The sequence below is a fragment of the Anabrus simplex genome, chromosome 2 (assembly GCF_040414725.1).
Source record: "Anabrus simplex isolate iqAnaSimp1 chromosome 2, ASM4041472v1, whole genome shotgun sequence".
NCBI classification, from domain to species: Eukaryota; Metazoa; Arthropoda; class Insecta; order Orthoptera; family Tettigoniidae; genus Anabrus; species Anabrus simplex.
The window spans coordinates 1088883154-1089371955 of NC_090266.1; the positions used below are offsets into that span (position 1 = coordinate 1088883154).

At 39.3% G+C, this 488802-nt stretch overlaps 2 protein-coding genes across 5 annotated transcripts in view; both read left to right on the forward strand.

The window, feature by feature from the left end:
• LOC136863303 (cationic amino acid transporter 2) overlaps positions 1-51974 on the forward strand; it is a 282617-nt gene extending 230643 nt beyond the window's left edge. For both annotated transcript variants that reach the window (XM_067139685.2, XM_068225906.1), the window contains 8 exons: positions 185-343; positions 4937-5061; positions 14520-14617; positions 18754-18996; positions 36428-36594; positions 38609-38775; positions 38889-38997; positions 51203-51974. In XM_067139685.2, the coding sequence (XP_066995786.1) occupies positions 185-343; positions 4937-5061; positions 14520-14617; positions 18754-18996; positions 36428-36594; positions 38609-38775; positions 38889-38997; positions 51203-51309 (1175 nt within the window). In that variant the 3' untranslated portion in view covers positions 51310-51974. The remainder of the gene's footprint in view (positions 1-184; positions 344-4936; positions 5062-14519; positions 14618-18753; positions 18997-36427; positions 36595-38608; positions 38776-38888; positions 38998-51202) is intronic.
• Positions 51975-101794: 49820 nt separating this feature from the next.
• Mvl (Malvolio) lies at positions 101795-401794 on the forward strand. 3 transcript variants are annotated; one of them, XM_067142051.2, is made up of 14 exons: positions 101795-102079; positions 262189-262373; positions 290934-291056; positions 297294-297520; positions 303285-303423; positions 317445-317600; positions 329464-329622; positions 341402-341449; positions 349315-349473; positions 360468-360691; positions 360826-361033; positions 378943-379013; positions 379898-379995; positions 401543-401794. In XM_067142051.2, the coding sequence occupies exons 2-13, from the start codon at positions 262191-262193 to the stop codon at positions 379944-379946; spliced, it is 1746 nt and encodes a 581-aa protein (XP_066998152.2). In that variant the 5' UTR covers positions 101795-102079; positions 262189-262190; the 3' UTR covers positions 379947-379995; positions 401543-401794. The 3 variants fall into 3 exon arrangements, with proteins under 3 accessions (XP_066998152.2, XP_066998155.1, XP_066998156.1); XM_067142054.2 differs by lacking the exon at positions 379898-379995 and having other exon boundaries at positions 401548-401794; XM_067142055.2 differs by lacking the exon at positions 379898-379995 and having other exon boundaries at positions 101799-102079.
• The last annotated feature ends 87008 nt before the right edge of the window (positions 401795-488802 follow it).

A 488802-nucleotide genomic window follows, 5' to 3' on the forward strand; every position in this document is an offset into this window, starting at 1 on the left:
TATTTGTCAGATCATGAGCTAACTGGGGCTTTGGAGTTAAACTTGCCCTACATCTGTTGATGACCTTGCTATAATTAAAGCCATATCAGTTTTTGTGAGGTACTAACACTGCTTGTGATAAAGATTAACATTATAATAAAGACTAGTCAATCCCATATGATCCTATTTGTTTCTGTCTTTATAGCTGATGTTTCCAACTGGCAGTTGAGTAAGGAAGATATTCCGTCTGATATTGAGAATGCTGGCGAAGGTGGATTTTTGCCATTTGGATTCACAGGTGTCATGGCTGGGGCAGCCAAATGTTTCTATGGTTTTGTGGGTTTTGACTGCGTGGCTACAACAGGTAGGCTATTCTTGCATAATCCTTCATTTTATAAATGGTTAGTTTTGTACAAAGGAAATGAAGATCGACTGAATCAAATGTTCTCCTATTTCTATAAACAAATAACTAGGGCTTACGTAGGAAAGAAAGGATGAAAATTAAATCATCCAGGCATTTTATGAATTATTCATAAAATTAATAGATCAAAAGACCTTATCACTGTAATATTGGTCAAAATGTAAGAAAGAAATAGTACCTATCCCTCATTTAACTAGGTTTAGTTTACCCCATTGATCACATAACTTTTAAACATATTGTTGTACCGTACCAGAGATTTCTCTTATATCCCTGAAAGTTTGTATCATCATCACAGATATTTATAAGCTATAAATTTCATTTTTATTCTGTATTGAAGTGCAATTATAAGAAATAAATTGTTAAGAGGGTCCTTCTTTTCAATACAATATATCAAGTAAATGATATTACATTAGTCTTGGGACTAGTTTCAACCACTTAGTGGCCATCTTCAGCCAAATAAGAATTAAACGGATTATGTGATAACTAAAACATATGTATACCAGACAAGGACAATGTTGCAGGAATAATTACAACATTAAAATATAACTTAATAACAAAAATTATGGTTATGATCTTGTCATAATATGATGTCTTTAAGTTGACTTAGGACCTCAGACAAAGAAGTAAATCTTGAAATGATAGCCATAATTAGGAATGAATAAACATACAGAAAAGAAATTTAAAAGGAGAAAAATTATTTATGAGTCTCACCTCTATTGTGAAATGTAGCGTACCTATATCTAATGTCTGATGCAAAACAAGCACTGACTTGCTGGAGGAAGCATGCAATTACATTCCTACTTACATTCCTGCTACCTACAACAAGCCACTCTCTTGGAATGACTCGGTTGGCAAAAAGGGGTCTGGTGTCTAAGGAAGTGTTCCTTTCACCCAGCATGGATTTAAAGTTATAACAGTTTGTAACAGTCAGGGTTTGTGTTCCTTGAAAAAGTTCATGCTGCTGATACTATGCAAATAAAACAATAAGTTTGCAGGGATAGAGCTTTATCCAGAACAAGTGTTTTTGAGTGGCAAAGGATTTGCAGTGAGAAATCCTTCATGATGAAAATCAGAGAGAGAAAATCAAGGTAGGCATCAACACGATTGATGCCATGTTGCAAGGAGATTGACTAATGATACTAAAGATTATGGACATAATGAATATCTAGTATAGGTCATCTAAAGATATAATCCACAATGTTTTGGACTACAGACAAACTGCAGCAAAATGGATTCCAAGTCTGCTTAATGAGGAGTAGACCTACATGCTTCATTCTGTAGAATTTTATATTCACTGTGTAATGGACATTAAAGCGTTTGCATATTCAGTAGCGGCGAATGGGAATTAGAAGTGGGGGGGACAAAAAAATATGTACAGACAACAGACAAAATCATAACTTAATCTACAAAGTCACGATGCATAACACACTGTATATTCATGAATAATGGCACAGAACTCGTGAACCCTTCACCTGTAATCCAAGAGGAACACTACAAAAATTCACTATATACCACCATTACAGACAACCAAATACAACATTCGCTTAGCTCTGTGTTTATGCTGGGCAACCTAAATATTTTGCTACGACTATCGGAAAACATACTGTACACATGCCTTCAATGAATTGCTCAAAAAAAATTTTTGCTAGGGGCTTTACGTCGCACCGACACAGATAGGTCTTATGGCGACGATGGGATAGGAAAGGCCTAGGAGTTGGAAGGAAGCAGCCGTGGCCTTAATTAAGGTACAGCCCCAGCATTTGCCTGGTGTGAAAATAGGAAACCACGGAAAACCATCTTCAGGGCTGCCGATAGTGGGATTCGAACCTACTATCTCCCGGATGCAAGCTCACAGCCCCGCGCCTCTACGCGCACGGCCAACTCGCCCGGTGCTCAAAAAAAAAAAACTTTAAACATGCCAAAATCCAAAAATAAAATGTATTCTTTTATGTTACAATTGATTTCATAAACTGGCTCTATTTTTATTAGCAAGATGATGTGCAAGTGGCTATACTGTTAACTTGTTGATATTTTAATTGTAGTCTCCAGTGTGTGGCACTGAACACTTAAAGTGTCAAGTATTAAAACTAACAGGCCCTACCTAAGCTAGCTGGCCTGTCACCGTAAACTGTTGTCGGGGGAGGGGCGACAGCCAACAGCCATGCCTCCCACCCAGGACAAGGAAGCTTCAAGTGCATGTGTCATCCAAGCGACTTTCGCACCGGCAAGGAAACCCAGCTCGTTGGAGAAGCTGAACTACGGTAGTGCGAGCGGATCATTGAGACAGCTGTACTTGGCTTAGATATTAGCAGTTTTTCAAACTTTATAAAAAGCATTCTAAGAAATAATAAGAAAATGTAAATACAAAGTTATTTACCCAAGCAGTGCTGGGGTAGATGGGGTTCAGTGCATGCCACTGCTTGATAGTGATTATGAATGCATTCATAGATGTTAGAAAACACTGAGCAACAAAGCTCGGTGGGAATGAGCGAATATTAATAGCATCGACAATCCGATTGGGATTGTTACTGTGGTCCACATCCTTATGGAGTGTGTGGACCTGGCCGATCTGTGCCATAGTCTTAAGCTCCCGAGTACCATCTCCCTCATCCTACAAGATGATGAGCTGTCAGCAGATATAAATGTATTATTTCCTATTAGTCTTTATATTATTGTTTACTATGTTTCATTCTATTGACTCTGTTTTTGTTTGTGTTTGTATATTTTAATGTGCATTTTTAAATGTTAATTTGCATGATACATGTTAGACTCATTGAGAGAATGGTCAGTGTTGAAGCCTTCGGTTCAGAGGGTTCCGGGTTCGATTCCCGGCATGTGATTAATTCTTCTGACCTGAGGACTGGGTGTTTGTGTCCATCCCAACACTTTCTCTTCATGTTCAGGCAACATACTACACTATCAACCACCACAGAAACACACAATAATGATTACATCCCTGCATATAGGGTTGGCATCAGGGAGGGCATCCGGCCATAAAACTGGGCCAAATATACATTCGCGACACAGTTTGCACCCACGAACCCACAGATGTGGGAAACATGGTAGAAAACGAAGAAGAAGAAGTAGAAGAAGAAGAAGAATTTTCATGGTATATATGTTATTGCATTTTAAGGCAATATCTTATTCTACCATAATCTATATTTTCTATCATTTCATCGGAAAATAAGGCATTGCGAATTAGATCCACTGATTATTTTAAACTTGCAATCACTTTTCATAATCATTTGTTTTAAATTTTAGTCAGTGGATATATATTAAAATTTTAATTATCACATGTTGTCCACCTCGTACCATTAGGGGCCGATGACCTAGATGTTAGGACTCTTTAAACAAGCATAATCATAATCATCGTCAATCTGACAGACTATGATTTCTCTTTTAAGTGACCTAGAGTCTAGATCATAGGCCCCAGACAATTGATGAGCTACTTTGAGGTTGTATGCCTTGTTGAACATCTGATGATTTCATTGTGGACTAAGGCTTCACTGGAGCCTCTTAAGAAGTATGAAATCATTATGTAAAACGACAACATTGGTGGTATATCTCACCCCTTGTGGCACACACAACCCATTAAGAACATGGCCTGCAAAGGTTATTGCTACCCAGCTGAATGGTCTGATTATACTGTAGTGTCACATGGTCAGCGTGTCAACATCTTAATGCATATTATTTAACTTCTATGACCAAGTAGGTTCCTCATACCACACAGTTACTTTGTTGGTCTTGTTAGTCTGACTGAGCCCTGTTCTGGCCATTGTTTCAAGATTAAAATCCTTGGATGAGCCATGAGTAGAATATAGGGCCTTCACATAAGATGCAGGCATGTTTCTTCTACACCAGGAGACTGGCACAACATATGTGTAGTATTAACTTTGCTGAACACTACCACCAAAGAATGGGAGTCCATGAGATGTTTAAATGATGTCTGGGATCCCAAGGGTATGTTTTTGCTGGAGACCTTTCGCTAATGTAAAAGCAGGCGAAGCTCCTTTGGAAGGATGCTCCACAAAGCTTTCTTGGGCCAGTTTAACAGAATACTTCTTGAGTATGGCTTTGGAGGAAGTATTCCAGGAAAGACTGGCTTATTGTTAGAAAAGTGGGAAAATGACTTGGTGCATTGAAGTATGAGAATTAATGGCTGGTTGTGACATTGCCACAGTTGTATTGGAAATGAGGATATTTGGGGAAGAGGTATGGTAGCGGGCCATTATGATAATGCTAAGCTTCTATCTACAGGATGGATGATGGAAATTGGCTTAGTTTTTAGTCATTTTCAGGCTTTGGACTCTAAAAGTGAAGAGATTACAATGTGGAGAAAGAAAAGAAACTGCAGACTTGACGAATCCAATAAGAGATGTTTGAAGAAAATGTGTAGAGAATTGTTTGCAAAGAATATGGGAGATAGGGTGCTCAGAGGATTTTGCACTACAGTGAATGAATATTTAAAAAATATACATGTGTGATTGTCATACTGAATATAAATCTGATTTTTTTTCTGGTATGATTTCATTGTAGGAGAGGAAGCAAAAAATCCCCAGCGCTCAATTCCACTTGCTATTGTTGCATCATTAATAATTATATTCCTTTCATACTTTGGAATTTCGACAGTGTTAACCATGATGTGGCCATATTACTTACAGGTGAGCATACTTCTTGTTAACACATGCTTAAAAATCTTTGTTTTGGAAAACAACTTTCAATACATAAAACATTATCTTTTGTGTTATAATGCAAGCCATTTTCAATCAATCACTACTGATCTCCATTTAAGGCAGTCGACTTATAATTTATTATTGTGAGGTTCTTCAGTCTGTGTAAACTAATTTAATATAACATACATTTAGAAAATATCTTAAAAAAGAAATGATTTAATAGCATATTATACCAGAAAAAAGATTCCAGGTAATGAAGAACCTTACAGTTATAAAATAAATAAAATTTGTTTTGAAAAGAGGGCATAAATTAATTTCATGACCTTGCATAATTTGTTGTACATGTGATAGTATACCTAAAAGTAACATGAAGGCCAACTGCTTCATTGTTTTGTGAAAAGATATGTCATTACTAACTCAAGTAAGCCTGGAATGTGTCATATGGAAGCAATGAGTTAGCAGCAGTTCAACATTCCTGAACAATTCTAGATGCTTAAGCAAGTAGAGGGGTATGTGCTAAATTATAGCATGTGCATATGTTTCACCAGTAAACAGGGCTGCCCAAATGTAATTCTTGACTTCCCATACAGTTATTCTACTATATTTGTCGGGATTCTGCTTTTGACTTAGGAATCTTTCAGTTAAAATAGGACATTGATTATTTTAGCAAAATCCATAAACCTACTACGCTGGCATAGCAGGTGAAGAGGTGATACTCTCATGTGGTGCGTCCCAGGTGCACGATCGGGGGGAGGGGTCCTAATCGGCTTGCCGGCAGACTTGAGGGAAATAAAATACCTCTCGTGGAGCAAACACACAACCCCCTGTGGGTGGGGTCGCAGATGAAGAATACACCCACGGTATCTCCTGTCTGTCGTAAAAGGCAACTAAAAGGGGCGACCAAGGGATGATCAAATTAGAACCATGAATCTACTTGTAATTAGTACCATCACGCGGGAAACACCATGGGTCGCTTGTACTTGTGCGTAGTACCACTATGTTAGGTACCAAGTAGGTTTGTGATTAGTAGCAAGAGAGTGCGTTGCCGGCTTCTACAGTACCTCTGATTAGTACCACTTTAGGAACGACACCATGGGTGAGCAACACCATGGTTCTGGGCTGCCTATGATTAGTACCCACTATATGAGGAACACCACGGGATAGTACGGGTCCCAGTGGTTAGTACATGTATGTGATGAACACCATATGTTTGCCTTGTCTGTAAATGGCACCGCAATGTGTGAAACACCATAGGTCTGTATTCCTTCTGTGAATTTCATTACCTGTGAGTAGTGCCATACTGTGCGGAATGCCGCAAATCTACGCTACTTTTGATTAGTACTGCAACATGACAAATACCATGGTTCTACTTTCCTAGTGATAAGTACCATTATGAGGGGCTGATGACTTAGATTTTGGACCCCTTTAAACTAAAAGCATCATCAATTCAGTATTATGCTACAGATGCAGTCCTTTGGTCAGTAATACTATTGGTTCACGTCAGTTTCTGTGCATGTGAGGCTTTGCGGGTTAGATCCACTGATTGTTTTAAATTTATATCCATCCATTCATTCTTTGTCCTCAAGTTTTGAATTCTGATCAATGGAGGATTTTGGATTTTTAATTTGTCATTCCACTTCGTCTCATTTCGTACCATTAGGGGCCAATGATCTAGATGTTAGGCCCCTTTCAACAACAAACATCATCATCATTTTAGCAAAATTTCAAGGTAGGTAGGTTTCAATAAGAGTTCATTGTTAGTTCCATTGTTAGAACTTAATATACTTTTTTTTTTTTTTAAATGCTATTTGTTTGGGGCATCGACCTATAGAGATCTTTTGCCCCTACTTGCACTATGTGATATGAACCTGCATGTAATTGGAATGGAGGAAGTGTAGAGTGTTGAATGTGAGGAAAGGAATGTTAAGGACGACAAAAACACCCAGTCCCCAGGCAAGGGATATTAATCATTTACAATTTAAAACCTCTGACCCAGCCGGGAATCGAACCTGGGACCGCCAGGTGACAGGCGGACACCGTGCCCCCTACACTGCGGGGTCGGACAATTAATATACTAGTATCATTCTATTATTTTTCAACTAGGCCAAATACCAGGTGATGAAATATCAAATTGTTCTAAAGTAAATGGGAATATCCATGGCAGGCTCATGGTTTACAACACTCCCAACCCTTAGTAGAAACATACTTTAGCAATTGATAAGCATTTCAGCCTTTGAGAGTCATTTTGGCTGTTTATTTGCTATGGATAAGGTGAAAATTACTCTGAGTTAGCACAAAGTATTTGAGTGAAACCATCGCCCACTTAGAGAATAAACTATAGTACCTGATGGAAAATTTCCTTTATTGCCAAAATTCAACTTTGAGGGATGGGCAGTATTTTCAAAAAGAGGAAGTTATGCATAAAGAAGGCACAACATTTTCAGCATTGTCTGTAATAAAAATAAGGTTCAGGCTAAAATTGACTTATTTCTTTAAATTCCTAGGTGGAACATAGGGCCTTGACGAAATTTCTCCAACTTGTTCTATCTGCTGCCAATGCTTTTGCCTCCCTCCATGTCTTGTTGACTCCAGCAATCTCCCTGTCTATGGTTCTCTTTCAGTTAACCTCGGTCTGCCTTGCCTGTGACTACCTTGTGGATTCCAGCTCAATGCCTGCCTTGTGATACTTTCTTGTGCTCTTCTCAGGGTGTGTCCAATCCATCTCCATTTTCTTCTCATTATCTGTTGCTGTATGGGACTTTGACTTGTGGCCTCCCAAAGGTCTTTGTTTGAGATAGTCTTTGGCCATCATATTCTCACAATGTACCTCAAACAATGATTTATAAAAGTCTGTAACCTAGTGGTAATGTCTTTGGTCACTGTCCAGGTCTCACTTCCATACAGTAACACATATTTAACACTTGAGTTTAATATCCTTAGCTTCATTTTTGTGCAAATGTGAGGGGATTTCCATATTGGATGTAACATTGCAAAAACTCCTTTGGCTTTATTTATACAACTCACTAAATCTCCAAAAGCACCTCCATCCTGGCTTACCATGCTTCCTAAGTAAACCATTCCTTCAAGAGTCAAGCTAGAATTGTTACAATGATTTATGCACCCTTCCTTAGTCTTTTTTAAAATGTATTTTTAAGCCTACTTTTTAGCTTCTTTTGAGTCCTGCAGTTTGATTTCCACGCCCCAAAAACAATCAGCAAGAAGACGGAGATCATCTGCATAATCCAGTTCTACACAATAAATATACCTTTGATATTTAAAATCAGCCTTGTCAACATTTAGTTATTTAATTGATTATTTGATATTACCCCATTAATAATTAAATAATTAAATAATTAAATAAGTATTGACAAGGCTGGTTTTAAATACCAAAGGTGTATTTATTGGAGAGGCAGTGTACTATTGTTGCAGGTCGAACTTTGGTTCTTATTCATACAGTAGTTATCCTGGGTGATACAGGGGCCTATTCCATTACACTGCTGTTGCTTTCTTTGTGAGTAAGACACCCACTCCACTTGAATGCTGATCATTTGCTTCTCTTCCGAAGACACCACCCCTTTTGTCCTCACCTCTCCATAGTCTGTCCATATTGTTTCCCTCAACCAAAGTATCTCCAGTTTATACCTTTTCATTTCTGCCATTACTTCTCTGTCTGCTAGTTTCAAACATAGTTTTCACATTCTAGAATCTAATTCTTGTCCTGTATTTCATTGCAAAAGTTGTCTCCATAAAATCCAGCTGGCATAAATTTAATCTGGTTTCTGTAACGAGTTTGCTGTAGGTGTGCAAGTTATTAGCCTGCAGCACCCAATTGCAGTGAAGGGGCTGCCTCTTGTCTGCACTAGACTGCAGAATTTTTCTGTAGGGGTTATCTCCTTTAGCCTTTAAAGATCCATCTTTACCACAAGACAGTGTTTTCTTTTTTGTTTATCCCAAGAAGAAGGGCTGCCTCCTCCACCAGCTTTGCCATACCAAAGGACTCCTTCTCCACCATTGCTGCCGTCGAGGTCTTCACCAGAGCCCCACTATCCATCACTTTTCAGGGTTCCTGTAGGGCCTTCACAGCTACCATAGCTGTCATGGGGCATACGCAGTCCCTGCTGTACATTACCTCTACAGGAAATCCCCTACTTCATGTCATTGCCCACCTCCCACTATGTGGAAGAGGGGTTGGCCTTCTGGGAGGCATAGGCTAAAATTAATTTCATCAAATAAAATATTTTGGTGGCATTATTAAATTCCTCCTTTACAAAAAATGAAAAAGCTTAACTAAGTTTGTATACTACAGGATGACACCTCAAACTGTATTAGTCATACTTGCATGCACAGGGTGTCTTAGCCAATTGGTATCTAATGTTTCACCAAGGCAGCTGTGGTTCAAATCCCAGCCAATAAATGTAGGATTTTTGAAATGGAAAATCAAATCCCAGTGGTTTGGATTCCATATAAAACTTGGGGTCAAGTGGCTATGATCGTGATGTCAACAATCAACATAAAACTACAAGCTTGCTTGCTTATACCTGCAGTACATGCAGAATGGCAGCAAACGAGTGTACTCCAGCTGACGAACACCGAGCATGCATCTATAGCAAAAACAGTAATCTGCCCAGTTGCCCAGTTGTACTTCCTCTTAAAACAATTATCACCACCATCATCTGCTATGAATTAATCAAACAGAAATAACAAAATTAATAAAACCATATCATAGCGAGTGCTGGAAATACTTGTCACTCTGCAGAGAATTTGGCTGCTGATATTTTCCAAATTTTACTGGCATATTTCAGTTCTTCCAAAGTGAATGGGTTACACTTGAAACATTCAAACTAATCCATCAATAAAAGACTCAGGGTATTAAATATGGGAAATAAGCTACACTTATTATTCTGTCTCTGAAATGAAAATACAGTGGAACCTCGATATCTTGAATCACCTTGGGAGCTAAATTTTATTTCGAGTTATTGAAATTTTGAGATATAGTTGAATCATATGTATCTACAGGCTTATACTGAATACAATATTTTTTACAGTATTTAAAAATATACTAACAAACACGTATTTTACAGCATCTTTTTAATTATGGCCCTTATTAAGGTAACTTTTTAGAAGATAGCATACAGTACATACAGTAGTGAAACAAGAAACATACCTCTGTTAACACCTTTTCTGTTTTTTCCTGTTAACCTTCTATTCTTCCACATAATTTTCAATGGCATTGCCATGAGAAACACTGTCATTTATATTCGATTGACTCTGTATGTCGGTTCGAAACCACGCAGCCAAGATTCGTAAATGGAGCTTGTCATCCATGACTTCCGGGGTTGCTTTCATATGTGACTGGTAATGAATTCACAGCTGAAAAAAAAGGCTTCGCTGATTTTCCAATCACTAGAAGTTTGTTTTGTGGTTACGGTCATATTAGCTCCCAGCATCACTGTAACCCGTTCTTTACTTGTTAACTGTTCCTCACAAACTACAAATGCTGTATTGCACAGTCAGTGTTGTACAAAATTCGAGTTAGAGTTTTTTTTTTCTTCGAGGGAGGAAACTTTTGCTTCAAGATATCGAGAAATTAGTGTAACTGAATTTAGAGCAATAGAGAAATAAATACACGTGAAGAATAGGACAAACGACCGGGAAATTGAAGTTACTTCGAGATAGTGAAAATTTGAGTAATGGAGGTTCGAGATATCGAAGTTTGATTGTATTGTCATTCCATGCCATTTCTCCACTGACAGTATTATGTTCAGATGTGTCGGTGGACAGATGGCGTGTAAATATATTAGTAGATAAATAAATTTGAGTGGAGCTTTTAAAAGTAGGAAAGATCAAAATATGAAAATAAAGTTGGAATTCAAACGGGCAAATTGGAGCAAATATCCATTTATAGGAAGAGTAATTAGGGATTGGAATAATTTACCAAGGGAGATCTTTGATAAATTTCCAACTTCTTTGATATCATTTAAGAAAAGAATAGGTAAACAACTGATAGGGAATTTGCCACTTGGTGACGGCACTAAATGAAGATCAGTGGCCGGGCTGAGTGGCTCAGACGGTTGAGGCGCTGGCCTTCTAACCATAAGTTGGCAAGTTTGATCCTGGCTCAGTCAGGTGGTATTTGAAGGTACACAAATAAGTCAGCCTCATGTTGGTAGATTTACTGGCATGTAAAAGAACTCCTGCAGGACTAAATTCTGGTACTTTTGCATCTCCAAAAACTGTAAAAGTAGATAGTGGGATGTAAAGCAAATAACATTATTGTTGAAGATCAGTGTGATTTATTTTATATTTTATATTTTATATTTTTTATTTTATATTTTTTATTTTTTATTTTTTATGTTATGTTATTTTTCTTCTTGTCTGTTTCACCCTATTTGGGGTACGATAGATCAATCAATGGTTAGTGAGTCGTGTTTTCCTGTCCTCCCAGTACTTTTTCATTCTTTCAGATCTTGCCTTCCTCTCTTCTTCAGAAATTCTGTATAGTTGCTTGGGCTTCACCCTGTCCTGAAACTTCATTTTATCTTTGGTTATTTTCTTTGCAGATCCATCTACAAGCATCTCTTCTGTAATTTGGAATTCTCGTAGGTCCTTCTCAGTTTCCTTAAACCAGTTCGGATTGGTTTTCTTATTACGGAAATAGTCGAAGATTCTTTTAGTTATCCTTTTTGGATCCCTTCTTAGGATGTGGCCATAGAAGTCAATTCTCCTTTTCCTTATTGTGTCGGAAATCCTTTCTGATTTCCTATGCAGAGTTTCATTGCGGATGTGTGAAAGTTCGTTATTATGAAATTTGGAGCCTAGAATTTTTCGTAGTATTTTCCTTTCCTTTATCTCTAACTTTTCCATTGGACCATGCACAGTTATAGACAGTTTCTGCAGCATACAGGGCTTCAGGCTTGACTACTGTATTATAATGCCTGATCTTGGAATTCCAGGAGAGGGATTTTTTGTTATAGGTGTCTTTCGTAAGCTGGAAGGCTGTTTCTATTTTGGTTTGCCGAGATTCTATTGCTTTCTTCTCAAGACCATTCCAACTGATCCATTCACCAAGGTATTTGAAATCTGTAACGATCTCTATTTTTTGTTCCCCCACTTTCAAATATTTTGGAGGGTTCTTAATGTTGGTTATTATTTTGGTCTTTCCAAAGGCGATTTTGAGACCTATCTTCTCTGCTTGCTTCAGCAGTTTGAAGGACTGCTCCTTGGCTTTCTCCCACGTCTCAGCTAGTAAGGCCATGTCGTCTGCGAAAGCTAAACATTTGATCTTGATACCCTTGTTTACCGATCCCAATCGAATTCCACCACTAGTTGTCTTATCCCATTCTCTGACTACCTTCTCCAAGGCACAATTGAACAGTATGGGGGACAGTCTGTCACCCTGTCAGACACCAGTTTTGATCTCAAAAGGAGCCGACAATTCTCCCATGAATTTGACTTTGGAAAATGTATTGGTGAGAGTTTCCCTGATTAGGTTTGTTGTTTTGTTGTCTAGACCGAATTCTTTCATTACAGAAAGGAGACTTTCCCGGTCTAGTGAGTCATACGCCTTTTGGAAGTCAATAAAGGTGATGACACATGTTTTTGCCCTAGATTTCTGGTATGCGATGAGATTTTTAAGGTTCAGGTTTTGTTCCGGACAGGGTCTCCTCTTTCTGAATCCCGCTTGATATTCACCCAACTGATGATCTAACTGTGGTTCTGTCCTATTAAGTAAGGCCTTTGAGAATATCTTATATGAAATATCCAAAAGTGATATGCCTCTATAGTTGTTGGGGTTCATTTTATCCCCCTTCTTGTGGATCGGGTGGATGAGGGCCATCTTCCATTCTTCTGGAATTCTTTCTTTGACCCAGATTTCTTCAAAAACTTTTTGTAGGGATTCTATTGCTTCCTTGTTGGCATTCTTCCAAAGTTCGGCTGTGATCTGGTTTTCTCCCGATGCTTTGTTGTTTTTAAGGCTCGAAATGATCTTTTCTAGTTCCTCAAAGATTGGCGGCTGTGAGTCAGGATTGGTATTTGTTGGGACATTAAATGTCATTTGTTCTACTGGCTTTTCACAATTGAGATTTTCAAAATAGTCAGTTAGTATCCTGCAGTTATCAGTGTTGTTATGTGCTATATTTCCATTCTTGTCCCGTAACTGTATAGTCGGTGGCTTGTACTTCGTTGTTCTCTGTTTAAAGATTTTGTAGAAACTTCTTGTCTTGTTTTTGGTGAAGTCGTCATCTATTTGAACAAGCATCTGGTTTTCGTAAGCCTTTTTAATTGTTTTGAATTTTTTATTGACCATCTTTCTGATATTCAAGATATTTTGTCTATTGCTTTCCGTTCGTTGAGACTGCCATTTGTGCTATGCTTCCTTCCTTTGTTTCATTAGATCGTCACATTCTTCCGAACACCAAGCATGTTTTTTGACTTTTGTTATAGGGGCAAATTTTTCGGCTTTTGATAATAAGTTCTGTTTTATTTGATCCCAATTTTGTTTGTGTATATCCTTTGTTGCAAGATGGTATTCTTTTGAATTTAAAATTTTCTCTGGGTCATATTGTTTGCTTGTGTGTTTAAGGACCTTGTCTCTCCTTCTGGGGATGATTTTGATCTTTATCTTCGACATGTAATGGTCCGAGTCTAAATTAGCTCCACTGAGGACTTTGACATTTTGTATTTCCCTATTGAACTTCCGTCTAATAGCCACATGGTCCAGTTGAAATTCACCCAAGTTAGGATTTGGTGAGATCCACGTTTTTTGTTTTCTAGGAAGCTTTTTAAAAGCTGTGGATTTCAGTATCATACCATGGGCTTGGCACAACTCTAAAAGTCTGACACCATTTTCATTGGTCCTGTTATGTGCTGGGTATTTCCCGACTACATGTCGATACTTTTTTCTCTCCTTCCCTATCTGGGCGTTGAATTCTCCCATTAGTATGATGTGTTTTTCAGGTATCCTTTGGATGACATCGTCCAACTGATCCCAAAAGAGTTCCACTTTCTCCTTGTTCTTTCTGTTGTCCTCATTTACAGGGGCATGGGCATTCATAATAGTGTATATTCTATTGGTAGATTTGAAAACCAAAGTTGATAGTCTTTCAGATTGGGACTCAAACTGGACTATGGAATCCAGGACATTCTAGTTTGTTTTGTTTTTTTGTTTTGTTTTTGTTTTTGTTTTTGTTTTCACAGTTTTAAAGTAAATATTGTGTTCACATAATTTTGCAGAAATAAATGGAGCTTACTAATTGAGATAAGTTACAGTTTAAAATTTACCTCACTTCAGGAACATTATCTTTCCTAGGTAATAAAATGTGCAAGAATAAGATATTTTTAGCAACAGTAATGAAAGTCTCCAGAAGCAATGAAATTGTTGTAATTCATTGAGAATTGTTATTAATATTAGACATAAAAGATAACTATTTGTTTTCTGTTTCCAGGATGACAAGGCTCCATTACCTTATGTATTCACAATGGTAGGCTGGCCTGTCATTATGTGGATTGTTAGAGTTGGCGCCATATTTGCCTTATGTACAAGGTATTGAGACTATTATATCTTCTATGAAATGTTGAAAATCACAATTATGTAGCTGACCTCTTCAAAAAAATGTAAACTCAAATCATAGTACTGTACAGAGTGGAAGGTAACTGATGCACCAAATTAACACAAGTAACAGATCTTTGAAGAGGATCACAATGCCACAAGTTTCAGGTCTGTAGCTTGTACTGTTATACTATACTATCGCAATGAAATCAGTGATGTAAAGGGTTAATGGCTCAAAACATTAGACAATGTAGTGTACAAATGCTAAGAATAAGTGTCAGAACAAATACTTATTGGTACTTATTGGTTATTTGTCCTGTATCTCGATGCATTTGGTAGTAAAAATTTGAAAGTTATGGTGGCAAAGAACATGTGGCAATGCAGCTACGATGAAGCGAATGGTGCACAAGGTTGGCAGCCTCACTGGGAGAGGAGGAGCAACATATAACAGTGTTTACAACTCAGACATGGTTAGTGTGTAGCTGGTGAACACATTCCACTTAGCCATTGCAGAGATCACATCGGGGGAATATTTGGATATGATTTTAATTTATGGAAGAGTAGGACAGAATGCTTGTGCAGCTGCAGAGATGTACGCTAAAAGATTTCCATAAAGAATGGCTCCATATCGGCATACAATGATTATAGCAGCTGTAGAGGGAATAGGTGATATTGGAAAGGTCATGCCCTGGCATGAAGCTGTTGGGCCTAGAGGTGATCTTTGTGCCAAGGACTGCACTTTTGAACTTACTGCAGAGAACTCATTGGACCATTCTATGAACATTACAGGAAGACCGGCAACATCCGTACCATCTGCAGCATGTTCAGCATCTCTCACAGAGAGATTATGTACCATGCATGGCCTTCTGTGAACGGGTCCATCGGTAACCCGAAGACTTTGTGAATCATATTTTGTTTGGACAAGGCCTCGTTTATACGGAATGGCATCTTGAATTTTCATAACACTCGCGTGTGGTTGGAGAATAATCCCTACGCTAGGTGACGTTTCCACCACCATGTTCAGTTCTCCATTAATGTTTGGACAGGGATGTTGGGTGGTGGTGGCTGTGGCGGCGGCACCACCACCACCAGTTCTAACATGATGGAGCACTCCCACACATTACTAGTGCAGTGCGCCGCCACCAGGACACCACCTATCCCCAGAGATGGAGTGGGCATTTGGGCCTATCAGCTGGCCAGAGAGAAGACTTGATCTAGACCTCTTAGATTACTTCTTTTGGGGTACATTAAATCTAAGCGAGAACTTTGCAAGAGCTCTAGGAATGTCTTGCAAGCTGTACAGGACATCATTCAAAACCACAAGGTATTCACCTCTGAAGGTGCCAAGCATGTATTACTACCAATGGAAGACATTTTGAACACCTGCTTTAACAATATGCATAGTTTCCCATGACTGATCCCATCAAGTGTGTTGCTTTCTATATGGTATACAAACTGCCTGCCATTGTGTTCTCATTTATTCTATTAAAAAGATAAACTACTCTTAGAGTTTTACGTGACCTTTACTTTTCTGATTATAAGCCATGGGACATCCATTTTTATGTGGAATCGGACACATAGGACTTGATATAGATGTTGATTCCCGTAGGGAAGCTGAAATATTTGTCCCGAATGAGTAAATTTATAATCATCATCATCATCATCATCATCATTAATGTGCCACTCAAGTCACCGGGGTGTGGTTCAAATTTATAATAATATAATAAATAATAATAATGATAATAATGTCCAATAACGGACCAACTACTGTATATCGGTATCTCATAGGACTTGATGATATAGATGTTGATTCCCATAGGGAATCTGAAATATTTGTCCTGAATGAGCAAATTTATAATATCAATATAAATGGTCCGTTATTGGACATTACAAATTTTCCAGCTAGCTCATTCTTGGTTGCCAGCGTTTCGCCCTCGTGTGCTAGGGTGGGCTCGTCAGTTGGTACCTAGCACACCTACCAATACGCTGGCTAGTGCATACCGTGGAGGCCACTGCGTAGGCTAACTGGAGCCACCGGCAGTGCCAATGCACTAAGAGACTTTGTCTCATCACTAAAAATTTGATGCCTGCTTGGCCATCAGATGATATAGATGTTGATTCCCATAGGGAATCTGAAATATTTGTCCTGAATGAGCAAATTTATAATACCAATATAAATGGTCCGTTATTGGACATTATAAATTTTCCAGCTAGCTCATTCTTGGTTGCCAGCGTTTCGCCCTCATGTGCTAGGGTGGGCTCGTCAGTTGGTACCTAGCACACGAGGGCGAAACGCTGGCAACCAAGAATGAGCTAGCTGGAAAATTTATAATGTCCAATAACGGACCATTTATATTGGTATTATAAATTTGCTCATTCAGGACAAATATTTCAGATTCCCTATGGGAATCAACATCTATATCATCTGATGGCCAAGCAGGCATCAAATTTTTAGTGATGAGACAAAGTCTCTTAGTGCATTGGCACTACCGGTGGCTCCAGTTAGCCTACGCAGTGGCCTCCACGGTATGCACTAGCCAGCGTATTGGTAGGTGTGCTAGGTACCAACTGACGAGCCCACCCTAGCACACGAGGGCGAAACGCTGGCAACCAAGAATGAGCTAGCTGGAAAATTTATAATGTCCAATAACGGACCATTTATATTGGTATTATTCTCATAGGACTTGACGTTTCCCTTTGTAAATCACACGTACATTGGCTGGGAATCAAACCCAGTCTGCCATGGTGAGAAGCGAGCAGCAGTGCCACTGGGACTGTTTCTATTATACACCACTTTATTCCATTTTTCCTGTGAGGTGAGGGATTGTAGTTGACTGGCAGAGTTTTACAGCCAGATGCCTTTCTTAATGCAAGTCATTAGAGGAGAATTGCTGCGTGTTAATGTGGTGGTGGTGGTGGTGGTGGTGATGGTGGTGAGTGTCATATCCTGTTGTGCGCTGACTACAAGTGTTGAAGATGACAGAAATATCCGGTCCCCAAGCCATAGGAATGCATATGTTAATGTAATAATCACTGGCCTGGATGTGAATCGAACCTGGGGCCTCAAGGATGCTATCCATTCAGCTATGCAGCTGGACAGTTGTGTTCTTAAAAACATTTAAGCTCTTCAGGCTTTTTCAATCGTGAAATTACCAGCGTTTTGCCCCAGTGTAGCAGTGGGTTTCATAAGTTGAATTGCTACACCTTTCCAAGACGCTGGCGACTAGTGCACCACTGAGACGCCACTACAAGCCTTCTATGTAGGACAATGCAGTGACAGTGCACTAAGGGAAGCATGTGCCTCCACTTATATAAATGCCTGCCTTTGTCCTTTAATGGGCTGGCCAACTCTAACAGCATGACATATTTGTCAGCAGCACCTATTCCAGTGAGTTTGCTGCAATCAGATAGTGAGTGGTTTGAATCACACTACTGGCCATCTTGAACATAGTGTTCTGCAGTTTTTCAGTTTTGCCTTCAGGATACAAATAAGGGGCAGGAATCAATCAGTGGAATAGGGCAAATTATGCACAGTCTCATATTGTTGATTAGTTAACAAATTTTCGTTAAGTTTGTTAAGTGTAAAACATGAAGTTACGCTCTGTACTGTCACAAAACTTGGTCAATGCACTAGTGCTAGTCATTCCACTGAAAAAAAAATACACATGTTCTTGATGGCAGCAAATGCTCAACCTGGAAGATAAAATAGCACGTTGCAGCTGGTTTAAACACTTGAATGCATACCCTGGTAGTCTCATCAGTTGCTACCACCACCAGCTGGTGCGTTGCAATTCTTGCAGTTCATAAAACATTACTTTCCTCAAAAACAGTGCAAGGTACTTGCGACATTGTGATCCGCTCCCCAAGATCTATTGCTTGTTATTTTGGTGCATCAGTTACCTTCCACCCTGTGTATAACTTACTAGCTGGTACAGTCACAGTTTACTAATTGGATCTCTTACTTTTGAAGTTAGTTTACTCAGTTTTTTTTTTTTTTGCTTATGAAATAAAAGAAAATTTCTATGTGTAGTTTTAAGTTGATCATTTTCCACAAACATGCATCTGATGTGGCAATACTGTCATAAAAGCAAATGTGTACTTCATGATGAGTTATTGGTGAATTGTTGCAGCATGCTGGGGGCTATGTTTCCTCTACCTCGAGTTTTATATGCCATGTCAACTGATGGCCTTCTCTTCCGTTTCTTGGCTCGAGTAAATCCCCGGACTCATACTCCTGTTACTGCGACTCTTATATCAGGCTTTTTTGCTGGCATTATGGCTACCATTTTTGATTTGAATCAGCTTATTGATATGATGTCTATTGGAACTCTGCTGGCCTACACAATTGTGGCAGTTTGTGTCCTTATCCTAAGGTAAGTGTTTACAAGTTATTTGTACCATCATATTCACAAACATATTACTCAAAACTGTTTGTGTGTTTTATTCAGTAGTAAAATAGGCAGTGTTTTGGTTGTATATAAAGGGTGATACTGAGTTGTACATTCCATTAATCCATTTCTGAGAATTAACAATACTTTGTCATTAAAACTGTATTTATTTGCATATTTAACATACGTTAACTGTCAAAGAATATCTGTAATCAAACTGTTTGAAGACATAGTATGAATTTTGTATCAAACAGGATGGCCATGTGTGATGTGTGAATTAAATTGTATTTATTTTACTTCATATTATATATATTACACCCATCTAATCATAGTGTGCCAAAGTAAAGACTAGTCTCCACGAACCTACTACGCTGGTGTAGCAGGGGGAGAGGTGATACTCCCATGTGGCGCATCCCAGGTGGCGGATATGGGGGTCCTAACCGGTTTGCCGGCGGACTTGAGGGAAATAAAATACCTCTCGCAGACCAAACACACAATCCCCTGTGGGTGGGGGATACAGACAAAGAATACACCCATGGTATTCCCTGCCTGTTGTAAGAGGCAACTAAAAGGGGTGACCAAGGGATGATTATATTAGAACCATGAAACTCCTTGTGATTAGTACCACCACGCGGGGAACACCATGGGTTGCTTTTACTTGGGTGTAGTATCACTGTGTTGGGTACCAAATAGGTTTGTGATTAGTACCAAATGAGAGCGCAACGGCTTTTACAGTACCTGTGATTAGTATTACTATATGAGCGACGCCACGGGATGACGGAACCCATGGTTCTGGCTTGCCTATGCTTAGTATCCACTATATGAGGAACACCATGGGATAGTCCGAGTCCCTGTGGTTAGTCAACTTAGGTGATTTGCGTTGCCTGTCAGTGGTGCCGCAATGTGCGAAACACCGTAGGTCTGTAATACATGTGCGAATTTCATTGCCTGTGAGTAGTACCATAATGTGTGGAATACCGCGAGTCTGTGCTACTCTTGATTAGTACCGCAACATGACAAATACCATGGTTCTACTTTTCTAGCGATAAGAACCATTATGAGGGGCTGATGACTTGGATTTTGGACTCCTTTCGAGTACAAGCATCATTGATTCAGTATAGTTTTATAGAAGCAGTCCCTTGGTCAGTAATACTATTGTTTTACGCCAGCTTCTATGCATGTGGGGCACTGTGGGTCAGTTTCACTGATCGTTTTAAATTCATTCATTCTTTGTCGTCACATTTTGCATTGTGGTCAGTGGAGGATTTTGGGTTTTTAATTTGTCATTTCATTTCGTCTCATTTCATACCATTAGGGGCCGATAACCTAGATGTCAGGCCCCTTTTAACATCAATCAATCAATCAATCAATCAATCAATCAATCAATCAATCAATCAATCAAAGACGAGTCTACGGTAGGAGGCAAGAGGTCAACTCGGAGAGTGAGGGTATCTTGGTTGGGTGACTGGCTACTCTTTCCAAGTCAAGTGCCAAAGCATGGGTTCGCACAGCAGAAACTAGTCCTACATAAACATACTCTGTGAACAGTAAAACACACACAAAACCAATAATAATAATAATTTCGTGTGGCTATTTCTAGCCGAGTGCAGCCCTTGTAAGGCAGACCCTCCGATGAGGGTGGGCGGCACCTGCCATTTGTAGGTGACTGCGTGTTATTGTGGTGGAGGATAGTGTTATGTGTGGTGTGTGAGTTGCAGGGATGTTGGGGACAGCACACACCCAGCTCCCGGGCCACTGGAATTAACCAATTAAGGTTAAAATCCCCGACCCGGCCGGGAATCAAACCCGGGACCCTCTGAACCGAAGGCCAGTACGCTGACCATTCAGCCAACGAGTCGGACACAAAACCAATGAAAACTAAGTTCTTAAAGTATTTATAACGTTGTAGAATTTGGATGCCAAATTTAATATGCATTCATGTTACAATTTCAATATAGGAAATATCAAGCATGGTGTAAAGGATCAATATACTTTACTACTACTGCTGCTGCTGCTACTACTACTACTACTACTACTTAAATGATGATAAAGGAATGTAGGTGGACATTAATCAATATCAAGGGTAACTTTAAACACAGGCCGAGATTGATTTCTTTCTTCGACAATGATATGTCGATACAAACTTGTATTGTCAGTGGACTTAAACACAATCATCTTAGGAATTCCATAGCTCATATATAAACCGTAATCATCTTAGATATTTTTCTTTTTTGCTATTTGCTTTACGTCGCACTGACACAGATATGTCTTACGGCGACAATGTGATTGGAAAGGCCTAGGAATTGGAAGGAAGCGGTTGTGGCCTTAATTAAGGTACAGCCCCGGCATTTGCCTGGTGTGAAAATAGGAAACCACAGAAAACCATCTTCAGGGCTGCAGACAGTGGCGCTCGAACCCACTATCTCCCGATTACTGGATACTGGCCGTACTTAAGCGACTGCAGCTATCGAGCTCGGTCTTAGGATTTCAAATAAACCATTACTTACAATCAAGTATATTCATAAATTTGCATTAAGTATTATGATTGTCCAAAATAATTGTGGAGTTCACTTCCATTGCTTGTTAGTGTAGTTTCTGATTCTGATACCTTACTTCCCTTTGGCGAACCCAAGTCCTCTCTAGAAAAGGAAATAAAACTCTTACTCATTGTAAATAAATAAAACTGAACTACTCTTTAAATTGGCTTGAGGCTACTGGGAAATAAAAGGAAATAAAACAACAATGTGAAGGCTCCTGTAACAATGACAATAAATACACGCAATACAATTAAATAATTCAATGCTGTATCTGCAGCTGGAGTACTAAAATACGAAGCGTGTTTTATAAGTAAGGTCCGTTTTGTTGTAGATACTAGTAGTTTGCGCGCATATCGCAACAAGTGTGTGCGTCGTGTACCGGCATGCCTCGGGAACAACTGTGCTCAGTTTCAGCTCTGTAGCTAACCTGTACGGTTCTGTTCTGTGCTTTCAAAATGTTTAAGACTATCAACTCACCCGCCACGTGAGGTTCGGTCAGTGATACAGTTTTTGTCAGCAAGGAACCTGTCTGCTGCAGAAATTCATTGACAGATTTGCGAAGTGTGCGATGATACTGTTATGAGTGAAAGCAAAGTGCGTAAGTGGGTACGAAAATTCAAAGATGGCCATGACAACGTCCATGATGAGGACTGCTCTGGTCACCCTTCTTTGATTACAGACAATTTGGTGGCTTCAGTTGAAACGAAGATTCATGAGAACAGGCGCTTCACAATAACAGGTCTCTCAAACGAATTTCCTGACATGTCAAGATCAGTGCTTTACAACATTGTTTCTGAACACCTAAAGTTCATGAAACTGTACTCCCGTTGGGTCCTGAAACTCCTAACAGAGGACCACGAAAACCAAAGATTTGAGTGTGCGATGAAGTTCTTTACTCGTTATGATGAAGGAGGTGACTGTTTCTTGAGTCAGATCGTAACTGGAGACAAAACATGGGTTTCGCATATCATGCCCGAATTGAAGCAATAGAGCTGGGAATGAAGACACACACACTCGCCTGTAAAGGTGAAGGCCGAACAAGACTCTGTCCCAGCGCAAAATCATGGCGTCGGTGTTTTGGGATAGGCATGGTGTTTTGTTGGTCGACTTCATGCAACGAGGAACCACTATCAATGCAGAGGCATACTGCCAAACCCTGAGAAAGCTACACAGAGCGATTCAAAACAAAAAACACGGCATGCTGACAAAGGGAATTGTCCTTCTCCATGACAATAAAAAGACCTCGCACTGCAGGTCAGACCCGTGATTTATTGGACAGTTTTGGCTGGGAAGTTTTAGACCACCCATCCTACAGTCCTGATCTTGCGCCAAGCAATTACCATCTATTCCTCCACCTCAAATATCACCTCAGTGGCAACCATTACAATGATGACGATAATGTGAAAACGGCAGTGAACTCTTGGTTATCGGAGCAAGCGGCAAGTTTCTATGAAGAAGGTATTTTAAAATTGGTTACAAGGTATGATAAGTGTTTGAACAAACTTGGCAACTATGTCAAAAAATAGTGAAGTATGTACTTTCTGAAAATAAATTTACTTTTCTGAAATAACCTTTCGTTGTGTACTTACTTTCAAATGGACCTTACTTAAAAAACACGCCTCGTAGCATACATAGAAGACATACACAAGTAACATGGTGAAATAATAAATATCCATGAGGTAACATCTTGAAGGAAACATGGTGTACAGGATGTAGGAAAGCTAAAATAGGACATTAATACAATCATCATGCACTATCTACTCACAATACTATTTTATTTCTGAAGAATTTCCTCTTCACATGGTATTAAATATGTTATCGATGACCTTGCCTCTAATATTTCACATCCTGTGATTGGATTTAAATGTAGGATGATCCCCAAACTTCAATTCACAGATTAAATGTGTAAAATATGAGTTGCCTCAGAGTGAAAAATATGTTCTAACTCATACAAATCTTGCTAGCTAAGAAATCATATTCCTCAAATCATAAACAAAAATGTCATTCAAGAAGACCGAACATTTTTGCAGGGTATGGCACCAATAATGTAATATTCACTCCTGCATCATATCATAAACAGGAGCTGCCTGGCCGAGGCGGTAAAGGCATGCTCGGTTCACCCGGAAGGACGTGGGTTCGAATCTCCGTCAGGAAGTCATAAAATTTAAGAAACGAGATTTCCACTTCTGGAGGTGCATGTGGCCCTGAGGTTCACTCAGCCTACACCAAAAATGAGTACCAGGTTAATTCCTGGGGGCATGCATCCCTTCACATTTACTACAATTCTGAAAGACATCGGTCCTCTCCCTTTGTGTTTAAGGGCTAGAAGACAGCAGGAATTGTGAGCGCCACCATTAATTCATTATGGGTACCTCCAATGTACCCATAAAAAGAGTGCAGATATGCAGAACACTTACTTTAAACCAGGAGATGGACACACAGACAGGAAGCACGGTACTGTATTGGCTGGGAAGTGGGTGCCTTGGGTCAAGTGTCGCAGTAGCTCAGATGGCTAGCGCATGGTAGTATGTGTGATTGTTGATGGTGCTTGAGGGTTAGATGGTTCAAGTCCCATGCAAGTAATTTTTTTAAGCCAGTTGACTGGGATGTGGCTACGTTGTATACTAAATACCGGTATTTTTCACAGACTGATTTGTTTATTTGGCCCTGAAAAGGGCCGTTGGTATGGAGCTGGATTGATAGAGGCTAGGAAACATGTGACAGAATTTCAGTTATCCACGTCGTTTAACGCAGCACCTGCTCGAACTGACAACCTCCGTGGTCGATACAGACCTGCGCGCGATGTAAGTACTGTCTCGTCTGTTACAACATCTCTGGTGAAACGGATCGGCATGTCTCGGTGATGAGCTGTCTACGGTGACAAGGACTGGCCTGTACGTACACCAGTTGTTTTACATGGCCCCGTAGAAAAAAAAAATGGGCATAAGATCGGGCGATCTGGCAGGCCAGGGGACAGGTCCTCCCCTTCCTATTCATTTATCAGGATAGGTCACATGGAGATGGTTCTGGATGACCACCACTGCATGCGCTGGAGCTCAGTCATGTTGAAACCACATCCTGCAGTGGTCAAGGAGTGGCACATATTCCAAAAGTGGTGGTAGTTCATCTTGGAGAAACTGCAGATAGCATTGGCTGGTCAGATGGCCCTCAAAGAAATGGGGACTGATGAGGTGATCATCCACGATTCCTCACCATACATTCACGCCCCACTGTACCTGAAAGGCTGTTGCATTAAATGGGGATTATCCACACTCCAGTAATGGATATTATGGCAATTAATGGTTCCACTGTTGTGGAATCTTGCTTCATCCGTAAACAAGAGAGCCGCTAGTAAAGCAGGATCAGTGTCCACATGCTGTCAGATCCATTGACAGAATGCCACCCCGGAATCCAAATCATGACCATGAAACTCCTGGCATAAGTGCAAATGGTACGGGTAAAACCGGTGGTTATGTGCGTACACCAGTTATTTTACATGGCCCCATTAAAAAAAAAAAAAACCAGGGACATAAGATCGGGCAATCTGGCAGGTCAGGTGACAGGTCCTCCCCTTCCTATAAATTTATCAGAATACGTCGCATGGAGATGGTTTCGGACGACCACCACTGCATGCTGTGGAGCTCCGTCATGTTGAAACCACATCCTGCAGTGGTCAAAGAGTGGCACATGTTCCAAAAACGGTGGTAGTTCATTTTGGAGAAACCACAGATAGCGTTTGTCTCCTGTGCAATGGCCCGTGTGCTAGTATGAGGATTAGGTACGTCGGAGAGTCGAACATGATCTCTTCATTGTCAGCAGATGTCACGGGATGATATTCAACAGGCCATGTCCTTCCCAGGGATGCAGTATCCTGCAGGTGTCTTTCCACACTCCGATATGTCATGCCCGTCGGTTGTCGTCTATCCGGATAACGTTCTTGGTACAGGCGTTGTGCCTGGTATGCGTTTCGTCTAGCTTCTCCTTAGGTAAGTTATATATCCACATACTCATCACTGGAATACATCTCGAGGCAGTAAATAAACTTTGTGTTGTGAATTGCTTCGAAGGAGGGGAGTTCGCACAGCTACATACTTACCTGCCATCGCATGTTCTAACATATCCACAAAGACACACACAAAATGCTGTCAGTTGGTACAATTATTTGTTCACATCTATTTACAAATTAAACACACACATAACCTTAATCACTGCTGTCGCACACAAAACACTCACATCACAAACCACCATTTTGACAATTGCCTATTACTGCACATGGAGATTGCAACCTTAAAACACAGTTGAAACGGATGACTGCTTAAAAGCATGTTATAACATGTGGTTACAAGTATAACCTGTTAACTCATAACTCGACTAAACAATAACTCATCGTTACCATCAAGACCACCTCTCTATATACGTGCCTGGCTAGGCTTCCAGAAAGATACATTACCAAAATACCTTCTTGAAAATTCTAGAGAGTGCCTAACAACATGATTATAATGTACAGTATATTCTACCATGATCTAGTGCCATTCTGGAAATTACAGTTGTTTCACAATTTTGTAGTGGATTACAAATTATATATATATGTATGTAGGAATAAATTATATACAGGTTCTTACATTAATTGAACTGATATAAATGTCTATATACAGTACCGTTGCATGACATAACCTCACAAACAACGCAATCATATCGTATGTACATATGATGTAATAATGATACAAATATTAACTGGATGAAACACTTCATAGCCATACAAGTAGTAGTAGTAGTAGTAGTAGTAGTAGTAGTAGTAGTAGTAGTAGTAGTTCGAGCTCAACACTTGCATTCTTTTACCCATGGGTGAGAGAATGTTGTTTTCAAGTTATATCCGTTTATCACACTTGCGTCAGTTCTTATCATTCCAATAGAGCACACTTTGCCCTACCTGTGATCTATGAAGCTTGGAACATGTACAACGTATCTAGCTGGCCACAGACCATCTCCTCATCCTTGTCCAACCCAGCACCATACCCAATGCGATGATACATACGGTCTTTTACAGGGTCAAATAAACCAAATCATTCCTTGGAAGCTATCAAGTATGCAACCTTACCACATCCCAGGCAACTGGCTGTTAAAAATTCTTATGTGGGATTCGAACCTCCTACCTCGAGCACTGTCCACTATCACATATCTCCCCGCCCGCTTACCATCGACGCTTGACCAGCGGCGCCCAATTCCCAGCCTATACAGTACCGTGCTCCTGGTGTGTGCGTCCACCTCCTGTTTTAAAGTATGTGTTCTGCATGTCTGTACTCATTTCACGGGTTCATTCAGGGTACTCATAATGAATTAATAGTAGTGCTCACGATTCCTGCGGTCTTCTAGCCCGTAAACACATCTCATTATATTATCCCGGTTTAGGGAGAGGGGCCGATGTCTTTCAGAATGATAGTAAATGAGAAGGGATGTATGAAACTGGATCACAAGGTGCTGGTGGACTACCCAGTACAGGGTGAACCCAAACTCCACCAACAAACTTTCGGGAGTTGTTCAGGGATACCTTCCAAATATATTAGTAAAAGGGGCCCGTGGTCTCCGGTGACTCATTGCAGAGTAATTTCATTTCGTTTGGTTTGTTGCCCCAATTAGCTTTGTATCTGTATTACAGTGAAGAGTACCTGTAAGGGAACAGCTCTGAATTTGCTGTACTGTACGGTACACTGACAGAACAGGTTGAACATAGTGTGTTAAAAAGTGTGTTTTGTCTGAGGGGTTATTGCATTACTCTGTTTTTTGTGTTGTACATTTTCGTTATTGCATATTGCCGGCCTTTTCAATGTTGTGGAGGTATTTTCTCTGAAACAAGGATGATTGTGGTAACAAACCAAATAAATTAAGTTATTACTCTGTAATGAGTCGTGACAAGAATAATAGGTACTAAAAACAGTTAAAATAGGCAGGCATATAGGCCCTTAAATTAGCCAAAATAGGCATGTAAATAGGCACTAACATTCAAAATAGGCAACAAGATAGGCATGAAAAAATGCCTATAATTTAATAAAATGACAATTACTATAAAAGGAATTTACAACAAGCAACGTTTCAATGTTTTCCGGTAACAGTCTGGTTCTCCTGTTGGCCAGAATGTTTAGCACTGAGAGAAATTTCCCAACATCACAGGAAGTGATTGAAGAAAACTTCAATGAAGCCACTTCATCTGGTTTTAGTTCAACTGCTTCATATACCTCACATCATAGCACCCTGGCTATTTTTACCGTCACTTTCCATCATGGAACTTTTTGCTGACAGCGGCTACCTTCCCAGTGGTTCAATCAAAACTTCTGACTTCTTCCATAACCCTAAATGACTCCACCGGTGGGAAAACCAATTGTCTCCATCTCGATGATTGCTCCCAGCAGCTTGTTGAATTTTGAAGATGCTTCAGTTTATGCAGGGGGATATTAGCTCCCACCATTGCAGTGCACAGGTCTATAGAAAATTGTTGTTGGTCGCTGTCACAGTGGACTGGTAGAAAAGCTGTGATGACAACACTTTCTGTATTCGTGTCACATGCATCGCAGTATTTCTATATTGATCTATATGTTATCTTTTCATATTTGATCTGAAAAATAAAATTTTCCTAAATTTGAATGTTCTTATATTTCTTCAGCTGGGCTAATGGGCAATAATGCTTAGTATAAACATAATGGCGTATGGCCTCCGGAGAGGTCTGGTCAATCAATCACTACTGATCTGCAATTAGGGCAGTCGCCCAGGTGGCAGATTCCCTATCTGTTGTTTTCCTAGCCTTTTCTTAAATGATTGCAATTATCTGCAGGAAGCCAATAGTAGCAGTAGGCCTATAAATCAGAATTATAAAGCAAATAATAAGACATTCAAAGGTGGGCAATATTGCCCATCGATGAATGATACACTTTCCAGCCTCATTGATCAAAAGAATAAACTTTACAGTAAAATAAAAAGACAACAACTTAGAGTAAAAATGGGCTGTGATTATGCATCACAGCAATTGATAAATGACTACAAACTATTATGTAATCAGGTAACAAAGCTTAAAAGACAGTTGGAAAATGCATATTTCATAAATAGATTAAGTAATGCCAAAAACAATCCTTGGAAAATTGTCAATGAAATCTTAACATCAAATTTTAACAAAAACAGGAATTTCCAACTCAAAGTTCAAGATAATATTGTGACTTGTCCAGTAGAAATATCAAAATTATTTAATGACCACTTTATTAATATAGGAAAAAGTTAGCTACCAATACTCCTACCCACAAATCGCCTAATATTGGAAATGGGCCAAGTAATTCACTGTTTTTGAAACCTACTAATGACCTTGAAGTTGTGGAAATAATAAGAAAATTAAAAAATAGCAGCTGTAGTGATGTGCACGGTGTTAGTAATAACCTACTTAAGAGTCTAGCTGTGCATTTAATTCCATGCATTACAAAGTTAATCAACAAATCGTTAAGTGAAGGTATTGTTCCACGTGAGTTAAAAATTGCCAAGGTCATTCCTGTGTATAAAGGGTCTGATAAATTCGATCTTAATAACTACAGACCTATATCAGTCCTTCCCATTGTGTCAAAAATCCTAGAGATAGTGGTCAAAGATAGGCTATTAAAATACCTACAATGTAATGACTATTTTTATCCATACCAGTACGGATTTTTGCCTAACTCTAGTACCTACAATGCTGTGGAAGACATTATTATTAAGTTACAGGAGTCCTTAGACTCATGTATGGTAGCATCAGGCCTTTTTATAGATCTTCAGAAAGCATTTGACACAGTTGACCATAACATTTTATTACTGAAGTTGGAAGCAGCAGGGGTTAGAGGTTTAGCACTTAACTGGTTTACAGATTATCTCAGAGACAGGGTACAGTTCGTTAGTTGTATGGGAGCAGAAAGCAAGTTGCAGACTATAACAACTGGTGTGCCTCAAGGTTCTGTTCTAGCACCAATATTATTTCTTGTATTTGTCAATGATATTGGTAACTTGCCGCTGTTTGGCAAATTGTCATTATTTGCTGATGACACAAATATTTTCTACACAGGGAATTGTACATATAATCTTGAAGAAAAGATGCAACATGACATATCTTTAATCCAGACCTGGCTTACTACCAACCGCCTAAGAATTAATCATATTAAAACTAACTATATCATATTTCACAAACCATTATGTACATTTCCTCTGGACATCAACTTGAGTTTCTATGACCAAGTGGTACCTCGTGTTCAATCAACCAAATTTCTAGGACTTAGCATAGATGAGTCGCTAACTTGGGAGATTCACATCACAATGCTGTGTGATAGAATAACTCCTGCTATTGGTGTACTCAGCCGATTAAAATACAAAGTTTCTCGTGGACTGTTGAAGAGTATTTATCATGCACTAATTGAAAGCCACCTGAATTATATGATTCATATCTGGGCATGTTGCAGTAAAGAACAATTGGAAAAGATCAGTATCTTACAGAAAAGAGCACTGAAAATACTCTTCAACTTACCCACCTTAACACCAACCATACAGGTCTACCAGTATTGTAATGTGCTGTCACTAGATGGTCTTCGTAAAAAAGCTTCAGCTATTATGTTGTATAAATTGAAAAATGGACAAACTCATTCAAACACACTTTGCAACTTGAATTCTGACATACATTCATACAGTACAAGAGGATCTACTAAAATTCACTGTAAATCATCGAAGTCTACTAAGTATGGCACTAATTCTTTATGGCATTTTTCTGTAAAGTTTTCCAATAGCCTTCCTGAGCATATTCGAGAAGCCGCTAACTTACCCATCTTTAAAACCAAGCTTGTTAATTTTCTAAAAGTAAAAATGCCAAGCCTATAGAGTACTGATTTAGTATACTATATCACTGCTGTTCATATTTGGTTTCTATCACTAGGATACCTTAATATTATTTTTATTATTCTTCATTGTACAGTATATTATACTTTTCTCCTAGAAGCTGATGTTCTAAAATCTCATCTTTGTTGCCAAATGTAATTAATATTATAATTATTCATTGTACAGTATATTACATTTTTGTCCTAGAAGCTGATGTTCTCAAATCTCATCTTTGTTGCCAAATGTAATTATTTGTACTGCACCATTATGAGCCTTGGCTCAGGTGCCTCTTTTGAAAAAAAAAAAAAAAAAAAAAAATTGGAAATTTATTGAACATCTCCCTTGGTAAGTTATTCCAATCCCTAACTCCCCTTCCTATAAACGAATATTTGCCCCACTTTGTCCTCTTGAACTCCAACTTTATCTTCATATTGTGATCTTTCCTACTTTTAAAGACACCATCCAAATTTATTCGTCTATTGATGTCCTCCCACGCCATCTCTCCACTGACAGCTCAGAACATACCACTTATTGCAGGTTATAAATTTCATTTTCCTTGTCCGTATTGAAGATCTACTTGTATTGTATTGAAAAGGTGGCAATTGACAAAACTGAAGGAATTGTATCACATACCACTTAGTCGAGCAGCTCGTCTCCTTTCTCCCAAGTCTTCCCAGCCCAAACTTTGCAACATTTTTGTAACGCTACTCTTTTGTCGGAAATCGCCCATAACAAATCAAGCTGCTTTTCTTTGGATTTTTTCCAGTTCCTGAATCAAGTAATCCTGGTAAGGGTCCCATACACTGGAACCATACTCAAGTTGAGGTCTCACCAGAGACAAATATGCTCTCTCCTTTACATCCTTACTACAACCCCTAAATACTCTCATAACCATGTGCAGAGATCTGTACCCTTTATTTACAATCATATTTATGCGATTACTCCAATGAAGATCTTTCCTTATATTTATACCTAGGTATTTACAACGATCCCCAAAGGGAACTTTCACCCCATCAATGCAGTAATTAAAACTGAGAGGACTTTTCCTATTTGTGAAACTCACAACCTGACTTTTATCCCCATTTATCATCATACCATTGCCTACTGTCCATCTTACAACATTATCGAGGTAATTTTGCAGTTGCTCACAATCTTGTAACTTATTTATTACTCTGTACAGAATAACATCATCTTAAAAAAGCCTTATCTCTGATTCCACTTCTTTACGCATATCATTGATATATATAAGAAAACATAAAGGTCCAATAATACTGCCTTGAGGAATTCCCCTCTTAATTTTTTCAGGGACAGATAAAGCTTCACCTACTCTAATTCTGAGTTCTATTTTCTAGAAAAAAAGCCACCCATTCAGTCACTCTTTTGTCAAGTCCAATTGCACTCATTTTTGCCAGCAGTCTCCCATGATCTACCCTATCAAATGCCTTAGATAAGTCATTCGCAATACAGTCCAATTGACCTCCTGAATCCAGAATATTTGCTATATCTTGCTGGAATCCTACAAGTTGGGCTTCCGTGGAATAACCTTTCCTAAACCCAAACTGCCTTCTGTCAAACCATTTATTAATTTTTCAAACATGTCTTATATAATCAGAAAGAATGCTTTCCCAAAGCTTACATACAATGCATGTCAAACTTACTGGCCTGTAATTTTCAGCTTTATGCCTATCACCCTTTCCTTTATATACAGGGGCTACTATAGCAACTCTCTATTCATTTGGTAAAGTTCCTTCATGCAAACAAAAATCAAACAAGTACTTCAGATATGAAACTATATCCCAACCCATTGTCTTTAGTATATCCCGCAAAACCTTATCAATTCCAGCTGCTTTTCTAGTTTTCAACTTTTGTATCTTACTGTAAATGTCATTGTTGTCATAGGTAAATTTTAATACTTCTTTAGTATTAGTCTCCTCTATCTGGACATTATTCTTGTAAACAACAATCTTTACATACTGCTGACTGAATACTTCTGCCTTTTGAAGATCCTCGCATACACACTCCCCTCGTTCATTAATTATTCCTGGAATGTCCTTCTTGGAACCTGTTTCTGCCTTAAAGTACCTATACATACTCTTCCATTTTTCACTAAAATTAGTGTGGCCACCAATTATGCTTGCCATCATGTTATCCTTAGCTGACTTCTTTGCTAGATTCAATTTTGTAGTAAGTTCCTTCAATTTCTCCTTGCTTCCACAGCCATTTCTAACTCTATTTCTTTCCAACCTGCACCTCCTTAGTCTCTTTACTTCCCTGTTATAATATAGTGGATCTTTACCATTCCTTACCACCTTTAAAGGTACAAACCTATTTTCACATTCCTCAACAATTTCTTTAAACCCATCCCAGAGTCTGTTTACATATTTTATTTACCTTTTTCCACCAATCATAGTTGCTTATTAAAAACTCCCTCATACCTGTTTTATCATCCCTATGGTACTGCCTAACAGTCCTAATTTTAATCTCTTCCTTTCTTTCACATTTATTTTTAATTACCTCAAAAACAGCTTCGTGATCACTAATACCATCTATTACTTCGGTTTCTCTATAGAGCTCATCTGGTTTTACCAGCACCACATGAAGAATATTCTTCCCCTCTAGTTGGTTCCATCACTTTCTGAATCAGGTGCCCTTCCCATATTAACTTATTTACCTTTTGTTGCGGGTCTTTTTCTCGTAGACGGGCTATTAGGCAACCTGCATGTCTGTGAAAATGAGGGCCCTACCTAGGGTGATTTCTAATGCTGAAAACGCCACACACATCTAGCCCCAGAGCCATTGGAATTAACCAATTAAGGTTGAAATCCCCGATCCAGCCAAGAATCGAACCTGGGACCCTGTGAACCGAAGGCCAGTACGCTGACCATTCAGCCAACGAGTCACAGTATAAACAAGCATTTGTTTCATAGAAAAACTATTAGAGGTGGTGTTTCTAGAAGTACAAAACTTTAAAGTAGGAACAAGAGAATTTGTAATTTACATGGAAATATGTCCTCAAAAATGTTCAGTTCTAATCTGGCAGTTTCCTGTCGAGTTCACTGGGTGAAAAAATAATCAAAATGACGTGAAACGATACTTGAGTAGCATAGAGGAGAGATCCTTACTATATGCTTGCCAGAAACTCGCCAAGCTGCCCCTAGCAGAATTCTTACTTTATAGAATTAAAACGGAGGCACTATAAATCTCAGATTTGTGAACATTTTATTTGTTGCTATTTGCCGACTTTGGCCAGCTGGGTCAGCTGTCATGAAGACTATTTTCTGTTGCCTGCATTAGATCCTGCATCATGTGCGCCCACAAGGCTGCCATCCTCGTTGAAATTTAGAAAACCGCGTGATTTGAAATTGTTGTGGCATGGGACAATAAACTTACTTTTTGTAACAATGTAGCAAGACTCTAGATGGGATGCTAGAGCTTACGCACCCCAGACTCTCTTTACTTGCCCCCCCCCCGCCCCTCCCTCAGCACAAGGGTTACTAACCGGACCTCACCAATCCAGGCCAATGGTCTTTTCGCTGGCCTGGTCTTGTAAAGATTGTAGCCTTGTTAAACACGCTATGATGTCGTCCAAGCCATGCCAACTAGCCTCTGTGAAATCGTCCTTGCTGCACCACATTCGATCTTCAACCTATGTTTCGCGAAGACTCAGCGGAAGCATAATAGAGTTCACTAGAGCCTACACATAGCGCTGGTGAAAGTTACTTACAATTTTAAAAAAATTACATTTCAGTTGTAGTTCACTTCTGTGACGTAGTAGTTAGCATGATTAGCTGCCACCCATGGAGGCCCTAAGCGCACAGCCAACTCGCCCGGTGATTTTTCTTTGGGCATTGCCACAGACAGACATACTTCTTCATAATAAATCACAACATGTTCTGAAGATAAAGTGTTCGCGTACAACAGTTCACATCGAGGAGGAGGTATAAGGGTTCGACGTTGATTGATTCTGGCATATTTCTTAGAAGGTTGGAGGGGTTGAAGGCTTCGAGGTCAAATTGTTCCTGTTTCTCCCGACAGAAATTTCCCAAGAACTATTTCTGGTGACTTCCAAGAATTCCCCTTTTTGTTCGTGGGGTAAACAGGTCTTGAGAAATGAGAAGATAATACTGTCGAGTGTATCAGTTACAATACTGTACAATGCACTGAAAGAACTTTGGCTTCTTTAAAATAGATTCAAAAGGCATGAAACAGGCAATTATACTCCAAATAGGCACAAACCCCTGAAACAGGCATTTATAGGCACAATAAAACCAATTAAATCTAGCTTAAAGGACCCTAAAACAGATTGATATCTCAAAAGCCTCTGTTTCTGAACAAAGGAATAAAATAGGCACATAGGCAAATTCGCATCTCTAGTAATAAGCCACTAGAGACCACAGGTCCTGTATACCAATATACTCAGAAGGTATCTCTGAACAGCCTCGGAAAGTTTGTTGGTGTAGTTAGGGTTAACCCTGTATGCGAGTACGGTTCTAATTCGATGAGAGAAAATTTTTTTACAAACAAATAATTACCTGTGTAAGATTATATATTTCTTTGGAACATGAATAAAGCATCTATCAGTGCAGAATTAGGCTACCCAGAAAAAAATTGGAAGAGGAAAATCTATTGAAAATGTTATCGAAGATACCTTTCTAAGTATCTTCTCTCATCCCAGTCTAAGCCTCGTTGTTCAGTAGAATCACTACTAATAATGTGTGCAGAATTATTTTAAGGAGGGTCATTATTAAAATTGTTCACAATTTACTTTATCGGTATTCTAAATGTTTGGTATTATAATAATAATTATTATTATTATTGTTATTATTTAACACATCTCCTGCAGTTGAAATGTAATTTCTATGTATGTTGAGGAGTGCTAATCCATTCAAAAGAGCATTTTAAGTAGAATTGCGCAAATATTTTCATGGAAAAATGCCACGGGTCGTTGTTAGATCCGCCCTGTCAGTATTTGTTATAAATTCATTAGTTTACACTGTTATTACTCATACACGTTTTGAGAATTGCCATTCTATTCATCAGCAAATTTGAAATCATAAACCAAAATTCCTCATATTCTAAGATCCATTAACCTATCTTACACTAAAAACATAAAATTTTTAACACACACATACTGCTTGTCTAAATTGTATTAAATAGCTGTTAAGTTCATGTTTGGCTGGAGAGTAAGAAAGCATTCATTGCCCCAGTACAGTGTAATAAGAACATGTACCAGGCACTAATTTCAAAGGCATGGCAGGATTGTTTGATCCGCTCTGTTTACGTTTGGATAAGAACCTTCATAGGATGAGTTTGTCCAGTATAGCTCTGCATCATGGGGCAACTAATTCTGCACTGCAGAACAATCAACATAATATGTTCCACAACAATTAAGTTTGTAATGTGTCTGCTGTATTTTATTACATGGTCTGTATTATTGTACCTTCTTAATAAGTAGCATGACATTGATGCCCTGCCCCCCCCCCCCCTCTCGGTCTCTCTCACTCACACACACAAAAAATAGACAAGGAGGGATACATGCTTTGAGAACCATCACCCCAGTTAGATCACTGGCACTTTCTCAGAATGCTGAATGACAACTACTTGTCCCACATTGGTGATGTACGATATACTGTACGTGCCACAGCCCCGAACTCGGAAAGTATACTCTTGAAGAAAGGGAGGGTGGACTGTACCTTATGTCGATAGGTGTTGTTACTCTGGTGGTGAGGAATTGGAGGAGAGAAAACTATTATGGATTTTTAAGACAATATTAAAATATGTTTATTTTAATATTAAAAACCTGGTTAAACATTCTGGGGAGGGATCCAAGTCAGTAATCCCCACCTTGTGTATGCTTCTGATTTCAAAACTGTAAATTTCAATTTTGCTATTTTTGCACATTTTCACTTTGAAGTATGCATTACAAGTAAATGTTGCAGTAATTAATCTTTCCTCATATTCCTTGACTTGTAAAAATGTGACCGAGTTTATAAAGTATGATGTTTTAGGTATGAAGATAATACTTCTCTTCCTCAAGCTGTTCTGCAAGATCGTAAAGAGGTTGATCCAGTAAGGTTGCTCATTCGGTACATTAAACAACTTTTCAACTTATCTATGATGAAGACGCCAAGCACTACATCAGCACTGATTGCAAAGTGTGGTATAACGGTTTTCAGTAAGTATTTCTGAAAATATAATGCACAAAGAAAACTATTTTGTTCATGAATTATTTGGCTGTATTTGGTGGTATCATTAGGAAAGGTGCCCCAGGACTTCATATACAGTAGGAAAAATCCAAGTTTTGGTAGGCATGGAGAAAATGCCAGATAAATTTTGATTTGTAAAAGACAGATTCAGAAGAGTCAGTCAGTCTAGCCACAACAGTGGATCTAGATCATTTAATAGGGCATATTGAGGAACAATCTTTTCACCAGAATGTAAGGTATGATTATAAATAAACTTTTGTCAATCGTATTGAATATCAGAGTTAGTTCCATGGATTGAAGCATGTAGCAGTTAGCTTGCATTCAGGAGATAGTGGGTTTAAACCCTGCTGTCACCAACTCTGAAGATGGTTTTCTGTGGCTTTCCATTCTCACGCCAGGCAAATGGTGGTTTTGTACCTCTGTTAACACCAAGGTCAGTTCCTTCTGAATCCTATCCTGTCCTATCCTATCATCATCTTAAGACCTCTCTGAGTCAGTGTGACAGAAAAAAAAAAAAAAAAAAAAAAGAATTCAATACGAGTATATGAATTCCAAAAATTGCAGATAATATCAAGCTGTTAAATTAGTGTGCATTTCAGGTAAAATAATTAGTTGATTATGATATTTAGTCACTCAAATAAAAGGAGTGTATGTTCCTCACATGTAATATTTTATCAGACTTATTATCAAAATATAATTCACCTTCCATGTGGATACCCAGAATAAACATTGTGTTTATAGGTTCCATTTTTTCAGAGTGTACCTGCAAGGAACTTACACAATATGGTACCCTGTGCTCATTCATTTTTTTTTTTTTTTTTAGCCAATGTACAACAAAGGAAGGTCATAGAATTATTTACTAGTTCAAAAGTAGGACATACGCTGAGTTGGCAAATCAATCTTGAAAGATATATTATGCATATGTTGGAAAAAATGTATTGTTATAATGAGAAGAGCGGTTTTGAAGACTAATTTTTGTGATTTTGGAGCAGGAATTCTACATGTACATGATAGAAAATTAGGGAAGAATATTCAGCCAAAGAGCAGACCCTCTCATAGACGTGCTAATCTCTATTCCGGAATGTCAAGAAGATTGTTGGCTGATGTAAATGTTATTTGATTTCACAGTTCCTCATTAGTAGTTAAATGTAGTAATAGTTATTTCAAAAACCAAACCTGTGGCAGAACAGCCCATGAAGAGCCCTGGTCTGCCAAGACAACTGCTGTTCAGTCAAATGACCTGCAGATATTGAAGTGTCACATAGTCGGCATGACAACCTCCTCAGTTTGTCTCATGAGGCAGAGTGGAACCCATTTCAGCTTCTAGTCCAGATTTAAAATTCCTGGATTGGATGGGAATTGAGCCTTGGGCCTCCAGGAAAAAGGCAGGCATGCAATTCCTACACCATGACATGGGCTTTGGTGGTTAGACATGTGAGAAATAAAAACAGGACTAGCAAAGCAACTCCGTATGAACATGAAATCAACACGGAGAATTACTGCCTGCGTTGTATGCAATCTCTGGGTGGAAAATTTAATTCTTCCGAAGAAGTTATTCTTTTTAGCCTTTATATCATTTCCATAATCATTTCAAGGCTTTTGGGCTGCCTTTGACCAGAAATGTGAAATACTGGCAGTACAACAGTTTCCACCAGCATTGGGACCTTTCAGATCTGTTAACACTTTTATTGCTCTTTCAAAACTGAGTGAACCTTATTCCTGCATGCTAATTTGTGATAGGAGGGATATACCTGGGACTCCCTAAAAATCAACATGTTTTGCTAACCACTAAAATAGTGAGTCAGTATTCCCCAGTCATAATTCCCACTAATAATACAAATTGCTTTAAATTTCATGATGAGGGACATTTTGTTGTAAAACAAATGGATTGGACTTTTTAAAATTAGATATGTAAAAGTACTACAGTATATAATGTAGGCCTATATGTTTCCTTAAATAAATTCATCCCTTTTTTTGTTTCAGGTATATTATCAATTCTTTTCTCTGCTATATTTATCTTTGGCACAAATCTTGTAGTTTCTGGAGTTGTCTGGATGGTGGTACTTGCTGTGATATTGTGTGTGTTCTTGCTAGTGACTCTACTGGCAATAGCAAGGCAACCACATTCAAATATGAAACTCTCATTCAAGGTATAGATCCAAGTTCATTAACAGCCTTCAGATTGATTTTGGAGATATAGTTCTTACAAAAATGTCACAGTATATTTTATGTTTTTTATAATACTAAGTCACATTTCTTCCAGGTTCCACTGGTTCCTTTTATACCTGCTCTTAGTGTTCTAATAAATATTTACTTGATGATGATGCTGGATTATAACACCTGGATCCGTTTCTCAGTTTGGATGTTGCTTGGTAAGTTGAAAATGTATTACTGTAGTATCAAATATTCTCCCTTTGTACATTTAATGAAACTACTGTGGAGTAACACACAGAATATTTTCAATTCTATCCACATGCAAAATGGAAGTAAGAATATAAAACTGGCTAAGTCAGCAAGCAGTATGAAGTTAATGATGTTATGACTAATAAGAATGAAATAACAGCACTTCAGAGAGGAGGAGGCTGACATTGTAGCACAAATAATGGTGATGCTCAATACCGCAATCAAAGAAAACTGGACAAAAATAAATGAAATGGTTTTTAAAGAGACATGTACTACAGTTGCAATAGCGAAGCCAGGACTATGGATCAATAACAATGCGCTGGCTTTGGAAGTATGGTATCAAAGATGCAGTACACAAGAAGAAACTGTTATCATGAATTTCTCAATTACAAAAAAACTGACTCATTTGAAATACCTACAGACAGTCCATAGGAAGACAAAGAAGGCCATGAATGATCACAGCAAAAGCTGTTCAGTATGGAAGCCTTCATGAAAAACTCAATACACATGAAGATCAGCACATCTACAATAAGACCTATCTGTGTCAGTGCGACATAAAGTAAATTGTACCGGGCAAGCTCAAAGCTGCTTTGAGCTTGCTTCCGGTAGATAGTGGGTTCGAACCCAACTGTCGGCAGCACTGAAAATGGTTTTCCGTGGTTTCCCATTTTCACACCAGGCAAATGCTGGAGCTGTACCTTAGTTAAGGCCACGGCCGCTTCCTTCCAACTGCTAGGCCTTTTCTCTCCCATAGTCACCATAAGACCTATCCGTGTCAGTGCGACGTAAAGCCAATTGTAATAATAAAATTTAAAAATTTTAAAATTCTAAAACAAAAACCAACTCATCAAATCAAGCTCTCATGAGATAGAAGATGTCTAATATTTTTACAACATCAATGATGAAACAATTACTAATTAATAGAAACAAAGCAAGAGAAAACTTGTGAAGCTACTTCAAGAATGTCTTGACTGAGGAATTCCCTCACCTGCCAATTTCAAACATCAATGCCATCACAGAACATACTAAACAAAGAAATGCCACTGAAGTCAGGACTGTTCTGAAGCAAACAAAGCCAAGAAAAGACAGTGGCCCCAGAAACCTTACAGCAGAACTTTGGTGCTTTCAAAAATGGGATTCCATAGGCTGGTTGAATTGCTCATAAACTAAATTAAGAGGAATGAACTTCGATTGACAGCAAACATTTTTTTAAAATTTGCTTTACGTCGCATCACTATAGAAGACAACGGGATAGGCATGGGAGGAAGTGACCATGGCCATAATTAAGGTACAGCCACAGCATTTATCTGGTGTGAAAATGGGAAACCACAGACAACCATCTTCAGGGCTGCCAACAGTGGGGTTTGAACCCACTATCTCCTGAATGCAAGCTGATGACTTTGTGACCCAAACCATGCAACTGCTCACTCGGCAACTGCAAACAGAGCATCACTGTACCCATCTTGAAGTGGAAGGGAGAATCCTGTCAAGCTAATAAACCCTCAATGCAACTTCTGAGCCATATTATGAAGGTTCTCAAAAAACTATTCTCAACAAACAGATATGCATAATAATCAAAATTAGCAAAAACCTAACATTATTTTTGTGAAGAATTTCTGAATTGGAGGTGAAATCTGTGTGCACATATCCTAACTGAGAAACACAATTAGAAGGATAAGCTGCACTGTCGTGTTTCCATGGAACTTGCATACCACATGATCTCATTTGGCTAGCACTGACAACACTGTTCAAGAATATCTTGTCAGTTGTATGCATCTGCTTCATACAGTACCCAGAAGCTATGTCCATACCACTGCAGGGGCATCTGAAGTCTGATAACTTTTGCATGGCAGTGAGAGTCCACTAGGTCACAGCCATATAACCAATTCTGCTTATCATAGAAAAACTCATATCGACCAATACACTGGACCCTTCTTCACACTGATACTAGCTGCTAAAAACAAGCATGATATTAAACACCCAACCTAAGTATGGAATAATGTAGGCTGCAACTCAACTAAAGGAAAATTTAATATATGATGTCTGACCCACAAGAAATTTGAAGAAAAATGTGGAATCCATGGTATTTTAAAAACCTCTTTTCAGTTTTCCTCATTACCATAGGTGTTGAAAATCATAATAGAGTTGGCTGTGTGCTTTGAGGCACGTAGCTGTTAGCTTGCATTCAGTAGATGTTGGGTTCGGACCCTGCTGGCAGCAGTGCTGAAGATGGTTTTCTGTGGTTTCCTACTTTTACACTAGGCAAATGGTCTCTCCCTTCCTTGTCTTAGCCTTGACCTATGTCGTCATTGCCATAAGACCAGTCTGTGTTAGTGCAGTTTAAAACAAACTGGAAAAAAAATTTGAAAACTATTAATGAAAGGTCCTTCTTACTGGACAAATCAGTCTCTCTTATATTTTCTTCCTCATTACAGTTTAGCTAGTAACTTCTTATGTGGCCAGCAGGTAAAATTCATGCACTGCATGGTCATAAGAGGTACTGTAGGTACTAAAGGAAACTTTCTGTAAGAATATTCAAATATTTAAATCTGCTATCACCTAGCAATTAAATCTGTTCCATGGTAGACTAGGAAAGCTCAACTATTCTATAGTCTTATTCCCAGCGCTAACAGATATTCTGAATGTGGTCCGACAACTGTTTTTTCACATAAAAAGAAAAGACTACACTACAAACACCATGGCACTACCAAGCAACCACTATTCATCCCAAAGACCTGCAGATTATGAGGTAATGGGTGGTCAGCATGATGAATCTTTTGGCTGTTGTTGGCCTTCTGCTGTAGACTGGGGCTGCTATCTTACTGTCAGATGGCTTCTCAGTTGTTCCTACATAGGCTGAGTGGACCTCAAACCAGCCCTCAGGTCCAGGTAAAAATCACTTACGTGGCTGAGAATCAAGCCCGAGGCCACCCGATGAGAGGCAGGCACACTACTCCAACACTGCGGGGCCAGCTATTTTACATATACTCCAGGAAAATGCTTGCATAGAACCTTTTTTTGAAGTCCAGGACAACTATCCCAGTCCTAGTTTATTACAGCTGCACATCATCGTTGGTTTGAAATTACCTCCTATGTGCACATTCATCGCTTTTTGCATTCTTGTTATCATTGGATTAAATATTTCGAGCTGGACCATTCTGTAGTTCCTTCTATGTGAAGAAATTACATTTTAGTGACTTTTAGGACAAAATGATCTCTTATGTGATACGTCAGACTCTGTCTGGTCAGCATACTGGTCTTCGGTTCAGAGGGTCCGGGTTCGATTCCCAGCCCAGTTGGGGATTTTAATCGCTTCTGCTTAATTCTTCTGTCTCGGGGACTGGGTGTTTGTGTCAATCCCAATGCTCTCCTCTTCATATTCACACAACACACTACACTACCAACCACCACAGAAACACGCAATACTGATTAAATCCCCCCATATAGGGTTGGCATCAGGAAGGGCATCCAGCCATAAAACAGGGCCAAATCCACATGTGCGACGCCATTTGCACCCGCAACCCCACAGGTGTGGGAAAAGCGGTAGGAAAAGATGATCTCTTACGTGATGTATCAAAAATGCAGACACAAAATTACTCCTACGCGAATAATCATTGGTTAGCCCCCGCAGTCTAGGGTAGTGTGCCTTCATTGTACCTGGAGGCCCCTGCGTTCTATTCCCGGCCAGGTCAGGGATTTTTACCAGAATGTAATGGCTGGTTTGAGGTCCACTAAGCTTACATGAGAACAATTGTGAGACTATCTGATGGTGAAGTAATGGCCCTAGCCCAGGAAGTCAAGAAAGACTGAGAGAATTTGTGACGGTGACCACACGTCGCCTCATAATCTGCAGACATTCAGGCTGAGTAACTGAGTAGTAATTGTTTGGTAGGCCAAGGCCCATTCGGACTCTTGTGTCATGGGGCTCAGATGGTGAAAAGGGGAACTTATCATTATTAGAATAATATTATCCAAACTTTTCATGACTTATCACATGCAATTATTAAATACACTGGCAGAAAAAATATCCAAACACTTGTGCTAGATTAACGAATATTGGTAGGCATGTTTATACATCTGAAAGATGACGTTGGTTCAGATTTCCCGCAAATTGCATTAATATAGGGTTAGTAGTGGCCTCGTATCATTGCAAATCAGGTTTGCTTTAAATTCGGGCTGTACTGTGTGAAAGTGTTGGTTACCTGTGAGATTGGACAGATTGACTGTGAGTAGGTCAAGAATGCCTTCACAATGACTAAAAGGCCAGCATCAACAGCTCACTGCAGTTGAATGAGGCCACATAATACGGCTACGTGAAGGTGGATTTTCCTTCCGCACTGTTGCAGAATGACTTGGCAGGAATGTTTCCACTGTGGATGTGTGCTAGCAGCAGTGGTCAAGAGAAGGTATGCTCACAAGAAGACCAGGCTCTGGACGACCCCGTGGTACCACAGAGAGGGAGGACTGCTGTATTCAGCTTATGGCTCTGGCACAGTGGACTGCGTCTGCAGCAGCAATTCGAGCGGCAGTTGGCACCACAGAGACAGAATGAACTTTTCAAAATTGGTTACTTGAAGGACAGCTCTGAGCCAGACTCCCTGCAGCGTGCATTCCACTATAATAATTTTGTGTGGCTATTTCTAGCCGAGTGCAGCCCTTGTAAGGCAGACCCTCCGATGAGGGTGAGCGGCATCTGCCATGTTTTTAGGTAACTGCATGTTATTGTGGTAAAGGATAGTGTTGTGTGTGGTGTGTGAGTTGCAGGGATGTTGGGGACAGCACAGATACCCAGCCCCCGAGCCAATGGAGTTAACCAATGAAGGTTAAAATCCCCGACCCGGCCGGGAATCGAACCTGGGACCCTCTGAAACGAAGGCCAGTACGCTGACCATTTAGCCAACGAGTCGGACGTGCATTCCACTTACCCCAAACCACCGCCGTCTGCGACGTCAGTGGTGTCAAGTGAGAGCTCATTGGAGGATGGAGAGGAGGTCTGTTGTGTTTTCCGATGAAAGCTGGTTCTGCCTTGGTGCCAGTGATGGCCGTGTATTGGTTAGGAGGAGGCCAGGTGAGCACCTGCTTTCCACCTGTCTGCGGCGTTGACACTCTGGACCTACACTGGGAGTTCTGGTTTGGGGAGCATTTTCCGATGACAGCAGGAGCACACTCGTGGTTATCCCATGCACCTTGACTGCAGATGTATACGTCCATCTGGTGATTCAACCTGTTGTGCTGCCATTCATGAACAGCATTCCCAGGGGCGTTTTCCAACAGGATAATGCATGCCCCCATGCCACTGTTGTAACCCAGCATGCACTAGAATGTCGACGTGTTGCCTTGGCCTGCTCGATCCCCTGATCTATCCCCAATCGAGCACGTATTGGACATAATTTGACAATACCATCCCTGTATTGACTGACCAAGTGCAACAGGCATGGAACTCCATCCCACTAGCTGACATCTGGCACCTGTATGACACAATGCATGCACGTTTTCATGCCTGCATTCAACAGTTGGGCGATTATACCGGTTAGTAATGGACTGGCATGGCACATTTGCACTGGCTTTTCTTGCGCAGATATTAACCTGTAGTCTTGTACCTTTATTCAATTAAATATGTTACCTCGAAAAATATATTGCCAAAATTTCCGTGTCCTGCATTCTTCATTTCATAATGTCTGGATTTTTTCTTTCTGCCAGTGTATTAACAAAAACTTCTGTGTGTCTTACTGTACCAAAAATAAAAAATTGATTTACATTAGGAATTGATTTCTTCATCTCCTGAAAATCTTGCTTTTTGGTCATAGGAGAAGTTGTCAAACCAGCAATAAGCTACAACAGATCTGAAATTTCGTACTCATACTGTTTCATCCCATGCATGTACAGGGGGCTTACAGTCAAAGATGTCGAAAATCTCTTGTAACAATCAATTGCACTAACTTCTGCATTGAAAATATTAACAAATTCACATAATCTGCATTCTACACAAAGTAATTTTGATAATGTATAAGGGATAATTAATCTTTCAGAATTGTAAGTTCTAGAGATATTTGTAGCTCTCAAGCTAGTTGATCAAATGATGAAAAGAATCAAATGAGCATCAATACTTTTCCATTAATTGAATGTATAAAGCAGGAGTCGTGTGCAGATTCATCTGAATATAGCAGACTATCAGTATTTTGTGAAATAAACTAAACTTATAATAATAATAATATAATGTTATTTGTTTTACGTCCCACTAACTACTTTTTAAGGTCTTCAGAGACGCCGAGGTGCCGGAATTTAGTCCCGCAGGAGTTCTTTTACGTGCCAGTAAATCTACCGACACGGGGCTGTCGTATTTGAGCACCTTCAAATACCACCGGACTGAGCCAGGATCGAACCTGCCAAGTTGGGGTTAGAAGGCCAGCGCCTTAACCGTCTGAGCCACTCAGGCCGGCAACTAAACTTATGTGAACTCTGTAGTTCTGTGCAGAAAAATGGGAACATTCATAGGAACACAGGATAAAGACAATAACAGTTTGGCATCAAAAGAGAGAGCTATAGAAAAGGAGACGAGGATAAGCTCCACATCTTCATAGCGTGCCGTCTTTAAATAGATCAGCTCTGCCATCATAAATGATTGTAAAATTCACTGTAGTTTGGTTTCTTTTGATGGGTTTTTAAATATTTGATTGGTAAACTCTGCCATGGGTTCAATGAGGTAAAATCTTGAGACATGAGCTACTTCCCAATAATGCGAGATGCTCCATGGTGAAATTTTTGGCTGCCTGCCCACAGTATATTATGTAAGGTGTACCAACATAGAATTTCTCTGATTCAATAATGTCTGTCTGTTAGGTCATCAGCCCAGAGGCTGGTTGGATCCTCAAATAGCACCACCAAAGGCTATGCGATTATAAGGAAACCCCAAAAACCAATGGCAGCACTAAAATGAGGCGTACTAGGCAAGATGAGGAGTGAGGTAGTTTACCATTGCTTTCCTCACTGGGTCCGAACGTACTATTGTAGCACGACTGACCCTATGAGCAACACCTTTCGTAACACTCTGATGCACTAGTCGTGCTCTGAATGTCATTACTCAGCACTACCCATAACCCAGCAGCTTCCATAATGTCACAGCCATGGATGTTGACTGGGATTTCGGTGGAAGCTACACTTTACTCTGGCCTGTGCCAAGAGATGGATGCAAAAGTACTGTATCCATCAAGAAATGACAGCAGGCACTGATTCAATAATAATAATAATAATAATAATAATAATAATAATAATATAGAATATGATCCAGTGCAGTTCTTTTGAGTGGATGCCCATGGGTGATCTGAATATGAGAGGTTATAGCCCTGCTTAGGATGAAATCTAATGTTAAAGATGACACAAACACCCAGTCCCTGAGCCAAAGGAAGGAACCAACGAAGGAAAATTCATGACCCAGCCAAGAATCAAATCTGCAACCTCTTGGACCAAACACCAGCATGTTAACTAGTTAGTCACGGAGCTGGACTCTGCTCCTATGTCAAATTGTATGTGGATTGGCACTTTTCAGTTCTCTCCTTATCATTCGCAAATGCTCTCTATCCATGGGTACAATAAAGATAATTACTAAGGGGTGGATTTTAATGATCTAAGAACTTCAAAATATGCAAGCAAATATGATGCAAAATTCTTCAGAATATGACCAAAAAAGGAAAAAAATATGACCTCATATTATAATTGATTAATTTAGGCCTATAAATGAACCTTTGTCAGTTTTGTTCGTTAACATTCGATTTCTGTTAATCACAAAGTTCTTTTTTATCTTCAGATATGGCAGCACACTTATCCTGAAAAATAAAGAAATAATTAGCTACGGATGATCTGGTAAAGTATTTAACTAGTTCTGAATTGACAAATTTCTATAAAAATGACTATGAAAATAACAATACCTGGTCTTAGCATTCCTTTCCAGCAGTGAAATTGCACTGGATGATCATGTGCGATTTTAAATTGTTGAACTCAAACTCTTTTTGGTAGTCAGACAGAATATTTCTGTACCTGGAGAAACTCTGCTTGACGTTACATGATGTTATGGGGGCAAATTTGAACAAGGTTATGTCCTCTGGAGGAAACTGCTGCTGAAATTCCCTAAATGTTGTATGGCATCCACAAAGAATGTCAATTATCTTACAAAGCATAAAATAACCTTCATTTGAGAACCGTACTCTTTGCAGTTTTTCAGAAATTAATTTTTCAGCTACTTTACCCTTCCCTTTCTTTAAATTACACTTAATGTTCTTCACAATATCAAACGTCACACTTAGTGGAAGCCCCACAGTTTCAAGACAAGTGATTGCTCTTGGTATCACACCAAAATTTAATGATATGAATGCCAAATTTCCGACCAAGCTGGCACAAATAAACAAATTTTGCACAATCTTGACAGATTATGAATCACAAGGATCCAATTCCTGAACAACAGTCTTGAAAGAATCATAATTGCTGCAGTAATACTGAACAGTATCAAGCCAAGATCCCCAACGAGTAAAGACAGGCTGAGGTGGAAGAGGCAGAGTAGGAGCAGTTTCTTTCAACTTTTCAACTCAAAGGGGAGCCTTCAGGAATATTTTCTTGCCAATTGCAATCAACTTATCTACAACAGGGTAGTTGATCCGAACCTCTTCGGCCGCTCTATGCAAAGCATTGGTACGGTACATTACGTGGACCATTTTTGGATCAAGTAGCTTTAGTCCTTCGGCTGCCTTCTTCATGTATGGGGCGGCATCAGTTACAAGAAGTAGTATGTTGTTTCTTTTTACCCCATCTGGCCACAGTAACTTCATAGCATCATCAAACAGCACTACAATGGAGGAATGATTTACTTTCTCTAAAACCGCACATGTCAGGAGAAACACATTACCGGGGTTATCATCTTTCAGAATGCTAATAATTATGTTAACTACGTACCTCCCATTTATGTCAATTGTTTCGTCCAATGAAACCCATATCTTGTGGTTGAGACCTTCAGATCTTCTCCTCTTTAAAACCTCTTCATAGAGACTTGAGATATAAAATTTTCTCAAAGTTGATTCATTGGGAATAGGTTGACTGATATACTTGTCTAAGAAGGGCCTGAAGCTGGTGCTATTCAGTTTTTTCAAGGGAATATTTGAAGAAACCATCATCCTGCAGAGATCCTTACAGAATTCCGATCTGTTGTCTGGTGGAGCAGTAGCTGAACATGAGGCCCTTTCAAAAACAAATGATGCCTATTCTCTGCCGCAGAAGATTTTATTAACACTTCTGATGTTTAGTTGTAGCGCAGTGTTGTTGCACATTAAAATGTTTCTGAGCACATGCCTTCACTTCACCATAATATAAAATAATACCATCACTACTAAAATTCTGCTCTCCGAATTCCTTAACTAATTGCCTTAATTTCACTCTCTGAACACTTTGGTTTAGGCATGTTGAAACTACACTGAAGATGTGGTCTCAAAACAAGCCAGACAGTCCTCTATTTTCTAGGAAATAGAAATAACAGTTCATTAGCTACACATGCACCCCAGGATGCCCTTCTCCTGAATATTGTCAATCACTTTGTGCTCCTCATTAGGAAATTCTAAGAAGATTCCTTATTCATAATTCCAATTACCTGCTACTTGCCCATTCCTGCATACAGAGTAATATTCAGTCCACAAATAGACTACCTATTACAGCAAGATTCCCTCGTTGAATAGCTTGCCACAAAAATTCACTCAATATGAAAATCCTTAGAATATTACAGGAAATATGACTTTATTGTGCATCAAGCAGAAATATGACCAGTATCTTAAATTTGTCCAATATATGACTTTTCAGGCAAAAATGACATGTCATTAGTCTGCCTCCTAGTAATTACATGCCACTAGTAATGCTGTAATGACAAACTTTCTGAAACTTGCATCCTTGCTAAATTCAAGAAATTTGTACATTAAGAGGTTGGAATTTTAAAACTTGTATCACTGTAGTGAGCATACAACACATGGAACAGTGAGGAATGTGTTCCCCTATATTCAGGTACAGGGATGCACTTTCACCCTGTTGAAGGCTGGTACTCTAAAATTAGTTAAGCTGGTTTATCTCAGAAATACTCAAGAGTTTTCAGAAATGGGGAAATTTTTTAATATACATTTTTGGCAGTCTCCTTTGATGTTGGAGACATCAATAAATCCTTTACAGATGACATAACGGCACTGAACCAGAACATGAGTTTGATAGAATTGTATTAGAAACTTATATTTACCTAGACTCTTCCTTTCTGCATACAATATGGGGACAGGAAGACATAGAAGAATGGAAGGAGAAAATGAATGACATTGATCAATTCAAAGTTAAATGTATCATTCTATCATGGCAGCCATCTTAACACCTTTGTTTTCACAGAGACACTCTTGGAGTTCCAAGAGCCATACTTGAGTTAAAATGAGTTCTCATTAGAACATTGGTGTTAGAAGGAACATCAAAGTAGTAAATACATGTAAACACATTGCACATTGGTGTGAGATCTAAACACAGAAATTAATTGCTGATCTGACTTTGTTTAAAAAGCATCCTACGAAAAAAAAAAATCCTTTTTTTAAAGGAACGAGGTATTGTCTTAAGATTTAACTGTAGATTGATCAAACATTTTAAGCACACCTATGAAATTTCATTCACGGTCCTCAGTCTAAGAAGTGGGAAGGTCAATTTATGATGAAATATAGACTGGTGGGATCTACTCTTATTAATTTTGTGGACTTTATGTATGTAGTTCTGGTGTCTACACCACCTCATTGGGATAATTACAGGACTGTGCCAGAGTTTACCAACTTCCCTTTTTGTCTATTTCTTCTCAGCCTCCACAAGCTAGTTTTTGTTTTCCAGCTTCATTAGGAGGTCAAGTAGTTCCCCATGGTATGTTCTAGCATAGTTAAGTTGACCGGGCGAGTTGGCCGTGCGCGTAGAGGCGCGCGGCTGTGAGCTTGCATCCGGGAGATAGTAGGTTCGAATCCCACTATCGGCAGCCCTGAAGATGTTTTTCCGTGGTTTCCCATTTTCACACCAGGCAAATGCTGGGGCTGTACCTTAATTAAGGCCACGGCCGCTTCCTTCCAACTCCTAGGCCTTTCCTATCCCATCGTCGCCATAAGACCTATCTGTGTCGGTGCGACGTAAAGCCCCTAGCAAAAAAAAAAAAGTTAAGTTGAGAAAGAGATAGTCTATAACTTAAAGTTATCTTATAGTCCAACTAAGACTTAAACTACAACACACAATTATTTTTCATTACTTACTTGATGCCTGACCTTGCTTGGGTGGGGTAGTTTGGAACTGATAAAAATAAAACTTGGAAGCATGTCAATGAAAAAATCTGCACAGAATGGTTGGCAACTGGAAGTCGGTCTAACTTCCATGTAGAAAATAGATACCCTACTTCATTTAGAATTGTTGATCGACTGGATTCTAGTTTCACCAGATATAATGAGATGGGATCAAAGATAATATTCGGTCAATGGTGACCTTGATGATATACACACGAACGTGCTTTGGATGTGGTGATGGAAGGAAGATGGGAGTTAACTGAACTCAAAATGTTAAGATATAATTTGTATAATTTTTTTCTGACCTGGTTTATAACAAAACTTTCCATAAGTATATAATTTTGTACCACAGCAAATCATTTTGAATACTTTATTCAGAATTTTATATAATTCCAGGCCTAATAATATGCTTTAGCCTTTCCTAACCACTCTGAATACATTCTGCTATGCTAACATCTCATCTGAACACTGTGTATGACCTAGAAAAAAATAAAGTATGCCAGGCTGTGTAGCTCAAACGGTAGAGTGCTGGCCTTCTGAGTTCAAGATACTGGCTCACTTTGGTGGTATTTGGAGGTGCTCACTATACCAGCCCCAAGTTCCTACATTTACTAGCACATAAAAGAACTGTGGAACAAAATTTCAGCACCTCTGAGTCCCCCAAAATCATAAAAGTTGCTGGTGGGACATAAAATGAATATAATTATTTATTTAAAAACAAACTGTTTTCTGTGTTTAGTATTATGATTTTCTTTTCCCATTTTATTGTTCATTATATTGAACTTCATTTCTATTTCTATCTGCTGCAATTTTCTTATTAGACTTAGCTAAATTCTAATTGAAATTTATTCTGCCACAGGTCTTGTCATATACTTTATGTATGGCATCCAGAATAGTGAAGAGAAAAAACGGAAGATCGACTTAATGAGTACAAAGGAGGCAGAGTCTTCTGATACACACTTTTGAAGAAACAAGGCTCCTTATATACTGTATTTTAATAGGCTGTGACAAACAGAGAGGCAGTTAGTGGCTGGTGAGCCTTATGGCTTCCTGTTACATTACAATTATTTCATCAAATTTGACAGATATATTTTAATACGGGTCTTTTGAATAGAGTAGGGACTTGTAAATATTGTTAGAGTTGTATAGTAGTTTTAGAGTGTGAATATGAAAGGTAATGTGATGGCACTGTGAACTAGCCACTGGCCTCTAACCTGAGTCTCCTGTATTTTAATCCTGATGACTTTAGGTAAGAAATTTTATGTGTAACATTGTGTCACTGTAAAAAGTGGTCACGGAAAATTTTATGTGTAACATTGTGTCACTGAAGTGGTCTCACAATACTGATCAGTAATAAGATATTTAAGGGATGCAGTGATCTCATGAGAGTTGTGGGCGAGAACAAATATTGTGTATGAATGTAATTGAATTTTATAATTTTATCTTGTAGAGTTTTTCTCATGTCATCTTGTGAATGAGTACTGTACACAGAATGTTAAATGGATAGAAAGGAATATATAAATTATCATGAGGATGGTTCGCTATTCATATTTATAAATCTGTAACAATAGAGTTAATGAAGATTTTTAGAATGTACAGAACATACAATGTAAATAAATGATTGTCCTTTACTTAACAGCCTACATTTGTTCTGTAACATCCTGTATGTGCAGTATAATCTAGACTTAATCACTAATTATCCCAAAACTTTAGCTTGTCTCTGTTCTACATAGTTTCAGAAACATCTTTTGCAGGCAATTAATATTACAACTATATCTGGAAAATAATGCATTCCTTCACGCAAGCAGGAAGTTAATGCAGTACCAGTACTAGTAATTTCAATTGAGGGGTTATTATTTCTGTTTCATTACATTTGACAAATATTTTGATAAGTGGTCTTAGTATGTGTTGCTCAATATTATTGATTGATTGATTGATTGATTGATTGATTGATTGATTGATTGATTGATTGATTGATTGATTGATTGATTGATTGATTGATTGATTGATTGATTGATTGATTGATTGATTGATTGATCATATGGCATTTAGTGCCAGGAGTGTCCAAAGAAATATTCGGCTCACCTGGTGCAGGTCTTTTATGCTAGTGGCTTTACATCACACCGACATAGACAGGTCTTATTGCGACGATGGGACAGGAAAGGGCTAGGAGTGGGAAGGAAGCGGCCGTGGCCTTAATTAAGGTACAGCCCCAGCATTTGCCTGGTGTGGAAATGGGAAACTATGGAAAATCATCTTCAGGGCTGGCGACAGAGGGGTTCGAACCCACTATCTCCCGAATACTGGATACTGGCCGCACTTAAACGACTGCAACCATCGAGCTCTGTGCAGATCTTTTTATATGACTCCCACAGTGACCTGCGCGTCTGGATGTGAGATGATGATGATGATGATGATGATGATGATGATGATGATGATGATGATGATGATGATGATGATGTAGGGAGAGGGTGAAACCCAGTGTCAGCATGGCTTATTCCTGTCAAATAACACCAAGGGGTTTGCTGAAAGCTTTATGTCCCCATCCGATGGAAGAATCACCATCAATAGTCATATGCCCTCACTCCATATGAACACTGTGAGAATGTTTGGAATTGAATCTAGGCTTTTGGCATGCAATCTAGTGATTAGAAATTGCATATCACCACCTCTCCTACCCTGCTGGCCAACATTCTGATGGTGAAAATTTTTTGACCAACTGGATTCGAACTGGCTAACCACAGTGGCAGACAGACTCGTTGCCTTAACTATCATGGCCACCAGGCCAGCTCCTGAATAGATATGGGAAACCTTAGAAAATTCCACAGTCTTTGAAAGACTGTTTAGTCTGATATCTGAACAAGATTTCTTTTCCACTTCAGCAGCAGAGCATGGCATTGCATGCTCAGCTCTGAAAGTGCAGCAATACTTGAATACTTTAATGAAGAAAACATGCTTTAATTGTTTTCTGGTAGGTACACAAAAATGTAACATTGTGGATCAGAAATAAGTGATGGGAAATCTCCATTCAATCTTTTCACTAGCACTGAAGAATAAATGAAGACCTTAATGTAACTTGAAGTCACTACTGCAACTATTTTAGACATGACAATATAGTTCGTATATTAATTAAGACTTCAGAATTAATAGAATAGATTTATTTATCAACAGGTTATTTTCCCAATTAAGGATGATTCAATAAAACATAATATACAACAAATACACCTTAAGTAAATAACACTAATTTCCTAAAGTAGTAACCCAGTTCAAACTAAATCTAGAGACCTTTTTATTAGTGCTACATTCTTGAGTGAAAGGTCCAGTGGTTGTTGGTATGATGCCCTCATTTTCTCTCACAAGATATGTAGGCTAAGTGAGATTATCTCTCATATGTTCTGCCAGTCTGAGGCAGGTAAAAGAGAAAGACACTCACAAAGATGAAAATTAAAAAGATATGAATATTCTTTACAAGAACATGTATTGTAGTGAGGTTATTTCAGCATGTGAAGGAAATGGTAATTATTAGTGGTTATTACAATTCCAGACCTTTATGTATACTACTACTACTACTACTACTACTACTACTACTACTACTACTACTATGCAGCAGATTTGCCAAATGTCGTACCACCACCACATTACATTGAATTTTGTTTCTCCTTTTATCTGCTGTAATTTTCTTATTAAATTTTGCTAAATTCTAATTGAAATGTATTCTGGAAGGAGAACCATTTCCAGCATGCATCCATGCAATGGGTTGAAAAGTATGCTAAGAACTTAACTATTTTCACAAATTTAATTTGCCTCTCAACAACTGTATGAAGAGAATATATTCCAACATCATTGAGTACACAACTGCTGGTTTTTGTGTCTACTTAGAACATAAAATTTTCTGTGATGACATCAAGGAGTATGCAAAATATCAGTGGCCAGGGCTGAAATAAGAACAATTGAAGCATGAGATTAAATAATTCAAACCCATTTTTGAAATTATTTATTTATTTATTTTTGTTAGGAAGGAAGCCATTATTTTTCAGTGTAGACTCAGTTAATATAACTTTTAAGTTATTCAGTCTGTTGAATTATAAAATATAACTTCTAGAAATCTATATCATACCAGTAAAAAGTAAGGAAGCACACTTATATGTATATGATGTTTCACTCTACAAGCACATCACCAGGTTCAGTCAAATAACTTTTAACCATAACCATAACAGTGAAGTTAAAACCCACTATCTACTGAGATTCACATTAACAACTGACATTGTAAATGAATATAAGTTCTTGAGCATTATTACGTATTCATCTACCATCATCAAGGTTAGCACCACTCCTTTCAAACAGGTTAAAACACTAAATAAAATACTATTCAGAGTAACAGTTTTGAGTGCAGTTCAGACTGATAGCATTTGAATGTATATCTACTGTATCTCTTTAGTTGAGTTTCTTGAAACGAGGTCGCGGGTGAGGTGAAATGAATTTATATTTGAGCCATTCAATTACTGTTTATCATTGAACGAGTGCTTTGCTCTCTGAAGTAGACTTGTGAACACTTTTCATACATTTACGTTCAACAGAGGTCAATCGCATTTTCTTCTCCTTTTTCTGTTTGTGTTGTACAGGTGAACGGGTGTTTCACAATCCATCATTCGGAAATGGTTTTCTATCACTTCCTCTTACTCTATGCCTACTGCTGTGACCGCACAAGCAAATAAGAAATCCTGACAGGTGATCCCCGATGAACTCCCACCAACTCCAGCCGTGACAGCTATTCAACACATCTGCTTATGGTAACATTACCTCCCACTACATCAGCCAGCAATTACAAAATCCTGACTGACGATCTCTCATGCCCTCCCACCTCCTTCTCCAATCGCCATGATGTCTGCTAGGTTCAGTAGCCCATAACTCTCACAAAATACACCATCTCTCGTCCGCCTCCTTGGCTTGAACAGATTAGAATCTGTAGTCATTGCATTGTGCACATTGCAAGAGTTTTGAATTTCAAACCCAGGAGACTAATATTTTATTTTTGCAAACACAATAGAAAAGTGAAACCTTGGCTATTGTACAAGATGGTCTAGATAGCTAGTGCAAAGGCACATGGGTAAGATAACTACCACACTATAAAGCAGCATATGGCTTAACGACAAACACCACAACATAGCTGCCTCCACTCTGATGTCAAAATTGTAGCTCTGTAGATAAACACAGAGTTATAAAAAAGTGGCCTTTGGTACACTTACAGGACTAACTCTCGGAAGCTAGTGCAGGATTTAAGCACAAAATGGTTGCTAAACACCTTCGCTTATGGTAAAATAAACTAACAGCACAATGTCACCAGCAAGAGAAATATATATATATATATATATATATATTGTACCAAGAACCATTAATGGCCTGGAACATTATTTTGTAATGTCAATTAGATGCAACAACATGGCCTAATGTGCGAGGAACTGCAACAGCATGGCTCAGGCAGGCAAACAGAGAGTTACCTACATCAGAGCTTCCACGCTGGAGACTGACGTAATGATCACGTGAACAACGCATGATTGCTCTAGAACATACAAGAAGTATTTTTACTAACTTTTTATCCCATGGAGATATCAAATAATGAGACACCCAACTTGTAGCCCATGATTTAAACATCAACATGTGTCAATTTCATTAAAATCAGCCCATGGAGTTAAAAGTTATTCCACTGTAAAAAATGCTGTTTTTTCAGAAGGGGAGGAAAGTTAACACAGCTGCACGATATAAAAGAGCAGGCATTTGTCCTGGTCAGACAGTTCTCAACTCACAGCAATCACGTAAGCATGCTGTTCAACGTGAATATACACATCGAAAGTCGAACTTCGTTATCGCATAGCGGTACTCTGCTTCAATTATCGTCGGACTTGTAGTCCAGTGAACAGTGCCGGACTTAGAAATGTTCAATTATTACTATGATGACTTGGTAATCTCACCATTTTTAAAGTGTTTAATAGTGCTGGTGATAGTAACTTACTTGACATTTAATGGACTTTAACTTGAGTGAACTTGACTATTTAAAACTTACAATTTTCTTCAAGACAGAATAACTTAAAACATTTACAACTGATAAACGTGTGCAAGATAAGGACACTTTCTTGTGGAATAATATTTTGTTTACTAAAGCAGACTCTCATAATAGTGCTTTAAAATACATGTCTAATGACAATACGTGTAAACATTCACGATATATAACATTTTTTCATTTAAATAGACTGTGATCTATGTGTGAAAACACTTGTAACTATTCTCAAACTGTGCTTTTATAAACAAGGATTTCCAGAACAATAATCATTTAACAATTTACTGCCAGACATTGTATCTGTGCACCTAACACGATACTGTGATTCATAAATCTGAACTAGGTTAGATAGGACACTTGATAATCATTACTAGTCAGTTGAACTTTTTCGTGTGTTTAAATCCAACAAAAACTCATTAAAACCTGATGATTGCCCATTATAATCATGTCAACCTGTCAACGTGGGACTGAAGACGTGGTTTCAACACGGGATTGGAGACATGGTTTCAGCAAGGGACATGGGATGTGCTCTCAATGAGGGAGTTGAACATGGTACCATGGGTGATGACATCACGACACCAGCTGCCAAACATGCTGTTCGCTGAATCGCATATCTTCACAATCCAGTCCTGAATTCCAGATTACAGGTGATATGAGTGTTTTTCAGACTTTGTTTTTTTTTTTCTTTCTAAAATTCCACAAGACTAACTTTTCATTGGTGGAATATTAGAATCGATGATTCTGGATAACAGTTCAACAAACAATTTATTGACTCTTACTGGGAATCATAATATTCTAACAATATTATCACAATACTTAAACTTCAATTCATAAAGTAACTTCCTTCACATTATCCATGGTAAATGTAATGTCTGGGTGTAAGCTGTTCAAGTGATTTAAAAAATCTGAATAATTCATGTTCATCATGAGGCCAGATAACAGAAGTGTCATCGACATGTCTCAGCCCAGCCAGATAGAAGGCTTGAGTGTGGAAGACTTAAGTGAGCGCTCTTCAAACTGTTGTATATAAAAATTAATGATGACTGGTGCCAATTGTGATCCCAAGCCAACACCATCTATTTTTTCATATATTGTACCATGAAAAACTAAATACGTGGTGGTGAGGACAAGATAAAGCCGATCAGCAGTGTCGCCAGGAAAGATCTTATCCAACAGGGAACGTATGTCCTTGTTTGGAATTCTAGTGAACACAGACACAACATCAAAACTGACTAAAATATCACCTATGTATCAAATAACATGTCCTGACTGACTGACTATAAGACCGAACTTTGTAAGACGAATCATTTTGCGATATTTTGTAAAGTGTTCAAAGGGACTGTAGAAGAGACTTTCACAATTTCAAGTGTTAAATATTTAGAAAAGAATCCAGGAAAAATTTCCATATTTTCAAGTGAAGGAAACTTAATTTAAATTAAATAACTTTCTCTTTCCTCATAATTAAAATGAGTTCAAGAAAGAACCTTAAGAACATTTAAAGGAAGAGATTGTACTTTAAAAAAATGAAATTTATTTTGGAATGACAGACATTCATTTCAATTAATTTGATATTAACTTCAAGACAAAAGTGAATCAGTTTATTAAAAATATTTTTTTTTAGCGAGTATATAATAGGGAAAATGCAAGTCATAATAAATAAAATTAATAAATTTGTCTTTAAAAAATAAACTATTACTTCAATCAGCGTATACCTCTCTCTGTACCTGCTCCATAAGGACCATTCACTCCTTTGTTGAATCTCATGCCCTTATTCCTTAATCCATATCTTTTCCCGGTACAATATCGGCCCAGGATCGGGCGGAGGAGAGGCCTATAGCGAACACGGATGAAACCTACGTACATATGTCCCATGTAACCAGCAAAGGCTGGTCTGATAATTCAATATCCGGTATATCAGCACCCATACCTAAAGGAAAAAAGACTTACAGTTGTACAAGCTACCGAGCTCGATAGCTGCAGTCTCTTAAGTGTGGCCAGAATCCAGTATTCGGGAGATAGTGGGTTCAAATCCCATTGTCGGCAGCCCTGAAGATGGTTTCTGTGGTTTCCCATTTTCACACCAGGCAAATGCTGGAGCTGTACCTTAATTAAGGCCATGGCTGCTTCCTTCCCACTCCTACCCCTTTCCTACCCCTTTCCTACCCCATCATCGCCATCAGACCTATCTGTGTCGGTGCGACGTAAAGCAACTTGTAAAAAAAAAGTTGTACATGCTGGCAGGGAAATGGGTTTCATCGAGAACTGTCTGCTAATCTGGAAGTCTGGCAGAAAGAGTGGCAACTACCATAATGACATGAATAGTGACAATATTTTTTAAGTGGGTGAAAGATATGCTTATTCCTAATCTTCCACCTCGCAGTGTTCTCGTGATTGACAATGCATCATATCACAACAGGGACATAGATCTTGCTCCAACCCCCAGCTCACGGAAAGTGACGATCTCCTGACTAGTCAATAGGAACATTCCACACCACGAGACGATGTAAAAACACTATCAAATTGCACAAGCTGGCACACAAAAACTACCTCTTAGATGAACTTGTGGAACAGTATGGACATTTGGTCCTTCGACTTCCCCCATATCATCCTGAATTAAACAGTACTGAAATAATGTGTGCAGAAGTGAAGAACTGAGTAGCTTCTCACAACATCACCTTCATTATTGACGGCATAGAGGAACTCGCTAGACAGAAATTTTGGCAGATATTGAGGAACACACAAAGAAGGTGGAGAAAGACTTCATGAGGGATGAGGAACCTCTTGAGGACATTATAGAGTCCTTTGTGATCGAGCTGGGAGCTGACAACACGTTATCCGGTGAGGACAACAGAAGTGATGACGGAGGACTCGGTGGAATTGAAGAGTTGTAGAGGACATTATAAAACAAGTATGTGCTCATTTTGTGAATATAGTATGATTATTTTTTTATTTATTATTTCAAGTGTTATTTACATTATCTCTGTATACATACGTTGTTGCCTTTTACTCAGCATATTTAGACCCTTTATGGTGTTTCTTTTTATGAATTATACTTTGTTTCTGTACCTGAAAATCATTATATCGTTACATTTACATATACATGTATAATATCGTAAGTCACATTTCTTATTTTACAAGAGAGCAACAAAATCTTGGCATTAAGGAGCTATGGACAAATGATCATATAGTCTAACCCTGCTTTCTTGCCTTGTAGTAAATATTATTATTATTATTATTATTATTATTATTATTATTATTATTATTATTATTATTATTATTATTATTATTATTATTATTATTACATTTCACCTTCTCTGTCTGTTGTTCTTTTCTTAGTGCCCAGTATTTCTTCATTGTTTCTGATCTTTGTATCCTCTCGTCTTCCCAGATAACAGATTTGGCTTTTAATGTAGATTTGTCTTGGAACCTTATATTTTCGTCTTTAGTTATTACTTTAGCTGTTCGATCGAATTGTGAATTTTCTGTAATTTTTAATTCTACTACTGTAGGTCTTTTTCAGTTTCTTTAAACCAGTTGGGTTTGTTTTGACATTACAGAAGAAGTCAAAGATTTGTTTGGTTAATCTATTATAGAGTTCATTCTGAGAAGACAACCGTATAAAATTATCTTCCTTTTTTGCATAGTATCTGAGAGTTATTAAATTTTCTTGTAGTGTGTTTCATTCTTGATGTATATTATTATTATTATTATTATTATTATTATTATTATTATTATTATTATTACTATCAACTTATTTTACAAGACGTGGCTCAGTTTATGAAGCCTGCCATTAACATATTCTACACTGTACATCTACAGCATCGTAAAGTTAATTTTACATCTAATTATAATTTAAAACAATGGCTACACAACAAATTGATACAGTACACGAAAAGGATTATGACAGCTAATAGGTTAAATTATCTTCAAACTCCTTAAATCCATCTATCATCTGTAACACTTCTAAATGAATTCATTTTGGCTAGGTATGTCTGTAATTTACAGCTGGAAAGGAATTCCACTAACTGAAAATCTGTGGAGTATTACATGTCAGTTATAACAAATATTTCAGGTTAACTGTACGTTGCTACAACACTAAGCGAGAAGGGGAAGCTGGCGTTCTTGCTCCTACAGTTCTGCTTTCTCACTCGCACACTTCCCCTCACCGGCTGTCTTCCTAGCTGGCCCGATCTCTACTCCTCTCATCTTACTTCATTAATATTCGTGATGGTGTTTTAAATGATTTGAGAGGGATACTGCAGAACGGGTAGTAAAAGGAATCACAATTCAAATTGGAGGAAATCAAAACTTTAAGCAGTGGCGACACGTGATGTTTTGAAAAGTATTACCACACTCCTTCTGAGAGTATATTGTCACTCACACTGCAGCATTTTTACGAGCAGTACAGATACCATTTCATAAAAGTGAAGGACTTGATAATTGATATTACTTTTGTATAATATAACATCATTTGAAAATGATGAAATGGCACATAATATATTGAACACTTGTATCAACATCATAGAAACTAGCAGTCTCGATCGCGCACTAATTGAAAATAGTCCACATCATGAAAAACGTATGGCAGGCTACTCATGCACTTATAAACATAAAGTTTAAAATTAATTTCTAATGGAGCTTCAAGGCTTACCTCAGTATTTCCTATTTGTACTTCAGGTCGATACAACGGCATTTTGCGGCATTAAAAATATCTTATCACAGCGTCGTAGAAATTAGGCCTCTTCATTAAGTCGCTCAGAAATTTCTTCTCAATCGCAGTCAAAGGAAGTGCAGAGAGCCTGTCCTGTACTTGTGAATTTCTTTGGAAGATGTGTATCCTTTCTAAGGCCGAGAAGCTTTCACCAGAAGCTCTAGTTGCCGGGATGGTGAGAACAAGCTCAATCAATTTCGTTGCTTCTGGATATGCTTTTTTAATACCACTGGTGTGCAAATATTGGTAGAGGTCATATACATTATTTTTCACAAGGTCCGGCTTCGTGTATTGGACAGACAGTTCAGTTTTAAGTTTCATGTAGTCAAAATTTCGTCCATGGGTCTTCACTACCGGCTGATAGGCACTGTTTGGGAACTCCTTTATGAAATTGTTAAACTAGTCAGTATCAATTAACTGAAAGAACTCTTGTTAATATCAGAAAATCTATCTGATAGCTGCATGGATATGATGTCAATTATTTCCAAATAGAATCAGAGATACGATGTTTACTAGTTCCTATAAAATAAATTCTCTGGCGCTTTTAAGGGTAATCTTGCCTCCCTTCATTGTCTTGAAACTTTGATCACATAGTTTCAAAATGATTTCAGGTTGTCTGCAAAAAAGCTTTAAATTGCTGGATCTCTTTGGAGCAGAAGGCAATATCACATACTGTATTTTCTTCTGAAGGATCTGATACAGAACATCAGACTGAGGAAGCACTTCAGCAAATAAATTTAACAGGAAATAGAAATCAGTCTTACAGGGTAACATGGTAACCCTTAGCTTGAATTCTCGTTCCACCGTCCCATTCGTCTGCGTTATCTTTCATTTCTCTGAAGAATCCAAGGAGATCTTTATAGACAGAGGATACATCTTCAACGAGCCTACCAGCATATATCCATCAGGTAGGCGCTACTGTTGGTAATCGTCTCTGTATTACTTTGTCAAGAGCAGCGGCCCTTTTAGGGGATGATGATAAAAACCGTGCTAACCCAGACAAGGTCTGAAAAAATACTTTGCATTCCATGATGTGGTAAACAGATTCCTGTAATACCAAGTTGAGTCTATGACCATAGCAACGAACAAATGAGGTGCACAGTTCCAAAATCTGTCTTATCAATTTTTTTATGAAAATTGAGTTCTTAGCTTATATCTATAACTCATATGATTTAGCATCTTTTTCAACAAGAAAAGTGTTCCTAAACCCACTTTGTCCCCATGAAAATGTAATAAAAATTCAGGTGACGTTTCCAAAAATCTCCTTATCCTAAGATGTTGTTACCAAAATCTGCCTTATCCAAACATGGGCACCGTAACTGGAATGTATCTCAAATAATACTCTATGAAGTAAGCATTAGTATGATGTTTGTGAAGTTACAGGTTCACAGTGTGTTGTTTGAAGTTGTTGGCAATACTATTCCCAATAATTTCGTGCCAGTTTAATGATACTGAGTTTAATCACTGATATTCATATCCTTTTATACTCTATATAATATGATTAAAATATTTTTATGACTTCAAAGAGCATAAATAATAAAAGAAGGTTGACTATAATATCAATTAATGACAAAAATCATTATAAAGTTTTAGCTACGTTTGGAAACCCCGCCCTTATCACAATGACAGTTCCAAAACCCTCCTTATCCAACCTTAATTTGTAAATACCTTCTTCATATGTCGCTAATTATATGTAGCTCTTCAATTATATCATAACTTGTAAGTACATTGATATAATAAACATGAATAAATACTTTTATTCTGCTGAATGAAAATGAAAAAACCTACAACCTGTTTTCCAGTCATTGACCGGGTCAGGGATGTAATGAATGAAACATATATAGGCCGTTATTACAATGGGGTCGCCACTCCCAAGGTGATTTATTAATGAGTGATAAATGCTATGAAATGACAATGGAGAGTGTTGCTGGAATGATAGATGACAGGGAAAACCGGAGTACCCGGAGAAAAACCTGTCCCGCCTCCGCTTTGTCCAGCACAAATCTCACATGGAGTCACCGAGATTTGAACCACAGTATCCAGCGGTGAGGGGCCAACGCGCTGCCGTCTGAGCCACAGAGGCTCCTATTCTGCTGAATATGAGTAAGAAATGCTTTTTTGTCTCCTGAAAAATTTGCTAAAATGGATGAGGCGGATTTTGGAACTATGCGCCTCAAATATACAGAGGTCTCATCATATTTATCCCTGACTAACTTCTCCAACCCACTGTGCTGTCTTGCCATTAGTGATGGGACATTCGATTCATTTTACTGAATCGATTCATTTGATTCCGTTCACGTTACTGAATCGATACAGTGATCCGATTCACGGCACATTAGTCACCGCTCCTACTGCATCTGTGTAGTATGTGCTGGTAAGACAGCAGCAACAGCATTCAGTGCTCGCAGCTGCCATCTGGTCTTCATACTATGAACTACTTTCTTAGAAAAAAATGCTAGTCACTCTAATACATCGAAGGTTTCCGGTGACGCAGGGTGGGAAAGGTTAGGATTAGGAAGGTAGCAGCCATGGCCTGAATTAAGGTACAGTTCCAGCATTTCCTGGTGTGAAAATGGGGAAACTACGGAAAATCATCTTAACGGCTGCCGACGGTGGGATTCGAACCCACCATCCCCCGAATGCAAGCGCATAGCTACGCGATACTAACCGCACGACAACTCGCTCAGTCATTTTTGAAAATATGTATTTTTCTATCAGCTGAGGATTGAAGTCTTGTGCAACAATGTGACATATGAACAGAAAGAATACTGAGCCGTTCTTCCCAATATAAAACAGGTACTTTTGAGTGGTCATGAGCATGACGCATAGTCATAGGGCAGGCTAGAGTCGAGTTTAATTGTCAAATGTCAACTAAGTTATAATACTAAGATTCATTAAACTAATAAATAGTATAACCTAATAGCCTACCTACTTACTAGCTATTTCAGAATTATGTTTTGACTACCTTTTTAACACTGCAAATAAATCCATCTATTATTTAAACCTCCCTGTAAGAAGAGGACAGTTCGTACCCCACTATCGGCAGCCCTGAAAATGGTTTTCCATGATTTCCCATTTTCACACCAGGCAAATGCTGGGGCTGTACCTTAATTAAGGCCACGGCCGCTTCCTTCCCACTCCTAGCCATTCCCTGTTCCATCGTCGCCAGAAGACCTATCTGTGTTAGTGCAACGTAAAGCAACTAGCAAAAAACAAAAAAAAGAAGAGGACAGTGAGCTCGAGAGTCCATTATAGCATACGATCCTTTCAGTATACCATGGCTTACTGTATGTCTCGCTGCAGTGGAAGCTCGGCTCTCCGCCAGTGTCCAGTGAGCCGATAAGGAGCCGTGTGTATCTTGTCTCACTGAGCCGTACTTGTTCAATCTTCTTTCGGTGTGCCATGACTCACTGTATGTCTCGCTGCAGCGAAAGCTCGGCTCTCTGCCAGTGACCAGTGAGCCGATAAGGAGCCGTGTATATCTTGTGTCTCACCGAGCCGCGCTCGTTCACAATTCTTTCGATGTGCCGTGATTCAATGTCTCGCTGCAGCTGAAGCTCGGCTCCCCGTCAACGACCAGTGAGTGCGCCACTCAGCACTGTCTGGTGGAAGTAAGCTGAATCGTGTGCCGTGAGCTCGCTGTTCCTGTGAATCGATTCACTCGGACATGTGAATGAATCGATACACTCCTTCGAATCATGCATTCAGTAGCCAACACTAATTCGAAAGCTTGCATGAAGATTTGGTGGCTGTTCGAGATTGTAAATATCGCCGTATTTCCTTCGTTCTGAAGAATAATTGGCACTTCAGATGATGAAAAACAAGTCTGGGCATTATATCCATAACATATTGAAGACAACAGCCAGCACGCTACCCTTACACCGCTGGGTCGGCTGGTTACTTTTAGGTCTCGTTATTTTAGAATTTGATTTAAGGCATCCTGCATTCGACTCCCGGCACTGACAGGGTTAAGAAAGGCATGGGATGGGGAAGATACAGCCTTGTTTGTGGTTGCAGTAGAGTTGGCCTTGAGTCTCCCGTGATCGAAATATCTACGACGTCACCTTCACATGGCGTGGAACCAAAGTCGTTCCTTTTCTTAAGAAGACAAATTAAATGAAGATGCTACTTCCTCACAAACGAAGAACGATATTATCATTTTACGAACAGTTTAAATAATGCAGCCGGTTTATGTTAAAAGCTATGGTTGTACATGGTAACAATCAAAACCATCAATATACACTGAAGATCCGTCACCGCACGCGGTAGGACCGGCTTTCTTTTCATATCCACCGGGCGAGTTGGCCGCGCGCTTAGGGGCGCACAGCTGTATGCTTGCATCCGGGAGATAGTGGGTTCGAACCCCACTGTCGGCAGCCCTAAAGATGGTTTTCCATGGTTTCCCATTTTCACACCAGGCAAATGCTGGGGCTGTACCTTAATGAAGGCCACGGCTGCTTCCTTCCCACTCCTAGCCCTTTCCTTTCGGAACATCGCCATAAGACCTACAGTGCGACGTAAAGCAAATTCTAAATGAAAAATAAAGAAATCTTTTCACAACCCCTTCCAAGGAAAAGTTGTATCCGCGCTACTGGCCTGGACTTATACCTCGACAACTGAAATTATTTTGTGGGTACGCCACTGCATCCACTCACCATTTAAGGTAGAATGGTTGGATACTCAAAATACATCACCATAAATTATGCTGTGCTTGCAACACTTTTCAAATTCAAAGCTGTGTAGCATAAAAACCAAATGGTATAGGTGAAAAGTTATTTCACACAGAGTTTAATAGTGGCATAGAATACAACCTAACATAATATAGAAGAACATATTTTACACCAATTTTTTTCTGGGCACCAAAGACAGGTGTGTTGCAAGTAACCCCATGCAAGTAACCCCAAATGGAGTTAATTGCAACAGTCATTTCAATTTCATACAATGTGTGAGTTTGTCAACAACTGGGGTTACTTGCAACACTTATTACATTTTTCTAGCATTGTGAAGAATTCCAGTCCAAAAAATTTGAGAAATTATTTAAGAGTATTTTATTTAATATTTGTAATAGAAAATATTTACAAAAGTTAACATTGGAAATCTCAAAACCCTCAAATTCTACGGTACGGCAACTTGAAAATATTCATTGAAAGAGTGATGTCCCCTGTTGATTGTTGGAGACTTCAAACATTTTACAATGTTTTCCAGTTTCACGTCCATGACATCATCAACCAGGAGAAAAATAAAAAATGTTGTCAACCTTTTTACTTCTTCTCAAAAATGAACAAGTTATGTTCTCCTTGTCTTTAATATCTTTCACCTGAGCCACAAACCACTTGAATTCCTTCATGTTTCCTCTGACTTCATAATCTAATTGTACAAGAACAAATTTCCCTGCCATAATGTCATTGAAGACAAGTGGTTCTATACAGGGTGCGAAATCAGAAAGAAATGGTGGGTGGGAGAAGGAACATAGGGCTTAAATTTTGGTGTTTATTTCTGGTAGTATCCGGCGGGGGAGGTGGTATAAAATTCCCCTGTGAATAAAATACCCCCTTCCTAATGACAATGTAAATTGTAGATCTTTCTGTTTGAATTTTGTCGTGATAACAAGAATAATAAACATTAGAAAGTTATTCCAACCAGCTGAGAAATTTATGATAGACTGTCCCTTTCTTACGAAGGTCCAGACAAGGCGGGATTTGTCCCGACTTATTGCTTTATTAGCGGAAACTTCGTCTACCAGGGCTAAGCACCGACAAAACAAATTTGTCGGTTTGTACACACCTTAAGTGAATATTGTTCTAGTGATACCTATCGGAAACACGCCCTCTCCAAGAAGTACAGGAGTGGTGTAAGCTCGAGCTACTTACAGCATTGACAAGAAAGAAGAGCTTCAAGAAATTTACATTTTTGCCCGCGTTTCAGATGGACTTACCAGAATGAAACATGAACAATAGGCTGCATGTGCGGATTGCCACTGCTGCGATGTTTTCTTGTTCAAGCTCTGGCAGTCATTTGATTTATTGCTGATGTTTCTATGAAAATTTGCAAAGTAAAAATCATTAATTTCAGTAATAAACTATACATGTTCTACATTTTCCTCATTATTTTATAATGAAAAAATCCCCCCGGGCAATTTTAGTGGGGGGGAACCTTTGAGATAAAATCGTTGGTGGGGGGAAATCCCTCCCTTCCCCCCCGCAATTTCGCACCCTGGTTCTACATCTGGTCCGGGGGTTGGTTCATCTTCATCACTGGTAGAAGTTTCAGATTCTGGGGAAACATGGAACTGAGAAAGCCTTCTTTTTGAGGCAGTTTTAGGAGTCGATGTTTCAACGTTCGCTGTCGGCAATAATTGTGTCAAATCATCTGGTGTGACAGTTTCACCGGGTTCAACATGAATTCTTCGTTTGCGTCCCTGAACAGGGGAAGACTGTCCAAATATGGCCTCCTTCAATAAACTGGCAAAAGTGTCAGACATGAGTCAGAAGCATTGTTTTTACCATCTTCTGAGTCATCAGGGATTTTAGTTGGTTGGTTGGTTGGTTGGTTGGTGGGTTGGTGGGTTGGTTGGTTGGTTGGTTGTGTTTTATTTTACCTGGCAGGATTAAGGCCTTCAGGCCTTCTCTTCCATCTAACCAGGCACTGAAATATACATATATTACATTGTATAACTTTACAGTAATAGATTTAATACTAATTAAATTAATAGTAATATGAGAATGGTAAGTGATAAGGTAAATGAAGATGAAATAAATTAGGTATAATAAAGGGATAAATTCTTAAAACTAATATCCTATGTGTAAAGAGAGGTAGTACATAAATTTAATAAACATTGAAAACAGATTGGGTAAGAATTTTAGACTAATCTTCTACCAGAACATCCGTGACAATAGAATGGTAGTAAGTAGCAGCATCAAGTTTAAAGATGAACCTTACTGATGCACAAAATGTCTCCACAGAGCTTCCTTGAAAGTGCGAATAGCGCTTAACCCTCCGATACTTTTGGGAAGGAGGTTCCACTCCCGGCAGGCAATTACCATGAATGATTTATAGTAGATGGCCGATCTATGGGTAGGTAAAGCAAGGATGGAATTATTAGTAGATCTGGTGCGACAAAAAAGGCCTGCGAGAGTAAAATGAAGGAGAGTGAGTTAGAGGGTGGGCAGGGGAATAGGGGGGTAGAATAGTTATCTGTATAAGGGAAGGAGATAGTAGGTTAAAATTTTAATGGTTTAGTGTATGTAGGGACTGAGTATTTAGTTAGGGGAGTTGGGTAAGAGGACAGGATGGCATGGTCTGCTTGTTTTATGATATGTCAGTAATTGTTATTCATTGTAATTTTATTAGGCTAGGATGGTAACTATTTGTGAAGACTGAAATATGGTAAATAATTTGTGAAGGCTGAGACGTGTTAAGGGTGAAGTGATATATTTATTGTGATATTTGGAGTTGACGCTGATTGGTAAGTCTTACGATATGTCAGTAATTGTTATTCACTGTAAATTTATTAGGTTATGATGGTAATTATTTGTGAAGGCCGAAATGTGGCAATGGTGAAGTGGTATATTTATTGTTGATGTATATAAGAGAGAGGATAGCATGATAGTGTGGTATGAGATTGAGAGGTGGTATATGAAGCGATGTGTTGGTATTGAAGGGTAGCTGTATTAGCTTTTGGTTGGGTAGGAGGTTTATTTAATGCTATCTAAGTGAGTGTTAAGAGGGACAAGAGTTTTGGATGGTAGAGATTGGAATGTGGTGTTGGTGAAGAGATGGTATATGAGTGTTTGGTATTTTAAGGTGAAGATGGCCTGGTATCTAGATACGATTAAGGTAAGATGTGTCATATTGCTGAAATGAGGTGTTGGAGAAGTGGTGGTATAAAATGGTCGCAGTTATTGAGGACTATGGTTGAAATATGGTGAGAAGCGGTGTTAAGCGGTGTTATTTTGTAAATCTGAGATGTTGTAAATTTAGATTTAGTGGTGTATTGTGGAAGGTATATGAGGTGGATCTGGAATGGAAACGGTGGATAAGAGGTGGTATCGGAATCCGGGAGTTGGTATGTAGATGGTTTATTTATTGCTGAATTAGTTTAGATTTATCGAAAAAAAAAAAAAAATGTGGTGTGGGAGAAGTGTTGGTATAGGCGAAGATGGTTTGGTAATGAGATGGTTTAATTTATTGCTGAAACTTTTGGAGTTGGAGAGATGATTGTATTAAGTGCGGGTTGGTAAATGTAGTGTATGATGGATTGAAGGGCAATTGCGGAATGTTGGTTGTTATGGTTTGGACAGAGAGTAAGTTAGAGGACAATGAAGATGACGTATGTGCTGAATCCACAAGGACACGGAATGAGTGGTGGTTGCGATAGCAAATGTAATGCTGAGCATGGCTTGGGTTTTAAAATGAGATCAAGCATGGCTAAATAATGGTCAAGTTGCAACATGAGAGGTAGTAATGCATTGAAATAAAAGTGGTAGTTAAGGTAAGTGTGGAGGGAGACCAGTGTTGAAATTTGTTTGTAAGTTATTATGATTTTCTGCTGGGTTAGGATTGTGTTATTTATTGTTGTGAACGTGGAGGACTTTTGTTTGTGTTATGGCTGGTTAGAATGTAAGTGCTGACTGTCGATGTTTTGGTATTGATCGGGAGTAGGTCAGGGAAAAGGAATGTGACGAAAGTTGCGGTAGGCATAAGGACAAGTGATGAGTTTGCTGGATCCTCGAGCCGAGGACTGCTACAGAATTGTTATCATTTTTGTTATTATTTATTCCTATTATCTCTATTTTCATTATTTTATTTTTATGTATTATATTATTATTATCATTATTTTATCATTATTTTTATTATTATTATTTTTTTTATTATAATTATTAATATTGTGTCTTATTGCTTTGTGAACATGTAATGGGGCGGAAAGCCTGTTTGTTCATAAATAAATAAATAGTGCTTAAATAGTAGATCTGGTGTTCAGATAATAAGATAATAAGATAGTTATTTGAAATATGGAGTAAGGTAAAATGGCTGTGAAGAATGAAGGATTTTATGAAGAAGGCATAGGGTATGAACAGTGCGACGGATTTCTAGTCGGGGCCAAGATAGGTGATATGAAGGAGTTACATGGTCATAGTACCGTAGGTTACAAACGTATCTCACACATGCATTTTGACCACGTTGTAATCTGCTCAATAACTTGCACCCAGCATCTCTATAAATCATGTCACAATAGTCGAAATGAGGGAAAACCAGAGCTTCTACCAACATTTTTTTTAGTTTTTCAGGAAATAAGTATTTGTACCCGCGCAGCATATGCAATGCAGAGAATGTTTTCTGAGTGATGTTCGTAATATGCGTTTTCCATGAGATGTCATCATCGAAAGTAGCGCCTAGGACTTTTACCGGTGACGTGAATGGTATGTTAGTATTACACAACCTTATAAATGGAATCTCTAGTCGATTGACCTTCGCGAGTAGTTTCGGGTATCCAAGCATGATGGCTTGCGTTTTTGCTGGGTTTAACGTAAGACCACATCTCAAAGACCAAGAAGAGAACGATGTCAGATCCTGATTGATTTTCTCTATGGCCGAAAATATTCGATCTGGAGATGTATGGAGGAACATTTGTACATCATCAGCGTAAATATGGTATTTGCAATGCGTTAGGGTTTGGGAGACATCATTAATGTAAAAGAAGGGGTCCTAACACCGACCCTTGGGGAACACCGCACTGCACGGATCGCCAAGTTGATTTGTTTAACCTATCTGTAACACACTGCCGACGGCCATGCAGGTAGGAATGCACCCAAAGGAGGGCACTGTCCGAGAAATGGAGGGAATACAAATTCGAGAGCAAAATGTCAATGTCAACAGAGTCAAAAGCTTTGCTCAAGTCTAGTACTATTAAAACTGTCACTTCTTTGTTGTCCATTGCTTCTCGTATGTCTTCTGTGACTTTCAGCAGTGCCGTTGTAGTACTGTGTGCTTGACGAAAACCAGATTGTAGTGGATCAAGTAAGTTGTAAGTCGTCATGTAGTCTGTTATTTGCCTATGAGCGTAGAACTCTAGCGCTTTGGATAAAGCAGAAATTATGCAGATTGCTCTATAGTCAGATGGTTCAGAAGGTGAAGCTACTTTTTTTAGAGGACGTATAATGCCCGCTTTCCATGCTTCGGGAAATGTGCTGTCTACAAGGGAAGAGTTAATTATGTTAACTGGTGCAGGTAATATCACTTCCAGAATAATTTTTATCATCTCTATTCCTATATTGTCATTTCCTTTCGCCGTTGATGTTATCAGATTTATAGCAAACCTGACTTGTGAGTGGGTTGCTGGACGGAAGTAAAAGTTTTCTCTATCTGTTTGCGACTTTGCATAATTCCCGTCAAGAGCTTCCTGTTTCAGGGCTACATTTAATGTGCAGTTGGATGAAAAATGATCGTTAAATTTTTCCAAGGATATATTTATTTCGTCATCGTCTCGTCCTTTGGTAATTCCAAAGTTCTTCATGGATTTCCACAGCACAGCTGTTGAAACATTTGGTTGAATTAAGCTATGAGCCTGTCGTAATTTTGCGTTTCTAATCTGTTGGGTCGTCGCATTTCTCAGTCTCTTATAGTTAAGTAGATTGTCGGGAGTGCAATGTTTTCTGACTCGTCTATAAGCAGCATCACGGTCAGCCATTAGTGCTCTAATCTCATCTGAGAGCCAGGGAGCTGGCTTCCGCGAAACTCGAGCCGTCTTTTCAGGGGCATGTCTATCGTACAGCTCAGTCATATGTTGACTGAAACATGCCACTTTGTCATTTATGTTTTTAAGATTAAATATGTCATGCCATGGCACTGCAACTGCGTCTTGTAAAAGTTTATTCTTATCAATTCGTCGTAGATCTCGATATGAAATTATTTTCGGTTTGAACTTGGGACTTTTAATAGAATAAGCCAGAAATAGAGCATCATGTCGCGATATACCTGGGACACTAATTTGACCGTAGTGAAGAACTAATTCAGGTTGGTTTGTAGCAATGAAATCAATTAAGGTGTGTGATGTGTGGCACTGAGAGGGAGAAACGTTAAGTTGCAAGCTTTAAAAGAAGTTAAAAGTTGGGTAGTCTGAGAAGAGTTAGGCTCAAGAAGGTTTATGTTGAAATCGCCCATAATAATTATATTTGAATAATCAGTGACTAAATCTTGTATTTGAGTTTCTAGATCGCATAAAAAGCCCGCATTTGGTGGCTTATATATTACACCCAGAAAACATTTTACTTCACTCAATTATTTCCAGGAACATGAACTCAGGTTTTCGCTCGTACGGACCTGGAGACCTACAGATTATTTTAGGACGTAGCGGTACCCCCGGAGGGCTTATTTAATCTGTCTGATCTAAGCAATGTATAACCCGCCAGCTGCAGGCTTTCTATTGCGTGGTGTAGTTTTAACCAAGATTCGAAAATTCATATTGCTTGGAAACTGGGAGGCATAAATAGAGCTTTAATTTCGTCCATTCGCGTCTCAGCAAGGAGGCTTTGAGCGTTTATATGGCATACCTTTAAAGCATTTCTGTAAGGAGAAAGCTTGTGGTTAATAATGTCCCTTGTCGACTGGGAATGGCAAGAGAGCTCAGACGACAATAGGTGTGCGTTGCCTGCACAGCTGTTTCTCGGGACATTGAGGGAGGATGGTGTAAGTGAAAGTTTGCGAGGAATGTTTGTAAGAAGAGGGGAGCCTGTTCGCTTGTCTCAAGGTCGTTATCAGAGGGGCTAAGCGCAGTTGACTCTAGTTTTTCCACTTTTAATTTATATTTTATGTAACTGACGATGTTCTCAGTTGCCGTATATTGGAGATGATTATGACAATAATGGGAATGTAACTAACAATTTACAGCGATCAGTACGATAATGGCAAAAGAGCAATAATGCACGTGGAAATAAATACGATAAAAATAAGGCACTGTACCCAGTCTACTGCTACTAACACCAATCTATCACTACGGCAAGTAGAAGTAAACTATATTACTAATTACGTTCTAATAGAAAGTTAACGTAAAATTATTATATACTACAAGGATAACTCTAAACTTATACTACAATAGAAAGTTACAAAAATGTTGTGACTCTTTCTCCCGCATACCACTTTAGTTCATTTAACTGTTCCATAGTGCACACTTTATACTTATTTGACCCAATTTTTACGTTAATTACTCCATCAATGCTCCATACCTGGCGTACTCCAAACCTCGAAATTGCCCCCTTAAGGACTGCTAGCCTTGTTGCAGTCAGATCTTCTCTTATTGTGACCGCCGTTCCCTTGAGTCCTCTTTTCTTGTGGAAGATTTCACTCCGCTTCCGGTAGGAAACTAATTTCACTATTAAAGGTCGTGGCTTCGCGCCCAGTCGTCTTCCAACGCGAAGGCTCCTGTCAATGTCCCGAAGGTCAAGGTCGACACCAAGATCCCTAGCGATGCTAATTGCTATGACATCAGAATCTTCCCCTTCCTTTTCCGGAATGCCGAAAATACGGATACATTGCCGCCGCTGATATTGCTCCAGTTCATCTTGCTTGTTTTTAAATTCACTTTTGATTTGTCCTTTGCCTGAAGCTGGTCTTGTAATAGTTTGACACTTTCCTTGTACTCCGCTCTTAGTTCCTGGAGCTGTGGCATTCGGGGCTGTAACTGTTCGGCAACGGCCTGCCTGACGAGCTCTTGTATGCTGGCGCCATGAGGCGGGCTGGCTTGGGGAAGCTTCTTGGGAGCCATTATGAAAACTTGCTAGTAGAACACTGACTGTTTACTTTAGTTAACTGCACACGCTTAACTTCAGCACGAATCTAATAACGTCTTTATCACTTCAAGCACGTTTAACTTCAGCACGAATCTTATAAGGGATTTCTCACTTCCAGCACTATATCACCTGCGATTTACAATTTTTGCGAGAGAAAGTTTGCGTGCGACTAGCAGCTAGCGGCCATGTTGTTCTAATGGATTTTCGTAAACACTTGATCAGGACTAAATGGATAAATGCCTGTTACTCGAACTTTGTACCTCATCAATTGCCATTTTCAGTGTTTCACGTGAAAATTAGCATATTGACGACTGCCTACTTTTCTAACGTACGTTCGCGGCATGGTAGCTGATTGCCAGCAGATCTGCAAATGAATGCAAATGATTAGTGTAAGGTACTGTACTAATTTGATAAATACAGAGCCGAATGCAAAGCTCCTAAATTAAGGACATCTATGTTGCAAGTTACCCCATTACGGCACTGCCAACCAATAAAAAATATTTCAGTATGAAGTTTCAAGAAATATTTAATTTCTTTAATGCCATTTTGTCAACAACTAAATGGTATAGAAGGACACTACCCAGAAAAAATATGATTAGCAACCGTTTGAGTACGATAGATGACGATATTCAGGTTGGTTTTATCTCTAAAACTAAAGAACAACTTACCAGTAGTAGAAAGGCACAGCAGAACAGCGTAAGACATCCATTAAGAGCACCAACCAGAGCCATCTACAGTTAAAACCGGAAAGTACGCTTGGCAACTCTGTATCTATCTGTCAAGCGGCGGCCGAGAGAAAGGGGTGGGGGCGTGTCCGATTTTGAATGACTTCACCCATATTCACTACATTTAGACCAACACGATGATTGTGATAAATGCACACTCTTCGTAAAATGGTACCTACTAAGAAATACACACACCAGTAAATGCATTCACTGATGTTAGAAATACACGTTTAACATGAATAAAAACAAAACACTTTAAGAACAGTACTCACAAGCTCGATTATTGTGGAGCGTCGATAGCTTCCTCCGCTTAGTGTTTTTATCCTCACTGCTGACATTACTCGTGTTCTTCATCTGCTTTCAGCACTTATTTAACACGACATTGGAAAATGTAGACAATAAACAATCTATCGCACCATTATTGTCACGCCCACAATGGCGGCGTTCAGACCAGAACTGTTGATTATCATCTCTTCCTAAAGCAGGTCAGGACAGAGAGAACAGAAATCATTCTTTATAATTTTCACAACCCAGATGGTCTTCGTATACCACTGTTCTGCAGACGCACACAATACAATGTGATGGCACCACTAACCCACCTCTCTGAAGTACTTCAAAACATGGATCACCTGTTTCATTACTCTGCAGGAGACCTGAACAAGTGTCACAGCTTATCCTTATGGATATTATCCTTATTGTATACCCAGAAATGTACAGCATATTACCCCTGACATCTCAAAAACCCACAAAAGAAATTCACATGAAAAATGTGAGTCTAACTTGTTTATTATTTCCATATTGAGCCCAATAACATCTGTCTTGATGGAATCAGCCATTTCTAATTGGCTACAGCCAAACCTCACTTTTCCATACCTTCACCACCACCACCTCAACCCTAGAACACCCTTAATCCTAATTTTTACCTCACTTTCTAGGACTTGAAGTGCAGTAACATTGTAGTTACAACCAATTAGCTATAAGTACTGACTAAACCTTCTTTCTAAGTTATCACTTTGAAAGTTTCTTGACAGTAATAATTTGCTTTCACAATTACAAACGAAACTTTTTGAGTAGGGCCTAACTCTTTCTCCTTTTAGTACGAATAATAATAACAATGTTATTTGCTTTACGTCCCAATAACTACCTTTACGGTTTTTGGAGACGCCAAAGTGCCGGAATTTAGCCCCTCAGGAGTTATTTTTCGTGCCAGTAAATCTGCCGACACGATGATCTTTTCTTTTAGTACTTTAGTATTTTCGATGATAAATATTTTGGAAAATTTGGGAAAATAATTCGACATGCATCAGGGAGAAATTCATTAGGTTTAGGCGATAGTATAGTTACGTTGACTTTACTGTCACAAATTTTATCCCCTGTTGAAAAACTTTCGTGTGTGACATGTTTTATGCATACGACTGAATCCTTCCCAGGTTCCCAATTATCGTGTTTAAAATTACAAATCCATTTTTGTTTTAATTCCTCGTCTGAAGGAAAACTAAACGAGGTAACAAAACACTTTTTAATGCTATAGTTGTTACGATACATAAGAACACAACATTTTTTCGGCATCTGCAAATACACGAAACATTGTATTAATAAGCCAAATTCAGTCCGCACCATTACAAATAATAACGTTATTGATTTAACGTCGCACTAACTACTTTTACGGCTTTTGGGAGACGCCGAGATGCCGAACTTTTCCCGGAGGAGTTCTTTAACGTGCCAGTAAATCTACCGACACGAGGCTGATTTATTTGAGCACCTTCAAATACCATCGGACTGAGCTGGGCTTAGAAAGCCAGCTCTATAGTCCAAGCTATTCAGCCCTGGTTAACCTTCACATTATTTCGATAATAGGATCTGCATATGTTTATTCTATCACTTATCTTGTTATATGTAGGTACTCGAACATATTAGTGAAAAATGAAATGAAACACGAGACGAACTTCACTAGACATCAACATACACGGATAGATCGCGCGCTTTCACATTGGCCTCCAATGGACATTGCCAAACTTACATGACTCCGGCTTGTAACTGTAGACGGCTATGGCACCAACACAAGTTGTAGCAGACCAATAGCAATGTTTTCAACACTTCTGATTGAAGTGTAAACACACAGGCTTGCCAATGTGAAAAAACGAAAATGGCGCGCAAATGTTGCAAGTAAACCCGTTTGACGGTACAGTACTAAAGAAAGGCAAGGGACGGGATCTAGTGTTTTAAGTAGAATCCGAATCAATAGAACGTGACTTCCCATTTCAAAAATGTTTCATGCATCGACTGCGATTCAAGCCTCGGCCGTCTTGATGAGAAGATAGAACCATTGGAACTGAGCTATCACGCCCGCTAATTAAAAATAGTTACCTGCACTTTTGATGGGGCCATTTGAGGTTCCAATCAGTCCCCGGGTATTTGACAAAATATATAGGCCTACCTATAGAACTAAGGCACGCATCCGCGATCTGTCTTGCTATTATTAGAATAAAGAAACTTATTCATAGTTTACCTAGGATGCACATAGTTTTGGCTTCTTAGTGACAAGAAGAGTTACTTACATGGCACAAAATGAGGAACTAACGTACAGCTCACAATCCTGTCAGTCTTCCCAACGCTGCAACTTAAACACAGCACATCTCTCAACCACGGTACAACCCGAGGATCCCTAGGACATTGTTACTTGCTGGAACCGATGTGCAAAAGCTGACACGATGTTGTAAGCTTGCAACTGTTTCTGGCCGCGGCCCCCGTTATCTCGGTGGTCACGTTCCGGCCCGCCACTGAGTAATCCCTTGCGGATGCCGGAAAAGTGCGAACACGGAAATTTGCGAACACATCATTAAAGCGGAAATTTGCGCACACTAGGGATTATTACTACCTGACTAGGGTTTCCCAGGTCTTGGTAAGTATTTCGTTGCCGGAAATCTGCGAACACGATCCTGAGAATCCCATCTGGATCAGCTTTCCGATTTTAACATTGTGTTTGCAACCTCCCACACCATGTCACAAACATCTACAAGGTAGTTTTGTAACTATGCGAACAATATTGGGGATTTCCGCTGCGGCTGATTCCACCGCCGGTTCGGGGCGCATACCCATACTTTTGTTCATTTTACTTTCAACCTCCATAGCGTTAACAATATTGAGTATAGAAATTGTTACCACGATCAGGGATAGGCCCTCCGCTCATTATAATGGTTACGCGTACCGTAAGTACAGAGAAACAAAAGCAGGTGTTGTTACGTGGCTATGTTTACGCCAAAAGTCATGTCACTGTAAGGGATTGATGTGGTCGAAGAATGAACAAGTACTTTTTGTATCCGAACATTTGTGTGGACCACCTGATGACACCGCTCAAGAAGTGAAGAAGCAAGTGTGTAACGCCAAGAAGAGGGCTCGAGGAGAAACTACACAGTTATGCGAGATATACACCGATGAAACGGGAAACGTACATAATAAAGGTTACTGACGAAACGTCATTATTTATATTATAATAACTTTCATGTTATATTAATATAAAGTACACGTGCCATATGGTAAAATAAAGCAAGAATGAGTTTTGTATTACAAATCATATTATAGGTCAATAAATAACAATGTGTAATGTATATTTACGAAAATTAATATATTTACGGCTAATATAGTGTACTATTATTTGGCATAGCCTGTACATCCGGAAACAATAAATTGTTGGAGCTCTTCTACTCTCTTGATATAAATTGTTTTTTGTTGTTGTTGTGATTTTTAGCTTTAGATGGTACTTAAAAGCAAATTTTGACCGAACACAAATTATAGAGCGTAATAATTTCTACAAAATTGGTTATTATGATTTTAAAAAATGCATTGTAAGGTTAGAAATAAGAAAAATAAGAATGAGAGAATATATTTTGATGTTTTAATACATACTCTAATAATATAAATAAGATTTTATAATTAATCAATATGGTCGTTTCAGGTTATGACTTTGTGACAAAAATGCCCCACGCAGAATCGTTGAAGAGGACCTTGTGAAATCAGCGAAGTAACGAGCGTGGAAATCAACAAGAGCCAAAAGAACGTGGTGACATTATTCTCAATGAAGAAATCTTAAAAATGACCGATGGTAGCAGTTTTCTTCTTGTAGATGACGAGCTAGAAGAAAGAATCCTAGTTTTCAGTGGAGACAAAGGAAAGGAAAGTTTAAAAACATCTACACATTTTTTTATGGATGGTACATTTAGGTGCTGCAGCAAACTGTTTGCAGAAGTCTAGACTGTTCACGCAAACCTAGGAGGCCGGCCGGACGAAACAAATGCGTTCCCTGTGATATTTGCCCTGCTCCCTATTAAGAAGGAAGAAACCTACATTAGCCTGTTCCTTCTTATTAAAGTAGTAGTTCCACAGTGGTGTCCCAGTAAAATCAATGTCGATTTTGAGGCAGCTGCAATATCGGCTCTACATCAAGTTTTTCCCTCAACTCAAGTGAGTGGGTGTCACTTGCATATGAAGAAATGTAATAATAATAATAATAATAATAATGTTATTTGTTTTACGTCACAGTAACTACTCTTTTACGGTTTTCGGAGACGCCGAGGTGCCGGAATTTAGTCCCGCAGGAGATCTTTTACGTGCCAGCAAATCTACCGACACTAGGCAGACGTATTTCAGCACCTTCAAATACCACCGGACTGAGCCAGGATCGAACCTGCCAAGTTGGGGTCAGAAGGCCAGCGCCTTAACCATCTGAGCCACTCAGCCCGGCAAGAAGAAATGCTTATGGAGAAAAATTCAAAGTCTGGGTCTACAACAGGAATACCGTCAGAATGAAGAATTAAGGCTTCACGTCACCATGTGAGCGGCACTGGCATTTTTGAAACCGGAGGACGGATGGCTCTAGATTCGTGCGGAAGCTCCCGACAACCAGAAACTCTTCGAGTTTTTCGACTACTTTGTGGATACATGGCTACAAAATGAAGAATTCCCCATCGAAATGTGGAGTTGCTGCGGTAAGAGACATAGAACCACGAATGCTGTAGAAGGATGGCACAACTATCGTTGGAAGCCCCCAACCCAGAGTTTTTTTTTTTTTTTTTTTTTTTTTTTTTGCTAGTTGCTTTATGTTGCACCGACACAGATAGGTCTTATGGCGACGATGGGACAGGGAAGAGCTAGGAGTGGGAAGGAAGAGGCCGTGGCCTTAATTAAGGTACAGCCCCAGCATTTGCCTGGTGTGAAAATGGGAAACTACGGAAAACCATTTTCAGGGCTGCCGACAGTGGGGTTCGAACCTACTATCTCCCGAATACTGGATACTGGCCGCACTTAATCGACTGCAGCTATCGAGTCAACATGATGGTGGAATGTTTGAAGAAGGAAGCGGAACACACAAATTGCATGCATATGAGGTTAGAAATACACCTTGAAGGGAAGAAGAGAAAGAGAAAATACTTGAAAGTGGACGACAAGATTGAGAAAACCATAAGAGTATATGAAGAGACAAGAGACATTAGGTCCTGCTTAAAAGCCATTTTTCATATTCAGAAATTGGAATAAATTACGTAACCCACATGTAAATATATAAAGTAAATATATACGTGTGTAAAAATGACGAAGCCTATAAAAGCCGATTTTAAACAACGAATGTATGCAAAAATGACGAAGCCAATGAAGGCTGATTTTAAGCACGCCAAAATGGTAAGATGATAATTATCATTTTGACAGTCCAAAGCCTGTGTATGGTGTGATGGAAATCAGTTTCAATAAGTTGTATGGATTAAAGACTTTTTTTTTTTTTTGCAATTTGCTTTACGTCGCACCGACACAGATAGGTCTTATGGCGACGATGGGACAGGAACGGCCTGGGAATGGGAAGGAAGCGGTCGTGGCCTTAATTAAGTTACAACCCCAGCATTTGCCTGGTGTGAAAATGGGAAACCACAAAAAACCATCTTCAGAGCTGCCGACAGTGGGATTCGAACCCACTATCTCCCGGATGCGAGCTCACAGCTGCGCGCCCTAACCACACGGCCAACTCGCCCGGTAAAGTTTTTTTTTTTTTTTTTTTTTTTTTTTTACAGGATCGCTTCCATTACATGTTTGTTTCCTTTTTTGAAGATAGTGTTCGCAAATTTCCGACAACGAAATATAAGACTTGGAAAATCCTGGTCACATAGTAATAATCCCCAGTGTTCGCAAATTTCTACTTTAATGATGTGTTCGCAAATTTCCGTGTTCGCACTTTTCCGGACACCATCCCTTGCTAATTGCCCTTTTCCTCATGTCTTGACATTTGTCAACATACGGTTACATTCCCATTACTGAGGCCTCTACAGGGAAATATCCCCGCGCATCACACTCCAAAGTGTTTTCCTTTCATTCAAGCAGTACAAATATGGAGAACTAGCAATTACTCGCGGCTTCGCAATTTGATCAAAATAATCGTTCCTCGGCATTGTACTAAGACATTATCTGAAAATTCCTAAAGTATAAAAACTCACCCAAAAATTGACTTTCATTTACCCCAGAAATTCTTTTTAAACCATGTTTGTGGTATTACCTTTCGGGCTAAGACGACCATGCGACATAGAACTGTACATTTGAGAAACAGTCTTCCCTCAAGACGAAAAAATAAATACATGTTTCTTTATTTTTAAAGGGGATTCCAAATACCTAATCCCACATCTCTAACATATTCAGTTTTTGCGATATACATAAGTATCCCCATAAAAAGAATTCAATCCCTTGATCAGTCCATCCCCCCCCCCCTCAGCCCAATTAAAGTGTATTTCCAGAAAACAAAAATAGGTGTTCTTTTATTTTTAAAGGAGATTCCAAATACCAATTTTCACGTCTGTAACATCTTAAGTTTTCAAGGCATAAGTATCCTCATAAAAAATAATTGAACTATGTTTCACTTCCTTTCACCCCCTGCTAAGTGCCTTCTCCGAAAACAAAAAGGTAGGCTACAGGTTCCTGTAGTTTTGAAGGACTTTCCAAATACCAAGTTTCTTGTCTCTAATATGTTCAGTTTTTTACCATATAATGTAGATATACCAGTACTCATTTTAAAAATTTACCCGATTTTCAAATATTTTTCAGCCCCTTATCTGGATTTTCCGGAAAAAATAAAGTGTTTCATTATTTTTAAAGGAGATTCCAAATACCAGTTTTCATGCCTGTACGTCTGTAACACCTTCAGTTTTTGAGATATAAGTATACTCATAAACATATTTCGACTCGTAGTTTTTTTTTTTTGCTAGGGGCTTTACGTCGCACCGACACAGATAGGTCTTATGGCGACGATGGGATAGGAAAGACCTAGGAATTGGAAGGAAGCGGCCGTGGCCTTAATTGAGGTACAGCCCCAGCATTTGCCTGGTGTGAAAATGGGAAACCATGGAAAAACATTTTCAGGGCTGCCGATAGTGGGATTCGAACCTACTATCTCCCGGATGCAAGCTCACAGCCGCGCGCCTCTACGCGCACGGCCAACTCGCCCGGTTCGACTCGTAGTTAAAAATAAATGTGAAAGAAAGGAAGGTAGGTATTCAAATTAGGACTATTAGGCAGTACCATATGGCTGATAAAACAGACATGAGGGAGTTTAAAAAAAGTAATTATGATCGCTGGAAAATGGTAAATAAAAATGTAAACAGACTCTGGGATGGGTTTAAAGCAATTGTTGAGGAATATGAAAATAGGTTTGTACCTTTAAAGGTGGTAAGGAATGGTAAAGATCCACTATATTATAACAGGGAAGTAAAGAGACTAAGAAGGAGGTGCAGACTGGAAAGAAATAGTAAGGAATGGTTATAAAAGTAAGGAGAAATTGAAGGAACTTACTAGGAAATTGTATCTAGCAAAGAAGTCTGCTAAGGATAACATGATGGCAAGCATAGTTGGTGGTCATACAAATTTTAGTGAAAAATGGAAGAGTATGTATAGGTACTTTAAGGTAGAAACAGGTTCAAAGAAGGACATTCCAGTAATCATTAATGAACGAGGGGAGTGTGTATGCGAGGATCTTCAAAAGGCAGAAGTATTCAGTCAGCAGTATGTAAAGTTTGTTGGTTACAAGGATAATGTCCAGATAGGGGATGTGAGTAATACTAAAGAAGTATTAAAATTTACCTATGATAACAATGACATTTACAGTAAGATACAAAAGTTGAAAACTAGAAAAGCAGCTGGAATTGATAAGATTTCTGGGGATATACTAAAGGCAATGGGTTGGGATATAGTACCATATCTGAAATACTTATTTGATTATTGTTTGGTTGAAGGAGCTATACCAACTGAATGGAGAGTTGCTATAGTATCCCTGTGTATAAAGGAAAGGGTGATAGATATAAAGCTGAAAATTACAGGCCAGTCAGTTTGACATGCATTGCGTGTAAGCTTTGGGAAAGCATTCTTTCTGATTATATTAGACATGTTTGAGAAATTAATAACTGGTTTGACAGAAGGCAGTTTAGGTTTAGGAAAGGTTATTCCACTGAAGCTCAGCTTGTAGGATTTCAGCAAGACATAGCAGATATCCTGGATTCAGAAGGCCAAATGGACTGTATTGCGATCGACCTACCTAAGGCATTTGATAGGGTAGATTATGGAAGACTACTGGCAAAAATGAGTGCTATTCGACTAGAAAAAAGAGTGACTGAATTGGTGGCTATATTTCTAGAAAATAGAACTCAGGGAATTAGAGTAGGCGAAGCTTTATCTGACCCTGTAATAATTAAGAGGGGAATTCCTCAAGGCAGTATTATTGGACCTTTATGTTTTCTTATATTATAAATGATATGTGTAAAGAAGTGGAATCAGAGATAAGGCTGTTTGCACATGATGTTATTTTGTACAGAGTAATCTATATCTATATAAATAAAATTGTTCGTGTCTGTTTGTTTGTCTGTTTGTTCCACCATCACGTCGAAACGGCTGGATAGATCTCAACCAAACTTCATATTTAGAGCATACTCCTCCCGGGGAAGGTTTCGATATGCATATCATTTTAAAATCTTTGAATACACGGGGGGTTTATAGGAAAACCAGAATGGTTTTTCCACCATCACGTCGAAACGGCTGGATAGATCTCAACCAAACTTCATATTTAGAGTATACTCATCCCGGGGAAGGTTTCGATATGCATATCATTTTAAAATCTTTGAATAGACGGGGGTTTATAGGAAAACCAGAATGGTTTTTCCACCATCACGTCGAAACGGCTCGATAGATCTCAACTAAACTTCATATTTAGAGTATACTCCTCCCGGGGAAGGTTTCGATATGCATATCATTTTAAAATCTTTGAATACACGGGGGGTTTATAGGAAAACCAGAATGGTTTTTCCACCATCACGTCGAAACGGCTGGATAGATCTCAACCAAGCTTCATATTTAGAGTATACTCCTCCCGGGGAAGGTTTCGATATGCATGTCATTTTAGAAACTTTGAATACACGGGGTGTTTATAGGAAAACCAGAATGGTTTTTCCACCATCACGTCGAAACGGCTGGATAGATCTCAACCAAATTTCATATTTAGAGTATACTCATCCCGGGGAAGGTTTCGATATGCATGTCATTTTAAAATCTTTGAATAGACGGGGGTTTATAGGAAAACCAGAAAGGTTTTTCCACCATCACGTCGAAACGGCTCGATAGATCTCAACTAAACTTCATATTTAGAGTATACTCCTCCCGGGGAAGGTTTCAATATGCATATCATTTTAAAATCTTTGAATAGACGGGGGGTTTATAGGAAAACCAGAATGGTTTTCCTCCATTTTCTCTTATACTATTGATTTTCTGTAAGCTTCGTTTACCGTACGTGAAACGTCTCTTCATTATAAACAACTTTCGTTACGTTCATAATTTACCTTACTCTTTACATGACGGAGAAATTTACAATTTTCTGCTGGTACCATGCTCTGCATTGAATGACCGACAGACCGACAACGAACCTACAGGTTACCATGGCAACGTCTCTGACTGCATGCCAGCAGGGAAGTAACGTATTGCCATTTTCCTCATCATGCTTTTAAATTAATGGTTGTTCCTTGGGTAGATGGCAAGAGAGGCGTCAATCGGCCCATCTGCGGGATATTGGTGGAATATCGTTGGAGGTTATAACCGCCCCCGAATAGATTAAGTAATAACACCATTAGTCATCTTCTTATTTGTTTACCTAAGAATCACTGGAACTAAATTTCTCCTCTGTTACCGCTTTATTATATCCATAACTCACACTAGCATAATTTATTGAGGGGCATTTGATTTTCCAATACATTCACTTGGCATTTACATATTTGTCATTATCCGGCTGTCCTCAGTTATAATCCATTTTCTATTAATTTTCAACTTTCTTAACTGTATTATTTTCTTACTTAATTACGCCGTATGTACGTGAGTGCTAGAAACTACTGGATGCATTTCCACCAAGATTCGTATTTAGAATACACCTGTCCTTGATAGGTTTTAGGGCAAATATTGTTTCTAAATCCCTGAACTGACTGGGGGTTTATACGAAACCGAAACAGTGATTTTGCACTTCCACAAAATATACACAACCAAACTTAATGGAAATCTACCTACCTTGGTAGAAATTTATTTCTAAACCTTTTTTCTCATGTGCATCATTTCGATACGAGGATTAATAAGGGAGATATCATTAACGGACCGTTTTTTTGTACAAGTCCCATCGGACTTAACTCACGAGCGGGTGCGTGTAAAGCGTATTCCTTACAACTTGAAAACTACTGAAGACATTCGAACCAAAATTCATATTTAGCATCCACCTGTCCAAAGGTAGGTTTTAAACGTAAATAACATTTCATGTTCCGGAATGGACTGGCGGTTTATAGGGAACCGAAATGGTGATTTTACTCTTCCACAATATATACAGAACAAGACCAACCTGACTGGAAATCGACCAAACGTGATGGAATTCCACCTCTAAACCTTTTTTTCATGTGCATTTTTTTCGTCAGGAGGATTAATAAGGGAGATATCATTAATGGTCCGTTTTGCAGGTTAAGTCCAGCGGTCATAGCCAAAAAGGTGTTTTTTGGGCCGATGACCTTCGATGTTAGGCCCCTTAAAACAACAAGCAACAAGCAAAAGGTGTTTTACATGGAGCAGATTCCTTATCTATATAAATCAAATCGTAACGACTGTGTGCCTCTACACTGACTATTTTGGCGAAATTTTCGTACAGCTTTCCGTTTAAGGGGTAATAATGACCATCTGCATAATTTTTGGTTTAGTTTCCTGAAAGTCCTAATTTTTACCCGCCTTGCCCAAAATCCAGATTTCGGCATAATCTGCCAGAAGAAAAAGAAGATAATTGAAATTTGACAAAATTATACGTTTTAACCTGTAACGAACGGAAAACATCCAAGATCATTACATTTTTCACTTTTTATCCCCGAAGAATATCGAAATATGCAGGCAATTTTAATGATGGTGCAGACCTTCGGAAATTCCTATCACATAACAGATTGCACAATCTCCGTTCAATTTGGAATGATCTACAACCTTGGTCTTATGACTTTTTGCCGTATCTGTATCCCTTTTACGTTTGATTTTTCTCTATTAATGGATGTTAAGTCAATTTTGAATTTTTACATGCATAATTCATACCTTCGATTACTTATATGAAATACAGAATCATCAAACTCTTCACGAAAATTGGCCCACCCAGTAGCCATGTATGAGCCAAATGCTATGTATGTAGCTGTCACATAATTATCCGAAAAGTAATGTAATGTGAGATAATCTTACAAGAACGTTACCCTGTTCCACGTTTCTAACTCAATCTGACCCAAGAATAGATGACATATCATAGGACCAGCCATTTAGGCCACTAAATCCGGCGTGTCTTATGGTATAATCCTTTGTCGATATGACGTACGTTTAGTAGCAGTTAATCTGTAAATGAAGGTCTTCAATATTGTAAACACGCATATACTTTCGTATGTCGATCTATACATATTCACTGATGTCGATTTGTAGTGATCGAGAAAGGGTGGGTCTGCTATTGTAATCAGTACTCCCCACACCGACTTTGACTGGCAGTATGAAAGGGTTCCTTCTCCAACTCCTGTGTAACTGCCATTAGTAAGGAAGGTCTACAATTGTAATGAATAGTTCACTTCTCGATTTGACTTGCAGAAGGCAAGTGAGCATGCAGTTTTGTTTAAAACTCCCCTACCCGATTGTGTTTGGCAGTAGGCAAGGGTGCCCGCAATTAGAAACAAATGTCCTCATCTAAAATGTGACTGGCATTAGGCATAGTGGCCTGCTATTTTGATGGAAACTCACCAACTTGGTGTGACTGGCAGTAAGCTGGCTGGAGGTAGGAAAATGGGCCTGGCATTATAATGATAACTGCACAACTCAATTTCGAGTGATAGTAGGGTAATTGCCTGCCATTATAATAAAAACTGTAATCTGTCTGGAAGTAGGAAAGGGGGCTGCCATTTTAACGAAAACTCCCCAAATCGATTTTGTCCGCATAGTAGGCAATGGGGCCTGCAATTATAATGTAAACTTCCCAACTCGATTGTGAATGGCGGTAGGCAAGTGAGCCTGCCGTTATATCACAAATCCATAACAAACACTTTACATTGGAAACAACGTACGGGGACCTCCCCATGCTCTTTCTCGGATAACGCTAAGAGACATGCAATTTTAAAACAATCTTATTTACTGCATGCACACTATTTACTTCGATATTCGAATACAATGTAGAATACCGTAGCGAAGCACGGGTACATTCGCTAGTAATAAATAAGTTACAAGATTGCGAGCGGCTGCAGGGTGACCTCGATAGTGTTGTGAGATGGACGGTGGGCAATGGTATGATGATAAACGGGGTTAAAAGTCAGGTTGTGAGTTTCACAAATAGGAAAAGTCCTCTCAGTTTTAATTACTGTGTTGATGGGGTGAAAGTCCCTTTTGGGGATCATTGTAAGTACTTAGGTGTTAATATAAGAAAATACCTTCATTGGGGTAATCACATAAATATGATTGTTAATAAGGGTACAGATCTCTGCACTGTCCGACTCGTTGGCTGAACGGTCAGCGTACTGGCCTTCGGTTCAGAGGGTCCCGGGTTCGATTCCCGGCCGGGTCGGGGATTTTAACCTTAATTGGTTAATTTCAATGGCACGGGGGCTGGGTGTATGTGTTGTCTTCATCATCATTTCATCCCCATCATGACGAGCAGGTCACCTACGGGTGTCAAATAGAAAGACCTGCACCTGGCGAGCCGAACCCGTCCTGGGATATCCCGGCACTAAAAGCCATACGACATTTCATTTTTCATCTCTGCACATGGTTATGAGGGTATTCAGGGGTTACAAAAATGTTGCAAAGTTTGGGCTGGGAAGACTTGGGAGAAAGGACACGAGCTGCTCGATTAAGTGGTATGTTCCGAGCTGTCAGTGGAGAGATGGCGTGGGAGGACATCAGTAGACGAATAAGTTTGAGTGGTGTCTTTAAAAGTAGGAAAGATCACAATATGCAGATATAGTTGGAATTCAAGAGGACAAATTCGGGCAAATATTCGTTTATAGGAAGGGGAGTTAGGGATTGGAATAATTTACCAACGGAAATGTTGAATAATTTTCCAATTTATTTGCGATAACTTAAGAAAATGCTAGTAAAACAAGAGAGGGAATCTGCCACCTGGGCGACTGCCCTAAATACAGATCAGCTGTGATTGATTGATTGATTGATTGATTGATTGATTGATTGATTGATTGATTGATTGTGAACCCCACACCCCTTACGTCGATTTTCCAAAAACAAACAAATGCGTGTTTCTTCATTTTAAAGTAGATTCCAAATATTAATTTTCACGTCTGTAACATCTTCAGTTCATGAGATATAAGTATATACTCATAAAAGTAATTCAAATCCTTTTTCACCCCCCTTCCTACCCGTTAAGTTGATTCACCCAAAGTGCGTGTTCCTTTATTTTTAAAGGAGATTCCAAATACCAATTTTCACGTCTTTAACAATTTTGTTTTTGATATATAAATAACATCACGCAAAGAATTCAACTAATTTTTAAATTCATTCAAAAAGTGGATTTTCCGAAGACAAAAGAACACATGTTCCTTTACTTTAAAAGAATATTCCAAACACAAATGTTCATGCCTCTAACATCTTGAGTTATTGAGATGTAAGTATCCTCAGAAATAGAATTTAACTGGTTTTTCACCCTAGCCCGTTAAGTTGATTCCTCCCTCCAAAAATGGTGTTTTTTTTAAGGTGATTCCAAAAATAAAAATTTTCACGTGTGTAACCTGAAGTTTTTGAGATATAAGATTCTCCATAAAAAGAATTTAAAATTTTCAATTCCCTTCACCTTCCCCACTTATGTGAATTTTCCGAAAACCAAAAAAACTTGTTTATTTATAAAGGAGCCTCCAAATGCCTATTATCACGACTGTAACATCATCAGTTTTGAGATATACGTATGTTATCCTCATAAAAATGATTTAAACTCCTTTTTCACCGCCCCCGCCCCCAAGGTGATTCCTCCCAAAATGCGTGTTTATTTTTAAAAGAGATTCCAAATACTAATTTTCACGTCAGTAACATCTTCAGTTTTTGAAATATAAATATCCTCATACAAAGTATTCAACTAATGTTTCAATTAACTCACCCCCCATAAGTGGATTTTACAAAGACGAAAGATTGCGTGTTTCTTTACTTTGAATGAAGAATCCAAATACAAATTTTGATGTCTGTAAAATCTTCAGGTTTTGGGATGTAATTATCCTCGTGAAAAGAGTTCAACTCCTTTTTCACTCCACTGCCGCCCGTTGAGTTGGTTTCCTCCCCCCCCCCCCCGCCCCAAAATGCGTGTTCCTTTATATTTAAAGGAGATTCCAAATGCCAATTTCGGCGTCTGTAACCTTCAATTCTGAGATATAATTTTCTCCAGAAATATAATTCATTTTTTTTTACTTCCTTTCACACTCCCCACTCAAGTATATTTTAAAAACCAAACAGTAACAATTTCTTTAAAAGAGCTTCCAGATACGAATTACCACGACTGTAACATCCTGAGTTTTTGAGATACACTATATGCATCATCATAAAAGGAATTCATCTCCGTTTTCATACACCCTTCCCACCAAGTTGATTCCCCCACCAAATGCGTGTTTTTTTTACTTTTAAAGGAGATTCCAAATACCAGTTTTCAAGTTTGTAACATCTTTAGCTTTTTTAGTATATATAGATATTCTCATACAAATAATTCAACTATTTTCTCACATCTTTAACCCCCCCACTGTTAAGGGGTTTTCCTGAAAACCAAATAGGCTAATACGTTTTTCCTTATTTTTAAAGGAGATTCCAAATACTTTTCACTTCTGCAACATGTTAAGTTTTTGAGATATACTGTAGATACGCTAAATTTAAAACTCACCCCTTTTTCAGTTTCCCTTATTGGATTTTCCGAAAAAATATGTTTCTTTATTTTGACAGGATATTCCAAATACCAGTTTTCAAATCTGCAATATGTTACGTGTCTGAGATAATTTGCAGATATAGTCTTTTTAATAATTCACCCTGTTTCTCAATCCCGTTCACTCCCTATTCATCGGATTATCCAAAAAAAGCAAAAACACGTGTTTATTTATTTTCAAAGGAGATTCCAAATTTGAGTTTTCATGTCTATAACATCTTCAGTTTTTGAGATATAAGTCTCCTCATAAAAGGTGTTCAAACAAATTTTCCCCCTCTTTCAACCCCCTTAATGGGATTTTACGAAAACAAAAATATACGTGTTTCTTTATTTTTAAAGGAGATTCCAAATACCAATTTTTACGTCTGTAAACTTTTAAGTTTTTGAGATATAGATATCCTCATTTTAAAAATTCACCCCCCCCCCTTTTCACCCCCTTGGCGACGGAATGTCCAAAAATCCTCCCTTAGCGATCACCTACATGTTAATATCAATGTATCCCCAAAATTTCATTTCTTTATATCCAGTAGTTTTGGCTCGGCGATGATGAATCAGTCAGTCAGTGAGGACAAGTTATTTTATATACGGAATTATTCACCTAACATGTTACACGGAGATAACTTCTAAACAATTAAAGATATTGGCATTCGGTTTTCATATTTAGAAATGGTAATCAGGGACTTATAATTGTTTTCTTTTTTCGCTATTTGCTTTACGTCGCACTGACACAGATAGGTCTTATGGCGACGATGGGATTTGCCTGGTGTGAAAATGGGAAACCACGGAAAACCATATTCAAGGCTGCCGAGAGTGGGACTCGAACCCACTATCTCCCGATTACTGGATACTGGCCGCACTTAAGCGACTGCAGCTATCGAGCTCGGTTCTTGTAAAATAACTTGCTACTTAGTCTCATGGGGTGATTAATAACCGAGATATTGATATTAACTCCATATTTTTAAATGGAACGTCATAAATTTATACAGCTGGCCTAAAAGTTCAACTGCGTATAAGTTCAAATACGTAAGTATTTTCAAAATCGGACAAGTACTTTTTGAGATATAAGTAAGAACAGCATGCACGGTTTCACATGCCGCATCAGACGGCGTGCAGTCGGGCAAGGACACACTGACGCGCAAGCAGTTTCCTGGGAGTGAGTTTAGCCTCAAAACGGATACCAGGCATGTATTGAAAACATAATGTGACGCACCGAAGCTAGGAAAACAACAGATGGGGAATCTGCCATCTGGGCGACTGCCTTTATTATTTTATTTTATTTTATTTATTTTATTTTATTTTATTTTATTTTATTTTATTTTATTTTATTTTATTTTATTTTATTTTATTATATTATATTTTATTATATTATATTATATTATATTATATTATTTTATTTTATTTTATTTTCGAACCTACTATCTCCCGGATGCAAGCTCATAGCCGCGCGCCTCTACGCGCACGGCCAACTCGCAATAACACAGGTTATTAGACACATTCTATCACACATACAACACACACGCACACACGCACACACACACACACACACACACACACACAAGCACATGGGGCTTCACGACCACGATGTCCAAGCCCCGGAAATCAAATAACAAGAACTATTCTCTGTACCCCTTCGAGTGTCTAATCACGTACGCTTGGAGAGGAACCCGAATAACATGCATTACTGTTCTGGAGTAGACTTAGTATTTGAAAGTGTGGATTTTGTCATGCAATCGCAGTGTGAATGACACACGTCCTGCAAACAAATGGACATAGTAAGATAAGGTAGTGTAGCTGCTATAAGAGGGCGTAGGAGGGGAAGGTCTTCTCCGCCCTGTTCTCCTGGGAAACGTACCACTTTACATACGACAGGCTATGTGGTTCCAGCACGACGGGTCTTCTGCCCACTATTCGCTTGTGGCCCGACAAGTCTTAAACGAGATATTCCCCGGTCGAAGGATCGGACGTGGAGGCCCCATCAGCTGGCCAGCACGGTCACCCGATTTGACACCGCTGGACTTTTTCCTCAGGGGTACGTGCACGGACATAGTCTACGCGTAAGCTCCAACAACACCACAGGATAACAAGTGACATATCATCGCAACATGTGCTGCAATGTCGAGGGAAACTCGTCGGTCTGTGACATCATCCCTCGCGATACGACTGCAAACGTGCATTGCCGTTGATGGTGAACACTTCGAGCACATAATTAAATAGACACAATGTGTATGCGGATCACTGAGACGCAGTCCGGCTCCATTGCTAAATGGTTAGGGTGCTGGCCTTTGGTCACAGGGGTCCCGGGTTCGATTCCCGGCAGCGTCGGGAATTTTAACCATAATTGGTTAATTTCGCTGGCACGGGGTCTGGATGTATGTGTCGTCTTCATCATCATCATCATTTCATCCTCATCACCACGCGCAAGTCACCTACGGGAGTCAAATCAAATCAAAAGACCTGCACCTGGCGAGCCGAACTTGTCTTCGGACATTCCCGGCTCTGAAAGCCATACGCCATTTCATTTTTTACTTAGACGCAAGTATTCAAACATCACCCACCTCGTATCTTTATTGTTGTGATAATTCAGCCTCCAGCCAATCAACGATTGGTCACGAATGGCTTTGCCACATAAAATACTGAACTCATTGCCAACACGGTCTCTACATACAAAATGCCAAAATGCCCGCCTCATAACAATTACACTGACGAGACGTTTTTATGTTCTCATTCCTACGCCCTTAGGATCATTTCCAATGAAGTCTACCTGGGATATTATTCATTTGCTTTCCTAGAAGGAGATCTTCCGGTGTTTTGTGTTATGCTTGTTTCTCAACTCATACAGTAGTATGTGCTGTACACTAAAACCAGTGACAATTATAGCTTTCGTTATGTTCCTTTCAAGGCAAAGTGCTTACTTTATTCCTTTTAAACACATCAACCCTCCGTTTCCTGTCATGACTTCGCTTGTCATACACACTTTACAAAGCCATCACATGTGTACGAGGTGCTTACATGCCTGGTATCCATTCTGTGCCTGAACTCACTCCCAGGAAACTGCTTGCGCGTCAATATCTGCTTGCTCGACTTCACGCCGTCTGATGCGGCATGCAAAACCGCGCATGCTGTTCTTATTTATATCTCAAAAAGTACTTGTCCGATTTTTAAAATACATATTTAAACTTGCACGCAAGTAAACTTTTAGTCCAGTTGTATGAATTTGTGCCGTTCCATTTAAAAATATGGAGTTAGTATCAATATCTCGGTTATTAAACATCACATGAGACTAAGTGGCACGTTATTTTACAAGACCATGAGTACCATTTACGAATATGAAAACAGAATGCCGATATCTTTAATCGTTTAGAAGTTATTTGCGTGTAACATGTTAGGTGAATAACCCTGTATATAAACTAGCAATTACCCGCAGCTTCGCTCGCTTGGATTTCGTAATTTGATCAAAGTAATCGTTTCTCGGCATTCTACTAAGACATTATCTGAAAATTCCTAGAGTAAAAAACTCACCCAAAAACTGAGTTTCATTTACCCCAGAAATTCTTCGTAAACCATGTTTGTGGTATTACCTTTTTGTGGCTAAGACGCCCATGCGACATAGAACTGTATATGTGAGAAACAGTCTTTTCTCAAGTCGAAAAAATAAATGCATGTTTCTTTATTTTTAATGGAAACTCCAAATATCTATTCCCACATCTGTAACATCTCCAGTTTTTGAGAGATACATAAGTATCCCCATAAAAAGAATTCAACCTCTTGATCAGTCCTTCCCCCACCCCACCCCATCTAAGTGTATTTTCCTAAAACAAAAGTTAATGTTTATTTTTAAAAGGGATTCGAAATATCAATTTTCACGTCTGTAACATCTTCAATTTTTAAGATATAAGTATCCTCATAAAAAAGAATTCAACTATACTTCACTCCTTTTCACCCCCCGTTAATTGCCTTCTCCGAAAACAAAAAGGTATATGCTCCTGTATTTTTAAAGGACTTTCCAAATACCAATTTTCTTGTCTCTAACATGTTAAGTTTTTCACAAATAGATATACCGGTACTCATTTAAAAAATTCACCCGCTCTTCCAATTCTTTTCAGCCCCTAATTGGATTTTTCGAACACAAAAATACGTGTTTCATAATTTTTAAGGAGATTCCAAATACCAGTTTTCATATCTGTACGTCTGTAACACCTTCAGTTTGTGAGATAAATGTTTACTCATAAAAATAATTCAACTTCCTCTTCACTTCTTTCCACCCCTCTCCCGTCTTAAGTGGACTTTCCGAAAACAAAAATTCGTGTTTATTTTGAAACGAAATTCAAAATACCAACTTTCACGTCTGTAACAGCTTCAGTTTTTTAAATAAAGTATACTTATAAACATATTTCAACTCATATACCTATTTTCAACCCCACACCCCTTCCGTCGATTTTCCGAAAGAAAATGCTCGTTTCTTTATTTTTAAAGGAGATTCCAAATACTGATTTTCACGTCTGTATAATCTTAATTTTTGAGTTATAAGTATCCTCATAAAAGTAATTCAAGTCCTATTTCACCCCTGCCTGTTAGGTTGATTTCCCCTCCTCCAAAAATTCGTGTTTCTTTATTTTTAAAGGAGATTCCAAATACAAATTTTCACGTCTTTAACATCTTTAGTTTCTGAGATATAAGTATCCTCATACAATGAATTCAACTCACTTTTCAATTCATTTACCCCCTTAAGTGGATTTTCCGAAGACAAAAGAACACGGGTTTCTTTTCTTTGAATGAAAATTCCAAATACAAATGTTCATGTCTGTAACATCTTCGGTTTTTGAGATATAAGTATCCTCATACAAATAATTAAACTCCTTTTTCACCCCACCCGCACCCGTTTAGTTGGTTTCCCCCCACCCCAAAACTGCGTGTTGCTTTTTTTTTTAAGGAGATTCCAAATGCCAATTTCCACATATGTAACCTCCATTTTGAGATATATGTTTCTCCATAAAAGGAATTCAATTTTTTAACTTCCTTTCACACTCGCCACTCATGTGAATTTTCAAAAAAACAAACAGTACGTGTTTCTTTAAAAGAGCTTCCAAATACCAATTATCACGACTGTAACATCTTCAGTTTTTGAGATATATGTATCCTCATAAAAGGAATACATCTCCGTTTTCATCCCCCTTCCTACCAAGTTCATTCCCCCACAAATGCGTGTTATTTTTAAAGGAGATTCCAAACACCAGTTTTCACGTTTTTAACATCTTTAGATTCTTTGGTATATACATTCTCATACAAATAGTTCAACTAATTTTTCAATTCTTTCACCCCCCTTTAAGGTTTTTTTCCCGAAAACCAAAGAATACGCGTTTCCTTATTTTTAAAGGAGATTTCAAATACCAATTTTCACGTCTGCAACATATTAAGTTTTTGGGATATACTGCAGATACTCTAATTTTAAGAATTCACCCCGTTTTTCAGTTCCCCTTAAGTGGATTTCCGAAAAAAATATGTTTTTATTTTTACAGGAAATTCCGAATACCAGTTTTCAAATCTGTAATATGTTACGTGTCTGACGTGAGATAATTTGCAGATATAGTTTCCTTAAAAATTCACCCCGTTTGCCACTCCTGTTCACCCCCTATTCATCGGATTATCCAAAAACACAAAAATACGTGTTTATTTATTTTCAAAGGAGATTCCAAATTTCAATTTTGATGTCTGTAACATCTTCAGTTTTTGAGATATAAGTCTCCTCGTAAAAGTTGTTTAACCCATTTTCCTCATTTTTCATCCCCCACAATGGGACTTTTCGAAAACAAAAAAAAAAAAACAAAAAAAATACGTGTTTCTTTATTTTTAAAGGAGATTCCAAATACCAATTTTTACGTCTGTAAACGTTTAATTTTTTGAAATATAGATATCCTCATTTTAATAATTCACCCCCATTTTCGCCCCTTTAGCGACGGAATATCCAAAAATCCTCCCTTAGCGGACACCTACATGTTAATATGAATGTATCCCCAAAATTTCGTTTATTTATGTCCAGTAGTTTTGGCTCGGCGATGATGAATCAGTCAGTCAGTCACGACAAGCTATCTTATGTATATAGATTATGTATGGCCCTATTGAGCCTTGCTAGTAGATTCTTTGTCGCTACGTTAATTTAAAATTTCGGCGTAAGTTTTTAAGTTGTTCGTACCGTACGTAAAACAACGGCTGATCCTCGCTCTAGTTCAGGGAACAGTGGGGGAGGGGGACCTGGCACACCCCCGTTGGGTACGCCAGTGGTTTAGCTCGCACAGATCATTGATATAGAACAGTAAAAGAATTGGTCCTAGCACTGTTCCTTGGGGGTACTGCGATTAAGCACTTTTACTTAGGGTATCCTTGATTCTTACCTTTTGTATTCTGTTAGAAAGAAAACTGAAAGTGAGGATGATTGTTCTAGACTAGGTTCCCTGTATAAGTGTACACTTATTATAATATATATTAATCAGTAATTATAGTAATGTGTATCATCTATTTTGTGCTCATATAAATTATGTTACATTGTTTATTTATAGTAAATACATAAAACGTGATTTTGTAATGAGTTGTATGTGTATAATACAACCACAATTTCACTTTTTGAATAAGTATTTTCCATATTTTACATTGGGTGGGAGTGCGGGCACTGAAGCCTTTGCCTAGGGCGTTTGGATAGGTGAAATGTCGTATGGCATTTAGTGCCGGGATATCCCAGGACGGGTTCGGCACGCCAGGTGCAGGTCTTTCTATTTGACTCCCGTAGGCGACCTGCGCGTCGTGATGAGGATTAAGACAACACACACACACCCAGCCCCCGTGCCACTGGAATTAACCAATTAAGGTTAAAATCCACGACCCGGCCTGGAATCGAACCCGGGACCCTCTGAACCGAAGGCCAGTACGCTGACCGTTCAGCCAACGAGTCGGACGTTTGGATCAGTTGTGCTACTGAAGTGAGTGTGTATAGTCCGCGCACCTTTTAGCCATATTACTTTGTACGGGTTGAGGAGTAAGGTGGGAGCTCTCTCGGTTCCGGTTATACTGCCAACTGCATGGAAATATAATCTGAACTGAATCAATAATATGATCGATCGAAATGAATTTTCTAAACATTTTACGCCAACAACTGTGTCACACGTACATTAATTAACGCTATATAACATTTCTCGATGCGAATCTTGTTCCTATGCTAGTTAGGCTTTGCTGTGTAAAGAACAATAGTACTAGTACGTAGAGTGTACGCCAGATGTCGCACAGCGATGCGTAAGTGATTCATAGTTTGTGTTTCAAAGGTTGCCAATACGAATCACGAAGATAACCGAGGTCGACCGCTTCAGCACTAGGATGTGCATGTATCACTAAAAGGTGTGCGTACTATACTTTGTTGTGTTTCCGGGAAGACAGTGATATGTTGTAGTAGATATAAAGTGTATTTAAGAAAATCGTCTATAATCATTAACGTTATACCGAGTGACTTGGCCGTGTGGTTAGGGGTGCGCAGCTGTGAGGTTGCATTCGGGAGATAGTGGGTTTCGAACCCCCGCTGTTGGCAGCCCTTGAGATGGTTCCGTGGTTTCCCATTTTCACACCAGGCTGTACCTTAATTAAGGCCATGGTCGCTTCCTTCCAATTCCTAGCCCTTTTCTATCCCATCGTCGCTATAGGACCTATCTGTGTCCGTGCGACGTAAAGCTAATTGTAAAAAAAATTACGTTATTGCTAGTACTTCATTTTCTGAAGTATCAAGCTATATCATTATAATCCTCAGAGAATCATTTCAAAGCTTTTTACATTACTGTTACTTTGGATCATACCTACTGTACATACCGGGAGATAGCGGGTTCGAACCCCACTGTCGGCAGCAATGAAGATGTATTTCCGTCGGATCCCATGCAATGAAATGAAATGGCGTATGGCTTTTAGTGCCGGGAGTGTCCGAGGACAAGTTCGGCTCGCCAGATGCAGGTCTTTCGATTTGACACCCGTAGGCGACCTGCGTGTCGTGATGAGGATGAAATGATGATTAAGACGACACATACACCCAGTCCCCGTGCCAGCGAAATTAACCAATTATGGTTAAAATTCCCGACCCTGCCGGGAATCGAACCCGGGATTCCTGTGACCAAAGGCCAGCACGCTAACCATTTACCCATGGAGCTGGAGCGTGGGTTCCCATTTTCACACCAGACAAATGCTGGGACTGTAATTAAGGCCACGGCCACTTCCTTTCCACTCCTAGCTCTTTCCTATCTCATTGTCGCCATAAGACCTCTCTGTGTCGGTGCGACGTAAAGCAAATCATAAAAATAGTAAATAGAGAAACGGAGATGGAGAAATTTCAAACTAGCCGCCGTTCCATTTTATTTTCGCTTGTTTTACCTACAGTGACTCTATATGTACAGTGTGGCCAACGAGTGCTTCATTCTGATTGGCTCCGCCATGTTTTAGCCAAATGTCCCGTCAGCTGATTTAAACGTATGTATTCGGCACAGTGTATGATCACTCTTTATACAATTTCAGCGAAGTACAGGCTACCTGTTTTAACCTTAATACACCGAAAATATGTTCTTATTAAACACGGAAGATTATTTAGTATTATTAGTTAAGAAATGTTTGTGAATTTACGTATTTCTGAGGTCTGAGTTTTGTAGAAAATTACGCCAGGCTGTTATGCTTATGGTTGCAGAAACAGATCAGGAAAGGTTTTTAAAATGAAATTAGGCAATTGCTTGTTTTCAGCACGTTAAAAGACGGCCCCAACAGCGAGTAGAGTTGTTTCATGCATTATAATGGTAACAATAATAACAAAATGGATCAGTAATTTTATAGAGGCCAGGACAGTAAATGTCAGATTTCTCCGTTAATATTCGCCGTATCGAAAACTTGTACATAAGGAAAGTTGTTTAGAATATAATTTTCGACATTTTACATTTTGTGCGATTTTACCGTATAAGGAAAATAACAGAGATTTTCACGATTATATTATTTTTCACAAATTTTCAAGTATCCCCATAAATAACTTATGTTTTATCTGAAACCTGTGGGCTACTTAACAAAACTTACAGGAAAGTTTACTCCCGATCATTCACTGTAAGTCTCATTCATTTTCACCGTATGAGGTATTATGATTGATCTATTCTCGAATTCAAACTCTTATGGCTATTCATCTATTAAAAGACCTGGTTTATAAGTGCCGCCTAGCATCAAGTTGAGTTATCCCATTGACTTGGAGGTTGAACGGTCAGCGTACTGCCCTTCGGTTCAGAGTGTCCCGGGTTCGATTCCCGGCCGGGTGTGGTATATTAATAGCTCGGGCTTGGGTATTGTTGGGAAATCAGAAGAATGCACATGCCCGGTGAGGCACGGGACGAAGGGGTTTTCACCAGCAGAGCCAGTGACGCAATGGTTACCATAGCAACTCCGCTACTACCCAGGCGACTTTGTATTATCTTCTAGTGGCAGCTCCTCGCTCTTGTCAGTTGTGATCCAGCGAAATGCAAAGTGTGAGTCAATATTTTCGTGCAGCAGATAAGAGTCGATCTGTCTGGGTAGAACAAGAAGTTCGTGCTTGCAGGCTACATTCCTCATTCTTGCATTCTTCTCATCTCTACGCAGTACTGGGTGTTTGCGTTTGTCCCAACACTCTCCTCTCCACACTCAGACAAAATACCACACTACAAATCACCACAGAAACACGCAATAGTGATTACATCCCTCCATATACGATTTGCGTCGGGAATAGAATCCGGTCGTTAAACAGGACCAAATCCACATGTGCGACGCAGTTCCCATCCACAACCCTACATTTGTGGGAAGAGCGGTAGAAAAAGAAGAAGATATTAGCAATGCATTAGTAAAACCGATAGTAGCAAATAAAATGTTTAAAATACAGGACATATCTACCAGTACTAACCGAATCGGGGCACAGAATTAGTCGCATAGCACGGAAATAGAACAGTGAGTGGCCGATAATTGAGTCCTGAATACAAGTACACCGGGACCAGGAAAACTGCTTGTTTTCACCGAGCAGCAAGGAGTATTTTGTCAAACTATAGGCCTGTTGTATAGATACTAATATTTCATTCCTCATTACGGGGATCAAACCGTAGCCATCATTAAAGGAGCACTATACACAACCCGGGGACCGTGGCAGTTGCTTGTTTTCGCCACTAAAGAGTAGCAGGTTTTCGCTATTATTTCTATTAGTGCCACGAGTAAAATGGTACAGTATATTATGTTAACTTATATTACGCTAACATAAATATGGAGGTAGGTAATACGATTTTGTCTACCCATCGGTTAACTAGTCATATTATTTTCTATCTTCTGCGTGTGTTCAGATTATGTACATATCGATAAGTCGTATTTAAAAAGAACATTTCTATGTATAGTTTTATGATACTGCGTTGTATACTCTGATATGTAAAATCATGTAACCTGATATATGTTAATGTTATATTTTTTTAAATTTAAATGACCGGGCGAGTTGGCCGTACGGTTAGGGGCGCGCAGATGCGAGCTTAAATCCGGGAGATGGTGGGTTTGAACCCCCTGTCGGCAGCCTTGAAAATGGTTTTCCATCTTCACACCAGGAAAATGCTGGGACTGTACCTGAATTAAGGCCACGCCGCTTCCTTCCCATTTCTAGACCTTTCCTGTCCCATCGTGGCCATAAGGTCTATCTGTGTCGGAGCGACGTAAAGCAAAGAGAAAAAAGATTAAATATAGGCTAACTTTACAGTCATTACATACATTATTCGAGACAATGATTATACTATTTTATGCCACATGTATTATAATATAAATGTTATGATTGGCCTAGCTACCAACACAGAATTTCTAACCACTTCAATAATTGTGACTTGTAGGCCTATACCACGTATAACTCAATTTTGAAGTCTTACGTCAGGTAGTCAGACTCTGAATATAACAAATACTGATAGGCCTATATACATACAGCATAAGCAAAATAAATAACATCTTAAAACATTGACCTAGTCTATTCTTTATTGAAATAATAATAATATCACTCTCCTTCATGTATCAGCTGATTGAGTACTTGGCTAAAACATGGCGGCTGAACTGGCCTTGGCCACACTGTACATATAGAGTCACTGTAGTTTTACCCGCTGCAGCCTGATCCCTGATGGCATTTTTACGAACTATTTCGTTAAGCACCCGAGATTGTTGTGTGTGGCAGATTGATGGAAGCGGATAGAATTTGCCTTTTCTTTGGTTTTGAGTAAAGCGGATGGGACATAATATCCCTCCCATAATTTTCCTTTTGTTGATATCACCCGTTAAGGCTATATTTTGCCAATATTACCAACGCGGGATGAGCGCTGTGGTTAGGATGGGGTAGATATAGATATTGAGAGCTTTGTTTGGTGGTAGACAGTCTTTCTGGTAACTACCGGTACTATTATTTTTATTATTATTCATTTCCCACTAATTGTAGGTACAATTTAGGGGTGGTGAATGGAGAAAGGGCATAGCCCCATATACACGAAAGTGCCTATTTGATGGATGTTCTTATTCTGTAATGCCAAGTTGGAGGAAATCAAAGTGGTATATATACAATATGCAACATCGTGGGCTCTCCAAATCGTTTTCGGACGTGACTTGTGGCACTGACACGCCTCTCGTGTTTTGACATCTTATTATCAGCTGAAGTGGGTAATCGTGAAAAAGATGGATTGTCTCCATCTTCAGTATTTGTTGTGTGACTGCTTCAAGTACATCCGTGAGAGGTCTGTATGTGCGGTACTTACAAAGTTTGAGTGCCGCGGGGCGTTACGTAGCGATGGGTGGTGTATAATAAGGACAAGTGAGCAACTGTGAGCAACAGTACGCTGCGTGCTTGCGTAGTTCACTTGAGCGAAGGTGAACAGCTGACCGGGCTAACGTGATCATTTAATTCGTTACGAGGAAGCGTTGCAGTTAATTATTCAGTGTCAGTGGGCAGAAGAGTAGAAAAAATAAACAGTTAAGTATAATGCTGCCTTAGCTTTGGTAAAAAGCTGGTTGGGATTTTTGTATGTTTTGTTTTAATAAAATTGTGGCAACTGGCAATTTATTTTAGTTTACTCTGGGAAACGTGTATAAACCGAAGAACGTTGTGGTTGTTTACATGCGTTTGTACTGTATGTCAGACGAAGTGTTGTTTCCTAACCTATAGAATCCTGTATGGATATTTCTCTGTACCAAATACTCTATTGTCATAATGTTTTGCTGTTTTTTATGGCATAGTGTTGAGCAGAAACGTTGAAACCTTTTTATTACACTCAGCATTTTGCCTTCAGGTCATTCAAAACCCTGTTTAGTCCAAGTTTTTCAATGTCACTATATTCTGAAGGAGATGAAATTACCATTTGGCTCACCTGCATGTCACACAGAACATAGACTTTTCCTGCAGACTGACAGCTCCCAGACTTAGCCTTCTTCTCACCTCAGTGATTGCTATTTGGATCATAACTCAAGCACGCAAGATTTCTTAGTATCCAATCACACCCATGGCAGTTCCTGCCTTGTAAATCAATCATATTTATGGCTTGTTATAAGTAGGTTATTATTTCTGAATTAAAGGTAACTTATAGAATTAGTAAACCATAAAAAGTTAACCCATAGAAAATGGGGTGAATTGGAATAATATGTTGTACTGTTAACATTTTTGTAGCTTTATTTGCATTTATTGATGAATGAATCTAAAATTCTCTTTGCGAGTGATATAGCCCTCTATTTCTTGCTCTTTTTTATTCTTGCTTTCATTAGTCATTTTAGATTGATAGTTGGTAGATTTAAATGATATAAATCAAAGAAACTGCTCGTGAATCAAATTATATTTAAATAAAGCACTTTTAAGCCTTCTGAAAGCCTATAGATACTATCTTTCTGCACAAGTTAAATCAGATTTAATACTGTGTAGCCACATTAGCAGATATGCTACTAAGACCCTACTTCATTTTAACGGATTCCTCCTATCTCGTTAATTTATAAACCATGGGCAACTGCAGAGTGGCCTGCTAAGTGGTCATGCGAGTAGAGATGCTTGTTACTGTGGAATAGGAGAAGGGGGTGGTGGTCCTCCTTGTGCTGGGTTGAGTCCCTGAGTCATTATAGTAAAAATGTTATGAAGATCAGTACCATGCTTAGCAGACATTTTTCTGAAACTGTCCCAATATTTGTAGCAAACTTTGGCCTTTCCATTTGTCAGTCACAAGTAGGCAAATAAACTGTCATTTTATGGGGGTGGTATAAATATCCTGAAACAACGTGCTGTTGGAATGATATAAAAATCAGCATTTCCAAGACTTGAGTGATGCCGGTTGAGAATAAGGATGGCTGTTTGGTACGAAATAGAAATTAAACTGAGAATACACTGGTTACAAATTCATTATGAAAATCCACAGCCTGTTTCCATTCATTCGACCGGGTCAGGAATGGAATGAATGAAGTCCCCATCTAGCGGTGAGAATAGGAAACGTCCCGGCTGCTGAAGCCTGTCGCACTCCTCTGGGGCAATGATAAATGACTGACAGATGAAATGAAATGTCAATGGAGAGTGTTGCTGGAATGAAAGATGACAGGGTAAACCAGAGTACCCTGAGAAAAACCTGTCCCACCTCCGCTTTGTCCAGCACAAATCTCACATGGAGTGACTGGGATTTGAACCACGAAACCCAATGGTGAGAGGTCGACGCGTTGCCACGGAGGCTATACAAATTCATTATAATAGTTACAAATTTTTCCCTGCATTTATGATTGTATGAATGGAAGGTAAGAAATTACTATGTGGATATCGGAGGCCTGAGGGAGCTCGGCAGTTTTCAGTTTGTAATCTATTTCATTTCTCATGGAATCAACTGAGTGTGCTTTCTGCGATAAAGGGATAAGCGAGTTCTTAAATCAGAGTTATATGAAGTGGTTTCTGACAAGAATTCTTACATATGTTATTGACATGGAAAATTGGGAATAGCAAAATTGTGAAGAAACTGAGGGTTATTCGAAATTCAGGGAAGTATATGCAGGCAGGTGACCATGTTCTATGCATTCTTAATGTTGTTCCCTTTGGTATGTCTTTCTGTGAATGCCGGAGTGTCAATGCCCATCCCACTCTCCCACTTTCCTCTTGATGATAATTCTGTTTCTTGATGTTTGGAATCTTCGTATTTAAAGTACTTGGGTTGATAGCATAGTGAAAGAAATCTATTCAAGGCTTAGAAAATCTAACTTAATGTGAAAAGTTAACAGATGGATTGGCATTATTCTTTCAATCAATCAGTCACTACTGATCTGCATTTAGGGCAGTCGCCCAGGTGGCAGATCCCCTATCTGTTGTTTTCCTAGCATTTTCTTAAATGATCGCAAAGGAATTGGAAAATTATTGAACATTTTCCTTGGTAAGTTATTCCAATCCCTAACTCCCCTTCCTATAAACGAATATTTGAATTCCAACTTTATCTTCATATTGTGATCTTTCCTACTTTTAAAGACACCATTCAAACTTATTCGTCTACTGGTGTCCTCCCATGCCATCTCTCCACTGACAGCTCGGAACGTACCACTTATATCACAAATATTATTATAATATTTATGGATCCACCTGTTCAATACAATACAATCCAGTATTTCATGTGGTTAAAGTGTATACATAATACATAAAAGTCATAGGTATATGTTTCACCCCCTTTTTTTTTATGGGCATCATCAGCTTATATCAATCTTAAAAATTAATGGATATGGGATCTTTCTAATCTTATAAACTATAAAGTGAAAAATGTTGGACAATAATCTCATAAAATGTTATACTATAACATCTAAAATAGGGATATTGCACAGAAAGTATGTTAAAAATATTGTGAATTAACAGTTTTTGAAGATTATAACGTAGTAAATCGTGGATATTTGAGCGTTAAAAACCAAAATGGATCCTCTCCTTATACATCATTAGGACTATGACGGCCTTGAGTGTGAAAGCACAATCATCCAAGGGGGATGTTTGCTCCGTTCCCATAGCATGAGTTCAAGATAGTAAAATCAATGTCAGTTATTTAAATAGAAGTGTGAACGTATCAAATGTGTTAAAATATGTACGGTTGATTTATCAGAAAGTCGTAGAAAAGATGGGACTTCTTGTGGAGACGTTGCTAATGATAAAATGTTGTGTCAAAGCTAGCTGATGTCAGTGTTTAGTTATGTTAGTATGGTAATCAATTGGATCCAAAAGATGGTCAGGTGGGTGTTATTAACCCTGTTGAAACATTTGTTTGAAGAAATGATCGTGTTTTACTCGTACAGTGCGTGTTAAGTACGTCAGGCTGTTCCAGCAACGATGATTGTGCTTTTACACTCAAGGCCGTCACAGTCCTAATGATGTATAAGAAGAGGATCTATTTTGGTTTTAAACACTCAAATATCCACGATTAACCACGTTATAATCTTCAAAAACTGTGAATTCACAGTATTTTTAACATACTTTCTGTGCAATATCCCTATTTTAGATGTTATAGTATAACATTTTATGAGATCATTGTCAAACATTTTACTTCATAGTTTATAAGATTAGAAAGATCCCATATCCAGTAATTTTTAAGATTGATATAAGCTGATGATGCCCGTAAAAAAAAAAATTAAACATGTACCGATGACTTTTATGTATAAATTTTAACCACATGAAATAGTGGATTGTATTGTATTGAACAAGTGGATCTATAAATATTATAATAGTATTTGTGATATACGTCATCTTCAATACGGAACCAAAATGAGAATAGTTACTTGTAACATACCACTTAATCGAGCAGCTCGTCTCCTTTCTCCCAAGTCTTCCCAGCCCAAACTTCGCAACATTTTTGTAACGCTACTCTTTTGTCAGAAATCACCCACAACAAATTGAGCTGCTTTTCTTTGGATTTTTTCCAGTTCTTATATCAAGTAATCCTGGTGAGGGTCCCATACACTGGAACCATACTCTAGTTGGGGTCTTACCAGAGACTTATATGCCCTGTCCTTCACATCCTTACTACAACTCCTAAATACCCTCATAATCATGTGCAGAGATCTGTACCCTTTATTAACAATCATATTTATGTGATTACCCCAATGAAGGTCTTTTCTTATATTAACACCTAGGTACTTACAATGATCCCCAAAAGGAACTTTCACCCCATCAATGCAGTAATTAAAACTGAGAGGACTTTTCCTATTTGTGAAACTCACAACCTGACTTTTAACCCCGTTTATCATCATACCATTGCCCACCGTCCAACTCACAACACTATCGAGGTCACCCTGCAGCCGCTCACAATCTTGTTACTTCAGAGACCAAATTATCCTTTAATTGCTATGTTGCTAAATTTTCCTTGCGGCATAGGAATGTAAGGTGCGTGTACTCAAGATATTGTTCATAAACGGGAGGTAACAGACTTGAGAATTGTTTGAGAATGACTGCTAGTGAAAATGCTTAATGGCCAGTTGCAGGAGGGTGTTCGTAAAATTAAGTTAGGAATGAAGACAGATGAACCTGCTTCTATTGTGGGGTCATGTGAAATTTAGAGGGAAAGAGTAATACAGGAAGATTTAAAAAATGATGGAGACTCCACAGTGTTTTCAAACTGTGGAAGTACACAAGGCTACAGTGTTAGTTGGGATTTGATTCTTATTGAGGTAGGAACGATTTAAAAAAATGAAAAAGAACATTGAAGTAAGGAACTTCGTAAATTAATAAGGATTGAAAGAAAGACTTCAACAGTGGCATTTGAAACTAAATTTTCAAAACTGATCTTAAAACCAGTTAACAAGAAGGCTTGCTACAAGTTGTTAGATAAATTTGTGCTTTAATAATTATAACTATTTGGTATGATAGTTACAAAGCTCTTAGGGAAACTCATACAAAATTAATGAAACTGATGAGCTTTTTTTTTTTTCATTCGCTGAGGACTCGGGTAACTTGACTCTTACTTCATCTAGGCTGATTTTACTCTCACCCAGGTATCAGAAGTGGCATCACAGTTTAAGGTGGCAATGGATCCTAAGTATTTAAAATCCGTGGTCTTCTGATTGTACCACTGGTTTGGAAGGCACATTCTAGTTATTTATTCTTCTGGATTTTGGGTGCAATCCATTCTCAGCCAGTCTATCCATCCAAGTTTGTGCCAGGAGTTGGAGTTTGAGGCATGTTTCTTGGGCAAGTACTACATCATCTGCACAGAGAAGGGTCCAGGGGTGCGATGTCTGTATATCAGCCTTTGCTGTATCCATGCAGAGGATGAATAATAATGGCGATGGATCAGAGCCCTGATGTACACCTGCAGCGATATCGAAAGGCGGAGAGAATCTGGGTGGACTCCCAACCACACTTTTGATATTGCAATATAGAACTTGTACCCGGCTCACATAGACTTCTGGAACACCATGAAAGTGAGGAGTGCGCCAAATAAGGTCATGTAGGAGTCTTGTCAAATGCTTATTCCAGGTCTAGAAATGCTTATGTGTACACTCTTCTTCCTCTCTCAGATTTTTTTCCATCGATAGGTGGGTGGCTGGATTTCACCAATGGTGCTGCAGCCCTTAATGAATCCACATTGGCTGGGTGTTACGTTGATAATGTTTCCGAGCCTGCTGTCCATCACTCGCTCGAATATATTCAGTATTTGACAGAGGAGTTGAAAGGGCAGTAAGTTGAGCAGTCAATCGCATCTCCTTTACCCCTCCAAACTGAAACGGAAAGGGGGCCGGGCTGAGTGGCTCAGACGGTTAAGGTGCTGGCCTTCTAACCCCAACTTGGCAGGTTCGAACCTGGCTCAGTCCGATGGTATTTGAAGGTGCTCAAATACGACAGCCTCGTGTCGGTAGATTTACTGGGACGTAAAAGAACTCCTGCGAGACTAAATTCCGGCACCTCGGCGTCTCTGAAGACTGTAAAAGTAGTTAGTGGGACGTAAAGCAAATAACATTATTATTATTAATTGAAACGGTCATGTTAGTTGTTCTCTGTAGTGATCTGGTTGAAGAGTGCAGCAAGGAATTCTAAAGCAGGCTTTCAAAGTATTTTCCATATTTCTGCTGGTATGTCATCTGGGCTAGGCACTTTCCAATCCTTCATCTTCTTGACGGCAGTCATTACTTTCTGAACTGTAATTAAGGGCCAGGTCCAAAGGTGGGAGCAGGACTTGAAATTGGTTGATGTGTGAAATTCTTTGTTGCTGATATTAGCGAAGTTGGAGGTTAGCTGATTTGTTTTGGAGTAGGCCTAGTTTGTTACTGGCTCCTTTGATGATGTGCATTTCATGTCCAAATTTGTGGGTTGAATGATTATTAGATTTAGCAAGGCATATAAGTTATTTTGTCCTGATGTGTGTCAAGCGGGTTATTCAGATCTTTGTAATAACAGTCTTTTGCAACAGCCACTGCTCTTTTCGCTGCTAATTTTTAGTAATCTATATTGGTGAAGGTCAACATGAAGATGTATGTTTCACCAAGTCTTTATGGCTGTCTTTTTCTCCTTAATTACTCATTTGATTTCATCATCCCACCACCAAATCTTTCTGTCACTTTATATTTGTGCAGGTATTGCTTTTCCCAGAGTTACTGTTGCTTCTTGATGTATTGGTTTCACAGCATTTTTCTACATATCTTATACTGATTGGTCAGACTTCACAAAGTACTTGGTTAAGAATGTCATCAGTGCATTTTGTTGAACATTCATTCTCCACCATCTGATTTGCTCTGGCCCCATTTTAAGTGTTTTAGTTTATTTGACATTTTTCAGAATATCAAGGACAAACTAGCAGTATTTTACGGGACAATGCAGTTATATGGAATCACTTTGGATGCTGTCATCTGCTTCAAATCTTGTTGTCAAACCATCCAATAATCGATCTGTGTAACATGGCTTCCATTGGTATAGGTAGCTAAATGTGTTAGCCATTTCTTGAAAGTATGTGTTGGTCACAACCAGACCATGAGCCCCTGCACAATCAAGTATCCAACAAACATCATCGTTTTGCATGCCAAGTCCATATCCACCGTGGAAACTCGTATATCCTTCCCACTGAGACCCAGCATGTCCATTTAAGTCTCCTCCAAGGATAATGGACTCATCTGGGTGAATCGCTCGAAGATGGGTGTCGAGACTGTTCCAGAATTCATCCTCGTCCTCTGTATGACCAGTATTGCAGATATTATTATATATTTTCTTGTACTAGGTTTCCATAAAAAGATTGTTTGCTATCTTCTTTCTAAATTTTGTTATAGTGGAAGCCATTTGTCTTCAGTTTCAATTTAGTTATCTATAACTATGAGGTTCTTCAGTCTGTTAAAAATTAATTCAGGATATATATTTTTTAGAAAATACCTGGAAAAGAAAACATTAAATACCAGATCATACATGAAAATATAATGGTCTGTTTATAGGTGTAATCTGTTATTTAATGTTTTCTTTTTCATATATTTTCAATTTTAAAAATCCTGAATAAGTTTTTGAGAGGCTGAAGAACCTAACAGTTACAGATCTTTCTAATTTGTTAAACGTTGTCACTGGGAGGATGTTTGAAATTTCCATGGCTTATGGTCTTTGCTTGAATCAGTTTTTTATGCTCTAATCCCAACAGCCAATGTTGGCAATTCGTTGGGTTTTATGAATAGACTGTGTTCACAAGATATATATTGGATAAGGCAAGGAAGTCCTTTTTGTATATGTGGGAAGAGAGAATTGTGCATAATCCCTCCGGATTGACACTTTGATTGCAGAATTTAGAGTACTGGCATTTTCTCTCTGAATCTTTCATTACATCGTGGGTGGGCTTAAAATACTAGAAAATAGTGAAAGTGATGAAAGGAGGTGCAGTGTATGACACTGTTTCAATTAAGGGAATGAATTGTTATGGTTTCTGCTATATAATTTCCTTGGTTATAGTGGGTTGTAAATTCAATAAGTCTAGTTTTAGAGTCCAGTGTCACTTAATGCAAATACATCGATGTGTTCTTATCTCTTTCTTGATATTTTTGTGCTTTTCAGTTAGAGATGCAATGATGAACCCAGATGTTAATATTATTCATACTCATGGGGCAAAATTCAGCATATTCTACAGCATTTGTGAGAACATCTATTCTTGTGTGTGTAACATTGCACTTAGTTATGAGAAATGTAGTAGGAAGCTAGATATCTTTGAGTATGAAATGAGACATATTGCACAGGTGTTAGCACAAATATTTTCATTGTCAGTGTCTTATATTTCATGAATTGAACTACAGAGCATGCTGGAATCATCCTTTCATCACCCTCTGTGGGTGGGGGATGCAGATGAAGAATACACCTACGTTATCTCCTGTCTGTCGTAAGAGGTGACTAAAGGGGGCGACCAAGGGATGATGGAATTGGAACCATGAGATTGCTTGTGATTAATAACCATTAAGTGGGAAACACCATGGGTCAATGTTACTTGTGATTAGTACCATTATATGAGGAACACCACGGGTTTGTGCATTGCCCGTGATTAGTACCACTATGTATGGGTCTGCGTTGCTTGTGAATAGTGCCCTTATGTGAGGAAGACCATGGGTCTATGTTACCTGTGGGTGGTACCATAATGTGTGATACACCGCAGGTCTACATTGCCTATTATTAATACTATTATGTGAGCAACGCCATGAGTATACGTGGCCTGTGATTAGTTCCACTACATGAGGAACACCACAGGAATATTGGCACCCGTGATAATTCCCACTAAGTGAGGAACACTGTGGGTCTGCGTTGCTTGTGAGTAGTGCCTGTATGTGAGGGACACCATGGATCTGTGTTACCTGTGTTTGGTGCCATTATGTGTGCCATACCATGAGTCTACATTACCTGTGATTGGTAGTATTTTTAGCAGTATTTATTGCTGAACATAACAGGCTTCCGCCCAATACATGTTCTTATTCACATCATGTTATAAATTGAAATTAATTAAAATAAAATAAGTAAAATAAATTAAATTAAATTCTATATCTATATGAGCCTTGAACAACTCCTTCTAGGAGGTCCAGTGGCCGTGGCATTTCGGCAAACATCATATGAGCTAACAATGGCAATTGGCAAATTAAAATGGCATGATAGAATAAAATAGTTAACGTAAGGTTAAGGCATATAATAATAAAAAGCAAGATGTCGCAACCATGTGAACCTACTTCTACCTCCTACGATGTCAGCATGTCTAATGGAATTATTACTACATGCTGACATTGTATTAGCCTCTAAAGTACTGAGTGCCAATCTCTTTCTGTCCTATTTATGCTGGTTACTTCGCTATTTATGTCATATACTAACTCGTATTTCTCTGAGACATTGTTTTCTCACTGCGCATAAAAACATATTCAAGCCACTGTCATTCCTCCACTGGTTTGCTATCCATACAGTAATTTTTTGTTCATCTCCTTGTCTACACATTTTTTGCTGCTTCGCATTTAAGAATTTTGCCCTTAATTTCTCTGTTCCTATACAATCACAAAGAAAATGCAAGTCATCATGTTCAGCCTCACATAGTATACACTGAGAGCTCTTCCAGCTCCTATTCCACCCCTTATTTCTATGCAACCCCATCAGCCACCATAGTAACCCACCCTTTAATCGTCCGTCCCCAATTCTTATACTTAATTTGGAGAACTGGTATACCTTGTAGAATAGGCTAAGCGAAGGCCTTTCCCTACATTCTTCCAAACATTTCTGGATCTGTATGTCCTTAATTCTCATTGTTAGGGCCCGCTGCATTCTGCTATTGCTCCCCTTCCATCCCTCTCGTCAAATATATACCATACCCAGTTCCTCAACATAACTTTTGATTTTTGCTAGCCAACCCTCATCATACATTCCTTCCAGTTCATATCTATATATTTCCTGCAATAGAATGCTGCCGCTTCCTTGTCTTAGTCTAGTCCAATAGTTTAAAACCCTTTTGACACAGTCCAACTCTATAAACTCTCCACATAAGATTAGCACCCCCACATTAGCTGTACATTGCGGTAGCCTCACAACAGCCTTGCTGAACTTGCATATTATTTGATTCAGGCTATCCCTTTTCTTTTCTAATCCCCACAGTTCAACCCCATATAGAGCTCTGCTTAGGACCAGAGATTTTAGTATTAGCCTAAGTATTTTATAGCTTGGTCCTGGGTATTTGGCGACTAGAATTTTTATTGTTGCAAGGGCTGCAAACCCCCTCATCTTGCATCTCTTTATGTGGTCATCCCAACCTCCTTTTCTATTCAGTATCATTCCTAAATATTCTGATCTGTCTACTTCCTCTATTCTTGCCCCTTGTATCCACCATTCCCCTACTTTTTTTACCCTCCTTCTTCTACATACAATCATGACCTTTGTTTTATTATAGTTAATTTTCAGCGACCACTTATTTGCATGATCTACTAATTTATCCAGACTTTTCTTCAGTCTACCCCTGGTCAGCATCGTTAACAGAATATCATCAGCGAAGATCAGTCCTGGGATCTCTATATTACCCACTGCCGGTACAGCCCACCTAGCCTCTCCATGCTCATCCAATATATCATTTATAAATAATATGGGCAATAATTTACACCCTTGTTGAGGCCCAGCTTGCACTCTATCGGTTTGCTTATTAAATTGTTCTCTAGTTTGACGCTACTATATACTCTTTGATACAGCGCCTCTACCCCACGTAGCATTTTCCTAGAGACTCCCAGCCTCGCTAGTTTTTCTATTAACGCCTTTCTGCTCACCGTGTCGAACGCTTTCTCAAAATCTACTGCTGCTAGAATTAAGCTTCCTTTTTCCCACAATGTATTTCTCCACTAGCATTTTCACAATCATGATATCTTTTTTTTTTGCTAGTCTGATAGGTCTTAGGTCTTATGGCGACGATGGGACAGGAAAGGGCTAGGAGTGGGAAGGAAGCGGCCATGGCCTTAATTAAGGTACAGCCCCAGCATTTGCCTGGTGTGAAAATGGGAAACCACGGAAAACCATTTTCAGGGCTGCCGACAGTGGGGTTCGAACCTACAATCTCCCGAATACTGGATACTGGCCGCACTTAAGCGACTGCAGCTATCGAGCTCAGTATGATGATATCTATCGTTTGCCTCCCCCTCCTGAAACCTCCCTGGTAGTTAGAGATTATGCCGTTGTTTTCAGCCCAGTCTTTTAGTCTATTGGCTAAGACACCTGTGTAAACTTTGCTCAGTGAGTCTAACAGGGTTATACCTCGGTAGTTATTGGGTAAATTTCTATTTCCTTTTTTGTATATTGGGCATATTACCCCATATTCCCATTCCTTCGGTACCTTTTGCTCCGTTGAAAATCCTGTTGAATAGATTTACAATTCCTTCTACCATCTGACCGTATTTACTTAGTTTCCAGCAACAATTACTAATACCACTCCCCCCCCCCCCCCGCTGATTTTATCTTCAGATTCCCAATCACCTCCTTAACTTCTTCTATCGTGATATCCCTATCTAGTTCGTGGATGCTTACTTCCACATTAGACCACACGGCCTGCTTTCTTTCCTTATACTCCCAATCGTCCCTTCCTCCTAATAGCTCGCTAAAATATGTCACCCATTTTACATAGTGAATATTCATTTTCTTTGGACCATTCCCTCCTTTATCATATTTATTCTCTCCCAAATTTTTTCAGTCAGATTCATACTGCATTCCTTATTTATTAGCTCTGATTGGTCCTTCAACCACTTCTTCTTCTCCGCAATTTTCCTTCTATACTCTTTCCTCAATCTACAAAATGCTTCACGATCTTCGTTCCTTCCTTTTGCTCTGTACTCTTTTAATGCTCCTAACGCTGCTCTTCTACAAACCTCACATTCTCTATCATACCCGCCATCCCCTTCTGCTTTTTTTCTTCTGCTGTGTTCAGCTGCCCTTGTCACTCTCCTTATAGGGTATTCTAACAGCTCGAGTGCTCTGTCCATGTTATTTTCCATCAGCGCCCTTTCCCAGCCAATTCTAATTAACTGTATCTCCTTATCCATAAATGCATCTAGCTCTCCTTTCGAATTCTCTGTCCATATATATTTAATGTAACCACTCTCTCCCTCTATCATACTATTCCTCTCTACCTCTTTGGTTTCCTCTCTCCTTACCAAACTCACCCATACCGGGGCGTGGTTCGATTCGCTCCAATCCTCCACCATTATGCTTTTGATGTTATCTAGCAGGTCCTCTGAACTCATTACTAAATCTATAACGCTTCCCCCCCCCCCCCTGTTCAGTAGTATATGTCATTTATCCTTCTCTGTCCCCCTCCCAATAGCCGTTCAAAATGCAGAAATTCCCGACTTCGCACAATTCTAATACTTTTCTACCGTAGTTATGAATTACCTTATCGTTACTATTTCTTCCTGATCCTACTATCGATTCTTCTTCCTTACTATACCTCGGGCTTCCCTCGCCTATTCTGGCATTCCAGTCTCCAAATAACAATATTCCGTCCTCATACCTCCCTCTAATGATGTTAATTTCTAATAATTCCTCGAATAAGTTATCATTTGCATATGGAGATTCCTTGGGGTGACAGTAGGCAAAAGCCAAACATACATGTTTCTCTCTCCCTGCCTCTCTCCCCATGTTAAATCTTATCCATATCACACCTTCAATGCCACTCTCAATATACTCTATACGTTCGTTCAATTCTTCTTTAACTAGCACGGCTATTCCTCCTGGCACACGGCCCATTTTGCTCAATCTCTTCCTTGACTTGTGCCTCAACGTAAATCCTCCCCAAGTTATCTCCCTGCCTATTTCTAGCCATGTTTCCAAAAGCGCTACAATATCAAAGCTTTCTATTAAATTTTTCACTTTTATATTGCCTATTTTACTCAATACACCTTCAGTATTAACAAAGCCTATCTTCCAGCCTAGTTACGGCTTTTTTTCCTTACCCTCCGAACCACCCTCTTTATTCTTACTCCTCGTCACTCACTCGTTCTCAGCTTCTACCTCCCTTCCATCATTCTTGGACACTTTATCGTCGTCCTTCCTCTCTTTATCTTCTAAACCTTTATTCCTTTCCCCCCACAGATCTTTCAAGCTCCTGCTCCTCCCCTTAGTCATAAGGTCTCTCTCTTTCTTGTCATCCCCCCCCCCCCCCCAGGTCAGCAATCAATGAAACCTCTTTTCCTTTCGGAACACTATCTGATAACACTTCCTGAACCTGCACATTTGATCTTCCACTCACACTACCTTGCACTGCACTGTTCTCTTGTCTCGTCGCTTCAGCCATCGTTACCACATTTCCTCCCTCCTCTTGGGCGTCTTCCTGTCTGTCTTTTGGCCGCTTCGTTCGTTCCTCTTCCCGTTCCATCTCTTCTTCCATACCTTTTAGCTTTGCTACGGACCAAACACGCCACCAGATACCGTTCGTTACCACCAGCCTTTGGTCCTTAATAAATCCTTTAAGGCCTTGATGTCTAGCTCGGCCTAAATGCTTTCGTAAGATTTTCCTATTCTCAACTCCTTCTCTTCCCAAGTCTCTGCTTATCCATATCTTTTCACCTTGTAAATTCGTAGCGTTTTTTTATCACTATATCCGCCATTAAGGTTGATATCAGCTTCACATTCACTGGTTTCCTGCCTTTCACTTTTCCTACTCTTTCTACGTCGTCCATATCTACTTCACTGAAGTTAGTTTTCAGCTTATTTTGGACGAGGTCCACCACTTTATATATAAGCTTCACTTTATCTTCATTTCGCTTTTCCTGTAATTCATAGATATATATACACTTCTTCGTCTTTTCTTGATTAAGAAGCCCGAGCTCATTCTTCAGGAACGCCACTTCCTTCTCCAGATTTTTCACCTGCTCTTTTAGCACTCCCGTTGCTCTCTTGTCCTCCTCTATTCTTTTTTCCGTAACTCCCCACTGCTCCTTGATCCATATCTTCATATCTTTAGAACCCTTGGCTTGTTCCTTTCTCAATTCCTTCACCAATGCATCTCCAGTATATGTTTTTACGGCATCTCCTATCAGCTCTCTGATTCTATCCCAGTCTTCCCAGCTCATGCCAGGGCCTGGATTCATCTCCACTCCCCCTATAATTAATAGCATAGTTACCACCATTGCTGCCAGTATAGTTTCGCCAATCTTCCTCAGTTCTGCCTTGTCCGCCTCATTTCGCTTCGTCTTCTGCCTGCTCTGCCAGCCGCCGATCGCCGCACGATATTGCTCAATACCAATCATGTTATACCGCACTCGCCTCACTACATGTCCGCACTGTTCGGTTGCTCAAGTAGTACTGTGACCTGTGATTGGTACCAACATGCAAGTAACACCATGAGTCTACGTAGGTGGTTTGAAAAGTTCTCGGAATGTACTAGAATGAAGTATCTTACCTCGGTGGAACTGATTTTATTTTTCAACATAATCTCCCTGTAGACTAAGGCATTTGGTCCAGCGATGTTCCAATGCCTTGATCCCATCTCGAAAATGAGATTCCTCCAGGCCTGCAAAATACCTCTCCAATTCAGCTGTCAGTTCTTCCCTTGTAGAAAATCTCCGTCCACCGAGGAAAATTTTCAGCTTTGGGAATAGATGAATATCTGATGGTGCCAAATCAGGTGAATAAGGTGGATGTGGCAACAATTCGTACCCCAGTTCATGAAGTTTTGCCATGGCAATAACACTTGTGTGCGGCGGAGCGTTGTCCTGATGAAAGATGACATTTTTCCTTGCCAAACCAGGCCTTGTTTTGCGTATCTTTTCCTGTAGTTGGTCTAGGAGGTTTGCACAGTATTGCCCCGTAATTGTTTGGCCAGTAGGAAGATAATCTATCAGCAGAATGCCTTTTGCATGAACTTTCCGCCCGAACGCACTGCCTTTGCTTTCTTTGGTGGTGGTGAATCAGCAAGTTTCCACTGCTTTGACTGCTGTATTGTCTCTGGGGTAAAGTAGTGGACCCAAGTTTCATCTGTAGTCACAAACCGGCGCAACAATTCTTGTTGGTTGCACTGAAAACGGGCCAGACTTTGTTCGGACATTTCCAATCTGGTGCGTTTATTGTCCAGTGTCAAGAGCCGCGGCACCCATCTTGCGGATAATTTTTTCATACCAAATTCTTCGGTTAAAATATAATATACCCGTTCAAAAGACATCCCTACAGCTTCAGCAATCTCCCGCACTTTCAATCGACGATCCTCCATGACCATTTTATGCACTTTTGCGATAAATTCTGGGGTCGTAACACTTTTTGGCCGTCCACTACGCGAATCATCATCCAAGCTCTCCCGACCAAACTTAAACTCGCTGGTCCAGTTGGCAACAGTGAAGGAGCAGAGTCTCCCAGTGTATTCTGAAAGTCGGCATGAATTTCCTTTGCTTTCATACCTTTCTTTACAAAGTATTTATTCACTGCTCGAATCTCAGTTTTTTCCATTGTCACAAATCGCTACGCGGGAACAACAACAAAGAGTCGTCACTACCACACTCCTTCAGCTAGAGCACTGACGCGCCACGTGTTCACTCACAAAGGATGTGTGATTATTGCGCGGGAACCTCGTTGCTCTAGCACTGACATCTAGCGGTGATTCCGAGAACTTTTCAAACCGTCGTCGTACATTACCTGTGATTAGTGCCACTATAGGAGGGACACCGTGGTTCTGCTTTACCAGTGATTAGTACATTATGAGGGGCTGGTGACTTGGATTTTGGACAACAAGCATAATCTCAGAATATGAGGCATTGTAAATTGGATCCACTGATTGTTTTGGATTCATGGCCATTCTTCCATCATTCGCTTTAGATATTAGTCAGTGGATACATTTTGGAGTTTTCATTTCGCTGCACCTCGTACCGTTAGAGGCCAATGACTTAGCTGTTAGGCCCCTTTGAACAACAATCATAATCACTATCGTTGTCCTTTCATATGTCTAATTTTAATGTGAGAGTGTCAGATGATTTTTATTGTGCGTGTCAGCATTTTGTTTGTCTTTGTTCAAGTTTTTGTTCTGATAATTAATTCTGATAACACTCAATAACTTTAAATTTAACGATGAAAAGTTTCCGCTTGAGGGCGTTGCTGCAGCGGACATGCAAGGTAGCGCGAATCCGATTGGGTATAGAAGCACGGACTTCTAGGCAAGGGGATTAGTGTGGCAGTTGTGTCGTGCCTAGGTGCGTGCGTTAAATGTGGCCACGTGAACTATGGCGACGTTATTACCAAATGTATCCAAACAGGACCTAAGTGCTGTTATTCTGTTCTTGGCCAAATGACAAACACCGATGGACATCCATCGGAGAGTGAATACTGTGTATGGGGCAGCATGTCTGTCGAAAACAACCTTTATGGAATGGTGCACAAAATTCAGTGCGGGTCGCGTTTCGACACAGCACGCTGGTCGATCTGGGAGGCCAGCCTCATCCATTATGAAAGACGACGACAAGAACAACAAGCGGGTGGTGGATGCGGCCTGTCGTCCCGATCTCTCCCCATGCGATTATCACGCCTTCGGTCCCCTCAAAAAGGCCTTGCAGTGTTGACGCCTCCTGTCGTACGAAGATGTGCAGCAGGCGGTTACGGACTTCACGCAGCGGGACACGGTGTTCTACCACACGGAGATCTTCAACCTGGTGCGTCGATGGGATGAGTGCCTCAATGCTCACGGCGATTTTGCCTGACTGACATCGCGATTCAAGACTGTACGGCCGTCGGACAGAAACTTTTTGATTGCCCCTTATGTAATCCAAACAGGCAGATATATTCCACTTCAGTTCAGTAGCGGCACGCTCTAAAGAGCAGAGGGGCACGTCCCCCTCCAGCTAAGTAACTGTTAATGCATAGTTTTATAAGTACTGGCAATGTGAATGATGATACATTCAGTTTTGATATTAGGCGCCGCATGCAACTAGTGCGTCAATGTTTTCATCAGATACGTACTTTGCTTTCTCCGGCGGGCTCTTCGCTGACCGGTCATACTGGCCCTGTGCCCTTTCATTCGCGCACGCGTAGAACTATTTTTTAACATGCACTGAATGGGAGATTGGGTCATTGCAGAAGCCAGCCCGCTACGATTCCGAAAATACGCGAAGGCTTATCGCGCCGAGCAGAACATTCAGTTTCAAATTCGTGTTCCAAGTCTGTCATCTGCTCTCTGTAGTAATGAAATGGCGTATGGCTTTTACTGCCGGGAGTGTCCGAGGACATGCTCCCTGATAAACGTGCTGTACTGGCTAATGAAATTAGTCAGTATCCTATCTCGTAATAGTGGTGTCATTAAAAGTAAAAATTTCGTGTGTTGTGTGCGGATATATAGAATTCCTATGAAGAGTCGCATAAGGTACATCACACAGGTATGATTAACTTTTAGGCTATGTACAATGAATTCTTTGAGTAATATTTTAAGTAGGCCTTTTTCTCGACTGTCCCTAACGAAAGAGATGGAGATAAAGACACTCGGTCGACCAACACCTCATTTACAACTAGAATAAATCGGACAGTATAAAGGGCGCGAATATCAACGTAGATTCCAGTCAGGGATGTATACAGAATACGAGTGGTTGTGTTGCTGTGATTCAAGGAATGCGTTTTTCTGTTTTCCGTGCGTGTTATTCGAACATGACCTGACGTGGACTAAGACTGGAGTAACATATCTCAAACACTTGAAAGAAAAATTAAAAAGCACGAAAGTTGCTCCCGACATATCAGTTCATGCATGGAATTAGCTGTGCTACGGAAAGTTAATATAGTGACTCAACTGGATTCTGCTTATCGCCAATCCGTTAACAAACACAATGATCAGGTTAGAAAAATTGGCACATATTACCCAGAATTATTCAGTGCATGAAATTCTGCGGCGTATTTGAAGTGGCACTCCGTGGCCATGACAAGACAGAAAAATCTGTAAGTCCTGGAGTTTTCAAAGGTATAACTAATTTTACAGCTGAAATAGACGTTGCCATTAAAGAACACCTGGCCAAAGCTTCTGTATTTAAAGGTAGGCTACGTCAATGACCATTCAGAACGAGCTTCTCGACTGTAGGATGAATGTGCGTAGGGGACAATTTTTTCAGAAATTGGGGAATCCTAATTCGTTGCAATAGAAGCAGATGAAACAACGGATGTTTCAAACAAATGCCAATTGGTACTTGTTTTTCGATATGCACTAGATGGTCACATCCATTAAAGGTTTTTATGGGTTCATGAATCCAACTGACAGGACAGCGGATGGATGGAGTCAATGTCTGTTAGAGCAAATTAATCCCATATTAACGTAAACTTATTTGTGAGAGTTATGACGGAGCCTGCGTAATGAGCAGGACAAGGGGGGAGGGGAGTGCGGTCGAAATTGAAAGTACACTACCCTAATGCACATTTCATTCTTTGCTATGGACACCAACTAAATTTGACAATGCAGAAGGCTTGTTCGTACAATCCCCAAGTCAAATTATTTCTCTGTAACCTGTCCGCAATCCGAACATGTTTTTTCCAACTCGTCTCACAGAAGTGACCTCTTGAATGAAATAATGAAGACTAGACTCCCTCGGACAATCACTACTCGCTGAAACGACAACATTCGTGCGGTGAATGTAGTTTAGGAGAATAGAAAGAAACTGATTGAGTGCTTTCGTAGAATAGAAGAAGAAGAAGAAGATAAAACGTCTATTAGCGTGAATGAAGGCACTGGACTGCGCCGCCTATTGAGGATACCATATTAATGTTCTGGTTGTCTGTTTTTCAGAAATTAATGCCGCAGGTTGACATACTGTACAATCAGCTACAAAATCGCGAAACAGATTCAGTCCAAATAAAAAATGGCTATTTCTGACTTCGCAAAGTGTGTAACACAACACCGTGTAGAAATAGATACAATTGCATGTGATCTCATGGACTGCAATAATTCCGATAAAAGTCGTAGAGAAAGTGACACAAGGACCATTGCAGCGAAAGAGGTGACGTTGTAATGAACCAGGTGCGTGATAGGTACCAGGTACTGGGTATATACTGTAGAAGCTGCAATACTACTGTACTCCAATTTATTCGACAAATTCTTTATAAACTTTCCTGAAAATGTAAGTTCTAATGTTACATTATCCATTGTTGCAGAAAGAAAGGCTAAAGACGGAATTAGAAGTGATTTATAAACGAACAGATTTCAGGCAAGTCAAAGGAGCTGTACCACTCCTGGGTTTTATGTTAGAAAATTATCTCAAATCAACGTTCAAAGAAACGCTAAAGCTTCTCAGGATAATTGTGACAACACCCATGTCCACAGCCGAAGCAGAGCGCTGTTTTTAGACATTGGCTCGTATTAAGACATTTCTACCCAACACAATGACTGAAGAACGACTGTCTGCTCTGGCTCTCATTTACGATATGCGTGACTTTGACGATAGTCATTTCTAAGTTTGTGGGTTTACGGCATAGAAGAATGGAATTCGTGTTTAAATAAAGGAATAATACTGCTGTCGTCGAACAAGGTCCTATCTTATTCCTCATTTGTATGGCTTGGGCGAGTTGACTGTACTTCATTCGTCCTGTAGACTCGGTAGTAGGCCTATCATTCGGTACAGTAATTTAAATGGACTTAACTATTACGCGGCCATCCAACGGTAGTTCGATAATGTTTATAGCGCTGTGAACTTATTTCAGATAGAGTTCAGTGACAGTAGGTACCTACATTTAAATAGTTCAAGATACATTAGTGACAGTAGTTACTGTACATTTAAACAGTTCAAGATACTTGGGTGAGGTAAGAGTCTGGATCGCAGACTTCTTCGAATGGACACCAACATTTCATTCTACATTTTCTCTTGAAATGAAGATGTCAGTGAAATAGGTGAGTAATGATCAAGTATTTAACATTGTGTGATGTGTATCCGGTTATGCATTTGTTTATTGTGTGTATTTAGTAAGAACGTAAATTTGTGGAAACGGTAGTGCCCCTCCGCCAGTCCCCCTCAGCACCCGCTGCTGCTTCAATTAACTTTGAACATCTGGCAGGCAGTACAGATTTTGTCTTGCATAGGCGCAGGAATATTTAGTTCATTGCAGACAAGATAGTAATATAGCCTACACAGCTTAAAATTGCAGCATTATGAAGGGGTGGAATCGAGCATGCAGGAATGAGGTTGGGCGGTGATGCTGTAGTAACACTTCAGAACAGAACAGGGTGTGACTGCCGTGAGCTGCAGTATAGTGCTGAATTCTTAGAACCATAAGTCTCTGGAAACACTAGGTATTTTTCTGTTGAAATGTGGCCCATACTTGCTGCACCACGAGGGTCAGTTGTTCCACAGGTCAGGGTGGTTGAGAAGAGTCTTTCAGTCACCTACTCTTTGTATTCCACACATGTTCAGTAAGACTTTGGTGCAGGGACCCGGCATGCCATTGCCAAGTCAAGATGTTATGAAGATCTTCCCTGGAGATCATTCAGTGTGTGAGAATGGGTATTGTCCTCCTGAAACATCCTATCCGTTGTCCTTGACTTCAAATGAATCGTTTGTTGTAGAAACAGCACTTCTCCACTTTTTGACACTATATGAGTTATTAATACTGCCATGATTAATGCACGAAGGGCTACCATTTTGTGGAGAAAAAACACTTCTACCGTATATCTCTGCCTGTCAGTCGCTAATGAAAGTTTCCGTTTTGTGCAGAAAGAACACTTATCCTGGAGAAGTGTTGTTTTTACTTCAAACCAGCCCGCTTTACAAAGTAGTTGTCAGTTCTTTCACTTGAGTCAGTAGGATGAGGTGTGAACAGAGATGCAAAAGTCGCGTTTCATATAAATCAATTTATGGAGTTTCAGTATGAGGCAGATCATGTCTTAGGAAAATACTGTATTGATGGACTGTGCGTTCATACTTTCAAGTTGCTTATTTCTTCAACCCGTCTCCCTGTGTTACCGACTAGACTTGCTTATCCACAAGGCTGCGTTCCATTAAATGAAAAGAAATTAGCAGACATAAAGAAGTTGGAATCTTACATACCAGAAGAAACCATGAGTTTTATAATGAACTGTTTGCATGGACAACATCAGCGCAATAGAAGTGAGAAGCATTGTTCAAAGATAACAGACTTATATGTTACTTGTATTATATTGTGTTGTTTTGTTTTATATATTTTTTGAAATTTGGAAAGGGACATAAAAGGAGTATTCTTCTGTTTATTTTTCTATACAATGTGGTCTAATCACAATATGTGCAGATAAGTAAGTCTTACAAATAACTATTAAATAATGGGTTTAAACACTGTATTTCCTCAGCACAAATAAAGTTCCTTTTGAAATTGAAATGACGTTAAAATCAATGTTACACTTCCTGATATTCTCATTAATGGTGTTTGTTGCAGAAACAGCACGTCTCCACCATTTTCAACAAAGTCTGTAAAGGAACGTATTGGACTTATTTATACAAACAACCTATCTATCATAGTCATTTCAACAGTAGAATAAGCATAATAAATATCGGAAGGATAGAAATGACATTACACACTACAGACAGTTTTTCCATTTTTCTGAACAATTTGGTACGTTGGAGAAGTGTCGTTTCTGAAACAAACGACTCAAATGTCAATTGATTACTTTTCATTCCTGTAATTCTATTAATACTACACTAGCAACGGGATATGTTTCAACTGGAACATAAATTTTCTGTTGAACACGTATACTAGAAGGATGTGAATGCAGTTAACACAATTCCATTCCAGTTTGTAGTTATGCTACTAGAGAAGAATGAAGAGTCACGCTCTTGATGTGCAAAGTTAATTGCCTCTTGATTAGCTTCTTGAGTTTGGCAATTTGGACAGGATTCTATTGCCCAGCGGACTGCTAGGAATGCTGAAGCATAGCGATACTCAGGATCAAACAATGAGTTATGATTAACATGTTTATTTTAAAAATTCTCTTTCCGAATGTAGATTTAGGGTTATCAACGAGAGTTCCTCTATACTCCGCCGTCCTGGCGTATCCGATATTTCATACTGAATATACAACCTAAGACTGGTATATGTGATCGTTTTAGAGGTAATTATCATACCAGTACCCACAAATGATCATTTTACCTAGCCTATGCCCTTCGTGATCTCATTCATACCCGTAGCAATAAATGTCATATTCAATTATCTTAAGCTACGCAGTTAAAAAAAATAGGGAACATGTTTTTGTAACGACTAGTATGTGAACGTTCATTTGGTAGATGGAGTTCCAATGGTCGTACAGCATACCTTGAGACCTTAGCCAGTAGCGGCGATTGGGAATTAAAAGTGGGGGGGGGGGGTCAAAAATGTACAGACAACAAAAAGTACATGGGTTAGTGGGATATAGCGGCGGGGGGGGGGGGGGAGGAAGACGGCGTGATGTATGCATATAAACTGAAAAAAAACCCTCCGATGTGGGAATTATTTATGCTCCCTGAGCTAATTTCCACAGAGAGGTAAACGTTTTACCAACTTAAGTGTGGCAATAATTTGAGATTCTGATTCAATAATAGACTATACAATAAAAATTTCACCAAAGAACAATATATACATCTATTACAATTAAATAGAAGTACGGCGTGATTATGCAATTAAAATCATTTAGTATTTGACTAGACCTATACACTAAGAAACTAATAGACAGTAAAGAGACTGCTAGACGGACGAATGGGCGCGGCAAGTCGATGAATCATACCTCAGTGTCCTTGATCTTGGCAAAAAATTAAACCCCTGGTACCCTTTTACACAGCATATGCAAAGTCCCCACTACTTGCTGTGGCACTATGCAAATCAGTTAGCCGCGACGAGCGACATTTTGTGCGTATTTCCGATAATAATGAACGAAAATAAAGATATAGCTGATAAGAAAACAGGGCTTGTACAAAGTGCTTCTATAAAAAAATACTCCTAAATTCCTAGTTTCAGACGGCTAAAATGGAATAATTTTTTCTCCCCAAAGTGGGGGGCAACTGCCCCTCCTCGCCCCCCCCCCGCCTTTGTCGCCGCTACTGACCTTAGCTACCGGTACTCAGGGTATGTCAAATCGAAGTTATACTCCATCTGTAGGCGTAGCCATGCATTAAATTGTCAGATGACCCCTCAAAACAAAGTGAACAGCGGTGCGTCCGTGTGTCGTTGTGAGGTACACAGACTATTGCGGTCATTTGAGCACGTTGTACGTCAACCAGCGCATCCCATGCGACATCTTAACGAGGTTCAAGTCGCAAGGGCCGTCACTTTGATCCAGGAAGGATAGACTTTTCGTCGTGTTGCTGTGGATCTCATTGTCTCTGTCAGTTATTCACCGCTTGTGGAATCGCTGCAGTGAGACAGGGCAGTTCACAAGGAGGGTTGGATAAGGTCGTGGATGCATGAAAACTCCACAGGATGACCGATATCTGACCATCTGTGCGTTGCGTCGTCGTTCACCAACTGCCAGAGAACTGCAACAAGACCTCAGGAGGGTCACTGGAGTCACGTTGTCTGACCAGACAGTAAGGAACAGGTTAAGAGAAGTGTCCTTACGACCCAGACGTCCTGTTCGAGTGCCCCGTTCAACGCAGCAATATCGCGCAGCTCGCCTTCTGTTTTCCCGTACCCACGCCAACTGGCAGCTTCGCCAATGAAGACCTGTGTAGTTCACAGACGAGTCCATACTTCCCCTGACACACCGTGATGGCCGTCAACGCGCATGGAGACGCCGTGGTGGGCTGTAACATGCCGAATGTTGTCCAGGAAGGCGACCGATTCGGAAAAGGTTCTGTGATGGTGTGTGGGGTGGCATCAGTATTGATGGCCGTACGGATCTTGTCGTCGTCCATGATAATCTTATCGCTGGGGAGTACATCGAGCAGATACTGCTACAGCATGTGTTGGTTGCTCCATACGGTGTTGGCCCTGAATTCATACGCACGCACGACATTGCCAGGGCTCATGTAGCGCGCATCACCAGAGCTTTCTTGCGAGAACTGGACATGCAAGAGATGAAATAATCTCGACCACTTTTCTTAAGCTGACACTTTACACGTTCCATGACACTTTCTTTACACAGGTCTAAGTCATTCGTTCTCTTAATATCATTTTGCAGACATACGGGAATTCCTTTTGAATATCTGTGCTATTTGGAGTCCAAGGAGAGAGATAAAACGTACATAGGAAAGTAGCCGTGAAGTGAATTGTTCTGTGCAAGGCTCTTTCCAAACCTTTCATTACTGTAGTCTTGTGTTCTAATTAGTGTACATTCTGAGAATTCTAGTTGCCCGGGAATGCTACCAGTGACTGCTTGCTTAAAAGTTACCGAGGGATATTCCAGCATATCTTGCATAATTCTATTCATAACTCAGATCGTCTCCGATAAGGTCGAGGTGAGGTGGTTCATTTAAACTTGACAATCGTGAATAATAAAAATGACAAGTGAGTGGGAGGAAAATAGGAATCGATGAATGAAAATAAATTAGGTGTCAGGTTCTGCTGAAGTGAATATTGCAGTATATGAGTGTTTCAGATGTGTTCTAGCAAAGATACTGTGAGTTGGCCAATGTTACAAGAAAATGTGCGAGAAATCGCTAAAAACCTGAAAGTTGAGGTTAATTGAATAAAGAATTTGTGTCACGCTGAGTCGTTATTCCCTTTTCGAGGATATTGCAGTAAAGAAAAATTTGCTAAATTTGTACACCCAACTAAATGATTACTTCCCCAAGTTGTAATGAAATAAAGGACCTGTAAAATCTCTTGTAATATATTTCAGGCAAATATTTAGTTCGAAATTATGTAGAATAATAAAAATAATGATGTTTGCTTATATTTAAGGTGAATATTCTTTGCCATTAAAATGCTCGATTAATTTTTACAACCTTGTTTTAGCGGACCCCACTCCCAACGTACATTATTTCCACGGAACCTACGATATCCACAGAAGAGAGGTACGATTTTATTATTTTCGTCATAGGTCTATAGTGTTCAGCTGTGGAAGAATCACGTTGCGTCCCTTGCTTGTTACTTTCGAAATTTTAATTATCAATCGTTTGTATTCGACGTAAAGGTATAGTTCCATGCCTTACGACACACAATTAATAGACACGAAGAGGTGGTTGCATTTTTTAATATATGGCGCGGCAACACAAAATTGCCTCGTTCCATTTCTATTGGCAGTAGGAATAAAACCAGCTATAACTTGTTGGTTCACAATGTGTCCAATGACTTGTTTAAAAGTGACTACCTCCTGCTGATATAGATACCAGCAAGTAAGAGAACTCTTATGTTTGTTGATAATAGACATGGCAGCTCTTCCGATATTGATGATATTTACATACAGCTGTTCAAAGTCGGTGACAAATTTTAAGGCACATATTTAATCTTAAATCTCATGTTTAGACTTTGGAAAGGAGAAACCTTGCCTCAGAGCTAGCCATTATCATTCCTATCTTTAAGAGCGTGGTAGATTACCATAGTACAGTTAACTCGATTTTGGAAATAATATATTTGCATGTTGTTTGTATTATGCTGTGTGGGATAGGTTTTTGACTGCACTTGGTTTGGAGTAGCTGGGAAGGTAGTGGCCGTGGCCTTCATTAAGTACTGTCCCAGCTTTTACCTGGTATGAAAATAGGAAACCACTGAGCACCATCATAATTTATTACATGCCTGACGGCCCGCTGTAATTCTCCGTCCGTCCTTTGTCCTCTTCCACATACACGAGACACTACCTGTTGCGGCTTTTGTGTTGGTACTCGCCTGCCGCATTTCATTTGTTACAATTGGCAATGTGCTGCTGCGTTTTGTTTTATGCCGACAGTCTCACACTGGACATGGCGACCGGCAGCAGTACACGGGTTTTGGTGTACCTCTGAATTTGTTGTACATATGCAGTGCTTTATTCATGTGTAATAAATATATGAATCACCTTCTGAGTGATGTGTTTGTGTCTGCTCGTTTGGGGCAGTCTGGTCCTCCATCTGACTTGTTTCAAAATTGTATTTGTGCGCCTATGGAACTGATCTTTGTTATGTGCGGCCGATATGTTGTTTCGTCGTTCGTAACATAAAATTTTGGTCCCTCCGGGCCGCGATGAGAATCATCGTGAACTTTGAACATTGTGCTAGTCGTGCTAGTCACCATAAAATTGTTATCGTCATGAATTGCTACCTGCAACCGCCATTTGAACATAGCAACGAGCTTGGCGCAAGAAGCATCGTGAACGGTGATTGTATAAAAGCACCAGGATGCCGTGCTTAAGACTAATTACTACGAATGTTTGAATTCGTCATATTGAGATTTCAGCGAAATCTACATTGTTTGGAACTGTTTTGATATCGCACGTTAACATTCTAAGGGATGTTACCACGTGCTAACGCATTTGTTCTTGTGAGCTGTCTACGCCAGCTTGTATCTGATACCCTCATGTTCGAGATGTTAAATGCTGCTTGGAATTTGGACTCCAGCGAACATTACATCGCAGACGTCATCCTTTGGACTTTCCAGTCACTTTGTGCATGTGGTTCCAATCAAGGAGTGGTTCCAGTGGTAGTGATGATCAATGATACAGCACCGCTATGTACTGTAAGTCTGTTCCATTTGTCTTTATTGTTCCTATCTTGACTAGGGTGGACATCCTGCCTAATATCCTAACCCTACTGCTAGCACTTTCCGTGTATAGAATTAACAGATTTGTCTTGATTTCTCATGGGCATTATAAGATTTCGTGCTAATAATTTGTTTGGCCGCTTTGTGTATTTTGCATATTTTAGAACGTACGTGGTTTATTATACGTTACTTCGTGCTTTTGTGCATCTACCTGCATTGTTGGTTACATTCAGAGACTGTCACTCATTCTAACAATGCAAAATGCAGTGCACTGAATACAGAGCTTATTGTTTGTATAGTCACCATAGTTGTAAGATGGATTTCTATTATTATCTTGTCAATAATTGATTACCCGAACTACTATTCATCATGGTGTTTGAATCCGAAGCAAAGGCTGTTCAAAAACGTGGTCCACTTAAAAGGTCATTAACTCACCTTGAAAATTACTTGAAGCAAGATAACATTAACCAATACGAACTGATTTCCAAACAGAATAGGTTGCCAGAAATTTGGAAGGAATTCAGTGCAGTTAGGGAGTATTTAGAATGTGAATTAGACTCGTAATCTAGCGAAACTCACTTCAGAGAGCATGATGAATTTGAAAACAGGTATGATACAATAGTTGGTATGATTCAAGAATTGCTTTGTTCATTTGAAAGTCCCAGGAGTCCTAGTAACACATCCATTGTCTCTGATAACTGTACTCGAGCCAGCTGTAGCTTGAAGCTCCCTCCCATTGAATTGCCTTTTTTTAAAGGAGATTTGACAAAATACGGGAGTTTCAGGAACACCTTTCAAAGCTTAGTTATTAACAATACCCACACTGACAATGTGCAAAGACTACACTACCTATTGTCGTCTCTTCAAGGCGAACCTAGGGATTTGTTGGATAACCTAGCCATTTGCGCGGAGAACTTCACTGTTGCTTGGAATTTAATTGATGAAGGGTACAATAATAAACGCTTGATTGTTTCACAGCACGTAAAACATTTGCTCAATCTGCATAATTGTACTAGTGGATCTTCCGTTGAATATCGCAAATTGACAAACCAAGTAAAATCCAACCTTAGTGCTATTGACAATTTGGGGGGGGGGGTTCAAGTTCCACTTCATGAAATTTTGCTACAGGAATTGATTCTAAATAAGATCAAGCCCAACCGTAGAAGTGAATGGCAAGACAAATTTGCTCCACTGATATTCCCACACTAAATAATTTAATTGATTTCTTGGAAAGAAAATGTCAAACATTAGATCTAACAGAATGCAAGAAACCTGTTATTGAGCAAAAACGAGACTTAAAATCCAACCTAAAAGTACTTCACGTATCCAACAATAGCACTTCCTTGAATTGTAGGTTTTGCAGACTTGATAATCACAGCATTTCTGATTGTAGAAAGTTCAAACAAGCAAACATTGATCATCGTCGCAAGTTTGTGAGGGAAAATAAACTTTATCTTTGTTTTTCCGCTTCTCATGTTTCTAAGCAGTGTAAGCAAAACAAGTGCCCCCACTGTAATGGGCCCCACAACTTAGTGGTTCACAAGGAACAAACAAGTCCCAATAATAACAACAATAATATGAATGCTACAAGTTCTGCAATTGTTTCACCCACTGCTATGAAGGTTGTTTCATGACTAGGTTCTAATGGTTTGCTGAGCACAGCGTGTGTAGGAGTGAAAGCTAGCTCAGGAGAGAATGTACTAGTTAATGCTTTGTTAGACTCTGCGAGTTAATTATCCTTTGTGACTTATGAACTTGTCAAGAAGCTTGATATCCGTACAAGGGCTTATCGTCTACCTATTGTTGGTATAGGCAATGCGAATATGTCTCCTGTAAGCTCCACATGTAACCTTGTTTTGTTCTCTAATGTCTCGGATTATACATTGAAGTTGAACTATGCAATCGTGAACACAATCACAAGTCCACTTCCTTCACAGGAAATTGATTGTTCCAATTGGGTTATTCCTCATGATATTATTTTGAGTGATAGGACATTTAATCAGCCCTCTACTATTGATATTTTGCTAGGTGCTGATGTCTACTACAAAATTGTGTCGTCTAATATTTTTTGCATAAGAAGGGTTATCCCGTCTTATTAGATACCGAATTTTGTTGGGTGCGTCAGGCACTTTCGCTGAGTCGTGCGTTAAGAATAATGCCAAGGCTCGTCGTGTCAATCTTGTAAAACTTGATTCCATTGACACTAAACTCCAAAGGTTCTTGGAGCTTGAAGAACTTCATCAACCAGTTCTTACTCCTGAAGAAAGGGCTTGTGAAGAACACTTTGTGAATAGTGTTCAAAGAGATGATTCCTATTCGTGCTGAAGTGCCACCTGTAGTTTGTAACGGACTCGTCACTTCACCGGCATCCACTGCGATGAAATTCGCCATGCAAATAACCTTTTTTCTAGTACTAATATGGACTCACCCTCATCTTGATATACACCGTATTTTCTCTGCAACCGGGACTTGCATACTTCAGTGAATATTTATTTGGACATCACATTCTTTGCACGAACTCCGCTCTATCCATCTCTACGATCTGCTATCTACTGAGTACCTTCTTGCCTGCTGACGTCATACGACACCATTTGGTTTGTTGCGCATGCTCCCGTAATATCTGGAATCTTCCAGACGTATTTCTCCTCATTATTTCCCCTCTACTCTACCGTATAAAAATCTGGCCTTTCTCTGGATATTTTGAGATGGATTTTAGCCTGTGTGGAGGGAGGAACACCAAACGTCGTCTCCGTCCTTAGGGACATGTGCCCAGGAGTCTCCATTTTAGGGCAGTACTACGTATTTCATGATGAGGTATGACAAACTGTTCATTTATTTTCTGTAAAACTTCATGTTGCACCAGGAATAATTTTCCTTTCAAATTCTGATATGGAACAAAGCATTTCCAGGCCAAGATTCCACTCACTTTTAAACTATTTAAAGTTTCCATCGAAGAACTTAGTTACAACTCTCTTTCGAGCTGTGCGTTTGCTGTATTTGGAACTCCGCGAGTCATACACACGCTCATACGTAAACAGTGCTTCGCCATTCGTGGTTGTAGTTGGTTAACTTTGAAAGTGACTGTCTTGGAACAGCTTTATTTGAACAATATTGTGATTTCGGCTTGCATAATAATTTTACTTGGTGTTTATTCGTGTGGTAACTAATGGTAACTGATGCAGTTCTGATTTATATATTTGGACTTTACTTCGAAAATTTCTTGCTGTTGTATTCTGATCTTGTAATTGTGTATATATTTTTCCTTATATTTCTTGCTACTCTTGGTTTCTCATCAGATAGGCGTATTTTTCCTTGCTGGTTCCTTTCCATTCCTGCTTTGTTCTTCCTCATTTGCTCTTTCCCTTTGATATTTTATTTTTTATAAAGATTCGAATTTTTGTATAACTGGTTGGGAAATTAACACATTTGTATATTCTTCTTTTTGTGAAAATTTGTAAGAGGTTCAGTTTGTTTATTTCAATATATCTGTCTACAAAAGTTTATTATGCTTTCTTATCTATTCTTCACCCGTCATGTCCCTAATTTCACTTGACACTCTCGTTTTTTTTTCTCTAATGTTCTTACGCACGATTTCCACTGCGCTATGTGCTAGTTCCTCTTGAATGCTATTATCTTTATAGTAGGACATCTTTATTACCACGGCCTCTATTCTTAAATTGGCATAACTGGGTGGCGTGAATACTATAACCTACCGTTTTGGAAATTACTTGGTGTTGTCGATATACTGGGATCTTGCCTTAGCACAATTGTTGTTATTATTATTATTATTATTATTATTATTATTATTATTATTATTATTGTATGTATGTATAACCCTAATGGGTTACAAGTTGAGTCTAAGCATAATGCTGTTAGAAGGCTCAAACAGATGGAAAATAAATTTGCTAAGCTTCCAGGCTTGAAAAGGAAGTATGCGGATTTCATGCGTGAATACAGTGAAATGGGTCACATGGAAAATGCACCTCCAGAGACCTCTACCTCTTTAAGCTTTTACATGCCCCATCATTGTGTGCTCAAGGATTCTAGCACTACTACCAAGCTGAGAGTTGTTTTTGACGGAAGTTATGAATCATCAAATGGGATAGCATTGAATTCTATGTTAATGGTTGGTCTTACTATTCAGCCTGACTTGCTATCCATTGTTTTAATGTTCGGAACCTATTTTGTTGCTCTTACAGCTGACATTGCTAAGATGTACAGATGTGTGCTAATTCATCCTGACCGCAGAAATCTTCAGAAAATTGTTTGGCGTGAATCTACTGATGAAGAAATCAAGGACTACCGTCTTACTACTGTCACATACGGTACAAGTTCGGCCCCTTTTCTTGCTACGAGATGTCCAGTCCAACTTGCTGATGAGCACAAGGAATCTCACCCCACTGCATCAGAGACCATTCGCTCTTGTTTTTATGTTGACGACCTGCTGACAGGTAGTAGTTCAGTTGAAGAAGCTAAGGAGCTTCAATCAGAAATCTCTTCTGTGCTTGTTAGTGCATCTTTTCATCTTAGAAAGTGGACGTGAAATTGTCCAGAAGCTCTTGCCAATGTCCCTGTAGAGGATAGAGAAATGTTGTCACCTTGTAACCTAACTAAGGAGGAAGCTATTAAAACATTAGGTATTCTGTGGCATCCTAAATGTGATGAGTTTCAGCTTCAAATAAATTTGAAGAAAGCGCCTAAGGAAGTCACTAAGAGAAGCATTCTCACTATCATTGCTTCCATATTTGATCCCCTTGGATTGTTAGGATGTGCCGTGGTTAAGTGCAAACTTATCCTGCTGTATCTTTGGCAGTTGAAAATTGATTGGGATGTTGCTTTAGAAACTTCATATGAAATTATTGAAATCTGGAATGCTATCTACACTGAGCTCCCCTTGCTTAATGAACTCAGAGTGCAAAGAAATGTAATGCCCTTCGCTAAGAATAAGGTTATTGAAATCCGTGGCTTTTCTGACGCGTCAGAAGCTGCCTATGGTGCTTGTGTGTATATTAGGACAGTATCTGATAATGATGAGGTATCAGTGATCCTGTTGACTTCTAAATCGAGAGTTGCTCCAGTGAAACAGCAATCTATTGCCCGTTTAGAGCTTTGTGCTGCTCTATTGCATTTTCGCCTTATGAACTGGTGCAACAGCTGTATCACGATTTTTGGCAGAGGTAGTCAAAGGAATACATACAATCACTTCAACAAAAACGTATATGGTCTTCCGTAGGGAAGTGGACTCCAACTGTGGGAGATTTGGTGCTTCTAAGGCAGGATAACCTTCCTCCTCTGGTTTGGAAGACGGGTATAATCCAGGAGCTCCATCCTGGTTGTGACAATATTACTCGTGTGGTCAGTGTAAAGACTAAAACTGGTCTTTTGCGCCGTGCCATAGTGAAATTGTGTCCATTGCCCAATGATGTTGTATATTTGTATGTGTTGTATCTGAGTTTTTAAAAATTAATTTGTCTGTGATGTGCGTAAACACTTGACTTTGATTTTGAGTGTTGAGATCCCTCAAATGGGAGAGTATGTTGTGGCTTTTGCGTTGGTACTCGCCTGCCGCATTTTATTTGTTACAGTTGGCAATGTGCTGCTGCGTTTCGTTTTATACAGACACACACACTGAACATGGCGACCGGCAACAGTACACGGGTTTTGGTGTACCTCTGAATTTGTTGTACATATGCAGTGTTTTATTCATGTGTAATAAATGTTTGAATCACTTTCTGAGTGATGTGTTTGTGTCTGCTCGTTTGGGGCAGTCTGGTCCTCCGTCTGACTTGTTTTAAAATTGTATTCGTGCGCCTATGGAACTGATCTTTGTTATGTGCGGCCGATATGCTGTTTCGTCGTTCGCAACACTACCCGAAGTATATATTCCAATTTTGATTAAATTGGTGTCGCAAAAAATACTGTCAGAATCGATGAACAGGGATGCCCATTTTGTCGGCAATCGACAATGCTGTATAGCAAAAATTTAGAGCTTAGAACTGGAAAAGATCCAGAGGATATTGGCAGGGTTGCGTGTCCCAGGGGCGCGATAGATGGACAGAAGGCGAAAATAGTTCTCCAGGCGAAACAGCGATTCATCCGTGAACAAGACAGTTCTCCACTGTTCCTGTGTCCAATCACAGTGGACAAGACGCCATATTTGACGAACCATTCTGTGAGAGGGAATGCATTAAGTGGGTCGCCGAGCGTACAGGTAACCTCTTGAAGCGAGCCATGCAGTCTGTCAGGAGATGTAACGCATGGGTTGTTGCAAGGTCTCTAGCCAGTGCAGGTGCTATGCTGGTTAGGCGTCGTCTTTTAGTTTGCTTTACGTCGCACAGACACAGATAGGTGTTAGGGCGACGATGGCATTGCAAAGGATAGAAGCGGGAGTGAAGCGGACTTAGCCTTGATTAGGGTGCAGCCCCAGCATTTGCCCGGTGTGAAAATGGGAAATCACGGAAAACCATCTTCAGGGCTGCCGACAGTGGGGTATAAACTCACTGTCTCCCGAATGCAAGCTGACAGACCTAGGGCTGGGCTGCGCGACACTCTCGACTCCACTGATGCACTAATGCCATCTAACAACTATTCTCGGAACTGCTTGGAATTATAGTTCCACGTTTCTCCCTTGGTAACTTGTGATACGATGAATACAAGATGTTTATTAACCAGCAAACATTAAACATTGTTTCGGGATATTATCATCGTTAGTGTTAATGTTGTAGGTCTATTTTAGCAACGATGATGATGATGACGATAATAGTAGTGGTAATAATAATCGGACAGTATACGTTTACATAAACGCCAATATTAACTTCAATGAGTCCGGCCCCGCATGTAGGGGGCAACGCGTCCGCCTGTCGCCTGGCGGCCCCGAATTCGATTCCTGGCCGTGTCAGGGGTTTTTAATTTTAAATAATTAATACCCCTGGCCTGGGGACTTTGGTGCTTAGAGTATGATTTTATAACAAATGTTTTACCAATCATTGTGCGTCATAATAGCCGCCTCCGCAGTCTAAGGAGGCCCCAGGATCGATTTCGGCCACGTCAGGGATTTTTACCTGTATCTCAGGTTTCGTGATGACGGTGAAGTTGAGACCGGGTCTAAAAAGCCAAGAAGAACGGTCGAGAGAATTCGTCATGCTGAACACACGTAACCTCGTAATCTACTGTCCTTCGAGCTGGGCAGAGGTCACTAGGTAGGCCAAGCCCTACCAGGGCTGTCGCGAAAAGGGGGTTTTGTGTATAATAATAATAATAATATATTCTGACAGAATAATCAACAATCGCCAACGTGATCTTGAAGTACAACTTTCATTTATAATGGAATATTACAACAAATGTTTCACCTATTGTTGTTTATCATATTAATAATGTATTATGACAGAATCGTAAGTAATCGCCAATATGAAATTCTTCTTCTTCTTCTTTATCTGTTTATCCTCCAGGGTCGGTTTTTCCCTCGGACTCAGCGAGGGATCCCACCTCTACCGCCTCAGGGGCAGTGTCCTGGAGCTTCAGACTCTTGAGTCGGGGAATACAACTGAGGAGGATGACCAGTACCTCGCCCAGGCGCCCTCACATGCTATGCTGAACAGGGGCCTTGCGGGGGAATGGGGGGATTGGAAGGGATATACAAGGAAGAGGGAAGGAAGCGGCCGTGGCCTTATGTTAGGTACCATCCCGGTATTTGCCTTGAGGAGAAGTGCGAAAACATGGAAAACCACTTCCAGGATGCTGAGGTGGGAATCGAACCCCTCTCTACTCAGTTGACCTACCGAGGCTGAGTGAACCCCGTTCCAGCCCTCGCACCACTTTTCAAATTTCGTGGCAGAGCCGGGAATCGAAACCGGGTCTCCGGGGGGTGACAGCTAATCCCACTAACAACTACACCACAGAGGCGGACATGAAATTCAATTACATAACAAAACACCGGCGAGCGTATTACGTATGGCAACAATTTCGTATCACTTAGTGCTTATAATAATAATACAAGACTTAACGTGGTCCTTGATGACCCCAGCGAATCATAATGAAAACCTACAACCTGTTTTCCAGTCAGTGACCGGGTCAGGAATGGAATGAATGAAGCCCCCATCTTGCGGCGAGGATAGGAATTGTGCCGGCTGCCGAGGCCTGTCGCACTCCTCTGGGGCAATGATGAATGACTGACAAATGAAATGATATTGGAGAGTCTTGCTGGAATGAAAGATGACCGGAAAAACCGGAGTACCCGGAGAAAAACCTGTGCCGCCTCCGCTTTGTCCAGCACAAATCTCATGTGGAGTAACCGGGATTTCAACCACGGAATCCAGCGGTGAGAGGCCGACGCGCTGCCGCCTGAGCCACGGAGTCATGTAATGGTTTAATCTATGTTCGAATTATATTCGTGGATTTACCCATATTAGATTTGTTTTCGTCGTTCATGTGCAATTCATAATGATTTACCATCGATATCTGTTTATCAATTTCCTGAGCACGACAGATAAAGACGTGAAATTAAAAGCCCGTGGTCTGCTATGCCGATACTTTCTAACTTGACACGTTTAATTTTATTTCAACTACACCATTACGCTCGCCGTCTTCGTTAACGATACCGTACTTCATTCTACAATACTTTTAAAACTCCCAATGGGCAAATGACCAGCAACATGTATGATATTTCAGCTTATTTTCCGCGCCTCGACATTGTAGCGGCTTCGCAATGAGAGTCACGTTAGCTTGGAGTCAAGAGGCTTCATGCGAACCGAGCCCGGTGTTCGGAGTCGATGGAGTCTACGCTCTCGATTTCAGTCTTCAGTCGTACCCATCCCTAACGTGACCCAAGTCTCGTAGCCACTCGCTCGGTGGTTGGACGTCTTCGGGCACTTAAGGCAAGATAACAATCCTGACGCTGTGTTATAGCACGTGGTTGACCTTGCCCATATTGCCATTGCACGTTTCTTTCCTTCAGGAATCTCCAAAACTATGAAATGATTTACGGGCGACTCTGACCGGTCTCTAATCTGCCGATGATCCGCCCACGCATGCCAATATACGTGTGTTTGCTATGCCATCCTGCTTCCCTAGGGGTCGAATGTGTGACAAACGTGCATAGCTCACAGTTAAAACCGCTGTACCCGAGGCCTCGGCCCACATCGACTGTCTCAGGCACACTACTCGGTATTGTACTGGCCGTGCTATGTACTGTATGGCACATGTTTTCGTGTTGTCCAGCCACAGTTTAATCCTCACATTATCACCATGACACTTTTATCGTGAATCTTGAGGATCCCTTAAGTTAATGGACACGAGTTTAGAAGTGAGAGAAACAAAGATTTTTATTTCCAACCGTCGATTAAGAAGTGAAAATCTTACCGCTCATGACATTAGATTTCAAATTCAGGTACATTAGTTGGTGTGCCTGTGGTTTAGTTGTCTTTCAACTATCGATAGACATGGTTGATGCGTTAATTGTATTTCTTTTAATCATCTTAAGAATTACGATCTTCGCCTGTTAAGAGGATGGGTACATTATTAACCTTTGAAGTCTGGATCTCAATACAGATGTCACATAGTCCTATACCTGTAAGTAATAACAAATTAGGATATTTTAAGAGGGTTAGAGAAACCCGATAATCTGTATGATATTAATCAATGAAGGAATGTTCAATAATGCGTAACACTAGGAAGCAAAATATTTTTACCAAGCTAACCGCTGACGATTATGGATGCCATTGTTCATGATGATTGCCGATAATGTAAGTGCCTTTATTAATCATTTTGGAATATTTTCAATGACTCGAGCTTCATCAATATCAGAATCGAGTGTAGGCTACACTTCGGATAGTGTTCCTTGTTAGATGGTTCTTCGATGGTCAAGGACAGTCGGTTTAATGAAGGGATGATCCAATGCCGACCACTGTTAATGCCATAGCAGCTCACCAATGATACTTACTGAGTGTGACCTAGTGTTATCATTCAGCAAACTGACGTTTATTCACAGCAACTTTTGACGTTTTCTAGTCCTATCCTGTTGTTTGGTGAGCGTTGTGGACATACAAACGGATCAAGCTGCGCATCCCAGTGTTTGACAATTTTATCGCCAGCCTTGCTATTTTATAATGGATATTGGTTAAGTGCGACGAATATTGGATGCAGCATAATGGCTATGAGAGGAAACAACTGTATAGGTATATATGTTCTGATATGTCGCAAAAGTGGAGTGAAATGAGAATTTATATGTAGGTCTTCTTAACTTATTAAACTAGCTACTTTCAGCCATTGTATTTCAGTATATGTCGTAGCTTACCGGCTGACCTTAGCTTATCGCTCGTGTAGTTGCAACCTTGAGCCGTGCAATTTATGTGAATGTTCACTATCAAACCAGTAACAGAAATACGATACTACGATTCTCGAGTGTCATTCCAGCACACACTCGTATTTTCTAATAGTTCTTTAGCAGTAATGACATGGACGTCACAAGAGAGCACTCCTTCAGCCAGGCATCCTATGGCACGGGGCGCTTCAGGGTTGCTAATGCTATACACCGCAAAAACATTTGCAATTTCAAGGATGCATTGCAATAACTCTCTCTATAAAATAACATATCCTGACTGGCTCATTCATCATCGCCGAGCCAAAACTACAGGATATAAAGAAATGAAATTTTGAGGATACATTTATATTACAATGTAGGTGCTCGCTAAGGGAGGATATTTGGATAGTTTGTCGCTAAGGGGGTGGATTTTTAAAATGAGTGTATCTATATCTCAAAACTTTAAAAGTTTACATATGCAAAAATTAGTATTTAGAATATCCTTAAAAAATATAGAAACACGTATTTTTTGCTTTCGGAAATTCCTACCAGGAGGGGTGAAAAAGGGGTTGAATGCCTTTAATGGGGATACTTATATATCAGAAACTGAAGATATTACAGGTTGTGAAAATTGGTACTTGGAGTCTCCTTTAAAAATAAAGAAACACGTATTTTTTTGTTTTTTGAAAATCCAATTAATGGGGGTTAAACAGGAGTGAGAAATGGGGCGAATTTTTAGAAAGACTATATCTGCAGTATATCTCAGAAACGTAAAATCTTACAGACGTAAAGACTGGTATTTGAAATCTCCTATAAAAGTAGAAGAAACATAGGTGATTTGATTTCGGAAACTCCACTTAATGGGAACTAAAAAGGGGATGAAATTTCAAAACGAGCATGTCTACAGTATATCTCAAAAACTTAATATGTTACAGAAGAGAAAAATGGTATTTTTGATCTGTATTAAAAATAAAGAAACAAGCATTTTTTGTTTTCGGAAAAAACACTTGGGTGGGGGTAAGGGGTAAAAATGACTGAAAATGGGCTTGAATTTTTTTATTAGTATACTGATATCTCAAAAACTGAAGATGTTACAAACGTGAAAATTGGTATTTGGAATCCCCTTTAAAAATAAAGAAATACGTATTTTTTTCGGAAATTCACTTACAAGGGGGGAAATTGAAAATTAGTAGAATTACTTGTATGAAGATCTCAAAAACGAAATATGTTGCAGACGTGAAAATTAGTATTAGGAATCTGCTTTAAAAGTAAAGAAACACGCATTTTTTTGATTTCGGAAAATGCAGTGAAAGGGGGAGGGTGTTAAAGAATTGAAAAATTAATGGAATTAATTGTATGAGGATACTTACATTTAATAAAAACTAAAGTTGTTACAGACGTGAAAACTGGTATTTGGATCTCCTTCAAAAACAAAGAAAAATGCGTTTTTGGGGAAAATCATCGTGGGGGGGCGGGGGTGATAAGGAGTTGAATTCCTTTTTTGAGGACACATATCTCAAAAACTGAAGAAGTTACAGTCGTGATAATTGTTATTTAGAAGACCCTTTACTAATACAGAAACGCATTTTTCCGGAATATTAAGTTAATGGGGGGGGGGGGAGGTGTGAAAGGAAGTGAAAAAATGAATTATTTTTATGGAGATACTTGTATCTCAAAACTGAAGGTAATAGACGTTAACATTGTTTTTTGGAATCTCCTTTAACCATAAAGAAAAGCGCCTTTTTGGGGGGGGGGGGGGTTGTAATCAACAACGGTGGTGGGGTGAAGAAAGAGTTGAGACCAATTAATTTTACTGTTCATAATGTACTTGATTCTGATCATAAACCGATCATTTTTAATCTTTCCTGGGTTCGTTTTCAAGAGCCATCTTTTCCTATGGAGAACTTATACGTCAGATTACAATAGATTCTCCTGGCATATACACTGACAGTGACAATGCAACACCAAGGAGGAGTGGTTCGAAAGGGATGAAAGTTGGGGAAAAAACAGAGACGGCACGGATGAATAATTGATGTTTATTTCAAACCGATATGCAGGTTACACAATGCGCACGGCATCGACTCAGTAGGATGTAGGACCACCGCGAGCGGCGATGCACGCAGAAACACGTCGAGGTACAGAGTCAATAAGAGTGCGGATGGTGTCCTGAGGGATGGTTCTCCATTCTCTGTCAACCATTTGCCACAGTTGGTCGTCCGTACGAGGCTGGGGCAGAGTTTGCAAACGGCGTCCAATGAGATCCCACACGTGTTCGATTGGTGAGAGATCCGGAGAGTACGCTGGCCACGGAAGCATCTGTACACCTCGTAGAGCCTGTTGGGAGATGCGAGCAGTGTGTGGGCGGGCATTATCCTGCTGAAACAGAGCATTGGGCAGCCCCTGAAGGTACGGGAGTGCCACCGGCCGCAGCACATGCTGCACGTAGCGGTGGGCATTTAACGTGCCTTGAATACGCACTAGAGGTGACGTGGAATCATACGCAATAGCGCCCCAAACCATGATGCCGCGTTGTCTAGCGGTAGGGCGCTCCACAGTTACTGCCGGATTTGACCTTTCTCCACGCCGACGCCACACTCGTCTGCGGTGACTATCACTGACAGAAAAGAAGCGTGACTCATCGGAGAACACGACGTTCCGCCATTCCCTCATCCAAGTCGCTCTAGCCCGGCACCATGCCAGGCGTGCACGTCTATGCTGTGGAGTCAATGGTAGTCTTCTGAGCGGACGCCGGGAGTGCAGGCCTCCTTCAACCAATCGACGGGAAATTGTTCTGGTCGATATTGGAACAGCCAGGGTGTCTTGCACATGCTGAAGAATGGCGGTTGACGTGGCGTGCGGGGCCGCCACCGCTTGGCGGCGGATGCGCCGATCCTCGCGTGCTGACGTCACTCGGGCTGCGCCTGGACCCCTCGCACGTGCCACATGTCCCTGCGCCAACCATCTTCGCCACAGGCGCTGCACCGTGGACACATCCCTATGGGTATCGGCTGCGATTTGACGAAGCGACCAACCTGCCCTTCTCAGCCCGATCACCATACCCCTCGTAAAGTCGTCTGTCTGCTGGAAATGCCTCCGTTGACGGCGGCCTGGCATTCTTAGCTATACACGTGTCCTGTGGCACACGACAACACATTCTACAATGACTGTCGGCTGAGAAATCACGGTACGAAGTGGGCCATTCGCCAACGCCGTGTCCCATTTATCGTTCGCTACGTGCGCAGCACAGCGGCGCATTTCACATCATGAGCATACCTCAGTGACGTCAGTCTACCCTGCAATTGGCATAAAGTTCTGACCACTCCTTCTTGGTGTTGCATTTGCTCTGTCAGTCAGTGTGAATAAACATTTAGACACATTTGAAATAAACGGTAGTAATGATATTGGCCGTGCAATTGTTCACCTCTGTAATAAGGTCGATAATGCACGGAAGTATATCATTCGTATCGCCAGAAATCCCGCGTACTTTCCTACGCGCGATAATGGTGCTGGTCACATTGTCAGCAATGACAGTGGCAGCAGATGTAATTTACCGCCAAGTAGCGGTCTTGCATCTTGCTGCGGGGTCCAGAACATCAATAATAATAATAATAATAATAATAATAATGTATTCGGGAGATAGTAGGTTCGAACCCCACTGTCGGCTGCCCTGAAAATGGTTTTCCGTGGTTTCCCATTTTCACACCAAGCAAATGCTGGGGCTGTACCTTAATTAAGGCCACGGCCGCTTCCTTCCCACTCCTAGCTCTTTCCTGTCCCATCGTCGCCATAAGACCTATCTGTGTCGGTGCGACGTAAAACAACTGGCAAAAAAAATAGTAATAATGTTCTGCACCGTCGACAAAATGTGCGGACCGCGCTGGAAACGGATCTTAGTCGCGTAATGATACGAATGCAGTCCGGCTGCGAGTTCAGTACCGCCAAGGCATCCAAGATGACACCACGCCGGATCTCCTGAAGGATTTGATTCATATTAAAAATGCTTATAGGAAAAGATAGCAAAGATTTAGGGACCCAACTGACTGGGCGGATTACCTGGACCTAGCCCGGGAAGTACGAAATCGATTGTTGGAAATAAATATTGAAAAATAGGAGGAACATTCCCATAATCTCTCAGAAAACTAGTCAGATCGTGAATTTTGGCGGATTCTCTTAGAAAACGAGTCAGATCACGAATTTCGGCGGATTATATATAAAACGTTAAGCATTCAATTATAAATTTCAGTATAATACCGTAACGAAACATGGGTATCTTGCTAGTCAAAAATATTATCATGGATACACAACCTGGAAATGTAAACATTTATCAAAGTGAAATGTTTTTCTTCGAATCTGTAATGCAGATAAACAGTAATAATGTAGTTAAAATTTTGTTATTTAGTGAATGTTGTCCCTTCTTCTCTCTGCCTTGGTGCCGTGTATGACCACCTCTGGCATTGTTCAGTTCTCTGACAGGCTGTGGCATGCTTGCGATCAGTACATTGAAGTCATCTGTACGGAGAAGGTCCCCATTCCATCTCGGAAACTCAAATGAGGTCTGGAAGGGTCTGTGGGGGTAGAGGATGTACAAAAACTGCCGTTTTCAACCTGTCTTATACATGCTCAATGCAGTTCAAATCCGGTGAATTAGCACCCAATTCATATGGTTGATACCCATCGCTCTCATGAAGTTCATCGCTGATGTACCTCGATGAGATTGAGCATTGTCGTGGACGAAAATGTTAACCACGATAGTCATTCCTAAAGGGTTGTGCAAGTGGCCGAAGAATTTCATAGGTATACCCCTGGACAGTTAACGTAACGTCCCTCGAATTTATATTAAGGCGTACTACGGCTATGCATATTTCCAGCCTAACACATCACATAACTACCTGTTGAACTTCCTGCACCTGTTGAACATGCTGGTACTTTACATCGCGTCCTTCACGTCTCCATACCCTTGTAGTTCATCTGGCCTAAGTGTTTTTCGTGTTTCTTCTCCAAACATGACACCATTAAGATGTTCAATGGCCCATCTTATCCTCTTACCACGATCGCGATTCTCTAGTGGAACACGTCGAATCGGTCGAAATGGCCTAAATTTAATACTGTGCAGCCGTTGGCCTCAAGCGATCGTCTCGTAAATTTTTGAGCAGTGGGAGTTGGTCTCCTTTGCCCTGTTACACGGGTATACGATTTTGACATGGCGTTGTGACACTCGGTCGACCTTCTATCAGTTTGTTAGTCACACCATTAATCTCACGGTAAATTGTCCACGTTTTTACACTGCAATTTGGGTAACCCCTACGATGCGTGATACTGCTGCTTGTGTATGTCTACTCTGAATCAATGCCACAATTCTGGCTCGGTCGAACTGGGAAATGCACATTACCCATAAAACGTAAACACTACATGTTCGTACTGCACTGTATACACTATTGTACTACCAGTCTGCTCCTGAAATGGCGTAGTTCATCCAAGGCTCACACAGATCGTAGGCAGCGACATCTGCTGTATTGTAAACAAGCTGTTGAATTACTTGTGTATACAGTACTCTCCATGGGCGCCCATATGACAGTTTGTATGGGGGGCCTAGACCTGGGGGTACGTGGTATTTTTAATATTTTGGAAGATAAATGGCGACTTGTATTTTGCGGTAGAATAATCCACGGTACACCCTGCCAGGTTGTGGGAGACGGTACTACCACTTCTACGTAATACTGACTTCATTCATGAAAGGAAAACACCTGACCACATTAAATTTTTGGCTTTCCCTGAGAGCTGGGGGGGGGGGGCGGTCACATCTTGCCCCCGTGTATGGCCGCCCTTGGTACTCTCCACTATTTACAACAGAACTAAACACGCCCTACAACATAACGTACCTAATCCCACAATATTCTACACTTTTCGTTAGGTGTATAGATTATAATCCCAGAGCGAGTCCAAGCCAGCCCGATTGGATAATCGCACAACGGCTGCTACAAGCTCGCACCTACTTCTTTGTTTTATTGCTGCTGCTTCTTTGTTGTCCGCCGTTCGGAAGATAGACTTCAGATCGTATCCTACCACGTCATATTCCGATTACTCCCGTGCGAATTCACGAAGGAAACTGGGATTGTTTAATGAAGTTTAATCGACGTAAGTCCAACTTAAAACAAGGTGAAATCCAGGCGCTAAAAGATCTAAGGGACAATTCTGATATAATCGTTCTCCCCGCTGACAAGGGTAGGGCGACTGTGGTGATGGATAAGGATGATTATGACAACAAGATCTTGTCTTTGTTAGCTGATCCCGTATACAGGATTAACAGTCGTGATCCCACAACTCGCTACTCAAATGCGACCCTCAAATTGGTCAAGCAATCTTCTATTCCAGAAGATACAGTGAAGAGTCTCCTTCCAGGGGATGCTATTCCTCCGAGACTATATGGGCTTCCCAAAATACAGTACATAAGCAAGGTGTTCCTCTTAGGCCTATTGTGAGTACGATTGGTTCCCCGACATATGCCCTTTCTAAATATGTAAGTAGTCTACTTCAACCATACCTGGGTAACACCCCTTCCCATATTAAGGATTCCACACATTTCATTGAGAAGTTAAAAACGATATCACTTCAGCCAGGCGATATCTTGGTGAGTCTCAACGTGGTGTCTCTGTTTACGAAAGTACCTGTTGATGGTGTTATGTCTCTCATTAATGATATTTTCACTGAAGAGATCGCAAGGCTTTTCTACCACTGCATGACCTCCTCCTCCTTTCTATGGAATGGGAAATATTATGAACAGACAGATGGTGTGGCCATGGGAAGTCCTCTCTCTCCTCTTGTGGCTAATTTCTTCATGGAAAACTTCGAAGAGAAAGCTTTGTCATCGGCACCTTGGAAACCGAAGATCTGGTGGCGTTATGTGGATGATACGTTCATCGTATGGACGGAAGGTAAAGACAGTCTTAGTCACTTTCTGGATCACCTTAATCGCCAGCACCCTTCCATTTGTTTCACCATGGAAATGGAATCTGACGGCAAAATTCCCTTTTTAGATGTTCTCGTCACCAAGAAAGATGGATCTTCAGGACACAGCGTTTATCGTAAGCCTACACACACCAATAGATATCTCCACGCAGATTCTCACCATCACCCTGCCCAGAAACATGGTATCCTTACAACTCTGACTACCAGGGCCAGGAGGAATATGTGAAGTGTCAGCTCTACAAGAGGAAATTAACACCTTGAGAACTACCTTTGAGAGCAACGGTTACAGCAGAGCTTTGATCTCAACGGTTCTGGAATCGACACATAATCGGACGTCTGTTAAGGAAAAGGATTTAAAAGAAACTGCTTTCATACCTTACATACATAACACGACGGTTCGTATTGCTAAAATCTTACGTAGGTGCTATGTACGAACTGTTTTTGGAACATCAATTAAGATTAGGCAACTCCTGCGACCAACTAAGGATAGTTTGCCTAAATTGCAACAACCTGGTATCTACAGAGTTCCCTGTACTTGTGACAAGGTTTATATTGGGCAGACTTCAAGAACGGTATGTTCTAGCATCAAAGAACATACCAGATGTATCAGACTCAACCAACCTGATCAATCAGCTATTGCTGATCATGCCTTAACACCTGGTTATGATGTTTTGTTCCAAGAAGTGGATGTTCTTGCCCGTATAAAGCAATATCGCCCAATAATTATCAGGGAGGAGATTGAAATACGTAAACACCCAGATAATTTCAACCGCGATACAGGCTACAACCTCGGTGAATCATGGCTACCTATTATCAGAACCATTAGAGAAAAATGCTTTACTGTTGCCATTCGTTGTCTCTATCTGGGGTTTAAATGGCTTCCCGTTTACATCTTAGGGCACCATTTCAAGTTCCTTGTTGCTTTCTCCTAGCAACCTGTTATGCGTCGTTTCATTTCTCTCTTGTCTCCTGATGTCTCCTTTCGAAACGCGTTGAGTGTGTTTTATAATTACAGTACATGGCATAAGCCCAAAAATATACCTCATGAATATCTGCTATAATTTGCTGGAATCCTACAAGTTGAGCTTCAGTGCGACAACCTTTCCTAAAACCGAATTGCCTTCTATCGAACCAGTTAATTTCGCAAACATGTCTAATGTAATCAGAAAGAATGCCTTCCCAAAGCTTACATGCAACGCATGTCAAACTTACTGGCCTGTAATTTTTCAGCTTTATGTCTATCACCCTTTTCTTTATATACAGGGGCTACTGTAACAACTCTCCATTCATTTGGTATAGCTCCTTCAACCAAACAATAATCAAATAAATACTTCAGATATGGTAGTATATCCCAACCCATTGTCTTTAGTATATCCGCAGAAATCTTATCAATTCCAGCAGCTTTTCTAGTTTTCAACTTCTGAATGTTATTGTAAATATCATATGCAAATTTTAATACTTCTTTAGCATTAGTCACCTCTATCTGGACATTTTCCTTGTAACCAACAATCTTTACATACTGCTGACTGAATACTTCTACCTTTTGAAGATCCTCACATGCACACTCTCCTTGTTCATTAATGATTCCTGGAATGTCCTTCTTGGAACCTATGACTGCCAATTATGTTGCCATCATGTTATCCTTAGCTGCCTTCTTTGCTAGATTCAATTTCCTAGTAAGTTCCTTCAATTTGTCCTTACTTCCACAGCCATTTCTAACTCTCTTTCTTTCCAGTCTGCACCTCCTTCTTAGTATCTTTATTTCCTTATTATAATAAGGTGGGCCTTTACCATTCCTTACCACCTTTAAATTTACAAAACTGTTTTCACATTCCTCAACAATTTCTTTAAACCCATCCCAGAGTCTGTTTACATTCTTATTTACCGTTTTGCACCGATCATAATTACTTTTTAAAAACTGACTCGTGCCTACTTTATCAGCCATATGGTACTGCCTAATAGTCCTACTTTTAAAACCTTCCTTTCTATCACGTTTATTTTTAACCACAACAAAAACAGCTTCATGATCACTAATACCATCTATAACTTCGGTTTCTTTATAGAGCTCATCTGGTTTTATCAGTACCACGTCCAGGATACTTCTCCTTCTAGTTGGTTCCATCACTTTCTGAATCAGCTGTCCTTCCCATATTAGCTTATTTGCCATTTGTTGGTCATGCTTCCTGTCGTTCGCATTTCTTTCCCAATTGACGTTTGGTAAATTAAGATCTCCCGCTACAATCCCATTCCTTTCCATGTCGTTTCCCACATAGCTGATTATCTTATCAAATAATTCTGAATCCGTGTCAGCACTACCCTTTCCCGGTCTGTACACTCCAAAGACATCAAGTTGCCTATTATCTTTAGAAACGAGCCGTACACCTAGAATGCCATATTTCTCATCTTTAAGTTTTTCGTAGCTTACAAATTGTTTTTTTCACCAGAAGGAATACTCCCCCTAATACCATTCCTATCCTATCTCTACGATACACACTCCAGTTCCGTGAGAAAATGTCTGCATCCATTATATCATTTCTCAGCCGCGATTCAAGTCCTATTACAATATCTGGTAAAGATATACTTGAGGCGCGTGGCTATGAGCTTGCATCCGGGTGATAGTGGGTTCGAATCCCACTGTCGGCAGCCCTGATGATGATTTTCCGTGGTTTCCCATTTTTACACCAGGCAAATACTGGGGCTGTACCTTAATTAAGGCCACGGCCTCTTCCTTCCAACTCCTAGGCCTCCTATCCCATCGTCGCCAAAAGACCTATCTGTGTCGGTGCGACGTAAAGCCCCTAGCAAAAAAATATATATTAAGTTACTTAATTCTATTCCTTTCTTTACAATACTTCTACAGTTCAACACTAACATTTTTATGTCATCCCTACTTGACTTCCAGATCTCTGTACCCTCATCACCGCTCCCTAGATAACACCGTTTCCCTGGATGTACCTCCCTATTACCCTTGTAAACAAATTTCCTAACTTATACGTACCACTGCGATTTAATTGAAGGCCATCTGAGCGCAGATCCCTATCTCCTACCCACCTATTAGGATCTAGAAATTTCACGCCCAGTTTCCCACATACCCACTCCATAGTCTCGATTAAATCCCCAATCACCCTCCAGTCAGTATCCCTGCTACACAGTATTCCACTGATAACAATCTCCGCTTTCATAAACTTCACGCGTGCTGCATTTACCAGATCCCACACATCCCCAACTATGTTGGTACTTATATTAGCTTGCCTTACGTTGTTGGTACCAACGTGAAAAACTACCATCTTCTCCTTCGTCTCCTCCTTTTCTTCTACTTTTCTCAGCATCTGTCTCAACCTAATTCCTGGATAACACTCTACCCTGGTTCCCTTTCCTCCACACACTTTCCCCACGTGTCTAACGATGGAATCCCCCATGACCAGAGCCTCAACCCTACCCACCTCCTTTGATCCCCTCCCCCCCCCCCCCCTGGTCAGCCCTATCTTTCCTGATAGCTGCAGAATCTACTTCCTCCTCCCTTTTCTCCCTCCCATGACCCTGTCCCACCTGATTTTCCTATCCTCTACTGTACATTTTCCTTTCCGACCTTTTCCCTTCCTCCTACTCCACACATCTCAGCAGCAGTTCCCCGTTCCTCATCTTCCCTCTGTTGCTCTACCTGGAGTGGCTCGTACCGATTTCTCACATACTCCTGTTCTGAGTTCTGATCCTGAATAGAGCCCTTAGCCTGCAATCTCCTTCCTCGTAGAATATTAGACCACCTGTCTTCTACAGTTCCCCCCTTTCCTTCCCCTCCCTCTTGTACACCTACTGTAACCTGTACATTGTTTGAGGAAGTTCTATTTTCCTTCCTATCTTGTGCGAGAATCCTAATTATCTAGATAGACACAATTTTTACAGAAACTACTAAAAATCCGGCAAAAATCGCACCGAAAATTTCCACGCTTCTCTATATCCATGAAGAAATAACTACTGAAACAACCATTCGTCAAAGTTAACAGTTATTGTCACCAAATCTAGCCAATCAGGAGGCCCGGAAGAGAAAAATCGGGAATTAGCACACGCGTCAAAATTACACATAACCACCTCCTCCATTGAGCTTTGGAGCAGGAAATCTGTTTGTGCCGAAGAGAATAAAAGAAGAAAGTTCGATCGATACTGCGACGGTGGACCTGACTGGTGCGTTTCTTGATTTTCCTCACTAGGCCAAGTGGGAGAAGCACCAGTCTTGCCTCGCTCGCCAAGGTGTACACATGTACCTAGTTAGCGTTTGGGAGTCATAGTGGGCCGTGCGCCTTGTGTGTCCAGTTCATTTCCGTAGTGACTTTATTTCGTTTGTGCTACTAAATACTGTCATTAATCAGTGCTGGTTAATAGATTTAGTTTCGAACAATGAATGACCCGCCTTTTAGGCAGGTCATTTACTCTGCTCTTCATACCAGCCATGATGTGCCGCAGTTGCTGGTAACATCAACTGATTTAACAAACCCTGTGGCCAACCACTCGCACCAACGACCAGCGAGACGCATTCTACACATAAAACATTTGACCCCATTGTGAACTTGGAATCGTCGATATTACAACGAAACTTTAATACTCAAGACTTCACATCAATGTCAACCACCACCAGCCGGAGGCGGTTGAGTCGCACACCATCAGTCCCCATCAATGGAGACCACAGTTTCCCCGAACAATGCAACGCAACTATTATCAACACATTCAGGTAACGATTTAATATCTGAATTCAATATTTCAACCGAAACGTTTCCGTCGAGATTACTATGATAACAATAGTGACAATGTTGGTAACACGATGATGGAATCTAGTAATGTTCTCGACACGATCAATCGTTCGGACTTGGCAACGAACAATTCTAACGCAGTAACCCCACCCGTAGATCCTTCGAGAACCTCAAAAGAGTCACCCCCCACGCAGTAATGATAACCGATATAATAGATCAGGCAATGGACCTTTTTACGTATATATGGAAGGAGTGGGCCGCACAATTGGTAATTTACATCCTATGGTACTCGGGAAAATAACATTTTATCAGGCTGTAGTACGCAAACCGGACATTGTAAGTATAAACTCTGTAGGGAAAAATAGACTACGCATCGAAACAGTATCAGGCGCAGTAATGAATCATTTAGTTGAGTCTATGTATTTCAAGCAAAATAATCTAGAGGCTTACATACCATACCACTCATAGGCAAGGTCTCATAACAATGTTGGTTTTCCGTGGTTTCCCATTTTCACACCAGGCAAATGCTTGGGCTGTACCTTAATTAAGGCCACGGCTGCTTCCTTCCCACTCCTAGCCCTTCCCTGTCCCATCGTCGCTATAAGACCTGTCTGTGTCTGTGCGACATAAAGCAACTTGCATAAAAATGTTGACATGTCTCTCAGCGAAGAGGAACTCGTACGTGAGATTTACAGTGAATTCCCGATAACACGCGTAAAGCGATTTACTAAACAAACCCCATCTAAGGAAACTAGGCCAATTCCAGACTACCTAGTTACATTTCGCTTGCAGCGCGTGCCTGAAGCTGTTTACATCCCCGAAACGCCCTGTGCTGTTCTCCCGTATGTGCTACCTGTTGTCCAATGCCACCATTGTTTACGTTATAACCATTCTAGTTTCCAATGCCGCAGTGTTCAGCGCTGTAGCCACTGTACAGGACCTCACGATGTTATTGCATGTTCGACATCAGTCAACCCGTGCTGTATTTACTGTCAAGGTGCACATCTCTCTACAGACAAAGATGTCCAGAGTATAAGAAATGGGCTGAAGTGAAACGACTGATGGCAATGAACATCATCACCCAGCAAGCTGCTCTTAACGTGTATAATAATAAGCCGTATGCAACAATTGCTTCCAGCCCTCCTTGCAACTGGTAAAACCTGGAGGATACTCCTCCTCTCCCAACTGTAACCCCTCAAATACGAAATGAAAGGGCAGTCACCCCAACTCAGGAAACAAATGTTTCAGATCTTAGAATCCTATTTCAAATACCGGTCAACGCTTCTAGCTTACATAGACCCTTCCTACTCCAACCTACCCTCCCACTCGTCCTGTCAGTCAGCCTTCTGCAGGTGTTCGCCAGCCGAACTATCCCTCTGTTCCTTAACGTTCTTATCCCTGAACATTTACCTGTAACTCCCATACAATATAATCCGTACCCGCCGCAACCACATCGCATAAACCCACCCATAGAACGATTATCTCAACAATTAATCGAACAAATCTTTAACATCATTATGTTTATCATCACCCAATTGCAGTCCCATACGTCACAGACCTTACATCCGTATTCAATACGTCGAATGATTACCAGCATTTTTACCAACTCCAATGCATTGTAAGGTATTGCAGTGGAATGCCCGATTTGTTAATGCGAATCGGAAATCTTTACAACACGAACTATACGCTCACTGAAATTTGGTTAAGCCCCGGATCAAATGTGTATTTCAGAGGCTACATTACAATACGTTCCGATCGTGACGATGGGTATGCAGGAGTTTCTTTGCTCATTAAGAGTTCACTACCTCAAGCTAATATTAACATTACCGAGCTCGATAGCTGCAGTCGCTTAAGTGCGGCCAGTATCCAGCATTCGGGAGATAGTAGGTTCGAACCCCACTGTCGGCAGCCCTGAAAATGGTTTTCCGTGGTTTCCCATTTTCACACCAGGAAAATGCTGGGGCTGTACCTTAATTAAGGCCACGGCCGCTTCCTTCCCACTCCTGGCCCTTTTCTGTCCCATCGTCGCCGTAAGACCTATCTGTGTCGGTGCGACGTAAAACAACTAGAAAAAAATATTAACATTGATCATTCTAATATAGACACTTTTCAAGCAACCGCATGTCTCGCCTCTCTTCAAAATTTATAGCTCACAGTAATATCCATCTACTGTCCTCCAAGAATGACGATTAATAGGAATGAATGGAATTTACTTTTCCAACAACTGGAACCCCCTTACTTGTTCTGCGGTGATTTTATTGCTCACCATACTCCGCGGGGTTGTGCTTTCATTGACGCTTGTGGGAACGCCATAATGGCCATTATTGAAGATGATGATTATTTCCTTTTAAATGATGGCTCGCCAACCTTAGTACCCACCCCAGAACATAGACCTTTCGCTGTAGAGTACTTTTTGTTCAGCGTCCAATGGAAAGTTCTACCATATACGTTGGGATCTAATCATTATGCAATAGAAATTACGATGATGTCCGCCTCTGTGGTGTAGAGGTTAGCGTGATTAGCTGCCACCCCCGGAGGTCCGGGTTCGATTCCCGGCTCTGCCAAGAAATTTGAAAAGTGATACGAGGGCTGGAACGGGGTCCACTTAGCCTCGGGAGGACAACTGAGTTGAGGTGGGTTCGATTTCCACCTCAGCCATCCTGGAAGTGGTTTTCCGTGGTTACCCACTTCTCCTCCAGGCAAATGCCGGGATGGTACCTAATCTAAGGCCACGGCCGCTTCCTTCCAATCTTTCCATCCCTCCACAAGGCCCCCGTTCAGCATAGCAGGTGAGGCCGCCAGGGCAAGGTACTGGTCATTCTCCCCTGTTGTATCCCCCGACCCAATGTCTTAAGCTCCAGGACACTGCCCTTGAGGCGGTGGAGGTGGCATCCCTCGCTGAGTCCTACGGAAAAAACCGACCCTGGATGGTAAACAGACGAAGAAGAAGAATTACGATGATCAAAACAGGTCTACCGCTGACGTACTGTCCCACTTCAAAATGGGTAATTAAAGAAGCTGACTGGGTAAAATACCGTAATTCCATTGAGGGGAAAACTTCATACTCGGACAATGTTTGGTGACCCACTACTTCAGTACATCGCATTCATCCTCATCATTAACACAGCTGCAGCTTCAGCCATCTCTCAACGAAGGACAACTATTCACTCAAAGGGACCTCCAGCACCGTGGTGGACTCCGGAGCTCTAGAATGATTGCAAAAAGAAGACGAACACTCCGTATCTATAAACAGTCGTCAACCTGGGATCATTATCTGGCATATCGAAAAATGGACGCCGAAGTTAAACTATTTCTTAAACGACAAAATCAGAATAGTTGGCGACAATATTGTGAGAAAATAACGATACTCCTCTGTCCAATGTCTGGTGCATGATTAACAAACTAAAAAGGTAACCTACTCACCACAAGTCTTTTCAGAACTGGACTGACGAATTTGCAGACATTATCGCCCCTTCCACCGCAATACCTGCAGAGCCCTTGTTATCTAATCCTGATTCTTCTACCCCCTCTCAGCATATTCTGCTAAAACTTCTACACTTCAAGAATTCCTTACAGCAGTAAAGTCTTCATCAAACACTACACCAGGGTATGATCAGATACGTTACTCCATGATCTCTCAATTACCACTAGAAGCCATGCAGATATTTCTACTACTATTCTCGGATTTTTGGACAAGAAGTGTATTTCCTAAGGACTGGCTCACACAGATAATAGTTCCAGTTCTTAATCCGGGTAAAGACCCGAACGATGCGTCGTCCTACCGCCCGATAACGTTATGGTCCTGTGTAGCGAAAACGTTCGAACGGCTTCTGAAGCTCCGTATAGAATGGTGGGTGGAGCACTTTAATATCTTGCCAGCTTCTACGTCCGACAAGAAGACAACACACTATGGACCACGGATTGTAACACGAGGCTTACCCCAAGGCGCCATTTTAAGTCCACTCCTGTATGCTTTGTATGTTGCAGACCTGGACCACATCTTCATTCCAAATATTAAGATTCTCCAATACGCTGATGACGTTTGCATCTATTCTTCATCTCCCAGCTTTGCGATCGCACGTTTATGGGTGGAGAATACAACAAGGACACTCTTCAACTGGACTTTACAGACCGGCCTCACACTTTCGCCCAACAAATCCTCAGTGGTCATATTCACAAGAAAACGACAAACACATGTAAAATATTATATTCATCTTGGCCCCTACACTTTCCCCTGTGTGTACATCAGTCAAACTTTTGGGATTATATTTCGACAGCAGATTAACGTGGAATCGCCTTGTTATGTATATAGCAACTAAAGTTGATCGAGCGTTAAATGTTCTACGGGCTCTCACTCGCACCTGGTGGGGAGCCGATCCTACCACTCTATTATTACTCTACCGATCACTAATACGTCCTGTCATTGATTACGGCGATATGGTCTTCGGAAATGCACCAAAATATGTATTACGAAAACTCGATTTATTACAATATCGGGCCATTCGCGTATGCCCTGGCACCATGAATTCTACACCAACTAATGCTCTTTTGGTAGAAGGTACGGAAATGGGACTTTAACATCGTCGACAAATGCATTCCGACATATTCTTGCTAAGTCGAGCTTCCGTTACAACTCACCCTCTTCCATCCAGAGCTCAGCAACTGGATAGGCTTCTTCGCACCAAACGGATTGCTGAACACTGTAATCCTTTGCTAATTAGAAGTCATCGAGATCTTCAACATCTGTTTCCAATTATACTGAAGACCAACTCTGTACCTGCCTTTGATCATGCATATAAATTATCCCTTTCTCCATTAAAAGTCTTTACTTTGCCGGACTTCATTATTTCAAGCCCTTCCATAAACAATGTGGTAGATGAATTCCTACATCAAGTTTGGCCCGATTTCATTCAAATTTATACAGATCGATCCAAGACATCTACTGGAACAGGATACGCCTATTTATGCCCACTTACTTCAGCTACCGAACAACGTTCTCTACCTGAACCAGCAACCATCAACACACCAGAAATGATCGTCATACGTTCAGCTGTACAGTATGGAATGAACCAGATGTTTTCTAAAATCCTGATTCTTTCCGATTCTCGTATCACACTTCAGCGACTATAACATCCACGGCGGTCTACAAAACCCCCACGTATATTTATGACGTCCTACATATGGCAACATGTGCAAGAAACGCTGGCATCACGATACACTTCTTCTGGATAAAAGGGCACATAGGAATACAACACAATGAACGAGCCGATCATCTTGCAAAAATGATTATTACTGAAGGTCTGTTTAATGGACTCCAGCTTCCTTATACGGACTTCTTTCCGTCACTGCGTCAACGATCTGTCATAAAGTGGTCGGCCGAGTGGACAGACTCACAGGTTCAAAGAGGACGACATTATGCAATCATCCAACCAGAAGTTCCCACAAGACCCTGGTTTCAATATTTGCGTCTGAAGAGGCGCCACCTTACATCCATAATCCGCATGGGTTTGGGACACGGCTGTTACCCCAGCCACTTAGATAGAATCCGTGTGTTGAACTCTCCCATGTGTGATTGTGATCCGTCGTGTGTTGCAGATCTGAACTGCATTATATTGGCTTGTAAACATCAAGTTGCTCAAAACCGCCTACATAAAAGGCTCCACGAACTTCGAATCACCATCCCTACCAGTGTTACAGTGCTATTATCCCCTTTTAAGCGTGAAGTGCATTTAGTTCTAGTTCAGTATCTTCGTGAAACTAATTTGACCATATGAACGTTTCTCGGACCATCAGAAAGTGTTGAATGTTTATTTAATATGTTTCTAAGTGTTTTCTCTTTCAGTCATGACTGTTTTGTTTGTTTCTCATATGCTTCTCTTCTGTACCCCATTCGTTGTCTTTTTCATGTATATGTGTATGATCGCTGCATGGTCGGAAGACCGAAGCCAAGAATAGAAATAAAAAAAGAAGGTCATATAGTAGGAGAATATCGACTGGGACATGAAAATGAAAGAGGAAGTTAGCTAGTAGAATTCTAAACAGATTATAATTTAGTCCTTGCTAACATTTGGTTCTAAAACCACAAACAAGGGCTGTACACGTGAACAAGACCTTTGAACACTGGACGATATGAAGTAGACTTCATTATGGATAGGCAGATATTCAGAGACCAGATGCTGGATTGCATGGTGATCGTAGAAACAGAGTGAACTCGGCCACAGTTTGGTGGTTATTAAATTTTGCCTGGAAATGAAGAAAGGAAGGAATGAATACAGAGAGATGGGATGTAGACAAGTTGAAGGAAACAAGAGTGAAGGAAGGTTTCAAGAAACATGCTGCCCAAGGACAAAGAAACACAATAGAAGAATGAGATCTGCAGGGCTGCTGAAGAAAAATTGGGAAGAAAGGCAATATGAAATGTAAATGGATAAGTCACGATATACTAGACCTCGTCGATGAACGGCGGAAGTACAAGAACGCAAAAAATGAGGAGGGCAGAAAAGAATACAGGCGACTAAATTATGAAGTAGATACGAAGTTATAAGAAAGGTAGATACTGCATGAAGAAGAATCGAGGGATCATTTGGAGAAAGGAAAACTAGGTGCAAAAATATTAAGAGCTCAGATTGGAAATAATTTCTAGGGAAAGAAGGCAAAGACAGGAATATGACAGGAACATATTCAACGATTGTATGAAGGGAAAGATAAGTTCTGCTAAAACAACGGACTGTTAATGCTGATGAAGTAGGAGACCCAATTTTGAAATGTGAATTCGACAGAGCATTGAGATTCCTAAATAAGAACAAGGGACCTGGAATTGATGATATGCCCTCAGAACTACTGATTGTCTGAGGAGAAACCGGCATGGCGAGGTTATTATTTTCAGTGTGCACGATTTATGCTACGGGAGAAGTGCCATCCGATGTTTAGAAAATGGTATACCTATTTCCAAGAAAGCAGATGCGGACAAGTATGTATATCTACCACACGTGTAGTTTAGAGAAGAATGGAGAAACAAGTTGAAGCTGAGTTGAGAAGATCCAGAAGAAATAAAGGAATGTGTGAAGCAATATTGACTTTACGTCTGATCTTAGGGGATCGAATTAAGGAGGACAATCCCACGTATATGGCATTCATAGATCTAGAAAAGGCATTCGATAACGTTGAATGAACAAATGTTTGTTCGAGACAAATACCATGAAAGGAGAATTATCTACAATCCGTACAAAAATCAGTCTGCAGTGGTAACAGTCGAGGGCTATGAAAAAGAAGCAAAAATACAGAAAATAGTGCAGTAGTGCTCCAGTTTGACACCTCAGCTTTTCACTGTTTTTGTAGAACAGGCGGTAAATGAATCAAATGAGAATTTGGAAAGGATTCAAAGTCCAACGAGAAGAAATCAAAACTCCGAAATATGCTGATAATATTATTTTATCTGTGTCTGCAGAATAACTGGAGAAATATTGATTGTTATGGTCGCAGTCTTGGAGAAGGCGTAAGTAATTAAAACAAATACACCCAAAACAAAAGTAATAGTTAATCAAAGTCAAACGATGCAGAAAATACTTCATTGAGTCATAAATGAAGTATATGATTTTTATTACTTGGGTATCAGAATAACTAACGTGGGAGAAATAAGGAGGATAAAAAATGCAGACTAGCGCAAGCAAGGAAGGTCTTTCTTAAGAAAGGAATTTACTCTCAACCGGTGTTGACGGAGAAATTGGAAAGACGGGCTGAGTGACTCAGACGGTTGAGGCACTGGCCTTCTGTCCCCAACCTGGCTGGTTCGATCCTGGCTCAGTCCGGTGCTATTTGAAGGTGCTCAAATACATCAGCCTCGTGTCGGTAGATTTACTGGCACGGAAAAGAACTCCTGCGGGACAAGTTCCCGGCACCCCTGTGAGTGGGGGACGCAGAGGAAGAATACACCCACGGTATCCCCTGCCTGTCGTAAGGGGCGACCGAGGGATGTTCGAATTAGAACCATGAGACTACTTGTAATTAGTACCACCACGTGGGAAACACCATGGGTCGCTTTTAATTGCGCGTAGTACCACTACGTTAAGTACACAACAATTACAATTTGTTTGACGTCGCACCGACGCAGTTAGGTCTTATGGCAACGATGGGATAGGAAAGGGCTCGGAGTGGGAAGGAAGCGACCGTGGCCTTAATTAAGGTACAGCCCCAGCATTTGCCTGGTGTGAAAATGGGAAACAACGGAAAACCATATTCAGGGCTCCCGACAGTGGGGTTCGAACCCACTATCTCCCGGATGCAATGTTGAGTACAAAATAGGTTTGTGTTTAGTAGCAACAGAGTGCGTTGCCGGCTTTTACATAACCTGTGATTAGTACCACATTAGGGTACGTCCAAGATGCACGCTGGTTTTCTGAGTCAGACAGTCAGCGCCGAGTCGGCGCAAGTATATCCTTTGTTGTTAAGCGGGACTGGCCATAATGCACCTGCGCGCAGGAGGCCTGCGCACTGGTAGTCTGACTCAGATGTTTACCGGAATGATTAGTTCATTCTGGTTTCAGACAACCTGCCGCGCAGGCTGTTGATTTTCGTGTTGAGTATGTTTGATATTTTGGTAACGATTGCTATCGAGAATTTGATTTCAAAAGTTCAATTAATTCTCCGATATGGGTTAAGCGAATTAAAGATCAATTCAATAGGAATATCGTCGATGGCTGTTGGAGAAAGATTTCTATAGAAATGAAGACTGATGATATTCGAAAAATCTGTTTTCGTCGGCAAGTAACTGTGGAAAAAGGTGTTTGTACTCCCAGTAAATAGATCTTAATTCATTAACTGGATGTATATTACTTCTCATTCGTTTTAACTTGGTTGTAACATTAGTGACTTAGCAGCAATAGAGCTGCAACCTGTTCTCTTGTTAGTTCCATGCTACACTGATCAGTTGTATTTAATATCTTTTCTTTTGTGGAAGCTCTGTCTGCGCTGACAACCAGCTTTCATAATGGCCACATCCCACCTGCCGCTCGGAGTCAGAGAGTCAGCGCCGACTGTCTGACTCAGAAAACCAGCGTGCATCTTGGACGTACCCTTAGGAGCGACACCATGGTTGCGGCTTGCCTATGATTAGTACCCACTATATAACTGAAGTAAAGTTTCAGTATGTGCAAAGTCTTACAGAATATAAACGATAGTTTAAATGTTCTCGAATCAGGAGTCTGTAAAAATACGTGCTTTAGTAGCATATTAGTCACTGGTATGGAGAAACTAGTCAGGAAATGACTTCTCTCTTCAGGAAAGAACGTTGACATCATGCAGTGGTGTTGGTAAATATGACGTTCTGTTAGACATGATAGACTTGTCTTTCTCTACCCTGTACTGATTGTCATTCCTTGACTATGAAGATTTGAAGTGATTTTCAAATGTAACTTTTGTTTTTATAACATAGGTATACCTGTCGTACCTTATGGTAATCGCAAACAATAAAAAGATCAGATATGTGGGGATATTTTTCCGAAAGTAGTTTTTCCGAATCCCCCCACCCCCCGCATTTACTCATACTCAATGAAAATTCCGAGACGCTTCTTTGACTTATATTTTTCGTTATCACCGAAAGAGTTGGCTTCACAATTAGGCTCATGTAGCTGCATTCACGAGATACTGGCTTCAAAACATACCGTCGGTAGTTTTAAATAAATGTTTTCTGTCGTTTCCCATTTTGACATTAGGCAAATGTCATATCAGTGGGACGAACTTGTTTGCAATTGCGTTTACCAAAAAGTACGACAGGTAGATCTATATTATGAAAACGAATTACGAAATACTTGTTTTAACATTCTCTGTCTACTTATATTCTGTAACTTAATGGTCCATATGTTTGTTTCAAAAACTTGTCATTAAGTAATGTTTTTTCTCTCCTAATATGAACATTTTCGTAGACAAAATTGTCTTGATATTAAACAACGAGCAAAAAAATAAAAATGGATACAATCCTATTTACAATACTGCCACCCCGTGGTGGAGGGATAGCATGTCTGCCTCTTATGCAGAGGTCCTGGTTCCAGTGCCCGGTTCGTCGTTCTAGACTGAGCGCTAGAACAGAGTTCAGTCAGACTCCTGAATTCAAGTGAGATGCTGTGATTATGAGAGACGGCACTACTACTGAAGAGTCAAGCAATATGGCTGAGGACGTCATCTTGTTGACCATGTGACACAGCAGTGTATGCTGACTGTCTTGCTGGGTAGTATTCGTCTTGGCAGGCTCGGCTTTGTGGCTGTACTTGCCACAAGGTATAGTCTCCGTTTATTTTCAGTACTGAATAGTAACACCTGTACATCTACACTTACTGACTCAAAAAATGACCGGCTGAAAATATAGGGTCCAAGTCCCCGGATACAGTTATTACCAAAAGGAAGGTGCACATTTTCGTACACATTTCTCGGCGCGTGTTATGTGAAGCAAATTCGTGGAAAACCTGTGCGGAACTCTTTGCGCAAGAGTTTGACTGGAAGTGTTTTGGTAAACCTCCAGCGAAGTCTGCAATTCAAAAGATAGTGGCAAAATGGCGTGAAACGGGCTCTGTAGCGAATAATGACCGTAACTATCCGAAAAGAGTTCGAACACCAGAAAACATTAAGCGAGTGAAGGAAATCCTGGAATGAAGTCCGACGAAATCTCAACGCCATTTATCTGTGCAAGTGGGAACTAAGAGATCTTCGTGTCGAAAACTTATAATAAAACGACCTGCATCTGTATACTTACAAATTTACTATTCCGCATGCGTTAAAGCGTCCAGGTTGTTGAGTTCAGCCGGTGGTTGTTGAGTGAAGTGGAGTCAGGACTTTTGGATCCTCAGTTTTCATTTCTTCAGGTGAGGCCATTTCCAGCATCTTCTGTGATGTGCATTAACAAGGGTCAATGCAGCGTCAGTCCTATTGTAAACATTATCCGGGCCACTCTTATTTTGCCCACCCGGCATATTAAAGATCGAAAAAAAACCAATAATTTGTTCGTTGGACAATCGCTCGGGACCATGTATTGTCAAAAATAAACTTCCTCCCATACACGATTCCTCTCTGCTTTTGTGTTTGGAACTTTAGTAACAACGAATATCGTGCAAATTCTACTCTTCGGACTATACCGGGTGAGTCAGCCGCGCCTGACGTTTCATGCTTAGGCATCCCACCGAACGTCACTGATGTTATGGTCTATTCTCCTTTGCCGTCTACCAAGCAACAATCACCTTTAATCACTTACTACACCATTACCTTTGCTAAAACATGTACCGTATGCGACAGGCATTTACACAATGCATCAAACTGTCATACGGTTATGTAAAATGTACGTGCCAGTTACGAGCTTTCAGTAGGGTATGAAATGAACGCTAAAAGCGATGGTTTACTGATAGAAAACGTGTGTGCATTTGTGAAGCGGAAGTAGTAGTCCATCTAGTAGGCTTTCTGGAAACCTACTCACTGGAGTCCCAGTGGTGTCATGGGTTAAGTGCGGTGCTGTGGTTTGGTAGGTGGGTTGAATCCCACTTGAGCCTGTAAATTTTATTCGCATTTTGTACTTCGATAATCATCCACAGAGCCAATGTATCCTAATGCCCTCACGTCGTGGGTTATTTAATTGATTTATTCCTGCTTTCTTAATCTGTTACCCTCCAGGGTTGGTTTTTCCCTCGAACTCGGCGAGGAATCCCAGCTCTACCGCCTCAAGGGCAGTGTCTTGGAGTGTGAAACTTCGGGTCGGGTATGAAACTGGGGAGGATGACCAGTACCTCGCACAGGTGGCCTCACCTGCTATGCTGTCGGGGGTTGGAAAGATTGGAAGGGATAGACAAGGAAGAGGGAAGGAAGCGCCCGTGGCTTTAAGTTAGGTACCATCCCGGCATTTGCCTGGAGAAAGTGTGGGAAACCTTTTTGCTATTGACTTAACGTCGCATCGACACAGATAGGTCTTATGGCGACGATGGGACAGGAAAGGGCTAAGACTGGGAAGGAAGCGGCCGTGGCCTTAATTAAGGTACAGCCCCAGCATTTGCCTGGTGTGAAAATGGGAAACCACGGAAAACCATCTTCAGCCCTGCTGACAGTGGGGCTCGAACCCAGTATCGTCCGAATACTGGATACTGGCCGCACTTAAGAGACTGCAGCTATTGGGTTCGGTGAAATGTGGGAAACCACAGAAAACCACTTCGAGGATGGGTGAGGAGGAAATCGAACCGCCCTCTACTCAGTGGACCTCCCGAGGCTGAGTGGACCCCGTTCCAGCCCTCGTACCACATTTCAAATTTCGTGGCAGAGCCGGGAATCGACCCGGGCCTCCTGAGGTGGCAGCTAATCACACTAACCACTATAACACAGAGGCGCACACTAATTAATAAATTTATTTATTTATTTATTTATATATTTATTTATTTATATATTTATTTATTTATTTATTTATTTATTTATTTTGGCACTGTTCTAGGGCATTAGGGCTGCTTATGCGGATGTTTTATAAGCAGGGCTGGACGAGGATAGAATGGTTGGGGGTTTGAATCCGCTTGACTCAGCAACAGCCTGTTAGCGCAGTAAGTGTTCGAATAGATGGCCTTCTGCAGTAATGCACGTTTCAGGACACCGTTGAACTGTCATTCGGGCTCTTTGTAGCATTGTAGGTGCTACGGGTTCACAGGCTTCCGTAATAAGGTTTCGAAGGCTTTCAAGATTTTTCGGCTGCTGAGCGAACACTACATCCTTCAAATAGCCCCGTAGGAAGAAGTCCAGTGGCGTTAAATCAGGCGATCCAGCAGGCCAGGTGACAGGTCCTCCCCTTCATATCCATCGACCGGTATGTGTAACATGTAGGTAATTGCGAACATATACTGACATGTGAGGGGGAGCTCCGTCGTGTTGATACTACATGATTACACGCTCACCCAGGGGCACATCCTCTAGCAGCAATCTTAGTTGTTCTTGAAGAAACTGTAGGTACCAGGCTCCTGTCAAATGATCCTCGAAGAAATATGGTCCAATTAGACGATCACCCAGTATACCACACCAGACATTTACTCTCCATCGTGCCTCAATGATGCCTGCCTTACCCAATGGGGATTTTCAATGCTCCGGTAGTGTATATTATGACGATTCACAGAGCCATTATTATGAAATCGTGCCTCGTTCGAAAATAAAATGTGATAAAAACGCTGGATCATTTGCCACTGGGGTCAGTATCCACGCACAGAAATCAACACGAGTTTCGAAATCTCGTCCGTGGAGTTCTTGATGTAGTTGCAGGTGATACGGACGAAAAGCCTGGAATGCAATATCCTTACAACAGACGACTGGCTGATGTTGGCCTGCTGTACTGCTGCCCGGGTGTTCGTGTGAGGATTCTCCCGGAAAATGTCCAAAACCATCTCAGCAGTTTCATCGAACGTAACTGGTGCCTCTCTAACAGGACCTGTTCGGGAAAGTGACAAAGTTATACGCAAACGTCGCACCACCCTCCTAAACGTATTTGCGTTTGGTTGTTTGTATGGAAATCTTTCCCGGTACATGCGTTGTGTTTCCGGTGCGTTCTGTCTTGCTTCACCGTACATAAGGAGCATGTCAACATACTCATCTGTTGAAGACATACCGATGAAATGACCAGGACAGCTAGGCTACACGAAGTGTCAGGCCGCTACACCTTCAACATGCATGCATGCTGTTGGTCGAATGTGGCACGAATGGCCTCTTATTTGATCCTCAGAGTTTAAAATGTGAATAAAATTATTTATCACTCGTAGGATTCGAACCTATCTACCAACGCAACATGAGTGAACACGTCTGTGGTTAGTCCACTACACCACGGTGACTTTTGCCTCCAGATTATCAGAAAGTTTACTTGGTGTAAAACTACGTCCCGCTTCAAAACTCACACACGTTTTCTATCAGTCTGCCATCGCTTTTAGCGATAATTTCATAACCAATCGTGTGCTTATAATTGGCACGTACATGTTACATAACCGCATGGCAGTTTGATGTATTGTGTAAATACCTGTCGCATACATGTTTTTGCAAAAGTCGTGCAGTGATGACGCAGTAAGTGCTTTAAAGGCGACTGTAGCTTGGAATACGGCAAAAGAAAATCGACCGTTACCCCACTGCGCGTTCGTTGGTATGTTTAAAAGCAGAAACGTCAGGCGCAGCGGACTCACCAAATAAGGACGCAGCATCAACAGAAACAGAATTCGAGAAACTGGTGGTAATGGTCGACCGTCGAATAATTTCTTTAGCCAACGACGTGACGTCATGATTTAGTCTGTTATCTTGATCTTTCTTTCTTTCTTTCTTTCTTTCTTTCTTTCTTAATCTGCTTACTAGTGATGTAAGGAAGGCACTGGCACCGTGCTTTGACACCGGTGCCAGAGACGGCACGGTAGGCACGGTGCTGCGATTTAAGAATGAACCAGTGTCATTGGCACTGCCATAAGAATAAATCTGTGAAACGTTTACAAGAATAAAAAGGTCTGTGACGTGAATATTGACCTTATTTATAGCGTTAGTAAGAACGAGAACACACATCAATCAGGTCTGCTTTTCCATGAGTACAACGAACAGTATGGCGGGCACTGGCGGCTGGCACTGTTGCCGAAAGAAGCACTATTGTGTGTGGCCACGTGACTGCCTCGTACAGGCCAGTGCTTCTCAGATCCGTGCCGGTGTCGGTGGCCGTGCGCCAGGACAGATCGCTTCTACAGTACCTACTGGTCACCCCGTCCTACCAAGTGCTGGCGGAGCGCGCCACGCTATGCTTAATTCTCTTGCGTTATATTATTGATTGTCTTGAATTCCGTGTCAATGGCAGATAGGCGAAAATCTAGATCTTTGTGGAGCTATTTTACTGCAAATGATACAAACCAGTACATAGCAGTGTGAGATATTTGTAAATCTTCTATATCGTTCAAATCGACGATAACATGTTTAAAACGGCATATGCTTCGTCGTACCTGGAAGAAACCCCTTAATAGCTAGGCAGGCAGATCCGTTAAAATGGTGGTTAGGAAGAAAGCTTCAGTACCCCAACCTTTACTATTTAGCCGTCCGGAAGTTGTGTGTTGTACCAACATCCGCGCCTGCCGAAGGCGTGTTTTCGAAAGCTGATGAAATTTTCACTATCAGCCTGTCAACGAATGAAATGAAAAAAATACTGTTCTTGAATGTGAATGGAAAATTTGAGGGTTATTTTTGTAGTATTTTGCATGTAAATATTAATATAAATTACGGTATATGTATGTGTAGTTCCTTTTTTGTCAATACATGAAGCACAAACGTTTTTATACGAGTCCTGTGAATAAGTAGTCATCGTGGCACTGACAGTGGCGCGGCACCGGTGTTTTGGCACGGTGACGCGCTTGGCACTGGCACTGTGCACATCGGTGTCAGCAGAGGCACTGGAATTTGCATCACTTCAGTGCTTACCCCCCAGTATTGGTTTTTCCCTCAGACTCAGCGAGGGATCCCACCTCTACCGCCTCTAGGGCAGTGTCCTGGAGCGTGAGACATTGGGTCGGGGGATAAAACTGGGGAGGATGATCAGTACCTCGCCCAGGCGGCTTCACGTGCTATGCTAAACAGGGGCTTTGGTGGGGGATGGGAAGATTGGAAGGGATAGACAAGGAAGAGGTAAGGAGGCGGCCGTGGGCTTAATTAAGGTACAGCCCCAGAATTTGCCTGGTGTGAAAACGGGAAACCTCCGAAAACCACCTTCAGGGCTGCCGACAGTGGGATTCGAACCCACTATCTCCCGGATGCAAGCTCACAGCTGCGCGACTCTAACCGCACGGCCAACTCGCCCGGTAAGATTATTTTAGACGTAGGTACTATTTTGTTTTTCAGTTTAATGCATTAGAGTATAAACTGCTTCATTGTGTTCTATGTAATCTGTTCCTTCAATGATAGATGTAATATTTTCTGAAAACTGTGAGCTCAGACCAGCCTCCTTGACAATTTCATTGAATGGGCAATTGGGCTGTGAGCTTTTAGCTGATGTCTTCGAAGTATGAGGAAGGTATGCTTAGCACTTCTCAGACATCAGACTACTATTTATTTCTCATAGTTAATAGTTACTGGACCGAGCGGGTTGGCCGTGCGGTTAGGATTGCGCAGCTGTGAGCTTGCATTCGGGAGATAGTTGTGTCGAACCCCACTGTCGGCAGCCTGAAAGGTTTTTCCGTAGTTTTCCATTTTCACGCCAGACCATGACCGCTTCCTCCTAACCCTTTCCTATCCCATCGTCGCCATAAGACCTATCTGTGTCGGTGCGACGTGAAGCAAAATTGTAAAAAGTAAACAATAATAATAGTTACTCTACAGAGAAATGAAGTGTCCCCGATTTTCTAAAGCGCTAGAACCAGATTATTGAGCAGTTTATGCCATATTCGATTGTCTTCCACAAGTGTTTCTGAAAATAAGGAGAATACTTTGCTAGAGATAGATTCAGTCTGTACTGCTCACCATCTTTACCACCACCAACCAGGGTAGCTGCTACTGAGGTACAGAAACGCGAGAATCGAGCTGCTGGCTCTCCCTTATCGCAAGACGTTGCACACGATTGCTCTTCAATGTGCGATGGTACCCTCGAAACTGAAAGAATATTGACTTTCTCCCGGTAAACTAAATTCGAAATAGCCACAGACAAACACCTTGGATCTCCAGAGTTTTGCATGTACCCAGGTCTGATCTCGCCACTAACCTCCTGGGTCATAACAAATTGTAGGTATGGTCATTCAGTAGACGATTGGCTATATACTATATTGCATTGTGCATGGAACCTGGCAAAACTCGAGCTAAATGTTTCTACTGTATTCATAAGTCTCAATTTTTAAGGAGGGCAAAAGGATTATGTAATGGCATTCTAAATATAATTAAAGGAGTCTTACTAATAAAGAATAACTACCGTACAGCCAATTTATTGCAGTAGAGAAACATAATTTTCTTCTTCTTCTTCTTGCGCTTTTCCCACTCTGGTAGGGTCGCGGGTGCGAACTGTCTCGCACATATGGATCTGGTCCGGTTTTATGGCCAGATGTCCTTCCTCACGCTATGTGGAGGGATGTATTCGTTATTTCGCGTTTCTGTGGTGGTTGATAGTGTGTTGTATTGTGTGAGTATGAAGAGGAATGTGCTGGGACAAACTCAAAATCTCTGTCCCCGAGCCGTAGGAATTCATTCGCAGTTAAAATCTCCGGTCCGTCCGGAGACAACCAGGAGCCCGCTGAACCTAAGGCCAGTTTGCTGACCATTCAGCCCTGGAGCCGGACAGTAGAGGAGCGTAATCATTTTTGTTTCCAGATTTTAACAGTAATTAAAATAACGTGTGCTAATGAGTGAACGATGATTTGATGAGAGTTTTTATAACAGTTCATACGATAACTCGGTGCTTTTTCCACCTGAAATAAATTATACTGGTTTCACAACCTCTGTAAAATTACCAACCGAGCGAGTGGGCCGTGAGGTTAGGGTTGCGCAGCTGTGAGCTTGCATTCAGGAGATTGAGTTGGAATCATACGGTCGGCAGCCGTGAAGATGGTTTTCTGTGGTTTCCCATTTTCACACCACATACATACAGTACATACATTTTCATTATAGTATGTTGTAGCTTTCATTCGGCACGTTTCTGTATGCTTGGAGCCATGTTCTTACTTATTACCTACAGCAGTTCTGGCCAAACAGCGCTCTTGCTTTGCGCGATGAGCGCATTATTGTCTCGAGGCCGAGGAATGAGGAGGAGAGAAATGTTACCTGTCTGGCTGAGCGGCAGCAGCATAATCCCCTTGCCAGTCTCTGTGTGTCTGTCAGGTAGTCTGTTTTCAAAGAGGTTTCAAGACTTCGAAGTGCTCTAGGCTGACTTCGATATACACTATTTATTAGCCCTTTTCGCTTTTGGCTAAGAATGTTCTCCAGCTTGAGCTGGAGTGCACCACCCTACTCTAAGGCTGATTTCTGCAATTCAAAAATGTGTATGATTTTTATAAAATACCTTCGACGGCACAAGGCAAGCAGCTGAAGTTTTTCACTGTTCAGTTCCTATTTTGTATGCGGTTTCTGTTCTTCTCTTTTGAAATTGACGAAATTCCGGTGACGTGCGGGTTTACTGGACCTAAACCTGCTCAACTCCGTGCGGCTTACTGTATCGCGAACTCTTGTTTCAAACATAGAAACTCATTGTCCACTCCAAACCAAACACATGTCCCATCTGAGGCCACAGTGTTCCTTGTTTTATTGAAAAGAGTGTAAACATATGCCTGTATGCGAATTGTATTGTATTAAAATGCATAATATTATTTTTTCTATCAAATAATATTTGTTTACGAAGTCTGTGAACGTGAATTTAGCTTCATCAGTCCGATTTCACCATAAACACTTCCTCCGTCTACCCCTGCCTACGCGACTAGCAGCTTACATCAGTCTTTCTCGCACACTTTCACTGTATTTCGCATTAGAGGGGGATAATAGAAGCGCAAATCGTGGCCATCGCTGCCAGAATTAAGTTTTAATGGAAATAAATCGTGAACCATATATATATATATATATATATATTGTAAATGCTGTATAATTTCTTGATATGGGTGCGGTGGGGCAACAACATGCTCCCAGAGTCCGTCCGGCTTTGAGTCCAGGTGACTTCGGGTGAGATTTTCAATAGGACCATCGCATTGTAGATGGAAGGGCATATAGTCTAACCCTTCAACTAAATCAAAATTGAACCTGGGTGCCGCACTTACTCGTGAGAAGCAACAGGCAGATTTATAATTTCAAACGGATCGATTATTTAATCTATAGCGAGGTTCATGGCGCATTAAGTGTAGCATCAAGACTGTTCTCAGAGCGTTATCCTAATTGGCTACATCCACATTATCTCTACGAGTGGATGCGTGCTGCACTAGATATTCGTAAAGTGCTGTGATGATTTTTGTTTTAAGGGAAGTACACTCATGATCATCTAGAGATACCTGGCTAGTGACGTCTAGCACCTACTTGAGCCTTGATGATGTGGCGATACGGCGTGGCATGGACACCACAAGACAATGGAAGCCTTGGGGAGCCATACTAACCCATGCTCGCTGCACAGCGTCTTATAGTCCACGAAGATTGGTTGGAGGAGAATCCAGGACACGCAAATTTCTCTCGACAACATCACAGATGTGCTGAATGCAATGGATATCGGGGCCCAGGCAATTTTCACATCCGTGGAGTGCTCATCGAATCCGCCAGCCACAAATTTGGAGTGATATGTTGTAAGTACAGGTCGCCTGCAGAGTGCTGACGGCAAAGCAATGGGTGAACAGGATCTTCCTGCAGGTTCCTGTAACGTTCGCAGATGAGGGATGTTGTCAGATCTACCAAGGGTCCCATTCAATCGCACGTGAACAGGCCCCCTACTAGGATGCCACCACCACCACTTGCCTGAACAGTACCCTGCAGTCAAGAGGAGTTCATTGCGTACCCGCCCATCGGCGTGTACCAAGTGGTAGATCAACTTATCTGTCCAGACGACCTCCTTCCTTGCTTCGAGCGTCCAATGGTGGTGCCGAGCTAGCAGATGGCGATCCCTGTCATTAACGAGTCGTACGCCATGACAGTTGGTCCAGGCGGCGATGGTTTTGTCCGAGTCCGCGTATTCACGGTACACTCTTGATAGGGTAGCCGTTGGAGAGCCAAGCGCCTACACTACTTCAGAGGTGGAGTGCTCATACATCCGGCGTCGTCAAGCCTCGATCAAATGCGCTGAGGTCTTGTGTCAGCTGTTACTAATACAGCCCGTACAAGGTCTGACGTCTTCGATGTTACATGCTACGCCTTCCTATACATTTTCCGGGTCAAGTATAGCGTCATTTACCCACTACGGCAGGTATTTTTAATTCAGTTGCTTGAGAGTGTACAGCGAGAAAAATATCACTGTCGCAATTTTTAAGTGCAGAAATGAAATCCATTGTTCACGATGATCCACATTGAGAGTTCACCGGAAAATGCAATTTTACCCACGTTGATATAATTTGGCCATTGAGTCATAATGTATCAGCGATATTTATTTCATCATCCGAGGCCTCTATAGTTGATTGCGGGAAAATTACTTCCATGTTCTTCACGATATATTTGTGTTGCAGAAATCGATCATGTAAATGGCTTAACACGTAATCAATGATGGGGAAGAACAAGAGAATCGAATACTCGATAAATTTAACGACCATCCAGTAGTGGCGGTTGAGCGGATTGTATCGCTAATAAGAATGCTACTACCTTCTGTATTGTGTATCCAGCAAGATGTAACCTTCATCCATTTCACAGCACTTGAGTGCAACATCTTTGACCAGAGGCCACACGAAGTTCTGTGAGTGGTGGTTGGAACAGCACAACTGCTCTCCATATTTCAGTAAAAATATGCTGTCGAAGAAAGGCGGTGCATTTTCGAGGGGGATAATATTTAAAACCACGGCTCTGTCTAGTCATGCGAAGCGGTGTTGACAGGACGGCTGCGATCGCCGCGACATCTTGCGGTTAACTTTTTATCTTCAGCTGTGTAATGGCGGTAAGGGGTGTGTCTTTGAGCAGCTGTTTTCTAGCCGCGTACTTACAAAACTCACCGTGATAAAGACGTGTAATCACATATTTCCTTGCTTTACACAACAAAATTGGTCTAAATAACTTAATGTACGGTAATAAAATTTTATAAAAATCGTGTTCGGAACACTTAATTGAACAAAATATATTGTTTATACCTTCTTTTTAATTAGGCCTAGTGCACATATATAGAATATATAGGATATAACTAATGGTACTTTCTTTGTACCAATAGAGTATTTAATAACATTAATTGAAATCGGTTCACTGTACCGAAAAACGTCAATGTAGGCTATATGTACAGACCGGTATTTAATAACTTTAATTAAAATAAGAACACTGTCGGTACAGAAACACGTCCATGTAAGCTAGATGTACAGTACTTAATAACATAATTCATTGAAATAAATGGCGTGTGGCCTCCGGATAGGCCTGATGCAGGTCTTTTGATTTTACGCCTGATAGGCGACCTGCGCATCTGTGAGAATGAAGCCATACCTATCATGAATTCTAATGCTCAAGGCGGCACACACACCCAGACCCCGAACCATCGGAATTAATCAATGAAAGTTAAAATCCCCAACCCGGCCGGGAATAGAACTCGGGATCCTTTGGACCAAAAGCCACCACGCTAACCATTTAACCATTGGGCGGACATTCATTGAAAACAGCACAGAAACACGTCAATTTAAACTAATGTACGATGTTTAATAACATTCATTGAAATGACACTCTGCAGGAATATACCCCTATGGGTGGGGGCGGTAGAATTGACACACACGGTATCTCCTGCCTGTCGTAGGAGGCCACTAAAAGCGGCGCCAGTGGCTCTTAACTTGGGAGCATGTGTTGGCGACTACGGGGCCCCTGAGCTGAATCATGGCATTGCTTCCACTCTCTTGTGCCAGGCTCCTCACTTTCATCTGTCGCATTTTTTATTTTTTACAAGTTGCTTTACGTCGCACAGTCACTGATAGATCTTATGGCGACGATGAGATAGGAAAGGGCTAGGAGTGGGAAGGAAGCGACCGTCGCCTTAATTAAGGTACAGCCCCAGCATTTTCCTCGTGTGAAAATGGGAAACAACGGAAAACCATCTTTAGGGCTGCCAGCAGTGGTGTTCGTACCGCAACTTGAGAAATACCATGGTTCTACTTTACTAGCGATAAGTACCATTATGATGGCCCGTTGACCTGAATTTTGAACCCCTTCAGACAACAAGCATCATCGATTCAGGATTGTGCTTAGGAAGCAGCCCCTTGGTCAGTAATACTATTGTTTTAATATACACAGTTCAAAAAATTAGGGGGACATGTTTTGCAACGTCCGGTATGTGAACGTTAATTTGGTAGATGTGGTTCCAGTAGTCGTACAGCATACCTTAAGACCTTAGCTACCGGTACTCAGGGTATGTCAAATTGAAGTTATACTCCATCTTTAGGCGTAGCCATGCATTAAACTGTCAGATGACCCCTCAAAACAAAGTGAACAGCGGCGCGTCCGTGTGTCGTTGTGAGGTACAGACTACTGCGGTCATTTAAGTACGTTGTACGTAAACCAACACATCCCATGAGACATCTTAACGAGGTTCAAGTCCCAAGGGCCGTCACATTGATCCAGGAAGGATGGACTTTTCGTCGTGTTGCTGTGGATCTCTATGTCTCGCCATCAGTTATTCAACGCTTGTGGAATCGCTACAGTGAGACAGGGGAGTTCACAAGGAGGGTTGGACAAGGTCGTGGACGCATGATCATCTCACAGGATGACCGATATCTGACCATTTATTCGTTGCGGCATCGTTCAGCAACTGCCAGAGAACTGCAACAAGACCTCAGGAGGGTCACTGGAGTCACGGGGTCTGACCAGACAGTAAGGAAAAGGTGAAAAGGAGTGTCCTTACGACCCAGACGTCCTGTTCGAGTGCCGCGTTTAACGCAGCAACATCGCGCAACTCGCCTTCAGTTTGTCCGTACCCACGTCAACTGGCAACTTCGCCAATGGAGACCTGTGTTGTTCACAGACGAGTACATATTTCCCCTGACACACCGTGATGGACGTCAACGTGTATGGAGACGCCGTGGTGAGCAGTACATGCCGAATGTTGTTCAGAAAGGCGACCGATTCGGACAAGGTTCTGTGATGGTGTGGGGTGGCATCGGTATTGATGGCCGTACGGATCTTATCGTCGTCCGTGGTAATCTTACCGCTGGGTGATACATCGAGCAGACACTGCTACAGCATGCGTTGGTTGCTGCATACGGTGTTTGCCCTGAATTCGTACTCATGCACGACATTGCCAGGGCTCATGTAGCGCGCATCATTAGAGCTGTCTTGCGAGACCTGGACATTCAAGAAATGGAATGGCCAGCAGTGAGTCCCGACCTTAATTCCATCGAACATATGTGGGATAGGCTGACATAATTGTTCGTAGGCGTCCTGTTTCACCACAGACTCCCCCAAGACTTCGAACAGGCTCTCATTGAAGAATGGGACCTGATACCGCAACGTGACCACCGTCGACTTATACGGAGCACACCACATAGGTGCCAAGCTGTGATAAATGCTCGTGGAGGACATACATAATACTGAAGCTCTCTAACTGTTATAAAAATCCACTGGAGGACTGTTATCACTTTGTTTTCGCCCATATTTTGACATTTCCGTTTGCGTTCTGAAAAGGAACGCGAATCCGTCGATGTTCTTTTGTATACTTCAACGGTAAAGAATAAAGGTTTAGTTGGTGATATACCTGGGTGTGAGGTATTGTTTTGTGGATTATGGCATACGCGCAAAATCATGTTCCCCTAATTTTTTGAACTGTGTAGTTTCCGGGAAGGTGAGGCATTGCGGGTCATATCCACTAATTGTTTTAAATTCATATTCGTCCACTCATTCTTCATCATCACGTTTTGAATTCTGGTCAGGGAATTAATTTTGGACTTATAAATTGTCATTGCATTTCGTCTCATTTCGTACAATTAGGGGCCGATGACCTAGATGTTAGGCCCCTTTAAACAACAACCATCATCATCGATTATATTTTGTACAGTTATATGTTCTCCTTTGTGTATATATAAAAGAGCTAAACCATTCACTCTTTCCTGTGCAGTCAAATTTCGCAAATCACTTTTGAAATACTTCGGGGATTAAAAAGAGCGTTCTTGTGTGGCAGTGGTTACTGGTAAGACGGCAAACAGGTTAAGTACTTTTCCCCCGCGGTTTTTCATTTTAACACCAGACAAATGCTGAGGCTGTACCTTAATGAAGGCCACGGTCGCTTCCTTACCACTCCTAGCCTTTCCCTATCCTGTCGTCGCCAAATATCGTTGCGACGTAAAGCAAATTGAAAAAGTTTCAATACTCGATGTCTTGTTAGAAAAATATCACATTCGTAATTATTAAGTACGAAAATGAAGCCCATTAGTTCAGGATGATTGTTTTTAGAAGAAGAATTTCTTTTCCACTGTTGAGTTCACAGGAAAATACAATTTTACCCACTTTGATATTATTTGGCCATTGAGTCATAATGGCATCAATAACAATATTTATTTCGTCATCCGATGCCTTCACAATTGATTGGGGGAGAATTATTTTCATGTTCTTCAGGAAATGTGTGTTGCAGAAGTCGATCAGGTAACTGACTCAACATATAATGGATGAAGGGGAAGAACATTGATATCCTGTGATACTACTCTGGGCCATTAGTCTCGTAGTTAGCTCGATGTATTTGTTGACCAACTTTCCGAGGAATCTCCAGCATATCAGCTCCAGTTTGGTTTGCAATTTCTTCCTTTCTTCCGATTGCAAAAAAATTCAATTGAACTTTGATATCATGCCTATCAGTTGTTTTTCAAGATCTTTACACATATGAACACAATTCTTCATATACAGTGGCGGTCAAAATAATAGAGCTACCTCTATTGACGAGATGAAGAACTAGGATATCTATTAGTTCGCAAAATCTCCACGAGTGCCGTGTTGTCAGTCCCTTTTAGACAATATCAGGGAAGACGTCTCTGCTGTCTGTAGTCGTGCGAAAGGAAGCGTTTGAGCTAGACGTTCGAAAAGAAGCATAAAGGTAAGAATCTTATGGGTCAAAATAATAGAGCCGTTTTACAGAAGTCCCGTTCAAATTAATTTTTTGCAGTTGTTTTGGGGGCTAGCGATATTATTTGTCAACAAACCTCCACTCAATATTATTTTGTATATAAACTGACGTTTGGTTTTGTTTACATTCTTCTAGATGGGCAGAGCAGAGCATACAAGTGATGATGGTCGTATAGTAATGTTCCGGATGTTCAAAAGTGGGATATCCATGAATCAAATAGCCAAAGATTTACACGTTTCGCGAAAACGAGTCCAGAACGCCATTAGACTGGCAAAACAAACAAAGCCGCAGGTGGGGAACAGGGGGCGACCTCGTGTAACTACTCCTCGCGTAGACAGACTCATCACTAGGGAAGTAAAGAAACCCATTTTTGTCACCACCACGACTGAAAGCCATTTTGTTTAGCGACAAAAATGATGTTCAACCATCAACTTCAACGATTCAAAGACGACTGAGATCCGCAAAATTGAATGGGCGCATTGCGAGACAGGAGCCACATGTTTCAAAAGCTAATGTTCGGAAAAGGTTGGCCTTCGCCCGGAGAAATGAACACAAACCCAATATTTGATGGAGGAACATCCTTTGGTCCGATGAATCCAAGTATAATAGGTTTGCCTCAGACGGAAAAGTCTATATGCGCCGCCCACCAAACCAGGAATTTAATTCCAAGTACACTTTAAAAACTGTGAAATACGGTGGCGGAAGTGTTACGGTATGGGGGTGTTTTTCATGGTATGGCCTTGGTCCAATACACCTTATCAACGGCATAATGAACGCAGAAATGTACAACGACATCTTAGAAAATGTGATGCTGCCTTATGCTGAAGAGGAAATGCCGCTGAAATGTAAATTTCAGCACGATAACGATCCAAAGCATACTGCAAGGATCATAAGGCAGTTTTTTCAATATCACCATATCGAAGTATTAGAGTGGCCACCTCAATCCCCTGACGCATCATCCATCGAGAACTTATGGGAGATCGTAGACAATAGAATTGACCGCTCAAAAGCTACGTCTTTAGATAAACTTTGGGAAGAAATCCAAAGAGCCTTGCATGCGATCAGCAGCGACGAATGCAGGCGTTTAGTCGACTCTATGGGTAAGAGGTGCAGGGAAATCTTAAAAAATAAGGGTTACACCACGAAGTACTAATGCACTCCTATGCAAAAACGACTGTTCCTGTAAATTCCATAAGATTTAGATCAAGTACAAAATATTTGTGTCAATTGGCTCTTTTTTTTGACCCTGTGGTCTGGTATTATTTTGAATATTATTGATTAGTTTCAGTTGTGTTATCTATATAACTGACTGTGGTACAATGTGACTCTGTTGTAATGGTTCCTGTACAACGTAAAATTTTGTTTCCATCATAGTACAAACATGTCTAGTAATAAATTTGCACTTTATTCTAAACCTTTGCCAGGTGGCTCTAATATTTTGACCACCACTGTATATCTGCTTTTACTGAAGAGTTGTGGAAAGTCCAAGGGACAAAGTGAAAATGTGATTAACAATTACCATTTATACTATAAATTCAGAATGTTGAAAAGCACGCTACATGTACAAGAAAGCGCTAAATTAAATGAATAAATGAATGCAATAAATGCCCGAGGGCACTTCTCCGTTATTTTAGCGGCACTGCGATTAAAGTGTCCACTCGTACAGCTGATTCCATCAAAACCTATACCTCTTAAATTGTTCGAATTTAGAGCAAGATTATGCAGATTTTCGATAAGAACATTGGCCAACGAAAAAGCACGAGCATCATATACGTTACCAAATTTAAAGAAATCTTCCCGAAAGGGTGTTTCTGAATGTGTACATAACGAATGCAGAGATAAAATTGTTCAGTACTTGAACCATCTGAAGTTTCACCTGCTAGAACCATAAAATATGTACACTCTTTAATTTTGACAATATTGTTAGTAATAATTTGTCCATATACTTCAATACTTTTATTTTGTATCCGTGGACTGGTATAAGTTGCATTAGCAACATCACAATGAGCAAGATGTTCTTCAGCTCACTGTCATCGGCGTCAGTTCAAAAACCCAACAATGCTGTAAAATTGCCGTTATGCGAAACTTAATTTTCTTGCAAAGAAATGCGACCGGATTCTCTATAACCTCTCAGTGCTAAACCTTCTCTTCCACAAAAAGAGTACACATTTGATTGAAGTTTTTTCTTTTCAGTTTTGCTCTATTTGAGTTTTCCTGTCTCTGTCTATTTGGCCAATAACACAACTAGATTTGTTTGCGAAAAAAGAGAGGAAATTTTGAGCAAGAAGACAAGCTTTTTGTGATATTACTTCTATTCGTGGTTTCTAAACTCTTCTTTGGCATTCTTCCATTTCTTTAATGGATTTTTAACCAGAGAACCAAGCTGAATATAACTGCCTTTCCCTGCTCCAAAATCAGATGAAAATAATATACAGTACTTGCAAAAGGCTCGTGGATTTGCATTTGAATAGGCCAATCATTGAAATTCGTATAGCCATTTCCATTGCAAATTTAAATTCCTCTTTCCTGCTGGGAACTTAAAGTCGTTAGCTGGGGACTATATCTCCTTCAAGTATTTAAAATTATGTCTTTGTTCGTCAGAAGAACACAGATAAATAGAGACTTGTATCATAGTGAGAAGAACATTCAGAAATAGAAGTACAGGTCCTATCGGGTCGAGATAACACATCACTAGAAGAGCCTTCGCCTGTAGCGTCGTTATTTAGATGTTTCTTCGGTAAAATGTAACAGCCCGATTTCTTCATTGTTCTGTGAAAAAAATAACCACGTCACTGCAATCACATGCACTCACTCATCATAACGGCAACAATTATTCTTTTCCGCAGAAACAGATATCGCTGGTTTACATCATAAGGCATACTGTCTCCTGTTTCTCTTCGTCTGAAGTTCTGAACTTGTCATATCACAAATATTTTACCTGTTCGTGCCATCCATTGCTCACAAAGCCCTATGCTGTTGGTCATTCAACTTCCGGTTTAACTTTACCCTTTCTCCACCGTGTCCTCCCATTAGTTCCGAATCCCATGAGTTCCGATTCCCACCAGTTCCGAATTCTTCCGCGAATTGGCTATCTGCCAATTACACTACTTGAGCGAGTCCCGTCAGTTCCGAACACTACCTGAGCGAGTTTCAGCTTTGTTTTCTACAGCAAAGTTGTATTAATTTGTTTATAACTGAAACAAATACGGTCCATTGTTAGCACCAGCCGAGAGTGCGTGCCCTCTTTAATGAATTGGCTCTTCTGACAGAGGGGCGCGAACGCCCTGGACCGGTAGCTCCCATAAGCAGCTTTCCCCTTGTCGGTATCTGTATCAGCATGTGGCTTTGTCAAAATAATCAGTTTTGAGTTATATTTACGAAGTTGTTAAAATAGTATCAGCATGTCGCTTCGTCTTTGAACTGTTTTTTTAAAATCTTATTTAAAAGTCACTTAGAAATCAACACGTAACTTCGTCAAATTGATCTTTTAACTGAATTTTTATCTTATTTACAAGTCACTTAGTAATCAGCACGTAGCTTCGTCAAATTGATCTTTTAACTGAATTATTCTTCTCTTTATACTCTAATCAATATGTACAGCAAAAGAAACATTTCTTAAAAATACCGCTAAATCACCGGTCTCTTCAAACTGTTGAGTTGCTCTTTGGATTCTGTCATCCATTGCAACATATTTTCTTTTCCACTTTGTGGCTTGCAAATTCAACTCTGCCCGCATAATTTCTTCGTCTGAAATTTGAGACTCCTTCAAACACAACACCAAGTCTCTTACACGGGGATGTGGTTTTCCGCATTTCAAATTCAGCTTATGGTTCCTACCCAGTACAGAGTTATTCGTTCTATGCCTCTTCCCATGGCAATTCCACATTTCAATCGGAATATGCACGTTTTTAAGCCATTTCTCGACAAAGTAATCAAAACATTCGATTAACTTTTCATTGTCCGGGAGCGTGCTATGAATGTGTAGCCAACCGTATTCTACTTTTTCTGGTTTGAGGAATACAAGTGCAGCACACTGCTTGATGGTGTTTCTGATTTCCTGGCTAGTGTTATACATACTCGAAAGCGAAGAGGCGAACATAAGTGGCTTTGCTCTTGTTTGGAAGCAGTGCGTAAACAGCAGGCGTTACATTTATCTCCTCCTTGTTGCTTCCCAAGTCTTCATGTACACTTTGCTACTGACACTCTTAAATATCCCGTCCGTTAAGAAGTGTCTTTGTTTTCTTTTAATATTTCTTTGCCTCTAGGGCTCGCAAATATCAATAATCTGTCGCCTTCACAGACGTCAGCCAATAATAAGTTTGTGCCATCGGTTATAGCCTACATAGAATTTCTTCAGCTAAATTTACTTCATCTCGATGCATTGGTTCTTTCATCACTCCTTGTGCTTTACTCCGCTGTCTGTACAATTAACTCTTTAAACTTAGGAACTGAGGCATTCGAGTCACTAACTCGTATCCTGTCTGATGCAAGTGTCCGTTTTCTTCGTCGTATATCTGAAAAAAATACATGACGTTAGAATGGTTCACTTTACCGCTTGTAATTATGTAATTCATGATTACAATATTGTTAAATTACAATAATTGTTAAATAAGTAAGAATATCACATGAATCATATTAGATCCCTAAATATGATGATATTATTCCTAAGCCTATTAGATGAAGATAAATATTATATTACTTAATCATTCATGTTTTCATCTTAGCCTTATATTTAATATAATAACTTAAAGTGGCTCAAAAGTCCAACAACACTGCGTTCATTTTCTGTATTTGATTAATAAAATATCTTATAAAAAATAAATAAAGTGAAGCAATAAGAAAGTAATACGAATCATCCTTACCTGTGAGATTGAAGTGTTATTCTCCTCGCGAGCTCTTTTCCTGCCCATGGAAGTTTCTTTGAACACTTCAACGCTGGCCATATCAGGAACAACATCATGGTCCACTTCTTTAATCATTTCCCAATTTTTAAAATCACTTTTCCGGCACATGGTTTTGCAGCACAAATCCACACCTCGCTTGATTTGTTATAGCGTTCCTTATAAAAACAGTAACCATTAAATATCAAAATTTGGTTTCCTTTAATGCTAGTTTTGAACTCCATGTTTATCTGCTCCACTCAAAGAGACAAACACAAATTACTTGAAAATAGCCCTTAGGTACCTGGTGGTAAGGCCATTAACTCTTCAAAGTCGCGTCGTACTGTCATTAGCCGGTCAAAACTCAGAACTGACAGCTGGGTTTTCCACAGACATTCGGAACTAGTGGGACTCATTAGCTTATTTACTCAGGCGTGAATACGCGGTAGGAACTCATGGGACGTTTTTCCTAACCAATTTGTTTTCGGAACTCACGGGAATGGAACTCGTGAGACGGAACCTTCTCCACAGGTCCACACTTCCTCTCACCTCTTTGGCGGTAAGGGGAAAGGTAAAATCGATTCACGTAAAATAACACACACGTCTTATAATAACGTTTTCATCTTTTGTCAATCGATCGTTCAATCAATCAATCAGTCAATCAGTCAATCAATCAATCAATCAATCAATCAATCAATCAATCAATCGTCCAGGTGGCAGATTCCCTATCTGTTCTTTACCTAGTTTTTTTCTTAGCCGGGCTGAGTGGCTCAGACGGTTGAAACGCTGGCCTTCTGACCCGAACTTGGCAGGTTCGATCCTGGCTCAGTCCGTAGGTATTTGGAGGTGCTCAAATACGTCAGCCTCGTGTCGGTAGATTTACTGGCACGTAAAATAACTCCTGCGGGACTACATTCCGGCACCTCGGCGACTCTGAAAACCGTAAAAGTAATTACTGGGACGTAAAGCAAGTAACATTATTATTATTATTATTATTATTATTATTATTATTATTCGTCTTTTCTTAAATAATTGCAAAGAATGTGGAAATTTATAGAACGTCTCCCTTGGTAAATTATTTCAATCCCTAACTCCTTTGTCTTCTTAAGTTCTAACTTTATCCTCATATTATGATCTTTCCTACTTTTAAAAACACCAGTCCAACTTATTCGTCTACTAATATCATTCTACTATCTCTCCACTAACAACTCGGAACATACCACTTGATTGAGCAGCTCGTCTCCTTTCTCCCAAGTCTCCCCAGCCCACACTTTGTAACTTTTTTTGTGACGCTACTCTTACGCCGGAAATCACCCAGAACATATCGAGCTGCTTTTATTCGCATTTTTTCCAGTTCTCGAATCGAGTAATCCTGGTGAGGGTCCCATACACTGGAACCGTATTCTAGTTGGGGTCTTACCAGAGACTTGCATGTATGCCCTCTCCTGTTTTTTTTTGCTATTGGCTTTACGTCGCACCGACACAGATAGGTCTTATGGCGACGATGGGATAGGAAAAACCTAGGAGTTGGAAGGAAGCGGCCGTGGCCTTAATTAAGGTACAGCCCCAGCATTTGCCTGGTGTGAAAATGGGGGAAAAACGGAAAACCATCTTCAGAGCTGCCGACAGTGGGATTCGAACCCACTGTCTACCGAATGCAAGCTCATAGCCGCCCGCCGCTAACCGCACGGCCAACTCGCCCGGTACCCTCTCGTTTACATCTCTACTACAACTCGTAAATACCCTCATAAGCATGTGCGGAGATCTGTACCCATTATTTACAATCCGGTTTATGTGATTCCCCCAATGAAGGTCATTCCTTATATTAACACCTTACAATGATCCCCATAAGGAATTTTAAGCCCAATCAACGCAGTAATTAAAACTGAGAGGACGTTTCCTATTAGTGAAGCTTACAACCTGACCTTTAACCCCGTTTATCAACATACCATTGCCTGCTGTCCATCTCACAACATTGTCGAGGTCTTTTTGCTGTTGCTCACAATCGTGTAATTTATTACTCTATACAGTACAACATCGTCCGCAAAAATCCTTCTCTGATACCAGTTCTTTACTCCTATCACTTCTTCTTTACGATGAAGCCTGCTAGGGACCACGTGTTAATTTCCATTCATCCTTCCTTGCTTTTCTCTTCCTTTCTTTCCAGTATTCCTTCATCATTGCAGTACCCTTCATCATTTCACTACTCTTCATTCCTCTCTCCTCAGACCACTTTGGACCGGGTTTCCTTTTCATTCTTTCTTGAAATCCTTCCATTCTTATTACTTTCTTTTTAAAAATCCCTCTGTAGTTGCCTCTTCTCTTTATTTCTAAACCCTTTTTGACCTCTTGTTTCCAGCTCGTTGTTTGTGTCGAATGCTCTCGGCCATTATTCTTGTCTTTCTAGACCGGTATGTTTTCTATGTTCTGGTATATTTCCTTGTTATTTCTTATTTTTCATTATTCTATTGTTTTCATTGGTCCTAAGGTTTTGCTCATGATTATCCATTCTAGTTCTTCCAATTTATCTAAACTATGAAATGAAATAGCGTATGACTTTTAGTGAAGGGAGTGTCCGAAGACAAGTTCGGCTCGCCAGATGCAGGTCTTTTGATTTGACTCCCGTGATGGGGATGCAATGATAATGAAGACATCACATACACCCAGCCCCCGTGCCAGCGAAATTAACCAATTATGATTAAAATTCCCGACCCTGCTGGGCATCGAACCCGGGACCACTGTGACCAAAGGCCGGCACGCTAACCATTTAGCCATGGAGCCGGACTATCTAAATAGTTCAACTAGACATTCACGTGCGTAAAGATACTCTAATTTCACCACTGTACTGTAATGCCTTATGTTAAGATTTTTGGATAAGCATTACTTGTTGTAAATGTTCTTTATGATGTCATACGCTTTTTGCATCTTGTGTAACCTTTCTTCTACAGCATATTTTTCTAAACCATTTTCTTGAATATTTCTCCCAGGTATTTGAATTTCTTTACGTTCTGTATTCGACCAATATGTGTTGTCAAACATTTTGGAGCGTTTTTTATGTTTGTGATAAGTTTGTTTTTCTGCAGAGGTTCTCAAACCTATTTTGTTGGCTGTTTCTTCCAAAAGATTGATTTGTGTTGTTCCATCTGTCAGGCTCTCTGAATGTTTAGCAAGATCGTCTGCAATAATAGGCCTATAAGACAGTTAATTTCAACACTTTCGTTTTTTCTCCCCAAAGTTACTGGCGAAATTTTGTGTTCTTTTAATTTCCCATTCCAAATTCTTACAATTTTCTTTAGAATACAATTGAAGAAAGTTGGCGTAAGCCATCCCCTTGCCGTACACCTGTGTATATCTTGCTAGGTTTTGATATTTCGCCCATATATTTTACTTTTGAAACTTGCATCTGTGTTTCCCGTATTAGGTTTTCTAATTTAGATTTCACTCCAAATTCCTGTATTGTTTTATCTAAGGTTCCTCTATTAACAGAATCAAAGGCCTTTTTAATATTCACAAATGTTACTATTTCCTTGGAGTTCAGTATTCTATGACGAATATTGATTTTAAATGAAATATTTGTTCTAACCACGGTCTACCTTTACGAAATCCACCCTGATATTCACCTAATTGCTTGTCAAGTGTTGTTTCTACTCTGCTCAGCAAGATTTTGAGAATATCTTGTAAGCGATTTGCATTCTTCCGGAATCTTCTCATTTCTCCAAATATCTTCAAAGATTAACTGTAGCTCTTAAGTGATTTTCGGTTGAGACCGTTTCAGAAGTTCAGCTATTGTAGAGTCCTCTACACTAGCTTTATTGTTTTTTAGTCTGTTAATTATTTCTTTAAATTCTTCAACAGTGAGTGGCATATCTTTTATATTTTCATTTATTTCTGGTATTTCCAACTTATGGTTTGGTTCAGGGCAGTTTAAAAGTTGATCAAAATGTTTTACTAGCATTTTACAGTTGTCAGTATTGTTTAGGTCAATTCTACCATTGTCATTTTTAAAACATATGCTGGGGGCTTGCTAACCCTTTAATTTACTCTTAAAAATTTGATGGAAGTTTCGGGTGTTATTTTTAACAAAATTGTCTTGCAATTCAATAAGTTGTGCTTTTTCGAAAGATCTTTGAACTCCCTTTATTATTCTTGCGGTGTCTTTCCTTTGTTGTTTGAATTGTTCATAGTCATCCATCCTTATAGAGGATTTCCGCGTTTTCCATTGATTCGTACACTCTCTCAGAGCGCCCGGTTAAAATTTGTGGTGTGTGGTAGGTTTAGAAGGGATTTTAATTTAACTTTTTTTTGTGGTTCTGATATAATAACCGCAATGAACCAGAATATTTTGAGAACTACGGTACAATTTGTATGGCACCAACAGGCGTACGTAGCCTAAGTTCATGGAAATTTTAATTACTAATGCGTGTTTTATGAAAGGTAAACAGTACAATATGTCAAGACATAAATAACAGTAATTGCCTAACGCGTTCTTATTCCTACGCAAGCACCGTCTTTAAAATCAGAAGAAACTGGATCAGTTGAAGGCAATTGCAACTCATATTCTATCTCTTTCCATTCGTCATTGTTTTGGTAGCTTCTTCAAACAGTAGCCATGTGCCTTAAAGGAAAGTCGCGTTGCTAATCAAGCGATGCCACTCCTTTACATCTATGTTAACATCAAGTGACAGTAACTTGAAACACGTTATATTCCACAGCATTGAACCCCCAGACGGTTTTTTCCCCGTGCCGCCACTGCTTATAAGCTTAACCTGAATATTTAAGAAGTCGATCAACAGAACAAATACACGCGTCATTAAATACGTCTTTATTTATAACATACCATATTAATTTGTCTGATAACCTTTTGAAGATGACGCTATCTGTAGTTTGTTGACCGGGCGCGTTGTTAAGCTGTGAGCTTGCATCCGGGAGATCGTGGGTTCGAACCCCACTGTCGGCAGCCCTGAATATGGTTTTCCGTGGTTTTCCATTTTCACACTAGGCAAATGCTGGGGCTGTACCTTAAGGCCACGGCCGCTTCCTTCCCACTCCTAGTCCGTTCCTATCCTATCGTTGCCATAAGACCTATCTGTGTCGGTGCGACGTAAAGCCACTAGCAAGAAAAAAAAACACAAAAAACCCACACTCTTCGGTTTTTTCATAAATATAAGAAAACATGATTAGGTAAAATATCTTGCTAGTTTAGGCAACTGTATCCACAATTCTCGTAGTCTTCCAGCAATAATTCCAACTTTTGTAAACAGGGATCATTTTGGGGTACAGGAGAGGTTCTGTTACTGATATCGTCCGGTACTACGCAATTATCTAAAAAAATCTGAAAGACCAAACGTAACTATCCCAAAAAACTATGAGTGATGAAAGCTGATCTCATTCTGTAACTAAATAATTTCTGCACGTGATCAAGTTTAAAGTCTTACCTCGTAAACACTTCATTCGGTAGGCAGCCACAGTTCACATGCACTTACACGCTAAAGTATCTTTTTATTCTAATTCGCACAAAACTGGGCGGTCGCGTTTACAGAAACACATATTTCTATTTTATCGGTATATTAAAAAAAAAAGTTCAAGTCACTGTCTTGAAAATGCTTCATACCGCTGATCCGTTCGCTCATATCAGTCTGTGCATGCATGAGCCGGGCTGAGTGGCTCAGACGGTTAAGGCGCTGGCCTTCTGACCCCAACTTGGCAGGTTCGATCCTGGCTCAGTCCGGTGGTATTTGAAGGTGCTCAAATACGTCAGCCTCGTGTCGGTAGATTTACTGGCACGTAAAATAACTCATGCGGGACTAAATTCCGGCACCTCGGCGTCTCTGAAAACCGTAAAAGGGTAGTTAGTGGGACGTAAAACAAATAACATTATTATTATTATTATTATTATTATTATTATAATAATAATTATTATTATTATTATTATTATTATTATTAATAGTCTGTGCATGCAACGGAACGATCCATTTTCTACGAAGATAAGGATCCTTCGGTATTCGAAAAAGACATATCCTTCTAATTTTACTGACAAATGGTATAGTTCGTTGAGCAAGTCGGCCCTGCGCATCTATCTGCCAAATTTATGAACTTTTCATATTACCATAAACACCATAACAATGTAAATATCGATACAAATATATAAGCGAGGAGTGTGTCTTACATAGTCATACGGCACTTCGGTCAGCAGAATGGACCAGCTGCGGCGTTGCCACATTTAGCACAACCCAGCCATGACAATAAATATCCGTGTGAAAACTCAGTGAACACCACTGGACTGCAGATAATTTTCACGTTCGGTGAGCAGGCGTCAGTTATTATTGTCGTAAGCGGACGGAATTGTAAATTAATGTGTTGTACGTCAGTACTTAATCTCCGACAGATTACAAATTTGATGTGGTTCAACATTTATACTTTCTGAAAGATATTCCATTGAACACACTATTTTAGCTATGGTACTAACATGACAAAGTGACGAAATATTGGTAGTGACACGTAAGCCACTATCTAGGCAACGGATACTCGATACTCTGATTAAAAGGCGATGGTAATTCTGTAGTCAATTTCGAGGGCCTACTTGGTCATCTGATCCCGATCTAAAACCCCTGGATTCCTGTAGGATCACGCAAGAGCACTTGTTATCAAGATGGCGTGATAGAGTACATTTTCGAACTTATTGCACGACTTCTTGTCCCGGAGGTAACAGTGGACTGTGAAACATTATGTAATTTCGATATGATCCGCGGAGCTGAATTCTGTATAGCTCCAAATGGAAATTATTCTTGAACAGCTACTGCAATGATTAATACAAGCATCTTCTGTCCAACCATATCATCGTATTAATGTAGGCTAGTTACTATGAAGGAAGACAAACTCTTCCTAGAAATGTATTTCTGCTTGCTTCCTTGTATTTGTTCTCTAACCTACTGTTGTGTAAATGAGTCATGCCTATATCGAAAGTTAGCACAGTTGAATAATATTTGTGTTACAGAGATGCATACTTTTTAGTCTTTTGCGAGAACGAGTTAAGTCTTTTTAATGTTTCTGACAAGTTACATTATGTAAGAAATAAGGTAGTAATGCTCTTGGATTTTACGTCCCATTAATTACATGTATGGATTTTGGAAACTCCGAGATGATAGAATTTTATGACACGGGAGTTCCTTTACGTGCCTATAAATCTACCGACGCGAGACTGGCGTATTTGAGGTCCTGTAAATACCACCAGACTGAGTCAGGATCCAACCAACCAAATGAAAGTTAGAAAACCAGCGCTTTGTAGCCTGAGTTGCGTAGCCCGACCAAGACATAAGAATGCAGTCATTACTCTAGTTAAGTTTGGATCCTACTGCTTCGTCATTTCTGTCTGTGTGCACACAATACTACATAGAACAGAATACTCCCGTCTTCTAGTTCCGTATCGCCAGGAACTGGGGAGAGATTAATTAATTATTGCAATCTACTGTAAATTATTTGATACATGCATAATTTTGTTACAATTAATTTATTTATTACTACCTTAAATATTACTATTACGCCTACTCACTAATTACACCTGATCTCTAAACTGTAGTTTCCAAGATTTTTTATTTTTTTATTTTTGTCCTAGACGTTAACATTATATAGTCGTGTTAGTGTTAGTACAAGTATTTAATTGTCCTACTAGTCTGAACAATGTTATCCTTAGCTTACAATAGGCTATACATTATGAATGAATGACTAAATGGATGATTTGCTTGATTGGGTTATATTAGTACAATGAATGAATGAATGAATGAATGATTTGAATGCTCTCCGCCTACATCTGCGGAACTCCAGCAGATTTGGTGAGAACATTCCATGTGGATGAATGAATGATTACTGAATTAATGTGTGATTATGAATGACCTCTATTCATACATGCATGAAAAGAGGTCTCTCTCCCAGTCACGGATAACCACCAACTGAAGAGAGAGCTTTTATAATACTACTTGCGGTACTGGTAATGATATTACTGATATCAATATTGGAAGTTTTATGTAAGACTAAGTATAGTTTTTGTAATTAAAGTAGTAATGTCATCTAGCAGAGATGAACGGGAATAGAGACAACAACAGCAATGGTCAGTTAGTGTAGGGTTATTGTTGATAAATTTTAAGGGCTTAGAACATTGTAGGCATCACATTTTGTTTTCTTCCAGTTTGCAATATTAGGTATTTGATCCCTAAGTGTTCAATCCGCCCCCAGTCCCTTTTGTGATATTCACCCCTCTCCCCTCATTCTTCGAGTGATAATTTTTATAGTTTTTCTTCTCATGTCGATTGTCATATTCATTATCGTCGTAAACAGTAGGGGCAGGTGACAACTTTAAAAGCAGTCCCGACAACATCCACCAAAGTCGCCAAATTGGTCGTTACCGTGGCGACTGAAGGATAGTTTAAAACTCTGCGGTGCTCGCCGTTGATGGACTTAGTAATAAAAATCTAAACTCGTCAATATCTCTATCAATATCGCTATTGTTATAGCTCATACGTTAAAATATTTCTGATGTAAATAATTGGAAATTATATTTTTTATCATTTTCTGTAATTATAATTCAGGGGCTTGCGGACTGGACGCCGAGGTGCCGGAATTTTGTCATGCACGAGTTCCTGACGTATTTGAACGCCTTCAAATACCTCCGGAACGAGCCGGGATCGAACCCGCCAGACTGTATCGCTTGAGCCCCACACACTCTTCGGTTTACCTTTATAAGAGTTGCGGTAAAATGAAATACCGTGTGGCCCCTGGAAAGGCCTGGTGCAGGTCGCCTTTAAGCGACCTGCGCGTCGTGATGAGAATGAAATGATGATGAAGACGGCACATACACCCAGTCCCAGTGCCAGGGGAATTAGCCAGTTATGGTTAAAAATTCCCGACCCTGCCGGGAATCGAACCCGTGACTCCTGTGACCATTTAGCCATGGAGCCGGACAGAGTTGCGGTAATTGGGATGGTGTGCTCATTTCGAAATCCTGGTGCCGCCCTATTGTGAACTGTGACGAATGGATTTATATGGTTCAATTCCTAGTGACTATTCATTTTCTTGAGCACGTTGCCCTACTGTGCTGTATGGCATACGTGTGTAATAGTGATCCGAATTAATGGACCGAAATGAAGGTCGTTTTGGGTTTTAAAATGGTGAGGCTATAACAAGGAATATGACAGATAAGAACAAGGTAAATCAGAGGATTATATAGGATGTAACTTAATTTCACAGACAAAAAGGGTCAGCGATGCTCTTTGTATTATGTAAAGAACGATGGTGCAATCTGAAATGAAATGGCGTATGGCTTTCAGTGCCGGGAGTGTCAGAGGTCAAGTTCGGCTCGCCAGATGCAGGTCTTTCGACTTGACTCCCGTAGGCGACCTGCGCGTCGTGATGGGAGATGAAATGATGATGAAGACGACACATATACCCAACCCCCGTGCCAGCGAAATTAACCAATTAAGGTTAAAATTCCCGTCCCTGCCGGGAATCGAACCCGGGACCCCTGTGAACAAAGTTCAGCACGCTAACCATTTAGCCATGGAGCCGGACGGTGCAATCTGATTGACCGGGACAAATTTTCATTTCGAGAAAATTGGGTTACTTTGTTTCTTCAATTGCGCGATTCAAATTCACGAACTCTCTGTATTTTCCGTGCCAGAATGCAAGCTGCTGCCCGCTGGTATGCTTCAGCAGAGATAGGAGAAGGGAGGGAAGTGTGGTGCATGATAGACGGAGACAGAAATAATGCACAGTCCGAATACACAAGTTTCTGGTTCGTTTAGCGCAGTCGCTTCCCGACCCCAGTAGGCAGTATTTTTTTGTTTTTCTTTTTTCCCCGCACACAGTGGTTACTGAGTTTGCGGCAGAAATTGTTGAGAATGGTTCCGTTTCGGTACACCAACGATGAAATTGCTGACATGCACCTAGCCTATGGGGCAGCAAATGCCAGCGGGAGAGAAGCCGCACGGATTTATGGCGTCTGGAACTCTAATCACCGCCAACCTTATCATTCAACCTTGGTGTCCATTGAGAGGCGACTGCGTACCTCAGATCCTCGACACTGGCAGAGCGTTTCAATAGGTGTTTGATTACCACAACGCCTAAACTTTGCAAGGTGGGTCTTAAACAGTTGCGGGAATATTCCACACTTCTTTTCACGGATGAAGCTGCATGTACGAGAGAATGCGTGACAAATTCCAAAAATCGGCATTGTAGGGGGGAAGGAAAACCCTCATGTGACATTATTGAGCACATTTCAGCAGAAGATGGCTTTGAGTGGTTTGCCACTTTCACACCAACATACGTGCCGACCCTTCCTATTTACCCGGAAACTTTCCGTTTTTTAACTCGTCTTCCGATTTTCCGATTATTTTTAATCTCCAGTACGGTCAATGCTCTTCCCCTAGGATAAATTATTGTGTGCTTATGTAATTTACGTAACCTCATTTTCAAGCATATTTATTTGATGCTTCCTTTGGCGAGTATATCGTCCGCCGCCTTCTTGTATCGTGTTTCCCACTCACTACAGCATCGTGTGTGTTTTACAGCTGGGAATTCGGGACGGCAATCGTCCTACAAGCGAGAGATGCTAGCGCGCGTTAGCGACTCCGTTAATCGGGACCAAGGATTCAGTTCCTTATTGTGTGGTTCGCACGCTGTTAAATTTTCTGTGGGTAGTTTCATTGGAGTTTTAGGCCATGTGTGGTTGTCCTTTTTTTCGGTTCTGTGCTCTTCCCCCTGTCGAATAATAATATGAGTCATTTGTCTGTTTTTGTATGTGGTAGTTTCGCGTATTTCAGTGTATTCGTTCTTATTTCATAATTTTAATGAGTTAAATGTATTTCAGAGAGTTGTGTCGGTGATAGTTTCTGGTATTTTCTCTTCTCATTATGGCCACAAAACATAACAGACGTTATCTACATGTGTTCAGAGATACCTATAAAATTGAATTTTGAATTTTCATATTACAAATAAAGGAAACTATTATGCACTTTGTTCCGTGTTTGCTACATTTTCTTGTTAACATTTTTATATTTTCTTAGTACAAGATTTTTAATTTAATGGTCAATTCGCCTTGTAACTGTAGATATCGATGCCTTTTATGTTGTTCATTTTTCATCGATACCGTGGCGCAATATACGCGATGGAATCCAAAAATTAAAATATCTTCCTATTTTTTATGCCTAAATGTTGGCAAGTATACACCAGGCAAATGCTGGGGCTGTACCTTAATTAAGGCCATGGCTACTACCTTTCCATTCCTAGCCTTTGCCCATCCTTGCTTCGCCGAATCCCTTGGATTGTGTTAGTGCGACGCTAAACCGCTAGCATAAAAACTAAAAATCATCGTTTTAGTGTCTCGGCCGACATCGTTGGTGGCTATTTATTGGGGCGCATGACCTCCCTCCTCGTCTGAACGGTGAGGAATACTATCGTTTCTTGGTAGAATTACTGCTTGGTTTATTAGAAGTTCCTCTGGGTGTTCGACAGCGAATGTGGCTGTGTCATGATGGAACTCCACCGCATTTCACTCGCCGTCTCACGCAGCGCTTAAATTATCATTATCCAGGGAGATGGGTAGCCAGTGGTAAGCTAGTTAAATGGCCTTCGCGCTCGGCCGATTTAACTCCAATTATTTTTTTCTTGTGGGGTTACGTGAGGACTTTAGTGTATTCGAACCTCGTAGAAAGAGAAGATAAACTTGTACCGTGATCCATGCTGCTTTTCAGGTCGTTCGTGCCACACCACACATTCTGAACAGTCCAAAGGTCACTACTACGCCGTTGTGAACTGTGCATCGAAGTGGAAGTGGGGGGGGGGGGGGGGTAATTGAACATTTCCCGCAATCAAACCATTGAGTCTATTGTTTCTTTCGTTCAAGATTTGATTCCATTTACAATGTGAGTAAAGAAACGCACAATCGGGGGGTGACAGCGTTGCACCTTCGTGCACGTTAAATAATAAAGAAAGTTATTCTGACCAACAGATGGGAGGAGCAACGATCGGTGCATTTCTTGACTGACAAATATGTGCCTATAAGAGACAAGGACAACCCTGCGCGAATCGAACGAAGAAACTTGTGCATTCGCGCGGAGTATTATCTCTGTCTCCGTCAAATATCCACCCTTCTCATCCCTTCCTTTCACTGAAGCACGGCTGCGGGCAGCGGCTTAAGCTCTGGCACAGCAAATACAGTGTGTTCGTCAATTCGAATCGTGTGCCCGGAAGTAATAGGGTAACATCATTTTTTTCGAAACGAAAAATTTTCTCCGCCAATCCGATTGCGATATCGTTCTGTACATAACATAAAGAGCACCCCTAATTTGCCTGTCGGTACATCCTGTAGTATGTATATTATTTACTTTAGTAAGTGTACAAAATTTCCTTTTTCATGTGTGTCAGTGTCATATTCGTGTTAAATTCTGCAATATGGTGTCTCTTGTGATCAAATAACTTGCATAATACTTCGGTTAATTTTCATATTACGAGATTTATTTTTCTCTTGTTTATATAAATTATAATTATGTCTGTATGCTTGAAACTTTTGCCCCATAATTTGTTTTCATCTCTGATTAGATATACAAAAGTTGAAAATAGGCATCACGGGAAAATGCTAAACAGAATTTCTGAAAATACTCCTTGAGGTTGCTTTAGAAGAAATAATAATGATAATCCATCAACCAGTACGAGGTCTACCGCGAGGAATGTTGGCGCTTCTCATATGACGGTGTGGAGGGTATGGAAGAACCAACAATTCTTGCACCCTTAACGATATCAATCTCTGCAAGAACTAACACCGCTTAATTATCACTACGCTTAACCTTAAACATTGAAGCTATTTGTTAGCTGTTTGAAACCTATATAATTAGGCTAGATTTATTATAATTCTATGTTTATTTCAAGAATGCACTTTATTCCATTAAAAAAAACTTGTCCGTTTTTTTTCTTTTATTGAACAGTATGGACAGTCGCCTCAAAATTTGCTGTGATATGATGAGTCAATTTTAAAATTTCGCGGCTTGCCTTCCAGTTGTCTAGTTCACACTACACTTAGTGTGGCACCTCAAGAATTCTGCTACTAATATTCGTTAATTTCAAAATTTCATGGCTTGTCCTCTAATTGGCTAGTTCACACTAAACTTTCGGTTTGGTGCCTCAAGAATTCCGCTGCAGTAATTCACTTACTTAAAAAATTGAGAAGGCACTGTGCTATCACACTGCTAGAGGAGAAATGAACTTATTGCTAATTGCAACCACTTGTGGCTATATCTAACACTTCTAAAGTATTATTAAGGCACTAATTCCTTTTTTTAATGCTATTTGTTCGGGGCGTCGACCCATGTGGATCTTTTGTCCCTACTGGCACCATATTGTATGAACCTGTGTGTAATTGGAATGGCGGTAGTGTGGGATGTTGTGTGTGAGGAAAGGAAGATTAAGAACGTCACAAACACCCAGTCCTCAGGCCAGGGATATTAATAATTACAATTAAAAACCCCTGACCCGCCCTGGAATCGAACCCGGGGCCGCCGGGTGACAGGCGGACGCGTTGCCCCCTACACCGTGGGGCCTGACCACTAATTTCTTTAGTTTCGAAATGAAAAATATTGCTTAGCCATATTCAAAGGTTCATTCACCTGCTAAAATAAGATATTTAATCATTTCGCGGTCGTGACTTTTAGTCTGAAAACGTTGGCTAGTTAACATGTGTGTCACTTGTGAGTGTTCGTGAAGATGGGAAGGAGACTTTCTGCGACCGTGTTTGTGGTAGTGGAGGCATACAGTAATTAACAGTTAATTGTTCTATAATGGGCCTGCTTTGGCGTAATGGTAAGTGATTTTAAGAGTAGCCCCTAAAAGTTATGCCCAACTACAGCACTGCGTAAATGAACAGACAGTCATCTATCTATAGATTTTTATACATTAGTTTTAGGGGAGTAATGCCTCTGCTCTATGGTCTTCAAATCTTTATAGTATTTTATTCATGCGAGTGTTTAATATTTAGAATAGAATATGTGCTTAACTTAACCGATTCGATTTATTTGACGAGCTCTGGTTGCATGCGGCCTTTTGACATCCAATATAATCTACAGTACACTAAAGGGATGTAGAAACGTATTATGCGGGTAGACGATGCACTTTTACCTTATTTATTCTACCGGAAGCAGTCAGCTTTCCGAATACTTTTTCAGCTCTGTTCGTAGGTCTATAAGATTGCAATGAATAATATATATTTTTTAGAAGTATTCACAAGTCATTGTTGGGAGAGCTCAGATTCCATAGACAACAATGGGGCCACTTAGGACTTCAGTGGACTGATGTACACCTTCTAGCAGGCGGTAGATTTTGGGAGAAGGCAAGGGAAGTGAGCGCTGCCTATAATATTATAAAGTATTTTATTGAAAGGCATCCTGATGAAGTCCCCGGGGACATTGTAGAAGCAATTTGGTGTACAAACAGGTGTCAATAAACTAGACGACCGTGATCTGTTGGAAGTGTTTTTTCTTTATCGTACGGTAGAAATAGCTCTCTAATGTGTTATGAGGGAGGATAAGAAGCAAGGAAGGTCAGTTCCTTAAGCTCTTTCCCATTTGCCATGACAATAGCTGTTCAACCATTAACCAAACTCAACAGCGCACGTAAAGCTACTCGTCCACGATGAAACTAAATTGGCATGCAATTTCGATTTGGGCAAGAAAAGTTGAGTGGCTTCGTGTAAACAGTCATGCAATTCGAAAAGTTGCACGCGCCACTCGAATTCTGCGCAACTTCCAAGTTGCGTGCAAAGTCAAAAGTGGCATCGTGTACACAGCGGAAGAGAGGAAGTTGCGCCATCTGAAAGTGGCGTGAAAATTTTAGATCATTTTTGTGGCGCAACTTTCTCACGTGGCCGTCTGCTGTGACATTATACTTATGTTTCAGAGGTTCACACTCGGGAATAAATTAATGTAAGTACGTACCTGTATATCCTTTATTGTAAATGAAATATAACATGCCTCAAAATAGATACCCATCTTAGTAATAATTGCATAATTTCCGTAAGTTCATTTACAGGTTACAATGTCTCAGAACACGAAATGAACGAGGGAGATGACGAGAAAGCTGATATATTTAGTTGAAACACAAGAATGTTTATGGAAGGTTGAGGCAACGGACCGCAACGGACTACAGAAATAAATAAAAACGGCAGAGAGCGTTCATCACGCTGTAAATAGCATCACAAACTTCAGATATTACACGTGAAATAGAGCATGTCGGTATCACTGATTGATAACTGTCACCTGTAACAAAACAAAATGTAGGAAATTACAATAAGCTAAAAGAAATAAGTCCTTATGTGTACTATATAAAATCCATATTTTAAAAAAATCGGCTTACATGTTGCGAAATATCTCAATGTCAACAAAAGGCGTTACGTTGGCGATATTCATTTTCGCATTAGCGTGTATTTCTTTTGTATCAACCGCACTGGTCTTCTCAGCAGATATTCAAAATCAGCCGCTGACTTTCGCAGGATATTCTTGCAGAAGACTTGGTTTCCCATGTACAATTCCTGTAGCAGGTTATTAACAACACCACAATGTTCACGACCTAAAATCCGTTCCCTCATCCAATATTTCCGTTTCGCTCTTTCTCGTCTTTATTTTCGTCGCCATAATAAAATCAGCGATAAGCAAGCCGCCGATAACACCTCGCCAGAAGACATGCTTGATACTATCAATACTCATATCCGCTAGAACAGCTGACTAGGAAAGTTGCATGCGAGAAAACTTGCGCCACTTAAATAGCGTGGTGTAAACACTCGGTGCAACATTTCCTTGGGCGCGCAAATTTTCGTGTTGCGCAACAAGAAAAAAAGGCAAACTTGCGTGCTGTGTGTAAACAGTGCCTGCCATTTTTCTTGCGCAAAACAAAAGTGGCATGCAAGTTTTGTTGCATCGTGGACGAGTACCTTAAGGAATAGAAGCAACATTAGGAGGCCATTTTGGGAGAATGCTACTCGTACTAAGTTGTTACCATGCGTATTTGAAGGGGTTATCATACTTAATAATTATTATTACATACAGTACATACATCTATCTTTATAAGGCACATGCCTTTCAGCCTCAGTCTGCAAGCCTGTGTGAAGTAACTGCTGTACACGCTTCAACAATCCTCTACTTCCACTTAACTCTGTAGCCCCCTTTACTTCCACACCTCTTCCATTAAGTAATTTAAACCCCAGTCCAACCACCTTCTCCCCTGCTTCTCTTACCCTCCATGACCGATTCCTTTCTTAACCTAGGTAACTTATACTTCTCCATTCACCCCACTTGACCGCCTGGTGGCCATGATCGTTAAGGCGTCAAGTCATAACAGTCTGACGCCGCGGTTAAGTGTTTCAAGTCCCGTTGATGGAAATAGTTTTACCATCAGAATCTTAGCTGCCAGGGTAGGAGAAATGGTGATATACAATTTCTAAACATTAAATTGCGTGTCAAAAGCCTGGGTGTAATTCCAAACCTCTCTGCAGTGTTCATATAGAGTGAGGACATATGGCGTCGTTGATGATGTTTCGTTCGTCGGATGGAGACATTAAGCCTTGAGCAGACCCCTTGGTGGTGGTCTACAGGAGTAGGCTATGTGCCGATGTCGGGTTTCACCCTCTTCGTACAACATCGCACACCCAGACGCTCAGACCCGCACCAGACCTATCCGGAGGCCACACGACATCACTCACCTCACTTGACCGCATCACTGAAGACGATTACATTTTCATTCCGACTAACGTCCTGCCATTGTTCCCACCTGTTTTTATAAGCAGTCTTAACGGTAATTTAACAACTGTTATTTCCAAGTCTTCCAACGTATAAATAAGATATCCTGAGTTCACCCAGCAGTCCCTCCCGTACAGCAAAGTCGGCCAGAAAACAGAGCGATGTGAAGATAATATTTTGTCCGTCTACTTACGTATTTTCTTTTACGTAATAGGCTACTGTTGATCACAACTGCGATCTCATTCCATTAGCGTTGCTAGACCTAGATTAGATTTCGCATGGTATAGGGCTTACTACTCTCCTGGGAGAATAAGAACACACACCCTAAGTACTTGAAATGATTCACCTGTTCCAGTTTTGTACTTTTACCTGGCATTCAGTCATGATACGTTTCTTTCCAACTGACATCTCCGTATTAATTTTAATATTATACACGCTGCATCTCTTTTTCAAGCTCCAAGCTAATTATTTAAAAAATCAAACCTATGGTACAACAGGCCCGAAGGACCTTGGCCTACCAAGTGCCCGCTGCTCAGCCCGAAGGCCTGCAGATATGTGGTTGGCACGACGAATCCTCTCGGTTGTTATTCTTGGTTTTCTAGAACGGAACCGCTATCTCATCGTCAGATAACTCCTCGATTGTAATCATGTAGGCAGAGTGGACCTCGAACCAGCCCTCAGATCCAGATAAAAGTTCCTGACTTGGCCGGAAATCGAACCCGGGGCTTCCGGGTAAGTGACATGCATGCTGCCCCTACACCACGGGGCTAGCAAGGTAATTATTACAGTAATGTAATTTAATTTCAACCGTCCTGAGAATTTAGACAGCCAGAATTGTAAGTGTTGGATCTGAATATTAAAACCTGTCGTCATATTTAGGCTTCCCCAACTTTCAAACCCATCATCCTGAAAGAAGGGAATCATTCCACCTCTATTGTCGTTATGCCGTTTGTCGACACCTCATTCGCACAAGCGTATAAAAAACTTGGCGTGACTAGCTGTTCTGTCCTAGAGAAAGATTATTAATGGTTGGTTGGCTTCCTCCTGGTTCTCTGAGCTATGCTGTAACTTGCCTGTTCTTTTGTATGTCAGTGGCACTGACTCACATGGATGTGTTACGCAACAATGTCCTTCAGGCTGTATGTACTTAAAGAAAATAATGTTACCTCAGGGAAGAACCTCTTTGTTGATGCAATTTATGCGCCTCACGCTGTACTTTTCCTCATAGCCAATACATGCCATAACATTACAGTCATTACACTGGAAAACATTGACCAACAGCTAGAGTAGTTATTGTAACTTACTCGTCTCACTGAATGGGTTGATAGGTTTCGAACCTCGTAGAATGGTCACGGCCTCACCGTCTCTTTTCAATGCACTGTAGAATTATTAAAATTAAAAACAATCTATATTTGTATACATTAAAAATGTTTTAATTCAGAGCTGGTTTTCGGCATCTTAGTTCCATCATCAGTGAATCATAAAAATTAAAATATTAAAATCCACATAATTTTGTCGTCTTGATTTTAAAATGTAGAGGACAGTTGTTCTGTAATGAAAAATAGAAAAACGAATATGAATGCTAACATAACAGAACATTAAAACATAATGAATATATTTAGAGTGTGCATTATAATGACAGGAATGACCCAGCATGCCTTAACAGCGCTAGCGAGTGAGTAGCATGAGACGTTGCTTCACCTCAAGATTGTAAACATTACCTTGTCCGCGGCGGTTTCTTTTTTGAAATTGTATTCAGGTCCTTTTTCTGTGCTAAGTATATTTCGATATTCTCATGAATGTTTCATTCTAAACCATAATTGCATTTGTAGATTAATTCCATATCTTTGTCCATGCCATGAAAGTTGTGATTATCGCTGTGAGTATATTCTCCAAAAGCATAATGTGTTCTTGGTAATGCTGAGCGAATTTTTGGTCAATCCGTCCTATGTAAAACATCTTACAATCTTTGCAAGTTAACCTGTATACTCCTGAGTTGTTGTAGGGATAATTTTTTTTTAACAATATTGGAGTTGTACATTTTTGTGAAACTTTGTTCTGAGTCCTTTAAGCTAGTTTTCGATGAACTTTCTCCAAAATATTTGCAATTTTAGAGATTTCTTTTCCAAAATGTGTGAACTTGACATATTATTAGTTAGTTACATCTTTTTTGTTTTCTTGGACTCTATCATTTTTTCGTAGGATTTTATCAACCATTTCTGGACTGTATCCGTTTGCTTTTGCGATTTATCTTATTATTCCGACTTTTTTGTTTTCTTTTCTTCTTTCATAGGAATTTTCATCAATCTATGAATGCAGTTGTCGTATGCCACAAATTTGTGAGTAGTTGGGTGATCAGATTTGTTAGTGACTGTGGTAATTGATTGTTTTGGCTTCCTAAAAATCTCCAAATCCATTTTATTTTTATTTTTTATTAATGTAAGATCGAAAATAGGCTAATTATCCTTTTCGTTTTCCATTGCAAATTTAATGTTATTATCCAGTAAATTTATACAGTCTTGGTGTAATGAGGCTACTGTTTAAAAACACTACTGTATCGTCAACATAACGGATCGACAATCTTATTTCATCCTGATAGTTGCTTAATTGAGATATTTCAAGGTTATTAAGACAAATATCTGCTAAGAAACCTAGTAAAGGTTCTCCCATTGGTAAACCTGATTTTTGTTCGTAATATATACCATTAAATGTAAAATAGTTATTTTGTAGTGTAATATTTACTAAGTTAATAGTTTAATCTATATATATAAAATAACTTGTCCTGACTGACTGACTGATTCATCATCGTCGAGCCAAAACTACTGAACATAAAGAAATGAAATTTTGGAGATATATTCATATTAATATGTAGGTGCTCGCTAAGAGAGGATTTTTGGATATTCCGTCGCTAAGGGGGTGAAAAGGGTGGTGAAATTTTAAAATGAGTGTATCTATATCTCAAAACTTTTAAAGTTTACAGATGTAGAAATTGGTATTTAGAATCTTCATTAAAAATAAAAAACAAAAAAATACGTGTTTTCAGGAAATCCCAATAGGTGGGGGTGAAAAATTGGTTGAATTCCTATAATGAGGATACTTATATCTCAGAAACTGAAGATATTACATACCTGCAAATTGGTGTTTGGGATCTCCTTTAAAAATAAAGAAACATGTATTTTTTGTTTTCGGAAAATCCCAATAAGAAGGGTGGAAAAGGGTGAAAAAGGGGTTGAATGCCTTTAATGAAGCTACTTGTATTTCAGAACCTGAAGATATTACGGACCTGAAAAATGGTATTTGGGATCTACTTTAAAAATAAAGAAAGAGGTATTTTTTCGTTTTTGGTAAATCCAAATAATGGGGGGTAAAAGGGGGGTGAATTTTTAAAATGAGTGTCTACATCTTAAAACTTTAAAAGTTTACAGATGTAAAAATTGGTATTTAGAATCTCCTTTAAAACTAAAAACATATGTCTCAGAAACTGAAGATATTACAGAACTGAAAATTTGTATATGGGATCTCCTTTAACAATAAAGAAACACGTATTTTTTTGTTTTTGGAAAATCCACTTAATGGCGGTTAAACAGGAGTGACAATTTAGGGTGAATTTTTTGAAAGAATATATCTACAGAATATCTGAGAAACGTAAAATGTTACAGACGTAAAAAGTGGGTATTTGGAATCTCCTGTAAGTGTAAAGAAACAGGTGATTTGTTGTTGGAAACTCCACTTAAGGGAAACTAAAAAAGGGGTGAAATTTTAAAATGAGAATTTCTACAGTATATCTCAAAAAATTAACATGTTACAGAAGTGAAAAATGGTATTTTTATCTCTATTAAAAATAAAGAAACGTGTATTTTTAGTTTTCGGAAATACCACTTGGGTGGAGGGGGGTGGAGTAAAAGCGACTGAAAATGGTGTTGAATTCTTTTAATAAGGCTACTGATATATCAAAAATGAAGATGTTATAGACGTGAAATTTGATATTTGGAATCTGCTTTAAAAGTAAAGAAACACGTATTCTCGGAAATTGCAATGAAAGCGGGGGGGGGGGGGTGAAAGAATTGAAAACTTAATTGACTTAATTGTATGAGAATACACACATCTAATAAAAACTAAAGTTGTTACAGACGCAAAAATTGGTATTTGGATCTCCTTTAAAAACAAAGAAAAACGCGTTTTGGGGGAAACCATGTTGGGGAGCGGGAGTGAAAAGGAATTGAATTCCTTTCATGAGGACACATAAATAAAAAGCTGAAGAAGTTAGAGTCGTGATAATTGGTATTTAGAAGATCCTTTACTATTAAAGAAACAAGTATTTTTTGCCGGAAAATTCGCTTGGGGGGGGGGAGGGAGGAGTATGAAAGGAAGTGAAAAAAGTGAATTATTTTCATGGGGATGATTATATCTCAAAACTGAAGGTAATAGACGTGAACATTGGTGTTTGGAATCTCCTTTAAACATAAAGAAACACGCCTTCTTTTAATTTTTTTTTGGGGGGGGTGTTAAATAAACTTAACGGCGGTGGGTTGTAAAAGGAGGTGAGACCAATTGATTTTACTGTTCATAATGTACTTATAAGGAGCCTCCGTTGCTCAGGCGGCAGCGCGCCGGCCTCTCACAGCTGGGTTCGGTGGTTCAAAACCCGGTCACTCCATGTGACATTCGTGCTGGACAAAACGGAGGCGGGACAGGTTTTTCTCCGGATACTCCGGTTTTCCCTCTCATCATTCATTCCAGCAACACTGACCAATATTTCATTTCATTTGTCATTAATCGATCATTGCCCCTGAGGAGTGCTTCGGCAGCCGACACAATTCCTATTGTCACCGCTAGATGGGGCTTTATTCATTCCATTCCTGACCCTGTCGAATGACTGGAAACAGGCTGTGGATTTTCGGTGTACTTATTTTGATCATAAGCCGATCATTTTTAATCTTTCCTGGGTTCGTTTTCAACAGCCATCTTTTCCTTGGGAGAACGTTTTTAGATTACAGTAGACTCTCCTGGCATATAAATAAAAATTTAAACACATTTCAAATGAACGATAGGAATGAGATTGACCGTCAAATTGTTCACCTCTATAATAAGGTCAATAATGATCGGAAGTATGTCATTCGTATCGCCAGAAATCCCGCACGCTTCCCTAGGCGCGACAATGGTGCTGGCCACATTGTTAACATTGACAGTGGAAGCAGATGTAATTTACCGCCAAGTAGCGGTCTTGCATCTTGATGTGGGGTCTAGAACATACACTGACTGACAGAGCAAATGCAACACCAAGAAGGAGTGGTTCGAAAGGGATGAAAGTTGGGGAAAAAACAGAGACGGCACGGACGAATAATTGATGTTTATTTCAAACCGATATGCAGGTTACACAATGCGCATGGCATCGACTCAGTAGGATGTAGGACCACCGCGAGCGGCGATGCACGCAGAAACACGTCGAGGTACAGAGTCAATAAGAGTGCGGATGGTGTCCTGAGGGATGGTTCTCCATTCTCTGTCAACCATTTGCCACAGTTGGTCGTCCGTACGAGGCTGGGGCAGAGTTTGCAAACGGCGTCCAATGAGATCCCACACGTGTTCGATTGGTGAGAGATCCGGAGAGTACGCTGGCCACGGAAGCATCTGTACACCTCGTAGAGCCTGTTGGGAGATGCGAGCAGTGTGTAGGCGGGCATTATCCTGCTGAAACAGAGCATTGGGCAGCCCCTGAAGATACGGGAGTGCCACCGGCCGCAGCACATGCTGCACGTAGCGGTGGGCATTTAACGTGCCTTGAATACGCACTAGAGGTGACGTGGAATCATACGCAATAGCGCCCCAAACTATGATGCCGCGTTGTCTAGCGGTAGGGCGCTCCACAGTTACTGCCGGATTTGACCTTTCTCCACGCCGACGCCACACTCGTCTGCGGTGACTATCACTGACAGAACAGAAGCGTGACTCATCGGAGAACACGAGAACACGACGTTCCGCCATTCCCTCATCCAAGTCGCTCTAGCCCGGCACCATGCCAGGCGTGCACGTCTATGCTGTGGAGTCAATGGTAGTCTTCTGAGCGGACGCCGGGAGTGCAGGCCTCCTTCAACCAATCGACGGGAAATTGTTCTGGTCGATATTGGAACAGCCAGGGTGTCTTGCACATGCTGAAGAATGGCGGTTGACGGGGCGTGCGGGGCTGCCACCGCTTGGCGGCGGATGCGCCGATCCTCGCGTGCTGACGTCACTCGGGCTGCGCCTGGACCCCTCGCACGTGCCACATGTCCCTGCGCCAACCATCTTCGCCACAGGCGCTGCACCGTGGATACATCCCTGTGGGTATCGGCTGCGATTTGACGAAGCGACCAACCTGCCCTTCTCAGCCCGATCACCATACCCCTCGTAAAGTCGTCTGTCTGCTGGAAATGCCTCCGTTGACGGCGGCCTGGCATTCTTAGCTATACACGTGTCCTGTGGCACACGACAACACGTTCTAAAATGACTGTCGGCTGAGAAATCACGGTACGAAGTGGGCCATTCGCCAACGCCGTGTCCCATTTATCGTTCGCTACGTGCGCAGCACAGCGGCGCATTTCGCATCATGAGCATACCTCAGTGACGTCAGTCTACCCTGCAATTGGCATAAAGTTCTGACCACTCCTTCTTGGTGTTGCATTTGCTCTGTCAGTCAGTGTATTATTATTATTATTATTATTATTATTATTATTATTATTATTATTATTATTATTATTATTATTATTATTATTTTCTGGACCATCGTCAAATTGTGCGGACCGCGCTGGAAATGGGTGCTGGCCTCGTAATGACTATGAATACAGTCCGGCCGCGGGTTCAGTACCGCTAAGGCACCCAAGACGACACCATGCCGGATCTCCTTCAGGATTTGATCCATACTAAAAATGCTTATAGGAAAAGATGGCAAAGATTTAGGGACCCAACTGACCGCGTGGAATACCTGGACCTAGCCCGGGAAGTACGAAATAGATTGCTGGGAATAAAGATTGAAAAATGAGAGGAATTTTGCCGTAATCTCTCAGAAAACGAGTCAGATCGCGAATTTCGGTGGATTATATATAAAACGTTAAGCATTCAATTATAAATTTCAGTATAATACCGTAGTGAAGCACGGGTATCTTGCTAGTTAATTTATATGTCTCTTAATTTACAGTTTTTGCTCAAGTTTTCTCTAATAGATTTATTGTTACTGTCATTGGGATGTTGGAATACATGTTTGTCACATCATAGGATACAATTATAGTTTCATTATTCATTTTCGTCCCTTATAGCTTATCATTAGCTTCTAATGAGTTTGACATTGAGTTATTACTTACTATTTTAAGGTGTTTTTGCAAGTGTTTGAGTGAAAATTTATATGGCTGCAATATGGGGTAATTAGGAAGGTATCTGAGGAAAAAAGAAGAAACCGTAAGAGACCTAGTCACGAATGCAAGTGAAAAATCAAAAACAAATTAGATAAACGTAATAAGGAAGACAAAACACAACAAAACTCAATATCTAAACTTAAACCTGAAGTTAAAGACAACAATTTAATTGTGAATGCAACCAGGGGAAACACTACAGCCATATTGAATAAAAGACGACTACATCCAAAAAGCAAACGAATTTATGAAAGCAAGTTATATAGAAGATACTAAAAAGGATCGAATCAAAAACTTATACAAAATATAAGAGTCTGAAGAAATTACAATTTATAACGAATGAAAAAGAAAACACAATTCCGATGAATCCTATATGTCCCACACTAAACGCTCTTCCCAAAATTCATAAAGAGAATTGTCCTCTCCGACCAATTGTAAACTGTCAGAGGTGGTGCAAAACTTTTATGAATATCTTGATTTATTTCAGCTTAAGTTTGATCACTTATTTGAGTAAGGGAACCTCCATTATTGATGCTTATATGGAGGTTAGTTTGTTATGGTTATGCCTGGTGATTTTAATATGTAGCTAGTCAAGTTGGCAGCAGTGCTGACTCATTAAAAATGGAATAGTGCGGCGATATTTGTTTTTTAGTGTACCGCCTTACGTGCCGAGTACTATACAGAATTTAAAGGGCAGAATGTTCTCCATGGGGAAGAACTTTGTTGTTGATGCAATTTATGTGCCTCTCGCTGTATTTTTCGTTATAGCCAGAATGCGCTTTGACTGAACATACTGTTCTGAAAAAGGAAAAATGCCAATAGCGCACTCAGTGCTAATGTTACGAATATGGAAGCCTTCCCTCTCCTCGAAAGACCTGAAATGGCTTTGCTTGTCCAGAGAAAACGTTTTCAGGACGAAATACTGGTGCTACGACTTAAGACCGGTAGCAGTTAAATAATGCAATGAGTGTCCATTCATCAGTGTTGCAAACATCGTTTTTATCTACATGAATATCACTAATGTTGTACATAAACTACAGTATATGTGATCATTACTATATTTAACATTTGTCATTGGGACAGTATTCTTCTCCCGGTCTAGAAAGCTAGTAATAACGACAGAGAGGATTAGTCGTGCTGACCACAAGATATCTCGTAATCTGCAGGCCTTCGGGCTGAGCAGCGGTCGCTTGGTAGGCCATGGCCCATCGGGGCTGTTGTGCCATGGTTTTTATAGCATTTTTGTAAGTTTCAAGTCGAGATGAATCCAATAGGAGATGAGGTGCACAACGTCGTTGATTGCCGTTCTTGTTAGTGTTACGTTATGACGAGTTTTTCCTTCACAAGTCCAAAAGGCAGTATTTTCTTTCATCCGTATGGCAGTAGCGCGGTTCCGTAAACTGCAGGTTTCGTTTGGTTCGTAGAGTTAAACCTAGGTTTCAGCTTTATGAAGGTATACAGCAGAGTAGTTTTCCGGCCTTATTGTGCCCAATACATCTGGCAAAATAAAATTCTTTCTCATTTTTCCCGGGCTGTTGCATTGCCAAGGAAAAACTGTAGAAAAATCGAAGTTTAGGCCAACAGTTGTGAAGAGGCCTAGAAAGGTTCTGAAAATGGCATTTATATTTATCAGAGTGCTTTATAAACCACCCCTACCGAGTGAATTGGCCGTGCGGTTAGGACGCACAGTGGTCTTGCATTCGGGAGGTAGTGCGTTAGAAGCCCACCGTCGTTAGCCCTGAAGATGGTTTTCCGGGTTTCCCACTTTCACACTAGGCGAATGCTGGGGTTGTACCTTAATTTAGGTTATGGCCGCAATCTTCCCATCCCTCCGTCACCAGATGTGTTAGTGCGACGTTAAAAAAGAAGCAAAAATATATAAACCAGCCTTGAGAACGTTTAATCTTAGTTAGTTGTATCTGCACAACAGTTTTACATGGATGGACTAACATATTTTTTCTGTCAGATACGTGGAATGTGAAGCACGACCATTTTCTGGATAGAAGCCAATGTATCAAACATTCCAAATGACCCAAGCTACTGTGCTCTGAGAAACCTCGTAGTACGCACTCCACAAAGCCAACCTAACATTCTTCTTCTGAATGCGAAATAAGTTGAAGTTCAATGCTTTGGAGATCTTCGCAATAGTTCAGTGCCGCCTTGCCCATAGAAGAAAAAATACCTTAGCCACTCTTTGCAATGTTCTCTTTTGTATTCGCTAGCTTTGGAGATCTTTTCAGGCAGTCGATTGGCATTTAACAGTGCTTTACTGTGAGACATACACATCAATTTATTTACCGACACATAAAGTGACACTCCTTTCAGGGAGATGATCGGTAAAAACATACCATTAAGGTATTTCCGTAGCATCTGATTTGTGGACCGTGCCCGCTGACAGCATGTCATCTAACGGAGATGAGTGGCAGCCAGTGTTGCCAGATAGAAATTACAAATGTCCCTACTCAGCCGCTGAAAAGTCCCTACGTTATCCCTACTATGTTATATTTTCCCCTACTTTGAATTTTAGTACCGGTCATTTTGTTAATGGGCATAAAGTACTGTTTGTAAACTCTAAAATATCACATTATCCTAATTTAAAATAACCTGACCCAAATATGTTAACGTGATTAAGATTAATACACATCATGAGCCGTTTAAAAAACGGGGGAGATGATTAGCTCAGTGGCTTACCAGCTGGCTTCCCTCCCCGAGGTTCAGAATCCAGTCAATCCTGGGCTGAGTTTTTCTCCTTATCAATTCTTTTTTTCTTTTCTTCTTTGTCGTTAAGGCCTACTGAGGACCACGGGGCTCGTATCTACTCTTCGGTAAAGTTGTTGCTTTCTTCTTCTTCTTCTTCTTCTTCTTCTTCTTCTTCTTCTTCTTCTTCTTCTTCTACCAATACTCCTTCATTTGCTGACTATGAGCCAGCTTTCTCTCCTCTGTCCACTTAGTTCCTTATCAATTAGTGGTTTAAAATTACACAAATAATTACCGTAGCATAGACCTACATAAAATTAAATTCATCTCCATATACGAGAATCAGACGGTTGTGAATATAGAATTTCTACCTTCTTTACATAACCAACAATTTGATAGACACTGTGTTGCTCTCTAAACAGTTCTTAGTGCTTCGCACAAATTATTTGCGATCTGCATCTATTGTAATCATACCCAGCAAACATATATTTACATCACTATGACATAATATGACGAACATGCACAAATTCTTGCTCTCTAATATTTATTTCGTCTACCGTACAGGTAAAAATTTAAACCTACTCAGAATAATCTCGACTATACTCGTTAATTTAGTCCGTTGCATTTCCAAACCAGCGAAATTTTTTGAATTTGGAAGAAGTGTCTTCAGTTAATTTACTCATAATTTTCAGTTTCTTTCATTTTTCTAATGCCTAACGGTGTGCTTGCGTTTCAACTGTTCAATTTTTGCTGGCATTTAATATTTTGTCACAGCACATGCGTGCACTTAGCTTTAAATTTATCTTCGTGAGGAGACAGCCAACCCCAAAATTAATTTTCCTCCAACCGTGTATTTGAAAATGCTTGTCTTTTCCATACGTTTCAGTCTTTAAATGTTGTCCTCTATTCTCACGTACCTTTTAAGCTTTACTGTCCTTGAGATGTTATAAACGGTATTAATCTAAATTAACATACAAAGAAATGCACTCTTTCAACTCATTGAAGTAAACTGCAAACACACACCTACAGTACCAGCTGAGGATACTAGCAGTCAACAGCCGACCAGTGAAGTGCCCAGTGAGCACCGCAGATCGAAATCGGGGGATTCACACCCAGCAAGTATGACATACCTCACCACATACTATCTAATACGTATCCTACATATAGAAAATAATTTTCCGGAAGTTCTTAAAAAATTCGTCAATGCTGGAACGTTACTACATTTTCCCATTAAAACATATTTTAATGCGGAAAGTATCTACGATTTCAACATTTTGTTGCTGAAAATTCCCTACACAAAATTCATTAGTAAAAATACTTACGCGTAGGGTAAAACCCCTACATCTGGCAACACTTGATAGGCAGCAGTGAAGATATGACATTAGTCTGTGTAATATTTCTGATTAGTTTAATGGGTTACGACGGTGTTGTGTTGAAAAGGTGTCTGGTTGCCCCGAGACTTGAATTAAGGTACTATTTCCGTATTTTTCTGGAGAGTGTGGAATACCTCTGGAGAAAAAAGAACACTCACTATAGTGTAACGTGTTAGCGGGATAAATAAATGAATAAATGAGTACAGAACCTGGTAGCGTCCTATTTCTAAGATTTATTAACTATGCACTACAATTACAGATTTACACACACACACACACACACACACACACACACACACACACACACACGCATGATTGCCGAGCTTACAACTTACACAAGTACACGGTTACACACACTTACACGGTTCGCGCTCTCTCTTAGTTTCTCATGTTCCATCTACAATGACACACACACAGTTATCGATTATTCACACTACACTCACTCACACTCGTTAACGCTGTCACGGTCCACAGCCTACACGTCAGTCTCGCAGATCGGGATAGTATCTGCTGTTCACTCAATCCGTCGAACTCCGTTCACAGTCTGCACACGTCGGCACCCAGTGTTCCCTTCGCGCTGCTTCAGAACACCCAAAGTTCTTCTCCAGCAGCCGGATCCAAGACACACACACACACACACACACACACACACGACGTCAGGGAAACAGGAACGAGTCCTCGGCTCCAACAGGCAGATACTCCATCAGGCTGACATTCCCAGCTCAGGCTACCAGCGAACTCAATCTCACTCACTCACTCACTCACTAACTCACTCCCAGTCTAACTCTCACTGACTCCGGCAGGTCGTTCCTCTCTTATATACCTGCGCTGGCCCTTCTAGAATAGTCCGGATGCTCGATGGATCCAGGAACCTTGCAAAATGGAAAACTCCAGATTAATCGTGGAGTCATTTCCATACTCCTCTGTTACGGGACCGGGGGCGAAAGCGAGTGGGGCTGGTCTAGCACTTAAGTGCTGCTCGTAATTGGCGCGGTTGAAGTACGGGGGTGAGCCGAATACGGTGACGAGCCGGGCCCATAGCAAGTTGGCATGGCGGACGCTATAACCATTACATTGTCCCCTCCTTAAGGCTGCTCGTCCCGAGCTACTCCACGATACGCTGCAATACGGTTTGTTCGGTTGGCCACCACTTTCCCATGGGGGATCCCCTGGGTCCGGTCGACGGTGTCCTCGTTCCCGTTGATAACGATCAGCAAGTCCTCGCAGCCGGAACTTCGGTGGTTTTCCTTTCGTCCACAGTCGCGTCTACTTTCAGGGTTTGTGCGCCTTCGTAGTCCTCTGGTGTGATGCCCGGGACTGGTTTGCTCGTCCCAGATATAGCCCTGCTGGATTTCGTCTTCTCCCGGGGTGCGGAATTTGATGTTCGTACCGGCACGCAGCTTCGTGTCGGAACAAGTGTCCTAGTCAGGTGGCATCCTCGTTCGTTGGTCATCGGTTCGTCTTCCATTGGTGGTCCGTCTCCTAGTACGGGTCCCTCCAGCCGTGCCGTTGCAATTCGCTGCCTCCGTCTCATGGACCATCGTCAGAGCCTCTTCGTAGTTCTGTTTCCTGACGATCGTCCTCCCTGGACGGATCTCAGCACCACGTAGTTTATCACAGGCGTCAGCCGCCTCGAGTTTGGTGTCACCTCGGGATAACTCTTCCATAATCACGTCTCCTGGTCGCTCGATCTCGGTGTCGAATTCCCGCGGCGTTATATCGGCGTGCTGAGTCCACTCCTGTAGCTGGACTCGGTAGGTGGCTCTCGGTTGCTGGACACCGCAGCGCACGTTGAGTTCTCCCACAACCTCCTCGTAGGTCGAATTTGGCTGGGGGCTGCGTTGTACTGTCATCGTCTGTACATGTAGTCCGGTGATCGGATATTCGGCACTCATCTTGGACGTTGATCCGGTCTCGAACTGTGTCCGGCATGTTCTCTTGGAAGTAATCCCGTCGTTCCGTGGAGTTTCCAACTTCACGATGGTGGAGCCGCCATCGCTGCTAGCAGGATTCGTTCGCGTCTCCACAGCCATCGTTTTCGCACGCATGGCACTCACTTCCACCGCTGGGCCTCGAACTCCGGACTCCACACACGCGAGCATCTCTTCGGACTGCTTCTCGTCCAGTTCGTTGTCGTCTTGCACATCGTCATTGTCGACCTCTTTTTCGAGAGAGCGCACTTCATTTTCAGACTGCTCACTCTTCCGTTCATTTAAATCTGTTTTCAGTTGGTCCGTGTTAGAACTCCGTTCAGACCTCAGTTCATTAACGAGTTTGCCATAGGTAGATAAGATTTTATTTTCAAGTTCACTGAACTTACTTAGAAAAATCTGGAGCTGTTCGGAATTCATTTCACTCGTAGAAATTTCTGCCGGCTACAAAATACGCTACCAGATACTCGATTCTGACACCAGATTTAACGTAAGAGGTTATACACTAGTTTATCACACTTGTCCATCCCACTTCTGACGCCAGTTGTAACGTGTTAGCGGTGTAAATAAATGAATAAATGAGTACAGAACCTGGTAGCGTCCTATTTCTAAGATTTATTAACTAAGCACTACAATTAGATTTACACACACACACACGATTGCCGAGCTTACAACTTACACAAGTACACGGTTACGCACACTTACACGGAGTCGCTAGCGAGCTTCAGCCGAAGCAAGTCACTCCGCGCTCTTACCTCTCGCTTGTGTTTACAGTGCAGCATAACGCGTATTGTGCGTTCGTTCTTCAGTGTGTTTGTGTAATTAACTTCGTGTGCTTTCACGCTACGCACTTACAATTCTCTCAACATGGCTAATGGAATAAACCCTGATACGGGGACTATATTAAAAGAAAGTTTATTAACATATTATTCGTCGTCAACGGACATGGATTCAACACAACCAATTCAACGCAGTCAACAAGTCAACACAAACCAGCCTTTAGTGAATGTTTCCTCAAATCTACAGCAACAAGCAACTTCACAGCAGCGGTATTTACAAAGACGGGAACATCATCATGTAAGTCCAGAACTTCTTAATCAACGTTCTATGTCTTCAACCCCATCACGACCCATTTTACAACCAAGTAAACTTGCAGAACTTAAACGTGCTCACAAAGCATTTGCTTCTCACGATCCCCCGTTACAACAGGACGATGGTTTTCAGACTCCCAGTAAAAAGTTAACTGTATCAGCTGCAAGATTAAACAATTAGTACGCGGTAGATCTCACAGCCGTTCATAATAAGTATGCTCCTCTTGAACGCATGGATGATAACACTGCAGGCGACTATGTTGCCCCATTTAACACCTAAAGTTAACGTGCCACCAATCTTTCTCCACGAAGCAAATAATTAGACTTAAATACTGTAACCAGCAGTGATTACACTACACAGCAGCGCGGCAAACTTCTCAAAATAAATTCTACCACTATCAGCGATTATCGTTCTGTCACCAAATTTCTAGAAGAATCCGAATTTCAATTTCATACCTTCCAGGACCCGACAACCAAAAAATTTGAAGTCATCACTCGTAATATCCCATACTCTGTTACTGACTCCGAACTTCACTCAGAGTTACAAGAGCTTAACTTACCGGTACGTAAAGTTACTCGGCTTCTTTTCAAAGATAAGCAGCCCATGCCCATCTGCGCCGTTGAATTGGACAACACGGAAGATGCAAAAAGAATGTTTGACTTGACACACATTCAGCGAGCCATTATTTCGGTCGAACTTCGTCGCAAACCACAAGTCATCTCACAGTGTACCCGATGTCAAAGGTTCGGTCACATTAAACACTTCTGCAAGTTCAGTCTACGCTGTGTCAAATGCCCTAATAGTCATCACTATTCAGCATGCAATAAACCACGACAAGTACCTCCAACGTGTGTCAACTGCGGCCAAGATCATGCTGCAAATTACAAAGGCTGCCCATATTATCTCAATATGAAGAACAAGATCAGGCGTGCAAATACTTCTCCTTCAACACCGATGTTCACCAGCACCCAGCCCATCAGTATCGCCCCCATACCAACAGCTAATAATGCTACGAACTTTCCTCCGCTACCATCTTGACCTTCGCTATTTCGAACCCTTAACCCATCAGCATGGCAACGCCTTCTTTCTCAACCATCTCCGCAAACCCCAATATATTCAGCTCAGAATCCACCGCAAAATTCTTCTCAACCTGCATCGTCTTCCAGCCTTGTCCAACAGATTATAGCCTTTCTTAAGCCTTTCATCCCCCAAATCAAATCATTTCTCATGAAATTACTATCAGAACTGCTTAATAATGGTTGTTAGTGCCAATCCTCTGTTTTCTTATCTCACATTTTTTAACTGGAATGCTAACGGTTTGAAGGTCAAACGTGCCTCCTTCTTGGAGTTCATGTCTTGCCATAATAAAGATGTAGCATGCATTTCTGAAACTCACCTCGTTGAACATAAACGTTTTACAGCACCTGGTTTCATCGTCTACCGATGTGATCGCCCACCTCCTGTTGCCCCTGGTGGAGTGGCGGTCATCATAAAGAAAAGACTTAAACATTATCCGATGTTCCAACCACAGTTAACCACTATCGAAGCTTGTGCTGTTAAAATTGAATTAAGCAATGGAACCCCTTTGGCAGTCATCGCAGCCTATAAATCCCCATCAGCTTCTACTCCACGTAGAAGTTATTGTTTCAAGACCATTTACCAACCATACTAATGGGAGATCTTAACAGCAAGAACGAGATTTGGGGCTGTCGTGTAACAACTCCTAATGGTAGACAGCTATTAGCAGCAAATGAACTTCATGCCATCCAAGTCGCTGCTCCAGACGAACCGACTCATTACCCATCTAACCTCAATCACCAGCCGGATATTCTCGACATAACCCTAATCAAAAACGTCGCCTTCCCGCTTTATGAGACCAGTGGCTGAAATGGATTCGAATCCTTTTCTGCTGAAACTTTCGTTCAACAACCACGCACATTTACTCATGGTTATATAAATTGGGACATTTATCACCAACAGCTTGACTCCTGTCTTCAACCAAATATGCCCCTCAAAACTAGAGAAGATTTTGACAATGCCATTCGCCACTTCACCACCATTATATCGACTTCACTCCAAGCAGCTACTGTATCCCAAAGGAGGCAGCAACAGCCACCTCTTCACTCAATGGCATTCGACAACTCATCAGCTACTACGTCTTACGGAACACATTGCGCAAAGTTTCGAGTTCAAACATCACACTCTTGCAGCATTCTTAGATTTTACAAATATTTAGTATAACAAGCATTACAAAGAAAAAAAGTTAACTTGAACAGAAAAACTAGAACATCCCTTTGTGTTTGTGAACAATTGCTTTTTTTCTTTTTTTCTTATGTGTGTATGTATCTTTTCCAGCACTTTATTACAAACTTTCCTGACTTATTCTAGTTACAGGAGGGCCTACAGGATGTTGACTTCAAATCTCGTCCTTAGTGGTTATTTTTGCCTTGTATTATAATGTACTGTCCGCCTCTGTGGTGTAGTGGTTAGCGTGATTAGCTGCCACCCCCGGAGGCCCGAGTTCGATTCCCGGCTCTGCCAGGAAATTTGAAAAGTGGTACGAGGGCTGGAACGGGGTCCACTCAGCCTCGGGAGGTCAACTGAGTAGAGGTGGGTTCGATTCCCACCTCAGCCATCCTGGAAGTGGTTTTCCGTGGTTTCCCACTTCTCCTCCAGGCGAATGCCGGGATGGTACCTAACTTAAGGCCACGGCCGCTTCCTTCCCTCTTCCTTGCCTATCCCTTCCAATCTTCCTATCCCTCCACAAGGCCCCTGTTCAGCATAGCAGGTGAGGCCGCCTGGGCGAGGTACTGGTCATACTCCCCGGTTGTATCCCCGACCAAGAGCCTGAAGCTCCAGGACACTGCCCTTGAGGCGGTAGAAGTGGGATCCCTCGCTAAGTCCGAGGGAAAAACCGAACCTGGAGGGTAGACAGATGATGATGATGATGATGATGATGATGATGATGATGATTATTATGTACTAAGATTTTTGTTTTTTGTTTTTTGGTTGTTTTTATTTTATCTCTTGTCAACAGTAATCTGATATAGCATGTATTTATGCTGAACGATTAAATACTACATTAAAACACTTACACACACAGAATCGTTGATTATTCACACTGCAGTCACTCAGTCACACTCGTTAGCGCTGTCACGGTCCACAGCCTACACGCCAGTCTCGCAGGTCGGGATAGTATCTGCTGTTCGCTCAATCCGTCGAACTCCGTTCGCATTCTGCACACGTCGGCACCCAGTGTTCCCTTCGCGCTGCTCCAGAACACCCGAAGTTCTTCTCCAGCAGCCGGATCCAAGACACACACACACACACACACGACGTCAAGGAAACAGGAACGAGTTCTCGGCTCCAACAGGCAGATACTCCATCAGGCTGACATCCCCAGCCCAGGCTACCAGCGAATTCATTCTCGATCTCACTCACTCATTAACTCACTCCCAGTCTAACTCGCACTGACTCCAGGACCCATTTGAAATTTAAAGCCCCCTCCCCCCGCCGGGAGGAGGAGTTTGGTTAGATTTGCTGGTACCGGTGCAATTTAATGCTCCTCACCCAACTGTTATGTGAAAATTATTATTTAGTGGAAAATGTATAATTGAAAGATTGTTTTAGTGGCTGATTTGTAGTTCTTAGTGAAGTTAATAGTTAATAAATAATAAATTGCTGACGTTGGTCACCATCCAGTGGGTGACCACGCCCAATGTTGCTTAACTGTGGTTTAGTGAATTTAAGTTATTAGTTGAAGAGAGTTATTAAGTGAAGTTAAATGGGACTCGTTCGATTATTCACTAAGTGTATGGCTGATACAAATTTAGTGTTTCAGATATGTGGTAGTATTGGAATGGTCACCCATCCAAGTACTGACCACGCCCGAAATTTACCTTTTTTGGGTAATGGGACTTTATCTGATCTCTTAGCAGAGGCTAACATTTTAGTAAACTAATGCGATTACTGTTTAATGAAAGCGTGCATATGTTGATTTTTGAAAATAACAGCATTATTTATCGGTCTTAGCGTGGCACCGAGCCTCGTTCCGAGACCAGTGCCTCATCCTTAAGATTGCGGTGCTTTCAGAGGTGTTGAGTTTAGGAAATGAGGACTTGAATTAATTTCTTGGTAGGTCTTGGTTTTGGGGAGATCTTGGTTGGGAGTTTTCAGGGTTATCAGCTACTCAGTCCACCGAGGGGGCCCCTGAATTGGGTATGCTGGGCTGGTTAGGAAATTGAGGAGTACTAATACGAGGGCGTTGTTTACTTGGCTTGGCGGGGGTGGTATGGGGGCGGAGAGTAGTGGTGATGGGTTGGCGGCGTGGGTGGTAGGATTAGAGGGTGGTTTACGTTGAAGTTTGGCTTTGTGCTTGGCGATAATTGCCTTCTTGAAGTATGGGCAACCAGGAAACGAGGCCGCGTGACTGCCTTGATAGTTCGCGCACCGCGCCTGGTCCCGAGGTACCGTACATTAGGTGTGGCGGTGTGAACCACCACACCTATTGCATCGGGTCTTATTCCTGCATCTAGCAGCATGGTGGTCCAGTTTAAGAAAATTATAACACAGTATGGTGAGAGATGGATCTGGAGGCGGTGGTTGGGGTTTAGGTGTGCGTGGAGTGTGTGGTGAGCTACTGGTCGTTGATTTTGATGTCGTAGGTTTCTAGCTGGGAGTAGTTTTCTTGTTAGCTGCTTGACGAGGAGTTGTTGTTTGGGAAGGAGTTGTTACGGTCTAGTCTAACTCTCACTGACTCCAGGCAGGTCGTTCCTCTCTTATATACCTGCGCTGGCCCTTCTAGAATAGTCCGGATGCTCGATGGATCCAGGAACCTCGCGAAATGGAAGACTCCAGATTAATCGTGGAGTCATTTCCATACTCCTCTGCTACGGGACTGCGGGCGGAAGTGAGTGGGGCTGGCCTAGCACTTAAGTGCTGCTCCTGATTAGCGCGGTTGAAGTAAGGGGGTGGGTTGAATACGGTGACGAGCCGGGCCCATAGCAGGTTGGCATGGCGGACGCTAGAACCATTGAAATAATATCATAATTAAATATATCATCCTTATAATTATTGTTATTATTCCATGTAACAAAATTAGAAACAGTTTTTATGCAGATCTGTCGGTAATGGTTCGTTTTACCAGAAAATTAATCTGGAAAACGAAATATTTGAATTATTTATCCCATAAATTTTATTATAGCCTATGTATGTACTTTATCGAATGTTAACCATTGGGGCATACGTGCAAAATCTACTTACGAGATTCTCCGCCCTTCACACCGTTACAGCCCAGTCCCCTCCCTCTACTTAGGAATATAGTAATAATTTGTAGCCTGGTTCATTCTCTAGTATGTCAACTTACTCATCAATCACTTCTGTAGATTTTTTGTGATTCTTCCGCAAACAAACATAAAATGAAACCAAAGGTGGAATTGATCACTAAGGCTCGTCGGAAGTAAAAACGAAGTAGGCTGTTGGTCGAAAATTCGAAATGTACAGACAGAAGGATAATTTGGGAAGCAGGATATTTAAATGTGACAGCACCGTGTTGTTGACTTCCGACACTTTAAGTAACTCTTGTGGGACAAAATTACAATGCACTGACGTCTCTGAAAATCTGCATCAATTGGGGGGACTTTAACCAAATGACATAGACCTTAAACTTCCTGTTTCACTCGAAAATTGCGTTTGAGAAGTAGTTTTACTCCTGCTTAAACATATCTCTGTAAGACCACCCGGATTAAGTTTCACCCGGGCCTTGGTCGGATCCATTTATCGTGTAAAGTTGGCACAATTACTGTGAACGAATGTTCAAGCAATGAAACGTGTTATTGAGTGCAATTAATGAAATATATCATTGAGTGCAATTAATTACTGGATAGACAATAGGGGGAAGGTGACGAACAGTAAAAAAACAAACAAACAAAAAAGACAGGTTTTCTAGATGAGGAACGAGTACGAGTGGAGGTCCTCAATACCAATTAGTGTAGTATAGCTCCCCATATCAACCACTGGTAGATCCCAAGGTCGGTAGTTCAAACCCTGCGGAGGTAAAAGGGCTTTTTAAGGGCAGAAGAAAGGGCGGCACTCCATGTTGTATGATGTTGGCATGTAAAACATCTCTAGTGACTCATCTGGTGTTTATCCGACGAAATTAATTGAAATTCAGCGATGGAGCGCCCAAATGAAATCCATTCCTCTGCCATCTGGTACTGGGAAATGGAACGTCGAAATAAAATGCAGGCAGCCTAGATGGCGTCAAATCAAAATGTCTGTACGTTAATAATAATAATAATAATAATAATAATAATAATAATAATAATAATAATTGAGATATCACTAATATGGTGAGCTAGAGATTTATAAACGAGGCTGCTGGGTTTGCAGAATTGTATGGCTCTGAGTAGCGAATTTCTCCGTCTGTCCGGTTTGAGTTTGGCTTATCAGTAACTATAAATTCGAGGAATTTATGTGTGGGGTCACATCACAACACGTGCCTGAGTTTAGAGTTCGTTTCGTCTCATAAGCATTGCTGTCTATTAGGTCAGCATTTAAGTCGCTCATTAATACTGATTCATATTGCATACTCATCTCTGCGTAAACAACAGTTTTCAGGACAACTTCCCAAACTATGTAGATGCTACTGGCACAGATGAACAGTTTTATCAACCCTTGCGTTTGTGAATATTAACGGGAGAAGTGTAAGTCCCTTATCGAAATAGATCATGGTATTCTTGTACTTAAGGCTTCTTATTGCCCTTGATCATATATCAGTTGGTAATCCACAAAGTTCCTTGCCATAGCCAAGATAAAATTCTAGCTTTAGAATGGTAAGGTGAACTTGGATCACGTTTAGTCCTACATTTGATTTCTCTGTTTTTTTCGCATACGTAGGTTTTGTGTTTTTTCAGGACGTTAGTATGTAGCGTAAAATGGCGCCATTTTAAAAATTAAAAATAATGGTAAAAAATGTTGTTTTATATGATTTATTTTGATCTGACAAGGAAAGCATGTAACCTTATAATTTAGTCTCTGCTGGAAAGTTCCATTCGCTCTGGTGCTGAGTTATATTGTATTAACGGCCGATGCCCAGTCACAGCGATATACTGTAGTTGTGCTGTTTACTTGCCTCTCTGAATCATCAAACGAGGAACGAGGAAAAATGGTCGCGGTACGTTTGAGCAACAGCGGCTTGTTATACTCAATCATGGTCTGTGAAGATCTTAGCAGGGTTATTGCCTGATTACTCAGTTTTCGTGGGTAGTAGGGATAGTGACACAAGAAGCTGAGTTCGTGAAGGTAGAATAAAGTATTTACTGCATAGATGTAAACTGAAAATCTAAATGAAGAACAAAGGTTCCTGGTGTCCTGAAAAGTGAAAAATCCAACTAAAGGCGCTCAGAATTTCAGCAGAGTTATTGGAAGAAATGAAATAGCAGGTTCATCGTAAGACTTTTCGAAGAACATTTAGAAGTGAAGGGTAGAGGATAACAGTTCCAGTGAAGAAACTCTATATGACCGAGCTCGATAGCTGCAGTCGCTTAAGTGCGGCCAGTATCCAGTATTCAGGAGATAGTAGGTTCGAATCCCACTGTCGGCAGCCCTGAAAATGGTTTTCCGTGGTTTCCCATTTTCACACCAGGCAAATGCTGGGGCTGTACCTTAATTAAGGCCACAGCCGTTTCCTTCCCACTCCTAGCCCTTCCTTGCCCCGTCGTCGCCAAAAGACCTATCTGTGCCGGTGCGACGTAAAGCAAAAAAAAAAAAAAAAAAAACTCTATATGAGTGAGGTGAACGGAAGGAAGTCTAGTATTTGCAAAGGATGGCATTAAGGGAGATAACGAATGGTGGAGAGATATAATCTTCGAAGATGAGAGCAAATCTCATCTAATGGCTCTCGTATGACGCAAAGTAAATGATAATAATGTTATTTGCTTTACGACCCACTAACTACTTTTACGGTTTTCGGAGTCGCCGAGGTGCCGGAATTTAGTCCCGCAGGACTTCTTTTACGTGTCTGTAAAACTACCGAAACGAGGCTGACGTATTTGAGCACCTTCAAATACCTCCGGACTGAGCCAAGATCGAACCTGCCAAGTTGGGGTCAACCTGCCTGTCGTAAGAGGCGACTAAAAGAGGCTACCAAGGGATGATCAAATTAGAACCATGACACTACTTGTGATTAGTACCATCACGCGGGGAGCACCATGGGTCGCGTACTACCACTATGTTGGGTACCAAATAGGTTTGTGATTAGTAACAAACGAGAGTGCGACGGCTTTTACAGTACCTGTGATTAGTACCCACTATATAAGGAACACCACGGGATAGTACGAGTCCCTGTGGTTAGTACCTTTATGTGATGAACACCATAGGTTTGCGTTTGCCTGTAAATGGCGCCGCAATGTGCGAAACAGCGTAGGTCTGTAATACATGTGCGAATTTCATTACCTGTGAGTAGTGCCATAATGTGTGGAATACCGCGAGTCTACGTTACTCTTGATTAGTACCGCAACATGACAAAATACCATGGTTCTACTTTCCTAGCGGTAAGTATCATTGTGAGGGGCCGCTGACTTGGATTTTGGACCCCTTTCGACTACAAGTATCATCGATTCAATATTGTGCTATAGAAGCAGTCCCTTGGTCAGTAATACTATTGTTCTACACCAGCTTATGTGCATGTGAGGCACTGTGGATCGGTTCCACTCATGGGCGCCCGCAGGATCTTTTCCAGGGGGGAGGCACATTAACAATTTTCTTGCATATAAAAACCACTACAACGTCAGCAACATTAAATTGTTTACAGAAATTTCCGGTTATAACAGATGTTAGATGACTGTCAGTAAGTTCAGTTTCTGAAATAATCTGGTATGATATTAAACAATTGAACAAAAAACTTTTTAGAATTCCAGGGGGAGGGAGTGGCAAGCGCCCCCCTTGCCCCTCCCCCCTGCGGCCGCCCATGGTTCCAATGATCGTTTTAAATTCATTCTTCGTCCTCACGTTTTGAATTGTGCTCAGTGGATGTTTTCGGGCTTTTAATTTGTCATTCCATTTCGTCTCATTTCGTACCATTAGGGGCCGATGGCCTAGATGCCAGGTCCCTTTAAACAACGAGCATCATCATCATCATCATCATCATCATCATCATCAGTTGGGATCAAAAAGCCAGCGCCTCAGCCGTCTGAGCCACTCAACCCGACACAAAGTAAATGAACAGCTAGAGAGAGGAAATTTCGAACAGGCTGTGGAACATAGTGATGGTGGTGTCATAGTGTGAGGATATGAATAATTACTTTCGTTCAAAATATTATCGACAAGCGGCCGCACCTGAACATGTTTAAGACGAGGTGGCTCCAGGTCATTTGCATACTTGGGATGAGACAGACCTTGATTTTCTACGAGCACAACTATCCAAAATACAGGGTCAATTTCGTGAGAGAATGGCTTTTGCACTCTTGCCCAAAGGTTGTAGAAACCGAACCCTAGTCCGCAGATTCAATTCAGTTGACAACTTACTAGACGAGGTTAATAGTAGAATTAGAAAAGTGTCCATCTCCACTAAAGAATGTTTGTAGAGGAGATTGCCGGAAGAATGGGCTCTAACTTTGAATATACAAACAAAATTATCGGGAATATGCTCAAGCTTTTAAATCAAGTATTGGAAGGGGTTAGAAAGGTAACACCACAAGGTATTAAAATGAACTAGTTTTCCTCCGAAATTAAGTATTTATTGGGGACAGAATATTAAAACTATTTCCATTTTCTGTGATATACTTATGGTGATGAATCTTTGTTAATTTACTTTTGTCATATTTTGTGCATAAATGTGATTTATTACATCAGAATGCATATTTTATTTGCTTTGTTTTCAAAGTTTACTCTGCTAATACTGAAGTGAATCCTTGTATCTGTGATTTGATGAAAAAATGATAATATGTGTTACAGAATGTGATTGAAATTCGGATGATGACATTGTTAGGCCCCATAAACCAACAAGAAATATTGCAGTTTACTTAAAACTTGACTAATTGTAAGAGATTGGTGATGAAACGTATCTTAAAACACGGTTGTGTGAACACTACTGTAACTGCATATAGTTTTCCTTATACCTTTTTTCATGATCATCATAGTTTCGGTTGGTTTGTACGGAAAGTTCTGAGATTTTTCTTTGGTCATAGTGAAACAATGAAACAGGATGTACCCTAATGCATTTCAGAAACTCTTATTCATCAAAGTACCCTCCAGTTTTTCAACAACACTAGTTCACCTTTCTACCAGTTTCACATTTCAGTCCGCGTAGAACTGGGATGGTCTTAGAGGCGAAAACATCGTGCAACTGACATTTTACGGGATTGAAATACATTTTCCTTTCAACGAATTCTGCAGAAATGTAAACGGTGGGAAGTCGGATTATATAGAACGTGAAAAATGTGGCGTGTGCTGTAAGGTATTGCAGTTAATCTATTGATGGATATGAGACCTCGAAGTTTCTTGATGTAACAGAATGCCTTTCTGATCGCTAGTTTTATTCTGTAAAATATTAGGGTATTTTCTCCAGCCAGTTGCATTACATATCATAACCGATCGTGATTAAAACTATGTCTTAGCTATTGACTTTCCCCTCAGTTCATATCCCGCTGTCTGCAGAGTAGAATTTCCATCTGGAAAATCAAATTTCCGACCGAAACCAAACATGAACAAGTTGGATCTAGGGACTCCTGCAATAACTGGATAAGCTGAAGATCATTATCCTGCAGAGAATCGACATTGCTTCAAATTATTTATTAGATCCATCAGTTGATTCAGCCTGTCGCTAGTTGACTGCTGAAGGGAGCAGACGTGTTTGTGCAGCGATGGGTATTTTCGTATCAGCTTGTCGAGTAGCAATCAGGACATGGGCAAGCAGGCAGGGGCTGCAGAGTGCGTGCTGGAATGCGGACCTTCAGCAGGCAGTTACACCTTGTTATATTCGTTGGCACTCATTACCACATTACTTGTTGTATGAGGTTTGGAGTTACCACATTACTTGTTATATGAGGTTTGGAGTTAAACCCGGGCCCTGTTCAACCAGCTTCAGAAGAGGTAGTGAATGTGAACGTGAAATGTATGGGGTGTAAGAGGAACTTAAAATCTGGTGCTGTGATACGCGTGGAATGTGATTTCATTTCAAATGTGGTAAGGTACAGGCCCTGGACAGTGATAACGATAAGGAAAGGATGGCATGTAGCAAGTGTTTCATGAACGGGAATGTGACTAGCGACAAAGCAAGAATTGACGAACTACAACAAGAATTAAATGAAGTAAATCTCATGATTGCAGAGCTACAAAAGAAGTTACAGGAAGTGTACCGGTATATGAGAAATGTAGGCACTCATTCATCGGTGGAGAATATGAAACCTGTAAATTGTGTGGTGATAGGCGATTCTATCGTGCGGTATATAGGACAGGAAAATAGAGGACGAATGAGGAAGTAGTAATTCTCCACGGCCACGAACCTACTACGCTGGTGATACTCCCACGTGGCGCGTCCCAGGTGGCGGGTAGGGGGGTCCTAACCGGCTTGCCGGCGGACTTGAGTGAAATAAAGTACCTCTCGCGGACCAAACACACAACCCCCTGTGGGTGGGGGACGCAGACGAAGAATACACCCACGGTATCCCCTGCCTGTCGTAAGGGGCGACCAAGGGATGATCAAATTAGAACCATGAGACTACTTGTAATTAGTACCAACACGCAGGGAACACCATGGGTCGCTTTTACTTGCGCGTAGTACCACTATGTTAGGTAGAAAATAGGTTTGTGATTAGTAGCGACAGTGTGTGGCTCAGGATGCATTTTACAGTACCTGTGATTCGTACCCCTGTATGAACGACACCATGGTTCTGCCTTGCCTATGCTTAGTACTCACTATGTGAGGAACACCACAGGATAGTGCGGGTCCATGTTGTTAGTCCACGTAAGTGAGGAACGCCGTAGGTTTGCGTTATCTGTAAATAGCGCCGCAGTGTGTGAAACACCATCGGTCTGTGTTACATGTGCGCGTTACATTACCTGTGAATAGTACCATAATGTGTGGAATACCGCGAGTCTACGCTACTTTTGATTAGTACCGCAACATGACACATAGCATGGTTCTAGGAAGCTTAAACGTAAGACCAGGAGAGCGTTCAACAGAAGAAATAATAACGGTGCGTGCAAAGCGGAGTATAGACGTTTGGTGAAGCTTTTGCTAACATAAAAGAAAATGGCTAAAGAGAAACATCTTGACAATATCCTAAATGAAAATCGGAATTCCTGGAACTCTTAAAAAAAGATATACGTAGATTGAAGGCAGAGAACAAGTCAGTTCCTTCTCTTTGTATAGGAGCCGATTTATTGGCGACAACAGATATTAAGCGGAAGCATTAAAGAAGCACTACGGAAAGGTTTTTAATCCGGCGGCACAGTTATTCAGGGACAATTTTACGAAAACTAATAATAATTTCCAAATTAAAGCTTCATTATTGTGTAAAGGTCTTTCTAAACTCAGGAGAAATAAATCTCTTGGGTCAGCTTCTATTTCGGGAGAGGCACTCAAACTCGGGGGTGAAGCGATCCCACCATATTTAATAAGAATATTTAATATATCACTGAACAATACGAAGGTTCCAGAAGATTGGAAATCGGCCATTGTATTTCCTATTCACAAAGGGGTGACGAGAGCGACTTGAGTAACCACAGACCCGTAAGTTTGACGTTAATCGTATGCAAACAAATGGAGCAATTAATAGTAGATTATTTGAAGTTAAAATGGGACTCTTCTGGAATGATATTTCAGGGGTAGCATGGTTTTAGGGAAGGCTTCTCCTGCGAAAGTCAGCTTTGTTCCGTATGCCAAGAAATATCGGATAAGCTCGCCGCAATAGTAATTGATTTTGCGGTGTCGTCGCGATTGCGAAGAGTCTTGATTGCGGACAGTCGCGATTGCGGACACATATTTGGGAGATAAGCTTTCGTGAAATAAAGTATCTACGTATATTGTACTTTTATTACTTTTTCTTTGCTATTTTGCTTTACGTCGCACCGACACAGATAGGTCTTGTGGCGACGATGGGACAGGAAAGACCTAGGAATGGGAAGGAAGCGGCCGTGGCCTTAATTAAGGTACAGCCCCAGCATTTGCCTGGTGTGAAAATGTGAAACCACGGAAAACCATTTTCAGGCCTGTCGACAGTGGGATCCGAACCCACTATCTCCCGGATGCGAGCTCACAGCTGCGCGCCCCTAACCGCACGGCCAACTCGCCCGGTGCTTTTATTACTTGTGCAAGTACGTAAAGGTTCATAGTTAGCGCTACCCGGGACTGCGTGCCCCCTTTTTTTTTAGAGCACCTCGCTTATTTTCGAGGTAGGCCTGCCGTGTAGCTCCGCACATGAAGTAAACGGCAGGGGTTTGGAAGACCCACGGACGCCATGAACCCGCACGGTTAACCGTACTCGGCCTTAAAAATAATTAAGACCTAATCCCATAATTAGCTGCTATTTTTTGCTTTGTCAGAATAACTGTTTGCACTTTTTAAGAAGTTTGTCGTTTTTACTATTAATTATTTACATATTAATTTAGGCATATAATTATTTCTCATGTATATGATCGTCATAAATTACATACATCCTGTTAATAATACACTCTTATTTGCAACATACGTTTTTTTGAACGAACGTCACTTACGCTCACTCCATTCTGAGGACAAATGACATTACGTCCAAAAACCTTTCCAAGTGCCATCCTCATTGTACTTCCTCGTGCTTCGAGCAATTCTTTCGTCCAGTTTAAAGTACTTTCTTTTCCTTTTAGTTCCTTCCAAATTTAAATCCATCCGCATAATTGAATGATCTGAATTCTCTGCTTCCAGCTTTAGACATGTGATGAGATCTCTTATTCTTGGGTGAGGCCTTCCAATTTTACTATTGATTTTGTAATTCCACCCTTCGATGGTATTGTTTGTTCTGTTTCTGACGTTAAAACAGTTCCACATCTCCAGCGGGATAGACTCATTCAGCAGCCATTGCTCAACAAAATAGTCCAAGAATTCTGTTAATTTCACATCCGGCGGAGCTTGACTGTGAATTAGAATCCATCCACTCTTTACATCTTTAGGCTTCAGGAAAGCAAGTGCAGCACATTTCCTTACATTTCGTCTGATTTCTTCGTTTTCCTTGTAAAGAGTCGTCATTCCTATTTCCTGAACCTTCCTCCACAGACACAGCGTGAAATGGAAATAACATCCGTGAATCTCAGATTGAGGAAATGTTTCTCTTAGAGCAAAAATAGCACCAGTCTCAAAGTCTACTGTGAATTTCTCTGGTTTCCATTCTGGGGCAACTTGCACAATGTTTTCGAGCATCCGAATATAAGTTCCCTTTTTCTTGTCAGGAAGAAGTGCAAACACAGTAGGAGTGATGTTAGTTTCATTTTCACTACTTCCCAGGTCCAAGTGTATCCTGTATAGTTGGGCGAACTGGCTGCTTACACTCTTAAATGTACCGTCAACGAAAAACAACGTTTTTTTCTCGCAACATTTCCTTAGCTAAAGAACTGGCGAAAATTATCATTCTGCTATCTGTGCAGTCATCTGAAAGGAGAAAGCTCTTTCCGTCAAACATTTTCAACAATTCTTCACTGAGGATGATTTCTGACGCTAACTTCGGTTCTTTCCGGACTCCGTGATACTTATTCCTTCCTTAGTACATTGAATGTTTTAATATTTGCAAACTGAGGAATGTGTGTAACAAGTTCATATCCTTCATTAGGCAAATTTTGAAATTCTTCAGAATAAATCTGAGGTATAAAAGAACTAGGCTCTTCACTAGCCCGTTTCTTTGTACGAAATATTGCTTGTTTTACATCCAGTTGAGCGTCATCAGGTATGCAGTCATGATTTACAATTTTCACGACTTCATTACCTAAAATAAGTAAGCAAACAAATAATAATTAGTAATTAAATATTAATAACAATAAGAATAAAAAATATTTAATAATAAAAACAATTACTTTGGTTGCTAATAAATACAAGCAAATTAAGTTAAAAACTTTTCTACACGCTTCATGACACGAGCAGAGACTTCAAGTTTGTCAATCTGGAAGAAAATATTTTTCTTTTTTTTGCTAGTTGCTTTACGTCGCACCGACACCGACAGGTCTTAAGGCGACGATTGGACAGGAAAGGGCTAGGAGTGGGAAGGAAGCGGCCGTGGTCTTCATTAAGGTACAGCCTTCCCCCCCCATTTTCACACCAGGCAAATGCTGGGGCAGTACTTTAATGAAAGCCACGGCCGCTTCCTTCCCACTCCTAGCCTTTCCTGTCCCATCGTCGCCTTAAGACCTGTCTGTGTCGGTGCGACGTAAATCAACTTGCAAAAAAATGGCAAACCACAGAAAACCATCTTCAGAGCTGCCGACAGTGGGGTTCGAACCCACTATCTCCCGGATGCAAGGTCACAGCTGCGCGCCCCTAACAGCACGGCCAACTCGCCCGGTAAAAATTACATTGGATCACAAATAGTAAATATAATGTATTTTAATATAATTTAATACAAATAAAGTTTAAATGAATCAGAGTTGAAACTTAATCGAGAGGTATATATATTAAAATAATTAAAATCTGTTAAGAGTAAGTTCTGTTACATACCTTTAGTAAATAATTTTCCTTTGCACTTCTTCGTTTTCTCCTTCGAACAAATCCATGTGGTAACACCATTTTTACTAATTCTCAACTGTCTGTAACTATAACCATGCAATAGGGCACATGGCTTACCTTTCTCCGTCTCAATGAATTCCATATTAGCACAACGATTAATGAGCAGAAACAAGCAAACGAACTAAAAACTCAACACAGTGGTAAAGCTAACACAGTGGTAGAACTAACGTTCTGTATGACAAATAGAGCAGAACTGGATTGGTATTTTGTGTCCGCAATCGCGACTGATAATGAGGTGTCCGCAATCGACACTGTCCGCAATCAACACAGCTCCGATTTTGCTAAGGCCTTCGATCTTATGCCACACGACATCCTCCTTGACAAGTTAGCGCGTATGGGCATTGACATCAGAGTTGTGAAATGGATGCGAGAACTCCTCCGTGGAAGAACTCAGAGGGTGCGCGTGGGGGAAACTCTACCTTCTCCAATAAGTGTTACGTCTGGTGTGGCTCAGGGTAGCGTTATTGGGCCAATTCTTTTCAAACTTTTCATGAATGATATGCCTGATTCGATAAAAACGGAAGTGCGCCTCTTTACCGATGATTGCGTCATATATCGGGAGATAAAGACAGAGAAGGACGAACTGTTGCTTCAGCAGGATTTAGATACGATTGAAAAATGGGCGCGTGAAAATCGAATGAAAATCCACAGCGGAAAAAGCAAGAAATTGTGTTTCAGTAAAAAGAAAATGATAGGAAAGAGGGATTGCGAAATTGGAGGAGAAAGTGTTGTTGAAGTTGATGGTTGTAAGTACTTAAGTGTTACTATTATAAAAGACTTAAACTGGTCAGAGCAGCTGGAAAATGTAGTTAAGAAATCCGGGAGATCGTTACATTTTATTATGCGGAATCTCAAGAAAGCTAATTCTGGGGCCAAATGTAAAGCTTATAAATGCTTGGTAAGAGCAATTCTCGAATATGGATCTGCGTGCTGGGATCCGTACAGGATGGGTTTAATAAAATCCCTAGAAAAAGTTTAAAGAAGAGCGATGCGTTTCCTAACCGGGAATAGGAGGAATACCATTTATTGGGAAAGTCTTGAATTTAGAAGAACTAGAGCTCGCCTGTGTGGTCTTCATAAGAGCAATACGAGAAGGGCTGCCTGGAGTAGTATTAGGAATAGGTTGGAACCTCCCTCATACTTATCGAGAAATGGTCATAGGCATAAAATTAGGGCCAGAAACCAGCATATGGACGTGGGCAAGTTTTCCTTTGTTAACAGGTCCATAAGGGATAAATTACCTGCAGCAGTCTTTGATAGATTCCCTTCCGGTATCAAGTCATTTAAGAAGACGACCATTAGTACTAGTGTAAAGTGAAAAGTAAAAGTTGTAAATTACGGACACTGAATTTGTGATTTTGTGCTTTGTTTAGATTGTGAAACTAGGAGCTTGAGGTATTCTCTTTCCAGTGAATTGTTTGTTGTACTCACGTTGTTGTTATCGTGGCGTAATTACCAATATTTTTAACTTTACTTTATTATCACTTGTAATATTATGCTAGTAGTAAGTTCAACCTATGCCTTTGCTGGCGAGATGTAGTGTTTACAGTGCACTATGTCTTCTGGTCTGGGCTATATCAAATTTGTTACTTTCATTGACCTGTCACAGTCTCATCCTTGGCTTTGACAATATGAAAGTGACTGAGGTATGAGTGATGCTAGTAATACCATTCCGTATGCAGCCAGTCCCTGTTATGAATGGTGTGAAAATATCGCTCATAGGGTCAGTTGGTGCATACATTTCAGTGGCTTGGCAGACTGATATGTAAGAGCAACTGCTGGCTCGGTGAGGAAAGCAACGGGAAACTACCTCACTCCTCGTTTCCCTAGTACGCCTCTTCAGTGACGCCTAGGCTATTTATGACAGCTGTTGGCGAAGCTGCAGAGGATCAAACCAGCCTTCGGGCTGATTACCCACCATACATACATACAAGTTCAACCTATAGTATTGTAAGCTGTAGTGTTATGCACTGGAAAATACTTAAGTTTTGTATGAATTTGTATGTGATAATGATGGATTTAGAATTTTAAAATTAAACTAGTAATATTTTCTTTCCATGGATTTGCTTGTTGTTTGTTTGTTTGCTATTGTTGGGTAATTATACTAACTTTACATTATTATTACATTACTGTAAGTGAGCATTGCCACCGGGATATTTCCCATTTGCAGTGTATTTATTATTAATAATAATAATAATAATAATAATAATAATGGTTTTATGTCACTCTAACTACTACTCCTGCTGCTGCTACTACTACTACTACTACGACTGTTTTCGGAGACACCGAGATGCCGGAATTTTGTCCTGCAAGAGTTTACGTGGCGGTAAATCAACCGACACGGCGCTGGCGTATTTGAATATCTTCAAGTACCACCGGACTGAACCAGGGTCGAACCTGCAAACTTGGTCTCAGAAAGCCTCTCAGCCCGGCCGAGGCATTATGCCGGAAGCCAAATTCAAAGGCACTTCAAAAATAAGGTAACAAGAACTCGCACGAAGAAACTTCCATTTTACAGGCAGATATAAGGATACATAATAGTAGGACATTGGGACGCATTACTATTCGATATGGTCACCATTCTTGACCAAGCACTTATTCCAACTGGCAAGTGTAGGCTACACCAAGGCATCTATGTCGACATGGAAGAAATGTGTGTCCAATCACTGAAACCACGCCATAATGGCATGCTGAACGGCCGTATCGTCGTTGAATCGCTTACCACCCACGTGCTTCATCAACGATCCGAAGAGATAGAAATCACTGGATGCCGGGACAGGGCTGTAGGGAGGATGGTCGAGATGGTTGATTTCCTCACCAGGGGAGCGACTGTGAATACTGCCAGTTACTGTGAAACACTGGAGCGTTTGCGGGTAACAGTTCGCAGAAAACGACCTAAACTTCTCTCATCAGGCTTCTTGCTGTGCGACAACGCCATGCCACACGCAGCCAACGGCAAGCGTGAATTGTTACGGCGCTTCTGGTGGAAGGTACTGCTGGGACAAGAATGGGGACGACGATTAATAGTAATGCGTATCAGTACCGTTTCACTGCGTATCCTTACATCTTCCTGTAAAATGAAGTTTCTCCACCCGAACTCCTGTTACCGATACCGAATTTTTTGAAGCTACCTGGTAAGTAGCTGCAAATTGGAAAGTACGTAATTTCAGCGCCATGTAAACTTTTTTCAATGAGCTATACAGATTTCACCCAGAGAACCAGTCGTGATGTAAACATAAGCACGTGCTTGGGTTAACGTTTATTGGTTAGTGCTGCCGCGGGACACCTACGCGGAGACATGAAACTAGTTCGTTAGCCACATCATGGCTAATGCGATCCTAGATGTAAAATGTCCGAAATATGATTCCTCAAATAATTTAAGTCAGAGAAATATACAAAAATTTATTTGTATTCAATGTTATTTAATATAAACAAGCATTTCAAATTGAAGAGCACAAGGGACGCATTCGCTCATGCTTGACCCGCCATTTTGTTAAGCTGTGAGCTTGGGAAGCAAGCAATACAGTGCGTGAGTGAGTGAGTGAGACATTACTTATTCTTGTGCAATGTGGATCACAGAGTTGAGTTCGTTAAACATCGCAAAGGGAAACCTTTGAAAAGTGGCGAGAAGGCAATTGCATTGAATGTGTTTTGTAAGAAATACCCGACTTTAGCTTTAAAGGATTTTCGAAGCTGACATCCGAGTTCACTTGTGTTTTCGGAGTGGAGCATTAATACCGCGTGCAGCGAACGACTGCACCAAGGATTGGTAAGAACACCTGGGAAATCGAAGAAGCGCTTACTTTGAAGGCGTTCGTCCTTTATCATATTCTGATTAGGTAAAGTACCGGTACTGTACATTTTATTGTTTTAATATTGCCTCTTCTAAGTTCCTCGCTAGAATTTTACTTGATTAGAATATTAAATGTGTGAAGTTTTATTCATATGCGCTGTTATGATTGATTTATTACGTATTTACTTTTCGGCCCTAAATTCAAATCTACCTTTCTTTTCTGATATGTTAAATATCGTTATGCCATTTATCATTCATTGTTTATTTTTCGTGGACAGTGAGTGTAATTTATGCCGTATTCTAATCCGCACCACAATTGCCTGTCAACTACTGTACATGTTGACGTCAGTGGTATCCGGCAACAGTCTATGTAAAGCTAATCCTGATGTAATCGCCGCAATCAAGCGAAGTAACGACAGTTTCAAGACTGCCCACGTGGTTCCTGCTATGTGTCCGGGAGAAGCCGAGTTATTCTCCAATCAGCGTTTAGACCGCGGATGGATACATACGGATACACATTTTTCGTTGTTTACATCAGGTTCGGTTCTCTTTTATTGAACGAATACAATAGTAGAAAAGTTCCGAGTACTCATTGTTCAAACCGTGGACATTATTACCAGATGATTGCACATATTAATGGCGAAACAGGAGCATTTCCCCCCCACTCTAACCACAAAAGCATGTCCTGCAGCATACAAGAAAAGGAAATGGAGGATCGAGCTTTTATACCCCGTGAATTTTGTTTGGCGATTTATCTAATCACCAGTTAGGACCTCCAGGTTGTACGTTTTCGGATTGTAATGAAAGAAAAACGCTCGCGAACACTTAAATTTCAGTGAAATGGCCCAGTGTTTCGAGACAATTAGTCTATTTTCAGATTTGTGTACACTTTCGCATTTCCAGCTCACTTACTTATCATTCAGTGAGTTGGAACTGATCAGAATGTTACCGATGAGGTTAAATTCTTTGTCAGTACTTGATGGTGAAAATTACGAAAATGTGGATATGATAGTGACAATGTAGTCAACGTCTGGTGCTCCTAGCCACAAAACCTTAAATTCTATGTGGATGTGACGCGTAATTTTAAAATTCCACAAATCGCAAAAACAAAGGTGCCGTGAATCAGGACGTGAACGTTCGCTGAATTTCATTCATTGTGTTGCAAACGTAAAGGTAGAAACAAAATTAATTTTCGTTAGGGAGAATAAATGGTGATTCCAGTAATTTGTTAAAAACTATGTTATTTTGTTTGTGAAAACGTTAAGTGTTTATATCCAGAGTAAATAATAAAATGGCTGTTTGGAGGACATGCGGTATAGGTGGTCATTCGATACCGAAATGAAATTTTCAACTTCTTACTTTTTGTATCTGCGGGGGCGAGAGGGTCTTTCGTTCTCAGTTATATTACACCTCTCCCTTCATATAACTGCTTTTAAGTTTTAAAACTTCATTGTACACTTCTTTACACAAAAGCTGAGACGACTCTTGTACGGAAGAATTAGCCTCAAACATTGTACACCTCGTCCCGCGTTGTGGTCTTTGGTGATGATTGATGAAAGATGTCTTATCTTACCCTTTAATATAAATTTATTTCGTACTTGCGTGTTATATTTTGTTAGGGAAGTGTCAAGCAGCGTTTTGGGCACATTGTAGTGAATGCTATCCTTTAAACTCGTTGTAAAATCGTAAAAGTACACCCTTTTATTGGTAATGTTTCAATGTATTAACTAGCCAAAGGATCTCTATGTTGATCCTGCTTGTACGGTAGGCCTATTCTTGGAGACATTTTCAGCTGGTCACTTTTGTGTCCGAAAGTGTTCAGTGCGGTAAATATAGGCCGGTGGTCAAACCAATTATCGACCATAGTAAACCAGGGACATTTTTGCTAGTGGCTTTACGTCGCACCGACACAGATATGTCTTATGGCGACGATAGGATAGGAAAAGCCTAGGAGTTGGAAGGAAGCAGCCGTGGCCTTAATTAAGGTACATCCCCAGTATTTGCCTAGTGTGAAAATGGGAAGCCACGGAAAACCATCTTCAGGGCTGTCGACAGTGGGATTCGAGCCCACTATCTCCAGGATGCAAGCTCACAGCCGCGCGCCTCTAACCGCGCGGCCAACTCGCCCGGTAAACCAGGGACTGACTAAAGCTTAGGCCTACTTAACTCCTCATTGGAAGATAATGGATTTTCCAAGAAAACAGGAACGTTATTAGGAACAGTACTCAGAATATCAATTCAGTCCAGGAATTTAAGCCTCAAATTTTGCAAAGTATTCGTGTCAGAGTTTTAATCGCCCACTTGCCACAAGAAAAAATAAAATGCTAATAAAGTGCAGAGATAAATTGAAACGTAAGTCCATAAAATCTCATCTGAGCTTGATGTCCTTTATATTTTTGAATCAGACAATTATTTCATCTGATTGTTTTGTTAGATTCAGAAATACTTTTTTAAACCTACTACCTACTGCCTGGATACCAGTTCTCATACTTCACACTACCGAATTAATACTTGGTGAAATATGCTTTGGTGACTGAGCAAAATGAATGAATGAGTGAATGAATGAATGAATGAATGAATGGACAACAGCCAAATAAATATCGAAAGAACAGGTTATATGGTAGCCGAATGGCATTGTCACTGGCTTCTCACGAACTTGCGAAGATGGCCACAGTTTGAATTCCGGACAAAACACATGTGGTATTTTGGAAATGAAAAGTTACGTTCGTGTGGTTCGAATTCTTCGTAAAACTGCAGATTCCGTAGCTGTGATTATGATATCAGTTGTCATTTAACACTTCAACATTTCCTTCCAAAAAGAAAGACTGAAAGAAAGCAGATGTACAAGCTGTCGTAAATTTTGTCAGATAAAATTAAACCTAGACTCCGTTTTTTCATCTCTGAACATTTTCTGATTTTATCTGACTCTTTGGTCTTAAGAATATAATATATATATTTTTTTTGAGTACTCGAAATCTGGAGTCTGCTGTAAGAGAGCACTCTTTCTGCACGTGTCTCTGCGCTCTCCTGGAATGACTGTTGGCCTGGGGACTCACATGCTTCCTAGAGTCACTGCAGTGAAATAACCTTGGGATGAGAACGAGCGTAACCAAATGGTCTGCCTCCATTGCCAATAAATCTACAAGGATCCCTGGGCGGAAACGTTCCGTGGTTATATCGTATGTTACGGTGAATTCAGGTAGCCCTCCTGAGAGAAATAGGCCTATTCCCGAATATATTTTTCTACACATAATACCAAGGGCCTATACGGCGCCTGTCATATGAACATCCACAAACGTAGGCTGCATTCCTGCAATCTGGAGGATAAGTATCTACTTGCGTACCTGCTACTAACGGATTTTAGCTGTGGTATTATTATGCGGAAGATGTAGTAACGTTTTTATTGCATTGTCAATAAGGTTACTGGAAATATAAGTTACTGAAATTTAGCGCGGTGGTATACCTGTTTTCGGATGTTTCTTTTATTTAGCGCCATTTGGTTTGAAATTGTATTACAATAGTCCAATATTGGACTGTCTGTATGTCTATATATGGAAATTACAACCAAGAAATTTTCAAATGAATTTAGTCATCATCATAATCATCATCTGTTTACCCTCCAGGGTCGGCTTTTTCCCTCGGACACAGCGAGGGATCCCACCTCTACCGCCTCAAGGGCAGTGTCCTGGAGCTTGACTCTCTTGGTCGGCGATACAACTGGGGAGAATGACCAGTACCTCGCCCAGGCGGCCTCACCTGCTATGCTGGACAGGGGCCTTGTGGAGGGATGGGAAGATTGGAAGGGATAGGCAAGGAAGCGGCCGTGGCCTTATGTTAGGTACCATCCTGGCATTCGCCTGGAGGAGAAGTGGGAAACCACGGAAAACCACTTCCAGGATGGCTGAGGTGCGAATCGAACCCACCTCTACTCAGTTGACCTCCCGAGGCTGAGTGGACCCCGTTCCAGCCTTCATACCACTTTTCAAATTTTCGTGGCAGAGCCGGGAATCGAACCCAGGCCTCCGGGGATGGCAGCTAATCACGCTAACCACTACACCACAGAGGCGGACTCAAATGAATTTAGTACGTAACTAAATACATAATTTGTTGTAGAAAATATAAAGACTGATAAAGTTTCATGGACGTAAAAGGTAAGATTAAAGTTACGTATCGCCGACTGAGTGACTCAGACGGTTGAGGCGCTGGCCTTCTGACCTCAACTTGGCAGGTTCGACCCTGGCTCAGTCCGGTGGTATTTGAAGGTGCTCAAATACGTCAACCTTGTGTCGGTAGATTTACTGACACGTAAAAGAACCCCTACGGGACTAAATTCCGGTACCTAGACGTCTCCGAAAACCGTTAAAGAGTAGTTAGTGGAACGTAAAGCAAGTAACATTATTAAAATCTTTTAAAATAATTCCTACGACACGATATAATTTCGGTTTTTCTCTAATAGTTATTAAGAGGATGCGCGTGACGGCGAAAGTAAAGAGTATCTTCGTAATCAATTACAACAATTTTGTTAAAATGTTAAATAAATTGGGGAATATGATTGAAATTCTTTCCCACAGCTTTCTCTATTCGAGATTAATCAGCAGGAACCATTTTTCACCATATACCACAATGCATTTCCAAAACCAGTCACAGGGGACTTTTGAGAAGTCAAAATTTGATATTGTCTCGTCGCTGAGCCTGTGTCGCGGTTAGTTAATCTCAACAAAGTACTCGTCGACTTTTGTAAGCTGTCATGATTAGCAACTTTAGGCTTAGGAACATCTCTCGTCGACAATGCATTGGTGCTGACAAGTTACTGTTCTTTGAACACAGCGTTCAGAACATTAGTTTCTACAACAGAAGCTTGTCCTGTTCCAGTTTGACGCTGGTCATATACTTACCACCATTTCACCTTCTGTCTCACACATTCCTTCTACTGCTAACCTCGCGATCGAACCTTTTTCTCAAACAAGTGTAAGAAACACCAGAATTGCAAGTTCGTCATCGCACCATTTCGGTAACATTATGAAGTACATATATAAGCACGTCTAGACGTTTCTTCTTATTCTTTCTTGCCTTGAGGTCGCTACCAGATGTGGATTAAGTCCACTTTTACGGCCGGATGCCTTTCCTGGCAGCCATGCTGCGTTGAGGTATGTATTCGGTACTGTGTGTTTCTGTGGTGATTTGCGGGGGTTTGTAAATGAGGATTTGTAAATAAGACGATCACATACAACCAGCCCGCGAGGTAAAGGAATTAAAATCCCAGTCCCGGCCGGGAATCGAACTCTGGGTCCTTTGGACCGAAGGCCACTACGTTGACCGTTGAGCCGAAGAACTACACATACATATGTCTCGAAGTAATATTCAAGGGTAGTACAGACCACAAATACAAACAAATTAATATACTTCCCAATCAAATCGGCGGAATATCTCAAGAAAATATGTACGGACCTTAAACTTATTCATACCTAACGTCCAATATCTCCATGTAAATAGTGAATAAAAGTGTGAGAGAGAGTGTTTGTGTGTTTTAATATCTTCTGCTGTGTTTACTGTAATATCGTCAAGAGACATATGTTTATTGTAACTAGAAATAATATGCATGCCTAATGTTAATGAATGTTTTTCTTTACAACAATTTTTCCTTCCGTCTAAAGACTTACGTATTTTAAATTTATAGTAATCGTATGCATAGCCTTGTGGTAGTTGTATAATGATGTAACTCTGCAACAGATGAATGTTGGATCTGTCAGTTTTGTCGTTTTCCTTCTCGTGATGTGGTAATGAATTTCTACTCACTGAGGTAATATTGTACTGCTTGCACCTTGGAATCACTATCTGAAGGGTTATTGATAAAACTTTGCTTTTAAGGACCTTTAGTGCTTGAATGTATTTGACAAGAGGCATTTTCTAGTGCTTTGAAGATTATGTAACGTGGATTACCATGATCTAGGTTAGAACTACTCTCTTGACCCATACCCTATATCAGCGCGCTGGAAGAGAGTGAAGTGGAGTGGAAACCTTTACTTTTGAAGTGTTGGTTCTGTTCGTCATTATGGTCTACGCTGCGATTCCTTGGTACTTCAAAGCTCAGTAGGAGTGGATTTATACTGGATGCTCATCAGTGCGTTGCCCCATAGTTTTGAACCGTCGAGAGATAAAGCCGTTCCTCAAGGGGATGGACCGATGCAGATTATGAAGTAATGATTGCGTCAGCCACCGTATTTACATTTTTAAAGCGCTACTATCTGGTTACTTGCTCGTCAGTTTTGATGAAACAGCGAAGAAAGAGAATTGATCGTTCATTGTTCACTAATCGTGTCACCGAAGCGCAAGACTAGAAATGTTAAAACATACCGTACAGCCGTTAGTGGTATTTGATTACAAATATTTCCTATAAACCGAATATCTTGAGAATCCTTTATATTATGAATTAATGAACCAGCACATATAAACAAAAGGGCCTACTATTCTTTTGTATAAATATTTTATATTCGCATACACGTTGTGAAAAGTTGCGGATTTCCTACTTTCAGAAATGCCACTGCTCAATACGATAATTTTGGGTACCTTATTGTCTTAGGTGAGTGACATTACTTTACCCTTCGAAGCTCAAAATTTGAGAAAAGTGAAGAAAAGTCTCTTTTGCATTCCTTAATACGCTTCAAATAAGATACAAAAGAAATCGTGTTAAATTCCAACAATCCGAAGTACCCAATTTTCATATGGTACTTTCCTATGCATTCAGTCCACCACTGGAAGGGAACACAGCGTGTAATGTTTACAGCTGAAAAAAAAACCAGTTCTCAATGAGAACATAAAGCATGGAACCTCTCTAGCACTGTAGGTACTTAGAAGTACCAGTTATATTTCAAGGAACAAAAGAAAATAGGCACTTTCTAGCATGGGTTAAAGTTTCAATATAAATACCCACCACGTTTCACACATCATTATCAAAGACAATTATGATTTTGCGGCTATTGGTAGCACGTGAGAAATCAGCGTCGTTCTCTAGTCCCGTATTACTGACTCAGGACATGTAAAGGTTTCCAGTGCCTTCATTAGGTACTGCAGAGTACCGTCGAGACTCAACGTTACTATTACATCATTCTTTGATTGTATATACATTATATACCGGGTGGTCAACCAGCCCTTTGCGATCCCGTTTTATGCATCCCTTCACATTTACTACAGTTCTGAAAGACATCGGTCCCTCTTCCTAAACCGGGGTAATATAACGAGATGTGTGCTTACGGGCTAGAAGACAGCAGGAATCGTGAGTGCCACTATTAATTCATTATGGGTACCTCGAACGAACCCGAAAAACGAGTACAGACAGTACAGTAGGACAAGTGTCGCAGTAGCTCACATGGCAAGCGGGCGGGGAGTTGTGTGACAGTGGACAGTGCTCGAGGTAGGAGGTTCTAATCAAACAGGAGTTTTTTTAACAGCCAGTTGCCTGGGGTGTGGTAAGGTTGCATACTTGATACCTTCCAAGGACTGATTTGTTTAAATGACCCTGTAAAAGACCGTTATGAATCGTTGCATTCAGTATGGTGCTCGGTTCCTATGGCGCCCACTTCCCAGCCTATACAGTACCGTGCTCCCGGTCTGTGCGTCCACCTCCTGTTTTAAAGTACGTGTTCTGCGTATCTGTACTCGTTTTACGGGTTAATTCGAGGTACCCATTATGAATTAATAGTGGCGCTCGCGATTCCTGCTGTCTTCTATCCCGTAAACACACATCTCGTTATATAACCCCGGTTTAGGGAGAGAGACCTATGTCTTTCAGAATTTTAGTAAATGTGAAGGGATGTATACAACTGGATCGCAAGGGGCTGGTGGACCACCTGGTATATACGTATATATATCTAAATTAGAGATGGTACTTCATGGTACACTACGAAACAAACAGAACAGACTCGCAATAATGCTGGGTGGGACCAGATGCAGCATGGTTAGTACGAAGGATCTCCACGCCATTCATTTTGATTTAAATGACGAGGTTCTCTGCCTTTTCGAATCAAATAGTTCTTTTCTTGTCTCAACGAGGCTCAGTGAACCTCGTTCCAGATCGAGGATATGGCACACACACACACACACACACACACACACACACACACACACACACTCTCTCTCTCTCTCTCTCTCTCTCTCTCTCTCTCTCTCTCTCTGTGTGTGTGTGTGTAGAGTGTAAGAGCAATATTTCAAGGCAGTGTACATTTGCGAATACCAAAATATGACCTGTACCGAATAATACTAGGGTGCATTGAGTTCAATCAAGGCCACGATGGCATTCTGTGTGTGTGTGTGTGTGTGTGTGTGTGTGTTTGTTTTTCCACCCTGGACCTCCAGCCTGTCTGCCATCATTGGAAGACTGTAAAATATGAGAAAGTATGGAAGGGAAGACATTTTCTTAAGCATATCTTATATTATCTCTTTTTCCGTTCTGGTAATGTGATTTGGAAGTGTATGGTAATAAATGGTTGCTTAATGCGTGACACGTGTGTGGTAGGGGGAAGTCATTCGTTTTACGGCTAAAGCAAATTATCCTGGAACAAAAGTAAAATCTCAAATTGGGTGTATGAAGTGAAAATGTTTTGTTACACCTTTAATCTGGCAAGCATGATGGAAGTGCATTGTTACAGTTGAAATTGATGAGATAATTATGAAAGTACAAGCACTGCAACCTATTTGTGAAGAACTGCTTTTAATGAATGGCAATGCCTCTTACCCACTAATTTAAAAAATTCCACCGAGCTCGATAGCTACAGTCGTTTAATTGCGGTCGGTATCCAGTATTCGGGATATAGTGGGTTCGAACCCAACTGTCGGCAGCCCTGAAGATGGTTTTCCGTGGTTTCCCATTTTCACATCAGACAGATGCTGGACATGTGCCTTAATTTGGGCCACGGTCGATTCCTTCTCACCCCTGCCCTTTCCTGTCCCATCGTCACCATAATACCTACCTGTGTCGGTGCGACTTAAAGCAACTTGAAAAAACCCACTCATTGCTTCGGTTGTCCCCTTTACTTCAAGCATATTTTAAAAGTGTTAACTTAGCTGTATATATCTAAATTAGAACTAACTTGTAAATACTCGCTTGATTTGTACAGCCGTTCAGCAGCTGATGGGTGATGTTGCCGCGTGGCCTCTCAGGTGCTCCAGGAAAGTGTGCTTGTACCTTCTCTCCTAAACATCTACAATGATCAGTCTTCCCCAAAGGAATTGAAAGTTTTGTGTATATCTACGACCTTGTTGTCAGCACTGAAGGCCGGATATCTTCGAGACCGTCGAACAGGAGCTTGCTTGTCACAGATGTATTAGAGGAAGAACCAGCTGAAACCGAACTTAATAAAATCGCAGATCTGTACTTTCTGTCTCAAGAGCAGATGGGCTTCAAGAATTTGGAAGTTCACTCAGGAATGAATTCTGCAAAGTATTCTAACATACTTGGGATGTACTTTAGATCGTGTTTTGACTTGTAAGTCGAATTTCTTGAATAACAACTTGAACATTCCGCTAGATGGTGAGCAGAATCATGCGCTAAAGAAGATACTGTTTCTGCTCTTCCACTATACTATTGTATGTTAGGTATTCAGCCCGAAGGTTGCTTTGATCCTCTACAGCTCCACCAACAGCTGTCATAGATAGCCTAGATGTCACTGAAGAAGAATACTAGGGAAATAAGGTGTGATGTAGTTTCCCGTTGGTTTCCTCACTGAGCCAGAAGTCGCTATTACATATCAGTCTGCCAAGCCCACTGAAATGCATGCACCAACCGACCCTATGAGCGATATTTTCACACCATTCATAACAGGGACTGGCTGCTTAACTATAGTATTCTGCAAATTAATACTCATGCCCAGTATGGTATAAATCCTGCAATGCAAAACAGTGCTTGTGATGCTGAAGTGCATTGTCGTAGTGTCTCTACAGTACATGGCATACCTTCAGAGAAATTCCATTGCCTTGCCAGTATGTGCCTCCTGTTATCCGTTGCCAAATAACTGCCCCGAAAGAAATGATCAAGACAGTAAGGCTAACATTTCACGTTCGCCTTCCCTTGATATTAGCCAGTATCTCGGTGATCCAGACCAAGAAATATATATACAAAACTAGTGTGATAGAAGTTTGTACCTTAGAAATGGTTAATGTCATATTACGAACTACCCCCTGGCAGCATGGAAGATTAAGTTGGAAGGCCACTTAATATGTTGCACTGTGGTGTCAGGAGGTGCAGGACTAACCTGCAGGTGTGTTCTGCACTCCTCAACCTGCGGGAATCGTGTTGTTTGATCGAGGGACACTCGGTCAATCTACTGCGATACAGCTCTTCCCATCCAGAGGCACTGTGGAATATTTGGCCAAAATGATATGAATTGTTGCCAGAGTGTAGTGTACCAATTTAATCCTGTTACCATTATTGGTCATATTACGTACCGCATGCTTCTTTATTTGACATTACTTCATTACCTAGTTTCTGGCACGATAAATCAATGAAGTTAACAAATAGATTACATAAATAAAGATTATCCGATAAATACCCACATTAAGTTCACGAAGCTGTCAACTAAAATAACTTAATCTCCCAGATGAAACAACCACGTATGTGGAAACTTTATAAATTGTGCGTTGTAACGTATATAACGTATATATTCTAGCTGTAATTATTTAGGTCTTGGCATTGGAATAGGCTCCCCAGGACAATGTAAAATACTGTCGGATATCCTAGAGTGGGTGTCAACGGCCGTAGCCGTGTTGAAACACCGGATTCCGTGAGATCTCCGTAGTTAAGCAACATTGGGCGTGATCAGGAGTTGGATGGGTTGCCACGCGCTGTTGGTGGGGTGGGGGAGGGTAAGGTGAATGGAGGAGCGGAAAGTAACTGGCCACCCTACCGCACGTAAACTCCGGCTCAGGAACACCTCTGCGGAGGTTCGGACCTGCCTTCGGGCAGGATAACCCTTACCTATCTATCCTAGAGTGGGTATAAAAATAACAGGGAAAACCTCATTATTATTTATTTTTTACTGTTCGTTTGAAGTCGCACCTGCTCAGACAGGTCTTACGGTGGGACAGGACAGGGCTAGGACTAGGAAGGAAAACCACCGAAAACCATCTTCAGGGCTACAGACACTTGGGTTCGAGTCCACTGTCTCCCGAATGCAAGCTAACGGTTACATGCCTCGAACCGCATAGCCAAATCTCTTGTACAGTACAGTGAACGATTCAATCATGAATTTATTCGTAAAGTTTTTCGATTTCGAACTGTAGAAAAATTCTAACAAGCGTCTTCAGAAACCGTTAAAAGTAGTTAGAGGGACGCAAAATACAATAACATTATTTTTTTATTTGAAATAAAGTATTACTGGCTACGGCTCTTGACTAGTAGTTGAATAATGGAATCCTTGATATTAAGGAGTTCATTATAGAAACAGGTTCTGAAAACAATTTGTTTATGAAGGCTGTAGTACTAGACCTACTGATTATCTTGTTCATTGTAATTCATGCGCCGCTACGTGCAATGTGCATGCAGGCTTCGGTGTTTAGCAGTTTAAGAAAATGAACTATTTTTACTTATGCATATACAGTTTTCTCGATAGTTCGAGTTAAAAGATCCGAGGCTACCTCGAAATGTAGACAACTCGAACTAGGAAAGTGAGGTAGAATTTCGAAATACAAATGCGATAAATAGTTTAGTTTCTTTCTTTTGAATTAAACTCATTTTTCTGGCTGCGACGTTTTCCATAGTCCAGTGAGGTCTCGGTTTGCTGCTTCCCATTCCGTAATATCACGCTCTCGCCTCGCCAGTTGTAAGACGGAAGTGAGCGAATAATAGCTGCTTGAATTGGCTTATGACTGATCTTTTTTTACAATTTAATTTACGTCGCACTGACACAGGTACGTCTTATGGTGACGATAGGATTAGAAAATGCTAGGCGTGGGAAGGAAGCGGCCGTGGCCTTAATTAAGGTACAGCCCCAGCATTTATCTGGTGTGAAAATGAGTAACCACGGAAAACCATCATCAGGGCTGCAGACATTGGGGTTCGAACCGACTACTTCCCGAATGTAAGCTGATAGCCACTTGCTTGGTGATATTATTATTAGTCTATTATTATTATTATTATTATTATTATTATTATTATTATTATTAGTAGTAGTAGTAGTAGTAGTAGTAGTAGTAGTAGTAGTAGTAGTAGTAGTAGTAGTAGTAGTAGTATCATTTTATATACAGCATGTGCTTAAATATATCAGATACTAGTTTTGTACCTTTATCTTGTTATCCTATGATTGCATTCTATTGAATGAAAATATTTGGAAGAGAATATAAAAATATAAATTCTTCCTCTTTCTCCCCATGCTCCTTCGCTGAGCTTTTCAGAATCGGTGACCTTCAACTGTTTCCAGTTTTACGTAGGCCTAATACCGCTCGTTACCAGCCCACCGTAGTTTAGTATACAGAACAATTGAATGGCATGTTGATAACGAAATATCCTTTGTTAGCAATCAACTGTAGTTTATATTTCATGCCTCCAGTTCCACGAAACGTCATATAATAGACAGACTACTGCAGAGCGAAATGTATATATGTATGTACGTATGTATGTCTGAATGAATGCTCTTCTCCCCAGTCACGGATGACCACCAACCGGTGAGTTTTTTACTGACATATCTTCATAATTATATTTCTGTGTCTATTTACTATGTTTGAAATATATACTTTTTCCTATAAGTACTCTCTGTGCTGTACTTTCGTATGATCTAATTTGCTTGTTGATATCCAACACATGGTCGGAGCTATTTTAAGCCTTACCGTAAAGTTTGTGATCTCTAAGTACGGCCCCCCTGCGCGCACCCAAGTATGGCCCCGGAGCAGTATTTGGGTACTGTACTGAACTCGGGTAGGCTGCGGAAGAAATGCTATTTATGTCGTTGTCTTATCTTTCCAGATGTCGAAACGAAAATTTTGGGATAAAGAAACAATACTGAAAGCTACTAAGCGTGTCAAAGGATATAAGATGTCAGTGAAGCAGATTGTAAGGAATTTGAAAGTAACTCGCACAAATTTGGGGAACTATTTAAGGAAAATAAAGCACTCTAATGACCTGAAACACGAGGAAGTGGGTAACGTCCCACTAGGCCGGCAAATAATTTTGCCGACTGAATTTGAACAGAAACGTTAAAGCGGCTACCATGACAAGTCACCAATGGATTCTGGACTGAATGAGAGAACATCTTTACTCATGCAGTCTTCTTAAAGGAAAGGTCTGAGAGAGAAATATGACTACAGACTGTAGGGATATTGATACTGTATGCTTCTAGCATGTGACAGGTGGCTGTGGCCATAGATTCTCATGATCCTTCTGCTAGTATGAGGGTCGTTCAGAAAGTTGTTACTGCTTCACAATGACTGTAGGTCATCGGAGTATCCTCCAGCATTAGGTGGCCTTCCCATGGATCTTGTCCCCCGTAAGTCCAACCGCTCGTCCGCGTCGTGGGGACGGATGATGGTAGGTCTATGAAGTAGGGGATAGCCTATAAAAGCGAAGTACAGTGGGGACCTAGTTTGCTCCAGGGCCGGTACGGTAGCTGTGAAGGCCTTACAGGAACCCTGAAACGTAACAGCTAACGGGGCTTTGGTGAAGTTCTTAACGGTAACTGAGGCGGAGAAGGAGACCTTTGGTTCGGCAACATGGGCGGAGGGGCAACTCTCCCTCCTGGCGTTAAACGAAAAACGAAGAGGGAAACCACTGCCTTGTGGTGAAGAAGGACCTTCAAAGACTAAGGGAGACAACCCCAATAGAAAACAGTATGCCTGGAGGCTTCAGGTGGGCGCCCCACCACTTGGCTAGGGTGCTGTGGGCTAATAACTCGCACGACCTTAAATTAAGTCATTACAGAAACATCTGCAAAGAGAAATCGGACTGATCCAAAGATGACGACTTTTGACTTGAAAAGGGTAACGCAAATTGAATAATGAAATGTGAGAACTCTGCGGGAAAGTGGAAAACTACGACAGGCAGTGGCATATATGAAGAGTTATGGCCTGACAGTTGTAGGATTAAGTGAGGTGAGATGGAGCGAGTTTGGGAAATTGACCACCCATGATGGAGCTACATTTATATATTCTGGAAGACCTGAGGGCGAAGGAGTGCGTTGTGAAGGTGCGGGTATATTGATGGACAGAGGGGCTAAGAGGAGCCTTAAGGAATGGTATCCAGTGTCGGCAAGGATAATTTGGCACGTTTCAAGACCAATCCCATGGTGTAGGGGTAGCGTGCCTACCTCTTACTCGGAGGCCCCGGGTTCGATTCCTGGCCAGGTCAGGGATTTTTCCTGGATCTGAGGGCTGATTCGAGGTCCACTCAGCCTACGTGATTAGAACTGAGGAGCTATCTGACGATGAGATAGCGGCCCCGATCTAGAACGCCAAGAATAACGACTGAGAGGATTCGTCGTGCTGACTACACGCCACCTCGTAATCTGCAGGCCATCGGGCTGAGCAGTGGTCGCTTGGTAGGCCAAGGCCCTTCAAGGGCTGTAGTGCCATGGTGTTAGTTTAGGTTAGTTCAAGACCAATATCAGAAATGTTGTGATGATAGTGTGCTATTCACCCACTGAGGTAGCAAAGGAAGAAGACAAACTGGCATTTTATACGCATTTAAAGAGCACGATTAAGAAACGAAAGAGGAAGGATGTAATATTATAGTTGGAGGAGATTTGAATGCATAATGAATGACTTGAGCACATCATAGGAAGGTATGGTCTAGGAGAACGAAGTGAGAATGGACAGCTCTTTGTGGACTTCTGTGCCAGCCACTATCTGGTTATTGGTGGTACGGTATTTCCACATGCGGATTGCCATAAAGTGACCTGGGTATCACCGGATCATAGGAAAACGAATCGGATACCATGTAGCGATTGGACGAAGGTGGAGGCGTTCACTGTTCGATGTGAGGAATAAGAGAGTTGCAGACATCGGTGGTGATCATCATCTTGTGGCTATCTTTAGAATGAAGATCCAGGCACAGGAAAGGGCAGAACAGGCAAGGAAGCGGTATGATGTTGTAAAGCTAAAGGATGACAGAAAGTTGAAAGAAGTCTTCAGGATAGAACTAAAGAATCGATTTCAAGCACTCACTGAGGTGGAGGATGAAACTGTTGAGGGAAACATGAGTGAAGATTAAATCTGTCTTTACGAAAGTAAGTGAAAATATCCTGGGTTTTAAGGATAGGAGGAAACAAGACTGGATGACCGAACAGACTTCGGAAATCATTAGAGAGATGAGAGAGATAAAGGAGGCAATGAGAGCAGGTAAGACACGAGCAAGAAAGGCATAACTGCAATCAAAATATGCTACAAATGATAGGGAAGTAAAGAGAAGTATGCGGAGGCATCAAAGGAACTGGACAGATGACCTGTCTCAACAGGCAGAAAAGGCAGCCAAGAAGGGAAATCTCAGAGAACTATGTACCATCACTAGAACTCTGGGAAGGAAGCAGATGCAGAAAAACCGTCCATTCAGGAACAAAGGTGGAAGCCTCTTAACTAACCCTGAGGATCAACTGAAGCAATGGCAGGAGCATTTTTCTGCAGTTCTAAACCGCTCTTTGGGAGATTAAGAAGAAGGGACATTTCATCCCTAGAACCATTCGTGAGGCGCTAGAAATTACTAAACACCCGAATAATTTTAACAAAGTTGACAGCTATATAGTCCTACTGAGTAGATCATGGCTACCCGTTATAGTTAACTCGTGTATATCTTTCTCCTTTATTCTGGAGGCCCTGGAATGAACTACATTTGTAACACGGTCTCTCTATCTTGAGTCTGGTTGCTGCGGATTGACAGTTGCCGATAAAATTGTTATTTCTCTGAAGTCAGTCCTGGTCGCAGGTTCGAAACGCGTCAGCGTGTTATAAGCATTACACGACCTAATATCCCCAAAATTAAGTATTATTATCAGTGTCTTGTTTGCTTTTGCGACGGATATTTTCAATGACTGTGTGACCAAAACAAGCGTTGAGAATAGAAAATAAGTATCTGTGGATCTTTAGGGGTTGATGGTCGGCTTATTTTGTTTTGAGATGGTGCGTAAAAGTGTATATTCCGCCGAGAATAATAATAAAAAATCTTACTTGTTATACTGTTCTGGTAATCCGGTAAAAAAAGGTATAAAGCAAACTTGTTTGAAAAGTGTAATTCACAGTTATCTTCTGACTTCACAAAGATTAAGTACCTCTTCTCTTCTTCTTACGTCACCATAGTAGATATAAAGAGAGAGAAATATTTCATCACTTCAGGGAACAGGAGAAGTACGCAGGTATAATCGACGTTAAACCATAAGCGTTTTGAGCAACAGTCAATAGCTACTCGAATAATGGGCTATGTTGTCACGCGAATGAATCGCAGCGCTTCAGATTGTCTTCAAATCATAAAGGTGGTAATGAAGTAGGGTGTGGTCAACTGTTTTGAAATTTGGCAAAAACCTGAATTTAACTTCCTTCAAGGGCGATATCAATACGACCGAGCTCGATAGCTGCAGTCGCTTAAGTGCGGCCAGTATCCAGTATTCGGGAGTTAGTGGGTTCGAGCCCCACTGTCGGCAGCCCTGAAAATGGTTTTCCGTGGTTTCCCATTTTCACACCAGGCAAATGCTGGGGCTGTACCTTAATTAAGGCCACGGCCGCTTCCTTCCCACTCCTAGCCCTTCCCTGTCCCATCGTCGCCATAAGACCTGTCTATGTCGGTGCGACGTAAAAGCAACTAGATATCAATACGAAAATAGTATTAAAACTAATTATTTACTCATGGGCATTGTGTTAATAAACTGTTGTGTTAGTACTTCTGTAAACTTTGCTGTACGCAATGCTATATTATACTTTACTGCTTCATTTTTACCTGATCTTTAAAAAACTGAGATCTGCTAGCATGAAGTGCATTTTATGTTCGAATGCACGAATTACAAGTAACAGCAAGCAATGTAAATTATTATATGTTGTAAGACCCGTTTTAAAAACTTTTACATCCGGGAGATAGTAGGTTCGAATCCCACTATCGACAGCCCTGAAAATGGTTTTCCGTGGTTTCCCATTTTCACACCAGGCAAATGCTGGGGCTGTACCTTAATTAAGGCCATGACCGCTTCCTTCCAACTCCTAGGCCTTTCCTATCCCATCGTCGCCATAAGACCTATCTGTGTAGGTGCGACGTAAAGCCCCTAGCAGAAAGAGAAAAAACTTTTACAGTGCACGTCATGCCAGCAGATCTGTTTGTATATGCCAATTACATTCTACATCAAGTAATGCCAATTACTATGCATTGTGAAAACCGACATATATTACATATTTAATCTACTGGGACTGCCAGACTATAACCCATACTGTTCATGGAACTCTTTACTTAACCGAAGAGCGGGCAAGAAATACTTGAAATCGTTTTCATTCATATTAGGGCCTTGCAGAAACCGGTTTACCGAGCGAGTGGATGCGCTGTCTGGGTCACGTAGCTGCCAAGCATTCCTTAGGGAGATAGTGGGTTCGAACCCCACTGTTGACAGCCCTGAAGATGGTTTTTCGTGGTTTCCCATTTCCACAACAGGCAAATCCTGGGACTCTAACTTAATCAGGGCCAAGGACGCTTCCTTCCTACTCCTAGCCATGTCTACTCCTAGACCTATCTGTGTCGTTGCGACGTCTAGCAAATTGTAAAAAAAAAAAAAAAAAAAAAAAAAAAAAACAACGGTCTCAGTTCGACTTCGACCGGCCAGCGAACATTTCATAGTTGACTGATCTTCCCCTGCGGATACCATTGCTTGACAAGTAACACAGAATAGCTAACAGAATACACGCAAATGCGGTTTAATGTCGCTTAACTAACACGGACCAAAACGTACAGAAGTGTTTTTTTTTCTGTTGCTTAAAAAAATAGCTGGGCTGTTTCACTATAAGAGAGGCATTCCTAAAACTTCTGGACATTCCTTTTTTGCATTCTCTCGTTACCTAGTACTGGTCCTTAAGCGGCGATATGGATAGTGCCCATAGGCAATTCATTCATGACTAATAACTAGGGCTCGGATCGATATGCTCGATAAAATCTCCAGATACGCTCGAAAACCATGTTATATGCTCGATAGATATGCTCGAAAAACACCGTTAAAAACTATAGAAAGGAAAGTGAAACGAAGAAACCAATAACATATCTTTATATATGAGCTTTATTTTCTAATTGTATGTATGATACACTGCGATATACTCGCATTCAAGTTTCAAGTATATATATGAGAAGTTTTCTTATAAAAGTTACAGTTTAAAAGTTCATTTACAAGATGTTCAGAAATAGGCGAGTCAATGAAGTAATATCTGCATTGCTCTGGACAACAAGAATTTTTTCTATGTTTTCAGCTTTGAATGATTTTCTTAAATCCGTCAATAGAAGTTTCAATGATGAGAACGATCTTTCGACGTCAATTGACACGAGAGGTAGACTCGCCCCGCAGCATCCTCTCCAAGTCCAACGCTGCACTCCAACCGGGATTTCGAGCCAGCACGAACTCCGATTTTTGTTTCACGGTTTTTCTAGTCTCTCCAGGCCACGAGTCGGCTTCTTGGATAACTCCTTGTATTGTAGCGACCACTTCAACCAACTCTATCCCTCGCGATTCCAACTTCAGGATGGCCTCAGGAATGACACTCATGTAGGCTTTTATAAAAGTCAAGGATAGCATCAAGCCCTTCATTTTAAAAGCAGCCTTAGCTTTCGTGATGTACTTGCTGTCCGCCTCTTCAAACGTATTGACCACCTGGAAACAATATAAATGAAAAACTCTAGCCGAGGAGAATAACTGAGAAAATTAAAAAATTAGGCGCCGTATGATGGAGTAAAGATAAGATATGAAAAGAATGATAGAGAAAACCTCGAAAATGAGAAGATTTTAAACATTTCAACTAGTCTTACCTCTTCAATTGCCCTATGATGTTCAGCGTAATACAAGGCAGCCAATATCCAAGTTCCCCATCGCGTCAATATGGGCTCGGGCGGTAAAGGAAGCTCTGGATGCATCGTCTTGAAGGCACGGACGCGAGAAGGAGCCTTGACGAAAATTTTCTTCACTGAGGAAATGACGCTGTTCACGCTGGGCGATTTTTCGCGCAGCTCCTCAGCAAGACAAGTAACATCTTCGGGTAGAGAAGCTTGAAGCTCTTCCCACCCTTAATCATGCAGGGAGCAGCGTCAGTCACTAATGCGAGTACTTTGTTTACCTCCTCATCTGAAAAGGTTGGCCACAACAAGCCTGAAACAGGAATGCATAAAACGAAGGGTGAACTGTTCAGTTAATGGGATTCTGACATGTCGTACGACTGTAAGAGATATTTAACTATCAGAATTATCAGTCTTCACTGAGCATACGTATAATGCATTGAAATTATAGCCAGACTGTAGGGCCTACTTATTCTTCTTTGGCAAAACGCTCAAAAAATAAATTAACAAAAATATACTTACGCAGAGCTGCTTGCGCTGTTCGCACAATGGTACCATGGTTTGTCACATCTAGCTCCCTGCACAGAATTAGGTGAACCTTCCCCGGTTCACTGGGACTGAGTTTTCCAACAATAACGTCTGTGGTCTCGTCGATAGATAACCAAATTGGGTGGCTCCCGATGTCGTCCCTGATTGCGTGTAGAAACTGGTGAAGAAAGTACCTGAATGAATATTCTCCGTGGAATGAAGGTATTATCGAGAGATTACCTTCATTACGACAGAGCCAGATCCATGTTAAAATTACTGCTAAATTGTTTAAACGAGAATGCGGAATACGGCAATCGTGCATGAATTCATACTCTGAAGAAACGTAATTTTTACGTAGGGTCGACTTATGAGACAACTCTCTTCCTGCAAAGTCCTTGAAGAGAGCTCTCAGCATGTTCGACCTTGTAGAGGGGTATGTTGGCACTTAAAAACGCCCTACAAACTCTGGAAGAGAACTCGTCCGAGTGCTGTTGCTGATTGAACAAAGGTTGTATCAGCACTTGTTTCTTCGATTTCCTTTTTTCAAATTCTTCAACTTTTGCTGAGTGCCCACTTGTGGCTTTATGTTGAGAAAATTGAAAACCCTTCGAAATCTTGATCTGAAAATAAATAGGTAGGTACGCATAAGTGAAAAAAAATACATCGAATGAACAAAAATGGACTATGAAATTATTTTCAAATATTGCAGTAGAAATACGAGCACCCTCTCAACGATCCCATGAAAAACCAGCAAATCTAAGCGTCAATTTCCGTCTCGGAAATGAAAAATCTGAGGATCTAACGGGTCTACACTCCGAATTCCTAGACTTCTCTCTACTTACCTAGTAGGTAGGCATCGTATGCTGCACATACGGCTTACTTGAAATTTCAACCGTTTGACCAGTAATATCTTTAAGAACGTAGATGTGAAAATGTCAATAAGAACTTACCTCTTTTTCGCACATTTTGCAGAAAAGAATTTTCCCGTCAGTAGAAAACGAGTCAGGGTCTTCTTTTGCACATCGTCGGAGTAAACACTTTGTTGATCCGGGTTTTTTTTTTTTTTTTTTTTGTAAGCTGCTTTACGTCGCATCGACACAGATAGGTCTTACGGTGACGATGGGATAGGAAAGGGCTAGGAGTGGGAAGGAAGCGTCCGTGAGCTTAATTAAGGTACAGCCCCATTTGCCTGGTGTGAAAATGGGAAACCACGGAAAACCATCTTCAGGGCTGCCGACAGTGGGGTTCGAACCCACTATCTCCCGAATACTGGATACTGGCCGCATTTAAGCGACTGCAGCTATCGAGCTCGGTGATCCGTGTTTTAGCTTGTATTGTGTGTTATTACAAAGGGCAAGGAATAACGTTATGCTTACCCAGGATGAAGACTAACATTTTATGCTGTACCACCATTAGCAGTATACTGACGTAGGCCCTTTTGACCTCTTGCCAAACAGGCATTAATGATGTGAGCACGGATTTACTGCAATATATCGTCCCCCTGCTACGACTAGAAGAAATAACACTTTTAAGACGAGCATACCAGAATAAAGTATAGTCGCTTTCTCCCACTGTGTTTATCCGAATGAAAGCTGGAAAATGGTAAGACGCTTCTGCAGCTTTGTTTTGAGAGTTTCACTTGAGACAGTTGCTCATTGCCTAGACTACTCCTGTAGCGGTATTTAAATGTGCGTATGGACCATTTTCCTTGCAGAAATACATATTGTGTTATGATGTATGCGCGCTGCTGTGAGCTTGCATCCGGGAGATAGTAGGTTCGAATCCCACTATCGGCAGCCCTGAAAATGGTTTTTCGTGGTTTCCCATTTTCACACCAGGCAAATGCTGGGGCTATACCTTAATTAAGGCCACGGCCGCTTCCTTCCCACTCCTAGCCCTTTCCTGTCCCATCGTCGCCATAAGACCTATCTGTGTCGGTGCGACGTAAAGCCCCTAGCAAAAAGTTACGATGTATTGCTAAACATATTGTGTTTTGTATAAATCTCACTCTTACCAGGAAACAAAGCACTTATTTTAGAAAACCGAGCTATTCTGTACGACCATTTTTCCCTGTGATACAACGAGTTAACTGCGTGGTACTGGTGGTGAAGCTATAAGCTTACGTTTGGGAGATGGATTCAAACTTCACCATCAGCAACCTTGAAGATAGTTTTCGATGATCTCCTATTTTTACGCCAGGCAAATGCTGGGAAAGTACAGTGATTAAGGCCACGGCTGCTTCCTTCCCAGTCGTAGCCGTCGTAACTGAAATCCTGTCTGTGTTAGTGCGAGCCGGGCTGAGTAGCTCAGGAGGCAGAACGCTGATCTTCTGAGCTCGTACATTCATATTCATTATAGACTGTTACACCTATCAGCGTTCAGTTTACAAGCCACTGATAATTAAGTGCCTCCACAATCCTTTATTTGTAACTAGCTCTGTGGCCTCTCTTAGTTCCACACCTCTCATTGTTAATTAATTAGAAACTAAGTCAAATAGATTAGATACAATATCGGATGAGGCGGAATTCGGAAATCAAGGCAAGTTGCAGCAAATCACCCAAACAACTTGTAACACAGAAGAGAACCCAGAAAAATAACTAGATAAAGTAAATGCACCAGAAAACGCAACATGTCACAAATGTAACATTCAAACTTACGTTAGTCCCAGCATATGAATTAGACCAAAATAAATCGTAGAAGTAGCCCAAGGAGTAGGATTAAAGAGGCGTGAATACACTATGACCATGCGACACAAAGAAATACGTCGGTTGAGAAATAAATGTTCGAAATGAATAAACCTGTATAGAATGACATAAAACTTATTGGAATGTTAGCAAGGTTTAAGATTATTAGGTAATTGAAATAAATAAATAAATAAATAAATAAATAAATAAATAAATAAAAAATAAATAAATAAATGCATTATAATTAAATTAAAATATAAATAGTAGAAATGTTAATTAGGCAACGTGTCAAAGTTGAAAACAAATGTCCAGCTGAATTTCCAGAATGAAATTAATAATTAATTAAATTCCAATAAGTGTTACGCTTCCAAAAATTTCAACCTTAATTCAAGAAAGAATCAATAATTCAGCATTAAACCCAAAAATACAATTCAAATTTAGAGCAGAAATCAGCATCCATGTGATATCAAGGCAAAGCCCACACAGTGATACCCATAAAAACAAAACAAAACACAGCCTCAAACAGTGGGGTGGTCTCCAAACAAAATACTGACACAGAACAATAAGTAAGGTTAAAAATATAGTTAAAGAAAAATATGAACCAAAGAAATTAGCTGCTTAGATTTTAACGTCCACTGTATTATCTAATATTTGATACTTAATGTCTTATTCAAGGTCTTCACTACTTGTAATAACGAGTCGTGTCTATCAGAACACTCAGGAGATTAATGATAAATGAATGTAATATGGACTTCAAAATAAGGAAAAAATACTCATAACAAAATTTAAAGGAAACTTACTACCAAATCAGAAGATTAAAAAGAAGAGTTACCAAATGGAAGATGCAAGCCAAATGACGAATACGCAAAAACTTAATCAGTGACAACACACGAATAAGAAACCCATGACCCGCCACACGTCAAGTAAAGACGTTACAGAGCAGAGCAACAAATAAAAAAAGGGAGAACATGATGAAAATCAGGGATAAACTTTTAAAACCGAATATTATCATTACAGGTAAAATAATGCTATTAAAATATTAACCCCACTTTTGTGGACCTACTGAAATATCCTTTTAAGAACACGTACTAAGCTTCATACATTCCAGTACAGCTCAAAAGTGAAGAAAAATAATGAAATTATAAAATAGAGAAAACGGAAGTATTACCATGAGCCATCACAGAGTGGCAAAATGAAATGACAAAGAAGAGAAATGGTAACCTCATCGCACGACGAAACTAGGATCTGAAATGCATGGTAGACTGATAAATTAGTTTTTTCCGATAATGTTGATTTCAGATTAACAGTACTCGAACACAATGGTTCGTTAAAGTACTCCAAATAGATAACTTGGGATTCAAATAGTCCTACAAATTAAATAGTTAATTTCACAATTAATATCAATTACGGTATTTTAAAACATCAAATTTCCGGAAGGTACCTACAATAAGTCGGAAGTATATGTAATTCATTGGAACATCTATAGAATATTTAAGTAACATCTTGGAAGTTCCGAAACAGGATTTATCTATTGGAAAATGTAATTAAATCAAACCGGCTTGTAATTTCAATATGTCGCCGACTAGGCTTGCAACAGACGCCATTACGATGGTTTTCAATTAAAATTTAAAACGCACTGGAAATTCATTTATCGTCGCCATAAGACCTATCTGTGTCGGTGCGACGTAAAGCCCCTAGCAAAAACAAAAAAAAAAAAAAAAAAAAAAAATTCATTTTTGATGTCTTGATGAACCATTCAGAATCACCGAGCAATATGAGGAAAGTGGAATTCTAAGTTCAAATTTACTTGCACGTCTGCAGCTTGTGTATGGAGACGCAGTTTCGTACATACTGTGCAATCATGTAGGTTACAAAGGATCAAGAAGTCACCGTAATAGAGAGAAATAATTATATTAACATATCCTTGCTGGCATTACGAAGTAGATGTGTAGATCACTAGACCTGTAAATCTGGTTGATTTTAACCAGGATCTACACCAGAGGTGCTCACGCTGGGCATTTCGTCCCACGGGCACATAGCACTGTAATCGGGCGGACAGGCAGGCGGTGAGCATATTATGCTATTCAGACACAGTGACGTTGGGGTTACATCACAGGCTGTGAAGGTAGGGCGAAGTTCTCCCGGTCACTCACGATCCAGTTGAGGCAAAACATAATTAAAGAAAGAGGGCAGAAAGTTACGTCATTTTCAATTTACCTAGTAAGAAATAATCCATTGTTGGATGCGCTAGCGAGTGTTTCGCTGTTCCAAGAGCTCTGTGTTATCTTAGTGATAAAGTAGTTAATAGTTGTAGAAATTTAGCAAATTTTGTGTGTGACACATTTAGTTCCACAAATATTGGTGTTTAGTGTTTGTTTGTAGTAACTGGGATTATTGGTATTTATTTACAATTTTCACACCGAGTAGTTCCGTAGGCGTTCGCTAGATTGCAAGCTGTAATTTAGGACTGCGTGAAAGAAGAAATCTCTTTTTAATATTATTATTAAAATATCAGTAGGTTTGTAGATAAAATGCTTATAAAGACGGGATATTAAAGAGTCATAATTTCGGCAGCGGTTATATTAGTGCAGGCAATTGACAGGGTATTTAAAATAGCAGTTCAACTGTTCCACCTATGATTAATATATTTGCACATTATGCGGCCAGAAATGTGAACAGTATCATTTTACGGTTTGCAAGAGTCGAACAAGGTCTCTATGCTCTTATAGCACAGAAAATTAACAGAATGTATTAAATGCCCTTTCGGGCGTACCTTTTCATTAATAATAAAATAACTGTTCCACCTATCATGAAGATAATAACTTCTTTAAATAACGCCATACTGTTGTAAATTTTGTTTTAAGAAAGGATTTCAACAGAATATACAGTATTTCACTGACGAAATAGTTAACAGTCGTTGTATTGTTATCGATTATTGTCGCTCTTCATATTCAAATATTGCATTGTTTGCTACAGTCGTGAACAAAGGGTGTTGTGTATCAAGAAAATATAAATAAAAATCAGCTGATTCTTGTATTCCGATCATTTGTAGTTCTGAGTAGGCAGTTAAAGTATCCGTAATTTATATTTCACACCCTCGATCTTTCAGTATTTATGAGGGGTTAGCTAATAATAATCAAGTTCCTATATCCCAATAATTGCAATTCAGGTCCCTGTCGTAGTTTTGACAGCAGTATTTTTGAGAAGTTATTGTAGACCCCCTCATATTTTTCAGCATTTAAGGACACTTTTATTCTCCGTCCCGCGGGTAGGAAAATAATAGTAATCCACCATCTGTAATAATCATATAACCACATTTCAGTTGAGAATTGTAGTGTAGATACGGTATATTAGACAGTATCTTGCCTGTTATATTCGTGTGTATCTTTGTGTACGGTAACCCTTTCGATACTTAGCATTTTTTGTTTTTGTTTTTGCTAGTGGCTTTACGTCGCACCGACACAGATAGGTCTTATGGCGACGATGGGATAGGAAAGGCCTAGGAGTTGGAAGGAAGTGGCCGTGGCCTTAATTAAAGTACAGTCCCAGCATTTACCTGGTGTGAAAATGGGAAACCACGAAAACCATCTTCAGGACCGTCGACAGTGGGATTCGAACCCACTATCTCCCGGATGCAAGCTCACAACCGCGCACCCCTGACCGCACGGCCAACTCGCCCGGTACTTTAGCATTTAACCAAACGGCAAGTTTCATTTCTATTACAGCATAGTAAGATAAAGTAGTACTAATATTAATCTGTCTACGCGTTTAACTTTCTTGGTAATCCCTGAGTAGTTCTTGCGAATTTCTAAATTTAGGCCTAATTGGAATTTTCATTTCTATTTGTGCTTAGTAATAACCTGTTGTAATCAGGATACGTCCGAACGTCGTTTAAAAATCATTGTAGTGTATTGTACTAACTTATTAGAAATTAGAATGCATATTCTAGTATTTTGAGTACCGGTAGTCTTGCGAATTTCAAACTTTAATTGTAATTTCCATTTCTGTTTGTGCTTAGCAAGCCGTTATTCTTGGCTTTCTAGACCGGGGCCGCTATCTCACCGTCAGGTAGCTCCTCAATTCTAATCACGTAGGCTGAGTGGACCTCGAACCAGCCCTCAGGTCCAGGTAAAAATCCCTGACTTGACCGGGAATCGAACCCGGGGCCTCCGGGTAAGAGGCAGGCACGCTACCCCTACACCACGAGGCCGGCACAGTAATAGAATAGACACTAATTTCTAATAAGATACTATAATACACTACCATAATTAGGATACGTCTGAACGTAGTCTTTAAAGTAGGAAAGATCACAATATGAAGATAAAATTGGAATTCAAGGGAACAAATTGGGGTAAATATTCATTTACAGGAAGGGGAGTTAGGGATTGGAATAACTTAACAAGGGAGATGTTCAGTAAATTTTAGTCATTTAAGGAAAGGCTAGGAAAACAAGAGATAGGGAATGTGCCACCTTGGCAACTGCCCTAAATGCAGATCAGTAGTGATTGAATTATTTATGTTCATCGCAGTTTATGTATTTTGACCAGATACCTAAATATATTTTTGCACTGTACGTAATGAATTACAGTTTTCAATCTTATATTTTAAGAGGTGCTGTAGAAATATTTCTAATATAATACGTAGTTAAGGTGAATAAGTTGCGGCTTGTGGTTGCTTGGGTTTAAATTATCTGATAACCTCACCAACAATCCAGTTATGCTTACAGGGAATGATATCAGTTGGATTATTTATTTGAAGGCATACTCTACATCTGTTTTTGGTAGATACATTTACATTTTTGTTGTTGTCGTTGTAGTAGTCTTATTTAGGTTAGTAAAAATCTATGCCCTCACTCATGATGAAACTCCAATGCCATTTAGAAGCTAGCTATTATCATCAGACACCTGATATATAAGTTTTCAATACTATTATCAGAAAGCCAGTGAACAGGGTAAGTAAACACTACGACACTGTGCAAAATCAAGCAGTATACTTGTTGAATTATGTAAATATATTACGTTTCGCTGAATGAATAACAGGAATTTTACTTTCTTAATGGAAATGCTGTCTATCCCATGCAAGGAGTTGTAAACCATAGCTTGTATACTTAAACCTTGTATCTTTGTAAATTGTAACACATAAATTATAATGTGTTAGTTTTCTTTGAATGTATAAACATGAAAAAAGTCCCTGACTATTTATATCGAATGATAAATCGAACCAAAATATGTTGAAAAGGTCGGTTTTCTTGTGATAATAGTCTCTTTTATTTTTAATACTGGACCCGAATCAACATTTCGCTGAGTAGTGGAGGGGAGCTTCGTAGTCACAATCGAACAACACTGCTTCACTTCCCTGCCAAGTGTGTTTGCTCCCTCACTTTACTGTTACGTATGCATGCTACGTAAGCTGCCCTCATTTACATCAGGCCAATTTGGCTGCACTAGGCTAGCCTCAACGGGCGCCCAACTGAGCATCTCTGATCTACACGCTTGGGTAGTTGAAGCATGGTTTTAGCATCCACGCTACCAAAGTGGAACATCATGCAGCGAGCGTCTATACAACTAGGCTTCGCACACAACACTGCCCAGTGTAGCTAGTCAGATTCCATTATTATTGACTCGAGACGTGCACATATGTATCCCTTGGTGTGCAGGAGAAAAAGCGCATCTTTTAAATATTATTAGGGATTCTGATATCTCAATACGTGGTTATTAAAATGCTCACACTCATAAATATATGAGAGAACATAGTTCAGGTAACAATATAGTATTGACACAAATTTCCAAGCTCTGAGGAGAGTAAAGTCCAAAATATTTAAATACGTTCTCAATTCATGTTACAGTTCCTCCCCTGCTTTAACGTAGAACACAGGTGTGCAGTAATGTACTTAGAAGGTAACTCCATATCACAAAAAACATAATTACAAGTTGCGAGTCCAAATCATCATTATTATAATTCATAGTAATTAGAAAGATCTATTTTTATATATGTTAATTTAAAAATGGAAGAGTCTTACTTGGAGAATCCAGTCATCATAACCACAAAAGTTCAAGTTGACCAAGCAATGATGGCAGCATCTAAGTAGTCAGCCTTCCTGAAGCATAGTAGGACATCATTCAAATGAGTAAGGTGTTCTTCAAAGGTTTCATAATATACAGCAAGACAAATGTTCTCATTTAAAATATACCTAGATGACTGAGTTCATTTTCTGAATGGGAGAGCATGACAGATGACTGGCATTTTCATCAACTTCTCACCAAGGTCTTTTACTGCAGACTTCGTAAGAATGGTACTGTAATCTGTATTTATATCTAAAAACTCCACTGCTGAAATAAGGCTAAACAATTACTACTGCAGTTACTAGTAACTTACTGTTACTACCAGTGAGATGTCTTTGTAATTTACCTGACTACTACATGTTAGTGGTATATTGCACTAGGCAGTTCTAAAAGTGATGCATAAGGTACCACATAATTAGGATATCTTTACTGGGTGAGTTGGCCATGCGGTTAGGGGCACACAGCTGTGAGCTAGCCCACTGTCAACAGCCCTGAAGATGGTTTTCCGTGGTTTCCCATTTTCACTACCCTCAATTAAGGCCATGGCTGCTTCCTTCTCACTCCTGGGCCTTTCCTATCTCATCGTCGCCATAAGACCTATCTGTGTTGGTGCGACGTAAAGCAAGTTGTAAAAAAAAAATTCTTAGTATTAATCATAACATTTAGTGAAAATGGCTTAAGCCATCCAAACATACAAATTCGATGCTCTGTTGTTGAAGTGGATCGATGTGCAATTTAGATTGTGAGAACGCCTCTTGTTATTACTGGTATTTAACATAGGCCGGAGTATATATTGAATGAATGTCAGATACAGAACAATCATTCATTAGCTTGAATCATTGTATTTATACTGTGTAGGAGTTCCCACGTCTTTTGGTCCTTCTGGGTGGGCTCTGTCATCTCTGCACTCTTACGTCGTGTTGACGTTGAGTCCAGTGTATATTAAAAACAAGAATCATTACCAGAGGATTTATAATCGTCGCGTCACAAAAACAATATTTTATCATAATAAATGTGTATTTAATACTGTACTTTGACACATAACAAGTATTTTTATTAAATCTTCACACTGCTTTTTAATGTGCTCTTTATTTTTTCATAACACATCATCCATTTATGTATCATTTTTTTAAAGTAACTTTTTAGAATGTCTTCTGTCAATTTAACTATCAGCCAGCTGATAAATGGTTAAATAGAACTGAAACTTGTTCTGGTAAAATAAATGTCTTTCCATTATGTATCAGTAATGTAATGTTGTTTTTAAAAGTGTATAGAAAGGTGGAACAAAATAATTTTTCTGTACTTGCAATGTTCCAATTTGTTGAAGTTAGTGATAGGACGTTTCCACTTATGTGAATAACAATAAGTCGCACATGAAAGAATGTGCAATGTGTGTCTTGTTCACTGGGGCAGTGGTACCATGTTGGTTTATAAGAAAATTGAATTGTACCTACAGTATTTTTGTTGCATATCTAGTTGTTTGTAGGCGGCCACATTTAGTGATGCAATTATTTCCCCACTTGGATATGCAGCAGTGGTGAAATGGAGTGTGAAAGTGTACACATTTTTGTGTGTGGCTCCATCAGGAGTTGGTAGCCTGAAGGTCAAGAAAACAAGAGCTGCATATAACTCATACCTTGTGTTGATCACACTGGAGAGAGTAACATACAAACCACTTCTGACACATCACCCTCACCATGTCTGCAGTGTTCAGAATGTTGATGCCACATTTGAAAATGTGCACGCTTCAACACTCCTTTTCACCATTGCTACATTTCCGATAGTGGAAATAATTACATTGCTGAATGTGACTGCTAACAACCAGCTATATATGTGACAGAAATGTGTATAGGTCCATTGAAATGAACCAACTTAGTATTGCTGTCTCAATACTTATTAAAGCATGGGATGTATAATGTATGTTCTTTCATGTGTCCCTTATTGTTATTCACTTATAAATTTACTCATTCAGAACAAATATTTCAGGTTCCCTACTGGAATCAACATCTTTATCTTTATTCACTTAGGTGAAAATAGCTTATTGCTATCTCCAGCTAGTTAGAAGATATTTCAGTCGTAAGAACACAATAATCGACTAAAGTGAAATGGAGCATTAAGTACAAAATCTTCATGGAGTGTGAATTCAACATCATGTTGTCTTCATCACCCTAAACGAGTTTCATACTTCCATTCCTTGAAACCTTTTATTTTTAATATATTCATTGGCATGCTTTTTCATTCCTCACACTGAAGGGGTGAGATAGGCCACTCAGAGGGCAACACCCTCTCGCTGAATTATCTGTGTTTCATGCCTAGTGGTAGTAGTAGTAAACATAATTAAAATAAATTGTTTTTGAATAACGAGTCATAACAATTAACCCCCCTTTAATGAAATTCTGCAAATGCTACTAGTCTGAGTAAACTCAGTTGGATAGATAGTTTCAAAATTAAACATTTTGGGTTTCATTCACAAACTTGATGAAATTTAAAGATATCTTAGTGTTACAGTAACAAAAATATTTTCTGTCTATTCATTTACAATTGCTGTAATTTCATAAGACAACAAAGAATGGAAGTGTGAAAAAAATATGCTGTTGTTGAGATTTCTTTATAAAATCCTTTTTTGTCTCTCATCAGCGATAGCACATTTGAAGGTTATAAAGCAATCTCCAAGGGTGATAGGATGATAGGTGGAACATTACTTACTAGAATAGGCCTAAGTGTGATGCAGGTACAGTGTAGCGTAAATTTAATATTCTATGATGTCTTTGGTAAACAAGTATAGTGAGTTTTAGGATGGTCCATTATTATTGCTTATTGTATTTTCCTAATCAAAAACATGTTTAAATATTAGACTATATTAAAAGTTTGTTAGTTTATGTATTTATTTATTTATTTATTTATTTATTTATTTATTTATTTATTTATTTATTTATTTATTCATTTATTTATTTATTTATTACAGGAATGGGTGAAGAAACAACGTTGGAAACAAATGACGATTCTCCAAAAGTTGAACTACCACATTCGTCTGATTTTAGCCCAGTAGTTTCTCCCATCTCATTTCCTACAGAAACTACCATGCTATCACCTACAGCAAAGCAAACATATTTTGCAGAAGAAAAGGTTACCATTCCTGGTATTGGATCGGTAAGAATTCATAGTTGTTTAGAGCTTAAGATTACATGAGTGGGTTTATATATTCTGTGGGATAGTCATGAATCCTAACCCCATGGGTGAAGTGAAGTTCTTTTCTGTTAATATTTTATGTAGGAAATTTAAAACTTCAGTATATTCTGATGGAATATTTTAAAATTAAATTTTCAGGAATCAGGCAGAGGAGTAAATTAATAGGTATGGGATGACTGTTTTCAGGAAGTTTTTAGCATTATTTTCAAAAGTCTCAAAATATCTAAATATTCTCCACAGAAAGATATTGCATTCGTCATACATGAAGGTAAGATCTCAACCCAGGATTATACAGTTATTAGAAGACAAATGTTCTTATCTAAAATACACTTAGACGACTCAGGTTATTTTCTGAATGAGAGAGCATGATAGATGATTGGCATTGTCACAAACTTCTCACCAAGTTGACTTTATTTTGAATCCTGGCCAAAGAACATGGATTAGAAAAGTGAAAAGTTGCATCTCTGTGGTTCAGGTTCCTCATAAAACAGGAGTTTCATGGTTGCGATTTCAATATCAACATCCATGTAAAACTACAAGCTTGCTTGCTGTTTTTATTTCTAAATTACTCTTTTTCGATGTCCTTAGAACGAGAGAATTTATTGTGAGAAGAAATGATGACTCTTGTGCCTGACTTCCTTACATGAGTCAATTTTTTTGGACTTGCTGTATCCACAGACTGGAGTAAAGATATTGAATGCAATTGAATATGGTTTGGTTATTCAGAAAATAGAACTGAGGGTTTATGAAGAAGAAATCCATCTTCTTGTATTTTAAAACATTTTGTCACATAATTAGCTTTGGAATCAAAGATGTAAATTAAAGCTTCCTTGAAGTTTTCTAATTTGATCAGAATGTTAAAATGTCCACTGAGAAAAACAGCCTAACTTCAGTAGAGGTCAAGTCTTCAAAATACTTTCGTTGGCATACTATACTGTATAAAGTGATAAAGTAGCTAATACTTTTTGAAAAAAAAAAAAAAAAAAAAAAGAGAGAGATATGGGTGTGTGTTTTTTAAAAGAAGAAATTCAAAAGCCACTCTACTGGTTCCACCTATCGCAAAGGTAAAATTTAAATAATACATTATCCTCGTTAATTTTGTTTAAAGAAAGAAATTCAAGAGAATGTATGGTAGTTCACCGGCCTTGTGGCGTAGGGGTAGTGTGCCTGCCTCTTACCTTGAGTCCCCGGGTTTGATTCCTGGCCAGATCAGGGATTTTTACCTGGACCTAAGGGCTGGTTCGACGTCCACTCAACCTATGTGATTAGAATTGAGGAGCTGTCTGACGGTGAGATAGCGGCCCCGGGCTAGAAAGCCGAGAATAACGGCCAAGAGTATTCGTTGTGCTGAGCACACGACACCTCGTAATCTGCAGGCCTTCGGGCTGAGCAACAGTCGCTTGGTAGGCCAAGGCCCTTCAAGGGCTGTATTGCCATGGGGTTTGGTTTGGTTTGGTATGGTATTTCTCTGACAAAATAGTTAACAGTCCTTTTATTATCGATTATTCCTGCACTTCGTATTCAAATAACATGTTGTTGGCATACGGTCAAGAACAGTGGTTTGAGAAAAAAGAAAAATAATCAGCTGATTCCTGTATTCCAATAACTTATTTATAGTTCTAGTCTCCTGCGTACTTTATACTTTGCGCTCTTGATCTTTCAGCATTTAAGGGCGGTTCTAATTTCTGTCAGCTTGTAGGAATAAAAAGGAAAAAAGTTTCTAATAAGTATTTAGTTTTAACAACATTTCTGTTATTTCAGTTAACCTATTGTAATTAGGATACATCTAAATGCAGTTTAGAATTGTTGTAGTATAGTTAATTTATTAGAATTTATTGTTCTTGCTTTATTATTGCATAATCTTTGTGTAGTAGGGTAAAAAATCTTTCTAGGAATTTAGCTTTTACTAGAATTCTATTGTTTCAGTTAACCTGTTGTAATTAGGTTAGGCTTAAGTGCAGTTTAGAATTGTAGTGCAGCTATTTTTGTTAGATAGAATCTTGCTTGTCCTTTTCTATTTGAGTAGTAGTAGTAGTAGTAGTAAAATAATAATTGTCTACATATATATGTAGTTAGAGTAACCACACATTTCTATATTTAACCTGTTTTTCCTATTATTTTATAATTAGGATACTTCTAAGTAGAATAATTTTACTGTTGTTATTTTATCAGTTAGTACCTTGCTTGTATTGTCATGAAATTTTTGTGTGGTATGCATATTTCCTTATTCTGACATCATCAATAATGTCCCACTCCAGTCGCCCTGGTGTGGTTAACAAGCCTCCTCCACTCCTTTCTGTCTTTTCACTTTTCCTGCTCCATTACTTCCGCCACATCCAATCCATCTTCTCTAATGTCCTTCCAATTTTTTTTTCTTTTTTTGCTAGTTGTTTTACGTTGCACCGACACAGATAGGTCTTATGGCAATGATGAAATTCATAACCCTTGGGGATAGAAAGGCCTAGGAGTTGAAAGGAAGCGGCCATGGCCTTAATTAAGGTACAGCCCCAGCATTTGCCTGGTGTGAAAATGGGAAACCACGGAAAACCATCTTCAGGGCTACCGTCAGTGGTATTCGAACCCACTATCTCCCGGATGCAAGCTCACAGCCGCGTGCCCCTGACCGCATGGCCAACTCGCCCGGTCCTTCCAAATCTGATCCATCCACCTTCTTCTCGGTCTTCCAACTGGTCTCTTTCCCTCTTCTCTTTCCAATTCCCTTCTTGCTACCTGTTCCTTTCCCATCCTTTTTACATGTCCAAACCATCTCACTCTTGCTTTCTGTATGTTCTGTACTAATGGTGCTATATTTAGCTCTTCTCTGATTTTTATATTTTGAATTCTATCTCTTGTATTTTTAACCGATGTTCTTAAAAATTTCATTTCTACTGCTTGGATTTTATCTTTTCTCTTATTAGTTACCAGCGTTTCTAGTCCGTATGTTACAAGTGGTATGAAATACTGTTTATATAATGTTAATTTTGTTATCTTGGGTACTTTATCATCCCATAAAATCCCTGTGACTTGATGATAAAATGTTGTACATCCAGGAGATAGTGGGTTCGAATCCCGCTGTCGGCAGCCGTGAAGATGGTTTTCCGTAGTTTCCCATTTTTACACCAGGTAAATGCTGGGGCTGTACCTTAATTAAGGCCACGGCCGCTTCCTTCCCACTCCTAGGCCTTTCCTAGTCCATCGTCGCCATAAGACCTATCTGTGTCGGTGTGACGTAAAGCACATAGCAAAAAAAAAAAAAAATAAGTTGTATCATTACTTAGTCTGTTATTAATTTCAGGGCTGATTTCATTACTTCCATTAATAATGCTACGCAGATATGTAAACTGTTCTACATTCTCTAACCGTTCTCCGTCTATGTTCATTTGGCTTTTCTTTTTCTCTTTTCTACAGTGCATGACTACATTTTTCTTTTTACTAATTACCATTCCAAACTCCTTCAAATTTTCATTCTAAACGTCCAGTGTTCTTTGTACTTCCTTTTCTCCCTTTCCCCAAATCACGACATCATCTGCAAATACCTCTGACATAAGTACTTTTATTCATAGATTATGCTATTTTATTTCTGTTGATATTTCCATATTATTTCACATTTCTTTGAAGAGATAAAAAAATGGCTGAGGGAGGCAGGTGTAGGGACTGTTAGTGTTTGTGGGAATTATTATTATTATTATTATTATTATTATTATTATTATTATTATTATTATTATTATTATTAACATCACACTAACGGAAAGAGTAGGAATTAAGTACGATGATGATGAGGGAAGAGATAGAGTTCAGGGGAGATAATTAGGCTTGTAATGGAGGACAGGAATGAAGCCAGGTCTCCCTCAATCAATGTCCAGGATTTGATAGGTAAGTAAGAGGAAGGGGAAGGAAGGGGGCAAGTTCCAGAAGACAGGTGGCTAATGTTTTAAGGGGCTGGAAAATAAGGGCTAAGGGTTTTTCTCAGGGAGTGAGTTCAGGAGAGGTATCAGTAGGGAATCTGTATGAATCACTACAGGTAGAACAGCAGAGGGAAGATGGAGATTAGGGTAGTGTTACACAGGAGGGTTGGGGCAAGAGGGAAGGGAATGGTAGGAAAGGGAAACATAGAGTAGAGGATAAGAAGAAGTAGGAGCAGGGTAGTGAGAAGAAGGGAAGGGAGGAGGAAGTAGGTTCAGCAGGCATCACAGGATTTAAGGGAGACTAAGAGAGGAGGGGATCTAATGAGTTGGGTGGGTTTGAGGCTTAGGTCATGGGTGACTCAATGTTAGGCATGTGGGGAAAGTGTGTGGAGGAAAGGGAATCAGTGTAGGGTATTATCTAGGAATTAGGTTAAGGAAGATGTTGAGGAAAATAGAAGGGAAGAGGAGGGTAAGGAGAGGTGGTAATATTTCACATTGGTACCAACAACATAAGGCAAGCAGGAATAGGTACTACTATAGTATCTATGTTAGTGTGATCTGGTTAAGGCAACATGGGAGAAGTTTAATAATGATGTTGTTTGCTTTACGTCCCACTAACTACTTTTACGGTCTTCGGAGATGCCGAGGTGCCGGAATTTAGTCCCGCAGGGGTTCTTTGACATGCCAGTAAATCTACCGACACAAGGCTGACGTATTTGAAGCACCTTCAAATACCACCGGTCTGAGCCAGGATCGAACCTGCAAAGTTGGGGTCAGAAGGCCAGCGCCTCAACCGTCTGTGCCACTCAGCCCGGCAGGGAGAAGATTAAGGAAGCAGAGATTGTTGTCAGTGGGATACTGTGTTGGAGGGATACTGACTGGAGGGTGATAGAGGATTTAAATGGGAATATGAAGTGGGTATATGGGAAATTGGGAGTGAGATTTGTAGATCCTAATGGGTGGGTAGGAGATAGGAATCTACTTGCAGATGGCTTCACTTGAACCACAATGGTACATATAATTTAGGTGCTTTGTTTAGAAGGGTTTTTGGGAGGTACATTCGGGGTAATGTGGTGGACTAGGGCTTGGTGATGACCATAGAGGAAGCAGGAAGTCAAGTAAGGATGGCATAAAATGGTTAGTGTTAAACTGTAGAAGTATTGTAAGGAAAGGAATATATATATGTTTACCAGATATTGTAATAGGAATTGAATCATGGCTGATTCGGATAGTTTCCCACGGAACTGGAGTGTTAACTGTAGAGACAGGTTAAGAAAGATAAGCGGGGGGGAGGGTATTTATACTGATGAAAGAAGAATTCGTAACCTATGAAAAAGTTAAGAATGAGAAATATGAAATTCTATATGTAAGACTTGAAATTTTTGGGTGTACAGAATGGGCAAGGCTGACACTGATGTGGAATTATTTGATAAGATAATCAGCTATGTGAGGAACGACACAGAAAGGAACATTATTGTTGTGGGTGATGTCATTTTACCAAATGTTAATTGGAAAGGGAATGTGAATGACAGAAAGCATGACCAACAAATGATGAATAAATTAATCTGGGAAGGACAGCTGAATCAGGAAATAATGGAAACAACTGGATGAGAAACTATCTAGATGTACTTATATTAAATGTGATAGAAGGGAAGTCTGTAAAAGTAGGACTATTAGGCTATACTATATATCAAATAAAAGAGGCATGGAAGAATTAAAAAAAAAAATTTGGTCAGAGGAAATTGGTAAATGAAAATGTAAACAGCCTATGGGATGGGTTAAAAGCAATTACTGAGGACTATGAAAACAGGTATGTACCTTTTAAGGTTTGGTAGGGATCCTGTATGTTACAACAGGGAAATGGAGAGATTAAAAAGTAGGTGCAAGTTAGAAAGAAATTGTTAGGAATGGTGGTGGGGGTAAGAAGAGATTGAATGAACTTACTAGGAACTGGAATTTAGCAGAAAAGTGAACGGTATGCACTAGCCAGCGTCTTGGTGGGTGTGCTAGGTACCAATTGATGAGCCCAACCTAGCACACGGGGGCGAAATGCTGGCAACCAGGAATGAGTTAGCTGGAAAATTTATAATGTCCAATAACCGACCATTTATATTTGTATTATAAACGGTATTGTCACTGCTGCTGGTTCAGCAGTAATACCGTCGCTATATGTGAACAATTTTGTTCTGCATTATAGCTTGCATAATATGGCAGTCGCAGAGCGACAATTATAGCAAGCTATTAGGAGAGTGGAACAGTGGACTTTAGAACATGGCTTTCGGTTTTCAACCACCAAGACAACCACTGTACACTTTTGCCGGCACAGCACACTCTTTACTCACATCCTGAGCGTTATTTAGGAAATGTCGCTCTTCCCATAGTTGACACTTACCAATTTCTTGGGCTCCTTTTCGATAGCAAATGTGCAGCAGTTAAAAGTGAAATGCACCAAGAAGTTGAATATCTTGGAAGTTTCTTAGCATCACTAATTGGGGGGCTGACCGCACGGTGCTCCTACGATTTTTATAAGGCGCATATTTTATCCAGGTTAGACTATGGCAGTGCAGCATATGGATGAGCAAGGCAAAGCGTCCTTGCAAAACTGAATAGCATCCATCACAGCGGGGTTAGTTTGGCAATGGGAGCTTTTCGTACAAGCCCCATTGCTTGCCTGCTCGCTGAATCTGGTGTGCCGCCTCTACACCTGAGGCGCCAGCAAATGCTTCTGTCCTATGCTGCAAATTTGCGACAGATGCCACTTCACCCAAGCTATCCTTGCGTATTCCACAATGGAAACCGTTCGCTGTACGCTGCTTATCCTCGAGCAACGCAACAGGTTGAGATATGCTTGGATAGTAGTCACAGATTGTTTGATGTACTTTCAGTTTCCTGCCTTGTCAGACAACCAAGTGGGGTACCTCCGTGGATAATACGACGTCCTGAAATAATCTGGATCTGCACACGGACCCCACGAAGGTGGGCTGTGCGTTCATTGTCGACAATGATTTTGCTTTTCCACAAACCTGTAGTGTGTACTAGTGATGGGACATTCGATTCATTTTACTGAATCGATTCATTTGATTCCGTCCACGTTACTGAATCGATACAGTGATCCGATTCACGACTCATTGGTCACCGCTCCTACTGCATCTGTGTAGTATGTGCTGGTAAGACAGCAGCAACAGCATTCAGTGCTCGCAGCTGCCATCTGGTCTTCATACTATGAACCCCTTTCTTAGAAAAAATGCTAGTTACTCTAATACATCGAAGGTTTCCGGCGACGCAGGGTGGGAAAGGTTAGGAAGGTAGCAGCCATGGCCTGAATTAACGTACAGTCCTAGCATTTCCTGGTGTGAAAATGGAGAAACTACGGAAAAAACCATCTTAACGGCTGCCGATGGTGGGATTCGAACCCACCATCCACCGAATGCAAGCGCATAGCCACGCGATATTAACCGCACGACAACTCGCTCAGTCTTTTTTTAAAAGTATTTTTCTATCAGTTGAGGATTTTTTCAATCGTCATATTTTGTATAGGCTACACGAGATGTACAGTAGCCCGCTGGTTTTCTGATTCAACATACTGTTATTGCGTCTGTCGACATATGATCGAAGTCTTGTGCAACGATGTGACATATGAACTGAGAGAATACTGAGCCGTTCTTCCCAATATACAACAGGCACTTTTGAGTGTTCATGACTCATGAGCATGACTCATAGTCATAGGGCAGGCTAGAGTCGAACTTAACTGTCAAATGTCAACTAAGTTATAATACTAAGATTCATTAAACTAATAAATAGTATAACCTAATAGCCTACCTACTTACTACCTACATCAGAATTATGTTGTGACTATCTTTTTAACACTGCAAATAAATCCATCTATTATTTAAACCTCCCTGTAAGAAGAGGACAGTGAATGCAAATAGGTATTATTTTCAAATGAGCTGAGCTCGAGAGTCCATTATAGCATACGATTCTTTCAGTCTAGCATGGCTCACTGTATGTCTCGCTGCAGCGGAAGCTCGGCTCTCCGCGTGTCCAGTGAGCCGATAAGGAGCCGTGTGTATCATGTGTCTCACTGAGCCGCGCTCATTCACGATTCTTTCAATGTGCCATGATTCACTGTATGCCTCGCTGCAGCGGAAGCTCGGCTCTCCGCGTGTCCAGTGAGCCGATAAGGAGCCGTGTGTATCATGTGTCTCACTGAGCCGCGCTCGTTCACGATTCTTTCGATGTGCCATGATACACTGTCTCGCTGCAGCGGAAGCTCGGCTCCCCGTCAACGTCCAGTGAGTGCGCCACTCAGCACTGTCCGCTGGGAGTAAGCTGAATTGTGTGCCGTGAGCTCGCCTTTCCTGTGAATCGATTCACTCGGACACTTGAATGAATCGATACACTGCTTCGAATCATGCATTCAGTAGCCAACACTAGTGTGTACACAGCAGAGCGCTATGCTATCTATGTCTGTGAAGCTCTGCGGTACGCACTGTCCAATGGGCGCCGACAGTTTCCTCTGTGTACTGACTCCTTGAGCTCGCTACAGTCTATTGATACCCGTTTCCCTCAGCACCCTCTGGTGCAGCGGATCCAGGACCTGCTGGCCGGGTGTTCGGATGCTGGTACCAGAATCGTGTTTGTGTGGCTCCCAAGCCACATGTGTGTAGAGGGAAACAAGTTAGAAGATAAGGCTGCCAAGGAGGCAGTTACACTGCCCACATTGCCTTACACAGTTCCAGCAAGTAATATTCTCTCTCAGCTGAGACATTTGGTTATGTCCCATTGGGCCACTCCACTTCCAAATAAGCTGAGAGCGATAAAAGGTACAATGAAGCTATGGAGGACTTCCCTTCGGGCTTCTCGGAGGGAAGCAGCGGTATTATGTCATCTTCGGATCTGCCACGGTATAGTAATGCACTCCTATTCACTAAAAAGAGAACCATCTCCGGTGTGTACTTGCGGCAATCATCTTACCGTGGTACACATCCTTACGGAGTGCGTAGATCTGGTCGTTCTTCCCCGTAGGCTAAAACACCCAAGTACCATCTCCCTCATCCTGCGAGATGACGAGCAGTCAGCAGACCTCGCCATCTGTTTTATGTGGGATAGTGATCTTTTTTATCATGTGAATTAATGTGCTTTGTGCTAGTGTATTTGTGTCAATTGCGCTTTTATCACATTGACTATATTTTAGTTCGTGTTTGCATATTTTGAAGGCCTTCCATTCTTCATTAACGCTGGTTACTTCACACTTCGGCAAACTCTGTTGAATCCTTAGTTTGTATTCTTCCTTTATTTGGACTTCTTGCAACTTCCAAGTTTTAATCCTTGGTATTTTCGTAATAAGTTTCTGCGTTTCATTTATCTTATGTTTGAAGTCTACTACCAACAATCTGTGGTCACTGTCCATGCTTTCACTAGGGATGACCTTTACATCTGTGATGTACCTGCCACCATCTTTATTTGTGATTACGTAGTCAATCAATGTTCTATACTGGCCATCCCAACTGTACCTTGTTATTCTGTGACTGTCTCTTTTTTTGAAGAATGTATTTTTGATTATAAGATCATTTCTTCTGCACAGATCTAATAGTTGTTCTCCTTCTGGATTCCTTTGTCCAAATCCATGTGGACCAATGATGTTCTCGTACCCAAGTCTGTCTGCCCCAACTTGCGCATTTAGATCTCCAATAATAATAACATTTTCCTCATTAACTGTATCTTCCAGGTCTTGCCGAAATTTCTCTTTGTCTTCCTCACTGCAGCCTGTCTGTGGGGCATACACTTGTATGATGGTGTACTTAGTGTTCTCCAGTTTTATGGACATTTTAATGATTCTATCACTTTTGCAGACAACTTCAGCTGTAGCATCAGTCCTTTCGTTAATTAAGAATCCAACACCATTTTTCGCTACCTTCTCCTGTCCACTCCAGTATAATTTATAACCTCCACGAAGTGTCTTACTTCCAATCCCTTTCCATTTGGTCTCACTTAGTCCCAATATTGATATTTTTCTTCTATCCATCATGTCTAGGAGTTCTTCTAACTTTCCAGTTAATGATAGAATGTTCATAGTTCCAATTCGGTATTTGGGTCTCTTTTTTATTTGGGGTTTCCTTTCAGAACATTGTATATCATCAGCCTTACGGTCATCATACTTTACAATTGTCTGAGAGGACGTGTCAGTCCGGTCTATAATATTCTTTCCGAGGCTCTTTTTCTTATTGAAAGCAACTATACTCAATACTCTCCTGCTGACTTGCTAGGCCTAACGCATAAGAGGATTTTCTTTCAGGGTTTACTCCCTTAGCCTTTGAGGATGCCTTCCTCATCCTACAAGGCAGTAGGTTCCATCTGTACACCCCAGAAGGATGGGTTGCCTCTTCCGCCATCTCCGCTGTACCGAAGTCCATCTTCTCCGCCGTAGATGTCGTTGAGGTCTTCACCCTTAACCCAGGGCAAGGGCCCTCCATATTTATGACCCCTGGAGAGAGGGTGTCCCAGTATTTTAAAACCCCCAGGAATTGGGCTACCTGTTGTTCCGCGGGTTGTATTGGTTATTTCAACCAGCCCTACATACTGTAGGGGCCCCCTATCCGCCACCTGGGGACGCGCTCTGTAGGGGTCAGGTTCCCCTGGTTACTTATTGGAAGTTAACCCCACCCACAAGGAGTAAGGTTATTTGCAGACACCTTTGTGGGAGAAGCCAAAAACCTATGTGGAGTTACAAGTTCTATCAAAAGAAAAAAGGAGACACCATGGTGGAATGATAGAGTGAAAACAGCGGTGAAGGAAAGAAACCAAATAAAGAAGACACTGGACAAGGAGAAACAAAAACAGGGACAAGAACGAAATGAACAAGAAATACAAAGACTTCAAGGAGTATACAGGAACAAGAAACTTGCTGTAAAGAACATTGTAAGGGAAGAAAAAGAGAAGAAATGGAATGAGTTTGCAGACAAACTGGAAGAGGACAGTAGAGGAAATATGAAATTGCTATACAGAGTAGTGAAAAACAAGCGAAGGGATCAAGAGACCATAAAAGCAATAGAACGTGATGATGGAACTCTGGCACAAGAAGAGGGAGAAATTAAACAAGAACTCAAGATCTATTTCGAAAAGCTGCTGAATGGAGATACAGAAAACATAACAACGGATAGAGGAGAGCCAAGTCGAGGAACCACAACTGAACCACCAATTACATGGCTTGAGGTTGAAAATGCGCTGAAGAGCATGAAGAAAGGAAAGGCAGTGGGCGTAGATGAACTAAGTGCAGATATGCTGAAAGCAGCGGGAGTTCCAGGAATCCAATGGCTCTATAGACTGCTCAACAAGATATGGGAGGAAAATACTATTCCTGAGGACTGGAAGATGGGCATCATTGTACCTCTGTTCAAGAAAGGAAGCCGACAAAAATGTACTAATTACCGTGGTATCACACTACTGTCTCATGTCCTGAAAATATTGGAAAAAACAATAGAGACCAGAATCAGAGATATTGTTGAACCAAGTTTGGAAGAAGAGCAGTATGGTTTCAGACCAGGAAGGTCAACTACAGACCTTATATTTGCAATTAGGATGCTAATGGAAAAATACTGGGAGAAGAACAAGCCTTTATTCCTAATATTTTTGGACATTGAGAAAGCATACGATAGTGTACCAAGGGAAAGAATTTGGCAATGCATGAAAGAACTTCAAGTGCGAGATAGCCTCATAGACAAAGTGAAAATGTTGTATAGTGGGAACAGAAGCTGTATTCAAGTAGGATGTGGTTTGTCGGACTGGTTTGAAACAAAGAGAGGAGTGCAGCAGGGCAGCACTTCTATTTATTATTGTAATGGATGTAGTAATGAAATCTATTAAAAGGAAAGAACATGGAGATATCAAAGCCTTCACATTTGCAGATGATGTTGCCATCTGAAGTGACTCAGAAGATGAATTGGGAGAGAGAATACAAAGCTGGAATGAGGAGTTTAAGAAATATGGTTTAAACATCAGCAAGACCAAGACGGTGGTGATGAAAGTGTATGGGGAAGGAGCAGAACCAATAGTCATGTTAAATGAAGCTCAACTGGACAGCGTTCCAGTTTTCAAATACTTGGGTAGCGTTATATCAAATGACAACCTAGCAAAACATGAGGTGAACAATCGAATCAATAAGGCAACACAATTCTACCACCAGGTAAGACACCTGCTGTGGGATGAGCAAATACCCATGAAAACAAAAATGACATTGTACAAGTCCTATTATACACCAATTCTTACATACAGTCTCGAAACCACAACACTGACCAATAGAGATAATTCCAAACTTCAGGCAGCTGAAATGAAATTCCTACGCACTATGATCCAGAAAACCAGGAAAGACAAGATTAGGAATGAGAAAATTAGAGAAGAAGTAGGAATAGACAATTCTCTCCTAAATAAGATTCAGATATCAAGACTGAAGTGGTTTGGTCACATGAAGAGGATGCCAGTAAACAGAACTGCAAGGAAGGAATTTGACAGAAAGGTAGAAGGAAGACGACCCGTGGGAAGGCCACGAAGGAAATGGATAGATTTAGTTAAGAGTGATGTAATGCTGAGAGGTCATGATTGGGACAAGTTGGTGGAGGAAGAATGGTACAAGGACAGTATGAGATGGAGGAGGCTCATATACCACACCCGGGAAACTGGAGATGGTTTAGGATGATGATGATGATTTGCATATTTTAATATGTTATTTTAACTTCCAACTTGAATTATATCTATATATATATAAAATAACTTGTCCTGACTGACTGACTGAGTGACAGATTCATCATCGCCGAGCCAAAACTACTGGACATAAAGAAATAAAACTTTTGGGATACATTCATATTAAGATGTAGGTGCTCGCTAAGATAGGATTTTCGAATATTCCGTCGCTAAGGGGGTAAAAAGGGGGGGTGAAATTTTAAAAAGAGTGTATCTATATCTCAAAACTTTAAAAGTTTGGTATTTAGAATCTTCTTTAAAAATAAGGAAATACGTTTTTTTTGTGGAAAATCCCAATAGTAGGGGTGAAACAGGGTGAAAAAGGGGTTGAATGCATTTAATCAAGATACCGGTACTTATATCTCAGAAACTGAAGATATTACAGACCTGAAAATTAGTGTTTGGGATCTCCTTTAAAAATAAAGAAACACGTATTTTTTGTTTTTGGAAAATCCAATTAATGGGGCATGAAAAGGGGGTGAATTTTAAAAATGAGTGTATCTATATCTCAAAACTTTTAAAGTTTATAGATGTAAAAATTAGAATCTCCTTTAAAACTAAAGAAACACGTATTTTTTATTTTGGAAAATCCCAATAGGAAGGGTGGAAAAGGGTGAAAAAGGGGTTGAATGTCTTTAATGAGGATAATTATATGTCAGAAACTGAAGATATTACGGACCTGAAAAATTGATATTTGGGATCTTTAAAAATAAAGAAACACATTTTTTTTTGTTCTTGGAAAATCCAATTAATGGGGGATTGAAAAGGGGGGTGAATTTTTTCAAATGAGTGTATATATATCTCAAAACTTTTGAAGTTTACAGATGTAAAAATTGGTATTTAGAATCCCCTTTAAAAATAAAGACACACACATTTTTTTGTTTTCGGAAAATCCCAATATGAGGGGTGAAAAAGGGTGAAAAAAGGGTTGAATGCCTTAAATGAGGATACTTATATCACAGAAACAGAAGATATTACACACCTGAAAATTGGTATTTAGGATCTCCTTTGAATGTGAAGAAACACATATTTTTTGTTTTTGGAAAATCTAATTAATGGGGGTTAAACAGGAGTGACAAATTGGGGTGAATTTTTAGAAAGAATATATCTACAGTATCTCTCAGAAATGTAAAATGTTACAGACGTAAAAATTGGTATTTGGAATCTCCTGTAAAAGTAAAGAAACATAGGTGATTTGCTTTTGGAAGCTCCACTTAAGGGGAACTAAAAAGGGGGTGAAAACTTAAAATGAGCATTTCTACAGTATATCTCAAAAACTTAACATGTTACCGAAGTGAAAAATAGTATTTTTTATCTCTGTTGAAAATCAAGAAACGTGTATTTTTTGTTTTCTGAAAAACCACTTGGATGGAGGGGTAAAGGTGACTGAAAATGGGGTTAAATTCTTTTAATTAGAATACTGATATCTCAAAAGCTGAAGATGTTACAGACGTAAAATTTGGTATTTGGAATTTCCTTTTAAAATAAGGGAATACGTATTTTTTTTTCGGAAATCCACATAAAGGGAGGAAGGAAATTGAAAAATTAGGTGAATTATTTGTATGAGGATACTATTATCTCAAAAACGAAAGATTTTTCAGACGTGAAAATTGGTATTTGGAATCTGCTTTAAAGAAACACACATTCTCGGAAAATCCAATGAAGGGGATGGGGGGGAGGTGAAAGAATTGAAAAATGAATTGAATTAATTGTATGAGGATACTTAAATCTAATAAAAACTAAAGTTGTTACAGACGTAAAAATTGATATTTGGATTTCCTTTAAAAACAAAGATAAAAAGCGTTTTTTGGGCGAAATCATTTTGAGGGGTGGCGGTGTAAAGAGGTTAAATTCCTTTTATGTGGACACATATCTCAAAAACTGAAGATGTTAGAGTCGTGATAATTGGTGTTTAGAAGATCCTTTACTATTAAAGAGACAAGTATTTTTAACGGGAAATTCACTTAAGGGTCGAGAGGGAGTGTGAAAGGAAGTGAAAAAAGTGAATTCTTTTTATTGGGATACTTATATCTCAGAACTGAAGGTAACAGACGTACATTGGTATTTGGAATCTCCTTTAAACACAACGAAACACGCCTTCTTTTTGGGGGGGGGGCGTAAATTAACTTAACGGCAGTGGGGTGTAAAAGGAGTTGAGACCAATTGATTTTACTGTTCATAATGTACTTATTCTAATCATAAACTTATCATTTTTAATCTTTCCTCGGTTCGTTTTCAAGAACCATCTTTTCCTTTGGAGTACATAAAGTTAGATTACAGTAGATTCTCCTGGCATATAAATAAATATTTAAACACATTTGAAATAAACAATATGAATGATACTGACTGTGCAATTGTTCACCTCTATAATGAGGTCAATAATTCACGGAAGTATATCATTCGTGTCGCCAGAAATCTCGCGCACTTGCCTACGCGCGACGATGGTGCTGGTCACATTGTCAGCAATGACAATGGCAGAGGATGTAATTTACCGCCAAGTAGCAGTCTTGCATCTTGCTGTGTGTTCCAGACCATCAATAATAATAATAATAATAATAATAATAATAATAATAATAATAACCTAAATTCAACTAATATCACCCACCCTAATAATAATAAAAATAATAATAATAATGTTCTGGATTGTAGTCAAAATGTGCGGACTGCACTGGAAACAGGTCCTGGCCATGTAATGACTATGATTGCAGTCCGGCCGCGGGTTCAGTACCGCCAAGGCACCCAAGACAACACCACGCCGGATCTCCACAAGGATTTGATCCATATTAAAATGCTTATAGGAAAAGATGGTAACGATTTAGGGACTGGCTGGGTGGAATACCTGGACCTAGCCCGGGAAGTACGAAATCGATTGCTGGAAAGAAAGATTGAAAAATGGGAGGAACTTTGCCATAATTTCTCAGAAAACATGTCGGATCACGAATTTTGGTGGATTTTCTCAGAAAATGAGTTAGATCGCGAATTTTGGCGGATTATATATAAAACGTTAGGCATTCAATTATAAATTTCATTATAATACCGTAGCAAAGCACGGGTGGTACTTCCAGGCAATGCCTTTTTCCTTTGTCACCTGTATTTTCTATAATTTTATTAGAAAATAAGGCATTGTGAATTAGATCCACTGGTTGTTTTAATCTCATAATCATTTTTCATCACCATTTATTTTAAACTCTAGTCAGTGGATACATTTTAAAATTTTAATTATCGTATGTCGTCGTTCTCGTACCATACGGGGCTGATGACCTTAGTTGTTAGGCCCCTATAAACAACAAGCATCATCATCAACAAAAAGATGTTGGCAGTGTTGTGAGATTGACAGCAGGTAATGGTATGATGGTAAAAGGGATGAAAAGTTTTGTTGTAAGTTTCACCAAGAGGGAAAGCCCTCTTAGTTTTAATTACCATGTTGATGAGGTTATAGTACCTCACAGGGATCACTGTAAGTACCTAGGTGTTAATAAGCTTGCCGGACAAAAATTCAGTCGCCCCTGGAGAAATCATTACAAGCATCATTTAATACCATATAACTCTGCCTCTGGGCTTGATAACCACCTGGATTTGGTTAGGAAGCGAGTCCTCTGTATTGTGCAGGTACATCGTATCCAGGTTAAGCCACTCTGTGAGGATTTGATCGCGCAATTCCACCAAATTGCGGGGATGCTGATGTTGGCGTTTCACCCACTGTTTCAATATGTCCCACTGATTGTCAATGGGGTTCAAGTCGGGTAATTTTGCAGGCCAATCGAGATATAATAGGGTGGGGGAGTGTTCATAAAACCAGTCACACATGCGTCCAGCCCGATGAACTTTGCTGTTGTCATCTTGAAAAATCAGGTTATCAATAGCATACTCATCATGCAGATGTTGACTGAAAGGCAACACCTGATCATCCGGAATGTTTAAATAAACATGCTGGTTCATATTAGTGGTCACCTCAGTGAGCAGGCCCAATCAATAATACAAAATCCACCCCCCAAATATCGCAGACCCACCTCTAGCTTGAATCTGACCATGCACGCATCCAGGATGAAATGCTTCATTTGGCCTTCGGTGCATTCGACGATGTGCGTCATTGGAATACAGGCAAAGACGTGATTCGTCAGACCCCATTATGTTCCACCAGTCAGCTGCTGTCCTCGTCTGATTATTTCTAACCCATTGAAGATGTGCAGCTTTATGTGCCTGTGTGAGCAATTGCCACTTGCGAGTGACACTCCAAATGTTCATTGCATGCAGTTCCCGTCGCAATGTTCTCTCACTAGCAGGTTGGATGGACCTTCATTCACTGACTGAAGCAATTCCTGCCAGGTTTGGAAGCAGTTTTGATTCATAAGCCGTAAAACACATCTCCGGTCCCTCTCAGCAGGATCTATTTCTGACCACAATTCTGATGTTGTGTTTCATGGCCACTTGTAGTACACCACTGCTTGTAGACATGTTGAACAGTCTGCTGCGAAACACCAATATATCTAGCAACTTCACGCAGTGTATGTCCATGTGTATGGCTAAACACAATTGCTCCTTTTTGCCACTCTGTCACATCCTTACCTCTATCCATGTTGACGTTCACTGTCCACTTGAAACATCAACGTCTCACTGGTCGCTACTGCCTTACACTCACGTAGAGGCAGTGCACGTGTGGTTGAGCACAGGATTTGTTTGCTGTACCATCTGTACAGGCTAAACGATCCATCTGTGCGCGCACAAGGAGCAGATGCGGAACAACAGGCTGTCACTATGCAACTTTAGACAACACCAGACAGACAAGCAGTAATTGGAGGGACATGCCAATAAGCGATGCCTATTTAACAACTTTTAGCTTCACAGTTCATCGAATTACGTCCCTTTGAACTATGCTTCATTTTAATTCGTTGCTTCAAATCTTGGTCATTGATGTCAACAATTATATACGTATTAACAATATTGCCAGTTACATGTAATTAATCTCATAATAGAACCATATTGAGGACAATATATTAAAATTATAAAATCCTTTTAATAACAACCACCTACTCAATACATTATATTACTCATTGAATTATAAAATAATCATGAGGTGTCTTAAATAAAGGAACATGTTTCGTTCGACATAGCGAACATCATCAGCCGTAATTTACAAAGATTAGGTCAGGGCCCTGAGCTGAATGATAAAAATTGTTAAAAGAGTGACAATGCCATAATAAAAAGTAAAATGATAACACTAGACTTGAAATTATAACAATATTTACAGATTAACAGCAAGCATTTGTAGAGGAATACTTTGAACGATGGCAGTCTATAAAGTTAAAACAAACATGAGGTTGTTAAAGTAAAAAGATATAGATATAGTGGATCTTAAAATATATGTCAATGCGTGAAGCGTGGATTAATTATTGACTATGGAGTTCTAAAATTGAGCAAAACAAAAGTTGACTCGTACTATTCAATAAACTCTATTTCAACTTTTGTTTTGCTCAATTTTAGAACTCCATAGTCAATAATTAATCCACGCTTCACGCATTGACATATATTTTAAGATCCACTATATCTATATCTTTTTACTTTAACAACCTCATGTTTGTTTTAACTTTATAGACTGCCATCGTTCAAAGTATTCCTCTACAAATGCTTGCTGTTAATCTGTAAATATTGTTATAATTTCAAGTCTAGTGTTATCATTTTACTTTTTATTATGGCATTGTCACTCTTTTAACAATTTTTATCATTCAGCTCAGGGCCCTGACCTAATCTTTGTAAATTAAGGCTGATGATGTTCGCTATGTCGAACGAAACATGTTCCTTTATTTAAGACACCTCATGATTATTTTATCATTCAATGAGTAATATAATGTATTGAGTAGGTGGTTGTTATTAAAAGGATTTTATAATTTTAAAATATTGCCAGTGTCAAATGACAACAAAAGTTTAAACTTCGTGAAGACTAAGACTAAGGTTTAACCTGTCATATGTTTCAATTATCAAGATGATGAGATCGTAGAATGTTATAGACTCTTATCCTCAAAGGATAACATAAACTTTTAGCCTGATCTCATTTTCAAACTTCAAATGACTATAACCTAATGATTAGTTCTTAAGATTGAATCACAAGTCATTATTTAAGATTTTAGACACATTAATTGTCTGTAAATATTACAGTGCAGACTTATTCTACCATAATTTTAAATAAATGTATTTTTATCAACTTTTTCACTATTATGTTCTTGTTAATAAGGCATGCCATCAATGATTCTGCTTTCTATGATATTTTAGTAATAAAAGTTTAAGATTGTAATATGTACAAATAGTTTTTAAATCGTTAGTTACGAACATAAACCAACCTTTGAGATTCTAGATTGGCTGATGATGCTCTGTAAAGGAGCGAAACTTGTCCCGCATATAACTTCATATTAATGAGGAAACTCTAAATGTAATAACATTTTGATGTATTGAATAGGTGGTTTATAACGAAACATTATTTGGTGACCGGTGAGCTTATAAGGAATGATCTTCGTTGGGGTAATCACATTAATCAGATTGTGGCTATGAGGGTACCGTATTTAAAGGTTATATGAGGGATGTAAAGAAAAGGGCTTACAAGTCTCTGGTAAAACACCAATTAGAATATGTTTCCAGTGTGTGGTAACCACACCAGGATTACTTGAGAAGAGAACTGGAAGAGATAAAAATGAAAGCAGCACAGTTTGTTTGGGGCGATTTCTGACAAAGGATTTGTGTTTAGAAAATATTGCAGACATTGGGCTGGGAAGACATGGGAGTTAGATGAGCTGCTTGATTAGCATTACCATTAAACGGGGTAACTTTGGCCACTTTATCGCATATTTTAAAAATTAAAATGTGAAATATTCCCTTTAATTTTCTGAAAAACATAATACAAGTTCTGTCATGTTTGTTCTTCATTTTTAAATATGAAAAAAATTCTAATTGTTATTCAGTAATGAATTATGATTATCGAAAAAGTGGCTGGAGTTACCCCATATGTTCGGGTAACTTCAGCTGCCATATAAATAACTCAAGAAACAAAGTTTTCTTCTATGTAGTGTTACTTTGGCCACTGTGAATGTTTTTTAAAAACCTGCAGAACACTCGGTATCAACAATCACAAACAAATTAAAACAATTTTTCGAACAGATGTATAGTGATCAAATTCACATTTTTCCCCAAAGAGGACACTATTTTCTTTAGCTGAAGCATACAAGCATTGTATGATATTACAAATTACATGCTGCATTGCATAAATATTTGTAATGGTACAAAAGATAATAAATAAAAGATACGAAAATCATAAAGCCCAATTGTATGGAGAGAAAAGAAGGTTGAAAAGGAAGCAATCTTGTAGACTGTCCTCATAATACACTGTCTTCTAAATTAGAAAATATCTCAGCCATCAATCAAGTTCTTAAATGTGTATCATCCATGTCAACTGATACCCGTCTACTTATCATTGAAAATGGGAACAGTCTTTCCCCTCCCTGTCGTCGAGATAAACTTCCCCGTTTATTGTTATTGTGCCTTTATTAATCTCTTCTAAAGCGTTCTTGAAGTAAACAAGATTGTAATTACAATACCCCTGGCTGCGTAATATTTTCCTGTATGTTCTTGGCAAGGCCGAAGTTACCCCGGAAGAGGACAACTTTTATCACAAAACTATTCCCTGAAAAACCTATTTCAATAAAATGCATTAAATTGTGTTGATCACTTACCGGACCTACTTACATTTTTACCCCATGAACCACTGGAATTTAGAATTGAATGCTGGGGCTAGGGAACAGTTTGTTTTCTGCTGTGACAAGACAAGACAAGACAATAGTCGGGGCTGCGAAAAAATCGATTGACTCAACAATGAGCCTGCCAATGTTCTTCAGACTACCGAGCGTTCATAGAGCATTCTGTTGTATGTGCATTTTAGTTGTTGCAAGTGGTTCATGTTTTTCACTAGGGGAGGCAGGAGAAAATAACTGTTGCTGTTCGTCAGTGGCTACAGTTAATCTGTATGACCGAAGTTACGCCACTTTACGGTATATTCTGAGCTGTCAGTAGAGACCATGGAATGGCATTAGTAGATAATGAAATGTCGTATGACTTTTAGTGCCGGGATATCCCAGGATGGGTTCGGCTCGCCAGGTGCAGGTCTTTCTATTTGACGCCCGTAGGCGACCTGTGCATTGTGATCAGGATGAAATGATGATGAAGACAACACATACACCCAGCCCCCGTGCCGTAGGAATTAACCAATTAAGGTTAAAATCCCCGACCCAGCCGGGAATCGAACCCGGGACCCTCTGAACCGAAGGGCAGTATGCTGACCGTTCAGCCAACGAGTCGGACCATTAGTAGATGAGTAGGCTTGAGTGGAACTTTTAAAAGTAGGAAAGATCACAATATGAAGAAAAGGTTGGAATCAAAGAGGAAAGAATGGGGTAAGTGTTCATTTATATGATAAGGAATAAGGGTTAATTATAATTTATCAAGAGGAATGTTTGATGAATTTCAGAGTTCTTTGAAAACATTTAATATAAGGTTAGGTAAACAATTGATAGTGAATCTACCACCTGGGTAACAGCCCTAAATACAGATTGATTGATTAATATATTCTACAAAATACTTCACACTTTTAAACCATGAGTTACACCTGGTGATAATGAGAATAGAGACTTCCGTGACTCATTTTCATACTTCTGAGTCTGGGGTTGAAAAAAACAAAGTATCATTCCTCTTTGGTGTGTTCATTGAAGATATGTTAAAAAATGAAATGGCGTATGGCTTTTAGTGTCGGGAGTGTCCGAGGACATGTTCGGCTCGCCAGGTGCAGGTCTTTTGATTTGACGCCCACTGGTGACCTGCGCGTCGTGATGAGGTTGAAATAATGATTAAGACAACACATACACCCAGCCCCCGTGCCAGCGAAATTAACCAATGATGGTTAAAATTCCTGACCCTACCAGGAATCGAACCTGGGGCCCCTGTGACCAAAGGCCAGCGCGCTAACCATTTAGCCATGGAGCCAGACATTGAAGGTGTGTTTTACCTTTATGATTTGAATTGCTATTTGGTCTCAACTGGACACGACTTCACAACATCGCTATCATAGCAATACGTGCTTCATTAACCATACTCCACAATTATCTATATAGCATCTGACTAGCTGTACGTCATGCTATGTTCCAAATTTATTTCTGAGCCTTGTGGTTGTTATTTCTGTCTGGCACATTCTAGCGAATTCACCAATGACTTGAAAGACATAATATTTTGTAGTTGATATACACTTAGTGGCCAAAAGTCCTGGGAAGACACTGAATGTGATGTTAATAATGAGTTGCTCCTCCACGAGCCCTTAAAACGGCAGCAATACGGTGAGGCATCGATTCTACAAGGTGTTTTATTTGTTCTGGAGGGATCTGGACCCACGCATCTTGCACTGCTACCCACAATTGGTCTTCTGTAGTTGGCGCAGGGTTTATGGAGTGTACACCAGCATCGGCAGCATCCCATAAATGCTTGATTGGATTAAGGGCCAGTCCATGGTTGTAACTTCACTGGAGTGCTCCTCCAACCACCTGCGTGTCACTACAGAGCAGTAACATGATGCATTGTCCTGTTGAAATATCGCGTCTCAATCAGGGTACTCAAGGCCCAGAAAGGGACGCAGATGGTCTGAAAGAATGTCCACATAACGTGCACATGTCAGCACTCCCTGCAGCCGGACAATGGGGCCTAATTGCGACCATGAGAACGCCGCCCAGACCAGAACTTGAACCACCTCCCGTCTGGACACAACCTTGTTGACACAGAGGATCCATAGCTTCATGGGACATACGCCACACTCTCGCATGCCCATCAGCTCTATTCAACTAGAACCAGGATTCATTGGACCATACTGTACCCTGGTGGGGTGTCAGCGGCGTCATTCAGTTAGAATTATTTACTGTATTAAGGAATATATTTCATATTCACTAAGCCAGAATATCTTCATTATATATTGCAGGCCTACTGGCCAGTTCGGAAGGTATTGTGAAACCTACACAGACCTCTGTCTCCACTAGAGATTATGAAACACAATGGCCAGCAAAATTAGTATTTCCAGGAATTATTGTCAAATTGGAAATAGAAGGGGATGGTTATATCCAAGTCTACAGAAAGTCCCAAGCCTGAAGGCCAAGTGATATTTAGAACAAGGAAATTACGGCGTGCAAGATTCTTGGAAATGATGTCAGGGAAAGTCCAGGGCTGCAGACGGGTGTGAAGCGTGCAGTTGGTATTTAAAAAAACAACAAAAAAAACCAACAACAACACCACTACGAGATTTCAAACTCCCGCTTAACTATGGACCAATAGTAAAATTTGCCTGGGAGAAGCAGTTGTGCCAACATCATATAGGAAGGGGCATAAAAAGTAACTTCGCTGATTAAATTTATAAAGGAAAACTGAATACAGATTCGTAATCAGGAAAATTTTAGAAACATGACCAAATATAAAGAGTTATTAATTAATGAAGATTTACTGTCATAATTCTTAGAAATCAGTGATGCTATTCGCTGATTGGTTGAAGGCAAGAGATGCCACAAATGGAGCGTATTTACTCACCAAGAATACAGGAGCTAAATTCGCAATTATATTAATTACCAGCAATCGAAATGAGTAGATTTGACATAGAAGCAAGAATCATATAATCACATCAGTGGATCCCAAGTTCAAGCCACCAGCAGGTCTGCATATATGATATAGATGTTGATTCCCATAGGGAACTCAAAATATTTGTCCTGAATGAGTAAATTTATAATAACAACATAATGGTCCGTTATTGGACATTATAAATTTTCCAGCTAACTCATTCTTGGTTGCCTGCGTTTTGCCCTTGTGTGCTAAGTTGGGCTCATCGGTTGGGACTTAGCACACCTCCCAAGACGCAAGGCTAGTGCATACCTGAAGCTACCTGAAGCCACCAGCAGTGCCAATGCACTATGAGAGCTATGTCTCATTTCCAAAAATTGATGCCTGCCTGGCCATCAGATGATATAGATGTTGATTCAACATTATATTGGTATATAGGTCTGCATATAGTCAAATGGGGAAATTGGAACTGCTCACTCTAACATGACCTCTCGTGAACTCGGAGAAGGGTTGAACATTCACATAAATAGCAGGTCAGGGCGACTGAGGAGACACTTGGTAAAAGTTCGTCAAGCAGTTACTACATCAGTGCATGTAAACACTCTGTGAAAGTTATTTGAGCCCACGCTACATCAGTACGTGTACACACTTGTAAATTTTGGTTGAGCGACCACGATGTCAGTATGTGTAAGCAATACACTCTGTAACATTTGTTCGAGCTGTTACTACGTCTTTAATTCTTTGATGTAGTATAACCAATTGACTCCATAAAGTTTAGAGTCACCAGCAGTAATTGCCTAACGGCAAATTTATAGCAATTCATAAACATTTTGCGAAGACTTGCAAATTTGGAACAAGTCCTGGACAGTCTCATGGACATAAGTAGACAAGGACGCCAATATTACTGGAGTACCAAGTTTGGAAACAGAGTGCGCGATGGGCCGTTAAGGTGATCGCATTAATATCACCAATTCCTAAGTGCCGCGAAGGAACAAAGATATGTATGTGTAAATTCAGACAAGGCCAGAAGTGCATTATTTCATTCAAATAAGTTCTGAGTGTAAAATTGTCATATGTTAAAATTTTAATACCTAAAAATGTGTAAAGTTCCAAAGTGCATTAGATTACTTCTTCAAGCTGACATGACAGCTAACAGAATGCAGTGCTAGACGGAGAAGGGCCATGAGGCTTTTCGTCCGGTCTAGCAGACTACAGGCTGAGATGATTACCATATCAATTTGATTACGTAGATTGCTAGCATTAACGGGAGAGTAATATTCTTTAATTATTGTAACTTGATTGTTAAATGAGGCGCTTCCTGGCTCGTCCAATGCAGATATAGTTAGAGGGACAAATTAATATGTAAATAATTATATCAAGCGCTCATAATATTCTTGATTATTTTAGTAGAGTAAAATAGGGTTGAATTTGTCTTGTTCAAGTGCTTGAAGTGTTCATGATTGATTGTATAGGAGCATGTTTCACATAAAGATAAATTGAGATTCATATTAGAATTGCTCCAGAGATGTTTGTCTGACTTAGGTCAATTTCTCGTAAATTTTGTAGATGTTGTACGATTAACCAGAGGTAGAGGGTTGACAGTGAATTTAAATGTTGTGGGACTGGATTGAAGTCCAATCAGAGTGATAAATGAATGGGTTATGTCTAAATGAGTATATAATAATAATAATGCTTTGTGAATAAGGCACGGACCTAGTTTTATAGAATGATTGCATGTTAAAGTAATTTAAATGTGGAGATAACATGTGGCACGTGGAAGACTTCAATTTGGACAGTAAATTTGATTTTAACATTAATTGTTGATTAAACGTTTTTGGACTTAATAATAATAATAATAATAATTTGTTTAGAAGTGATAGGCACTTGTGTATGATGGTCGCACTATGTTGGAGGCCCAGATTGGGTTAAGCCCATTTTTTATTTTGGAAGTCGAGCGGGACAAAAATCCGGTATGAGATAATATTGAGTTATACTGATATTGATGAGAAAATAGATTAATCCTGAGGCCTACGTCGATGCTATATGCCGATTCCAGTGTTGTAAGTGGCAGAAGAGTCCACGCACCGAGGATAATAAATAAAATGTTTTGAAGAGTTTCAGTGGAATAAATGGACTTCAAATGAGAAGGAAGGAATGATTTAGCACTTGCAGGGACTGGATGGAGATTCCTAGCCGTGAGGTGTCATGGGATTTGAGATTTATCATGGGATAACATGGTGTCCCCATAAATTAATAACTGTACGAAATGAAGTAAGGTTGCGGTTCAAATACCCTTATTGTGTCCCAACTGATGTGAAATCAGATCTTGGTTGTTCATATGGGATTTAACATATATGACTAAATTCTAAAGATTGGAAATTAAAATTTCAAATTAATGATGATGATGATGATGATGATGATGATCAAAGTAAATCGTGTCTGAACTGATTGTTTAATGCCAAACAAGACTGAAATTGTAAAGGGTTATGCATTAAAAATAATAATGGTTAACTGCTATGTTACAAGTGAAACTAATATACCATAATAATAATAATAATAATAATAATAATAATAATAATAATAATAATTTGAAGAAGATAATAATAAGAATTTACTACATTATTTTTGAGAATAATAATAATGGTGAAAAATGACATTACAATATTAAATCAATGATTAAGTGTTACGATAATGATGACAATAATAAAAATAATAATAAAAATATATTTTTTATGAATTATTCCGGGTGATGATGTGGATGGAGACTAGGTAAGTCAGCTGGTGAAATGACTTAATAATGTCAAGTTGTTGTAAATAATAAGCTAAGTTTGTGTTGTTAAATGTGACGGCAAATCCCTACATCTGGACCATTAGGTTAGAATTCCTTTGTCATTTCCTTCAGTTAACGATAGCATATCTTGGTTAGGAACCCAGGGATGGTATTGTACAGTACCGGGTTGGTTGCATCCCAATAAAGGTGGAAGCGATGACATACAGTAATTCATGTGATCGCGCCCACCTTGCCAACAGGTAATTGGTCTCGAGCATAAGTGGTCGTGGTGTTGTCACGAGGGTATTGTTTCAACCCTCGGCAATCAACGGTTCAACCACCCAAGTGGATGGGTGGTCTACAGTGTCAAATTTATTATGTAAATTTTCAAGAATGATTTGCCGAATTTTGGGCAAAATAAGGGTCAACAAATTTTTGTGTATGTTCTAGTTTATCTTTAAATAAAATGCTCCTTAAGCATTTGCAAGGAAACAGTTCCAAGTTCTTGTTCTTGTAGAATAGTAAACCCTTGGTGACCGATTAAAATATCCGTCCCTTTTCCTAGGACGGAGCCTCCAATTTTTCCCTTTGATCTGTTTTAATGTATTTTTGTTTGTGTTGTATGATGAGCCTTAAAGTTAATAATTTGAGTACCCTGTTCAACCCTGTAGTACTGACTAGATGGCGCCAAGATATTTAATCGGAGATTTCGTATCTTTGTAATTTTTGTTGTTGTTTATTAGTTGCGTTAGATTCGAACCTAACACCCCTGAGATAAATGGTGGTTGGGACTCAGGCTTTGAGCAGGTGCAATACCACATTCCGCCACTGTTCCATGGTCTGTTGCCGATATTCATGGGCCCATGCACGTCGTTGAGCTCTGTCTAGAGGTATCAGCAAAGAACACGAGTTGGTCGTCGGCTGGTGGAGCCTATACGGTGCAGTTGCCTCCTTGCAGTCCTGGTAGAAATGGGTTCCTGACTCCCAACATTCATCTGGGCGGTGATCTGACTCACAGTAGCCCATTGAGCGCCCAGTATGGTTCTGCGGAGGCGGCGTGATGTCCGTTCATTAAACACCTGTGGTCTTCCCATGCAGCAGTTTATGTGGGTGTAGCATTCTCTCTGCGATATCGAAGATCCACCTTCGACAATGTTGACCTTGGAAACCAGAATTCGCGTGTAATCTCCATAATGCTATGACCCATGCGCCACGCGCTGATCATCATCCCACGTTCAGAGTCTGTTAATTCACAACGTCTTGCCATCTTCACGGCACAGGTGTCTGTGACAGACTGCTCAGCTATGCAACACCTAGCCGCAATGCTTAATAGTCATACACAGCATATTTTCTAATGGTACACCCCTCCCCGTATCTTCTTGTCACTCAGTGTACTTTGTCGTTGTGGCAGCCTCCTCCTGGGAGAAGTTCTGTTAATAAAATTCAGACATATACTGACTACCAAGTTCAGTTATAATCACTTTCTTCTACTTGACTTGTACATTGTAATTTTTTTCCTTCTGATTTTTCAAAAATGTAAAATGTATTCCTGTTTTTTAACATGCTGCACTAGTGAATATTTGCTAATTACTTGTGTGTGTGCAAAGGTCAGTAGTAATGTCAGTAGTAATTTCCAGTTTCATCAGGCATTATGCATAATAAATTGTCTTGCTTGACAGAAAGAAAGTTTCATAATGTTCAACTCTACAAACTGTGTGATGGCTTAGTCGCAGTATACTTTTATATCAAAGACACACATATAGCAGTTGTGGGTTCAGTTATTGATTTTTACATAAAAGTATCCTGAAATTGACTCTACTTGGCCTGCTTAAAGTGTTAGGATACTGCAGAATTTCATTAAATACTTTGCAATTATGATTAAAGATGAATTATGTTGCATTTTTTACCAAATTTGTTTTATTTAGTGAAACATTTATTCTTCATGAATAGCAGTTGCATGTAGTCATGAATTGTTTATCAGGGAATTGTCTTCTATTCTGCCTCATTAACCTTCTTGAGCCTAAAACTCTAGCTCTTCTCACTCCTCTTTCTCTCTCTCTCCAATTACTGGGGAAATGAAATTTTTGATGGATCTTCTGTATACATAATCAGATTTTCATAGTATAGAATTATTTTCTTCTTGCAGTTAAACTTTGAGTAACCATATTCTGTGTGACTTTTAGTATATTTAAAATTACCAGGCAAGTTAGCCGTGCAGTTAAGGGCACGTAGCTGTGAGTTTGCATCCGGGATATAGTGGGTTCAGACCCCACTGTCGGTCGGCCTGAAGATGTTTTTCTGTGGTTTCCTATTTTCACACCAGGAAAATGCTGGGGTTGTACCTTATTAAGGCCATGACCACTTCCTTCCTACTCCTAGGCCTTTCCTATTCAATCATTGCCATCAGACCCATCTGTGTCAGTGCGACGTGAAGGAAATTAAAAACAGTTAAAATTCTAATTTCATGACGTTCTTATTTTTCAGACAGGATTTAGCTTCCGCAAACTATGGGCTTTCACAGGTCCTGGTTTCCTGATGAGCATAGCATATTTAGACCCTGGCAACATTGAATCTGATTTGCAGTCTGGTGTCACTGCTGAATATAAGGTACTGTTTTCATATCTACAAGATGTTTTATAATGAATAGGGCCTCGATTTTTATGTAATATCAATATTTAAAATGTGTACATATGAATGTAGTCAGTATCAGAGAAATATGTAACTGAATATATGACATAATAAAGTATGTAGTTTAAAATTACTATTACAGCATTAAATTTGGAAAAATATGTTTGTATATTAATTTTGTTATGACTTAAGGTTGTCATATGAGAGTATTAATTTGTTTTAAATACCTTCATATTTTGCTACAAAGTTATCGTTGCTGTAGATAATTTACTCAGTCTACTGTTTTATAATTTTCACATTAAGTATAGCTTCATTTCATGTTATTAAATGAAAAGCATAATCAGTATACTTCTAATATTTTAAGAATGTTTGCACCATGATTCGTGAAGTATATTACACAATTTATTGTTGTAGCTAGTTTCCTTTTGCTCATATGCCCTGAAAATAAATAAAAAATTACTAAATGAAATTAATAAAGAAGCGATCTTTGAACCCCCTATTAAGTAACACAGTCACTGTGTTGCACAGTGCATCACAAAGTACTTCTCCATGTTTTCTTTTGTGATGGTTTGGTGCTGATCCAGTAAAATTCTCTTGTAGGCTGACAAAGACTGTTCATTGTCACTGAAAGTCACCGTTGCATATTTTAACAGATAAAACTTGCTGGGCAAGATATCTTCTAGGGGCTCTTCTTTTTCTCTTTTTTGTTTAAACCGAGCTCGATAGCTGCAGTCGCTTAATTGTGGCCAGTATCCAGTATTCGGGAGATAGTAGGTTCGAACCCCACTGTCAGCAGCCCTGAAGATGGTTTTCCATGGTTTCCCATTTTCACACCAGGCAAATGCTGGGGCTGTACCTTAATTAAGGCCACATCCACTTCCTTCCCACTCCTAGCCATTCCCTATCCCATTGTCACCATAAGACCTATCTGTGTCGGTGCGACGTAAAGCAATTAGCAAAAAAAAAAAAAAAAAAAAAAAAAAAAAAAAAAAAGAAAAGAAAAATATTTTGTTTAATGATTGCATGGAGTTTGTTAGAAACTCTTATGCCAATTTGTTCTGGCATGATAATACTAAGTTTCAATTTAGCATTCTCCACAATTTTCATGAATTCTTGAAATGGAAAACCAATTGTCTCTAGTTTTTTAATACTCTCTGCAATCCAAGTACAATTGCTCTGAACATACACAATATTGCTGACTGCATTTGGTTCAGTGAATGCACTTTGATAATCTTGTATTGATCTACAGTTGACTTAACAGCTTCAAAATTTTGATTGTAGAAACAAACAACTTGAAGCCAAGTGGCCCGTTGTGTTAAGATAGGCTCAGGTGGCAAGGCTACGTGTGGTAGAACTTTGTAATATTGAACTCTCTTTGGGGCTTTCACGAATACTCTTTTGTTGGCACTGTTAGATTACCATATAATACTGAATATCACCCGCCACCAAATAAGATCCGCACCCTAAATTTGAGATGGCAAAATACTGAAAAAAAAATAAAAAATCAAATAACTTACATACCTATATAATTTTCTTCAAATATACCACAAATATAAATTCAAACAGCTTACAATTAATAAAATCATCATAAAAATTGTAAATAAAATTGGTCCAGTACTCAGATCATTCACAATTCACCATCGTCATCTGAAGTTTCACGATAGGAACTTTCGTCGCTGGCATCTTTCCACAAATAGTCGTCCTCACTACCGTTCACTGAATTTGAAATTCCACATTTCTTAAAGCTTTTGGACACTAGATCACTGGGAATGCACGCCCATGCGGTCTTGATCCAGCTGCATATTAGTCCCACTTCAGGCCTTTTCACTCGTCCGGTTGGTGTTAACGCCTGATCACCATCAGAGATCCATTCGGTGTACAGCTGTTTCATTGCAGTTTTGAAAGGCCGGTTCACGCACACATCCAACGGCTGTAGAATAGAAGTGAGTTCTCCGGGAATTATTGCAAGATCAGTTTTTCCTTTCCTCATCATATCTTTTACGGCGTCAGTTGTATGTACTTGGTAACTGTCCAACACAAGCATGTTTTGTTTTTGTAACAAAGCTCCCGGGTGACGTTGCCAAATGCACTTCACCCAGTCCTCAACTAATGCACTGTCCATCCAGCCGGACTCATGTGTTCTAACAATAACACCAGACGGCAAGTTCACTTTTGGAAGTGTTTTCCTTTTCAGAACCACATACAGAGGGAGTTTGGTTCCATCTGCTAATACGCACAACATTACCGTGCATCATTGCTTTTCTTCACTAAATGTTCTGATGGTTACACTTTTAGAACTGTATTTTCCAATGGCATTTCAAAATAGACAGGTTTCTGTTCAACATTCCCAATTTGCGACAGCAGATAAGAATTTTGCTTCCTCAAATTAATGTGACGCTGAAAGGCCATTAATTTTTCTTCACACGCCCTAGGGAGACATTGTAAAATAGACGTACGTCTCCGAATGCACAATCCCTTTCTGCGATAAAAGTTTTGGATCCATCTGCGGCTTGCAGTAAAACCCTGTGTTTTGAGTTCTTCTGAGATATCTAGTGCTTTCAGTTGACACATTTCACTAGAAACACCCTATCCTTACTCACGTTTTTCTATCACAAATTTGTGGAGGTTCTTCAATTTCCGGAAACGCTGCACTCCGCCTGCAGAACGTTCTGCAATGGCCGTTACTTTTTAGAAGTTTTTCCTTCTTTTTTCGCCAATCACGAATACACGATACATCAATATCATACTTTCTGCACGATTTCCGTATATTTCAGCTTCGCTTACAACTTTTAGTTTCTCACGTACAGTAAATGACCGCAGATGCCGTTTTGAATCCATGGCTTACTATCGAGACAGCACTTTCACGGGACAGATACAGAACTCGAATGTAAGCAAGGTAGACTTCAGTAACCAACAGTCTCTACTCTCGCAAAGTACGATATCCCGTGAGATCAGCTATTCGCGCACCCAGCTTGCCAGCAACACTTGTGAAACAAATGACGATCGAGCATCTGCAGCAGTGGCTTTAATATTTACCCATATTCTTTGATTTACCGTATTTCATTACCTTACATTTTGCGTTTACATGCTACTGTAACTGTATTGAGAAAAAATCAATCTTGTTTTCTAGAACGCAACTAAAACACAATAAGACCTGAATGCCTGTTTACATGTAGTATATTGAGTATGGTAACCATGTTCAAATCTATTTCAATACTCCATGTAAACGTAGTAAATATTTACGAGAATGAAAGGCTTGAATACGACCCGCACCCAAGATTTAGAACCAATATTTTGGGGAAAGAAGTGCGGGTGGTATTCAGGATTATACAGTATTTTAGTTTGTAAAATCTCACTTCTTCAGTAACGCAGTGTAATATCGGTGATATCAATTTCATATTGACCCATATTGACATGTACTCAATGTTTAATGGGGTAATGACAATATAATTATATTTTCATGAAAAATAATTGGCTATGTTCTCATTAAAAAAATCAGTGAAACTACCTCAAGTATGAGGTCATCCTAAGCAATTACATTGAACCAAACTTGGCAAATATAAAAAAGAAATCACTGAAAAGTACAAAACATCTAAAATATGTAATGAAACAAAACACTTTAACATTCAATAAATCATTGATGTTGGTAGTAAAGATTTAAAGAGTAACATCAATGTCCATCATTTACTATGCAATGTTGATGGTTGTGTGAAGGTAATATTTTCTCAAGTTAGATGGTGCTTTGTCAGTTTGTTGGCATAGATTACAACTAGTCACAATCTTGATTGCGGTAACTTATAATAAGTGTTGAGAGGATGTGATGTTTACCGCTTTTGTAAAGGTTGGCTGAGGGGGACGTCTGTAAACACTAGAACTGTTGAATACAGTGGCTCAGTAGATGATTGTAGGTGGTTGTCAATGTGGATTGATTGTTGTTATTGTTATTATATTCTTTCTGGAAGAGAAAAAGATAATCAAACCACTGTTTAGGAAAGAAAAGATAAGAAAAGATGTAAGTTATATGAGACTAACCCCCATCTCACCCAGCTTCATGGGGTTGTCTTTTTACTACTGTACGGTAGTGTGCGCCACACTGAGTGCTATATTGACCCAGAAGCTGGCGGTGGGAGTGTAGGCGGGGGAAGGTGTGGAGGAAGGGAAGTTAAAAGGCGATGTAGGTGTGATGAGAGGCTAGTGGGAAGAGGGGGATGTAGGTGGGGGGGGTGTGAGAGGCTGGTGGGTATACTGGATTTGCTGTTCGCACTGGATTTGTTTTTATTATAGACTGGAATAGAAGTAAACTTATGATTGGAATCGGTCATTGCAACTGCTCAACCTTCAGCTATGCTGTAGATCTTATTCAGATCCATGGCAGAAAACTGATTATGTATTTTAGCCTTGACATATGGCTTAAAGGGAGTTTCTGGATCCATTTTCCCAAGAATAAGGTTGGCTGCGTAGTAACCCATGGCATCTGTCATTTCATCAACTGCGATCTGAATGTAGGAATTTTGCAGACAAGGAATTGAAATTGAGTTGTCCAGTTGCAAATCCTGCTAAATGGCATTTTTTTCTAATTGCAAATCATGCACTTTAACTCTAACAAATACCAAAGATATTCGGCAACCGAGATCGTAACTTGAATGACATCACAGAGTTACGTAGTCCCCTCTACGGAGTGCTTCCACAGTTCCTAAATAAATTGAAATTAAGAGATACTTCTACTAGAATCGCAGATGAATCCTTTCTAGCTTTAACGTCGCCCACGAACAGGCCTCCTCCCCTACAACCGTAGTTCCCTCCCCACTCCCCCGTCTCCTTCTCCAGCATAGCCATCCACACACTGCAGATACAATACTGGACGCGCAGCCTTGGCCTCAGCCGCATCAACATACTCCGGCACCTAGGCTGTCAGCAGCAAAGTGTGAACGACAAGTGGGTAAGCCTAACGCTAATTATCAGTCTTCTGTCAATTTCCCCCGTATATTTTCGTCTGAGGTTATAATTAAGTTATTTCCCTTACTCCCCTTTTTTTTGTTTCAGACTACTCCCTACCACAACCAGAATTTCTAGTACTAAACATAACATTCAGCCATAGGAAGAACCTTCTCTGGAAGTCCCCTCTTCCACTTTGTCCACAGGAAGCATAAAAGTCAAGTCCACTTATTTTGACTTTAAACAGCCACAATTACAGTCTCAAGTGATAGCACTTTCATTCCAAGAAGAAACAAGTGTTAAGAACATAAATACAAATGAACCTGAATGTTCACAAATATTAATTACCATATATGATCTTTGTTATTTTATTCACTGCGATATTTTATGACTAAACCCAAGTGTTCATTTTATCTTAATAAGTGTAGTTATGTGATTTTTTAAGTGTTGTAAGCCTTTTTATGTAATATATAAAATCACTCTTCGATTTTTAAGATGTCAAATAGTATTGGCAATAGTTTTGGATTTCTTAATAGGGGCCCCCCTTTTAATTAGGTCTTTTTGTGTACAGGAATTTTAATTTTAATTTGACTAGCTGATGAAGGGAATGTATTAAGGTTCTTGAAACATGTACTAGACTTATGTAAATAAATATAAATAATTAATATTTAGTATTGACTAGGTGGACCATCCACCTACATATTTGTTGTCATTAAGCTTCTTCGATCCCTTAACTTGAAAATAAATGAAACAATGGTCGCTGAGAGATTCATCTTCCATAACCCCCCAGTCAACAATGCATGATGCTATACCCTGCGTTGAGCAGGTGACGTCTATGAAAGACTCTGAGCTCCCTCTGGAAAAAGTTGATAAGATTCCAGTGTTATGAACCACCAAGTCTAGGGTCGCTATCCATTCCGCCCAATATTCTCCTCTACGATCTGCATTTGGTGCCCCCCACAGAGGCGACTTGACATTTATGTCTTCCAGAATGATAGATTCAATACCTGATGCCATACAGTCCTGAACTATTACATCTACCTCAGCTTTGAAAATATCAAAAGGGATGTTAGGAGAGATATAACAACAATAAATCTGACATTGCTGAAGTTGAATACACAAATATCCTTCTTCTGCCCTTATGTTTAGCACCTCCAACTTATCATTTAAAAAATATGCAGCTACATCACATCTCTTGTCTGTAGTAGTAGTAGTAGTAGTAGTAGTAATAGTAATAGTAGTAGAAGTAGTCTCATTATTGTTAATTCTTACTGTCTACAGCTTTTATGGGTGCTACTTTCTGCTACAATCCTTGGCCTATTCATGCAGAGGTTATCTGCTCGCCTTGGAGTTGTAACTGGTCTACACCTCGCCGAGATGTGCTATCGTCAGTATCGAACTGTTCCCAGACTGATTCTTTGGATCATGATAGAAGTAGCTATTATTGGATCTGATATGCAAGAAGTGATTGGAACATCAATAGCACTTTTTCTCCTATCAAATAAAGCGTGAGTATTGATTTCTGTAAAATTCTCGAAAGTATTACATAATTTAATTGCGGTTTGCTGTATCTTGTTGTATATAGTTTTCCTTCTACTGGGATTAGAAAGTTATATCTAGTGCACAAAATTGTTCTTGCTGACATAACACGAAAATCATTTTAACACATTTCTCTCATTTACACGAATAAGATTTTTTAACAGCCATTCATTCACCACCTCGAAACCCCTGTATTGCTACAAATTCACAAGCCTTAATTGGTGCTTGTTTTGCATTTGCATTTGAAATGGAAAGGAACAAACAAGTTACAAATCAAGTAATGTCTGGAAAGCCAGGAAGATGAAAAGGTACGTGTAATAGGATAAACACAATGACAGGCAGGTGTAAAAAAGGGAACAATAGAAAGAGGAGATAAGGATGGATATGCAAATACAAAAGGACAAGTACAGTCTCTACATCTTTATACACTGCAGTCTTCAAATAGAATCGCTCTATTACGTGTTCTTTCTCATGTTCCTGTTTTGCTACATGTTTCTTGATCTGTACCTTCCCATTACTTATATTACCTTCAACCTCAATTTCTCTTTCTGTGTTTGTCCTGTGTTCCTATTCTTTTGTGGACGCCCCAAGATCAGGGTTGTGAGTGAAGACTTCAGTTGTATATTGTGTGAAAAAGATGGATGATGAGTGAAGTTGAAGAGGCAAAACACATTTCTAAGTAATGTTTATACTTACAGTAGCTCTAAAATGTTAAGTGACAGGTTGTGTAACAAGCTACCTGCAAAAACAGATACTCACAATCTTATGAAATGCTGTCTCAAAAATATTGTTCAAAAGTCAGGGCATCCCCCCATAAACAGTGCATCAGCAAGGCTCGGTCACCATGAGACCAGAAAGATATGCCCTACCTACGCTGACCAATAGTCTGTATGTTATATCTCAAGCTATCCAGAACCAAACTCGTAATGTGCACAGGACCAATGATAATTGAATTTTGGCTGTTCAAGGAGGAGCAGGCTGACATTGTGGGTTGAATAATACTGTTATGCATCATTACTATATTTAAAGTAAGCTAGATAAAAGTGATTGTGTCTGCTCACAAAGTTGGATGCCATTTATGGAGCAATAAAGCCAACATGATGACTGATCAACAAAGGTACTTGACTTTGAAACAATGTCAAAGAAGAAACAACTGTATCACAAGTTTCTCAAAGAAAAGAGACAGTCTTTTTGAAACACCTAGAAAACAGCCCATAGGGAGACTATGAAGATTGTGGCTCAACAAAAGCTACTGGTGCATGAACCTTCATGATGAACTCTGTGCACGTGAAGGCAAGCACGACATCCACCAACTCCTCAAATCGAGACGACTCCAATTGCAACAGTTCTATGGCATCAGCAAAAATGTGAACTACATGGTTGGTTGAAACATGTGAAAGAACGCTGGTGAAGCTACTTACAGAAGTTATTGGCCAAGAAATTTGCTCACCTGCCAATCCTGAACACAGATTAAACATTTTCTTTATGAACACTATGTGGAGAAACATTTCCTACACCAAGCGAGGAAGCCTTAAGGTTTTACATCAGCATTTCTGAAATGGCAATTGAACTTTGGTCAGGACATTCTACAAAATTTATTATTTTGTTTGGATCAAATTGCTTAACACAAACAATATACATTTGCCTGTTTCCTTTGTTTGAAGCATCACTAGCAAGAGTAAACAGTGTGATTTTCCTTAAGAGTTTTCTAAATGTCTGGAAAGTCACTAACATTCTAAAGGACTAGTATAATTTTAACTAACATACCTCAGATTGAATTCTGCCTCAAGTCAACTTTTAATACAGTTTCTGAATTGGAAAACATAGATAATGCCAATTCGTTGCCACAGTCCAAGCTGCTGTAACTCTTATTGTTTTTCTCCTAATTCATTAGCTGTAACAGCATCACACTCAAATATGACTTTAGAAATAATGGAATGAATCGATAACTCATAGATGTCAAGGTTTGCCTTTTCATTTGATTGGCGACATTTTAATTGACTATGCTGCTTAAACTGAAACTGCTCACGGTGAGAAGTATTGAAGTCTTCTCAACTCAGCTTACATTACACATGATTTTCTGTTGAGCCTATTGCTACCCACTTGAAGATTTTTCTCCATTTCTTCTGATACATCTGCTGATAGTGTATCTTCCTTTCTTGGTGGAGGCATGTCCATACTGGACTAGTATCTGAATCCATCTTGAAGAATTGGTTAGAATAAGAACAATAAAATTGTCACCCTTTATGTCACATTACCGACTATTGTATTGTACTATCAGTGTTCTCTGGATCACTGCTGGGTGGTATTGGGAATCATAGGCATTATACAGTATCATCACTCTTAGATGCCACCTGCAGGAGATGTGTTGCTCCATGATGATTTGATCGTATATTGACCATAATGATATACGATAGCCATCTTTGTCCAGGCTAAACATAGATTTTTTTGCCAATCAACTGGAGTTCCCTGGACACCTCTGCAAATGAGGCCATTTAGTGTGAGGTGCTGATGTTTAAACTCAAGAATGTAGCAGATCATGCTGCTTTTTGATAATGTGGGTGAACCAAAGGATACTTAGAGGTTGTCTCTGGATTTGTTTGTGCCTGTCAGGCTATGAAATGATTCTTCTATCTGTTAGTGAGTCGGGGGACACGATAGCTGTGTGACATTGTCCCTGGTTTCTTACCAAGGCAACCACAGTACAGATCCTAGCCAGTGCAAGTAGAATTTTTGAAAGGAGAAGTCATGTCTCTGTGATTCAGATGCTGCATAGAACTGGATGTCCTGTGGTTATGGTCCATCTATATGTATATATTATTTTTTGCTAGTGGTTTAATGTCTCACCAACCCAGACTGGATTTTAGGTGATGTTGAGATAGGAAAAATCATGGACTGGGCAGGAAGAAACTGTGGCCTTAATTAAGGTGTAGTCCCTGCATTTGCATGGTGTGAAAATAGCAAACCACAGAAAACCATCTTAAGGGTTAATGATAGTGGTGTTCGAACCTACCATCTCCCAAATGCAAGGTAATAGCTATGCAGCCTGAACTGCACAACTAAGATGCTCAGTGATCCTGATATCAACAGTCGTTACGAACTGCTGTATAAGTGAAGCTGTACCCCTAGAACGTAGCCAGTGTGCAAGTTCCTTCTCATTCCTGTTACTTCATCATAACTCAGTAGGATTGAATCAGTCTAGTGAACAGCCAGCTGCTGAAATGTTCTGTCTTGTCTCATGATGCAGCCTTTCTCAAATCCTCCCAGTCATGTGGCAAAGTGCCTTGCGTCTGTTACAGTATGCTTGAGCCAACTGACATTCACCTTCTTGATGATCATGATAAAACAGTGCAAAATGTCTTCTCAGCGCATGACACTATCCTGGCAGTCTTTCTTTGCATGCAGTTTATTGAAACCAAACTGGAATGAGTGACTGGACTACATATAATGATTCTGTATGTCATTCCTGGTTTTGAAATAGACTTTCAGCTTATTAGGTCATATTGAGGATATGCAGTTCAAGCCCAAGAGATATTAGGTTCAGAATTAATTGGCCAACCGGACACTGGTGGGAACCGAACCCACAACCTGTGAATTTCACATCCGATGGTCTTTCAATTGAGCTGCGGTGGCCTAGGTCATCATTGTTGGCAGTTTTGCAGGCCGTAGTGCCAGACCTGTTGCTAAGATCCCTGCCAGAAGATTGTGACTTAGATCACCGCAGCTCACTTGGTAGAGCATCGGATGTGAAATTCGCAGGTTGTGGGTGTGCTTCCCACCATTATCCAGTAGACTGTCTTTGTTTTGTGCTTAACATCTCTCTGGCTTCGATCCAGAAAGTCAAGTAATAACGGCCAAGAGGATTTGTCACGACGGTCACGCGACACCGTGTAATCTGCAGGTCTTTGGACTGAGCAGCAGTTGCTTGGTAGGCCATGGCTTTTTGGAGCTGTTGTGCCTTGGGGTGGGGAAAGGGGGATCTCTTTAACTTGTAGTATATGTATTCAAAATGACCTCATTACCTGAAAGTCTGTTTCAAGTGGAGTGCAGTCGTGAAAGCTAGATATTTATCTCCATTCCTATATTACAGGGTTTGGGTGCTTTTTTTTTTTTTTTCTTGTCCCATTGAATGTACAGTCAAACCGGCTCTAACAGACATCTTCATTAAACGGGCACCTCCTTATATGGACATTTTTTCCATGGAACCAGTTTTATTTTACATAAGGCACACGTTAAATAAACCTCATTTAAGTGGACACCTCGAATTCCAGACAGCAGACATTGCCATTAGTCTTATCCACTGGTTTTAAGCAGACACTACAAATTCCAGGACACTTTTTTTTTACACCAGGCTGTGTCATCCTTTCTTTTAAAACCATTCGGCAGACATATGGGAATTCCTTTTGAACATTTATACTATTTCAAGTCCAAGGAAAGGAGAGAAAGAATGTACTGAATGCTGTAGTAGCTGTCAAGTTCATTCTGCTGTACTAGTCTCATTCCAAAACTTTCGTTATGATCATCTTGCATTCTAATTAGTGTATATTCTGAGAATTCTAGTTACCCAGGAATGCTGTCAGTGACTGTTTACTCACAAATTACCTAGGGATTTTCCAACCCAGCTTGTATTATTCTATTAAACTGTCACTGATAAGGTTGAGTTCAGGTAGTTCAGTTAAACTTGACTGGAAAGAGATCTGCATGTGCTAATTATTGAGACAAATACCATAGCATTTCGATCGCACAGTAAACATGAGTAACAAGGGACGAGCGTGTTTAGATCTTAAGACAAACAATAAGAATTATGTCATTACAGAAAGTGCAAGAGGACTTCCAGTGAGCAAGCTCGCTGAAAAATTTAAATGCGGGAGTACTCAAACACAATTGTAAAAAATAAAAATGAAATTTGACACGAGTGGGAGGAAAATAGGAATTGAGTAATGAAAAGAGAGCGGGAGTCAATTTTTTCATAAGTGATTGTGTTACATGAATGGTTCAAAGGTGCTCGTGCAAAGTAAAAGCGTGGTGTAAAAAAAAAGTGTCCTGAAACATGTAAAGTGGGCCAGTGTTACAAGGAAAATCGTGAGAAATCACAAATAATTTGAAAGTTGATATTCTTAAACAGATGTAGAATTTGTGTCGCACTGGATCGTGAGTACGAGGATAACACAAAAGAACCTTTTAACAGGCTACATTAACTTTTTTGAAACATTACAGCAAAGAAAAAAGTGCTAAATTTACACAGGCGAAGCAAATGATTACTTCCTGTAGCTGTAATGTTTGAAAAATCTTTAAAATCACTTCTAATGTCTCACATGCAAATATTTAGTTAGAAATGATGTAGAATAATCAAAATAAAGATGTATGCTTATATTTAAGATGGATGCTCTTTGCCGTTAGAATGCTTAATTAATTTTTACCAACTTGTTTCAGCGGACACCTTTCGTAATGGACATTTTTTCACGGAACCAACGGTGTCCGCAGAAGGGAGGTTTGACTGTGTTCTAATTTCACATAGTCCTTTAAATTGAATGGTTAAACCACACAGTAATATTTGTATCTTTGAGTAATAGATATTAAATGATCTTTTATTTTTTAAAATTTTTTTGTTGCTATCTAATCCAGAGGAGATATCAGTTTCTTCGAATTTATTGGCTTCTTTTTGTTTAATTTGAAGTCATTTACCTGTTTTATAAATATGAAAGCTAATGATGAAAAATCATGTGTGTTCAGGATCCCCCTTTGGTTTGGAGTTCTTATCACTGTCGTTGATACCTTCACATTTCTGCTGCTTGACAAATATGGACTCCGTAAATTAGAATTACTGTTTGGCTTTCTAATTGCTGTGATGGCAATAACATTTGGATATGAAGTAAGTACTAATAGGTTATAGATTCATTATATGTTACAACAGTATAAGTCACATCAGTTTCTTTTAATATACAGTTGAAAAGTCTATAATGTTCCAGGAAAAGGAATGTGGCAGTGTTAGAAATATCATTCCTGAATCTGATCTATACATGCCTGGTTCCCAGTTTTCTTTGAAATATGTTTGAAAAGCTTATCTTTGTACTTTCACAAAAACTTTGCCTGCAATTTTTAAGTGTGTTTATTCAGTATGTCTGCATACTTACATTGGTTGCCAAAAGGGAAATTTGGGAGATAGTGGGTTCGAACCCCACTCTCGGCAGCCCTGAAGATGGTTTCCTATTTTCACACCAAGCAAATGCTGGGGTTGTATCTTAATTAAGGCCACTGTTTCTTCCTTCCCACTCTTAGCTCTCTCCTATCCCATCATAGCCATAAGACAGTAGTAGTAGTAGTAGTAGTAGTAGTAGTAGTAGTAGTAGTAGTAGTAGTAGTAGTAGTAGTAGTAGTAGTAGTAGTAGTAGTAGTAGTAGTAGTAGTAGTTTTTTGTTATGGCAGGGGAGAATCTTTTAAAGACACCACTCTGTGTGGGAGTTGTATTTCCACCAACTAAAAACCCCTGCCCTCTTCACTCAGCCCATTCTGGAACTGCTTGATGGTGTGGCATCAGAATGGACTGATGTATGTTATTAAGTTCTTTCTTTCTCCTTCATCCCCATAATGCTTGTTGCCATTGCCTTTACTATGTTCCAGGCTAGCGGACTCTCCAACATAATCTGAACCAGATTTCCTGGCATGAGTCGTCGGCCAAGTTGTTGGCAGGCTTTCCTTCGTTCTTCTTCCCATCGAACACAGTAGAAAAAAGTGTGTTCTACTGTATCCCTTTCAGAACAGTACCGACAACCATCTCCCTGTGTCTTTCCCATCTTCATGGCATATACGCCGAATCTTCCATGTCCTGTTAGGATCTGCAACAGATAGTAATCTGCCTGCCAATGTCTACATTTAAGCCAGTCTCCAATGTCGGGTATTAGCTTTTTTGTCCATTGGCCAACATCGGTTGAGCCATCCCATCGGTCTTGGCAGTCTAGTAAGAGTTGGTTCCTCAAGGCTTTCTTTTCTTCAGCAGATATAGTCTCACCCCTTTCATGCCAAAGTTTTCTCTCTACAATGAGGAGGTCAATGGGAATACTGGCAGCTACATCTTGTAAAGCTGCTGTCGAAACAGTTTGATGTGTACAGGTAACTCTGAGCAGCATCTTCCTCTGTACTCTTTCCATAGCTCTTTAGCGAATCTTCCTCCTGAGTGCATTGCACCAGATAGGTGCAGCATAAAGTAAAATGGAATATACTGCAGAGCACATAATCTGTCCCTTAACTGTTCTTGGTCCCCCGATGTTAGGCATAAGTCTGGCTAATGCCAATGCCTTCTTCTCTGCCTTTTGGGTTACTGCCTTCACATGTGCACCAAATGTGCAATTCCTGTCAATAAGAACCCCAAGGTATCATACAGACTTCCCTGGGATAATCTCTGTATCATTTAATAAGAAGCAGACATTTTTCCATTTCCTGGAACCTTTCAAAATTACAGCCTCAGTCTTATGTGGAGCCAATCTCAATTTATTATTTACCATCCAAAGGTTAACTCGTCTCAGTGATTCTTTTACTTGGAAGGTCAGTTCTTCTACATTCTCTGCTATTACCACTATTGCAAGGTCATCTGCATAACCAATAGATGTTGTCCCTTTTGTCAGCTGCAGGCATAAGATGCCATCATCTAGAATGTTCCACAAGGTGGGTCCTAGGACAGATCCCTGTGGAACACCAGCACTTATTTCAAGGTCTTCTAAATCATCAAGTCGTATTCTTTGTCCTTTGAAGTACTTAGCAATTATTTGTTGTAGATACCGAGAAATGTTCATCCTACGAAGTTCTCTCAAAATAATGCTCCAAGAAGCAGTGTTAACATTTCTGACATCTAGCATTATCAAGGCAGCCCATTTCTCACTGCTTTTTGCCTGTATTTGAATAACCCTCTCAATAGCTTGGGTTGTGGTTCTGCCCTTTCTAAATCCAAACTGGTTCGAAGAAAGTCCTCCCTGTTGTTCAATTTCTTTCTCCAGTCTCATTTTAATCAATCCTTCGTAAAGTTTGCTCAAGGTGTTTAATAAGCAAAGTGGCCTGTTCGCTGATGGATCTAATGATAGTTTCCCTGCCTTCAACAGTAGTAGTAGTAGTAGTAGTAGTAGTAGTGGTAGTAGTAGTGGTGGTAGTAGTAGTGGTGGTAGTAGTAGTAGTAGTAGTAGTAGTAGTAGTAGTAGTAGTACCACCTAGCCTTTTCTGAAATCATTGTAAAGAAATTGGAAATTTATTGAAGATCTCCCTTGATAAGTTATTCCAGTCCCTAATTCCCCTTCCTATAAACAAATATTTTCCCCAATTTGTCCTCTTGAATTCCAACTTTATCTTCATATTGTGATCTTTCCTACTTTAAGAGACACTGGCCACTCAAACTTATTCGTCTGCTAATGTCATTCCACGACATTTCTCCGCTGACAGTTCAGACCATACCACTGATAGACTTTTTACTGCAATAAAAAGGAGGTTTCCAGTGGCAGGGTTTTGTCTTAGTGGCATTTTATATCAGCACGATGTTGATTATCGCTAGATAGATGATGTAAACTGCACTCTTGACTGGTTATGCCGTAATGGAGATGTCCTTTTTGTCGATGCTAAATAGTTGGCTTAAAGGCAGTGATTTTGGAAAAGATGGGCTACACCTTAACAGAAGAGGAATCTCTAAGTTTGGCAAACTTCTCAATAGAATATGTAGAAGAATGCTCTCGGGAAACTAATTAAGTAAATGAGGGGGATTGCTAATCCTAATGGCGAAAACTTAAGTGATACAGAAAATGATTTAGAAAGTATAACCTATATCAGGAATGAAATACAATGTGTAGGTAGGGAATCAATTCAGAGGTCAGACACACAATACTAAGAAAGCACTAAAGACATCAATACAAGGGTTAGTTGTACACTTTAGAGGATACTATCAAAATGTAAATGGACTTCGAAGCAAACTAACTGAGCTTAGAAATTGTTCATGTTTAGCTGACTAATACTTCATGATATTAACCGAAATAGACTTAAATGATGAAATTAGTGATGAGGAATCCAGATTCGAAACGTATTCAATTTTCAGATGTGATGAAGGCATCCCATGGGGGTGTAATGATCTGTATTAGTAAAAGGTTTGAACCTACTCTGATACCGTGCATTAGCACAGTTGAACAGCTGTTTGTGTCCCTGACGTTTAACACCACAAAATTAATAATTGGTGCTGTATACATTCCACCAAAGTCTCCTGTCCAAAAATATTTCAAACATTGCATTGCTGTTGAAAAAATTATGTCAAATCTCTACAACCATTTATTGCTCCTTGTTGGTGACTACAATCTATTACAAGATATTAGAATCTACTACAGTGTCAAAAGTTTTTGAGAAGTCTGTATAAATGCAGTCCACCTGAGAGTGGAATCTACTACTACAATCTACCACATCTTAATTGGATGGCAAATGAAGAAACATTTTCTGGCCTTGTGTCAGTAGGTAACCACATGGTACAGTCCAGTGTAGTATTTTCTTATCTCTGTTAAAATCAATTTAATGCTATCCCAAATTTTCTGAATCACTTTCTCGATTTGGTTTTCAGTAACTCCAGTTCCACTGAAGTAAACTCTAGTAATGAAAGTATTGTCCCCCTTGATGGACACCACCCAGCATTAGAGATTTCTTTACCTATAAATGAGCTATACAGTTCCTTACCTGCTGATAGTTTTTATTTTTATTTTTTAAATGGTGACTATAATGGACTAAATTATTACCTGTCACAGTTCAGATGGAAGGTGATGTTTCAAATTGTATCAATTGATAAAGCAGTAAAAACCTTCTATTCAGTACTACATTGTGGCATGGAATTTTACATCCCTTTACAGAATTTTAAGACTCCCAAATTTCCAAAGTGGTATAATCGTAAATTGAAGTCGCTGATTATTGAAAAGAAGAAAGCATACAAGCAGTAAAAAATGTCAGGTCTCAATAGTGATTATCAGCATTTCTCAAAATTAAGAAATGAATGCAAGTCTGAATCCAAATCTTGCTATACAGACTATGTCTCCAACTGTGAACAAAGTATTACTTCCAATCCACAGAAATTCTGGCAATATCTAAGTTATAAATGGTCATGTATTAATATTCCTTCAACAATGCATCTTCATGAAGTTACAGCAGATACTGGAGAAAATATTGTCAATTTTTTTTGCTAAACACTTTTCATCTGCTTATTCTTCTTATCAGAATAGTAATAGTCTGTCATATGATTATCCTTTCTCTGTCAATCTGTCAGTTATAAACATTAGTAAGGCAAAAATTTACAACAAACTGATATCTCTGGAATTAAAGAAAACTGTAGGACCTGATGGTGTTTCAACTTACCTGCTTGAGTACTGCTCATTCATGTGGAGCACTTTTTATCTGTTCAACTTATCATTAAACCAAGGTGTTTTTCCCAGTGGAAAGGAAGAAAGGATTTGTTAGTCCGGTTTTAAAAAAAATGGTGATAAAACTGACATAAAACATTATAGACCAGTTACAATTTCTTCTCATATTTCCAAAATTTTTGACTCAATAATTGCTGACAAGATCACACCTCTCTTTAGAAACATCATCATTGATGAGCAACATGAATTCTTTTCAGGACGGTCAACCTGTAGCAGTCTTCTTTTATTCTATCAGTTCTTCTTTGATGCAATAGAGAACCACTGTCAGGTGGAATGCATTTATACAGACTTCCCAAAAGCTTTTGACACTGTTGACCACTATATCTTGCTGCAAAAGCTAACAGTTTACAGAATTAATGGGCCTCTCCTCTCCTGGTTAGAATCCTATCTTAAAACTCACCTGCAGATTGTTAAAATAAGGAATCATTTTTCTGCACCTGTTACTGTTACCAGTGGAGTTCCTGAAGGGTCTCACCTTGTGCCCTTACTTTTTACTCTCTACATAAATGACATTAAAAATATACTTAAGAATTCTGAATTGCTTTTGTTTGCTGATGATGCAAAAAGATTTATGCAAATTAATTGTCCACTTGATTGTTTAAAACTTCAAGAAGATTTACATCATCTTGAAAAGTACTGTATTTGAAATGGGTTGAAACTTAATCATGAAAAATGTAAAATAATATTTTAAAAAAAACAAGAAGAAAATATCATTTCAATACAAATTTAGTAATAACATTCTATCTCCTGTTTCACAAGTCAATGACCTTGGTGTTTTATTCACTTATAACCTATCATTTAATGAACATATTGAAAATATTTGTAAAAAATCATTACTAAGATTGGGTTGCATTACTAGATATTCCAGAGAATTTTCAAAATTAACTGCCTATCGATTGCTGTATGTATCTGTGGTATGCTCTATACTAGAATACTGTACACCTGTTTGGAACCCTTCTCATCAGACCTCTATCCATAGATTAGATTCAGTACAACATAAATTTCTTCGTTTATATTCATTTAGAGCAGGATTCTCATATGAAAATGTTTATTATACAGCCCTACAAGAGTCTTTAAATCAGCTTAGTCTGTCACAATGCCGTGAATTCCTAGATACAATATAATTATTAAATGAATGTAGTAATGGTCCACCTTTCAATACTATACTTCATTGTTAAATTGCTTCATTCCTTGGTGAATTTTCCACAACTCCTTGAAAAAATTAATGTAAATGTACCAGACAGACACATGAGGTTCAAGAATACGTTGTCTACAAATTGGCATAGAACTAACTATGCATTCAATGGGCCAATAGAACGAATGTCAAGATCTCTAAATGAAGTGGATATTGATATATTTAACTGCTCATTTGTCAAAATTTAGAAATCACTTACATAATTTCCAGAATTGACTATTACTTTCCTGTGCTTACTTGTAATATAACCTGTGTGTATATCTGTACATATTTTTCTACTTATACTCCACTGAACTTTCTTTTTAGTGTGTTGTGTTTTGTTTATTTTTCCCTATTGTTGTGTAAAATGGTATTACTCTTAATAAAGTATTATTATTGGGTAGTCGAATAGCTCATCTCCTTTCTCCCAAGTCTTCCCAGCCCAAACTTTGCAACATTTTTGTAACGCTACTCCGGAAATCACCCAGAGCAAATCGAGCTGCTTTTCTATGTCAGTGCAACGTAAATCAGATTGTAGTAAAAAAAAAAAAAAAAAAAGAATATGGGTTATACTTAGGTGCCAGCAGGTGATCGTATACCTCTCCTTTCCTAAATCAGTTATTATATAGGAGCATTATTCATTCAACATAAATTTCTGTTTGAGAAGAAGATCTTAATCTTCTTCTTTTTCTAATGCTTTTCTCACATCTGGGGGTCACGGGTGCAAACTGTGTTGCACATGTGGATTTGGCTCTGTTTTATGGCCGGATGCCAGAAGGAGGTCTTAATATTTGGTATTATATACATAATGTATTTTTTTAATTACTGTTTTCTGTAGAATTCTGTAATTTATTAAAATACTTAAGTGTCTCTTAGTTTCATCCACCTGTTGTTGTTAGGCTTCTTATTGTAATGTTCTGTCATAGGGCCAATGAACATAATTATACCCAAGTACCCAGTTCTGTCTAGAAGTACTTTTAGTCAAATTGGTAGTACTATTTATAGATTTCCAATGAGTTGGGTAGGTAATAAATGAGTTAAATTTCCTCACTTCGAACATTGATATAGGAATTTCGTGAAGACTTTTGTCTGGAGCATGGTATTATTTGAAAGTGAAACTTGGACAATAACTAGCTCAGAAAGAAAAAGAATAGAAGCTTTTGAACTGTTGATGTTACAGAAGAATGCTGAAGGTGAGTTGGTTGGATCAAATTATGAATGAGGAGATACTGAATGGAAATGGTGCGAGGGCAATTATTTGGCAAAATTTGACCAGAAGAAGAGAGGAAATGATAGAACACTTCTTAAGACACCCATGACTGTTCAGTTAGTTTTATTTAGGGAATTGTAGGCAGTAAGAACTGTAGGGGTATACCAAGGCATGAATGTAACAAACAGATTAAGAGTAGATGCAAGATGTAGTAATTACATAGAAATGAAAAGGTTAACACAGAATAGGGTGGCATGGAGAGTTTCATCAAATGAGCCTATGGACTGATGACAGAAACGACGATAATTACAAATTTTGGTTATCATTGTCCCTTGGAAAGTTAAGGTCAGAGGCTTATTTAGGCAGGAACCAAAGGGTGACAAATTCACGAGGGGAGGCAGAAAATTAACAATGTTTGTATGATCTTAAAAGAAGATTTTAATTCATTCAGAAAGGGATATCTTGCAAGGAAAATGATGGAAGTTTATATTGTGGGTAACTTGGCATCATTGGCTTCCTACTGTGTACTGTTTCCAACTGCTAATTAATTACTCTTTTTTTGTGGATTCTGTGTCTTCACGTCATCATGTATTTCAGTTTATTTTGTATAAAGATTTATTTATGTACTTGTGTTTCAAATTGCTCAATTTAAAGGTAGTTTTTGACCCTTGCAAGTATTAAAAATTATTTACTATCATCTCAAACTCTTGCTGTGCTTGCCATTGAGAATGTTTTAACTGTATGGGTAGACTATGAAGATGTCATAGACTAATATGATAATTAAAAATCAAGACAGAATCCTCTAAGCTGCTGATTCCTCTCCTTTTCAGGAGCATACAGTACATCCCAAAGATTTGGAAAGTGGATTAGGGACGCACAATTTCTTGCGCCCATTGGTGTGCTGCAGTAGTTAAATTTGGCTCTGGAAGGGGTTAAGAGAATACTCAAAAGTGCAAACTCACCATGACATAGGGATCAACCTTTTAAAGTATGAGTATAAATAAATAAGAAGTCACAATATTTTTTTTTTAATTAACTATGATGGGAAATACTAACATCAGAGAGATGCCAGTTTTATTAATGTAGAGAAATTTAAAGTAATCACAGTAATAAGACAAAGAATTTAGCAATATATAAACTAGATGACATGAAAACCAGCACAACCTAGACTAAGGTAATGTTGGTTGGGAAGAAACCTACAGTAAGAGGATTGAATAACAGACAGAGAATACAAAACTTGAGCTATTGGATAATTTAATGGACTTAGGATGTGTGTTATTCTGGCAAGAAAGCTTTTGGTTTTACACGACTGTTGAAATGAAATGTTGTTCGGCTTTTAGTGCCGGGATATCCCAGGACGGGTTCGGCTCACCAGGTGCAGGTCTTTCTATTTGACACCCGTAGGTGACCTGCGTGTCGTGATGAGGATGAAATGATGATGAAAACAACACATACATCCAGCCCCCGTGCCATTGGAATGAACCAATTAAGGTTAAAATCCCTGACCCGGCCGAGAATCGAACCCGGGACCCTCTGAACCGAAGGCCAGGACACTGACCGTTCTGCCAACGAGTCGGACTACATGACTGTTGATGTGGTCACAGCCACCAGGACCTTCATTTAACAAGTCTCTTTAATTTAAAAAATAATCTCACATGCTTTGGCTGGGCTTTAAACTGCCACTAATGATGGTTCTTGTCTATCACATCCCCTATATTCTTGTAGGATGGTAGTATAGTGAGTGAAATAAAATCTGACATGAGTTTGCAGTTATAGTCAATATAATTTGTAAAAAGAAATGAGTATGCTGAAAAAATGATCCTTTCATCACTCAGATTTCAGACTTGATTTTGCTGTGCAGTCTGTGTGGATCCAGAGTCAATTATAAGAAGGCACTCACACTCCAACAAACTAATACCAGCTGATATATAATATGGAATTTTTTGACTTTGTCTGTTCTGTGAAGATACTTTTGTGACTGACACAATCTGTAGGCTTGGCTTACCACCCACTGAGCAAATGTGGCATGGTGTGGGTTACTGTAGTCACGTCCTAGTTCGTGAACAATGGGCAACGGCTGAGTGGCCTAGTAAGTGGTCCTGACAGTCAGGATACCAGTTGCTATGGAATGGGAGTGGACATCTCGGACATATTCTGAGTCATGGCCCTCCTTGTGCTCAGGCGGCTAGGACTATACAATTCACCGGTGGTCCATAACCCGTTAGAGGAGAGAGCCTCACCTGGACTATGTGCAAGGAGGGTAGCATCTTGCTTCATGAATTTACCGAGATCAGAACATTTTAAACAAGCCTCGGACCTATGGGAGAAACGGAGTCCCACTCTCATTTGACAGGCGAGGGACTCCTTGGAAGCAACTTGGCGAACGAAATGGAATTCGATGGGGAGCTATCAATAATGGGGGTTATGGAAGAAAGAAAGTAGAACTGGCTGAGTCAGCAAAGAGGATGCATCTGGATGTGCTAGGAGTAAGTGATATTCGGGTAAGGAGAGATGACGAGGAAGAGATAGGAGATTATAAAGTGTACTTGACGGGTGTTAGAAAGGGAAGGGCAGAGTCTGGGGTAGGGCTCTTTATCAGGAATACCATTGCACACAACATAGTTTCTGTTAGGCACGTAAATGACCGAATGATGTGGGTAGATTTGTCAGTTGGAGGAATCAGGAATAGAATTGTCTCCGTGTATTCACCGCGTGAGGAAGCAGATGAGGATGAAGTTGACAAGTTTTATGAAGCATTGAGTGACATCGTGGTCAGGGTCAACAGCAAGGATAGAATAGTGCTAATGGGCGATTTCAATGCGAGAGTTGGGAATAGAACTGAAGGATACGAAAGGGTGATTGGTAAATGTGGGGAAGATATGGAAGCTAATGGGAATGGGAAGCATTTGCTGGACTTCTGTGCTAGTATGGGTTTAGCAGTTATGAATACATTCTTCAAGCATAAGGCTATTCACCCCTACACATGGGAGGCTAGGGGTACCAGATCCATAATAGACTATATCTTAAACGATTACGAATTCAGGAAATCTGTTAGGAATGTACGTGTTTTCCGGGGATTTTTTGATGATACAGACCACTATCTGATCTGTAGTGAACTAAGTATCTCTAGGCCTAGGGTAGAGAAAGTGAAATCTGTCTTCAAACGAATAAGGGTAGAAAATCTCCAGGACGAGGAAATTAGACAGAAGTACATGGATATGATTAGTGAGAAGTTTTGAACAGTAGACAGTAAGCAGGTTCAGGATATAGAAAGTGAATGGGTGGCATACAGGGATGCTGTAGTAGAAACAGCAAGGAATGCCTAGGAACAACTGTGTGTAAAGATGGGAAAAGGCGAACATCTTGGTGGAATAATAAAGTGAGAGCAGCATGTAAACGTAAAAAGAAGGCTTATCAGAAATGGCTCCAAACAAGGGCAGAGGAAGACAGGGATTTGTACGTAGATGAATGAAACGGAGCGAAACAAATAGTTGTTGAATCCATAAGGAAGTCTTGGGAAGATTTTGGTAATAACCTGGAAAGGCTAAGTCAAGCAGCAGGGAAACCTTTTTGGACTGTAATAAAAAATCTTAGGAAGGGAGGGAAAAAGGAAATGAAGAGTGTTTTGAGTAATTCAGGTGAACTCATAATAGATCCCAGGGAATCACTGGAGTGGTGGAGGGAATATTTTGAACATCTTCTCAATGTAAAAGGAAATCATCCTGGTGGTGTTGCAAACAGCCAAGCTCATGGGGAGGAGGAAAATGATGTTGGTGAAATTACGCTTGAGGAAGTGGAAAGGATGGTAAATAAACTCCATTGTCATAAAGCAGCAGGATTAGATGAAATTAGACCTGAAATGGTGAAGTATAGTGGAAAGGCAGGGATGAAATAGCTTCATAGAGTAGTAAGATTAGTATGGAGTGTTAGTAAGGTACCTTCAGATTGGACAAAAGCAGTAATTGCACCTATCTATAAGCAAGGGAACAGGAAGGATTGCAATAACTATCGAGGTATCTCATTGATTAGTATACCAGGCAAAGTATTCAGTGGCATCTTGGAAGGTAGGGTGCGATCAGTCGTTGAGAGGAAGTTGGATGAAACCAGTGTGGTTTCAGACCACAGAGAGGCTGTCAGGATCAGACTTTCAGTATGCGCCAGGTAATTGAAAAATGCTACGAGAGGAATAGGCAGTTGTGTTTATGTTTCGTAGATCTAGAGAAAACATACGACAGGGTACCAAGGGAAAAGATGTTCACTATATTGGGGGACTATGCAATTAAAGGTAGATTATTAAAATCAATCAAAGGTATTTATGTTGACAATTGGGCTTCAGTGAGAATTGATGGTAGAATGAGTTCTTGGTTCAGGGTACTTACAGGGGTTAGACAAGCCTGTAATCTTTCACCTTTGCTGTTCGTAGTTTACATGGATCATCTGCTGAAAGGTATAAAATGGCAGGAGGGATTCAGTTAGGTGGAAATGTAGTAAGCAGTTTGGCCTATGCTGACGACTTAGTCTTAATGGCACACTGTGCTGAAAGCTTGCAGTCTAATATCTTGGAACTTGAAAATAGGTGTAATGAATATGTTATGAAAATTAGCATCTCGAAGACTAAATTGAGGTCAGAAATTCAACCGAATTGAATGTCAGATTGTTGATACAAAGCTAGAACTGGTAGGTAATTTCAAGTATTTAGGGTGTGTGTTCTCCCGGGATGGTAATATAGTAAGTGAGATTGAATCAAGGTCTAGTAAAGCTAATGCAGTGAGTTCGCAGTTGCAATCAACGGTATTCTGTAAGAAGGAAGTCAGCTCCCAGATGAAACTATCTTTACATCGATCTGTTTTCAGACCAACTTTGCTTTATGGGAGCGAAAGCTGGGTGGACTCAGGATATCTTATTCATAAGTTAGAAGTAACAGACATGAAAGTAGCAAGAATGATTGCTGGCACAAACAGGTGGGAACAATGGCAAGAGGGTACTCGGAATGAGGAAATTAAGGCTAATTTAGGAATGAACTTGATGGATGAAGCTGTATGCATAAGCCGGCTTCGGTGGTAGGGTCATGTGAGGCGAATGGAGGAGGATAGGTTACCTAGGAGAATGATGTACTCTGTTATGGAGGGTAAGAGAAGTATAGGTAGACCAAGACATCCATGGTTAGACTCAGTTTCTAACGATTTAAAGATAAGAGGTATAGAACTAAACGAGGCCACAACACTAGTTGCAAATCGAGGATTGTGGCGACGTTTAGTAAAAGTCACAGAGGCTTGCAGACTGAACGCTGAAAGGCATAACAGTCTATAAAGATAATGTATGTATGTATGTATGTATGTATGTATGTATGTATGTATGTGATACATTCTGCCAGAGCATGTCAGATATCTTTGACTCCATCCCTTGTCATATCACCGTATGTCTCTCCACACAATGATGATATGAAAACAAAAACATACCTATGGTGCAACAGCCCATTAGGGCCGTAGTCTGCAGACACTGGAGTGCAACATGGTCAGTGTGAAGACATCCATAGCCATATTACTTGGCTTTCTTGATCGGGTAGTGACAATATAACATTATACTGGAAATATTATATCGGCATGTTACGTTTGCTTGAATATGTTGCCTCTTTGCTGTGATATTTAATCATTTTGTTGCACCATTCTCCTTGTCTTGTTGAGAAGCATTCAATTTCAGTGGCTTTGGCCATGTGTGTAGAAAGTAACAAATGAAATATATGAGAACGAATATAAGACTTTTATGAAAGATGGAAATAAATATCAACATAAAAAAGACTTGCTACTAAAATAAATGGCTAAATGATAAACTAAGAGATTGGAATACTGTAAAATATATTGTACAGTTGGCAGGAAGGTACATATAGTAGAATCTACAGTTATAACATATTTCATGTTTCCTGGCACTTATATCACGCTTGTTAATAACTCTGATTTGAAATTTCACTGATCTGAAAGAACTATTCCTTCAGAACATATTCTTTCCTTACTTTTAGACAATATAGGCCCAAGATATTTTCTTGCTACTTTTACCACTGGATCCTTGTATCTCCAAGTTTCCTTCCCATTTGTCATTTTGGAACTATTCGTTGATCAGTAGCATCTATTTCTGCCTGATATATGTATATTTCCATTAAGCTTTAAAACATCATCCTCCTTTGGTGTGGCTATTACTAGCCTGGTGTAGTGTTGTAATCAGTGTGGGAGTTGCTGGAATATTGGTACCAGCACAAACACCCAGTCCCCAAGCAAAAGATAATTGAAGTGTAGGATACTACTGTCTTTCTTACTATTCATGATAAAAATCCCACGACTTGACTGGAAATCAAACCTGAGGCCCGAAGGCTGAGATGTTGAACTGATGGCTATGGAGATGTACTTCCTTTAATCTATAATACTAGTACCCTTTGCAGTCAGGCCTCACTTTGTTAATTTTAGAGCAATCTTCACATAGTTTGCTTCATGTCTGATAGCAAGTCAGGAATCTTCAAAAAAACCTCTTAGTACTTACTCATTGCTGTAGTACCTGTTATTCTCTGAAGGATATTTGAATTTTCATAAACAGAAGTAGTATGAGGCAGCAGAGTTCACACAGTAGGTATTATAAAACTGGAGCTAGTATTAAAATAGCATGCTTAAATTTTGAAACTTTAAAATTACATTTCTTATATTCTAATGAAAGTGGCATTGAAGTGAAAATTGTGCTATTCCTTTTATATTATAAAGTCCTATTGCTGGACTGTTGCCCTTGCTACATCAGATGGAATATGAACCTTGATCTTAAAGAAAAGCTATGTGAGGGCCATTTATAATTTGCATTCTTTCATTTTCACCACAGAAACTGAATAAATTCTATATTTTCTTAGGATTTCTCGTAGAAATATGCACTTCTGTATGATTGCACTGCATGTCAGGGTTACATTCTTCGTGGTTGTTTCAATGTAGGATACTACTGTCGTGTAAGAATGGTTGGGCCATATTTTCTTGTGTATTAGTGTTATATACCTTGAAAGATATCATAATCATGTGTATCTAGATAAAATTGACTTTTCTGTTTTCCAGTACATTGTCGTAGCACCAGATCAAGTCTCGGTTTTAAAAGGAATGTTTACTCCCTGGTGTGAAAACTGCACTCAGAAGGTGCTCATCAGAGCAGTTGGAATTATTGGAGCAGTTATAATGCCTCACAATTTGTATCTTCATTCTGCGTTAGTAAAGGTAGGTAACAGTTAAGCTAAATATTTTGATAGAAGGAGGTTTGCCTCCTTATCTGGAATATGTGGAAGAAATTAGAAAAAAAATTTAATTTATCAACTGGACTTAACATAAAGTCACCTCTTCATCTATACTACTTCCAATTTCTTGATACTGTTGTAAAATATCTAGATCCATGAGCAGAGACAAGGCCATGTTTACACACAACCATGTCTTGAGTTTCACAAAAAAGATGATACAAAGAAATTGCTAAAATGTTTGTGAACCCTGTTCAGTTAGCATGGTTGACTAGGTGTGGTTGCAGTACTCCCTGTTACCAAGCTCGATAGCTGCAGTCGCTTAAGTGCGGCCAGTATCCAGTAATCAGGAGATAGTGGGGTCGAACCCCACTGTCGGCAGCCCTGAAGATGGTTTTCCATGGTTTCCCATTTTCACACCAGGCAAATGCTGGGGCTGTACCTTAAGGCCACGGCCGCTTCCTTCCCATTCCTGGGCCTTAAAAATTATGCTTGTAGCTTGAAATCTGTTCTTTTCCCAATTCTGCCACTTTCGACTAATAGGCTGGTCAAAATCGACAATAAAGTAACAAAACGTTATGTATCTCTGATTTTTTAGTATGTAGTTTGGACCCATTAGGACTATGTATACCCAAGTTTTCAACTCTCAAAAAATTGTTGAAAAATTTTTACACACGAAAAACCGCGAAATTTTTGGACTTGTTTCAGATTCTGCACTCTATCTCCTGATCTCGGCGTTTTTCGTAGAAGGCTACTGTGTACGTTTTTAAGAGCATTAATTTTATGACAAATTAAGCTCAACCGGAGCTCTGTAGGTCAATTGGTTACCGAATTACGGCACTTTGAAAATAGGCCAGTGTTTCAAAAATGGAAAAATTTTAGTTTTAGACCTTCTTTGGACGGAAATTGCGTCGAAACCATTTATCCTACGAGTAGAACGCGTAGAATATAATTTGTAGGCAATTTAATTAGCTTTAAATTAAGCACAGAGCGGGGTCTGTAAGCCTCCTAGTTCACTCAAAATCTAAAATAAACTACATAAGGTAAAATCGCATTTTTCCAGAAATATTCCATAACCTTTCCTATCTTTTGTTTTTTGGGTTGGTAAAGAAAAAGAAGGCATGTAATCATTAAAAAATGGTGAAATGTATTTTAACATAAACATAAGAATTATAAGTAATCAAACGGTCGGTCGGTTTAGATACATAGTCAAACTCGTTGCGTTGTTTTTGATGGCCCTGGGCCGTCACTTTCGTTGCTCTCTTCAATAGGTAGGTCTTCGTCCCCTATAGGTTGGTAGGTGCTCCACTATTGGTGGATCGTCAGGGTTGTCTTGAGGCTTATCATCATTGTCCTCTTCGGTGATGTTAAGGGCAGCATTCTGGCACGTTTCCCCAGAGCAGGTAGCACACATCACAGAACATCTGAGCCCTGCTTTCAGGCAAGTGCAGCCACCTCTGCACCCCTTCTTGCATTTGCAAGAGAGGAGTTTCAGGAGCTCTGTGGGGGCAGGAGCTTGCCGACTGGTAATGGGGATGAGTCCAGCCGAGGTCAATTCCCAACCCCAGCCGGTGGCCTCTTTCTCCACTCCCAACCACTTTTGCACCTGGTGATATGTGCAGTAGTGGTGATACGAGACAGCCTCTGTGGTTGGGGGCAATCGGGCCAGATTCGTTTTGGTGTTGGCTGCTGTCTTCACAAAAGTACGGAAGTGTACATCGTTGAGGGTGTCTGTTGTATACGTTTGTTTTAGTGAATCCTAGATCGCAGAGGAGCACGAGCAAATCCATATCCTCTCCAAAGATGATCACGTGGTCATTGGAGGTACGTTTTTGCAGAGCAGTCATGACGTTATCATGGTCTGTGTCTTCTTTTGATATTTTTGTCTCAGTTCCCTCAAGAGCAAATGCAGAACAGAGATGCTCAATGAGACGAACCTTGTTTTTGTCATACGAGAGCATGTTCTCTTGGGGGACTGTGATGATGGTCGATGCATCAAACACAGTTTCTGCTGACGCTGCAGAACACCATCGTGATCACTCTGCAAATTTGGTGCTCTTTTGGGTGCCATCCTCAGGATACCCATCGAAGACTACACACACATTTCTCCCAAAGTGGTAAAAAATATGTTGCTTATGTAGCTTGTTGTGATAGCCCGTACCGAATCATTCTGATGCGACATGACTTTATGGACGAGGTATCCTCGATCGACGACAGTAAGTGTTTTCGCCTACACACTGATGTTCTCTGTGGCTTGAGTGAAGGCAGCGTAAAAATGCTGATTTTGTGCTTTTACACAGCCCTTCGTCGGAAAATAGGGCCATTGTATATGGAGCGAGCTCATATGTGAAGTGTACATCATTGAGGGTGTCTGTCGTATACGTTTGTTTTAGTGAATCCTAGACCGCAGAGGAGCATGAGCAAATCCATATCCTCTCCAAAGATGATCACATGGTCATTGGAGGTACGTTTTTGCAGAGCAGTCACGATGTTGACTGTTTCATGATACACATGCGCTGGAAGATGGTGAGTGGCTCGACATCGACTCTTTTCTTGTGGATCTTGATAGAGGTTGTAGGCGTTGCCAAAGAGAGGACTTTTTCTTTCCTATAGACGCTAACATTCCCAAAAGTTTTTCGAATAATTCGGTTCACCCCTTTCAGTCCTTCTTCTCGGGCAGAGTGGCAATTTATGTGGGGACCACCTACAGTGCCACTGCTAATGGATACAAGTTTACCTATCGATGGGAACAGTGGATGGTTATTGAACCAGGCTTTCAGTTTTTTCACGTCAGACGTATCCCGTGCAATTTGCATAGGTCGCATATCGACACGCTGTTCACTTGTGGAGGAAATAGCTCAACACCCTTCTACCTCTTCACATATATTCAGCATACATACCATCCCGTCCGTCCAGTGAGAGAGCACGCTTGTAGAGATACCTCTGCCATGGCTTAGGCCACCCTGGCTCTTCATTGAACGCATCAATACCTGTTCAATTTTCGTCAGTCCACAGACTTGACCAAAATTTGTCAGATCTGCAGATGGTGAAGCATCCTTTCGTGAACAATTGATATTCTGTTGGGTCCATCCGGTCTTGCAGAGTGCCCATTCATCACTTTTTCAACACTGTTTTTAGCATATATCATGGCAAGGAGCTGTTTGAGGCCACTCGCCACCATGATATTGCCAGTTGCTCCCATATATGACATAATAGGTGGAAGCCACCTAATCGTACTTCCACACCAGTCAATTCAGCACTGGGACAGTTTTGGACAATGTCAGTTTCTTTCATGTACAATTATTCAACTTACATACCTCCTATATGATCATAACAAGTTTTCCATGTTTAAATCTCACTTCATGCAACAAAAAAGTGGTTAGGTACATGTCTGGAAAAATGCGATTTTACCTTATATGAGTTTCTTTGAGATTTTGAGGGAACTACGAGGCTTATAGACCTCGCTCTGTGCTTAATTTAAAGCCAATTAAATTGCCTACAAATTATATTCTACAAGTTCTACTTGTAGGATCAGTGGTTTCAACGCAATTTCGGTCCAAAGAAGGTCTAAATCTGAAATTTACAGTTTTTGGAAAACTGGCCTATTTTTAAAGTGCCGTAATTCGGTAACCAATTGACCTACACAGCTCTGGTTGGGCTTAATGTGCTACAAATTTAATGTTCTTAAAAACATATAGAGTATCTTTCAATGAAAAATGTATGGATTAGGATATATAGAGCAGAATCTGAAACAAGGCCAAAAATTTCACGGTTTTTCGTGTGTAAAAATTTCCCCACAATTTTTTGAGAGTTGCAAACTTGGGTATACATAGCCCTAATGGGTCCAAACAACATAATAAAACATCAGAGATACATAACATTTTGCAAATTTAGTGATTTTTTTTGCGTCTATTTCGACTGACCTATAAGAAGCATTGTGTTAAATGTCAGTAAAGCCTTTAGTGTTAATTTCAGAAATATCTCCTTTATATTTCTAGATATATCAACTGTTCTGTCATTCATGCTTATGGGCCCATTTGCGTTGTTTGCATTCTGCCATAGCAGTATTATAGTTATTCATGCAGGCTAATGGTATCAGGTTATTATGACATTTCTGTGTACTTTCTTTTTATAAAGAGAAGGTCCTGAAAGTTTCTAAATTCTCTATTATAATTGCTACAGTATTGTTAAAAAATATTTTTCTGCAATAATATCACCAAGACATGTTTGGTAACTTTTACCACTAATTTGCTATCCCAGAAGAGGTTATCTGCAAGTAAATGTATAGCTTCTTACAACTTCTGGGCATAAAATTTTGTTTCAGATATGTTTTTGGTTAAAAAAGAATTGAGTTTCTGACAGCACAGTAAATGAAGCCAGGCTTTGGGTAGTTAAGACTACTGAAGACTTTCATTACGATGAATGAGGCTTGTGAATGTTAAGATTTTAAACTTTCGGCATGTACTGTATAATCACTCAAAAATTGGAGCGAATGCTTGGTATTGTATGTTCCTTGCATTTAATATTCTTATCAGAAAATTATCAAAATATAATTCACCTCCCATTATAGATAGAATTCCTGTGGATGCCCACAACAAACATTGTATCTATAGATTCAGTTGTTTCTGAGAAAAGTGTACCAGCGAGGAAGTTATACAACACCATGTACTCATTCTATGTATTTTTGAGCAGCTGTACAATTCAAATCTCCTACTGAGATTTTTTTTTCCCTTTGACTGTTAGTATTATGAAGCTTTCAGTGTCTAAAAAATATGTAGTTACTATTTTTGCCAATAGTGTTGAAACAAGAATGCATTTGCTATAATACAGGGAAATATTGAACTATGCGAAATGGATGTGTTTGTGCATAATATTTTTCAAAAAAATGTTTTTGGAACTTTGTTCAGCAGTATCAGAGAAAACATAGCACTTGTATTGGTAGTTGCTTGCTAATGGAAACTATATCTGGTGTATTCCTGGTTTATTCATGAAGTTAAGATTGCTTATCTCACATTTATATGCATTCCTTTAAATTATATGTCTGTCTGTTATTACACTTTAATTCATCCACAGTTTGCGAGCCAGAGTGGATTAGTTTTCTAAGCCTGTTCAGTCTTGGTTCAGTCTGGTGGTATTTTAAGGTACTGAAATATGCCAGACTTATATCAGTACATTTACTGCCGCATAAAAACTCCTGTGAACCCTGAGGTTTTGCTTTGGTGCATCCCAATGAAGCAGATAGACAAGACATAGGTGCCTCCATATTGGATGGGTATCTGTCGAGAGACCACACTAACAAAGGGTTCATCGAAATTAGGTAGCAGTCTTTTGGAAGTTGTATAAGCAGCAGTCTGGATGATCAATTGATATGGTCTTGTAATCAGTGGCAAAGCGTGAACTAAATAAGCGGGGAGACAGATTTTTTTATTAGAGATTTTTTAATTTAAACTATTTTAATCACATTATATATGGAGTATATGGAGTTTTGTTAATCATATTATACATGGAATTTTGTTTTCGATGCATACAGATCTATATTCAATACTATATTAATGACTGAAACTAAGACAAATCCTATAACAACCTATAACCCTACATGCACTCATTTTATCTTTAAATATAGACTAAATGGGCAGCGAGAGTTGTCAAATAACAACATACTTTTAGAATGAAAAATTTGCTACATAGATTCAATAAGAGAAATAAGAAATGAATAGATTTTCACACAAGTCACCTTAAACAATATTCTTGTAAATGAGTTCAATCCGCCTGCCCTTAATTTCAGCAAATATATATATTACCCTAGTCTTGAAGTCAGGTGAATTGCTAAGATGCCACAGCAGTTCCTTCTCTATAAATAGCTAGAGTTTCCAAGTTAGTCTCTGGTTGGTCACTGAATTCCTTAAATAGGTTTTAATTCGTTTCAATGCACTCATAGTGCGTTCACTAGAAACTGACGTTAACGGAATATACGGCATCTAGTTAAGCAATTTTGTTGTTTCCGTATGCACACTCTGGAGTTCATTATAAGCCAATAGTTGTGGGGGTTATACAAATAACTTAACTAATATTGGCGGGCAAGAAAATGCATGTACTTGAAGGGTTTTCATGTTGTCATTCATTTATTAGGTGTAAGTTTGCTATATTTCGTATTTGAATATTATTATTATTTTTTTTTTTTTTTTTGCTATTTTGCTTTACGTTGCACCGACACAGATATGTCTTATGGCGACGATGGGATAGGAATGGAAAGGAATTGGCCATGGCCTTAATTAAGGTACAGCCTCAGCATTTGCCTGGTGTGAAAATGGGAAACCACAGAAAACCATCTTCAGGGCTGCCGACAGTGGGGTTCGAAACCACTATCTCCAAATTACTGGATACTGGCCGCACTTAAGTGACTGCAGCTATCGAGTTTGGTATATTTTATTTTTAGACGTGTCTTAGAATAAAATAAATTCTAATTAACTACATTAAAAGCATGTCTGAGATGGTAGCCAATAAGAGCACCTTTATACCCGAGATCCAAATACTAGCCAATGAGAGCAAGAAGAGATGCTGGCAAGTCTGTCTACTGGGCGTAGAAATCTCGCTATAGGAAAGTCATAGTTCCACAGTCAGCACCTACAGATAGCGTTAGTGTTGCTCTATCTGAAAGCTTTGAAATTTAAAGGGATCATACACAGAATGGACAGCATATGTGCTTCGTGTAACTGATGCGAACCCTAACAATGCCGAAGTGAGATGAAAATAAGTAAAGCGGGGAATACGATAATGTGATGAATGTGGAAATAATTAATGTTCTAAAAATAATTTAATTAGCTAGGCAGTATTTCGTTCACAAAATGTTAAGGGTACACGCTGTCTGTCCTGTCTCCCCTGACGCTTCACCCCTGCTTGTAATAATAAACATTGCATAGCTAGAGCCCTGCACGGATGCAGATATCCGCAAAGTTAGTATCTCGGCAGGTTGATTTTCACTCAGGTACACTCTTGCTTGTGGTTAGGCGACCCTTGACATTGGTATAGGAGAATGGTGATGTATAGCGCCTTGAGACCATAAAGCTGTAAATCTGACCTGAGTCTAAATGGCTCCTGTCTGCAATTAGTGGAAGGAATGAACAAAGGTCAATACATCGGTAGTTGTCACAAGAGAAAATCCCTCGTAAACCTGTGAGTGTAGGGGTTCTGGTGCCAGGCGTCAGGCCTATTGTATTATGTTAAGAGATCTATCCATTTTGATACCTTGGGTGTAATATGCTGTAGTTAAATATTTATAATATCCGCAGATAATCATTTGCGGATGCGGATATCCATTCGCGGATGCGGGTGCGAATGAAGGAAGTGTGGATGCAGAGCAGGTATTTTATATCCGCACAGGGCTCTATGCATAGCCAGTCAATACTGCTACACAGCTGAAAGCAACAGGAAACTACACCTGTAACTAACTCCTGAGGAAATGAAGCCCTCTCTGTATGAATGTACTGATGGTGGCTTCCTTCCAGGTAAAATATTCCGGAGGATGACATTCCGCGTGGAATGTTAGACGTTTGAATAGTGCTAGGTTAGAGAATCTGGAAAGGGAAATGGGTAGACTGAAGGTAGATGTAGTTGGTATAAATGAAGTACATAGGTAGGAAGAGCAGGATTTTTGGTCAGGCGACTACAGAATTATCAACTCAAAATCAAATGGGGAGGAGAGGGAAATGCAGGAGTTGGTTTAATAATGAGTAAGAAAATAGGGCAGTGGGTAAGCTACTATGGCTGGCATAGTGAACAAATCATTGTTGTCAAGAAGGACCTCAAGCCAATGCCCATCACAATAATGCAGGTCTATATGCCTGCTAGTACAGTAGATGATGATGATGATGATGATGATGATGATGAAATCAAAAGAATAATACAATATGTAAAAGGTAGGGCTTAGCCACGGGAGAGGGTGTGTTACTGGGGTTTAGAACCACCCCCATGGAATTTTTACAAATAAATAGAAACAAACAGTGTATTAAATAAACATTCAGGGACAAGAATCTATTTTCTAAGAAGCCTCGAAAGTTGGATTTTAGATTGTGAAACTGAACATACCATTCACAGTAAAACTGTTGACGTTGATTGTATTGTTCTTGCTCTGTATTTTAATGTAAGATTTTGTAGTGTACTACAATATGGAGAACAATATTAACTTGTATCAGTGTCCTTATAATGACAAGTCATGCATGCGAGCACCACACATGCACAAGTACCTTCTTTGTGTTCTATCATAATTTTTTAACTAAAACCTCTCTATCGGCCGATCCTGGCTACGCTGCTGGTAAAAGGAGACAAGATCTAATTGTGAGGAGAGACTGGAATGCAAAGGTAGTAGGCCAAGGAAGAGTAGAAGAATCTGGACTGGGACAGAGGAATGAAAGAGGAACTCAGCTGGTTGATTTTCTCACAGATCATAATTTAGTCGTTGCTAAAATTTGGATCATACACTACAGACTATGTTTTGTACATGGACAAGACATAGACACTAGAAGGTATCAAATAGACTTCGTTATTATTAGACAGAGATTCAGATATTAGGTGTTTGGTTTAAAGACCTTCCCAGGAGCAGACATGGACTCTGACCTCAACTTGGTGATCATGAAGTACCATCTGAAGTTGAAGAAATTGAAGAAAGGAAGGAATGCGAGAAGATTGGATCTAGACAAGTTGAAAGAGAAGAGTTTGAGGCATTGTTTCAAGGAACATGTTGCTGAAGGATTAAGTAAGAAGGCTGAAGGAACCACAGTGTATGAAGAGTGGACAGTCATGATGAATGAGATCAGTAGGGCTACTGAAAAAAAAAGGTTAGGAAGAAAGGTAAGATCAAGTAAGAATTGGTGGAAAACTTGGGAGATACTGGACCTGATTGATGAATGGCAAAGGTACAAGAATGCAATGAATACAGGCAATTCTAGGAGATGGAAAGTGCAGGAGAGCTAAGGAAGAATGATTGAAAGAGAAGTGCAAGGTTGTTGAAGGTCATGTGATTGTAGGAAAGGTAGATACTGTATACAGGAAAATCAAGCAAACCACTGGAGAAAGGAAAACCAGCTCAGAGGGAAGACCACTTTTGGGGAAAGAAGACAAGATGGATAGATAGCAGGAACATATCCAAAACTGTATAGAGGGAAACAGGTGATGAAGAATTTTGAACAAGAAGAGCCTGTTGATGCTGATGAAATGGGAGGCCTAATTTTGAAGTCAGAATTTGACAGAGCTTTGAGAGACCTAAATAGGAACAAGGTACCTGAAAAGGATGACATATGCTCAGAATTACTGAGTGCCTTAGGAGAAACCAACATGGCAAGGTTGTTAGTGTGCAAGATATATGAAACAGGAGAAGGGCCATCTGAATTTAGACAAGAAAGCAGGTGCTGACAAGTGTGAAAACTACAGCACCATTAGTTTAGTATCTCATGCATGCAAAATTTGAACCCATATTATTTACAGAAGAATGGAAATACAAGTTGAAGCTGAGTTGGGAGAAGATCAATTTTGCTTCAGAAGAAATGTAGGAACACATGAACAATTCCTGAATTTATGTCTGATCTTAGAGGATCAAATTGAGAAGGACAAGCGCACAGACATGGGATGTGTAGATCTAGAGAAGACATTCAATAATGTTGATTGGACCAAGCTATTTGAAATTCTGAAAGAGCTCAGAGGGAGGACCACTTCTGAGAAAAGAAGACAAGACTGATAGATGGCAGGAAAATCAGTCTGCAGTAATAAGAATCAAGGTCTAAGAAAAGGAAGCAGCAATCCAGGAGGGAGTGGACAAGGCTGCATTTTGCCCCATCTCCTTTTCAGTATTTATATAGACCAGGCGGTAAAGGAAATCGAAGAGGAATTTGGAAGGGGAATCACAATCCAAGGAGAGGAAATAAAAACTTGGAAATGATATTGTTATTTTATCTTAGTCTGGAGAGGATATGGAGAAATTGTTGAATGATATGGACACAGTCTTGGAGAAGGAGTACAAGATGAAAATAAATAAATCCAAAACAAAAGTAATTGAATGCAGTCAACCAAAGTCAGGTGATGCAGGAAATACGAGGTTAGGATATGAAGTCTTAAAAGAAGTAGATGAAAATTGTTACTTGGGTAGTAGAATAACTAATGTTGACATAAATAAGGAGGACATAAACTACAGACTAGCACAAGCAAAGAAGGCCATTTTTAAGAAAAAAAAATTTGCTCACTTTGAACATTGATATAGGAATTAGATGTTTTAGAAGACTTTAGCTGGAGCATGGCATTGTACGGAAGTGAAACATGGACGATAACTAGCTCAAAGAGAATAGGAGCTTTTGAAAGGTGGTGTTACAGAAGAATGCTAAAGGTGAGATGGGTAGATCGATTCACGAATGAAGTGAATAATGAATCAAATTGGTGAGAGGGGAATAATTTGGCTAATGAACAGAGGGAGAGATAGAATGTTAGGACACATCTTAAACTACTGAAGACTTGGTCATTTGAATTTTGAGTGAAGTGTAGGTGGTAAGAATGGCAGGGCTAAACCAAAGTAGGAATATGACAAACAGATTAGAGTAAATGTAGGATGTTGTAGTTAAATAGAAATGAAAAGGTCAGCACAGGATAGGGTAGCATGGAGGGCTGCATCCAACCACTCTATGGACTGATGACCCAAACAACACAAAAACTCATAGGAGACAAATTTTGGTACCTCGGCATCTCCGAAAACTGTAGTAGTAATTAACACATTTATTATGATTATTTTCCTCAGTTTATGCACTGTAGAATATTAAAATAGATAATTATTATAGTGCTATTTGTCATTGTAAGTTTGAGAAATTATTTTCTGATATCTTTTAAGACAACACTAATTTAAAATTTATGCAGAGGTGTTAGAGTTAGCTGCGATGTATCCTGAGAAACATTTTTCAGTGTAACCTATTTTTTATTGTTAACAAAGACAATTCTAATAATTTCAAAAATATACTCTTCATTTTCATAAATTGAATTTGAGAATCTTACTAGTTAGATTCCAATATAGACTTGCATAGTACACTCATGTCTGTCAGAATAGCTTATTTTGGTCTTTGTACTGCAGGGCACTGTATGATAGCTATTCAGTACCAGAGAGTTGGAAGTGTACTTGCTCGTTCATGGTAAGTCTTCACTGAAGCAGTTAACTCTGCTTCCTGGAGAGCAAAACATTTGAGTTGAAGTTTAGAGAGTGATCACATTCTCAGCTCTTATGCCTTAACTGGCAACTGTTTTTACAGAAACTGTCTTCTCAAGTAATTTCAAAGATTCTCTCATTTACTGGTCAGATTCTTGACATTGGCAAGAATCTCAGTATTTGAATCATGCTGACCTTAGTGGCATAGAAGGTTCGTTGTTGTCCTTCTGTCCCCATGATAGCAGGTTCAATTCTGTCAAAGATCAGTGGCACTTTTGGGAGTTTAAATGCTAAAACCCTGTTTTTCTGACTATTGGCATATTAAAGAAGTTCTACGGACCAAAATGCAGACATCCTGGTACATGTTAAGACCATTAACAAATAGAATTTACAGTATATTATTATTGTTGTTGTTGTTGCTGTTGTGTTATTTCAGTCTTTATCCTTCAGAGAACACCTCAGCCAACTGTTCAGTATTCAAGGATCAGAAGTGTACTTTTTCATGCATGTAAAGTCTCAGTGATACCGGTATTCCTTTATTCACTCTCTTGGAGAACAGGGCTATTGGGTTTAAGTACTGAGTGTAATCAACATGGTTTAAAGAAGTTAATTTATTTGAGAGCTATCACAGATTTTTTTAATACATGGTATAATATCTGTTTTACTATTTCAGTCTCGTGATGTAGATCGCCGAAAGCCTGAACAGATTAAGGATGCAAATCTGTACTTCTTCATTGAGGCATGCATTGCTCTTCTAGTCAGCTTTATCATCAATGTGTTTGTGGTGGCAGTATTTGCAAAGGGCCTCTACAATAAAACTAACGATTATGTTGTAAGTATACATGTAGCAAGTATATTCATTTTTCAAGTTTTTATTTATTTTAACATTGCTGCTTTACAGGCAGATAATGGTAGAGGCATTTGAAAGAAATGTGAAAAGGACAACATAAGAAACAGTTGCAACCAAACCACAAATCCACTCAGAACATTGCTGTGGAATGGCAATACATGCACAAGTTGAGTACTACGCCTGTGTATAGATGGGCTGACTTGGCCAGTCCACCAATGCTACATGTAAGACTTGTACGAGTAAATCTGAGAGCAGCATCTGAATGGAAGTAACTAGTTGGTGAGCACTGTTGTTGAGCATATTCAGCTGGTTTTATGGTGTTGTAAAGAAGACTAAATGGTCCATAAAGGATATTTTTCTAGAGTTGATGTTGCCGTTGTTTAAAAACGACTGGTGATGTCTATTTTCTGTATATGAAAATACAAGTCTTCCAAGTGTTTGCTGTATTTGTTTGGTTTGGTTCTGCTTGCCTGTATTTCTTTATTTTTTTTATTTTCATTTTTTCAGATATAAAAATTAATACACAAGAAACCTCCTTTATCTGGATTAAGTGCGACCGGAACTGATCTGGGTTATCGAAAATCCGGATAATCCGGAAAAACAAAAAAACAAATACAGTTCATGTTATATAATACACTAGCAATTACCCGTGGCTTTGCTCGCATGGATTTCGTAATTTGATCAAAACAATCGTTCCTCGGCATTGTACTAAGACATTATCTGAAAATTCCTAAGTATAAAAACTCGCCCAAAATTGAGTTTCATTTACCCCAGAAATTCTTTGTAAACCATGTTTGACCGGGTGAGATGGCCGTGCGGTTAGAGGAACGCGGCTGTGAGCTTGCATCCGGGAGATAGTGGGTTCGAATTTCACTGTCGGCAGCCCTGAAGATGGTTTTCCGTGGTTTCCCATTTTCACACCAGGAAAATGCTGGGGCTGTACCTTACTTAAGGCCATGGCCACTTCCTTCCAACTCCTAGGCCTTTCCTATCCCATCATCACCATAAGACCTATCTGTGTCGGTACGACGTAAAAGCCACTAGCAAAAAAACCAAACATGTTTGTGGTATTTCCTTTTGGGGCTAAGACAACCATGCGACATAGAATGGTACATGTGAGAAACAGTCTTCTCTCAAGTCGAAAAAATAAATACACGTTTCTTTATTTTTAAAGGAGATTCCAAATACCTGTTCCCACATCTGTAACACCTTCAGTTTTTGAGATATAAATAAGTATCCCCATAAAAAGAATTCAACCCCTTGATCAGTCCTTCCCCCAACCTCATCCTCATCTAAGTGTATTTTCCGAAAACAAAAATACATTTCTCTTTATTTTTAAAGGAGATTCCAAATACCAATTTTCACATCTGCATCATCTTCAGTTTCTAAGATATCAGTATCCTCATAAAAACTAATTCAGTTATTTTTCACTTCCTTTCACCCCCTCCGAAAACAAAAAGGTACAGGTTCCTGTATTTTTAAAGGACTTTCCAAATACCAAGTTTCCTTCTCTAACATGTAAAGTTTTTGACACACAATGTAGATATACCGGTACTCATTTTAAAAATTCACGTGCTTTTCCAATTTCTTTCAGCCCCTAACTGGATTTTCAGAAAACAAAAAATACGTGTTTCATTATTTTTAAAGGAGATTCCAAATACCAGTTTTCATGCCTATATGTCTGTAATACCTTCAGTTTTTGAGATAAATGTATACTCACAAAAATTATTATTATTCTTCTTCTTCTTCTTCTTCTTCTTCTTCTTCTTCTTCTTTCCATCCCTCTCCAGCCTTAAGTGGACTTTCTGAAAACGAAATATGTGTTTCTTTATTTTGAAAGGAAATTCAAAATACCAATGTTCACATCTGTAACAGCTTCAGTTTTTAAGACAAGGTATCATCATAAACGTATTTCAACTCCTTATTTACTTATTTTCAACCCCACACCCCTTACGTCGATTTTCCGAAAAAAACAAATGTGTGCTTCTTCATTTTTAAAGAAGATTCCAAATGCTAATTTTCACGTCTGTAACATCTTCAATTTTTGAGATATAAGTATACTCATAAATGTCATTAAAGTAATTCAACTCCTTTTTCACCCCCATTCCTACCCATTAAGTTGATTCCCCCCTCCCCAAAAGTGCATGTTTCTTTATTTTTAAAGGAGATTCCAAATACCAATTTTACATCTGTAAACCTTTAAGTTTTTGAGATATAGGTTTCCTCATTTTAAAATTTCACCCCCCCCCCCCTTTTCACCCCCTCTTTTTTTTTTTTTTTTTCCCAAGTAGCTTTACGTCGCACCGACACAGATAGGTCCTATGACGACGATGGGAGAGGAAAGGGCTAGGAATGGGAAAAAAACGACCGTGGCCTTAATTAGGGTGGTGTGAAAATGGGAAACCATGGAAAACCATCTTCAGGGCTGCTGACAGTGGGGTTCGAACCCACTATCTCCCGAATACTGCATACTGGCCGCACTTAAGTGACTACAGCTATCCAGCTCGGTAAATTTTTCACCCCCTTAGCAACAGAATATGCAAAAACCCTCCCTTAGCAAGCACCTACATGTTAATATGAATGTATCCCCAAAATTTCATTTCTTTATGACCAGTAGTTTTGGCTTGGCGATGATGAGTCAGTCAGTCAGAACAAATTTTAACATACGTTGTACAGTAATATGATTTTTTTAATACATACATACATACATACATACATACATACATACATACATACATACATACATTATCATTATAGACTGTTATGCCTTTCAGCGTTCAGTCTGCAAGCCTCTGTGAATTTACTAAACATCGCCACTATCCTCTATTTCCAGCTAATGCTGTGGCCTCTTTTAGTTCTATACCTCTTATCTTTAAATCATTAGAAAGTGAGTCTAACCATGTTGTCTTGGTCTACCTGTACTTCTCTAACCCTCCATAACAGAGTCCATTATTCTCCTAGGTAACTTATCCTCCTCCATTCGCCTCACATGACCCCACCACCGAAGCCGGTTTATGCATACAGCTTCACCCATCGAGGTCATTCCTAACTTAGCCTTTATCTCCTCATTCCAAGTACCCTCCTGCAATTGTTCCCACCTGTTTGTACCGGCAATCATTCTCGCTACATTCATGTCTGTTACTTCTAACTTATGAATAAGACATCCTGAGTCCACCCAGCTTTCGCTCCCGTAAAGCAAAGTTGGTCTGAAAACAGACCGATGTAAAGATAGTTTCGTCTGGGAGCTGACTTCCTTCTTACAGAGTACTATTGATCGCAACTGCGAGCTCACTGCATTAGCTTTACTATACCTCGATTAAATCTCACTTACTATAATACCATCCTGGGAGAACACACAACCTAAATACTTGAAATTATAGACCTGTTCTAGCTTTGTATCACCAATGTGACATTCAATTCTGTTGAATTTCTTACCTACTGACATCAATTTAGTCTTTGAAAGGCTAATTTTCATACCATACTCATTGCACCTATTTTCAAGTTGCAAGATATTAGACTGCAGGCTTTCGGCACAATCTGCCATTAAGACCAAGTCATCAGCATAGGCCAGACTGCTTACTACATTTCCACCTAACTGAATCCCTCCCTGCCATTTTATACCTTTCAGCAGATGATCCATGTAAACTATGAACAGCAATGATGAAAGGTTGCAGCCTTGTCTAACCCCTGTATGTACCCTGAACCAAGAACTCATTCTATCATCAATTCTCACTGAAGCCCAATTGTCAACATAAATGCCTTTGACTGATTTTAATAATCTACCTTTAATTCCATAGTCCTCCAGTATGGCAAACATCTTTTCCCTCGGTACCCTGTCATATGCTTTCTCTAATTCACTTTACAATGGCGAAAAATGAGAGTATCCTCCTATTCAATACATCATATATTCCGTCATTAGACGGAGCAAACAAAATTCAAACATGCTTCGGCTCGCTTGAGCCATCTTCAGTGAAAAAATTAGGGGGGTTGGAATAATTTACATAATATAAGTTGAAAAAATGCTAAAAAACATAATGAAAGAGCAAATGAAACAACAAACAAAAGAGAGCCTAGACGGAAACAAAATTAGCACAAATATACAATATTTACATCAATATGCAGACCAAAAACAACTTATTGCGACAAAATTCAGTGAAACAGGTGTTAATTTAAAATAATAATTGAAACTAAAAACTGCGTTAACCTAAGAAACAAGGGAATGAGAAAACAAATGATGCAGATGGAAATGAATAATTACAAAACATAAGCACAACTGCCTATTCCTCTCGTAGCATTTTTCAATTACCTGGCGCATACAGAAAATCTGATCCTGACAGCCTTTCTGTGGTCTGAAACCACACTGGGTTTCATTCAGCTTCCTCTCAACAACTGATCGCACCCTCCCATCCAAGATACCAGTGAATACTTTGCCTGGTATACTAATTAATGAGATACCTCGATAGTTGTTGCAATCCTTCCTGTTCCCTTGCTTATAGATAGGTGCAATTACTGCTTTTGTCCATTCTGAAGGTACCTTACCAACACTCCATGCTAATCTTACTACTCTATGAAGCCAGTTTCATCCCTGCCTTCCCACTATACTTCACCATTTCAGGTCTAATTTCATCTAATCCTGCTGCTTTATGACAATGGAGTTTATTTACCATCCTTTCCACTTCCTCAAGCGTAATTTCTTCAACATAATTTTCCTCCTCCCCATGAGCTCCGTTGTTCGCGACACCACCATGAAGATTTTCTTTTATGTTGAGAAGATTTTCAAAATATTCCCTCCACCTCTCCAGCAATTCCCTGGGATCTATTATGAGTTCACCTGAATTACTCAAAACACTGTTCATTTCTTTTTTTCCTCCCTTCCTAAGATTCTTTTTTACTGTCCAGAAAGGTTTCCCTTCTGCTTGACCCAGCCTTTCTAGGTTATTACCAAAATCGTCCCACAACTTCTTTTTGGATTCAACAACTATTTATTTTGCTCTGTTTCTTTCATCTACTTACATATCCCTCTCTGCCTCGGCCCTTGTTTGGAGCCATTTCTGATAAGCTTTCTTTTTGTGTTTACAAGTTGCTCTCACTTCATCATTCCACCAAGATGTTCGCCTTTTCCCATCTTTACACACAGTTGTTCCTAGGCATTCCCTTGCTTTTCTATTACAGCATCCCTGTATGCCACACATTCTCTTTCTGTATCCTTAACCTGCTTAATGTCTACTGTTCAAAACTTCTCACTAATCATATCCATGTACTTCTGTTTAATTTCCTCATCCTGGAGATTTTCTACCCTTACTCGTTTGCAGACAGATTTCACTTTCTCTACCCTAGGCCTAGAGATACTTAGTTCACTACAGATCAGATAGTGGTCTGTATCATCGAAAAATCCGTGGATAACTTGTACATTCCTAACAGATTTCCTGAATTCAAAATCTGTTAAGATATAGTCTATTATGGATCTGGTACCCCTAGCCTCCCATGTGTAGGGGTGAATAGCCTTATGCTTGAAGAATGTATTCATAACTTCTAAACCCATACTAGCACAGAAGTCCAGCAAACGCTTCCCATTCCTATTAGCTTCCATATCTTCCCCACATTTACCAATCACTCTTTCGTATCCTTCAGTTCTGTTTCCACCGGGCGAGTTGGCCGTGCACGTAGAGGCACGTGGCTGTGAGCTTGCATCCGGGAGATAGTAGGTTCGAATCCCACTATCGGCAGCCCTGAAGATGGTTTTCTGTGGTTTCCCATTTTCACACCAGGCAAATGCTGGGGCTGTACCTTAATTAAGGCCACGGCCGCTTCCTTCCAACTCCTAGGCCTTTCCTATCCCATCGTCGCCATAAGACCTATCTGTGTTGGTGCGACGTAAAGCCCCTAGCAAAAAAAAAAAAAGTTCTGTTTCCAACTCTCGCACTGAAATCGTCCATTAGCACTATCCTATCCTTGCTGTTGACCCTGACTACGATGTCACTCAATGCTTCGTAAATCTTGTCATCTTCATCCTCATCCTCATCTGCACCCTCACATGGTGAATACACTGAGACAATTCTCGTCCTAATTCCTGCAACTGCCAAATCTACCCACACATTCGCTCATTGACGTGTCTAACAGAAACTATGTTGCGTGCAGTGGTATGCCTGATAAACAGTCCTACCCCATACTCTGCCCTTCCCTTTCTAACACCCGTCAAGTACACTTTATAATCTCCTATCTCTTCCTCATTATCTCCCCTTACCCGAATATCGCTTACTCCTAGCACATCCAGCTGCATCCTCTTAGCTGACTCAGCATATTCTACATTCTTTCTTCTACAAGCCCCATTAATATTGATAGCTCCCCATCGAATTCCATTTCGTTCGCCAAGTTGTTTCCAAGGAGTCCATCGCCTGTCAAATGAGAGTGGGACTCCATTACTCCCATAGGTCCGAGGCTTGCTTAAAATGTTCTGAGCTCGATAAATTCATGAAGCAGGATGTTACCCTACTTGCACATAGTCCAAATGAGGATCTCTCCTCTAACGGGTTATGGACCACCGGTGAATTGTATAGACCTAGCCGCCTGAGCACAAGGAGGGCCATGACTCAGAATATGTCCGAGATGCCCACTCTCATTCCATAGTACCTGGTATCCCAACTCTCAGGAGCACTTACTAGGCCACTCATCCATTGCCCATGGTTCACAAACTAGGACGTGACTACAGTAACCCACACCATGAACCATGTATTTTTTTTAATTGTACAAAAAAATATAAGAACACTTTTCTTACATTTACGACTCTGTTTTATGCACTAAAATAATGTGTGAGCCTTTTCTGTTTTACATTTGTACAGCGTTTGCATGCAGCATTATCAAGAAGACGTTTTAATAACATCAGTTCTGCTGGTGTGGTTTCAGTCTGGGATTCTAAATAGGCCATCAGTTTGTTCAGCTGCATTATTGCATCTTCATGAGTCATAGTTCCTTCTGACGGAGCACCGATTTCATTTTCGAATTCACTATCACTCTCGTCATTATCTGCCGAGGAACAAGAGGCAATAATTTATTCATCTGTCATTATGCCGTAGCTTAAATTACAGTCATTTTTCAACCAGTCATTTATGTTGTTCCAATCTACGTCCGAGCATCAGGGGATGTGTGCAAATGTGTTAAGGGACTCGGAAGAGCCCACGGTTTCCCATTCTCAATTCCAGGTGAATGCCGGGATGTTACCTTTGATAGACCTCGGCTGACTTACTTCCAATTCCTGTCCTTAACTATCCATGGCGGAAAAGACATTCAAAAAGAATTGACCCCGTAAATACTGTACAAGTAAAAATAAATTTTTATTATTTTTGATCCGGATAAACTGGAGGTCCAGATTAATGAGGGCCGAATAAACAGGGTTTCTGTGTAAATCGAAGTTGTAAATAAACATTATAAATGTTGCCATTGATGCTTTCACGGCCCGTACTTATAGACATGATATAGGTTTTTGGGCTTCTGCTGTGTCAAGAAAATAAGCTGAAATTCTTTGTTTCGCAGAGAACTTGCTCTGCGTCTTTAGAAGAAAATCTTGACTGTCCAGTTCTCTGCGAAACGTATTTCACCTTATTTTCTTGACATGGCATAAGTCCAAAAGCCTATATCATGTCTATTATAGATGTTGATCTCCAGAGACGCTTAACATTTATCTATGCGCTGAAATTTTGTCCACCGGGCTGAGTGGTTCAGACAGTTGAGGCGCTGGCCTTCTGACCCTAACTTGGCGGGTTCGATCCTGGCTCTGTCCGTTGGTATTTGAAGGTGCTCAGATACGTCAGCCTCATGTCTTTAGATTTACTGGCACATAAAAGAACTCCTGTGGGATTAAATTTTGGCACCTTGGTATTTCCAAAAACTGTAAGAGTCGTTAGTGGGACGTAAAGCCAATACCATTATTAGAAATCTTCTCCCAGATATTACATTTGTTTCTTTGACTAGTAATAGTTAAATTTATTAGTTATGGCATAACAAAGTTGTGAATAAGTTAATTCTTTCCATTGGTCCTACTCAGAATTGTTTCAGCATTTAGTGATGGAAACTTTGTAGAAGAAATTAAAATATGATAGAGAAGAAAATGCCTTTGGGAAATATGTAGATTTGGAACATACTGGCAGAGAGAGGTGGCTTCCTCCACAGGCACACCTTTGTTCAGCAACGTTAAGAGAGGAAGATTGCCATGCTATGGAAGTGTGCAAATTAATTGCAGCCAAGTTGCATACACGTAGGAGCTGTGAATGCTTGTTGGATCCTTCTACAGCCATAATCTGGATCACTGTTTTTTCAACCTATGGCACACCAAGGGTGTAATTTAAAATCCTGCAACACTCTTGTGTAATCTTGCTTATTATTTCAAATAAAAGTAATGTGCAACACTTTTACATTTACTCATAGATGAAGAAATTTATAAAAAGTATCTGCTTGACTACTACTACTACTACTACTACTACTACTACTTTTATGCAGATATAATTCGTTTGGTCACACTACGTCCACCCAGTATTCAGCGATGGCGATTCCCTCTTTGGTCGCTCGAACGAGGTCTTGAAGTGTATGTTCGACAGGGCATGGTTGACATTAATAATTATCTTTATTAATAATAATGCATGGCCTCTGGAAAGGCTTGCTAGTGACCTAATGAGGATAAAATGAATTGTGAAGATGTCATGAACACCCAGTCCCCAAGCCAGGGAAGTTAAGGGTACAAGGAGGTTGATTCTGAGGAATCATTTTTAACTATCAGCAGTTTATCTGCATACTTCAGTTGTGAGAATGGTTTATCCACTACCTGATTTATTACACACGGTTCAGCCATTTTACAAAAGTAACCCAACCCAGTCAGTCCTGTTATACACTGTAACTTCAAATAAACTAAAATTGTTCCAAGACTTCTCAAAGTGGTGAACTGAAGGAGCGAAGCCTTAGTACCCCTATCCCCTCGGTCCCTGCACCTATCGGCCATTCATCAGCAAGCCACATGAGGTGAGTTGAGGGGAGAGGGACACAGCACCTGGGCTACAATGTCGATCTCCAATGCCTTGCACTCACAAATACGAGCGACATTTTTTCTCATTGCTTTGAAGTTTTGCAAATGTAACAATGTTCCAGATGCTTATATTATAATGTGCTTTAGATTTCCATCTTTCTCCTTTGAAGTTTGGTCTTTACCGATAGCCTTGGTAGCCCTCAGTATGCACCACTGCTTCACTGGTTCATAGTTAATGCTCCCGCTTTAGTACAGTACCATGCAAATTAATCGGGACAAGGTATTGTTTTTCACAATTTTCCCAGTTGTTGATAACAGTGTGTTACACATTGCTAATTCTTAGATCTGCACACTGTATTCATTATTTGCACTGTTGTTCAGTGGTAATTAATCTGTCTGATGATTGTTTTAGGTTAAAAGTGTATTTGAATTTTGCAGATACACTTCAATGGATATGACTCCCAGGAAGTGAAGTGTGATTATAGCATTATCCAGATTACTTCAATAACACAGAGAAAATTAGGTACTAAACTGGGTGTATGTGTAGGCAGATATACATAGAATTATTCACTGGCACAAATAGACTGGCTCATTTCACAAAATGAAAAGGAAAACTTGGACAGGAAAGAGAAAACTATGCTAATTGCTTAAAGTTTTCTCTTCAGAAGGAGCAAATCGAACTCCATGCTCAGTGCTGTGGACTCGGCTTGCAAAATGGGGAAAAGGAGACTGAATCTGAAAGTTTTTGACATTCATTGTACACTTCTGGCAGGTGGAAGGAGAGACTGTAAACCTGTAAATAAACACCTCCTAAGAGGAGAAATGTCCAGTAAACATCTCTTGTTGGCATGTAGTCATAAGGATTGGACAATGGAACACTGGAAGAAAGTTCTTTTCTGTGATGAGTCACTTTTATGTGTAAGGGTTCAATAATGTATATGCACCAAGCAAAGGATGAGCCAACAACTTCAACACATTTACAACAGACCATAAAATTCCCCATGGGGAAGATGTCTTGGGGTGTTTCACCCATGAAGGACCGGAACCCTTAGTAAAACACAATAGGATGATAAAATCTGACCAATACATTCAAATACTGGAAAGAAGAGTTGTTGGTGAGCTGCATAAGAGGTTTTTAGGTGGTGACTGAATTTTTCAGCGCGATTGGCTCCGGGCCATTCTTGGAAGAAAGTGAAAAAATTATTCAGTGAGAACAATATTTGTGTCTCAGAGTGGCCAGGGAACTCCCCTGACATTCGTCCAATAGAAAACTTGTGGGCTGGAAGGATGACCTAGATGTTAGGCCCCTTTAAACAACAAGCAAAAAATAGAAAGGAGGATCCGGTATTAGCTTTTAAAAAATATATAACTGTTAGGTTTTTCAGTCTGCCAAGTTGTGGGCTATTTGCTAAAGGAGGCTCTCAAAACTTGAATGTTTCACAAAAGGAGAGACCACAAACCTGTAAAGAAACACCTAACAGGAGAAATGTAGTGATAATAGTGTCGCTAGTTACAGTGTGGTTTCATGATGATGAACTTAAAAATATGTGTTTAGACTTTGTGGAATCTATGCCAAATTGTTTAAAGCAACTTCTAAAATAGAAAGGAGGATCAGGTATTAGCTATTATTAAAAAAATATATAACTGTTAGGTTTTTCAGTCTGCCAAAACTAATTTTGAGTAATGAATTTTTAAACTACCTGAAAAAGAAAACATATGGTAACAGTATTATACTTAAAAAGGAAACATAAAATGTAAAATAGAATGACATCAGATTCTCTCAAATTATACTCATATTGTTTGTTTCTCTCCACTGTAGTGCATAGAAAGCATATTCTATGTTAGAAAGGGGTGAAAACAGGACTTCGTTAAGTTAGGTTCCAGATTTCAAGTTCATAAGTATTTAAACAGAAATAAACATAAATGTTTATACTTTTCTAAATGTTTGAATATGATTTCATAGAATCTGATGATGTTCTTTAAAGAACGAAACATGTCATTCTATTTTAATTGTTTCCTTTTTAAAATACTGTTACCATATGATTTCTTCTTCAGGTAGTTTATAAATTTATTACTCAAAGTTAGTTTTGGCAGGCTGAAGAACCTAACAGTTATAAATTAACAGAGTTGAAACTGAAAGGAGATGGCTTCAGATATTACATTTTAGCTATTAGCAAAGATTAATTAGATAAGTAAACTCGTGTCCTCATCCCGAGGTGGCGCAGCTGTTTTAAGGGACACCCCCAATGGAGGTGAGCTGCATGTACCATTTGAACCATATACCAGCCTTCCTACCATTAAGTTTCTGACAATACCGGGAATCAAACCTGGGTCCCCAAGGATGCCAGCTAATAAGACTAACTGTTACGCTATGGAGGAGGACATGTATTAGGTGAAAAATTGCAGAAAACAAAATAATATAAATGATGCATGTGTTATTGTTGTGTTCTGATTAATTCACACAGGACTGCATTCTCTTTACCACAGCCACTCTGTTCAAATGTCCTCTACCTTCTTGCCATCTGTTACCTTTCAAGCTTTCCATCCTAATTTTGTAAACATTTAATTTTCTGTGCCGGTGGTGTAGTTGTACTGAGTTTACTATAATTTAAAACCGATGCTCTATTCATTCCTATAAAAAACTCAAAATATGAAATTTTTGTCAGGTAATGGAGAAGTTGAGTGTATGGAATTGCTGTAATACAATATATGATGCAATGATTTTTATAATGTTTGTTCTCTTTGCAGTTTGATGAATGTCTCAAGAACAACAACACCCATGGAGATGCTTTCCAAGTAAGTCTTAGCTGTTATACTTCACCATTTGTCCTATTACTAGGCTTTACTTGGATATGTAGGCTAAGTTAGAAAAGTAATGATTAGTGAATAGTTTATGGCTTTTCCAGAGTTGTATTTACCATAAGAAACTGATGACTTAAGCATTATCAGCCTGAGAAACTGCTGTTGCAAATAATTGAGGTCATTTTATTGCAGAATAATGACAGCAGTTCACTTCAGAAAATGAATACTGTACCTAAATATTTTAACGAGCTAGAGATTCTGGTCTTATCATCATTGTTTCAGCTAGTTGCAATCATAATCTCAGTAAAAGCATGTGCCTCCACCTATACAAAGAGGGGTGAATTCTAGCTGACCACTACTACCACAATATCTTGTAGAAGAATCGTTACTGCTTGTCAGAATTCAGCCATGTCCTAATAGAGTTATTTTCTGATGCATTTCTCATATTCATATTTTAAATCTTCCTGTTTTTAACTCTTGATAAAAATTGGTTTCTCTGCATTTCATGGAACATTTTGTCATTTGTGTATCTGAGGGTTTAGTTTATGAAACGGGAAGAAATAACTGGTTTGGCTGAATGTGACATTGTTATGTATGCAATATTGTCATTTTAGTTGATTGACTGGCATTATATTCCTGTTTGTAATAATACATAGGCCATTTCATAAGTTACGACAGTGGTGTTACATAATCCCACCACGTGGCAGCATTGTAAGGTCGGTATTGTGTGGAAAACCCTGTGGCACATACTACTGAAGACCACCAATAGATGCATCTTTGGGACAAGTACTAGCACCGGACACAGTCAATGAGCATCCAGCCATGCTCGCGGAGAGATGTAAGTAAATTAGAACAGGCGATCATATGTAAAAATTGCAGTTCTTTACACATTTTTGCTGGACATCTGCATCATACAGCTAAATGGAAACATCAGGCACTGCTGGACAAACCCATACTCCTCCAGATAATCCACACCATAGCTCACATCAGGAACCTTGTACAGCAGTGAGGGAGGAAAGTCTTAGAACAACCTCCCTATTCACTAGATCTCAGTCCATGAGACATTGATCTCATTCCAAAACTGAAGATGTCATTGCGTGGGATGTGCTTTGTAGACAGGGTGACAATCGGCATATCAGCAACAGACATCACACCTTGCCACAATCATCCCCACTGTTGATGGTATTCAATGCCTTCCTTATCATTGGCAACAATTTGTTGACACAGGGATTAATTTGAAGGATGTTGGCCGTTAGTAATGCATGTTTGTGTTCAGTTTGTGCATAATAAAATACTATGAGACTGTATTTGATTGTCCTCCTGCTGTTAGCTCCTGTACGCAGCCCCATTTGATACTAGCATTGAGACTCGCATTGCCTTGACCTTCCAACGCACATTTTGGTGGATTTCCCATGTTGTACTGTAAAGGAACAGTATAACACAGTCACCATGAGTTATGTCCGACTCTTTGGCTGAATGGTCAGCGTACTGGCCTTCAGTTCAGAGGGTCCCGGGTTTGATTCCTGGCCGGGTCGGGGATTTTAACCTTCATTGGTTAATTCCAGTGGCTCGGGGGCTGGGTGTTTGTGCTGTCCCCAACCTGCAGCCCACCCTCATCGGAGGGTTTGGCTTACAAGGGCTGCAGCCAGCTAGAAATAGCCACCATGAGTTATGAAACTACCTCTGGATCTGTTAACGTTAGTATAGTAATTATTTAAGATTTTCTTTCTTTCTTTCTTTCTTTCTTTCTTTCTTCCTGAAATACTGCAATTGTTTCTCGAGGCTGTATTCTGGATAATTTTTGCTCATTTTATTAATTAAGAACCCTGGCCTGAAGGTAATTATGTCATTGTTAAATTAAATGTTAATTGATAACCTCAGTAAAGTCATAAAATTGAAGAAAATGACTTATTTAAATTACTTCATTTTACTTATCTTGAAAAGGTATTGAAGGTAAATATACCTTATAATTTTCTTTACATTTAAATTCCTAAATCATTACCTCAAGGATAGAACTACTAATGATTATTTCATTAGGCCTTACCAATTTCTTCAGTTCTAAAAATTTTTTTTGCATATTACAATTTTGCTCAGTATATGTAACGATGCCTCAATATGCAATGTAGGCCAATGCCTGAGACACATAGCGATACTAAACCTAGATATGATTCTATATTTGTCCCATAGGAGGCATTTCTCATGTTTGTCAGTTTAACATCATCACTTGTAAGGTTGGGGGTGTATAGACAGCAAGTGTAGGACTGTAGTAAACATGGCGGGAGTACCCGTACTACTGACTGCATTCAATTTGTGATATTGCTACAGGATGGATGACAGTAAGTGATTGTTCCCGTTCATGTCGGAGTGAGTCAGATTGATGTCTCTAGAGGTCAGTAAATGTTCAGGGAGAGAGAAATAGTTGCTAATCAACAATGGACGGGATACAAATGCCTAACAACATGCAGGGTCATCAGTATTTGTTACTTTCAGCATGTCGCATGCCCATTGCTACCACCCAGTTCCACCAGGATCTTCTGAGGTCCACTTGAGTGAATGTATAAGATCAGACAGTGCAAAATTGTCTGCATGATGGAGGACTGATATCGCAGTGGTCCGTGCCAAAAGTTACTTTTAAACCACACCATAAGCTCGTGCAAGGTGCGTAACTACTCGTAGCCCATGGCATCATGAACAGTGGAAGCATATACTCTTTTCTGATGATGTCACCATAGGCTTTCACTCATACAACAGGAGCCTTAGACTCTGGAGACAATGTGGTGAGAGGTGGAATGAGCTCTTCCTTCTGGAGCACCATCAGCAGCAAGGGGATTTGGGGTGGAATCATGTTTGATCTATCTGCTTCTCTAATTCCTATCCAGGCTAACATGACTCATCTAGAATAAATATGCAATATCCTCCTACTTCTAGCTCCATGATTTGCTGCCACTGTGGGTAAAGGCTTTACTCTTTTGGGTGATAATGATCAAGCCCATTGAGCAAGAGTGGTCTGTCAGTTCTTTGAGCACACGGCATACAGTGAATGATGCGGCTGTCATATGCTAAGGATGTAAAAAGTGCTGAATGTGCATGGCGTGAACTGAAGAGAACAATTGCCCAGCATCCTTATCCTCTTGTTAACATTCTGAAACTCACTGAAGGTCAGAGTGCAATAATCTGCCCAAAAACAAATTGGTTTCTTTGGGGCTGAGTATGCCTCATCATGTTCAAGCATGCCTCAGAGCCCTAGATGTCTATTTAAGGTGTTGATCTGCCTCACAATGAACAATAATTTTGTGTTCAATATCTCACATAATCAACTTTGTGCTTTTGTTGAGTTTCTGTTACTTTTGAATAGCTAACTGCATGTCTTCATAATGCATAATGTAAGGATAACATGATGGCAAATATAACTGACAGTCATATGGATTTTAGAGAAAAATAGAAGGGTATGTTTAGGTGCTTAAAGGCAGAAACAGGTTCCAGGAAAGACATTCCAGGGATCATTAATGAACAAGTGGAGTGAATACATGAGGACTTACAGAGGGTAAAAATATTTAGTCAGCAGTATGTAAAGACAGATGGGTGTACAAATAATGTCCAGGTTGAGCAGTTGACTAATACTGGCAAATTACTGAAATTTATGTATGATAATAAAGACATTTAAAAAAATACAAACGTTGAAAGCTAGAATAGCATCTAGGATTGATAAGATTTCTGGGCATATACTAAAGGCAATGAGTTTGGATATAGTGCTGTATCTGAAATATATATATGATTACTGTTTGCATGGAGGAGATGCTAGTTGCTATTGTAGCCCCATTATACAAACAAATGGGTGATAAACATAAAGTGGAAAATATCTGGCCAGTCAGCTTGACATGTTGCATGAAAGCTCTGGGACAGCATTCCTTCTGATTATGTTACATGCATTTGCAAAATTACTAACTGGTTTAATAAAAGGCAGTTCAGGTTTCTGAAAGGTTATTCCAGCAAAGCTCAACTTGTAGGCTTTTAGCAAGATACAGCAGATATTTTAAATTCAGAAGGTCAAATGGACTGTATCGCTATTGACCTATCCAAGACTTGTCATAGGGTAGATCATGTGAGACTGCTGATGTACAAATGAGAGCTATTGGACTAGACAAAAGAGTGGTTGCATGGGTCTCAAAATTTATAGAAAACAGTACTCAGAGAATTATAGTAGAAAAAGCATTATCTGATCCTGTAACTATTAAGAGTGGGGGGGGGGGGGGGGTGAAAAGCAGATTTATTGGACCTTTGTTTTCTTATACATATAAATTATATGAGTAAAGCACTGAAATTGCAGATAAGGCTCTATAGAGTGGTAAATAAGTTGCAAGATTGTGAGCAACTGCAAAAGGATATCAACAAACTTGTGAGATTACAGCAGACAATAGTACAATTGTAAATGGGATGAAAGGTCAGATTGAAGGCTTCACCAAGAGCAAAGGTCCTCACAGTTTTAATAGGGATGTAGACAGAGAAAATTCACGCCAGATAGCGCTCATGTAGTACTGGGTAAGCGCAAGGCGATCGTCTTATGTTTCTCCCAGTCAGCTGCGAGTAATGTATAGAATGTGACCGAGATTTCTGAGCTAAAGCCGATTCTATCTTCTCTAATTTTACTCCAAGACTATATTGTATAGGTATATCCCCTAGTATATTACGGACAATTTTCAGCGTTTAAGCATTAAACAGCTGCAAAATGAGTTACGGACCAGCGACGCTAAAACTAGCGGGAGGTAGGAAGAATTAGTACAGCGGTAATTAGAAAATTAGAAAATTCTAACACGCTTTATTATCCAAATAATGAATAGCAGTCAGTATGCCTTTTCCTAAATGTTACAATAACTTGAGTATTGTACCTTGATAAATATATAAATATACCTCCACAAGACTTAAACCATAAATAGAGATTTAAATACGCACTTGCTCCCCTCGCTTAGAGACTTCGATTCATGTATTTTTTTTAAGGTTGATGGCTTACATGAAACTGCAGATACAGCCTTGTCCACCACCAAAGGCATGTGAATTTCTTGAGTTTCCCAGTGCCGGTTCCATTGAAGATTTGACCATCAGCCATAAGGTGAAGATCACTATCACATATTTGCATTTGATGGATTATTTCATATTTAGAAAATCAGAAATAGATGGAGCACCTGTTTCCAACTACAAATCATTGTGTTATGCTGGATACATACTTTTCAGTGAAAAGTTTGTTTTGATTATAAAAGGTTCATTTCAATCGGGTGAAATTCTAAAATGCAGTGCCGTGAAATCCGAGCACACAAAACATAAGACCTATAATGTGGAGCTTATTTTAGGAGTACCTGGTGAAATGAAATGGCGTATGGCTTTTAGTGCCGGGAGGTGTCCAAGGACTTCGGCTCGCCAGGTGCAGGTCTTTTGATTTGACACCCGTAGGCGACCTGCGCGTTGTGATGAGGTGAAATGGTGATGAAGACGACACATACACACAGTCGCCGTGCCAGGGGAATTAACCAATTAAGGTTAAAATTCCCGACCCTGCCGGGAATAGAACCCGGGACCCCTGAGACCAAAGGCCAGCACGCTAACCATTTAGCCATGGAGCCGGACTGAGTACATGGTGATATTATAGGAGGGGAATATGAATGTTTTACTGGAGCAGGCCCCAAGGGATGTTGTAAGCATATTGCTGCTGTAAGCTATGCATTAGAGCACTTCCCTAAGACTGGTATTATTCAGTGTTCAGAAACATGCAGCCAGAATTTATAACCTTTTCAGCATCCCCCTATCAAACGGTTGAGGCCAGTTAGCCCTATGAAAGTGGAATGTTTGCCCTTGGAACAAGTTTTGCTATTATAATCTCAGTTGCACCAGTTATAAATCTAGTCGAGGGGTATTTTTGTCTAAAAGCATGGGGGCTGTTTTCAAGGACATTTTCTCTATCAGGCCAAATGTTCAACTCTTTAAATTGGCAGTACATGAAATTAATCCAAACATTAAATATTCCCCCAACGGTAGATTAATGGATTCCGAAGTTAAGGCCTAGTTCCTTGTCAGATTTGGTCCTTAGTTTCATAACTGTCAAGAAGAAACACAGTTTGGGTTCAATAGGGAATATCTGTAAATTGTATCTGTTTTCTCCCAGAACAGCAAACGCCAAATTACAATGTTGGACGTCTACAAACCCTGTATAAAGCAATATGGCATCAGGATTACGCATTGTTTGCTCATCAACCAAATTACCTGTAGTATTTGTTTGAGTGCTGATGTCTTTGAAAATGGGAGTCACAAATGTTCGGGTATATTCACGATTTCTTCCCGTACTTAAAAGGAGGTGATTTCAGCATATTCTGATATTATAGGCTTATCGTGGTAATCCGGCAGTTTTCTGGTGTATGACCTCTTCCTTGTTTTTGTTGTGTTCGTGGTCCACATAAAAAGCGATGGAACAGCGCCTGGTCTTAATCTTGCTCTCTCGCCTTTAAATACAAACGCATTAATTCGGTGGTTGTTATCGAAATGCCTAACCAGTTTATAGGTAGAATAGGAATTATTTCCCTTCATAAATCGCACTTACCCAACAAAGTTTTCCTGAAGTCACCGGGTTGAAAATAATGGGAACACACTTTAATATTTTCAGTCAGATTCAACTCACTGAAATTTTTCCTTCTAATAGCATGTAACCATTTCTTCCTCATTTCTTTATTTTCTGAAAACTGGTGAAACGAAAATGGGCTTCCCTGATTTTTGCAATGAGGAACACTGAAATAGCTCGGCATAGTCACGAAAATAACAATTTTATCAACTTAAATTTGTGGATATTTAGCGGCATGACTACACAGGAGACAAATGAAGAGCGCATTGCGCTTCCCCAGTACAACAGCAGTGTTCTCTATCAGTGCTAGTTCTATACATCCCTATTACTGTGTTGGAATGAAAGTACCTCGGAGGGATTATTTTAAATACTTCAGTGTTAATATAAGGAAAGATCTTCATTGGGGGTAATTAGCAGTAACGAGGTTGTAAATAAAGATTACAGATCTCTTCATATGGTTATGAGGGTATTTATTGGTTGTAGTAAGGATTTAAAGGATAGGGCATATAAGACTGGTAAGAACTCAAGTAGAGTATAGTTCCAGTGTATGGGACCCACATCAGGATTACTTGTGAAGAGAACTGGAAAAGATACAATGGAAAGCAGCATGGTTTGTTCTGAATTATTTCCAACAAAAGAGTAGTGTTACAAAAATTTTTGGACTGGGAAGACCTGGAAGGAAGAGGACGAGTTGCACAACTAAGTGGTATGTTCTGAGCTGTCAGTGGATAGATGGCTTAGAATGACTTTAGTAGATGAGTAAGCTTGAATGAAGATTGTAAAGGTAGGAAATGTAATATGAAGATTAAGTTGAAATTAAAGAGTACAAATTGGGGTAATTATTCATTTATAGAAAGAGGAATATGGGACTGGAATAACTTATCAAGGAAAAAATTCAATTTATTTACATGTTTATTGAAATCATTTAATAGAAGGTAGGTAAACAATTGATAGGGAATCTGCCACCTGGGCGACAGGCCTAATTGTAGATCATGATGATGATTGATGTGCATACATATAGCAAAATAAAAAGTGCACTTTAAACCAGAATGTGCAAATCTTGTTTGGACCACTGTCTTTTATTTTTCATTTTAAATCTTACAGTGCACCTCAGTTAATATTAGACATTTCAAACAAATTCAGTATACATAAGAATATAACCTCTTTTTTCCACATTGTCTCTCTGTTTAGAAGTTGCATTTCTTGTGAATTATATCCTAAGCAAAATGGCTACAAACTATTCTTTCCTTTTTAGAACAACACACTTCCTGTTGATGCTGATATCTACAAAGGAGGTGTTTTCCTTGGTTGTCATTTTGGAATTGCTACAATGTATATTTGGGCTGTTGGTATCTTGGCTGCTGGCCAGTCTAGTACTATGACAGGAACATACGCTGGTCAGTTTGCTATGGAGGTAAGCTGTCCTTTGATTATGAAAAAGGATTTATATTTTGAAAACTACTATTTTGTGATATATGATTAACTTAAGTTTTCAGGACTGATACTATTTCTATCATTTATTTTTGTCTTAATAATGTGTAAGGATAATATGGAATGTGTTAGTCAAACTAAATAGTTTGAGACGTTACCTTTGTCTGAGATTGGATTCCTAGGTACAGACTATAGGTTTCCAATTAAAATCTTAATTAAAATTCCAATAAATGAGATAGTTGATCCTAGTCTTGAAACAACATTTCAGGATGTATAACTGTGTGGATAATCAGAATATCGACATGGGGGAATTAAAATATTAAAATTAATAATAGGTATGTATTTTGACAATATTTTGGAATGCCATAGATTTGACTTTATTGATGTCCTTTATTCTACCGATTTGTTTTGTACAGTAGGTATTATTGAACAATATGAGCATTATCAACTTGCAAACAATTTCATATTCCTGATTAATGATTCACATTCATCCGTCCGTCCGTCCGTCCGTTTGTTTTATGTCCTTTGATGTTGTTCAGTCTGCAAGCCCCTGTGTCGTAACTATATGTTTCCAAAATCATCTATTTGCAATTATCTCTGTGATCTTGTTTAGTTCTTCACTTGCCATCATTAAATCATTAACCCTCAGCAAGCATCATGACACTTGCAGAACATAACCAGTGTTGTTAGGTCTGGGGGGACTGCACATGTTAAAGGCTGAATAAGGTTTTCAATTTCTGAAAAATGACATTAGTTCGACAATGCTGTGTTTAATTATTATTAATTCTAATAATTTGTCCTAATTTCACTAAGGAATAACTCTGTAGGGCAGTTATAAATAGGTTTTTGAAATATCATGTAGCTAATGTCTACTTCAATCAAGTATGTCAAAAATATTAAAATGAACTGCATCAAGACACACAAAACATTTCTAATTGTGTAATCGCAATATCAGTAAAGGTTCCAACAATGAAATTATGAAATGATGTATTCAAAAACGAAGTTATGTGGAAACCAGCAGATTTTACATTTTAGGTACTTCCAAAAACCCTATTTCATTTAGTCATTCATGCAAACACTTGAAAATTTAAAATATATCCTACTCATATCACCAAAACGAAATGTATAAATCTCTTCTTTTTATCACTAACACATCAAAAGAAGCACTGCTAATACACATCTGATGGTCCGGGTTTAGCCATAGTTTATAACTTCAAAATGATTTTCAGACAACAATAAAGAGAGTCACACCAGAACAAAAAATTTCCGTAACCAGTGTTGGGATTTCCAGCGAACCGCTCAAGTTATGTGGTTAGTACAACAGAGCACGTTCTGATGTTATTGCAACTGTTCCCTGAAGCTAACTGAGTAACCTAAAGGTACTGGGACTGCCAAGATCATTGTGCAGAAGAAATGGCGTAGAGGAAACAAACAAAACTGTGGGAGGTCCCAGAGACCTCATGATGCTTGCTGAGGGTTAAGACTGAGTCCACCAGTCATAGACCTACCGGGCGAGTTGGCCGTGCGCGTAGAGGCGCGTGGCTGTGAGCTTGCATCCGGGAGATAGTAGGTTCGAATCCCACTATCGGCAGCCCTGAAGATGGTTTTCCGTAGTTTCCCATTTTCACACCAGGCAAATGCTGGGGCTGTACCTTAATTAAGGCCACGGCCGCTTCCTTCCAACTCCTAGGCCTTTCCTATCCCATCGTCGCCATAAGACCTATCTGTGTCGGTGCGACGTAAAGCCCCTAGCAAAAAAAAAAAAAAAGTCATAGACCTCATCTCCCTCTGCTTCTCTCACCATCCATGGCTGAGTCCATTGTTCTCCTGGGTAGCCTATCCTCCTTCATTTGCCTCACATGACTCCGCCACCATAGGTGATTGTGCATGCAGCCCCATCCATCAAGTTCATTCCTATCTCAGCCTTTATCTCCTCATTCCGAGTACCCTTCTGCCATTGTTCACACCTGTTTGTACCAGCAATCATTCTTGCTACATTCATGTCTGTTCCTTCCAGCTTATGAATAAGATATCCTGAGTCCACCCAGCCTTCATCCTGCTACAGTGTAGTCAAGTCTGAAAACAGACTGATGTAAAGATAGTTTCATTTGGGAGCTGACTTCTTTCTTACAGAATACCATTGATTGCAATTACAAGCTCAAGGCATTAGCTTTGCTGCAACTTAATTCAGTTTCACTTGGTATGCTACCATCCTGGGTGCACATTCTAAATAATTGAAATGATCCACCTGTTCTTGGCTTTTATTCTTGACTTATCATTTAATCCTCTTAGGTTTTCTTCCCTGCTGACATCACTTCAATCTTGGAAATGCTCATTTTCATGTCATACTCGTTGCACTTGATTTCAAGCTCCACAACATTAGATTACAGGCTATCACTGAGACCAAGTCTTCGGTGAAGGCCAAGCTGTTTGCTACATCTCCATCCAACTGGATCCCTTCCTACCATTCCGTACCTTTTAATAAATGATCCACGTATGCTATGATGTATGCTGTGATTACTTTCAACCAAGAACTCATTTTGCCATCAATTCTCACAGCAACCCAGTTGTCATCATAAATAGCCTACCCATAATGGTGAACTTGATTCACAAAAGACAGTCTAGAAATCCAAGAATAACGTCCGAGAGGATTCGCCGTGCTGACCACAAGACACCTCATAATCTTCAGGCCTTCGAGCTGCGCAATGGTCGCTTGGTAGGCCATGGCCCTTCGGGGCTGTTGTGCAATGGGGTTTGGTTTGGTTTGATTCACAAACGAAAGAAAAATAAAGCCTCCACTGTATCTAAGTCTTCCGAGTGCAAACTTGTGTGAGATGTTAATCACACTGGTGTTTATCATGTGTTAGTAGGGACACTGACTTTTTGGTAATAAAATCTCATGATAGCATTGAAGAAATCTTACAGCAGAGTGGTGTTTACAGCTATAAATGAAATTCCATAACGGTATTATTTCGCATAAAACATACCGTTTATTGATTGACATGAAGAAATGATCATATAGGTGTATTATTTAAATAAAATAAAAATTACCAAGGAAATGGGAAGGTGGCACTGTGATAAACAGTACTGCAGTTTTGTGAACTGATGAATAATTACTTTTAATGTTGCCCTCAGTAGCATACACAGGAAGATATGACTAACGACACAATAGCATGCCCTAGAAAGTTCATATGGAGGATAAAGAAATATTGCTGGATAAAATCTCTTTTAAACTTGAATGAAAAAACACTTTTAACCATACATCAGTTGACTCGTTAGGTTATCATGCTGTGTAACTTTAATTTATGGGCTGTAATACCCTTAAAATGGTCACGGAATGATGAACATCCTTCAGTCATCACTGTTTCATAGATAATGCAACTATGGGGTCTGCTTGTTTTTTTCTTTAATTTGTCACTACATTTTCATATTATGAAAACGGCTTCTCACCATCAGCATAGGAAACAGTTATCCACAACATTTTTAACAGCATTCTCACTGAAGACAAGATGTTCAGTACTTAGTCCTAGGAACATTTTCAGTAGATTACTGTCTCCACCATTCTGTTAATTTTCAACAACAAGATTTTTCAGGGTAAAATAACCTTACTTCAATACAATCTCAAATAAATTTTGCAAGAAAGGCCTCCTTTTTCTACAGTTCTCCAAGGTGACATCAAGGCAGTTAGATGTAATTTGTCTGGTGTCAAGTAATTTGCCAACAGAACAATTACAGATGCCTGCTGGATCAGCTGAAATCAAAGCATTCATCTTTGTGACAGATTTTGTTCAAACCTGTTTGAACTGGCTAACAAGAATGGATTTTGTTAAGAGTTCACTGACTCTGAAGGAGGCTCTTCATTTATTCTTTGAAACAACTGTGTGCACCTAATGAAAAGCTGTGTTTCATATCTTGTACCTTGTAGTACAGCCAGTGAATGAAAGGATACTTTGACCTGTCCAGTAATTCAGTCAATGATGTAGTGTCTTTGCAGTGCTCAGCAACAAAAGTCACTGACAGAATCATTCTGCAAATTTCTGGGGTCATGATTTTTTATATATTGGATTGTAGAACTACATTCTTCACCATTGTTGTAGAACTCAAAAAATAATGTCCACAAAGTTGTTTTTTTTTTTTTTTTTTTTTGTAGGTAAAAGTAGGGTTACCATATGTCCTTTTCCCAGACACGTCTTCTTTTTAAGGCAAGAAAATGTGGTGCAGGTTTCACAAAAATCTACAAAATGTCCTCTCTTTTGTGAACCGAGAAAATAATGCTACTTTTGAACAAAGGAAATCAGTTGTCACTGTAATTAATCAGGGTTTTTTTTTTAACAATTTGCTTTACGTCGCACTGACACAGATAAATCTTATAGCGATGATGGGATAGGAAAGGCCCAGGAGTGGGAAGGAAGCAGCCATGGCCTTAATTAAGGTACAGCCCCAGCATTTTCCTGGTGTGAAAATGAGAAACCATGGAAAACCATCTTCAGAGCTGCCGACAATGGGATTCAAACTCACTACCACCTGGATGAAAGCTCAGCTCACAACAGTGCAACACCCCCCTCCCTAGTAATAAATAAATGCAACTGTAATACTTTTGACAAAAAAAATCTATCTTTGATTTGATAAATTTCTTTTTGTTTTCTTTGGTGGCATCATTAGGAAGTTGTCTATCCTATATTCAAGCGGTATGTTCTGTCTTCTGCATTTGTTCTTTGATGTTGCTTCTGCTAGCCTTGGAGGTTGAGGTAAAGTTGCGTTTTTTATTTGAGATAGTGGTGTGTCTTTTGTATCAAATTATGTTATGAACTTAAATGCAAAATGCCGAGAGGAAAGTCAGTGTTTAGTGATGTGCTTATGGGGGAAATACAAATCATTCAGAAGAGGAAGAAACTAACAAGAAGTAGATTATTTTGATTTGCCCTGCTGTAACATACATATCAGTTGCTAATAAAGGTAAATCTTCTAATTATTGCAAAGGTTAAAATTGGATAGTATTAATCTAAACGGGTATTTATAATTATAGAGTATAATACTGTTACATTATTTTCAGGTGCAGTGGATCTAGAAGCACATGAAAACAGTTCTAAACACACAAAACATCTACAGGCTGTAAGCTCATATTCCAAACTTGCAAAGTTTTTTTGTTCCAAATCAAAGTAAAGATAAAGATCTGGTGTGTGCAGTTGAAGGTATTCTGTCGTTTCATGCAGTTCGTCACCACCATAGCCTTAAGTCAATGGACTGCACAAGTAAATTACAAACAGTTCTGTACAAAGACTCTACAATTGCTAAGCAATTTTATGTGCTCGCACCAAAGCTGAAGCTATTGTTACATCTGTTTCATCACCACATTCAATAGACGTTATTGTAGGTGTGCTGGGTGGTATTTCTTGCTTTAGTGTTGCAACAGTTGGAAGCAGCCAAGGTCCTATGAAAGTGTTCCCTATTCTAATACAATTCTTCAATTTCAAAACAGGTGGGATCAATACAAAAGTGACTGAAATGAAATGCACCCCTAATGAAAAATCGGACACAATAGCCACATACATAAAGGACACATTAGAAACACTTGGTATAGAAAAGAAAGTTGTGGCTTTTGCTGGCGATAATGCTAACACTAATTTTGGTGGAATCGGAATGTGTTCAGCCACTTGAAAAAGTTCTTAAGTTCAAAATTGGTAGGAATGAGTTGTCCAGCACATGTACTGCACAATTATGTGCAACATGGTTTTGGTTCCAGGTGGAAGACTGATATTGATTCAGTTGATTTGAAAATATTCAATTACTTTTCCATTTATACTTTACGTACAGATTAGTTAAAAGAATTTTGTGATGTTGTTGAGGTTAGATACCACCAGTTGTTATACCATACAAAAACTAGGTCGTTGTCTGTGTTTCCTTATATTGAGAGTTTGATTTGTATGTTTCCAGCATTGAAATCTTACATTTTTCCTCACAGTTCTATTTCTATGGTACTTAAAAGATTTTTTGAGGATGAATTAAGTGAAGCTAGGTTATTGTTTGTTCACTCATTGATGTCAGTTTTCAACAATAATATACTGAACTTGGAGAAGGAATCAAGTTCTGTAGATGAATCATTTTCTATCTTAGAATCTACCAGTACTTTAGAAAATCTGGATGGAGTGTACAAGCATAATTATATGCCCTTAAAAATAAAGGCAATGCTTACACTTAAAAGGTAAGAAGGTCACTCACAGGAATATGACAGCTTTGGAAAACGGATGACAGTTGCGTATAGTTTTGCTGTGAATATCTACAGAAGTGGTTAGCTTAATATCAACAGTTCACACCATTCAAGTGTATGCAGCCCTCAAGAATTCCTATTTGGGAGGATGTTGAAAATGGTATCACATAATTCAGTAAACAAACAAATGTAAGAGTTAATGATAAATTGTGCCTTGATTAGTTTTGTAATTTTATAAAATTTTTGAATGACTGTCAAAGGGAACAAAATTGACTAGAACCTGAAGTGTGGTGTGCATATTTCAGTTAGTCATCTAGTGTTGTTTGTCATTCTGAACTGTTGAAAATTGCCAATTTTTTATTTTTTCTATACCTAGACATAATGCTATCATGGAACACGCAGTCGACCAAAGGCAGGAATAGAGTTAAAATAGAAACCATACAAGGTGTAGTGTGTGTCCAGTACAATTTAAAACACTTGAACTGCCTGAGCTTTTATGAATACTTGTTGGGAAACAAAACACTTTTAAGAGAGATTTCTTCGTCCTCTAAATACGAGGAGTGTTTTTTAAGTAAGTGCCGTTTTGATATAAAAAAAGTAATGCAGTTTTTTAAACAATTCTTTTTTAACATATAAGCCTGTACCTTATACTACTTCTCAACCTAAGTTCCAGGCATATTAAGGCACTTGTCATATCAGATTGTTAGCTTCTGAATTCCATCCTCATAGAAATTTGCCGCCTGATGTGTCAGCCACTGCCGCACAGTTGTTTACCTCCTAAATGCCTTTTCAGGTGCAGGAACGAGTGGTAGTCACTAGGCGCTAGGTCAGGACTGTACAGAGGATGATAAAATTGTTCCCAACCAAATGAAGCGATGAGATCTTGGATACAATTAGCCGTGTGAGGTCGCACATTGTCATGAAGCAAAAGAATCCCCCTTGTGAGCATGCCATGCCATTTGTTTTGGATTGCGTGAACACAACTTCCAATAATCTAAGCATCCTAAAACCATTTCTTAAAGAACACTCCTTGAAATTTGAGGCAACTCATAACTTAATGACAAAATTGTAAAGTGTCTGTTTTCTCAAACCTTTGCATCAACTTTTTGCACCAAGTCTTCAGTAATGACAGATGGTCACTCACTACATTTCTTGTCATGGACATTACTATGGCCTTCTTTGAATGCTCTCTTACCATTCCTTTGCTCACAGTGTGTTCTCCATACACTTCACTAGTCTACCAATGAATTTCAACAGCTTTCACGCCTTCTCCCTTTAAAAATCAAATCACAGCACATACTTCACACTCAACGGGACCGCCAATTGTCAGAGGCATTTTCAATATGCACAAACAAACGTAAATGTGGGCGAATGCTTCTGTAATGGCGTTTGTAGCTAGTCTACAGATGTGTGTACTGAGCGCGCATGCTCTGAATGACGATCGAAGCGCTTCAGTGGTCATATTTAAAAATAGTACTAACTTAAAAAGCATGCTTCGTATTTGTGGCATAAAATTGAAAAAGACAATAATGAGATAATTGAATTTAATATAATAATAATAATAATAATAATAATAATAATAATAATAATAATAATAATAATAATAATAATTTCGTGTGGCTATTTCTAGCCGAGTGCAGCCCTTGTAAGGCAGACCCTCTGATGAGGGTGGGCGGCATCTGCCATGTGTAGGTAACTGCGTGTTATTGTGGTGGAGGATGGTGTTGTGTGTAGTGTGTGAGTTGCAGGGATGTTGGGGACAGGACAAACACCCAGCCCCCGAGCCGTTCGAATTAACCAATGAAGGTTAAAATCCTGACCTGGGCGGGAATTGAACCCGGGACCCTCTGAACCGAAGGCCAGTACGCTGATCATTCAGCCAACGAGTTGAACAATTTAATTATGATGAATAAACTCTCCAGGCACTGCATGTTTAGTGTTAAAATAACCACGGAAAGTCACTGTTTTAGTTTAGGGTAGTTTTACATGGCTTATTTTTTTGTAAACTGCATGATTTTATCAATAAGGTATATCCTCTTTTTTTTTTTTTTTTTTTTAATGATGGACGTATGGTAACCGTAGGTATAGGTGACAGCATAGAACCTTGAATTCCATCTAGTTATCAGGGGAGATGGGAATAACTTTGCTTTGGAAGGGTCATTGTATTTCTCCTGAAGATATTGCATGTACCTGTGTTTCTGTTAAGTGTATTAAAACCTTGCATTTTTACTTTGGTCAACATACCCCTTCAATTCAGAAAATTCACCACTCCATAGGTTCCCCATCAGATGTAATTTTTGCACCCAACAATGAACATGTATGAGATTGTCTCCAAGAAGTACTTGCCTGGATTCAACACTTTGTCACGTATTTGGCAGAATCACTCACCACACACACATAAAATTCCCAAAACTCTCACAAAATTTGTTCAAAAACTCTACAATTGCTTGGATATACTCCATAGCTGTTGTGGTCCCCAGCATCTTAACACCACCAACAAATATCTTGAGTTTCTAGCTAAACTCCTGTACCTTAAACAGTACACCAACAGTGCACTGGTCCTTTAGACCTGTTGTTTCATCGTAACGAATATGGTATATATATTTTTTTGTCAGCAACATTTCTTTTCAGCCGCTCCCCATGATGTAACCACAGCTTTGGCAAGTAAGTTTTTCTTAAGGTGTCGGCTGTTGGTAGATCACCAAGCCCTGCGATAAAAATAGTGTATTCATGACATTTATTGCAATATTGTCAATGAATTTTGAGGGTATGTTGCTTTTCTCCCTCTCTCTCTTTTTTCTCTCTTTCTCTTTCCCTTTCTCTCTCTCTCTCTCTCACGGGCAGAAAATAGACATTAATGGACCTACCTTTGATGTATTTTCTCAACCAATTATGGAGCCTAGGATCATCATCCTTCTCCAGCAGAACATTTGCCTCCAAGAATGCTTGGATGGTAAGAGAAATAAATTCTCTTTTATCAGTTTTTAAGTATTTTTGTGTTTGTAAAAGTTTCTGCTACAGTCATCTGCATTTTAGCAGATGCTCGTTTTTTTAAAATTTTTTAAATTTTATGATGTTCATTATCTCGACAGTGCTTTATGCTGGCGACTTTCTGCAGCCAGTCAATTCTTAATGTTGCAGAACTAGCAAACCATGATTTGTTTTGTATTATTGGAAACATAAAAGCCTTCATTCTCAAACTCACTTTTGTGCCATTATATCTACTTCACTTTTGGCATAATTGCCTGCATGTACCTGACAGCCATAAGTTTGTATCTGATCACCACATTGTCCGTTTGGCTGTCAATAGTTATGTCACCATGCACAACAGACCTAGTGGCAGAACTATGCAGTTTCTGAACTGCTGCTCATCTGTACTGCTACCATAGCAACGATACATCCACAAACATCCACCAAGCTGCATCAGAAAAAAGTGTGATACATCTGTGAACAGATCATTGTGCCATTGATAGGGTTTCTAGTCCTGACCTTTAAGAAGGCACTAATCTTGGGCCACTTTGAGGTTTTTTCTTACAGATTGTACAAAATTGTGTTGATTATCTTCCTAGTCAATACTCAGTAATCAAAATTTCATTCATTACCTTTTAAAACTGTATTACATGCACCTTTGTGTTGCCTTGTTGCAACAAAAACTGTGTATTGAGTATTGACTAGGAGGATAATCAACATAATCTTGTACAATTTGTAAGAAGTTAAACCATCAGTACAGATCTAGTATGAGATTTATAGTCTGTAATAGCACTTTGGGGTCTTCTTGACCTTAAGCCTGCCTCTCTTAAGTCTGCTGTGAATTGTTTGGTCACTGGCATTTTCACCAATATCTGCCCTCAGATCGTTTTGCTGGTCATGAGCTGTAGCATTTGGCCACCAAAGTGCAGAGTTCACCACCTATGGGTCTTCCCTGGCTGAAGTTTTCTACCTTGGCTGGGTCTCCTAGTGTATAGCCCTGTTTCGGTGAATTTTTTTTCAGGCCCTACTTTGTTGTTTAAAGGGGTCTAACATGTAGGTCATCAGCCCTTAGGCCCTGCCAACAACAGATTAAGTCACATTATGGCCTACAACCAGTGTGCAAATAGTTATGATTCCTGGCAACAATGTGACCGTTCGAACGGTTTCTACTTCCGATAGATACCACATTTTGTCTGAATGAACATAAACAAGCCATACAAAAATGAGCTCTTCACTGACAGATGTGTGGAATAAAAAAGGTGCATAAACATAGAAAAAATGAAGAGACAAAAAAGATAAAGAATTATTAATATAGTTGGATCAAAGAACACAGGACACACGTAAAGAGAGTAAAAGTTGTATACAGAAAGATAGGAAAATGAATAGGATTAACATAGTGACAGGTCCTTTTGCATTTTCTTGCTTGTCCTTGTCTCGTCTTTCTATTGATCTACTTTGTATCTTGCTTGTCGTTGTGTTGATTCTATTGTGTGTTTCTATTCCTGTTCCTTTCATGTTCTTATCTTTCTGTGAATGACCTGATTTTTCACTTGGTTTTTTGGGCTCCATTACTTGATTACTTATTTTTAATTTTTGTTACTGTACTGGTTTTCTTCCTTCATAAATTACATGACTGACTGACTCATAATAATGTGAAAAAATCAGTCATAAAATTTGGATTTTCATATGTAGACAACAGACCTGACATTGCACTTGGTTACTTAAATTGATCCCTGTTATGTACAACTCAACTGAAAATTAACTTATTTTGTACTTATATTTGTTACTTTATTTTCCAGGGTTTCCTCAATTTGCAGTGGTCTCGTTGGAAGCGTGTTCTTTTTACCAGAACAATAGCTATTGTGCCTACCTTTTTTGTGGCATTTTATAGTCAGATAAATGATCTCTCAGATATGAATGACATTTTAAATGCTGTCATGAGTTTGCAGCTACCATTTGCTGTGATACCTACAATAGCTTTCTCAAGCAATCAGCAAATAATGGGAGAGTTCAAGAATGGAATGTAAGTCTCAGTAAACTGACATATTATTTTCACTGTCATCAGTATATGCTGTTTGTTCAGTATTATATTAATATTGTTTTCACTCATTATATTCATTATTTGTATTTTTATTCATATTGCTGTATTTATTTCAGTCTTACCAAGATTATTGCTGTGCTTTTGTCTGCTGTTGTCATCGCTATCAACATCTATTTTGTGGTGGACACCACCACATCAGGCGTTTCAAATCCAGCACTACTTGCACTTATTTATATTTTTGGCATTTTTTATGTTTTGATGTGCATATATCTTCTCTTGCATATGGTTGTCAGTTTTGGTGGAACAAGACTCAATAACAGCAGGGTAAGTTTATTTATTTTTAATGTCAAGTTTTTTCCTTTTCATGATAAATACCTTAGAAACTAGAAGCTAACAACTAACAACTGGTCCAGATTCTATTTGCACGTGCATACATGCACACACAACGTTATTTTTACCTCAGGTGCATTTTTCTTTACTGTAGAAAGAATGTAATTTTTTTTCAATACTGTACGTGTATTTATTTAAGATCTAAGAAATCACCATGGTAATCACTATTATATAGAATTTACTTGTTATTTATATCTCTATCATTTTTATAAAATTAAATTTAATTTCATTCCTTCTGAGAAACAACAGCTGTTGGCTACTTGACCATTCTTCTTCTTTCTTGCATTATTCCCACTTTGCAATGCAGTCTCTAAAGCTGTTTGACCAATGTCTTGCAGTAATAATAACTTTATGACTTTTACTCTTCTGTATCAAAAGGAAGCAAAAAGGTGCGTGTTCACAAATATAGCCTCTTCCATTGTTTAAGTTGAGTTGATGGTGGCAGTTAGGTAGTAGATTATATTTAAGAAAAGGCATTTAGACGTGTATTCTATAAGAAGAGATTTTTTTCATTTTCGTGAATGTATCTTTTTGGTTTTCCTTAAATTTCCGATCATACACAGTGTATTCTTGAACATTCTACAGGATGATTCAAAAGGTTGCACAGAAACTGAAGTAGCCCATTGAGGGGTCAAAATAGAACAATTTTTGAATAAGAATGGAGGTATAATCTGGGATAAGCCCTGCATTAGAATGAGCCTGGAAATATCAGGAACAACATAATGGACATTTTTTTTTTTTTTCAAAATGTTTGACATTCCTAAACAGTTCAGTGCTGCCAATCAGTGAAGTGATGGTAATTTCTGCACACAGTCAGGATAAACACAGGGCACTGAATGTTGTTCATGAAAACTGTTCGAACTGTTGCCTACCATATAAGGTGCATGTGATACTTCCATATATACATCAAAATACCAGTAATTAACATAGTCTAAATCAAACGTATAAATAAATAAATAAAAATACCGGTATACATATGGTGCATGGCAGTTAGAGTATGAATAATGTTATTAGCTTTATGTCCCATTAACTACTTTTTCAGTTTTTCGGAGATGCTGTGGTGCTGAAAGTTTCTCCCGCAGGAGTTCTTTTATGTGCCAGTAAATTTGTGAAAATTTAGATTTTATAATTCCATCTTTACAATACTGTAATTGTCTTTATTAAAAAGACTACATTAAATTACACTCGTGAAACCTGTTTCGTCCTCTTATAGGACATCTTCCGTCACAAATACAAATACATAACATTAAAAATAAGGCGAGGGCACATTAAAATAAGTAAATGCAAAGTCTTTGTATCCTGTGACGCGGCGTGATAGCGTCTTGTCAATCTTCAATGTTAAAATGGTGCAGCATGAACATGATATGAAGCATGAAGTCCAATTAAAATCGTATGTTAAAACTGTTGTTCAAAACAACGAATTGTCAATTATAAAACACCGTAAGTGGCTATGCAAATAAAATTATGTGCATATTGTACATAAAACAGTGTTGTGATGATGCCACATTATAATAGCTTTTTTGATTAGGAGGTGGAGTTATACTGATGCAAGTTGAACCTGATTGTGTGTTGACAATAGGGGTTTTGTACAACCTCCCAAGATGAACAGAGTATAAACGGCACCGGTAGCTGCAGGAAGGGTCACAGCTTGGTCACGTGTCACAGCTGATAGTTTCTCTCGCTATAGCTGCTGCATTCACAAGTACGTACAACTTAGTTTAAAACCTGTTCTTTAAAGAGAAAAAATATCCAGTCTTTCTTTCTTTCTTTCTTTCTTTCTTTCTTTCTTTCTTTCTTTCTTTCTTTCTTTCTTTCTTTCTTGAGGAGTTTGTTTGGGATTGAAGCGTCCTTTTTCCTAGTCTCAAGCCATACTTAATATTTCACCCAATAATATTATTCAATTTACTATACACACACATCACTATTAACGTTTATGTGCACACGAAAGACCAAGTGTGATGTGAAATATTAGGAACCATTGCAAGACTATCAATATGAGATAAGATACTAACTGAGCCCTTACGAGCCTGTAGGAGTGTCATTTCCATGAACGTAGTGAACAAACAAATGAATTTAGTGTAATTACAACCGTATTTCAGTAAAATCAAGAAATTGGTTAATAAGAGTGATTATATGTGGTGATGGTTGAAACAACAATACTGAAACACATGTTGGCAGAGGTTCATGGAGAGTTATTAATTTCTGAATTAGTAAACTTTGTTGTAATGCATATTGTGATCACCTATTTTTCCAGTGTCCACAATATGCATTACAACAACGTTTACTAATTCAGAAATTAATAAATCTCCACGTACCTCTGCCAACATGTGTTTCAGTATTGTTGTTTCAACCATCACCGCATATAATCACTCTTATTAACCAATTTCTTGGTTCTACTGAAATACGGTTGTAATTACACTAAATTCATTTGTTTGTTCACTACGTTCATGGAAATGACACTCCTACAGGCTCGTAAGGGCTCAGTTAGTATCTTATCTCATATTGATAGTCTTGCAATGGTTCCTAATATTTCACATCACACTTGGTCTTTCGTGTGCACATAAATGTTAATAGTGATGCGTGTGTATAGTAAATTGAATAATATTATTGGGTGAAATATTAAGTATGGCTTGAGACTGGGAAAAAGGACGCTTCAATCCCAAACAAACTCCTCAAGAAAGAAAGAAAGAAAGAAAGAAAGAAAGAAAGAAACTGGATATTTTTTCTCTTTAAAGAACAGGTTTTAAACTAAGTTGTACGTACTTGTGAATGCAGCAGCTATAGCGAGAGAAACTATCAGCTGTGACACGTGACCAAGTTGTGACCCTTCCTGCAGCTACCGGTGCCGTTTATACTCTGTTCATCTTGGGAGGTTGTACAAAACCCCTATTGTCAACACACAATCAGGTTCAACGTGCATCAGTATAACTCCACCTCCTAATCAAAAAAGCTATTATAATGTGGCATCATCACAACACTGTTTTGTGTACAATATGCACATAATTTTATTTGCATAGCCACTTACGGTGTTTTATAATTGACAATTCGTTGTTTTGAACAACAGTTTTAACATACGATTTTAATTGGACTTCATGCTTCATATCATGTTCACGCTGCACCATTTTAAACATTGAAGATTGACAAGACGCTATCACACCGCGTCACAGGATACAAAGACTTTGCATTTACTTATTTTAATGTGCCCTCGCCTTATTTTTAATGTTATGTATTTGTATTTGTGACTGAAGATGTCCCATAAGAGGACGAAACATGTTTCACGAGTGTAATTTAATGTAGTCTTTTTAATAAAGACAATTACAGTATTGTAAAGGTGGAATTATAAAATCTAAATTTTCACAAGTTGATACTTTGACAATACGGGCTCTAATATGAAATTTATAATGTGCAATGCCAGTAAATCTGCTGACACGAGGCCGACGTATTTGAGTACCTTTAAATACCACTGGACTGCCAGGATTGAACCTGCCAAGTTGGGGTCAGAAGGCCAGTGTCTCAACCATCTGAGCCACTCAGCCAGTCCCAATTAGAGTATGGTTCCAGTGTATGGGACCCTCACCAGGATTACTTGATTCGAGAACTGAAAAAGAAACGGCCAAAAATAGCAGCACGATTTGTAGTTTGACAGCATGGCCGTGAGACAATGTACAATTTATTCACCAGTGATATTATGAGTTCTCATTTGAAATACGTAAGGCTGTAAGTTATCACTTGTCGGCAACGTCAGCGGGAAATACCGGCACAGCACACACTTGTCTCTTAGTAAGGTTTTCAAAGTCTTACAACGAGGGATACACTCGTATTGGAACACGTAGGTATACAGTGACAAAATGTGTCACTGGGAATGTAATTCATGAGAAAAGTTAATATTTGTTCTTGTCACTGGTTAACATCGAAATCAGTGTGTTCCTTTTTTCATTAACACAGTCATGTAATCAGCCGCCATGGTCCACATTCTTATGATCTGCTCTAATACATGCAACTCTTGTAGTTCACCACAAGTGGACCACTCCATGTCTTGGAGGTATGTTGTAGATTTTTCCCGTTTTGTGTTAATTAGGTACTCTCGCAGAAGTATCGACTGATCTGGAATGTACAGATGCATGTGTGTGCTTGTGAATGATGTGATTACTGTAGACATGTGCGTGTGAGAATTTAAGTTTTATTTTGTTTTTGACGTTATTCTGTTGTTAAATACACTGACTGACAGAGCAAATGCAACACCAAGAAGGAGTGGTCAGAACTTACGCCAATTGCAGGGTAGACTGACGTCACTGAGGTATGCTCATGATGTGAAATGCGCCGCTGTGCTGCGCACGTAGCGAACGATAAATGGGACACGGCGTTGGCGAATGGCCCACTTCGTACCGTGATTTCTCAGCCGACAGTCATTGTAGAACGTGTTGTCGTGTGCCACAGGACACGTGTATAGCTAAGAATGCCAGGCCGCCGTCAATGGAGGCATTTCCAGCAGACAGACGACTTTACGAGGGGTATGGTGATCGGGCTTAGAAGGGCAGGTTGGTCGCTTCGTCAAATCGCAGCCGATACCCATAGGGATGTGTCCACGGTGCAGCGCCTGTGGCGAAGATGGTTGGCGCAGGGACATGTGGCACGTGCGAGGGGTCCAGGCGCAGCCCGAGTGACGTCAGCACGTGAGGATCGGCGCATCCGCCGCCAAGCAGTGGCAGCCCCGCACGCCACGTCAACCGCCATTCTTCAGCATGTGCAAGACACCCTGGCTGTTCCAATATCGACCAGAACAATTTCCCGTCGATTGGTTGAAGGAGGCCTGCACTGCCGGCGTCCGCTCAGAAGACTACCATTGACTCCACAGCATAGACGTGCACGCCTGGCATGGTGCCGGGCTAGAGCAACTTGGATGAGGGAATGGCGGAACGTCGTGTTCTCCGATGAGTCACGCTTCTGTTCTGTCAGTGATAGTCACCGCAGAAGTGTGTGGCGTCGGCGTGGAGAAAGGTCAAATCCGGCAGTAACTGTGGAGCGCCCTACCGCTAGACAACGCGGCATCATGGTTTGGGGCGCTATTGCGTATGATTCCATGTCACCTCTAGTGCGTATTCAAGGCACGTTAAATGCCCACCGCTACGTGCAGCATGTGCTGCGGCCGGTGGCACTCCCGTACCTTCAGGGGCTGCCCAATGCTCTGTTTCAGCAGGATAATGCCCGCCCACACACTGCTCGCATCTCCCAACAGGCTCTACGAGGTGTACAGATGCTTCCGTGGCCAGCGTACTCTCCGGATCTCTCACCAATCGAACACGTGTGGGATCTCATTGGACGCCGTTTGCAAACTCTGCCCCAGCCTCGTACGGACGACCAACTGTGGCAAATGGTTGACAGAGAATGGAGAACCATCCCTCAGGACACCATCCGCACTCTTATTGACTCTGTACCTCGACGTGTTTCTGCGTGCATCGCCGCTCGCGGTGGTCCTACATCCTACTGAGTCGATGCCGTGCGCATTGTGTAACCTGCATATCGGTTTGAAATAAACATCAATTATTCTTCCGTGCCGACTCTGTTTTTTCCCCAACTTTCATCCCTTTCGAACCACTCCTCCTTGGTGTTGCATTTGCTCTGTCAGTCAGTGTACAATAATACTGAACAGTTACTGGTAGTAATTTACATAGCAACGCATTAATGTGTGAAGCATTTATTTGTGATTTTGGGTAATTACAGATACTATTTTCCGGTCTTCAAGCTAAACGTAATAGTCTTTGCTGAACAGTATGGATTATTTAATGTTAAGAACTTCATAATTGGTCCGTATTGAAAAAAGATTTACAATTAAGAGATGAAAGTATATGATTTTCCACCTGTTCAATACAAATTCAAATGTGATATACATTGAAATGTCACATTTTATTCATAAATATTAGGGACCGGTTTTGGCATATTTATTCCATCATCAGCCTAAAGTTAGATAAGGACACAGGTAAATTACATACATGTCAATACATAAATAAACTTTCTACCATATTGGCATTTCATAATAGCGTTGATATTGAACCCGAGTGACTTAGGCCCAAAGTCAGTCATGATTTGATTGATAAAATAAAATATGGTACATTTATTGAAATACAGAAGTGTAGTTGAAAATATTTCATCTGTGTAATGTCGAAATATGAGCGAGGAAGGACGACAGACTGGAGCCTGACGGATTAGCTCGACACAACAACATTTAGCTACTTCACAGCAGGGGATCTCATTAGTTGGCGAACAAGGAAATACAAGTCCACAAATAAGTCTTGGTCAGAAAGAGAAAGGGGGTAGGTGATACAAAGGAAGCTCGCAACATGAGTACTGCGCTGGGATATTTTTGGTAGGACGGAGATTCCCGTGACGTCATGGAAAGCTACAGCGGTTGCGAGGACATTCGCTAGCCTAGGTTCGGGCAGGTGGAGATTTAAATCACGTGACCGCTTGTCGGCCAATCGCTAAAATTTGATGGATGACCCAGGGATACCATCTTAAGGAATGATGGATGAGATATTCTCGTAACTTCAAAAGTAATCAGTAATAAATTATTGTGAGTACACGGATCGATGTAATGAATTTATTAGATGTCACGCATGGAAAAATAATCAATAATTATTGGCAAATTAAATAAATTGGAGGCTGGATTTCTTGGAAACCAGACAGCTTGAATGTCATTGGCTGGACGAAGACCACGTTGTAAGGGACGCTTCCGAAGGCGCGAAATGTGAGGAGCTAAATCCACCCGTATCTCCTAAATCTGTGATCACTAGGAGTTCATATATAATCCAGCAAATATGCTAGCGGAGTGGATTAATTTGATATAAATTTTAAAGTCCAATTCGGAGTGCAAGTACCGATATTAAAAATCCACCCCTTCCCTCAGGGGTATGACGTCAATGAATCCGCGAGGGAAAGCTTCATCCATATATACGGGACAAGGTATCCTCGCCACCACACTTGAAATGAATCTCTGGAGCTGAACTGTCGGTCGCAGCTAACTTAGAATTCTACGGGCGTACAGTAACTCAACATTTAATGGCGCGGGCATCCGCCAGTGTTTAGAAAATGTGATCGCGCTCAAGCAACATGAACTGGAAATAGTTAACGTAGGACAGTGTTTGTCAGTTATAAATATCAGTGAAGTAAATTAATTGCACTGTAGGAGAGTAATATAAATTGTACCACAATAAGTACGTAAATAACATACTGTGTGACGAACAGTACTTTAAGGGAATAATAGCCTGTACTTTGCAATATTGAACCGCTATCATGAACACTTCAAGAAGGCCGTATGAAACGGGCGTATCACGTCGGACGACATAAATCGCGACGGGCGTAAAATTTGACACCTCGTCGTACGTGTCCAGGTCCATTGTGCGGTAATTGGACAAAGATTAAAATAGTGTAAAAATATTAAATTTTTGGGTCTAGGATATTAATTTGTTGTATAAAAGTTAAAGTGTTCAGTGTTAACGTTGTCAATGGTGAAGTTTTGTGATAATTAAGGTATTAGTGTAAAATGGTAATGTGCCAGGAAATCTTTTGTGGAACTACGCCATCAAGAATGGAGGATTAAATAGCAGAGAGGGGCCGAAAGGAGCCTCTCATCTGCAAAGCTGTAATGGAATACCGAGAAACTAAGATAAGTACATAATGTAAATAATATTTGGGAAATGTTATCGTGATGGGAAAAATGGGAATAATTTTATTAGACTTGGTTACCTTCTGTAACAAGATGAGTCGCTTAACGACCCCATCCTAAATTTGTAGCACGGACAGTAGTAAATATAACAATGTAAATAATCGGGTCTCTTTTTATGTATTCAGTTTGTTGGAGATGTAAATTTTTGTAGATATAGGGTAGTACGTTAAGTCATGCATGCATTATTATTTTCTTTGTAGTCAAGAATAATTTTCTTTATATTTGATTTTGGTTATTATAGTTAAATAGACCCGATATGTGCTTTTCTGTTTGTCATTTTAACGAGCTATGTAATGACATTGAAGGAAAGTCCAGCCTCGTCATACCAGTTGTGTTTTGTTGTTGATTAGTATGTTCATGTTTTCAAAGTGAAGTTGTTAAATTTGGGAGAAGCGATAATAATAATAAAATTTCCAAGTAAATCATATCTGGATTGATTAGTGCCAAAATAAATCGAAATTGTAAAAGGGGTTATGCGTTAAACATATTAAACGTGGACTACCGTGTAACAGGCGAAAATTAATTTTTTTAAAAATTAATAATAATAATAAATATAATAAAACTACTTTTTTCTTTTTTTTAAAGAAGAATTTTTAAAAAAAAAATTGGATATAATAATAATTCATGTGATATCGGAAATTTAGTGAGCCGTGCGTAATAATAAATTTAAGTGATCAGGTGTTGAGTTTATCAGGAATCATTTAATGACGGGAGGTCGTTTTTAATTCGGAATTAAAGTGTGTGGTAATTTAACTTGATAAATTAATAATATTGAAATTTAAGATCGGTGCTAATAATCCGTACATGTTAATGAACGTGTGGTTTAAATTACGGTCCAATGTTTTCTTTACGAATAAATGTCGTTTCTTAAATTTGCAATTCATTAGCCGGAACACGTAGGACTAATATTACGAAACCATGATTGTCAAATTTTGGTAAATATAATTTCAAAATGTCACGATTATTTGTGGAGAACGAACTAAGGTGTAGATCAAAATGAGATAGAAAAATGTTAAAGAATCTGCAGTCAGATAATAAAAGGTCGTACGATGTCAGAAGTAAATAAATAAAGTCAGTTGATAATTCTGTGAGAAATAAATGAATCAAGGAATATTGAGATAGAAAGGGATATAAATTCCGTACGAGAGACACTTAGGATATAAATGAGTGTAAAATGTACGGGCAGTGTCACAGAGAAATACTGAGTTACGTAGCGGGTAGAATTCGAACCCGTGACAGCATGTACGAAATAAATAGACTGCACAGCTATTCGTCGAGATACTACGGATCTAAGGATAATGAGAGTTCAGAGTCCACATAAATGATCGTATAGTGTAATCATTGTAATGACGAGCGATGACAATCATGATGTCGTGATGATGATAATAATAATAATAATAATAATAATAATAATAATAATAATAATAATAATAATAATAATATTGCAGATAAATGATTGGACCGCCTTAATTAAATAAGCGTTGATAAAGATGTTAGACGGGAATCTAAATGAGAATATGCAACCGATATTATAATAATAATAATGTAAGGACGATGTTAAATCATCGCGGTCAGCTTAATAATAATTGTCATAATAATAACAGTAATGATGCCGTTGGTTGATCAGTGAAATAATAATAATTGCGACCGATATCTTAATATATTTTGGCGGAAGTGACCGGTTCATTAATAATAATAAACTCTTGAGTGACATGAATAATAATAATAATATCTCGAGTCACCTATTCATTAATAATAATAATAACCACAAGAGGGATATACTAATAATAATGATAACATTAATAACCATTTGTGTTTGCGTCCCGCATAATAATGACGATATTAATCAAACGTGACAGTGCCAGGAACCGTTGAGTAATAATAATAATAATAATAATAATAATAATAATAATAATAATAATAATAATAATAATAATTTCAAGGATGCTAATTTCGTGGATAAATGAATATTCTGATGATAGTTAATTAATTAATTGGTGACAACATCCCTCTATTCGTATGTTGAATAATAAGAGTGAGAAATATTATAGTCATTTGTTACCTCGTTATCGTACGGTCTCCGCACGGTATTTCCCACCGCTTCTCGTTATCTCATATGTGGCAGTAGTCTACTGAGGCTACTTTGTAACATCTCAGATCATGTGTAAATAAAATATAAATGCTAATTCAGTGGTATGGCATCAGCTGGACATCGTAAGATAGGAACTGTCCGTGTAATCCATTTTTCGTAATTCACGAGAAACATTACCCAGTCCGAGTACCGGTCTCGGAAAAATGTATATAGCCGGGGTACATCATCTTAGTTAAATCGGGAAGCCGACCGTAACATGGGTTATGCTCGGGCTCCCGATAGAAGGAAGCTATATCCTTGAACAACGGTTCGATTCAAATGGAATCAATCCGTAAGTTATACTCCACTTGTAATTTCTTTCAGAAGCAACCCAGCAACATATTGATACCACTTGCGGTATAGCAAGTGATTTATTTATGTAACATGTGTGGGAATTTAAATATCGTTGCCAAATGTATCAAAGTTTCGTACGTCGGATGGCGTAATAAACTGCTCCTTCTGGCAATTATTTCAAAGGAAACCATTCTCATAATCTTTTTATTGTAGTTAGATGATGCCCTTTTTAAAGTTAACAGTCACTTCCTAGTCCTATCATGGAGTCCTTAAATTCAAGTTTACAATCGAGCCTTCCCCATTTTAATTTTAAATTGCTCCGTTCATTCCCGTGTTCATTTATGCCGCTATATTTATATTTGATGACTTAAATAATGAACCGACACCCCTGAGATAAATGCTAGTCTGGGACTCGGGAGGTGGACGGGTGCAATATGTACAAAATTTTTGAATGTATAAAAACTCTCATATATACCTCTTATAAAATTTACGATAAAGGTAAAATTGATCTATTTACAGTTCTGTGATATCTATTACCTAGTGATGTTTTTGTTACAATTGTGTGTAAAATAACATTCAAAAATTTTGTACATATCAACGCTATTATGAAATGCCAATATGGTAGAAAGTTTATTTGTGTATTGACATGTATGTAATTTACTTGTGTCCTTATCTAACTTTAGGCTGATGATGGCATAAATATGCCGAAACCGGTCCCTAATATTTATGAATAAAATGTGACATTTCAATGTATATCACATTTGAATTTGTATTGAACAGGTGGAAAATCATATACTTTCATCTCTTAATTGTAGAACAGTATGGAAACAGAGCTGAGGAAATAAAATTTTCCATCAGTGAAAAGGTGGAGTATAACTGGCACAAATTAAAAGACAAGCTGAAAAACACAAAGTATTCTACATGTGCGTTTGTTAGCTGGAGCGGCAGCTTCATCTGACATCACACGATCATAACTGATCAACATGGTGTGATGCCGCTCCTCTGAAGTAGTCCCTGCATAATCGATGGCGTTGTATTTGGCAAAAGTTGTACAGACATCTCGCAAACATGATTGTGTTGCTAAATTTCCTATAAGCCATACTTTCATTTAAATTGTACTTTCATATGCAATTTACATTGCAGTTCCATTTATTTGAGCAGCTTGAGGAACAAAATTTGAACATGCAACGATTATGCAATGAAATTTTAAAATCTTATTTTTGTACTAAAATAAATAAAATTTCGTGTGGCTATTTCTAGCCGAGTGCAGCCCTTGTAAGGCAGACCCTCCGACGAGGGTGGGCGGCATCTGCCATATCTTGGTAACTGCGTGTTATTGTGGTGGAGGATAGTGTTATGTGTGGTGTATGAGTTGCAGGGATGTTGGGGACAGCACAAACGCCCAGCCCCCGGACCAATGGAATTAACCAATTAAGGTTAAAATCCCCGACCCGGCCCGGAATCGAACCCGGGACCCTCTGAACCGAAGGCCAGTACGCTGACCATTCAGCCAACGAGTTTTTATTTTTTTTATTTTTGTACTGAAAATCAAGGATGCGACGATTATGCAGTGGCGATGATTATGCGATGGAATATGGTAATTCGTCTCAAGTCTATTCATCTTGTGTGTGCTTGTTTAAACACAGCTGTGTCACATTCAACACAACTCTTACCAATACATGTTACTCAGCATGGCAGACTTTTACCAGCTAAGCACACACTATGGTTATTTTAACTTTAAACACCAGTGTAACAGCTTAGCTCCAATTTTAATATTTTTATTGTGCATATACAAGATTTACTTATTAGGATTGTGCATTTTAGATTAATATCAATGGCAATGTCACACATGACAAAATTTGACTACTGGACTTTAAATTCACTATTTATATCATAATAGACTGAGAGATATTTTGCCTAGTATGCAAAATAATTTGTAATATGTGTGTGATATTTTTAAAGTGTTAATTTGATTGTATTTGCACTATATATTGTCAATTCTAGTATATAGCTGAAGATAACCCATAATGGGGTTGAAATCGGTTCCATTGTATAAGTAATTTGACATCATGTAGGTGGACCTTCATTTTAATTTCTTATTAATGTGAACTACTGCATGTCATGATGTTGATTTGAACAAAAGAATCTTTGACTAGGATGAAACTGGATGAAAACCAGTATGTGCGAGAGTGAAAATTATTCCTTAACATCTCGCAAAAATTATTGACTGACTGATCTGTTTTACTTTTCTTTGATATTAACATAGTCATTATGGATAAATGTGACATTCTGCTTTTTCTGTAACCATTCGTTTGTGTCAGCTCCTCGGTAGTAATGTCCGCTTTGTTCCCTGACCTAGCACATGGCTAAAATCAGATTACACACGTTTTTTTTTTTTTTATTGTTGTTTTTCTGCCATTTACTTGATTAGGAAGTATGATTAGCACATTGGGACACCTGCCAGCTTTCCACCCAGATGACCTAGGTTCAAATCCTGGTGGATCCCTTGATGGAATTTTCACCTGAAAAGTTGCATGGTGTCAGAAAGGGTATTTGACCTTATACTCCCCCTGCTAAAACTGATAATAAGCCAGGGTGAATCCAGTGACTCCAGACATAACTGGGATACACTGAAGAAAATTAAGTTTATCAATTTCTTGATTCTCAAAAACCATGAAATAATACAGGAATACTGGTGCAGCCTTTCACAGCCGATGTTAACGGACAAGCTTTGGTCTTTTTACGGGATATTAGGTCATATTATCATTGAAAATATATCGATGTTTCAACTGCTCTTCAGTAGCCCTTGTCATATGAGGAGCATTGTTTCAAAACGTATTAAATGCAGTCGAGGTCAGAATATGTTTTGATGCGGTTTCCTGCCAATTAGGATATGGTCTTTAACGCTGTTGAGTTAGATCGGGTCATTTCGTATTCTTTCCCATAGGAATTCAGTGCTGAAAAACATGATTTGGAACAAATCATATTAAGTGCACCACGGCGAACGGTTCAAAACATATTATGTTCACGATAATGTTTCCCAGCCTGTATTTATTCCGCTCTTTTGTTTGCTTGTTCCCGCTATTTTTATATCTTACTTGACATTGTGGTATTGCTTGCGTGCCCGTTCACTTTCTATCACCATGGAGGGCTACTTACCCGTAGGAGAGTGTTTCCACGGACCTGCAAGTGAAAAGTGATTCTTCCAGAATATTTTCCGTACACAGTTCAACACTGGGTTTGGGACACCATCCAGGGATGCTCGTAGTTACTGCACTCGAATGCTCTTTCAGATTAAATATGAAAAAGATAGTGATAAAAAGAACCGTGGGACTAGCCGATGTGGGAGCAGATAAAATTCGCTCACAGGGTTTTTGCAAACTTATGAGGAAACGACCTGCTAACACAATGTTCTTCTGCTTTGATTTGCAACAGGTACAACTGCTTCCTAAATGATCAATTGGCGAAGCGTTCTATTCGCTCCAAATATCATGTTATGCACTGTGTGTTAGCGATGTCTGTATTCAGAATCCGAAATTTTATGTATGGAATGAGACTGAGGCTGAAAGAGGGCCAGACGAAGTGTCATCAGTTGTTACTTCGTTTTTAGATGAGGTACATTTCGATAAATCAATCACCTGTGTCAAGCTGTTCGCAGACGGATGTGGAGGCCAAAACAAGAACATGCATATTATCCATGCTCTAGTTTATAGCTACAAACCACAGCACCCGCTAACATTTCCATGATTGTTGTCATCTTTTCTGTCATAAAACATTCCATTTTACACACAGACAGGGTTTTTGGTGTTGTAGAAAAGTTTCTTCGTAAGTGCTCTGACATCGTTACTTTCGAAGAATACCCAGAGATCTATCAGACTGTGGGAACTGTAAAACATCTAGGAAAAGAATGGGTTATAAGGGTCTACAAGATCCTCACCAAGCATTTTAACAAATTAGATGGAATTAAAGAAACAAAGACGGCAATTATGAAGAAAAGCGAGAAAAGTGGTCAGTACCACGTTACGTAAAGATGGAACTGACGTACAGGTTTGATCCCTCAAAGCGATTTGTAACCCTTCTGAAATGAGGCATAAGGCTGGGCCAGGTATATGAACCTCCCGTAATCGATAAACCGAGAGCATTACCTGATGCTAAAAACTGTATGTCGTGAACCTGCGGAAAGCCAGATTTGGAGACAACTGGAAGGAGTTTGACAGTTTACAATTTTATGTTTCAGCACTAAACATAGGTTCAACGTCAGATACTGGTAGGCCGATTCATAATGACGACTGTGACTGTTTGCATGAGGAAGAAGGATTACTTTCAAGATTGTAAACATCCATATAGCATTAACAATGTGTTAATAATAAGTTAATTTACTGTAGATGATGCGCTGTAGCTAACAATAAAGTCAATAACAATCTTTGGAATCAAATGAACGTTTCAAATCGTATTATGTGAATAAAGGGCTGTATCAAAATGTATTTTGTTCAGTGAATTGGTTCAAAATGTATTAAGTGAAATTTTATAATTAGAATGACGCCTTCATTTATTGGGAAATGATTTCAATCATGACTGATTCGGGAGCATAACCTCAATACGTAGATTTTACCGATTAGAATTTCAAAATGTCTTATTTGGTTAGGAAGTAAAACGTTTTTTTAACTTCCTGTAAAATTATAATTTGAAACGATGCTCCTCATATTAAATGCCCTGGACTGGTGGTAACTTGTACTTTTATAGCAGCAAGAGGCTAGTTGGTGGTGCCAGCAATGACTTGATTCTCTCTCAGATTGGTATTTTCCCGGACCTGTGCAGTGTGACCAAGTGTTGCCATTCTTCAGTTTGGAGGCATATACAACAGTTGCCAAACTTTGCTAATCTATAGCCCCCCTCTTTTTTTCCTCTTGAAGCAGTTGTCATATTCCATTATCTTCACAGGTTCTTGGTAGATATAAGCATTATACTGAAGGGTAGATGCCAGAACTGTGGTTTCCTCAGATTTCATTTCATGATCAAGGAAAGGGAGAGCTTGGTCTGCTACTACAAAATTTTCCACTTGGATGAGCTGATCTTTTGTCGATCATGATACCATGGTTCTGGCTACCATCCACCAGAATTATGCTCATCCCTACCAAGAAATTATGGATATAATGAAACATGACAACTGTTTGAACAGGGCCTACAGATTAGCAGAGTTGGGCAACTGTTGCTTTATGCCAAATGAAAGAAGAATGGTTGCACTGGGTCACACTGCGCAGGTCCCGGAAACACCAGTCTGAAAGAGAGGAAAGTCGATGCTGGCATCACCACCTAGCCTTCTTGCTGCTATAAAAGTATGGGCACCCACTGTTCTGTATTTTAGTCTTGACTTGGGCTACCAAAGAGTAGTTGAAACATCAGCATACTTATAATATCCATATGACCTAACATCCTGGCAAATGATCAAAGCTTGTCAGATGAAATAATTACTCCTTTCATGAGTTATCTGGATTTATCGAGCTACATCGAGGTACAGATGATTTGTCATTTTTTTCTTGCGTTTGGAAGAAATACATCGTTCATGTTATTTGCATAAATTTTTTGTAATAAATTCAATTCATTATTTCTTTTCCAAGCTGGTCACATCATTGGTCCAGGATATTAATTATGGATTCAGTGCTGAGGAATTTGGCAGGTACAGAAGTAACATATTTGTGAAATGCACTAACAACACTAATTTGACCCTATACAGTTCATTCTGGAATTTAAAGTGACTTACTACATATTTGAGAGTAGCATGGGGCATGTTACATTACAGCTGACATTTTCAAAAACTGAATAATACAAGGAGTTGAAATGAATCTTACGAGGAACACGTACCATTTTGAGTTTGAGTAAGTAACAGGTTGTTGAGATCATTGAAAGCACAGTACAACCTGTAGTTCACATGCACAATATTAGCTTATAATGGAAAACCTTTTCCATGGGAAAAGGAAGGGAACATTACCTTTGGATGATGTAGGAAGATGACCTATAGAAGATAGGAGTTACATTTCATGTGGTTATCATCGGAATTTACTAAATGACCAGGGCAGATTTTTAACCTGCACAATGAGCAGCAAATGTAAAATGATTTACTGGACTGATCACAAAAATTCATTCCATGTAAATCAAAAGCAAACTCCTTCAGTTCAATAAACCATTCATGGCAAATATATATGTTATCAGTCTTGAATAACACATATTGAATCACTACACTATACAAATATGATCGTCATGTATTGTTTGTCTCACCAAAGTAGTTCACTTTGAATTTAGATGGAGACCAGTCATATTACCCATTCTTAATTCACTGCTCATGGTGTAAAAGTCTACTCTGATCATTTTTTGTACTCTAGTGATGACCAATTTGTGAAAAGTAACTTGTACCATCATCTTCCTATTCGTAGATATATGCTTTTCACACCACCCCAAAAATATACTTTCCATCTCTCTCCTGTGACAAGGTTTTCCAGTAGCAGCTAATATTTTGCATGCAAACTAGACAGTGTGCGATGCTCTCAGCAATATCAAAAATAATTTACTTTCCCAGTCTTAGTAAATTATTGTTGATATTCTTGAAAGCCTTTTTCTTGTAATATCTGAAGCCATCTCTTTTCAGTTTCAACTCACTTAATTTTTAACAGTTAGGTTCTTCAGTCTGCCAAAACTTATTTTGAGTAATAAATTTATAGACTACGTGAAATAGAAACTCACATGGTAACAGTATTGTACTTGAATGTGATGATGTTTTTTCAAGAACAAAACATGTCTTTCTATTTTAATTAAGTTGTTTCTTTTTTCAAGTATAATACTCCTACCATATGTTTTTCATTTTCAGGTAGTTTATAAATTTATTACTCATAGTTAGTTTTGGCATACAGAAAAACCTAATAATTAAAAAATAATCTAAAAGTTCTTGAATGCACCACATAATGTCTAGTTCATATGCACAGTTTACTTTTCCAGTCTTGAAGTAGGAAGTCCCTCATTAGACACGAGATGATGATGATGATGATGATGATGATGATGATGATGATGATGATGATGATGATGATGGGTGGTGTTATGGTCAGAGTATGTACCCAGGTCAGGGTCAGTTGTTCGAACATCCTCCAGATTTTGCGAGTCTGTTTCTAACTATGGTGGCGATTTCAGGCTCCACCCCCACATGAATAGATTCAAACAAAATACAGTCTTGGAAAAACACTCATCAGATACTAGCCCAGCCAATATAATCCGAGGCCAGAAAGAGTCTGCTCTAAGCAGGGCATTGGATTCTGCAGGCCTTTCACTATCAAGTTGGGACCACTTTGAGGATCCCTCATCCTAGAGGATCAGAACCTAGAGGAAGCACTTCTTCGGAGCAATGAACGTAAATACCCTCCTAAGAGTTGGTAAATTTATCATTTCTACTTGATTCACTAGTAGCCTTTCTGTTATCTCTGTGGATTTATTCCCTATGCTATGAATTAGAGTATGTCAGGAATCACATTAATGATCCCAGCAATTTACACTTGCTACTTTCTTTTAATATGTCCTCCTGTATATAGCTTAAAACAGAGGACTACTGTTAAATCCTTAGTAATGGTTGAATAGAAATTGTCTTCCTGTATGGAATAATGATTACATAAACCTAGAATGTTAAAAAAGTTTTCTCTTTATTTCTTTCAGCTCGTATCCAGATATATAGATGGACCAGTACCCACCGATTTTGGTCTGGCTAATGATAAATCAGTATCAAGGTAGGAACCTTTGACTTAATTGTTGATTTGATCAAATATTCCTTCTAGAATTAATTTCTTTCATAATCATACTTTGGTCTCGTTTCTTTGTGGATTTATTTGTTTTCCATCTTATAAATTAGCATAGACATTTAAATCTTACTGTAGTTAGAATGTAATATTGTGGTTTGTTAGAAATAATGTTGCCAGTTAAGGCTTTCATGGCTGCAGATCAAAACATTACAGCAATAAAACCAACTTTTGGGTTGTTAGGCTGTATGCTTCCACAGTGTTTTGCCCTGAACATGCCATTTGGGCTCATCAGTAGGACTAGGATGCCTTCCTGAGGCTCTGCCTAGCAATGACATACTGATTGCACAGTTCTGCCATGTTAGCAGAGATAAGGATTGCTAACCTGCTAAAGGAGAAATGAATTTGTACTCCCCATGGTTGTGAAAGCTGTAATTGGCAATATGCCTCAAAGGAGAGTACAAATTTTTGACAACGGATAATTCACTTCTCCTTTAGCGGGTTAGCAGTCCTTATTTGCCAACATGGCAGGACTGTGCAGTCAGTCTGCCACTGCAAAGCAGCATCTTGGAAAGACCTGCCAGTCTGACTGTCGAGCCCAAGTGGTGCATTCAGGGAGAAACACTGTACTTACAAACGGCCTAACAACCCAAAAGAGCGTTCTGTTATTGTGGTTTAAAGGATCATATTGTAATGTGCATCTTACACTTATTTCTATTCTTAGTGATTTATTTTTCAGTCTCTTAGAATAGATTATAAGGTGATACTCATATATTTGTACTATGTTATAATATAAAAATGATTAGCTGTATGCTAGCCAGAAATTTCTGCATGGCCAATATAGTACTATGCATAATTGTATAGTTTTCTTTCAGTATTGACTTACTAATAGTGAATGACATGATTAACTTGGAGACAAGATAACAGAACACATCACATGTAGTGAAGATGCATCATCTTGAAAGACTAAGAAGTAAGGAAACATTAAGACCAAATATGGGGCTTTTGCATGTGCATGAGAGAGTTTCTCCAATACTGGAAAATTGTCTTCAGGATTTTGGCAATATTTAGTCCTCAGGACATAAGATCTTCTGTTATCAGAATGTCTTATAGGTGTTGCTTTAGTGTTTTGCTTCACATGGCTCATACAGTCCATTAAGGATCTTGGCCTGCCAAGACAACTGCTGCTTAGCCAGATGACCTGCAGATATTGGTCGGTGTGACATCCTCAATCACATTGTTCGGCTCTCGTGATCAAGTCCACTGCCTCTTTAGTATTAACACTGACTATTCATTGTTCCTAAGGTTATATGCATACCTTTTGCAGTAATACCTTGTAAATTAACAGTACCGCAAACTGTGAATTTATTTTAGTTTGCTATCCATATGAAGGATCTTCACAAAGTAGGCCCTACTATAATCTGAGCCAATGTAAAGGCTAAATTCTCTCCATGGCTATATTCAGAAGCTAAACTGTTAGTGGCCTTTCTGATAGCATTTAATAGGCTCTATGCTGCTGAAGCAGTTCTTACTCATATTTACTCACGTATTAGATACCTTTTTCTTTCACTTTTACAGCCAAAAGAAGTAAGGGGGGTTCCAATATGCGATAACCTCAAATTTTGTGCAGCGAACACATGCTTTCTAGGCTATAAGAAGCTATAAATTATACATGTAAACATTCTACACTATTCTTTAACAAACTATGGATATATTTGAGTTATACTGGCTATTTTTGTTGGAAGGCGGTATTTCTAAATGTAAAAAGATAATAAATGGTGAACACGACTTTTAGGCCTACATATAAAGTAAATATAGTCAGCTTTAGTTACTCATATCATGTCATTCGTTTCATCTCATTAATTCCTCTGATTAGGTTGACGTTAGGAAGGGCATACGATCGTAAAAACTTGCTACAAAAATTCGTCTTGCTTCATATTCAACCTCATAGAGAAAAGGGATAAGCGTACTGTGTTATCATATTATGCAATATTGATAGAAGAGAACTTAATGACCAGTCATTTGTCTCTTGTCAGTTGAGCAGTAGGCCTACTGCACGGTAAACCTGAGTAAATCTAATCACTGCTTTCATTTGAATTACCATCTTGAGTCACCAACTTCCCTGCTACCGGCATGTCGTCATTCCAAATGATGTCATCTTCACTGCCATCTCGTCAGCCATGCATCAAGAGCATTCGAAGTCCTATCTTTTGAAACTTTTAAAAATAGTTTTGTTCCCGACTATAGAGTCCAAACAATGAGAATCTATTCCCAAATGCTTTCTGGAGAGTTTGTGTATGTGTAGCAGAAGCTGTTCCTTCTGAATAAAGACGTGCTGCAGAAAGCATGCCATACCACTAGCGTATGTTGCGAGTTATACTTCCAAATGTAATACATAGTGACTGGAAGCGTTCTTTGCATAACTGTGGCTATTGAAAGCCAAACCCTTATTTTTAAGAATATTTCATGCTTGTTCTCCACATTTATCACATCAGGACTTACCTAAACAGCTGTAAACGAGATAAGAGAGATCGCATTGTTTAGGTTAGGTAGGTATGCTATAAAGTGCCCGCATAGTGACAGAAGTTCCACGAAGGCAAGATTAAAAATAATTAACAGGAAAGTTTACTGCATTTATGGATATCTACAGGTGTGCTGGTAATGCGTTTTACTATCATAATGTTTAATTTCGTACGATTGTTGTCTCCTTTTTTTTATTAATGCATAGTATGTTTTGTTTGGCATCTCCGAAAATTGTTAAGTGCGGACGTAAAGTTATTATTATTTGTGAGGTACGTAGGCGAGTAAAACAATAGTTATGATTTGATTGTTTTTATCACGTTTTAAACCTACTTCTCTCCAAAAAAATCCTATATTGGCCCGAGTATAATAATTATAATTTCGTGTGGCTATTTCTAGCCAAGTGCGGCCCTTGTAAGGCAGACCCTCCGATGAGGGTGGGCGGCATCTGCCATGTGTAGGTAACTGCATGTAATTGTGGTGGAGGATAGTGTTATGTGTGGTGTGTGAGTTGCAGGGATGTTGGGGACAGCACAAATACCCAGGCCCCGGGCCATTGGAATTAACCAATGAAGGTTAAAATCCCCGACCCGGCTGGGAATCGAACCCAGGACCCTCTGAACTGTAGGCCAGGACGCTGACTATTCAGCCAACAAGTCGGACAACTGTGAATATTTCTTAACTAAAGTAAACTCGTTTCCTCATCCCGAGGTGGTGCAGCTCTTTTTAGACAGGCCTCCAGTGGAAAGGAGTTGCATGTACCATTTTTGCTGCATATTAATCTTCCTGCCATTCATAAATCTCTGGCAATATGTTACCGGAAATCAAACTCAGGCTCCTGAGAATGGCAGCTAATTGTGCTAGCGTTATGATGGCGGACATTCTTAACTACAAAACACAGTTACATATACATGAATGATGCTTGCTTGCAATGCGCGGGTCGGACACGAAACTATTCACCTATTTGTGCGGCGCCAGCAGAGGTGCAGTAGGCATATGCTACAGAGGTGACATTTTAAAAATACAAAACACAGTTTTACCACATGCCTTCAATGAGTATTTTCATTGCGTGGGTCATACTTCAAAGGGGAATCGTTATTCTTCTCTGATGAATTACTTTGGTAGGGGGGGTGGGTATGGGAGATTTATTTTTTTCATTTACTTCGTCTCGAAAGGCCAGGGCGGGGTCTAATACGTGAAGGGGTCTAATACACGGGTAAATACAGTACAGTACTTTGTAAATTAACAGTACCAGGAAAAATATCACCTGTAATATTTAATTTTGTTGGTAATAGATTGTAAATTTATTTTAGTATGCTATCCATACAAAGGATCTTCACAAAGTACTATAATCTGAGCCAATGTAAAGCCTAAATTCTCTCCATGGCTACATTCAGAGGCTAAACTGTTAGTGGCCTTTCTGATAGCATTTAATAGGCTGAAGCAGTTCTAACTCTGTAGGCCATCATGAGGACCAAAGCTGGTAGTGGTTGTGTTCTTGTCAATAGCAGTGACCTGAAAGCTTACAGTGTGATAGATCCTGCCAATTCTTGCCCATATTACTTTCTATGCTTCGATGAATCAGACACAGAATAATGGGATTGGGCACCATCAATAAACAAAGACAAATACTAAATCTGTACAACTCTTCCAACCTCTAAAAATGGGGCTCTGATCAACAAGTTGTATAACTTCAGTGGTGCAGATGATTATACATTGGCTTTCTGTTCTCAGTATAATGAGATTTATCATGGTTGAGGTCAGTGGCAATTGAGGATATTAAACATAGCTCTGTTATGGACTCATGTCACATTCAGGAACTCCTGTGTGCCAGGCTGAGTGGCTCAGACGGTTTGGATGCTTGTCTTCTGACCCCAACTTGGCAGGTTCGATCCTGGCTCAGTCCAGTTGTATTTGAAGGTGCTCATATACGTCAGCCTTGTGTCGGCACATTTACTGCCACATGAAAGAACTCCTGCGGGACAAATTTCTGGCTCCTCGATGTTTCCAAAAACCATAAATGTAGTTGGAGGGAAGCAAAGTAAATAACATTATTACCGTATTAGAACTTCTATGGGACAATGTTCTGGTAGCCTGATGTCTCTTAAGACCATTAGCAGTTGGAATAGGCATGCTAGTATTGAGTTAGAGCTTAAACATTAGCAAAACACAAGTTCTTTCACAACCTGCACTGAACTCCGAGGTACCAGTAGTTCATTCTGCCATGGTCAGTGATAATTCCGTCATGGACAGTGGCAAGACCCTGCACAATATTAAATACTTTCTTTACCATGGCTACCACCTCTTGGTAAATGTTAAGATAGCTGCTGGAATACAGTATTACCTCGGATACTCTAGTGTGGCATTTGGTCGTCTCCATAAAAGGGTCATCGATATCTATGACCTTGTGTCTAGATCAGACTATGAGTGTACAGTGCTATAGTGATATAAACACTTGCAACTGTTGAAATGGCAGCATTTTTGGACTAATGCAGGGTGTGAAAAAGTCTCAACACTTGCCATGGAACAGTGCAGGAAATTTGTTGATACTGTAATGTTTACTATCAAATGGTAGAGAAGGGTCTACCTATTCAATACCATCAGCTTGTATATTGTCTTATAAAACTGGGACTAGTTTTGACCCCATATATATTGGGTCATCTTCAGCCACGCTCCAATTGGAAGACATACATACATACATACATACATACATTATCATTATAGACTGTTATGCCTTTCAGCGTTCAGTCTGCAAGCCTCTGTGAATTTACTAAACGTCACCACAATCCTCGATTTGCAACTAATGTTGTGGCCTCATTTAGTTCTATACCTCTTATCTTCATATCGCTAGAAACCGAGTCTAACCATCGTCGTCTTGGTCTCCCTCTACTTCTCTTACCCTCCATAGCAGAGTCCATTATTCTCCTAGGTAATCTATCCTCCTCCATTCGCCTCACATGACCCCACCACCAAAGCCAGTTTATGCGTACAGCTTCATCCATCGAGTTCATTCCTAAATTAGCCTTTATCTTCTCATTCCAAGTACCCTCCTGCCATTGTTCCCACCTGTTTGTACCAGCAATCATTCTTGCTACTTTCATGTCTGTTACTTCTAACTTATGAATAAGATATCCTGAGTCCACCCAGCTTTCGCTCTCGTAAAGCAAAGTTGGTCTGAAAACAGACCGATGTAAAGATAGTTTCGTCTGGGAGCTGACTTCCTTCTTACAGAATACTGCTGATCGCAACTGGGAGCTCACTGCATTAACTTTACTACACCTTGATTCAATCTCACTTACTATATTACCATCCTGGGAGAACACACAACCTAAATACTTGAAATTATCGACCTGTTCTAGCTTTGTATCACCAATCTGACATTCAATTCTGTTGAATTTCTTACCTACTGACATCAATTTAGTCTTCAAGAGGCCAATTTTCATACCATACTCACTGCACTTATTTTCAAGTTCCAAGATATTAGACTGCAGGCTTTCGGCACAGTCTGCCATTAAGACCAAGTCGTCAGCATAGGCCAAACTGCTTACTACATTTCCACCTAACTGAATACCTCCCTGCCATTTTATACCTTTCAGCAGATGATCCATGTAAACTACTAACAGCAAAGGTGAAAGATTACAGCCTTGTCTAACCCCTGTAAGTATAACCAATAATAAATTAAATAATCTGGTATGTCACAATTTACAATCTTAATTTAAAACATTGATGAAGTCCAAACAACACATACAAATTTGAAACCAAATGACACATCAAAACTGCTGTGGTTGATGCCGAACTATGTCGTTGCTCCTACAGCAACCAAATGTTCCTGAGTTGATCTGGGATTTGGCATCCCTATCTGTATAGACAAGCAACTTGATTTTAATTTATGTTAGTTCAGTAGTACTGTATTATGGATAATGACTTGACTGTAGCTTGAAGGGGAACATTTGTAACTTGAATAGGTATTCCTTTTCATCAGATGTAGTGATCTATTGTTTAATTTGGTGTGAAGTGAATGTCTGAAAATAAAATAAGTGTGAAGTAAATTATTGAGAAAGGAAGGGAAGCTAGAAGATCAAGATTAATATATAGCTATATGAGACTCGCCCCTATGTTCTTTGTAAATTGCGTGCACCTGGTACGGACACCAACACCAGAATGACTGTATTGTTCGAAAGAATATTGCACATTCTTATACCAGCACTAAGATTTGATGAGAAGAATTAGAGTATCAGTGGTGTAGACTCTACAGTGGTTCTGTATTTGAAAGATAGATTGTTTTCATTACTTTGGGAAGTCATTTTCATCAATAGGATATGTAAATCTATATTTGAGCATATATAAAAGAACATGTCCTGACTGACTGACTGACTGACTGACTGACTCATGATTTGCTGAGCCAAAACTACTGGACATAATGAAATTAAATTTTGAGAATACATTTATATTACAATGTAGGCACTCACTAAGGGAGGATTTTTGGATATTCCGTCACTAAGCGGGTGAAAAGAGGGGTGAATTTTTAAAATGTTTAAAAAAGTTTACAGATATAAAAATTGGTATTTAGAATCTCCTTTAAAAATAAACACGTATTATTTGTTTTTGGAAAATCCCACTAGGAGGGGTGAAAATGGGTGAAAAAGGGTTGATTACCTTTAATGAGGATACTTATATCTCAGAAACTGAAGATATTACAGACCTGAAAATTGGTGTTTTAAATCTCCTTTAAAAATAATGAAACGTGTATTTTTTTGTTTTTGGAAAATCCAATTAATGGGGGTTAAACGGGAGTGACAAATGGGGTGAATTTTTAGACTGTATCTACAGTACATATCAGAAACGTAACATGTTACAGACGTAAAAATTAGTATTTGGAATCTCCTGTAAAAGTAGAGAAACTTAGGTGATTTGTTTTCGAAAACTCCACTTAAGGGGAACTAAAAAGGGGGTGAAATTTTAAAATGAGCATGTCTACAGTATATCTCAAAAACTTAACATGTTACAGAAGTGAAAAATGGTATTTTTTATCTCTGTTAAAAATAAAGAAACACGTATTTTTCGTTTTTGGAAAAAACACTTGGGTGGGGGTAAAAATTACAGAAAATGGGGTTGAATTCTTTTTAATTAGTATACTGACATCTCAAAAACTTAAGATGTTACAGACGTGAAATTTGGTATTTGAAATCTCTTTTAAAAATGAAGAAATGTGTATTTTTTGTTTTCGGAAATCCAATTAAGGGGGGGGGGGGAAATTGAAAAATTAGTTGAATTATTTGAAGATACTATCTCAAAAATGAAAGATGTTTCAGACATGAAAATTGATATTTGGAATCTGCTTTAAAACTAAAGAAACACATATTCCTTTGTTTTCCGAAAATCCAATAAAAGGAGGGGCAGGGTAAAAGAATTGAAAAATTAATTAATTGTATGAGGATACTTACATCTAATAAAAACAAAAGTTGTTTCAGACGTGAAAATTGGTATTTGGATCTCCTTTAAAAACACGAAAAAACCCGCATTTTTGTGAGAAAATTATCTTGGGGTGGGGGTGAAAAGGAGTTGAATTCCTTTTATGAGGACGCATATCTCAAACACTGAAGATGTTACATTTATGATAATTGGCATTTAGAAGAGTCTTTACTAATAAAGAAACAAGTATTTTTCTGGAAAGTTCACTTAAGTGGAGAGTGTGAAAGGAAGTGAAAAAAGTGAATTTTTTAATGGGGATAATTATATCTCAAAACTGAAGGTAACAGATGTGAACATTGGTATTTGAACTCTCTTTAAACATAAAGAAACATGCCATATTTTTTGAGGCGAGGGGAAAATAATTTTAACGGCAGTGGGGTGAAAAATGAGTTGAGACGAATTTGTTTTACTGTTCATAATGTATTTGATTCTGATCATAAACCGATCATTTTTAATCTTTCCTGGGTTTGTTGTCAAGAGCCATCTGTTCCTTTGGAGACCTTAAAATTAGATTACAGTAGATTCTCCTGGCATATGAATAAAAATTTAAACACATTTGAAATAAACAATAGGAATGATATTGACCATGCAATTGTTCACCTCTATAATAAGGTCAGTAGCCTAATGCACGGAAGTATATCATTCGTATCGCCATAAATCCCGCGCATTTACCTACGCGCAACAGTGGTGCTGGTCACATTGTCAGCAGATGTAATTTACCACCAAGTAGCAGTCTTGCACAATAATAATAATAATAATAATAATAATAATAATAATAATAATAATAATAATAATAATAATAATAATAATAACCTAAATTAACTAATATCACTCACCCTAATAATAATGTTCTGGACAGTCATCAAAATGTGTGGACCGCACTGGAAACGGGTCCTGGTCGGATAATGACTGTGAATGCAGTCCGGTCGCAGGTTCAGTACCGCCAAAGTACCCAAGATGACACCTCGCTGGATCTCCTCAAGGATTTGACCCATGTTAAAAGTGCTTTTAGGGAAAGATGGCAAAGATTTAGGACCTAACTGACCGGGCGGAATACCTGGAGCTAGCCGGGGAAGTACAAAATTGATTGCTGGAAAGAAAGATTGAAAATGGGAGGAACTTTGCCGTCACATCGCGAATTTTGGTGGATTATATATAAAATGTTAAGCATTCAATTATAAATTTCAGTATAATACTGTAGCGAAGCACGGGTACCTTGCCAGTTTTATGAATAAAATGTAATATGTAAAGTTTTACGGAATTTTTGTAAAAATGTGTATTTAAGAAAGGTATGTTGAAGGAAACAAAAGTCATAAATAATTAAAAATTTTCTTCTGTGCATTTTAAGAATGAAAATACCAAAATCAGAGTGAATTGGTTAAATCTTTTAGGAAATGTTTGTGTTAAAATCTATAGCCACAATCAACCGCATGACACCAGACAGTGTGACCATTCCTGGGTTAAAGTCAGATTTTACCAATCATGTGTATAGATTTTTGATCATTTCTATTAAACTCTCTGTGAAATGCAGTATGTCATTTATGGAAACATACAATATATAAATTGTTAGTACTGGAAAGCTACTAATCATAAAATGAAAGTGAATATAGTGCATAAATTAAGATTGTTCAAACAAATATATAAATTTAAATTTGGTGTATTACAGTTCTCATACTAACTTCATTTGCTCAAAAATGATTCCTTTTGTTCTGGAAGTTGTGCTCCCTGGAGATCAACAAAAATCGACTATCATTTCATCCCACTGGCTTTAATAATAATTTTCAAATTTTTGATATAATTTTCTGCCTGAAATCTCGTTATTTGTCAGAGAAAAGTCTTGATGACATTGAAGACATGAAATGCAATACTTGTACTGCATCTGTAACACTTTGAAATCTGGGTGTTAGTCCCTAAGAAATTTTCAATAACATTCTCAGGTCTTGTCTAAGCGAGTATTGCTTCATGAGTAGAGCCCAGATTATATGTAGAATAAAAAATAAGGAATACGTACATAAATGTGTAGCTTAAATTGATAAAATATGTAATTATTAAACGTATGTAACCTAATACCTAAGCTTAATTTTATGTATTCTTGTACACAGAAAAGAAAACAAACCCAAAAAAATTAAAAGTGCAAACATTATTCAGACTCTAATTTTCATTTCGGGGTGCAGTTAATGATTATTTTCTACATTTTCTGTAATCATCGAATGCCTTCTGTCTGGTAGGATGTTGTTGTATATATAGAAAAAGACCTTTCACTTCACATGAAGTCACTGGTGCGTATTTCAAATATGGAATAATACTGGAAGATACGTTCTCATTTTCACAGAGTTGCACCCAATACGTTTGTCATACTTTTACTTTGTGTCTTTCTCCGTAGTAGCACCGACATGTCATTGACCCACCCTTCACACTGTACTCTTGCTTCTTAAGGGATGTACAAACCATCAACATAGCTAAGGGATACGTTCTTTGACTGAATATTTCACTTTAAGTTATTAATTAATTTTTTAACTATTTTCAAGTGTTTAATTAAAAAACTTAAATTGATGTAAAATTAGTGAAAAAAGAATTGTGATTTCTTTCAGATGTTCAATAACCTTTGAAATATTTAAAATATTTAATACTTATCAAAATATTTGTTATGCATAGAAATGTAAAAATATGTAAGTTTAAACGCCTAGCATAATGGTCCTTTTAGCTTTTCTTGTAGCTACATATATGGGAACAGAATATGTAATTACATGTAATCTGGGCTGTATTCAGGAGTCATTAACAGAGACCTGATTTTTATGTACTGGTAACTTCCAAATATTTGTTGTAAGTAATTTTAGTAATAAACACAAAATAAGAATAGTTATAATATGGGAAGAGTATATAATGTCACACTTCATTATCTAATATTAACCTTTACCGGTGTTACAATAAACTAGCTGTTTTACTTGTCACTGACAAGAAAATTTCTTTGCAGGTATGTGATTACACTTTTGTTGACCATTTACTGTGCACCTTGTACAGGGCTGAGACTTTGGGATATCCAGATGTTGGTTTAATGTACTGAATTTTCAGTGTATCATTTTTTATTGCTAGGTGTGTTGGATTAAGTACGTGTCTCCAGATCCAAATTCAGAATATGGGTATGGAGCAGTATCGTACATTTTGAAAAAAATACAAAACTCAAAAATTGACGAGCAACACTTGTATTTCTTCCTAGCATCGTGAAATGAAATTACTGTCATATGATTCTGAAAATGATTGCTTCCTATGAATGTCTGCTACTCCAGAACTTCTTAATACACGTTGTTAGATATCCTGTCCTGGAGCAAGCAACATGAGGAAAGAACCCTTCGTTGAGTTCCACCTTGGTGGTAAGGAAAGTTGTTCAGAACTCTGCAAAGTAAGGCTAACCCCAGGAAGTGCTGTATTGGTAAAAAGAACAGCCTAATAAACAATCCATGGTAATATAAAATCACAGCATGATAGATACCAATCAACATAGCTTTTAACACATTGCGGACCGGTCCCGAGAAAACTCGTGTTTGCCTAGCCGAGCGTTGCGGACCGGTCCCGAGTTATCTCGTGTTAGCAGCAGACCCAGCAGACTGAACTTTAGTGCTATCTTTTGAGATATACGGGAACTATTTGGAGGTCCGGAGTGATAGAACTCTGTTATGTATGGTTCTACACAATCGATAGTCGCATTTCTTTTCGAGTATTCTTCATATCATAGATTTTCTTTGCATTTCCTGACAACATGTTTACAAAGTTCGATGAGCCATGCAAGATGGCAGCGCCCAGGGATCGCACGTGTTTAGACAAAGATGAAATTATTCGCGAATTATGTGCTGATACAGGTTCCGAATATCTAAGTGATGCTGAATATTTAGAGTTCGATGATGAAATATCTTCTAACGGAAATGTTTCAAGTGATGACGAGAATATAGTCTTATCTTCAAGGTGTGAAACACTCGTAGCGCAGAACAAGTCTGATAATTGTGTTGCGGGTGTAAACATTCTAAATATTGTAAAGAATGTAGTGTTTTCTGACAACTGGGTTATGGGCAACAGTGAACATAGGCTATAGGATTTCGAAGGTGCTGCTGGTATAAAGGTATAGTCTAATGAATCTGGAAACATAGGACAAGTAGCAGGACTTATGATTGGTGAGGAATATTTTCAGTATGTAGCTGAAAAGACAAACTTATACTATGAGCAGAATTCACATTCTCATAAAGTATCCCCTAAAACATTAAGTGGACTAATATCACTATCAGGGAAATTAAAAAAATATTGCTCTGTGTATATTGTTAGGGCAGGTGAAGAAATCATGTCTGGAAGATTACTGGCCAACCGATCCCCTAATAAAAAACCCATATTTCCGAAAACTATGAGCCGAAATAGATTTCAAGAAATACCCTGCATTTCAAAATCTATTCAGGAAGGCCACTAGAAAAATAAACAGTAGTCCTTCAAAAGCTAGTGAAGTTCTGACAGTTTATTTGAATGCACGCACTCCAGCTTAGAGGTAGTTAGAAAGTGGCCGGGAACAGGGCTGTGCATGGGGTGAAGTGCACCCGGTCCGCAATGTGTTAATAGCAATACCAATGACAAAACCTAGGAAGAAGTAGTTTATTCATAGTATTGGCTACCTTTAGCAAGAAGTTCACTTGCTGACACAGAAAGTCTGTTCACAGCAATTATAATAAGAAGTATTTCTTACCCACCTATTCAATACAAATCATCTTTATTGGTGTTGACACTTCCATACAATTAATTCTTCTAAGGGACATGTTTTGCTCTTATAAAGAGCATCTTTAGCCATTAATTTTAATATTAAAATGATGTTTGTGAACAGTTGTAAACATATTAACAAGACAACAGTCAAAATTAAAAATACAGTAGTTTAAAAACCAAATTACATTACGTCTAAAAAACAACATTAAAACACTTCAAAAACGTGATAACATGAACATTTAAAATTATCACAATGTCCATTCAAAACCTTGTGTCTGAAACTATTATTGAATCTTCGTCTTAAAAACAGTAGTAAATGTTTTTCTATAAAAACAGCACCAAGGTGAACACCAATCCTACGGAAAAACGAAAATTAAAATGCAACTTATGTGATGTGGTGTTTCCAGAATGTAAGTTAAAACAGAGTGCCCACAAGCTGAATTGTGAAAACACAATGATCCATATTACTTTAAACATAACAGACAGGACATAGAACGTGTGCAGGATTGAAAATAGTGTATCTAAGGACATAGCCTTTTTAAAACAGTGTCTGAAACTAAAACGAATTCCAAAATTTTTAAAGTCAACACAAAGAAGAAATTTAAGTAATTCCAATCAGATTAAAACTCAAAACAAGGTGAATGAAATTTGGTTAAGGAATGAAATAAAAGGTTTATATAAAAAGAAAACTCAGTTGAATGTACAACTATACAAGTCCCATTTAAAGGTGGTGCAATTTCTGGCCCCATTGGAATGGTATTCGTTCCAACAATATATGGACTATAAACTAATAGGGATATTAGATAAAAAACAGGTGACTTTAGATAAAAAGCTAAGACAGCTAAAAGATTCCCAGTCACGATCACCTAAACAGGATACAAACACACCTAATAAGACTCCAACACATATCAGTAATCCTAAGATAATAAATTTGACTAATATACAGTTTACAGATAGGGAAATGGAGCTCTTTAGTAAAGGCCCGAAACACAACTGGCCTAACAAAAAGAAGGAAATAGATATCATTAACACAGTGGCAGAGGTGGAAACAAACATTGCTAAACTACTGAATGAAATACGCAATGACATTAGAGCAGAAATAAAGAAAAAATTAAATAGGTTAGCAAAGGCACTCGATACTAAATTTGATTCTAACCAACATAAGTTAATACAGACCACAAAAACAAAAATAGAAAATAACATTTTGGTTACAAAGGCTGATAAAGGGGGTTCAATAGTACTAATGGACAAAGATATGTACATTAAAAAAACAGGAGAGTTCTTCAATGATAATAATTACACAATAGTTTTAAAGGATCCATTAATAAGAATACAATTGAATTTAAAATCTTTAATTAAGAAATCAACATTTTTATTTAATGAACAGGACCAACAGAAACTCATTAACATGAATCCTAACATACCATTAGCTAGAGCCTTACCCAAAATACACAAAAGATATCCCTATCCGACCTATTATTAATTATGTCAAAAACATATCAGATGTAAGGCTTTCCAGGCGTTTGCTCTATTAACCAGCATTTCGTCGTGGGTCTGACACTAGACTCATCAGAGTGAGATCTGTCAGACCCTACCCACTGATGCTGGGGTGTATGCAGGTGAACTTATCAGAAGCCCTTATAAGAGACACAGTCTGATAACAGCATACGGGAGATAAATCTCCACAATGGAATTATTGCCCGCCTAGCAATTCCGAATGGAAAATTCTAAAATCCCTTGGAGGGAATTAGATATTTTTCACCAACAGAGCATGTCAAAAATGTCTAAAACATACGAGTCTAGTGTCAGACCTAAGACGAAACGCTGGTTCATAGAGCAAACACCTGAAAAGCCTTACATCTGGTATGTTTTCTTGACATTTTTGACATGCTCTATTGGTGAAAAATATCTAATTCCCTCCAAGGGAATTTAGAATTTTCCATTCTATTATTAATTGTCGGAATGGTCCAACTTACAAGGTATCTAAATACATCCATAAATTCCTTAAAAAACACTATGTTTTTAATAAATGAACAACCCTTGAAGAACACGGTCAACTTATGCGACATTTTTAATAAGTTTACCTTGAAACCCAATCAAGTAACGTGCTCATTCGACGTAATCAATATGTATCCTAATATTCCAGTGAAAGAAACTGTCGAAATTATTTACAGTAACATCTCCAAACATAGCGGCCTTAGTAAAGTGGAAGTGAATGAGTTTATGAAGGTTCTAGAATTCATATTGGACAACAATTTTTTTTTTTGTTTAACGGTAAAATTTTCCAACAATGTGGACTGGCAATGGGAGACCCTATATCTGGTATCATGGCGGATATATACATGGACAAGATTGAACACACAAAGATAAAATAAAAAATCAGAGGCATAGATTTATGGTTAAGATTTGTGAACAACACATTCATTATTATTGATAAAGACATCACTAATAGGAATGAGATACTAGAAACATTAAACAGGATTGACCCTAACATAAAATTTACGAAGGAAGACAAGTCTAATAAATCATTGAATTTTTTGGACATAACGGTCACAAGATTAAATAACACTTTTGAATTCCAGATATACAGGAAACCAACACATGCTCCAATAACCATAAACAACTCGTCATTACACCCCAGTTCACAAAAACAGACATCTCTTTATAGTTTGGTTTATAAAGCTTTGAGAATTCCACTCTCCCCTAATAATTTTTGCTAGTTGCTTTACGTCGCACTGACACAGATAGGTCTTATGGCAACGATGGGACACGAAAGGGCTAGGAGTGGGAAGGAAGCGGTCATGGCCTTAATTAAGGTACAGTCCCAGCATTTGCCTGGTGTGAAAATGGGAAACCATGGAAAACCATTTTCAAGGCTGCCGACATTCGGGTTCGAACCTACTATCTCCTGAATACTGGATACTGGCCGCACTTAAGCGACTGCAGCTATCGAGCTCGGTGCCTAGGTCCTAATAAATTAAAGATAGAATTAAACTACATAAAGAATTTAGCAAAATTAAATGGTTTTAAAGTCAAAATGGTCAGTCGCCTAGTCAATAAAATTAGAAATAAGCTGTCTACAAATCTGATACCAGACAGAACTAATAAAACTAAATATGCCACATTTACACATAATAACCTGATGATTCACCAAATCACAAATACATTCAAGAAACATGGTATAAACATAACTTTTAGAACTTCTAATACGAATCAAACTATATTTTTTAATCATGTCAAAATTAATCAGGGAAACCATCGTTACTTGAAATCAGGAGTTTATAGACGGAAATGCTCAGAATGCAGGTATTCATATATGGGACAAACTGGGAGAAGCATTTTTTACAAGGTACATGAATCATTCTAATGCAGAAAAACAAAATAAATACTCGGCAATGAGTATGCACATGAAAGAGACAGGACACCATTTTACTTTCATAGAAAAAGATTTGACGATAATTAGGAGTATGGAAAAGGGTAAGCTATTGAACGAACTGGAAAGCCTTTATATATTTTTGGATCAGAATTATAATAAGGATAAAAATCTCAATGATGTTATGGAAGTCAAAAGTCCCGTACAGGAATTAACACCCAAGTTACTCAATACTGTTAAATTAGGTCAGAAAGGAATCCAACAGATGTTTAAATTGTTAAATACAAAGGCTTATACCCCTCCTCCAAATGTTAAGCATGCTCCCGTCACTCATAAGAATGCCCTGCCTATACCGCCAATGACCGCCCCTGCCAGGCTCACCATTCCCTTTTACCCCCTCTCCAAACTTAAACAAGCTCCCGTCACTGGTAAAAGAGCCCCTCCTATACCGGCAATAACGCAGAAAGATCCGCCATTCCCCTCTCCCTCTCTAGGTTCCCCACCATCTCTACCACACAAATACAATACTAGGAGCCGAACTGGCAGACAAGTTAGAACTCCAAATCAGCAGGACGTACCTATCATCTTAATAATAAGTAAGTTCCCATTTAAATGTGATCAGTTAGGAAATAATATTAAATTTCCCCCTTTCTTCTTTACAGATTCCACTATATGTATAAATTGGTCGGAGGTCAAGTACGACGTTCTATACTTCGCAAATTTGCGTAACATAATGTATGCTTACTACCTACATTTGTAAACAAGTTGATCAACATTTTCAACTAGAGCCCACATTTGACTCCTGCACACGTTCTACATCCTGTCTGTTATGTTTAAAGCAATATGGATCATTGTGTTTTCACAATTCAGCTTGTGGGCACTCTATTTTAACTTACATTCTGGAAACACCACGTCACATAAGTTGCATTTTAATTTTTGTTTTTCCGTAGGATTGGTGTTCACCTTGGTGCTGTTTTTATAGAAAAACATTTACTACTGTTTTTAAGATGAAGATTCAATAATAGTTTCAGACACAAGGTTTTGAATGGATATTGTGATAATTTTAAATGTTCATGTTATCACATTTTTGAAGTGTTTTAATGTTGTTTTTTAGACGTAATGTAATTTGGTTTTTAGACTACTGTAATTTTAATTTTGACTGTTGTCTTTTTAATATGTTTACGACTGTTCACAAACGTCATTTTAAGATTAAAATTAATGGATAAAAATGCTCTTTATAAGAGCGAAACATGTCCCTTAGAAGAATTAATTGTATGAAAGTGTAAACCCAATAAAGGTGATTTGTATTGAATAGGTGGATAAAAAATACTTCTTATTATAATTGCTGTGAATAACATCATTCAATATGGAACAACCGTGGGGATAATGACCTGTAACAGAAAGTCTGTACGCTGAAAAATTGTAAGTCCTACCGTACAGTGATACCATTTTTTATAATGTTGACCATATTGGCCAGTGATGCCATTGTCACATGCAACCATGATGTTCTGATTCTTAGTTCCATACTCAGTGGCAATGAAACATTATTCATACAGAAGTTGCCAACGTCTTAACTGGAGTATCTATGAGTGTGGGGAAACAATAGATAGTACCGTTTCCTGTAAACAGTCTTAAATGCAAGTGGGGTGGAAGGTAGCAGGTGGACTAATAGGTGTGTTATGCATGCTGTTTGTGAAGCACCATAGCCCAATGGGTACAGACATAGGTTCAGGGTGAGAAGGTGGTTGATTTTAATCTGTTTGGGATGTTTTCCTTTTTTTTTTTTTATTTCTTTCTTCACTCCATCAGCAGCAACAGTGGGCTAACCAATCTGATTGCAGGATGCCCCCACCACGATTAATACACACAGGTAGGTCATTCTGCTGGCAACTATAGCACACCAAGGACCTCACATCTGTGAGGAGTGGACAGTTTCTCTTGTTGAACAAGGAAATCTAAATGCAACAGAGGCTGGACAATGCTACGGCATCCTGCAGAGTACAGCGATGCTTTGGATGAGACATTTTCGAGAATCAGGAGATGTAAGCAGTCGTGCTGACTTGGATTTGTGGCAGGTCTCGAATTGGAAACATAGCGATATCTTGATCGCTGAGGCCGATTCAACCCATTTATGATCGCCGTACAGGTACAACAAGCTGCATTATTTCTCGGCAGCTGAAGGACAGCCTTGAGATGCCTGAATGAGGCAGGGTTACAGTCCTGGCTAGCTGCTAAGAAACAAAAGTTCATTGATGAGCAGAGAGTGTACCACCTTGCATTTGTCGCATACAATATGCTATGTGATTGGTCAAATGTCATAATCTCTGATGAGAGCCTGTTTTCCTTGTTGAATGATGGTTAGTTCACCTGTTTCACCCTTTTGGCACCCTACACAATGCAGCGTATATGGCCGAACGTAGGTGCTCTGGCTGTGTATCTCTTGCATGTTGGGGTTGGATGGGATAGGAACCTTGCACAGAATTGAGCAGTATCTCACCGCTATATTGATATACAAAGAGTGCGAAGACTGTCCCCAGGTGATTACCCATCGCAGGTTGCATGTTGCGATTGGTTTTTGGCAGAAACAATCAAAATCCTGCTTTCCCTGGACTTGTGTATTTTACTGTCAATGTATCATTTACGTTAAAGTATATGTTCAATGCCCACAATAATCATGTATGGACACATGAAGATCTACATGCTACTTTCATTTGCTGGCATCAGGAATGTTTTGTGGTCAGTTTGTGGTAGGTATAATAGGTGATAATTTAATTTGGCCTTACATCCTCTCACCCATGCTAGATAGACTGAAGAACTTAACGTTTTTGCAAGAGGTGTTACTGGAACTTTTAAAATACTTGCCACCGGCTGACCAATGTACGATGTGGCTCCAGTATGATGATGCCACAGCCCATTTTTCCGCATCAAAGCAGTGTTTTGTTAAGGGCGGGTAGTTGTGGGAGGTCCAGTGCCTTGGCCCTCTCATATGAAACCTTGTCAAGAGTGAGGACAACTTAGTCATGCAGATCATTGAGGCTGCACATTATGTTCGAGAAGCACCAGGTTTTTTTCCTAAAGAAAACTCTAATCATTGTTGCGTCGTCATGAATTGTGCTGCCAAGTTGGAGGGAGACATTTCCAACATCTTCTCTGAGGTACCGCCGCTAAAATGTAAACATAAAGCAAACAGTATGGCATGTTTACACTCAAGTCAAGCACCTGGCAGCCAGTCTTAAATATTTAAATGCATTTAGTGTCAAAACTTGCTTTTTTACAATTTGCTTTCCATCTTACTGACACATAGGTCTCATAGCAACACTGGGTTAGTAAAGCTGTAGGAATGGGAAGGAAGCAAACATGGCCTTGATTATGGTACAGCCACAGCAATTGCTTGGTGTAAAAATGGGAAACCATGGAAAGCCATCTTCAGGCCTCCTGACAGTGCAGTTCAAACTCATTATCTCCTAAATGCATGCTGACAGCTATGTGACCCAAACTGCGCAGCCACCCACTTGGTAGAAATTATTATTATTATTTTTTACAGTTGGCTTTAAATGATTATTATTAGTACTTTTTTCTATCTGTGTAGCCTAATGGTTAGCACCATTAGCTGCCCAGCACTGCCAGAGATTTAAGACTGACAAGAGGGCTGGTATAGGGTTATAATGGTACATGCAGCTCACATCTAACAGGGGCATACCAGAGGAGGAGGAGGAGGAGGAGGAGGAGGAGGAGGAGGAGGAGGAGAGGGTAAAGAGAGTGAAAGATGCATGTTGAATATTGTGTTATCCTTTCTTTGTATCTGCTATGTCTTCTGTGTTTATCGTGCAGTAGCAGGTATATTGAACCATTGCTATTCTAATTGATATCTTAATGTCTTTGCATTTTGTACTTCGAACTAATCTTTCCTCCTTCTGATATTGTTAGCATTTTCATAAATATTATGTCTGTGATTGTTGCTTCAAGGCATGATTATCAGTCCAAATATCTGAAGTAGGGGGCGGATGTGAGTTTTTTTTTCTGTGCATGTTATTTTAGAATCATGCACTCAGACAATATTTTTTGCCTTCATCATTTTTTTTTAATGGGATATGTGTGATTGCAAATTAAAATGATAGATATCATTACAGAAACAGAGAGAACACCATTTCAGACAGCTTAATAAGTTCTGCTTACTCTAAGATGAAATATTTGAAAATTATGTAAACCTAGAAGCATACCTTAAAGAGTGTGAAGAGATGAATTCTAAGTCATTAAATGAAAAAGTTATAGGATAACTCCTTTGTCAAATGAGTGTGATGTGCAGTTTTGAGGCATTTAATTTCAACAGAGTTCTGTATCTTCCCATTTCTTCATCTACTAATTTTCAAAGTTGACTAATAATTTCTTTGTGAACAAAGTTAATTATAAAATTTTAAAGGCTTGATGTTAAGTAAACATTTCTACCACTGTAGATGTTTCCTTACTTTAAAGTTTAAAGTGTTTTTAAACACTTGTAAAAGTTAACAGAGGTTGAATAATTAGTGTTTTAAAAACTCCACATGATGCAAGCTAAACTCTTGTATTTTGGAGGTTGTGGTTCATGAATGAAACTTAACCTTTCTTTCCCTTTATTTCTTAGCTTTCTTTCTGTCTTTAATTCTTTCTAAATATTGGGCATTATCATAATATTTCTGTCTTTTTTTTTTACTGTTCCCTTGTACTATGCTCTAGTATCCTTTTAAAAACGTTATCACTGCTGACATTGGGTACAAGGTTTGTGCTTTGAAATAACTTCTTTTAGTGTTATGCATTGATTGTTGCCTTTTCTATTTTATGCAAGTACATGAATTCAGAGTGCTTTATCATGATTTATCGGGCTTCAAACATGAGATAGGAAAAGCAAAGCAGGTGGCAAATTATAAGTAGGGGTAGAATGGACTAGTGGGGCAGAGGTCAGGGATCTGAGGGCTGGTTCTAGGTCCACTCAGCCTGTGTGATTAGAATTGAGGAGCTATCTGACGGTGTGATAGCGGCTCCGGTCTAGAAAGCCAAGAATAACAGCACAGAGGATTCATCATTCTGTGACCACATGACACCTCGTAATTTGCAGGCCTTTGGGCTGAGCAGCAGTCGCTTGGTATGCCAAGGCCCTTCAGGGCTGTAGTGCCATAGGGGGTGGGAAGACTCGGGAGGTATCTACCACGACACAAGACTTGTACACTATTGCTTGTTGGGTGGTACCTTGTAATTTAATTGCAATTTTCAGTGTTATCTTTTCAGGAGTAAGTAGAAATAAGGTTTATTTGGATGACATATTTTCTTATGGTGTTGTTGGCTTCTAATTCCATTAATTTTCTTAAATTCCATGCATTCCTGCCATGATCTCATAGCATCAGTGTGTGCCTATGGGGCAAAATACGAGGTATAATTCTGTTCAGCCCCTACTTCACGTTTGATTAAGTTTTACTTGTATGAAGTCCCATGACATTTAAGATGGGATTGAATTATAAAATTCCTTGAATTGTTATAATTTCTCAGAAGTAGACTGGACTAGAAGCCGGCTCTGTGACCTGGGAGCAGCAAGCTTGCCTCTTAGCTGGGAGGTCCCAGATTTGTTTATGGCCAGCTCAGGGATTTTTACCTTGATTTGAGGGTTCTTTTGTGGTCAGCTCAGCCTTTGGGAGAATGATTGAGAAGCTATCTGAAGGCGAGACAGCCGCCTCGGTCTAGAAAGCTGAGAATTGTGACTAAGAGATTTGTCGCACTGGCCATGCATCACCTCGTAATCCACTGGCCTTCAGGCTGAGCAGCATTTGCTTGGTGGGCCAAGGCCTATCAGGACTGTAGAACCATGGAGTTTGATTTGGTTCAAGACTGTATTATAAGTGTGTTGCGGAATACACACACTCCCATAATTCTGGTACAGGAGTTACAAATGCAGTTGAAAATGCTATGCATATTTTGGAATTTTATGAATAATGATGTGTGTTCAGTTTAAAATTTTGTATCCTGCATATATGAGATTTAACTAACAAACTAATTAGAAACTCCATTTTGTCCCATAGGTGAGACACAATGTGATGAGTATCATATTTCAGGAAATTAGTGTTCTTTGCAAGGTTATGAAAGTCAATTGTAAATTGTATATCTGTTTTGAGCGATCTTATAATTTATTTAAATGCATTTATATAATGGAAATTATACTTTCATATTGCTTAATAACAATTAATTTAATTCAAGCATTGAGTGCCCTGTTCTGCCCCACTTTCCCCTAATCATATAATTTATCTAATTTTTTGTACTGTTCACATGCTATGCAGACCTGGAAACTTCACCATTTCTGAAGCCTCGCTTTGTGTGTGTGTTTTTATTCACCTTCTCATCTACTTTGTGTAAATTAATTTTCGAACTAACACATTTCTTTTCTTCTTTATAGTGTAGAAGGAAATTGATATACTCTTCTGTACGAGGGTGAGTTTCTGAACATTGTATGGCAAGAGAACTTAGTGCTGTGATTTTTCCTGTGATTCACATTAAAGTGACGTTGGTGAAACTATATATGCCAGAAGAATTTTTCAGCAAGTGAATGATTCATACTGAGGTTTTTAAGAGATGTTGACTAATCTTGGTGTACAGATTTTTTTACTGCTAATAAAAACAAATTTTAAATGTAATAACTGTGATTGCAATATCACTGTAAAGTGTTAATGAATATCTGCCAGCATTTCCTCCCTTGACCCCAATACAGTAAGTTTAAAGAGCTCTTAGATCTTACATTCTGTCCTCTCTCATTCCACTGTTGTGTGTTCACTGGTAATTTTTAGGGAACATAATTATTTGTGGTTAGCTGGTTTGAAAGATCTTCTGCCTTTGACTGTATTGGAATTGACTGCTAATCAACTATCCTAATGTATACATGCAGGTTAATGTATTTAATGTTGAACAGTTTCAAAATGTAGTTTTCTTAAGATTAATACATCTAATATAGCAGCGTACTTTTTATAATGGATGTGGACGAAGTACTTCCTTCCTTAATTAATTACTTAGTTACGTAAAGCAGTCTTCCTTTGCTTCTGACAAAACAGATTTTAAAACTAAAAGCTTAATACACTGATGAGCAATTAAATTGCTTATTACTAAAAGGGAATAACTCCACAAAAATGGAAAATAAAGTTTTTATTCGTTTCATATTCTTTGGAAATAGACACATCAATTGGTGCTAAGAGAGGACGTCTTCAGTACTTTGTTACATGTAGAACGAGACATTAAAATTTGCATTTATTGCTAATAAGGTACAACTCCAGGAGTCACCACATTTTAGAAATAAATGTATGGCGGGTCTATGTATATGTCGCACATAATTTAATCTAATCGCCTTGGTTGTTAAGCGGTAAAAACCAGTGAAATTTTAGATGTTAAGAACTGGTGGGACCTTGTACAAAAAGATTGTTGCCTCTGATGAAAGAATAAGAAAAGGCACTAGTAGAAGTGCAAACATGTTGTTTGCTCCTCAGCAGTTTCTGTACTATGAGTACGATACTGGAAGTAAAGGACAAGTAGTTACAGGCCCTATATCAGGGAAAAATTGACCCGGAATTTTCATTCAACGAAAGTTGGAAGCTTTCCAATCAATGGCATTAAGCTTCCTACAAGAAGTATATGCTGAAAAAGTTCCCATCAACAAGAAAAAGAAAGATAATGTTGTGAAACTGTTGAAATATACGTCAGAACCACATTATGAAAACTTTTGCGATCAGTTCAAGACATAGCCTATCACAGAGGAGAATGAAGTAGACTGATAGGTATAGTGCCTAGCCTATGTTTGTGAAGTGATTGTACATCAAGCAAATGTAAATGTATAGAAAAATGTTTTTCCTTTATTATAAGTTGCCTTAAATAATAGCTAATATCCTTTAAATACTGTTTTCTATTATTTATAAACTCCTTATTTTCTTCTACTTACAATAAATAAACTTACAATTCCTTGGTGTTATCATTTATTGCTACAAGGGGACATCTCCACATCATAAAAATCATGGTAGAAACCGTATACAGTATACACTACGCGATCAGAAGTATCCGGACACATATATGAAATTGCACTTCAACTTTACCCATGTCCATGATAATTGGATTGTTGATGACATTGTTGGGAAAGCATACAGATCATTACATGTCATAATGAGGCTACTTAAATGATGCAACAAAGAATTAAAAGAAAAAAGTTACTTGAGTATGGTTTGTCCATTATTGGAATATGCAAACAGTGGTATAAAAGAAATAGATAGTGTGCAGAGGAAAGCAGCAAGATTTGTAACAGGGGATTTCAGGAGAAAGAGTAGTGTGTCAGAAATGTTAAAGGAACTTGGGTGGGAAACTTTAAGTAAGAGAAGGGAGAAAACTAGACTTATAGGATTATATAGAGCCTATACAAGAGAAGCAGCATGGGGAGATATCCGTGAGAGGCTTCAGTTGGAAAATAATGATATCGGCAGGACTGACCACAAATATAAAATTAGAAGGAATTTTAGCAGAAGCGATTGGGGGTAAATTTTCATTCATTGCGAAGGGTGTGAAGGAGTGGAACAGTTTACCAGGGGTAGTGTTTGATCCTTTTCCAAAATCTGTACAGATATTCAAGAAGAGAATAAACAGCAACAGAGAAAATAAATGAAGTGTTAGAGGGCATTCGACCAGTGCAGGTTATTGTAAATAAAAAAAATGTGTGTGAATAAATTAATTCCATCCCCTGGTCTAAGGAGTTTGGACAGCCAAAGTAGGGGACTGCCTGTAGGGGTGAAGTACAGTGGGCACTTCGAGGGCCCTGGGACCGCTACGGTAGCTGTGAAGGCCCTTCAGGAACTCTGAAAATTAGTGGCAAAAGGGGCTCTGGTTAAGACGCAGAAGGTCATTATGCTACTTAGGTTCCAGAACGGGTAAAAAGAAAAAAAAAAAGTAAATAAGTAAATAAATGCAATGTAAATATTAATCTTATACCAGTTGTATAGTATCATTTGAAGTAATTCCACATACTGTATATCAGTTGACTATATTTGTAAGTAGTACAGGAGATATTATAAGTAGAATTTTGTAAACAATATACATTTATTAAGGATGAGCTGTGTGTTTAATAGAAAACATTGTTAGCGTAAATTGTATAATATTGTATTATAGGAAAATTTTCTTCTCTTGTTAATTTAATATTTAGTGCTTGACAATAATGTATTTTAGTGTACCATTTGCCACCGAGGTAGACACCTCACTTGCAAATAAGGAGATTTTGATTGATTTGATGTCACATTCCCTGTTATTGGACATTAATATGGGGTGTGTTCACCTTTCGCCTTTATGGCAGGTTTAACTCTGCTGGGGACACATTTAATGAAGTGTCTGAATGTCTGTGGAGGAATGGCAGCCCATTCTTTCTCAAGAGCCGAAACCAGGAGAGGTATTCATGTTGGATACTGGGGTCTGGAGCAGAGTTGATGTTCTAACTCATTCCAAAGGTGATGCATTGGGTTCAGGTCGGGACTCTGGACAGACCACTCCATTTCAGGAATGTTATTGTCCACATACCATTGCCTCACAGATGCAGCTTTATGACGGGGTGCATTGTCATGCTGATACAATCATAGTCTCCGAACTGGTCCTCTACTGTACACAGTATACAATGGTATAAAATATATTCATATCCTTCTGTATATAGTTTTCTACACCTTAACCACAAAAAACACCCCCCATACCACAACACCACCTCCTCCGTACTTCACTGTTAGCACAACACTTGATTATAGGTAATGTTCTCCAGCCACTCGCAAAACCCAAACCCTTCCATCGGATTGCCACAGGGTATAGCATGATTCATCACTCCAAATCACTAGTTTCCAGTCATTCACTGTCCAGTTGCGTAGCTCTTTACACCACCTCAAGTGTCTCATAACATTGACTGCAGAAATGTTCGGCTTATGAGCAGCAGTTTGACCATTGTACCCCATTATTTCTAAATCCCGACACACAGTTGTGCTGGCTGGACTACTGGTAGCACTTTGGAACTCATAAGTTTTTCCTTCCACTGATTTCTTGTGATTTTTTACAACCACCCTCTGCAATGTTGGATTGTCCCTGTCCGTCATTAAATGAGGTCTGCCTGGTCTTGGTTTAGCTGCTGTTCCTTCACCTTTCCACTTCGCAATCGCATCACCAGCAGTTTACTTGAGCAGCTTTAGAAGGTTTGAAATGTCCCTGATGGATTTGTTTCACAGGTGACATCCAGTCACTAATCCACATTCAAAGTCACAGACCTCTCTTGACTGATCCATTCTCCTGTTACTGCTTTTGTACTGACAAAACTGTACTCCCTGCCTCCTTTTATACTGGTGTGTCCATGTCTTGTGACATGTAGGGTTCTATTCTGCATTACATAGAGGTGTTTGGATACTTTTGATCAGGTAGTGTATTTGTTAAACAAGCAAATATTATCTGCACACATATTCAGTAAGAGAATCTAAGCAGTGATGTAAGAAATGTTGTTATTGGTCTAATACAAACAGTTCTAGAATATTTTTTCCTTCTGAAAAATTTGCAAGCTAGGAGATAGTCCTTTATAGAAGTAAGCGATTCAATTGCATTAGAGATATATGGCTTGTGCTGTGAAGCACGCACTTTCTCACTGATGCCGGGGGGGTGATGTGGTGGGGGTGTGCCATGGACTCCAAGGACACTGGAAGTAGTGGGGAGCCATATTAATCCACAACCACTGCACAGCCTCCCATAATGTGTAGAGATTGAAGGGGGCATGGTACAAGCCGTGTATACCCCTCTTGAAAGCATTCCAGATATACTCAACAGGATTGAGGTAAGGTGATATTGGGGACCAGACAAGCATCCTCAGTGCTATCCAGTGTTAGTTAAACCAATTGGTCACAATTTGGGAATGATGCATTGTATTACTGTAGGTACCGGTCTCCTACATGGTGCTGAACAGATGGGTGGACATGATCTGACAGCAAATTCCTGTACTGTTAATCTGTGAGGGACATTGGTAGATGTATTAAGGGTCCCTTTGTATCCTACGTGAAGAGTCCCGATGTGAGGACACTACCATCACCAGCCTGGACTGTACCCTGCTGGCAAGAGGAGTCCATTGCCTCAGGCTTGGCAACGCACTTGTATACTGCCATCAGTTTGTGCCCATTGGTAAAACCGAAGAATAAGCAATTAAAGCCTTCAAATCCATTTAATATAAACATACCAAACTAACCAATATCTTGAATCGCTTGTCCAAGTGACCATTTTCTGAGCTTCGACATTCCAATTGTGGTGCTCCTTTGGCCGTGTCTGTTTTTGTGTCTTGTTATATGTATGTTGTGACTAGAGGTACCCTAGCTGGATAGTGGCTTCTGTACTCTGCTAGAAGGAGTTGGTTCTCAATGGTATGGCTGCTTACACTTCGTTGTTGTCCAGCATTGAATCTGCAAGTGATCTGCTGTACTGTGACCCATCTATCCACTCTTACCTCCCAAATTTGCCGATGGTAATCCCTGTCATCAGCACATTGAATACCACAGCAGTCGACCCTGGTGGCAATAATTTTGCTCAAGTCCATGTACTCGTGGTACACTCTTGACACAGGGGCCCATGCAAAGCCCAGGGCCTGTGCGACTTTGGAGATGAAATAACCAACACGTCTGACACCGACAATCTGGGCACGGTCAAATGCACTGAGATCTTGTGTCTTGTGCATCCCTTGCTCACTTGTTACTCACATGGCCATTACAAGGTCTGACTACAGTACAGCTACATGCCATGCCACACTCTTGTATTTGTCAGGCCAACCACAGAGCTGTTTCACCAAAATTGCAGCCATTTCTAATTCAGTTGCTAATCAGTGTATTTTGATACTGCAAATCTACAGAGGAGTCATATGTAAGGTTTTTAGTTCAAATCCCAATCTAAACAGCAGATGCAGCGATACTGAGATTTCTTTTAGATTTTCTTTCATTTCATCTAAACATTCATTTTCAGTGTGGTAGAATGAGCTGCGAAGGTCTAAGGCACATCTTCTTACATTCACAACGTAATACTCTATTGAAAGGCTGAATGCAAAAACAGATGGATCACAAAATATTAATAGTCACTTGAGAAATAAATTAAACTGATTTATTGTGCACTAGCAAGATACCCATGCTTTGCTATGGCTTTAAAAAGAAAGTTATTATTCAAAGATTTACATTTTGGAGAGTCCACTGTCAGCTGAGCCTGTAAAATATGTCCTCAGTTCGTACGTCAAACGGATTTGGGGGAATGATTACTGTAATTATTTTATAATCTACCACTCACTTGAACCCCGTACGGAAGAATTTGAATGTTTTAAACCATACGTGATTTAACATCTAGGACGTAAAGGCGACCAGCCTGTGGAATTTTGATTTTGCATTTTCGACAGTAATGGAGGAATGAATTTTTTTAAGGAGTGAATGTTTTGAAATATTTATTAACATCTAGGATATAAAAGACAACAGTTCATAAAAAAGAAGTTATGTTTGTGCCTGAAACTATTTCGGAAGAATGGATATTGTATTTTTGAGAGTAAACTACAATCTAAACTTTTTAGGGAAGAAATGTTTTGAAGTATATGGTATTTTACACTTAGGACATAAAAGTAGACCCTTGTCGTAAAATTATAACTTTGTACGCCAAGCGGTTTTAGAGGGATGAATAATTTAGTTTATGGAGCTAACCTCATTTGACACTTCAGTGGTGGAAGATTTAAAAATATTTCCTATTTCACACCTAGGATTTAAAATATATACCACTATTTGGAATTTTGTCTTCGTACGTTAAACAGTTTTGGAGGAAGGAATTAATATATTTGTTTTCGAATCTTAACCCCCATTTAACTCTCTGAGAGGTTAAATTTGTTTCAGACCTTCTGTTATTTAACACGTAGGATATCATTTGACATTTTAACGTCGTAATTCAAACGGTTTCATATAAATGTATATTTTTGTCATCATTCCTCATCCCCCAGTCAAAACCCCTTAGTGCTGTATTGTTTGAAGTCCACTTCTTATTTGTATCCTCATAAAAATATTCAATTCCTCTTCACCCCCTTAAGTTGACCCCCCCCCCCCCCACCACCACCAAAATGTGTGTTTATTTTTAAAGGAGATCCCAAATACCAATTTTCACGTCTGTAACATCCTTCGATTTTGTGATATAAATATCCTCATACAAAAAATTCAACTCATTTTTCAATTCAATTACCCACCCTTAATTGGATTTTCCAAAAACAAAAGAATGCATGTTTATTTTAAAGAAGATTCCAAATACAAATGTTTAAGTCTGTAACATCTTCAGTTTTTGGGATATAAGTATCCTCATAAAATTCAACCCTTTTTCAGTCCTTTTTACACCCCCTTTAAGTGGATTTTATGAAAACAAAAAATACACGTGCGCCCTTCCCGCGTCCAAGTACGACCCAGTAAAAATTTTCCGGTAGGTGATGTTCTCTCAGGGCGATTCTTCGAAAAAAGAAAAAAAAAGGTGTAGATTAACGTGAGTTCCAAGAGAAGACAGGGAGCGCACGCGATAAATACTGATGAACGTCTCCATCCTGTCGCATTTTCAAATAAATCACTCGTTCATTGCAAGACTCGAAGTAAATCGCATGAAAAGTATCTTAATAACTAAGTCAATCTACAGCTAACATCTACAAATCATAACTCACTTAATTGAAAATTAATTCAAAGAAGAAATTTATTAAATTACTCATGAATGAAAGAATAGAAAACTCGAATTATCTTAAAATTCCTTCATAGGTGTTTAAAATCAATCATTATTCATAACATCTCATATAAGTCAGTGCTGGCTTATTTTAAAAAGAATGAATTCATTGATTCTGAAATGAACCTGTATCTTCTAACGTTCCATCTTGTATGAAAATTAATTCAATTATTTAATTGCCATATTAATAAATTATTAACATGAAAGAAAGTTCATGATTCGTATCAATAATATTACAACACTGAAGTTAAATCTCAAACACTTCTTTAAAAATTGATAAATTGGAAATTGTAATCTGAATTTATTCCTTAATTCATTCACTGGCGTAGAAATGTTGTTGACGGGCTGAGGTTACTACCCCTATTGCCTACCAAAATCTAGGCTCCTAACATCCTAGCCTATCATCTTTAAATGTTAAACAAATTATTAAGCACCGCTCAAAAATATAAAAATAACCTACAACACATTTCTAACTAAATAGTTCTTAATTTGCTACTCATTGGCTCAATATGTATACGATCATTCATTAGGCTCATATTTGTTATGTCAAGCTTATTTAAGTGACTCTGCAAATATTTCCATTATGATTTCCCGATATTATTCATCTACGTTGTTCATGATGGCTGTACAGACTCAATATATATTTCAATGTATACATTACAAGAATATGTTATATGTTACAAATATTTCCTAACATCAGCAGCTGTATTTGACATTACGGTAACCATTTAATCTTAACTATATACAGGTATTTGCGATTCATACCTTGTATTAAGTTACTCCCTCGACGTATGTCTTTCATTATACTTGCATCGCTTATTTGATCCTTCTTTGAATATTTCAACATTTACCATCCATATTTTCGTCTTATTACAACCCAACTTCAAATTACTGTACTCAAATTGCTTCACATGATTCCATCTTGACTACATAACATTCAGTCAATTCAATAGCATCATTAACATTACCGCATTTCACATCTCCTAACCTCTTCCTAAATAAATACATTTATTAAGACGTATTATTCTCCTTTGCATTAATATCAATCATTCACTACTGATCTGCATTTAGGGCAGTTGCCCATGTGGCAGATTCTCTATCTGTTGTTTTCCTAGCCTTTTCTTAAATGATTGCAAAGAAATTGGAAAATTATTGAACATCTCCCTTGGTAAGTTCTTCCAATCCCTAACTCCCCTTCCTATAAACAAATATTTGCCCCAATTTGTCCTCTTGAATTCCAACTTTATCTTCATATTATGATCTTTCCTACTTTTAAAGACACCACTCAAACTTATTCGTCTACTGATGTCCTCCCACGCCATCTCTTCACTGACAGCTCGGAACATACCACTTAATGGAGCAGCTCGTCTCCTTTCTCCCAAGTCTTCCCAGCCCAAACTTTGCAACATTTTTGTAACTTTACTCTTTTGTCGGAAATCACCCAGAACAAATCGAGCTGCTTTTCTTTGGATTTTTTCCCGTTCTTGAATCAAGTAATCCTGCATGCTAACCCAAAACTCTATCCACTGCACCAACTGCACAGCACAACTAATATGACAGAGGTAGTTACCCTACATGTGGTTACAGTGTTGCCAGATTGCCACGCTTCAACATCCTTTTTCTCCCGGATATACTCACAGGACAAACTTTTGTGAGATACATTCTTTTATTGCTGGCATGTGAGGAGTCACGCTGCGATGCCCGAGTGTGCGAATTTCGCTTCACCCTGTATATCTTAACATTAAGTAATTTTAGAATTTAGAATTTTAGAATAGTTGCTTGTTTATTTAATGGCATCCTTGTTTAATTTTAATTTTAGTAGTGTTTATTCTGTACAGTCGCTATTAAGTAGGTTCTCTAGCAGCTGAAGATGACCTATTTACAGATCGAAACCGGTACTGTCTTTTTATGTAAATAATATTGACACTATGTAAAATAAAGTATTGATTAGGTGGAGAACTCATCCTTCATACATGTACATGTTGAGAATATGAAATCTGTAAGTGGATGATTTTATTTACAGTGAATCAAATATATGAAGTAAAACAGGTTAAAAACATCAATATAGGACTTATATAAACAGAATATTCTTTGAAAAGTAGTCTACGGTTCGATGCCAGTTGGGACTCGGTGATTGACTTGTAGGTAAATGATTAGAGCATGATCATCAGTAGAATCATTATCTTCTGTGTGTTCTTCCTCTTGATCAATAACGCCACCATGATGAGAATCATCAGAATCATTGCCTACGTGTGAAGATACAGCTTCAGGTACCCACTCATCATCATCATCACCATCTTCACTGAGTAAGTCCTCACAATCAGATGCAAAGGTTAACCTCACTATTTCTTCATCTGATATCCCTAAAATTCATATAAAAACAAGTATGTTGTATTCACATAAGTATACTAATGCTTAATTAGAGAAATCTTCCCAGAATACTAATGATCACTTTTGAGGTTAGAAACACACCTTTACCTCAAATTAAACCCTAACCCGCAACATCATGCAAGTTACAGATTGACAGTTTATTATAACCGCTAGGTTCAAAAAGTAGCATTGTTAAGGATATGTATACCTTCTATGATGATTCTAGGATGTTTTAAAAAGATTCACAACGAAATCAATATGTAAAAGATAATAAAAAGAGACAATTTAACTTGAGGCCGCATGGTATGATTTGTTTACAAAAGTTTAAACACATACGCTGCCTCCTTGTGCCCAACTATCGAAATAAAAACAACTGCAATACGAAGTGCGGAACCTGCACGATCATTGCAGCCTGGTGTGACGCAGGGAAACGGGCTAGTTTTCTTTTAATAAAATAAAAACCCAACCCACGCAATCGTGTGGCTCAGGGTGGAAAGTGTTATACAAAGGCAGATCAAATATAAATGGGAATTTGAATGCACTGCTGCTGCTGTTAATAATTCTGATGCAAGGCTTTGCCAGGATGTTAGCGGGGGTGTCTGGAGAAAGGGTTTGTGCACGTGAACGACAGTGGAGAGCTGGCTGCTTCAGTATGCCATGAGCGAGCAAGAGGTGCACATGTCTGTTGCGCAATGCATCATTATCAAAATTTCTCACTAAAGAAGGCACCAAACCTTCCAAAATTTTGAGACTGTTCTGTGCACAGCTTGGGAAAGAAACACTTTTGTAGACTCAAGTGTATGCGTGGACTAATAAATTTTTGGCAGGAAGAGAAGCTATGGAAAATGAACCTCACAGAAGGAGACCACAGACAAGCATCACTGCAAACAACATAATTGCAATTCTTGAGACTATTGGTGAAGATCGGCGAATAAAAATTTTGCTAATTGTTTTAGCCGTACAAATAAGTTACAAAAGTGTTCAAGCCATCATCCAAGTGTAACTCCATTTCAGAAAATTGTCTGCCAGGTGGTTCCTCATCTCCTCAACCAGGAACATAAAACACCCGGAAGTTTGTCAGAGACTCCTGCATCGCTACGAGGATTTCTTGCAGCGTATTGTTACTTGTGATGAAACTTGGGTGCGTCATTACACCTCAGAGTCAAAGCAAGCAAGTATGGAGTGGCAGCGAAGAGACGAAGCAAGTCCGGTCAAGGCCAAAACACGCCCATCTGCTGGAAAGGTGCTTGCAGCCGTTTTCTGGGACCCCATGAGCATTTTGCTGGTGGATTTTGCTGTCACCTTTTGGATGAAGCAAAAGCTGCACATCGCAGCAAGTGACGCCGGCAACTGATATGAAACGCCAATCTTTTCCACGACAATGCAATACTGCCACTTTAACGTGGGAAAAACTGGAGGAAATTCACTGGACACCTCTTGAATACCCTCTGTACAGTCCAGATTTATCACCCTGCGACTACGATTTGCTTGGACCACTCAAACAAGACCTAGGAGGACAGCAGTTCAATGGTGATGAAAGTGTAGAAGAGTGCATGCACAACTGGCTTCGCACACGTCCCTCTTCTTTCTATCAAGAGGACGGCATCAAAAATGTACCAATCCAATGGAGAAAATGTGTATCGAATGCAGGACTCTATGTAGAAAAGTGATGTCTATATGTGTATTCTTTTTTTGGTTGATGCAATAAATTAAAAATTAATTCCCATTTATATTTGATATTCCCTTGTAGCTACCTCAGTGTAGGCTTCATCAAATACATTATTTCTTTGAAATTTGTGTACCAGAGTAGATGATTTTCATTCACACATTGTTCTTTATCTGATTACAGTGAGTAGTTGGTCAATTGAATGTTCATAATGATGAAATTTGTTTTGATGCCATGTTGTGATGCCATGAATATCAACAACTCATGATACTATAGTATCCTTCATGTTACTCATGTTGGACTCCATGGCTTGAGTGGTCAGCATCTTGGCTTGGTGCAAAGTCCTTGGAATGGTACCTGTGTTGTTGCAAACATCCCTACAACTTGTACACTACATACTATACTACTACAATAACACTCAATTTCTTGCACATGGTGTTGTTTATAATAAAATGCTGAAAATCTATTTTAATTAAAATGAAAGAGAATTGAGAATCTGCTGTTGAAATTATCCCCCGCCAACTGTGAAGGATATGAAGACTTCACTACTGCTGTATGAGAGAGCTCAAAAAAGACATTTCCTAGGGGCACACGAAGAATGTATAATCCAGGGCTAAGGAGGAAGAATTGCTACTGAAAACCTCCATGCTACCTATTGCATAAATCCCTTCTCTGAAGAGATTACCTGACCAGCATATCCAACATGCTCAGTGAGCTCATAGGAAAAAGGAAGAGAGAAAAATGGAAGAAAACTATCTCTGAGATCAATATGTCAAAGTAGCCAGAAAATATGGATAACATTTCACTACTTACCTTGCATTAAACAAGACAACACAAGCCACTATAATGTTACTCCAGATCTAGTCAGTAGAATAAGATCAAGTGGTTCATCAGTTAATCATGAATGGGTAGCGTGATAAATCCATGTGGAAAAGTCTTCCACATCTCATCGGTGTATATTTTTGTCTGGATATACTGTTTATCCTGGAGGAAGTAAAAAGAGACCATCCAAAAGCTCAAAATAGGAAAGTCTGCAGGTTTAGATGATATCAGGAATGAACAGATCAAAAATGGTGGTGCAAAGATCTTGGAATGGTTATTCGAATGGTGTATTCATTTTGAGATGATCCCCCAGGACTGGCTTAAGGCAAAAGTGATAGCACTCTTGAAACCAGGCAAGACATCAGACGACCTCAAGAACTTCAGGCCTGTCATTTTTCTGAGTCCTGTGTTTGTCTGTCTGTTAGATCATCAGCCCAGATGCTGGTTGGATCATCAAATAGCACCACCAAAGGCTATGCAGTTATTAGGAAAACTATAAAACAAATGGCAGCACTAAAATGAGGTGAACTAGGCAAGACGAGGAGTGAGGTAGTTTGGTATTGCTTTCCTCTCTGGGCCAGACAGTGCTATTGTAGCACAGTTAACCCTGTGAGCAACACCTTTCATAACCCCAGCAGCTTCCATTATGTCACAGCCATGAATGAGACTGGGATTTCGGTGGAAGCTACACTTTGTCCTGGCCTGTGCCAAGGGATTGATGCAAGAGTACTGTATCCATCAAGAAATGACAGCAGGCAGAGTCATGTATTTAAACTATTTGAAAGCCTTCCTTATACTTAACAGAATGACTTCTCTAGTAGACAGTAAGTTGATTGATCAACAGGTAGACTTCAGACCAGGACAGTTATTCACAGACCAAGTGCTGGACCTTACTCAGTGTATTGAAGATGGATTCCAGAAAGGCCTTGTCACTGGCATTTTTTTGTCAATGTGACTTGCTTACAATATGATCAATCATCGAATCTTGCACAAGCTCTTTAAAATGACAGAAGACTTCGAACTTGCAAGAATTATTCAACACTTGTTACTGAACAGAAGATTCAAAGAGACACTTCAAGGTAAGGAAAGTTGTTGGAGGAACCAGAAAAATGGTTTCTCACAGGGTAGTGCCTTTGCACCAATTCTCTTCAATATTGTTGTTGCTATTTTGCTTTACGTCGCACCGACACAGATAGGCCTTATGGCGACAATGGGATAGGAAAGGCGTAGGAATGGGAAGGTTGCGGCCGTGGCCTTAATTAAGGTACAGCCCCAGCATTTGCCTGGTGTGAAAGTGGGAAACCATGGAAAACCATCTTCAGGGCTGCCGACAGTGGGATTCGAACCCACTCTCTCCCGGATGCAAGCTCACAGCTGAGCGCTCCTAACTGCACGGCCAACTCGCCCGGTCTCTCTCTACAATATTTGCACTAATGATCCACCTATTGGACTGAATACCAAGCATTTCCTATTTGCTGACTATCTTTGTGTTGGAACTCATTGCAGATCATTTTGGGAAGTAGAATCCAGGCTGCAGCTGCCTCAATTAACTGTCCACATATTACAGGGGCAACTACCTTAAACCAAATTCTATGAAAACAGGTTACACTTTTCCATCTACGTAATTGTGCTGCAAATCTCAAACTTAACATTAGTTGAGAAGGAAGGCAACTCGTGTTCATTCCTGTTATCAAATATCTTGGGTGGCTTGATTGGTCTTTTACTTTTAGAAAATAATGTCATTCTGTCGGTATGAAGGTTAGAGTCAGGGATAGTTTTCTACCCATTCTAATGGGGTCAAGCTGGGAAGTAGCAACAGTACAAACTACAGCCTTGGCACCTGCTTTCTCTACAGCCAAATATGCTTGTCCTGCATGGATCAACTCTGTCCATTCCAAGAAAATGGATATTTCCTTGAACTATACATGCCGTTCAATTTCTGGCTGCCTTGAATTAACAAGTGTTGAAAAGCTGCACCACACTTCAATCTGCTGGCAAGTAGCAACTGAAACTGAGAAACTCAGACAAGAGTTGTCATCCTCTCTGTGGTCATGGAGGAGTTTCATTAATAACATCAGGGCAGCTCAAAGCACACCAAGCTTTGTTAGCAATCAATACTGGCAGCAGCAGTCCACACTATCTGACTGGAATTGGCCAACAGAAAGAACACCCGCACTTACTTCACAATCTTGGTCCCTGGAAGACCCTTAATAGAATAAGAGCTGGAATGTCTAGAACCAAGGCTACACTCAAAAGATACATAGAATGCAGATTGTGACTGTGGTGCAATTCAAGAACTTGAGTGTCTATATCACCATCCAAACTGTCCTGTGGAAACCCAATTTGATGACAATACAGTCAGTAATAAAACTATTGTTGCTACTTCTTACTGGAGTACTTTCAGCATTTGAGGATACTTGGATATGGTCATCATCAGTTCATTAAAATGATAAAATACTAAGGTGAGTGGATGTGTGCACAGCTAATGACAGACTGAGATGTAATACACACGAGCAAGCACTACTGTAATTACAGCTGTAGCCAGCTTTACATAACCAAATATTCTGACATCTCCCTCCTTTGTTTAATAAAATAATATCTTCTTTAAAGATTAATGTAGATTTAACATAACTTGATTTACATAGTTACATATTTTTTAAGATGTGCGGGGGTTTACTTTGTTGACCAGACTGTGTTATAATAGAATCAGTAAGTTGCATTTTATTTACAACCTTTTCATGGTATGACATCTTGTAGGATTCTCGTTATTTGCTGTATGTTGTACATTTTCATGGTATGACATCTTGTAGCATTCTCATTACTATCACGTCAAGGAATACGCTTGTGAAAGGTCGGCTGTTGAGAGTGCTCATGCATTATTGTAGTGATAAAGTAGTTAAAACCTATTGAAATTGTTTGAGAGATATATATATTGTGTGATCCATTTAGAGCTGTTTATATATTGATGTTTAGTGCTTTTTGGTAGAAATTGGGAGTAGTGATATTTATTTAAATTTTATAACAAGTGGTTCAGTTGATGTTCAGTAGATTACATTTTCTAGGTTAGGTAGGCTAGCTAGGTGTACTTTGTTTCAAATTTAGGTTTAGGTAATAATATTAACTTTTTAAAAAATTATTTTTAAATATCTGTAGGTACGTTAGTATAATACTTACAAAGGCAGATTATTAGGACAAGGCATTTAATGACCAAAAAATAGCAAGAAAATGCAAAATAAAAATGCATTTATGACCTAAAAATGGTTAAAAAAAATTACACAAAATTTGAAAAAAATGACCAATAAATTATTCGCAAATCACTTATTTATTGATCCTTTAAGAAACAATTAGCTGATTTGAGAGAGAATTTTAATGGATGACAATGCATTAAGTTTAAATTATTTTTATTACCAACAAAGTAAATACCACTGCCACCACTGGTGAAAAATAATGAAATATTTTAGAATTGGCATATTCTGCAAATACCCTCCTAGCAAATAGGTGTAATTTAATTAACAAAGAATATTTAATAAAACAAACTTAAGTGGCTGTTTACAATAAATTCCAATTGAAATGCACAATGAACACTTTGCTTAGGTTCCCAAATGAAAACAATTGCCTATTGTCTGCAAGTAATGATTTGTACATGGAGAAACTTCTCTCTACCTCAACTGAAACAATTAGTGCATACTGAAAACAAGCAATATCTCCCGGATTCAATTCACAGTCAGTAAGAGAAAAATTTTCACCCAACAATGCTTTGCCAATAGAACACAAAGTTTTATACCCACTGTTCTTTTGCAACACCTTATTCAATTTCACAGATACAACTTCACCCACTTTACCACACACATGATTCAGATCATTCAGAACTTTATACACAATTCACAGCTGCTCCACTAGTAGCACTTGGGATTTTTCTAGAGCACTTATTGCATTAGGAAGGGATCGGAAATTTGTTTTATGTAGGAAAGTTTACCTGCAATTTGTTTGTCAGCAAATAGTTCCTGTGCTGTTTTTATTAATCCAGCCTCAGTTTTGTCGAAGGAATTGACCACTTTCTTTACAGCTTCAATGTTCTCGCAGTAATAACAACAAGCCTCAATCCACGTTCCCCATCTAGTCAAAACAGGTGAAAAGGGCAAGGGAATTTCAAGAGCTTCTGTTTTGAATCCTAGAACTCTAGATGGGGCTTTTAAAAACACTTTCTTTTTGCATCCAATTAACATGTCAACTACAGGAAAATTATGTCATACTGGTACCTCCTCCACAGTCCGATGTAATGCATGAGCTAGGCATGAGACATGCACCATTTTCGAGAAGAGTGCACGTAACGAATTTGCAGCCTTTACCATGTGAGGGTGTTGCATCTGTTATTAAAAGCAGCACATTGTCATTCCGAATGCCATCGGGCCACAATAGTCACAATGACTGGTCAAACAGTTTGCTAATTGTTGACCAGTTAGCTTTGTCCAGTTGCTCACAATGTAGCAGAAATGGTTCTCCAGCATTCCCTGCTTCCAGGACGCCTACAATAACGTTGGCTATACAGTATATAGTCCCATACTGTCTGTTGTTTCATCTATGCATACCCATAGGTTTCCGTCTCCTACTCTTATCTTTATTTCTTGTAAAGTTTTGTCATTGCACCTTCCAACGTAGGTTCTTCTCAACGTTCTGGGATCTGGTATAGATTTTCCAGTCTCTTCTTCTAAGAATGTACGCAGCTTTGGATGATTCAGTTTGTTCAGTGGAATATTGGTGCATAAGAATGCTGTACACAGTTTCTCACAAAACAGAGAAAATATTGAAGATTCACCCAGTAGTGTCTGGTGTAAGCCACGGTTTCTTTTATCTTCAAGTCGCTATATACCACGTTTATGTTTTTCTCGCGACATATGTTGTTCAACTGTAAACTTCTTTTCTGCTGAAACTCGCACATCACACACTTTGCAAAATAATATTTTCCCATCAGGGGAAAAAATATTTTCTCCATATTGTGTAATAAATTGTTTTTATTTAACAATTGCACTTCCTTTAACTTTGGGCATATTACAGTACTTGTCAACAAAGAACTCACTCGGCTCTCAGCGCGCGGGTGACTGACTTACTTCTTATCTAGCTGAAGATAAGGAGCAATACCCAGCTTGTGCGAGTCCATTATGCGTCTTACATATAGGGGAAGCAGGTACTGCTTATAGTATGTTTTCTTGGAAGTGTAATCGAGTTGAAAATACTCTTTCCTTGAAAACTAGTGGCAGCAGGTTATGTTGCAAGTCTACTTTCATTCTTGAGCAAGTTATTTGTCTATGTTAAACATAATAGACAAGTATTGTAAACATAAATATTATTATTAATTAAATATCCAAATATAATGAAATATAACACTTAACAGAAAACAATTAAAAATGCAAAAAATGACCTAAAATTACTCCAAAAATGACCTATCTCTTGTAAACAGCAAAAAATGCAAAATATGCCCTAACAAATTGCCCTTATTTAATCAGTCAATTCATGAAACACATGTATATATACTCGAGCTATCTTTCGGCCTTCATGCAAAAAAGATGCAAAATCATCAAATGCCTTGCCCTACAGATCATCATAAGGAGCTGTAACTTCCACAGCTTTTCAGGTAGGCTATTTCGTATAGGTATCCTTTCAAATTATCACGAAGTTAAAGAGAATACATGGTATTTCACTGGATAATTACTCAACAGTCTTTGGATTGTTGATGATTGTTTGCTGCATTCCAACGAGATGAAAGAGAATATTGTTGCTGAGTAATCAAATACATGAATCAGCTTATTACTGTATTCCGGTAATTTGTAGACTTTGCACCTTTGTTTATTCATCGAGTAAAAGTTAATCAAGTTCCTATATCCCAATAATATTGCAGTTCAAGTCCCCGGCATAGTTTTGACAGAAATTATTGTAGATAACTTATTATTTTTCAGCATTTAAGGACACTTTTACTCTCCGTCCCGTGTAGTAGGGAAAATAATAGTAATCCATCAATTGTAAGAATCATATAACCACATTACAGTTGAGAATTGTAGTGTAAATATGGTATATTTAGACAGTATCTTGCTTGCTATATTCGAGGGTATCTTTGTGTATGTATTTTTCATTTGTATCCAATAGAGCATAGTAGGATAAAATAGTACTAATAATAATGTTACTATGCATTTAGCTTTGTTGGTAATCTTTGAGTAGTTCTTGCCAATTACAAACTTGCAGTTTTCATTTCTGTTTGTGCTTAGTAGTAACATATTGTAATTAGTAGAGACGAGAATTATAGGCACTAAAAACAGTTAAAATAGGCAGGTATATAGGCTCTTAAATTAGCCAAAATTGGCATGTAAATAGGCACTAACGTGTAAAATAGGCAACAAAATAGGCATGAAAAATTACTTATAATTTAATAACACACTCAATTACTATTATTATTTATTTAGCGTATGGCTTATACAGACATAATCAGTAATATATATATATATACATATTTACAGCTGAGAAACAAAGTAATTTGTGCTTCACAATTGAATATCTAATTCTTCAATCCAGCATGCAGCATCTGGAGTTAGCAGCAGGAAGTCATCTTCATCACCGTGATAGGCTCGAATCTTACATTCCCTGATGATATGACGAACAGTCTGGAGTGGAGCTCCGCAATCACAGTCTGGATTAGGTAGCTTTTTCCACTTATGGAGAGCGGCTCTGCACCGGCCATGTTCTGTTCTGATTCTATTCAGGGCAGTCCAGGTCTTGCGTGGTAGGTGGGATCCACTTGAAAGTCTGGGACCTCAGAAGAAGGTATGAAGGTGCACATCTGTTGCTGCTTCCCATCTACTTTTCCACTCATCAAGAGATTTAAAATCCTTAGCATCCATGTTAGAGGCATCACGCAGAGTTGGATGGCGTGATTTTAGTCTGTTAAGATTCAGAAATGCAGGTCACTATTCACGGGTAGACTAGGATTTCTTGAGATCTTGTGGAATTCCTTCATAAGGGTCTTAGATCGGCGTAGATCAGGTGGCATTATACCAGTTAGCAGTGGAAGCCAATGAACTGGAGTAGATGTGATTGCCCCAGATATGATGCGCATTGTGGTATTAAGCTGGGTGTCAACAAGCCTTGTATGATGACTGTTCATCCAAACAGGTGCACAATACTCAGCACTTGAATACACCAAACCCAGGGCTGAAGATCGCAAAGTGGTTGCTGAAGATCCCCAGGTAGTTCCACACAGTTTATGAAGGATGTTATTTCGACTTTTGTGTTAAGTTCAGGAGGTGTTGTTTGAAGGATAGTGTACGGTCCAAGATGACACCAAGGTATTTTGGGTTCCAGTTATGACGAAGAATTCTCCCTCTGAAACTAACATTCAGTTTCGCGTTTGCCAAACGATTATTTAAGTGAAAGCAAGACACTTCTGTTTTACTCGCACTGGGTTGAAGTCTCCAGATTTTGAAGTAATCTTCCAGTAACGACAGGTCTTTGGTCAGAATCTCTTCAGTCGTCTCCATTACCTGATCTTGTACAGCTAGAGCCAAGTCGTCGGCATAGCAGAATTTTCTGGATGAAGTGTCAGGAAGGTCAGAGAGATGTAAGTTGAACAATAATGGTGAGAGAACTGATCCTTGGGGCAATCCATTGTTTAGCTTCCTCTCCTTGCTTATCTTGCATCCAGTGATTACTTGGAACTTCCGATCACTTAACATGTTGTTAATTAGTTGAGCCATCTTTCTGCATGGTATGATACAAAGAAATTTGTAGATAAGGCCTTCCCTTCATACAGTGTCAAAGGCAGCAGTAAGATAAACAAATGCTACAGATGTTTTCAGCTTCATTTGATATCCTGCCTCAATGAAGGATGTAAGAGACAATACTTGGTCACAGCAGCTATGTCCTGATCTGAAGCCTGCCTGTTCAACTGGAATGTGCTCTAGAATTGCGCTACTTATTCTGTTTAAACCTAGGAATTTCATTTTTGTCCGTATTGAACTGAGAAAGGATGATAGGAAAACTTAAAACGGTCCACCTTTTCAATACAAAAATGTTATAGTTTATTTATAACATGTATTTGTACTTGGAACTAGTTTCAACGCTGATTTGCGTCATCATCAGCCAAAATGTGGGAATAGGCAAGCATTTAGGCATTTATATTACACAAGGCGTTACATTAAACAATACACATCTTACAAGGAGATAAAAACAGGGACGAGTATAGAAACAAATGAAACGTTGAGAAAACAAAAGTTATACATATTAAAAATGACCTTAACCACACATCTTGCAGTGCGAAAGTGTTCTTCTTGAATGATTCCTGAATATAAAACACACGTGCACACATTTCTGAAGAGCCAGCAGGCAGGACAAAGTAAAGTGAAACCTTAAGAGTTCTCATTTTTCTATGTTCTGACTAACTAATGAAGTCTCCCTTGAGTTCCTGATAAACATACAAAACAGGAAATTCTCCTTCACTCTCAACAATAGCTATAAAGACCAACGGTAAAATTTCATTTTAAATATTGTGCAGAGACGTGAAAGCATGATTTTGAACATGATATAACTCCTTCATATAACCCAGTTTTTTACACAAGGTGTTACATTAAATAATACACATCTTACGAGGAGATAAAAACAGGGACGAATGTAGAAACACATGCATCGTTGAGAAAGCAAAGTTATACATATTAAAAATAAGCTTAACCACACAACTTGCAGTGCGAAAATATTTGCCTTGAATGATTCCTGAATACAAAACGCATGCGCACACACTTCTAAAGAGCCAGCAGGCGGGGAAAAAATAAGGTGAAACCTTACGAGTTCTTCTGAGAAGAGTTCATCATTCTTTCTATGATCTGACTAACTAATGAAGTCTCCCTTGAGTTCTTGATAAACATACACAACAGGAAATTAAACAATACACATCTTACAAGGAGATGAAAACAGGGAAAGTTATACATATTAAAAATAACCTTAACCACACGGGAGACTTCATTAGTTAGTCAGATCATAGAAAGAATGATGAACTCTTCTCAGAAGAACTCTTAAGGTTTCACCTTATTTTTTCCCCACCTGCTGGCTCTTTAGAAGTGTGTGCGCGTGCGTTTTGTATTCAGGAATCATTCAAGGCAAATATTTTCGCATTGCAAGTTGTGTGGTTAAGCTTATTTTTAATATGTATAACTTTGCTTTCTCAACGATGCATGTGTTTCTACATTCGTCCCTGTTTTTATCTCCTCATAAGATGTGTATTATTTAATGTAACACCTTGTGTAAAAAACTGGGTTATATGAAGGAGTTATATCATGTTCAAAATCATGCTTTCACGTCTCTGCACAATATTTAAAATGAAATTTTACCGTTGGTCTTTATAGCTATTGTTGAGAGTGAAGGAGAATTTCCTGTTTTGTATGTTTATCAGGAACTCAAGGGAGACTTCATTAGTTAGTCAGAACATAGAAAAACGAGAACTCTTAAGGTTTCACTTTACTTTGTCCTGCCTGCTGGCTCTTCAGAAATGTGTGCACGTGTGTTTTATATTCAGGAATCATTCAAGAAGAACACTTTCGCACTGCAAGATGTGTGGTTAAGGTTATTTTTAATATGTATAACTTTTGTTTTCTCAACGATTCATTTGTTTCTATACTCGTCCCTGTTTTTATCTCCTTGTAAGATGTGTATTGTTTAATGTAACGCCTTGTGTAATATAAATGCCTAAATGCTTGCCTATTCCCACATTTTGGCTGATGATGACGCAAATCAGCGTTGAAACTAGTTCCAAGTACAAATACATGTTATAAATAAACTATAACATTTTTGTATTGAAAAGGTGGACCGTTTTAAGTTTTCCTATCACTTATTCTGTTATATATCAACTTTCCAAAAAGTTTGTAGCAGCAGCTAAGAAGGGCGATGGGTCGATTACTATAAAAGGAATTTACAACAAGTAACTTTTCAATGTTTTCTGGTAACAGTCTTGTTCTTTCATCATGCAGAATGTTTTGTACTGAGAGAAAGATCTCTCAACATCACATGGAATGATCGGACAAAACTTCAAGGAAGCTACTTCATCTGGCCATAGTTCCATTGTTTCTTTTACCTCACGTCGTAGCACCTTGGTTACTTTTACCATCGCTTTCCAACTTGGATTCTGCTCCAGGACCCTAATGAACTTTTCGCTGACAGCAGCTACCTTCCCAGAGGTTCGGTCAAAACTTCCCCTGATTTCTTCCAAAATCCTAAATGACTCCACCTGGGGCATGCCACTCTTCTCCAACTCGGTGATTGCTCCTGGCAGCTTGCTGAAATTTGAAGATGCTCCAGTTTATGCAACCCCCATTGCAGTGCGTAGGTCTGAAGAAAATTGTTGTTGGTCGCTCTTCACAGTGGTCTGGTAGAAAGGCTGCGTTGATACTGCATTTTGTACTTGTGTCAGATGCATCGCAGTATTTTTATGTTGATCTATATGGTACTTTTTTCACATTTGATATGAAAAATAATAAAATTGACTTAAATTACATTGTTGCTATATCTTACATTTCGACAGTTGGGCTAATTGGCAATAATGCTTAGTATTTATATTATGCATTTGTTTCATTAAAAAATCTAGAGATGATGTTTCCAGAAGTACAAAACTTTAAAGTAGGAACAAGGGAATTCGTAATTTATATGGAAATATGTTCTCAAAGATTTTTCAGTTATAATTTGTCAGTATCGTGTCGAGTTCACTGGGTGAAAAAAAATAACAATAACGTCAAATGGTACCTGAGTAGCGTAGAGGAGAGCTCCCTCCTTTATACTTGCTAGGGACCCACCAAGCTGACCCTAGTAGTATTCTTACTTACGTAGAAAAATTAAAACGGAGGAACTATAAATCTCAGATTTGTGAACATTTTATTTGTTGCTGTTTGCCGGCTTTGGTCAGCCAGGTCAGCTGTCATGAAGACTGTTTTCTGTTGCTTCAAATAGTTCCTGCATCATGTGTGCTCATAAAGATGCCACCCTCATTGAAAATTAGAAAACCGTGTAATTTGAAATTGTCGTGGCATGCGCCCATAACCTTACTTTTTGTCACAATTTAGCAAGACTCTAGAGGGGATGCTAAAGGCTTGTTGGCCACTTCGGGGCCCTTACCTGGGAGCTTACGCCCCCCCAGATTGTCTTTGCTTGCTCCCCAGCACAGCGGTTACTAACCGGACCTCACCAATCCAGACCAAAGGTCTTTTCACTGGCCTGGTCTTGTCGGTCGGTCGGTCGGTCGGTCGGTCGGTTGGTTGGTTTCGTGGGATATTAACATTTTGATATCTTGAACAAACATTTGCTTGATTTTGATTTGGAGTTACAATCTTGTTTCTTTGTAGACTATTATAACAATTCTCTTGAACAACTGATTTACAATTTGTTTTTCATTTTACTTTATGCCAGTGACATCTGTTTCTTTGCATCCTTTTCACATTTTGCAACTCGACTACAAAAGATCTTCAATACCTGCATTTACTTGCAACATTTGCAGATTAAAGTGGTTTATTTAAATCTTTTTGAACATATCATTGTCAGGTGTTTTTGATAGTCTTCAATTATGTGCTTGTCTATCATAATAGTATTTATATAACTCGTTTCTACATTGCAATTTTTGTTTGATTTCTGCCTTCTGTTTGTCTTAAACTTAATCCATTCCTGCTGGTTGTATGCGTTCTACCTTCCTCCCAAACATAAGCTCATTCAGTAATGGTATGTCGCTTGAAATCGGAGTATTTCTATATTCTAACATATATATTCGACCATACCATTCGAATAAGGATATCGTGGGCTGGAGGTTTTCAATTCAGAATTCCATGTTTTTGCAAAATCCCTGAATAATTTATCAAAATGTTTTCCATTACCTGCATAGACAGTTTTTGGAATCCCAAATCTGGCAGATGTTAACTTTACTTTAGAAATCATTGTATGAGTAAGCAGATATTCCTATTTTGCAATTTCAACATATTCACTGAAATAATAAATAATTAAAAGCCAATTTTAGTTTCTATAATAGACTACATCCATTGCTAACATTTCCCAAGGTGAGTTTGATATTCCCCTGAGTAACAATGTTTCTTTTACATTCACTTTCTTGAACTACACTTTCTGTTTCTGCATTCATTTGTGGCCAAAGGAGAATATATCTTGTGCAGTTTTTATACTTTTCCAAACCTAAATGTGTATAAGGTTTTTTATAAACTCTTTGGAACTACTCTCTCTTTTACCTTTAAAAATTCAAATTTCCATTACATTTAATATGTCATGTTATTGTGCATAAGTTTTCGCTATATTTGGTACAAGAAGTTCCTCCTTCGGCCTTCCATTTTGAATTAAGCTTACTAACACTTGGATTACTTCATTGGCTTGAATATCTCTTTCTAAATCTTCCTTTTTATCAAAAGTCATAGCCAAAGTTTTAACTATCAAACATACTTGTGCTTCTAATTCTTTCTCCAGAGAATCAGATTTGTCTTTGATGTTCGGTTGTGACAATGCATCAGCAATATAAAGTTATTTTTCTGGGTTATACTTGACAACTAAATCATTTTTGTAAATTCAATCTGATGCTCTGTAGATACGCTGGGCATTCATTTAATGGGTCTAAATATATATTCTCCAAAGGCTTGTAATCTGACTCTACTACTATATTTTTTTTTACCAAAAATATATTGATGAAACTTTTAGCATGCATAAGCAATCACAAGTGCATTTTTTAAAAATCTGAGCATATTTACACTCTGTCTTTGTTAACGCCTTACTACCATATGCTACTGGTAAGATATATAACCTATCGGCAGCCTTGAAAATGGTTTTCCGTGGTTTCCCATTTTCACACCAGGCAAATGCTGGGGCTGTACCTTAATTAAGGCCACAGCCGCTTCCTTCCAACTCCTAAGTCTTTCCTATCCCATCGTCGCCATAAGACCTATCTGTGTCGGCGCGACGTAAAGCCCCTAACAAAAAAAAGATATATAACCTAGTCCATACTGTGAAGCGTCAACACTCAAAACTACATCTAGGTTTACATCATATCATCATGAAACAGGTTGTATCATCAATATATCTTTCAAATGCTTTTTTTAGCATTAGCTTCCTAATTCCAAACAAAATTTTTCTATATCATATTCCTTAAAACACTAGAGTCTTATGAATGATGCACAGTGGCATATGCTGGGATCAAGACATGGGCTACCACTAGACTTTGGTTACCCCTTTTTGATAGTTGGTTTAGTGAACGTCAAGCCTTAAGCATTTTGACCTGCAGGCAATATCCACTGGAGTAGCCTGCTGTGTCGTCAAGGCTCTTTCATAACCTCCTGCCCTGGCCTCTGCCACTGCCAATACTCAACACCTGATCAGTGGAAATGGTAGCCTAGGGTTTAGCAAATTAAAGTCCGGCTTTATGGCTAAATGGATAGAATGCTTGCCTTTGGTCTGATGGCCCCAGTTCAATTCTTAGATCAACCTCCTCGTACCATTAATTCTTCTGGCTTGGAGACTGGGTGTTTATGACATCTCTGCCAATCATTTCATCCTCATTAGGTCATCACCAAGCCTTTCCAGAGGCTATGCAAGATTATTATTATTATTATTATTATTATTATTATTATTATTATTATTATTATTATTATCAAATTAATATGTAGAAATTTTCACCATTACCAACGGTCGTATCCATCGTTCACTTGTTTATTAGCTTCCTTGGTAGATAGGTGGTGGTGTCCAACTCATGATCATGGGTTTGATTCCAAACAACTAAAGAGAACACTAAACCTGAGAGATTGCATTTCATTTTAGCAGATCTACCTATAAAAAGAAACAGCAGCCCTGCAGTGTCTTCCTACAAGGATGTAGAAGTAGACAGGAGTGAAATACCAGCACTGTGTTATCTATATAATTAAATCAGAAGTATGAGGTGAGGAAGAATATACGATGAGGAACGCGTGGTTGTTTGGAATCAAACCTGTGATCATGGGTCAGGCACCACCACTGATCTACTGAGGAAGCTAATAAACCCAGGGACGATGGGTACAACCGTTGTTAATGCTTAATTTTTAAAAATTTTATGTTGACGATGAAAATAATAATGATAATAATAATAATAATAATAATAATAATAATAATAATAATAATAATAATAATAATAATAATGCATGGCTGGTTGAATTTTGCACACCACGGACAATGGCGGTATACATGGAAAAGACCTGGTGGCACTGGAAGATATCAAATAGACTTCATTATGATTAGGTAGAAATTCAGAAACCAGGTGCTGTATTGCAAGACTTTCCCAGCAGCAGCCATGTAATCTGACCACAACTTGTTGGTCATGAAATGCTATCTGACATTGAAAAAAGGAAGGAATGCAAGGAGGTGAGATCTAGACAAGTTGAAGAAAAAGGGTGTGATGAATTGTTTCAAGGAACATGTTGCACAAGGATTAAATGAACAGGCTGAAGGAAACAATAGAGGAGAATGGACAATCATGAAGAATGAGGTCAGTAGGGTTGCTGAAGAAAGGTTAGGAAGAAAGGAAAGTTAAATGAGAATCATTGACGAACAATGAAAGCACAAGAATGCAAAAACATGAGGAGGGCAGAAAGAATCCAGGTGATTAAAGAATGAAGTGGACAGAAAGTGCAGGACAGCTAAGGAAGAATGGCTGAAAGAGTAGTGCAAGTAAGTAGAGGAAAATCAAGGAAACCTTGGAGAAAAGAAAACTAGGTGTATGAATATTAAGAGCCCAGATGGAGACTGCTTCTAGGGAAAGAAGACAAGGCAGGAAGATGGCAGGAACATGTCCAACAATTGTATCAAGTTAAAGAAGTATACAATATGGTTCCAGAACAAGAATAGGCTGTTGATACTGATGAAATGGGAGACCCAATATTGAGGTCAGAATTCAACAGAGCTTTAAGAGACCTAAATAGGAACAGGGCACATGGAATTGATGAAATACCCTCAGAATTACTGACTGCCTTAGGAGAAACCAGCATGGCGAGGTTATTCCATTTAGTTTGTAACATGTATGATACAGGAGGAGTGCCATCCAATTTTCAGCAAAATGTTATACCTATTCCCAAGAAAGCTGGTGCTGATAAGTGTGAAAACTATCGCACCATTAGTTTAATATCTCATGCCTGCAAAATTTTAACACATATTATTTACAGAAGAGTGGAAAGACTAGTTTAAACTAAGTTAGGAGAAGATCAGTTTGGCTTCAGAAGAAATGTAGGAACACGTGAAGTAATCCTGACTTTGCAGATGATGTTACAGGACTGAAGGAAGGATAAGTTCATATATATGGCATTCATAGATCTAGAAAAGGCATTTGATAATGTTTATTGGACCAAGCTATTTGAGATTCTGAAGAATTATCTAAAGTTTGTATAAAAATCAGTCTGCAGTGATAAGAATCGAGGCTTTGAAAAAGAAGCAACCTTCCAGAAAGGAGTGAGGCAAGGCTGTAGTTTGTCCCCCCCCCTCTTTTTCAATGATTATATAGAACAGGTGGTAAAGAAAATCAAAGAGGAATTTGGAAAGGAAATCACAATCCAAGGAGAGGAAATTAAAACCCTGAGATCTGCCAGTGATATTATTTTATTTGGGTCTGCAGAAGATCTGGAGAAATTGCTGCATGGCATGGACAGTCTTGGGGAAGGAGAAAAAGATGAAAATAAGTAAATTGAAAACAAAAGTAATGGAGTGCAGTTGAATGAAGTTAGGTGATGCAGGAAATATTAGATTAGGAAATGAAGTCTTAAAGGAAGTAGATGAATATTGTTACTTGGGTAGTAAAATAACTTATGATGGCAGAAGTAAGGAGGATATAAAATGCAGACTGGCACAAGCAAGGAAGGTCTTTCTTAAGGAAAGAAATTTGCTCACTTCGAACATTGATATAGGAATTAGAAAGGTGGTTCTGAAGACTTTCGTCCGGAGCATGGCATTGTATAGAAGTGAAACATTTACGATAACTAGCTCTGGAAGATAGAGAGTAGAAGCTTTTGAAATGTGTTGTTAGAGAAGAATGCTGAGTAGATCGAATCACGGATGAAGAGATAGTGAATTGATCTGGTGACAGAAGATCAATTTGGCTAAATTTGATGAGAAGAAGAGGTAGAATGATAGGGCACATCTTAAGACACCCAGGACTTGTTCAGTTGGTTTTTGAGGTAAGTGCAGGTGGTAGGAACTCTAGGGCTAGACCAAGGTATGCATATGACAAACAGATTAGAGCAGATGTAGTAGGATGTAGTAATTACATGCTTAGCACAGGATAGGGTTGCATGGAGAACTGCATCAAACCAGTCTTTGGGCTGATGACTCAAACAACAGCAAAAACAACAACAGAAATAACGGGCAGTTAAATCTGTGTTCTGCGCCCTGTTATCCTGTATGTGACTTGCTGTGCTTCTGCAGACATTCTGGCATGGAGATATGACACCTTGCACCATGTCTCTCCTATCTTCTCTGCACACTGCAGAGTACATGTATACACCACACTCTCCTCACTCCTTCCTGTAAGTGTGATTCCCAGCCATGAAGCAGTCTGGCACAGGATCTGGTTGACACGCCTAACCATGGAGCTTTGAGTGTACCTAGAAAAAGGCTTGCATTTGAAGCAATCAATTCTGTTATTTTACAGTTGGAAATTCATGGAATATATATAACAAATATTTTCATGAATACCAGCTCAAAAGTGAATTGCTTTGCACCTTATATATTTATCACCTCTACTTTGAGGAATGAATTGATCAGTATTCATAATGGTGTTAAGGATCTCCCTGGACATGCATTTTTTTCTTACATATGTGAAAAATCAATCAATCAATCAATCAATCAATCAATCAATCAATCACTACTGATCTGCATTTAGGGCAGTCACCCAGGTGGCAGATTCCCTATCTGTTGTTTCCTTAGCCTTTTCTTAAATGATTTCAAAGAAACTGGAAATTTATTGGACACCTCCCTTGGTAAGTTATTCCTATCCCTAACTCACCTTCCTATAAACAAATATTTTCCCCAATATGTCCTCTTGAATTCCAACTTTGTCTTAATATTGTGATCTTTCCTACTTTTAACACAATGTGGACCGGTCCTGAGAAAACTCGCGTTTGCCTGGCCGAGCATTGCGGACCGGTCCCGAATTATCTCGTGTTAGCAACAGACTGAAGTTTACTGCTATCTTTTGAGATATACCAGAACTATTTGGAGTTCAAGGGTGATAGAACGCTGTTATGTATGGTTCCACACAATCGATAATCACAGTTCTTTTTGATTATTCTTCATATCGTAGCTTTTCTTTGCATTTTCTGACAACATTTTTACAAAGTTTAAAGAGCCATCCAGTCTGCAAGATGGCACCGCCCAGGGATCGCACGTGTTTAGACAGGGATGAAATTATTCGTGAATTATGTTCTGGTACAGGTTCCGAATATCTAAGTGATGCTGAATATTTAGTTTGATGATGAAATATCTTCTAACGGAAATGTTTCAAGTGATGAGGAAGATATAGCCTTATCTTCAAAGTGTGGAACTCACGTGGTGCAAAACGAGTCTGATAATTGTGTTACGGGTATAAATATTCTAAATATTGTAAATAATGTAGTGTTTTCTGACAACTCGGTTATGGATAACAGTGAACTTAGGCTAGAAGATTTTGAAAGTGCTCCCGGTATACAGGTGTGGCCTAATGAACCTGGAAACATAGGCCAAGTAGCAGGACTTATGTTTGGTGAGGATTTTTTTCAGTATGTAGCTGAGCAGACAAACTTATACTATGAGCAGAATTCACATTCTCATAACGTATCCCCTAAAGCACTAAAATGGACTAATGTCACTAGCATGGAAATTTAAAAAAATATTGCTTTGTGTATATTGATAGGGCAGGTGAGGAAATCGTGTCTGAAAGATTACTGGCCAACCGATCCCCTAAGAGAAACCCCCATATTTCTGAAAACTATGAGCCGAAATAGATTTCCACAAATACTTATCTACCTGCATTTCAACAACTATTCAGGAGGACCACCAGAAAAAAACACAGTAGTCCTTCAGAGGCTAGTGAAGTTTTGACAGTTTATTTGTGCACTCCAGTTCGGAGGTAGTTAGAAAGTGGCCGGAAACATGGTTGTGCATGGTGTGAAGGGCACCCAGTCTGCAATGTGTTACAGACACCACTCAAACTTATTCGTCTACTAATGTCATTCCACGCCATCTCTCCACTGACAGCTCGGACCCTACCACTTTTAATAAATTTGTTTGAAACTTTTTACATACCACTTAGTCGAGCAGCTCATCTCCTTTCTCCTGAGTCTTCCCAGCCCAAACTTTGCAACATTTTTGTAAAGCTACTCTTTTGTTGGAAATCACCCAGAACAAATCAAACTCCTTTTCATTGGATTTTTTCCAGTTTTTGAATCAAGTAATCCTCATGAATTACCATACACAAGCAAGGAAGGTACACTGGAACCATACTCTAGTTGGGGTCTTACCAGAGACTTGTATACCCTCTCCTTTACATCATTACTACAACCCCTAAATAGCCTCGTAACCATGTAGGCCCTACCCTTTATTTACAATCCCATTTATGTGATTATCCGAATGAAGATCTTTCCACCAAGCTCGATAGCTGCAGTCGCTTAAGTGCGGCCAGTATCTAGTATTCGGGGGATAGTGGGTTCAAACCCCATTGTCGGCAGCCCTGAAGATGGTTTTCCATGGTTTCCTATTTTCACACCAGGCTGTGCCTTAACTAAGGCTACGGCCACTTCCTTCCCACTCCTAGCCCCTTTCTTTGCTAGATTCAATTTTCTAGTAAGTTCCTTCAATTTCTCCTTACTTCCACAGCCATTTCTAACTCTATTTCTTTCCAGTCTGCACCTCCTTCTTAGTCTCTTTATTTCTCTATTATAATAAGGTGGGTCTTTACGATTCCTTACCACCCTTAATGGTACAAACCTGTTTTCGCATTCCTCAACAATTTCTTTAAACCCATCCCAGAGTCTGTTTACATTTATATTTACCGTTTTCCACCGATCATAGCTACTTTTTAGAAACTGCCTCATGCCTGCTTTATCAGCCATGTGGTACTGCCTAACAGTCCTACTTTTAAGACCTTCCTTTCTATCACATTTATTTTTAACTACCACAAAAACAGCTTCATGATCACTAATACCATCTATTACTTCAGTTTCCCTATAGAGCTCATCTGGTTTTATCAGCACGACATCCAGGATATTTTTCCCTCTGGTTGGTTCCATCACTTTCTGAATTGGCTGTCCTTCCCATATTAACTTACTTGCCATTTGTTGGTCATGCTTTCTGTCGTTCGCATTTCTTTCCCAATTGACATCTGGCAAATTCAGATCTCCCGCTACAATCACATTTCTTTCCATGTCGTTTCCCACATAGCTGACTATCCTATCAAATAATTCTGAATCCGCGTCAGTGCTACCCTTTCCCGATCTGTACACTCCAAATATATCAAGTTGCCTATTATCTTTAGATATTAGCCTTACACCTAGAATTTCATGTGTCTCATCTTTAACTTTTTCGTAGCTTACAAATTCTTCTTTCACCAGAATGAACACTCCGCCTCCCACCCTTCCTATCCTATCTCTACGATACACACTCCAGTGCCGTGAGAAAATTTCTGCATCCATTATATCATTTCTCAGCCATGATTCAACTCCTATTACAATATCTGGTGAATATATATCTATTAAATTACTTAATTCTATTCCTTTCCTTACAATACTTCTACAGTTCAACACTAACAATTTTATGTCATCCCTACTTGATTTCCAGTTCCCTGTTCCCTTATCACCGCTCCCTAGGCCATCCCGTTTCCCTGAATGTACCTCCCTAGTACCCTTCCAAACAAATTTCCTAACTTATACGTACCACTGCGGTTTAAATGAAGGCCATCTGAGTGCAGATCCCTATCTCCTACCCACCCATTTGGATCTAGAAATTTCACTCCCAGTTTCCCACATACCCACTCCATAATCTCATTTAAATCCCCAATCACCCTCCAGTCAGTATCCCTTCTATACAGTATTCCACTAATAACAATCTCCACTTTCTTAAACTTCACCCGTGCTGCATTTACCAGATCCCACACATCTCCAACTATGTTGGTACTTATATCAGCTTGCCTTACGTTGTTGGTACCAACGTGAAACACTACCACCTTCTCCTTCCCCTCCTCCCTCTCTTCTACTTTCCTCAACATCTGCCTCAACCTAATTCCTGGATAACACTCTACCCTGGTACCCTTTCCTCCACACACTTTCCCCACGTGTCTAACGATGGAATCTCCCATGACCAGAGCCCCAACCCTACCCACCTCGTTTGATCCCCTCCCCTCCTGGTCAGCCCTATCTTTCCTGATAACTGCAGAAGCTACTTCCTCCTCCCTTTTCTCCTTCCCATGACCCTGTTCCACCTGTCTTTTCCTATCATCTACTCTACATTTTCCTTTCCTACCTTTTCCCTTCCTCCTACTCCCACACATCTCAGCAACAGTTCCCTGTCCCTCATCTTCCCTCTGTTGTTCTACCTGGAGTGACTCGTACCGATTTTGCACAGACACCTGTCCTGAATTCTGATCCTGAATAGAGCTCTTAGCCTGCAACCTCCTTCCCCTTAGAACATTGGACCACCTGTCTTCTACAACTCCTCCCTTTCCTTCCCCTCCCTCTTGTACACCTACTGTAACCTGTACGTTGTTTGAGGGAGTCCTATCTTCCTTCCTGTCTTCTGTGAGAATCCTAATTATCTCCCTCAAACTTTCCAACTCCTCCCTCATACCCCTCAATGCCTCGCCACACCTACAGAAACTATACTCGCGCTCCTTAGCCATTCTTTACGGGGGGAAAAATGAAATGAAAAATAAAATAACTTATTTGCAAAAAATAAATGAACGGAGGGATATATTGTCTGGGATAGTACACAACAATAATGTAATTAATATACGACTACACTACAATACTACTTAGTCGTGCTCTATTTTTTTTATCCTACAACCCCTGACAGGATAAAAACTGCTGTTAATTACTGAATATCGAAAGTAATAGCCTACACAAGAACTACACAATTCCAAACTGCAATTAAGCCTATTCTAATTACAACAACAGTATTTTAGTACGAGCTTCTACGGATACCTCTACTACACCAGTACTACACAAATATTTTACAATAATAAAATAATCACACTAAATTCTAATAGGATATTACTCGTATACTACTGTACAGTACACTACAGTAATGTTAAACTACTTTCAGACGTATCCTAATTACGGAACCGTACCGTATGTCACTAAACTAAGCACAGCAGAAATGAAATTTGCAAGAACTACTGTACACAAAGATTACCAACGAAGCTAAATGCTTAGACAAATTATTATTAGTATTACGGTCTAATAGATACACACTTCACCCACTCCACCCCCTTAAGTGAAAATTCCAAAAACAAAAACAATAAGAGTTTATTTTTAAAGGAGAAGGAGATTCTTAATACCAATTTTCATGTCTGTAACATCTTCAGTTTTTGAGATGTAAGTATACACATAAAAAGAATTCAACCCCTTTCTCAGTCCTTTTTACAACCTCCTCCCCCCACTGAAGTGTTTTTCTTCCAAAACCAAACAAATACATGTTACTTTTATTTTTAAAAGATATTAGAAATACCAATTTTCACATCTGTAACGTGTTAAGTTTTTGATATATACCGTATTTACATACATACATACATACATACATACATACATACATTATCATTATAGACCGTTATGCCTTACGGTGTTCAGTCTGCAAGCCTCTGTGAATTTACTAAACGTTGCCACAATCCTCTATTTGCAACTGGTGCTGTGTCTTCATTTAGTTCTATAACTCTTATCTTTAAATCGTTAGAAACTGAGTCTAACTATCATTGCCTTGGTGACCTATCCTCCTCCATTCGCCTCACATGACCCCACCACCAAAGCCAGTTTATGCATACAGCTTCATCCATCGAGTTAATTCCTAACTTAGCCTTTATCTCCTCTTTCTAAGTACCCTCCTGCCATTGTTCTCACCTGTTTGTACCATGTACCATCAATCATTCTCGCTACTTTCATGTCTGTTACTTCTAACTTATGAATAAGATATCCTGAGTCCACCCAGCTTTTGCTCCTGTAAAGCAAAGTTGGTCTGAAAACAGACCAATGTAAAGATAATTTTGTCAGGGAGCTGACTTCCTTCTTACAGAGTACTGTTGATCGCGACTGCAAGCTCACTGCATTAACTTTAATACAACTTGATTCAATCTCACTTACTATATTACCAACCTGGGAGAACACACAACCTGAATACTTGAAATTATCTACTTGTTCCAGCTTTGTATCACCAATCTGACATTCAATTCTGTTGAATTTCTTACCTACTGACATCAATTTAGTCTTCGAGAGGCTTATTTTCATACCAAACTCATTGCACCTATTTTCAAGTTCCAAGATATTAGACTGCAGGGTTTTGGCACAATCTGCCATTAGGACCAAGTCTTCAGCATAGGCCAGACTGCTTAGTACATTTCCAATGAAATGAATCCATACCTGCCACTTTATGCAGTTCAGCAGATGATCCATGTAAACTACGAACAGCAAAGGTGAAGATTACAGTCTTGTCTAACCCCTTGTCTAACCCATTCTACCATCAATTCTCACTGAAGCCCAATTGTCAACATAAATGCCTTAGATTGATATTGATAACCTGTCTTTAATTCCATAGTCCCCCCAGTATGATGATCATCTTTTCCCTTGGTACCCTGTCATAAGCTTTCTCTAGATCTATGAAACATAACCACACAGCTGTCTATTCCTCTCATAGCAATTTTCAGTTACCTGGCACATACTGAAAATCTGATCCTGACAGCCCCTCTATGGTCTAAAACCACACTGGTTTTCATCCAAATTATTTTCAACCACTGATCGCACCTTCCCTTCCAAGATGCCAGTGAATAGTTTATACTAATCAATCAGATACTTCAATAGTTGTTGCAATCCTTCCTGTTCTCTTGCTTATAGACAGGTGCAATTACTGTTTTTGTCCATCTGAAGGTACCGTACCATCTCTCCATGCTAATCTTATTACTCTATGAAGCCATTTCATCCTTGCCTTCCCACTATACTTCACAATTTCAGGTCTAACGTCATCTATGCCTGCTGCTTTATGACAATGGAATTTATTTACCACCCTTTCCAATTCCTCAAGCGTAATTTCTTCAACATCATTTTCCTCCTCCCCATGAGCATGGCTGTTTGCAACACCACCAGGAAGATTTCCTTTTACATTGAGAAGATGTTCAAAATATTCCCTCCACCTCTCCAGTGATTCCCTGGGATCTATTATGAGTTCACCTGAATTACACAAAACACTGTTCATTTCCTTTTTCCCTCCTTTTCTAAGATTCTTTATTACTGTCCAGAAAGGTTTCCCTGCTGCTTGAGCTAGCCTTTCCAAGTTATTACCAAATCATACCATGACTTCTGTTTGGATTCAAAAACTATTTGTTTTGCTCTATTTCTTTCATCTAGGTACAGTTTCCTGTTTGCATCAGCCCTTGTTGGGAACCATTTCTGATAAGCCTTCTTTTTACATTTACAAGCTACTCTCACTTCATCATTCCACCAAGATGTTTGCTTTTTCCCATCTTTACACACAGTTGTTCCTAGGCATTCCTTTACTGATTCTGCTACAGCATCCCTGTATGCCACCCATTCTCTTTCTATGTCCTAAACCTGCTTACTGTCTACTGTTCGAAACTTCTTACTCATCGTATCCATGTATTTCTGTCTAATTTTCTTGTCCTGGAGATTTTCTACCCTTAATCATTTGCAGACAGATTTCACTTTCTCTATCCTAGGTCTAGAGATACTTAGTTCACTACAGATAGTGGTCTGTATCATCAAAAAATCCCCTAAATGTCATACATTCCTAACAGACTTCCTGAATTCGAAGTCGGTTAAGATATAGTCTATTATGGAACTAGTACCCCTAGCCTCCCATGTGTAGCAGTGAATAGCCTTATCCTTGAAGAATGTATTCGTAACTGCTAAACCCGTACTAGCACGGAAGTCCAGCAAATGCTTCCCATTCCCATTAGCTTCCATATCTACTCACATTTACCAATCATCCTTTCATATCCTTCAGTTCTGTTTCCAACTCTCACATTGAAATCGCCCATTAGCAGTATCCTATCCTTGCTACGATGCCACTCAATGCTACATAGAACTTATCAACTTCATCCTCATCTGCACCCTGGCATGGTGAATACACTGACAGTGAGACAATTCTCATCCTAATTCCTCCAACTGCCAAATCTACCCTCATTATTCGCTTGTTTACATGCCTAACAGAAACTATGTTGCATGCAATGGTATTCCTGATAAACAGCCCCACCCCATATTCTGCCCTTCTCTTTTCAACACCCGTCAAGTACATTTTATAATCTCCTATCTCTTCCTCATTATCTCCCCTTAACTGAATATCACTTATTCGTAGCACATCCATATTCATCCTCTTTGCTGACTCAGCCAGTTCTACTTTCTTTCTTGCTTAAGCCCCATTAATATTCATAGCTCCCCATCGTATTCCATTTCGTTCTCCAAGTTGTTTCCAGGGAGTCCCTTGCCTGTCAAATGGGAGTGGGACTCTGCTACTCCCATAGGTCCGAGGCTTGCTTAAAATGTTCTGAGCTCGGTAAATTCATGAAGCAGGATGCTACTCTACTTGCACATATCCAAGTGAGGATCTCTCCTCTAAAGTGTTAGGGACCATGGTGGATTGTATAGTCCTAGCCATCTGAGCACTAAGAGGGCCTTGACTCAGAATATGTCCGAGGTGCCCACTCCCATTCCATAGCAACTGGTATCCCGACTCTCAGGACCACTTACTAGGCCACTCAGCCGTTGCCCATGGTTCACAAACTAGGACGTGACTACAGTAACCCAGACCCTGAACCATTACTGTGGCCTATATATGCTCATTATAAAAATTTGCTCTAACACTTCCCCTTAAGTGGGTTTTCAAGAGACAAATTATGAGTGTTCCTTATTTTACAGGAGGTTCCAAATACCAGTTTTCACGTCTTAACCGGTTACAATTTTGTGATATACTCATTCTAAGAATTCACCCCCTTTGCTTGAGTAGATATTTTAAATAAAATAAATTACATGTTTATTTATTTTTAAAGGAGATTCCAACTTCCAATTTTCATGTCTGCATCACCTTCAGTTTTAGAGGTATAAGTATCCACATAAAATAATTCAACCCCGTTTTTAGTCCTTTTTACACCCCCCCCCCCCATTGAAGTGTTTTCTTCTGAAAACAAACAAATATGTGTTCCTTTTATTTTAAAGTGAAATTAGAAATACCATTTTCACATCTGTAAAGTGTTAAGTTTTATATATATACTGTATATTATATGCTCATTTTAGAAATTTATCCCCTTTAACGCTTCCCCTTTAGTGTTCCTTTAGATTTACAGGAGATTCGAAGTACCAGTAACATGTAACATTTTTGAGATATAATCATTTTGAGAATTCACTCCCCTTTGTCACTCCTGTCCACCACCGCTTAAGCAGATTTTCCAAAATCAAAAAATGTGTGTTTATTTTAATGGAGACTCCATATACCAATTTTCATGACTGTAATATCTTCAGTTTTTGAGATATAAGTATCCCCATTAAAGGTATCAACGCCTTTACACCTTTTTTCACCCGCTTAACAGGATTTTCCGAAAAAAAGTGTTTCTTTATTTTTTAAAGGATGTTCCAAATACCATTTTTCATGTAAACTGTTCAGTATTCGAGATATATATACACTCATTTCAAAAATTCACCCCCTTCTCACCCCCTTAGTGATGGAATATCCAAAAATCCTCCCTTAGTGAGCACCTACATTGTAACATGAATGTATCCACAATATTTTGTTTCTTTATGTCCATTCGTTTTGGCTCGGCGATGATGAATCTGTCAGTCAGTCAGTCAGTCAGTCAGTCAGTCAGTCAGTCAGTCAGGACAAGTTATTTTATATATATTCTTGCAATTACCCACGGCTTTGCTTGCGTTGATTTCGTAATTTGATCCTCGGCATTGTACTGAGACATTATCTGAAAATTCCTAAAGTATAAAAACTCACCCAAAAATTGAATATCATTTACCACAGAAATTCTTCGCAAACCCTGTTTGTGGTATTACCTTTTGGGGCTAAGACGACCATGCGACATAAAACTGTACATGTGAGAAACAGTCTTCTCTCTAGTCGAAAAAATAAATACAGTACATGTTTCTTTTATTTTTAAAGGAGATTCCAAATACCTATTCCCACATTTGTAACACCAGAAGCCATAGTGGTTTTCACCATGAAGGTTAAGGCACGGTGGTCAGTTCTTACAATAATAGGGAAATCTATAAATCAGTTTCTGTCAATATTTAAGGGCATAAACTATTGACACCATCTCTAGCTCAGTTACAGAGTAATGTTTCTCGTGTTTCCTTATTTTCCTACTGACGAAAGCCAAATATGTTCTGTTTTCTGGGCTGTCCTTTTCTTCATGAAAAAGAACTGCTCCAATCCCGATGTTTGAGTCATCTGTCTGTAAAATAAAGGGTCTGGTAAAATAAGGGTATCCCAGCTTGATATTGTTCAGCAGCATTTTTTTAGTTCTAGCGAAGACCTGATCACATTCGGCGTTCCACATCCATCTATTGCCTTTCCTTAGAAGATCTTGCAAAGGAGCTACTGTCTGAGTGTACTGCGGACACTGGTTTGAAAAGAACAGAGTCATTTCCAGGAATTGTCTCACTTGTTTGACTTTAACCGGCTTTGGGAAGTTGCTGATGGCTTCGATCTTAACTGGATTTGGTTTCACTCCATCGCCGTCTATAATATGTCCTAGGAATAGGATCTCGGACTTACAAAAGTGCGATTTCTTTAAGTTTTCATGGAAACCAATATCATACAAATTCTTTATAAGTTTCTCCAGCTTGCCCATGTGTTATTCCAGGGTTTCAGTCGCTAAGAGCAAATCATCGATGTACCTCGTGGTAAAGGCTTTTACCTCGTCAGTTAAGCATCTATCAAGTGCTCTGATGAGTGCGGCACCAGCGTGCGGAGTCCGAAAGGAAGTCGCAAAAAACATACGTCTGTTGGTCATATATGAATCCTGTCAGTAACCTGGATTTTTCCTCGAGCAGAATATGGTAATAAGAAGACGTAAAGTCAACAGAGGAAAAGTACCTCATGCCCTTAAATTTCCTAATGTCTTTAATTGTTGGAGCTTGATCATTCTCCGGGATTAGCTTTTCATTTAAAGACCTCGTATCTAAGCATACGCGTAGTGATCCATCTGGCTTAGAAACCACCACTAAAGGGTTAACGACAGGACTTCCGGCTTTCATGATGATTCCGTCCCTTTCCATCTCTTCTATGATCTTGTCTACCCTGGAGTGAAATTTCTCGGGTATCGGATACGGCTTTTTCTTGAAAGGTCGCCAGTCTCTTACGAGAAGTGAGTACTTGAAATCTGGAATAAGGCCTGGTTTAGAATCGAACAAGTTCTTGTACTTTAATAACAAATTTTGAAGTTGGGTCTGCTCTTCTTCGGTACTCATGGCTTGTCTTGATTTGGTAATAATTAGATCAAAGGGGTGTGTATCATTCTCGCCTTCTTCTAATAACTTATCCATGGCCATTAGAATTTCTTCGGAAGCCTCATGGTCTTCTGTTTCCCTCGGAGATGAGGCATTTAACTCCCCATAATAGGCGTATGGATCGTTTACGTCCAGAGTATTAAATGTAGCGGTTTCAGAGAAATCTGCCTTCTTAAAATGGATGGAATTTGACTGCATGTCAATCATAGCCTGGTATGACATTAAAAAGTCAGCACCCAGGATAATGTTGAATTTGATGTTGGCTAGAAATACGTGAGCGAATGTCGTCCTTCCAATCTCAACATCCAATAGTGTCTGTTGTTTGCACATGATAGACTTGTCCGGTATAATTCCCTTAATTTCTACATGAGATATAGGTATGACAAGTATGTCATTTCTGTCCCTGAGAACTCTTAGAAATGCAGTAGAAATGACGCTAATATTGACACAGTATCAATGAGACATTTGACGTGAACGTTACATGTTCGTGCTGAAATTATCGGTAATGTCGATGACGTTCCACTGCTACGTTGACCAAGTTCATCTAATAAGTCATCGGACTTAGTTGTCCATGAGTCGACCTGTACAATAAGCCATTCCTGACAGTTTTCGACCATGCTTTCAGGATTCAGGCTATCTCCTTTTACTGGACATGGAGTTTTTTCACGGCGTCTTGACTGTGTTCCTGACTCGAGTTATTCTGTTGGTTTTCTCGAGCTATAGCCTCCGCTCCCACGATATTAGGATAGGTATCCTGGTTCTGGATCGCTCTACTCCACCTTTCTTTTTTCTTGAGCTGAGCTTTGGAGGTCTTTAAGGTACCTTTCCTTCTCTTCTTCTTGCCAATCCCTGCGTCCTCTCGACTGGCGGAAGTCCTGGTTCCTTTTCCAATTCCTGTGATAGTCCGTGTAGGTCACTTCCTTCCGTTTCGTCGTGAATATTCCCATTTCCTTACGGGTCTATTTCGACGAACTGGCGAGCGATCTCGAGGAGAATCTTGCCCTTCGGGGTTACGTTGCCACGTTCTCCCTTGGTTGATTGGTCTCGGTTCCTCCTCCTTACTTGTCGTGGAAATCTGATGTATTTGAGGCTCTGGATTTCGCGTTTGACGTGCTGGTTCTTTGGACGTCATGTCCAGCTGCCGTAGTAACGATTCAGTCTGGACTGCCGTCTGTGTGTTCGAGGCTATCATAATTTTCTGCACATCAGCCGGTAGTTGTCGGAGTATTACCTTGACCAGTTCGGACTCAGACGGTGGTGAATCTAGTTCTCTGAGCTTGCATAATTGACTAGCAAAGAAGTCGGCGTACTTAGTAGGCGTCGACGACACATACTTCTGGGCGAATGCCTTTTTGAAACCGTCGAAGTCGTTGACCGGAAACCTGACTGCCACAAACCAGGTGTGCACTGAATTTTCCAAAAATCTTTCAGTGACTACCATATGTCTTTCTGGTGGGATTTTTGCAACACGAAAATAGTCCTGCAGTTCATTAATGAAGCCTTTCGGTGTTACGTTGCCTCTGACATTATTGAACTTTTTCGGCTGGTCTTCGTGAAGTCGGATAATGTTGACTATTTGCGTCTGACCAGTCATGTTCAATTGTGATGTGTTTAACATCGGCCCTGAAGATATGTCAATCCGATTTGCAGCACTCTTTCCTAACGTTACAATTGGGATTGACGCCTGGGCTGTACCAGTTATGCGCTGTTCTAGTAACGCTTGTTTTTCCAGTAGCGAGTTGGTTATCGTGCTAGTGTTTTCGTTCTTGATTTTTAGGAGATGCATCTCGCGTACTAACACCTTGATTCCGTCCGAATTATCCTTCCTTATGCCATCGGTATCGGATTTTAGTGTCGACCTTGACCTTTTGAATTTCCTTAATCAAGGTAGCTTTAATGGACTTCATCTCAGTGCGGCTATCCTCGAGCGATTCATAAAAGTAGTCCATCCTTTCTGAATTGTCAGCCTGGGGTGTCTTTATTTCGTCCAGGATGCCCATCTCGACTTGTTTCGGATTTTCGTTCACTCCGGTGAACTTCTTCTCCCATGCCAATTTAGTTGCTTTTGAGGTCCTCGGCATTATCGTCAATCTTGTCCTCAATGTTCTGAAATGACTGTTCAACTTCGCCCTTGTATTTGTCTATCCCTACCGGGATGTCTTGTTGAACGTTAGCTAACCGTTCGCTGAATTCGTTCGACATGTCTGATATGGATTTAGTTACATTTTCCTTCACTTCCTTTTTGATATTCGCGAAATCGCTCTTGACTACTACGAGTTCGCTTTGCATTGAAGCTAACCGGCCGTTAAAAAGCTTAATGTCCGAGCAGATTTTTCCTAAACCTTCCTCAGTTTGATGCTTAATATCAGGAAATTGTTCCTCTAGAGCTTCGCCAAGAGGTTTTTCTAAATTTGCCTGAGCGTCACTAAGATCACTAAGTCTCTTGTCTAGGTTAGATTGGCTGTCATTAAGATTACAGAGTCCTTTTTTCTAAATTAACCTGACTATTCGTAAGTGATTTCTCCAAATTAGCCTGGCTGTTGCTAAGATCACAGAGTCCTTTCTCTAAATAAGCCTGGCTGTTACCAAGATCACTGAGTCCTTTCTCTAATTTAGCTTAGCAATTACTAAGATTACAGAGTCCTGTTTTTAAATTGACCTTACTATCGTTAACAGATATTTCCAGGTTAGCCTAATTGTCATTTTCTTCTCTAAGTTAGCCTGATCATCACTAAATTTCTTCTCAAAAATTAGCGTTCAGTCTCTCCTCTATCTCTAATAACATTTGCCGTAAGTCCACCATTATAACAATAATTCATCAAATGGCTATTCCGGCAAGAGAAGGATTCCGATCGGGACGCGGGAATGTTACGAATCGAACCCATCTAATAGCAAAGGCAATGATTTATCGACATCATGAAAGTTCTACCTTTTACCAATATCGGTTATAAATATCTGCCTAATTTAAGTTAATTCCATCATTGCAATAAATTCAAAATCCCTAGTCAACAGCAAGAATTTATCTTAAAGACCTGAAAGATCCAAAATCAAGCCTTACACGAGGTAGAGCAATCTCAAAACTTCCAAAGTCTCATAATTGAGTTCCGCGCTTAGTTAAGTCATCATCGAGCCCCTTACATTGGATAGGCCACATCAAGGGCCCCACGCTGAATAAGCCATCTTAAATGCCCCCTTTATTGCCGAGTTAAGCCCAGCCAGTAAGCGTGAGATTCCAAGGTGGACCGTTCGTTCATGGCTTCTGTTTTTAGAGGCATTTAAGGGAATTAGGGGTGACGACCAAGCAAAACAATTTTAAGAACAACATTCTGACATTTATGGACACAAGCATCATTGAACAACAAAATATCCTTGCTGAGATTAAATACAATGCTCTTTCATGTTGTCTATCTACCAGTATCATTCTACAATCGATCAAAAATAATCTTCATCCTCCAGCTCTATGGTTAAATTCTGGAATCAAAATTAACAAAAAAGATTAGGCCTTTACTGCCTCTTAAAAGAAAAATATTTTAAATGAAAATATCCTGAGCCCTCTATAATTATTCACAAAGAAATTAGCAGGCAGCTATCTCGCTTATTAGTTTCATAACACAAACTGAATTTTCCATTAATTTTTTACAATTTCAACACATGGTTACTGTTAGATACTGATAAATTTCGTTAACTAAGGTATGTAATATTCGTTAATGCCATCAGTAGAAATTCTGATGGAAATCTGAGTTGAATCCAAAGTCATAATTTATTATTATTATTATTATTATTATTATTATTATTAATTTCCAACATTATCTGGGTAACATTTACTTCGGTCATCACACGATCATGTTTACAACTTGGTGTAGATCTCAGAGAGTTAGAGTAGGTGAAGCTTTATCTGACCCTGTAATAGTTGAGAGGGGAGTTCCTCAGGGCAGTGTTATCGGACCTTTATGTTTTCTTATATATATAAATGATATGAGTAAAGGAGTGGAATCGGATGTAAGGCTTTTTGCGGATGATGTTATTCTCTATAGAGTGATAAATAAGTTACAAGATTGTGAGCAACTGCAACGTGACCTCGAAAATATTGTGAGATGGACAGCAGACAATGGTATGTTGATAAACGGGGCTAAAAGTCAGGTTGTGAGTTTCACAATAATAGGAAAAGTCCTCTTAGTTTTAATTACTGCGTTGATGGGGTGAAAGTTCCTTTCGGGGATCATTGTAAGTATCTAGGTGTTAATATAAGGAAAGATCTTCACTGGGGTAATCACATAAATGGGATTGTAAATAAAGGGTACCGATCTCTGCACATGGTTATGAGGGTGTTTAGGGGTTGTAGTAAGGATGTAAAGGAGAGTGCATATAAGTCTCTGGTAAGACCCCAACTAGAGTATGGTTCCAGTGTATGGGACCCTCACCAGGATTACCTGATTCAAGAACTGGAAAAAAATCCAAAGAAAAGCAGCTCGATTTGTTCTGGGTGATTTCCGACAAAAGAGTAGCGTTACAAAAATGTTGAAATGTTTGGGTTGGGAAGAATTGAGAGAAAGAAGACGAGCTGCTCGACTAAGTGGTATGTTCCAAGCTGTCAGCGGAGAGATGGCGTGGAATGACATTAGTAGACGAATAGGTTTGAATGGCGTCTATAAAAGTAGGAAGGATCACAATATGAAGATAAAGTTGGAATTCAAGAGGACAAACTGGGGCAAATATTCATTTATAGGAAGGGGAGTTAGGGATTGGAATAACTTACCAAGGGAGATGTTCAATAAATTTCCAATTTCTTTGAAATCATTTCGGAAAAGGCTAGGAAAGCAACAGATAGGGAATCTGCCACCTGGGCGACTGCCCTAAATGCAGATCAGTATTGATTGATTGATAAATAATTCTCACTGTAAACATGACACACATTCTTCGAATCAATTAATTATCATTATTACTCGTTATCTCCTAAGTTCAAATTAATTATGCCGTTTGTGGACATTTTAAATTATACTTGCACAGTATTTAAATTTTCGTATCAGTTTGAAAATATTTGGAAATATTAATATAAATGCACTGAAAAATTCTCATAACCAATTGTGAATGGGTTAAGGATTAATTTATAAATCACTTGCCTTTGCTGGAAATGAACTAGACGATCTATCGTCTAAATATTTGATAACTGAAAATTAAATCCTAGTCTGGTCTTACTTGACGCTATTCTTCGCAAATTGTTCCTTAAAGTACGCTAAACAAATCATCATGGTGGCAAATCAACGTTGAAAATAATCCGTGTCGTCGCGATGAACGCACGGCCAGATTAAAATACCCTGAACAATTGAAAACATGAAAATATTCCTAATTACAACACACACACACACACACACACACACACACACACACACCACATTCACACAAGGTAACATGTATTTTATATACACAATATTTACAACGAATCCCGCCATTATGAATTAATTATTTTTAGCATGGTCGCGTCAATAAGATCCGGAAGATGAACTCATGTCTGGTAACATTCTCAATTCAATTAGTGGCTAGTAATCGAGCTAGTGTTATCACTTGAAATGAAATAATCTTTAAATAGCAACGGAGATCCATCTAAATTTCAGAGATTAATTTGAAGATTCTAATTGAGTTCAATAATCATCACCATCACATGGGTTACAAGTCGCAAGTGTAGCGTTCGTGAGCCTTAATCACATTATTATTACTCCCTATTCATGAAATGTATTCAACACGTGCTCCACTTTATTATAATTCACACTGTGCTCCCGAAGACACAAGCAACAAATTATTCAACAATAAATCATTCAATTAATATCCCGCAGAATTGCCAATATTCCAGGCGCAATCATGAACTGAGCACATCAAATATCATAAATGAGGAATTCTAAGACAATTTATAGCCCACGAACGTTTAATTATATTCTTAACCCGGTCTTCTACGTAAATTTATTATTATTTTTAGTGATTATTAGGTCCATTAGTCCTCCTGAAATGTCGTGAAATTATATGACTCGATCCTAAAGAAATGCAAGTGAACTTAGATGACACTCAATTCGACACTACCTCACAAAAATTACGTCCAACTCCATATCACGATATTTCCAATATCACATGTAAGCAAATGAAGTTTATCGCGTGGTCAGTGATTTTTAATATGTCTAAATCCTACGTATGAGAATTCATTCAAAGGCAGACTACAACAGCTAGTCTAATAGATTTCAAATTTCAGTCACACACATGTAGCCCAACTACCATGACCTTTGAGAAATGAAAATGAAAGTAACTCAATCTACTACAAAAACTAATAGAACTACGATCTAGGGAAGAAAGATTATCTAGTTTTACATAGATGAGAAAGATATCAGACAATTAAAATGGTACTCAAGTTTAGCTGAAGTTCGATTCCAGGTTGAGGTCCGTCATTCCGGCATTTACCCCTCAGTCATCTCCTCCAGCCAGAAATGCCTTACATGCTTAGCACGTCATGGAGACACAGCAGTAGACGTCGCACGATAAAATTACGTTGAACTTTGTATAGGAAGAATCCATCTTGAAGTTCACGTCGATTCGTTGGGATGAGTTTCGCCACGTGCCAGTAATGTAAGCTGTAACTAATGCAACAGATATTAGAATTTGCATACACAAACGTCGGAATATTTAATGTTCTCGTGGAAAAATGAACTTAACTTGGATCACTAATTTTGAAGTACACTCCATTAGACTTTATTATGAATAGCTGCACTAAATTAGCAGAGTATATGTCCGTCTGCACGGCTGAATTTATTTTCCACGTGGTTCCGATGAATATCGTCAGCAACAGAGTCGCAGAGCAGAGTAACGCAGAGTAGATAATAGTACAGTAGTAGAGTAGATTAGAGTAGAGATTGATTTAATGTGAACATGATGTTTTATAGTTTTCTCTCAGGGCTTTTCTTAGAGACGATCATTGGTTCACGGGGTCTCATGTAATTGGTCGTGACTGTTTCTGGAAGCTTGTCGTCTGCTCGCAGCGCAGGTTGGCATGCGCGTGCCTCGTTTGGGGACACTAGCCTGTCGCTTGATTTACCCTGCACTCAATCGAAGACGGGTCAATACTTTGTCCCTCTGAATCGACAGAAAAACCAGTTTGGTGCGCACACATAGCTTTCCAAATGATAAACCTAACTCCTGGCGAACAATAAAACTTTCATTGTCGACCTGTCGTAAATAATCCAATTTTAACCAAATCTGAAGGGGACATTTCTCCCTTGGTTGGAGTATAATCTCATAAGCAGATGAAATTATTAAATGGTAGTGTCCATTAAGTATTGTTCCCGAAAATTTGAATCATAGGTTGCATTGAAGTAACGTAGTTGAGCTCACAACAGGTATCCGTTCTTCCTGAGACTCGAAGTTCTCCGTTCCGCTCCTTGCATCTGGTAGCCTAGGACTTTCACACAGGGTGTTCCATAAGTTGACTCCTTATTTAGTAAATAATTTTCCCTTCAGGTAGATGCTTACTTATGTCAGTTTACTGTTTAGGTGTCCTGTAAACTCCCAAATTTACGTGCATTGTGGGCCGCTTCACATGATTTATCAAGACTTTGGATTTTATAAGAGTTGTTGCCAAATACTCGAATGATTTTATATGGTCCCACGAACAATGGTGCGAACTTCGCGTAGAACTTGCTGGTTGGTTCTGACACGGCAGGTTTCCTCAATAATACGTACTCATTCAGTCGGAGAGGCCGGTGGAATTTCCTCCCTTGAATTCTTTTGTTACGTCTCTCAGCATGGCGCTTCAAAGTCTCAGTTGCCTTTTCGATGTTTTCTTGTGGAGTAGGTCTCACAGTACCGGGGCATTGAATGATGTGGTCCCATGGCCTTACTGGATAATCATTGAAATGAAGTACCGATGGGATCTGAGAGGTAGCCTCTTGGATAGTGCCATTAGTACTCTCCATGATGAACGGGAGTACATCTACCCATTTCCAATGTGCATTCCCACAGAATATCCTACAGAATTTAGCTAGTTCTTGCATCACGCGTTCCGTTGGATTGCTGGACAGATGCCTCACTGAATTTAAAATATTTTGATGTCTAGCTGGGCCGTGGCTTGCTTGAATTCCACAGAAGTAAACTGTGGTCCATGATCTGTTAAAATAGCCTTAGGCTTTCCCATACGAGGAATTATGTTTCGGGTTATTCTCCACAGAACCGATTTTGTGTTGTTCTTCTGAATAGGATACAGCGTCACGTATTTTGAAAATACATCAATGGTTACAATCACATGACGATTTCCCCTCTTCGAAGTCGGAATTTGACGGAACAGGTCCATCGCATAGAGTTCTCTCGGAGCAGATGGCAAAATAGGAATGGGACTTTGCTGCAACAAGTAAGAACTTGGTTTGCCCTCTGACAGGTGTCACACGTCCTGATGACATTATTTACAAAAATCCTCAATCCTTCCCACATGAATGATTCTTGTATTGTGGTAACATTTTTATCTACTCCGCCATGGCCTGTAATTCTATGTATGTGCCAAGTAAGAGGTTCCTGCAGTTTAGCTGAAATAACAGCTCTTAGCTTCGTCTTAGCTGAATCAACAAACTACCGAGCTCGATAGCTGCAGTCGCTTAAGTGCGGTCAGTATCCAGTATTCGGGAGATAGTAGGTTCATACCCCTTTGTCGGCAGCCCTGAAGATGGTTTTCCGTGGTTTCCCATTTTCACACCAGGCAAATGCTGGGGCTGTACCTCAATTAAGGCCTCGGCCGCTTCCTTCCCACTCCTAGCCCTTCCCTGTCCCATCGTCGCCATATGACCTATCTGTGTCGGCGCGACGTAAAACAACTAGCAAAAAAATCAACAAACTTATATAGAATTCCATTAACATAGCGGAAATTCTTAGCTTGCCTTCTGATTTTTCTGAACTCTGGCTCATCTGGAGTGAGCTTGTCCTCGAGACAGTTAATGATGGGTCGTAACTTAGGGTCTCGTTTCTGTGCTTGTCGAAGATAACCAAGCCTGCGTAGAAATTCGTGGTCTTCCTGCACTAACTCTATCTGATGCACATCCACGGTTTCAGAATTAAGGTTTCTGCTTAAACAGTCTGCCAGTAAGTTATTCTTCCCTGAGCAATGTTCCAGTCGAAGATTAAATTGCTGCACGAAAAGTGTCCATCTGAAGAATCGTCCAGAAGCCATAGTGGTTTTCAACATGAAGGTTAAAGCACGGTGGTCAGTTCTGACAATAATGGGAAATCTATAAATCAGTTTCTGTCAATATTTAAGGGCATAAACTATTGACACCATCTCTAGCTCAGTTACAGAGTAATGTTTCTCGTGTTTCCTGATTTTCCTACTGACGAAAGCCAAATATGTTCGTTTTCTGGGTTGTCCGTTTCTTCATGAAAAAGAACTGCTCCAATCCCGATGTTTGAGGCATCTGTCTGTAGAATAAAGGGTCTGGTAAAATAAGGGTATCCCAGCTTGATATTGTTCAGCAGCATTTTTTTAGTTCTAGCGAAGACTTGATCACATTCGGCGTTCCACATCCATCTATTGTCTTTCCTTAGAAGATCTTGCAAAGTAGCTACTGTCTGAGTGTACTGCGGACACTGATTTGAAAAGAACCGAGTCATTTCCAGGAATTGTCTCACTTGTTTGCCTCTCACCGGCTTTGGGAAGTTGCTGATGGCTTCGATCTTAACTGGATTTGGTTTCACTCCATCGCTGTCTATAATATGTCCTAGGAATAGGATCTCGGACTTAAAAGTGCGATTTCTTTAAGTTTTCATGGAAACCAATATCATACAAATTCTTTAGAAGTTTCTCCAGCTTGACCATGTGTTCTTCCAGGGTTTCAGTCGCTAAGAGCAAATCATCGATGTACCTCGTGGTAAAGGCTTTTACCTCGTCAGTTAAGCATCTATCAAGTGCACTGATGAGTGCGGCACCAGCGTTGTGGTGTCCGAAAGGAAAGCCAAAAACGGGTGGACATGGTCTCCGAGCAGCTCAACATACCGCGTACCATTCAAAGTCTCTTCCAGAACAACTAGGGGCCCATTCCATACCAGGAAAATGCACCCCAGACCATAACAGAGACACCAGCGCCCTGGACCACACCTTCGAGGCAGGCGGGATCCATCGCTTCAAGTGGTCTGCGCCATACACGGTGCCTCCCATCGGCATGGCGCAGTTGAAATCGTGATTCGTCCGACCATATCACGTTACGCCATTGTTCCAGTGTCCATCCCTGGTGACTGGCGACAAATGCGCGTCGATGTGCCCGATGACGTTGGGTTAACAGTGGCACCCGTGTGCGGCGCCGGCTCCCATACCCCATAGAACCCATGTTCCTACGGATTGTCCACTGGGAGACGTGTCTAGCACGGCCTGTGTTGAATTGAGCCGTGATTTGTTGCACGGTTGCCCGTCTGTCACTATTGACAATCCGTCTCAGATGTCGCCGGGCACGGTCATCGAGGGTGGCTCGACGTCCGGTCGTTCGTCTGTTGTGGACGGTGACACCCGCATTCAACCATTCACGATACACCCTGGACACGGTTGATCGTGTGAAGCCGAATTTCCGCACCACTTCCGAAATCGAACTTCCCATCCGTCGGGCACCGACCACCATACCCCGTTCGAACGGTGTCAGCTCACGACAACGTTCCATGTTACACCTGTCACAAGCACAGCCACTGCTCACAAGGTCTCCTATACAACTGCCGCTGGCACAGGGTCGTGTGGTGCGCAGACAACACACCTGCGCATCAGTGCTCCGTTATCCCATGACATTTGCTCAGTCAGTGTACAGTATATCTCAAGACCTTAACATGTTACAGACGTGAAAATTGGTATTTTGAATCACTTTAAAAAAATAAAGAAATGCATGTTTTTTGTTTTCAGAAAATACACATAAGGGGGCGGGTGAAAGAATTGAAATATTAGTTGAATAATTTGTATGAGATAACTTATATCTAAAAATTTAAAGATGTTACAAACTTGAAAATTGGTATTTGGAATCTCCTCTACAAATAATGAAACGCGCATATTTTGGGGAAAATCAACTTGGTGGGGGCTGGTGGGGGCTGGCGGGGGTGATGAAAACGGAGTTGAATTCTTTTTACGTGGATACATATATCTCAAAAACTGAAGATGTGACAGTCGTCATAAGTGGTATTTGGAAGCACCTTTATACATAAAGAAACATTTTTTTTGTTTTCAGAAAATTCACTTAAAGGGGTAGTGTGAATGGAAGCGAACAAAAATTTAATCCTTTTCACGGAGAAACGTATCTCAAAACCTGCAGGTTACAGGCGTGAAAATTGGTATTTGGAATCTCTGTTGTTTGGGTGGGAGAAATCAACTAAACGGGTGGGGTTGGTTTGAAAACGGAGTTGAATTCTTTTTATGTGGATACTTATATCTCAAAAACTGAGGATGTTACAGTCATGATGATTGGTATTTGGAAGCTCCTTTATAAATAAACACCGAGCTCGTTAGCTGCAGTCGCTTAAGCGCGGCCAATATCCAGTATTCGGGAGATAGTAGGTTCGAACCCCACAGTCGGCAGCCCTGAAGATGGTTTTCCGTGGTTTCCCATTTTTACACCAGGCAAATGTTGGGGCTGTACCTTAATTAAGGCCACGGCCGCTTCCTTCCTAGTCCTAGCCCTTTCCTGTCCCATCGTCGCCATAAGACATATCTGTGTCGGTGCGACGTAAAGCCAATAGCAAAATAAATAAATAAATAAATAAATAAATAAATAAATAAATAAATAAACATAATTTTTTATTTTCAGAAAATTCACTTAAGGGGGTGTGAAAGGAAGTGAAAAATTGAACTTTTTATGGGGAAACTTACATCTCAAAAGCTGAAGTTGTAACCTTTTGATGAATACCAATAAATAATAATAAAATATATCATGAATAATATATAAATAAAAATATGTAAATAACATTATTCAAAAACTTCATAGAATACTTTAAATGAATTACTTTAATAAAAATAGTTAACCGAACTGTCCGTAGTATGGGCGCCAGAGTTCACCAGAATGGATCCCTCGAATTTTGATAGAGCATGATAAACTTTATATCCCAGGGCGTGTACATAATGCTGCGTACTGGTACATCTGCTGCAGGTCTTACCTAACCTCCTGAAAACGACTAAATAGGTAGGAACTGCACCTAGGTTCATCAGTAACTCCACTGATTCTAAAATAGCCAACTATATTCTTAACAAAATCCGTGCACGAACACCTCATCAACACACAAAATTATACATATAATACACACACAAATGATTGCTGGAAGACTCCATATTTACAACAACAACAACAAGAATGAAAACAGTGGGAAAACGAAAGCGAGAACTAAGCTACCGTTTGTAGATAGTCCGATGAACAATGTACATGGATGAAGATAAATACCTTTCACTGTCTCTATATCAATTCGACTTACTGATTCTCATAATCGGCACTTATAACATCACACAGATACTGTACCTCGTAATACTGTGTTCACATATTTGAACACTTGTTGTAAAGATATATACACACGTCTGTCGATCCACAACATAAATTATGGAAAGTCTGAGATAGGTTTCACCAACATATAATGCAAAACCTCCACAAGTACTACAATACTTAATGCATACGCCCTCCACAATTTGTTGATCAGCCACTTTCAACGATCATAACAAGACTACGTTCCATGAACGTTTGAAGTTCAGTCCATTGCAGCCGTGTCATTCGAATACCGTATATCCAGCACTACTTCCTTCTCGTACAGTGTGTCAGTTGTCGTTCTCTCATACAGTGTCACTGGTTGTAGTTGTAGTAGTAGTGATTGTCTGGTTCCCGCCGTACGATTAACCTTTATATACATCAGCATTCCCCTTCCTCTCACATGATACATATGGATTGTTCCTTACCAGCCAATCATGAGTGATGCACTGCTGGTCAATACCATGCCCTGAACTTCTTCTTGCTCCCAACACAATAAGAAACGCTCGAGTTTATTACGTGAGTCAACGAACTTTCCTAATACCACAACAAGCTCCTCTCATCAGGCTGGGATATTTACATGACTCAGAATTACCAGAGTCCAAGATAGCAATGTTTTCCCACTTGTGCAAAACAAATTACTCATACTGCCTATAGGATACCTTCCAGCATACAAAGATTAATAACAAAATATACAAATGAAATAATAATAATAATAATAATAATAATAATAATAATAAGAATAATAATAATAATAATAATAATAATAATATCTCTAATTTCTACATATAATTCGGGGGTGTGATATATGTACTATCACAAAGATTACAGACGTGAAAATTTGTATTTGGTATCTCCTTTGAAAATAAAGAAATCCACACTTTTTGGAGGGAATCAACTGTCGGGGAAAGGGTGAAAAAGGAGTTGAATTCTTTTTATAAGGATACTTAGGCCTATATCTAAAAACTGAACATGTTACAGGCGTGAAAATTGATTTTTGGAATCTCCTTTAAAAATAAAATAACGCGGGTTTTTTTTGTTTTCGGAAAATCGACTTAAATGTGCGGGGGGAGGAGAGGTTGAAAATAAGTAAAGAAGAAGTTGAAATATGTTTATGAAGACACATATATCTTAACAAATGAAGCTGTTACAGACGTGAAAGTTGGTACTTTGAATTTCTTTTAAAAATAAAAACACCTACACTATGTGGTCAAAAGTATCCGGACACCCCCAAAACACACGTTTTTCATCTTAGGTGCATTGTGCTGCCACCTAATGCCAGGTACTCCATAGCAGCGACCTCAGTAGTCATTCGATATCGTGAGAGAGCAGAATGTGGCACTCGGCGGAACTCACGGACTTCGAACGCGGTGAGGTGATTTGGGTGTCACTTGTGTCAGAAGTCTGTACGCGAGTTTGCCACACTCCTAAACATTCCTAGGTCTACTGTTTCTGATGTGATAGTGAAGTTGAAACGTGAAGGGACACGTACAGCACGAAAGCGTACAGGCCGACCTCGTCTGTTGACTGACAGAGACCGCCGACATTTGAAGAGGGTCGTCGAGTGTAATAGGCAGGCATCTATCCAGATCATCACACAGGAATTCCAAACTGCATCAGGATCCACTCCAAGTACTATGACAGTTCGGCGGGATGTGAGAAAACTTGGATTTCATGTTCGAGCGGCTGCCCATAAGCCACACATCACGCAGGTCAATGCCAAACGACCCCTCGCTTGGTGTAAAGAGCGTAAACATTGGACGAGTGAACAGTGGAAAAACATTGTGTGGAGTGACGAATCACGGTACACAATGTGGCGATCCGTTGGTAGGGTGAGGGTATGGCGAATGCCCGGTGAACGTCATCTGCCAGCGTGTGTAGTGCCAACAGTAAAATTCGGAGGCGTTGGTGTTATGGTGTGGTCGTGCTTTTCATGGAGGGGGCTTTCACCCCTTCAGCACAGTTCTACATTGATGTTTTAAGCACCTTCTTGTTTCCCACTGTTGAAGAGCACTTCGGGGATGGCGATTGCATCTTTCAACATGATCGAACACCTGTTCATAACGCACGGCCTGTGGCGGAGTGGTTACATGACTATAACCTCCCTGTAATGGACTGGCCTGCACAGAGTCCCGACCTGAATCCTATAGAACACCTTTGGGGTCTTTTGGAACGCCAGCTTCGTGCCAGACCTCACCGACCGACATCGCTATATCTCCTCAGTGCAGCACTCCGTGAAGAATGGGGTGCCATTCCCCAAGCAACCTTCCAGCACCTGATTGAACGTATGCCTGCAAGAGTGGAAGCTGTCGTCAAGGCTAAGGGTGGGCCAACACCATATTGAATTCCAGCATTACCGACGGAGGGCGCCAAGAACTTGTACGTCATGTTCAGCCAGGTGTCCGGCTACTTTTGATCACATAGTGTATTTTTTGTTTTCGGAAAGTCCACTTAAGGGCATGAGGGGTGGAAAGAAGTGAAGAAGTTGAATCCTTTTTATGAGGCTACATATATCTATAAAAACTGAAGGTGTTACAGACGTACAGATGTGAAAACTTGTATTTCGAATCTCCTTTAAAAATCATGAAACACGTATTTTTTCAGAAAATCCATTTAAGGGGCTGAAAGAAATTGAAAACGCGGGTGAATGTTTAAAATGAGTACCGGTATATCTACAGTATATTCAAAAACTTAACATGTTACAGACAAGAAGCTTGGTGTTTGGAAAGTCCTTTAAAAATTGCGGAAAAGGCACCTAAACGGGGGTGAAATGAAGTGAAAAAAGAGTTGATTTTTTTATGAGGATACATCTACCTCAGAAAATATGATGTTACAGGCGTGAAAATTGGTATTTGGAATCTCCTTTAAGATAAAGAAACATGTATATTTCTGTTTTTGGAAAATCCACTTGGATGGGGTTGGGGTGGGGGAAGGACTTTTAAAAGGGTTGAATTATTTTTATGGGGATACGTACATCTTCAAATTTGAAGATGTTACTGATGTCAAAATAGGTATGTGGAATATCCTCTAAAAATAAAGAAACATGTAAGTTATTTATTTCTTTCGACTCGAGAGAAGACTGTGTCTCACATGTACAGTTCTATGTCGCAAGGTCGTCTTAGCCCCAAAAGGTAATACCACAAACGTGGTTTACAAAGAGTTTCTGGGGTAAACGAAACTCAATTTTTCGGTGAGTTTTTATACTTTAGGGATTTTCAGATAATGTCTTAGTATAATGCTGAGGAACGATTACTTTTATCAAATTACAAAATGCACGCAAACAATGCCACGGGTAGCTGCTAGTCTATATATGAGCCTAATTGGTGTAACTCCACTTTTTCGTATCTATTAACAAATACAGTAGAGACAATACGCGACACTTACGGATTTAGCCTTGTTAAAATGAGAGACAATTCGACGGTGGTGCTCCTAGTGACTTGACCTGAAAAGTCGCGCTGAATTCAAATATCAATGGAAATGTATATATGAAAATGGATAAATAAATTACGTCTAGAAAGAAAGTATTATTGAGATATTAACTTCGAAGTTGCTAAAGCAATTCTATATAAATGAATGAAGAATTGTTTAAAACGTTATTATTTAAAGACTGAAATTAGACATGTAAACAAGATGTAAAATGGACTGCTGTAAATTGGGTTGATCTTTCATTTATGCATTACTTTTTTTTGCTTTAGCATTCCTGCCTGAACTTTTACGGTTAGGTTTGTTTTTTCTCTTTTAAAAAAACATTGTATCATCACATTAAGACACTTGTCAATAAAAATATTGGCACATTCCTTACACACATGATGCAATGAATTAACATTTAAAAGCTGGACAATGTTCATCGTAACATGAAGCCTACTAACAGAAAGAAAATTATAAAATCCCGGCTTTAATCTGATAATGGGGATAAAAGAAAGAAAAGTATGAAAATGTTGTCGATAGTAATGCTTTGAGGAATATTTACGTACAATTAGAGTAAAAAATGTAACATACCGTTGGCTGTATAGTCGAGGATTTTTAAAGTCGCTGGCCTGGAAATGATCTGAACAGAGCTTATAATTCTTATATAAGCGTAACGTCCCTTCTTTCTTGTACACCTTATCCAAATCACTTCTGTGACATTTCAAACCCCACAGATCACACCTACAACAGCACATCGGTACCGTATTGAAGGTTAACTGCTGCACAATACAATAAAATATGCGTATTATATTTTAAGCCAGTTAAAATATGGGTCGAGCAGGTCAGAAAATTATGAAGTACTATCAAAATCTCTTTGTCACTGGAAGAATATATATGCAAACACAATATTACATTTTCTTGTCACGAGGGTAGCGAAAGAAAGACCGCGCATTCTTCTCTACTTCATACTTATTGCAGCCAAACACAGCACATACCTTTCCCCTCATGTTGAGAGGAGATATCAAGGAATGCACACGCTACTATTTAATTATGTCAACTCACTGAAAACGCATAAATAACACTAAAAACTTCACACACAAATACACGTGCTCTTATGAGAGAACCAGTAGTTCTCAGGTCTACCCGCTAGAGAGAGAGCTCTAATAGCTGTCCCTCGATATCTCGCTAAGTGTCGCGTATTGTCTCTACTGTATTTGCTATTAGTTATGGTCAGGATCGTGTTCAGCAAGTGGCATTCTGTCAACAGCACAAATGGTGCAAGTCCTAACTCGCCTGGCAATCGTGTAGGTAGCAGCACAGTTTTCTGCTGTCAGTGACTCCATCTACCGGCTGATAGCCAAAGCGGTGTAGTTGGAAGTTACACCACTGTTCCTGCAACTGTTTGGAATGTTATGAATTTGCTGTGGTTGTTCATTCTTCTAACGGTTCCAATAATAATATTTTATTTGTTTAATGGAAAAAATTATCTTCATTGTGATTCACCATGAGTTTAAGTGATGAAGACAGCATCAGTCAATCAAGTATTTTGGCTGATAATGGATCCAGCGATGATTATTTTCCGTCACATTCAGGTGGATACAGTTCTGGTAAGTGGTGTTTATTTTCTAGTTTTCTTATTACTTCACTGCTGAATTTGAGGGTTTCTTTCCTTTGAAGGCTTATACCAAGCTAAAGTACAGCATGTTAGGCATATCAACAGCAGGAAATCTCTACACTATATTAGGCTAAACTGAATGTTAAAAATTCATAACCTGAAAATGGAGTTACACCAGTTTTCCAGTTAACATTTTGTAAAGTAGTATTTATTACAGGTCTACTACAGCTCACTGTTTTTTCAATCCAGGCAATATAGTTTGAAAATGCTAGTGTCAACACCATCATTATTAATATTGTAAAGTGTGGTAAATCACTGTAATCATTTTTATTACTGGCATTTACAGAGAAAGCCCAACTACTAGCTGTAAATTAGGTTTATGGCCTACAACCTTTACTTAAAATGACAATCTGCAAAAAATAAATACAAAACCAAAGCCTAGATCTGTTTCAAAAGGTGATAATGACAGGTACATATTTCCTTTATTTATTAGATTTACTTATAGTTGTATTTTTTTTCAGGAGACGATAGTCATAACAGCAGGGCGGAAGATGTGGCAGAACTCAATGTAAATGGAGCAGTAGCAGATTCGCTTAAGCGATGTCGAAAGAGGGAAATAAATGCCAGCAAAAAAGCACAGAGAAAGAAAAACAGAAATTATGGACTATCATACACAAAAAGAACTGGAAAAGTGGTTGCAGGAAAATATTTCAGTAACCCCAATTACAACTGTAGGAACAAATGTTTCTATAAAATTTTAGAGCAGTCAAGAAGAAATGCATTTGAATCCGTTTGGAAAATAGGGTCTTTCTCCGCTCAGAACTCATTGCTATGTGGACTAGTAAAACAAACATTGCCACAACGTCATCGGCCAACAACTGGTGGTAAAAATCATAAAACTACTACTAGCATCTTCCATGTGACCATTGATTGAAAAAGTACTACAGTATGTAAAAAATATTTTCTGGAGACTTTCAAAATCTCCGATGTTAAGATGACCCGAGCCATAAAGAAAGTACAACATGGATAACCTCCAGGTGAAGATAAAGGAGGCAAGAAAGTTCCTGCTAACAAAACCCCAGAAGAAAAAATTGTAATAGTACGGGATCACATTGCATTGTTCCGCTCTTATCAGTCACACTATACTCGTGCCCACAAACCAAACCGAAAATATTTAGCAGACGATTTAAGTATTCGACTGCTTTATAATTTGTACAAAGACCATGTTGAAAGTCAAGAAAAAGAGCCCGTTGAGGAGCACATTTATCGTAGAACTTTTAACGAGTTCAATTAGCATTTCCTTGCTCCTCACAAGGACACTTGTGTAAAAGGTGATACTTTTGGCTAATAAACTCAAGCATTCAACTGATGAGCAAGCAAAAGTAAAGCTTCAACACGACCACGAACTGCATCTACGCAAGGCTGAGAAAGCTCGGGAGTCAATGAAAGTGGACACCGAAATATCAGCTTCTGATAGCTCTTACTATGCATTTTCTTTTGATTTTAGAAAAGTCTCTACCCTTTCCTAAACTGACATGTCAAGTAGATTACTATAAACGTAATTTATACGTTTACAATTTATGATGCCATGAGTTGTCATCAAAATTAGGATTCATGTACTGCTGGGATGAAGTGACTGGATCCCGAGGTTCCCAAGAAATTGGCGCATGTTTGGTGAGACACGTGAAAATAAGGGCACCAGCAGCAAAAGATGTTGTGATGTATAGTGATACCTGTACAGGACAGAACAGGAATTGGAAAATAGCCATGACATTAATGAAAATAGTTACCGGTGAAAACAATAATATTGACATTATAGACCAAAAGTTCATGCAAAGTGGCCACTCCTATCTCCCAAATGACTGTGATTTTCCTCAATAGAAAACTACAGCAAGAAACAACAGAATTTTTTCCCCAATGATTGGTACAATATTATTGCCGAGTCAAGGAAGAAAAATCCCTTTCATGTCACTGTAATGTCAAACAAGGACTTCTTGTCTGTAGAAAATTTGTTGCAATCAATCACCAAAAGGAAAAGTGACACTGAGAGACATCCAGTGTCATGGTTAAAGATGCAGTGGATTCGGTACCAAAAGAGCGAACCATTCACAATCCTTTTTCAAGGAAACTCTTTCAGAGGACATGGCATTTTACAAGTTGGACTTCAAACCGGGATCGAAAACAGACGCCTGGTTTCTCTGGCTAACATACCTCAGGGAAATCTGTACAGAGGACCAAGAACTGTTACAAAAGAGAAGAAAAAGGATATGTAAGACCTTTTGCCCTTCATCCCGGCTGTTTATCACCACTACTTAGAGGGTCTTCTTACTTATGACGATGCTGAAGATATCGGTCCACTGAATGGAAATGACAGTATTGATGAATAACAAACATTATGTACTTCAAGTGTCGTTAACTGCCAAGCATGTTTTACTAGGTCGTGAATCGAATACTTCACCTGAATGGAGATGACAATATTGATAATGAGTAACAAAAATTATGTAAATAAAATGTTGTGGACTACCATGCACATTTTTATTGTAAACGAAATGCTTTACCAGTTTATAGCACAAGTGGCGCAACTTACTTTAGGCCCTTATATCTGGACAAAAATGATCAGAATTGTCAATTTGAGTAAAGACAAACCTTTCTAAACAAATACGTGATAACAAATAATAAGGAAATAGACTGCTGTTTTTTTTAATAACTTTTCTAGTAAAACATTAAATATCTCAAAACAAGAATAATGTGAGTTACCCCACTTGGGCTTTAAGGGGCTGATATATAAAATAACATGTACTGACTGACTGACTGACTGACTGACTGACTGACTGATTCATCATCGCCAAGACAAAACTACTAGACATGAGGAAATTCAAGTTTGGGACAACATTTATATTTCAGTGTACGTGATCACTAAGGGAGGATTTTGGATATTCCGTCCCTAAGGAGGTGAAAAGGGGAGTGAATTTTTAAAATGACTGTATCTAGATCTTAAAAGTTTACAGATGTAAAAATTGGTATTTAGAATCTCCTTTAAAAATAAAGAGGCACGCATTTTTTGTTTCCGGAAAATCCCATTAGGAGGGGTAAAAAAGGGTGAAAAATCGGTTGAATGACTTTTATGATGATACTTATATCTCCAAAATTGAAGATATTACAGACATGAAAATTGGTATTTGGAATCTCCTTTAAAGTAACACGTATATTTTGTTTTAGGAAAATCCAATTAATGGGGGGTAAACAGGAGTGACAAATGGGGTGAACTACAGTATATCTCAGAAACGTAAAATATTACAGACGTAAAAATTGGTATTTCGAATCTCCTGTAAAAGTAAAGAAATGTAGGTGATTTGTTCTCGGAAAATCCACTTAAGGGGAACTAAAAGAGGGAGGGGGGTGAAATTTAAAAATGAGCATATCTATAGCATATCTCAAAAACTGAAATGACACAGAAGTGAAATTTTCTGTCTATAAAAATAAGGAAATACGTATTTTTTGTTTTCGGAAAAGCTACTTTGGTGGGGTGGGGGGTTTAAAGGACGAACGGGGGGTGTAATTCTTTTTATTAGGATACTGATATCTCAAACACTGAAGGTGTTACAGACGTGAAAATTGGTATTTGGGATCTCCTTTAAAAATAAATAAATGTGCATTTTTTGTTTTCGGAAAATCCACTTAAGGGGGGGGGGGTGAATTGAAAAATTAGTTCAATTTTTTTATGAAGATACTTATATCTCAAAATTGAAAGATATTGCAGACGTGAAAATTGGTACTTGGTATCTCCTGTAAAAGTAAAGGAACACGCATTCCTTGGATTTGAGAAAATCCAATGAAGGGGTGTGAAAGAATTGAAAAAAAAATATTTAATTATTTGTATGAGGATACTTATATCTAATAAAAATTAAAGCTGTTACAAACGTGAAAATTGGAATTTGGAATCTCCTTTAAAAGTAAAGAAACACGCATTTTGGGGGGAAAATCAACTTGGGGGCTGGGGGTGAAAAGGAGTTCAATTCCTTTTATGAGGACAAATATATCTCAAAAACTGAAGATGTTACAGTCGTGATAATTAGTATTTGGAATGTCCTTTAAATATAAAGAAACACGTCTTCTTTCTTTTCGGGAAGGGGAGGGGGAATCAGCGGGGGATGGGTGAAAAAGGAGTTGAATTCTTTTTATGAAGATACTTATATCTCAAAAACTGAAAATGTTACAGACATGAAAAGTTGTATTTGGAATCTTCTTTCAAAGTAAAGAAACACCTATTTTTTTCCGGAAAATCTACATAAGTGAGGGTGGGGTGGGGGGTGAATGAATTGAAATATTAGTCGAATTATTTTTATAAGGGTACTTATATCTCTAAATCTAAAGATGTTACAGACGTGAAAATTGGTATTTAAAATCCCCTTTAAAAATAAAGAATGTGTCCTTTTTGTTTTTGAAAAATCCACGTAAAGGGTGAATAAATTGAAAAAATAGTTGAATTATTTTTATGAGGATACTTATATCTATAAAAGCTAAAGATGTCACAGACGTAAAATTGGTATTTGGAATCTCCTTTAAAAATAAACACGTATTTATTTGTTTTCGGAAAGTGGTCTTAAAGATGGGTGTGTGAAAATAAGTAAAGAAGGAGTTGAATTCTGTTTGAAGAGGATACTTATATCTCAAAAGCGGAAGATCTTACAGATGTGAGTGTTGTTACTTGGAATTGCCTTTAAAAACCAAGAAACACATATTTTTTGTTTATGGTAAGTCCACATATAGGGGGGGGGGGGATAGTGGGGGAAAGATATAAAGACGATGTTAAATTCTTTTTATGAGGATCCTTATATCTCAAAAACTGAAGATGTTATAGATGTGAAATTTGGTATAAATAAATAAATAAATAAATAAATAAATAAATAAATAAATGAATGAATGAATGAATGAATGAATGAATGAATGAATGAATGAATGAATAAATAAATAAATAACCATGTGTAGAAATCTGTACCCTTTATTTACAATCCCATATATGCAAATACCCCAGTTAAGATGTTTCCTTATAATTAAACTCTGTCTACCATGCATTAAATGTCTTATGTGTTGTTATGAAAGTTTATGTGAATGTACATCTGAGGTACTGTATTAATAATGAGGAATTTCATAAAAGTGAAAGTTGTACTACGAAATCCACACACCATCTAGGAATATCATTTGGGTGCACATTTTGTCAAATGTTCTAAACCTAGAGTATTTGTAACATATTATAAATATTTTTGTATGAGTACAGAGGCTCACTTTTAGAAGAAACTTGAGCAATAAGTTCTCTACAAAAAATGAACATTTTAGTTATAACTCAGATTTTATTTTCAATCTTTATTTATTTTTCAGAACTACTTCAACCATTCAAGAGATGTCATCTGTACCTGAAACATTAAAAGTAACTTCATTCATAGTACCGGGTAACTAATATTGTTCATATGAATTCAGTTAAATGGTTATTCTTGTTGCCCTAAATTTATGTACCTGTTGCAAGTATAGATTTGTTTTTTAATTAAATCTCTACCTTATCAAGTTTTGGAGATCTGCTCTTCAGAGTAACTATAAAGCTACATCTTTATATTTCCCATTTTAAAAGTAATTATTCAAAGATTTTAGCTTATGTTAGGTACTACTACCATCTTCATTTCCCCCATAATAATTGAAACTGAAATAAATTCTCTAAGGAAATAATGGCCCTTGCAGATGGCATGTTGTGAGGGATAGTGAATTACAGTATTTAATCTCCATAGGATTTGTTTGGATGGTGATTTTTATCTTTAATTGACATATTTATTTGGAACTGTGATATTGTAAAACAAATTGCATATTTCTACGAAATATAACTTGTATCAAACCTTCATCCATATGTGATATGAAATTGAGTTTACCCCAGTCTCACTTCTGCAAAGTGCATGTTATTTGGCTCTAAATTTCACACAGCACACATATTGATTTAGAGTCCTCATTGTTGACTTTCCAGAAGTAACACAAATTTGACATCAACCAAAAGTCACATGTCATTTCCCATGTTCATGTAAAGTACATAAGCCATAAAAGTAAATGAGTGATACTGGTATATGGGACAAATATTATAGTAGTGCTATCATTTTTGCAGGTTGTTGAGTTAATGTAGAAGTCCATTAGCATTTGTGTGTGTTCAAACATTAATTTTGTGTGACTGGTGCAGCCCTTGTAAGGAAGACCCTCCAGTGGGGTGGGCAGCATCTACACTGTATAGGAAACTGTGTGTTATAGCATTGGAAAATAGCGTTGTGTGCAGTGTGTGAGTTGTAAGGATATTTGGGACAGTACAAAATCCCAGCCCATGAGCCAGCAAAAATAACCATTGAATGTTAAAATATCTGACCTGTTTGGGAATTGAACCCGGGGTTCTCTGAACCAAAGGCAATATGCTGACCATTCAGCCAAGGAGCTGGGTGAAATAATATTATGATAGCCTGTATTATTGTATTATTTGAAAAAGTATATGTAACTGTTAAGTATTAGGACCAGGGATAGGTGGCCTACCTCAAAAACTTGATGTGTGGTACTGTTGAAGAAACATTTTCCTCAACTGAGGGTGAAAATATTCAGGAGACAACCAATATAATGATAGTCCTTGAAGGTTACTGTGGGAATATATTGCATATACTGGTAAACTGTGGGATGTATCTCTTTATTTAAGGAATTGGACTTCGATAGCTCCCTCTTGTGTACCTGTAAAATCATTCATTCCAGAAAATAATCATCAGTCTGTTTGGTAATAGCTTTTATGTATTCTGTAATGCTAAAATAATCCAGTATGGGCAGCCATATGTGTTTGTGTTATTCTTTGAGCAAGTTATTACCCTCAGTTATATTTGCAATTTTTACTCAGTCACTCAGTCATTACTGATCTGCATATAGGGCAGTCACCCAAGTGACAGATTCCCTATTTATTGTATTTCTAGTTTTTTCTGAAATGATTGCAAAGAAAATGGAAATTTATTGAACATCTCCGTTGTTAAGTAATTCCAATCTCTAACTCCCCTTCCTACAAATGAATATTTGCCCTAACTTGTCCTCTTGAATTCCAACTTTATCTTCATATTGTGATCTTTCCTGCTTTCAAAGTCACCACTCAAACTTATTCGTTTACAAAACTTCACAAATAATCCATTTTTTTAGTGCACCCTACTAAGAAAACAGCTGACATTTAATGGATAATATGATTATTATTTTTAACCTTATGGTACCGGTATCTGGTTGAATAAAACAAAAATCAGTGGCAGCTTTTGGCCATATTGTAGACTCATGCAACAGTCATTTTGTCATTAATATCACACTATTCTAATTAGTTACGGTAAATACTGTATAACAGTCTGGCTACTTGGCTGAATGACAAGCGTAGTGGCCTTTGGTTCATTGGGCCCCGGGTTTGATTCCTGGCCAGACTGGTGATTTTAGTGTGTCCAGTTAATTACCTTAGCTCAGGGGCTGGGTATTTGTTTTCGTCTAGATACAAATAATTTACGTACAACATACCATGCTACCAACCACCACAGAAACATGCAATTGACATCAAGAAGGGCATACAGCCACAAAACTCGGCTTAATCCATGTGGGGAAAAGGTGAAGAATATTCATTATTATTTGATATTATTATGCATAGGCCCCCCCTAATCATTGAGGTTAACCACACCCGGGCGACTGTAGTGGGACATTGATGATGATGATGATGATGAATAATTGAGATTAACATTTTGACAATAAATTACATCAACATATCACGAGAAAGCATATAGTTTATTACTGTACTGCTTAATCAAGTGTGTTTCTGCAGTCTGTGCTATTAGGATTAATATATTTTCTAAGCAGGTAAAATAGTGGTAGTTCAGCTACACCAAGCAATTGAGTCTCATAGGAATATGAGCAGTGCACTAGATCTTATGACTGATGTTTTTCATATGTAAATCATTATTAGCATGGAGAGAAATTCATGCATATTCTGAGCAATTCAGGCAAACAGAGCTAAATCTGATTAATGCAAGTCTTGCATACATCGGGATGGGTATAAACCTTCGTTCTCCCATAGTGCAACAGCCCCAAAGTGCCATGGCCTATCAAGCGACTGCTGCACAGCCCAAAGGCCTACAGATTATGAGGTATCATGTGGTCAGCATAACAAATCATCTTGGTCATTATTCTGGGGCTGCTGTCTCACTATCATATAGCTCCTCAATTATAATTGCGTAGGCTGAGTGGACCTTAAACCAGCCCTCAGATCCAAGTAAAAATCCCTGACTTGGCTGAGAATCGAACCTGGGGCCTCTGGATAAGAGGCAGGCACGCTACCCCTACACTATGGGGCTGGCATAAAGATTCATTATTTGGAAGAATATATAAAAGATGTTGATTCTCTACCTCTTGTTTATGAGGTACCTAAGTACTCAATCTCTCAAGAGTTACACTTAAACTTCTGAATGCCAGTAGTCGAGAAGTAGTGACCAGACCAGTCCATGAACATTTGTCAAAAATGCACCCCCAGATGGAAGATGAAGACTATGTTGGAAAATAAACTCCTCTTTTTGCTGATACTGCAACCACACCTGGCATACCTTCACCTTTATCTTTGGAACATTCAGTATTGAAACAGGCTAGGCTTTTGTGAGGGACGGCCATCCCTTTAGGGAGATCTGCTATATCATGATGATTCATATCTGCTGCAAGTAAACAGGAGCTTCCAAAGTCTTGGATTCCTCTGCAACCATCCAATTTGCATTCCAACTCTCTTCTACAGTCATCATATCCCGTGATGCCTCCTGAAGTGAAGGACAAAAAGAAATTGCATAAGATTGCACTTAATCAAATAGTTATTGGCTTGCTTAAAACATTGAAAAAGTAAAAAAAATAGACTTGTTGAAGTGTGAGAATGTTCTTTCAAATGACGAGTCAAAGATAAAGAAACTGATTAACGCGAAACAATTGTCAAGGCTATAGGCGTTAAAATGAGAAGTATTAAATATTATATCGCACATTAATTCTTCTGTTGCTGGTTCCAGTGCAGTTCATACAGTAGAAAAAGCTACTGCCCCTAAAACTTTTCTAGCTAAATCATCTTTGGCCATTATTACTAAGTCCTCTAAACCAATAAATCAGATTAGGATACCTAAGGTCAACAAATCCCTTCCAACATCTCTTCCACCCCAACACAACAAAAGTCTGCAATTTATCCTCCTGGCAAACAAGTAAGGATGAAATAACTGACAAGATTGACAAATTGGACAGATCAGAAGCTGCACCCGTTTATCCCCATGGCAATTCACTGGATTTATTGACTGCCCAATTGGAACTGAACAACTGTCATAATGAAGTTAGAATAGCTCAGTTGCAGTATGGCAATGGAGTATGAAACGAAAGATGTTAAACTTTCTGTAGATACAATAGATTAGGTGATACAGTAGTCCTTAAAGTAGAAAACACTAGTAAGGTGGTGAGTAACTACGAACTGCCCTGAAGATACAACACTAATATCCTAGATATACAGTAACTTTAACATGCTAACAACGGATATAAGGTTGCAAGTTACCCATATAAGGAAAACTAAACTTTTACATTGTTCTTGTTATATCTGTTTAGCAGTAGCGTAGCCAGGAGGAGGGGGGTGTTGTATTTACAAAATGATGGTAGAACACAATGAAGGTGCATGAATGACTTGTCACTATAAGGACAATGATACAAGTAAATTACAGATCATTTGGTTCTACAATTGTGTTTCTGAATGTTTATTTAGTTTGTTGTTTGTCAGTATCTGTATATTTTTTTTTTTGTAAAAATTCCATGGTGGGTGGTTCTTACCCCCAGTAACCCCACCAGCTTCGTCCCTGCTGTTTAGTACCGGTACCATAAGTGTGGAGGAGGGCTCTTATATATCTTATAATTGTCTAGAGCTGCTGTGTGTGAAGAGGGATCAAAATCAATCAAGCAAATATTGTTAAAACTCTAGGCAGTAGTGCTCTCAGATTCAACATACTGACCGTCTGAAAAGCTTCCCTGCTTTTATAATAATTATAGCTGTACAGCAGTGAGAAGTATGACCTCATATAGGTCTATTAATAATACACTAGAGGACCCCTGTTGCTCCATTCAGTAGGTCAGATAACTTGTAGTCATATTGTTGTGCCTGCCCTTGTCAATGGTTTTATGAACAGTTAATAAGAAGCGCGTTACGGTATGTCACATTTCGTAATCAGAATCCATCCATTCTGACGTCATCATGTCATCTGTTTGCTAGAAATCTATCCACGTATATTTGCTTTTTTCCTGCAGTTCTCGATGTAAAGCTTGGTATTGTGTCATAGGAAGCAATGGTATTTTTAATCGCAGTTCTTTACCTTGTGAGCTAATAGGTTATCTCGGAGGAGCGTATTTTGCTAGGCAGAGAACATGGGCGCCCGCAGGATCTTTTCCGGGGGGGGGGGGGGGCACATTAACAATTTTCTTGAATATAAAAACCAATATAACGTCAGCAACATTAAATTGTTTACAGAAACTCCCAGTTATAACATATGCTAGATGACTGTCAGTAATTTCAGTTTATGAAATAATCTGGTATGATATTAAACAATTGAACATCAACATCTTTAGAATTCCAGCGGGGGCAAATGCCCCCCTTGCCCCCCCTTGCGGGCGCCCATGACAGAGAACTTTCTTAAGTTACATGGCATTCTCTGCTTTTAATGTAGCTAGGTTATCCTTCAAAAGGTGTTCCCAGATAATGTCTAAGATGTATGTCATGATGGGGTCTGTTTGTACGTAGACTTTTTTCTCTTAGCAGCATGTAAGTTATTAGGAACGCTTTCCAGGTAGTAATCAAACATGGCTGGTTGCAATGACATTACTAAGGATGAAAATCACATTTATCAGAATATTAATGAAAGTATTAGTCACATAGCAACGTGCTAAGTACAGACTGCATTGCGGGTTATGGTAAGCCTTCACCTGCAGTTATTGGAGTGGTCATTTAACAACTTGATTTTATGATTACCCAAAGTTGACTGAACCTAAAGACCTATCAGTGTCTCGTGTTTCACCAGCGGGTAACTTCAGAGAGAATAAAACAAAAGTGAAGCAAATCGGTCCAGTAGAATGGACAGATGGATTTGCCAAAGCTGTTTTTAGTAAACTCTTTTAATATTATATAAAATGTTAGAAATGCATATTTTCTCATTTCTCCTTCATCTTGTTATAAATTATGTGACTATATAATGTCAAGGAAATACAACCATTTTACATAGATATGCATTGATGTGACTTTTAAATAGCCATTTCTCTTGTACTGATAAATTTCAGACATTGGTGTGGATGAGGTAGTTATTTAATAGGATTATAAGTTGTTTATTGACTGTAATAATTTTAACTGTAGGAATTATTATTATTATTATTATTATTATTATTATTATTATTATTATTATTGATCGTATTAGTTTTGTAAGGCCTTTGGATTATGTAATTTTCAATCCCATGAATAGTTGTCTCAACTTAGTTACTATGTATACCACTATTGATAGGGGACATGTGTTTGTTGTTTGTTTGATACAGTTTGTACAAGTAAACTCATTCTACTAACCTACATTCTAGAATTTTTTTTTTTCTAAATCTTAATATTAGTTAATGAGTGGTGGATCAGTGGTAGAATGTCTGGTTGAACCTACCTGAGTAAGTCGAGTTTTGAAAGTCGATCAAAAGTCTTAGTATTCCATATTGTAGTTGTCATGTTAAGGATATCCAGTGATGCAGTCAGTGTCATCTGAATAAATTAAATTTCATGTTAAGCCGACCAATCGTTGTACTCTGACAATTTTAGTTTCCACTCCTCCCATGTTGAATTCTACCGTTGTTGAAATCGTAATTCCCTAAGGAAGAAGCATGTAGTATCTTCGTGTAAGTTGTTCACCAGACATAAATTAGTACCACTCAAGCTTTAGAACCTTCCTTACTTAAATCAAATCAAAAAACTCAGACTTTTTAATAACTTTATCCTAGAACCTCATATTAATCTAGGTTGCCTCTGTGACTCTTTCCACTTCTCTATCATTTCAAAATTACACACAATGAAAATGTAGCCCTTGCAACGATATACATTATGAGATCTTTAATTCTCCCTGTTGAGATTACTGTAGTTTAACATCATGTGAAGATTACATAAAACAGTTTAGTTAGCAGTTACTTCCTAAGTAGGCCTAGTATATTTTATTATACTGTAGTGTTATACTTTTGTACTTAATTATTTGTGTAGTATGATAATTAATTAATATTTCGTGCTTAATATTCATATTGTTTCATACTGTCTTGCTGTGATTATGTATAAATTCATTCCATCTCTATTGATTGCCCATATTTCTATTGGTGCACTCAGAACCAACAATGATTGAACATTTTTATGGGCTCATCTTGTGTACTTGTGTTGTCTTGCCTTATACTAGGGCCCAGGAGTGTTGGAGTCTGAGTTTTAGTGCTAGTAGTAGGAAAACTTGACTAACGCTGCTAAAAACTGGCCTGTTTCCATAGCAACAATTCTAACGATGCCATATTTTAAGGATGACATTGCCACGTGGCTCTCAGTCGTCTTTGTGATATCATTTGTAGTGGTACTGTGGTAGTATTATTGCTTTACGGGTTTGTTTTCCTGGTTTTATGAACATTTACTTATGTATTAACAGTCAGCGTTAAATAATACACATGCATATATGGACAGTGTTATATTTTGTATTATAACGTAAGTTCCTTATGACTTGTTGATATATGTAAAATATGCCCTTATTAAAATTTTAAAATATTATGCATTTATTGATATAATTATCAGCAGTTATTGATTTTGTTATTGATTATGAGATCTCATATTTATCGGCAATGTCATGTTATGTCTTAAATGCTGAAATTATCAGGAATAGGTGATAGTTTATTGAATTCCATTCGGCCTATATGTTTTATTCAAAACTCGGCCTGTATTGAAGGATGATGTATCTCAGGCAGAGGTAACTATAGCAATGCAGCCCACCTCATAGTTACTGCTTTAACTGCTCAAATGTCAGACTCCAACTCTTGTGGGCCGAAGTGTAGATTGTACCTGTTTCAAGCCTTTGATTCATTGGGGCCTTCACTGTAAATAAAGGAGAAATAAATACATCTTAAAAACAGAAAAGTTACTAACATTTGTCTTTTCCCATTCAGATGTTCAGTGGTAAGTACAACATCCAGTTTACCAAGCTGATATCACTGTGAGAGGTTTACTAAAATTTTATGTACTTATTTAGCAACATGTGACATATTTTAAGTATGAACAGCTGTAGAAAATGCTTATTTGTCTGTGGAAAATGAAAAGTGAACATAATGATTACAATAATACGTGAGCACAGCTGTTTACTTGTGCTTGATGAGTAACAACATTAGAACATTGTAACATCTCATGTTTTCAGTCGGTCCTTGTTACAGATTCTCTCTGTATAAGGAAGTGTACTAATGCCCTCCACTTCACTATTCTTCCACCATTCTTCTTGAATACACGGAGAGTTTTTATTCCTCTGCCCTTAATGCACTCTCTGACTGTATCCTTCCACCTAGTTACAAAAACTACAGCTTCACTGAATCAACCCTTTCCTCCAATTTAACCACCGCCACCACTGCCGCCGCCGTGACCGGTACCACCACCACCACCACTACCAGTCTTTGTCTACGATCTCTCTTCTAGTTTTCTGCTGTGAAACTTGTCAGGAACCTCGTTTCTGTTGCTTGGATCCTACTCTTGCTCCTCTCGGTCACAACCCAGGTGGCTGAAGCATATGTCAGTTATTGTCGTCATCATCATTTTCCCCTTTCAAGCTGACAGCGGGTGGGGGAAAATATGGTTCCTCTCCACTTCATCCTGTCTCTCCACCATTCCTCATTCAACACCGTGTGCCAGTCCAGGTTCCATCCACATCAATATTGGTGAAAAACATGTCTTGTAAAAAACAACTTCCCTGCATTTCATTGATTTCATTGGCATATTCTTGTCCCATACAGCTTGTCCCTCGTTCTAGTGGAACGTCGTAGCTTGTTCAGTTTGTATATTTATCTCTTTGTCCAATTTTCTAACCTCTGACTATGTATTATCTAATAAATACATAAGGCTGTATAGGGGTTCATTCCTGATCCTTACATCACCTTTTCTTATTCTATATTCCCTTGTCACAACCACTGTTCTCACTAGTATCGAGTATTAGTGCAGTTCAACAAATAAGAAGAGGAACACGCAATAGGTTAAATGCAGGGAAGCGGTAAGAGAAAGCGGTAAAAATGGAGATATGGACAAACATGGAAAAGTTAAAGGACAAGAACAATCTCTGCATTTTTGCACACTAATATCTTCAAATAGACAGGATCTCTCCTCATTAAACTCAAATATTTTACATCCATTTCTTCTCAAATTCCAACGAGCTTGTTCCTGCTTTACAGCGTCATCAGAAGTGTGGACTTGAACACCCATTGAGGGACCATCTTGACAGATTTTCATTTGCTGGACTGAATGGTTCAGACAGTTGAGGCGCTACCTTTCTGACCCCAACTTAGCAGGTTCGAAACTGGCTCAGTTAGGTTGTACTTGAATGTACTCAAATACGTCAGCCTTGTGTCGGCAGATTTACTGGCATGTAACATAACTCCTGTGGGATTAAATACTGGCACCTGGGCGTCTTTAAAACCCATAAAAGTAGTTAGAGGGACGTATAACTGATAATATAAAAAATATTAGGATCTTCATTCCTTTATGTGGGTAGTATAGGAGAAGAAGAAAGCCATATAAATATAGGAAAAAAGAAGGGACAAAAGGATAAAAGACCAAATACAGGTGGTAAGATACTAGAAACACAGGCCAAACACACAAGGAGTAAAGGTCTAGGGAGCATTTTCTTACAATTGGCGTTACGTCGCACCGACACAGATAGGTCTTATGGCAATGATGGGATACGAAAGGCCTTGGTGTGGGAAGGAAGTGGCCGTGGCCGTAATTAAGGCACAGCTCCAGCATTTGCCTGGTAGAAAATGGGAAACCACGGAAAACCATCTTGAGGGTTGCCGACAGTGGGGTTCGAACCCTCTATCTCCTGGATGCAAGCTCACAGCTGCATGGCCCTAACCGCACGATCAACTCGTCTGGTCAATATATCTTAAGTATGAGAACGTGAATACACTGATTTGTTCCACAAAGAAGGTAAATAAATGCGTAAAATATAAGCAGTGTTGAATATTAATTAAATTGTATATTGAAAAGTGACAATTTAATATTCTAAATCAAATATTGATACAATATTTTTATATTAAAGATATTCCTGAAAGTTCCTGCTCATGTTACTGCACATGACTCACATTTGCCTTTGCCACCACAGCCTATTCTAGTGAGATGCGGTACCTGGCTAAATGCTGTAATTTTTACTGTCATAATTTTGAAGCAGTTTGTAGGAAATCATTAATCTGGCTATAGGTTAAATAGTAAACTTAATTATTTTTTGTAGTCCCACTGTCCGGATGCCGCTGAACCCGCGCACAGAGTACGCAGTGCCAAGACTGGCTCCTTTGATACATGCTTCTCACTAAGCCCACATCCTTGCATGTGCTATCTGTAAAAGGCCAGGTTTTATATGTAGACAGTTTTTCTACTTTCCTCCCATGTGATTTCTCCCTGAAAAGCCATTAAAGTATTTTACACAAATCTTTTAAAAGTTGCTTTGCGTCGCACCGACACAGATACGTCTTATGGCGACGATGGGATACGAAAGGCCTAGGTGTGGGAAGGAAGCGGTCGTGGCCTTAATTAAAGTACAGCCACAGCATTTGCCTGGTGTGAAAATGGGAAACCATGGAAAATCATCTCCTGGGCTGCCGACAGTGGGGTTCGAACCCACTATCTAACTAATACTGGATATTGGTCGCACTTAAACGACTGCAGCCATCGAGCTGCTTGTTTAGTCCATGAGCTTCATCGTGTGGCGGAAACAATATGAAAATGCGAATACACTGATTTCTTCCACAAAGAAGGTAAATCTATATATATAAAATAACTTGTCCTGACTGACTGACTGACTGACTGACTGACTGACTGACTGATTCATCATCGCAGAGCCAAAACTACTGGACGTAAAGAAATGAAATTTTGGGGATATATTCATATTAAGATGTAGGTGCTCGCTAAGAGAGGATTTTTGGATATTCCTTCGCTAAAGAGGTGAAAATTTAAAATGAGTGTGTCTATATCTCGAAACTTTAAAAGTTTACAGCTGTAAAAATTGGTATTTAGAATCTTCTTTAAAAATAAGGAAACAGGTATTTTTTTGTTTTCAGAAAATCCCAATAAGAGGGGTGAAAAGGGGTGAAAATGGGGAAAATGGGTTGAATGCCCTTAATCAGGGTCCAGTACTTATATCTCAGAAACTGAAGATATTACAGACCTGAAAATTGGTACTTTTGATCCCTCTTAAAAATAAAGAAACACGTATTTTTTTGTTTTTGGAAAATCCAATTAATGGGAGCGTGAAAAGGGGGTGAATTTTTAAAATGAGTGAATCTATATCTACAAACTTTTAAAGTTTGCAGATGTAAAAATTGGTATTTAGAATCTTCATTAAACATAAAGAAACACATATTCTTTTGTTTTCGGAAAATCGCAATAGGAGGGGTGAAAAGGGGTGAAAAAGGGGTTGAATGCCTTTAATGAGGCTACTTATATTTCAGAAACTGGAGATATTACAGACCTGAAAATTGGTGTTTGGGATCTCCTTTAAAAATAAAGAAACACGTATTTTTTTTGTTTTTGGAAAATCCAATTAATGGGGGGGGGGTAAAAAGGGGGTGATTTTTTAAAATGAGTGTATCTATATCTCAAAACTGTTACAGTTTATAGATGTAAAAATTGGTATTTAGAATCTCCCTTAAAAATAAAGAAACACGTATTCTTTTGTTTTCGGAAAATCCCAATAGGAAGGGTGTAAAAGGGTGAATAATGGGTTGAATGCCTTTAATGAGGCTACTTATATTTCAGAACCTGACGATATTACAGACCTGAAAATTGGTATTTGGGATCTACTTTAAATGTAAAGGAACACGCATTTTTTCGTTTATGGAAAATCCAAATATTGGGGGTGAAAAGGGGGGTGAATTTTTTAAAATGAATGTGTCTACATCTTAAAACTTTAAAATTGACAGATGTAAAAATTGGTAGTTAGAATCTCCTCTAAAAATAAAGGAACACGTATTCTTTTGTTTCCTGTAAATCCCAATAGGGTGAAAAATGGGTTGAATGCCTTTAATGAGGATACACATATCTCATAAACGGAAGATATTACAGAACTGAAAATTTGTATATGGGATCTCCTTTAAAAATAAAGAAACACGTATTTTTTAGTTTTTGGAAAATCCTATTTTTGGCGGTTAAACAGAAGTGACAAATTGGGGTGAATTTTTTGAAAGAATATCTTGGAAGCGTAAAATGTTACAGACGTAAAAAGTGGGTGTTTGGAATCTCCTGTAAATGTAAAGAAACATAGGTGATTTGTTTTTGGAAACTCCACTTAAGGGGAACCCAAAAGGGGCGAAATTTTAAAATGAGAATTTTTACAGTATATCTAAAAAAACTTAACATGTTACAGAAGTGAAAAATTGTATTTTTATCTCTATTAAACATAAAGAAACGTGTATTTTTAATTTTCGGAAATACCACTTGGGTGGAGGGGGGGGTGAAAGTGACTGAAAATGGTGTTGAATTCTTTTAATTAGGCTACTGATATCTTAAAAATGAAGATGTTACAGACGTGAAATTTGATATTTGCAATCTGCTTTAAAAGTAAAGAAACGCGTATTCTCGGAAAATCCAATGAAGGGGGGGGGGGGGAGGGGGATGAGAGAATTGCAAAATTAATTGACTTTAATTGTATGAGAATATATACAGCTAATAAAAACTAAAGTTGTTACAGATGTGAAAATTCGTATTTGGATCTCCTTTAAAAACAAAGAAAAACGCGTTTTGGTGGGGAAACCATCTTGGGGGCGGGAGTGTAAAGGAGTTGAATTCCTTTCATGAGGACACATAAATCAAAAAGTGAAGAAGTTAGAGTCGTGATAATTGGTATTTAGAAGATCCTTTACTATTAAAGAAACAAGTATTTTTTGCGGGAAAATTCACTTGGGGGGGGGGGAGTTGTTTGAAATGAAGTGACAAAAGTAAATTATATTTATGGGGATACTTATATCTCAAAACTGAAGGTAATAGACGTGAACATTGGCGTTTGGAATCTCCCTTAAACATAAAGAAACACGCCTTCTTTTAATATTTTTTTTTGGGGGGGGGGGGGTTGGCAGTAAAAACTAACGGCGGTGGGGTGTAAAAGGAGGTGAGACCAATTTATTTTACTGTTCTCACAGCTGGGTTCCGTGGTTCAAATCTGGTCACTCCATGTGACATTCGTGCTGGACAAAACGGAGGCGGGACAGGTTTTTCTCCGGATACTCCGGTTTTCCCTGTCATCATTCATCCCAGCAACGCATAATAGTAATAGTAATAATAATAATAAGAAGAATAACATTAATAATAATAATAATAATAATAATAATAATAATAATAATAATAATAATGTTCCGGACCACCGGGCGAGTTGGCCGTGCGCGTAGAGGCGCGCGGCTGTGAGCTTGCATCCGGGAGATAGTAGGTTCGAATCCCACTATCGGCAGCCCTGAAAATGGTTTTCCGTGGTTTCCCATTTTCACACCAGGCAAATGCTGGGGCTGTACCTTAATTAAGGCCACGGCCGCTTCCTTCCAACTCCTAGGTCTTTCCTATCCCATCGTCGCCGTAAGACCTATCTGTGTCGGCGCGACGTAAAGCCCCTAGCAAAAAAAAAAAAAATATAAATTTCAGTATAATACCGTAGCGAAGCACGGGTACCTTGCTAGTAAATGTATAAAATATAAGTAGTATTGAATATTAATTGAATTGTATGCTGAAAAGTGATAATTTAATATCGTAATCCTGATTCCATAACCATTATACCTCACCATTACCTTATTTTCCTGGTACCATGCTGTCTCTTTCTCTTCTTAGAAAGAATAGCATGTCATATGTGGTGTAGCTTGTGTTGGCCGCCGCACGGGGAGTGTGAGCTACCACGTCCCTTCTTCTCTACGTCCCGAAATAAAAGTACATGTTGCCAGGAGCAAATCTGTCTGTGTACTTATAAGTACAATCAATAGAAACTGTGATAGTACTTTTCAGCATTATTCAGCCGCAGTCTGTCCGAGAACTTTTGAGCACTACTCTCTTTCTTTCTCCACAGTTTATTACAAGAGAGATGACAGACTATCCAGATTTGGAGGTTGTTGCAGAACAGGTGCTATGTATGGAAATTAACATGGAATTTTTTTCCAGCTCCAGCCCGGCTTCATCGACCCACGGCAACCTGCGATACGCCTGTACCTTCGCCCAGAGTATACGGCAGACGGGGAGGTCGAGAGGATCGTACGGTAGGATATGAACACACTGTTCAAACATCATGGTGCCGGTGACCCGACCAGAGATACTGAAGGCTTCCTGTCACGGCCTGTGGTCATCCACCCAGAAGGTCTCCAATCTCATTGGCCGCTACTAGACGAAACTGGGTCTGGGCCTGGTCCGGCAGACAGTCCGTCTACCCGGCAAGGCTTGTGAACCAGGAACACCAGCTGCCATCATGCCGAAGGAGACGTCTATCACTGCCAAGTAGATGGCCAAGAGGGACAAGAGGCTGAGGCGCAAGTTTGTGGGAAATGGCTGATGCCCCTTGGCTTCTGTGGAAGATGCGCATGAGGACGGAACCTGACGCCGCGATGACGTGACTCAGGTCCTGTGGCCCTGTTTCGTGAAGTGGACACAGGCATCCAAGGCTGCCTACCAGGAATGTCTACCACCAGTACATGCCACTCAGGAATTGCCTACCATTCGGATGCAAGCCAGGATAGAGCCCAGGACAACAGTGGATGGCAGCGCAGAGGTGGAAGTGGAGGCGAACGCCTTCTGGCATTCCGAGGCTGCTACCCAGGCATCGCAGACTGCCAGCGCTGCACCCATAACCTAAACACCTAACTGTATCCATCAGTAAACTTGACAATAACCTACTGGGGCATGGTTGTCCAATCAAACAGGGGATAAGCCTATACTAAGATACGAAAGTTGGGAAAGGAAGCTTAAACTGCAAAAAGCACAAAAGGATTAAGTCACAGCGAATAAAAGGCGAAGAAGATTCCGAGGGAAACTCTATCAAACATTCCCATGACATTACAGCAATACAAGTAACACCTCAGTTAACATGGTATGGCGATACTAAAAAAGAGCGTAAATATTCGATTAGGCCCTACTTGCCACACTATTTCAGAACAGAAATATTGATTCTTTTATTTAAACAAAACAGAAGGAAAATAAATGTCCGAACTTAAAATTACATTCTAATAGTTACATAAAAGTATCTTCCTCATCTAGGAGGGGAAAGCCTTGAGGTTGCCTTTTAACCAGTTATTTCCTGCCTTCATTACCCACCAACCATGGAACAGTTCCCTTGCTTGATATACCAATCACACGTTGAATTTCGCAAGTAGAGTGTCTCTCTCTCTCTCTCTCTCTCTCTCTCTCTCTCTCTCTCTCTCTCTCTCTCTCACACACACACACACACGTCTGGATAGATGTGATGCTGTAATCCTCTACACAAGGAATGACACACGGTGCTATATAGCTGGCTTGCAATGTCTTATGATCAGGTACTGTATCACCCTAACTTGACTATAGTGTTGCCAACCCAGCTCATACATTTTTTTAAACAGTTCGCTTGGGTGAAATACACCAAATGCCACAGAAATAATGTACAAGAGGTGTTGCCTAAGTTCAGGGGAGGCTAAATTGCATGAATAATAATAATAATAATAATAATAATAATAATAATAATAATAATAATATATTTCCCCGACAAGGCGCTCGTTAATGTGCCGGTTAATCTATTGACAATGATCTCTCATACTAAGGACTACCAAATTCCAACCAACTACGCTGAGATTCGATTCCTTAACTGATTCTACAAGGCGGGAGCCTCACCAGTTACGCTGCGCAGTCGACTACCAGTCTTAGGAGAGACTCAGGTGTCGATACTGTCTGTTTTGTCCCGATTAGGCAGGCTATATTTGAAATATAGTAAGAATTGTATATGACCTAGTTAAAGAAAGAAGAAAATGGGGAATATCATTTAAGAGCAGTGGCGTATGGTGACATTTTGGCTGGTGGTGACGACAATAATAATAATAATAAGAATAATAATAATAATAATAATAATAATAATAATAATAATAATAATGGTAAATTCTACCAATTGAACTATGTAATTCATTGTACTCACCTTATTGGTGATCAACTGATGGTTTCTTAGTGACTGACTTGGCAACACAGCACACATCCCTCAATAAAGTGATAGACCTACTCTTCTTCACATTCCAGACATCCGCCAATCGGTGAATTGAGAAAGAGCTAGATATACAAAATAAGTTCATATTATCGAGCCTGGTGTTGACAATCCAGTTATCTTGCTCGTATGATACACGCATGCACATTATGTACTAAATTTAAAATGAAAATAGGCCTACTGCATTTGAAGTTAAAACTATTGTCTGAATTTAGCTTACATGGTGAACATTTATGATGGCCTGATTAAAATGTACAATAATTGAAATCCATGCGCCATCTAACAACTTTGGCGCTTTGTTGTTTGTACATAATGTTTAATTTTGTTATGGCTCCACCTAGCTGCTTCACTTTCAGTTTATCATGATATGATAAAATAGAAAACGGACTCCTAAGAGGAGCGCCTACTGATTTCATTAGGCCTGGGCTCTATAGGCAAGAGTGCATCCGCGCTAACACTCTCGCCAGGCCAGAGCCGCCAGACAGCGGATCTGTATGACAGTCACTTGAGTGCGAAAGGTTGCAGAGGGAAGTTGGTACACAAGTTGTCTTCGCTGTTTAACAATGTCGTATACATTTTAACTAAACATTACTATTTTCTTTTCTTTTTCATGAATCTAGGGAGTTACATGTCACCATGTCACTATACCTAGAGCCGCCTCTTTGTAAGTGGAAGTCCTCTACTTGGAGCAGAGATCACTGGAATTAGAATTTGACCAGATATATCAGAACCTCCATGGATTCACTTTTACCTTTACTTATTTATAGATTGACAAACAGTTGACAGAAATACGCATACTCAAATAAGGGACATGGTATTCAGCTGTTAGCATTTCTCTTTTTGCTAGTAGCTTAACGTCGCACTAACAAATGGAAGGTTTTTGGCGACGCAAGAATGGAGAAATGATTAGCTCTGGTCTATATCCATAATTCAGGTTCAGCGCTAGCGTTTGCCTGGTGTAGCAATGGGAAACCACGGAAAAGCATTTCCAGGGCTGGCGACGATGGTGTTCGAACCCATTATCTCCCGAATCCAGTCTCACAGCTTCGTGATCCAAAATGCACTGTTAGCATATGCATAAAGCAACTCGGTCAACAGGGAAAGGCGCACCGCACTTCTAAACACAGCTGCGAAATGCCAATAAAAGTGAAACACAGCACTTCTAAATCAGGCGTTAAATTTGAAGTAAGTAAATATATTTCTTTTACCGAATGAATAACATGAAATTTACTCTTCTTGGTGGAAATTGTCATTCCCATCCAAAAATTGTAAATCGTAGCTTTCATGATTCAACCCAGTAACATGAAACTTGTAACATGTCGATTTCCTTTGAAAAATGGGAAAATAAAACTACAGTATGTCTGTTAATATCGAGCGCAGTATAAATCGAACCAGGCATTTTTATAACGTCCGTTTTTCTTGCAATTGTAGTGTCTTTCTTTTAAATTCTGTACTCCAGTCAACATTCTGTTGAATGGTGTAAGGAGAGCTTTGTACTCACAATCGAACGTCACTGCCCCAATCCCACGTAGTGTTCGCTCTCTGACGTTACTGTGACGTTTGCTTATTATTAGACCTGGGATTTTAAGGCAAATGCCTATTTCGTTCCTTGCGAAATAACATGATTTTTTAAAAATATGTTGACGTTTCATGACAAATCCCTCACATTAATATAGTTTTATAGTGCCCTAAGATGCCTATTTGGACCTTTAGAGCCTATTTTACTATTTTAGTGCCTAAAATTACCTATTTTCTACTTTTAAAATTCAACTTATGTAATTTTTACAATCACACAATGGACATCCCTGCAACGAGCAGAACAACAGAGGGTGGGTTTTTCACAGAAATGTGCTCTTCCCAGACAACTGTCACCAAAGGAATACTGAGTGAAGTTTGGAGGTGGAGGATTAGCTCAGAAGAACAACGAGCAGGTAGTAAAGGACGCACTGTGTCGAGTGACGGGGTGAGTGGGAGGATTATCTAGGAAGAACAATGAGCAGGTAGTAAGAAGGGACATACTGTGTCAAGTCGCCAGTGAAAGAACACCTTTTTAAGTAAGTATAGTTCATCATGCCTAAAACGAAATCATCTAAGAGTGCGCTTATACAACAATGGCTTGTACAATTTCCATGGATTACTTTTGATGGGAAGATTATTTTCTGCCAGTACTGCAATAAACAGGTATGTGCATATATCCGAAATTTCATATTAATTGAAAACGAAGGTTTTGATATTGGCTCCTCTAATTAATTGTAGAGACCTAGTCCAGGCAACCTGGGTTCGATTTCCAGTACCGGCATTAATTTAGAAATCTATGAGGTCTGGAACGGTGTTGACCCACCATCGTGAGGACCATTGAGAAGCTACAGTGGGCAGGGGTCACGGAGGCAAGGCAATACGGCTGAGGGATGTATCGTGCTGACCACATGCCACCCAATACCAGCAGGCCATGAGCTGGGCAGCAACCGTTATTGAAAGCCAAGGCCCTTCGGGGACTGTAGTGTTCTTGCTCTTAATTAACTTTAGAGTAATAATGGCTTAATTTAAATAGTTCAAAATTACAATTTTTATTCAATACCTCACCTTTTCTATTCCCCATCTTAGTCTCTAATTGACATCACTTTATTGTGTTTTAGATTTCACATGAGAAAAAATGCCACCTTCAGCAGCATGCAGATACTGCCAGTCACAAAGCGAAAGCAGCCATGAAAAGTAACATTAGACAGACTCTGCTCACACAAACTATATCTCCTACAACCCATAATGGTTTCTATGCTGATATGTGTAGAGCCGTAGTTGCAGCAAATATCCCCTGGAATACTGTGCATAATCTGGTTTTTAGAGAATTTTTTTTTAGCAGAAATACACCAAGCAGCACATCCCATCAGCATCTACATTAAAGAAAAACTACTTAGATATTTGTTACAATGAGGTCATTTTGTCAATCAGGGAGGATATTGTTGAGTCTTGGATATGGTTGTGTGTGGACGAAACCACCGACTCTGTGGGCAGGTACATTGCTAACCTTATAGTAGGAAAACTGGAACCCAATCAGGCATCTACCGCTCACCTTCTTTGCTCTAAACAGCTTGAGAAAGTCAATAGTCAAAGCATTGCATACTTCATCAACAAGGGGTTGCAACTGTTGTATCCTGGGAGTGTCGATGATTCTAAAGTACTTCTCCTTGTCCCCGATGCTGCTTCCTACATGATTGCCACTGCACCTCTCCTCAAAACTTTCTATCCTTCTTTAATTCATGTTACTTGCATGGCGCATGCCTTTCATAGAGTCGCAGAAACAGTTAGGGCCGAGTTTTCTGCAGTAAGTACTCTCATTTCAACAATAAAGAAAGTGTTCTGTAAGGCTCCATCAAGAATAGCCATCTTTCGAGGGAAACTTCCCTCTATTCCCCTTCCACTACAGCCAATCATCACCCGTTGGGGTTCATGGATGGAAGCTGCCCTGTATTATGCAGAACATCTTGAGGAAATCATGACTGTAATAGACAATTTGCCTTTAACGGACAACTCTGTATGTGTGTCGTCTGTCAAAGAGCTGTTAAATGATTGTTCCAGTGTTCAGAGAGACATGCGTATATTCAGGCATTTTTTTCATTTCTTCCAGTCACCATTACAAATACTGTACCGGGAACACCGCTACGACAGAAGTCCGAAGTATGTTTGTTGAACTTCGCGCGAGATGGAAGGTAGGCAGCCCGCCGAACGCAGTGACGTACCCAGCGAGTGACGTGGCCGCCGTAAGCCAGCTATCCGCTACCATATATGGTAATGATCCAGCTCGTCCTCAAAAGTACATTTTGAGCTAATTTATCGCTATTTTGACACTGCCATCTTAAAAGCCCTTACAATGGACATCATCTGTTAAGATTTCAAGAAAATCCACCGAGTATTATAGAAGTTATAAGGGTAGATAGTACCCGAGTTCTAGACACTTCCATGCGAACGTGTATAAAAGGAGGATCACCCGACCTACGAATTCAGTGTCTGTCACTCCGCCGTCTCTGTGACACGGGTGACAGGAGAAGTATTGTGTGTGTCGAACTTCTAGTCGACAGTCTGCGAAATCCAAGTTCGGTATTTTCTCTAAGTGTTGTATCAGGACTTTATCATATTCTTGAAGTGCCTGAATGGGACTTTATTTTCTGCGAGCATCGTATTGGAACTTTGTCATATTGACACATTGGGACTTTGTTTTTTTTTCGTGTGTCGTGATTAGACTTTGATATTTTCTTAAAGTGCCATATAAGAACTCTGTTATTTTTCTGAAGCGTCTCATTGGAACTTAGTTATTTCGCCAAGTGTCGCGATAAGACTTTATTATTTTCTTAAGGTGACATACTGGAACATTGTCATCGGAACTTTATTTTCTTCGAGTGTCGTGTTGGGACTTTAATATTTCGACACGTTGGAACTTTATTTTCTTCGAGTGTCGTGTTGGGACTTTAATATTTTGGCACATTGGAACTTGTTATTTCTACACATTGGAACTTTGTTTTTTTTTTGAAGTGCCACATAGAGACTTACTTATTCGACGACGATTGAAAGGACTTTGAATTTTCACGAGTGTTGTGTACCGCATTGAACTTACGTTTCGAACTTATTCGAACTTATATTTTTGAATCAATTTCTGGAACATTGAAATTTTCCGAGCGTGTAGAATGAACTTGTGCCCTACCAACATAAACTTTCGTGTGAACGATGTGACTTGTTTTCTCAAGTGCCTCATTGAATTTACGCCTTGTAAAGACTATGAAACTTAGGGGACATTCAACATTACGTTGAATTGTGAAATATGCAATGCTTTCCAGGTGCTGCACAGGGACTTATGTTTTGATTCTTAAAGACTGTGACAATTCAGAATACGCATATCGCATTTCCAGAAAGCCTAGAACTTTCCAGTATTTTGAGTGATCCATAATTTATGAAGTCAGACTTTTTCTTTCAAATATTATTTTCTTTAATGGCTATTCACTTCGCCTATTGACGGAACAGGACAGTTTCCGAGTGCTACTTATTCAGTGCATTGCCAACATGTTTTAAATCTTCAGAACTATGCGTTTAGGACTGCAGTGACAGTAATCCTCTAGAACATTCTGACTTACAGTGAGCTTGCATTATGAACTTGCATTTCTACCAGTACTTGTTCTTCGAGTGATTATTCCAGAACGTTTTGATTTAATATCTAGAGTGCAGTAACCATAATTAAAAGGTCATATCTGTTCAGACAGTGCCCTGAAAGTGTGGAGTGCCGTACATGAAATTCAAGTGTGGATTACGTCTCGAATCGAACCCAGGAACGTGTGTCAATCTTCGGGACATTCCAGAACGTCGAGACATTGCAGAACGTCGAGACTTCCAGAACGTCGAGACATTTCCAGAACCTCCAGACATTCCAGAACTCCTCATCCGAGCAGGTGTGGTCCCTGCTCAGACGATGTCCAGCACCATCCCAGGACTTGGAGGTACCAACCACCCACGACACTTCCACGCTGCTGTATGAAGGTGATATGAACTTGCTTTTGATGATCAATAAACTCAATTTAACAAAAGAATCTCTCAAATTGATAACTATACCTCTCTCTGTACCAGCTCCAATGATAAAGCCACTCCCTAGTTTAAGAATCATGCTCGTTCATTTAATATCAAGCGCCTTAAAGATATGAACACATTTTTACGGGTACAATACGGAGGAAAAAAAAGAAACAGTATCAAACTGAAATTTTCTGTAATCGAGGAAGCTGAGAATAACAGACAAAGTGCTAGGGTTAAGGTAGGGGATAAAATAAGAGGTCCGCCTCTGTGGTGTAGTGGTTAGTGTGATTAGCTGCCACCACGAAATTTGAAAAGTGGTACGAGGGCTGGAACGGGGTCCACTCAGCCTCGGGAGGTCAATTGAGTAGAAGTGGGTTCGATTCCCACCTCAGCCATCCTGGAAGTGGTTTTCCGTGGTTTCCCACTTCTCCTCCAGGCGAATGCCGGGATGGTACCTAACTTAAGGCCACGGCCGCTTCCTTCCCTCTTCCTTGTCTATCCCTTCCAATCTTCCCATCCCTCCACAAGGCCCCTGTTCAGCATAGGAGGTGAGGCCGCCTGGGCGAGGTACTGGTCATACTCCCCAGTTGTATCCCCCGACCAAGAGTCTGAAGCTCCAGGACACTGCCCTTGAGGCGGTAGAGGTGGGATCCCTCGCTAAGTCCGAGGGAAAAACCGAACCTGGAGGGTAAACAGATGACGATGATGATGATGATAAAATAAGAGACAAGTGGTCTAATGTACTGCAGAAGAACCCAGGTTATTCAGTGCTGAAAAGAGTACATCAGGTAATGGATGGGGAAAAGGGAGACTTACCAAGTGAAATTCCATTGAAAAATGTAGGTAAATTTTCCTATGCCACTCTGACATCTGTGAGTGTGGAGCGCTCTTCTTCTGCTTTCAAAATGATCTTAACAGACAAAAGACACAGCCTGACTGTGGAAAATTTGGAGAACATTATTGTTATGTACTGCAAAGCAAACTACGAATGAAAGTACTGTAGGAATGTTCCTCACAAATACTAAACACATACTCCATTCGCGTTTACGCTGTTATTGGATGCCTACAGTGCTGTAATTGTGTACAGTGATTTTAGTATTAAGGTTTTAGATCAGTACTGTTAATGATATATCATATAATCTATAACTCTTTTTGACACATGCCTTTTTTATATTGTTTTTGATAAATGTCTTGTTTATTCTGTCTTAATTTTGCAGTTATTTCGGTTAAGAATAGGGATACCACGTTTGTTAAAGTAAAAAATTATCACGTTACAGTTTAAGTGTATATTGTAATATTTTAAAGTCCATTTCCTCCCTATCCACATATTTTAAAAACATATTTTAAGTGCCTATTTTCTCTTTTAAAAGCCTATTTACTTGTTTTAAAAGCCTATTTTAGGCGCCTAAAACAAAAATTTTTAGAGCCTAAAATCCCAGGTCTACTTATTATGTAAGCTGCCTGCAGTTCAGACAAGTGAACCTGGCCGCACTGGGCTAGCCTCAATGGGCACCGAGCTGAGCAACTCTGAAGTGGACTGACCAGAACTTCTTTCTGAAGTACTTGGTTCTTGTTACCATATGCTAATATAGCGCTGATAAAATATTGCACTATTCTCATCTGACTTCTGTTTTTAATGACAATTCTCCTCTACATTTTCCACACACATGGAGTTGCTCAAGATTTGTTACTTGTAAATATAGTGCATGATATGCACTAGCGATTTAAGTAGAACTGATCTAATAAATACAAATATTTCATAACAGAATGATGACACTTGATGTAAGGCAGTGGTTGTAATTATAGAACTCCAGCAAGGAAACTCTTGTTTCAATTACAAACTCTACCAAGACTGAAAAAAGTGCTGGTAGAATCTGTAATGTAGTTGTGAGTATCATAGGTAACCTTTGCGGAGGTGTGACATATAGAAGTTTCAAAGGGAATTACCACATGTAAGAATTCTGTCTCAGGACGTGTATCCAGTGGGCCTAGTCAGGTCCAAACACTCGCAAGGCTCTTGGTAGTTGCGGATATTTTAGCTGCTATGGTGTATCCCACAGATATGGACATAACTGGAAGATCAGGGATGTGCATGCACAAATATAATCCGACTTTTCCCCCACCTCCTATGTGATTACCCCATAGTTCATACTAGGTTATATCAAATATCCCTGAAATATAACTCTGAAGTCTGATTAAATGAAGAATATTTCTGAGAAAATTTTAACCAACTTTCCATAATTCACTGTGCTCATTTTCGGAAATAAGCATATATGAATCATGCCATGACTGGTAATTTGAATGTTTCTGCCAGCAATCCTGTAGTTTGGTGAACAAAGTGCTTTAATTATCTCACTTACAGCCAGTAATATCGTTAATTATTATCCTTACCAAATATACCACTGGTTTCATAAAACTTCAGATGTTTCTTTTATACTCATCACATTCCCATTTTAACCTTGAAGGCCTGAACTTCTACAGTATTGTTATAGTCCACAGTAGCTAACCACTTTGTGAAGTGTATGCTTGTGTACTCTTACTGAATACATAATGTATAGATCTGATTTGTATAACAATTTACTGAGACTCTTTCTTGTGAAATATGAGAGAAAGAGAGAGATATTATGAACCTTCTTGATAAAATAGAACAGAAAACGTTTATATTACAGTTTCAATTACACTACTACAACATAATCCTTGACTGGTAATATTACATTACGAACTTTTGTAAGTTCACATT

Excerpts from the sequence above, each read along its gene's own strand:
- Mvl (XM_067142051.2), top strand. The coding sequence starts at position 262,191 with ATGGGTGAAGAAACAACGTTGGAAACAAATGACGATTCTCCAAAAGTT. Across the intron at positions 341,450-349,314 it reads CCCATGGAGATGCTTTCCAA|AACAACACACTTCCTGTTGA; the intron begins GTAAGTCTTAGC and ends TTTCCTTTTTAG. Across the intron at positions 361,034-378,942 it reads CAAGACTCAATAACAGCAGG|CTCGTATCCAGATATATAGA; the intron begins GTAAGTTTATTT and ends TATTTCTTTCAG.